This window comes from Lutra lutra, chromosome 14 (assembly GCF_902655055.1).
Source record: "Lutra lutra chromosome 14, mLutLut1.2, whole genome shotgun sequence".
In the NCBI taxonomy this organism is placed as follows: domain Eukaryota; kingdom Metazoa; phylum Chordata; class Mammalia; order Carnivora; family Mustelidae; genus Lutra; species Lutra lutra.
Window position 1 is genome coordinate 49,050,033 of NC_062291.1, and position 576,716 is coordinate 49,626,748.

General features: G+C 40.5%; 12 protein-coding genes, 1 long non-coding RNA gene, 2 other non-coding genes and 2 pseudogenes across 31 annotated transcripts; 10 read left to right on the forward strand and 7 right to left on the reverse strand.

Annotated features, from left to right (window-relative positions):
- Positions 1-12,899: 12,899 nt before the first annotated feature.
- Positions 12,900-41,713, reverse strand: LOC125084468 (uncharacterized). Its single transcript, XR_007122626.1, has 3 exons — positions 41,402-41,713; positions 35,753-35,850; positions 12,900-16,146 (listed from the first exon to the last, which is right to left on the reverse strand). It is a non-coding gene; the product is annotated as an uncharacterized LOC125084468 (long non-coding RNA).
- A 13-nt stretch (positions 41,714-41,726) lies between these two features.
- On the forward strand, positions 41,727-99,919 carry LOC125084467 (WASH complex subunit 2-like). Of its 6 annotated transcripts, none has more exons than XM_047701762.1 (31): positions 41,727-41,877; positions 41,982-42,104; positions 42,917-43,081; positions 48,586-48,648; positions 51,105-51,278; positions 54,203-54,296; positions 55,082-55,140; positions 56,540-56,587; positions 58,741-58,851; positions 59,378-59,465; positions 59,998-60,072; positions 61,034-61,152; positions 61,820-61,880; positions 63,031-63,090; positions 63,481-63,672; positions 66,974-67,101; positions 68,541-68,627; positions 71,568-71,669; positions 73,790-73,918; positions 76,400-76,563; positions 80,091-80,193; positions 84,541-84,696; positions 86,639-86,821; positions 89,432-89,560; positions 89,689-89,769; positions 91,645-91,767; positions 92,969-93,031; positions 93,391-93,603; positions 95,371-95,988; positions 96,808-96,985; positions 99,212-99,919. In XM_047701762.1, the coding sequence occupies exons 1-31, from the start codon at positions 41,875-41,877 to the stop codon at positions 99,349-99,351; spliced, it is 4,032 nt and encodes a 1,343-aa protein (XP_047557718.1). In that variant the 5' UTR covers positions 41,727-41,874; the 3' UTR covers positions 99,352-99,919. The 6 variants fall into 6 exon arrangements, with proteins under 6 accessions (XP_047557718.1, XP_047557719.1, XP_047557720.1 ...); XM_047701763.1 differs by having other exon boundaries at positions 61,823-61,880; XM_047701764.1 differs by having other exon boundaries at positions 60,013-60,072.
- On the reverse strand, positions 65,622-65,783 carry LOC125085303 (uncharacterized; annotated as a pseudogene).
- Positions 99,920-101,563: 1,644 nt separating the features above from the next.
- On the forward strand, positions 101,564-180,205 carry ZFAND4 (zinc finger AN1-type containing 4). Of its 6 annotated transcripts, none has more exons than XM_047703005.1 (10): positions 101,564-101,648; positions 108,832-109,132; positions 138,718-138,793; positions 141,370-141,437; positions 145,793-145,979; positions 155,860-156,007; positions 167,626-168,801; positions 169,517-169,571; positions 178,189-178,306; positions 179,273-180,205. In XM_047703005.1, the coding sequence occupies exons 2-10, from the start codon at positions 108,871-108,873 to the stop codon at positions 179,406-179,408; spliced, it is 2,226 nt and encodes a 741-aa protein (XP_047558961.1). In that variant the 5' UTR covers positions 101,564-101,648; positions 108,832-108,870; the 3' UTR covers positions 179,409-180,205. The 6 variants fall into 6 exon arrangements, with proteins under 6 accessions (XP_047558961.1, XP_047558960.1, XP_047558965.1 ...); XM_047703004.1 differs by lacking the exon at positions 101,564-101,648 and adding an exon at positions 102,812-103,189; XM_047703006.1 differs by lacking the exon at positions 101,564-101,648 and adding an exon at positions 119,470-119,631 and having other exon boundaries at positions 109,042-109,132.
- On the reverse strand, positions 109,579-109,686 carry LOC125085329 (U6 spliceosomal RNA). The gene has a single exon (XR_007122862.1). It is a non-coding gene; the product is annotated as a U6 spliceosomal RNA (small nuclear RNA).
- LOC125084983 (60S ribosomal protein L30-like) lies at positions 128,531-128,881 on the reverse strand. The gene has a single exon (XM_047703011.1). The coding sequence runs from the start codon at positions 128,879-128,881 to the stop codon at positions 128,534-128,536; it is 348 nt and encodes a 115-aa protein (XP_047558967.1). The 3' UTR covers positions 128,531-128,533.
- A 12,652-nt stretch (positions 180,206-192,857) lies between the features above and the next one.
- Positions 192,858-320,077, forward strand: MARCHF8 (membrane associated ring-CH-type finger 8). Of its 7 annotated transcripts, XM_047702381.1 has the most exons (9): positions 192,858-192,984; positions 205,642-205,706; positions 241,058-241,237; positions 297,152-297,202; positions 310,950-311,032; positions 311,276-312,115; positions 313,545-313,725; positions 315,659-315,806; positions 316,434-320,077. In XM_047702381.1, the coding sequence occupies exons 3-9, from the start codon at positions 241,136-241,138 to the stop codon at positions 316,736-316,738; spliced, it is 1,710 nt and encodes a 569-aa protein (XP_047558337.1). In that variant the 5' UTR covers positions 192,858-192,984; positions 205,642-205,706; positions 241,058-241,135; the 3' UTR covers positions 316,739-320,077. The 7 variants fall into 7 exon arrangements, with proteins under 7 accessions (XP_047558337.1, XP_047558334.1, XP_047558341.1 ...); XM_047702378.1 differs by lacking the exon at positions 205,642-205,706; XM_047702382.1 differs by lacking the exon at positions 205,642-205,706 and having other exon boundaries at positions 192,981-193,112.
- Positions 320,078-328,020: 7,943 nt separating this feature from the next.
- On the reverse strand, positions 328,021-370,533 carry ALOX5 (arachidonate 5-lipoxygenase). Its single transcript, XM_047703125.1, has 14 exons — positions 370,317-370,533; positions 364,737-364,935; positions 360,631-360,712; positions 352,984-353,106; positions 344,809-344,915; positions 342,647-342,819; positions 339,205-339,351; positions 333,575-333,778; positions 332,790-332,876; positions 331,147-331,325; positions 330,707-330,828; positions 330,220-330,320; positions 329,796-329,966; positions 328,021-328,751 (listed from the first exon to the last, which is right to left on the reverse strand). The coding sequence occupies exons 1-14, from the start codon at positions 370,464-370,466 to the stop codon at positions 328,572-328,574; spliced, it is 2,025 nt and encodes a 674-aa protein (XP_047559081.1). The 5' UTR covers positions 370,467-370,533; the 3' UTR covers positions 328,021-328,571.
- Positions 370,534-418,750: 48,217 nt separating this feature from the next.
- LOC125084914 (olfactory receptor 13A1) lies at positions 418,751-419,728 on the forward strand. Its single transcript, XM_047702886.1, has one exon. It carries the CDS (start codon positions 418,802-418,804, stop codon positions 419,726-419,728), a length of 927 nt encoding a protein of 308 aa, XP_047558842.1. The 5' UTR covers positions 418,751-418,801.
- Positions 419,729-429,648: 9,920 nt separating this feature from the next.
- On the forward strand, positions 429,649-430,590 carry LOC125084913 (olfactory receptor 6C4-like). The gene has a single exon (XM_047702885.1). The coding sequence runs from the start codon at positions 429,649-429,651 to the stop codon at positions 430,588-430,590; it is 942 nt and encodes a 313-aa protein (XP_047558841.1).
- Positions 430,591-447,043: 16,453 nt separating this feature from the next.
- On the forward strand, positions 447,044-447,998 carry LOC125085149 (olfactory receptor 6C74-like; annotated as a pseudogene).
- Positions 447,999-460,684: 12,686 nt separating this feature from the next.
- Positions 460,685-461,662, forward strand: LOC125085181 (olfactory receptor 13A1-like). The gene has a single exon (XM_047703439.1). The coding sequence runs from the start codon at positions 460,736-460,738 to the stop codon at positions 461,660-461,662; it is 927 nt and encodes a 308-aa protein (XP_047559395.1). The 5' UTR covers positions 460,685-460,735.
- Positions 461,663-473,886: 12,224 nt separating this feature from the next.
- Positions 473,887-478,194, forward strand: LOC125085146 (protein ECT2-like). The gene is given in 2 exon segments (XM_047703380.1): positions 473,887-475,415; positions 475,483-478,194. Coding segments are annotated over 2 exon segments (2,664 nt in total). The 5' UTR covers positions 473,887-474,205; the 3' UTR covers positions 476,937-478,194.
- An 18,489-nt stretch (positions 478,195-496,683) lies between these two features.
- Positions 496,684-527,280, forward strand: LOC125084387 (olfactory receptor 6M1-like). The gene is made up of 2 exons (XM_047701619.1): positions 496,684-497,633; positions 527,220-527,280. Exons 1-2 carry the CDS (start codon positions 496,684-496,686, stop codon positions 527,278-527,280), a joined length of 1,011 nt encoding a protein of 336 aa, XP_047557575.1.
- Positions 520,379-521,332, reverse strand: LOC125084787 (olfactory receptor 6C74-like). Its single transcript, XM_047702588.1, has one exon. It carries the CDS (start codon positions 521,315-521,317, stop codon positions 520,379-520,381), a length of 939 nt encoding a protein of 312 aa, XP_047558544.1. The 5' UTR covers positions 521,318-521,332.
- Positions 527,281-536,667: 9,387 nt separating the features above from the next.
- LOC125085378 (small nucleolar RNA SNORA26) lies at positions 536,668-536,782 on the forward strand. The gene has a single exon (XR_007122902.1). It is a non-coding gene; the product is annotated as a small nucleolar RNA SNORA26 (small nucleolar RNA).
- A 9,717-nt stretch (positions 536,783-546,499) lies between these two features.
- On the reverse strand, positions 546,500-547,447 carry LOC125085144 (olfactory receptor 49-like). Its single transcript, XM_047703374.1, is given in 3 exon segments — positions 546,500-547,264; positions 547,266-547,420; positions 547,423-547,447. Coding segments are annotated over 3 exon segments (942 nt in total). The 5' UTR covers positions 547,445-547,447.
- Between the last annotated feature and the right edge of the window lie 29,269 nt (positions 547,448-576,716).

A 576,716-nucleotide genomic window follows, 5' to 3' on the forward strand; every position in this document is an offset into this window, starting at 1 on the left:
GAGGCCAGTTAGGACAGGAGCTGGCTCAGCCAAGAGGAACAAAGAATCACCAGGTGGGGGGCACCTAAGTGGCTCTGCCTTTGGCTCATGATCCCAGGATCTTGGGACCAAGCCCCACGTTGTCTCATGGGGCTCTCTGCTCAGCAGGAAATCTGCTTCTCCCTCTCCCACCCCCTTCCTTCCCCCACTCAGCCCCTGCCCCCCCCCGCTCCTCCTCTATCTTGTATGTGTGTGCTCACTCTCTCAAATTATTTTTTTTTTAATTAAAAAAAAAAAAGAATCACTCCAGGTGCATGAAGCTCAGAAGAAACTGATGAAAACTAGATGTTATCAGACAGAGAACCAATTCCAAACTCAGGTTTAACTGCTCCGAAATACTCAAGAAACAAGTGATGGTGGGAAAGGAAAGGTTGCTTTATTCAAGAAGCTGGCCACCTGGGAAGATGGTGGACTAACGTCCTAAAGACCATCTTCCCCATCCAGGTGAAGCCAGAGAGTTGTAAACAGGAAAGCATGGAAACAATGAGAGGGCTCTATGCTCAGGAGAAGCCAGGGCTCAGTTGGTTTGACATACATTGATCTGATGAATAGACTTACTGCCATCAGTGGCAGCTGTTTTCAAATGTGGTCAGGACTTATCTCCTGGGAAAGTCTGGTCCTTCATTCCTCAAGGCCAGTCAGTGGTCTGCAAAATCTCAAGGAAGGTAGGTTAGTTCTGCTACAAACCAAGGGGCTTAGGTCAGCAAGCAAGGAGTGCCTAAGCTTGAAGCAAGTCAATCCTCAAGACAGGTTGGAGTGCTGTTACATGAGGATCATCTCCCTGGGCAAGTCCACCCACACATTCAAGGGTGCAAACCATTTTAGGGCTCATCGCCCTCCAGAAACACCCCATAAACCCCAGATTTAAATTGCCCTTCCCCGAAGTATACATAGAAACAGCTATCCCCAGGGTCCTTTGTGATAATGTTTCCTTCCAAAATGTGGCCCTTGATTTATTTTAACAAAAGAGGACATTTCAATACTCTCCCCAAAGAGTAGAAACCATAATGAGAAATGGAAAAAGATTTCCCAGGGCTCCTGGGGTGGGTGTCCTGGGCAGTGTGGAAACCAGGGCAGTCTGGGCCTGGGCCTCCAACCTCAGGGTGGACTACCACTGGGCAGCTTGAGATCTGGACAGAAAATGCAATAAGTCAAAAAATTCTCCCAGAAAAAAATGTAATCAAACCCTCTATTTTGCTATGGCAAAAAAATAAAATAAATTTTTTTTTTAAGTATGAGAGAAACTCAGTGGGCTGTGAAACAATTACAGGGCAAAGGAATTGGCTCTGAACAGTAGGGAGAAGTGCACATATTTCCTCTGTGTGGAGCAGTGTGCTAAATAGGACGGACAGGCAATGTGGCAGGAAAGGGAGGGGGGCCACCGTGAGCCCACACTAGATGTCAGTTACTGACTCAGGTTCCGAACTAGTAAAGAGAAGGCATTACATATTTGAGTTAATTAATTTATATTTAAAATCTCATTTAATTTTCATATTCACCTGATTTTCCTTATTTTATAGTGAGTAAACCAAGGCTCAGAGAGATTAAGAAACTTATCAGGGTCACACAACTGGTATAAAAGAGAAGGGAGAATCAGACCCAGTTACTCTGACTCGAGCATCGGGGCTCTTCTCACTTCACTCTTTTCTATACTAGATCCACAGGAACCCTGGAAGAGGGTTGTGTTGACATAGCTGTGATGATGCGGCACTGACCAACGTGGGGGAGTGATAAATCCAGGGGACATGGATGCATTGGCCTCTTTGGAGATGCACTCTTAGATCAGAGAGGAACATTTCACAAGCCCTTAATTTGGTCCAATAAATCGCACCCCAGAGCCACACTGACACTTTATACAAGACAATGTCAGATTTCTGGAACCATAAAACCAAGTTCAACTGTAATAGGTGGTGGCCCCACCAAGGCAATACCTGGAAACCTGCTTCCACCAGCCAGCCAGCCAGCCAGCCTCCTAATCCATTATCCTTCTTGTCCTGTTAAGCACTTAGCATGGGGGCACACTCAACACTCAACATATTTTTGGAATATTCCCGACACTTAAAATCTGTAGCACTCAGGTGTTTAAGTCAAGCGCTCCATCCCTCTACTCACTGGTAGTGCCATAAGTCTCTCTGAGACATTTGTTAAAATTCCATTTCTTTGCCCCAAAGATTCTGATTCAGTAGGCTTTGGGATGTGCCCCAGAAATTTGTATTTCATCAAATCTCCCAGCTCTGTCTGTGATTGGGCAAGTTTGGGAAATGCTATTTGTGCCAATGCTTCTGTCATCAGAGCAGCTCCTGTTCCTGCAAAACGCTATAGGCCAAGACTGGCATGAAGACGACACATGGACTTGGGTGGGGGAAGGGTGTGGAAAGTCACTCTTATGGACATAGCCACTGAGGAAACAGAACAATTAGAGCCACAATTTGAGTACACTCTGTGTTATCACCCCAAGCACTAGACCTTTGGTGTCCACAGTAATCCAGCAGAAAACATCTACACAACTTTTGTGCTGATTTGAATTAAACTGAGCAGTGAAGCAACCAGGGTTTAGAGTGTAAAGCACACTACAGACATCCTCTGTACCTTCACATCCAGTCCTTCCACTGTGCTCACCACCGCTTCTGTTCTTGCAAATGGCCACAAGCCAAAGCCGAAGTGACACTGGCTAACTTCTAGAATACCTTCAGATGATTGGGTATGATTTCCTATCCTGAGCACAACCCATGTGGATATAGGTATTCAATAATAAAATATTTATCAAGTTTCAAAATCTACATAAAGGAAGTCAGCCTGGGGTAGAAGCAACCCAAATGTATGGAACAGTACTCAGCCTCAAAAAGGAAGGAAATTCTGAGGTATGCTCCAACACAGATGATCCTCAAGGACATGACCTTGAAATGAGCCAGTCACAAAAGGACAAATAAGATAGCACCTATATGAGGTACCTAAGGTTGTCAAATTCATAGAGACAGAGTAGAGTGGGGGTTGCTAGAGACTGGGTGAGGAGGGATCAGACAGTTGTTTAATGAGTACAGAGTTTCAGTTTGGGAAGATGAAAAAGTTCTGGAGATGGTTAAACAGCAATGTGAATGTACTTAATGCCACCGAATTTTACATCTAAAAATGGTTAAAATGGTAAATTTTATGTTTTATGTATTTTACCACAAATTTAAAAAAAAGAAATACCACTAAAAAACTAAACCCCCTAGGGGCGCCTGGGTGGCTCAGTGGGTTAAGCCGCTGCCTTCGGCTCAGGTCATGATCTCAGGGTCCTGGGATCGAGTCCCACATCGGGCTCTCTGCTCAGCAAGAAGCCTGCTTCCCTCTCTCTCTCTCTCTGCCTGCCTCTCCGTCTACTTGTGATCTCTCTCTGTCAAATAAATAAATAAAATCTTAAAAACAAAACAAAACAAAAAAAAAACAAAAAAAACCCTAAACCCCCTTCAGGATGGGAATTTTAAAGAAGAGAGTAGCTATCCTCAGAGAGCAGCCCAACAGAGCTGAAACCCCCTACTGACCCTACTAGCTTGAGACTTCCTTGTAGCAACAGTTAATTCCATCTTGGCCACAAAAACACTCCTCACAAACCTTAGTATTCCACTTGGAGTGGAATACTCCACCGAAATCCTTGCATTCTAAAATAATACATGCGGCATTGTGGCAAGGTCAGTGGAGTCCCCACTGTAACATAGGACAGCCCTTGCCATCTGCCCCTCTCTCAAAGGACCATCTCATCAATATAAAAGGTGTCTAGAAAATGCTTCTGAGTTCACCCACAGCTAAATTCAGGTAATGTCCAGTTCATACCACTGATCATACTTTCTTTTTTTTTTTTTTTTAAAGATTTTTATTTATTTATTTGACAGAGAGAGATCACAAGCAGGCAGAGAGGCAGGCAGAGAGACAGGAGGAAGCAGGCTCCCTGCTGAGCAGAGAGCCCAATGCGGGACTCGATCCCAGGACTCCGAGATCATGACCTGAGCCCAAGGCAGCGGCTTAACCCACTGAGCCACCCAGGCGCCCCCTGATCATACTTTCTTAAAGCAAGCTTAAATCCTTCCAAGTTTTATTTCAGAACAGACATTTCAAGAAAAAATAAGGCCTTCCTCTTTAATCAGACAGCTGTTATGAGCTGATGGGTGCCTGGGGCCAAGTTTTTTGTTCTGTTTTGTTTTGTTTTGTTTTCTGTTGGATTATCACTGGAGAAATGCTTCATTTCTTGATTTTGCTTTGGTTCTGAACCCCAAATGCACATGTAAAACATTTTGAGTGTTTTCAAATGTACACCTAGGTCCCACCCCAGAACAGTGAAATTGGAATCTCTGAGCACAGGGTCCAGCCTGTCATATTTTCAGAAAACTCCCGAAGTGGTTCAAATATTCAACCAAGGGTGAGATTAGATCCTTAGTGATCCAAGTGTGCTGGAAGAAGTAGGAGCATCAGCACCCCCTGAGGCCATCTGGGACATCACTCCCACTCCAGGCCCACAGAATAAGAACCTGTATTTTATTTTATTTTTTTTTTTAAGATTTTATTTATTTATCAGAGAGAGAGAGAGAGAGAGAGAGAGAGAGAACGAGCACAGGCAGACAGAATAGCAGGCAGAGGGAGAAGCAGGCTCCCCGCAGAGCAAGGAGCCCGATATGGGACTCGATCCCAGGACACCGGGATCATGACCTGAGCTGAAGGCAGCTGCTTAACCAACTGAGCCACCCAGGCGTCCAAGAACCTGTATTTTAACAAGATTCCCAGAAGGTCTGCATGCACACTAAAGTTTGAGAAGTACTGCTTTGGAATCATGGATGATTTTCAACCCTGGCTGCATGTAGGAGTTGATCACGAAGCTATTAAATGTGCATGCAGCTCCTACCCCAGAGATTCTGATTTACCTGGTCTGGGATGGGGCCTGAGCATTGCTAAGTTCCAAAAACCCTCCACAAAATTCTTTTTTTTTTTTCCTCCATGAAATTCTTAAACAGCAAGGGTTGAGAAATACTGTCTTATATAAATGGAATATCCAAGTTCCTCATTTTACTCCATTCCTATATCTGCCCTAACCCTCCTTCTCATGTAGATGCAAAGGCCTTCATCTGCCAACAGGTTACATCTATCAGGATGCAATAATATAACAAATTGAGAAGCAGACCCTATCATTAGATAAGTCACATGGAGCATCCTTATTAGGTAGAGCACTGAGCACTGCATAAAATCACAAACGAGGCCAAAACCCAGAGGCCGCCCTAAACATTATGTAATAGCAAGCAGGGCTGAGAAGGAGAACCAATGAATTCAGGTGGTAATCACTGAGTGAAAATTCTGTACCAGGATCCCTGCTGGACTGAGGCAGGTGGTTTAAAGATAGACCTTCTTCCCTTAGGTAATCTAGCAAATGAACAAGACCTACACATAATACTTGAAATGAACTGGGAAAAGAGCTAAATGTGAGTCCCAAGTGACAGAGCAATGAGAATGTGCTATTTTATTACAGAGGATATTCTAGAAACCCTGTGGATAGGTGATTTTTAGCTGCTTTTTCACAGTACGTATAATTTAAAGGATAGAAATGAGGCAGTGGGGCGCCTGGGTTGGTCAGTCAGTTGAGCATCTGCCTTCCGCTTGAGTCATGATCCCAGGGTCATGGGATCAAGTTCTGCTTTGGACTCCCTGCTCAGCAGGGACTCTGCTTCTCCCTCTCCCCCGCCCCCCTGCTCATATTCTCTCTTTCTCACTCGCCCTCTCACAAATAAATAAATAAAATCTTTAAAAAAAGAAAGAAGGCAGTAAAGGAACTTTCAGGAAGATGATAAAACACTGATAAAGATACAGAGACAAAGAAAACACAATAGGAGCCTTGATAGGGTAACTGGGTTAGTCCAAGTTCCCGGACCATGAGGCAAAGAACCTCACTTCCAGATGATTAAGGTATCTTGAGGGCTGCATGTATATATCAGTTCATCTAGGCTGATACTGGATCTGTAGGACAAATAAAAGCATCAAGTTGCTTTTGTCAACATTTTGAGATGAGCAAGCTAGATAAACAGACTTTAATGTAAGAATTTGCAGGAACCTTTTGAAAAGGAAGATGGGCTGAGGATGCTTGTTCTGTAAGATATCTAAAATTAATTATGAATACTTTTTGAAGTAGTGTGCTACTGATATAAGGATAGAAAGACACAGGTAACAGAAATAGAAAACCCAGAAAATACAAGTATATATAAAAGATTACATAAAATAAATCTAGTCTTAGAAATCTGTACAGATTGATCATTCAATAAATGGTATTACAAGTGATAGACTATTTGGGAAGAAACAAAACTAACCTTCTACTTTAGTTCCCACAATGAAACAAATTCTAAAAAGATCCAAAGGCTAAATTTTTACAGTAAGATCATGAATTCATCACAGGAAATACAGGTAAATATTTGTCTTATTCTGAGTAGAAAAAAAAATAAAAGAAATAAGTTTGAATATGTGAAAGTCGTGAGTCTGTTAACAAAATTAAAAAGCAATGACCAAATTTGGAGAACAATTTCATTATATGAAGACTTTATTTCTAAATATCAGTGGGAAAAAGAAAAACATCCTAGTAGAAAAATGACAAAGGAAATAAAGGGGCATTTCACACACATGCATGGACCCAAATAGAAATGATGAGTGAACACATGAAAAAGTTCAACTTACTGATAACACAAAAAAGGTAAGTACATTGATAAAACGGAACCATAATGAAATAACAAAAATAATTATTTAAGTTCTAATACCCAGAGGGAAATAGAGGTATGTACGGGAAGTGAAATGCACAAAGATGGTGTATGTTAGAGCTATTAGAGAGGGACGTGATAGTGCATCTCCAACTTCTTAAAACTGTTTACAACATTTGACTTCACCTTTTCACCTCGAGGACTTGATTCTAAGAAGGACAAGTATAGTGAAGGGGTATGGTATCCTCAATGATACCCACTGCAGTGGGAAAATGTAAAACGAACCAAACAACCAACACAAATGCCCAAGAACAGGGCTAGTTGAGAACATGCTGATTCAAGAAAACAAAACAAAATAAAACAAAACAAACAAAAACCTGATAAACCAAGGAGTTAAAAGAATGTGAAATGCTATGAGCAAATGATCACTATGTATCATGAAATGGAACACGGCAGAATACATCAGTTTACCTGCCATCGTGATGAGCAGGAATCTTTACAGGCCATGCACCCGGGAATTACAGGCCATGCACCCAAACTTATACAAGAGAGGGCAACCACCTATGTGGCACTACTCAGAAAGACAACTCACCAAGAACAAATTCAGTATTTACAGAAGGTTGACTACCAACAAGAAACTATGTTTTTAGATGCTTTCATTGTTCATAAATCAGGTCTCCACCCCAATTATACGTTTACTTTTGTCATGACACTCCTCGTTTGCTCTTGATTTGAAAGAGCAGAGAAGAGAACTGCTTTCCTGAGCTTTTATCCTGTGCTGTGTAGATGGCTGGGCACATGACTCACAGATGCCAATCGCGCAGCCTGTCCAAGCTGGACTTCAGGAAGGTGTAAGAATAGCTCAGTGGGTTAGCTCAGCACAGCCACCAGCGCACTGCTCTTGAAGTCTATTCTGAGAGAGTGGGAATGTCCCAAACCCAGCCTCCACAGCTCGAACTTGCTAGAACTCTTCTTGAATCTCCCTGCTTGCTCCCACGATGCCCAGGAGCCTCCCGGTATTTTTGAGGGGCTTACCATCTGCATGAGTTTGCTCAGGCTGCCATAACCAAATATCCCGGACTGGAGGGCTGAAACAACAGAAATTTATTTTTTCAGTTCTGGAGGCCAGAAGTCTGAGATCCAGGTGTCGGCGTGATTGGCTCCTTCTGAGGTTCTCTTCTTGGTTTGCAGATGGCCTTCCGCTCCCTGAGTCTTCACATGCTCTTTCCTCTATGGCCATCTGCTCCCTACTCTCCTCAAAAGGACACCAGTCAGCCTAGATTAGGGATCATCCTTGTTTTACCCTCAAACACCTCTTTAAAGACCCTATACTCAGCGGTGCCTGGGTGGCTCTGTTAAGCCTCCGACTCTTCATTTCGGCTCAGGTCATGATCTGAGGGTCCTGAGACAGGGCTTGGGGCTTGGGGCTTTGGGCTCCATGCTTAGTGGTAAGTCCGCTTGAGGTTCTCTCTCTCCCTCTGCACCTCCCCCCGCTATGTACATGCTTTCTCTCGCTCTCTCAAATAAATAAATAAATCTTTTAAAAAATAAATAAAGACCCTATCTTCAATAGAGTCCCATTCTGAGGTATTATGGCTTTGGACCTCAACATACGAATTTAGGGTTGAACACAGTTCAACCCACCACACCATTTTGTCCCTCATTGCTCCCCCTCCACAGCTTGCTACAGTGCCTCAAACTCCACCCTCAGTTTTCCTCTACCCACAGAGGAGAGCACAGGCCTCTTAACCAGTTGGCTCTCTGGGATCTTCAGAGCAGACCACAGTGATCCTCTCCAGTGCTATCCTCTACCAGCTCTAAAGTCAGTCTTACCACCCACCGACACCGCTTGGGGTACTCTCTTGCTTCCTCGAAGGCCTGCCTCCCCACTCACTAGGAGACCACAGGGCCCTGCACACTTCTGCTTTTGCCTGTGTACGTTTAAACCACATCAACTCTAAGTTCCTGGAAGTCAAGGGCATATTTTTCATGGTTTGTACCCCCTCGGTTTCTTTTGAAACACCAAGTTTGACGAATCTCCTAGGGTCTGAGTCCCATTACAGATTGATAGAGGCTAGGACTTGCTGTGCTAGTATCCTTGTCACAAACATGTTACCTTGGTTCCACAATCAGACCCACCGAGCAGGACTCCCTCAAAGAGCATGCAGGAGAACCACTTACCTAGGAACAAAGGTGGCTAGGCAGCTCCTAGGACAAGGGTTTCTAGAGGCCAATGTGCAGTGACTGGGACTAGTGACAGTGAGGTCTTTCTGGAGCCACTGGACAGGGTTTTGGGGTATTTATTGGATGAGCCAAGACTGCATCTCCGGCCTTCCACAAAGCCTGTGAGTTTCCCGTTATCTTTAATAAATTCCTTTCCTGCTCACAGACTGGAGGGGGTTCTGTTGTTTATAGCTGAGAACTCTGTGAATCAGTGAGCATAACTTATTTCTGTTGATGTCCTTCCCCCTGACTGGCACAATGCCTGGCAGAGAGCAGCCACACAGCATAGAATCGCAGCTGGGTTAATGCAGGTGTTCAGAGCAGGAGAAAGATCTGTGCTGTGGTTAGAAAGAGCTTATCTGCTACCCAGTAGGTGCTGGCAGGAAGGTGATTCTGCTTTCCCACCCCCTCTCTCGCTGCCCTTCCACCCCCAGGAGCCTGAGTACTAGGGAAAGAATGTTGTGAGCAGAGGTGAGGGCTGCTCACAGAGAGTGGGAAGAAAGGAAAACAAAAGGAGCAGCCCTCCCCAGATGTCTTGCAGCCAGCTCTACCCAAACCTGCCAGATTGATTTTCAATGTTTGCTCCAATTTCAACTTTCCTTTTTATAGACTGAATGGGCCTTATTTTCCCCTTTGTTTTAAATTTTATTTTAGATGCACACACACGTGCCTCTCTTCCACTTGTCTCCCAGTCTGTCCGCTCCTCTAGATTGAACTCGTGGCTGTCACTGATTCAGCCTTGCTGGTCTGCACATACATGGGTATGTGCATACTTTGTGGAACCCAGTTCACAGGACATTTGCATACTGTTCTTTCTGCATCTTACTTTCTTCTCTTAGTGCTCTGTTCCTTTTGTGTTTACCTGCCTTTGAGCCCTATTCTTACTTTCTTAAAGCTTTATTTAAGTAATCTCTACACCCAATGTGGGGCTCCAACTTATGACCCCCCAGATCAAGAGTCACATGATCTTCTGACGGAGCCAGCCAGGGGCCCCATGTTCCCACTTCTTAAACAACTTTTTCTCTTGAAATAATTTAAGACTCACAAGCAGTTGCAAAAACTGTACAGCGAGTTCCTGTGTACCATTCCCCAGCTTCTCCTAGTGATACTCTCTTAAATAATCATAGCACATTTTCAAAACCCAAAAACTTGACATTGGCACAGTTGTGTAATAGTATGACTTAAACTATAGACTTAATTCCGATTCTGGAAGTTTTTATATGTGCTTTCTGGTGTGCCCGGGTCCCATTTAACACCATCCCACTTGGCTATCTGGGCCTTCTCCACCATGTTATAGGGTAGGGTAAGTCAAGAGCCATGTGACATATCACACTGGCTCTGTCACTTGCCCAAAGTAGCATCAGACATCGCCTAATCTTTTCACAATTGATGACCTTCATTAGGTGGCTTTTATCAAGGTCCCTGATACACTTACATTTTATTTCTGTGTGTGTGTGTGTGTGTGTGTGTGTGTGTGTGGTCAGTCTGGGGTCAGGAAAAATCTAAGTGGTAGGAATCTAAGGGGGGTAGGAAAAAGCGAAGATTTTTAATATTTTTATAAAAAAATATTTTACCTATTTTCCCCATACCTTTTCCCATAGAGGTGGAAATAATGAAATATAAACATATACACGACATCAGTGCAAGGGAAAATGATTTCAAATTGGCCAACTAGCCCATGGCTTCCTGGATATGTGTGGCACTAGTTTGCTTGTGCCTGGAAGTTACTATCACTTAGAGAGGACTAAGGATTGCGGGCTACGCAGCAGACAGACCTGGGCTCAAATTCTGGTTCTAAAATGTTTACCATAAGATCTTGGGCAAATGACTTAACTTCCCTGTGCCTAATTATTCACCTAAAATGGGGATTATAATAGCACCTACTCTGTGGAGTTGTTCTGCAAATTAAATGAAATAAAACATGCTAAAAGTCAAGTGAGATCAGGTCTCTCCTCCAACAGTCTCTCAACTCGCTCGGAGTCCAAGCTGGAGTCCTTCCCTGGCCTGTCAGCCCTTCCAAGACCCCCTCACCCTCACGCATTCCATCCCAACTGCCCCCACCCTCCTTGCTGGCTGCAGACACCTCCAGACCGTTGCTCAAATGTCACCCTCTCGGTAGGCCCTTTCCTGAGCAATTACACAACATCCCACCCACAGGTCAGCCCCCACACACTACCTTCTTCCTCACTTCCCCTGCTTTGTTCTCCAAGGCACAGATCTTCCCCCACCTAAGATACAGTGACCTACCTGTTCATTTGTCATTGTCTGCCTCCCCCCAGCTAGACTCTCAGCTCCCTTACAGCAGGTATTTTGACACTTTTGCTCATAGTTTTATTCCCAACATTCAGAAAAGAACCGGGCACATAGTAGGGGCTTAACAAATACTTGTTGAATGATTGAATGAATGACCAAAAAGTGCTTAGCACAGTTCCTGACACCCAACATGTGCACTGGAAATGGGAGCCACAGCTTCACTGCTGCTGTTGTAGAAACTGAGACCAGCTTGATAACAAGCACCAGGCTTGCAGTGAGATTTATTTATTTATTTTTTTTAAAAGATTTTATTTATTTATTTGACAGAGAGAGATCACAAGTAGACAGAGAGGCAGGCAGAGAGAGAGAGAGAGAGAGAGGGAAGCAGGCTCCCTGCTGAGCAGAGAGCCCGATGCGGAACTCAATCCCAGGACCCTGAGATCATGACCTGAGCCGAAGGCAGCGGCTTAACCCACTGAGCCACCCAGGCGCCCTTGCAGTGAGATTTAAATCAAGCCATGTATGTGGAAGGGGTGATAGAAACTATAAAGTGTCATGCAAATAGGGGTGAGAATTATTATCACAAGGATGTTTGGTGATAACCTGGAGACTTGGTTCATTTTGGGGACCAGACTCTGGTACTCAACAGAGCTCATAGGCTATCACAGAGTAACTCCAAGCAGATTAGTTTGGCCCTGACAGGATGTAAAGTTTGTGCTCTGTGTTCTGCCCCGCCAGATGAAAATGCTTGTGAAGGAGAACACACCGTCTGCACTTGACCCAAGACCCTCTCTCTAAGCCAGAATCTTCTAATCACTGCTGCCCCCAGGACACTTGCCATGCCCCCCACCCAAGCTCCAACTGCTAGAAGAGAAAATATTCTATTACTCTTCTTTGAAATGGACCTTCAAGGCCACAGGCAGTGTTGTGCCAATATATTTAATATCAGTGCAGTTAAAAAGAACTCTCCTGGGAAGTGGGCTTGCTCGGCAGCCAGGTCTTTATGGGGAGTGCTGGCCTGCGATGCTTGGCATCTGAGTTTACAGACAAACCCACTACTTGCTTTGGTCTGTGAATCCACGGGATAGTACCAAACTCTCAAGAAACCCATAAATGAATGTTGACCTACCAAGTTCCCTTTCTTCACACTGATAAGGGGAATGAGGAAAGGGAGAACACATATGGAGGGGCTTCCCTGTAGCAGCAAAGAGATTTTCCCTTTGAGGTCACCAAATCTTCTCACTTACGGAAAGAGAATGATGAGGGAAGAGAAAACCCTCTCTCTATCCCACAGCTCACAAACGAGAGTATCTGAATCAGAACTCTGATCTGCTAGCTCCCAGCACTCACTTTCAACTGGGTCTCATGGTCTCTGTTGACCACAGTCTTCTCCTTTAGAAAACACCGCCTGAGGAGCCGGGTGAATGCAGAATCAGAGCAAGATTTGTGCACAGGCCGACAAAAGTATGTTCTAATCCAAGTTCTCAAAGGATTGGCATGAAAAATAAATGACATACTGTTCTAAAGATTCAGCCCAGGGCCTGATAAAGGGCGATGTCATCATTTTGATAGGGCAGGTAACGGCAAGCAACAGTGCCTTGCTGCATCCCCCGCCCCACCGCCCCCACACTACCACCCACCCTCCCCCCACCGAGTCTTGTAGCCCAAGTCTCCTCTACTCTGGGCAGTGTTGGCAATTCTCTGCTGGATTTTGTCTCTGTGATGTGCCATTTGCTTTCACACTGGGACAGTGCCAAAAGCCACAAGCACGAGGCCATACTTCACTGGGAACACACCCTCTCCATCATGAGATCTGTCTGCAGCTGGTGCTTCTGGGGAAGAGGGGAGGTGGGGCAGCTGCCTTCTATAAGTGGATGATCTTGGTACATGTATGTTTTTACTTTCTAATTTCCTCTTAGAAGTAGCTTCAATTTCACATTTTATGAGATACCATGTGACATCTTGTCATATCTACTGGGTAAATATCTTTCCTGTTGATCCCCAAACATTGCTTCCCTGTAGTTCACAGATAGGCCTTTGAGAAAAGGTGCAACGTATTGGCAAATGCAGGAGTTCTGATGCATTGATTTGATAAATATTCATCGAGTGCCCATGTGGTGCCTTCTGATTGCACAGCAACTCTCTCCTTTCAAGTACCAATCCAGGATTATTTTATTTTCAGAAACACAACTTCCCTTATAGTAACCCAGAGGGATTCATGTTTGCCAAATTGACAGGTAGCTGGTCTTGCAATTTAATTAATTTAATTAACATAGATTCATCCCTCCCACGGGAGACAAATGATACAGAAAAAATACTGCTTGGCCCTTTGCCTTTTTGCCAAGTCCATTTTACAAGTGAGCCTTTGAAACGTTTATTGTAACAAACTGTATTATGGCTTTTAAGCAGCAGTGAGCAAGGCTTGAGACTGGGCGGGGTGGGGGTGAGGGTGGAGGGAAATCCGGTGACTAGCTAGTAAATTGTAGACTTCCATACACTGTCAGAGGGAAATGCCTTTAGTCTCAGAGAGCAGGGCAAAGGAGGAAGAATGAGCATGGGGCACCTCACATCATCATCCCAAATATAGAAAGAGTGGGATAAGCCTGTTTACCTCCCAGGGCTATTGTGAAGACTCAGGAAAGTAACAGATGGCAAAGAATGAACATAAAACACCCTATAAATGAGGCTTTCTATTCCTTGCTATAATTATAATAAGGAGTTTTCTAGTGGACAACTATTGGTCTAATTTTTAATCTCTTGGGATGAGCTGTCTTTGGAATAGGAAATACTGTTTTGCCAGCTGAGGCTCAGTCTTGTTGAATTTGATTGATCAGGTGGCAATGGGAGAAAATATGCTGTCCTCTCTCACCACCTAAAACCTAAAAGCTATTTTAGGTTGGCCTTTACAAGCCAGGCTTTGAAATGGAATCTTTGTAATGGACATTTTTCCTACGGACAATTTCTCATGGAGACTATAATGCCAGACAAGAATGGTCAAGGCACATCCCCCACCCCATGCCTCAGGTGTACGCCTATCTTCTCAGTTGCTGTTTCTTGGAATTTGGGCTACTGTGGGAAGAGGTGCAGTTTGTCATTCAAAGGAGGGTGGACTCCAATAGGATGTCAGCCTGAGTATGAGCTCCTCAGCACCCATCTTCCACTGCACCCACACTATCTCTGCCTGTCCATCAGCCCATCGGCTGCTGCCCCAGCTCTGCCCCACAGAGCTGCTCAGCATCCAGAGAGCCACAGTTGGCCAGCTGGCCCTCCCTTGGACTGAAGCTGTGTCAGACTGGGTTCCTAGGATTAGTGGAACCCCTCTCCATCAGTCTCCAAATTGAGTACTTGTTTCCTGTCAGTCACTCTCCATCCTTTTCTAGAGCCTTCCCAGATTGTTATCACTTCTCCCAAACCTCCCATCCATCTGTGCCTCCTTGACACCCAGAAGATAACCTTGATTCTTACTTCGCAGAGAAGGGAGATGAGAACTGCCCCACCCGTCTATTCCTTCAGCTCTCCCTCCAGCTTCCTGGCTCTATCAGAGATGCCATCTTGGATCCCATTCACCTCTACACATCTTCCCAGGGGCTTCCTCAAGCCTCCCTCATGACAGGCGGGCTTGATAGGGCAGATGGAAAAATACCCAGTAAGTGAGAATTGTCAAGTTTCCAGCCAGGAAAGAACAATCCTCTCTGAAGGGCCACCCAACCCCATCAGTTTATCATTCTAGAGTTTTCGACAATAACCTAAGGCAAGACCAATTTCTGCACTAGTCAGGATTTTGTCAGCTGTGTTAGAAAAATGGACTCAAATGAGCATTGGCAAATGGAAATGTTTTGGTTTCAAGTGTTCAATCCAGAGGTGAATAGGCTTCTGGAAATAGGATCTGAGACTGTGTCAGACCTTATAGTTTTCACTCTCCAGAAACCAGAAAAATGGAGGCCGGCCTATTCTATGTGTTAATTTATGCAAAAATGAATATTTCCATTGACTTCTACAGGGCAATAAGGGCAAATTCACTTCTCTGTGCCCAAAATTGCAATAAGAGGGTGTTTCACAGTATTGGGAATGTTGTAGGGTGAATCCTCTCTACAATGGGGAAGGATGGCCAGAGATTCTGGGACAGAGATTCTGTAGTTCCAAGGGAACCTCACAGTGTGACTGTGAAGCCACTGGAAGAATAGCAAGAACTGTCACAGCTGTGGGTATCTGGGGACACTAAACACCATGAGCAATGTCTACTGTGCGCAGGTACTGGAAGAATATTTAAAGCTAAGGAGCTGGAGACCAAAAAAACTGCTGGTAAATCTTTTTCTTTTCCCTGTAAAGCAATTAGAAAGTTTATCAGAGGAGGGTGAAAACAACAGATAAAATGCTGAAGCAAACAGGTCTGGGATTACCAAGAAACAAAACCAGGCTTTGTTCCAGACAGAGGGGGTGGCCCAGGCATTCCCTGAAAGCCTCAGAACTTGTTTGACAAGTGGATTAAAGGCTATTTAGTCAAGGATCATGTGTTTCCAATTTAGAGCAACTACACAAAGACGTTAGGAGCCACTGCCTCCCTGACAGCACTCTTTGTGAAGTTGGTCCTTGCCTTCTACTGAAGACCAGGTAGTGACAATAAGGCTTTGGTGACAGAGAGCTTGCTCTTTCTTCATGGGTGCTAGTCAAAATGTTGAACAACCAGTGTGACTCAACCACTGAGCCACTAGTACAGTTGCCAGCAGTCTGTGTGGGGGACCCTGCAGGGCCAGGTGTTACCTCTTCTGTTTCCAGGTCTGCGGAGGTGTGGAGGGGCCGAGATATTCTCCATGGGGAGTGGAGGTGCTTAAGGGACTTAGGGCAGTGGCCTTTTATCCCCCAGCAGGTCTGAACTGCTGCACGCCGGCATCACCAGCTCTGATGGTCTCTTGTCAAGGAGCACCTGCAAAGTAAATATGGCCACCAGCATGAGAGAGAAGAAAGTCACCAGCAGCCTTTGCAGTCTCCCTATGAGTCATGCTGTTTGGAATCCCCTCAGGACAGAGGCCTAAGAGGCAGGAGTAGAGCAGAACCAACATACCAGGCCTCTTAGAACTGCCTGCATGCATCGCCTCCTTTTCATTGCAACACTGCAAAATAGGCATTTTCACACCCATTCTATAGATGGGATAATTGAGGTTTAGAAGGGCAAGGAAATCTCTCTAGGTTTTCCTGCTAGTGAGAAAGAGGCAACGTTTGAACCTAGGCCTGTTGACTCAGAGCCTGTGCTCCTTCTACAGCCTGATTCTGTATCCCACACGCACCTGCCTGAAGGGCCTGCGACAGCTAGATTCGAGTGAAAAGAACGAAAGCACTATGGAGCTGGAGCACCAGCATGGCATTACCAGGGGCACTTGGGTGGCTCAGTGGGTTAAAGCTTCTGCCTTCGGCTCAGGTTGTGATCCCAGAGTCTTGGGATCGAGTCCCGCATCGGGCTCTCTGCTTGGCAGGGAGCCTGCTTCCTCCTCTCTCTCTGCCTGCCTTTCTGCCTACTTGTGGTCTCTGTCTGTCAAATAAATAAATAAGATCTTTAAAAAAAACAAACAAACCAGAATGCCATTACCAACTGGATGGGGCCTTCAGGCCAGGCTGTCTACTGCCCTACTTCTCTTCCATCCTTCTCTCTTGACAATGTGTGTGAACCTCCCATGACCTTTGGCATTAGGAAATTCCAGCAGAAGCCAACCAGCCTAATAACTTAGGACACAGCCCACCTGTTTTCATTTTTTTTTCATTTTTTTAAAGATTTTATTCATTTATGTGACAGAGATCACAGGTAGGCAGAGAGAGAGGAGGAAGCAGGCTCCCCGCCGAGCAGAGAGTCCGATGCGGGGCTCGATCCCAGGACCCCGGGATCAAGACCTGAGCCGAAGGCAGAGGCTTTAACGCACTGAGCCACCCAGGCGCCCCACCTATTTTCATTTTTATTTTTCAAACCACCCTCCTTTAATAGGTGTTCAGTAGGAAAAGAAATGCCTGTCACATAATCTTTGCCATGGCGGCGGTGGGGGGGCAAGGTAAAAAGGAGCGTACTGCTAAATTGGTGAAAGACCTGGGCAAGTCGCCCACCCTCCCCAGGTCTCACCAGGTGGAGAATGGTTCTGAACTCAGGCTCTGCTGTTTGCCACTTGGAAATTAATACTCAAGAGATAAATGATATTGGGAAAGGAAATATTGCTTTATTCGGGAAGCTGGCAACCTGGGAAGATGGTAGACTAACATCTCCAAGACCATCTTCCCCATCCAGGGGAAGCTGAAGGTTGTTTTTGTTTGTTTGTTTGTTTTAAGATTTTATTTATTTATTTGACAGAGAGAAAGATCACAAGTAGGCAGAGAGGCAGGCAGAGGGGGAGGGAGAAGAGGCTCCCTGCTGAGCAGAGAGCCTGATGGGGGGCTTGATTCCAGGACCTGACCTGAGCTGAAGACAGAGGCTTAACCCAGTGAGCCACCCAGGCGCCCCTGAAGCTGAAGGGTTTTAAAGGGGACGGGTGCAGGAAATGGGGAAGGGTGGGTGTGGGGGCCTCTATGCAGGAGAAGCAGTGGCCAGGCAGTTAGTCATATGTGGACATGACGCTGAACAGCCTGGCCAGCATCAGAGGTAGGTGTTTTCAATGGTGGTCAGGCCTTACCCTCTGGAAAAGTCTGGGCCTTCACTCCTCAAGGCCAGTGGCCTGCAAATCTCAAGGAAAGTAGGTTAGTTGTGCTATAGACCAAGAAACTGAGATCAGCAAGCAGGGAGCTTAGGTCAGCAAGCAGGGAGCGCAGAAGCTTGAAACTGTTTAACCTTTAACTCCTGGTTGGAATGCTGTTATAGTTCCAGATTCCTCTTTGGCAAACGAGGGAGTCTGCTCTCTATTGGGGTGGCAAGCTCAAACACTTATAGGAACCAGACAGGTAACATAACAAGTGAAGAAGAGACCACATCCCCAAGCAAATTTGCTTTCTCTCATTTTTCTTTAAGTGGATATCGCCTCTAGTCTATTTCATTTTATCTCAATTTTGACAGAGACATATGTATAATACATGCATTTTCAATGACCTTAAAAATAAAAGTTATTTTAGCACTCTTTATTCAAGAATATTTATTCAAGAATAGAAGAGAATTGCACCGTGGGACAAATAAGCTATGGCAAAAACCATAGGCTAGTCCGACAAAGGAAAGGAATGTTATTTTCTGGAGAAGGAAGAGGAAGTTGGGGGGGTTGTTTTGAAGGAAAGTCCAATGGAGTAAATCAAGGGTGCAGGATGATGACGGTTTTTCATTGGCTTTGTTGCTGAAGTAGGAGATGTAATAGACGTTTCTCCCGTTGAGGCTTATAACTGATGATTCTTTGCTGTTGACAAATTCTTCTGCTGGGGTCTGAATTGACAGTTTTTCCAATAACTCAGGCAGAGTGGACTGGAGAGCTCCCCCTTCTGGTCTCCTGGCTCCATTTTGGGAGGTTTCCCTTAATTTTCAGTTTGTTTTTTTTTTTTAAAGATTTTTTATTTATTTATTTGACAGAGAGAGATAACAAGCAGGCAGAGAGGCAGGCAAAGAGAGGGGAGGAAGCAGGCTCCCTGCTGAGCAGAGAGCCCGATGCGGGGCTCGATCCCAGGACCCTGAGATCATGACCTGAGCCGAAGGCAGCGGCTTAACCCACTGAGCCACCCAGGCGCCCCAATTTTCAGTTTTTACTGTAAGAGGGAACTGGACGAATGTGATGGTAAGTGCCTGCTAACACTCAGCACAGATTCCAAAAACAACAGGGATGGTGGACCTTGTGCCGGCCCAGGAAGAAAACTCTCACCCCTGGATTGTGCACTTATGCTCTCTCTTTCTAGAATGTTCTTCTCCCAGATCTTCAGAGGCTTAATCCCTCACTGCAGGTCATAGCTCTGAATAGTCCTCCTCTTGCAATACTCTCTTCCATATTGTTTTTTGCATTTCTTATTTATTTAAATTCAATTAGGGGCGCCAGGGTGGCTCAGTGGGTTAAGCCTCCGCCTTCAGCTCAGGTCTTGATCTCAGGGTCCTGGGATTGAGCCCCGCATCAGGCTCTCTGCACAGTGGGGAGCCTGCTTCCTACTCTCTCTCTGCCTGCCTCTCTGTCTACTTGTGATCTCTCTCTCTCTCTGTTGAATAAATAAAATCTTTAAAAAATTTTAAATTCAATTATTCAACATAGTACATCATTAGTTTTTGATGTAGTGTTCAAAGATTCATCTGTTGTATAACATCCTGTGGTCATCATATCACATGTCCTCCTTAATGCCCATCACCCAGTTACCCCATCCCCCACCCACCCGCCCTGCTTTTTATTCACAGCATTTACCACCGGCTGACACTATTTTACGTGTTTGTCTATCACCTGCCTTGTCCATGTTGAAGTGAACAAGTGCAAGTGCCAGGAAGTAAAAACTGGACATATCTTGCTCACCACTGTAATCCCAGCACCCAGAACAGTGCTCAGCGTATAGCAGGTACTCAACAAGTTTTTTTTTGTTTTTTTTTTTTAAGATTTATGTATTGGGGGGGAGGGGTAGAGAGGGAGAGAGAGAATCTGAAACAGACTCCCCGCTGAGTGCAGAGCCAGCCTGACTTGGGGTTTGATCTCATGACCCTGAGATCATGACCTGAGCCCAAATCAAGAGTTGGATGCTTAATGGACTGAGCCACCCAGGTTCCCCTCAACAACTATTTTAAATCAATGAATGAATGAATATTAACAGGCTACTTTTGGCGTGAAGTGTTGGAACAGTGAAGGATGGAGGGTTGACTTTTCATTTTACACTTTCTGTACTATCTGAATTTTTCTCATCTCTTGCATAAAATACCAATATTGGGGGCACCTGGCTGGTTCAGTTGGTAGAGCATGGGACTCTCGATCTTGGGGTCATGAGCTTGAGCACCATGTTGGGTATAGAGATTACTTAAAAAAAAAAAAAAACCAATAGGGGCGCCTGGGTGGCTCAGTGGGTTGAAGCCTCTGCCTTTGGCTCAGGTCATGATCCTGGGATTGAGCCCCACATCAAGCCCCGAATCGAGCCCCGCATTGGGCTCTCTGCTCAGCAGGGATCCTGCTCTCTCTCTGCCTGCCTCTCTGCCTACTTGTGATCTCTGTCAAATAAATAAATAAAATCTTAAAAAAACAAAAACAATAGCGATTATTGGGAAGTGGGATTTGGGACTAAATTATTTTCTTTGCATATTTCTATACTTTTAAGAATGTTAATAAACAGTATTTTTAAAAACGGGATAGTAGGGCCTGCAGTCCTACTCTCTGCCTTCTGGGGGCACCTGGCTGACTCAGTCAGTAGAGCATATGACTCTTGAGCTCAGGGTCATGAATTTGAGCCCACACTGGGCATAGAGCCTACTTAAAAAGTAAATAAGTAAATGCGGTTTTCTGTCTTTCCAACAAAGTTCTTTATGCAGAACTTCTTTTTTTTTAAGATTTTATTTATTTGACAGAAAGAGAGATCACAAGTAGGCAGAGAGAGAGGGGGAAGCAGGCTCTCTGCTAAGCAGAGAGCCTGATTCAGGGCTCGATCTCAGGACCCTGAGATCATCACCTGAGCCTAAGGCAGAGGCTTAACCCACGGAGCCACCCAGGCACCCTTTATGCAGAACTTCTTAAGAGAAGAATACTGGTATCTATATAAGTTTTGGAGGCACTAGATATGAGAGTGTGAAAATAGTGTTAAGGCATAATTAAAGCTTCCCACTGTCTTTTGCTACCGAGATGGCCAAAAAAGCATTTTAATTTTTTTTAAAGATTTTATTTATTTATTTGACAGAGAGAAATCACAAGTAGGCAGAGAGGCAGGCAGAGAGAGAGGAGGAAGCAGGCTCCCTGCTGAGCAGAAAGCCCGATGTGGGGCTCGAACCCAGGACCTGGGATCATGACCTGAGCGGAAGGCAGCGGCTTAACCCACTGAGCCACCCAGGCGCCCCGAAAGCATTTTAATTTTTTAAAGCTCATTGTAAACTCCTGTAGAAGGAGACCTACACATGGCCACAACTTTTTGGAAATAGTGGGAAATCAGAGCTAGGGGAGGGTACGCTATTGGAAAACCAAAGGACCAGTTTTAGACAGGTGTTATAAACTGAGTATTTGTGTCTCCCCTCCTCCTCCAATACATATTGAACTCCTATCCTCATATATATCTGTATTTGGACACAGGGCCTTTGTGGAAGTAATTAAGATTGAATGAAGTCATGAGGATAGGAATTCCAAGGTGGGTTTAATGCCTTTATAGAAGGGACACCAGAGAGTTCCCCCTCTCTTCGAACAAGCACACAAAAAAGAGATCATGTGAGCACACAGCAAAAAGGCTGCTGTCTGCAAGCCAAGGGCAGAGGGCTTGGAATTATGGAGGCCAAGGGCAGGCTTCCCCAAGATGGGATATTTTGGCAGGTGGATTATTTTGAGCTGAAGGCATTAGAAACCTTGTGGGCTGAGGACAAAATTCTGCCCTTCCCTTAACTACACAGAAGAGTCTAAATTGGTTCTTTCCTAGAATAAGGGTTATTAGCAAAGATAAATTTTGTCTGAGTGACCCATTTCTATAGCAGACCAAACAACTAATTACCAAACATCTGCTCTTTTTCTTACTATCCTGTAAATTGTATTTCTTTCCTCTGAAGTCCCAGACCCCTACCCCTTTCTCCTTAGTTCAGAATTACATATATACCTCATTTTGCCTGCCTATCTTTGGAATTTCCATGTCTATGTAGATTTCCTATAGATATGCTCTTAACTTTCTCCTGTTAATCTGTTTTGTGTCAATTTGATTCTTAGTCCAGCTAGAAGGACCCTTGAAGGGGACAGGAATTCTTGCGCCCTCACAGGTGTAAAACCCATCCTTCCAGCACCTTGATCTTGAACTTCCCAGCCTCTAGAACTGTGAAAAATAAATTTCTATTGCTTAAGCCACCCAGTGTGTGGTATTTTGTTATGGCAGCCCAAGCGGACTAATACAACAGGAAGGAAAACAGTAAGTTCATTATGAAGTTCCATTCATGCTTGAAGTAATTAACAATAAATACACTATCCATAAAATTCTGGAAGAAGTGAAAATGGTATTAGATCTACTAAGTATTTACAAATATATCCTATTTATTGCACAATAAACATACCTAGGTTGAGATGATACTGGAGGACATGGCCCCCTTTCCCTCTCAGTTCCCTTCACACTGGTTGGTCAGCACATGCGCCATCTTCTCAACTGCTTGGAAAAGGTGCCTCTCTTTTCCTTCAGGCCCAGGTGCTCTGTTCCACAAAGCCCAAACTCACATCCCATTACAGGATCTAATCCTTTATTGCTTTCTCCAGTCATCTTTACTTTACCTTTATCTTCCTCCCTACCTGATACACTACCAGAAAAGAAAAATGAACAGTAAACAGAGAGATTTCCTTATCTGGTCCATCCTGAAGTTAAAAGGAGAAGTTAAGATAGATACATAATGATAATATTTAAGGTAGATAAACGTGAAGCCCTGTGTTTATTTCCCTCAAATCAATTGCACAATAATGGCATGGTATGGACATGTATTAGCCAGAGGCTTGCCCCTTCCTCCCACCCTATTCTACTTCCTGTTACCTAAGGCTGATGGTAGAGTAGTACTTCCTACAGCAATTCAGAGAGAAGTGACTCAATGCTCAACTATTAATTTCAAAGTAGACTTTCACAGCCCATGGCAGAGATAACAGCTTAGGAGAAAAAGGCTTTGGGGGCATTAACAATCCAATTCTTAGCCTGAGCACTAGGCATAGAAAAATACCTAATACCAGGCAGATCAGATGAAGATGACATCGCTTTGGGAAAAGAGAGAGTTGGAGAAGGAGCAACAGACGAGCCACTGATGGGGTCCCTGAAAGGGAGTTTTTGTCCTATCCGTTACCCCACCCAGGACAGGCAGCACAGAAAAGAGTATGGGCCACAGAATCCTCAGGTAAGCGGGATAGTCTTTGAGCAGGAAAGGAAAGTTGTCCTCAATTCTTGTGGGGACCAGGGAGAGCAAGCCAGGTCTTCAAGTGTCCCCACACCACTGCACGTGGTGACAACAGCACTATGGGGCAACAGCTGCCCTGTCTCCTAGTCCCCAAGAGTGGTGAGGGAACACATCTGTGCTCTTGTGGCCTCTGAGAGGACATCAGGCTTGCAAGAGCCTTGCAATGAAGACAAACAGAACCCCTAGTCATGGAGGGGTATTTCTGGAAACACTTCCAATATGTTTTCATGCTCTGTATGACCTGTTGCCTTGTGGCTTCCCTCCCACCCAAAGAGTCAGGGATAAAGTGTTTTGAGTTCCTACCAAGACAATGAGCTTGGTTTTTCAGGCCTGGTTCAGAAAGAGTTTCAAGGTTCTTTAAGATTAGGGATAGCACATGTCTGGGTTTCTATCTATTGTCTCACATTATTCCTTTGGAGAGACAGACCCTGAGATCATGACCTTAGCCTAAATCAAGAGTTAGATGCTTAACCAACTAAGCCATTGAGGCATACCTTAGAACTGATTTTTTATAAAGGCACAGTATACTGAAACTAGTAAGTGAAAATTTAATGAGGAACAGAATATTATATCAAATCAAAGTAACTCATCCATACTGCTTATTAATTACAAAAGAAAAAAGAGCAATTTCAATGGAGGCCAAGCGATACTACCTAACCAAAGAATCAACTCTAACCGCCAAGGTTGGGTTAAAAGGAGCCTCCTTTTATGAGGCCCTGAGGACATTCCTTTGTGGAATTCCTGCCCAAAATGCATATTTTTATCTAATCACAAGGAAACATCATGTGAACATATTTTACACAATAGCTGGCCCATACTTTTCAAAATATCAAGGCCATGAAAGATGAAGAAATGCTGAGGAGCTGTCTTTGATTAAAGGCAACTAAATAAATGGGATCTTGGATTGGATCCTGGACTCAAAACTAGAATATCTGGACAAGTGGAGAAGTCCAAATATATAGTGGATTAGATAGTTATTTTATCAATGTTAAATTTTCAGAATTTTGGAGTACCTGGCTGGCTCAGTCAGTGGAGCATGTGACTCTTGATCTCAGGGTAGTAAGTTTGAGCTCCATGATGGGTGTAGAGATTACTTAAAATAAATTTTTTTTAAAAGTTTCAGGATTTTGATAAATGTACTGAGGTCATGTTTAAGAAACAAGCCATTGTTCTCAGGAAATTCACACAGTTATGCAGGGGAAAAGGGGCATGATGAATGTGCATTACTCTTGGAGTGCTCAGAGACAGAGAGAGGAAATAACTTGAATGGGAACATAATGTTAACAGTTGGTGATTCTGGGTAAAGGGCATACAGGATATATTTGCTTCCTTTTTACTATTCTGGAACTTTTCTGTAAATGTGAAACTAAATCAAAATTAAAAGTTTTTAAAAGTTCCACTGTAATGGTCAGTAAGCACATGAAAAGATGCTCAACATCTTTAGTCATTAGAGAAACGTAAATCAAAGCCACGGTGAGATACCACTTCATACGCACTAGGATGGCTATAATAAACAAAGACAGACAGAAGCAAGTGTTGCCAGGAATAAGGAGATATAGAAACTGCATGTGATTCCTTAAAAAGTCAAACACAGAGTTACCATTTAACCTAGCAATTCCACTTCTAGGTATATACGCAAAACCACTGAAAACGGGTATTCAGATATATACTTGTACATTAATGTTTATAGCAGTATTCACAAGAGCCAATAGTTTAAAAAGAACAGATTAAAAACAAGTCAAATGTATGTACTGGATGAATGGATAAACAAAAGGTGGTCTATCCATACAATGGCATATTATTTTAAAAGATTTTATTTATTTATTTATTTGACAGAGATCACAAGTAGGCAGAGAGGCAGGCGGGGTGGGGGGTGGGAGTTGAGTAGAGAGCCTGATGCGAGGCTCAATCCCAGGACCCTGGATCATGACCTGAGCCGAAGGCAGAGGCTTTAACTCACTGAGCCACCCAGGCACCCCTACAATGGCATATTATTAAGCAATAAAAATAATGATGTATTAAAAGAGGACTCCAACTAACTCCATTTTGACCTCAGTCAGTACTTTCTAATTCATTAAGTTCTCTCCAGCTTATCTCTTAACTTAGACAAAAGACCCTGTGGGCAAAGCATCCCCAGATGGAAACTAAAACTACCCACTCAGGCAATAAGGATGGTCCTGAGCTGGCAAGACCCTGCTTGATTGACCCCAAGACAACCTGACCAACTTGACCTTGACTGCCCAGATGCATGTACCCACCGACCTTTGCCCCACCTTTTCCTTATATAAACCTGAAAGTATATTCAGCACTTTGGAGACAGACTTGGAGATGCTAGTCTGCTGTCTTCCTGATGTTGGCCTCACTGAAATAAACTCCATTCTTGTTTCACCGCCGCTTGTCTTTCTGCCTGTGGATTTTGTCAGCACTAATGGCTGAACCTGGTCTGTTTGGGGCCCTCTGGCACAGGTGCTCTTGCACCCCACGCACCAGCTATAGATCCAAAGAGATCACATGGCCAGAGACAACAAGTGTTTGCCCAAAAACATTAGGACACAGGAGTTTGAAAACCACTTGGGCACCCCCTCCAAGATCTTGACTCTGTGTAATCCCTATAACCTAGGCATGCCCTGAAGTATAGGCAAAAATTTCCCAAAAGGGCTGAGATGAAATTATCTACCATCCCAACAGGGATGGGGGCTTGAAATAAAAGTTAAATTGATGCCTGCAAAGTAACAAGATGTCATTTCTTTTTTTTTTAAAATTTTATTTATTTCTTTATTCGACAGACAGAGATTACAAGTAGGCAGAAAAGCAGGCAGAGAGAGAAGAAGGCTCCCCGCTGAGCAGAGAGCCCAATGCGGGGCTCAATCCCAGGACCCTGGGATCATGACTTGAGCCAAAGGCAGAGGCTTTAACCCACTGAGCCACCCAGGCGCCCCACAAGATGCCATTTCTTTTGCTCCTCATTGGGGGCACTGTAATATTGTGCTTTGTAATAAGAAATATATATTAGGTCTTTATTCCCACTGCTAGCACAGAGTTCCTAAAACCCCTGGGATTTCCTAAACGATAAGACCAATGAAGGTGTCTTTTGTGATTTGTATCAAGCCCCCTTCCACTACATCTATATTTGTGTTAATGAAGTAACTTTTGAAAGCCCCAAAGTGTGGGGAATGATTGCTAGGGCAACCAACCTTGTTATCAGAGGTTATTAGAGGCTTGACCTCAGGGGAAGGGAAGGGCTGGAAGCTGAATCAATCACCAATGGCCATGATTTAATCAACAATGCCTATGTAATAACGAAGCTTCCATAAAAGCCCCGGAGGGAGGGGTTCTGAAAGCTTCTGGGTTGGTGAACACTGGGAGGTGCAGGGAGAGTGGCACCCAGAGAAGGCATGACAACTCCACGCCCTTCCCCACATACTTCTCCATATGCATATCTTCTATCTGGCTGTTTCTGAATTATATCCTGCAAAGGTCAGTGGAATGACCCCAGGTCAGTGGAGTCATGCTTAAACTGGTCTGGGTAGTCTGTGCCAGCAGGAGGTCTTGTCTGGGTAGTCACTATTGCTTGAGGGTGCTTTGGTTTCCATTAGCCTGAGTTAAAAGATAAGCTGGAAAGAACTTATGGAAAAATGTGGGCAAAGGTCAGTAAGAATAAGCAAGTGGGCAGTAAAGATCAGGTCTTGGGGTCTAGCTGGTGACACAATGACTATATTAGTCTTCACACTTCCTTCAGATAAATACTGAGATATGGAATTGCTGGATATGGTAGTTCTATTTTTTGATTTTTGAGGCAACTCCAACTGTCTTCCATAGTGACTGCACCAATTTACATTCCAACCAGTAGTGCACAACAGTTCCCAATTCTCTATGTTCTCATCTGCCCTTGCTGCTTCGTGTGTGTGTGTGTGTGTGTGTGTGTGTGTGTGTGTGTGTGTGTTTTAAAACAGGTGAGCTGATCTCATTGCATTTTCCTGGTGATTACAGATATTGAGCACCTTGTCATACACCCCACTGGCTATCTATATATTTTTGGAAAAATGTCTGTTTATATCTGCCTGCTTTTTACTTGGATTGTTTTGGGGTTTTTTGCTATTGAGTTGTGTGAGTTCTTTATATATTTCGGATATTAATCTCTTACCAGATATATGTCAGTTCTGCAAATTTTCCCCATCCCATAGGTTGCCTTTTCATTCCACTAATGTTTTCCTTCCTGTGCAGATGCTTTTTAGTTTGATATAGTCTCACTTGTTTATTTTTGCTTCTGTTGCCTTTGTTTTTGTGTCTTTAATCCATTTTGAGTTAATTTTTGTGTCTAGTATAAGATAGTAGATCATCTTCTTTGACCTTTAAAATGGCAACTTATATTATCAAATTCCCTTTTATTGGAAGACTGTTGCATACTTGGGAAAAGAGACACATTACTGGCCTATTGTTACTTCATGTGCTTCTGGATTCTCTTTGCTAATACAAATTAAAAATATTTGCTTTAATATTCTCAAAGGTTCCCCTCTGATATGTTGTTACTGCTATCATCATCTCTGTGCCATATTTCTCTGTTTGGGGTATTCCACCAAAGGATGAAATCCTGGTTGCTCTGTTCCTGGGGGAGATACAGAAAAGTGTTATGACTAGAAGGAGTCCAGGCTAGACAAGGAAGGGCTGGAATAGATTGCATTGAAATGAAGTCATGGGGCGCCTGGGTGGCTCAGTGGGTTAAGCTGCTGCCTTTGGCTCAGGTCATGATCCCAGGTCCTGGGTTCGAGCCCCGCATCGGGCTTTCTGCTCAGCAGGGAGTCTGCTTCCTTCTCTCTCTCTGCCTGCCTCTCTGCCTACTTGTGATTTCTCTCTGTCGAATAAATAAATAAAATCTTTAAAAAAAAAAAGAAATGAAGTCATGATGAAGAATAGTCAGGCAGAGAGAATAGGTCATCGGCATGTATTTAAAAACTATGAAGATGATTGAAAAAAAGCACCAAGTTTAATGGTAAAATAGTGAAAGAATATCCACTTGAGTCAGGAACAATGCAAGAATGCTCATTCTTACTACTGTTACCTTGGCTTTGGAGGTATTAACAAATGTATTTAAATAAAAAAAAGAGATTAAAGGGCGCCTGGGTGGCTCAGTGGGTTAAGCCGCTGCCTTCGGCTCAGGTCATGATCTCAGAGTCCTGGGATCGAGCCCCGCATCGGGCTCTCTGCTCAGCAGGGAGCCTGCTTCCTCCTCTCTCTCTGCCTGCCTCTCTGCCTGCTTGTGATCTCTCTGTCAAATAAATAAATAAATAATCTTAAAAAAAAAAAAAAAAAAGAAAAAGAGATTTAACATTGGAGGGAAAAAAGATGGCAAAAGTACCATTATTCGTTTACCTGAAAATTTAGAACCAACAACAACAAAACTATTATAAGCAATACAACAATTCAATGAAATCCATTGTATACAAAATTAATATATAACGGTCAAGAGGTTTCCTAAATAAGACAACCTACTGGATGGGAGAAAGTATTTGACAGTGGTATATCTGATAAGGGGTTAGATCCAAAGTATCTAAAGATACAACTCAACACACAGAAGACCAAATAACCCAATTTAAAAATGGGCAGAGGACACGCACAAACATTTCTCCAAAGAAGACATTCTGAACACCAACTGACATGTGATAAGATGCTCAACATCACCCATGATCAGGGAAATGCAAATCAAATCCACAATGAGATATCACCTCACACCTGTCAGAATGGCTAAAATAAAAAACACAAGAAACAACAAGTGTTGGTGAGGATGTAAGAAAAAAGAAGCCTCCTACACTGTTGGTGGGAATGCAAGCTGGTGCAGCTAGCATAAAAAACAGTGTGGAGGTTCCTCAAAAAATTACAAATAGAATCACCATATGACCCAATAATTCCACTGCTAGATAGTTACCCAAAGAATTTGAAAACACTAATTCAAAGGGTTGTATGCACCCTATATTTATTGCATTATTTATAATAGCTAAGATATGGAAGCAACCCAAGTATCCCTTGATAGATGAATGAATAAAGAAGATGTGGTGTATATATGCAATGGAATGTTACTCAGCTGTAAAAAAGAATGTAATTTTCCCATTTGCAATAATATGGATGGATCTAGAAAGTATAATGCTAAGTGAAATAAGTCAGTCAGAGAAAGACAAATACCGTATGATTTCACTTATATGTGGAATTTAAGAAACAAAGGAAAACTAAGAGATGAACAAAAAAAACCCAGACTCAACAATAGAGAACAAACGGATGGTTACCAGAGGAGAGGTTGGGTGGAAGAATGGGTAAAATAGGTGAAAGGGATAAAGAGGACACTTATCATGATGAGCACTGAGTAATGTATGGAATTGTTGAATCATTATATTGTATACCTGGAACTAATATAATGTTGTACATTAATTATACTAGAATTTTTTAAAAAAAGAGGTTTCCTAAATAAAGACAAAACCAATTAGAAAATATAGTGGAAGAAAATGTATTTAAAATAGCAACAAAAATATCCTAGGAATAAACTTCAGAAATGTATAATATCTATAGAAAGGAAACTTCAGAGCACCTGGGTGGCTCAGTTGTTTAAGCATCTGCCTTTGGCCCAAGTCATGATCCCAGAGTCCTGGGATCGAGTTCCGCATCAGTCTCCCTGCACAGCTGAGAGGTGGCTTCTCCCTCTCCTTCTGCCCCTAACCTTGCTCATGTGCTCTCTCTCTCTCTCTCTCTTGCTCTCACTCTCATACTCTCTCTCTCAAATAAACAAATAAGATTTAAAAGAAAAGAAAGGAAACTTCAAAATTCCACCAGAGAATGGAATGGCAGACTAAGAACCTCCATCCACTCCCCATAAAAACAATGAGAACTCTGGCAAAAAAATTTAAAATCAACTTTTTCAGAACTCTGAAGATAAACCAAAGGCTTGCAACAATCCAAAGAACATTTATTCAAGAAAAATGGCTGAGTCCCAGTAAGGACAGGGAGCTTTTCAGAATTATAACTTGCCCTATTCTGATCCCCTTCTTCCCAGCTCTATGGTAGCTTTGAAAACCTACAGCCTCACAACATGGTAGCTGTGCAACCCAGCCACCTAGCAACCACTGGAGAGAATAGACAAGTTTGGGACTCCTGAAAAAGCCCCACTCCTAGATAATTACACAGTTTGACCTTTTCAGAGGCTCCTGGAAATTCCCACTCACAGGGATTATCTTTACTTGACCTCATTCAGAGCTTACTCACTGTGAAAGCCTCTTCCTGGAACATCTGTTTAAAAAAAGAAAATCAGTAGTGACTGTTTAACATTGTAGGTACGTGAAGAAGGTTAACAGTTGTGGAATAAAGAAGAGACTGCCCAAAAACTGAAAAGGAAGTTTAGGGAATGAGTTGTCCATAGAAGACTTTGAAAAGTGCCAACGCATTCCTGGGGCCTAGAGGCCATTTGATGTACAAGCCAGTCCACATGCCCAGAAGGCCCTAATCTTTCACCTCTGGTTAGTGTTGAGACTCCATGTAAGCAGGAACTGAAGGCTAAGCCTGAGTTGTAAACTGCTTAGATTTAAGGTTTGCCCTAACACACAGACACAGACCCCTTGGCAAAGGCTGGGAGACTTACTGGTACCAGGCATACAGGGAATCTCCAGTCACTGGTTAACCCCTAAGTTAAGTAAGCAGAGACTTTAGTGGCCACACATGACAAAGAAAACAGGCTACAAAAGTAGTACAGGAAAGTCACTAAATAAACACATGACAACAACTGTAAGAAACATTAACTAAAATAAATCCTGGAAGGTAGGTATCTGACTTACAGAGTTGCCAAGTTATATTATTTAAAAAGCCAGGTTTTCAGCAAGAAATGATGAGATATGCAAAGAAATGATGAGATAAGCAACAGCACACTGAATAATTCTAAAAAAGAATGGAAAGGGATTTAGCAGGCATCAAAAGAGACTATAATAAAATAATTAAACATTTGGGAAAGCAAAACTGAAATAGAACATACTCTAAGTTGGGAACACAGTGTTGCTGCTGTGCTGGTCAATAGGTTCAGGCCAGGTTTTGGGTAACCTTTTACGTTGAACTATACAAAATATTTGTGTTTTTGTCATATAAAAACAGCAGTTTCATATGGCTCAAATTACCATTTGGAGTGACCACATGAGAGAAAAATCAGAGCGGAGAATCTGAGTCAAAATCTTTTGCCAATGGTCAAAGACAAAGAACCAAATATCATACCAAGTTCAGGGGCCTTCAAACTGGTTGCAAACTCAGAGATGCAATTCATGATTGGTAGCTGATACAATTGGAGTAGAACTGGAGTAGGCTGGGCAAGAAGTGAGGAAAGCCCCAAGTAACAGTCTTAAAAGGACCCTGGGCTATTTAGGGCTTTCCTTTATTGGGAGTGGTGGTGGTGATGTACGAAGAAGGATGGCGGGTGTGGTTTAAAGATGTAGGGTCAACGTTGGTCCCAGTAACCTACATGATCTAATTGTCACAAATGTGAAGCGCCATTGTCATCAGACTATTTATTTATTTAAATTCCAGGGCAGTTAACATACAGAGCTATATTAGTTTCAAGTATACAATATAGTGATTCAACAGTTCCATACTTACCCAGTGTGCATCACAAGTGCACTCCCAATCTCCTCTACCTATTTCACCCACCCACCCTTCCACCTCCCCTCTGGTAACCACAGGGTAGCCTCCCCTCTGTTCTCTATAGTTAAGAATCTATTCTTTGGTTTGTCTCTCTCTTTTTTCCCTATGTTTGTTTGTTTGTTTGTTTTGTTTCTTACTTTCCATATATGAGTGAAATCATATATTTGTCTTTTCCCGATCAGCCTATTTTGCTTAGCATTATACTCTTATTGTTGTCTCAGATGGCAAGACTACATTCTTTTTTATGGCTGAATACTATTCCACTCTGTGTGTGTGTGTGTGTGTGTGTGTGTGTGTGTGTGTGTGTGTGTGTGTGTGATAGGTCTTTGACTATTGTCTATTGAAGGACACTTGGGTGCTTCCGTAGTTTCAGGTCTCACATTTTGAGGGTGTGTATGTGTGTGTGTGTGTGTGCGGAGTTAAGAAAGTGGTCCAGTTTCATTCTTTTGCATGTAGCTGGCCAGTTTTCCCAACACCATTTGTTGAAGAGACTGTTTCCCATTGCATATTCTTGCCTCCTTTGTAAAAGATTAGTTGACCATACAATTGTGGGTTTATTTCTGGGTTTTCTATTCTCTTCCCTTGATCCACGTGTCTATTTTTATGCCAGCAACATACTGTTTTGAATAATACAGCTTTGTAATATAACTTGAAGTCTGGAATGTGCTACATTCAGTTTTTTTCTTTCTCATTGCTTTGGTTCTTCGGAGTCTTCTATGGTTCCATACAAATTCTAGTATTGTTCTAGTTCTGTGCAAAATGCTGTTGATAGTTTGATAGGGATTGCATTGAATCTGAGGATTGCATTGGGTAGTATAGACAGTTTAACAATATTTGTTCTTCCAACCCATGAACATGGACTGTCTTTCCATTGTCTTTAATTTCTTTCATAGGTAATTTATAGTTTTCAGAATACAGGGCTTTTACCACTTTGTTTAAGTCTATTCCTAGGTATTTTATTATTTTTTTGCACTTGTAAATGAGATTGTTTTCTTAATTTCTGCTGCTTCATTACTAGTAAGTAGAAATGCAAGAGATTTCTGTACATTGATTTTGTATCCTGCAACTTTATGATTTCATTTATCAGTTTTAGTAGTTTTTTGATCGAGTCTTTCAAGTTGTCTATATATAGTATCATGTCATCAGCAAATAGTGAAAGTTTTACTTATCAATTTGGATGCCTTTTCTTTCTTTTTGTTGTCCAGTTGCTGTCGCTAGGACTTCCAGTACTGTGTTGAAGTAAAGTGATGAGAGTGTCCTTGTCTTGTTCCTGACCTTAGAGGAAAAGCTCCCAGTTTTTCCCCATTGAGTATGATGTTAGCTGGGGATTTTTCATATATGGCCTTTATTATGTTGAGGTATATTCCCTCTAGATCTACCTTGTTGAGGGATTTTATCATGAATGGATGTTGTACTTTGTCAAAACTTTTTCTGCACTTACTGAGATGATCATATTATGGGTTTTATTCTTTCTCTTATTGATATGATATATCACACTGATTGACTTTTGAATACTGAAACAGTCTTACACCCTGGGAATACATCCCTCTTGATCATGGTGAATGATTTTTTTTAATTGTACTGTTGGATTTGAATTGTTAATATTTTGTTGAGGATTTTTGCATCTACATTCATCAGAGATACTGGCAGGTAGCGCTCTCTCTCTCTCTCGTGGTGTCTTGCTACTTAATTTTTAAGAACTCTTTAATATACTCCTAATATATTAGTGATACTAACCATTTGTTATATATGCTGCAAATATTGTCTCGTGGTTTGTCAATTGTTCATTGACTTTTTATGATGGCTTTTAACCATGAAAAATGTTTTATGTTTATGTATTCAAATTTATCAATTTTTCTTTATTACTCTGGATTTCAAGTCATAGTAAGACTTTCTCTACACTGAAGCTAAAGAGGAAATCATTCATGTTGTCTGCTAGTACTGCATGGTTTTGGTTTTTGCATTTAGATCCCTAATCCAGTAGGAATTTATTTTTATGTGAAGCATTAGGTATGGTTCTACTTTTATCTTTTCTCAAATGGTTACCCAGTTGTTTCAGCACTATTTTTTAGAAAGTCAATTTTTGCCCCAGTGGCTTGAGATGACCCTCCACCAATATTCCAAGTTTCCAAATGTGTCTGTCTATTTTAGGGCTTTTTGTTTTATTCTATTCTGCTGGTCTATTTGTCTACTCGTGCACTGATACTGCACAGTTTTGTTATAGAGGCTCTTTAGTGTGCTTTCTTGTCTGATAAGGCTAGACCTCCTCAGGTTTTCCTTTTCATTGTTTGCCAAAATATTTTTGCATATTTTTTTCTATATTGTATTCTTTTTTTTTTTAAAGATTTTATTTATTTATTTATTTGACAGATGGAGATCACAGAGAAGCAGGCAGAGAGAGAGGAGGAAGCAGGCTCCCTGCTGAGCAGAGAGCCTGATGTGGGGCTCAATCCCAGGACCCTGGGATCATGACCTGAGTCGAAGGCAGAGGCTTTAACCCACTGAGCCACCCAGGCGCCCCTCTATATTGTATTTTTGCTGAAAATGCATAATCTGCATTTAATCATGAGGAAACTGAGGGAAATTTTATACAAGAATTGGCTAATATTCTCCACAAAAAAAGGTGGAGGTCAGATCAGAAAAAATTTAATTATCTATAAGTAACTATTATATTTATAAAATATTGTAATATTATATATAATCAATCTCTTTGCCAAATGTAGGAGTTGCAGACTAGCTACTTTTGAAGCAAATGGGTGGGCAAAACTATCATGATACAGGAGCATTTCCTAGTAGTTTAGCTTTGATTAAACTGTCATTGCAGGAACTGGACTCCTAGGAAGATGACAATGTCTCCTGATAAGACTTGCCAACCACTTCTAGGAATGATGTTGGCATTACTTGGTGGTGCAGGCTGGATAGCCTGCCTTCTGATGTATTTGGGCAAGTAGCAGAGCCAAGGGGAGGCTGGATAAACATGTGGAAGGGTTATTTTTTTTTAATTTTTTATTTCTTTTCAGCGTAACAGTATTCATTGTTTTTCCACCACACCCAGTGCTCCATTCAATCCGTGCCCTCTCTAATACCCACCATCTGGTTCCCCCAACCTCCCACCCACCCCCCCCTTCAAAACCCTCAGATTGTTTTTCCGAGTCCATAGTCTCTCATGGTTCACCTCCCCTTCCAATTTCCCTCAACTCCCTTCTCCTCTCCATCTCCCCATGTCCTCTGCGTTATTTCCTATACTCCACAAATAAGTGAAACCATATGATAATTGACTCTCTCTGCTTGACTTATTTCACTCAGCATAATCTCTTCCAGTCCCGTCCATGTTGCTACAAAAGTTGGGGATTCATCCTTTCTGATGGAGGCATAATACTCCATAGTGTATATGGACCACATCTTCCTTATCCATTCGTCTGTTGAAGGGCATCTTGGTTCTTGTGGAAGGGTTATTTAATGTCATATAGTACTAAAACTCAAAGGTTTGCAGCTGATTTAAAGTTCCAACTCTTGAATCTTTATCAGGCTGTCCTAGAGTTAAAGCCTTGACTCACTCTCAAATTCAGAAAAAAAGAGCTCAATGATTAACAGAGGCAGGGAGAAAGAAAGGCTATGGTAGAAATGCATTCCTGACCACCGAGAAAGTGCGACTTGTTGACATATAAAGTCAGAGTTTGGTATCAGCAAGCAAAGCCGCTTGATTCCCATCAACTCATCAGCCTCTGTCACTCTGTATGTGGATCAGCTTTTCTGCCCAGGTCAGAGAGCAGGGATCTCTTAGAGGAGTATGTTGTACTTACTGTGGGGTGCCTGGTGTCTGGGTTTTCTGACATTTCTGACTCACCTCACGCAGAGCCTCTGAACTGCCTGTTCTTGGAGAAAATCTCTCAGGCACTTTAAATGACTGTTAGAAGAACCATGGCTTGCTCACTGGAGGGGCCTCTGTAAAATAAAGCAGGTTGGCTAGACTTTATTTTCAAGAAAGCAGAGTTAGAAAATCAATTCTTATGTATAACACATTTGATGGTCAACCTCAACCATGGATATTTAAAAAAAATTTTTTTAAAAATTTATTTATTTGGGGCACCTGGGTGGCTCAGTGGATTAAAGCCTCTGCCTTCGGCTCAGGTCATGATCCCGGGGTCCTGGGATCGAGCCCTGCATCAGGCTTTCTACTCGGCGGGGAGCCTGCTTCCTCCTCTCTCTCTCTCTCTGCCTGCCTCTCTGCCTACTTGTGATCCCTCTCTGTCAAATAAAAAAAAAAAATCTTAAATTTATTTATTTGACTGAGAGAGATCACAAGTAGGCAGAGGGGCAGGCAGAGAGAGAAGGGGAAGCAGGTTGCCTGCTGAGCAGAGAGCATGATGCGGAGCTCGATCCCAGGATCATGACCTGAGCTGAAGGTAGAGGCCCAACCCACTGAGCCACCCAGGTGCCCCAATCATGGGTATTTTAAAACTGGGGGTAGTTCAGTGTGAAATCTGAGAGCTATGCATTATAAAAGCATAAAAGCATGCACTCTCTTTTATTGCCAACTTTCTCAGCCTGTAATGCCCAAAGGTATAAAATTAATAATACTATAGAAAACATTAAACATTGTTTAATACCTTTGAATTCCTTTATTGAAAAGGCAAGCAGCTTGTTGTTTACACTATTGCGTATACATTGAATTAAGTTAGAAACTGTTATAAAATGAGATTTTTGTGATCATCCAGTATTTAAAAAATATTTCACATAAAGGCTACCCAGAATAATTACATGTACATTTTAAGAGCTGTAAACTCACCTTGCAGGCAGTAGTTTGCTGAACTAAACCAGGGGTTTCACAGAGATAACGAACAATGTCATAAATAATTTTGTGAGTCTTGTTAAAAAGAAATTGGTGGGAAAAAAAAAAGAATTTGGTGGGGTGCCTGGGTGGCGAAGTTGGTTAAGCGTCCCACTCTTGGTTTCAGCTCAGGTTGTGATCTTAGGGTCATGAGATCAAGCCTTGCATCAGGCTCTGCGTTCATTGCAGAGGCTGCTTGAGATTCTCTCTCTCTCCCTCTGCCCCTCCCACCCGTTCTCTCTCTCTAAAATAACTAAATCTTAAAAAAAAAAAAAAAAGAAAGAAAAAAAGAATTTGGTCAAGGGGTGATTGGTAAAATATATCTTGTAGCTAAGAAATCTAACTTGAAGAGTTATAGAATTTGACACTGTTGGAATATAGTTGCACACATTTGCTGCTCACGCTTCATATACTAGTGCAAAATGATAATAGTGGTAGTAATTTGGCTTCAATTTGGCCATACTACCAGATATAGAATTAATAAGGCACTAAATTAATTAATTAATTAAGTACTAAATTAATTAAGTACTAAAATAATACTTTAAAAATAATCATAACTGGGGCACCTGAGTGGCTCAGTTGGTTAAGTGTCTGCTTTCGGCTCAGGTCATGATCTTGGGGTCCTGAGACTGACTCTTGCATCAGGCTCCCTGCTCCGTGGGAAGTCTGCTTCTCTCTCTCTCCCTTTGCCCCTCCCCTGTTTGTGTTCTCTCTCTCAAATGAATAAATAAAATCTTAAAAAAATCATAACTACCATTTCTTTAAAAAAGCATGTAATTTACAGTTAGTAGACTTATTAAATTGGGTCAGAACTATATTACTGGATTCTTAGGTTTGTGAGTTCTCATAAAACAAAACTCAAAAGTCCTCTAGAATAATCAAACCATAGAGGGGTAGCAATACACGCACAGGAACTGAGGGCTTGGTTAGAGATAGTTGGTAACAATCCCAAATTCTCATGCTGTAGTTACACCATTTGTATCACTCATTACTTAGAAAACCAGCTGGATTTAAGCACTTTTAGTTATGGGTCCAAATTCATTTACATATATTAAATACTGAAGCTATGGTACAGATCTTGTTAAAAATGTCTTGCCTCACACTGTAATGTAAAACATGTGGTATTTAACACTGCTTGTATGAATTATATCAATGATAAAGAATTTGGATAAATTGAGGCTTTTAAAATTAGTATTATTGTTGTTACTTTTTCCATTGATATTTGCAGCTTCAGCAATGACTTTGTGAAACTGTGTCTTAACAGTGAACAGTTCTGTAGCTTTGAAAATGCTGGGTTTTCAGTTGTTTGGATTTTTGTTTGTTTGTTTAGAGAGAGAGAAAGAAAGAGTGCACACAGGGGGCGGGGAGGGGAAAGAGCAGTGGGAGAGAGAGAGAATCTTAAGAAGGCTCTAAGCCTAGCACAGAGCTGACCCAGGACTTGATCTCATGACCCTGAGGTCATGACCTGAGCTGAAATCAAAAGTTGGTCACTTAACTGACTGAGTCACCCAGGCACCCCTGGATTTTCGATTTTAAGGCAGATTTTGTCAGTGACTTTTCTCTTATTAAATCCTCTAATATTAATGAACAATTCATTAAATTATTAGGAAATAATATATATTATATTGGATTGTAGAATGCTAAGAAGTTTATGTCTTCAACAAAATTGTTAGACCTGTCCCTGACTTTGTGCAATATCCACATTATAGTCATTCACTGAAAAATAAAGACAAAAATATGCCATTGTTTCCACTATGTGAAAAATAAAATCTTGTAAATCATAAAACATCCCTACTCTTATTACAACTACTCAAAAGATTGTGAGCTTATCAAAATGCACATGAAAAAAGTTTTTTGTTTTTTTTCTAAAGTAGGCTCCACATACAACACGGGGCTTTAACTCATGACCCTGAGATCATGAGTTGCAAGCTCTACCTGGTGAGCCAGCCAGGCACCCCAAAACAAGTTTTACTATACTGTAAAATGGGTAGATTTATCTGAATTCTCAGGCATGGTTACGGCAGGGCAAGAATTCTCTAACAAATTCAGTAAAAAGCATGACTCAGAAACATTTGAAAAGGTCTATGGGAGAAGTGCCAGTAATGACTGTAGGATTCAACAAAGACAAGAAGAGGATTTCAAGATAGCACCATCCCAGGGAGGCTAGAAAGCCTCCATCAAGAGCATAGTGGCCACCAGTCTTGGCAAGAGTGGGGACAGCTTTTCCAGGACTGGAAGAAGGGAGCATGTAGCCTATTGTTTTTGTTTTCCTAGCATCTCTTATCTCTGCTTTTGGTAAAAGTCCCAAATTTTTGTTTGGGGACCCACTTAGAGGTGGGAGGAGTGGGAATATGATCTAAGGGAAGCCAATCAGATTCCATTTATCTCAGGAATTTGAAAGTTCAGAAAAGAAACACAAGAGGGGAATTGATTGGACCTTTGTCATTCTGGTGGCAGTGGCTCAAAGGGGACTCCTGAGTTCCTGTGGTCTATGCCCTTCCCAAGCCCTGCCTGCTTAGTTTTTCCTTAACTGTGAGTTCTGTAGTTTCTTTCCCCCAAATTCAATTTTGTCAGTTTTCCAATTTCTGTTCTGTACAAATAAAGAGCTGTATGAGATACAGAGCATCAAGAGTGTGTACACATCAAGGTGTGTATACATAGAAACATTTTAAGCATGAGGTGGGAAGGGAAAGTCTGTTCTCTCCCGCAGAGGCAAGTGGGGTAGATAATATGAAAAACGCTATGAAGTTATGGAAAGGAGCTAATCAAGGATAAGTATAAAGATCAAGGATAAGTAAAAGGACTGCTAATCAGGGCTGAAGTTTTAGCCATATTTGCAGAATATAATTTCTAGTGATTTCATTCGGAAACCTTGGTTTGGGAAAGGAGAAAGGACATAATTGGACTGATTCAAAGTTAGGAGCTAGCAGGGCTATGTGTCAGAAGGTTGACATGAGGATATTAAAGAACTTTCAAGGGAAGTTGATGGCTACTATCATATATGTTATGCAGAACAGGGAAAGAAATAAAGCTAAGAAGGTGGCACTGGGGGAAAAGGGGGAAAACTGAGGGATGAGGTTTGGGCTCGTTGAGAACAGACTAGGGAATAAAAGAAAGACCTTAAAATTTAAGAGGCTGCTCTGTTGCAGTCCAGATTTAGAAGTAAGAAAATCAGGTGATAAGAACTGGGGTGCAGGTAAGTGAGGGAGTCTGAGAACTGGGATATTGATCAAGGTTATTAATACACATTGAGCCCAGGGTCATTAACTGACTACCTAAGTTGATGATGTCAGATGAGATGCAAGGGCAGTAACTGGCTCACCTAAATTTTACCAACCAAACTGTAAAGGCTTTTGTTTCGTTTTTATGGAATGAGGCATTCTACTACAAGGCTGGTAGACAGCCAGTTAAAAATAGAGTTCCCTTAAGAGAGTAAGATGAGATACAGTATAACATAGTGGTTAACAGTGTAGGTTCCTGGCTCTGATTCTCTGCCAATTGTCTAACCCTCAGGAACTTATCTTTCTGTGCCTCAGTTTCTTCAACTATAACATTAAGATAATAGCACCTACTTCACAGGGTCTTGTGAGAATTAAAATGAATTAATATGTATAAAGTGTTTGGTCAATACTCAGCACTTCATAAATGTTAGCTACTACTATTAAAGGGAGACAGATATAGAAATAAATTATAATACAATGTAATACTTTACGATATTTATACAAACATATAGAAAACAACAGGGGCAATTAAACTGTACTTGAAATAACTGGGCACATTTTCACTGAGGTGATGGAAGCAAAAACAAAAGAAAATCCAAGAGTTGGACAAAGAGCATAGGGACAGTGTAAGATCCATGTTTAATACTCACCAGAAGGCAGGAATTGTGCTAGCTGTTTTTAGAATATCACCACATTTAAGGGCGCCTGGGTGGTTTAGTCATTAAGCATCTGCTTTTGGCTCAGGTCATGATCCCAGGGTCCTGAGCCCCCCATGGGGCTCCTTGCTCAGCGAGAGCCCTGTTTCTTCCTCTCCCCTGGCTTATGTTCCCTCTCTTGCTGTCTCTCTGTCAAATAAATAAGTAAAATCTTAAAAAAAAAAAAAAAATCGCAGGGGTGGGGGTAGGGAGAGGGTGGTTGGGATATGGACATTGGGGAAGGCATGTGCTATGGTGAGTGCTGTGAAGTGTGTAAACCTGGCGATTCACAGACCTGTACCCCTGGGACTAATAATACATTATATATTAATTAAAAAATAAAAACAAAAACAAAAACAAACAAGTGAAGAACCTTAAAAAAAAATCACATTTAATACCTGAGAACAGACTAGGGAATAAAAGACATGTATCTTCCTTTTCCTGAGGAGGAACGCTAACAGAAGTTAAATGACTTGCTCGTGGGTTGGTCTGGCACAAGAAGAACTCAACAAAGGGAAAAATCTGGATCACTCAGCGTTAGCGGGGAGCTGGGAGAACTGAAGATATACTCGTAGCAGGGATCAGATTATAAAAGATTTTGCTTGTCTTATGAGAAGTCTGGACTTCAATCTGTGGACAATGCCGAGTGAGTAAAGGCTTTTAATTAAGCAGGACCTACACAACGAGTTGAAACCGAGCAGGTCAGCAGGGATGGTGATGGTCAGACTGGTCCATCCTCCTCCACTTACTGAGCGCCAAGGCGCGGACCCAGCGAAGGGCAGCGGAGTTGCAACCAGGAAGACACGCAGTTGGGAAAGCTTTGCTTCCTCCCACGAAGGCCGGAGCCCCTAAACGGGTTGTTTCACAGGTTCCTTTCGGGGTTCCTTTCTGGAGAGGAGCCGGGCACGCAGCGCGCCCCACAGCCACCGCCTGCGCCCTCCGGCTCCACAGCAACCCGACCACCAGCGCCCCCAGGCGTCCGCATCCTCTCTTTCTCCCCGCTTCCATCTTAGCCCAGCCGCAGGCCTTCCGACTCAACTCCGAATCCGTGGCCACTTCTTTTTTCCGCCGGCGCGGCACATCCGGTCACGTGCGAGCCCGGTCACGTGACAGCCGGTCACGTGCCCGGGCCTCAGGGTTCGGGTCTCCGCTTTCGCAACCCTGCGGGCCTCGGCGAATACCGTGGTGGCTACCCCGGAGCTCGCCGAACTGCACCGCCGGGATGGTGAGGGCGGAGGGCGGCGTGCAGCGAGCAGGGTTGGGTCGGGGCCGGGCTGGGGCCTCCGTCTCCTCGAAGCTCAGCCCTTCTTTTCATCCTTCCCGCTGCAGATGAACCGGACGACCCCCGACCAGGAGCGGGCGCCGGCGTCCGAGCCCGTGTGGGAGCGACCCTGGTCGGTGGAGGAGATCCGCAGGAGCAGCCAGAGCTGGTCGCTGGCGGCTGATGCGGGCGTGAGAGGCGGGGCCCAGGGACGGGAGTGGAGGTGGGGGGCGCCTGGGGTGACGCGCAGCTTGCTAGCAGAAGAATAGGAGCCCCGAATCCTTCTCCACCCGATCTATCCCGCTGTCTCTGTTATTTTTAATAACACGCCCCTTCTCTATATCAAAAACGCCACGGTGGCGGACCCTAGGCACCTGGGCGGGGGCGGGCTTGTCGTCCTTAGCTGGCTGAGTGCCCCCACTTGGACTGCAGCTCAGACGCGGGGTTCTGTTCCTTGTTTGGGTTTTCCAGCGGTGCACCCACCTCCATCTTAAGGGAGGCAGATGGATTTTCTCTGCGCCCGGGATTGCTAGGGCACCAGTGAGGCCATTCCACGTTGGGACCCGGACTGTATGGGGAGGTAGACAAACCGCTGTGTGGATCTCCTGCAGTGGGACTTTAAAGGCCTGGGGCCCTAGAAGCTCGGAACTGTGATTCTAAAGTCCCATATGAATACATTTTTTTTTTTTTTAAATAAGAGTGGTGGTTTGTTATTTCGCTCTTCGTCTGAGATTTCTGAAGAACGATAACCAAACAAGACTTTAAAATTTCTCCAGATATGAGATAGCAAGTGTCCGTCCATTCACTCCTTGCCACTGTTGTGATGAGCTGTTTTAATGTTTTTCCCTGCTGCTTGGTCTTGGGTACTGTCAAAAGCAGCATCCATTACATTCCAGCACACACACTCAAAGTTGAAAAGAAAATGGGTTCTTTTTTCTTTTGACCCACAGAGCAGACACATGTGATACTGATATTGCTGTATTTTTTTTTTTTTTTTAAATAGCTGCTACAGTTTCTACAGGAATTCTCACAGCAGACTATCTCTAGGACCCATGAAATCAAGAAACAAGTGGATGGACTAATCCGGGAAACTAAAGCCACAGATTGTCGTCTTCATAATGTCTTCAATGACTTCCTTATGCTGTCTAATACCCAGTTCATTGAGAACGTGAGTAACGTAGTTGTATCAGACTTACAAATAATGCTTTTTGGAGAAGCGAGAGTCCTGTTGTGATACTTAGTGGCTTCTTATTAGGTATCCTCTTCAATTTTGATGAATGTAGGGGTTCTTGGGAATTGAAGCTTCTTCCTCTAGGATTAATGCCTTTTTTTAAATTAGTAAAATTTAGGGGCGCCTGGGTGGCTCAGTGGGTTAAGCCTCTGCCTTGGGCTCAGGTCACGATCTCAGGGTCATGGGATAGAGCTCCGCTTTGGGCTCTCTGCTCAGCAGTGAGCCGGCTTCCTCCTCTCTCTGCCTGCCTCTCTGCCTACTTGTGATCTCTCTCTCTCTGTCAAATAAATAAATAAAATCTTTAAAAATAAATAAATAAATTAGTAAAATTTATTTTTTCAAGCTTTAAAAAAAACCTAGTGATACAGTTTTTCTTATTTCTAGTTTTTTCATCCGTTTTTAGTTTTAGTTGTGCTGACTTGGATGGCATTCCAAACAAGCCTTTTCGTGGACATGTTCTGTAAGGAGAGCTGTACACCAAGTCTGATCCTCTGGGCACCAAAATGTGGCTGCAATATTGACTGTGTCCATCACGTTCTGATAAGTTATATTAAAGGCATGCGTGTGCCTACTTGGAATAGTCTTTTTTTTTCTTTTTGTAATATTGATTAACATTTTGTTTCAATGGCTGAACCTGTGATAGGGAGTCAGCTCTAAACAGAGTATTGAGCTTTGAGCCATGATTTTTCACTATATATGTATTGACTTTCTAAGTGCTAGGTCCTAGGAATACATAGGTAAGTTAGCTAGGCCTCTCTTTGGAGAATACCACAATATTCCATAATAGTGTAATTCCCGAATAGAAAGAAAACAAATGTGGCTAGAGCCCAGTGAGTGAAGGGGAGACTGTTAAGAGATGAGAATGGAGAGGAAGCTTAGTTAAGCGCTTCTCTGTGTCCATTGGGAGGTTAACTTCCTGAGTGTCAGCCTTAAATAATCTGCCAAAAGAGGATTATTAAAGTAGCCTATTTCCCGAGATTGTTAGATGTAAAGTATTAGAAAGGATTTTGAAAATTGCAAAATTATAAAAGCCCGAGATTCAGAACTGTGACGAGAGCCAAATATTGTCATGCAGGTATCTTATGCCACATAGTAATGCGTTTTTTTTAGTAGTTCATGTTGAATAACCACTACCGTTTTTGGGAAACTGTATAAAATAAGGATTTAGTGAAGGAGTTAGAGATCTCTTTGCCAGTAAGTTTAAGATACTGCAAGTGTTCTAGTAAACTCTGTAGTCAGCTTTTGGCCATCTGTGTAGAATGTGCGTGCTTGGTTCTGAGCATCTTTCTCACTGGCAGATGCAGTTTACAGGTGTACGCAGCCCCATTTCCTTTTCATCAAGCCACATATAGTCTCCTTTTGAGTATACTTGTTTGCCCTCATTCTGTACCTTTCTTGCTGGGTCAGGTGTTCAGCTCTTCTCTGCAGTCAGTGCTGGAGCCCTAGAATGGGCAAGGAGTTGAATCGGAAGGGTCCCTTTGTACCCAATGTGCCTGTATCCAGGCACCCACATTCAATTGGTACCCAGTTGAATTTTGTGGAGTAGGGGTGGGCATCATAAACTATTTTTTTTCTGAATCACAGTCTTCATGTCATACTTATCTCTCACTTAGCTTGTTAATTTCTGGCCAGGTTTTTTTAGGTTTTGAGTTTTCCTTGATCTAGCGGGTTTTTTGGTTCTTGTTGATTTTTTTTTTTGTAGTAGTTCTTTATTTCTGTTCACTTCTTGGATGCCCTTTTTTCCATACGGTTTTCCTTTGCCTTAGTCCTTAAGCTTCTTCCCCTTCCATTCTGCAGCCAGAATTCCCCTCTCAGTGTGCTTGTTTTACTGCTTCTCATACCTCCCTGTAATGCCACGTGTTACGTGGCCTTCTCATTCGTGGCAGAACATAATGATGTGAAGGGTGCAGCTGATGCTTAATAAAACTGTGGAAAAAAATCTACGTATGTTAAGACACTTTGCAGTGATTTAGCTTTTTATGTTTACTTCAAACCCTGACACTGGTGCTCATGTATTACAATTCTGGCTTGAATGATGGTGCCATTTAGTTTCACGGTAGTTTATTAGAAAGTTATTCAAAATCACAGGTAGGTTTCTGGGTTTTAGTAGTTAACCTCAGAAGCAGGTACCCAGGTTGAAAAATGCATTACAGAATTAGTGAAATTTAAGAGCAATCAAAACTTTCTAGGACAATAGAAATTAGTACCTTTAGTAAAGGCCCAAGAGGGGACTCTGAAGGAGGAGATCTACTAATTAACAGTGGCATGTTATCAGAAGGGAACAGAATTCTTAAGGTTTCATTAACCTATTAATTTAAGAATTTTGTCCTGAAACATTTAAGTGACCTAGAGATGACTTTTTTTTTAACTTAATTTTTTTAGTAATCTCTACACCCAAAATGGAGCTTGAACCTATGATGCCAGGGTCACGAATCGCATGCTCTTCTTCTTCTTTTTCTTTTTTTAAAGATTTTATTCATTTATTTGACAGACAGAGATCACAAGTAGGCAGAGAGGCAGGCGGTGGCAGGGGGTTGGGCAACAGGCTCCTCGCTGAGCAGAGAGCCCAACACAGGGCTTGATCCCAGGACTCTGAGAGCATGACCCGAGCTGAAGGCAGAGGCTCAACCCACTGAACCACCCAGGCACCCCAAGAGTCGCATGCTTTTCTGACTGAACTAGCCAGGCACCCCAGAAGTGATTTCTTCAGTGCCCTTCTTATTAGTGTAATTTCATATTTATTGATATAATTTGTTGTGTCAAACTACGCTACTAAGTCAGGCCCCACATTTGTTCTAAATACTGTATTCTTTGGGCCCAGCACGTCCCTGGTTTGTAGGACCCTAGAGAATTTCTGAATGAATGAATGAGAGAACACATAAATGAAAAGGACCAGGGCTGTTTATAATCTGTTAAGAAGTCCTCAGCCCCTGGTTCCTTTTCACCAGTTTACCACCATATCTCTGACCCCATCTACCCAAATGAAGAAAAGATCCTTTGAGGGGGAAATACTAAAGATATTTACAATCTGGGAATAGCTACCTGATTTAAAAATTATCAAGAAACACACGAAGCTGTGAGGCTAGCCTGTTAAGAGTGAAGGAAGTTAGCATTGATTATCTGCTGCATGCTGAGGACTTGAGATACATCGTTCTCGTCACTGTCGGAAGATCCACGGGTTTTATGTATTTGCTGGATGGTTTCTTAGAGGTCAAGTTTGGCCTACCAGCTGCAGTCTACTAAAATCTTAGAAAGTCATTTTTAATGATAAGCAGGGGAAAAAGTAAGATGTCGGTGCTAATCAGACTTGAGCGTGAAGCTCAACCTTTTAGGTTAAATGGTCTTGCTATTTAAAATCTGAAGTGACCCTGGTAGCTGCGATGTCTGAAAGCCTCAGTTTTGAGATTTATTTACTTTTCTGTTCCTGTCTCTGAAGATTACCCGCCCCCCCCCCCAAATTTCTTGTCCTTATAGAACAGTTATTTTTTAAAAGTATGGAAAACGAAGCAGCATCTGAAATTTCAGATGGTGGAGGGGGGCCTCTCAACCTTCTGACATATATGCATTCTAAGTCCATTTCCCATGCTGACACTGGCCTTTTAAGTTTTTTCTTTCCTGTTACAAAAGTAATGAACACGGGACGCCTGGGTGGCTCAGTTGGTTAAGCAGCTGCCTTCGGCTCAGGTCATGATCCCAGCGTCCTGGGATTGAGTCCCACATTGGGCTCCTTGCTCATCAGGGAGCCTGCTTCTCCCTCTGCCTCTCTGCCTGTGCTCGTTCTCTCTCCCTCTCTCTCTCTCTCCGTCTCTCTCTCTGACAAATAAATAAATAAAATCTTAAAAAAAAAAAAGTAATGAACACTTGTAGAAGAGATTGGCATAGATAAAAAGTACTAAAGTGAGGGGCGCCTGGGTGGCTCAGTGGGTTGAGCCACTGCCTTCGGCTCAGGTCATGATCCCAGGTCCTGGGTTTGAGCCCCACATCGGGCTTTCTGCTCAGCGGGGAGCCTGCTTCCTCCTCTCTCTCTGCCTGCCTCTCTGCCTACTTGTGATTTCTCTCTGTCAAATAAATAAATAAAATATTTAAAAAAAAAAAGTACTAAAGTGAAAAAATTAAAACCACAAAAAATCAACTATATTTCCACCTCCCCAAATTAACCAGCCATTGAACACTTTGCCATATTTCTTTCTAGTTCTTGTTTTTAAACTTTAATCTTTTCTGTATGTATATATTTGCAGGCCACATTTTTCTTAATATTAGTTTATTATTTTATAACCATTTTAATGGAATCTTTCAAATGTCTAGAACAGAACAAATAATAACCACAAATGCTAGTAATATGCACCACTTTGCATTAGCAGACTTTAATATTTTTCCATATTTGCTTCAAAGGCACCAACTTCCCATTTTTTACCTTAACTCTAGATATTTTGGGTGAGGGCCTCTCTTTGTATATCAGTATTTTTATTCTTACCTGGAAAGTATATATCTGCATGGATGTGTAGGAGTGATACTAGATGTAGTACAAAATAGCAATGTTACTTTGTTTTTTTCCCCCATATGGGTAAGCTTTATTTTAAGTTCTTTTCCTCACTGACTCATGTGTATGGAAGTATGTATATATACACTTGTGTTTTGTGAATGTAAAATTAGGCTTATGTGTAATTATGGATCAGTTTCTTGCCTCTGTATTTTATTATGATTTCTCTATGCCAGCATCCCAATATTAAATACTGTAGATTTCGAATAAGTCTGACTAGGACACATTCCCATGTCTTCATTTTAATAGTTAAATAGTTAAAAAGTAAAAGACATCACAGTGAGTTACTGGAGCCATAGCTCTCTTGGAAAAGAGATGCCTGCCTGCCCATGCTGTACAGGTCAGTCAAATGCCTGGCCTTCTGGCAAATATTTGGTGGGCTTGACTTACCTGCTTTTATATAATCGGGATAACAAATTTTACCAACAATTTTAAGCAACAGGATGAAAAACAACTTTTACCATTTCCATTGCTCAAAGTGTTAAAACTCTTGTTACCTAGTAGGTAAGTTCTACGAGTTAGCATTTCCAGTAGCCTCATGTTTAAGTACCTGTATCATTGCACTGTCAGCATTAGGTATTAGGTTACACCAGAAGGTATGAAAATGGTATCTTAATTGTTTTTGTGACTCTTTCGTCAACCAGCCATGAGATTGAACTTTTTTTCACGTTTCCTAGTCTTTTTATCTTTCGTATCTTTTTGTATCTGTTTGTTTAGTATTTGGTGCATTAACTGCTGCTTTTTGACTTTTGTCTTTGACTGATGGCCTCAGTCATTTGTTGAACGATTGTTTCTTCTCTGTCTTTGACTTTTTATATTGAGTGTTGAATTTGTATATTGTATAATGCATGGTGTTGCAAATATTTTGACCGTTTAACAGTGAATTTGCTTCCACATGTAGCGTGTATATGACGAAGAGGTGGAGGAACCGGTGCTCAAGGCTGAGACAGAAAAAGCAGAACAGGTACTGGCACTAAATCTCTATTCTGTTGAGTCTTGACTTAGGGAAAGAAAGTGGTGGAACTTTGTAACGTGGCTGGTGGGGGATTGTGGGCAAGAGGATGGTTACTAGGGGAAATGGAAAGGCTGCTCCTGATAGCCCAGGGGTTAAATTTTTTGGTTTGTTTCTGAAATTTTGTATAGTAAGAAATATATAAAGTTTCTAAATTCTGGTTTCAGAGCAGAGCACAGGTCAGTGGAGATTTTCTGTAAAAGGCCAGATAGTAAATGTTTTAGGTTTGTCTGGCTACATCTGTCTCTTTCCCTTCTTTTCCCTTCTTCTCTTTCTCCTTCTTCCTCTCACACCCTTAGAAAATGTAAAAACCATGGGGCGCCTGGGTGACTCCATCGTTAAGCCTCTGCCTTCGGCTAAGGTCATGATCCTGGGGTCCTGGGATCGAGCCCCGCATTGGGCTCCCTGCTTGGCAGGATGCCTGCTTCTTCCTCACCCACTCCCTCTGCTTGTGTTCCCTCTCTTGCTGTCTCTCTCTCTGTCAAATAAATAAATAAAATCTTAAAAAAATATATATGAAAACCATTCTTACCTTGAGGGCTATACAAAAGCAGACCACAGACTGGTCTGTAGGTTGTGAGTTCTTTGAAGACCATGTTTCCCTGTTCTTTCATGACAGCCTGGATTCCTACCAGTTGGAAATGACAGTGAGACAAATGCTAATTTAATCCACACACGTTTGCGTGCCTCCAGCTTGCCACAGGATGTGTTAGTAGAGGGCATGGAATGCTCAGAGAGCATGTATTGACTCTCCTAAGATTGCAGGGAGCTGGTGACTTAAAGAGTTACTCCTCAGGAGCTTATAGTCTTGGTTGGGGCACTAGGGAATAACATGTCAGAACTGCTAACAGCTCTGAAAGTTCAGATGAGAAGGGCTGAGTGATATAAGTAGGGAAAACCTACATGGATATGATGTTAGCTAGGTGAAGGAAGAAGGGCCAGATTTTAAGGCCATTTCAGTGAGAGAGAATGCCAGCAGCTGAAGTTCAGTGTTGGGGTATGTGCCTGGTATTTTATGGACTATGTTAATGGAAGATACTGGCGGCTAGGCAGGAAGAAGGAAAAGGGAGTGGGGTGGGGAGGTGCTGGAGGGCTATCCCTGGGTGTTGCCACACCATGGGCCAGAGCATAGTTAAGACATTCTGGGCTTTCTAGTCCCCTGGCATAAGTTGTACCTTCCACTTAGGAAAGCGCTGGAATATAAGTTTATGATGGGAGTAGCCTCGGCTCAGCTCTAATTTACTGAGAAAATACACATCACTTGAAAACGTTGGTATTCTGTGAGTAACTGTTACTCAGATGAAACTGTTAAGATAGGATGTTAGACACCACCCATACTTCTGCCTATTATCAGCTTTAAAAAAAGTTACTTTTAATGATTCTCGAACAATTGGCTAACCATTTAAATTTGAATGCAATGGATATGGTTATACCAGGTCAGGTTCATTGTGAAGTGATGAGTGTGTAGTGCACTATTTTTAAAAAGTTACTTTATATTTACTTCACAAACATGCAGTGCACTGTTAGCTATTTAACTGGAACCAAGGATACCAGAGTGGAAAAAAGATGCAGCCAGAACAAAAAAGTACTTGAGGTAAAAGTGTAAGAGACTCATAGGTTTTCCCTTTGACCCTCATAACAGCACTGTATGGTTTGGTTCTTTCTATAATTTTATATCAGCTTCTAGCATATTTATGAAGAGGGGAAATGACATTTTTTTTTCAATATTTCTCACAACTGAAGACACAGTTGATGAGTGAGGGGACTGTCACTGAGAGCTGCTGTGGTAGAAAATGGAGGCCTGTGGAGTATTTTCAGCAGCTTGGTGATACGTACAGACATTCACTGGGGACATTGTTTTAGGATCCTGTACAGGATAAGTCCGAGATGGAACTGACCCTCTCTTGGTTTGAAACAGATTTATAAAATAGCCATAATTACTAGATTTTGGTTCTTGTATTTTAACTAGTTGAAAAATGACATCTCTGGCTGGAGTATTTCTGAAGTCTTAACCTCTGAATTGTCCAAAGACACATTAACCAAAGTTCATGGGATGCAGTCATGATGAACCTGAAAATCTAGACCCTTCATTCCTTCAGTGGCAGGGGAGTAATGTACCATTCATGGGCAGGGGATTTTTACATAGGTTACTTAGCTGAGCCATCGTACCAGAGTTGTGCTTTTGTTTCTGTAGGTGGTGAACTGGGAACTTTGGGACCTCAGGTAGTTCGATCCATGTCTGGAAAGTGACAAATTTGCAGTTTAAAACCTACTCCAAGGTCTCTTGAGACATTTAGCAGAATATGATTTCTGTTAACATTTTTAATTGATTTCTTTTTGTTTTATTGTGTTTTATTAGGGTGGTATCAATATTTTGGAGATTCATGCTGAACAGTATTTTTTTGTAGGAAAAGACCCGGGAACAGAAAGAAGTAGATCTGATTCCTAAAGTTCAGGAGGCTGTGAACTATGGTTTGCAAGTATTGGACAGTGCATTTGAGCAACTGGATATAAAAGCGGGAAACTCAGACTCTGAAGAAGAAGATGCCAATGAACGGGTGGAACTGATCCTTGAACCCAAGGTAAAGGCATTCAGTTCATATATTTATTGTTACACTTGTGTTTGGGTGCTTTACTTGGGCACATAATCAGTAAGACATGGACTTGACTTTGAGGAAGCAGGCGTGGCACTTAGCAACTTCACATTTCTTCTTCTGGAAAGACTTGGTTTACCTGAACATTGATACAAGGCAGCATGCCAGGGTAGGAGGGTACAAGGGTGTGGGGCATGGTTCCTACTCTCACAATGCTTCTTACAGCATTACCAGCTGGTGGGAGAGAGGAGACATTTATATGAGTCCTGATCATAAGTGTTCTGAGAGAGAATTGACTTCTAGCTGGGAAATGAGGGTATAGGGGAGACTTCGATTGTGTTTCCAAGTATGGGAAGGCTCATGAGAGGGGCAGATTGTTGGGAACCTGAAGTTCTCTGTAGCTTGTGCTAAGGGAGACTGCAGAAGTGTTGAAAGAGTTTAAAAAAACGTTGAAAGACATTTGGGTTGATTTCAGGTTTTGGCTAGGATGAGTAAAGCCATTATGAGCGCTCATGAATAGACTATTAGCCTTGAAATTGGGTACTGCTTTACTATTACTTTCAGATCTGCAGAGCAGACATCTGGGGCAGCACAGCCACACGGAAGAAAACACAAAAGGTTGCCGTATTGATTTTGAGAGAGAGTCCTTGTGACACACAAGTGTGTTATGAATTGAAACATGCCACAGGGGCGCCTGGGCAGCCCAGTGGGTTAAGTGTCTGCCTTCAGTTCAGGTGATGATCCCAGGGTCCTGGGATTGAGTTCCTCATCAGGCTTCTTGCTCAGTGGGGAGCCTGCTTCTCCCTCTGTCTGCCGCTCCTCCTGCTTGTGTGCTCCCTCTGTCTCCCTCTGTGACAAATAAATAAAATCTTAAAAAAAAAAGAAAAAAAGAAAAAAAGAAACATACCACAGAGCCAAGTTCTTCTGGTCATTTATTCTTCTGCACGCTTCTCCTTCTAGTTCAAGCTTCCAGTGTTGTACGGTGTCGGGGCCATTCCTTTTGCACTGGTACACTTGCTAGCTTGCCTTCCCACTGTAGAGATTATCAGTCAGCTGTGGACCCTGGGCAGGTGTATTGCCTGGGCCATACTTGTTAGTTCCAGCTCCTAGACTGCTTTCTTTTCTAGTGGGAAGGCCTTCTAAGTCACGGTTAGCCCAATTAGTACTTTTTTGTTTGCACTGTTGTATCTTTTTGTTTTTTAAGTTTTTATTTTTTTATTTTTATTTTTTTTTTAATTTTTTTTTTTTAAAGATTTTATTTATTTATTTGACAGAGAGAGATCACAAGCAGGCAGAGAGGCAGGTAGAGAGAGAGGAGGAAGCAGGCTCCCTGCCGAGCAGAGAGCCCGATGCGGGCCTCGATCCCAGGACCCTGAGATCATGACCTGAGCCGAAGGCAGCGGCTTAACCCACTGAGCCACCCAGGCGCCCATTAAGTTTTTATTTTTTCATGTAATCTCCACACCCTGCTCGGGGCTCAGGCTTACGACCTTGAGATTGAGAGTTGCACACTCTACCAGCTGAGCCAGCCAGGTGCCCCAGTTGCTGTGGTGTCTTTAACCTTTACATTAACCTTCCCAAATTCTCTCTTGAGTTAAGCATCGAATTTTTTTCTCCTGCACCCCTAGGGTCTTTCCAGTACAGAAGAGAGATGTTGGCCAAATACCCTACTTTGCAAAGGACAAATCAGTTTTTTTCTGTGGAGGTGGGAGGTTTTCCTGGGTTGAAGTGCTTTCTTGAACTTAAATTTTTAATACACGTGTGTTGGGTGGGACTTAGAAGATGGGAATGGAAGGGTGTCCAGCAGGTTTTCTCTTATATGTCGTGTCCTTCATTTTATTCTGTTGTTTTATAATCTGGTTTTATTTTACCAACTTCATTTTTCTAAATTATACAGTGGGTGCTGCTGGGGGATATTATTCTTTTTCCTTCTTTGGGTCATTTTTTTCTCCTACGCAGGTTCTCATCAGTTCTCATGTGCCTTTAGTTCATTTTGTTGACCGTAGATACTTGCATAGTGGCTGTCTGTTTTCCTCTTACCTAGCCCATGCTTTATGTGCCCTCTCTGGCCTTCTCTTCACTGCAGTGCAGTGTGCAGGAATCTGCTGTTGGTCCCTACCTTCTCCCACTCCCAAACCTGGACACACCCACCTGCCTCCCACAGTCCTAAAAAAGCATCTGGGTTATATCCTCAGTGTGCTTCTTTGCAAATTTAGGACGATGATTGATGATTCTCAAGATCGATTGGTTGAGTGGTTGATTTTTGCTCAGCAGCACTGCATTTTAGGGGAGGAAGGCAGGCTGGGACCCATCAGAGCTGGCCAGAGCTTTCAGTTTCTTTATTTGGTCCTCCTCTTGAACATGTTACTATGAAGTTACTATGAACAAGTTACTTGAACCTTATTTGGTTACTGCTGGTAAATTTTGTTCATACCTTTGCTATTTCGAGTATAATGAGGCCCTTGAGAAGGGACATTCTGTGTGATTTAGCTTCTCTTGGCTATTTTTTACCTAAAGATTTAACTTTTTAAAAAGTCATTGATTTTTTTTTTTTGTACTTTGCATCCTGCTGTTTCTTATTCTTCACTCTCATTATGTAACTTGTTTGGGGTAATCAGATACAACAAGATGTCAAATGGGAAACTTATTTTTCTTGTCATTTTTTTAAAGAAAGATTTTATTTATTTATTTGACAGAGAGAGATACAGCAAGAGAGAGAATACAAGGGGGAGTGGGAGAGGGGGAAGCAGGCTTCCCACCAAGCAGGGAGTCTGATGCGGGTCTTGATTCCAGGACCCTAGTATCATGACCTGAGCCCAAGGCAGATGCTTAATGACTGCTCCACCCAGAGGCCCTGGAAACTTACTTTTCAACCTGAATATTTCATGGCTATTATCTTTCATTCTTTACAGGATCTATACATTGATCGGCCTTTACCTTATTTAATTGGGTCAAAGCTCTTCATGGAACAGGAAGATGTAGGTCTTGGAGAGCTGTCTAGTGAAGGTATTCTTTTGAGCCAAATATTTTTGTTACTTTGAACATTTATATCTTTTTATTTTAAAATAATTTCAGTCTTTACCTTAATGTTATTAGAATATTGCAGAGAACTCCTCTATACCCTTCCTTCAGGTTTACCGGTTGTTAACATTCCATCACATTTGTTTGATTTTTTCGATTATATATACATCATGGTTTTTTTCTGAATCTATTTGAGAGAGGCAGACATCATGCCCTATTACTCCAAAATATTTCTGTGTGTGTTTTCTAAGATCAAGGACAGTCTCAAATGTATCTAGGGTCTATTATCAAAGTCAGGAAATCTTACTGACATAATTCTACTAGCTAATCCTCAGTCATATTTCAGATTTTGCCAGTTGTCCCACTTATGTCCTTTACAGGCTCTTTTCCCTCTGGTCTAAGCTCCAGTGTGGGATCACCCACTGCATTTAGTTGACAAATCTCTGGTCTTCTTTTAGTCTGATATAATTTCTCAGCTTTTCTTTGGTTTTTATAGATTTCACATTTTTGAAGCATGCAGGCCAGTTTTTTCCCTTGGTAATTAACTTTTTTTGTAGCTAATAAGTACCTTATGGGGAGATCCTTTAAGGCTATGTAAATGTTTTACTCCTCACTACAGTGAAGATACTTTTAGTTCCAGTTAATGTGTATAGATGCTTTTATCAAAATCTCTGTGATGCTCAGGTGTTGTGTTTTGTGATTTTTGAGAAGGAACTAAGGATGTTTTATTATGAATATTGGCGATAACGCTTTTTCTTTCTTCTAACCAGAGGGGTCAGTAGGCAGTGATCGTGGCAGTATTGCAGACAGTGAAGAGAATGAAGAAGAGGTAAGGGCTGTTTGGTGTCTCCAGGTCATGGTGGGCAGGAACCCAAGGGTATTTTAGCAGGCTAAATAAGTATTTGTCAATTAACAATCTCTTTTCACAAATTTTTTTAATAGTGATAGCAGCCATAATCTGAGGTGTTTTTTTTTCTTTGCTACTGAGTTTACCTTTTGTCTTGTGTACAAAAGCAAGGAAACTGCTTTTTTAATCCCCCCCCCTTTTAAAAAGATTTTATATATTTATTGGAGAGAGAAAGCCAGAGACAGAGCATGAGCAGAAGGAGAAGGGCAGGGGGAGAGGGAGAAGCAGACTGCTCTGCTGAGTGGGGAGCCCTGTGAGGGGGCTGGGATCTGGGGATCATGACCTGACCCCAAGGCAGACACTTAACTGACTGAGCCACCCACGCGTCCCCTTTAATCCCTTTTTGACCATTCCCCTCCCTCCCACATCCCCATCACGCCCTTCTCTTACCAGTATATTTTGAGGGGGGCAGCTTAGATATTTTGGAAGAATCTGCCTGTAGTGCAGTCTTTGAGTTTCTATTTTGGAATAATTTTAGGGAAAAAGTCCATATTTAAAACTTGTTTATACTATAAAACCTAATCCAGAAGAATGCTTGAAGCATTCACTTATATTTTCATTTTGCTGCTGGCTCTAGTATCTTCACATCTACAGAACATGATCTGACTCCCCGCTCTAGGCCTTGGCCTCTGCAGACCTTGATCATTGTTGTATCTGGGGTTGTTCCTTGAGACAGAATATTTGTTACTAATGTGTGAAGGATAGGTCATGAGTGTGGATTCCTAAAAGGAGACGGTATTATATGTATGCTCCTCTCTTCTCCTCCTTCCTTCTTTCTGCAGTTGGCCTCCCCTACCTTCCTGCTGGCCCTCCAAATATAGCCCCTAACAGTAAGAATAAACTTTTCCTAAATAAACTGGCTGTAACTGATGTTCATTAGCTGAATCCTTTGCTTTTAGCATTCGATTGCTGGTAGGAAACACTGATGCTCCCCCTCTTGGGGCTGATGTAGTAGTTATCTTAGTTAGAGGGAATATAGAGAGTAGAGTTTAAAATGTAACATCACACAAACGAAGTTGTGATAGTTTAATTAAATGTGCAAATATTACTTTAACTTCAGAGGTTAGCAATGATAGTGCAAATAGGTATGAGCAAATTATTAGAGATGTTTAAGTTAACCACAAAAATTACACGTTAGCCTGAATGGCTCTTGGTGCTACTGCCAACTCCCCACTTTATCTGCACCTTGATACTCCAAGTGACCAGTAAGCAGTACAAAGAGACTGAGTATAGATGTGCGGCAGAGACTTAGACCTGAAGTCATTTCTGTGCTTGTGAGTAAATCCTGTATTAACAACAAAGCCTTTTTTTCTCCCTAAAGGAGTCAGATGAAGATTTTGCTAATCATAGTGACAACGATCAAAACCGGGTGAGTCTCATGTACTAAAGTGACTTTGCTTTTAAATTTTAACTGAAGCATAGCATGTATACTAAATGTATGCTGAAATTACTTTTGAGGAGAGCTGGGTGGGGGGGATGGGTGAAATAGGTGAAGGGGATTGCGCTGAGTAACATACAGAATTGTTGAATCACATATTGTACACCTGAAACTAATATAGTATTGTATGTTAATTATATTGGAATTAAGGGCGCCTGGGTGGCTCAGTGGGTTAAGCCGCTGCCTTCGGCTCAGGTCATGATCTCGGGGTCCTGGGATCGAGTCCCGCATCGGGCTCTCTGCTCAGCAGGGAGCCTGCTTCCCTTCCTCTCTCTCTGCCTGCCTCTCTGCCTACTTGTGATCTCTCTCTGTCAAATAAATAAATAAAAAAAAAATCTTTAAAAAAAAAACCTTTAAAAAAATTATATTGGAATTAAAACAATAAAAAATCAAATAAAAAATTACTTAGAATGACTTAAGGGAAAGTAAGGATTTATTCCTTATTTTTACTGCTAATTTTCCTTCAAGCATTTCATGTTTTTAAGTTATCACCTTGGGGTTTTTTCATTTGTTTTTTTTCCCATTTTGCTTTGTATTTTATCTTCATTTTTCTTAGAAAACAAGGAAGTGAAAAACAAAATTGAGAAACAGTGTCTCTAAAAGAAGGCCCAGTTACTCAAGCGGAAATATTTCACATGAATCCCCTTCCCCTGTTTTAAAATTTGAGATAATACAGCAATAAGGTTAAGGGACACTCAGAAGGTGCAAATCTAACCCTACTGTGTTAGCATAGCAGTCTTAATTTTTGCATGACCTTCTAAGGATGTAATCTTTCCTTAATATGCATATCTTTTCTGCTCTTTTATGTTAAAATATTAAAATATTTTTATTTTTGAATTGTTCGCATTTGCTTTATGAACTCCATATTTTAAGCATAATAATATAATGATACTTTCATAGTTTCTAAATTTCTATGGGAAATAGTTTATTTCCAGGATTTTATTTTTGAGTTAATGCTGTATTATGTTATTTCCGTACACAAAAATCCGCTTATATGAACAATTTCCTTAGGAATGAGATGATACAGAATTAGAATAAAGGCTCTTGATATTATTGTCTCATTACAGATCATGCATAATGAGTTTTATATAATCTCATCAGCACTGGGATTATGATTTTTGCTACCGTAATATACATACAGTGATATATTGAGATAGTCCCAATTTGCATTTCAGTTTCCTAATTGGGAAATATTTTTTCACAAAAATTTTCAGCTACCAAGTAAAGGATTTCATACTTTTTGGTTAGTACTCGTATTTTCCCAGTTGTATTCACAGAGGCGATTTAATAATCGGTCTGTAGAGGATATTTATATCTATGGAACTTACTATTAAGATTGATAACTTCAGACTTTTATATAAGACAATATAGTGGTTAAAAGCCTTGACCTAACCATTTATTTTATTGGTAAAGACAGACTGGTTTTCTGTGCCCCAGTGAGCCTCAGGATTCTAAGGATTAAAGTAGCTTATTAAGTGCTTTTAGCTTAGTACCTCACACAGTTTATACAAATGATACCTACCAGTGGCTGCTTTTATAAAGATTAGAACTTCACAGATAAAGCTTAGTTTGAGCCCTCCAATCTTCATTATCCTACACTCTTTCAGAGGTAACTGGTGTTATGATTGGGGGTAAAAGTGCTTTCTTTGCTTTTTCAAATGTATCTGTGTCCCTTGAAGTGAGATAGGTGTTTGGGTGGGGGGCAGGGAATCATGCTCAGTTTCTCATTCAGCATTTCTTTCACTTGATGCCTTTGATGCCTCTGCGGTTGTTACATCTGATTCCTTTTAATTATTCGTATTCTTAGCAAGATGAGATTCTGCTTATTTAGGTTATCATTTCTCCAGTGTCGGATGTTTTACATATTTCAGTGTTTATTATTCTGTCCAGTATTTGCACTGAAAATACATCTTACGTGTTATTTGTTGTAGCACATTTATTGCTTTGGGACTTCCGCTGCATCCCCACCATCATGCCCCTTGTTTGACAAGCTGTGAATGTTTTGCTGACAGGCTAAGTGGCAGTATCTCTTTCAGTTGGATGACCTTATCTCCTAGTTCTAATCTCGAGGTTTATGCTCTTAGCACACTGTGCAAATGAGTGATGAAGAAGAGGATGATGACGGCTGTGACATTTTCGCTGACTCTGAGAAGGAGGAGGAAGATATTGAGGACATTGAAGAAAATACTAGACCTGTAAGAAAGACTACAGTTAACTCTCTTGACAAGGTTTTAGAAATGAGGACTCGTTACTTCTTTTGTCATTTATGTTCATAACTATCTCATTTTGCATTATATTTTGTACATTTACACTTTTGAAAATAATGGCTGAGCATCACTAGTTGGCCTTACAAGGATCACCTTCTCTTCCAGTTGTTAAGTTTTACAAGTCAGATCGTTCAAGTATATTCAGTTCTAGAGTTTTAAGACCCTACCCCTCTTCTCACCCTCAGTCCTCATGGAAGCTTTCTTAATCTGACTCTTCAGGATTAAAGTGAAATATTGAAATAAAATAAGCAAATAAGGAGCATCTCCCTGTGAAGGGAGTTCTTTTTCTCACGTGATCTGGAAAGGGTACATATGCTTACATTCATTTAGTTAAATTTTTAATCAGTTCAATTCCTTTGCCTTTGTTTACATAATTTTGTTAGGTATCAAAAGAAACTGTGGTAGTTTGTGTGTTACCAAAAAAGGTGATACTTTTGATCTTCTCTGCCTGTAGAAAAAAAGTAGACCTACATCGTTTGCTGATGAGCTGGCGGCTCGAATCAAAGGGGAGGCGACAGGCCAGTTGGAAGAGGAACGAACAGGTACGTCACTGAGAGGAGTTAATGGGTCAGGGAGGGAGTGCAGAACCCTCTGCTGGGCTTCACTGAGAGCATATTTCCCTGTTTAATTTTACTGAGGCATGAGAGGCTTATTCTTTTTTTTTTGGTTTATAGACTCTTTCATAATTGAACATTGTGGAACCCCCAGGAACAATGCACATATACACATGTGTGTAATATTTTATATGGAGTTTCAGAGGATTAATAGCTGCTCTAATCATTTATCACAGGCTCCAGATTAGGGATCTCTCACTCAGTATTTACTCCTATATTTAACTAAACACGAATGTACTATCTCATATATTCTAGTGACTGAGCAGGATGGAATGATGTCAGAATAATTCTTTCAGGTTGAGGGTACTGACTGTAGTTCTAAGGTAGAGCTGAGACACAAAGTTGAACGTCCTGCTCTTAGCTTCGGAACCCCAAGGCTGACAGAAATAACCATAAAAAGTCAGTCTATAAATACTAAGAGTAGACTGTGTATGCTTAAAACCGTGAAATACTCTTCAAGCCTTGTCTCCTCCAGGAGAAGCAAAACCTCGGAAGACATTGAAGGAGAAGAAGGAGAAGAAAACTCCCTCAGATGGTAAGCCTTTCCCCTCAATTCTTTTACGTTACGAGGCTCCTGATTCAGGAATATCACTTTTGTAATTCATAGAATTCCGCTTTAAATGCCGACAAATGGGGTCTGTCTCTCTTCTCATTTCTAAACCATTTAAAAGTGTGCTTTGGGGTCCTGGGAGAAGATTTGTGTATGGCGTCAGAATGCTGTAAAGATTTGAATTACTAAGTTTTATAGCGATCATCAGCGTCTTTCTAGAATTCTCTGGATGTAGAGAAACTGGGGGACCCTAGCATTTCTTTTCTTTTCTTTTCTTTTTTTTTTTAGCATTTATTTTCAATAAAGAATATATCAGAGCCTTTCATATTTAACAATAACATCCATTGGGGCGCCTGGGTGGCTCAGTGGGTTAAGCCGCTGCCTTCGGCTCAGGTCATGATCCCAGGTCCTGGGTTCGAGCCCCACATCGGGCTTTCTGCTCAGCAGGGAGCCTGCTTCCTCCTCTCTCTCTGCCTGCCTCTATGCTTACTTGTGATTTCTCTCTGTCAAATAAATAAATAAAATCTTAAAAAAAAACCAAAAAACAATAACATCCATTACATTCCTACTTGTGACTGTGTCAGTCTACAGATCTTTGTTCAGTCCGCCCTCCTCCCAAATTCTTGGTGGGGTGGGTCTTCAAGGCAATTGAACCAGCTACTTGCTTCCAGAGAAACAAATCTAGGTGAAGAGGGTTGCCTGGGGAATTCATCTTGCTTCAGACATGTATGGAGTTAAGGGTAGGAACCAGAGAGCCTTTTAAGGGATTCATTGGACTGTTGAATGAATTTTGTTTGAAATTCCTCGGACTGCTGTTACATATGGTATGGTTAGTTACACTCAATGTCAGTCTCGGAGATATTGTAAAGACTAACCCTGGAAATTTGAGTTCCAAACCCATCTTTTAACTCTCCCCCCGCGAAACATTTCCCTTTCTGCTTGTTAGATGAAGAGGACAACTTATTCGGACCCCCCAAGCTGACTGATGAAGACTTCTCCCCATTTGGCTCCCGAGGTGGCCTGTTCAGTGGAGGGAAAGGACTTTTCGATGATGAGGATGATGAGGTGAGTCCCTTGGTAATCAATGAAGCTCCCCCTTGTTGTGTCATGGGTTCGCAATCAGTAGGGAAGAAATGGCTTCTTAGTTGCAAGTTGTACTTTCTCATATTTTGAACTAAGGATCACAAAGTGAGAAAATACTGTATCTGATGCCCTTTGTTAGGTGGAGAGAGGTTGTGAGAGCATTTATAGTGAATACTTGATCACATGGTCATTTCTTTTTTTTTTTAAAGATTTTATTTATTTATTTGACAGAGAGAGATCACAAGTAGATGGAGAGGCAGGCAGAGAGAGAGAGAGAGAGAGAGAGAGAGAGAAGCAGGCTCCCTGCTGAGCAGAGAGCCCTATGCGGGACTCGATCCCAGGACCCTGAGATCATGACCTGAGCCGAAGGCAGCGGCTTAACCCACTGAGCCACCCAGGCGCCCCCACATGGTCATTTCTTATCTGTTATTTTCTTCCATTATATTTAATTCCTGGATAGACCTAAACTCTTTAAGACTCTGATTTGGCCATAGTTTTAACTTTGAAACTAAATTCTGGCAGAACAGTAAATATGTATCTTTAAACTTTACAAGGTACTTTTCTTTAGAAATCCTCAAACGCAGCCGCATTTTCCTTTGTTTTTTTTTTTTTTTTTTTTTTAATTTCATGTCCCGTACTTTCATGCAAGCAGAGTGACCTCTTCACAGAAGCCCCTCAGGATTGGGAAGCTCAAACCTCTGTTAATGCAGGTAAGCTTGCGTTGAGGCTGGCTCTTCTTATTCGTGAACAGAATTCCAGAACTTAATTTCTCAGTAGGAGGAGGAACCCCTACAGTTGTTCCCCAAGCCTCGCTCGTTAGGCAGGAAGCTGTTTTATAGCCTTGGTCTAGTTAAGAGCTTCTGATTTTCTCTAATTCATGTCTTGTAAACCCACATCATAGTTTTGTCTCTTTTTAAAATTTTGTGTTTTTTGACATTTTTAAAATTTAAATCCAATTAATTAACATATAGTGTATTCTTGATTTCAGAGGTACAGGCCTGTGATTTGTCAGTCTTCTATAATACCCAGTATTCATTATATCACATGCCCTCCTTTATCTCTTTCTTAATAGAGAAGTCATAAAAAGTCAAACTGGAAAAGTACTCTGTAGCAGTGTTGATGATATTTTAATTTAATCATGTTTAATTCAAAGAAGCATTTCTAGAATTCTGCATATAAATTGGAGGTCAGTAATTCCATTGTCCGGTGTTCATCAGAATCGTCTGTGGAGCACACATGAAAAAGAAAAAACTTGACAAATTTTATTCATTCCATATGTGGTAGTTCTTGGGATTTGGGAATTAATTAATTGAAACAAATGGTCTCCTTGGGTCATCAGCCATCAGATTTTGGACTTGCTGTGATGCTGTTGGTTTGATGTCCTGCCCTTCCTGCTCTCTACTTTTTGTCATCAGTGGATGCTGGTTTCCCCTCCTTATTGTTGTTATCTTCATTTTTTTGTTGTTGTTGATATTTCACAATTTTTGCCATTCTCTTCGACTTGTTTGTTCTCCAGTTGGAATGCATAGAGCCAAAACTGTTAAGGAGGCCTGTTTGCTCTGCCTCCCCTTTGGGCCTTTCCTCTTCCTTGGCCCCTCAGCCCACCCAGTGCTATTGTTTGACCAGACTCAGAGTGATCATTCCTGGGAATCAAAGCTTGGATTTTATTAGTGCCAAGTACTGGGGTGGAGAGAAGAGTGAACTAAAGCTAAGGAGTTTTAAAATGGCTCTTTTAGGAAAAACTAGTTTTCAAAGGTCTCTCATTAGCTCTGTATTTTGTTGTACATATTTCAGTAAGGTGCCTTTAACAAGAAAAGTCATCTTTCCTGAAGAGGTAATTTTTTTCTTTCTCATTTTTAGTGTCTTCATCCTCCAAACCTGGAAAGAAAATCCCAGCAGGAGCTGTTTCTGTATTTTTAGGTATCATGACCTAGGGTTTGTTTTTTAAAAACCAGCTAAGTACTGTTTTGTCATTTTTTAAATTGTCATCCAAGTGCCATCTGGAGAGTAGGGGGTGCTTCAGAGGGCAACGGATAGCCTGCAGGAAGAGCTCATTCATTGGTCTTAGCTCCTATTCTTTCAGAAGGCAATGGCCTTGGACTTCCTTATGGTTTAGTGACCAGGTGATTGGCGTCATGGGATGTTCTGTAGCAGTAAAGAATGGGGTTTGTTGGGTCCTGTTAATGTGTTTTGTGGATGAGCGGAAACTGATTGTTCTTGGTGGGTGGTCCTTTTTTTTCCCCCCTATAAAATCAAGAGACCTACCCACTCTGGCTCACTGCTGTGGCTGTCCTGTCCCTCCACCCACAGGGGACACTGATGTGTTTGGTGCCACCTCTGTTCCATCTCTGAAGGAGCCCCAGAAGGCCAAGGAGCCCCAGAAGCCCAAGCAGCCCACTCCAGGGAAAAGCCCGTACCCTCCTGCACCAGCTGGCCTCTTTGATGATGATGATGACGACGATGACTTTTTTACGGCATCCTGCAGCAAACCTTCCAAAACAGGTACCTCTTCCAGCATCTTTTTCTGGGAATTGAGTCAGGGAGAGAATGTTGACAAAGCTTGTCAAGTTCTCTGTGTCTTCCAGTAACGGGGTCCCTCCTCAAGCATTCCTGCCATAGAGTGTTATCTTGCCTTCCTTAGTCATGGCGCCTTAGAGGTCTCTGTTTCCCGAACTAATCTTCCCTGCTTTGGAAAATAATTACTAGGATTATCTGCCCTATGGAGAGCTAAAATCTGTTCCCCTGTAGTACCTTCTGAAGATTTCTGGTTGTGACCCTTGGAGTTACAGAGGAAGTTTTAATGATGCTTTCTTCTGGCAGCACGTAGTAAATTATATGAGCAGAATGTCACGTGTTAGCTATTCAGTTCCCAGCTTCTCGTCCCTATGCCAGGAAGCCCACCTAACCTTAGCCTTTCTTATATGGCAGGGTTTTCAGCCCCTTGGGCACTTTGTCACTCTCCTTTCTTCTCTCCTCAAATTCAAGCCCATATGCTCATGAAGTCGCTCTTCTTAAATTAGTTGTTTCTGTGCAGATGAGTCTTCTGGGACTCTCATCAGAATGCAGATTCACATTCAGATTCAGCAGGTTTGGGGTGAGGCCTGTGATTTCTGCATTTCTGATAGCCTCCCTGGTGGGAAACACCAAGTGTTTTTCCAGAAAAGAAGGATACTACTAGGTGTACAGTTTCCAGCAACATGAGAAGAAGACTGTTATTTTGAAGACAAGGTGAACCAGGATTCAGTGGGAAACACACTCTCTGGACTTAACTCCTTTTCCAGTGGTGAGCGTGAGAAGTAAGGATAGAAACAGAAACCTGAAAGAAATGATCACCTAGTTATTTTAGAAAGTGTGCAAACAGATGCATAAAACATTCAGATCTAGGCCGACTAAAATGGCAGTGAATAAAGGTTGTAGTGCCTCTCTTGGCCTGGAAGGACTCTTGCCTAATGGGGATTGTTGAGAACTGATTTAAAATTACAGAGAAGTTGACAGCTGCTACAAGTCAGTGTCCTCATTGCAGTGACACATACCTTGTTCCATACAAGAGTGCTCTTGGTAGTGAAAGGCTGGAGATTGCCCTGGTTCTCACCCGTAGGGTCAACAGTGGTCTCTTGTTCAGTGGGATTTGGTGAGGTGTTACAGAGGATGAAGTCTGTGTATGTTGACATGAGAAAGATTCTGTAGGTACATTAAGTGAAAAACATAAATCATAAGAAATATTATTAGAGTTATGTTATCATTTATAGCTTTATTTGTGAGTCACTGAAATGAGTATGTCAGTGTATCCTTTGGAGGAATTAGGTATGTGTATATAAACTATTCCTGATGGCGGTTTTGTTTGGGTGGGCAGGTGGAGTTATGCGGGAGATTTCAGTGCTTGACTTTTATTTATTTATTTATTTATTTATTACTGTTTAAAAAGAATTTTATTTTTAAATAATCTGCACCCCCAACATGGGGCTTGAACTCACAACCCTGAGATCAGGAGTCACATGCTCTGCTGACTGAACTAGCTATGCACCCCAGTAGTTTGACTTTTTATATATTTATTCAATTATTTATTTAAAGATTTTACTTATTTATTTGAGAGAGAGAGAGAGCATGCAGGGGGAGGGTCAGAGGGAGAAGCAGATCCCCCACCGAGCATGCACCCTCCCCACCCCCCGAAGTGGGACTCGATCCCGGGACTTCAGGATCATGACTTGAACCAAAGGCAGTTGCTTAACCAACTGAGCCACCCAGGTGCCCAGTAGTTTGACTTTTTAAAAGGAAGACCCAACCCTCACTTCTCAGATTCCTAAGGTGGTTGCTTCTTAAATGATCTTTCTTTCTTTAGGTCTCTATTTACCTTTAATGGCAGTCCAAGCTAGGCTAAGCTTAGGACTCCACTGCTTGGATGAGTGTGTGAGCCAGGTGGTTAAACCACGGATCCTGTGTTTCATTTGAGCTGCTCTTATGTACTTTGAAAAATTCCAACTTAATACTGTTTCATAACTAATCAAAGAATAATACTCTTCTAGTTACTCCTTTGGAGGGGAGAATTTTTCAATTAGCAATAATCGCGCCTCGGATAAATCTCATTGGCTACGATACTGCCACTGCGCAAAGCTGGGAGGGGAGATTTTTTTTTTTTTTTTTTTTTTTGAGAAGAAAAATTTGATTTTATTTATTTTTTTTTAATTTTTTCAGCATAACAGTATTCATTATTTTTGCACCACACCCAGTGCTCCATGCAATCCATGCCCTCTACAATACCCACCACCTGGTGCCCCCAACCTCCCACTCCCCACCCCCTCAAAATTCTCAGATCGTTTTTCAGAGTCCATAGTCCCTCATGGTTCACCTCCCCTTCCAATTTCCCTCAACTCCCTTCTCCTCTCCATCTCCCCTTGTTCTCCATGCTATTTGTTATGCTCCACAAATAAGTGAAACCATATGATAATTGACTCTCTCTGCTTGACTTATTTCATTCAGCATAATCTCTTCCAGTCCCGTCCATGTTGCTACAAAACTTGGGTATTCATCCTTTCTTTTTTTTTTTTTTTTTTTACAGCTTTATAAACATATATTTTTATCCCCAGGGGAACAGGTCTGCGAATCGCCAGGTTTACACACTTCACAGCACTCACCATAGCACATACCCTCCCCAATATCCATAACCCCACCCCCCTCTCCCCACCCCCTCCCCCCATCAACCCTCAGTTTGTTTTGTGAGATTAAGAGTCACTTATGGTTTGTCTCCCTCCCAATCCCATCTTGTTTCATTTACTCTTCTCCTACCCCCTCAATCCCCCATGTTGCATCTCCTCTCCCTCATATCAGGGAGATCATATGATAGTTGTCTTTCTCCGATTGACTTATTTCGCTAAGCATGATACCCTCTAGTTCCATCCACGTCGTCGCAAATGGCAAGATTTCATTTCTTTTGATGGCTGCATAGTATTCCATTGTGTATATATACCACATCTTCTTTATCCATTCGTCTGTAGATGGACATCTAGGTTCTTTCCATAGTTTGGCTATTGTGGACATTGCTGCTATAAACATTCGGGTGCACGTGCCCCTTCGGATCACTACATTTGTATCTTTAGGGTAAATACCCAGCAGTGCAATTGCAGGGTCATAGGGTAGTTCTATTTTCAACATTTTGAGGAACCTCCATGCTGTTTTCCAGAGTGGTTGCACCAGCTTGCATTCCCACCAACAGTGTAGGAGGGTTCGAGGGGAGAATTTTTAATCTGTGAATTTAGTGGTGGGAGTTTTGACTTTAGTGTAATTTTCTGCTGTATCTGTTTTAAAGACAAAGTCAAATCCACCGCCAATATCTTTGATGATGAGGAAGGAGATCTGTTCCAAGAAAAAGCAGCTGCTTTGCCAGAAGCCACTGTGACTCGGACAGAGGAAAATAAAGCAAGGGCAGAGAAAAAGGTGAGCAGGAAGGAAACTTAACGTAGTGAAGCCTTGTTAAGTGTTGATTTGGGGCATCTTGTGAGTCCGTCTGGAACCCAGAGGGAAGTGGTGTTTCCTTTCAGGTGTATGGTGAAGGACTTGAATCATACAGCAAGGTGAAAGAACACTGAGCACTGACATCCGAATACCTACCACCTAGATTGTGGAATTGTTTGGATTTTGCCTTGCTCAGTGGGTTTTACCTCCATGGATGATCTGTTCCTGAACCAGTTATCATGTTAAGGGTTACAAAAGAACGTTTTTCCAATTCTCTCATTTCTTCTGTATTAGCTAACATTTTTCCAAACAGAACCGAAGAACTTTCTTTCCACTTTCTTTCCTGATTTTTAAGTTGTCACTGTAGGATTATGGATTCTCTCTTCAACCTGTTATAAACCATTAGCAATCATTGTTTTTGTTTGTTTGTTTTAAATGAACCTGTGTTTGGCTAAGAGGATGCATCCCCATCAGCCTTTAAGCTCTTCTGGCTGTTGTCCCTTTCCTTGGTATCCTACATAGCTTGATCTGTCCTCTTTCTTTCTCTCTCTCTATTTTAACTTTGTTTGTTTGTTTATTTAATGATTGTTTATTTTACAGAGAGAGCGTGTGCACACATGTGCATGAGGGGGTGGGGCAGAGGGAGAGGGGGAGAGAGAATCTCAAGCAGACTCCTCCTAGGCATGGAGCCTGACACAGGAATCGATCCCAGGACCCTGAGGTCATGACCTGAGCCTCAAATCAAGAGTTGGATGCTTAACGGACTGAGCCACCCAAGTGCCCCTATTTATTTATTTAGTAATCTTTACACCCAGTATGGGGCTCGAACTCATGACCTTGAGATCAAGAGTTGCATGTTCTTCCAATCGAGCCAGCCAGGTGCCCTGATCATCCTCTTTCCAAAGCACCTCTTGTGTCCTTTCTATGAAACCCAGACCTTCCCACTGCCGACCACTTGTGCCTTAGCATTCAGTTCTGGCCGGCTCCTAGGGGTAGCCTGCCTTTCTCTGCTGGCTCCAACGATATATGTCCCATTTGGGTACTGAATACCCGGATCCACCAGATATACCCTCTGGCTTAACTTGTTTTTCTCTTCTCCTGCAGTTCCCTCTGCCTGACCTGTCCTCGCTTGTACATCTCCTGTGTTTAGGCTTTGTCCTGAGAAATTTATTTTATTGAGGAACTATTTTTTTCTTCTTTCCTAACTTATACCGATTTTTAAATTCTCATGATTCTTCTTTTGCATTAATTCTTCGTACGTGTTTAAGGTCTGCATCTTATTCCCCTGGCATATGGCCTGGGTGCCTTACCTGAGCAGAGACCCAGTCTGTATTCCAAATGAATGTTTGAATAAACCCTCATTTCTGTTTATCTTGTTTGTTAACCTTTAGGTTTTTGGTTCTCCCCCCCCCCCCATCAAGGTTACCCTTCCTTCCAGCAAAAATCCCAAGCTCTTGCCAGAAACAAAGACTCAAAAAGGTTTATTTTCAGATGAAGAGGACTCTGAGGTAAGAAATTCTCGTTCTTAGTTCTAGGGAACTAGTCTTGGATATGACAAAATATTTCTAAATCAGGGTTTTTTAGTAGAGGTATAAGACCTTTTATTAAATACTTCTTTTTTTGGAAATTCATGTTTTGAGAACACATGGTGTTTAGAAAGCAGTATGTGTAGTAATACTTTGCACTGTTGGGTTTGAATCCAGTGCATCTCCTGGGAGAAAAATACTCTCTTGAGGATGCTCAAATCTCAGGTTCTTTGTTGATCCATGGTGTGGTGAGGTGCCTTTACCAGAACAGAAATCAACAAGCTGTCTCCTTTTTCAGTAGTCTCATTGAGTAACGAGCATAGTGCCGCATGGTATGTATTCTGGCATAGCCTTTTATCTTGTGACCAGTAACGGTTTGTGGGCTGGCAGTGTTTGCAGACAGCCTCGGTTCTTGAAGGTTCCCATCTGGAAGCATCTTTCTAGTGGAACAGCAACCCTCTCACAAGTGTCTCTCACAGGCCTAGGTCCTTTTAGATCTGATTTCATGCCTCAATCAAGAGTTAGATGCTTAATGGACTGAGCCACCCAGGCGCCCCTATTTATTTAGTAATCTTTACACCCAGTATGGGGCTCAGGGGATCAGAGACCTGTCTGAAAATGTAATGGGCGTTGTAAATCCCCTTTACAGAAAAATATATGGACATGGCAGAAATTTAATGTCAATAAATTGTGAACTCTGGATTAAGCTTTTGTGGTTACTTTAGGGGATCAGAGACCTGTCTGAAAATGTAATGGGCATCGTAAATCCCCTTTACAGAAAAATGTATGGACATGGCAGAAATTTACATGTAATGTCAATAAATTGTGAACTCTGGATTAAGCTTTTGTGGTTACTTTGCACTAACAGCCAGGATGGACGTACAACTCTTTGGAAGTGGAGTGATTGCCATTGATGTAAATAAAACCCATGAGGCTTATATTTCATTGACGGCCAGTGTACAGAAGATAGGAACTAACCAGACTCCAGTTAAGCCAAACTCCTGACACATGAGCACAGCATGGTGGGGCCTCGCACTCCAGTCTCATCCCACGCTCCCGGCTTCCTCATCCTCAAGCACACCTGCACTGACTCCTGCCCTCTGGGAGTGCTTGTCCTAGAATCTGGATGCCTTGCTTCCTTCCTTCTTACAGTTTTTTTTTTTTTTTTGAGGCCTCCTCTGACGATCCTTTGCATGATTGCAAGCCCGCCAGCACTCGCCACACCGTACTCCTTGCGTTCTCTTCTGCTCTGTTGTTCCCCACGATATGTGTTGCTATGTGACATTTCATGTGTACCCGTTCATTACTTCAGTCCCAACTAGAATAAGCTCCATGAGGGCAGGCCTTTTTGTCTCCTCCTATACCTCTAACACTTAGGCTAGTGCTCGGCCTTTGGTAAGCCAATTTAAGAGTTGTTGACTACATGAAAAAACCAAATGTGAGCAATTTCAGTGACTTAAAATGTGTTCCGGTTCCTTATTAACTGTGAAATAAATCATTCCCAAACTTAGTGGTATCAAACACCAGTAAGTTTTATTATCTCCTATGGTTCTAGAACCGGACTGGGTTCAGCCAGGCACTTGTCAGTTAGGGTCTCTCATGTGGTTCTGGTCTGAAGGTGGCTGGGCTGAGAATCCTTTCACTCCTGTGTCCGGTAGCTGGGCAGAAAGACTCAGACAGCTGGGGCTCTGGGGGCACCCTTCTCCATCTTTCTGTGGTCTCCTGGCATGGCAGTTGCAGGGAAGGTGGGTTCTTAAGTGGTGGCGCAGGGCTTCAAAGTGAGATTGCCCAGAGAGCAGTGCAGAGGCCATATTGCTCTTTGTAACCTGGCCTTGGAGGTCAGCATGGTCGAGATTCCAGGTGGGGCGATGCAGACTCTACTTGTTGGTGGTAGGATTGTATAAGAATTTGCAGACAGGTTTTACTACCACCACCGAAGGCTTTGTCCCATGTGCATTGTCATAAATTGTTATTACTAGATGCTGTCGGGGTACTTATGCAAGGAAAAGTGAGACAAAGAAATCTTTCTGTAAGTGAAATCTTGCCATTGTGTAAAATGCAGGAGAAGCTGTCGCTCCCCCCATGTGGCCTCTTTATCTCAACAGACCCGTGGGACTCCGTGGGGTCCAGGTGAATCCACTGGGCTGAGAAGAGCTCTTCTCAGTTAATGAATTCATCAAGTCTGTGTTTGAGAGGAGGCATTGATGCCATAATAAAAAGAAATACCCAGAGAGCTCTCAGAAACTGTTCTCGTCCTATTTAATTGTCTGGCTCTTGGCTATTGATGTTTCTGTCCTAAGGGAATAGGTATCCTATTTTTATGTTTTTAGTTCATGCAGCTCAGTTTGCATCATAGGCTGACACCACATGAAGTTTCTTCAGAGTCTAGTAGATCTTTTGCAGCATCTGTTATCTATAGTTCAAGTAGAATACCAAACATTTTAAAATAAATCTGGATTTGTATATATTTGGAAGAAATAATATACTTTTATAAGGGGAGAGGAGAGTGTTAGTAAATAAAACAGAGTCATAGATGCAGTAATTTGGGAATCTAGCCTCTACTTCCGTTATTGAATCTGTTTAATTGCTCCAATACTCTGGGCAAAAAAAGGAAGTCATTGTTACTTTTTTTTAGCAGGATAAGAGATCAATTGGGAAATGTTGTCCATGTGGGAGTTTAGAAACCCCAGAGTTCCAGTGAGGCCACCTGGAGTTCCATGTGGGCCTCTTCCTTCTCACACGTGGGTGTCCATGCTGCACCCGCCAGGACAAACTGACGTGTCTTCTCAGCCAGCTTCCCTCTCACGGAGAGACCTAGACTCACGCAGCCATCATGCCATAGTCTTCAGTGTTCTATATTTAACTGATACTTTAAAAGCTAATCTGTCTTGTTAACCAGGAACTTTAATCTTGGTCCAACAGGATTTGTTTTCTTCTCAAAATGTGAGTAAGTCAAAAGATGCATCTCTCCAGCCTAGCAAACTCCCCACATCAGTCTCGCTTTTTGATGACGAAGATGAAGAGGTAAATGGTATTACTGCAATGCAAGATAAATAGGTTTTTGATGAGTAGAAAACCGTTGCTGATGTAGCTTTATAGTCGGAGGCTCATACAGTAGAACAAGGTGATGAGAGGCAGTGAAACAATCTGAGGCTTATATAACAAAAATATTTTAGTTTTTGTCTCTGCCTTCTTCCTTGACTCCTAGCTGTACAATGGGCAGGACATTAGATTATTATTTTTTTAAAGATTTTATTTATTTGAGAGAGAGCGCACAAGCAGGGGGAGTAGCAGACAGAAGGAGAGGGAGAGGCAGGCTCCCTACTGAACAGAGATCCTGCTACGGGGCTGGATCTCAGGACTGCGGGGGTCATGACCTGACCTGAAGGCAGACACTTAACCAACTGAGCCACCTGGGTGCCCTATGGACATTAGATTCTTCTTCTTCTTCTTCTTTTTTTTTTTTTTTTTAAAGATTTTATTTATTTCACACAGAGAGAGATCACAAGTAGAGAGAGAGAGAGGAGGAAGCAGGCTCCCTGCCTAGCAGAGAGCCTGATGTGGGACTCGATCCCAGGACCCTGAGATCATGACCTGAGCTGAAGGCAGAAACTTAACCCACTGAGCCACCCAGGCAGCCCCTGGACATTAGATTCTTGACTCAGCTTTTAATGGAAGGCTTTGTAGATTTCATTTTAAAAATCTGTCTTTAAGAAAATACTTTTCAGGGGCACCTGGGTGGCTCAGTGGGTTAAGCCTCTGCCTTCGGCTCGGGTCATGATCCCAGGGTCCTGGGATCGAGCCCCGAATCGGGCTCTCTGCCCGGGAGGGAGCCTGCTTCCTCCTCTCTCTGCCTGCCTCTCTGCCTACTTGTGATCTCTCTGTCAAATAAATAAATAAAATCTTAAAAAAAAAAAAGAAAGAAAATACTTTTCAGAGAATGTCTTTATTATATCCAATGACCTATGAGAATGTCTTGGATAAAGCGCAAATAGAAGACAGCCATGTCCTTACCTTGTTTTTCTTTTCTACCCTGGATGAGAGAGCAAAGTGGGGGAAGTAAATAAGAGGGAAGACGAATCAAACCTTCTTCTTTATGCACTACTGTGCAGTGGTCAAGCTCATGGGCTTTGGCACCAGACCCCTGCATTCACCTGCAAATCAGGGACCTTGACGAAGTGACTTAAACTTCCCAAATCCTATATGGCTTAATAGTATGTGGAGTCATTGTGGCAGCTGGAACAGCTCATGTACAGCTCTTGGCACTGTGCGTGGCATATAGTAAGTGCATGGGAAGTGTTCACTGTTGTCATTAGAATCTTTATCGGATAGCAGTTCATTTGCCCTTCCTGCCTTCCCATACTTTGCTTAAAGCTTCCCTTTATCAAATCTTAACGTTTTAGGGCTATTCATCTGCTGTGGTATATTGTTAAGAGTATTTTTTTGTCTAACTTGGGTTCAGGCGCTCTGATGATTTTGTTTCTATTACCTTAATGAAAATAATAGATACTTTTGGAATGCTTGACTGTACAAAAATCAGTAAATGCCATTGAACCTGAGAATCAGCTCTTTAGTAGGCCAGTGATTTTATTTGGTAAACTGTTTCTTATGTTTGTATCGTCTCTTTAAAATTAGCCAGAAAACACAAGTCATTCCTTCCCACTGTCCCAGGTATGTGTCTTTTGTAGGTGAGAGAGTGGAGAAAGCTCCCAGTTTCTCTCTCTAATTCATTGCTCTGGTTTCTAAGTCATAGAAAGCTGTGTAAGTTGTTGCCTGTCACACAGTCTGGACTGCTCTCACTGATGAGCATAGAGGGCCCACATATAGCTGGCCTGAGTGGGGCCAGGTTTCCTCCTATCTCTGTGACCTTGGCCTCTTCCCACTCCCTCCCAAGTGTTTTGCCTTTGAGTTCCATATGGTCTGTTCGCTTCTGTGGATGGAGAATACAGTTAGAGAAGATTATAGACTGTTGTTTTAGGGTTATCTGTAGGAGAAAAGTGGGATTTACTGGCATTTTGTGTTTTCCCCCTTAAGGTATTATATGTATTCTGTACTTGATTAAAGACTTATTCTTCAACGGTTTGACATGGAAGATTGTCTATTTTTTGCTTTATGTCATACTCTTCTGCCATTTGTTTTTGTAGGATAATCTTTTTGCGGCAGCAGCTGCTAAGCAGTCATCATCTCTTCTAACTCAGAGCCAAGAAAAAGCAAAACCATCTGAGCCCTCCAGAAAGAAAGCATCTGCTTTGTTGTTCAGCAGTGATGAGGAGGTGGGTGGAAAGTTTCTCCTGGAGAAGAGCAAGAGGTTGTTTGATGGGGTTTAAGAGTTACAACTATCCTAAACATTTTCTTTTTTCCTACCTATTTTATATCCAGTGAAGTTTAGTCACCAAAGATTTTGTTCATAAAACTGTCTCATTTTTTTCTGGAAGAAGGATATTTAGTATAGTATATTAATGTAAAAATTAATGTTTTCAGAGAAAAGTCGAGAATAAAAGAAGTATGTATCTTAAATTATAATATATGCCAATACAGATGAGTTAGGAATATTTTATATTGTTAAATGATTATTATGTTTCATGAATCAAGAACTGTAGCTAGACATGGTAGGAATATCCTCTGTAAGTTTAACTCCTTTTTTGTGAGTTTTAACAATATTTTTATTTGCTGTCTAGGTACAGATTAGCAGAGCTAGTAGTGAATATGGTTTAGTTGCTGATTTAATTGTATAGAAAAAGATCTTAAATATAATGACATTACAGACCCTGAGCATTAAAAATCTTTTTGCATTAAAATAATTGTTTTTTATTTTAACATTGTAGGCAAGTTTTGAAGGCATGATGTGGATGGAGAAATTATAGACATAGTAATGTGTTTTATTGGAAGCAACTTAAAATGATACAATATAATTTGCTTTTTCTACTCAAACATATGAATTTTATGATGGATTTTCCATTTTTTTTTTCTCTCTAGCATTGTTTTCAGTTGTTCTCCCCATAGTAATGGCCAACTCTCTGGAATTTTTCCTACACAGTATTTAAGTGGTTCAGGGAAAATAAAAATACAATTGACTTTTGAACAATGTGGGAAATAGGGGTATTGACCTCTTGTACAGTGGAAAATTGTCATGTAGCTTTGGACTCTCCAAAAACTTAACTACCAATAGCCTACTGTTGACCAGAAGCCTTGCCAATAACATGAGTAGTTGGTTAACACTTAGTTTTATATGTTACATGTATATATGGATTATGCGTTGTATTCTTACAATAAAGCAAGCTAGAGAAAAATTGTTAAGATAAGGAAGGGAAAATACATTTATAGTACTGTACATAGATTTATTGAAAAAATCCACATGCAGTTCAAACCCATGTTGAAGGGTCAATCGTTTTAGCTAAAGCTGGGAATAACAGTATTTGCTCAGTAAAGATAACCAAGGTTCTAGAATAGTTACTTTCCCCACCTTGGCTACCCATTGGAATCACCTGGAGAAAATGAAAAGTGTACTTTTACTTAATTGTACTCCTGTAGATTCTGAGTGGTTTGGTATATGGCCTGCCACTGGAATGTTCTAAAGCTCTCCTGGGAGAGCCTCACTACACTAGAGGAGTACTTCTCAAACCATGACATGTCAAGAAATCACCTGGGCATCTTATTATGAATGCAGACTCTAATTTAGAAAGTCTGGGCTGGAATCAGAAGTCTGTATAACATATGCCGCTGCTTGTGAACCCCACTTTGCTTTTCAAAACTCTAGATTCTAGAGACCAAAGGACCACTTAAGGAAGTGTTCAGGAGTTCCTGTGTTTGAGAGCATAGCCTTAATGCTTTCTAAAGGTCTTAAGATTTAGGCTTTTGTGGTGAAAGGGTCACTAGCAGCTTTCTTTCTTTTTTGCTTTTTAAGGATTAATTTATTTGACAGAGAGCAAGCAAGCACAAGCAGGGGGAGCAGCAGAGGCAGACAGAGAAGCAGGCTCCCCACTGAGCAGGGAGCCCCACGCGCACGCAGGGCTCCATTCCAGGACCCTGGGGTCATGACCCGAGCCTGGAGACTTAACTGACTGAGCCATCCAGGCCTCCCACTAGCACTTTCATTGTGTCTTGTTTAGATGTGCATTGTGTGAGCTTTTCATACATTTTTTTCCAGTCTGCTTTAAGATCTTTAAAGTATCATTTTCCTCAAAAGTTGCGTGTTCTTGATTTTTTTTTTTTTTAAACATTCCTCTTTCTTCTCATCCCCCTCTATTCATAAGTTTGAATCTGCTAAGGGAGACAACTTCCCCTGTCCTAACCCAGAACAAAACCGTAGAGGGAAGAAACATGTGGTGATAGAGGAAGGCATAAGGTCAGGACTGGAGGTTAAAGAGCCTAGATGTCTAGACTTGAGTTCAGAGAAAAGCCCCAGATGTGAACTTTCTTCAAGAATGATATACTTAGGGGCACCTGGGTGGCTCAGTGGGTTAAAGCCTCTGCCTTCGGCTCAGGTCATGATCCCTGGGTCCTGGGATTGAGCCCTGCATTGGGCTCTCTGCTTGGTGGGGAGCCTGCTTTCCCCTCTCTCTCTCTGCCTCCCTCTCTACCTACTTGTGATCTCTGTCTGTTGAATAAATAAATAAAATATAAAAAAAAGGGAATGATATACTTAAATAATTAGTTTAAATGCAATTTAGTTTAATGAATGTAAGTTTCATTTTACTTCCAGGTTCCTTAGTCTGAATTGCCACAGGATTTTAATATATATTTTATATTTTAAGGACCAGTGGAATATTGCTGATTCACAGACAAACTCAGCATCTGACAACAGGTCTAAACTTAGGGATTCTGGCACCACTCAGGAGCAGGAGGCCAAGGCTGTGAAAAAGACCAGTCTCTTTGAGGAGGATGATGAAGATGATCTGTTTGTTGTTGCTAAGGACAGGTGAGATAGTCATTGTAAGAAATTGTTTAACCAGTGTCTGTGGTAATAAGTAAAGGTATTTGATTCACAAGATGTCAGTTACTTGGGGTGCCATGATAATCATTCATTACTTAGTAGTCATACAAGGGAGAACATCTTTGATTTTCACTTGTAGGGTATTTTCCCCCCAATGCTGGGAAATGTTTTTCTTAGCGGATTTATCTAATTTCTTCTACTTAGTATTTTTTTCAACCCCTAAACATTATTTTTCTTTGCTGGGGATTCAAGTGCAGTTTGTTACCTTTTTTGTTTTCTTCTGGGATACCCTATAGAACGTAAAGTTTGAAAAAATTTTGTTTGAAGGTTGGTTCTCTGCATAGCTGGTGTCAGCCCAGTGGCTGGTGACTCTTCACTGCTCTGGCTGCTCCCCACATGGATACTTGGACTAAAGCCCGCGGAATGTTTTGTAGACTGCACATGGGCCCTGTTGGTGGTGTACCATGCTGCTTTCACAGATACTAGCAAGTGTAGGAGAGCATGTGGAAGAATTGTTGCCCTCCCACAATGCTGGTGGCAATGTCAGATGGTTTCACTTTAGAAAACAGTCGAGCAGTTCCTTAAAAAGTTAAATGTGGAGTTACCGTATGACTTAATTTCACTCTTAGGTAGATGCTCAAGGGAAATGAAAATACGTCCAGCCAAAAACTTGTATGTGAATGTTTGTTATAGCCTTATTCATAGTAGCCAAAAAGTGGAAACAAGCCAAACATCCTATCAACAGATGATAGGATAAAGAAAATGTGTTATGTCCATACAGTGGACTCTTAACTCAGCAATAACAAGGAATAAAATATTGATACATGCTACAGCATGGATGAACCTTAAATACTGTGTTAATTGAAAGCAGCCAGTCACAGGACCACATGTATGGTTCCATTTGTGTATAATAATCCCAAAGAGATAAATCTATAGAGACAGAAAGTAAATTAGTGTTTGCCTGGGGCTGAGGGGCAAGGAGAATTGGGAGTGATTATTAACAGGCATGGGGTTTCATCCTGGGTTGATGGAAATATTGTGAAGTTAGATGGTGGTGTTAGTTACACAACTCTACTAAAAACCAGTGAATTTCATACTATATTATAAAAGGGTAAATTTTATGGTATGTAAATTATATCTCAAAACCCTTCTGAAAAAAGAACGAAGAGCTGTGACTCTAACAAGTTGTGAAATACTGCCTTGTGAGCAGGGCACTCACACGTCCTGGCTTGTCTGGACAGCCCCGGTTTGTGCCCGTCATTCCAGCATGCTTGTTGTTAATTTCCCTGTCATTCTCAGAAATGTCCTGTTTTAGGCCATAGGCTCTGGTTATCTTCACATTTGCTGATATCTGCAATTTCAAATAAATCAAAATACGCAACCTGTTATTTACAGTGAGAAATACCCTAGTTCACTGAGCAGCGTGTTTTTCTTCTGAGGACAGAGCTCCATGGGAGGCCCCAATTTAACCAGTAGTTGCTGAGTCTTTTGTTTTCTGTTGTAGCTCTGTCCAGAGAGCTAACTCATTTTCTCTAGCTTACCTTCAGAATCTGTCATCATGTACTTTTTGTGGGTTGGTTTGGTGTTTTGTTTTGTTTTTAGAAATTGTTCAGAAAATCATGCCTAAGATGTTTTCCTGCTGTAGCAGCTTAATGAGGTTTCGGTATTCTTTAGGCATCCGACATAGTTGTAAATATTTTGTGATCACTCATCACCAAGTAGTGAAATATTTTGGTTATAATTTGTGTAAATTTTTAGTGGTATATATCCATAGAGGCTTGTTAAATTCCACCATACTGTGGCTTTTTGCTTTTATAACTTCTTTAAGGTATAGCCTTAATGTTTAACCTTCTTCGGTATATATGTCTAACTACGTACACTCAAGGGTTTGGTTACTTGTGCTCCCTAGTCTGTGATGCTTAGGTTTTTAAACATTTTTTTTAAGATAGGCAGAAGTCAATATTAAACTAATGAATAAGCTACATAGATTGTGCCTTGCTAGTAATTAAACATACGAAAAAGATTATGATATGTATACTTGTGTATATATATTAATTATGTCCTAACGTACGTAGATGTAGATGGTGAACAATTTACTGAAATGATGTGTTAGTATCATTTTTACTTAGCTAAAATTGGATTTATTTTATTTTTATTTAAAAAAAGATTTTATTTATTTCACAGAGAGAGACCGTGAGAACGCGAACACAAGCAGGGGGAATGGGAGAGGGGGAAGCAGGCTTCTCACTGAGCAGGGAGCCCAATGCAGGGCTCAATCCCAGCACCCTGGGATCATGACCTGAGCCGAAGGCAGATGCTTAACAGTTGAGCCACAGGTGCCCCTAAAATTGAATTTAAAGTTTTTGTTACATTGGTAATTGTGTAGTGTGCTAGTTGGATGACTCTTTATCACATAGTGAAAACTGGAACTTGACCTTTCAGTTCATTTTCTGTTCTGGATTCCCCACGTCTAGTGCTAAGCCTCTGTGTGATTCTCCACTGTTGTATTTCTGTCCATTAAAAGTCCTGACCAGTATTTGTTCTGGCAGGTGTTTACTGGTCACCTTCTCTGTAGGGGCCAGGGCAGAATCCTAGGTGAGGAGGTAGGTAAAGATAGGCTAGAGGAAGGTGGTGAGGAGAGCTGTGGCTGAAAGAGCCCAGTATGTTTTTACTCCTTCTTTCTTTTTTTTTAAGATGTTTTATTTATTTATTAGAGAGAGAGAGAGAGAGCATACAAGGAGAGTGAGAGGGAGATGCAGACTCCTGCTGAGCAGAGAGCCTGACACAGTACTTGATCCTAGGACCCTGGGGTCATGACGCGAGCTGAAGGCAGATCCTCGACTGACTGAGCCACCCCGGCGTGCGCTCCCCCAGCTCCCCCCCCTTTTTTCTAATATTTTAACTTCATTCTGCTTTTTTGTTTTTAAGTAGGCTCCACACCAACATGGGGCTTGAACACATGACCCTGGGATCAAAGGTTGCATGCTCCACCAACTTAGCCAGCCAGGCACCCCCTTCCCCTCTCCAGTATATTCTTTATTGAAAACAGATGCTAGAGATCCCTAGTTTCTGTACTTCTCAAGAATTCTAGAAAGCTAGCAGTTGCTTTAAAATCTAATAATTCAAATCTTTACACCATTTTTACTCCAACCCTACCTCTCTTCCCAGCATCCCCAACCATGCTTTTAAATACTTGGCCTAAAAATAAAATGAAAAAAAAAAAAAAAAATACTTGGCCAAGCTAACTACTAGTGCACCTATAGTGAGTCAAAGGGAAAGATGAAGAGGCCCTCAAACTTCTACATATGGATGAGAGCCGGAGGCTGATGATATGTTAGACACAAATTGCACCCATTTTTAAGGTTTTTCTGGTTTCTTTTTAACTATGTAAGGTCAGCGATGACTTGGGTGTTTTAGTTGTAGGTGGGTTCCTATAACTATGGCCTAGAGGGAATATTGTATGTATTTTTTAATCACATTTGCCTTATTTGACCTTTTGTTTGATTGTACAGCCAAAAGAAGCCCCAGAGAGTGTCACTCCTCTTTGAAGACGATGCTGACAGTGGAAGCTCTCTCTTTGGCTCTCCTCCTGCATCTGTTCCTCCTACAACAATGGTATTTGTAGCTTCCTAGGTCCAGGAAATACCCTAGAGGCGATGTCACATGAGGAGTGAAACTTCCCTGAATCAGCCCCTGAAACCGATCTTGGAGGCTGAGTCTAATGGAAAGTCCCATTTGCCTAGTTTTAGAAAGAGGTCTTCTATTAGTGGTATTTTATAGATGAAACACAAGCACAAAGCGTGGAGGAAAGGTTTCCTCCGTGTCATGCACCCCCTTCGGCATCAGGGGTAGGGATCTGGAGTCTCATGGGAGAGCGCTGCTGCAGTCCTGGTGGGGGTCACCAGGCTCAGCCGCAGCCGTTTGGAATCATGCTAACATTAGACCAGGCCGGAAAGGCACACGTTATTCCTTTTAGGAGCACATTTCAAGTACTAACACTTTTTACTACTGTCAGTAGCCAGTCAGGAAAAGGGAAGGAAATTCTGGCACGTGCTATAGCATGGATGGACCTTGAGGACTTCACACTGAGTGAAATAAGGCAGTCAGAAAAAGATAGTATATGATTCCACTTAGACGAGGTACCTGGAGGAGTCAACTTCCAAGAAACTGAAAGTAGAACTGTGGTTTCTAGGGGCTGGGGGGAGAGGGAAACGGGGAGTCTTTTAATGAGTACAGAGTTTCGGTTTTGCAAGATGGAAAAATTCTGGAGGTTGGTTGCCTAACAGTGTGAATATTCTTAGCACTACTGAACCATATACATGGTTAAGATGGTCAATTTTATGTTTTTTAACGAGAGTAAAAAAAATTTTTTTTTTTTGTAGTTAAAAGGATGTGATAAGAAAAAGTCAATTGGTGGCTATCCGGTGTAAATGATTCTGGTGACTACATGTACGTGACGTCACTACCACAGTCACCTAAGCTAAAAAATTTAGCCAGTCTTGGTGATAGTTACATCAAAAAGGAGTATTAAGGAACGAGAGGAAGGTGGGATTATGATAATAGTTGTTCAGGGAACCCAGGCGTACTGGAATCCTGCTCTGGCCTGCCATTCATCCCTCCCCAACTCCTTCCGTTAGTGGGTATATGTGAGCGTGTGCACATAGAACAAAGTGAGGCCAAGTGCTGGTTTACTACCAGCTGGCAATTGCTAACAGCCCCAAAGGGGAGTGTAAAACTTTTTAGGCTAGACTCCATGGAGACATCCTTTATCTGGCTCGGTTAGCCTAAAAGGCCAAGAATCAAGTCATGTCACAGCCTGCTGTCAGGCCTTCAGTCCCAACTTCAGGCCCTTCAAATTTGGCATGTGATAGAGGCAAAAAGACCCACATGACAGAGAAGAAGGGATGAGCCCCTGGGCTGTCTCCCATGTGCCTTCTTTAAAAAGGTTTAGGAAGTGCGTAGAGAATGCAAAGTCCTTACTCTCCTCCCAGAGGAGTCATCAGTAACTGTGTGTTGTCAGCTCTTTCAGGCCTGCTCCCTGGCACCCCGTGTCTGTTTTATTTAAGTGAGATCAAGTTATACATTTTTATGCATCTTTTTTCTCATCCTGCAGAATGTTTTTCATTTTCATAAGCTTGAGCTTATTCTTTTTCGCCACTCTTGGTATTCCCTGTAACTATTGGGACATGTGTAACTGACTTTGGCTTAGATGGAGTAACTGTTACTGTTTCCTTCTAGTTTATTAGGGATGTTTCTTCCCATCCCTACTGCCTTATCATATTTAGCCTTGACTTGAGATAATTTTATATCTTACTTCCCCATGATTGCTTCTTCCTTTCTTCCTCTGCTCTCCTTGCCGTTGCCCTGGTTCTGTTCGGAAATACAACCCGGTCCTGTCTTGTCCTTGTCACAAATACTTCAGCTGAGCCTCCCATGCTGCCTGTAATCTCATTCAAGTGGCACTCCTCTTTACCACCCTCACTCACCATGTGCTCTAGGTGACTCACCCTGTCTCACAATACTCCAGGGGTCCTTATTGTCTTCCTGATCTGGAAATAGTCTTCATATTTTTAGACATAGGACAAACATTAACTTGTCCTGTGAAAGCTTGCCAGACCAGGCACATGTCAGTTGATGATTTAGGAATTTTTTTTTTTTCCACCATATTCCCATTAAGTGGAATTGTACCAGAAGCTTTCAGCATGGGGAGGAGCATGCTGCCTTCCCTGCTGCTGCTTCTGAGGTTCTTGTCCTCTTCTCCTTGAATCATCCATCCTTGAATCTCCCTTAAAGAAGACATCAGGTGGTTAAAAGAGTCAGATCTGAGTGGTTTTCTTCTGTAGATTATAAATAAAAACTTCTACTCTGGATAAATGAGCATTAATTTAATAAATACTAAAGGTTCTAGAAATGGAAAACTTCTTTCTACCTGTAGTAATAGTGATTATTAAATGAGACAAAAATCAGAGATCAGCATCTTAAGTAGCTGAACAAACTGCACACAGAATTGTACCATTTGTGAAATATAAGCACCTCTGGACAACAATATAGAAAAGATTTTTTGTTGTTGTTCAGAGATCTTAGAATATTTTAAAGTTAGATGTGACTTAGTTATCAACCTATCAGTGAAATTAATTTCATGATCAAGAAGAATACAGCTTATCTTTAGGAACATTTACAACCAAAAGTTTGGGTGGCATTTTTCTTGATTTAAGAGACCGTGTTTATTTATTTATTTAAAAAAAATTTTTTTTTAAAGATTTTATTTATTTATTTGACAGAGAGAGATCACAAGTAGACAGAGAGGCAGGCAGAGAGAGAGAGAGGGAAGCAGGCTCCCCGCTGAGCAGAGAGCCCGATGCGGGCCTCGATCCCAGGACCCGAGATCATGACCTGAGCCGAAGGCAGCGGCCCAACCCACTGAGCCACCCAGGCGCCCTTATTTTTAAATTTTTTAAAAGATTTTATTTATTTATCTGTCAGAGAGCGAGAGGGAGAGAGAGCGAGCACAGGCAGACAGAATGGCAGGCAGAGGCAGAGGGAGAAGCAGGCTCCCTGACAAGCAAGGAGCCCGATGTGGGACTCGATCCCAGGATGCTGGGATCATGACCTGAGCTGAAGGCAGCTGCCCAACCAACTGAGCCACCCAGGCGTCCCAAGAGACCGTATTTAAATCTCGTTTCTTACCCAGACCGACTTTTGCATCGAAGTTGTATGTAGTTCTCCTCGAGACCAGCGCATTCCACAAAAGTTTCTTCCTTTAATCGTTTCAGTATTGCCTGATCTCTTCTGAAACTGTTTCTTTGGATTTCCAGTCTTTTATTTCAGGTTCAAATGATTATGCGTTTTAAGGACCTCTTCTTAACAATAATCAATCATCTTACCCTATTTTTACTTCCTTTGTAATTTTTTCTCTCATAGTTAGTAGGGTTCTTTGATTTCCCAAATCTGTCTTCCTGACTTGATTTAGATACTGCTTCGGAGCGTACTTCCTCATAACACCTAGTCTAGCTGATATGACAGAGTTACAGTTTTTTTCCTCAAGAATTTTTGATCAATCCTTTGCCCGAAGGATGCCAGTAATTCTAGACAAGGCACATAACCTCAGTTTTCTAATCTCTGAATTCCCTGCCTCCCATGTAAGCAACAGATGGGAGATGAGACAAAGTGCTTGCAAACTTGCGTTGACCACCTGCTTGGTATAAGACACCATGACTGGCTGTGGCGATATATAATCCTTTCAGTGAACAGACAGATGTATGATTGCTATTAATGTACACTAGGAAGCAAGTGAAGTGAAGGCTCGGAAGAGGGATAAATAATCTTACCAGCGTAGCAGCTATACTTACTAGGTAGAAAGAGAACGGGGAAACCTTCATGGGTGACCTTGAGCTGGGCTGCGCTTGAAAGATGAGGGTTTGCTTCTCCGGTGAGGAGCAAGCACGGAAGTGTGAAAGTTTACGGTAGGTGTAGGGAGTAGAGAGGGTTGATAGGGCACAGATGGATAAAGTGAGAAAATGAAGTGTCAGTTGATTATCCTGTTTAGCATTTGCTTAACACAAATAGTGCAGGCGTGGGGTGGGAGATGAAGTAATCTGGGGGGCATTTTATTTTAGCAGGGCCCTCTGGATGATGTCACTGAGCTGGAAAGGGAGGAGGGAAGCAGGAGACTAGTAGCTGTGTGGGTGGCAGAGGTCAGGGTCTAGGTGATGGCAGTGTCTGTGAAGGGGACGGACACGTGGAGACAGGTGCGGGTGTTGTAGCCGAAGGTGTGAAGCATTGTGTCTGGGGGTGGTGTTTTTTCCTTTGCCCTGTTTGTGCGTCCTTCGCTGTCGCGCCCTTTCTCTCCTGCCATCACGTTTCGCTCACTCGAGGACTGTGGTTTCACCTTGTTCTTTGGGTTGTCACGCTGGTTAAGCACACTTTTGTTTTTAAGGATGTCACCTACTCTTCTTTTGCTAGAAAAAAGAGCCTGTCCCTGAGGTACCACCTTTGCTGTTCAGTGATGAAGAAGAGAAGGAGGCACCATTCGGAGTGAAACCCGTGGATAAGAAGGTTGAGGGCGCCAAAGAGCCGTCTGAACTGGAGCGTGCTCTCGTGGCGGAGGAGGCAGAGAAGGTAGCCTTTTTTTGGCGTGTCCATTCTGTTGTTTGTTTCTTGTGTCTTGTAAAACACACACACACACACACACAAATGCACACACCCTTACCTTTTTCTATCACAGAAAACAGATGGCAAATTTGTTGAAGATTTTGAAAAAACTGAAAAGCCTGAAGAAGAAAATCTGGTGCCACCATTGAGGGAAATGTTCACCATTGTTCTTGCTGTTCAGCCTCTTTCGTAGGTGCAGGTGCACACAGTGCTGTGCCTTTCTCCCATTTTACACTCTCTACAAAGAGACACATGGACACATCTTGTGTCCATGTCGGTTTTGCCTTTCTCTCACCAAGGTGTTCTCCCACAGCTTGCTTTTCATTTCCATTTTCTCTGCATGTCTGCTCTGGGTCATGTGTCCCTTGTAGTGTTTCTGCCCCTGCTCCCCCCAGTTCTCTTCTGCTTCCACCTGTACTTCAATTAAAATGACCGTTTTAAGAAGATCTAAATTTCCTGTTCTTGCATTAGTTGATATTGGCTGTTAATTAGAGAGTAAAGTGAAATCTCTTGTCTTCCAAAATGTTTGCTGTCTTCTCCTGGGTGGTCTGTCATCAGGAGCCTGTGGACAAGGCTGCTGGCTGCACCTGGGGGTTACTAATGGCCTTCAGTGTCTGTATACCTTTTCTCTTTCCTTTTATTTCTTTTTTCTCTCTCTCTCTCTCTTTTTTTCTTTTTTAAGATTATTTATTTATTTGTTTGAGAGAGAAAGAGAATGAGCGGGAGAGCGAGAAGCAGACTCCCTGCTGAGCAGGGAACCCGATGTGGGGCTTGATCCCAGAACCCTGGGACCATGACCTGAGCTGAAGGCAGATGCTTAACCGACTGAGCCATGCAGATGCCCCTACTTTTTCTTATTTTCCTCTAACTTTTCTAGTTTTCTGCGTGTTCAGCTGTTCACGTCTAATCTCTTTTTCAGGGCCTATGTGAAGAATATCACATATACTTTTCCTGTTGAGGCCCTTAGAGCTGTAGTGATACAAATATTTTATTTGTACCTGAAACATTGTGGGACATTCCCTACCTATAGTTTCTGTGTGGACATTTTCTGTGCTCCTGTAGCCTCCTGAGTTACCCCAGTCAGCTGGAGGTCCAATTGCTTGTTGCACTGCTGGCTCTGGTTTAAGTACATGCTCCTTGAGGACCGGGGCCAGGTTTCTTTGGCTCACTGTGACATCTGTAGTCCTTAGCAGATTACCTCCCACCTAGCAGGCACTTTGAAATTACCTGTTTCTTCAAAGAAGCATATTTTCCGCAATTTAATCACTCAGATATTAGGATGTGCTTCACAATCAGTGGCATGTTCAATTGGGGGTTGTTTTTTTCTTAGTGGTTCATACAGTAATAGTGGTTCTTAGAATCAGTGATCTCTTACTTGAAATGTGGAACTTATTGAACGAATAAATGCTACATTTTAGGCTATTTTAGTGATTCTTCTAATTGTATAATATGGTGTGGGTCCTCTATAGTTTAAGTGTCTGATTTTGTCAGTAAGGTTTTTCCTTGGGTCCGAAGTATTAATGGAATACTAGGAAATCTATGATCCACTCCTGGTAATCGGCATTTGTGTATTCTCTATGACTAAGTTGATAGCTCATGAGCAACCTTTGTGGATCAGGGTTATAACTGATACATAAATCTCTTGGTAGGAGGAAGGGAGCCATGACTTTAAACTAGTTGGGGAAATTATCTTTGGCTGTGACGACCTGCACAGGAGTCTCTGTTGAAGCAGTCAGTGGGGACTTGGCCTCGGTATTTTGATACTTTGGAGTAGATGTGATTAGCCATAGCACCTGGAAACATGCAGATGTCGCCGTTACTGAATTTTTGAGGAGTTTGTGGGGGGGCATCCCACAGTGGGACTTGTATTTCTCCGTGTTACTTATTTTTTTGTTGTTTCCATTTTCAGGGAGGCCCTTTGACTGTATCTGCTCAGGAAGCAGTCAAGCATTCCGATTTATTTTCTTCATCATCCCCCGTGGAGAAAGGAACCAAAGGTAGAACCAAAACTGTTCTTAGTTTGTTTGATGAGGAAGAGGATAAAACAGAAGATCAAAACAATATCCAAGCTCCAAAGAGAGAAGTAGGAAAGGTGAGCAAAAAGCAGTGAAGTTGGGGTGCCTGGGTGGCTCAGTGGGTTAAAGCCTCTGCCTTCGGCTCAGGTCATGATCTCAGGGTCCTGGGATCGAGCCCCGCATTGGGCTCTCTGCTTGGCAGGGAGCCTGCTACCTCTTCTCTCTCTGCTTGCCTCTCTGCTTACTTGTGATCTCTCTCTCTGTGTCAAATAAATAAATAAAGTCTTAAAAAAAAAAAAAAGCAGCGAAGTTATTAATTTCAGGTTTTCGAAAGGATAAAAGAATATCATTTTATGGTGTCCATTCTGTCATGTGAGTTACTGAAGAATTGAGGGTTCTGTTTTCTCTACATCTCCACCAATGCTTGTTGACTTTTTCTGTAATAGCCCAGTGTTGGTGAGGGTTCAGGGATACTGGAGCCTCCTGTGTTGCTGTTGGGAATGTAAGTTAGTGCAGCCGCTTCTGAAGACAATTGTGTAGTTCCTGAAATTGGTAAACATGAGTCATCACCTAGAGACCTAGCAATTCCACCCCTAGGTGTATATCTAAGAGTTATGAAAACATACAGTCACACAAAACTAGAATGTAATGTTCTCAGCAGCATTATGTATTATAGTCTAAAGATGGAGAGAACTTAAAAATCCATCAGCTGATGAATGGGTAAACAGTGTAATGTATCTATTCAAAGTGGAATATTATTTAACAGTAAAAAGAATGAGTTACTGATACGTGCTACAACGTGGATGAACCTTGAAAACATTCTGAAAGAAGGAAGCCAGTGACAAAAGACTACGAATTTTATGATCCCATTTATTTGAAATGTCTTGAATTGGCCAATCCATAGAGCTAGAAAGTAGATGAGTGGTTGCTTGAGTCTGGGGGAGTGGGGTAGATGAGAAGGGAGAGGGACTGGGGTTTCTTTTGGGTTGATGGGAGTGTTCTAAACTTTTACACAGTGGTGGTGTTTGCATAACTCTGTGAATATACGAAGAATCACAGAATTATACTCTAGGTGAATTTTATAGTATGTGAATTTTATCTCAGTAGGGATGTTAAAAAAAAAAAACCTGTATGGTGGCATATTGCCAGTGCTTTTTTGTAAACCAAACTGAGGACATGGTCCATGTTGATTTCTATAAAAAATGTTTTATTTTTTATTATTTGAGTAGTATATCCCTGCTTATAAATGAGAGCTACGCATAGTGAATATGAATTATTTGCTATATTCTTTTTTCACATATATTTTATTTCTTATACCATGTGTGATTTTGTACAGATTTTCATGGTTGTGAAACTTAGTTACTGTGTTACACTCGGGTTTTATGTATAATCAATAATAATAATTAGTTAATTTTTAATGTGACACATCTCCTCAGTTGTGAATTTTTTTGTTTACTCTGTGGTTGTGATACTAAATGTTATGGGTGAGAAAGTCTATATTGTGTGAAAGAAGGTCTCAGTGCTTGGATTCCTTAGGAGCTTTCCATGAGGATTGTCAGCGGAATGAAGACAGCCAGAAGGAAGGTAGCAACCACAGCAGTTTATTAAAGCGAAAGTACACTCTCATGGTGGGAGAGTGGTTGTTTTGGAATTGGATATTTGTGGGTCTCTCTGGGCTGAGAGGTGGGGTGGTCTGTAATGGAGGCTGCTTCCAGGCATTTGGGAAGCTCCTCCCACAGGTTGGGAGGGGGAGTTCTTGACTTGGCGAGGTTGGTTACCCGAAAGGTCTTTGCACCCTTTTTCCTTGGGTTTTGGTGGTGGTGGTGGGGTACCTTCAATGCAAATGCATTATAATGGGCCTAGGGATTACCCTGGGGCAGAGATGAGAGAGGAAAGCTTGTGTTCCATAGTTGTGGCTCTTTGGTCTGCCAGCCCCAAGGTCTTGGAGGTCACAAGGTCAGGCTGTCCTGCTTATTTATATCATTCTTGCCTCCTGCTCTTGTTTTTGTCATTCCCCTCAAGGGCTTGGGACTCTGCCTTCCACTGCTCTGTTATGGTAGCTTCTATCTAACATTTAAAAAAAAAAAAAACGGGAGTATTTTAGAATGTCAAGTCGGGGGTGTTAGAGTGTCAAAACAAGTAATGTGAATAATAACTTTGAAATGTCAGATACTCTACCAAATAAAAAACTTGTTTGGAATCTGAAGATGGTGGGGTGGAAGGTGAATGGGCATAGGGGAAGGTTGGGGTCGGATGCTGACCCATTAGGGATATGTGCTTGACCACTCTGTAGTTCTGGTATTAAGTCAGCTGCATTCTCTTTGTCCCTTTGTGAATGAGATGGAGGGCACTTACTTGATTTTTGTATGTTTTCACCCTTAAAATGTTTCTCGTTTTGAGAACTAATGGATTGTTTTTTGAATAAAAAGTTCAGACATTTATTACACATAGGCTGTGGAAGGTGATCTTTCCAGATTGTATGTATATGATCCGTATTTACCAATAGATTTTCCACTGTTTTTGGTAGCTTCTGTTACGTGAATGTGTCCTTCCCTTTTTGATTGCCACTTGAGCTGTACCCAGCCCTTAGCCATGTGTAAATAGCTGCAGGGAATATCTTTGTTTTTCCACATTTGCATCTGCGATTTCCTTGGCATAAATCCTTAGAACATCCCTCTTTTTTCCAGAGTCCTGATCCTGATGCCCGCCCAAAGAGCACAGGTGTCTTTCAGGATGAAGAGCTCCTTTTTAGTCACAAGCTCCAGAAGGACAATGACCCCGATGTTGACCTTTTCTCTGGCACCAAGAAAACCAGGGTCAGTTTCAAAAGGTTCTTCACATCATGATGCTGTTATTGTATTAGATACCGTGTCAGTAGCTTACCTAATTTTCTTTGTAAATGGCTTTTGTTGTGAATATTGAATTTGAGTCTTGTCTGTTCCAGTTATTGGAGCCAAGTGTTGGGAGCCTGTTTGGGGATGATGATGATGATGATCTTTTCAGCCCTGTCAAGTCACGGTCTTTGGTATAAGCCTTTTGTTCTCAATACTGGGGTGTGGGGGGAGGGGGGAAGAAAATTAACATATATTTATAGGAGTAAGGAAAACATGGGGCGCTTATGTGGCTCACTTAGTTAAGTGTCTACCTTTGGCTCAGGTCATGACCCCAGGACCCTGGGATCAAGCCCCATGTCGGGCTCCTTGCTCAATGGGGATTCTGCTTCTCCCTCAACCCCTCCCACTCCCCCCTTGTGCTCTCTCACTTTCTCTTCCCCCACTGTCGCAAATAAATAAAAAAATCTTTAGAAAAAAGAGTAGGGAAAATCCACAGAGAATTGTGGTGCTTACTAGTCAAAGAATGGCAAATAGAATGCTGATGACGGTGCTTGTGGTATCCCTGTCTAATGTTTCCTAACTAACGTTAGAGCGTTAACCAACCCAGGTTCTTTTTTTTTTTTTTTTTAAGTTTTTCAATTTTTTTTTTTTTTTAAATTTCTTTTCAGCGTAACAGTATTCATTGTTTTTGCACCACACCCAGTGCTCCATGCAATACGTGCCCTCCCCAATACCCACCACCGGGTTCCCCCAACCTCCCACCCCCCACCCCTTCAAAACCCTCAGGTTGTTTTTCAGAGTCCATACCAACCCAGGTTCTTACTACATTACAGATTTGATTTATTTTTAAATGTTTTATTTATTTATTTGGCAGAGAGAGAGGGGAAAAGAGAGAGGGAGAGAGAAAGGGCACAAGCAGGGGGGAGAGGCAGAGGGAGAAACAGGCTTCTTGTTGAGCAGGGAGCCCAACTTGGGACTTGATCCCAGGACTCTGGGATCATGACCTGAGCTGAAGGCAGATGCTTAACTGACTGAGCCACCCAGGCATCCCTGTTTGATTTTTTAATTTTTTTTAAGATTTTTTTTATTTTTTGGGGCACCTGGGTGGCTCAGTGGGTTAAAGCCTCTGCCTTCGGCTCAGGTCATGAACTCAGAGTCCTGGGATCGAGCCCCACATCGGGCTGTCTGCTCAGCAGGGAGCCTGCTTCCTCCTCTCTCTCTGCCTGCCTCTCTGCCTACTTGTAATCTCTGTCTGTCAAATAAATAAATAAAATCTTAAAAAAAAAATTAAAAAAAATAAATAAGATTTTTTTATTTTTTGAGAGAGTGTGAGAGCACAGGGAGGGAGAGGCAGAGGCAAAGGGAGAGAGAAAATCTTAAGCAGGCTCAATGCTCAGCAAGGATCCCTGACATGGGGCTTGAACTCATAGCCCTGAGATCTTGACCTGAGCCAAACTCAAGAGTCGGACTCTTAACCGACTGAGCCACCCAGGCGTTCCCAGATTTGTTTGATTTTTAGGTTGTTCGTTGAAAGACCAGTGTATGCAACATGGTTGACTAAATATTCTTGCTTTTCAGGTGCAGAACTTTAAATCTGAGTGTTAGCCTGTTTGTGTCATTTTTCCCCACCCCAGTAGATTTTGTTAGATACTCTTTTTTTTTTTGTTAATTTTTAAAAAATTTATTTATTTATTTATTTGCGAGAGAGAAAGAGAGGGTGCATGAACGGCAGGGGAGGGGCAAAGGGAGCAGGTGAAGCAGTCTCGCCATTGAACACAGGGCTCTATCCCAGGACCCTGAGATTGTGACCTGAGCCAAAGGCAGACACTTAACTGACTGAGCCACCCAGGCATCCCTAGGTACTCTCTATTTTCTGTTGGTGTAGTGAAGACTCCTGAGAAGGTCACAGGCTTTAGAATGCCATTTCTGAAACGCTGCCTTTGTCTTCAACCCTCATTTGAGAAATGACTCAAAACTCAAAAGCCAGATTATTTTTATGAGTTATGACTTTACTTTAAAATTTCTAAGATACATGACAGGTGTTTGGTATTCTTTTTCTTTTGAAGATACCAGAAAAGAAGAGAGTAGTGAAAAAAGACCACTCGGTATCCTCTTTCAAGAACCAGAAACATCCTGAATCCACTCAGGGTATCAAAGAAAAAAGCACATTGAAGTCGGAAACACCTCAGGTGAGATCTGCTTATAAGGACTTTCAGCTCTCATTTGCATATCTGGACAGAGGTACTCCATTGCACAGACCCAAGGCTATTCAGAGTTCTCTTGAGTAGGGAGGAAACAGCAAGTAGGACTGCCTCTCTTTCTTAACTGGGCGTGTATGTGTGTGTGTGTGTGTGTTAAAAAATTTTTTTAAATTCACAATTTAAACATTTTTTTAAAGTAAAGCTCTACACCCAGTATGGCCCTTGAACTCATAACCCAAAGATCAAGAATTTCATGCTCTACGACTGAGCCAACCAGGCGCCCCTCCTGTGTTTGTTTCTTTGTTTTAAAAACACGCCTCCCTACTGCCTCGTCTCTTCTCCGTCTACAGTCCAGTCCCATGAAGCTATACTTATGATTACTGGTTTTGAAGAACTTTGAAATTCAGTTCCAAAATGGAGTTAATATAGGGTGAAGAATATTTTTCCTGTTAGAACCCCAGTTTCTCCCTTTGGGCTATGTTGGAGTAGAATTACATTAGAATTAAATATAAATTATAACCAATGAAATATAAATTGTAACCAATATTCCTTGGTTCCCCCATTTTCTTGGTTACCTCTCCTGAGGTTACTGCTGATAGGTCTCTGTCCTCAGCCCTCTTCTCTCAGGAGCTTGTTCTGGAAACAGACCAGAACCGGAGAGTGAGATCTGGTTCCGGCTTACAGCTGTCTCTGGATATTTCCCTGAAGCTTCAGTGTCCTGAGCTGTGAAAATCAGGCACTAGGGAGAGCACATTTGCATTGACGTGCCCCAAATTTCAGCTTCCCTTGCTTCTAGAACCTTAGTGCATTAGGTTGTGTTTGAATTTTGGTGTGCCCTGTGGTATTCGCTGTGTGGGGGAACCAGCATGGTAATTTTGCCAATTGGTCAGGTTTTGGTGCTCGGATACACTGTGATTCTTAGGAATCTTATCCATGATCTTTGTGGGCCTTTACTCCATATATGGTCTGACAGCATTCCACCTACACAACGGATGAGGAGGCATAAGTGAAATAATGTTAGTGAAAGGTTTCAAGGTCCCAGGGGAGATTTGAATGCCTTTCCCATTATAGAATTACAGAAAGTGACAGCTTTGCTCCATCAAATTTAATGGGCATGAGTGTAATCCAAGAGATACTTTTTTTTTTCTATCTCCCCAATGGATTTTTAACTGAATGTAATTTCACACAGGACTCACCAGGTCCCGCTCCATTTAAAACCAAAGAGCCATCCCCTCGGATCTGGAAAATACAAGTAATTATAACATGTCTGGAATCTGCACTGCCTGCCTTGTGGCATCTATAAACTTTTTTGGATATTTACTTTTGTCAGCTGCTGCCTGGCATTTTCTTACCTCTTCCCCATCCTCTAGTTGTTGCTTCTTGTGTGCTGCGTCTGTAACATCTTTTCTTTGGTTCAAGTGGTGGGCACAGGTATATAATCTTACTCTGTTTTAATTCTAAGTCTAGATCAGGAGACCTCCCTGCATTTTTCTTTCTCTTACCACATTATACATTACGTATACCATGTCTCTTGTCATGTGTCACAGTAGTGATAATAGACTGTTGTGTTTAAGAAAACATACAGAGTAAGTTTCATTTTTTCTTTTTTAGGCCAATTTAGCGATTAACCCAGCAGCCTTGCTGCCTGCAGCGGTTCCCCAGATCTCTGGAATAAAGCCCGTTTCGCCAGAACTGACTTTTCCTTCATCTGAGCCTGAGAGGACCCACAATCTGGAATGTATGCCCACTCTTCTCAGTAGCGGGGAGGCCGGCGTGAGTTTCGACCTTCCAGCTCAGGCAGACACGTTACACAGTGCAAACAAGGTGATGAAACCACCTCCGCTTTGCTTGCTTGCTCGCTTGCCTTTTTTTTTTTTTTTTTTTTAAGCCCGAATAACTGGTATATTTCTTTCTAGTCCATCAGTTACACATCATAGGCTGCCTCCCATTCCCCACATGAAGGAGACAACGTCTTCCTTCCTTCAGCCTTTCCATCTCCCTTACGCCTTCCTAATTCTGCCTTTCTCTGCCTCTGTTTGTTACATTTATATTCTGCTTAGTAGCCACATAAAGTCCCACTTCCTCCAGGCTCTCCTTCATTGCCTCCTGGAGGTCTTTTAAACACAGAGCAGATCACGTCCCTCCTTTTCTGGCCTCTGTGCTGCGGGGAGGAGGATATTCAAGCGCCTTGGTTTGGTGTTAAAGCCTTTTACAAACATGCTAACCAAAGCTTCCAGCTTGCCCACCAACCACACTGTCAGCCTAAACTCCAGTCCTACCAGGCACCGTCCCATGAACACACACACTCCCGCCCTCTGCTGCAAACAGCTTGGGCTGCTTCCTCTGTCAGGAATGCTCTCTTGCTCATTGATAGTCTGCTCAGACTTCCCTGCTTCTGTGATGTTTCCCCTCCTGCCCTCTTGTCCTGGGCTCCCTCCTCTGAGATCCCAGGGCAGTTATTTCCTGGTGGCATGGTTCTGTCACACTGGCCCACAGGACTGTGGATGTATGCTCAGTAGACTGAAGTCTTTGAGGTTTTGCTTTCATTTTAGTTGGTTCTCTTCTATCCAGCCTTCCTCCTCTAGGAAATCTTGGCTGATCTCTGAGTAAGCAACAGTACTTCAGATAACCCTGGCAAATATATTCATTTTAAGTATTTCCAAACCTGTTTTCCTTGTGAAAAATATCCTTCCTTTTGTTCTGTTTTTTTTTTTTTTTTTTTTTTTTTTTTTTGTCAGCCTTTGGAGAGGGGAAGGGTGAGTTTACATTGGCTACTTTTTATGATTATTTGTGATATTTTCTTGAAATAGGCACACACCACCAAATACTTTGGCCAAAGGAGCTTGTACCTTCTTAAAACTACTTGATTGTATATTTTGGAAAATATCACAAATACTGCATGATTGCTAATAAGTAACTCATATTTTGTGGTTATTTTAAAAGTTCTGATTTCTAAACCATGTTTTTTGTGTGAAATATTTAGCATTTGAATTTAGTGTTTGTTGACTTGAAGAAAAGAACCCTTTAGATTGCCTCTCTTTCTTTATTGTCTTTTATCTTCCTGGTTTTGGAGCCTGGTTTTAGGCTAGCCCCTGGTAAAGGTTATCCTTAGAATTCCCCCTGATTCTTGTTTTGAAAGATACCCACATATAAGCCAAGGGCAGAGTCAGGGCCAGTTAGGGCATAGAACACAAGCGTACCAACATGCCTGCTTTGCAGGGTTCCAGGAGCAAATGAAGCCTTTCGTATGAAACAACTGATATTGCCCTCCAAGACTCAAAAGTGGGGAACATTAAAAGATTCAGAGTAATGCAGTCTTGGAGCAGCCATTAAATGTCTTTGGAAATCTTTAGGAAATAATCTCTTCTGTGTCTTAGATAAGATCTTGATTGAGGTAGACCAGACAATCTTAGAATATTTTGAGTCACTGATTACTTGTTATGTTAGCTTTGAATGCTTTTTTTTTTTTTTAAGAATTTTTTTTTTTTTTAGATTTTATTTATTAGAGAGAGAGAGCATGAGGGGAGAGACTTTTTTTTTTTTTTTTTTTTTTTAATCGTTAGATCAACATGTGGTTTTTTGCCCTTGCAGAGCCGGGTCAAAGTGAGAGGAAAGCGTAGACCACAGACCCGTGCGGCTCGGAGGTTGGCTGCCCAGGAATCGACTGAGACTGAGGATGTGAGTGTCCCCAGAAGGTCCATTGCACACTTGACAGATGGAGACATTTCACCAGGTGATCCTCAGCCACAGTCCAGGGGAGCTGGCAGACGAGACAGCTCTGATGAGGTCGTGGCCGCTGCCGCTCCAGCTTGGGCAGGCGGTCCTGTGTCTGAAGTGGACAGAAGCCCCTCGGCGAAATCTCTGGGTCAGCCTCTTAAGGATGACCTTTTTGATTCTGGAGATATCTTCTCCAAGGGTACTGGATCTCAGTCCACGGGGAGAAGAAAAGCCAAGGCAAAGGCAGCAGAGGGCCTGGCCAACCCACCAGGGGGAAGTAAAGAAAAGAGCTCCATGTTTCCTGCTTTAGGGGAGGCAGGCAGTGATGATGATCTGTTCCAGTCTGTTAAACCAAAACCAGCAAAGAAAACGAATCCTTTCCCCCTCTTGGAAGATGAGGATGATCTCTTTACAGATCAGAAAGCCAAGAAGAATGAGTCAAAATCCAACAGTCAGCAGGATGTCATCTCAAAAGCACAAGATATTTTTGAGGTAACAGGACATAACAGTACCTTTTTTGGGCCTGATTTTATGTTAAGACGATGCTGGATTGGCTCATTTGAGCCATACATTACAATAATCTTGTTTCATTGCTGCTTGCTATCTACTTGCTTAGTACTTAAAGTTAGGTCCTTTTATTAGTAATTCTGAAATTTACTCAGAAGTTGTTTTTTTGTTTTGTTTCACATGGGGGTGGTTCTTGGCCAGCCATAGTTACTGATACAAATCTTCATTTGTATAGTTGTTATCAGCATGTTGCTGTAGTCAGTGTCCTTGGCCTGTCGCTCTGTGACACATATATAAAGCAGCTTCAGTACAGCTTAAGGGTTTAGCCTGTGGTTCTTGGGGAAACAGGCCCTGGCTGGAGCCGACAACTTAGTGCTGGCAAGAAAGCCTTCAGTGCCACTCTCTGGACACATGTTTGTTGAGCATCCAGGTACTGGAGGCACAAAGTGAGCTAGGCCCAGTATGTTAGAGGCTTTGGATACAGACAGGGCAACATATAAATAAACTGTTTTCAGATAATGTTGAGTACCATAAAGAAAACACCTCAAGGCAGTGGGACAGAGTGATGGATGGGGGCAAGAACCACTCCTTCAGGTAGGATTGGTAGAGAAAGCCTCTCTACAGAGCTCGCACTTGAGCTAGGACTAGAAGAAAGACCAAGACTAGGCCAGGCAAGAATCTGGATGGAGTAGGGCATTCCAAGCAGAGAGAACAGGTCATCTGGCTGTCCCAGAATATGGTGGCAGTTTGCATTTCTACAACTTGATTTAAAATTTTTTCATTTTTTTTTTTTGGCTCAACAAGGAAGATATATTTGCTACAGAAGCAATCAAACCCACACAAAAAACAAGAGACAAGGAAAGAACATTTGAATCCAACTTGTTTGATGATAACATTGATATCTTTGCTGACCTAACTGTAAAACCAAAAGAGAAGTCCAAAAAAAAGGTGGAAGCTAAGTCTATATTTGACGATGATATGGGTAAGTGATTTTCCTTTTTCTTTCTTTCTTCTGTTTTTTTTTTTTTTAGTTAGCGAAGTGGTTCTTTTTTTTTTTTTAAAGATTTTATTTATTTATTTTACAGAGAGAGAGAGATAGAGAGAGAGAGAGAGAGAAATATCACAAGTAGGCAGAGAGGCAGGCAGAGAGAGGGGGAAGCAGGCTTCCGGCTGAGCAGAGAGCCTGATGCGGGGCTCGATCCCAGGACCCTGGGATCATGACCTAAGCCAAAGGCAGAGGCTTAACCCACTGAGCCACCCAGGTGCCCCGGGTAAGTGGTTTTCTATATATGACACAGAGAGTGATTACCATTCAGTGACTGTTATTTCTCTACCTTTGTGTGGGCCCTTTCTTGGAAAATATTCCCCAGTGGGTTTCCTTTGGCTTGCTGTATAATCCGGAGGTGGGCTGAGGATGGAACAATAAATGGACTAGTTATTTCAGTGAGACAATTTTTGTCCTGATGGTCGTCAAGGAATTTGAAAAAGCCCAGAATTTGACCTTTAATTATAATTTAACTTTTAGTAAGCCCCCCACCAATCCTCTGTGATAACTCTGAACATTCTGATGTTATGAAGGGGTTGGGGGTCAGAAACTTGCCCATAGGCTGAAGGAGGCCCCGATGGCTTCCTTGGGCATGGTGCAGTTGATTGAGTCAGTTCTCACTGGGGAGTGAGCGTCAGGAGTTCAGAGGATGGACAGGGGGAGTGCAAGAGCAGAGCAGGATTATCTATGAAAGCAGCTTATAACAGACTTTATGTCTCAGCAGAGATCTTCTGTGTTTGTAAACATGCTCATTCCACGCCCCCACCCGCCCCAGGGCATAACATCTCCTTTATCATTGGGCAAGCCGAATGCCTGATCTTAAATATGGCACTTCTTTCATGTCCTGTGTTGGTGGATAGGACTTGAGCTGAAGCCAAATATTTTTGGCTTTCTCCTCCCTCCCAGATCTACACCTTGGGGTTAACTGGGAGAAAGCAGCTGCTGCAGTGCCACATGGGGCCTATTCCTGGAGTAAGCCATGTGCTTTGTCTCCACCTGCTTCCCACCACAGGGTATGCAGAAGAGACTTTTTTTTTTTTTTTTTAAATTACAACGAAAGTAACACATACCCGTTGTAATAGGTGACTACTATTTGAAAAGTGTAAAATGTGAAAAACAAGCCCTGGAGGTAACCATTATTCAGAGTTTCCTCTGCATCCTTTCAGATTGAGTGATGTTAATAGAGCTTTGTATACATAGAAATGTATACTTATTTTTTCCAAAATATGAATATATTTTATCTGTTCTGCTGTCTTCTGGGAAGATACTTGATGTCTTCCCATGTCAGTATAGAGATCTGTCTACTTCCTTGTTTTTAGTGGTTGTATAGTATTCCTTTGTATTCAGCCATTAGCATATTGAAGGTGATCCAGTTTTTTGCCACGTTTTTTTATTAAAAATAATGCCATGGGGGGTTATGGACAATGGGGGGGGTATGTGCTATGGTGAGTGCTGTGAAGTGTGTAAACCTGGCGATTCACAGACCTGTACCCCTGGGGCTACTAATACATTATATGTTAATTTAAAAAATAAAAAAATAAATAATAATTTTAAAAAATAATGCCATGATCTTTAACATTTATGTATACATATCTTTGTATACACATGCGAAAATGTAGGATAGAATCCTAGCAGTAATGCTTCAGGTGAGTAAGATGACTCATGAAACACTGGAGGCAGCGAAACAACTAAACATGAATGTGGTCATAAAGACTATTTTGGCATTGTGTGCCTCAGGTGCATTTATTCTGAGAGAGGGGTACTCCTATGTTGGATTTCCCATTGCTTGTTTGTATTGCTCTTTCCTTTTAAAATCCAGTGGGAAGAGATTGTAAAAGTAGATATGTCGCAGATAGTAAAGTCAGGGACAGGATTGGAATTTGGTTATCCTTCCCTTTTTCTTCTCCTCCACGTGTACACACGTATCTTGTAGCTGAGAAAATTGTGGTCAGAGAGAACCTGTGACTTTATGTGATCATAAAAATTAGTAGCAAAGCCAGGACCAGAATCTAAAAGGGCTTGACTCTTAATGTTTTTGGTATCCCGTACTGTTACCAGACTTGAATGTTTGGTGATTTATGTAGATGTGTCTTAAAAGTGTCTTATTTTCTTGCCTAATCAGCAATTTTTTTTCTATTTCTTTTTTCTTTTTTCTTTTCAAAGATGATATCTTCTCCTCTGGTGTCCACGCTAAGACAACCAAACCAAAAAGTCGATCTTCACAGGCAGCACCTGAATCAAGATCTGAACCGAAGGTGTCCAACATTTTTGATGATCCCTTGAACGCCTTTGGAGGCCAGTAGAGCATACAGGGTATCACATCTCACCCTTCAGCTACATCCTTGAGTTAATGATGCTGTCCTGTGTACTCATTGTCTTAATTGAATTAGAAAAAGCAAATACTGAAGCAGCTAGCTCACCTCTTTCTCACCCAACATACTTAGTATTTTTCTGCCCCAGTTTTAATCATGCTTAATACCACAAAACAAAAATAAATATTTCACAGGTTTTTTTTTGCTTTTTTTTAAACTATATTTTCATGTAATTTGCCTTGATGGGGCCACAGTATGATTTTGGGCATGTTGGAGAAAAAACTTCTATGTGCCTTTCATGGACGGGCAGGGAATTCCAGAGGAAGCAGTGCCAGGCAGATGACCAGGAATATTCCATTCATGGATAGAAGCCCTAGCTCAGAGCCTGTGCAGGTGATAGAGGAAGGGGATGAGAGATTGTATACTTCATGACTCTTTGCAGTAGGAGAGTAGGTTTCCTCTGATTCCACTGAATTCTGAAAATGCCTCTATAGGTTCATTTGGCAAACTGTGGCCCTCCGTTGTCTGTTTTTGTAAATAAAGTTTTATTGGAACACAACCATACCCATTCATTTACATATTGTCTGTGGCTGTTTTCACCCTTTCTACAATGCCAGAGTTAAGTAGTTGTGACAGAGACTGGACGGCCCACAAAGCCCAAGATATCTTCTTTCAGACCCTTTACATAAACAGTATTCTGATCCTTCCTCTAAGGCATCCATTTCCATTCCTTTGGAGCTTTTCATTATTTTGTGAATGAGGCAGAATGAACCCAGATAATGGAAGGAAAAGTACTGAGGATGGAGATGTCCTTCTGTGGAGCGGCACTGTGCCTGAGAACTCTGCACTAATGGGAATATTCTATAACCATGTTGTCCAGTGTGGTAGCTACTAGCCACATGGATATCTGACCCCTCCTGCAGTCTGTGTTTTCTTGTGCTGTGCAGACTTGGTGCTAAGTATTCAAACTGTAACCATAGCACAGTCTTACAGGCAGGCCCAGTTGGTTTTACCAGTCCCAAAACCACTAACTTCTTCCTTTGGCACTTTAAAAAAAAAAAAAAAATTATTTATTTATTTGACAGAGAGAAGGAGAGAAATCACAAGTAGGCAGAGAGGCAGGCAGAGAGGTAGAGCGGGGAAGCAGGCTCCCTGTTGAGCAGAGAACCTGATGCGGGGCTTGATCCCAGGACCCTGAGATCATGACCTGAGCCGAAGGCAGAGGCTTAACCCACTGAGCAACCCAGGCGCCCCACTTTGGCACTTTTTAAGATTGAACTTGGAATTGCTGAGCCTGAGTCAGAGATTTTGTACAGCTCTCACAGATAAGCTGTTTGTGGTGCTCTGCTCTGAGAGTGACTTGAGGGCAAAAGAGGGTGCTTATACCTTTTGTTTCTTAGGTTACTTGTGTATATAGTTATCTGCCCCTGTGTCTGACTCAGTAGGCATTTTTTTTTTCTAAAGATTTTATTTATCTGACAGACAGAGATCACAAGTAGGCAGAGAGGCAGGCAAAGAGAGAGGAGGAAGCAGGCTCCCTCCCGGGCAGAGAGCCTGATTCGGGGCTCGATCCCAGGACCCTGGGATCATGACCTGAGCCGAAGGCAGAGGCTTTAACCCACTGAGCCACCCAGGGGCCCCTCAGTAGGCATTGTTAAACATGTTGTTTTCTTTTGGGAATGATAGCTCTACTGATTCATCATTAGGACGGATTCCAGGGAATTCATGAGAAATTAGAGTTAGAACAAATGCAAATTGCTACTTTGAGAGGTTTGAAAGGGGGAGGGAATTTATACTTATTGGTCCTATGGTCAGCACTTTCAGTGGTCTTTTATCCAGTCTCCCTAAGTCCAGATAGGTAGTGTCCTCATTTTACAGATGAGGATAAAATCTGGAAGCAGAGTACAATTGTGGAAAAAGTTTGGCTTTTTGTAGTGAGAATCTGGTTCTAGAGGTGTTTGAGAGTAGGCAAAGTATTTTACCTTTCTTAGCTTCTGTCTCCTTTGTCAACTTTGTCAAGTGTTCAGTACCAACTTTGTAGGATTGTGATGGGAGAGAATATGCAATGATCTTTGTTGACCACACAGCATTTTAAAAACAGTAAATGATGATGATGATGAGAAAGAATGATTTGGCTAACATAACAGAGCTTCTGTGTTGGAACCCAAGGCTACAGACCCCCATCTGTCTGATTCCACAATGCCTGTGATCTTAGTTCTCCCTGACTGAAGTGAGGAGGCAGGTTGAAAGACCAAATTTTTTATTCAGTATGATTCCCTCCATCATAAGTACTATTTTAGAATCTGTATACAAAGATGATAATATCTCTGTCCTTAAGAAGCTCCAGTCAATTCAGTATTGGAGTTTAAGAAGGAATCAGGGTCGAGAACCTGAAGTTGTGTCTGCGCAGTGTTGGATTGTAGAGATTAATTGGTGGGTGGGGTCTCAGAGGAGTTGTGAGAAAGGATAGATTAGATGCTGGGGTTCATTTTAGATACATTCCTCTGACTCAAGAGAGGATGATGAAGCTAGATTAGGAGGGGGATTACTGTTCATTGTCATTTTGGTAATCCACCTAGTGAAGTAGGCCTTTTTGGCTGGAAAATCTGTAAAGGTTGCATTTAGAACATGTGTGGGGAATGGAGAGGAAAAGGAGTGGGACCCCATTTCAGGTTGGAGGGTTTATATTGTCATCGTAAACACTTGAGTTCAGCACCTTGGGAATTAGAGTGGGAAAAAAGTGTAGCTGGGTTTACCCAACTCTGAGATTCAACAACCCAAGGTGCCCACTCTACCACCTGACCTACATCTCTCAGATGGTAAATCGGATGAGGCATAAATAGAGACCAAGAGAGGTAATTTGCTTTTGCCCTTGTTTTCAACTTGGTATAGTGGCCCCCTTTCAGATGAGACCGTTGAGGCCTTAACGTTAGGAAACAGTGAAGCACTGGAAGGGGATATCTGTTAAAGGCAGGACGGCCCTGAAAGCACTAGGAATGCACGGGTTCTGGAAGGGACCCACTGGAGGCCGGCTGCTCGTTACCCTCGTCACCCCAGCCCTTGGGGCGCCTCTAAGAGCAACCTTGGGTGGCCTCTGGTAAGGTGCAGTCCACACCATCGTCCGGCCAGAGGCCACTCCCGCCGCTTCCAGCAGACCACGCGACGGGTCTCCAACCCAACCAATTCGGTCCCAGGCAGGTGCCTACTGCGGGTAATAAAAGGCCAACATCCGGGCCTCCTCTAACCGACACCCAATACCGAACGCAGAGGAAGCTCGGGCTCCCGAGCAACCGCCGGCGTCGGGCGGCCGGGCCCCGCCTCCGCCCCCGCTCGCACCCTCGCTGATTGGAGGGCGACGCGAGCGCAGGCGAGCGATTGGTACGCGGTGTCACAAAGGGGCGGGGCGCGGCGGCTGCCGAGTGTTGCTCGTCCGTGCCTGCGGTGGCGTTGCTCGCGGGGCCGCGCCTCTCTCTAGGCCTGCGGGCAGGCGAACGAGTGAACGAGACAGCCGGGAGGGCGCCCGGGGCTGCGGGCCGCTGCACCGGGCCGCGCTGCCGCCGCCGTCCTCCACGGGCGGGAGAGGAGCGCCGGCCGCTCGGCGCGGGGCAGGGAGACCCCGCCCCCTCGGCCGCGGCTGCCCTAAGACCCGCGCGGCGCGACGCCTTCCTCGAGGACGCCGCCTGCACTTTCCGCCGGACCGCCCCGCCCGGTCCGACGGGTGCTGATCTGCCAGTCGCCGATTCTGACGCGGAGCCTGAGAACTGCGCTCCAGATCGGGCCCGAGCGTGTGGGTAGCCGGAGTCTATCCCGGAGGAGCCGGGCAGCGCAGGTGACCCGGCGGGCTTCGAGCGTGTACATTGTAGGCTCGGGTAGAAGGACTTGGCTTCAAGGGTTTTCCCAGACCCGCTAGAAGATTGAGGCTAGGCAAAAGTTTAGGGTACATATGCACGAAGTGGTGGGCAGACTAATGTAGCTTGTGTTTAAAACTGGAATGTTTTCACTTAATTAGTAAAAACTTCACTAAAAGGCAGTGTTTTTTAATGGTTGCATAACATTCTGGGTCTGTTCATATTGGGGGAAAAGTTTAAAAGATAACTGCCCTGTGTGGCTGATATTCTTTACAACAGGATAAAGTCGATTGCTAGTGCAATTACTTAGCGCTCTTATTGCCTTACCTGTCTTTAATTTCTCTCTCCTCTTTGTGTATTTTTAGAACTCTTGCAGAAGAAAGTAATGTTTTGGGGGAATTGATTTAGGAATTTTTTAGATCACATTTAAAAAAAGATTTTATTTATTTATTCGACAGATCACAAGTAGGCAGAGAGGCAGGCGTGGGGTGGGGGGTGGGAGGGAGCAGGCTCCCCGCTGAGCAGGGAGCCAGATGCGGAGGCTCCATCAGAGGACCCTGAGATCATGACCTGAGCCTAAGGCAGAGGCTTAACACTGAGCCACCCAGACGCCCTAGGAATGTTTTTTGATGCCATTCCTCTTAATAGCCAAGTAGGTTTTTGTAAATTATTGGTAAAAATTCTGGAGGTATATCTTTTCTCTACCTGCCTCTTTCTTTGCTCTTGCTTTTGTATAATTTAGCTGTTAATGTTCATGCAACATTTCCCATCCTGACTTTGAGTCTTCATTGCCCTCGTTTTCTAGCATTATATAGGGTTCCATAATGTACTTTGTGGAGAATGACCACACACCACGTTAAGAAGCTGTCATTGGGCCCGGGTTTTAATACTGACTAGGTCTTTGGCTGACTGGAACTTTAATTTGCTTCTCTGCCATCATCTAGTCCTCCAGTCTGGTTTACCAGATTTCACAGCCTCATTTTGTCCTCTCTCACTGTGTTTTCTACCGAGGAGAAGTGTAATTATTTTTTAGAGGCATACATTTCAGTTTTGAATTTGGTTACCAGCCTTGCTCCTTTCTGGATTTGGAGATTACTTCATTGATTCTCGGTGCCAAACTTTTGGTGGGTGTTCCAGTGCAATTTAGCGATGCCCGCAGTTGCAGTTTTTCTTTTGGCTTGTAGTTACTTTATCCATTCTCCTTATGGGTGAAGAACTTCCAAATCTGTTACCCTCTCCCATCTCCACATGTTTATTGTATTCCGGGTATTGTTGTGGAAGAGTACTGTAGTGAAGGAAATGGTCCTTCTGTCTTCTGTCTCTACATTCCTTGGGCAGGCACTGGTAACCCCTGCCTTTATTTCAGCTTACGGATCCCATCCCTGACTTACATTGCTAGAGCTACCGCTGTGTAGGTGGGATTGCCATTGGCTGTGGGGAAACAGACACTGATAATTCTTTAGTACATTCTTATTTGATGGAGCATGATAAGTATGCTTTTAAGAATTCCACATGTTACCCAAAATCATATTATAAAAGCAGTTGTTTCAGTGAGGGGGAAAAAGAGGTTAGGGATTAGCTTCATAAAAATTCATTTTATTGTAGCCATTTCAATCTTTTAAAGGTATAAAAAACAAAACCTGAGCAAAACAGCCATTTATTTGGCTTATATTTAAGAGTAATGACCTTTTACCACTATCACCAGCAGTATTATTAGCGTAGTACTTTGTATTGTTATATTTACTTACTCATTGTTTTGATAACTAGTATTATAGCACTCAAAGCAGCTGTGGTGCCAGCAACAACTTTTCTTCCTGAAGTGCCTTCTCTGTAGGACCATTAGCAGTCTTTATTCTGCCGTTCAGTTTGCCTAATTAATCCTACTTCCAGATGATATTACAATAATTCACACTGTAGCAGAAATCCATGTATGTGCATGTATGTTATAAATTAGACAAACTTTGCAAAGAACTTTGGAGTGAATCATAACATAATTCTCATGGGAAAGCAATATTCCTATAAACAGACTTTTAGAGCATGACCAGATATTTCTTCATCTGGGACAAGGGTAATACCATATATATTTATCACAGGTTTGTTCCAAGGATCAATTGAAGGAGTGAATATTTATTTACTGTTTTATTGAACAAACCTTTAATGAGTACTAGTATACACAAAACACTGTGGTGGGTGATAGGGCAGAAAATCAGTTGTGGTTTCCCTCTTAAGTAGCTTACAGTTTATTTAGGAGAATAAGAAAGTCATATAAACAATGAAATGGATTGTAATGGGTGCAATATATGTTGGAGGAGGTCAGGGGATGAAGGAGAGCCACATAAAAGGCTTTGTGGAATAGTTGCTGTTTGAGCTGCGTCTGGAAAGATGATAGGTGCTTGTCAGGTAGCCAGGTGTGGGGATGGCAGTGGGTAGAGTCCAGCAGGAGAAACGAGATAGAGCTGATGTATTCTGAAGCTGCAGGCACAAACCGTTAGAAGACAGATGTACCAGAGGTGTTGCAGGGTGAGATGATGTATGTGTCTAAATAAAATGAGGCTGGAAGGTGAGATGCATGACCTCAGGGCATTTCTCAGGAGTCTGAATTTTATTCTCTAGGCAGTGAATTTAATTCCGTGATTTTATTCTACAGGTATTCTATTCTGTGGAAGCCATCATAGGGCCTGGAGCTAAGAAATACATGATTAGTTCTACCTTTTAATAAGATAGGTATGCTCCATACCATATGTTGTTAGGCAAATGCCAACTAAAACTCTGAGTTAGCACTACATCCCTACTAGAATGGCCAAAATCTAGAATACCGACAACATCAAATGCTGATAGGGATGTGGAACAGTAAGAACTCTTACTCATTGCTGGTGTAAATGCAAAATGGTACAGCCACTTAGGAGACACTTTGGCAGTTTGTTATAAAACTAAACACGTTGTAAGATCCAGGAGTCACACTCACTGGCGTTTACCCAGGGGTGCTAAAAACATGTCCACACAAAAACCTATATGCAGATGTTTATGGCAGTTATATTCATAATTGCCCAAACCTGGAAGCAAGCAAGATATGTCCTTCAGTAGGTGAATGGATAAATTGTGGGACATTTAAACAATAGAATATTATTCAGTGTCAAAAAGAAATGAGCTGTCAGTCCTTGAAAAGACATGGAAGAAACTTAAATGCATATTAGTAAATGAAGGAAGACAATCTGAAAAGGCTACATACTGTATGATTGCAACTACATGATATTCTGGAAAAGGCAAAACTATGAGGATGGTAAAATATCAGTGATTGCCAGGGATTTGGGAAGGCAGGTGGGATGAATAGGTGAACCACTAAGGATTTTTAGGGCAGGGGGACTATTCTGTGTGATAGTGTAATGGTGGGTACATGCCAGTATATGTTTGTGAAAACCAGTAAAATATAAAACACCAAGATTAAACTATAAATTATGGGTGTTGGGTGATAATGGGATATCACTGCAGTTTCTTTAGTTGTAACAAACACACTGCTCTGGTGTAGGATGTTGACAGAGGGGAAGATTGTACATCTGTGGGGGCAGGGATTAATATGGGAACTCTGTAAATTTTGTTCCCAGTGTATTTTGTGAGACCCATATTACCTCGATACCAAAACCAGACAAAGGCATATAAAGAAAACAAGATCAGTGGGCTTTTTAAAAAAATTTATTTAGAGAGAAAGCACACAGGAGTGGGGAGGGGCAGAGAGAGAGGAGAGGGAGAATATCAAGTAGACTCCCTGCTGAGTGGGGAGCCCAATACAAGGCTTGGTCTCATGGTGCTGAGATCAAGACCTAAGCTGAAATAGAGTCAGATGCTTAACTAACTGAGCCACCCAGGCGCCCCACCATCAGTGTTCTTTTAAACACCGTATTCATAGAATAAGAGACAAAACCCACATGATCATCCCAATAGACACTGGACAGAAAAGCATCTGACAAAATCTAATACCTTTCTGATTTACCAAAAAAAAAAAAAAAAAAAGACCCTTAAAGTAGGAGTAGAAAGGAACACCCTCATTGTGATACAGATTATGTGTGGAAAACCCCATAGTCCAAAACAGTACCTTGTGGTGAAAGACTGAATGCTTTTCCCCTATAGTCAGGAATAAGAGAAGAATGTCGGCTCCCACCACCAGTACTCAACCTTGTGTTGATTAAGGGGGTACCTAGGGCTGAGAGGGAAAAGGAGAATTTGAGAGATATTTAAAGTGTATGGGGTTCCTTTTTGGGGTGATAAAAATGTTCTTAAGATGATTGTGATGGTTGTACAATCTTGTGAAAGTAATGAAAACCAGTCAATTTTAGACTTTTTTAAGTAGATGAATTTTATGGTATGTAAATTATATTTCAGTAAAGTTATCATAAACTTCAGTAAGGTTTCAGTAAAACTCATAATTGACCAGTAAAGCTACCTACCCCTCCAAGAAAATGTCTATCACCTGTCCTAGTTTAAGTTCAAGACATTCCCTTTACAAAGTTTTCACTGATAAATAACAATTTATCAATTTGATTGTTCCTATTGTCTTAATTATACACTTCTTAGGACTTCTGTTTGGTGTGTTTGCCTCTCTTGTTCATTAGTCATTACATGTTTGTGTGCAGAGATTACGTCTAATATCTGTTACCAATATTGATATCATTTCAGTGCTGTACTGATAGATAACTTCTAGAATGCTTATTGATTATTTAATGAGTCCTATTTTTTAAGGAATCTATTAAATTGGTTGCTCTTCTTTTATTCACAGTGATTTAGATATACAGTGGTTATAAAATTATATTTTGTATGGGTTAGAAAACATAATTTATATGGTTTAGTATAGGATATGCATAAATTCCCCAAATCTTGCAAATATGTATCTCTGTGTTGAGTTCGTTGTTTTAAATGTCATTAACAACAAAAATATATTTGTTGAATATGTACTGCAAGTAAATGTGCTGAGCTTTAGTAAGATACAGGAAATTATTGTAAATATACCTGTTTTCAGTAATCTTACAGTCTGATTGGGAGAGTGGTTTTGGAGACAAACTTGAAAGATAGAGGATTAGATAAATTAAGTACTAAGAGTTCTGGTGGGGCTCCTGGGTGGCTCAGTGGGTTAAAACCTCTGCCTTCGGCTCAGGTCATGATCCCAGGGTCCTGGGATCCAGCCCCGCGTTGGGCTCTCTGCTCCGCAGGGAGCCTGCTTCCTCTCCTGTCTCTCTCTGCCTGCCTCTCTGCCTACTTGTGATTTCTCTCTCTGTCGAATAAAAAATAAATAAATAAATAAAAATAAAAAGAGTTCTGGGGCTGTCTGGCATATTGATATGTTCCAGAGTTATTCAGAAAGTCTTTTTTTTTTTTTCTTTTTAGATTTTATTTATTTATTTGGCAGAGCTAGAGAGATCACAAGTAGGCAGAGAGAGCGGGAAACAGGCTCCCCACTGAGGAGAAAACCCGACGGGGAGCTTGATCCCAGGACTGTGGGATCATGACCTGAGCTGAAGGCAGAGGCTTAAGCCACTGAGCCACCCAGGCGCCCTTATTCAGAAAATCATTATGGCAGAATGAGACTTCGAGATAGTCTCATTAAAAAAATATTCTTTTTTTTTTTTTTTAGGTACAAAATTCAAAACATGAACAACAATATATATTACCAATGTTTAAAGCTGATTTGGCTAGAACTGGAATACAGTTGCCTACAACATATTCCAGAGGAATTAGAAAACTCAAAGTAATGGATAACAGAAAAGATCCTCCATTCTTCAATGAAGATAACGTGGGACCATTTTACTACAAACTTCCTTTCTGTGATACCATGGAGCTCTTCATTGAAACATTGACTGGAACATGTTTTGAGCTGAGAGTTTCACCCTTTGAAGCTGTTATTTCTGTGAAAGCAAAAATTCAAAGATTGGAAGGTACTAGTTTCTCTTTGCTTTTAGGGTAAAATTTAGGATTAAATTTGTTCATCAAGAATGTATAATAATTCTAACTTTTCTTATGGATAAAATGTCAAACCTATATGGAATTAAGAAAAATAAGATAATGTACCCCATATAACCCTTACTCAGTTTCAACAGTTATCGATTCATGAACTATCATGTTTTACATTCTTCCCACTCCCTTCCACTTCTATCAGATTCTTTTGAAGGAAATCCCTGGTATCGTGGTAATAGTTTGTGAAATAATATTTTTAAATAATTTTTCAACAGGTTATCATGACATGCAAAATCTGCCATAAGTACCTTATAGTTACTTTCAGTGGAAAATCATAATTGAGGTCCCTTTATGTGACCTTCTTTACCTATTTATACTACCTTGCAAATACCTTTCTTTTTTTACTTTTATTATTTATGTATTTATTTAAAATACGGAATGCTTCACGAATTTGCATGTCATCCTAGCACATGGAGCTATGCTAATCTTCTCTGTATCGTTCCAATTTTAGTATATGTGCTGCCAAAGCGAGCACTTTTCTTCTTTTAGAGTGGAGGTTTTCTAAGACTTTTGGTTTACATTTACATATATTTGAAGTTTCCTCAGTATCTCAGGGATGCTGAATATTGTTCAGTGTCTCTGTGGTTTACATGTTTGTGACAGGTATCATAAATTACTTTGTGTTAAAATTAGAGTCTTTTTCTTTGTACTTTGTGGATTTCTGAAATAAGTGGTATTTGCCATTGTAGTTGTTAGAACCCGGCATGTACTTGAAAATTAAATTGTCTCTGTAATAGTAAATGGGTCTTGCTGTAATTTAGAAGTAATAACTAGCATTGCCCCCTGTCCAGTTTAAGTTCTGAATTGTAGGATGATTAGGGTTGGAATCTTTTATTTTTGTAAAGTCAAGGGTCCTGGTGGCTAAGCTTCTAAATATTTGCTGTTCTGTACTAACTAACTTCTATTAAGTTAGTGGCCAGCTGAGTCCGGTGACCACATTAGTACATAGAGTAATGGCGCATGAAACATCTTTTCCCTCAAGTGATTTGCTGAGACATGGAGTGAGCATAGGTTATTTTGGCATTGTTCTGCTTCATTATTAATATGATGGCATAGTGATATCTTTTTAGGAGCAGGAAGATAAAACCCTTTTGTGTTCTAAATCTCTGTATTTCCCCCCTTTCATGGATTTTGGATAATCGTCATGCAACAAAAGCATTTTAGAGAGTATCTTGCTTAGGTATCTTTTTTTTTTAATTTTAAAATTTATTTTAATTTATTTTTAAAAGATTTTACTTATTTATTTGACAGAGAGAGCAAAAGAGGGAACATAACAGGGGGAATGGGAGAGGCAGAAGCAGGGTTCCCGCTGAGCAGGGAGCCCAATGTGGGGCTTGATCCCAGGACCTTGGGATCATGACCTGAGCTGAAGGAAGACACCTAATGACCGAGCCACCTGGCAGTGCCCCCCGCTTTTTAATATTTATTTATTTATTTATTTGACAGAGAGAGCGTGTGTGCACACATAAGCAAGGCAAGCAGCAGGCAGAGAGAGAGGGAGAGGGAGAAGCAGACTCCCTGGTGAGCCAAGAGCCTGACATGGGGTTCAGTCTCAGGGCCCTGGGATCATGACCTGAGCCAAAGGCAGACGCTTAACTGACTGAGCCACCCAGGCACCCCTTGCTTAGGTATCTTAGTGTCTAGTAAATTTGAGTTAACAAAAGACTGGGGCCTCATCCAAGGGAAATGTTTAATTGCTGATAGAGTTGGTTTCAGAGCCAAGATGTGGACTTCCTGTCCTCTGTAGGAGTAGCCTTCGTCAGTGTAGAAGCAGTGGCTTTGTAGTTACTGGACAGTTGAATCTTTTTTTTTTAATTTTTTAATAAACACATAATTCACTATATGTGATTATGTGTGATCACATATTATGTAAAATAATTATGTGTAAACACATATTATTCATTATATGTGATTCATTATATGTGATTCACATTATAAACATGTGAATCGCCAGGTTTACACACTTCACAGCACTCACCATAGCACATACCCTCCCCAGTGTCCATAACCCCGCCACCCTCTCCCGACTCCCCTCCCCACAGCAACCCTCAGTTTGTTTTGTGAGATTGAGTCTCTTATGGTTTGTCTCCCTCCTGATCCCATCTCGTTTCATTTATTCTTTTCCTACCCCCCACATTGCATCTCCACTTCCTCATATCAGGGAGATCATATGATAGTTGTCTTTCTCTGATTGACTTATTTCACTAAGCATAATACCCTCTAGTTCCATCCACATTGTCGCAAATGGCAAGATTTCATTTCTTTTGATGGCTGCATAGTATTCCATTGCATATATATATATACCACATCTTCTTTATCCATTCATCTGTTGATGGACATCTAGCTTCTTTCCATAGTATGGCTATTATGGACATTGCTGCTATAAACATTTGGGTGCACGTGCCCCTTCGGATCACCACATTTGTATCTTTAGGGTAAATACCCAGTAGTGCAATTGCTGGGTCATAGGGTAGCTCTATTTTCAACTTTTTGAGGAACCTCCATGCTGTTTTCCAGAGTGGTTGCACCAGCTTGCATTCCCACCAACAGTGTAGGAGGGTTCCCCTTTCTCCGCATCCTCGCCAGCATCTGTCATTTCCTGACTTGTTAATTTTAGCCATTCTGACTGGCATGAGGTGGTATCTCACTGTGGTTTTGATTTGTATTTCCCTGATGCCGAGTGATGTGGAGCATTTTCTCATGTGTCTGTTGGCCATCTGGATGTCTTTTTTGCAGAAATGTCTGTTCATGTCCTCTGCCCATTTCTTGATTGGATTATTTGTTCTTTGAGTGTTGAGTTTGCTAAGCTCTTTATAGATTTTGGATACTAGCCCTTTATCTGATATGTCGTTTGCAAATATCTTCTCCCATTCTGTCAGTTGTCTTTTGGTTTTGTTCACTGTTTCCTTTGCTGTGCAAAAGCTTTTGATCTTGATGAAATCCCAATAGTTCATTTTTGCCCTTGCTCCCCTTGCCTTTGGCAATGTTTCTAGGAAGATGTTGCTGCGGCTGAGGTCGAAGAGGTTGCTGCCTGTGTTCTCCTTAAATATTTTGATGGATTCCTTTCTCACATTGAGGTCCTTCATCCATTTTGAGTCTATTTCCGTGTGTGGTGTAAGGAAATGGTCCAATTTCATTTTTATGCATGTGGCTGTCCCAATTTTCCCAACACCATTTGTTGAAGAGGCTGTCTTTTTTCCATTGGACATTCTTTCCTGCTTTGTCAAAGATTTGTTGACCATAGAGTTGAGGGTCTATTTCTGGGCTCTCTGTTCTGTTTCATTGATCTATGTGTCTGTTTTTGTGCCAGTACCATGCTATCTTGATGATGACAGCTTTGTAATAGAGCTTGAAGTCCGGAATTGTGATGCCACCAACTTTGGCTTTCTTTTTCAATATTTCTTTGGCTATTTGAGGTCTTTTCTGGTTCCATATAAATTTTAGGATTATTTGTTCCATTTCTTTGAAAAAAATGGATGGGATTTGATAGGGATTGCATTAAATGTGTAGATTGCTTTAGGTAGCATAGACATTTTCACAATATTTGTTCTTCCAATCTATGAGCATGGAACATTTTTCCATTTCTTTGTGTCTTCCTCAATTTCTTTCATGAGTACTTTATAGTTTTCTGAGTATAGATTCTTTGCCTCTTTGGTTAGGTTTATTCCTAGGTATCTTATGGTTTTGGGTGCAATTGTAAATGGGATTGACTCCTTAATTTCTCCTTCTTCTCTCTTACTGTTGTAATAAAGAAATGCAACTGATCTCTGTGCATTGATTTTATATCCTGACACTTTACTGAATTCCTGTACAAGTGTTAGCAGTTTTGGAGTGGAGTCTTTTGGGTTTTCCACCTAAAGGATCATATCATCTGCAAAGAGTGATAGTTTGACTTCTTCTTTGCCAATTTGGATGCCTTTAATTTCTTTTTGTTGTCTGATTGCTGAGGCTAGGACTTCTAGTACTATGTTGACTAGCAGTGGTGATAATGGACATTCCTGCCGTGTTCCTGACCTTAGCAGAAAAGCTCTCAGATTTCTCTATTGAGAATGATATTCGTGGTGGGTTTTTCATAGATGGCTTTGATAATATTGAGGTATGTCCCCTCTATCTCTACACTTTGAAGAGTTTTGATCAGGAAGGGATGCTGTACTTTTTCAGTTGCTTTTTCAGCATCTATTGAGAGTATCATATGGTTCTTGTTCTTTCTGTTATTAATGTGTTGTATCACATTGATTGATTGGCGGATGTTGAACCAACCTTGCAGCCCTGGAATAAATCCCACTTGGACATGGTGAATAATACTTTTAACGTACTGTTGGATCCTATTGGCTAGTATTTTGGTGAGAATTTTTGCATCTGTGTTCATCAAGAATATTGGTCTGTAATTCTCTTTTTTGATGGGATCCTTGTCTGGTTTTGGGATCAAGGTGAACTGGCCTCATAAAATGAGTTTGGAAGTTTTCCTTCCATTTCTATTTTTTGGAATAGTTTCAGGAGAATAGAAATTAATTATTCTTTAAATGTTTGGTAGAATTCCCCTGGGAAGCCGTCTGGCCCTGCGCTCTTGTTTCTTGGGAGATTTTTGATGACTACTTCAATCTTCTTACTGGTTATGGGTCTGTTCAAGTTTTCTATTTCATCCAGGTTCAGTTGTGGTAGTTTATATGTCTCTAGGAATGCATCCATTTCTTCCAGATTGTCAAATTTGCTGGCATATAGTTGCTCATGGGTTCTTAGGATTGTTTGTATTTTTTTTGGTGTTGGTTGTGATCTCTCCTCTTTCATTTATGATTTTACTTATTTGGGTCCTTTCTCTTCTTTTTGATAAGTCTGGCCAAAGGTTTATCAATCTTATTAATTCTTTCAAAGAACCATCTCCTACTTTTGTTGATTTGTTCTTGGGCAGTTGAATCTTAATATAGATGTTTATAAAGCAAATAGTTACTGGGAAATTAAATGAGGTAATATAAAATAGTAAATACAAATCTTGTTGTCATAACAAAATACCATAGAGTAGGTAGCTTAAACAACAGGCATTTATTGTCTTAGAGTTCTGGAGCTTGAAAGTCTGAGATCAGGGTACTAGCATGATCAGATTCTACTAAGGGCTTTCTTTCTGACTTACAAACTGCCTTTTTCTTGCTGTGTCCTCATATCGCAGCAGGAGAGAGAGCGCACATGCTCTCTGACATCTCTTTTAAGGGCACTGATCCCCCCATGAGGGCTTTATTCTAATAACCTCATTTAAGCCTAATTATCTCCCAGAGATCGTGACTCTAAATACCATCACACTGGAGTTTGGGCTTCAATATAAAAATTGAGGGTAAGGACATAGTTCAGTCCATCGCACCTACCATAATCTGTCAGTAGATCTTAATTCCTTTTCCCCTTCCTGATCCTTATATTCCTCATGTGTTTCTTTTCTCCTGTTCTCCATACTTTCTTGTAACTTCCTGCAGCCCATGGGCACTGATAATCATTCTGTTCTTCAGGAGGCTTCAAGAAGGCATCTTTCATGAAAAAATGAATTTTGATTTTTTTCTGGGTGGTCTATTTCTTTTCTTTCTTTTTCCTTTTCCTTTTTTTTTTAATTTTTTAAATTTTTTTTTAGAGAGCTTGAGTGTGCAGGATGGTAGAGAGGCAGAGGGAGAGAAAGAATCCTAAGCAGGCTCCACACCCAGCACAGAGGCAGGTGCAGGGCTTGATTTCACAACCCTGAGATCATGACCTGAGCCAAAATCACGAGTCGGGTGCTTAACTGACTGCGCCACCCAAGGACCCGTGGTCTTTCTCTTTCTACGCAAGAATGTGCTGGTTAGGAATGACAGGGCTGTAGCAGGAAGGAAGCAGAATCTGCAAGGGAACTTTCAATGGTCCTTGAAGGGACAGGAGCATAGGAGCCAGACTGCCTGATTTCATATTTCTAGCTGAGCCGATTACTTAACCTCTAATTACCTTAGCTGTGCTAATTCAAAATAGGAATAATAATAGTACCAGTCACAAAAAGTTGTTCTTAGAATTCCTAGTTAATAAATGTAAAACATTTAGCAGAGCATCCATGTTCTTTATCAGGGGAGAATGGTTACTCTATAGAGAGTGTGCAGTATGTACCCATGGATATGAGAACTATGTCCTTGGGAGGAGATGTAATTTAGCTCTCTTAGTTTTTCAGAGAAGGCGAAATTTTTGGAGCTTATTACCTAGAACTTTGGTCTGCAAAGGAGAGTGCATAGTAGGAGGATATGAGAAATAAGCCAGTGGAATTTGGAAAGAGAAAATGTGCCAAGAAATGTAAGGGATTATTGTCATTTGGTTCATGATTGCCACGGGCAGTGGATTTCTCACACTTCCAGTCCTTGGCACTACTACTGCCTGTAAAGATTTCTCTTCTGTGCAGGGGATAGGGTTTTTTTCCTGGCCTTCTTATGAGTGGGTGGGACCCTGTTATTCTGGTCAGTGAGCTATGAACAGAAGTCTCTCTCAGCCTGAGTCCTGAATAACTGTAGTGAACAGAAAACCCCTGCTGATATGCTGTGGACATGTAATGTGAGCAAGAAATGAATTTTTGTTTTAAGCTACTAACATCTTCTGGGGTCATTGGGGGGGGGTGTTCAGCATAACCTACTTTATGGTTCCCATCTGACCCTCCCCACTGTCCTGCTCTTTCTTTCTTTCTTTCTTTTTTTTTTTTTTTTTTAATATTTTATTTATTTATCCGACAGAGAGAGATCACAAGCAGGCAGAGAGGCAGGCAGAGAGAGGAGGAAGCAGGCTCCCTGCTGAGCAGAGAGCCTGATGGCGGAGCTCGATCCCAGGACCCTGAGATCATGACCTGAGCCGAAGGCAGCGGCTTAACCCACTGAGCCACCCAGGCGCCCCTGTCCTGCTCGTTCTCTCTCATTCTCTCTCTCTCTAATAAATAAAAAATAATTGTTATTTTTTTTAGAGAATTGACCCATTTATCATTCTAATGCCTCTCTTTATCCCTGATCTTTCCTTCCACTGAAGTCTACTTTGTCTGCAATTGATACAGCAACTCCAGCTTTATAATTTATTTTGATTAAATTAAATCTAATTATTTATTTATTTATTTTTAAAGATTTTATTTATTCGACAGAGAGAGAGTACACAAGCAGGGGGAGCTGTAGGGTGAGGGAGAGAAAGAAGCAGTCTCTGCACTGAGCAGGGAGCCTGATACAGGGCTTGATCCCAGGACCCTGGGATCATGACCTGAGCCAAAGGCAGGCCCTTAACTATCTGAGCCACCCAGGCGGCCCTATGCTTTTAATCTATATATATCTTTATGTTTATTTTTTATTTATTTATTTTATATCTTTATGTTTAAAGTGCATTTCTTATAGACGATATATAGTTGAGTCTTCAGTTTTGATCAAGTCTGATGATCTCTTTTTTAATTGGTTTATTTAGGCAACTGATGTTTAAAATTATTTTTTATATTGTTGGCTTAATGACTACTGTATTTGTTACTGTTTTCTATTCATCCTCCTGGTTCTTTGTTCCTTCATTTCCACTCTTTTCTGCCTTTTGTGGTTTTAATCAAAAGCTCTCTTCTTACTCTTTGTTCCCGGCAGAGCCTGCTTCTCCCTCTGCCTCTGCCTGCTGCTTCCCCTGTTTGTGTGTGTGTGCACTCTCTCTCTCTTTCTCTCAAATAAATACATCTTTAAAAAAAAAAAACACCAAAAAACTCTCTTCTTGCTTACAGGATTTGTAATGAAAAGTTCCCTATAATTATTGTCTAGTTTTTTTCCTCTCCTTTGCTTTTCTGCAGTTTGGTATGACATGCCTAGGTGTAGCTTTAAAATTTTTATCCTGTTTGGTGTTCTCTGAGCTTCCTGTTCTCTGCTTTGGTGTATCTTGTTAATTTTGGAAAATTCTGGGTCATTATTACTTAAAATATTTCATCTGTTCTATTTTCTCTTTCTTCTAGCATTCCAGTTACACCTTTTAAAATTTTTCCACAGTTCTTGGCTATTCTAGGATTTTTTTTCATTTTTTTCTCTTAGTATTTCAATTTGCAAAGTTTCCATCAACATTTCTTTAAGCTCACTGAGTCTGTCCTTGACCTATCCAGTCTACTGATAAGTAGGACCATCAAAGGCTTTTAAAATATGTTATTGTTTTTTACTTCCAGTATTTAGTTTTAATTCTTTTGTATACTTTCAGTCTGTTTTTTCATGTTGTCTACTTTTTCATTAGATTTCTTAACATATTTATCATAGTTATTTTAATCTCCCTATCTGATAATTACAAAATCTGTCATATCTGAGTCCGGTTCTGATGTTTACTTTATTTCTTCATACTGTGATTTCCTTTGAGCATGCCTTGTAATTTTTTTTTTTTGAGAGCCAGATGTGATGTTATTAGGTAATAGTAACTGAATTAAATAGCTTTTATATTAAATTAGCCAGGAGTTGGGCTTTGGTTAATGTTTATTGTAGCTGTAAGTGCCAGAGGCTTCAGATTCCTCTAGTTTCCTTGTTTTGTCTCCCTTGCTGTCTGTGGGTTTCTGTAAGAACTCCTGCTTCAAAAGAATTTGTCTTGTAACTTACCTGTAAACCGCTGTTATTATGTTAGATCTTTGTTAGTGTGGTGGTAAAGTATTGGGGAAGGGAAACCATCTCTAATCTTATTCAGTCTCATTCTTCTGCTGGACCTGTGTTCCTGGGCCGTGACCTTCAATGTGTTTGTTAGTATCTCCCCTCCCCCCACCCTATTATTACTTAGGTGCAATAAGAAGGCTAGATGGGTCTGGAATCAGTGAAATATCCTTACCCCAGATGAGATAAAGTTCTGATAAAGTGAGTATAGACCTTTTTATGGAGGCTGCTTTGAACTTTTTCTTTTCTTTTTTTAAATTTTATTTATTTATTTGACAGAGAGCACAAGCAGGCAGAGCAGCAGGGAGAGGGGAGGGGGGGAAGCAGTGCCCCAGCTGAGCAAGGAGCCTGTCTCGGGGCTATCCCAGGATCCTGGGACCACCTCTTGAGCTGAAAGTAGTCGCCCAACCAACTGAGCTACCCAGGCACCCCCTGAACTTTTTCTTAATGTTTGTTTCTACTCCCTCTGCCTGGGCTGCAAGATGATCTTTCTTGACTCTTCACAGGGAGAACCAGGTAGGACTCTTAGAGATAAAACTCTTAATCTCTGGAAGCCCTCCCCAAACCGTGGCCTCCAGGAATTCCTCAGTCTTATGCTAGTCCATCCTCAGCCTTCACCAGTTCATTGAACTTACCATTTCAGTGTTTCTTCAGGTAAACAGATCTTGGCTGTAACTCTCAGGATTTTCATATCTCTGTAGATTTTGGGGTGATGGTATGTCCTCCTCCCTATGTCTCTAATGAATTGAAGAAGAGTTATTGGTTTTCAGTTTGTTCAGCTTTTTTGTTTTGTTTTAAGTTTGGGAGTGGCATCTTTTAAGCTCTTTTAAGATATTACATGTAGTATCTGAAACTGGAAGTCTCAATATTGTTTTAAAGGTAACTACATCTATCAAGACCCTATTTCTGAATGAGGTCACATGTTGAGGTATTGTGGGTTAGGATTAAGACTTCAATATATGGGGGGCCTGGGTGGCTCAGAGGGTTAAAGCCTCTGCCTTCGGCTCAGGTCATTATCCCAGGGTCCTGGGATCAAGCCCCGAATCGGGCTCTCTGCTCAGCAGGGAGCCTGCTTCCCTCCTCTCTCTCTCTGCCTGCCTCTCTGTCTACTTGTGAGCTCTCTCTGTCAAATAAATAAATAAAATCTTTAAAAAAAAAAGACTTCAATATATGAACTTTTGGGAGACACAAGAAAACCCATATGTAGTGTATAGTTTAATTGTTATTGGCAAACATGTAACTATCGCCACAGTAGAGAACCCCACCAAAATCCTCCTGTGCCTGGAAGCAAAGGGGAAAAGAGAGGAAATCTGGTATCTCAGCACAGTGAGAAGTTGGCTCAGAGATAAGTCTGTTCCTCAAACTCTACAACCACCATGTTTTTGTTTTGTTTTGCCACCTACTTTCTGGTACTGTAAGATGCTTTTGGATCATCTTGTATATGTTCTGTACTGTCTCAGAATCAGCCACTTCTTCAAGGAGTCCTGGTTCCTTTTATTGGAGTAGTATTAGAAACCAAGATTTGGGCATGACAATTGACTTTTCAGCCACAATAATAGAAACCAGAACACAGTGGAATATTATCTTTACAAGGCTGAGAAAAATAACAATCTCTAGAATTGAGTTTGTCTTTCTAGGATGATGACAAAGTAAAGATATTTCCAGAAAAAACAAAACTTGAATTTCCAAACAACACTCTCTTGCAAAAGGAACTGCTAAAGGAAATATCTTAGAAGACAAATGATCTCTAAAGGAAGTTGGTGCAGGATGGAATGATTATGAAAATGGCACATTTGTGGGTAAATCTAAATAAACATTTCTTAATAAAATAATAATGTATGAAGGTTTGAGAAAATAGAATTAAAGTGCTGGTAACAATGATATGTAAGTGAAGAAAGAGTTGTTTGTAATAGTGCTAAAGCTGTTAGCATTGTTCATGAAGAGGGTAAAGATGTGATTAGCTCTAAATTTTATCAAATATGATCATTTAAATTTCTAGAGTAATCATTAGAGATTAGAAATGGAGTTATCTGATTTCCAAATGGTAAAAGTACCCTACCTTCTTCTATTTGTCTAAATTAATTCATAAAGGAGGCGGGCAGTTAAACCAGAGCAAGTAGAAAGCACAAAATAAGAGGGTAAAATTAAAAAAGAATATATCAGTAATACCAATAATGTAAAGTGGATTAAAAAAAGTCTCTCATTGAATGACCACAATTGATGGATTAGTTAAAAAAAACCTGTGAGAGGCGCCTGGGTGGCTCAGAGGGTTAAAGCCTCTGCCTTCGGCTCAGGTCATGATCCCAGGGTCCTGGGATCGAGCCCCACATCAGGCTCTTTCCTTGGTGGGAGCCTGCTTCCTCCTCTCTCTCTCTGCCTGCCTCTCTGCCTACTTGTGATCTCTCTCTGTTCAATAAATAAATAAAATCTTAAAAAAAAAAACACCTGTGAAATTCTGTTTACAAGAGACTTAAGTAAAATGTAAGAACCTCAAAATGTTGAAAGGACTGAAAAAGATTCAATAGGGAAATATTATCCTGAAGAAAGCTGGTGTTTCTGTATTAATAATTATGTAAAATGCATTTAAAGTGAAACATGAACAAATCGTGTAGGTATGTTCATAGTAGTATTGTTAATAATTTTAAAATTGTGGAAACACTCAAAAGAGTACACTACAATGAATAAATTGTGATATATGTAAATATTATATATTGGAATCGAATTCCGTGGAATAGAATTACAACAGGGAAAATGATTGGAATAATAGCTTCATGCCTGACATGGGTAAATTAAAAACAATGCTGAATTAAAAAAGCAAATCTTGGAGGAAAAAATACACTATGATTCTACTTTTATAAAGCTAAAAAAATGGGCAAAAGAAACCATACTACATGTTGAAGTAAAGGAATCACAAAAATCAGAGGAATAATTCACACCAAGTTTGCAATGGTGATTACCCCTGGATAGGGGGAAGAGAATGTAGTTGGAGAGGAGCATGGAAGAAGGTTTTTTTCCATATCCTCATCAACACTTGGTTTGGCTGATCTTTTTAATTTTAGTCATTCTAATAGTCATGTAGTGATATTACATTGTGGTTTCAATTTGTATTCACCTAATGACTAATGATATTGAGCATCTTTATGAGCATGTTTGCCACCTTATATATATTTTTTTGTTTGTTTTGTTTTTGTTGAAGTGTCTATTCAACTCTTGTACCTCTTTTTTTAAATCAAGTTTGTTTTTTTACTGTTGAATTTTGAAAATTCTTTATATATTCTGAATATAGGTATTTAATTAGATTTTACTTTAATTAGATAATTGCTGAGATTTTCCTCCCCAGCTGTGGTTTATCTTTTTATTCTCTTAACTGTGTCTTTTGAAGAGCAGACATTTTAATTTTGCTGAAGTTCCGGTTTGTCAAGACAGTTTTTTTCAGCGATATAGATGTTGTATCTAAAAAATCTTTGTCTCATCTGAGGTCACAGAATTTTTTTCTCTAAAAGTTCAATTACATTAATTTTTAAAAATATTTTATTTATTCATTTTGGAGAGAGAGCAGGGGGCGGAGCAGAGAGAGAGGGTGAAGGGAGGGGGAAAGAATCTCAAGCAGACTCCATGCTGAGCGTGGAGCCCAACATGGAGCTCAGTCTCACCACCCTGAGATCATGACCTGAGCTGGAACCAAGAGTCTGACTTTTAACAGACTGGCCACCCAGACACCCCTCATTGATTTTTTTTTTTTAGTATTAAATCAGCATCCCTGGAATTAACCTTTTTGATCATGTTGTATTATCTTTGATAATAATGTATAACAATAATGTATTGAATTCTGTTTGCTAAAACTTTGTGTAGAATATTTGTATCTGTGATCATGAAGGATATTTGTTTTATCTTGTAATGTTTTTGTCTGGTTTTCTGGTTTTGGGATCAGGGAAATATTGTCCTCATGTGATGAAATGGGACTATTCCTTCCCCTTGCAATGTTTTGAAAGAAAGTAGAATTGGTATCATATCCACACCTGTGAGGCCATCTCTCTTTTTTAAAAAAGATTTATTTATTTATTTTAGAGTGAGAGTGAGAGAGAGGAGGAGAGAGTGCACGTGAGCAGGGGTAGGGGCAGACTGAGAGGGAGAGAGAGAATCCTCAAGCAGACTCCCTGCTGAGTGTGGAGCCTGACTCAGGGCTCAATCCCAGTACCCTGAGAGCATGACCTGAGGGGAAATCAAGAGTTAGCTGCTTAACCTACTGAGCCACACAGGTGCCCTTTTTTTCTTTTCAAGATTTTTTTTTTTTTTTAAGTAATCTCTACATGAAATGTGGGGCTTGAACTCAAACCCTGAGAATCACATGCTCTACCAACTGAGCTAGTCAAGCACCATGCCCTTCCCCGCCCTTTTTTGAGGCCATCTCTTTAATAAATAAAGGGTTATTCAAGTTCTTTTCATTCTTGAGTGAGCTTGGGTAGCTTGAATCTTTGAAGGATTTCGCTCATCTTTTGAATTTTATTGGCATAGGGTTTATAATACTCCCTTATTTCCTTTCAGTAACTGTAGAATCTGTAGTGATGTCACCATTCTCATTCCTAATACTGGTTATTTGTATATTCTCTTTCTAAAAATCAAGTTTTAAAAAATTATTTACTTATTTATTTTAGAGAGAGAAAGTGTGGGGAGGAGCAGAAAGAATCCTTAAGCAGACTCCCCACTGAGTGTGGACCCTGACTTGGGGCTTGATCTGGGCCCCCAAGACCAGGACCTGAGCCAAAATCAAGTCGGCCACCTAATTGACTGAGCCACCCAGGTGCCTCTAAAAATCACTTTTTATCAATTTTAATCAATTTCTTCAAGACTCAGATATTAGGGGTACCTGGCTGGGTCAGTCGGTGATGCATGTGACTCTTGGTCTTGGGGTGGTGAGTTCAGGCTCCACACTGGGGGCCTACTTAAAAAAAATAGAGCCTACTTAAAAAAATCGGATTTTACTTGCATTGATTTTTTTGTTTCCTATTTCATCTATTTCTGTTTTGATTTTTATTATGTTTATGCTTTGGGTTTAATTTGCTTTTTCTAATTAAGAGAATGAGGTTGTTTATATGAGACATTTTTTATGAAATATTGATATTTGTGGGGCTTCTGAGTGGTTCAGTTGGTTGAGCATCCAACTCTTGGTGTCAGCTCAGGTCACAATCTCCCAGGTCTCGGGATCCAGCCCACCACTGAACTCTGCACTTAGTGAAGTCCACTTGGGATTCTCTCTTTCCCCCTCTTCCCACCCCTCCCTCTCCTCACGTGTGTGCACTTTCTCTCTCTCTTAAATAAATAAATAAAATCTTAAAAGAAAAAATACCGGAATTTAGTGTCTTAACTTTCCTTCCAAGTAGTGCCTTATTGTCCTCCCATACATTTTGTTATATTGTATTTCCATTCAGTTCAAATTATTTTTCAATTTTCCTTTGATTTTTTTTTGAAAATATTTTATTTATTTATTGGACAGAGAGAGATCACAAGTAGACAGAGAGGCAGGCAGAGAGAGAGGGAAGCAGGCTCTCTGCTGAGCAGAGAGCCTGATGCGGGACTTGATCCCAGGACCCCGAGATCATGACCTGAGCCGAAGGCAGCGGCTTAACCCACTGAGCCACCCAGGCACCCCCTTTTGATTTTTTTTAATCCGTGGGTTATTTAGAAATATGTTGTTTAGTTTCTAAAAATTTGGAGAATATTTAGAAATCTTTGTTACTGACTAATAAATTAATTCCACTACAAAACATGAATTCTTTTAAATTTGTAGAAACTTGTTTTATGTTCCTTAGTATGGTCTGTCTTGGTAAATGTTATTGTGCACTTGAGAAGAAAAATGGATATTCTGTTGATTGGTGGAGTCTTCTGTAAATTTCAATCAGTTCAGTATTGGTGATAGTGTTCTGTTTTACTATGTTCTTATTAATTATCTATCTACTTGTTCTGACAGCCATTTGGGAGAGAGGTATATAAAACTCCAACTATAATTGTGGCTTTGTCTTTTTCTCCTTCCAATTCTTTCAGCTTTCGCATTATATATTTTGAAACTGTTAACTAGGTACATACACTTTAGGATTTTATGTCCTTTTGATTTCATTGACTCCATCATTATGAAATTACTTACCTCCTTTATTCTTGGTAATTGTGTATGCCCTGAAATCTACCCCAGATTTCTTTTGATTTGTGGCCAACATAAAATATCTTTTTTTTTGTTCTTTTACTTTTTTTAAATCTTTCAATTTATTTATTTTCAGCATAACAGTATTCATTATTTTTGCACCACACCCAGTGCTCCATGCAATCCATGCCCTCTCTAATACCCACCACCTGGCTCCCCCAACCTCCCACCCCCCGACGCTTCAAACCCCTCAGTTGTTCTTTTACTTTTAATCTATTTGTGTCTTTATATTCAAGGTGGTTATTCCTTATAGGCAACATGTAATTGAATCTTGTTTTTCATTTATTATTATTGATTAATCCAATCTACCCCTGCCTTTAAAGTGCAGTTTTTAGATCATTTAAAATGTCTATAGATGTGCTTAGGTTTTACTTTGTCATTTTATTGGCTTCTGTTGTTATATCTATTCTTTGCTCCTTTTTTCGATCTTTGTTCTGGATTATTTGTTATAATTTCATTTTATTCCCCTTTGTTGGCATATCAGCTATAACACTTTGTCTTGATATTTTAGGTGTTGCTTGGTGTTCTGTAGTATACATCTTTAACTTATCATTCTCTATCTTTGAGTGTTATTATGCCATTTTACATGTCTTACACAAACCTTACAATATTATACTTCCACTTCTCTCATCCTGGCCTTGATGCTATTGTTGTCATGCATCTTTTATAAAAGTTTATAAATCCACAATACATTGGTAATTACACTTGAAAAATTATTTTTAGAAATGTTTAAAAAATAAGCAAAAGTACTTAGTTACTGTTTATGAAGCTCGCTATTCCTTTACATGGATCCAAATTTTAATGTAGTATTTTTCCTTTTCCTTAAGGACTTCTTTAACATTTGTTGTAGTGTAGGTTTGCTGGTAATGAATTTTTCTGCTTTTGTATGCCTGAGATTTTTTTTTATTTAAAGATTTTATTTATTTATTTGACAGAGAAAGAGAGATCACAAGTAGGCAGAGAGGCAGGCAGAGAGAGGGGGGGAAGCAGGCTCCCTGCTAAGCAGAGAGCCCAAAACGGGGCCCGATCCTAGGACCCTGAGATCGTGACCTGAGCCCAAGGCAGAGGCTTAACCCACTGAGCCACCCAGGCCCCCCTGTATGTCTGAGATGTTGTATTTCACTTTTTTACATTTAAAAGTTGAGATAAAACTCATGTAACATAAAATTCACCATTTTGATGTGTATAATGCACTGTGTTTTAACATTCACAATATTGTGCATTAATCACCACTCCCTGATTACAGAAAATTTCTATCACTCTCAAAAGTAACCTTGTACTTTCCGGTTTACCTCTATACTCTGCCCACCCTGGCATCTGCTAATCTTCCTGTCTGTATGGATCTGCCCATTCAGGACATTTCTATAAATAGAATTACACCATATGTGGCTTCTTTCACTTAGCATGTTTTCAGGGTGCATCCAAGTTGTACTTTATTCCTTTTTAATGTCTCACTTGTATGTCATCATATGCATATACTATACTTTTTAAACATTTTATCAGTTGGTAGATATTTAATTGATTTCTAAGTTTTGGCTATTATGAATTAATACTGTAATGTACAGTTATGTACAAATCTATATGTGAACATATGTTTTCTGTTCACTTGGGTATAAGCCTAAGAGTGGAGTTACTGGATCATATGATAGTTTTATATTTAACAACTGGAGGAACTGCTGAACTTTTTCATAGTGGCTGCACCATTTTACATTGTCACCAGCAGTGGGTGAGAATTTCTGTCTTTCCACATCCTCAACAATGCCTGTTATTTTCCAAATTTTTATTATAACTATCCTAGTGATATCTCATTGTGGTTTTGATTTGCATTTCTCTGATGACTAAAGATGTTAAGTAGGCATCTTTTTGTGTTTATTGCCCATCCTCTTGGGGAAGTGTTTAGCCAAATCCTTTGCCTGTCTTTAAGTTGAATTACGTGTCTTTTTATTGTATTGTTACAATAGTTGGTTATATATTTTAGATGCTAAACCTTCATCATCATAAACCTTCATGAAAAGACAAACCACAGAACAGGAGAAAATATTTGTGGATTTTCTTCTTACTTTTCTTGATGGCATCCTTTATTTTTTATTTATTTTTTTGCAAGCTTTTTAAAAAATTTTAAATTCAGTTATCCAACATACAGTACATCACTAGTTTTTGATGTGGCATTCAGTGATTCATTAGTTGCATATAACAGCTAGTGGTCTTCACATCACGGGCCCTCCTTTTAATGCCTTTGATGCTCAAAACTTTTTAATTTCATGAAGTCCAACTTAGGTTTTCTTCTTTTTTTGCTTGTGCTTTTGCTGTCATTTAAAAAAATAGTTAATTGAAATTTAATTGACGTATCACATTGCATTAGTTTTAGATGTATAACAGTAACTTACAATTTAATATATGTATATATTACAAGATGAGTACCACAGTAAATTTACTTAATATCCATCAGCATACATAGTTACAATATTTTTTCTTCTGATAAGAGCTTTTAAGATGTTCTTTATTTATTTATTTTTGAATATTTTACTTACTTATTTGACAGAGAGAGATACAGCGAGAGAGGGAACACAAGCAAAGGGAGTGGGATAGTGAGAAGCAGGCTTCCCACTGAGCGGGGAGCCTGATGTGGGGCTCCATTCTAGGACCCTAGGATCATGACCTGAGACAAAGACAGACGCTTAACGACTGAGCCACACATGTGCCCCAAGATATTCACTCTTTAAAAAAAAGATATTCTCTGAACAGCTTTCAAGTATACAATACAGTATTGTTAACTATAGCCATGATACTGTACATTATGTAAGTACACTGGACTTCTCTTAAGTGGAAATTTGTACTTTTGACCACTTTCACCCATTTTGTATACTCCTCAGCCAGTCTCTGGAAAATATCCATCTGTTTTCTGTATCTTTAAGTTTGGTTTTCTAAAAATTCCACAAATAAGTAATACCATACATGATTTGTTTTTCTCTGACTTATTTCACTTAGTATAATGCTCTTGAGGTTAATCAGTCTTGTCACAAATAGTAGGAATTCCTTTTTTTATGGCTAAATAATATGTATTTTATAATACACAGCACATTTTCTTTATGCATTTATCCATCCTTAGACATTTAGGTTGTTTCCATGCCTTGGCTACTAATGCTTCAGTGAACATGGGGGTGCAGGTGCCTTTTTTGAGATAGTGGTTTCATTTTCTTTCTTCTTTTTTTTTTTTTTTTTTAAGATTTTATTTGTTTATTTGACTGAGAGAGAGATCACAAATAGAGAGAGAGGGAGGAAGAAGCAGGCTCCCCACTGAGGAGAGAGCCGGATGCGGGGGCTTGATCCTGGACCCTGAGATCACGACCCGAGCTGAAAGCAGAGGCCCAACCCACTGAGCCACCCAGTCACCCCAGTGGTTTCATTTTCTTTTGATAAATACTGAGAAGTGAAATAGCTGGATCATATGGTAGTTCTTTCTAGTTTTATTTTTTGAGGAAACTTCATACTTTTTTCCATAGTGGCTGCACCAATTTACATTCCCACCAACAGTGCACAAGGGTCTCCTTTTCTCCCTAGCTTTGCCAACACTTAACTTCTTTTTGATAACTAGCCATTCTAATAGATGTGAGGTGATATCTCACTATGTTTTTGATGTCCATTCCTCTGATGATTAGTGATGTCAGGCACCTTTTCATGTACTTGTTGGCTATCTAAATTTATTCTTTGGAAAAATTTCTATTTAGACCCTCTGCCCATTTATTAAATTGGTTTTTTGCTATTGAGTTTTATGAGTTTTTAAGATATATTTGGATCTTAATCCCTTATATATGATTTGCAGTTGTTTTCTCCCATTCATTGTGTTTCCTTTTCATTTTGGTTTCTTTTGGTGTACAGAAGCTTTTTAGCTTGATGTGGTCTCATTTATTCATTTTTGCTTTTGGTGTCAAATCCAAGAAATCATCACCAAGACAGATGTTAAGGATCTTATCCACTATGTTTTCTAAGAGTTTTATGGTTTCAGGGGCGTCTGGGTGGCTCAGTTGGTTAAGTGTCTGCTTAGGTCATGATGCCAGGGTCCTGGGATCAAATCCTGCATTGGACTCCCTGCTCAGCTGGGAGCCTGCTTCTCTGTCTGTCTGCCCCACCTCGCTGGTGCTTTCTCTTTCTCTCTCTCTGTCTGAAATAAATAAAGTCTTTAAAGAAAAAGAGCTTTATGGTTTCAGTTCTTAAATTCAAGTCTTTAATCCATTTTGAGTTGATGTTTATTTATGAGAGATGCATACTTTATGTACATAAGATAGTGGTCCAATTTCATTTTTTGGCATATGGCCATTCAGTGTTCCCAGCACCATTTATTGAAAAGACTTTTTTCCCTGTTGTATATTCTTGGCTCCTTTCTCACAAATTAATTCACCTTTTGTGTGTGGGTTATTTTTGGGCTCTTTATTCTTTCTCTTTCTCCCTTTTTTTTTTTTTAAACAAGCTGTTGCCAGTTTTATTAAAAAAAAATCCTGTGTGGTTTACTTTTCACCAATCTGTTCTGGAATGCTTCTAATGCTATCAGAATCACCTGGATCAATGAGAGCCAGCCTGCATACTCTGTAGTATTTCCCACATGCTGTGTCCAATTTGATATTACTGCGACTGTAGTGATGGACACCAGCTTTGGCCAACATGGTGTAGTATTGTGTTTCAGATTTCCTCAAGGCTGGGCAGTTGTTGGCGAGGATGACCAGTTTCGCTTTGCCATGTCTGATCATTTTCAGAGTTTGCTTGTACCCCAGCACGTACTTTCCACTTTTTGTAATGACCTGGAGCCTAGAGTTGATTGACTCCAGAGACTTTTTTGTCTTCTTTGCTGCCACCATCTTCCTGTCTTCCTGCCTTAGGTGTGGGCCCCAACCAAGAGCAGCTGCCAAAATCTGGGCTCTTTATGCTCTTGTTTTATGTGTCTGTTTTTATGCCAGTACCATACTATTTTGAATACTATAGCTTTGTAATATAATTTGAATTCAGGAAGCTTGATGTGTCCAGCTTTGTTCTTCTTTCTCAAGATTTGCTTTGGCTATTCCTGGTCTATTGTGGTTTCATAAAAATTTTAAGATTGGAGTCCCTGGGTGGCTCAGGTGGTTAAGCTCCTGACTTTGGCTCAAGTCATGATCTTGGGGTCTTGGGATCAAAGCCCCATGTTGGGCTCTGTGCTCAGCAGGGAGTCTGCTTGTCCCTTTTCCTCTCCCTCTGTCCCTCCCCCTGCTCATGCACTCTCTGTCTCTCAAATAAATAAATAAAATCTGTAAAAAAAATTAGGATTGTTCATTTCCGTGTAAAAAAATGCGATTGGAATTTCATAGAGATTGCATTAAGTCTATAGATTGCCTTGGATAGTATGAACTTTTTTTTTTATGCTCAGTTAGCCAGAATATAGTACATAAGTTTTTGTTGTAGTGTTACAATGATTCATTAGTTGCATGTAACACCTAGTGAACTTTTTAACAATTCTTCAAATCCATGTGTGCAGAATATCTTTCCATTTATTTGTTTTCCAGTTTCTTTCATCAGTGTCTTATTGTTTTCAGTGTACAGGTCTTTTTTTTTTTTTTTAAAGATTTTATTCTTAATCTCTATACCCAATCTGGGGTTCAAACTCACAACCCTGAGATCAAGAGTCCCATTGAGCCAGCCAGGGGCCCCAATGTGTAGGTTGTGATTTCTCCTCTTTCATTCATAATTTTATTAATTTGGGTCCTTTCTTTTTTTCTTTTTGCTAAGTCTGGCCAGGGGTTTATCAATCTTATTAATTCTTTCAAAGAACCAGCTCCTAGTTTCGTTGATCTTTTCTGCTGTTCTTTTGGTTTCTATTTCATTGATTTCTGCTCTGATCTTTATTATTTCCCTTCTGCTGGGTTTAGGCTTTATATGCTGTTCTTTCTACAGGCCCTTTAGGTGTAGGGTTAGGTTGTGTATTTGAGACCTTCCTTGTTTCTTGAGAAAGGTTTTTAAATCTATATACTTTCCTCTCAGGACCGCCTTTGCTGCATCCCAAAGATTTTGAACAGTTGTGTTTTCATTTTCATTTGTTTCCATGAATTTTTTCAGTTCTTCTTTAATTTCCTAGTTGAGACATTTATTCTTTTTCTATTTTTTAGTTTTTTAATTTTAATTTTTATTTTTTCCATTCATTCTTTAGTAGGATGTTCTTTAGCCTCCATGTATTTGAGTTCTTTCCAATCTTCCTCTTGTGGTTGAGTTCTAGTTTCAAAGCATTGTGGTCTGAAAATATGCAGGGAATGATCGCAGTCTTTTGGTACTTGTTGAGACCTGATTTGTGACCCAGGATGTGATCTATTCTGGAGACTGTTCCATGTGCACTAGACAAGAATGTGCATTCTGTTGCTTTGGGATGGAATGTTCTGAATATATCTGTGATGTCCCTCTGGTCTAGTGTGTCATTTAAAGCCTTTATGTACTTGTTGATCTTTTGCTTAGATGATCTGTCCATTTCAGTGAGGGGAGTGTTGAAGTCATCTAGTATTATTGTATTATTGTCGATGTGTTTCTTTGATTTTGTTAGTAATGTTAAGGGCATAGATTTTTAAAATTGTTAGATCTTCTTGTTGGACAGACCCTTTCAGTATGATACAGTGTCCTTCCTCCTCTCTTATTATAGGCTTTGGTTTAAAATCAATTTGTCTGATATAAGGATTGCCACCCTGGCTTCCTTTTGATGTCCATTAGTATGGTAAATGGTTTTCCACTGACTCACTTTAAATCTGGAGGTGTCTTTGGGTTTAAAATTTTCTTGCAGACAGCATATCAATGGGTCTTGTTTTTTTTTATCCATTCTGATATCCTGTGGGTTTCGATTGGAGCATTTAGTCCATTTACATTCATGGTAACTATTGAAAGATAGGAATTTAGTTCCATTTTATTACCTGTAAGGTGACTATTACTATATGTTGTCTCTGTTCCTTTCTGTTCTGTTACTTTTAGGCTCTCTCTTTGCTTAGAGGACCCCTTTCAATATTTCCTCTAGGGCTGGTTTGGTGTTTGCCAATTCTTTTAGTTGTTGTTTGTCCTGGAAACTTTTTATCTCTCTATTTTCAGTGATAACCTAGCTGGATATAGTATTCTTGGCTGCATTTTTTTCTCGTTTAGTGCTCTGAATATATCTTGCCAGTCTTTTCTGCCCTGACAGTCTTTGTGGATAAGTCTGCTGCCAATCTAATATTTCTACCATTGTATGTTACAGCTTCTTGTCCCAAGCTGCTTTCAGGATTTTTTCTCTGTGTCACTAAGACTAATAACTTTTACTATTAGATGATGGAGTGTTGACCTATTTTTATTGTTTTTGAGGGGAGTTTTTCTGTGCCTCCTGGATTTTGAAGCTTGTTTCCTTCCCCAAATTAGGGAAGTTCTCTGCTATAATTTGCTTCAGTGTACCTTCTGCCCATCTCTCTTCTTCTGGGATCCCAATTATTCTAATACCATTCTGTCTTATGGTATCACTTATCTCTTGAATTCTCCCCTCGTGATCCAGATAGTTGTTTATCTTTTTCTCAGCTTCTTCATTCTCTGTCATGTGTCTTCTATATCACTTAATCTCTCTTCTGCCTCATTTATCCTAGCAGTAAGAGACTCCATTTTTTATTGTACCTCATTAATATATTTCTTTAAATTTCAACTTGGTTAGATTTTAGTTTTTATTTCTCCAGAAAGGGATTCTCTAGTATCTTCTATGCTTTTTTCAGGCCTGGCTAGCAACTTTATAATCATCATTCTGAACTCTGGTTCTGACATCTTACTAAGTCTGTATTGATTGGGTCTCCAGCAGTCAGTACTGCCTCTTGTTCTTTTTTTTGAGGTGAGTTTTTCTGCCTTTAATCCAGAGAAGAATATTTTATTCAGAGATGAGTAGAGGAATGAGAGAACAAAATGCTAAAGGGTAACATTGACCCTAGAAAAATATACACTAACCAAATCAGAAGAGACCCGAAACCAGGGGGAGAAGAAAGGAAAAAAAATTATTTAGCTGGTGAAGAGAAAAGAGCCCCACACTTGATGTGGGGTATATTTTGGTCTGTTAGATAAAACTGCCTCCCAAAATTTTAAAGAAAGAAAAACTTCTATATATATAAAAATAAGGGTAAACACAACGATGAATGGAATATGACTGTCTCTACACCTTAAAGAACTGGAGAATCAACAACAAATCAAACCAACTCCACACATAAGAAGGGAAATAATCAAGATTAGAGGTGAGATCAATGAGGTAGAAACCAGAGATACAGTAGAACGTATCAATGAAACTAGAAGCTGTTTTTTTGAAAGAATAAGATCGATAAACCATTGGCCACACTAATCCAAAAGAAAAGAGAGAAAGCCCAAATTAATAAAATTATGAATGAAAAGGGAGAGATCACAACTAACACCAAGGAAGTAGAAATAATCATCAGAAGTTATTATCAACAGTTATATGCCAATAAGCTAAGCAACCTAGATGAAATGGATGCGTTCCTGGAAAACTATAAACTCCCAAAATTGAACCAGGAAGAAATTGACAACCTGAATAGATCGATATCTAGTAACGAGATTGAAGCAGTGATCAAAGACCTCCCCAAAGCTCTCTCCTTGGTGGGGAGCCTGCTTCCTCCTCTCTCTCTCTGCCTGCCTCTCTGCCTACTTGTGATCTCTCTCTGTCGAATAAATAAATAAAATCTTAAAAAAAAAAAAAAAAAGCAACCTCCCAAAAAACAAGAGCCCAGGACCTGATGGATTCCCTGGGGAATTCTACCAAACTTTCAAGAAGAAATAACACCTATTCTCCTGAAGCTATTTCAAAAAATTGAAGCAGAAGGAAAACTTCCAGACTCTTTCTATGAGGCCAGAATTACCCTGATCCCCAAACCAGGCAAAGACCCTACCAAAAAGGAGAATTTCAGACCAATATCACTGATGAATATGGATGCTAAGATTCTCAACAAGATCCTAGCAAACAGGATCCAACAGCACATTAAAAAGATTATCCACCATGACTAGGTGGGATTCATTCCTGGGCTACAAGGATGGTTCAACATTCGCAAATCAATCAATGTGATAGAACAAATTAATATGAGAAGAGAGAAGAACCACATGGTCCTCTCAATTGATGCAGAAAAAGCATTTGACAAAATCCAGCATCCATTCCTGATTAAAACGCTTCAAAGTATAGGGATAGAGGGAACATTCCTGAAGTTCATAAAATCTATCTATGAAAGACCCACAGCAAATATCATCCTCAATGGGAAAAAGCTCGCAGCCTTCCCGTTGAGATCAGGAACACGACAAGGATGCCCACTCTCACCACTCTTGTTCAACATAGTATTAGAAGTCCTAGCAACAGCAATCAGACAACAAGGAGAAATAAAAGGTATCCAAATTGGCAATGAAGAAGTCAAGCTCTCTCTCTTCGCAGATGACATGATTCTTTATCTGGAAAACCCAAAAGACTCCATCCCCAAACTACTAGAACTCATACAGCAATTCAGTAACGTGGCAGGAAAATTTAAAAAGATTTTAAAAAAGGAATTGAGGAGATAAGTTGTCGAATAAAAGGAGGGAGGGAATGTGATCAGGCTGGGGAGTAGAACAAAGCCATATGGTAGATTTAGGGTATATTTTGGTCTGCTACAAGAGTCTGCATCCCAAAATTTCAAGGAAAGAAAAACTTATATGTATAAGAAAAATAAGGTTATACAGAATGAAGGGATAGACTATAAAAATGAAAATTAAAAATAATTTTTAAAAAGGTATTGATAAGATAAAATAGTTAAAATTGGTTAAAATAGGAAAGAGGAAACATTTTAAAAATAGAAGAAGAAAAAAGATAAGGAAAATTTAAAAGATTTAACTTTGAAAGACTAAAGAATCATGGGGAAAAAGCCATGAATTTTATGTGTTGTATTCCTGCAGCACTGGTGGTTTGCAGTTCTCATTGTTAAACTTGGTCTTGGCTGGATGTTCTTGCTGATCTTCTGGGGGAGGGGCCTGTTACTAAAATGTCTTTGCAGGAGGCGGAATTGCTTTGCCCTTGCCAGGGATCAGGCTAAGCAATCTGCTTGCATTTGCTTTTGGTAGCTTTTCTTCCCTGAATGCTTTCTGTACAGCTTTGGAGGACAAGAATGAAAATGGCGGCTCCCTAATCTCCAGCCCCGGAGGAGGGGAGAGCTCAGGGCCTCCCTCTTCAGTGAGCCTTCAGAGAAGAGCAGTCAATTAATCCTGTCTCCCTGGCCTCCGACTGCACTCCAAGCTCACCTGGCCTGTGATCGAGCATTTCTATCTCTGACACAGTGCCCCTTTTGGAGTCTGCAAACCCAGCAGATTCGGTATGCCTTTTATTTCCTTTGAGTCTTCAAGCCCAGCAGATTCCTGCAACGTGCTCCCGTGCTGCTGCTCCTGGTGGAGTAAGTGGGGGTGGTCTCCCCAGATCTGCCACTTATGGGGTCCCTGCTCAAAGAGTAGTTGCATGACTGTGCCTCAGATCATGATTTAAGGTAACCCTGAACTGAAAGCCCCTTCCTTGGCTTTGTCTTTGCAGCTGGCTTCCCTGCTCTGATACCTGGGAGCTCTGCCATACTAAGACACCCCTGGTGTTTTTGTGGCCCTGCAGGTCCTGAGACCACACTGTCCCAGTGAGGGCTCCACCCCCCACTTAGCCTCTGGAGCGAGGTCCCTCAATGGAGCAGACTACTACTACTACTACTACTACTACTACTACTACTACTTCTTCTTCTTCTTCTCCTCCTCCTCCTCCTCCTTCCTTCTCCTTCCTTCTTTTCTTCTTCTTAGATTTTATTTGACAGAGAGATACAGCAAGAGAGGGAACACAAGCAGGGAGAATGGAGAGGGAGAAGACTTCCTCCTCAACAGGGAGCCCAATGCGGGGCTCGATCCCAGGGCACTGGGATCATGACCTGCGCTAAAAGCAGATGCTTAATGACTGAGACACCCAGGCGCCCCATGGAGCAGACATCTAAAAGTTCCAATTTTGTGTTCCACTGCTCTGCTGCTTGCCAGGAGCCAGCCCCTCCCCGCTGGGTCTATCTTCCCATATATCACCTCAGATTCATTTCTCTGCACGTCCTATCTTCCAGAACGTGGTCACTTTTCTATTCATAGAGTTGCTGCTCTTCTTCTCTTCAATCTCCTGTTGAGTTTGTAGGTGTTTAAAATGGTTTGATAACTATTTAGCTGAATTTCTGGGACCAGACAAAATTTACGTCTCTTACTTCTCTGCCATCTTGCTCCTCCCCCTCTGCATATGGATCTTATACATATTTTGTTGGATTTATACCTGTTTTCATTAGGTGCTAATGTAGATGGTAATCTACATATATATTTTTAAGATATAGGTATTTTTATCAAATGGCAATATATTGTAAATTTCAAATTCTACTTGGTAATTACTGGTATATAAAAAAGTGATTGACTTTAGTATATTAAGCTTGTGTCCTGTAATTTTGCTATAATTGCTTATTAGTTCTAATAGTTTTTGTTGATTCTTTTAGATTTTCTGCACAATCATGTCATCTGCAAAGATGGTTTTATTTCTTCCTTATCGGTATACCTTTTATTTCCTTTTATTATTTTTAGCTAATCCTGGCTAGGACTTCCAGTACAGTATTCAAAAGCATTAGTAAGAAGGGGACATCCTTGCTTTGTCCACAGTCTTAGTGGGAAAACTTTAAATTTTAAGCCATTACATATATAGAGTTTTTGTCAAGTTGAACTTCCCCTCTATTTCTAGTTTGCTGAGGATTTTTATCATGGATGACTTTTGAGATTTTGTCAAATGCTTTTTCTCCATTTGTTCATATAATCATGGGATTTTTCTTCTTCAGCCCTTTGAGGTGATAGACTACATTGATTTTTGGATGATCAACAAGGCTTGCATAATTCTTTTTTATACACTGTTGAATTTCATTTGCTAATATTTTGTTGTTTTTTGTCATCTATGTTCATGAGAGATATTTATCTGTAGTTTTCTTGTAATGTCTTCATCTGGTTTTGGTATTGGGGTAATGTTGGCCTCATAGAATGAATTAGGATGTATCCAATCTGCTTCTGGAATCAGCTGTAGAGAATTAGATAATTTCTTTCTTAAATATCTGGTAGAATACACCAGTGAAACAATCTGGCCTCAGTGCTTTTTGTTCAAGGTCATTACTTATTGACTCTATTTATGTTTAATAGATAAAGGAATATTCACATTATCTCTTTTGCGTGTGTTTTGTGTGGGAAGAATTGGCCCATTTCATCTAGATCATCAGATTTGTGGGCATGGAGTTGTTCATGTTATTTATTATTCTCAAGCTCGGATATTCTTTCCTTAGCTGTGTCCAGTCCACTGACGAGCCCATAAAAAGCATTATTCCTTTCTGTTATGGTGTTATTGATCTCTCCAGCATTTCCTTTTCTTTCTTAGAATTTCCATCTTTCTGCTTACATTGCCCAACTAATCTTGCTTGCTATCTCCTTTACCTGTTAGAGCTTTTAGCAAAATAATCATAGTTACTTTAAAATTTCCCGTCTGATAACTGGAGTTGGCCTGTGGGGGCTTCACATCTCAAATCTGCCTACTCTGTGTGTCAGTCTGTCAGTACTCAGTTTTATTTATTCATTTGTTTAAAGAAGGGAAGTGAGAGGGACAGAGGGAGAGAGAGAGAATCTCAAGTAGTCTCCATGCTTAGCATGGAACCCCATACAGGGCCCGATCTCACAACCCTGAGAGCATGACCTGAACTGAAGTCAAGAATTGGATGCTTATTTGACAGAGCCATCCACATGCTCCTCAGTACTTCATTCAGTTTTATAACCTGTGAAGTGAACATGATATTGATGCACACTTCACAAGATTGTGGTTGCAGTTAAAGTATGGTAATAGAAGTCAAGCACTTTTAACAGTGCTTGGCTTATAATAATGCAGACTAGCATACATACCAGTGTTATTTTTGTTTTTTAAAGATTTCATTTATTTATTAGAGAGAAGGAAAGAGAGTGTAAGCATAAGGAGGAGCAGAGGGTGAGGGACAAGCAGACTCCATACTGAGCACAGAGCCAGATGAGGGGCTTGATCTCAGGACCCTGAGATCATGACCTAAGCTAAAATCAAGAGGCAGATGCTTAACTGGCTGAGCCATCCAGGGGCCCCACCACTGTTATTATTCTAGTCAAGTTTTAGTATCATAAGAAAAAATAATTTGAGAAGACAGTATATGAGATATTCAAAAAAGATTTTCATCAGTATCAGTATCCATTAAATGTCCTGTTGAGTAGATAATACTCTCTGACTAGTATAGTCCAAATATCCTTTGGGAAGTCTAATATGTACTTTGCAAAAAAACAAATGAAAAAGGATAATTATGCTAGTGTATGGAATCTTTTTAATATTTCTTTAACATCACAGAAATGCAAATAAGCTGTCTTATAGACTATAATTTTCAGTATTGAAAATTATCTATAATGTAGTTTTTTTTCAAATATTGAATTATTCTGTAATTAGTGTTTAGACTCTACAAAAGAACATGTTAAAGTACAATCATATACAAATGCTGAGGTGGAAGGAATTTTCTAGTACATTAATGTTTATTTTGGAAATTAAGTTTTCTGCCCTTTTCAAGATTAATGACTTCCATTCAGAAGCATTATGAAAGATGACATGTTAATCACTAAATAATGTTACTTGAGAACACATTTTAGGAATACACCCCCCTAAAAGGACAGTAAACTAAATTAAATGTTCTATATTTTTTAAGCTTAGATATAATTGAAATACTAGTTAAACTTAGATGTAATTGACATACTAGTTTCGGATGTACAACATAATGATTCAAAATTTGTATTTATTGAGAAGTAATCAGGATAATGAATCTTGTTAACATCCATCACCATACGTAGTTACAAAATTTTTTTCTTGTGATGGAAACTTTTAAGATCTAGTCTCATAGCACCTTTCAGGTATACAATATTATTAACTATAGTCCCCATGTTCTACTTTATTTTATGTATTTTATGACCTAATTATTTTATAGTGAGAGTTTTATATATTTTTTATAAAGATTTTATTTATTTATTTGACAGAGATCACAAGTAGGTAGAGAGGCAGGCAGAGAGAGGCGGGTAACAGGCTTCTCACTGAGCAGAGAGCCCAATGCGGTGCTCGATCCCAGGACCCTAGGATCATGACCTGAGCTGAAGGCAGAAGCTTTAACCCACTGAACCATCCAGGTGCCCCAAGAGAGTTTTGTATATTTTAACAACCTTCACCCATTTCATCTCCACTGCTGCTTACAATATACTTTTAACAAACTGCATATAACTGAATGAAGACTGTACTTTGTAGCATTGAGAACAGTCTTATAGACCTTAAATCTTAAATGCTTCAGGGCTGATTTCATGATAATTGTCTTTTAAAGTGCTCCCTAATGTTATACTTGGCTTCAAGAATAGAGAGTTACTAAAACATTGTTCTAAAGTTAGTGGACTGGATTCCATCTACTTTTAACCATAGCTTTTATCTGTGATTCTGTCAATTTTAGCTAAGCACTTAGTATTCAATTTAGAAGTATGTTTATTATTAGTAGTAGTCCTTTAATAGAAGAGCTTTGTATCATACTCTTTTGAAGATTCTATTGAATTTATAACCATATTTTTATAACCTTCCCCTAAGGTATTCCCATCTGTCAGCAGCACTTAATTTGGAATAACATGGAACTTGAAGATGATTATTGCTTGAATGATTACAAGTGAGTGTAATTGCATATTAGCTGTTTTATAGATGCTCAGTATTACAACTCCATGTATCAGTGTTTTTCTTGGGAAATCCTTGTATCATGTCTCTTCTGAATAGTTGTGACCCCTAGATTTAAGTGTAAATCCTGAACCTTAAGATATGTTGGCTCAGTATGCCAGACTACCTGATCCTTTCCTTTGATTATTTGTTTTATCTTTTCATTATTCACACCAAGTTATATATCCCCTGCCTTTTTAGATCCCTCTCTTTTGAACTTGCCTTGTGCTCTTTTGATATTGGCCCATTCCCACTTGACTACTTTCCTTTTTTTTTTTCATTTTTATAAAAGAATTGGGTAAGAATAAAAATCCTAGGAAAGAGCACAGGCAGTAATTTTTCTGACATTAGCTGTAGCAACATTTTTCTAAGGTTTGTCTCCCGAGGCAGGGGAAATAAAAGCTAAAATAAACTCTTGGGACTACACCAAAATTAAAAGCTTCTGCACAGAGAAGGAAATAATCAACGAAACTAAAAGCAACTTACTGAATGGGAGATGTTTGCAAATGACATATCCAATAAAGAGTTAGTATCCAAAATATATAAAAAACTTACACAACTCATCACCCCAAAACCTAATGATCCAATTGAAGAATAGGTATTTCTCCAAAGACGACATCCAGATGGCCAACTGACTTATGAAAAAATGCTCAGTATCACTCATTATCAGGGAAATGCAAATCAAAACTATAGTGAGATGTCACCTCACACCTGTTAGAATGGCTAAAATTAATAACACAAGAGACAGTGGGTGTTGGTGAGGATGTGGAAAGAAAAGGAATCCTCCTGCACTGTTGGTGGGAATGCAGATTGGTACAGCCACTGTGGAAGACAGTTTGGAGTGTCTTCAAAAAATTAAAAATAGAACTACCCTACAATCCAATAATTGCACTACTGGGTATTTATTCAAGAAGTACAAAAACACTAATTCAAAGGGATACATGTACCCCTATATTTATAGTGGCATTATCTACAATAGGCAAATTATGGAAGCACCCCAAATGTCTGCTGGTAGATGAATGGATAAAGAAGATGTGCTATATATACAATGTAATATTATCTAGCCATAAAAGAATGAAATCTTGCCATTTACAATGACATGGATGGAGCTAGAGAGTATAATCCTAAGTGAAATAAGTCAGAGCAAAACAAGTACCATATAGTTTCACTAATATGTGGAATTTGAGGACCAAAAAAATGAGCAAAAAAAAGAGACAAACCAAGAAATGGACTCTTAACTAGAGAGTACAAATTGATGGTTAATCAGAGAGGAGCTGGGCCAGGGGGATAGGCGAATTAGGTGAAGGGGATTAAGAGGACACTTATCATGATGAGCACTGAGTAATCTGTAAAATTGTTGAATCATTATATTGTCACCTGAAACTAATAAACACTGTTGACTATACTGGAATTAAAATTAAAAATAATAAAACAAAACATAAAATACACTTGATAAAGACAAAAAAAGAGTGTTGGGTAGGAGAGTTTTGTTCTTCAAGTCCTTCATTTTTCATCAAGCCCTCCTTCTATTACTAAGTGACACTGTATATGCACCAGTGATTGTAGATATATTATTTGACTTTTGTCTTTCTTTCTTCCTTCTCTCATACACTTCTTCACTCTTTTTTCCTTTACTAAAATTATTTTTTATTAACACGTAATGTATTATTTGCCCTGGGGTATAGGTCTGCGAATCATTAGGCTTACACATTTCACAGCACTCACCATAGCCCATACCTTCCCGCAATGTACATAACCCCACCACCCTATCCCTAGCCCCCGCCACCCCCCAGCAACCCTGTTTGTTTTGTGAGATTTAGAGTCTCTCTTGGTTTGTCTCCCTCCTGATCCCATCTTGTTTCATTTTTTCCTTCCCTACCCTCCACAGCCCCCTGCCCTGCCTCTCAAATTCCTCATATCACAGAGATCATATGACAATTGTCTTTCTCTGATTGATTTCACTCAGCCTAATACCCTCTAGTTCCATCAGCGTTGTTGCAAATGGCAAGATTTCATTTCTTTTGATGGCTGCGTAGAATTCCATTGTATATATATACCACATCTTCTTTATCCATTTATCTGTTGATGGACATCTAGGTTCTTTCCATAGTTTTCTTCACTCTTTTCTTAAGAACAGAAGAGTCCGAGGCGATGTGAAGTATCTGGAAGAGCACTGGGATTTGGGAGCGCTTGTAGATATTGTAGATTTGCTGTTTTTCTATTTTCTCTTTTACTAAATAGATCTGTTTTCTAACACTTTGGGTCTTGGAAAACTTCTTCTTAGGGCCTCTTTTTCTTTACATGTGAAATGAAGATGCTAAACTGAGGTGTCCTGTCATATTTAGCTTATGAGAACATACTTTTTCATTACTTATACAAGTAATTAAGTTAACATTTTATATTTATGCATATTGCTGTATCTTTTTTATATTATAGAGGGTGAGTATGATGCCTGATTAACTAGTACTTAATTATGTCTGTGTCTAACACCGAATGCTCTTTGATAATGATGGTTTGTTTTTCTGTTAACAGCATATCAGAAGGTTGTACCTTGAAGCTGGTATTGGCTATGCGTGGTGGACCTATAAATACTAGAAGAGGTAAGCATTAGTTAAAATCATGTACATTAAAGCAATTTGACAATAATAATTTTCAAGCCAGTTGGTATTTTTATAGTCTCAAGTTTTAATCAGGTTCTCTTTCTGCTATTAGGTCTTAGAATAGCATTTGTTTTTCTAAGCATTGTTCTGTAAAGCGTATATGTGCAGAAGAACCTCAGGTTTCAGAAAAATTTCCTGATTCCTGATTTAATACAGGGATATTTAAAAATAAACCTCACCAGTAGAGGGAAAGGAAATGAATAGTATTGTGTGAATATGTTGTTATCATTGTGTTTAAGTTCATACCAATTTGTTGCCTTTTTTTTTTTTTAACCCACTGAGTCTTCAACTCTGGATGTAATGATTGTTACAGAAAATTCTAAAGTTGCCTGTTAGCCAATTCTAAAGTTGCCTGTTAGCCTGGTTTGTGATGCATTTGGGTTTATAGATATTATCGCAGCCCTGTTGAATCCTTTTTCAGAATGTGGGTGGTGGACATTAAGGAGGGCATGTAATGTAATAAGCGCAGTGTATTATATAAGACTGATGAATCACTGACCTCTACCTCTGAAACTAATAATACATTATTTGTTAATTAATTGAATTTAAGTTTTAAAAGTGTACATCTATTTAAAAAAAAAAGAAAAGGAACATGGAAAAAAAAAAAAGACCTCACCATATGTTCCATATTAAAATTACAGCCCTATAAATAGGGGAAAAAAAGAGAAGGTGGGCAGTCCCTGGAGGTCTTTCATTCATTTAACAAATATATTTTATGTATCTACTAGATGTTCAATGCAGTGTTCCTGGAAGAAAAAGTTTCTGCTTACTGACAGTGCCCACAATAAAGATGTAAAGATTCGATGTCATATCAGGCAGTTGCAGGTGCTATGGAGGAAATAAAGGAGTGTGACAGTGAGTGTGAAAGTAGGATACTAGGAGGATGATTATGGAAGGGCCTTGGAAGAGATGATGTGAGCAGAGAGTTGATTAACAAGAGAGCTCTAAGCATTGGAAAAACTGGGAGTGTTTACATGGGTTCCTGATTCACATGAATCCCCACAAAGAAGAGGGACCCTTAGACTACTCAGAGAAGTCTTGCTCCTGTGGGCCTCATTTGGGGAAGGGTGTCATATTTTAATTATTGATTCTGCCCTGCTTTATTTCTTCCACAAGTCAAATTTTATCTCTGTGTTTTATAATTTTAGGTAGGAAATGGGACTTATCATTTTTTTCCTAACTACTTCAGGAGGATTTTGTGAGATATGTTACTTTAGTTGTTGAACTTTTTGGATAAGTTAGGAAAGACCAAAGGTAGTAGTGTTAGAGTTGGTTCCTAATATCAGCAATTATATAAATTGGACTTAAAAAATTGTCCTATGTGACATAAGATGATGTTTATAGTACCAAGTCTCAGGGTAGTTTAAGAACCCTCAAGTGTTTAAGATTTTATTTATTTGTCAGAGAGAGAGAGAGAAAGAGAGCACACAAGTAGGGGTAGCGGCAGGCTGAGGGAGAGGGAGAAGCAGGTCTCCACTGAGCAAGGAGCCCAATGTGGGACTTGATCTCTGGACCCTGGGATCATGACCTGAGCAGGCATTTAACCGACTGAGCCATGCAGGCATCCCAAGAAACCTAAATTATTTATGGAACCATTATGATAAGATAGAATTATACAGTGTTTAATGACATGTGAATTCCACTGTTATAAAACTTTGAGAGTTGGTTATTTGTGTATAGTATTGTCTTTAAAGCAGGGTGTTTTATCAGAACATCTACTTTTCTTACTAGGGCCAGAATTATTTTATGTTTATGAGAAGTGTAAGTGCTATAGATTTTGAGTTAAAAATATACGTGTGGGAGTTTTTTGTGTTTTGTGTTTTGTTTTGTTTTTCACTTTTTTGAGAAATGAAAATGAAAGGCATCGCTATCCTGGCGCAACTGAAGCTTTGTAATACTTTTTTTTTCCTCCAGGTTTCTATGCTTTGTAAATTGAAAAAATCAGCAAGGAGAATTTGTGTTTTTTAATATTTTAATAATTTTGCCTTTATTGAATCAACTTCTTTAAAAGCTTGCTGTTGTCTCCATGTATCATTGAAAACTTTGTGAAGATTAAAAATGATACCCAGATCTACAACTTTTCCACGTTGTATTTGAGAAACCATACTTTTTGGCTATTTAGTCTTTTTTCCCCCCAAGATTTTGTTTATTTATTTGACAGAGCGAGAGACAGCGAGGGAGGGAACACAAGCAGGGTGGAGTGGGAGAGGGAGAAGCAGGCTTCCTGCTGAGCAGGGAACCCAATGTGGGACTCGATCCTAGGACCCTGGGATCGTGACCTGAGCTGAAGGCAGATGCTTAATGACTGAGCCACCCAGGCGCCCCTTTTGGCTATTTAGTCTTACTTTAAAGTTATGGTTTAGAAAATACCATGAGTTCAGTAATACTTAGTTTTTAAAATATCAAACAGCATAGAAAATCCTTTCTAAAACTAAATTTTATCTTACAGTATATATACAGTGTGTTATATACCTGATGAAATCAGACTGGTTTTTCTGTTATGAAAAGGTGTGTGCATACACCACATAGGTGGTGCATGTACTCAATCCCAGAGCCTCCTTGTATAAGACACACCATGTTGATTTAGGTAAAGCCTTTGCACGGCTTTAGTAGTGGCAGCAACATAGATTTTACTTCTTCTTAAGGTTTGTGGAACGTGTAGCATTAACTAAAAAATGGCAAGAACTTATTTTAAGCATGTCTTTTAATATTTGCACATTTTGCCTATGAAAGAGTTGGTCAAAACATCCAAATATTTTTACAAAATAAGCTAAATCTTATTATATTTCTACTTTTTCTCTTTTAGTGATGGTGGTATTGGATTAGGATTTGGGGACATCTTTAATGTTTCTACTTTGTTACTTTCCCAGTTTAGTATTTCTTATTGCTGTAAGTTTTTAAAAGGTTAGCACAGTACTGTGATTCTGTTAATAAATAAGCTACTTGTATCAAAGTTAAGGAATTTGAGAAATTGTTGCGTCTTTTAGGAAAGAACAAGTGTTTCTGCAGCTTGACGTGAGAGTTTTTGGGAGTCAACTTTTTTCCTGTAATCATTACTTAAGTCTGGGGTCAGAGTCTTTTAGAACATTAAACCTATGAGCCAGCAATCCTCGAGGCCCTTCTGCCCACAGGAGCAGAATCTGTGGCTACTGTGGACACGAGCAGGTTGTAATGATGCCTGTAATATCAAACCAGAGGATGACTCGAGGCCAGAAGAGCCTATAGTAGTGCAGGGCTTTGCCCCAGTTCTTGTGCTCTGGCTAGACACATGGGTGCATTCCAGGACAGTTGGAGTCCTGGGAGGATGCTTTCAAGAAACAACGTGCTGCCCGTTACACATGTGCCCGTTTCAGTACACTCACGGGCCCCCTTGTGTTCTAAATTGTTGTACACTTTTAATTACTTAACTTCATGTCAAGAAACAGCTCTAAGAAGAATGTAAAACCAAAATCAAAGAAGAATCTAAAACCAGAAAGAAAAAAGGAGATTCATTTGCTTCTAATTTCCAACATAATGTTTCCTAGTTATGTGTATGTCTTTTTTTTTATCCTAAGTCAGTGGAATTTATATTGCTTTTAAATTATTGATGTAACAATATTGGAAAATATAGGAAGTAGACGTGAAGTGAAAATAGGCTTAGGTAATTATGTCATAGAATCAGCAACTACACAGACTCTAGTGGCACAGGAAAATACTAATGTATTTAGTTAAGCCCGGTCTTTGTATGTAATAACACAATAATGCGTTTCGTTTCTTTCATGTTAGTACAACATAGGAAATGCTGTATTAACTATAAGAAGAGATTATGCTTAGTGAAATAAGTCAAGCAGAGAGAGTCAATTATCATATGGTTTCGCTTATTTGTGGAGCATAAGAAATAACACGGAGGACATGGGGAGATGGAGAGGAGAAGGGAGTGGTGGGAATTGGAGGGGGAGATGAACCATGAGAGACTGAGGACTCTGAAAAACAATCTGAGGGTTTTGGAGGAGGGGCGGGGGCTGGGAGGTTGGGTGAGCCTGGTGGTGGGTATTAAGGAGGGCACGTATTGCATGGAGCACTGGGTGTGGTGCATAAACAATGAATTCTGGAACACTGAAAAGAAATTTAAAAAATAAATAAAAATTAAAAAAAAATAAAATAAACCATTGCAAAAAAAAAAAAGACGAGAAACTTCTTTAAAGACTATCATGTATATGTTGTTCTAATTCAGCACATTATATCCTGTCACTGTACCAACATGCATAAAACTTGATATAAATTCAAGGCTTGTTTATCAATTTTTCCATTTGTAGTTCCTATGGAAGATCCACTTAGGGAGATGGCTGAGTACATGGATTCCAGTCGAGATGAGGTCTGGGAGAAGACCTCCTGCAACAAACAAGTTACATTTTTGGTATACCGAGAAGGAGATCAATTGAATTTCTTTCGTGTAGTAGATAGGGGAGATGGCACTTTAACACCATTATCTGAATCTTTAAGGTAAATAGGTTTTCATTTGCATGTCTCAGTTTGAAAAGGAGAACACTGTATTCATAAATCTTAATGTTTATTTTGTGTTATCAGAATAATCTTATATTCACAAGACTAACTAAATTTCATGCATTCTCCCCAATCCCTGGCCCAACTGTTTAATTCTGAAGTTGTCCTTCATATGATTGATATTTGGAGAGTAATTTTTAAAACTGAAATTTCTTTATGGAGTAGGATTTTTATACTTATTTACTTATATTGAAGTATATTTATTATTAATGAAATAATTAATATATTTATTAGTATATTTATTAAACTATATATATATTAAGATTTTATTTATTTATTTGACACAGAGAGAGAGATCACAAGTAGAGAGGCAGGCAGAGAGAGAGGGGAAAGCAGGCTCCCAGCTGAACAGAGAGCCCAATGCAGGGCCTGATCCCAGGACACTGAGATCATGACCTGAGCCGAAGGCAGAGGCTTAACCCACTGAGCCACCCAGGCACCCCAAAACTATATATTTATTAAGACTTCTTTCTTTTTTTTTTTTTTTAAGATTTTATTTATTTATTTGTCATAGAGAGAGAAGCGAGAGTGAGCACAGGCAGACAGAGTGGCAGGCAGAGGCAGAGTGAGAAGCAGGCTCGCTGCCAAGCAAGGAGCCGGATGTGGGACTCGATCCCAGGACTCTGGGATCATGACCTGAGCCGAAGGCAGCTGCTTAACCAACTGAGCCACCCAGGCGTCCCAAGACTTATTTCTTAACAAGAGTTATGAAACTGTATAAGATGCTGACTTGATTACAGAGTCTTGGTATAATAGTGTGTTATTGTACAGCCTAGACATAATAGGGTTGAACCTAGAGTTGCTGGTTGTTTTTTTTTTTTTATTCAAAATTTAGTAACTCTGCTGCTGAGGCAGATAAATCTCTACTTCTCTGGTCTTGTTTTCCTGCTCTGTAAAAGGAAGAGGAGTTGTTAAATTGATTTAAAACTCCAGCAAGCTTAGCTTTAGATTCTAAACTTTAAAGGTACTTAACTAGACAATAGAACAATTAGGAAATAAGAAAAGGTCATATGTAAGTCTCTGTGTACTCTGTCTTACTTTGACTCTTTATTGCCTTTCACTTTAAGCCACCAAACACTTAATGAACTTTTTAGCCAGTCTGTACACTAGTACTGGCTTACAAAGATGACTGTCCCTCCCTTTATGGAGCATGCAGTCTGCTGTGACTAGTATCTATAATCTATTCTTAACCAATTGTTATAAAAAGATATCAACATGTCTGGAAAACCAGATAAGAAGGCCTTCATTTTGCCTGAAAGGTGGGGAGTTAGGGACAAACTCTGAGAAGAAGGGAACTTAAAAAGGGAATAGTTTTCCAAGCAGACCAAGGAAGGAAAAGTATTATAGATAACTAAGTTTAATCAGATTAATTGTGGGGTTTTTTTGTTGTTGAATGTTATAAGTTCTTTATATATTTTTGGATACTAACCCCTCATTGGTTATATCATTTGCAGATATCTTCTCCCATTCAGTAGATTGCCTTTTCGTTTTGTTGAAGGTTTCCTTTGCTGTACAAAGGCTTTTGATTTTAGTATAGTTCCAATAGTTTATATTTGCTTTTGTTTCCCTTGCCAGAGGAGACATATTTAGAAAAATTTTGCTAAGGGTGATGCCAAAAAAATTACTGCCTGTGTTTTCTTTCTAGGAATTTCATGGTTCCAGGTCTCACATTTAGGTCTTTAACTCATTTTGAGTTTATTTTGGTGTAGACTATAAGAAAGTATCTAGTTTCTCTCGCTTGCTTGCTTGCTTGCTTGCTTGCTTTTCTTTCTTTCTTGTAGTTGTCCTTATTGAAGAGACTGTCTTTTCCCCTACAGTATATTTTTGCCTTCTTTGTTGTAGATTACTTGACTCTATAAGCATGGGTTTACTTTTGGGCTCTCTGTTCTATTCCATTGATCTATGTGTCTATTTCTGTGTCACTTACCATACTGTTTTTTTTTTTTTTAAAGATTTTATTTATTTATTTGACAGAGAGATCACAAGCAGGCAGAGAGGCAGGCAGAGAGAGAGGAGGAAGCAGGCTCCCCGCTGAGCAGAGAGCCCGATGCGGGGCTCGATCCCAGGACCCCGAGATCATGACCTGAGCCGAAGGCAGCGGCTTAACCCACTGAGCCACCCAGGCACCCCGACATACTGTTTTGATTATTATAGCTTTGTAGTATATCTTGAAATCTGAGACTGTGATACTTCTTCTTTCTTAATATTGCTTTGGCTATTTGGGGATCCTTTGGTGATATAAGTGCCTAAATTCAATCCCACAGTATATAAAGCTAGTAGAAAAAATTATAGAAAAAAGAACTTGTAGTCTAGAGAACAGTTTCTGTGGCTCAGGAGTCTAGTCACAGGTTAGCTGGGTGCTCTGCTTTGGGTCTCCCAAAGTTACAGTCGAGGCGTTGGCAAAGATGCACTCTTATATGGAGGCTTGGTGAAATCTACTTCAAGCTTAATGTTGTTGTTGGCATAATTCATTTCCTGGCACTTGTATGACTGAGGGCCCTGGGTTTTTTCCTGGCTTTTTCCTAGAGGCTGCCCTCAGCTCCCTTTTGATTAACTCAAATCAATAGATTTGGGTCCTAAATTACATCTGAAAAATCACTTTTGCCATATTGTGTTGACTGCAAACAAGTCCTAGGTCATTTTTCACTCAAGTGTAGGGGAGTATACAGGATATGAGCACCAGGGATTGAGAATCATGGGGATTCCTTTACATTCTGCCCACCACAAGTTATGTGGAAGAAGGATTAGACTCATTCTTTGAGAGCTGAGTGTGACAAATGGGTGTTGACTGCTGACCAACTTATTAGGATCTGGTTACTGCAAAGTATAGTAGTAACCACATAGTTACCACAACCATGTAGTCCAGAAGTAGAGAAGAGGGATGATGAGGGCTACAGCCTTAATCCAGTGCCTCCTCCTTGGACCACAAATAGAATTTTTTCATGCCAGTCTCCCTATGTGCTAGCTCACTGTTGTTTTGATTTCCTTCTTTCAAACATCCTCTTCTGGCCCCCTTTTCCGAAGGAGAAAATCTAAGTTCCTTAGTTTTGCCTGTAAGGCCTTTTACAACCTGTCATCATCCATTTTCCAGCTCCCCTTCATTATGCCATTACCTTTTGCTTGAAATGTCATTTTCTCCTTTTACCTCAGTTTCTCTTCAGCCAGCTTCTGTTTGTGTTTAAGACATAGCCCAGATGTTGCCGGGGATTTCAATTGAAATTATAGTTTTCCTCCCCAGATATTTTTTTTTTAAACTTTTCTCTTCCGTTCTTTTCACCTACCAGAACTGGACAAGGGATAAGGGTGGGTGAGAAAGGAGAGTAGAAAACTTTTTTTTCTGGCCATACTTTGAATGACATTTATCTTGACTATTGTAGGAGAGGCTTTCTTACTCTGTATCAGGGAGGCAGCAAAATTTTTTTGTAAAGGGCCAAATAGTGATAAGCCCCCCCAATAGTGGGTCCATGATTAAAGGAGTGAGACTGATATAAAGCGAAGGTCAGGCAAAGCTTTATTCTGTGCCAAGCATCAAGAATCAAACCAAACATTCGGGGCCGCACCTCTTACAAGAAAGGGCGACCCTTCTCTGTTTCACAGACTAGCTTTTAAGGGCAAAGGCCTTGTGGTTGGGCCTGGCCATGCACAGGTGGCCAATGAGATTGTAACACAGAGGAAACTCCACAGTCATGTTAGGTCACACATAAGTGACCAATTGAATTACAATTTACCCTATAGTAGACATTTGACCTAGCCTATCACCTTGGTTAGAATTGGTGCCCAAAAGGTTCCCAAAGGGCAGGGCCCATACTCCTTGGTAGCTAGGGAGACAGTATGCATCCCCCCACTAATGGGATGTCTCCACCTGGCCTGACCCACCCTTGTATCTGGGCTTTCTTACCTGGGGCTGGTTTCTGGGACTTGTTTTTAAGTAAGTCCCCTGGGGGAAGGGGAGCAGGGACAGTTTAAGGGTTAAGCAATCAGGTTATTGTTTAACCTTGATGGAAGCCTCTGGCTAAATGAGTCCTCACAATAGTAACTATTTTAGGATTTTCAGGCCAAGGGATAGGGTACTGTGTCAGTACTTACATAACGACAGAGAAGAACTTCCACATAATTTTTACTGATAAAATTAAAAATATAATAATATTAATTGAGGGGCCCCTGGGTGGCTCAGTTGGTTAAGTGCCCAACTCTTGATTTGGGCTCAGGTCATTATCTCAGGATTTTGAGATTTAGCCTGGGCATGGAGCTTGCTTAAGATTCTTTCTCTTCCTCACCCTCTGCCCCTCCCTCACACGCACTCTCTCTTAAAAAAATTTAAAAAATTGATAATTGAGTACTTGTGTGTGTTTATGATTTGGATCCATGAAAGAGGAGAATTGAATGCTTTTGGGGGGGTAATATTTTACTTAATTGAGGTTGCAGGCTAGTGTTGCTCATTAGACTTGCAAAATCATTTGTAAAAATTCATCTGTTAATATGGATCTGTAGTGAGATTTTTGTGTATTTTACATTTGAAAATTTTTTTTCACACAGACGTTGCCAAGTACTGATACCAGTCCATAAGCTTATGATTTTAATTGAACATATTCATTGCTTGGAAGGCATTTATAGAATTCCAATACAGTGTCCTCTTGCTGTTTGCCTTTAGCATGGCATTACATTGCATATGAATCACTTCAAGATAGGTGGAGCTCTGGGGCGCCTGAGTGGCTCAGTGGGTTAAAGCCTCTGCCTTTGGCTTAGGTCATGATCTCAGGGTCCTGGGATAGAGCCCTGCATCAGGCTCTCTGCTTGCCGGGGAGCCTGCTTCCTCCTCTCTCTCTGCCTGCCTCTCTGCATACTTGTGATCTCTGTCTGTCACATAAATAAATAAAATCTTAAAAAAAAAAAAAAGGTGGAGCTCAATTCCGTATCTACATAGATTTTGAAATATGGAAATTTCCTTTAACTTGCAATGAGGTGTGAAATCATTGCTGGGAATTTACAAAGCATGCCCCCTGTAAATTTGTGTGAGAATGTTCTTTTGTTTTTTAACTTTTGAAAGCATGCTATTACATGTGATTCAAAGTAATATAGGTATCATCAGAATGACATTACTGCAGTGTAAGTTTCTTATAGGAGCACTGTTTTGGTTTTTATTTCAGTTGGAATTCAGTAAGAAACATTAAGTCCACAGCAAAAACTAATTTTCAGAAGCATTTAGGTGAAGGTGATTCTTCTTGTTCAGAAAAATTCGATGTTAGCCCTGAGCTTTAAAGAATCATAATAAAACTATTACAGTCACGACATTGAACAGATGGCTAAGTCCATGAACCAAAAAAGTTTACTGTTGGCACTACTTGTTCAAGAATACATAATAGATTCAGATATTTACCCCCAATACCTGCTAATACATAATACAGCGAGTAACCATAGCCTTTTAATATTTTAGGTTTTCATTAGCATTGTAAATTTGTCCACCTTGTTTTTTTACTGTTCACACATATTTTCACTCCATCACTTATAGGAGATTTCACTTCAAGTTTTACTGAATTAGTGTTTTAGCAACTCTTGAAAATCTTCTTACCTCTAGTTGTTTTATGCAGACTATTCATAGGGCCTTTGTTCTTCCGTAACTTCAAAGTTGGTATTGATGCCCTGATAAACAAAAACAACTGAACAGTACCAGTAACTTATGTTGACTCATCAAAAGCCAAGGAACAGAACTCCAAATCATTGCCTTGTTTAGTTGACTGCTGTTGTTGCTTCCATTGTTATCAGTTCTTTAAGAAATTGTTCTTGCCAAAGGGGTAGTCTTTATTTAAACAAGTTTATTTTCTCTGGATGTAGTTCTTCAATTGCTGTGTTCAGGCATAGTTTAATTAATTCACTGTTGGCAAACAGGTTTTCTTGCTAGCCAGTAAGTTAGCCATTTGGAAGCTTATTTTGGTTGCAGTCTTATTTTTATTTTTTTCTTTTTGCGAAGAAATTCTACTTTGATGAGATATTCCATTTTAAATTTTTGCAATTTTCCTGACACTTCCCTGCAACTTGGGAATAGTGTGATGAATTCTCATTCTGGTAACGTCCAAATAAGTTGTTTTTCTTTAGCGTAGCTATAGTGTCATTGCATAATGAACATAATGCTTTGCCATGTAATTGACAATAAAATAGTCCACTCTCTATTGTGCCTTAAAACTGTGGCATTCATCTTGTTTTTGTTTTTTGTCTTTTTAACTACAGCATTCAAAGTCCTCTCTTCTTGTTGACATGTTGGGTGTGTATGTCAGTGTCATGGTACAGTGATACACATGGCACTCAAAATGCTGTTGAATTATGATTGTGCCACTGTGCTTTGTAGTGTGCCAAGCCACAGTGCAAAGCAGTGAGACAGCCACATAAAATTCTAATGGGGCTACTCATCTCTATCACTGTAATGTAAAAGCAGCCATCTGCAATATGTGATCCAGTGAGTGTGGCAATGTTTCAATTAAACTTTTTATTTATGGACACAAATGTGAATTTGATATAATTTAACATTGTGAAATATTATTATTTTGATTTTTTTCAACTATTTGAAAGTGTCAAAACCATTCTTGTGGACCACACAAAAATAAGTGGTAGAATGAACTTGGCCTGAGGCCATAGTTTACCAACTCCTGCTCTAGGGAGGAAAAAGGAAGACTGGGTGCTAATTAAGCTCATTCTAATACAAAATCTAGTATCAGTCATTTTTTAATCTTGAACCTTTATAGTTAATCATGCCACCTTATTGCTTTGTTAAGTGGGAAGAAATTAAAGGAGGCAATGCAAGACAGTTTTAATTACATGGTAACTTGTCTGTGACAGTCATGTGAGTATGTGGCTTCTGGATGAACAATATTCATGTTGGAATAAATATTCATTTGCCCATCTTTTGTCTTTAATCACATTATTAGATTAAAAGATTCAGAAAAAGTTAAATATAGCATTCAAGAAAATATCTAGAAACTTAAGAAAATATTTAGAACATTTAAATACAAAAAAGATATTTATGGATTAAGTTTATAAATTACTATGTTATCCTAGTCTAGTTACATTTTTCCATTTTGAAAGAAATTGATTGGTTTTTAACTGATCTCCTAAATCTGTTTTGTGAGAAAACATGGCAATATGGTTCTTTGAAAACATTAAGTGAATCTAAAAGTGTTTTTACCCTCCAAAATGCATCCATTGAAATAGTTGTCATGATTGTACTTTTACAAATATACATATATACATACATACATGTGTGCATGCAAGCCCAGGCACACAGACACACTGTTTTCCATGGGAAAACTTTAAAGGACCAATCTTTATGATAGGAAAGTTGAATCAGAAACCTCTTTCATGGGCGCCTGGGTGGCTCAATGGGTTAAGCCTCTGCCTTTGGCTCAGGTCATGATCCCAGGGTCCTCTGCTCAGCAGGGAGCCTGCTTTCCCCTCTCTCTCTCTGCCTGCCTCTCTGCCTGCTTGTGATCTCTCTGTCAAATAAATAAATAAAATCTTAAAAAAAAAAAAAGAAACCTCTTTCAGTATTCAGTCTGGGTATTTTAAGTTAAAATAACCATAGGATGCAGCTGCCTTCGGCTCAGGTCATGATCCCAGCGTCCTGGGATCGAGTCCCACATCGGGCTCCTTGCTCGTCAGGGAACCTGCTTCTCCCTCTGCCTCTGCCTGCCATTCTGTCTGCCTGTATTCGCTCTCTCTCCCTTGCTCTCTCTGACAAATAAATAAATAAAATCTTTAAAAAAAAAATAACCATAGGATGTATGAGAGAAGTACTTAAAATACTGCAAGGTAACCAAGGATAGAATGTACTTGAGTCATTCCTTCCAACTCCAAGGGTGAACTGGCAGAAATCACTCCTCCCTCCTTTTCTGGTGTAGTTAACTTCAAGACAATTGCCCCCACATACTCTTAAGTTCTGGCACTTACTTGAGTTCACAGGCAAGAGGCAGTAAAATCTGTTGTTCAGTGCCTGAGGGAGCGGCAGGAATTAGTACAAAGAATAGGCTTTGGAAGCAGGGATGTGAATCTTAAGTCCACTGTTTACAGGCTTAGTAAAACCTCTCTCATTTGTAGTTTCTTCATTTATAAAATGAATATCACCCATATAGTTCTTGTGAGAATTAGAAATAGCATGTAAAAAGAATCTGGCAGAGTAGCATTCAGTAAGTGATAACAATATTAGTGTTGTTCCCATTGTGTCAATTTCCATTCTGTGGTAGGCATCTACAGTAGGTAGAAGTGGTGATGGTCACAAGTCGAACACTAGGGACTAAATTGATTATGGAGACATGTTCCTGCTATCACTCCTTCTGGTGCCCATACCTGCTATACAGGTAGTTAATCTGTGATTTCAAAATGTCATCATTTCACCATGTAAAGTTTTTTTTAAAGATTTTTTTAATTTATTTATTTGTCATAGAGAGAGAAGCGAGAGTGAGCACAGGCAGACAGAGTGGCAGGCAGAGGCAGAGGGAGAAGCAGGCTCGCTGCCAAGCAAGGAGCCCGATGTGGGACTCGATCCCAGGACGCTGGGATCATGACCTGAGCCGAAGGCAGCTGCTTAACCAACTGAGCCACCCAGGCGTCCCATCACCATGTAAAGTTTTAAGAATGGGGCTGTCCACACATTGCCTTTGTGTGGTGGTAGTACACACTTCAGAAGTGTTATGGAATATGCCCTTATTATTTAAGGTTACCCTACATTGTTTCCATTTCCTACAATCATATAAAACAGGAAATTTTGTTAACCCTCATACTTTAGCAGAGATACATGCTTTAGTTCTTCTGTAAGTTAATCAGACATGGTGTCCCATACTTAGTCTGCTCTATGTAAAATCTTTGTCATTCTACAAATGTGCTGAAACTTATGTTTTTCCCAAACCTTTTACCTTTTACTACTACTGAAAAAGCTGAGTGAAACTTCATTCATGTTTATATTCAGCTAAAGAAACATTTATTGGCTATGTACCAAGCACTGTGCCAGGCTCTGAGACCAAGAAGATGAGTAAGGCCCATTATCTGTTTTTACCTTGCTTACATATGGGGGAGTGAGAAGGAAGATAGACGTATAAATCTAAATATGAGGATAGTGTGATAAATGCCATTATATTATGCAGTCAAAGACAAGATGCTCCAAAGAATTCTGTTAAGGTATCAATAAATGTCATGGAGACTGATCAGTAATTCAGATGTTTTACATGTATAATAATTTGTGCCATGACTGGGGTTTCTTTTTTCATTTTAAAATACATGCTGTTCTAAGGGGTTATGCTTCCAAACACTGAAAAAAACCTCATTATTTTTGTTGTTGTTGTTGTTGTTTCTTAAGAACAGATAATGTTCTGATGATACCTGTGCGAGTTCTCTTTTAGTGAAAATCCTCTCAGAATGAATGAAAATCTGGCTTCTGTGTCAATTTCTTTTTCATTATGGTTAAATGGAATTCTGATCAGCCTAAGTCTAGGTTTCACAATTAACAGCCATGGCTGATAAAATGAAATCAGGGCATTTTTGTGAAGATGGATTTTGTTTCTGTGGGAGTGAGGTAGTAGGCGGCATAAGACCTTCACTGGTGGTGCGCTGACTTCAGAAAAGCTTAGCTGTGCTAGATTGTCAGTAATGCTACGTCATACTATTGATCCATATTGATTTTTTTCTTCTAAGAAATATATTTTTTGAAATACATTTGCCTTGAATTTACATTGGCAAGATTTATTCTTTTATCATTAGCAACATCTGCACATAAATATTTTTAGTCATTGAGCGGGTATCAGAAGCATCTCAGTAGTAATTACTGCTTTCTTTGCAGTGGTGGTTCTGTGTATAATTTGTATACGGATGAAGATGAAGAAATTGAGCCTTCTCCTTCTGGACAACAGATAATTGAAAATTCCATAACTATGAATAAGATGAAGCTGCTGAAGGCTAAGATGGAGAACATGAATCTCAGCAAAAAGGTGAAGCTGTTGGCATTTGGCCAGGCTTTTCTCTACTTTGTCCCTGCAGGGCTTACAGCACTGAGGTCTGTTGGTAACTGTGAAAACAGATTATTTATAAAATATTGTTCATTTCAAGTTTCTGGCCTCAGTTATTTATTGAGCTTTAAAAGTGATGAATTGGTTTTTTTAGGCCACCACTATTTACTGTGATATGCTGCACTTAAAATAATTCGTTGTTTTTTAAAAATTTCATAGCTCTAGTAAGAAGGATAATAAATAATAACCTAATCTTTATCTTTCAATAATGACTTTTTAAAATGCTCTGTTAATATTTGCTTATTATGGATATCTACTCTATTTGGGCTTTGAAAGGAATATACCTATGTTTAGCTGTACTAGATACTCTCAGTTTTCCAAAGTGATTCCAAAGTAATTGAACCAGTTTACATTCCGTCCAGTAATGAATGAGACAGGGTTTTCACATAGTCTTACCAGCATTTGGTATGATTCTTTTCTTGTTTTTCTCATTCTGGTTGATGTGTAGGGGCCTCACATTGTGGTTTTAATTCCTCTGACTGATGAGGTTGAGCACCTTTCTCGTATTTATTGGGTGAAATGCCTGTTCAGATCTCTTGGGCATTTTTCTATTCAGTGGTATGTTTTTTGCTTATTGATTTTTTTTGGTCTTCCTATATTCTGGTTTTAAATCCTTTATCATACACACACACACACACACACACACACACACACACAATCACTACTCTGTTACTTTGCTTTTCACTCTATTAATAACTAATCCCTTTTTCTTTCTTGAAATATATATACATATAATAAGGTTCATAGATCTTTAATGTACAGCTTGATGAATTTTTACCTTTATATACACTCATGTAGGTACAACCCAGATTAAAATAGGACCAGGTTTCCTTTTAACCTTTCCCTACTCCCAGAAATAACTACTATTCCTACACTTGTCACCAAAAATTAGTTTTGCCACTTGTTGAACTTTGTATAAATAAATATCCTATTTTTTTTTTTTTTTTGGTCTGGTTTCTTTTGCCAACATCATGCTTTTGTAAATCATCCATGTTGTGGGTATCACTTCATTCTTTTTTACTGCTAGGTACTATTGCATTGTATGATGATCCTTCTGTTTGTTTCTCTCCTTTTGAGTTGTTTGTAGTCTTTGGCTTTCATCAGTAAATATGCTTTCAACATTCTTATATATGTTTTTGTTGGACATATGCACTCTTTTCTTTGGGGCATAAGCCTAGGAATGGACGTGTCATAGGGTAGGTTTATGTGTAGCTTTAGTCACTATGCCAGACAGTTTTGCGAAAGCTCTGTAATTATTCCTTTCTCATTTAGATTTATAACCCCTCTAAAAAAAAAAAAAAAACTTAAAGTGTAATGTGAAGTAGGGTAAAGAGAATTTCTTTCAAGTGGAGAACAATTGACCTAGCTCTATTGAAAAAAATTTCTTTCCCCACAATCTAAATGTTTATGCATCTAATAAAACACAAAGCAAAGGCGGCAAAGAGAAATTGACAAATCCAGTTATTTTAGAATTATTCTACATTTACACTCTGAAAAAATTGATAGAAAAAGCTGGTGAATCAGAAAGGATGTAAGAAGACATAAATAACTCTTATCAACCTACTTGTTCTAATTGACATTTACAGAATGCTCCACCTGAAAACAGCAGAATGTACATTCTCGTTACAGGCACTCAGAACATTTACCAAGATAAATCATATTGTTTGCTATTAAATGAGTCCCAGTAAATTTGAAAAGATTAAAATCATATAAAAAATCTCTCTTATTATAATGAGATAAAGTTAAGAATCAATAACAGATATATGGAAAGTCTTATATTTTGGAATATAACTTTCAGTAATATTTCAGACACTTTCAGTAATCAGTGGGTCAAAGAAATCCAAAGAGAAATTAAAAATCATTTTGCATGGAACAGAAATATTTTGATAATGTGAATTACTTTTTTTTAGTATGAAATCATTATTACGTTCTTAGAATGAACCACTCCTAGTGATGAATTTTCCTTTTTATATCTTTATATTTTATTTGCTAATTTATATTTAGGACTTTTGTTTATCAGAGATATTGGTCTGTAATTTTTTTTTCTAACATACAGCAAAATTGAAAGAATTTTACAGTGAACACCCATTTATCTACAACCTAGATTTTATAATTAACATTTTTTAAACAATTGTTTTTAGTTATGGTAAAATGTACATAAAATTTACTGTCTTAATCATTTTTATTATTTATTTTTTTTTTTTTAAGATTTTATTTATTTATTTGTCAGAGAGAGAGAGGGAGAGAGAGCAAGCACAGGCAGACAGAATGGCAGGCAGAGGCAGAGGGAGAAGCAGGCTCCCTGATGAGCAAGGAGCCCGATGTGGGACTCGATCCCAGGACGCTGGGATCATGACGTGAGCCGAAGGCAGCTGCTTAACCAACTGAGCAGCCACCCAGGCGTCCCTGTCTTAATCATTTTTAAGTTTACATGTTGTTCAGGAGTGTTAAGTACATTCATACTGTTTCACAATCTTTAGAACTTTTTCATCATGCATACCTGAAACTCTGTACTCATTAAACAATTCCCTGTTTCCCTGCTCCCCCTGCAGTCCCTGGCAACCACAGTTTTACTTTCTGTTTCTATAAGTTTGACTCTCTAGATATCTTCTATAAAATGGAATCATGGTTTTTTGTTGTTGTTGTTTTGTGAATGATTTCATTTAGCAATGTCCTCAGAGTTCATCCATGTTGTAACAGGTCACAATTTCCATATTTTTAAGGTTGAGTGTGTGTGTGTGTGTGTGTATGTATAAAAATATATAACATTTTATTTACCCATGCATCTCTTGATGGAGATTGGTGTTGCTTCCACCTTCTGTCTGTTGGGAAGAATGCTGCTAGCAACATGGGTATATAAATATCTCTTTGAGAGCAATCCTTTAAATATATACCGAGAATTACAAGATCCTATGGTAATTCTATTGTTAATTTTATGAGGAATTGCCATATTGTTTTCTATGGTAGTTGTATGTGCCATCTTACAATCTACTGATGGTACACCAAGTTTTCAGTTTTTCCATATTCACACCAACACTTGCTGCTATTTTGTTATTTTTTATTTTTTTTAATTTTTTTTAATTTTTTTATTTTTTTTTAAAGATTTTATTTATTTATTTGACAGAGAGAGATCACAAGCAGACGGAGAGGCAGGCAGAGAGAGAGGGAAGCAGGCTCCCCGCTGAGCAGAGAGCCCGATGCGGGACTCGATCCCAGTACCCTGAGATCATGACCTGAGCCGAAGGCAGCGGCTTAACCCACTGAGCCACCCAGGCGCCCCTTTGTTATTTTTTAAAGAGTAGTCATCCTGATTAGTGTGAGCTGATATCTCATTGCAGGTTGATTTGCATTTTTCTAAAATTAGTGATGTTGAGCATCCTTTCATGTTCTAGTTGACCATTTGTATATCTTCTTTGGAGAGATGTCTATTGAAGTCTCTGGTCCATTTTTTATTTAGGATATTTGTTTTTGTCATTGAGGTTTAAGAATTCTTTAGGAACATATTCTGGATATTAAAGTCTTAGGAGATACATGATTTGCAAATATTTTCTCCTTTAGTTTGCCTTTTTACTCTGATGGTGGTGTCCTTTGATACACCAAAATTTTAAATTTCTATGTGGTCCAGTTTATCTATTTTTACTTTTGTTGCCCATACTTTTTTGGTTTCATATCCAAAAAATCATTGCTAAATCCAATCTCATGAAGCTTTTCCTTCTGTTTTTTCCTAAAAGTTTTATAACTTTAGGTCTTATATTTAGATCTTTGGTACATCTTAGGTTATTTTTTATATGTGGTATAAGGTAAGACTCCAGCTTCATTCATTTGTATGTGGATATCCAGTTTTCCCTGTTCCATTTGTTGAAGAAGCAGTCTTTTCCCCATTGGGTGGTCTTGATACTTTGTTGGAAGTCATTTGACCATATATGTGAGGGTTTATTTCTGGGTTATCTACTCCATTCCATTGGTCGATGTGTCTGTCTTTGTGCCAATACCACACTTTATTTTCTATTGAAATACAGTATCCTGTTAATTTTAGGTATACATCATAGTGATTCAGTGTTTTTATATATTATGAAATAATCCCCAGAATAAAACTAGTTACCATCTGTCACTGCACAAAGTTATTACAATATTATTAACTATATTTCCTATGCTGTACATTACATCACCATGACATTTCTTTTATAACTGGAAGTTTGTATCTCTTAATCCTCTTTACCTGTTTTGTCCTGCCCAACCCCGCCCCATTCTGGTAACCAGCAGTTTGTTTCCTGTATCTTTGAGTTTGTTTCCATTTGCTTTTGTTGGATTGTTTTGTTTTTTAGATTCCATGTATAAGTGAAATCATACGGAATTTGTCTTTCTCTGTCTGATTTATTCCACTTAGCCTAATACCTTCAAGGTCTATACATGTTGTTACAAATGGCAAGATTTTATTCTTTTTTTTTGGCTAATATTTCATTGCATATATATACCACATCTTGGTTTCTTCCATATCTTAGCTATTGTAAATAATGTGACACTGAACATAGGAGCATACATCTCGTTCAGTTGATGTTTCTGTTTTCTTCAGGTCAATACCTAGAAGTAGAATTTTGATATACTGTATGGTAGTTCTGTTTTTAATTTTTTTTAAAGATTTATTTATTTGCTTGAGAGAGTGAATGAGTGGAGGGAGGGGCAGAAGGCAAGAGAGAGAGAATCCTCAAGCAGCCCCCCTGCTGAGTGTAGAACCCAGTTGGGGGCTCACTTCCAGGATCCCAAGATCATGACCTGAGCCAAAATCAAGAGTCAGACACTTAACCAAATGAGTCACCCAGGGTCTCCTATTTTTAATTTTTTGAGGAACCTCCATACTGTTTTCCAGAGTGGCTGTACCAACTGGCATTCCCACCAAACGTGTGAGGGTTCCTTTTTCTGTATATACTTGCTAATCCTTGTTATTTTAATTTTCCTGGTAACAACCAATTGAACAGATACGAAATGACATCTCGTTGTAGTCTGGATTCACCTTTCCCCGATGATTAGGGATACAGAGCATCTTCTCATGTGCCTGTTGGCCATCTGTCTGTCTTCTTCGGAAGAATGTCTATTCAAGTCCTCTGCCCATGTTTTAATGTGATGGTTGGTTGTTCGATACTAAGTTATGTAAGTTCTTTACATATTTTAGATATTAACCTCTATCAGATATATGATTTGCAAATATCTTTCCACATTCAGTAGGTTGCCTTTTTGTTTTGTTGCTTTCCTTCACTGTGCAAAAAGAGCTTTTTAGTTTGATGTAATCCCATTTGTTTGTTTTAGCTTTTGTTGCCCTTTCCTAAGGAGACTGGCCCCCCAAAATATTGCTAAGACCATTGTCAAATAGCTTATTTCCTATGTTTTCTTCTAGGAGTTTTATAATTTCTGGTCTTACATTCAAGTTTGAATCCATTATTTATTTATTTATTTATTTTTAAAGATTGTATTTATTTGTCAGAGAGAGAGAGAAAGGGAGAGCACAAGCAGAGGGAGCAGCAGGCAGAGGGAGAAGCAGGCTTCTTGCCTAGCAAGGAACCTGATGTGGGACTTGATCCTGAGACCCTGGAATCATGACCTGAGCCGAAGGCAGGTACTTAACCAACAGAGCCATCCAGGAGTCCCCATTTTGAATTTATTTTTGTATATGGTGTAAGGTACTGGTCTAGTTTCATTCTTTGGAGTAGCACACTCTTGCTTACTGTGTTGCTTTGTAATAAGTTTGAAATCAGGAAGTGAGAAACCTACAATTTTGTTCTTCTTGGTTAAGTTTGTTATGGCTATTTGGAGTTCCCTGAGGTTCCATATGAGTTTTAGGATAGATTATTCTATTTTTGAAAAAAATGTAGTTGGGATTTTGATAGAGATTACATTAAATCTTTGTATTACTTTTGATTTATGGCTTATTTAGAAGTGGCTGCCTTAGTTTCCAAACATGTGGAATATTTATACGTTTTTGTTATTGTGGTTTACTTTCACTATCATCAGAGAACATACTCTTAATGATTTCAAGACTTTGATATTAGTTAAGGTTTGATTTATGACAAAGCGTATTGGTAAGTTGCCACTTGTGCCCTTGAAAAGACTATGTAATGAGTCACTATGTAATATTCTGTATGTATTAATTAGATCAAGTTTATTGTGTTGTTCAGATCTTCTGTATCCTTTCTGATGTTTTTGTAGGGGGTCTGTTTTCTCTCCATTTTTGAGAGAGGTTTATTTAAAAAGTCTCCCTATTTTATTATAGCTTTGTCTCCTTTTATTTTTATTTTGCATATTTTGAAACTGTCATTTGATCTAATACAGATTTGTGTGATATCCAAGGAATTGTAGTATCTAACATTTGTATTATTATAAAATGTTTTATCTCTAGTAATGCACTTGTCCTAAAATCTACTTTGTCACTAGTAACATAGCTATCCTAGCTTTCTTTTCATTTGTGTTTCTGTTGTATATTCTTTCTGTTCTTTTACTTTCAATCTCTTCATGTCCCTATATTTAGAATTTGTTTCTTCTAACTGGTATATGGTTGGTTTTATTATTTTTTAATTTTATCTTTTATTGAAGTATAGTAGACATACAATGTATTATCTTTTTAACCTAAACTGACAAACTTAAGTCTTTTATTTTACTTAAAGTTTAGTGTAATTACTGATATATTTGGATTTTTATCACCTTTGTTTTTTGCTTAATCAGCTGGTTTGTTTCTTTTTTCTCCTTCTTGTCCTTTTTTGGATTAGTCTATTTTTTCCTTATTTGGTTTTTGTTCTGCATTACTTTCTTGGCTATGGATCCTTACACTGGTTTTTCAGGTGATTACGCTGGAGATTAAAATGTGCAACCTTGACAATTAAATTCCAATAAAAATGTTTATTGCTTTCCTGTTAATGACAGAATTCTAGGACTCTAACTCTACTTATATATTCAAATACCTTTTGTGTCATTGTTATCATATATTAATTTTACAAAAATTTTGAATTTCTCCAGTTGTTTTATATTGCTAATGTTTTACTCATATTTATCCACATATTAAGCTTTTCTGTTGCTCTTTACTCTTTTCTGCAATTATGTGCTTCCTTCAAGGATTATTTTACTTCTGTCTGAATCATTTCTTTTAGTATTTCTTTTTCATTTAGGGTTCCTAACAATGGATTCTTTCAACTTTTGTCAGAAAAGTTACTAATTTTGGGGCACCTGGGTGGCTCAGTGGGTTAAGCCACTGCCTTCGGCTCAGGTTATGATCCCAGAGTCCTGGGATCGAGTCCCACATCGGGCTCTCTGCTCTGCAGGGAGCCTGCTTCCTCCCCCCTCTCTCTGCCTGCCTCTCTGCCTACTTGTGATCTCTGTCTGTCAAATAAATAAATAAAATCTTTAAAAAAAAAAAAAAAGAAAAGTTACTAATTTTATCTTTTGTATTTTGAAAAATGTTCAGTCTTTCCGAAATGTTATAGGACGAGTACAATGGACACCCATGTACCTGTACCTCGATTCACCAATTACCATTTTTATGCGTTGCTTTCTGTCCTTGTTTCTTCACCTGATCCATCTGGGAGTTAGTTGCCGATATAATTTCCCTGTAAGTACTTCATTTTGCATCTCTCGCTTAAGAACAAGGGTCTTCTGCATAACCACAATTCAGTTATCATACTCATGATTCATCCTTGGTACACATTCTATCAGCTATATTCCTGTTCCTCAGTGTCCCAGTAATGCACTTGATTTTATTTGTTTTGATTTTTTGCGGTTTTCAATCTGGGATCCAGTCAAGAACCATACATTGCATCTAGCTGTAATGTTTTCTTGGTCTCCTTTTATACAGAACTGTGTCTAGTTATGAAAGTCCTAGATGGCATCTTCTTCCATTACGAGGCTGCTTTGTCTCCATTGTCAATCTGTTTCGGGTAGCCACCTTCAGCAAGTATTCTAGTTAGATCGCTGGATAACTTGCTGCCGCTTCTACATTGGCACTGCAGCTTCACCTTGCACTTTTATATTATGGAGACAGCTGCTTCTTTAAACCTCTACTAGCTTCAGACTTTCCTTCTGCAGTTTCCTTACCTCTGAACCATCATAGATTTGAAGAGAGTTAGGGCCTTGCTTTGGATTAGACTCTGGCTTAAGGGAATGTTGTGGCTGGTTTGATTTTCCATCCAGGCTACTAAAACTTTCTCCATTTTTGCAGTAAGGCTGTTTCACTTTCTTATCATATTTGAGTCCACTAGAATAGCACTTTTCGTTTCCTTCAAGAACTTTTTCTTTACATTTACAGTCTGGCTGTTTGGTGTTAAGAGGCCTAGTTTTCAGCCTCTTTCAGCTTTCGACATGCTTTCCTCACTAAGCTTAATCATTTCTAGCTTTTGATTCAAAATGAGAGATGCACAATTGTTTCCTTCACTTGAGCACTTCAAGGCTATTATAGTTCTAATTTCAATATTGTTGTTTCTCAGGGAATAGGGAGGTCCAAGGAGTGGAGGAGAGTTGGGGGAATGGTCTGTTGGTGGAGCAGTCAGAACACACACAACATTCATCAATGAAGTTTGCCATCTTGTATGGGCGGGATTCATGGCACCCTAAAACAATTACAGTAACATCAGAGATCACTGATCACAGATAGCCACGATAAATATAATGACGGAAAAGTTTAAAATATTGTGAGAATCATCAAAATGTGACACAGAGACCTAAAGTGAGCAAGTGCTGTTGGAAAAATGGCTTCGATAGACTTCCTTGATGTGGGGTTGCCACAAACCTTCAATTTATTAAAGAATGCAATATCTGTGAAGTTCATTAAAGCAAAGTATAATAAAACGAGATATGCCTATAATTTTTATTTACCCAAAGGAGTGTTAATCGTTGTGTGTAGACAAAACTGAGGCTTTTGTGTGGCAAAGTAAGTTTCTTATTTCAAGAGCACCGTCTTTTCTTGGTATAGTGAAATGCAGTTTTTTTTAAATCAATAGTACTCTTTCTTTTTTTTTTTTTTAAAGATTTTATTTATTTATTTGACAGACAGAGATCACAGGTAGACAGAGAGGCAGGCAGAGAGAGAGAGGGAAGCAGGCTCCCTGCTGAGCAGAGAGCCCGATGTGGGACTCGATCCCAGGACCCTGAGATCATAACCTGAGCCGAAGGCAGTGGCTTAACCCACTGAGCCACCCAGGCGCCCAATAGTACTCTTTCATTGGAGGGTTGAGTTGTTGTGTTTTCTGATTTGGTAACTCCTTTTTGTGTCTATGGATCCTTTTATTTTTTTACTGCCTTCTTTTTTTTAATATTTTATTTATTTATTTGACAGAGAGAGAGATCACAAGTAGAGAGGCAGGCAGAGAGAGAGAGAGAGGGAAGCAGGGGCTCCCTGCTGAGCAGAGAGCCCGATACGGGACTCGATCCCAGGACCCTGAGATCATGATCCGAGCCGAAGGCAGCGCCCTAACCCACTGAGCCACCCAGGCGCCCTTTACTGCCTTCTTTATCTTCACTAACAAGTTCTCAATGGAGAACTTTGAGTTTACCCCTACTTCCCCCAGAAGTCATGTCTTCTTGAAGCTATCTCCTTATGTTCTGAACAGTTTCAGGTCACTTGCCTTTAGTTTCCCAGCAGCTCATGTTTTAACATCCTAGATCTTGGGATGCCTGGGTGGCTCAATCAGTTAAGCATCGGCCTTTGGCTCAGGTCATGATCCCTGGGTCCTGGGGTTGAGTGCCATATTGGGCTCCTTGCTTAGTGGAGATCCTGCTTCTCCCTCTGCCTGCTGCTCCCCCTGTTCATGCTCGCCCATCCTCCCTCCCTCTCTCGCTCTCTCTGACAAGTAAATAAATAAATAAATATTAATATCCTGGATCTTAAACCTCTTTTCAGTATTTTCATAATCAAGTGGGATTTTCTCTTTTAAGGGTTTATTTTATCGCTGTTCCATCAGCCCTAGGTTATCTACACCTCTCTTTTTCTTCCTTTCTTCTTTTCCTTCCTCTCACCCTCTCTTTCCCTCCCTCTTTTCTCCCTTCCTCTGTCCCTCTCTGTCTTACTCCCTTTCTTCCTTCCTTTCTGGCTCAACATATTTTCTTGTCTCTCACAATAGGCATAAGCTTTACAGATGAGTCTCCTAGATTTGGGTATTTTTCTCCTTATAGGTAATTTGAAGTTAATTTTATCTGTCATCTGGTTTTGATGAAGGCATGAGTTATGAGTTATTTTATTTGCTTATTTGCTTGTTGATTTGTATTGGTTTTTGGAGGATGCATGGAGAAATTCAGATTTAGGCAATCACCCATTAATCTCTACAGCCCAGAAGTCCTCGCCTTTATTTCTGAAGCATATTTTTGTTGAGTAGATAATTGTAGTTTGATAAGACAGTGCCCCTAGTGTATAAGCAGCTGCAGGAGCCAGCATCTCTTTCCAAGGTTGTTCTTTCTTTGTAGTTTTAGCTCCTCTGTTTCTTGCCATAACTGGTGTCCACTGAAGTATCTGGCTTTTCTTGTATTTCTAGGTTGGGAGTGTTGTTTAGGTCATCAGGCGTTCCATCCTTTCCTGATGCACATTTCAGCCAATATCTTGAGGCTTGATATCCTTGATTTTTAAGTTTATCCATAACATCATGAATTGTCATGATACTTTCATTAGAACTTAGTGTGGAGGACCTCTAGACCACTCCCCAGTTCTATGATTTGCTACAGAGATTCACAGTACTAGCATATAGTTGCATTCATGATTAAGATTTATTGCAGAAAAACGGTATGAAGTAAAATCTTCAAAGGCAAAAGGCTCATGACCCAAGTCCAGAGGAAACCAAGGACAGTAGCTTTCCAGAATCCTTTCCTAGAAGAGTCTCATGGGGTATGCTTTATTCCTCTATCAATGAGTTGTCTCAGCACATCTGTAGAATATTGTCTAGTAGAGACTCTGTGCCCAGGGGTTTTATCGGGGGCCATGGATGTAGACAGCCTCTGCCTAACATGTACCAAAATTCCAGACTCCCAGAAGGAAAGCTGGTATTTAGCAAAAACGATATTGCTTATACCAACAGGTTAGGCACTTTTCAGTTAGGGTGGTGGGAACGCTCTGGAAATATAAGTTCCTAGAAGCTAGCCAGGGGCCAACCTTGCAAGCAGGCCTTTGCGAGGATAGCAGTTTAGAATTATTACTTCTTTTCTGTAGTGCCTATATAGTCAACACCTGTTCATCTTACTAGGAAAAATTGTTGGGGATCTAAAATAGGTTGGTGATATCCTATCTCCTATAAATCAGTAAGTTTTCTTCTCAGCAAAACTCTGACAAATAATCGGTAGTGAGGAAAATAAAACAAAATTCGTTTTCTTTACCATTCTCAAGAAATCATTCCTCAGTGAAGAAAGAGAGCAAAATTATTCTGTCCTAAGCTTAAGATTTTAATCTTTTAAGACATTTTTAATTGTGGTTATCAAAATGCCAGTGTTGCATAAATAACATTTTCTTCCTTCATTAGTTTTTGTTAATAGGTAGACAAAATGACTGTGAGAAATTATATATTCACTCTTTTTTTTAGCCTAAAAAAGCTGTCAAGGTAAAACCTCGTCCACCTATAGCTCCTCGACCTTCTAGTAGTTCCACGGCAGCTGCTCGCCACAGATTGTTAAGGGTTCTCCCCCACATTGGGCAGTCTTGTTTACCTTCTCCTGGGAATGCATGTCTACCTGAAACTTCCAACAATGCACTTTCAAGTTTGGCAACTTTGCCCCCTGCTGAAGGACCCCTATCATCTATCACTAGTGATTTTCTTAAGGAAGATGACAACTGGGAGAGTAAGACACTGTCTCATTCCAATAGTAGCATCAAACTACCACCTCAGATACCCCACACGGAATTTGAAGATGACAAAGAGCTTGGTGATTCTGTTCTCCACCTTGGATCGTCTCTGCCTAGGCGGACAAAACACTTTTCAGGAAATTTGTCATCTAATAATGAAGATGACACTGTTTTATTTTCAACTTCAGAAGAAGGTGTAACTGAAGAATCACTTCTGCCTGAAGTGGGCTCATTTGCTACATTTACAGAAGGAAACACTGATGAACAGAGCAGTGGCTTAGAAGTCACACAGAAGGTAAATCCAGAGTTCTTACTCACTAATGATGATAAAGGGTTGAAAGCTGCAGAGCAGCATCTTAAACATGTTGCAAGAATGTTGAGTGGTGAATCAGTAGAAACTACAGTTCTCAACCACCGTGAATTAAGTCCTCACAAGAATAGACTCTTGTCACCTCTTCGCTGTTCTACACCAATGTCACTCCATAATTCTCTGGTGAAATCACAGAGACAGTCCAAATGTTTTGAGTCTGGGAACCTCCAGTCTTCTGCATCACAAAACGTGCTTCGGTCATTGGATGTTCGAAATGTAACTGATTCTTCTTTCTCTAGGACTACTCGCTTTCGAGCTGTTAAAGTTGATTCACCCGGGAAAAGATCTGATGTTATTTCTAAAGTTGAGGCTCGGGATATCACAGAAGTGGCTAACAAGGCTTCCAAAGAGCCTGTTGGTTGTGTAAATAATATAGGTTTTCTTGCTTCACTGGCCCGGAGCGCAAGCAGAGATAGCTTACTGAGCACACGTGGAGCAGGCAGGCTTCGGACCTCTGGAATTGGGCTGTCTACAAGCCTCCAGCATTTTCAGGAGGAAAATCTTAGGAAAAATTCTCCCCAGGTAGAACCTACAGATTTTTTTCTAGTAAGTATTTGCCTTTCAGTATGTTCTACTCGTTATCTTTATAGTCATTCAACATATTTAAAATTTGGTTTTTTGTTTACGTAAGTAAGGAGATGTAAGGATGAATTCTTTTCATAAGTTTCTCTTACAATGTTTATCTAGTTTGTAGAAAATATAGTTGACAGTTGATTTTTAAATGTTTTAGTCCTAAATTGAGAACTATAATTTGACAATAATTCTGTGTAAACAATTTATGACATATTTTTATGCTGCACATTTTTGTTAATTTTTCCCAAATAAGAACTTTTATTTATACCATCAGATTTCATTCTCTTAAGGAAAAATAGTAAGAACAATATTGCTCGATTGGAGAAACAGAGTCCAAATTAATTTAATTAAAATTTTAATTAAATGAAAGCCTAACAGCATTTCCATGATAAAATAAGACCACAAGAGTCTTTTGACTAAACTGAGGGTTGCTGGAGAGGGAGATGGGAGGGGCATGGGGTAATTGAGTGCCCTACATTAAGGAGGGCACGGGATGTAATGAGCACTGGGTGTTACATGCAACTGATGAATCACTAAATTCTACCCCTGAAACTAATAATACACTAAGTGTTAACTAACATGAATTTAAATAAAGTCTTAAAAAAATACAAGTATTTCATGTTTAGTGATCTTTTCTTCTGTTCTTCATTAACTTACCACTGTAGATGTTTTTGTGTTTTAATTATAGTCTGCCCGTGGTATTGGAATGAATGGAAATAACACAGCAGCAGGGAAAAGAGTAGGTAAGCTGCTGATAATTTTGAAAATATAAGCCTAACAATCATTTCATTATGCATGGTGTTGTACTTTCAGAGAGAAATAAGAAAAGAACATTCTTTGTGGTATGTATGGAGTAAACTCTCCTTAAACTTTGTTCCACTTAAGAAATGCTTATGAAAACTGAGTGTAGGACATATTTGAAGAATAAAGCAAAAATTGAAATTGAGGTCTCTGTTGCCTGGGAAAAGATATAGTCCATGTGAAAAGACAAGAAGAATGAAGAACTAACGTGTAGTTCCCAACCCTCTCAGTTACTGGCCACTCTACAGCCATTCTGGGCTGCTGGGTGGGTTTTGTGAAAGTATCCTAGAGAGGTGTGTCCTGATATCATGATCCAATATCAAGGATGGCTTTATTAAGATCTCCTTTTGATGAATCAGATTATTTCTGGGTAAAAGGAAAGGACAGTCCTTGAACCAGCCCTTTCCAAAGCACAGTAGCAGAAGTGACTATAACATTAGCACTTCCTTCTTCCAGGAACACCTTAAAAGTGCACTGGCCCATCCTTATTTCCAGGGCAGCCGTTGTTTTCTCATCTTTTGTGGTTTAATACCCAGACTAGGCGTGGGAACTCATTACCAAAGATGTACCACCTTTGTAGCCCCTTGAGGAATTCTCAAGGATACTTTATAAAAGTCTGTAAAACCGATCTGACAACCAATATAATATATATTATGGTTATCACATGAGTTTTATGCCTTTAAAGAGATACTTAGGGTTTATTTTTCACTGCTGTGTAAGACCCAAAGTTTTAAAGTCTTAAGATATCTACTTTTTAAAATTTTGCATTGTGGTAAGATATACATAACATAAAATTTACCATCTTAACCATTTTTAAGCATATAACCCAGTGACGTTAAGTACATTCACACATTCACATTGTTGGAGAATCCATTTCCAGAACTCTTTATCTTGAAAAAACTGAAACTCTGTATCCATTGAACACTATCTTCTCATTCTCCCCTCACCCCAGCCTCTAGTAGCCACCATTCTACTTTCTCTCTCAGTAATTTAATTACTTTAAGTGTCTAATATAAGTGGAACCATATAGCATTTGTCTTTTTGTGTCTGGCTTACTTCATTTAGCAGGGTTCATCTGTGTTGTAGCATGTGTTAGAATTTCCATACATTTTAAGGCAAATAATACTCCACTGTGTGTATATATACAGCATTTTGCTTATCCATATATCTCTGGATGGAGACCTGTGTTGCTGGAGACCGGTGTTGCTTCCACATTTTAGCTCTTGTGAAGAAGGCTGTTATGAACATGGATGCCCATATATGTCTTTGAGACCCTCCTTTTTTTTTTTTCCTGATCTTAGACAAAGGAGCAAAGGCAATACAATGAAGCAAACATAATTTCTTTTTTTTTTTTATTTCTTTTCAGCATAACAGAATTCATTGTTTTTGCACCACACCCAGTGCTCCATGCAATGTGTGCCCTCCATAATACCCACCACCCGTCTCCCCCAACCTCCCACCTCCAGCCCCTTCAAAACCCTCAGGTTGTTTTTCAGAGTACATAGTCTCTCATGGTTCATCTCCCCTTCCAATTTCCCTCAACTCCCTTCTCCTCTCCATCTCCCCATGTCCTCCATGTTATATGTTATGCTGCACAAATAAGTGAAACCATATGATAATTGACTCTCTCTGCTTGACTTATTTCACTCAGCATAATCTCTTCCAGTCCCGTCCATGTTGCTACAAAAGTTGCGTATTCATCCTTTCTGATGGAGGCATAATACTCCATAGTGTATATGGACCACATCTTCCTTATCCATTCGTCCATTGAAGGGCATCTTTGAGACCCTCCTTTTAATTCTTTTGAGTATGTACTCGGAAGTAGAATTGCTGGCTCATATGGTGATTGCATTTTTATTTTTATTTTTATTTTTTTTAAAGATTTTATTTATTTATTTGACAGAGATCACAAGTAAGCAGAGAAGCAGGCAGAGAGAGAGAGGAGGAAGCAGGCTCCCTGCTGAGCAGAGAGCCCGATATGGGGCTCGATCCCAGGACCCTGGGATCACGACCCGAGCCGAAGGCAGAGGCCTTAACCCACTGAGCCACCCAGGCGCCCCTGGTGATTGCATTTTTAATTTTTTGAGGAATTGCCATACAGTTTTCCATCGTGGCTGCACTATTTTACATTACCACTAACAGTGTGCAAATTCCAGTTTCTCCACATTCATAAGAACACTTCTTCTGGATTTTTGTGTGTGTGTTTTTCGATAATGGACCTCCTAGTGGGTATAAGGTAGTATCTCCTTGTGGTTTTGGTTTTCACATCCCTGATGATTAGTGACATTAGGTATATTTTTTTGAGCTTAGCTACTTGTACATCTTTGGAGAAATGTCTGTCAGATATTTTGCCCAATTTTAAATTGGGTTGTTTTGGGTTTTTTGTTGTTACTGACTTTTAGATATTCTTCTTATATTCTGGATACCGATCCCTTATTAGATATATGATTGGCAAAGATTTTCTTCCATTCTGTAGGTTGCCATTTTACTCTAATGACAGTGTCTTTTTTTTTCTTAGTTTAAGGTTTTATTTATTTATTTGTGAGAAAGAGTGTGAGCAGGGTGAAGGGCAGAGGGAGAGGGAGAAGCAGACTCCCTACTGAGCAGGGAGCCTGAAGCCCGGCTCAATCCTGGTATTCTGGGATCATGACCTGAGCCAAAGGCAGATGCTTAACTGACTGAGCCACCCAGGTGCCCCTGACAGTGTCTTTTTTTTTTTTTAAGATTTTACTGATTTATTTTGACAGACAGAGATCACAAGTAGGCAGAGAAGCAGAGAGAGAGAGAGAGAGAGAGGAGGAAGCAGGCTCCTTGCCGAGCAGAGAGCCCCATGCGGGGCTCGATCCCAGGATCCTGGAATCATGACCTGAGCCGAAGACAGAGGCTTTAACCCACTGAGCCACCCAGGCGCCCCTGACAGTGTCTTTTGATGGACAATAGTTTTTAATCTTCATGAAGTCCGGTTTTACTGTTTTGTTTTTTTTTTTCCCCCTTTGGTGCCTGTGACTTTGATGTTGTGTTCAATAACTCATTGACAAATTACGGGTGCTTGGGTGGCTCAGTCAGTTAAGCATCTGCCTTTTGCTCAGGTCATGATCCCAGAGTCCTGGGACCAATCCCCACCTCAGACTCTGCTCAGCGGAGAGCCTGCTTCTCCCTCTCTCTCTGCCTGTGACTCCCCCTGCTTCTGTGCGTTCTCTCGCTCCTTCTCTCTCTGTCAAATAAAATCTAAAAAATAAAATAAAAAATAAATTGTTGCCAAATTCACTGTTATGAAGCTTTCCCCCTATATTTTCTAGGAGTTTTATAGTTTTAGGTCTTATGGGTCGGTCTTTGATACACTTTGAATTAACTCTTTAATGTATATATTTTTGTATATGGTGTGATATAAGGGTCCAGCTTTCTTCTTTCTCATGTGTATATCCAGTTTTTCCAGTGACATTTATTAAAAAGACCATACTCTCCCCATTGAATGGCCATGGGCACTCTTGTCAAAAATCATTTGACTTTATATGTGAAGGTTTCTTTCTAGGTTCTTTATTGCCTTTCTTTATGCCAGTACCACAATGTTACTGTAATATATCTATGTTAAATTCTAATTTGGCCTTTGGTGCTTCTTCACTTTTCTTCTCACTCTTCTTCTGAAGTTGCTGTTGCTGAGGTCACCAAAGATGTCCACAGTTTCAAATCCAATGGATACTTCTGTATCCTTATCTTGTTTGATTGTTGTGGCCCTCCTTCTTAAAATAGTTTTTTTCTTTTCCTTTGTTTCTCTCTTTTTTTTCATTTCTTCTTCTTTTTTTAATTCTGGACTATCATATTGTTGTAGATTTTTCTTTTGTTTCATTTTTTTAAACCTGAGTTTCTTTTTTGACTTGTTTTACCAGCCTTTTGCTTATCCCCAGGTATACACTCTTTTGGTTGATTTCATTTAAGTCAAGCCATCAACTGCTACCTGCAGTCATCATCACCTGAACAGAGCTGTGTAACTTACTGCCATTTCCTTTCAGTAATAACTGTATCATCCTGAATTTCCTTGAGTCTGTGAGAGTTTTTTTTTGTGAGAGTTTGATATAAGTTTTATTTAATTGATTTGCTAAGTTCTTCCATTGGTTTTCTTTGCTTTTAACTTATAGGGTCTCCCTTGGAAATCTTATCCACCGTGTAGTCATCATTTTTAGGCAGAGATTACTGCCTACTAGCATCCAGAGCTGGCATCCAGAACACTACTCTTATTACTTTGTTGGCTGTCTTTTCCATTGGGTAAATTTTTATAGGTCATTGTCTTAGATCAATTATTAGACTAGGAAATGCCAAACAAGTGAGTTATTCTAAATAACTTTAACCTTGTTTTGAAAAGCAACTTTTCACATTGGAATTACTTTATTACTTTATTTTCTTTATTCATATGTCCAGTGCACATGAGAGAAGGCTTCAGAGATGAATTGATAATTGATGATATGTTCTTACAAGATGAGTGGAGTTTTACCGGGTTGACAAGGTGGAATCAAGCATTTTAGAAGAGATTACACCTATGAGTGGGTCTGGTGCTTCATTGAAGAGTGGGTATGATGTGGTAAATGACAGAAAATGGCTCTGGAAGTCAGAAAGGTATCATACTGGACATATAAGACCCTGAATGGCACTGTAAAGAATAGTAGGAAACATGTATACTAGTGATCGATCCTATCATGGAATAGATGACTTATAAATTGTTTTATTTAGAAGATTTATTTAAGGTTGCCTGATGGCTCAGTCAACTAAGCATCTGCCTTTGGCTCAGGTCGTGATCCCTGGGTCCTGGGATCGAATCCCGTATCAGGGACTTCTCTCTGCTTCTCCCTCTGCCTGCCTCTGGCCCCCGCTTGTGCTCTCTCTCTTTGAAAAATACATAAATTATATCTTTAAAAAAATAAAAGATTTATTTAAAAAGTTTTATTTATATAAAAAGGTAGAAGCATATATAGAAACCACTCTCATAGAAGACGACTGCATTTGTGTTCCTATCAACTCATTTTTGTCACTACTGTGTTGTATGTTTCTGCACATTCACAAAAGTTCTTGAATGAAAACAGTTTGGGAAACATTAAGTGAGGCAATTCCAAGGAAAGAAAAAAAATGAAAATATGACTACACTGAACTAAATTCTTATCAATAGGTTATTCCATTGGAGAAGGATATTCGAAACCTGAATTTCAAAGATAATTGCAATTAGATGAGTTTCAGAGGATATCTGGTACTATATGCCTCCTCTGTGTGTCCTTTGCAAATGCTTATCTTACTTTCATTTTTTAAGAAGTGGAAAGTACCCTATCACCTTCTTCTTGATAACTCTTTAAGTGTACTTGAAGAAGAAAGTGCTTATTAACTGAGTTAGCACCACGGCACCATTGGGAGCCATTCACTTAGTTTTCAATTATGTTTCCTCCATAAGGAGTCATTCAGTTAGTATCCAATTTTATTTATAATTTTAGGCAAGATCTAGGAAAGTATTTCAGGCTGGTAATAAAGCTGACTTAATTTTCCTGGGTTTATATATCCAGTCCCCAGTCTGGGTGGCAAAAGGTATAGCACCAATTCATTGTAATTCCAATTTTTTGAACCCTTGAAGGATTTTCAATGCCATATAAACATTTAGCCCAGGCCTTCCAAACCTTCTTCAGTAGTGAATAGGTACCAGTACCATTGAGACTATCATTTTTCTTCTCATTCTTTCCCCCTTGTTTTTGTTTTCTTTGTTCGCCTCTTGCTTCTTGGCCTTTTAGTGCCACCAGGCACGGTGTGCTTGTACTGTTATTGTTAACAACCGTGGGCAGTGACTTTGAGCCTGTCTGCTTGAGTCAGGTTTGTTGGAATTTTGCTCAGTTCTAAGAGTATTTCACTTAGTAATTAAAGAAATTGAATGCAAGTTGGTGTAGCCACTTTGGAAAACAGTGTGGAGGTTCCTTAAGAAATTAAAAATAAAATTAAAAAAAAAAAGAAATTAGAAATAGAGCTACCCTAGGACCCTGCATTTGCACTACTGGGTATTTACTCCAAAGATACAGATGTAGTGAAAAGAAGGGCCATCTGTACCCCAGTGTTCATAGCAGCAATGGCCACGGTCGCCAAACTGTGGAAAGAACCAAGATGCCCTTCAACGGATGAATGGATAAGGAAGATGTGGTCCATACACACTACGGAGTATTATGCCTCCATCAGGAAGGATGAATACCCAACTTTTGCATCAACATGGACGGGACTGGAGGAGATTATGCTGAGTGAAATAAGTCAAGCAGAGAGAGTCAGTTATCTCATGGTTTCACTTGTGGAGTATAAGGAATAACATGGAGGACATTGGGAGATGGAGAGAAGGGCGTTAGGGGAAATCGGAGGGGGAGACAAACGATGAGAGACTGTGGACACTGAGAAACAAACTGAGGTTTTGGAAGGAAGGGGATGGGGGGTTGGGTGAGCCTGGTGGTGGGTATTAAGGAGGGCACGTATTGCATGGAGACTGGGTGTGATGCATAAACAATGAATCTTGGAACACTGAAAAAATGAAAGTTAAAAAAAATTGATTTAATTATTTCTTTTTCTTTTCTTTTTATTTTTTTCTTTTTAAAGATTTTATTTATTTATTTTGGAGACAGTGAGAGCAGGGACAGGGTGGGGCATTTGGGGAGGGAGAAAGAATTTGAAGCAGACTCCACACTGAGCAGGGATCCTGATGTGGGGCTCGATCCCAGGACCCTGAGATCATGACCTGAGTCAAAGGCTTAACCAACTGAGCCACCGAGACACCCCTGATTTAATTATTTCTTATGTGACGACATGTGCTTTTTTTTGTTGTTGTTATGTTCAATTAGCCGACATACAGTACATCATTAGTTTTTGGTATAGTGTTCCGTGGTTCATTAGTTGCATATAACATCCAGTGCCCATCACCACACATACCCTTCTCAATACCCTTTTCCCCCCACCCCCGTCCCTTCTGTAACCCTCAGTTCGTTTCCCGTTCAGAGTCTCTTATGGTTTATCTCCCTCTCTGATTTCTTCCCATTCAGTTTTCCTTCCCTCCCCCTGTGGTCATCCACACTATTCCTTATGGTCTACATATGAGTGAAACCATATGATAATTTTCTTTCCCTGCTTGACTTATTTCACTTATCAGAATCCCCTCCCGTTCCATCCACATCAACGCAAGTGTTTTTGTTTTGTTTTGTTTTGTTTTTTAAGATAAAAAATCAAGTTATGGGGCACCTGGGTGGCTCAGTCATTAAGCATCTGCCTTCGGCTCAGATCCTGATCCCAGAGTCCTGGGATCGAGCTCCACATTAAGCTCCCTACTTGGCGAGAAGACTGCTTCTCCATCTCCCACTCCCCCTACTTGTGTTTCCTCTCTCGCTATGTTTCTCTCTGTCAAATAAAATCTTTAAAAAAAATCAAGTTGTTACAATAGTACAAAATTTAGTAAATATTTTTTGGAAAGCTAGTAGTACTGTGAAATTGAGCAGTGTACCATATTAATCACTATTGATTATGGGATATTTAATATAATTATAACATTTAAAATTTTCAGAATGCTATTTACGTGTGAGAACTGAGTTGACCTTAAAACACCTAGAAACCTAAGGGAGAAAAATACATGTTACGTTGTCTTAAAAATGAATAAATTGAAGTTTTTTTTTTTTTAAAGATTTTATTTATTTATTTGACAGAGAGAGAGAAATCACAAGTAGGCAGAGAGGCAGGCAGAGAGAGGGGGAAGCAGGCTCACTGCTGAGCAGAGAGCCCGATGCGGGGCTCGATCCCAGGACCCTGAGATCATGACCCGAGCCGAAGGCAGAGGCTTAACCCACTGAGCCACCCAGGCGCCCCTAAATTGAAGTTTTGAAAGAATTAAAATAGGGGCACCTGGGTGGCTTAGATGGTTAAGCAACTGCCTTTGGCTCAGGTCATGATCTCCAGGTCCTGGGATCAAGCCCGTTAACCTGCCAGCTCAACCAGGAGACTGGAGAGTCGGAGGAGTCTGCTTCTCTGTGCCTCTCCTTCTGCTTGTGCTCTCCCTGTCTTTCTCTCTCTCAGATTAATAAAACCTTAAAAAAAAGAATAAATAACTAACTTGTGGTTTGATGAATATAATTTCAGTGGTAATCAGGACTAAAAGACCAGTTTCATGATACTCTGGTGTTCCTTCTTGGTGTAAAAGAATAGGGTTACATTGTTTCCTCTCACAGGCCTCATAAAGATGATTTTGACCCAGACAGTTTCTTTTGATTCTCTGTCAAAGTTTGATATACTTTACAATTACCGATTGTCGTTGGAAGTAATCAGAAATGTGCCAGTGTGTACAGAAGTCCTGAAAATATAAGTCTCAGTCAGTAGAAACCTATAACAGTTCTATTGGATCTTCACTTGTAGATTCTATAGATAATTTTGGATATAAAAATAACATAAATTAATTTCTTATGGCAAGGAAGTTTCCTGTGATAGGGATGTGTTTCATGTTTTGCCTAATACTATTTCACATTTAAAATCCTGTGCCTGTATTAATCAGAGTATCCTTTCTTTAAACAGGAGAATGTACTCATCACCTCCCACCTGTGAATGCCCCCATTCAAACAAAGAAGAAAGCAACGAAGCATTGTTTCCTTTGTGGGAAGAAAACTGGACTGGCTACTAGCTACGATTGCAGGCAGGTTGGCTGGCTGGAAAAGCTGAGATGCTTTCTTTGTGGTGACCCAGTGTAGGGATACAGTATAAAACACTCTTTAAATTGGCTATTCATTCACATCATTAAGATGATGTTCAAATAGCAGTCCTCAGTTCAGCTCCTAATTGGCTAAAGAGTAAGTAGACAGCTCCTGAGTTTATAAATCATGAGATCCTCTCCTGTTACTTCAAGTTAGGATATTTAAATCAATGGGAAAATAGACTTTCTTTGTCTCGTGATAGATATGCTTGTTTTTTTTTTTTTTTAATATAACTTGGAAGAACCCATCCTCCCAAGATTCTATTTGAAATTGAACACAAAAGGGACTAAATTTATTGTACTGTTAACTTTTATATGGTACAGTTTAATTTGAAAACAGATGAATAATACATTCACGAAAATTAATGAGTTTTCTCATAATTATCTCTTTCATTAGCATTGATTAATATGCTCCGAGGACGATATCTGCCCTTAGTTTGAGTGCAGGCATTAAAATGGACTGCTGCTTCACAGAGTACTTTTTATTCAAATAGAAATAGCTCATCTTATTTGTTAGAAATATTTAAAAGTCCTTTCATAATTAGGTTTTATGTGATTTTATTTTGAGACTGAATTTCTCACAAATTCAGTTCTCCCAGGTTTACTAGATATAAGAGAAATGATAGACATATTTACCAGCTTTTGCAGTTTTACTGCTTCGTAAACATCTGTATCCTGTTTCATTTCGTAATAGGTTCTTTATTACAAACTCTCATATTGATGGACAGTTAAGTTTTTCTTTTTGGGGTACTTGTGCTGGTTTATGAGCACAAGGGAAATGTCAGTGCTGGAAATTGCTAAGAGAACCAGAGGGCTCCTGTTGGATACTTGAAATCAAGCTCTGATCTTCCAAAGAGATGAGCCTCTATAGGAATGTGACCATTCACATGGACTTTTTTTGTGCTTTAGATGTGGAAACAACTTCTGTGCATCTCATCGATATGCAGAAACTCACGGCTGCACCTATGATTACAAGAGTGCAGGGAGGAGATACTTACAGGAGGCAAATCCTGTGGTTAACGCACCCAAACTTCCAAAAATCTAGCTCTTGCTCTGCACCTAGGAATTGTATTACAATGACAGAAGAAAAATTGTTCAGACTGCATTATTTTTGTTCGACTCTAAAAGACTTGCCAAATGACAAAACCATACAATGCATACTGTTGGAGAAAGAATACTACTGTATTTGACATCTTTATCCTTTGGTGAATTGAAAGTTTTAAAAAGTAGTTTTAAAAACTTTATAATGATTTAGCTTTGTTATTGCATGTCTTGTGTTAACTATTTTATATTTGATATTGCAATTTCATAGACAAGTCTTCAAAAGATGCACTTTAGGAAGTTATCACTGACCATGTAACCGGCTTCCACATTGTACAGAAATGTGCCGCCATGCAGTGGCTCTACTCACATCCACCACTTTTTTGAGGGGTGTGGGAGGGGGGGTGGGGATTTGTTTTTTTTTTTAAATCCCATGTGTGAAAATTTATTGAGTTTGCCAGCAAGTTCCTTTTTATTTCAAGCCACTTTTTATAAAAAAAGAACATTTTGTTTCCCAGTGTGATTTTAACACATATATATTTCTTCCATATTCAGATTGGCATTCAGATATGTATCCATTCTATAAAACACATCATGTTAATCATACTATATATTTCTTAAAATACTACGTTTTGAATGGTAGTTTTACAATACAAGGGGTCTCAGTTGTTGCCATTAAATACGGAATCCAACTTTTCACTTTTTGAAAAATGGCTACATTTAAAACAAAATCTTACAACTTGATTTGTTTTTCTTATAAGTTGAGTGCTATTACCAGGAGAAATTCAAATAAATATGCATTTTCATTATGAGTTTGATTATTTAATTATTTACAATAATTTTTCTTTTATAATTTAAAAAATTATTTAAATTCAATTTAATTAATGTATACTGTATTATTAGTTTCAGAGGTAGAATTTAGTGATCATCAGTTGCATGTAACACCTAGGGCTCATCACATCACGTGCCCTCCTTAATGCCCATCACCCAGTTACCTCAACCCCCCAGTGACCTTCCCTCCAGCAACCCTCAGTTTATAGTTTATAAATAGTTTATATATAGTTTATAGTTAAGCATCTCTTATGGTTTGCCTCCCTCTCTGTTTTTATCTTATTTTTCCTTCCCTTCCCCTATGTTCATCTGTTTTGTTTCTTAAATTCTGCATATGAGTGAAATCATATATTTGTCTTTCTCTGACTGACTTATTTTGCTTGGGATAATACCCTCAATGATTTCATTAAATAAATCAGTAATTTATTCTAATTGGAAAAAATGACTATCACTATAAAGGTATTCTAGGATATAAGGGCCCTATTCCCCAGATGTAAGCAATATAACCAATATAAGCTTTTTTAAATTTTTTTAAATTTTTTTTATATTTTTTTATTTTTTTTTTAAAGATTTTATTTATTTATTTGACAGAGAGAGATCACAAGCAGGCAGAGAGGCAGGCAGAGAGAGAGGAGGAAGCAGGCTCCCTGCTGAGCAGAGAGCCTGATGCGGGGCTCGATCCCAGGACCCTGAGATCATGACCTGAGCCGAAGGCAGCGGCTTAACCCACTGAGCCACCCAGGCGCCCCCCAATATAAGCTTTTGAGAGTTCACTCGCTTCATGAAAGCTTAGTTGAATCAGATCCTGAACCCTGGTAAACAGGTGGCAGGCAACCCAAATAGATTTTGCAACTCTAGCCCCACCCAAGTTGGATCTGCAGTGGTACCTGAGGCTAATTTAAGTGCTCTGCAGGGTCTCTTTCTCCACAAAGGGGTGAATGAACTGGAGAGTTCTACTCTTCCTTCTTCTTCTTAAAAAGAGATGGAATGTTAAATGGATCAAGATCTTTCATCTTTCTGAAGACATCTCAAGATGCTCCTGGTCGGGAAGGAAATACATTTACAAGTGGGAAAGATACTAGTGGAGGAGTGATACAATTAGGGGTTGATGGCTATGGTTTTTAAGGCGAGCTATACAAACTAATGAAAATATTTACATTTGTGTTGAGTAGTTCAGTTTTTCTCCCCCCCCTTATCAAGACAACATGTACTTTAGACATTTAAAATCTATTGCATGGATAGGCTTCTGTAAAAGGACAAAACATATTTATTCTACAATAAATATGAATGGTTAGGGTATTAATATATGCTCAGTGCACTATGCTTTTTAAACTAAGACCATGTAGAAATAAGTCTTAAGTCCATCAAAGATTATGGTTAAAAGTGAGTTTTTGGTCCTTGTCGTACTAGTTTTTAAGTCACTGAGAGAGAAACCAGTCAAATTCCAGAAATAATATCATTGGAAAGCATTTCTTTATGCTTTAAATTCTTACAAAGAGGTGACCATAATTTTGCAGATCTCAGATCTGTCTTTCCAACCCCAGTAATTATCAGAGTGCTTTGCATGTAGACCCAGGTTAAACATTAAATAAATTAATTATATGGGACAGCTTAACTGTGACCAAAATCAAAGTATTCATATGGTTTTATATAACTAAACTAATTTTATGTGATAAAATTCAGTTTCTGGATTTTATTTTTTTTGAGGGGGTGGGCTGAGGGAGAGAGAGAATCTTAAGCAGGCTCTATACCCAGCCCAGAGCCCTACACAGGGCTCAGTCTTGACCCTGAGATCATGACCTGAGCTGAAGTTAAGGTTTGAATGCTTAACCAATGAGCCACCCAGGAACCCTCTCTGAATTTTATTTTTAAACAGTAAGTATTTGGTTTTAGCAACATTAAAGTTAAAATGTTTAACTTTTAGCTTTGTGAAATATTTTTCAAGTTAAGTTTAGTGCTTTTTAATCATTCTAACATAAGAATTTCAAATATATACTCAGATGTTTTAAAATTTCTCTGTGTTCTCACTTGTGGAAGGATTTAATTACAACAGAGAATACAGGAATTGATTTCCTGGTATATGTTTAATGTGGTTTTAAGCCATCAGGATGGAGAATCCAATCTCCTTTCTAGTGGGGTTTTCCAAAGTATGAACCCTGTACCTATCTTGAAACACAAGATTTTAAGTGACACATGAATGAACTTTAAAAAAATATTTATATACTTTTAATGTTTATCATGAAATGATCAAGTAGCTTAAGTTGAAAATAAATTGATACAGATAAAAAAAAGTTGAGGGGCACCTGGGTGGCTCAGTTGGTTAAGCAACTGCCTTCGGCTCAGGTCATGATCCCGGAGTCCTGGGATCGAGTCCCACATCGGGCTCCCAGCTCCATGGGGAGTCTGCTTCTCCCTCTGACCTCCCCTCTCATGCTCTCTCTCTGTCTCTCAAATAAATAAATTTAAAAAAAAGTTGATTGAAAATTGACAAGCAAGAGTATGTATAACATCATAACAGTATATGTGAATGACTGAAATTTAGGAATAAAGTTATCTCATGTTTCTTTGAAAATTATGTTAGACTTTAAAAATGGTTGATGAAAGGGACACCTGGGTGGCTCAGTTGGTTAAGCAGCTGCCTTCGGCTCAGGTCATGATCCCAGCGTCCTGGGATCGAGTCCCACATCGGGCTCCTTGCTTGGCAGGGAGCCTGCTTCTCCCTCTGCCTCTGCCTGCTATTCTGTCTGCCTGTGCTTGCTCTCTCTCCCTCTCTCTCTGACAAATAATTTTAAAAAATGGTTGATGAAAGTGAATGTATGATTTTTGAAAAAATACATAAGGATAAAAAATGAAAGTTGAAATTTCACCATGGACAACCTCCTACCCCCACCTCTTTTAAGAGTTTCTGTTTTAGTTAACTCATTACCTCTGTACTCCCCAATTTTTATTAGTATATTAGTCTGCTGAGGTTGCTGTAACAAAATACCATAGACTGGGTGGCTTAAACAACAGAAATTAATTTTCCCATGGTTCTGGAGGCTAACAGTTGCAGATCAAGGTCTGTCCAGCAGGGTGGTTTTCTGGTAAGATCTCTTCCCTGGCTTTCAGAGAGCTGTCTTCTCATTGTATCCTCATGGCCTTTCCTCAGTGTGTGCATACATGGAGCTCTCCAGTGTCTTGTTTTCCTATGGGACCAGGGCCCTACTCTTATGACCTCACTACATCTCAGTTACTTCCTTAATCCAGAAACAGCCACACCGGGTAGGGTTTAACAATTTGAAGGACACACATATATTTAGTCCATACTGGTCAATTCTTTATAGTTAGAGTATTTATGTCAAATTCACCCACTCCTCTGCAGTTACCCTTGTCCCTATCACCATAGCTTTCACCTGAGCTATTGTAACTGCTTAAGCTTCCTAGCTGGGATTCTTGAGTTACTTCTGTGTCCTTTATATAACTCCATTTTCTACACTTGTGAACTTGAGAACCAAAAATTGAGCACATCAGTGCCTGAAATATATTAGTGACTTTTATGTTCTTAGAATAAAGACGCAAATCCTTAATACTTCTTCCTAGTAAGGCCCCTGTGATCTAGCCCCCACCAATTTCTCCAATCTCAAATTGCATGGTTTCCCCCTGCTTTCTGGAATTTGCTCACATTGACTTTCTTTTAGTATTCCCAGCCTGTTTCTTTCTCCTTAATACCCAGTGGTTTTTCAGATACGTACTCCATCATTACTTCCTGAAAGAAGCCTTCCCTGATGTATTCTTGTCTAAGTCAGTACCATTCCTCTTCCTACCATATACATTTCTTTCATGGAATGTACCACAATATTATTTTGATATTTCTGTGATCCTTTGAATTGCATAAGATGGCAAGTCCATCAGAGTAGGAATTGCCTTCCTGTCTGTCTATCCATCCTTGTTCCCAAGCATTGCAGAGAAGCCCTTAGTATTTGTTGAATGATTAAAAAAAACTTTTTAAAGGATGTGCTAAGTCTTTTTAGTGATCTAGTAATATTAAGTGATATTATTACCTTTTCTGCCTTGTATTTGGGTTGATTTAAAAATTGAAAGCAGGAGCTCCTGGGTGGCACAGTCAGTTAAACATCTGACTCTTGGTTTCAGCTCAGGTCGTAATCTCAAGATTGTGAGATCCAGCCTTGCATTGGGATGCAGAATCTGCTTGTGACTCTCATTCCCTCTTCCCCTGCCCCTCCCCCCACCAAGCTCGCTCTCTCTTTCTATTATGTGTTACCCATACAGTATATCATTAGTTTTTGATGTAGTGTTCTGATTCATTGCTTGTGTATAACACCCAGTGCTCTATGGAATACATGTCCTCCTTAATACCCATCACCAGGCTAACCCAACCCCTACCCGCTTCTCCTCTAAAACCCTCAATTTGTTTCCCAGAGTCTCATGGTTTGTCTTCCTCTCTGAGCCTACCCCCTTCATTTTCCCCTTCCTTCTCCTAATGTCCTCCATGCTGTCTCTTATGTTCCACAAATAAGTGAAACCATATGATAATCAACTTTCTCCGCTTGTTTTACTTAGCCTAATCTCCTCCAGTTCCATCCATGTTGATGCAAAAGTTGGGTATTCATCTTTTCTGATGGCTGAGTAACACTCCATTGTATATATGGACCACATCTTCTTTATCCATTTGTCTGTTGAAGGGCATCTTGGGTCTTTCCACAGTTTGGCTTTGTGGACATTTCTGCTATGTCATTGGGGTACACATATGACCCTTCTTTTCACTATATCTGTATCTTTAGGGTAAATACCCAGTAGTGCAATTTCTAGGTCATAGAGTATCTCTCTTTTTAATTTTTTGAGGAACCTCCACACTGTTTCCCAAAGTGGCTGCTCCAACTTGCATTCCCACCAACAGTGTAAGAGAGTTCCCCTTTCTCCACATCCTCTCCAACAATTGTTTTTTCTTGTCTTGTTAATTTTTGCCATTCTAACTGGTGTAAGGTGGTATCTCAATGTGGTTTTGATTTTAATTTCCATGATGGCTAATGATGAACATTTTTTTTCATGTGTCTTCTAGCCATTTGTATGTCTTCATTGGAGAAGTGTGTGTTCATGTCTTCTGCCCACGTTTTGACTTGATTATCTATTTTTTGGGTGTTGAGTTTGAGAAGTTCTTTATAGATCTTGGATGTCAGCCCTTTGTCTGTAGTGTCATTTACAAATATCTTCTCCCATTCCATAGGTTGCCTCTTTGTCTTGTTGACTGTTTCCTTTGCTGTGCAGAAGCTTTTTATCTTGATGAAGTCCCGAATGTTCATTTTCACTTTTGTTTCCCATGCCTTTGGAGACATGTCTGGAAAGAAGTTCCTGTGACCGATGTCAAAGAGGTTACTGCCTATGTTCTCTAGGATTTTGATGGATTCCTGTCTCACACTGAGGTTTTTCATCCATTTTGAGTTTATCTTTGTGTATGGTTTAAGAGAATGGTCCAGTTTCATTCTTCTGCGTGTGGCTGTCGAATTTTCCCAGCACATTTATTGAGGAGACTGTCTATTTTCCCACTGTATATTTTTTTCCTGCTTTGTCAAAGATTATTTGACCATAGAGTTGCAGGTCCATATTTGGACTCTCTACTCTGTTCCACTGGTCTATGTGTCTGTTTTTGTGCCAGTACCATGCTGTCTTGGTGATCACAGCTTTGTAATATAGCTTGAAATCAGGCAACATGATGCCCCCAGTTTTGTTTTTCAACATTTCCTTAGTGATTCGGGGTCTTTTCTGGTTCCATACAAATTTTAGGATTGTTTGTTTCAGCACTTTGAAAAATGCCAGTGGTATTTTGATCAGGATGGCATTAAAAGCATAGATTGCTCTGGGCAGCATAGACATTTTAACAATGTTTATTCTTCCAATCTATGAGCATGGAATGTTTTTTCCATCTTTTTGTGTCTTGGGTTTCTATCTTTTATAGATAGTTGTTAACTAGGGAGCAGAATAGTTATTACTTGGGGCAAGAAGCTGAGTTTCGTGCTTTTTCTTCCTAATTTGGTCAGAGGTTTCCTGTCATGGTATACTCCATCTTGGATCTGTCTGGTTTGATCTGGCTTCTTGTGGAGTGCTGCCAGGTCAAGTCTCTGACTCCCTGATAGCTGGCCAGGACAACCTCACTGTTGGCCTCCAGAGGTTAGGGGTTCAACGTATAAATTTTGGGGAGACACAATTCAGACCATAACAGATTCTATATATTGCTGTGGTAACAGATTAACTTTTATTCCTCATCCATGCAAAATCCAGTGAGCCAAGCAACTTCCCAGGGTAGCTATCTGATGAGGCAATTCAGGCTGATTCAGGCTAAGTCCATTGTATGATTTTGCCAATGCAACGTGTATTCTTTAGGGTTGCTGCAGCAGGGGAGAGAGGGCTAGAGCATTGCCCATTGACTCTTCATTGACTTTGTGTAGAAGTGTATATACATTCTGCTCACAACCCATTGGTTAGAGCTAGTCATATGGCCTTACCCAATTGCCAGAGTTAGTGGGGTGGTGGGGAATGGATATTCAATGAGTTGTAAATGTCTGCCACAGATGGTATTAAGGGCTAAGAACAAAAGCCAAGCACAATAGAGTGACACAGATAGTTGTTGTTTTAGAAAGGGTGGTCAGAGACCTCCACTATGAGAAAGTTACATTTATGTAAAGTCAAAAGGGAAGGGGGAAATGTGGGAAGTGTTTTAAGCCTGAGGAAACCAAGAAATAGCAAGGAAGTCTGGCAGCTAGAACAAAGCAAGTAAGGGGGAAAATAGGAAATAAGGAGCTACATCATGGAAGACTTGATAGGCATGAACTTTGAATTTTATCTGAATTGGGATGATATTGGAGGTTTACATAATTGGACTTAAGTTTTAAAAAATCAGTTTGGTGACTGTGTAGAAAAACATTGGAGGAGGCAACGATGGAATCCAGGAGACAGATAATCATCATCATCATCATCATCATCATTCATAGGAATTCATAGGGCTGGGCTGGGATGTAGCACTCCTGGATGGTTTTTATCCTCTTTTCAAACCACCAACACCCCTCTCCCTGTCTTCACTCTCAACTTCTTATTTTATTAAACTGGGAACAATTGGAAAAGAAATTCTCTTTTTTTTTTTTTGACTCCATACTGAGTCAACTCCATACTGACTCCATACTGAGTGCAAAACCCCACATGGGGCCCTAATCCCAGGACTCTGAGATCATGACCGGAGCTGAAATTGAGTCAGATGCTTAACTGACCGAGTCACCCAGGCACCCTAGAAAAGAAATTCTATATGCATCTAACATCAAACATACCAAACTATCTGTATCTGTGCCTTCCCACTCCCCTTGCTCATCTATCTATGGATGACCCTTCCAGCTAACTCAAGGATTTCCTTCCCACGTTTGTCACTCCCCTGCATTGATATTTTCTCATCACTGGACCACTTCTATATTAGTGTATAAATATTTAAACAAAATACCCAACCCCCACATCTCTCGCCTGCTGTTGTTCCATTCCCGTTTGTCTTTGCAGCAAAAGGAAATCTGCTTCCTGTCACCGTTTACTATCTCTGCAATAAGGCTTGTATCCCTACCACTTTATCTTAATTGCTCTGTTCTCAAGTTCTCAAAGATCTCTCAATTGCTAAATCCAAAGGTCACTTCTCATTTTACTCAACTTCTCAGCAGCAAATGAAATGACACACTGAGGCACTTCCTTCTCCCTTCAAAGTTTTCTTCACTTAGCCTTTAGAACTCCTCTATTTCATTTCTCTCCTCTTAACTTTAGCTGTTACTGCTGTTTTCTTTGCTAGTCTTCCCATCTCCAAAGTGCTACGCGAGCAGCCTTTGGATTTTTTTTTTAAAGATTATTTATTTATTTATTTGACAGAGAGAGATCACAAGTAGACAGAGAGGCAGGCAGAGAGAGAGAGAGGGAAGCAGGCTCCCCGCTGAGCAGAGAGCCCGACGTGGGACTCGATCCCAGGACCCTGAGATCATGACCCGAGCCGAAGGCAGCGGCCCAACCCACTGAGCCACCCAGGCGCCTTTGGATCTTTTATTTCCCCTGCAATTATGCAATTAATGTCCTTGGTCAGCAACTTTCAGTGATTTTCAAACTGTAACACCATACTGTTATGTTACTTTGTCAAAAAAAATCAGTTGAGTTGGGAGAAGTTTTAAAAAATGGAACAGAATAAAGTGGGAAAGAAAGGAAATAGTGAATTATAGAGGGTAGATTTGCTTTTTGAAACTTTTAAGTTATCTACATGTGTTTGGTCAGTATGAAAAATGTATTTTATATCCTGGGTTGAGATCAGAAGGTATGAAAGTTGCTTTTCTGTGTGATCTCATCCAATCTTGTAGCCTTAGATACTACCTACCAATCAGTTTATGTCTCTGTAGCTCTCCTCAGAATTCTAGTGTCTTCTGTACAGTTGCTAACTGTACACCTCTATTTGGACGGCTAATAGACAGGCATGTCAAATTTAGCATGTCCAAAATCAAATTCTTGATTTTTTTTCCTCCCAGCCTGCGCATACCTTTTTTTGACTTTAAAAATGTAAGTCAGTTATTTTACCGCAAAAGTGGATTTATTTGGGAATAGCAGAGAATTGCAATTCAGGAGAAGCAAGGTTTAGCAAAAACTTTAGGCTCGTCTTAGAAAAGAGGAACATTATTTTATGGAGATGAAGGAGGAAGTTAGGGGTTTTTTTTTGTTTGTTTGTTTTTTAACAGAAGTCCATTGGAGAAAAGCAAGAATTCGGGGCGGTGAGGTTTGGTTCCCCCCCCCCCAAGATTTTATTTATTTATTTATTTGACAGAGATCACAAGTAAGCAGAGAGGCAGGCAGAGAGAAGCAGAGAGAGGCGGAGAGAGGCGGGGAAGCACACTCCCTGCTGAGCAGAGAGCCGGTGCAGGGCTTGATCAAAGGACCCTGAGATCTTGACCTGAGCAGAAGGCAGAGGCTTTGACCACCCAAGCACCCCAGTGATGAGGGTTTCTTATTGGCTGAATTGCTGGCATAGTTTCATATAGGAGATATGCTGTACATCTTTTCCTATTGGGACCTGTAATTGATAATTCTTTCCTGTTATCTGTTTTTCTGTTGGGGTAGTAGGTAATTCTTCCAGTTATTGATGAGTGGTATGGCACAAGAGCTCCCTCTTCTGGCCTCCCAACTCCATTTTAAAGTTTTTTTTTTTTTTTTTTTTTTTTATTTGACAGAGATCACAGGTAGGCAGAGGCTGGGGTCGGGGGGAAGTAGGCTCCCCGATGAGCAGAGAGCCCCATGTGGGGCTCCATTCCAGGACCTTGAGATCATGACCTGAGCCGAAGGCAGAGGCTTAACCCACTGAGCCACCCAGGCGCCCCATCCCAACTCCATTTTAGTGAGGTTTCCCTTTATTAATTTTCACACCCTTCTCCATCTAAGTAAATGACAGTTCCATTCCTTTGGTTGTATAGGCCAAAAACATTGGAGTCATCCTTCACTCCGTTCTTTAACAAATACCTCTAATCAATCTGAATATCCTATTGGCTCTACTTTTTTTTTTTTAAAGATTTTATTTATTTATTTGACAGAGATCGCAAGTAGGCAGAGAGGCAGGCAGAGAGAGAGGAGGAAGCAGACTCCCCGCTGAGCAGAGAACCCGATGCGGGGCTTGATCCCAGGACCCTGGGATCATGACCTGAGCTGAAGGCAGAGGCTTTAACCCACTGAGCCACCCAGGCGCCCTGGCTCTACTTTTGAAATATGAAAAATACTATGTGAAGCAAGACTGTCATTTAGCATAGCATAGGAAGGCCAAAATCAAGAGAATAAACAGATAGAGTGAAACCACATTTTGATGGTTATCAATAAAAAGGAAAAGACATTTAGACTTGGAGTCAAGAGACGTAAATACGAGGCTGGCTTTACCACATCATAGCTTTATGATGATGGTTAAGAGGTGATTATTCATCTCCTTCTCTGTTTGCAAGTCTCCTGTTATTCCTTGTGTTCATCACTCTAGGGAGAACTCCAGTATATGCACTGTGTTGGATGATATGCTGTTATAGAGTCATATGTAATTATAGCAATAATTATAGTATATCTTGTCCTACCTACCAATGCATTTTGTTTGCAGTGAAACCCTAACTGAAAAACTAGATATGTTCAGCCATTTGGTGGTGACTACTTTCTTTCCCACAAACACTAGGAGAGGGCAGGCAATTTTCCTATGTGGGCTGAGGCAGCGGACAGGTAGTATACTAGGAGTCGCCATCACCACAAACGTAATGTGGAATTAACCTGCTGCCATATGGCCAATACTCCCTTTGGAGTGAAGATCTGGTCATCCATGAGAAATTCCCTTATTGGTAGCCTTCCATTCTAAATGCAAAGATTTTTTTGTGGTTGTGCTTAGTTTCCTTGCTGGCAATGCTCAACTCCAGTCCAGGTGGCAAGAGTCCAGACCCAGGTCCTGAACCCATTTAAGCTGTCAGTTGCCTTTCCCTCAGGACTCTGACCTATATCACTACCTCTTGCTAAAGGTCATATATGGTTAATATTTATTGAGCACTGTATATATTGGGCACTTTAAAGTGCTAGGCCAGGGACGCCTGGGTGGCTCAGTTGGTTGGACGACTGCCTTTGGCTCAGGTCATGATCCCGGGGTCCCGGGATCGAGTCCCACATCGGGCTCCCAGCTCCATGGGGAGTCTGCTTCTCCCTCTGACCTTCTCCTCGCTCATGCTCTCTCTCACTGTCTCTCTCTCAAATAAATAAATAAAATCTTTAAAAAAATAAAATAAAGTGCTAGGCCAGCATTATTTCATTTCATCTTCGAAACTATTCAGTAGCTACTATCTTTCTTTTAGGTGGATGAAGAGATTCAGAAATGTGACGTAAATTGCCTAGATAGAAATGGCTGAGCCAGGACTCATCCTAGCATTGTCTCCATGAGTACTGCCTAACTTACAGATCCCTCTGGATATCTCAAGGGTCTTTTCCACTTCTTACATATCCACAAGCCATAGATTAGCCAACATTTTTGCTTCTCAGGCATGGTCGAGGCATAAGGTATACCAGTGAAAGATACTCTCCCTGCCTTCATGGAACATCTGCTGCCAGAAGCAGCAGAAAAAGTCAAGCAGGTTGTGGCAACTGGCCTTGTAACCTATTTTCTATAGTAAAAGATGAGTATGGAGACAAATCACTGTATTTTCTTTTCTTTGTGGTGTTGCATTTTAGGTGTGTTAATGAAGAGGATGATTGACCTTGCACTGACTGGAAGGATATTTTGAGCCCACTGTTTTGACCCTGTCAGTTTGCTCTTAGCCATGTATGCAACATGATCAGGAGTGTATGGAGGAATTAATTATGCAATAGATCATTCCAGGACAATTCTGGACTATGTGAAGGTATTGGGTCACAATTTTCATTAATTTACAAGAAATAGTACAGATTATCAGGTTTTTATGCAATTTATAATGACTGTTATGGGAGAAATTGGCAGTGGCTGAAACTTTACTTCTGTAAAGTCTGATGGAGGAAAATGACTTGCTAGAAATAGTTACTAAAAACAAGTATCAGCTATAATAAGTAAAGTTTGATGTGAACAAAACCTGAATGCTGGGGCGCCTGGGTGGCTCAGTGGGTTAGGCCTCTGCCTTCGGCTCAGGTCATGATCTCGGGGTCCTGGGATAGAGTCCCTCATCGGGCTCTCTGCTCGGCGGGGAGCCTCCTTCCTCCTCCTGCTCTCTCTCTGCCTGCCTCTCTGCCTGCCTCTCTGCCTACTTGTGATCTCTCTCTGCCAAATAAATAAATAAAATCTTTAAAAAAATCCTGAATGTTGAATCAAATATTTTTTAAAAGATTTTATTTTATTCATTTGACTGACAGATCACAAGCAGGCAGAGAGGGAGGCAGAGAGAGAGAGGAGGAGAAAGCAGGCTCCCCGCTGAGCAGAGAGCCAGACGCGGGCCTGGATCCCAGGATCCCAGGGACCATGACCGGAGCTGAAGACAGACGCTTTAACCCACTGAGGCACCCAGGTGCCCCCTGAATCAAATATTTATTTAGGTATGTTTGTATTTACAGATGCAAAAACTAATTCTCATGAAAATGATAATAAAATATAATTTAAAATAGAAGTTGGAAGTCCCATAAGCCTTCCTCACACCCATTCTAGGATGGGAGTCAGGGTGGGGTAGGCTGTGGAATAGCCGTTCATTCCAGATTAGGGAGCGAAAGGAAACAAATATTCCTTAAGGTAAATAAACACTCCGCCTTCGTTTGTTAGTCTTAGGTTAAGAAGTATTTCCATTTTTTTCTCCAAGTTCAACATCAGAATACCTGACCGAATTCCCTTCTCCTTTCAAAGCACTAATAATATAAGCGGTCGAGCCCAGGGCTCACAAAGGGACGGTGGGAAACAGGAACGGTCTCTCCCCTTCCGCGTCCTGACCGCGTACGACCCGCGGGCCTCGCCGAGACCAGGGAAGCAGAAGCCTCCGCAGCCGCCACAGCCTCCGCGGCTCCTCGCCCTTAGCGCGCCCGTCGTTGCCAGGCAACACCTCCACAACCTCCGCCCCCGGGCGAACACGTGACGCGCATGTCACGTGACGGGGCCGTGGCGTCCTCCCGCGGAGGGGTGTAAACAGGCCCGGTGACGGCCGAGCTGCGGCCCTGCTGCATCCTGGTGTCCGGCATGCTTCGGGCGGGCCCGGACGGCCCAGCCGCGAGCTCAGCGCCCACCTGAGGTAACCCCTGCGGCCTCGGAACGGGCGTACCTCCCGCTGCTTGCAGGAGCTGCTGCCCGCCGCCGACAGGGCCGAGAGCCCCCGGCCCCGGCAGGGGGTGTGGCTGCCGGCTGTGCAGTCTGCGACAGGTGGGGTGGGCGGGGGCGGCCGCCGAGGCCAGGGCTCTGCAGCGCCTTGGGTCGCGGCTCCGGCCTGGTATCGGCGGAAAGGCGGCATCGACCCGGGTTGTGGGCCGCTGCTCGAGGCTGCCCCTGGGATCGGGCTGAGCCCGGGGCTGCAGGATCCGTCGGGCGCTTAGGGTGTGGGGCTGCCAGCGTGGAGTCCCTGTTGAAGTCGCCGGCCCACGCGGGCTGTGAGACCTTGGGCAAGTCAGCCTCAGCCGTGGCCCTGGCCCTGGCCTGAGTTTCCACATCTGTAACGAACGTCGGACTAGGTGATCTGTGAGGACCTTCCACTTCTGACGTGTGCGATCTCGAGAGAAAACTTACTATACAAAGTCGTAATGGTTTATGCTGCTGCTTCCCCCACACCCCCCTCAGGCTTTTCTGATGCAAAGAAACCTTTCTTAGAACCTCTTCTGAAGCCCAGTTAGTTAGAAAAAAAAAAAAAAAAAAAAAAAGAAACTTGAAACCTTTGTCTGCCTCTCTGTCTTCCTGTTCCACTGCAATACCCCAGAGGGCCCCCAGGGATCACAGGTTGAAAAGCACTGTTACACTGTTGAGGAAGTGTTCTGTGTTTGTTAATTTAATAGGCTCTGGAAGATGAATCTTTTGCTGTGGAGTTTTCTATTATTTTTCCTTCAATTTTGTTCGACTGTGTGTCATATAGTTAGAGTGACAATTGGTATATTTCGCATATAGACGTGGGAAAGGCCCCCAAATTTCCGATGGAGCTTTCTGTTTCCATCTTTTCTTGCGTTTTGGGCCCAAGGGGTGTTAAGTGTATGCTTATAATAGACCTAGTGCTTATTATTAACCTACTTGCTCAGGTATGGAATGGGAGTGGAAGACTTTTTGCAAGATTTTTATTTAGGCCCAACTGAATGGATTAGGACATTAACTCTGAAAAATATATAAGTTGGGAGAATACATGACTTACATCGATATAGTCATGTAATAACATGAACATACTACAAATTTTGAAACCCTGGATTTTGAGAGAACTGGGTTTAGGTGAAAAGGTGGTCCTGTTTCATATTGTGGTCTGTAGACCAAAAATTATTAGGATGATTTTTTTTTAAGCTAAGAGAAATTGCTTAGTTTCCTGGTTGTTTTAGAAGATTAGGGTTGATAAGAGATTTACTGAAACTTGAAGTTTGATACTGAAAGAGGAAAACCATAGTTTTTTACAGCTTGTCCACTTGGTGCTTCTGTGAGGTGAGCCAGGATTGGAGGTTGAAAGTACTATGAATGGAACCCAAGGAGATCTATGGAATATGTTTTCTCTTTTCTTTTCCTTTTTTTTTTTTTTTAAAGATTTTATTTATTTGACAGAGAGACCAGAGAGGGAACACAAGCAGGGAGGGAGGAGTAGGAGAGGGAGAAGCAGGCTTCCCTCTGAGCAGGGTCCCAATGCGGGCCTTGATCCCAGGACCCTGGGATCATGACCCGAGCCGGAGGTAGCTGCTTAATAACTGAGCCACCCAGGTACCCTGTTTTCTCTGTTCAAAGTAGACTCACTTCCTTAATCTTTGGTGTAGGTTTAGGTAAGTCACATATTTTCTTTATGTCTCAGTTTCTGCTACAAAGTGAGGAAATTGGATTGATTACTACTCAGTTTTTGGCTTTAGTTAGGGTTACTAGATAAAATACAGATAACCTAGTTTAAATTTGAATTTTAGATGAATGGTGAAAAAGTTTTTAGTATAAATATTGCATAAGGCATGCATTACTAAAAAAATCCATTGTTTATCTGAAATTCAAGTTTAACTGGGCTTACTGTATTTTTATTTGCTGAATCTGGCGACCCTACTTCAACATTTTTGTCTTTAAATTAGCTTTAGGAAGGAATTATAGATGCATAGACAGGAATGAATTTATTCACTCAAGACTCCCTGTTATCAGCAGTAGTGTCTAGTTCTTGAAGAACAGCTCTGTTTCATTTGTGGTTGCACCATGAAGCAATTCCTTTTCTACCATAGGCACATAATGTTTAAATTTGTACTTTTGGTGGTAACTTATTTTTTTTAATTTTTAAATTAAAAAAAAGATTTATTTATTTATTTTAGAGAGAACTTGAGCAAGCACAGGAAGAGGATGGGGCAGAGGTAGAGGGAGAGAGTGTCTGCTGAGTGTACATGCTGAGCCTGGAGTCTGACTAGGGGCTCCATCTCGTGACCCTGAGACCATGACCTGAGCAGAAACCGGGAGTCAGTTGCTCAACCATCTGTGCCGCCAAGGTTCCCTGGTAAACAATTTAAATATCTGAAAGAAAAAAAAAGTTGCTTAAATTTCTAAAAGTAACAAATTTGGGTCAGGAAATGATATTTACTATTTTTTTTTCTATAGAAGATAAAACTCTACCTGTCCTCCAGTTATATGATTGACTTTAAGATATGTTCTAAGGCAGTTGACTGTTCTGATGGTAAATAATCTTTCACGAAGTTATTATACCTATGATTTGGTCCCCTGTGATTATGGAAAATAATCAATGTATGCAGTATAAACATTTTATATTTTATTTTATTTTATTATTTTTTAAACTCCTAGTGCATGCTGATTTTTTTTAAGATTATTTATTTATTTATTTGACAGAGATCACAAGTAGGCAGAGAGGCAGGCAGAGAGAGAGAGGAGGAAGCAGACTCCATGCTGAGCAGAGAGCCCAATGTGGGGCTTGATCCCAGGACCCTGAGATCATGACCTGAGCCGAAGGCAGAGGCTTTAACCCACTGAGCCACCCAGGCGCCCCTAAACATTTTATATTTTAACCGACCACTGTTAATCTTGTATTTGCTATATCTTGAAGAATTTCAGTGTTGAATTTCTTTTCCAAGGAGTATAGTTTTTAATTTTTTATAATTTTTGAGAGTTTTAAAGAAAACTAGGCCAAATCTTTTACTCACCTCTCTCTGAAATTCCTGAATTTTCAAATTCATTCATTCATTCAATAGTCAACAAAAAATTGAGTGTCTTTTATGAGCCAGTCTCTTGTAATCAGTGTTCTAGATCTTCAGGTGCTTATCTTTGACAGAGGAGTTAAATCACATGCATTCTAGGGATAATGTGATGAGGGCCTTGAAGTAATACAAATACCGTGGAAATTGAGAGGAGAATGAGAACCCATCAGTTGATAGATTGAATGGCAGAACCTCCTAGAGGAGGTGGTATGTAATCTAGATCATTGTGATAAATGTTGGGTCAGGAAGACAGGCTTACAGAAAGGTATGAAGAAGCAGGAAAAGGCAGGGAATCCATATTCTCAGTTCCACAAAGAAAGCATACACTTTTTTGGGTTAAAAGTAATTGATAATATTGTTTATATGTAGTTTTTGGTTCACTAATACTCTTCATCTGCATTAAGTATATTGGAATGAAATTTCTTCAGTGTGTATATTAGAGAGATCTTCAGATGTCAGTGTAGCTCTCTGAAAAAATATTTATGAAATATGTTACACGTACAAAAATGTGTAATTTGCATATATAAAGCTTAAAAAATGGAATAGTATCACACCATTGAAACCTGTGTGCCCCTTCCTGATTAGACACCCCTTTTCCTTTCCTTCGGGAGTAAGCATGTACTGAATTCTATCATTCCTCTGCTTTTCTTCATAAACTTATTTTATGTGTATACTACTCCCCCAAACATTGTTTACTTTTACATGTTTTTGAACCTTATATAAATAGGATCATACTATGTGGATTTTTTCTGAGATTTTTCCACTTAGGTTACTATGTTTCATTCATGTTCCCCCCCCCCTAAGGTTCCACCCATGTTTTTACAAAGTGTAAGGATTTCCCTGAGGTAAACAGCTAGGATTGGGGTTGCTGCTTGTAGGGTATGGGTATCTGTAATTTCCTAAATATTGCCATTACTTTCTGTTGTGGTTGTGCTGTTTTAGTTTCCTCCCTGCAGTGTATGAGAGTTCCTGCTGCTCTCCTGTCTATATGCTGTCTTTTATTTGGTATGAGCAAATCATATACCTAATAAGAAAAGTCAAGTATCTAGAGCATGTAAAGAAGACTTAGAGCTCAACAATAAAAGGAACAGAAACTCATTTTAAAAACAAAGGATTTGAATGGACATTTCTTCAGACAAGATGTACAAATGCCCCATAAGCACCTGAAAAGAAGCTTGATTTCATTAGCCACCAGGGAAATGCAAATGAATACCACAATGAAATACCATGTCATACCCACAGGGATGGATGTAGTCAAAAACATAATAGCAAGTGTTGAGGAGATAGTGGAGAAATTAGAATCTTCATAAACTGTTACGAGGAATGCAAGGTGATGGAACTACTTAGGGAAACAGTCTGGTACTTCCTCAAACAGCTGAACATAGGGATTGCAAATGGCACAGCAACTACACTCCTAGGTTTATACCCAAAGAAAAATTAAAATATATATTCACACCAAAACTTGTACGTAGATGTTCAGTGTCGATATTCATAATAGCTAAAAAATAGAAACCAATGTATGCCAGTTGATAAATGGATAAATAAAATGTGGTTTGTATATACAGGGAAATATTACTCAGCCATAGAAGGAATGAAGTACAGATTCATGCTACAACATAAATAGATGAACTTTGAAAACATTATGCTAAATGATAAAAGTCACAAAAGGTCACATATTGTATGGTTACATTTATACAAAATTTCCAGAATACACAAATGTATACAGTGAGAAAATATGTCAGTGATTGCCTAGAGCTAGGAGTTAGGTTGGGGGTAGATGGGAGATTTGATAATCAGTATTGTTTCTTTTTAGGATGATGAAATGTCCTAAAATTGATTGTGCTGCTGGTTGCACAATTCTGTGAATATGTGAAAAACCATTGAATTGTACACCTAAGAGAAGGGAGGATATTAAAACAAAACAAAACACAGAAAAGGTTGCTATGTTGTGAGCAGCCCTATGCAGAGACCCGTGTGGTGAGGGAGCAAGACTTGCCCATAGCCATCTGACTGAGCTTAGAAGCAAATTCCTCCTTCTTCCCTTTTACACAGAGCCAAGCCTTTAGATGATCCTATAACCCGGCCAGTAGTTTTGACTGCAGCCTTGTGACAGACCATGAGCCAGAGGTACCCAGTTTAGCTACCTAGATTGCTGACCCATAATAATTGTTAATAGTAAATGTTCATTGTTTTAAATGAGTCTTGAGGTAATTTGTTATGCACAACAAATAATACATGGGCAGTAGCATTGCATTATGGGTTGCCTTTCATTTGGTGTTATGGGAAGCCATGATGGTTAAATTAATGCACTATAATTGACTCTTTATTTATCATTTTGTTAACCACAACTCATAACCAAGAGTTAGTAATATATTTCTTGAGATATTCTCTAAATTATTGGGGGAGAGAATTTATGCTTAGAATATTTTCAATTTGGGGGCGCCTGGGTGGCTCAGTGGGTTAAAGCCTCTGCCTTCAGCTCAGGTCATGATCCCAGGGTACTGGGATCGAGCCCCACATCGGGCTCTCTGCTCAGCAGGGAGCCTGCTTCCCTTCCTCTCTCTCTGCCTGCCTCTGCCTGCTTGTGATCTCTGTCTGTCAAATAAATAAATAAAAGCTTTAAAAAAAAGAATATTTTCAATTTGTTTTATTATAATTAAAAAATTTTATAATCCTGTGTGCTACATCATGAATCTTTTATCAGCCATGGCAGACCACTTCCAGTACAAATAGCAGTACAGACTGTTTCTCATATTTTCATGATCTTCTGATAACTCTTTTATCTTTAGAAGTTATGGATGGTATTAATATATTTTAGGCAGATTTATTTTATTATTTATGGCTTTAGCATAGCACTTAGAAAATAGTTACTGAGGGAAAAACTGCAGTTCCCTACAGCCTCATTCTATTGAAACCATATGAAAGGAGGGTAAATTTTTTTTCTTTTCCTTTGAATATTTCTGTATTTCACTTGAAGAAAGATTGACTCTGTAGATAAGGAACTCGTGGGTTTTGAAATTTGATTTTAAAAATGAAGACATGTTTAAAAAGGTTTTAAGGATTCTCTTTGTCCTTTATTTTTCCTACCTTTTATTATTTTTTTATTTATTTATTTTTAAAGATTTTATTTATTTATTTGACAGAGAGATCACAAGCAGGCAGAGAGAGAGGAGGAAGCAGGCTCCCTGCTGAGCAGAGAGCCCAATGCGGGGCTCGATCCCAGGACTCCGAGATCATGACCTGAGCCGAAGGCAGCGGCTTAACCCACTGAGCCACCCAGGCGCCCCCTACTACCTTTTAAAAAGTATAAAAGATGGGCGCCTGGGTGGCTCAGTGGGTTAAGCCGCTGCCTTCGGCTCAGGTCATGATCTCAGGGTCCTGGGATCGAGCCCCGCATCGGGCTCTCTGCTCGGCAGGGAGCCTGCTTCCTCCTCTCTCTCTACCTGCCTCTCTGCCTGCTTGTGATCTCTCTCTGTCAAATAAATAAATAAAATCTTTAAAAAAAAAAAAAAAAGTATAAAAGATGTGTATATATATATTTTTAAATTTATTTATTTGACAGAGATCACAGGTAGGCAGAGAGGCAGGCAGAGAGAGAAGGGGAAGCAGGCTCCCCGCCGAGCAGAGAGCCCGACGTGGGGCTTGATCCCAGGACCCTGGGATCACGACCCGAGCCTAAGGCAGAGGCTTTAACCCACGAGCCACCCAGGTGGCCCTACATGTATGTTTATTAATATACAAAGATATCAGTAAAGTGTTTTTATATGAAGAAAATCAGGCCATAGAAGTTTTCTCCTAGAAATATATATATAATTTATATATTTAGGTCTGTGATCTATTTTTAGGGGTTAATAGCATATGTATGAGATAGGGATCTAGGTTCCTTGATGAATACACAGTTGATTTGGTATCATTAGTTGAAAAGATTATCCTTTCCATATTACATTTGTTGTCCTTTATTCCTTGCCCATTGCATTACCTTGCCATTTTATGTTGGGAGTCAACTGGTAAGATATATGTGGATCTATTTCTGGACTCACTCTTCTGTTGGTTTATAAGTCTGTCCCTATGTCAGTACCATACTGCCTTTCTTACTGTAGCTTTATGTGTGGTTTGAAATTGGTTAGTATAAATTCTTTACCTTTGTTCTTTATTTTCAAAGATCTGTTTCAAAGAACTGTTTTTAATTTTGTAGTGTACATATCATGTACATATTTTGTCAAGTTTATATCTTAATATTTTATGGTTTTTGATGTTACAAATGGGATTAAAAATCATTTCCTACTTATTCATTGCTCATATGTAGAAATACAGTTTTTTTGTATTCTCTTAGTATCTGGTAGCCTTTCTAAATTCCTGTACTACTGCTAGTAGTCTTTTGGTTACGTTTTAAGAATTTTCTACATAATGTGATCATTGAATAAAGACAGTTTTATTTCTTCCTTTCCAGTCAGTATGCCATTTCTTTCTTCCTTCCTGCCTGCCTTCTTTCTTTCCTTCTTAATTTCTTTCTTTGACCTACTGCATTGGCTAACACCTCAAATCCAACATTATGATAGAAGTGGAAAGCAGACAATCATGTGTTATTCTCAGTCTGAGGGAGAAAGGATTGAGTCTTATGAATGATACAAAAAGTACTAAGTATAAACATTTTCAAATGTTAAATTAGACTTAATAAAAATTAAAAACTTCTGCACTTTAAAAGACTGCCTTTTTAAAAAAAGATTTTATTTATTTATTTGACAGAGATCACAAGTAAGCAGAGAGGCAGGCAAAAGGAGAGGAAGGGAAGCAGGCTCCCTGCTGAGCAGAGAGCCCGATGCAGGACTCGATCCCAGGACTCTGGGATCATGACCTGAGCCGAAGGCAGAGGCTTTAACCCACTAAGTCACCCAGGTGCCCAAAAGACTGCTTTGAATGAGAACAAATATTTGCAATTCATATATCTGACAAAGGACTTTTATTCAGTGTTTATAAAGAACCTCTATAAATCATTAATAAGGCAGACAACCCAAATTATAAAATTGATAAAAGATTTCGATAGACACTTCACAAAAGAAGATATTTGAATTCACAGGAGGCACATTTAAAATTCTCAATATATTCAGTAATTTAGGGAAATGAAAAGCAAATCAAAATTATAAACAACTCTTTGCCTATAAGAATGATTACAATTGAAGACATTCACTTTATCAAGGGCTGGTGAAAATGTAGAACAACCAGAACTTACGTGAATTGCTAATAGGAGTGTATGATGATACAGGCAATGTGGAAAACAGCGTGGCAGTTTCCTGTTAGCTTGAACATGCGTTTATGGGATGATCCAGCGATTCCACTCCTAGTTATAAAATAAAAGATTACATCACAAATGATTTACACCCAAATGTTCAGAGATCAAAACTGGAAATAGCCCAAATGTCCATCAATAATTGCACAGTGGAACACTATTCCACAGTAAAAAAAGAACTGCTGATACTATCACGGCATGTAATCGAAAAACATTTTGCTGAGCAAAAGAAGCCAGACACAAAAGAGTACATACCATATAATTCCATTCAATTCATCTTAGAGCCAACAAAACTAATCTATAATAAAGCAGATTAGTGATTGCCTAGGGCCAGAGTGGGAGGAATTGACTACAGAGGAGCAAGAGAGAATTTTTTGCAGTAATAGAAATGTTCTGCTTGAATTTTAATTGGTTAGTCATTACACTGTGTGTGTTTTTGTCAAAACTTCCAACATTACATGGTTATTTTATGTAAATTGTGACTCAATACAGTTGATTTAAAAAATCAAGGGTGTGGGGTGCCTGGGTGGCTCAGTGGGTTAACCTCTGCCTTCGGCTCAGGTCATGATCCCAGGGTCCTGGGATCGAGTCCCGCATTGGGCTCTCTGCTCAGCAGGGAGCCTGCTTCCCTTCCTCTCCTTTTGCCTTCCTCTCTGCCTACTTGTGATCTCTGTCTGTCAAATAAATAAATAAAAATCTTTAAAAAAAAAGCAAGGGTGTAAATAGCATTTATAGAATAAGCATAGATGTTTTATATAGAGTAATTCTATGTAAAATTTTTAAATGTATGTATATACACATGCATAAGAAATGTTTGAAAGGATGTTCAGCAAATTGTTGCTGATTATGTCTGGATGGTGAAATTTTAGGTGATTTAAAAGAATTTTAAGACTTTGCTATATTATTTCCTATATTTTTTCCCATAATATTTTCTATATTATTTGGACATTTCCTATATGATTTCCTATATTATTTATAATATTTCCTATATTTTTTCAATGAACATATCTTGACAAAAGCAAAAATTTCTTTTTTTTGTTATCTGGAAGTTTTATTCCTTGATGTTTTAAGCACTATAATAATTATGAAATATGTTTAGATCTTAAATACTTTGTGTACAGTGTAAGAGAATGGTCGAGTTTCATTCTTCTGCTTTTATTCTTTAATCACCACCGATTAGGAACAAAGCCTTACGTTACCTTTGATGCCCTTTGGTCCTCCCCCCCCTTTTTTTTTTTACCTCTCCACAGACATAACTGATGCCCTAAATTTGTGTTTATTATTTCCTTGTTATTTTTAATGGTTGTATCATACTTGCCTCCCTAAGCTGTGTTCTTTCAATCTTCACACTGTTGAACTTAATAACTAGAATCATACTGCATGTATACTTTCATCACTTGCTTTTTTATCCCACATAATACGAGACTTGAGAGACTCACCCCTATTTCTGTATGTGGTTGTAGTCCACTGATATGTAATTGTTGTATTGCATTACATTATACGAGTATTCCCTAATTTGATCTTTGTACTCTTGGTGAATAATTGGGTTGTTAATTTTTTTCCTATTATGAGCAGTGGTTATGTGAAATTTTTTAAAGTTTATTTATTAGATTTTAGTAATCTCTACACCCATAGTGGGGCTTGAAATCATGACCCTGAGATCAAGATCTGAGCTGAGATCAAGAGTTGGACACATAATTGACTGAGCTACCCAGGCATCCCTGATTTTTCTCATTTGTTGGTGTTGAAGTGCCTGTTATCATATATATATCTTTGAACATTCATGGGTGTATTAGTACAGTATAGAGTCCTAAAAGTGGTATTGTCTGGCCAAATGAGATTTAAATTGTGTAGTGGCAATTGTTGCCCCAATTTTTTTTTCACTCTGTATTTCCCCCTAATAATGTGTAGGTACATTTTTTCCACTCCCTTGCCCATATTATCTGTTACCCATCTCTATATTTTTCTGTATTTTAAAATTAATGTTTAAGTTTTCATCAAAATCCTTGGATATTGTTTAAAAATAATGGACACAAAGGGCTCATAATGAACACAGAGGCAATTTCTGTTTTCTCATTTCTAGGTAGTTACCTCCATGGTTCGTAAACTTAATGCTTATGCATACTATACAAACACATTATAATGCATACACATACTTACCAGCTTTAGATTATACATTGCCTTCCTGTTACATGGATTTGGGAATCTTAAATTCCTTACTTTCCTCTTCTACATTCCAGCTATGGTTATAACCCTATTTTTGTTGAAAAACCACTTAGTTAAGTGACCACTTAACTATTGAATTATTGTTCTGTAGAGCCAAGTAGTAGTCTGTGACTACTTTTTCTTTCCTACATATCTTTTTAAAGTTACCTCATTTTTTCAGTGTCACAACTTTTCATATACACATTCTTAATTTTTACCAGATGCTCTTCTATATCATCTATTATATCTCTTCTGTCAATCTCTAATATTCTGGAGGTCTTTGCTCCTAGAGCCTTCCATAATCCTGCTTTAATATGAACCTGAATTCTCTGGGCTTCCTGCTCAGTCACTATATGGGAGACCTCTATCCTGGCCAGTTTCTCCAGAGAATCATCTGTTCTCTCATTGTGTATTAGTCTTGATAGTTTAAACCCTTGCTCCTCAAAATGTATTCCATAAACCAGCCACATTAAATATCATCTTTGAGCTTGTTAGGAAATTATAGAATCTCAGGCTGCATCCCAGATCCGCAACAAGATGATCTGTATGCGTTGAAAAATTTGAAAGCCCGGGGCGGTGCTATAGTGCGGTAACAGTAACAATAGGAACAACAAAATATTGTTGTTATGCAAAATTTAATACAAGGTGGCTGTAACTCTTCCATCTGTAACTATGCCATTTGCCTCCAGGATGGCAGTTAAAGAGACACCTGGCTGGAGGATCTCAGTGAATATTTTTAAGGGACTAGAAGTGACAAATATTATTCTCCCCATATTATATTGGCTGGGAATCTGTCACATGGCCTCTCACATAACTGCAAGAGAGAGTGGAAAATGTAGTCTCTGGTTTGCCTGGGAACATAAAGTTTGTAGTAGGTAAATAGCATTGACACTGTTTCAGTAGGTCATTCTGGTTCCCAAACCATTTCATTCTTTTTCCCACACATAGAGCGCATTAATTCCCTATCCAACCAGTCATTGCCTTCAGTTCAAAGTACAGGATCTCTATGACTGGCTGTCAAGTCCACATCAGCCTTTCTTGTTAAAGTGAACTAAAATGACCTATTTACCCCTGCCCCCCCAAATGTATTATAGTAAGAATACAACATGATTAGTAATCAATCCCATTTGGAAGGTGAAGCATAGAGAGACAGAAGTCACTTTTCTGTAACAGTTCCTTAATCCTTACGGATGGACAGTATAAAGGAAGATTCCCATTATTGAAGGAAAGGATATTTAAGTAGATTCTGATTTTGTTCCCAGGGACAAACTCTCACATTCTTTTTTCTTTATGGCCCCAGGCACCATCCTCTAGAACGTCCTCACCCCACCCGCTTGTCTTACTTGGCCACATCGCACGTCCAAGTTTGATGTTTGGAGCTTGCACTTCTTGGGTATTGTGAGGTTAGTCTTTTTGTAGAAGGTTGGACTCCCAGAGATTGCTGTTAGGTCTTGAACACTCACACTTTCCAAATCTGGTTTAGTTTTCTGCCAGTGTGTTTCCCTTAGAAATTTAGCAGACTCATTATCCATTTGCTTCTAGTCAATCACAGTGCCAATAACCAAATTTGTTCTTGAGATATAGTTCTGAAATCTATTCTATTTTTCTGCTTTCTTGCTTCGACTCCTCTGTCTTGTTTCAGTGGAAGCCATCTGTAATGTCACACTATAATCTGATTTTCTCTGGGGCAATTTTTTTCTTGTAATACCCTGATAGAAATAGCTGTTAGTAACCAACACACCATCATTTTCAACTTCTAGCTTTTTCAAGACCCATAGAGGTTAAAGTTCAACAGGTACGTGGTTTGTTTTCTGAATTAGAGCCATCAGCAGAGTTTCTAAATATTTTCCCTTTCATGACATGGATCATCATCATCCCATTCTCTATATGAAGTTCCTCATTTCCTACAAAGTGATGACTAAATAAATACAACTTATTTAGGTTTTTGTTACGATAGCACCCTACTTCTGGTAGAAGTTTCTGGGTGGGAGGGGGTCAGGGACAAATTGTTTTATTATAGACTTTTTATTGTATCTCTGTTTCTTAGCCTTTAGATTGTTTCCATTCGTAACCTGAAGCCTGAGCCCTGTGGTGGTTTCTTTTTTTTAATAGGTAAGTTAGTTCATTTTTTTAAAAAATTTGTTTTGAGAGAGAGTGCATACACAAGAGATCACGAGTGGGTTGGGCGGGGAGCCTGATGTGCGGCTTCATCCCAGGACCCTGGGTTCATGACCTCAGCTGAAGGCAGATGGTTAACTGACTGAGCCACCCAGGTGCCCTGAATTAGTTCATTTTGTATCTTTATCCATCATTTCATGTATTTTACATTGTGGCCTTCTTCACCTTGCTAAATCATCAATTTAGCATTATTTAATTATTATTTGTATATTAATTTAATTATTAATATTTCCATATTTTCTTCCTTCAGAAAACATGTTGAGGTTTTTTTTGTCTGCTTGGGTGCCCTCTCTCATTTGTAGCCTTATTTATACTTTTTTTCTTTATTTTTTACTAGTTTTTTGCCAGATATGTGCTTTGTAAATATTTTCTCTCAGTCTGTAGTATTTCTTTTCACCCTTCACAGAGCAAAATTTTTTATATTTATGAAATCTATAAATTGTCCTCTTGGGGATCATGACTTTGGTGTCAAGTTTCAGATTTCTTTGTCTAGCCCTAAATCCTAGAGATTTTCTTCTATAATTTTTTTCTCCCTAAAAGTTTTATAGCTTTATGTTATACACATATTGAATTAATGTTTGTATTATGTATGAAACTTAGGTCAAGGCTCATTTTTTTTCCTGTTGCTTTGGCACCATTTATTGATAATCTATCTTTCTTCCATTGAATGGCTTTATCAAAAATTTCCTGGACATATTTGTGTGGATGTATCTATGGATTCTCAGTTCTGTTCCATTAACCTCTATGTCTGTCCCTCTGGCAATACCACACAGTCTTGATTATGGTAACTCTGTAATTAAAGTCTTATAATCAGTAGACTGATTTCTCACATTCTGTTTTTTTTCTTTCAAAGGTATTTTGGCTATTGTGGGGTTCTTTGTTTTTCCATATACATTTAAAAATAATCTTGTCTTGGGACGCCTGGGTGGCTCAGTGGGTTAAGTGGCTGCCTTCAGCTCAGGTCATGATCCCAGCATCCTGGGATCAAGTCCCACATCGGGCTCCTTGCTCGGCAGGGAGCCTGCTTCTCCCTCTGCCTGCCTCTCTGTCTGCCTGTGCTAGCTCTCTCGCTCTCCCTCTGACAAATAAATAAAATCTTAAAAAAAAAAAAACAAACCAAAAACTCCTATGTTAAAATCCTAAGCTGCAGTGTGATGGTATTCGGAGGTGGGATCTTTGGGAGGTGATTAGGCCTTTGGGATGAGATTAATGCTTCTCTCTGACACCCCAGAGAGCTCCCTCACCCCTTTAAAAAAGAAAAGAAAAAAAAATAATCTTGTCTTTTTTATCTTTTCCTTCTCTCTTTTGCACAACACTGAGATCAGACTGACTGAGCCACCTAGGTGACCCAAAATAATCTTGTCTATGTATATGAAAAAATATTGATGAGAATTTGATAGGAATGTTAAGCTTGTATATCAGTTAGGAAAGAATAGACATCTTTACTTTGTTGAACTCCAGTCCACGAATACAGTAGGTGTCTTTATGTTATTAGTTCTCTGATTTCTTTCACCAGCATTCTGTGCTTTTCAGCATAAACGATCTTTGTTTTGTACCTAAGTATATAATTTTTTAATGATTGTGTTGTATTTTTAATTTGTGTCCTTGTTTTAATTGATAGTTTATACAAGTACAACTAATTTTAGTAAGCTTCTGTTATATCCTGCACATTGCTGAACTCACTTATTCTGGGAGTGTGTTGGTAGACTCCTTGGGAATTTTTATGTAGACAGTCATGCCAGCTGCAAGTAGGTGCAGTTTTATTTCTTACTTTCCAATCTGCATGCCTCTTATTTCCCTTTCTTGCCTTATTGCACTGGTTAGCACCCCCAGCACCATATTAAATAAGAGTTGCCTTTTCCCCAGTCTTAGTGGGGAAAGCAAAAAGGTGTAGGAGTTTGTTTTTTGGTAGATGCTTTTTATCAAATTAAGGAAATTCCTTTTTCTTATTTTTCTGAGTTTATCATAAATGGTTGTTGAATTTCGTCAAATGTTTTATCTGCATTCATTGATATGAGCATGTGATTTTATTTATTAGCTTTTTAACATTGTAGATTAACATTATAGATTTAAAAAATGGACAGATCTTACATCCTTAGGATAAGGTTCATTTGGTCATGGTTTCTTTTTATATTTGCTAAATTCTGTTTGTGAATACTTTGTTAACGTTTTCTTTTTCTTTTCTGTTGAGAGAACATTAGGTAGCCATTTCATTCTTTTAGAGTACATGCTCTAGTGACACTTTCTCTTAATTTACTTTTATCTCAGAATATCTTGATTTCCCTTTCCTCTCTGAAAGGATATATTTGTTGGATGTACATTTCTGAGGTGATAGTTATTTTCTTTCAGTCCTTGAAAAGTATTGTGTCTCTTCTTAATGGTCTCTCTGGTTTCTGATTAAATACTTGCTGTCATTTAAATGATTTTTCCCTTGTAGGTAAGGTGTTGCTCTCTCACTGCTTTCATGATGTTTTCTTTGAGATGTTCAGAAGTATGACTATGACATGTCTTGGTAAGGAGTTCTTTAAGTTTATCCTGTTTGGAGTTTGCTCAGAATCTTAAGTCTGTAAGTGTATGTATTACCTTCTGTGAAATTTGGGAATTTTCAGCCATTATTTCAAATGCTTTTTCAACTCAGTCCTCTGTGACGACATGAATATTGGCTCTTTAGTTACAGTCCCACAGGTCCCTGAGACAGACTCTCTCTCTCTCTTTTTCTTTCTTCTTCTTTTTATTTAGTTTTCTTTCTCTCTGTCATTCAGATTGGGTTGTTTCTCTTCTGTCTTCTGGTTCACTGACTCTTCTCTCTGGTCCCACCATTCTGATATTGAACCCATTTCTTGATTTTTATATTTTGATAATTATATCTTTCAGTTCTGAAGTCGCCTTTTGGTTCTTCTTTGTATCCTTTATTTCCTTGCTGAGACTTTGTGGTTTTTTTTTTTTTTTTTTTTAACCAAGACACAGCAGTAATGGGGATGAAAATCCCTGCTGTTATTCAGCTTTCTCTAATACCATCCTGATGAGAATATTGGGATGCTTTGTTACACCTTGGTGGGAGTAAAAGTCTAGTTTATCTTCTGTAGTTGCTGGACTGGGTGGGGTTGTAGCTGCAGTTTTTTTCTATGGTGTCTGGCTGGAGTAAGGTGTCTAAAAGTTTTACTGTCTTAAACTATTTTGTCTTTCTGGGCTGACACTTTTCTGCTTGTTGAGTAGAAAGAGTTGGCTTCCCTTGAAGTTTTTTTTTTTTTTTTTCAGTCTGTACTTCTTGATGTTTTTGAATTGCCAGTTCTTCATTTGTAAGTTTGGATTATATAAACAAAACCCAAGGAACCTCGATACCGTTTTGTTCTTTAAAGCCTGAGGTCCCTAGCTGGTCTGCCTTCTTTTTTTTTTTTTTTTTTTTTTTTTAGTGTTAACTAATTTTTTTTCTTCTTTTTTTTAATCATTTTTTAAATTTATTTTCAGCATAACAATATTCATTGTTTTTGTGCCACACCCAGTGCTCCATGCAGTCTGTGCCCTCTCTAATACCCCCTACCTGGTTCTCCCAACCTCCCACCCCCCCTCTTCAAACCTTCAGATTGTTTTTCAGAGTCCATAGTCTCTCATTGTTCACCTCCCCTTCCAATTTCCTCCAACTGCCTTCTCCTAACTCCCCATGTCCTCCATGCTATTTGTTATGCTCCACAAATAAGTGAAACCATATGATAATTGACTCTCTCTTCTTGACTTATTTCACTCAGCATAATCTCTTCCAGTCCTGTCCATGTTGCTACAAAAGTTGGGTATTCATCCTTTCTGATGGAGGCATAATACTCCATAGTGTATATGGACACATCTTCCTTATCCATTCGTCCGTTGAAGGGCATCTTGGTTCTTTCCACAGTTTGGTGACCGTGGCCATTGCTGCTATAAACATTGGGGTACAGATGGCCCTTCTTTTCACTACATCTGTATCTTTGGGGTAAATACCCAGTAGTGCAATTGCAGGGTCATAGGGAAGCTCTATTTTTAATTTCTTGAGGAATCTCCACACTGTTCTCCAAAGTGGCTGCACCAGCTTGCATTCCCACCAACAGTGTAAGAGGGTTCCCCTTTCTCCACATCCCCTCCAACACATGTTGTTTCCTGTCTTGCTAATTTTGGCCATTCTAACTGGTGTAAGGTGGTATCTCAATGTGGTTTTAATTTGAATCTCCCTGATGGCTAGTGATGATGAACATTTTTTCATGTGTCGGATAGCCATTTGTATGTCTTCATTGGAGAAGTGTCTGTTCATATCTTCTGCCCATTTTTTGATATGATTATCTGTTTTGGTGGAAGAGGAACTAAACTTAAGTGTTTAATCCATACCTTTATTATTTATTAATGTTTTAGTACATTTCTAGGAATTAGGGAGATTACATATTTTATTTGCTCAGTGCTTGTTTTGTACATGGCACACAGTATGTGGGAAGGCCTTTGAGAAATGATTGAGAGCATGAAACTCTGCCTAAGATTTTTCAAAAACCTCCATTCTGTAAATGAATCCCTCTGTGTTACTCCTGGAAAGATTAGATTGCTTTTAGGTGAATTTCTTGAGGGTAGCTGATGTAAAAGATGATACTTTAATACCATAACCTGATTTTTAGGTTAAAATGACATTTTTTTGCCAGGAATACTGGTATCATATATCCTTTAAGTTTATAGTTTATAAATTATAATTCTTATGCTATAATCTTTTGCATCTATCTTGATTTGTTAAAAAGTAATTTAACTATATTCTCAGGAAGGATAACTTTTATATTAGATTCTGTCAAAGCATTAACATTTTCAAGAATTATTGGAAGTCTTAAGGTTGTTAACTCAGTTGAGATACTGTTAGGAATGTTCTAGTACTTACTCAGGTAACATAGTAGTTAAGGATATGGGCCCTGGAGCCATCTTCAGTGCTTACTGTATGGACTTGAGCAGGGGTTTACCATCCATATAGTGGAGATGATAATAGTTCTATTACTTCATAGGGTGGTTGTGACAACATGAAATCTTTTTTTTTTTAACTTGTTAAGACTGAAATTTATTTTTTTTTAAATTATAGAACTTTAAAGAAAGTATGTCAATTCTGTTACATACACAGGATATTCTACACTTTGGTATAGTTCTGAGAGCATTAGGCTTGTGAGTTAGGAAACCCAAGTTCCACTTCCTACTTTGATGAGCAGCCGCTTGACTCTGGCAAGCGAGCAACCTTGCTTTCTCTCTCTCTGCCTTACTTTACTCATTTATAAAAGTGGGCTTGGGGGGTGGCTGGGTGGCTCAATGGGTTGGGCCTCTGCATTCAGCTCAGGTCATGATCTTGGGGTCCTGGGATTGGGTCCTGCATCGGGCTCTCTGCTCAGCACAGAGCCTGCTTCCCCCTCTCTCTTTCTCTGCCAGCCTCTGCCTACTTGTGATCTCTCTCTGTCAAATAAATAAAATATTAAAAAAAAATTGGGCTTGGGTTTGAACTGGTTGATCTCCAAGAGTCCTTCCAGTTCTTCCATTCTGGTTTTTTGTCTCCCACTGAATCATAATTGATCTAGCTATAACACAGTTCATGAGGAGAGCGTATTTTACAGCCTGGAGAAGAAAGAGAAAAAAAAAAAAAAGCTTCGAGTGGGGAGAAACAGTATGAGCTTACAGAAAATAGTAAGGGCTGATACATTGATAGTTAGGTTTATTTCACTGATTCTAACCTAGGGAAAAACTAACACTTGTAATTGGAAGGGAAGAGCTCTTGATTCGGCATGATGGATGCATTTCTAACAGATACTCCTGTCCCAGCATTGAAATGAGCCACTGGAAGGATAAAGGCCAAGGCCAGACTGGCAAATGATGCTTCAGAGTCAGACCAGTTATTTCTGCCTCAGCCAGGGATGGTGCTGGATGACTTCTAGAAACCTTCTGGCCTCCCATGGGTGGAAATCATGACATGATAAAGTTGTTAAAATAATCAAGAAAAGAAAGCCATATTGTAGTGTGGCAAAGTAGTCGGACTTTAAACTGAATTGTAACAATGACATTCATATTCTAAATTCATTTATGTTTTTTGTTTGTTTCTTTGTTTCTTTTTGCCTTTCTTTCCATGGTAGTGTTAGACTGTTATTTGTTCTCGGTTTTGGAAATGTTGCTCCTCCTGAGTCTTGTGTAGTTTTTGGTGATTCATCTGGGAAGAGCAGCACTGTTATTTTCTTTGTTTTGACTGATGTGTGAATGTTTGGCACTTTTCTTTTAAGCTAAGCTGGGAACTGTGAATTTGGGTTCTTGGGTTTTGTTGACATACCAGCTAAATTTGTCATTGACTTTGTGAGTATGTTGCCAGCTTCTTTGGAGATGTTTATGGGCCCAGGCGGAAAATTTTGATAGTACAATCTTATAGTTTCTACTCTGAAGCAGTCTTTGAAGGAATATATGTGGGGGAGCACACCCTTGGAGAAAAAGTTATTCTTAATCCTTTTATTGAATTATAATGCTCCTTTTCCTACTTACTGTGGTAGAATTTGGTCATCAGAGGAACAGTTGTCTCACCCTGATTTAGCGTCTGGTTGAGGAGCTTGTGTGTGTGTATGAACATTTCCTAAACTACCTCAGATCTCCTTTACCCACTGGGTGTTGTCTTCCTTCTGAGTTGGGACTAGATTGCACTGTGCTAGTGGATAAATCATTTTATAGCAGGTTTTCAGTGTTTGCACTATTGGGATTTGGGGCCAGATAATTCTTCATTGTGGGAGGCTGTCATGTACATTATAGGATATTTAGTAGTATCCCTGGTGTTTTCTTATTGGATGCCAGTAGCACCCCACAGTTAGGGCAATCAAAAATATCTCCAAAAGTCCTGTGGGTGGCAAAATCGCTTCAGTTGAGAACCACTGACTAACGGATGCTTCTCTGCCAGCCCTCTGTTATCCTGCTCCCATCTGGTTTCTCCATGTTACTGGTCTTGCTCATGGCTTCCTCCCTGTGACTGTGCTGTGCTCAGCTAATTAGGTGGGAAAGTTCCCAAGGGGAAGGTGGGGAATAGGGCAGAGATAGTGAAATCAATGGGGAATAGGGCAGAGCTGGTGTAAGGTGTGGCCCTGGGTAGGGGCTGATCCCTGCAGCACACAGATGGGTGTTTTTTGGTGGCAGCTAATGGTTAGACTTAAAAACAAATGTTTCCTGACGTGAAAGTGAGCTGACAGTGACAGTGGTTTCATGCTCATCAGGTAAGTGATGTCTTCATGCTGTCTGAAGTCTGCCTTGGGAGTCTGCGGTTTTGAAAGAAAGCTCCAGGGATGTTCTCTCTTTAATGTTTTTATTTGAAACAAAGAGGAGATAGACTGCTTCTTGATGAACTTCCATGTTCAATTTCGATTTTGTTGTTGAGGTGACTTAAATAGCTAGATACTGTTAACAGGCTTTTTTTTTTTTTAACATATATGAAACAAGGTAGGAGAATTTGTAAATATAAAGCAGCAAATGTTTGATGAGTCCAACTGGGCATAGTGCCATACCTTCAAGAAAGGCTGAGTCCTGAAGAGCGAGGCAGGTAACTTGGAATGATGCCACATGTAAGGGGCCATAGCTCTCTCTTAGGTGGGGGCAGACGCTAAGGGGTGGACAAGGAGAGCTCTTACAGATAACTTGAGAATTGGAACAGGTGTTCACAGTCCTTGTTTACAGTCAAACAATCAGTGTTTGTTATTAGTACTTTTCTTCTGTGTTTCATGGATTTTTTTTCTTAACCTAGTCAGGGTCATCCTTGAATACCTGTTTTTATAAACTTTATTTTCTTAACATTTATTGCTTAATAGTCCCCATTTTTAATAACTTTTAATGACTGCCTGTTGTATTTGTGATTATATCCTGATCTCCTTACCCATTTCCCTATTGTTGAACATATAGCTTGCTTTAAAGAATTTTGCTACTGTTAATATCCTTTGATGAATATCTTTGTGCATTCATTTTGTAAAGTCTTTTCTTTCTTTCTTTTTTTTTTTAAAGATTTTATTTATTTGAGAGAGAGAGAGAACATGAGTGGGATCAAGGGTAGAGGGAGAAGGAAACTGTCTGCTGAGCAGGGAGCCTGGTGCGGGGCTTGATCCTGGGACTCCAGGATCATGACCTGAACCAAAGGCAGATGCTTAACTGACTGAGTCACCCTGGTGCCCTGGGGCATACATTTTAAATCATAGTTCAGATGATTTCTTTAAGATAGTATTATGAACTAGAATCATTGTTCCACAAGATGGTGTGGATATTTTTAAGGCTTTTGATTTATATTTATATTTATGATTATATTTATAATAATATATATATGTATATATATATGATTATATTTATATTTATGAACTGCTTTACTGAAAGGTTCTTTTTCTTTTTTTTTTTTTTGAGGTTATAATTAACACTCTCACCTATAGGGTTTTGAGCGGCCATTTTAGGGCATGTTTGCCAACTGATTTAAGAGATGGAAAACATCTTGTCTTTTTTTGCCTATTTAAATTATTAGTGAAGTTGATTTTTTTTTTTTGTTTTTCCAAGTTTATTAATTTCTTTTAGAAATAAGCTATACATACCCTTTTCCCATTAATCTTTTGAGGTGTTACATTTTTCCTGAATATTTTGAACAGTTTCTTTATTAAAGGAAGTAACTTTTTGCCTGTCATATTTGTCAAAAAGTTTTCCAGTTTTTCAATTATGTCTTTTGTGTTATGTGTCACTTTTTATTTTGATACTCTTTCAAACTTAGGGAAGTATAAGAAGAATACAAAGAATTTTCATGTATCTTTTGCCAAGACTCACCAGTTATTTATATTTTACCCATTAGCTTTATCATGCCTCTCTCTATGCATATATTTAAATGCACGTTTTTCTGATTAATTTGAGTCTAATTTGTGTGTTTCCCAAGAACCAGGGCATTCTCTTATAGAACCACAGTAAAATATTTGTCAGGAAATTAAATAATTAGGTATAGTACTATTACCTAATTCACAATTCATACTGCTTTTTTAACAATGTCCCTATAATGTTCTTTATTGTTCTTTTGTTTTCCCTGTCCAGTATGCAGTCCAGAATCACACTGAATTTTTTTTAATCTGCATGCATCAATTTATTGCCTTTGCCAAAAATTATTTGACCATGTGCCAAAACTAACACAGCCATTTGGAAATGGGTAGAGGTTGCAAATTTTTGTCCTTACAGAATGGACACATGCTGTCCCCACATAGATGATATAAAAATACCAAGTTGGTATAGTCCGTAAAGTGAGCTGTGATGTAAATGATAGTTAATAAGTCAAGCTGCTTGAATGAAACACTGTGAGACAGCTGAGTTACTGACATTGCTGGAAAGTGGGTTGGTGAATAACAGGCATGGGGAGCTCAGGTTTTTGTAGTCTCCTTTAATCTGGAGTATTTCCTCAACCTGTCTTTGTCATTCTTGATATTGACATTTTTGAAGAGTACAGACCAGTTATTTTCTAGAATATCCCTCATTTTGTGCTTATCTGAAGTTTCCTCATGGTTAGATTCAGATTATACATTTTAGATGGGGAGAATATAAAAGTGGTTTTTAATTTTTTCAGTGCAGCATATTAGGAGCCTCCTGATGATAGGAAGTTCCAATATTGGTGATAAAATCACCAATAATTTAACACTTGATTAAGTTGCTGTCTGTTAGATTTCTCCACTGTCAAGGTATGGTTTTTCCCTTTGAGGTTATTATTGACACTATATAAATATTGTATTCTTCGTTAAGCTTTCATCCACTCACTTTAGCATCCTCTGATCTTTCAACTCCATTTTCCTTCTGTATTTATTTATTGACATTCTGTTGTAAAGAAGAGCTTTCCTTCCTCCTTCCACCCCTCATTTATTTGTTACTTACTTATATGAATGATTCATAGATATATTCTTATTTAGTGACTTATAATTTATTATAACTTTGTGACCTATGATTATTTGGGTACTCTAATTGTTCCAGATTTGGTCCATGTGTACCTTCTCAAGTTGGCTCCTCTGTCCTTTTTGTATGTCTGCAGTTCTTTGAGAATTTATTTGCTTTCTGGTACAACAAGACAATCTGGGCTCGTTTTATGTGCCTCAGCCCTCAAGTAGACTTTTCTCCTTGGAAAAGTGGGGAACAAGATCTGGGTGCATGATATACTTACTGCAACTGTGTTGTTACTATCTAGGCCTCTTAGGGGACAGAGCCAGCATATGTTTGTGTGTGTGTATGCAGATGCATACTCACATAGTATCTGTATTTTTTACTTATACATGTGTGTATAACACATGTATAGATATTAAAAATGATTTCAGGGGCGCCAGGGTTCAACATCTGACTCTTGATTTCAGCTCAGGTCATGATCTCAGGGTGGTGAGACTGAGCCCTGTGTCCAGCTTCACACTGAGGGTGCGGTCTGCTTGAGATTCTCTGCTTCTGCTCCTTTCCCTGCTTGCAAGCACTCTCTCTCTCAAAACAAAACAAAACAAAACACCTGATTTCATAGAGATACTACCAATGTTATCCAACACCATGGAGATACATTCCAGTGTCCCTGCATATATTGAATTTTGTCAAATGCTGTTACATCTTGCTTACACTAATGGTGAAAAGATACTCTACTATGTTTATTTTTAGGAATCTAATAGTTTTAGCTTTTAGTTTATGATTTATGATCTGTCTCAGATTATTTTTTGCTTATGGTGTGAGACAGAGATGGAAGTTTATCTTTTTTCCTATGTGGATATCCAGTTTCTCTAGTGCCATTTGAATTGATTGAATTGATTCCCTACCTCTTTTGAAATCAGTTGGCCTTGTGAGTGTGCATTTATTCCTGGTGTGATCTTTTTGTCTTTAGGCCTGGACCATAATTTGGGGATTACTGAACTTTATAGTAAGTCCTTCAACTTCGTTCTTTTTAAGATCGTTTTGGCTGTTCCAGAGTCTTTTCATTTCCATATAAATTTTAGAATCAAATGGTCAATTTCTATAAAAATGCCTGGTAGGAATATGAATATAGTTCTGATTTGGGCAGAATCAGTATCTTTATAGCACTGAATCTTCCAAATTACAAACAAGATGTACGTCTCTACTTAGATACTTAGATATTTAACTTCTCTCAGGAGGTTTTTTTTTTAATTATTTCTCAGTATATAGGGAATGCATGGCTTTTGTTAAAATGTTTCATAATTACTCAGCTTTTGACGTTATTTTAAGATGAATTTTAACATTTTTTTTGTTGCTAGTATATAGAAATGCACTTGAATTTTGTTTATTGACCTTGCATCATGCAAACTTTCTGAATTGACCTTGATTAATCTTGTTAAACTGACTTAGATTTCTTAGGAATTTGTTAACATTATGTCATCTGGGAAAAGAGACAGGTTTATATCATTCTTCCCAATTTGTTTATCATATAATTCTTTTCCTTGCCAGATTTATACTGAGTAGGACTTTCTCTTTATTGTTGAATAGAAGAGGTAAGAGTGGGCATACTTGACTTGTTGACTCCATAGAGGGAAAATTCTGAGGATTTCATTATTATATTATTTGCCATAGGTTTTATATTATAAAGGAAATTTCTCCTTGTAGTGTGCTGAGGCTTTTTTTTAAACTTAGAAAGGGTGTTGATTTTTGTCAAATGCTTGTGTTTTATCTGTTATTATATTGAAAGATAATGGCTTTCAAATGTTAATCCAACTTTATATTCCTGTGATAAACCCCACTTGATCATGATTTATTATCCTTCTTTAAGTTACTGATTTTGATTTTCCCTTAGTTTGCCAAGAGTGTTTTCATCTGTATTTATAACCTGTGTTCACGGTTTGTAGTTGTTTTGTAATTTTTTTAGGTTTTGCTAATAGATTTAGGCAAACCATCTAAATGGACTTGGGAAGTCTTTCCTCCTTAATTGTCTACCTTATACGTTTGATAGAATTCAGTAGTGAAACATTTGAGCTTTGAGTTTCTTTTTGCAAAAGGGTTGGCTAACCAATTCAGTTAATTTTAAGGTAGTTTATTTATTTATTTACTAGGTTATGGCTATTCAGATTTTGTGTGTGTGTGTGTGTGTGTGTGTGTGTGAATTTAAATTTTTAAAAATTTTTTATAAACATATATTTTTATCCCCAGGGATACAGGTCTGTGAATCGCCAGGTTTACACACTTCACAGCACTCACCTTAGCACATACCCTCCCCAATGTCCATAACCCCACCCCCCTCTTCCAACCCCCCTACTCCCAGCAACCCTCAGGATATTCAGATTTTAAAAATTTCATCCTGTGTCAGTTGTGGTAAGTTGTGTTTTTCTTATCATTATAGTAGATTTTTTTCCATCCTTTTACTTAAAACCTTTGTCTTTATAGTCAAAGTGTATTTCTTGTAGACATAGTATATTGGGCCTTGTTTACTTGATTTTTCTCTTTTTCCCAGTTTGACATTTTCTACCTCTTTTTTTTTTTTTTAAAGATTTTATTTATTTATTTGACAGAGAGAGATCACAGGCAGGCAGAGAGGCAGGCAGAGAGACAGGAGGAAGCAGGCTCCCTGCTGAGCAGAGAGCCCGATGCGGGACTCGATCCCAGGACTCTGAGATCATGACCTGAGCCAAAGGCAGCGGCTTAACCCACTGAGCCACCCAGGCGCCCACATTTTCTACCTCTTAATTGGAGTATTTCGTCCCTTTTTATTTAATGTATTTATTGATACACAGTTGATCCTCATTATTGATGGATTCTCTATCTGCAAATTTGTCTGCTTGCTAAAATTTATTTTAACCCCAAAATCAATACTTGGCAGTCCTCTCAAGATGGACATGCACAAGGCAGTGAAAAATTTGAGTCATCTGACATTCATGTTCTCAGCTGATGTTGAAAAAGTCATATTCTGCTTTCTTGTTTCAGCTTTCTTAATATAAACATGTGTCGTTTTTGCCATCTATCCAGTGCCTTTCCATATGCCATGTTCCTTTTTGTTCTGAGACATACTTTGATTTCCCATTTGATTTCTTACTTGGTCCATTGCTTGTGCAGTAGTGTGTTGTTTAATATTGACATATTAAATATTTACATTGTAGATTTTCCAGCTTTGTTTATTGCTGATCTTTAGTTTTCTACTATTGTGGTTGGAAAATATACTTGGTATGATTTCAGTCTTCCTAAATTTGTAATATTGGTTATGTCTCTCTCTTTAAAAAAATATTTTATTTATTTATTTGACAGAGAGCACAAGAGCAGGGGAGGGGCAGAGGGTGAAGGAGAACCAGACACCCTGCCTAGCATGGCAGAGCCTGCCATGGGCCAGATCCCAGGACCCCAAGATCATGACCTGAGTTTAAGTTGGATAGTTAACAGACTAAGCCACCCAGGCACTTCTGTTACATCTTTTTTATGTAACTTAACCAGGGGATTCTTCTTGTATGCTTGAAGAAAATGTGGGGATACCTGGGTGGCACAGTTGGTTAAGCGTCTGACTCTTGGTTTTGACTCAGGTCGTGATCGTAGGGTCGTGAGATTGAGACTCCCCTGCCCTCCCGCCCCTGTCGGGCTCCTAGCTCAGCTCCAAGTCTGTTTGAGATTCTCTCTCTCTCTCCATCTCTCCCTCCTTCACCCTGATCCCCTGCATACACTCTCACTCTCTCTAAAATAAATAAATATATCTTAACAGAAAATGTGTGTTCTGTTTTTCTTGGATGGAATGTATTATATATATCTTTTAGCACCATGTTTTTTGAAGTATGCTACAAGTAAAAAATATTTTTGTGAAAAAAATAAGTTCTGAATCCCTAAATATAATGTGTGGTGCTGTCTAGTGTTCCTTAGTGCAAGAAGGCAGTGATGTGCCTTACGAAGAATACAGACATGTTAGATAAAACTTCTCTTTAGGCATGAGTTATAGTGCTATTGGTCTTAAGTTTTGTTTTATTGAATCAGCAATATATATTCGCTAAATAAGGTAGTTTCAAACAGAAACAAACATAAAACAAGGTTATATATTGATTGGTTGACCAAAGTGTTAACAGAGGCTCGCAGGAACCCAGCCTTAGATTTCCCCTAGGAGCAATGGTTCTGTATTTGTTAATTCAATATTCACGGCTAGTTTAAGTATATAACTGCTTCAGATAATGAAAATTGACTGTATTTGGGCTTAAATCTCTTTTTTTCTTTTCTTTTTCCTTCTTTTTAGGGCAAATCGACTGTTTTTTAAAAAAAGTATTCTATTTAAGAACTGTTTTTAGTGGTTGCATTTGTAATTACAAAATGCATCCTTAACTTATCCTAGGCTATCTTAGTCTTAGAGTTAATATTATACAGTTCCTGTAAAATATAAGAACCTTGTAAAAATATAATTCTGTTCCCACCCCATTCACTGTACTATTATTGTCATATACCTAAATAATAAGCCCTGGTATTATACTTGTTGATTAAATAGCCAATGTCTTCTAAAGAAATTAAGAGGAGAAAATGAAAGATATTTTTTAATGTTTACCACATATTTACCATTTCTCATAAATTCTTTTTTGTAGATCCTAGTTTTTATCAGGTGTCATTTGCTAGGGCTGAATTTCCTTAGTTTTTGCTTATGTGGATATCTTTGTCTTTCATTGTTTTTCAGATTTTATTTTTTTAAGTAATCTACATAGCCACCTTGGGGCTTGAACTCACAACTCTGAGATGAAGAGACACACACTCTACTGACTGAGCTAGCTAGGTGCCCTGTCTTTCATTGTTGAAGGATATTTTTGTTGCATGTGGAAGTATGGGCTGACAGTTTTTCTTTTTCAGCATTATAGATGTTGTTTCATTGTGTTTTGGCTTCTTTTTAAATGATAAAGTCAGCTGTCATTCATATTGCTGTTACTGTTATTGTCATTTCTTTCTAGGCACTTTCAAGATAACTAAAATTAAATAAATAAGTAAAATAAAGCTTTTGGTTTGCAGTAGTTTATGATATGCTCTGGTATAATTCTCTTTTATTGATCTTACTTAGTATCCACTGAGTTTCTTGGATTTACGGGTCAGTGTTTTTCATCAAATTTAGGAAATTTTTGGCTATCATGTCTTCATATATTTTTTCTACTCCACTTTCACAGTCTTCCTCATCTGTGTCTCCAATTAATTGTATGTTATACTGCTTGGTATTATATCACAGATTTGTGAGAGTTCTTTTTTTTTTTTTTCTTTTTTTCCTTCCAATTTTTCAGCTTGGATAATTTCTGTTGGTCTGTTTTCCAGTTCACTGACTCTCCCATCATCTCCAGTCCACTGTTAAGATCATCTATTGAGGGGCACCTGGGTGGCTCAGTGGGTTAAGCTTCTGCCTTTGGCTCAGGTCACGGGTCCTGGGATCGAGCCCCACATCGAGCCCTGCATTGGGCTCTCTGCTCAGCAGGGGGCCTGCTTCCCCCTCTCTCTCTGCCTGCCTCTCTGCCTACTTGTGATCTCTGTCAAATAAAAAAAAAAAAAAGATCATCTATTGAGTTTTTAATTTTAATTTTCTTCACTTCTAGGACATCTGTTTTGTTCCATTTCTTAATTTTCGTTCTCAGTTGAGATTTCTACACATTAAGACCACATTTTCTTATTTTTTTTCGCTTACAGTGGGTAACAGCTGATATAAGTGTATTTTTTTCTGATATTATTATACCTATTCCTGTCTTCTCTTAATATTTAACTTAAAATTTTTAATCCTTTTACTTTCAACTTTTAGTTTTTATTTATTGGGTATGTCTTGTGTAAACAATATGTAACAACATATAAATAATATATAAGCTATTTCTATTTTATAAAATAACAATCTGTTTTTAATTGGCAATTTTAATTCACTTATGTATATTATGATTGTTGATATATTTGTTATCCCTGCTGTTTTACTTTGCCCTTTTTATTTGCACTTTTCTATGCTTCTTTTTTCTTTTTTGCTCTTGTTTAAAAAAAAAATAAGATTTTTGCTCTTTTTTTTCTTTTTTTTTTAAAAATATTTTGTTTATTTATTTGACAGAGAGATCACGAGTAGGCAGAGAGGCAGGGAGGAAGCAGGCTCCCTGCTGAGCAGAGAGCCCGATGTGGGGCTCTATCCCAGGACATTGAGATCATGACCTAAGCTGAAGGCAGAGGCCTTAAGGCACTCAGCCACCCAGGCGCCCCTCTCTTGTTTTTTTCTTACGATGTTTTTCCCTCTATATTGTTTTGGGAATTTTTCCCTGGTTTATTCTTGAGATAGTACTCTCTTCCCATCTATATGCCTTAATTTAAACACTTTAGTTTTTCAGATTTTTATTTGCTCTCTTCTGTTTAAACCCACAATTGCAAACTATTACTACTTTTAGCATGGAAAATGTTTGTTTACATTTTCTTGCATGTTTACCCATAATTACTATATCATTGCTGCTTTTATCTCAGATCTGTTTTCTGAGATAATTTTCCATTTTTCTTCTGTATATTCTTTCAGAATTTCTTTGGTGAAGATCTGCTGGTTATAAACTCTATTATTTAGTTGGAAATATTTTTATTTCATCTTTATTCTTGAAGGATAGTTTTCTTGAGCATACAGTGTTTGATGACATTACATTTTCTCTGTACTTTGAAGATAATCTGCTATCTTCTGGTTTTTGTTGTTGCTGGTCAGCATGCTTTAGTCAGATCTAACTGTAGTAATCGGTTTTTTTGTCTGGCTATTTTAAAGTCTTTCATTTTGCAGTTTTCTGCAGTGTATCTAGGTGTTGAGTTCTTACTTATACTACTTAGTATATATTGTTTTTCTTGAATCTTGGTCCAAGTCTTTCATACATTTGTGAAAATTCTCAGCTTTTATCACTTCAAGTATTATTTCTGGTATTTGTTCTTTCTGCTCTTTCACTCATAGAGACATATTCATGTGTGTGGCAAAATTTGATTTTGAGCTTATATTTATTTTTTCAGACTTAGTCTGTTAGAGTCCAAAGAGTCTCAGTTGAAGATATATTCTTTCTCTTTTTTTTTTTTTGAGTAATTAAAAAAAAGATTATTTATTTTAGAGAGAGAGAGAGTGCATGAGCAGGGAGAGGGGCAGAGAGAGAGGGAGAGGGAGAGAATCTCAAGCAGACTCTCTGCTGAATGCAGGGCCTGATGTGGCGTTCTGTCTTATGACCCTGAGATCATGACCTGAGCCAAACCCAAGAGCTGGATGCTCAACTGACCGAGCCATCCAGGTACCCCCCTTAAGATATTTTCACTAAGAGGCCATTGAATATGAATTATGCCAGGAAGTAGGGAAGCTGTGCTAATGAGGATTTATAATAGTTATAAATATTTATAATAGTTATACAAATAATAATATAATAATACAATATTTATAATAGTTTTTTAATCGTTGGATGTTACATACACGCTCTGAGACTAGGCTTGCTGCTGGCCATCTGGGCTAGCCCTTACCAGATGAAGGACCCTCAGCATGCCAGTCCATTTCTCTGTGTCTTAGTTTCCTTATGGGTAAAATGGATATAATAGTAGGATCTGTCTGATAGGGGTGTGAGGATTGCTGTATTTAGTATATGTAAAGTATGTGGAGCTGGCCTGTGGTGCAGTAAACGCTCTGTTAATATTTGTTCTGGTGCAGGCTCACTAGCCCTGGTGGCAGACCCAGAACTCAGACCAGGTTCCCTGACTCTGAATCTTATACTTTTATATTGTGTTTCTTCTGATGGCCTATTAAGTTTATGATCTGTTTATCAACTTTTAGTGTACATATGATTAGAGGCTAAATTTATTCATTCCTTTCCTAAAATTTATGTTCTTCCTGAATAATTGATATTGCTAGAAATTATTACTTTTTAAACCACACTTTTTCTTTTTAAAGATACATTCACTTGGATAAGAAGGCAAGAATTGGGGCACCTAGGTGGCTTAGTTGCTTACATGTCTGCCTTCAGCTCAGGTCATGATTCCAGGGTCCTGGGATCAAGCCCCTGCGTTCAGGCTCCCTGATCTGCAGGAAGTCTACTTCTCCCTCTTCCTCTCTTTCTGTGCCTGCTCCCTGTACTCTCTTTCATTCTTTTTCTCAAAAAATTAATAAAAGGGCAAGAATTGTCAAAGTATGACTGGGGCTTTTTCGTAAATTCTGTATTAAATTTTGCTGATTTTACTATATATTTTTTTTCCCTTTAGGCCTCGAAACGTTCTACTTTATGTAGACATTATTTCTCCAAAATATAAGTTTATTTGTACTACAACATAATTGTTAAAAAAAAAAAAACCCAGGGGCACCTGGGTGGCTCAGTGGTTAAGTGTCTGCCTTTGGCTCAGGTCATGATCCCAGGGTTCTGGGATCGAGCCCCGCATCAGGCTCTCTGCTCCAATGGAAGCCTGCTTCTCCCTCGCCCACTTCCCCTGCTGTGTTCCCTCTCTCACTGTGTCTCTCTCTGTCAAATAAATAAATAAAAAAAAAATCTTTAAAAAAAAAAAAAAAACCCAGTCAGTATAACAAAAGGGAAAGTTCTCTTGTGATGCCACTCACATTCTCTGTCTGGATGCTTTCCAGTTACACTGTTAATAGTTGGATGTTACACACACACCTGTACATATGTGTGTTTGTGCATACACACATGCCCACACACAACCTGCTGGTGCTAGAGGCAGAACTGAGAGCTCTCACCTTACGCCCCACATTGTCAGTACAGCCACTGTTACTGATGCAAATGTTGTGTTGCCAGGACACCATCGTGGCTAGGGCACCAGGTTGGTCATTATCCCTGCTGCTATTAGTTTTCTGGCTGACAGATGTTACTTCTTGTGCTGCCAACTCCTTGGGATTTTATTGTTCTACAGAGCCTTGTTGAGAAGTGTCTCTATCTACAGCTCCCCTATTTTGTGCAGCGTAGTGTGAGTGACGCACGCCATGTTGGTCTTCCAGGCCACAACTCTGTTCTCATGCTCCGTCACCTTATTTGGATTAAACCTGGCCTTTGCTTTACAGTGAATTGTTGTTCCTCTCTCCCCTCCCTGCAGCCCACCCATAGAGATTTCTTAGTCCTCTTGGTGCCTTTTGTAAACAGGCCTTTGGCTGGTCTGGCCCTGCCAATGTCCTCATTCCTGTGCAAAATCTGTCTTTCCTAGAGTGGTCCTAGTATAGGCTCAGCTGGGAGTTGTGCTTCAGAGGAATAAAATTCTATGGAGTGGTTTTTAAAAAGATTTAATTAATTTATTTCAGAGAGAGAGAGAGAGAGAGAGAACAGAAGCAGGGGAGTGACAGGGAGAGCGAGAAGCAGCCTCCCTGCTGAGCAATGAGCCCGACCTGGGGCTTGATCCCAGGATTCCAGAGTCATATCCTGAGCTGAAGGCAGATGCTTAACCCACTGAGCCACCCAGGTACCCCAGGGTTCATCTTTCTAAGATAGAAATAACCAAAGTTAACTGAAACTGTAATAACAGGCAAAAAAGTATCAGTGATCCTTCTTCTTACATATTTGTTAGACACACTGTGGTAGATAATTATTCCCAGATTTATAGCTACCATTATTATTACTGTATGCCTGAATAGGCATACTTAACTGAAAGTGTTGAGTGAATCTCGGCACAGAGCATTTCTAGGTACCGATCCAAGGCGTCTGTTAGATTTGTGGTGTGTACTTGTCAGCTGTCTTGCCATCACTGTTGTGGGGCTGTTGGGGGCGTGCTAAGCCCTGTTGAGCGCACCTGTGAGAAGCCTGCTGCTTCTGTTGGGGTGCTGCCTCACGGGACTTCTCTTAGTGTTGGGCCCACTGCTTCTGGCCCCTCATGCCCCTTCCCGGTAACTCTGAAGCCTCTCTTCAGCCCTGTCCTCTCTGCACAGGCGCTCATATGGATCTTCTGTTCGTAGTCCTACTTCTGACCTCTCCCATTTCCTTTAAGGACTAAGGTGTTTCTTTTTTCTTTTTTAAAAATCTGCTATTGTGCTAGTGATCCATAAGTTTTATTGTTAGAAGAATTAGGTTTCAAAGGCTGTTGTAGTTAGAGGCATGTATAGGATAAAATAGACAGTGGGTTGGAAGTATTCAGAAGAAGCATCTTTTGTTTAATGGGTATGGAAGTTTTTAAGTTTTGCAAGTTGAAGAAGTTCTGGAGATCTTTTCAAAACAGTGTGAATAAATTTAACACTATTGAACTGTACACCTAAATGGTTAATTTAATAAATTTCATACTTTTTTTTTTACCACAATAAAAGAAGAATGAGTATCTTTTGTGGGATGTAGATTGAAAAAGTTAAGTACAGTGTTTGGGATTTTGAAACTTTTTCTTTTTTACTTGGTTCTGTTTATTCATCCTTTATCACAAACTTGCATTGACAAATTAGAATTATTGGAAGGTTTACCAGAGCAGAGCAGATGTACAACAAACCGAATATACTCATTTAACATTTATCGAGCACCTCCAGTATAGTAGGCTCCGTGCTTTTTGTTTATAATTTAGAGATCTAAGAGGCATATGCCCTAGAGGACAGATAGGTGACACAGTACAAGCATTGCCACTTAAATTGAACTACAGAAGTGAAGAATTGTAGATACCGTGAACATTTTATTAGTAATTTAAAGTATATATTTGCGCATTCATCAAATTTTCAAAACTTAATTATGGAAAATTTCAGATATACACGAAAGTAGAGGAATAGTATAGTATGCTTCTGGCATCCCCTCCTAGCCCCTTTTGTTTCCTTACACCCACCCCCCTGCATCTTTGAAGAAAATTCTAGTTATAATATCATTTCATCTAAATATTTCGGTACTCTTACCAAGAGAGAAGGGCCATTTTCTTAGAATTAACTGCAATACCACAGTTGTCCCACAATTATTTCAATACCTTTTAAAAAAATATTTATTTGAGAGAGTGAGAGAGAGCAAGCTCTTGAGCAGGCATGCGTGGTGGGGCGGAGGGGGAGGGACAAGCAGACTCCACGCTGAGCAGGGATCCCCACTCAGGGGCTCCATCCTCGGACCCTGGATCATGATCTGAGCTAAAGGCAGATGCTTAACCCACTGAGCCACCCAGGACACATCTATTTCATACTCTTTTTTGCAGTTTATTTGTTTGAATCTAAGCCTGGTTCATCCACATGTTACATTTAGTTGGTACATTTTCTTTAACTATCTTTTAACATACAGGTTCCCCTTCTTATTTATTTACTTTGTTCTTGAAACATATTTGCTAAAGAAATCCTGTCATTTTATCTTAGAGTTACCCATCCTTTGAATTTTGCAGAATGCATCCCAGTGGTGTCGTTTAATATGTTTCTTCCCCTACCCCTTTTTTCCTGTAAACTGAATGTGAATTTTAGAGATTTGATTTGATTTAGGCTTATTTTTGTTGCAGGAATATTTCATAGAGGGTGGTTTCCAACAGCATTTCATGCCTGATTGTTTTTCCTTTGTGATGTTAATGGCCACTTATAATTTGCATAGATCCATTATTTAATCAGAGGCTTGCAAGATGTTGCTACTTTTTTTTTTTTTTTTTTTACAGAGAGATATCACAGGCAGGCAGAGAGAGAGGAAGGGAAGCAGACACCCTGCTGAGCAGAGAGCCCGAAGCGGGGCTCCATCCCAGGACCCTGAGATCATGACCTGAGCCGAAGGCAGAGCTTAACCCACTGAGTCACCCATGTGCCCCAAGATGTTTCTATTCTAATTTCAGCATTCCTTCATTTATTAGCTGTAATACATCCGTAGAGAGGTTTCTCTTTATTAAGTATTGGTTACTCAGAGGTAACAGTTCATACAGGGGAAACAAGTTAAATGAATTTTTTTTCTTGTTATTTTTAACTTTTGGAGGGTTCTTAATATCTCCAAAGATGGCAAATGATTTTTTCTTCATTTTAAAACATATCATTATGAACACATGAATTTTACATATTTGATTATTTTTTAAGTCCATCACAGTTATTCTTATTGATCATGTGGTCCCATCTTTGGCCAGCGAGAGCACCTTCGTTCAGATTGGCTCCTGGGTCTTTTTGACATGAACTCCTTTGATATTTATATTTATAAATTTTACTACTAACAAGATGATTACTAAAAATGGTTTAAGAATTAAAAAACATTTTTCTTTGATTCTTTTTTCTATTAAGATAATATCCTCAAGGGATGTATGGTGAAATTGTGTTTACAGTCATTTGAAATAATTTCTTTTTGTATAGTTATACCACTGATTGTATAAATATTTAGGTTTGTTTCATTTTGCTTTTGAATTTTAGGAATTAAAAAATTTTTTATTTTTTGTGTTTTTGCTTAATAATTACAGAAAACATATACATGGTCCCAGAGCCAAGTTGACCGAACAGGGCAGCATCAGAAAAGCCTAGCTCTGATCCTCGTCCCCTCTGTTCTGGTCTTCTCTCCCTGTCATTTTACTTAAAACATGTAGGCATGTGTGTGTGCATGCAGGTGTGCATTCACATGTATGTATTTATCTCGGCCTCTCAACCTCATCTTAGATGAATGATAACATACTATATATAATTTTCTATCCTTGCTTTTTATTCTTCATGTTATTTCTTAGAGATCATACAATGCAAGTATATAGAGAATATTCCTTGTCTTGTTTGCAGCTATATCATATTACCTTGTGTGAATGTGATGTGGCTTATTCACCCAGTCCATTATTAATGGACATTTTGTCTTCAGTCTCTTGCTGTTATAAATAGTGCCATAGTGAATAACTGGTATATCTATACAGTTTCTGAATTTTTACCACCCTTGAGGGAAATTTAAGTAGAATAACTGACTGTGGGAAGCATTCAGATGCAAGGTTACTGCACTGATAGATTGTTCTGATTTCAGTGGGGAATGAAGGAAGCCAGTCTCTTGACCTAGAGTATGCTTCCACTGATTGGAGTTCCAGATCATTTTTTTTTTTTAAGATTTAATTTATTTATTTGTCAGAGAGGCAGAGAACAAGCAGGGCGAGTGGCAGGCAGAGGGAGAAGCAGGCTCCCCACTGAGCAGGGAGCCCCAGTGTCGGGCTCGATTCCAGGATCCTCGGATCATGACCTGAGCCAAAGGCAGACTAAAGGCAGATGCTTTACTGGTTGAGCCATCCAGGCGTCCCAGATCATTATTGTTATATAAACTACATCCAGCTGGTAACTTGTATTTTCTAGTTTTAGTTTCTTTAAAGTAGATTGAGACTTTAGAAATTTTTGAAGCAACCTGAGCACAGAATTCTAGTGTTTCAGAGTATTTTTTCCTAGTCTCTTGTAGTTGTTTGTCTTAAACCCATTTGTCAGAAAATTTTAAGGGAAATAATATGCCTTTATCAGTAATTTCCAAAGTAGTCAACTTAGTTTTTATGAGAAGAGTAATTTCTTATTTTTTTTTTTTTAAATTTTTTTTTTTTTTTTTTAAGATTTTATCTATCTATTTGACAGAGAGAGATCACAAGCAGGCAGAGAGGCAGGCAGAGAGAGAGGAGGAAGCAGGCTCCCTGCTGAGCAGAGAGCCCGATGCGGGGCTCGATCCCAGGACTCCGAGATCATGACCCGAGCCGAAGGCAGCAGCTTAACCCACTGAGCCACCCAGGCGCCCCTAATTTCTTATTTTTATAGCCACATTTTTGCTCCTTTGGGATTAGTTTATATAGTATTCAATTATACAGTTGTGATCAGGAGAACAGTTGACATAAACAGGTTTGGGTATTTTAGAAGAAAATTTCCAGTCAGTTTACTGATCTAGTTAGCTTTCATTCAGCGATTTATCAATTGGCAGCATCCAACCTAGCAGATCAAAAGCACTCTATAAGGTGTTTATAGATCAAAGTGAATTAAGGAAGTTACACTGGCCATTTGCTCATTGGTCAGAGCAGGATTATGGTTACTTTCCTTATATGGAGGAAAGGGAAGTCTTGGAGCCAGGTCAGGTAACTTGTGCTGAGCAGACAGTTGCTGACTGTTTAACCTAGACCTTCCTTTTCTGGAAGACATGAACATAGAGATTTAGTTAAGTTTTAGTTTGTTGACTTAGGGCTTTTTTTGAGGGATTCCTTTTTGGGCGTAATCTGGTTATTTTAGCAGGTATAAACGGTAGATTTTGGATATGCACATGATTGATGGGAGCAGAAATGTGCACATTCACTGAGATTTTCTTACTAAATGTGAGTAGTCTGTATGTTCTGGGTATTAGCCAGTATATTTGAGGGAGGGGATGGCTAGAATCAGTCCCATTCTAACATTTCTCAGTTCCCCATAGGATCCTGCCACTTAGAAGGTGCTCAGAAAATGTTGATGAGCCATTTTAGTGTTTGGGCCAGACTAGCTTTCTTATTCCTGTGAAAATACATGTCTCTCCTTTTGTTTGATTAGTTTAATTGATTCAGATATTTCATGTCTTCCTAAAAAGAAGGCATTTATAATGAAGTGAAAACCTCTGAGAATTGATAGTTGACTTTAAAAACAAATAACTAGCAACTCACGCCAGTCAGAATGGGTAAAATGAACAAGTCAGGAAACGACAGATGCTGGCAAGGATGCAGCGAAAGGGGAACACTCCTTGGTGGGAATGCAAGCTGGTGCAGCCACACTGGAAAGCAGCATAGAGGTTCCTCAAAAAGTTGAAAATAGAGCTACCCTATGACCCAGCAATCGTACGACTGAGTATTTACCCTAAACATACAAATGTAGTGAGCTGAAGGGGCATGTGTTCCCGAGTGTTTATAGCAGCAATGTTCACAACAGCCAAACTATGGAAAGAACCTAGAGGTACATCAACAGATAAATGGATAAAGAAGATGTGGCATATATATACAATGGAATACTATGCAGCCATCAAAATAAATGAAATCTTGCCATTTGCGACGATGTGGATGGAACTAGAGGGTATTATGCCAAGCGAAGTAAGTCAATGAGAGAAAGACAATTATCATATGATCTCCCTGATATGAGGAAGTTGAGAGGCAACTTGGGGGATTTGGGGGGTAGGGAAGGAAAAAATGAAACAAGATGGGATCGGGAGGGAGACAAAATATAAGAGACTCTTAATCTCACAAAACAAACTGAGGGTTGCTGGGGGGAGAGGGGAGGGAGAGGATGGTTGGGTTATGGACCTTGGGGAAGGTATGTGCTGTGGTGAGTGCTGTGAAGTGTGTAAACCTGGCGATTACAGCCCTGTACCCTTGGGGCATATATTACATTATATGTTAATAAAAAATTAAAAATTAAAAAAACAGCAAATAACTATTGCCTGGTTTATATTACTTTTAAATTAGGATTGGGGTTATTATTTTGATAATTGACTGAAATATTTCTTCTGTAACTATAGTTTTTTCACTAGAAAATGCTATCTGGAGGGAGAAAACTAAAAAGAATGGGCTCCAGGATCATGAAAAAAATAGTATACCTAAGCGGTTAATATTTAACCACCCATACACAAATTAATATTAAATTTACCAATTCTTAATTGACCTTAGCCACCTTATGGTATTTTCCATAAGAAAACGGGACCAGGGTTACTTTTCTTTCTTTCAGCTTTTGTTTTGTCATGCATTTACAGGCATGTCACAGTCAGTGGGGGCAAAAGGTTAGGAAATGAACGGATTCAAAGTTTAGTCATAAGGAAACACCAATTAAAATTGAAGAATTGTTTCACCACTGTTCTCTATAGAACACTGTAGAGAATACTAAAGAAATATATGATGATCCAGGACAGTGTAGGGAGTGCTAAAGGAATATAATGATCCAGAGAGAATTCAGCTGTTTAAGTAAGCTAAGCTTTATATGCATGGAAATAATCATCTAGAAGTATGTAGTATGTTAGGGTTCTCCAAACATACATATCTATCTATCTATCTATCTCCAAATATATATATATTATAGGTATATAATATATATTTAGGTATTTTCAGCATAACAGTATTCATTGTTTTTGTACCACACCCAGTGCTCCATGCAATCTGTGCCCTCTCTAATACCCACCACCTGGTTCCTCCAACCTCCCACCCCCCCAACCTCTTCAAACCCTTCAGATTGTTTTTCAGAGTCCATAGTCTCTCATTGTTCACCTCCCATTCCAATTTCCCCCAACTCCCTTCCCCTAACTCCCCATGTCCTCCATGCTATTTGTTATGCTCCACAAATAAGTGAAACCATATGATAATTGACTCTCTCTGCTTGACTTATTTCATCCGCATAATCTCTTCCAGTCCCGTCCATGTTGCTACAAAAGTTGGGGAGTCATCCTTTCTGATGGAGGCATAATACTCCATAGTGCATATGGACCACATCTTCCTTATCCATTCGTCTGTTGAAGGGCATCTTGGTTCTTTCCACAGTTTGGCAACCGTGGCCATTGCTGCCATAAACATTAGGGTACAGATGGCCCTTCTTTTCACTACATCTGTATCTTTGGGGTAAATACCCAGTTGTGCAATTGCAGGGTCTTAGGGAAGTTCTATTTTTAATTTCTTGAGGAATCTCCACACTGTTCTCCAAAGAGACCATCTGTTTTTTATAGCTCCTGAGGGAAGTAGAAAAGGATTGGCCCTGAGCTGAGAAGAAGGGCATGCGTAAAAGGCATGTGGTCACATTATATATTTATGTATTTTTTCTTTTACACTAGAATACATTACTGATTTTACACAAATATTTTAATTTTTTTATTTTTTAAAGAGCTTTTTTTTAAGACTTTTTTTTTAAAGTTTATTTGAGAGAGCGAGTGAGTTTGCCTGCATGAGAAGGGGAAGGTCAGAGGGAGAAGCAGACTCTCTGCTAAGTAGAGAGCCCAGTGCAAGACTTGACCCTGGGACTTCATGATCATGACCTGAGCCAAAAGCGTTTGGTTAACCAACTGAGCCACCCAGGCGCCCAAGTGTTTATGTTTTTAACTGATTCTAGTAGTTTTTAGAAAATTCCTTTGGATTTTAGCTTTTTTATTGTACTATAGAGTCCCCCCCCCCCTCTTTTTTTAAGTAGGCTCCGTGTGCAGTGTAGAGCACAACACAGGGCCTCAACTCATGACCCCGAGACCAAGACTTGAGTTGAGATCAAGATAACCATTTGGTCATTGGGAAATGGTGAAGAGAAGTGAGTTGGGGGAAATCAGAGGGGGAGACAAACCATGAGAGACTGTGGACTCTGAGAAACAATCTGAGGGTTTTGGAAGGGAGCGGGGTGAAGGGAAGGGTGAACCTGGTGGTGGGTATTAAGGAGGGCACAGATTGCATGGACCACTGGGTATGGTGCATAAACAGTGAATTCTGGAACACTGAAAATAAAATAAAATAAAATGGAAAAAAAAAAGATAACTGATTGAGCCACCCAGGCACCCCTATAAAGTTCTCTTTTTAAGTCTTATCACATTAGCAGAAAAAAAATCTATATATTAAATACAGTAGTGGTAATGTGCTTATTTTGCCTCTTGGCTTAATTAGAACATCTCTAGGAATTTTGATGTTTGTAAAGTTAAATTTTGGTTGAGATGGGTGTTTTTCAAAGTTGGGAATACTTCATTGCTATCTAAAAATTCTGTATTGATAATTGTGTTTTATCATTTGTTTATAGCATCTAATGTAAACTGCTGATTCTGCAGGTTTTCCTTTAATTCTGTTCCTCTGTGTTCAGGTGTCGTGGTGTGTTGGTGATTCCCAGTGTATACCGTGTACATATCTTGGGTTTCCCACAGGCATGTCAAGCTCAATGTGCTCTCGGTGAACTTCTCTTTATCTCCCACTCCTCTGTGCATCCTGGTCTTCTGAATGTGCAGTGAGAAACCAGGGTATGCTTTAGTCCCCTCACTAGATTATGTTAGTCCTCCTTTTCAAATCGTCTCTTTCTTCCCTCCATCCACATTCACTGTGTTAGGTCCTGCTTTGATCATTCATTAGTATTACAGCTGGTCTCCTTTCTCTTACTGCTTTTTTTTTTCTTTGTATCTGTTAGCTGCTGTACCCAGGCTTCTCATTTTCTGTACGAAATGTGCTTCTGATAAAAACAGGCTTAACTTAAAGTTGTTTATTCTGAGTGCCATTCAGGATGTTACAATTCAACACCACACAAAGCGTAGGAGCAGACTGCTCCTGGAGCCTGGCACCCTGTAGGGAGGGGTGCAGGGAGGCGCGCAGACCTGTGGTGACTGTCCCTCAGGGAAGCTGCGACTGGCATCTTTGTCTTCTCCTGGCTGCATCTTTGTTGTCTGTGTTTGTCCTGAGCATCATCGTTGGGATGGGTAGACTCTTCGTTTATCTTGACCATTTGGAAAGCACATAGAATAGTGTGATTGTTACACCACGCTGATCATCTTCATGGTCAGGCCTTCCTACCTCTGCCTTTGTAGGGATAGCATTGTCAGCCTTGCTTCCCCTCAGAGTCATGCTGCTAGGGGTCCTAAATAAATGTCAGAAAGGATTTGAAGTTCCCAGTTGTGTAAATCTTGCATCAGAATGAGATGTAGGAAGACAGAAAATAGTACTGGAAAGACAAAGGAAACAAACTGGCCATTGTGAGGCAGTGAGGGGGATCATTGCAGATGCCTGAAAAAGCAGGCTGGAAAATGTGCTGACGTTAAGAACCCTTACATTCAACCCTTACATTCACAATCTTCTTTGGTCTTTACAATAACCCTTGAATGGAGTAGAGATTATTACCTTTCGGTTTTATAGATGAAGGAAATGGAGCCTTTGAAATTCCTTAGTGTCCAACATCACATAGTATTCAAGAGTCAAGGCTTGAACTTAGATTTATGATTGCTGATTTTACACTCTTCCTGTTACCTTTCTCAAAACAGAAGAGCGGGTAACAGTGGTATCCTGTATCATCGGATAATGGTATCCATGTCATCAAATAAATGACATAGGGATACCACAAAGAAAAACAGTTTTATCTATCTTTTTAAAAAAATTTCAATTAATAAACATATAATATATTATTAGTTTCAGGGGTAGAGGTCCACTGATCATCTAACCATTCATCAGTCTTATATAAATACCCAGTGCTCATTACCACACCAGTTATCCCATACCCCCAACCCCCTCCCCTCCAGCAACCCTCAGTTTGTTTCCTATGATGTATCTTATGGTTCTCTGATTTCGTCTTATTTTTTTTCTCTTCCTATTTTTTTCTCTTCCCCTATGATCCTCTGTCTTGTTTCTCAAATTCCTCGTATCAGTGAGATCATATGATAATTGTCTTTCTCTGATAGACTTATTTTCCTTAGCATGATAGCTTCTAGTTCCATCCACGTCATCGTAAATGACAAGATTTCAGTTTTTGATGGCTGCATAATATTCCATTGTATATATGTACCACATCTTCTTTATCCACTCAATTGTTGTGAATATCTAGGCTGTTTCCATAGTTTGGCTATTGTGGACATTGCTGCTATAAACGTTTGGGTGCACGTGCCCCTTCGGATTACTGCGTTTGTGTCTTTATAGTAAATACCCAGTAGTGCCATTGCTGGGTCGTAGGGTAGTTCTATTTTCAACTTTTGGAGGAAACTCCATACTGTTTTCCAGAGTGGCCGCACCAGCTTGCATTCCCACCAACAGTGTCGGAGGGTTCCCCTTTCTCTGCTTCCTTGCCAACATATGTCGTTTCCTGACTTGTTAAATTCAGACTGGTGTGAGGTGGTATCTCACTTTGGTTTTGATTTGTATTTCCCTGATGCCAAGTGATGTTGAGCACTTTTTCATGTGTCTGTTGGCCATTTGGATGTCTTCTTTGGAGAATGTCTGTTCATGTCTTCTGCCCATGTCTTGATTGGATTATTTGTTCTTTGGGTGTTGAGTTTGATAAGTTCTTTAGATTTTGGATACTAGCCCTTTATCTGATAATATCATTTGAAAATATCTTCTCCCATTCTGTTGGTCATCTTTTGGTTTTATTGACTGTTTCCTTTGCAGAAGGCTTTTATCTTGACCAAGTACCAGTAGTTCATTTTTGCCTTGTTTCTTGCCTTTAGAGACTTATCTAGCAAGAAGTTGCCTTTAGAGACTTATCTAGCAAGAAGTTGCTGCGGCCAAGATCACAGAGGTTGCTGCCTGTCTTCTCCTCTAGGATTTTGATGGATTCCCATCTCACATTTAGATCTTTCATCAACTTTGAGTCTATTTTCGTGTGTGGTATAAAGAAATGGTCCAGTTTCATTCTTCTGCATGTGGCTGTCCAGTTTTCCCACCACTGTTTGTTGAAGAGACTGTCTTTTTTCCATTGGGAAAAACTCACATTGCTTTGTCAAAGATTAGTTGACCATACAGTTGAGGGTCAGTTTATCTATCTTAATTCATAGTAATTACTTATATATTCTTTTTAAAAGCAGCTTTATTGAGATATAAATCACATCCGTTATAATCCACCCATTTAAATTCTATAATTCTATGGCTTTTAGGTATCTTTAAAAATTATGCAACATGACCATAATAAATTTTAGAACATATTTATTACTCTGAAAAGAAACCCTTTTAGCCATCAGCCCCCATTCCTGAGTCCTCCCCTAGTCCTTGGCAATCAGTAATGTACTTTCTGTTTCTATGATTTGCCTACTCTGGATATTTCATACAAATGTAATCATAAAATATTTTATTCTTTCACTTTGTATAATGCTTTCAAGTTTCATCCATGTTGTAGCATGTATTCATATATCATTCCTTTTTATTGCTAAATAGTATTCCAATATATAGATAACATGTTTTATTTATCCATTTATTAATTTATGGACATTTGGGTTATTTCCACTTAAATTTTAAGGAAGATCCAAACTGTTTTCCAAAGCAGCTGCATATAGTTCCACTGGCACTGTATGAGGACCTCAGTTTCTCTACATCCTTGCCAACACTTATCTGTCTTTAAATAGAGTCATAATTGAAGTATATCTCATGGTTTTGATTTGCATTTTCCTGTTGGCTAATGATGTTAAACGACCCATTTTTGCTTTTTAAAGGTTTTTATTTTAATTTTAGTTGGTTAACAGTGTTATCTTAGTTTCAATTATATAGTACAGTAATTCAACACTTCCATGCATCACCCTGTGCTCATCTCCACAAGTGCACTCCTTAATCCCTCTCACCTATTTGACCCATCCTCCCCCCTCCCTCTCCTCTAGTAATCTGTATAATTTAGAGTCTCTTGAACAACGCATTTTTCATTGGGTTATTTGTCTATTTATTGTTGAGTTGTGACAGCCCTTTTCATATATTCAATACACAAGACCCTTATTGTATGTTTTGCAAAATGATTTTTTGTGTTCTTTGGTTGTCTTTTCACTTTCTTGATGGTATCTGTTGAAGCACAAACGTTTTTATTTTGGCGATATTTAGTTTTTTTTTTAATTTGTGTGAGATAGGAATCTAAATTCATTCTTTTGCATATGGAACAGACTGTTCTTTCCCCCATTGAATAATCTTGGAACCCTCGTTGAAAAACCAATTGACCATAGATATAGATACATGGGCTTATTTTTTGACTCTAAGTTCTGTTCTGTTAATCTATATATCTACCCATATTCCAGTTTGATGCTGTCTTGGTTACTATTCCTTTGTAGTAAGTTTTGAAACTGGGAAGTGTGAGTTATCCAACTTTGTTCTTCAAGATTGTTTGAATATCCTGGGTTCCTCTACTTTCTATGCGAATTCTAGGATCAGCTTGTCTAATTTCTGCCTAGAAGTCTGCTGGATTTTTGATAAGGGTTGCTTTATGTGTATAATATCAGTTTTGGGAGAATTGCCACCTTCACAATAGTAAGTCTTCTGGTCTAGTGACATGGAATATCCATTTCTTTCCATATAACCCCCCGCCCCATTTTTTAAGATGTTTTTAAACTAATCTCTACATGCAACGTGGGGCTCAAACTCATGGTCATGAGTTTGATTAAGTTTGGTCAAGAGTTGCATATTCCACCAGCTGAGCCAGCTAGGCCCACGTTTCCATATTCTTAAACACCCAGTTTGTCCATTTCTTCTAGATATGGATGTTCGTATCAGTTGTGCTATATTTTTAGCAGTAGAAATTGAAGTCCTCATGCCTGGATTGTCAGGCATAGTGCAGAGGGTTAATTATTGCTTAATAATTAAGCAATTAATTATTGCTCTTCATTACAGATGAATCGATATACAATGGGTATTTGGTAATCATGCAAAGAAAATAGTACAAGTAATACCTGCTTTATGCTTTTCACATGAGCCTTCACACAGAAAGTGGCATGGTCTGTTTTGCATTTGGTTTTTAACATTATCATTTTAAAATAAAGATTTATTTATTTATTTATTTGACAGTGAGAGAGATCACAAGTAGGCAGAGAGGCAGGCGGGGGCGGAGGTGGGTGGGTTGGGGAAGCAGGCTCCCTGCTGAGCAGAGATCCCGATGCAGGACCGGATCTCAGGACTCTGGGATTATGACCTGAACTGAAGGCAGAGGCTTAACCCACTGAGCCACCCAGGCGCCACTTAACATTATCATTTTTGTCCTAAATATGGCATAGGAGAGGAATTGCTTCAGGCAGACTTTTAGGACTGTTACTTGGAGATAGGGGTTCGTATCAGAAGAGTAGCTTAAATGACTGTAAGGAGGGGAGGACCTTCAAAATTCTACAAAATATTTTTTTTTTTAAGATTTTTATTTATTTATTTGACAGAGAGAAATCACAAGTAGGCAGAGAGGCAGGCAGAGAGAGAGGAGGAAGCAGGCTCCCCGCTGAGCAGAAAGCCCGATGTGGGGCTCGATCCCAGGACCTGGGATCATGACCTGAGCCGAAGGCAGCGGCTTAACCCACTGAGCCACCCAGGCGCCCCAAAATTCTACAAAATATTTAAAACCTATTCTCACATTTGTGTCTCTCTGGCATAAATAGTCCTCTTCAGGCTTGTCATGGTCAGGTACGATGATGTAATAATGATTATTATACTAGAAGCACCAAAGACAGCTATTGATATGATATGTAGTAGGGGCTGTGGACATGGTTATTTTGAGTAAGTATTCCAAGAGGCCACATGGGGTTTGCCATCTGTGACAGAGAACTCTGATGCATGAGTGATGAAAAAACTGCTCTCCAGTGACTGTTGTGACCACCCAGACAGTATAAGACAACTCAGCAGTAAGTGCCTCTTACTTTCTGTGATGCGAACATAAATATTGAGACCATTTGCTGGGTACAGTGTTCCATCTTGTGTTCGCCTCATCAAAGGCTTAAGATAGAGTAGGTAATGTATAGTATGTGGACACTAACATTTTATTAATTATTGATTGTAATATGTAGACATTAATATCACCTGTATTTCCCTGTTTTAGTGGTTATCAGTGATCACCCAGCTATTATAACACTAGACTTTTAAAGTGGTTTTTTTTTTTTTGAAGATTTTATTTATTGGACAGACAGAGGTCACAAGGAGACAGAGAGAGGCAGGCAGAGAGAGAGAGGAGGAAGCAGGCTTCCCGCTAAGCAGAGAGCCCGATATGGGGCTGGATCTTCGGACCCTGGGATCATGACCCGAGCCGAAGGCAGAGGCTTTAACCCACTGAGCCACCCAGGCACCCCAACACTAGACTTTTAAGAACAATATTCTTTTTGTTCATTTTCTCATAGTGTTGATCCCTTCCAGTTTTTATTCCTTCTTGTTGCTTTTTGATCAGAGAATCCGGTGAAAGAAATTAATTCTGTGAGTTCTGTTGCTCATTGGTTTGGTTAGTAACACTGTCAGGGATGGGACCAGCCACGCAACACAGAGCAGAGTTTGGGGAGAGGTGGGATAACTGGCTGCCCTTCAGATGTGACCTTAGGGTTGGGTAGAATAAATGGCTGCTCATCAAATATGACCTCAGAGTTGTCAGGCCCCGTTGTTGGCGCTCCCTGCCTGTTGTCCCACCCTCCAGCGCATGGTTAGTGAAAATCCCCAAATCAGAGATTCATTGTTTGGTTTAATGCTTCCCTCCTTTGTTAAAATTCAAATAGCATGAAACATTACTCCATTAAAGTTAATGGATAATTTGGATATATAATTGGTTTTATATACAGAGTTAGATAAATTTCAGTGGGGACAGTGTCGAGGGGAATGGAAAACATACAATTCAGTTACCAGGTACTTTGGAGGAATGTAGAAGAGAACCAGAAAAAAGACAGGTGTGCCTGGAATCATTGGACTTAGAAACTATTATTTTACCTAAGGGAAGCCTTTTCAAGATCCCAGGAATATTCCTGATGACATTCTTCTTCCCTGGAAAATTCCTTAGAACAGGATTTTTTTTTTTTTTAAGATTTTATTTATTTATTTGTCAGAGAGAGAGAGGGAGAGAGAGCGAGCACAGGCAGACAGAATGGCAGGCAGAGGCAGAGGGAGAAGCAGGCTCCCTGATGAGCAAGGAGCCTGATGCGGGACTCGATCCCAGGACGCTGGGATCATGACCTGAGCCGAAGGCAGCCACTTAACCAACTGAGCCACCCAGGCGTCCCCTTAGAACAGGATTTAGCACTATAGGCTATGGGCCAAATCTAGTCTGCCATCTGTTTTTGTAAGTAAAGTTTTACTGGAACATAACCGTTCTCATTCATTTACACACTTACTGTGGCTGCTTTCATACTACAACAGCAGAACTGAGTAATTAAGAAAAAAATATATGGCCCACAATGCCTAAAGTATTTACTCTCTGGCCCTTTGTAGGAAAAGTTTGCCGACAACTGGTCTAGACAGTCTAGACTTTCAGAAGGTTAAGCAGAGATCATAGATCTTTTAAATTTATTCTAGAGTTTTTAACCTTTAATCCTACCATTATGTGGATTCTAGGGCAGTGGTTTTAAGGAAAGATGACTACTTCAGTCAGAATGAATGCCTTTTCAAGAAAAAAAGATTGATTTCAGAAATATTCTTAAAATAAAGGATGACACTGCTGGTTAAAACCTAATGGACAATGGAAAATTAATATCTTATTATACCTGTACCTGACGCACAGCCTCTTTCAGGTGTTTCCATCTTATTATATGAGAAAAATGTTAAAATTTCCCCCATAAAACGTTTATCTTCTGTTGTTTTTGGATACCGAGTATTTATGTCAGACATTGTAACTGATTCAAATATGAATGTAAGAGAATAAATATAAAATGCTGGGGCGCCTGGGTGGCTCAGAGGGTTAAGCCTCTGCCTTTGGCTCAGGTCATGATCCCAGGGTCCTGGGATCAAGCCCCGCATCGGGCTCTCTGCTCAGCAGGGAACCTGCTTCCCTTCCTCTCTCTGCCTGCCTCTCTGCCTACTTGTGATCTGTCTGTCAAATAAATAAATAAATAAATCTTTAAAAAAAATGCTAATCTCACTGTTGGAAATTTGAAGTGTTTTATCTCATTTTTGTCTTGTATCCCCCCTCTCAGCTTGACGTCGATGGCCCAAAATGACTCTACCACTGGAGACTCTCTTCAGTAAAAAAGACAACCAGACAGGAGGCTGGGATGAGCATGCCACTGCATCAGATCTCTGCCATTCCAACCCAGGATGTCGCCTCTGCTAGAGTCTACAGAAGTAAGACCAAAGAAAAGGAGAGGGAAGAGCAGGTATTAGGAGAATGCTTTTTTAGTTTCATTATTTTTATTATGTGTGGTCTAGAATGATAAGCTTTGATGATCAAGGTTTTCTCCAGTAATATACTAAAATGCAAAAGGTGTAAATAGTTGGGCTCAGAAGTTTTCTCTTTAGGTTTCTAGGTTTCAGATTTTGGTATCGACGTATTCTGCTATGGTTATACACGACTTATTTATCTTCATTGCCTACAATGGTATGATTATTTCTGATAAATCTCTGAGAACAAGTTCTTTAATTCTCAGAATATGATGCAAAGGGTAAATTAATTTGAACCAAGATTTTATAAATACCTCATATATACTAGTCCCTGTTTGCTGCAAGAGTATCGTAGTTAACAGCACAGAGCCTGTCTCTGCCCTCATATGGCTCTTGATCTGGCCTGACAGTTAAAATGCATGAGAGTCTAAAAACAAGGTCAGTGATGGAGGAATGCAGGACCACCAAATTCCAGCCCAAGGGGTCAGGAATGGCTTCTTGGTGAAAATGACATTTACATAGAGAACCTGAAGGGTGATCTGGAGTTAGCTAAAGAAAGGTAGAGTATCCCAATTGGAAGAAATATCATATGCTGAAAGCTCAGAGGCTAAAGCAAGGTGGGTTTGGAGAGATTAAAATAGAATTACTGGGTAGTGGCAGGATGGGAGTTTGGAAGAGGAATAAGGAATATATATTCCTTATAAGGAATTTGGGTTTTTCTTTGCAGAATGAATGATCAAATTTGTGTTCTTAAAACTTTTCACTCAGACTGGAGTTTAGAGAGGGAATTAATTGAGTGGTAGAGAGACTAGTTAGAGGATTATTTAATAGCCTACTTAGGCCAAGTTTGGCAAACTTTCTCTATAAAGAGGCCGATGGTAAATGTTTTAGACTTGGTGGGCCAGTCACATCTCCTTAATTCTGTCATTGTAGCATGAAAATAGCCAAATATAATATATAAATGAGTGGTCATGACTGTGTGCCAATAAAACTTTACTTGCAAAAACAGGTGACAGGCCAGATGTGGCCTGTAGGCTGTAGTTTGCCAGTTCCTGGCCTAAGGAAAAGGTGATGGTGACTTTGTCTAGGGTAAGGTAGTGGGGATAGAGAGATAGTTTATTCATCCACTGAGCTTGGTAATTGCATGTGGGGTGAGATAGGGAGTCATCCCTGATTCCTCCTACTTTCTCCTCGCCTTTACCATGTGCTGTGTAGACACATGCTCATTAGTTCTGATAGCCTTCCTGTTTTGTAGTAAATCTTTGCTGAAGACTCTAAAGAATCCTTGTTAAGTCAAAAAGTAACGTCTTGGGGCGCCTGGGTGGCTCAGTGGTTAAAGCCTCTGCCTTCGGCTCAGGTCATGATCTCAGGGTCTTGGGATCGAGTCCCGCATCGGGCTCTCTGCTCTGCAGGGAGCCTGCCTCCTCCTGTCTCTCTCTGCCTGCCTCTCTGCCTACTTGTGATCTGTCTGTCAAATAAATAAAAAAAAAATTAAAAAAAAAAAAAGTAACGTCTTGTTTGAAGTTGAGTCATTATAGTTGATGGGACACCATTCTTTGCCTTATTACATAAATAATGAAAAAAAAAAAAACCAACCCTGAATCTATCATATCATAGTTCTTGAAGTACATGGACTATGGAAAATGAGAAGGTACCATATAACTTAAAAGAGGTCTCTATATTCTTAGTTTGTGTTTTCCTTTTTTCAGTTGTTTGTGTTGTCAGTCTGCACCCTTTCTATTTTGCTGAGCTCTTAGGAGTGTGGTCAGCGTTGATTGAAAGGCTGACCAGGGGTGGTGCTGGTGTAGATGGGTTTTGGATATTTCATTTTCAGTATTTCAGTTTTTCCTCGATTTGCTGGAGATGGGAGAAGGCCTGTTTTCCCATATTCTTTCAGTCTTCATTTAAGTTAATAGTCTTCATTTAAGATTCATTTAAATTAATGGTCTTTTCTTGTAACTCTTTAGTCCAAATGGATTTTTAAATACCACCACATGGAACATTTTTTAGTTCTAGAGTGCTTGCCTATACCAAATAGAGGTTGCTCGGTCCCTATTCAGTGCAGTGTCAAATTTGGACACCAGATGGCAGGAATTTATATATATATTTATATATTATACTTGTTTGGAAAAAAGGAAGAAGTCCAACATTTTAGGCCAGGAAGGGAGATTCATTTGGATGTAAAACCCTATTGCAGATTTGTTGTAGTGGATATTCAGTAAATACTTAGTGAATTGATCTATTGGATGGGGATTTTAAGGTTTAAATAAGTAGCACTAATGACTATGTTCATGGAGTTGGGATTTTAATCGGTATTGAGAAGAGGCACCATTCTGTGCCACTTTAGGGAATAGTTTGGACGCCTGATGGCATTGTGAGAGTTCTGGGAATCAGGGTGCCAAGGTGAGGCTGCAGGCAGTGGGGTTGCAGCCCAGACAGGAGCTTGAAGTTTTGGCAGCAGCTGGCACGTTGCTGAAAATGATTTTTGTGGGTGTCAGGGTTTTGCAATGTGGTATCAGAATTGATTTGGAAGGCACATAAAAATGTCCATTGGAGTCTGTTTTCCTTTATCCAGTTTCCCTGGCCCAGTGAGTTCACAACAGAATTCTTTGGTATGATTTCTGATCCTCTGTGTTTGGAGAGGAGGGGAGGAGACACTCCTTCCTTCCTGCTCATTACCCACTGTTCTCAGAGCTGCAAAGGTTGAACTTAATCTCACAGTCTCTGGGATAACATAAGACAGTTCATTACATCAATAATAGTTTTATTCCTTCTGAATCTTGTAAGGAGGAGGGGCCTTGCAGTTTACCTGGAATCAAATAATATAACCCTTAATGTTGACAGTTTTACTTAGATTTATCAGGTACACGATTTTATAGCATCCATTGCATGAGCCCATATCTATACAGTTCCAAAAAGAGTTAATGACTTACAGAGTAGTCAATACAGTTGATGAATGAATGAATGAATTTAGGTTTTTTTTTTAAATTTTTAAATTTATTTTCAGCGTAACAGTATTCATTATTTTTGCACCACACCCAGTGCTCCATGCAATCCGTGCCCTCCCTAATACCCACCACCTGGTTCCCCCAACCTCCCATCCCCCGCCCCTTCAAAACCCTCAGATTGTTTTTCAGAGTCCATAGTCTCTCATGGTCACCTCCCCTTCCAATTTCCTTCAACTTCCTTCTCCTCTCTAACTCCCCTTGTCCTCCATGCTATTTGTTATGCTCCACAAATAAGTGAAACCATATGATAATTTATTCTCTCTGCTTGACTTATTTCACTCAGCATAATCTCTTCCAGTCCTGTCCATGTTGCTACAAAAGTTGGGGAGTCATCCTTTCTGATGGAGGCATAATACTCCATAGTGTGTATGGACCACATCTTCCTTATCCATTCGTCCGCTGAAGGGCATCTTGGTTCTTTCCACAGTTTGGTGACCGTGGCCATTGCTGCTATAAACATTGGGGTACAGATGGCCCTTCTTTTCACTACATCTGTATCTTTGGGGTAAATACCCAGTAGTACAATTGCAGGGTTATAGGGAAGCTCTATTTTTAATTTCTTGAGGAATCTCCACACTGTTCTCCAAAGTGGCTGCACCAGCTTGCATTCCCACCAACAGTGTAAGAGGGTTCCCCTTTCTCCACATCCTCTCCAACACATGTTGCTTCCTGTCTTGCTAATTTTGGCCATTCTAAGTGGTGTAAGGTGGTATCTCAATGTGGTTTTAATTTGAATCTCCCTGATGGCTAGTGATGATGAACATTTTTTCATGTGTCTGATAGCCATTTGTATGTCTTCATTGAATGAATTTAGTTTTAATGGTATGGGGACCGCTGGAATTAAGAGGAATGTTTTATAATAAAAAGATTTCTGCTACTCTTGCCAATGAACTGGGTAGATGTTTCTTGAGAATTTTTTTTTTTCTTAGTGTTTTATAAGTATCGATCTGTCACCTTCCAGACTCTGGTCTGCATTTAGAAACCTGATATGGAGGTTATTTGCACTCCGTCTATAAGGAATATATTCTTCATAGTTTTTTGGGAGAATATTTTTTCTTATAGTTTAGATAGTTATTAATTTCTTATCAAAACTAAATCTGTCTTGTGGTTTGATAGGTCCTGTTACATTTTTAAAGATTTTTTTTACTTTATTTCATTTTTAAACAGCCTTATTACATTATAATTGACTGCGATAACATATTTAAAATGTACAGTATCTTCTCAAGCAAGATTGTGAACATATCCATCACTCGCAACTTTCCTCATGCCTCTACTCAAGCAGTCATTGATCTGCTTTCTTTCACTGTAGATTAGTTTGCATTTTCCAGGGTTTTATATGGATGGAGTTACATATTATGTACTTTTTTAAGATTTTATTTATTTATTTGACAGACAGAGATCACAAGTAGGTAGAGAGGCAGGCAGAGAGAGAGAGAGAGGAAAGCAGGCTCCCCGCTGAGCAGAGAGCCCGATGTGGGACTTGATCCCAGGACCCTGAGATCATGACCTGAGCCGAAGGCAGCGGCTTAACCTACTGAGCCACCCAGGTGCCCCATATTATGTACTTTTTTAAATTTAGTTTTTTTTCAGAGATTCTTTTGAGATTCATCCAAGTTGTGTGTATCAATATTTATGTCCTTTTCTTACTTATTTACATTTTTAAAAATTAAATTTAATTAATATGTAGTATATTATTAGTTTCAGAGGTAATTTAGTGATTCATCAGTTGCATGTAGCACCCATTACTCATTATATCAGGTGCCCTCCTTAATGCCCATCACCCAGTTACCACATCCCCTTACCCGCCTCCCCTCTAGCAACTTTCAGCTTCTTTCCTATAGTTAAAGAATCTCTTATGGTTTGTCCTACTCTGTTTCCTGTTATTTTTCCTTCCCTTCCCCTATGTGTATCTGTTTTGTTTCTTAAATTCCACATTTGAGTGCAATCATATATTTGTCTTTCTCTGACTGACTTAATTTCACTTAGTATAATATCCTCTAGTTCCATCCATGTCATTGCAAATGGCAAGATTTCATTCTTTTTGCTGGTTGTGTTATATTCCTGTGTGTGTGTGTGTGTGTGTGTGTGTGTGTGTGTGTGTGTGTGTGTGTACCAAGTTGTTTCCTTTTCTTGCTGAGTAGTATTCATTGTATGAATTTATCATAATTTGTTTATTCATTCTCCTGTTGATGGACATCTGGGTTGTTTCCTATTTTGGGTTGTTATGATTAAGGCTACTCTTAACATTCATATAAGCCCTTGTATGGACATATATTTCCTTTCCCTTGGGTAAGCACCTAGTAGTGGAAACATATGGTAGATGTATGTTTAACTTTTTAAGGTACTGATAAACTGTTTTCCAAAGTGATTGTACCCTTTTACATTCCTGCCAGAAGGAGGGGAGTTCCAATTCTTTTACATCTCTGCCAACACTTGATATAGTCTGTCTTTTTAATTTTAACATCTAATAGGTGTATCCTGGCATCTCGTTGTGGTTTTAATTTGCATTTCCCTCATTAATGATGTGGAGCATCTTTTCATGCGCTTTTCATCCTTATGTCTTTTTTGTTGAAGAGCCTCTTTAAATCTTTGGTCCAAGTAAAAAATTGGTGGCCATTTTTCTTTTGTCTAATTTTGAGCATTCTGTATGTATTCTAGATATAAGTCCTTTATCAGATAAATGCTTTACAGATGTTTTCTCCCAGGCACTGGATTGTCTTTTAATGTTCCTGCCAGTGTCTTTTGAAGAGTAAAGTTTGGTTTTAACTTTTTAAATTTTGGTGAAGTCAAATTTATCCTTTTTCCCTTGTATTTATTGTACTTTTGGTGTTCTATTAAGAAAGCTTTACTTGGGGCACTTGGATGGCTCAGTGGGTTAAGCCTCTGCCTTCGGCTCACGTCATGGTCTCAGGGTTCTGGGATTGAGCCCTTCATGGGGCTCTCTGCTCAATGGGGAGCTTGCTTCCCCTCTCTCTCTCTGCCTGCGTCTCTGCCTACTTGTGATCTCTCTCTCTCTCTCTCTTTGTCAAATAAACAAAATCTGAAAATAAAAAAGAAAGCTTTACTTAACCCAAAGGTGCAAATAGTATCTTAGAACGCTTATAGTTTTGGTTTTACACATATGTCTGGAATCTATTTTGAATTAATTTTTGTATATTATATGGAGTATATATCCAATATAGTTTTTTTGTATATATCCAGTTGCTCCAGTAACATTCTTTGAGTAGAATGGACTGTCTTTTCTCTATCACATTACCTTAATCAGTTTCCCAAATATGTATGTGCTTATTTCTTGACTCTTTTCTTTTTTCCCTAAGTGCCTGATGGGTGTCAGCTTCCCCCAACACTGCATGATATATAATTACCATGCTTCTTGGGTTGCGATTAATTGGACTCATCGTGGTTTATTGAATGCGTTAATTATTAGCAGGTTGGGAAGTGAGCATGTACTCTGGGTATGCTGTACAACTGAAGAAGGCTAAGAGCATTCATAATGCATGTACAGTTTCTAAAATATATGTTAGTTAGGTTTTGCAGGTTAAAACATTACTGGCTCAGTTTAAGCTTTGGGTCACAGGAATCCTTATCACATGTGTCAAACCTGAAATTACACATTATGTAATTTAATTTGTGAATCCAAATAGAGGACTCTTCCTTTATGCTTGTAAACATTTCCATATTGGGGGTGGGTGCCTGGGTGGCTCAGTCAGTTGAGCGGCTGCCTTCTGCTCAGGTCATGATCCCAGGGTTCTGAATCGAGCCCCACATTGGGTTCCCTGCTCAGCGGAGAGCCTGCTTCTCCCTCTCCCTCTCCTGGCCTCTCTGCCTACTTGTGTTCTGTCTGTCTGTCAAATAAATAAAATCTTCAAAAAAATTTCCATATTGGTTTAAGCCTTGGGTCTCAACTTTTAGCTATTTTTGTGATTTTATTTATTCATTTATTTTTGTTAACATATAATGTATTATTTGTTTCAGGAGTACAGGTCTGTGATTCATCAGTCTTACACAATTCACAATGCTCATCATAGCACATACCCTCCCCACTGTCCATCATCCATGTACCCCATCTCTCCCACCCCTTTCCCCTCTAGAAACCCTCAGTTTGTTTCCTGAGATTGAGTCTCTTATGGTTTGTCTCCCTCTCTGGTTTCATTTCTCCCTCCCTTCCCCTATGATCCTGTCTTGTTTCTCAGATTCCTCATATCAGTGAGATCATATGGTAATGGTCTCTGATAGGCTTATTTTGCTTAGCATAATAGCCTCTAGTTCCATCCGCATCGTTGTAAATGGCAGGGTTTTGTTTTTGATGGCTGCATAGTATTCCACTCTGTGTGTGTGTGTCTGTGTGTGTGTGTGTGTGTGTTTATCACATCATCTTTATCCATTCACCTGTTGATGGACATCTAGGCTGTTTCCATAGATTGGCTATTGTGGACATTGCTGCTATAAACATTGGGGTACACGTGCCCCTTTGGATCAGTACATTTGTATCTTTAAGGTAAATACCCAGTAGTGGAATTGCTGGGTCATAGGGTGGTTCTATTTTCAACTTTCTGAGGAACCTCCATACCGTTTACTCCAATATACTCCAGTGTACTCCTAACTTGTTAATTTTAGCCATTTGGACTGATGTGAGTTGATACCTCACTGCGGTTTTGATTTATATTTCCCTGATGCCAAGTGATGTTGAGCACTTTTTTGTGTGTCTCTTGGCCATTTGTATGTCTTCTTTGGAGAATGTCTGTTCATGTCTTCTGCCCATGTCTTGATTGGATTATTTGTTCTTTGGGTGTTGAGTTTGATAAGTTCTTTTTTTTTTAAATTTTTTAAATTTATTTTCAGTGTAATTTTTTTTTAAATTTTTTAATTTATTTTCAGTGATAAGTTCTTTATAGATTTTGGATACTAGCCCTTTATCTGATAATATCATTTGCAAATATCTTCTCCCATTGTGTCAGTTGTCTTGACTCTTTTCTGTTTCATTGATCTATTTACTGTCTTTACGCCAATATCACACTGTCATAAACACTCCAGCTTTATAATAAATCTTGAAAATCAGTAGTGTTCTTTCTCAAATGTGTTTTGCCTATTTTAGTTTTTTTGCACTTCCATATGAATTTAAGAATCAGGTTGTCAGTTCCTACACAAAAGTCTACTGGGATTTTTATTGGGATTATTGAATTTTTAGTTCAGTTTGTGGGAGAAGTGACATTTAACAGTATTGAGTCTTGACCCATGAATAAGATATGTCTTCTCTTTAAGTCTTACCTAATTTCTCTTAGCAATGTTTTATAGATTTCAGTGTGTAGATCAGTCTTTTTTTTTTTGTCAGTTTTATCCCTATTTACTTTGTACTTTTGCTGCCTTTGTAAATGGTACTATTTTTTTAAAAAAATTTTAACGTCCTATTGCTCATTACTAATATATAGAAATAAAATAGATGTTTGTGTATTGATCTTATATCTTCTATCTTGTTTGCCATTTTAGCAAACTCACTTACGAGTTCTGGTAACTTTGATTCCATTAAATTTTCTACATAGGTGATTGTGTCATCTATGAATAGTGTTTTACATTGCCTTTTTTTTTATGTGGATGCCTGCCTCCTTCCTTTTTGTCCTAGTGAACATGTGTAGTCCTTGTGTTATTCCTGATCTTAGGGGGAAAACATTTATTCTTTCAATATTAAATATGATGTTAGCTGTATGTTTTTTGTAGATACCATCAGGTTGAAGTTCTCTTCCATTTCTAGTTTGCTAAGAGTTTTGGTCAGGAATGGATCATGGGTTTTGTCAAATGCTTTTTCTGTGTCTTACCAAATAAAAAGCTGTATTCTAGATAAAGCAGTAAGGGCAGATTTTATTCAGTAATAAATATTACAGTGGGGAGGAGAGTCCAGTGTGAGCAGAACTCAGCTTCTTTTTGTGTGGAGGTGACTAGAATATTTTAAAAAGAGAATGAGGATGTAGAGAGGAGGAAAAAATGGGAAATGAGTGGGGGCTTCAGCAGAGTCAAGGATGTTGAAATTTACAGAAGTTGGGAAGTTGCTGGTTAGGTGATTAAATCATCTGGGTTTGCTACCTGGTGCTTACTCAGTTTAGGCTTGTACTCTCCTACAGAGATTGGGATACAGGGGTTCTATCTTCAGGTTATTGGCTGAAACAAACACTAAATGCTTTTGGCAACCTTTGAGTTTTTCTAGGCAGGAACTTAAGAGGGTTGTTTAATCATCATTCTAGGGACATGGCCATGAGAAGTTAGAAATTATGCTAGTTTTAGTGTTTGTTCAAGTCTCTTAGTGCAGGGTTTTGGATGGAGTCAGATGTACCAAAGAGTACTTGCAGTTCTGTCTACTGAGGTGATGAGATGGTTTCTATTTTTTTTTTTAAGATTTTATTTATTTATTTGAGAGAGAATGAGAGAGAGAGCATGAGAGAGGAGAAGGTCAGAGGGAGAAACAGACTCCCCAAGGAGCTGGGAGCCCGATGCGGGACTTGATCCTGGAAGTCCGGGATCATGACCTGAGCCTAAGGCAGGTGCCCAACCAACTGAGCCACCCAGGCGCCCTCCATTTTTTTATTTTGCATATTCGTCAAGGTTGTTCAGAGAGACAGAACCAATAAGATATCTTTATCTAGGGGTGCCTGGGTGGCTCAGTGGATTAAGCCTCTGCTTTCGGCTCAGGTCATGATCTCAGGGTCCTGGGATCGAGCCCCGCATCGGGCTCTCTGCTCAGCGGGGAGCTTGCTTCTCCTTCTATCTCTGCCTCTCTGCCTACTTGTGATCTCTCTCTCTGTCAAATAAATAAATAAAACCTTAAAAAAACCTTTAAAAAAAGATATCTTTATCTATAGATATATAGATATAGGTATGAGATTTATTAGAGGACTTGGTTCACATGATTATGGAGGCTGAGAAATCCTACCACCTGCCATCTGTAAACTGGAGAGCCAGGAAGTTTGATGGTGTCATTTAGTCCAAATCCAAAGGCCTCAGAACCAGGGAAGCAAATGTTAGAGTCTCAGTTTGATTCCAGAGCTGGAGTCCGAAGGCCTGAGAAGCAGGTGTGCTGATATCCAAGGGTGGAATAAGATGGACTTGGTAGCTCAAGCAGACAGCACATACACCCTTCCTCTGCCTTTTGTTTTATTCAGTCCCTCAGTGGATTTGGATAATGCCCACCTGCTTTGAGGGCATTCAAATGCTAATATCTTCTGGAACTGCTCCTATAGATGCATCCAGAAATAATGTTTTACCAGCTATCTGGGCATTCCTTAGCATGGTCAAGTTGACACATAAAAATAACCATCACAGTTTGTTAATATTGCAAAGTATACTGGTTAGTGGGTTTTTTTTTAATGTTAAACCAACCCTAGATTTCTGGTATAAACCACACTTGATTATACTGTATTAACTTTTTTAAAAAAAGATTTTATTTGTTTATTTGACAGAGAGAGAAGGAACACAAGCAGGGGAGGGGTAGAGGAAGAGGGAAAAGCAGGCTCCCCCAGTGAGCAGGGACCTGGAGATCAACTTCAGGCAGAGGCAGATGCTTAATGACTGAGCCACCCAGGCGCCCCGTATTGGTTTTTTTTTTTTTTTTTAGGTTTTTTAATTTTTTTATTTTTTCAGCATAACAGTATTCATTATTTTTGCACCACACCCAGTGCTCCATGCAATCTGTGCCCTCTACAATACCCACCACCTGGTGCCCCCAACCTCCCACCCCCCACCCCTTCAAAATTCTCAGATCGTTTTTTCAGAGTCCATAGTCTCTCATGGTTCACCTCCCCTTCCAATTTCCCTCAACTCCCTTCTCCTCTCCATCTCCCCTTGTTCTCCATGCTATTTGTTATGCTCCACAAATAAGTGAAACCATATGATAATTGACTCTCTCTGCTTGACTTATTTCACTCAGCATAATCTCTTCCAGTCCCGTCCATGTTGCTACAAAACTTGGGTATTCATCCTTTCTTTTTTTTTTTTTTTTTTACAGCTTTATAAACATATATTTTTATCCCCAGGGGAACAGGTCTGCGAATCGCCAGGTTTACACACTTCACAGCACTCACCATAGCACATACCCTCCCCAATATCCATAACCCCACCCCCCTCTCCCCACCCCCTCCCCCCATCAACCCTCAGTTTGTTTTGTGAGATTAAGAGTCACTTATGGTTTGTCTCCCTCCCAATCCCATCTTGTTTAGGCGCCCCGTATTGTATTAACTTTTTTATATATGGTTGGATTTGAATTGCTAGAATTCTTGTCTAGAATTTTTGCATCTATGTTCGAAAGGGATATTAGTCTGTAGTTTTCTTGGATTGTAATGTCTTTGTCTGATTTTGTCATAAGGACAATACTGGCCTCATTCAATGATTAAGGAATTGTTTCCTCCTCTTGAGTATTTTAGAAGAGTTTAAATAGAATTGGTATTATTACTTCTAATTTGAGATTTGGTAGAAATAACCAGTGAAGTCATCTGGGTCTGGAAAAATTTTTTTAAAAAGATTTATTTATTTATTTTGGAGAGAGCACATGTGCGTAAAGGATGGGGAGGGGCAGAGGAAGAGAATCTCAAGCAGACTCCTCGGTGAGTGCAGAGCCCAATGTGGAGTTCGGTCTCATGACCCTGAGATAATGACCTGAGCCGAAATCAAGAGTCAGACAATCAACTGACTGAGCCACCCAGGTGCCCCTTGAAATTTTTTGTGAGCAAATTTTAAACTAAAGTCTCAATATTTTTAATAGAAGGTCATTTAGGTTATCTGTTTCTTTTCTAATGTACTTTGATAATTTGTGTCTTTTATGGAATTGGTCAGTTTCATTGTTGAATTTATTGACATAAAATTGTTTATAATGTTCCCTTGTTGTCTTAGTCCATTCTGCACTGTTACAATAAAAAAAATACCACAGACTCGATGGTTTATAAACAGTAGAAATTCATTTCTCATAGTTCTGTAGTCCCAGATCAAAGTGCCAGCATGATCTAGGGTGAGAGCCGCCTTCTGGGTTGCAGATCTCTCATGATAGCCTCATGTGGCAGAAGAGGTGAGGGATATCTCTGAGGCCTCTTTCCATTCATGAGAGCTCTGCTCTCTTCACCTAATCACATGCAAAGTCCCCACTTCTTAGTATAATCACATGGGCATTAGAATTTCAACATATGAATATGAATTTTGGGGGAGACACAAACATTCATCTATGGCACTGATTATCCTTTTTTCTTGATCATCTGGTCACAGGTTTATCAATTTAAGTGATTTCAAAGAATTCTTTCAGTTTCATAGATTTTCTCTGTTGTTGTTTTCTGTTTTTTCATCATTTCCTTTCCTCTGTTTTCTTTGAGTTTAATTGGCTCTTCTTTTTCTAACTTCTTAAGGTATAAGCCAAGGTTATTTATTTGATACCTTTCTTATTTTCCTTTTTTTTTTTTTTGAGAACTTTCTTATTTTCTAATGTAGGTAGTTAGAGATTATAAATTTCCCAATTTCTGCTTTTGTGGCATCTGGCAAATTTTGTTTTTTGAGTTTCATTTTTATTTGGTTCAAATACTTTCTAATTTCCCTTTGATTTCTTCTTTGATCCATGGGTGTCTTTAAGTGTTATTTAATTTTCAAAATTTCTGGACTTTCCAGAGATCTTGCTCTTATTTATTTCTAATTTGATTCCATTTTGGTCTGTGAGCATATTTTGAATAAGTTAAATCCTTTAAAATTTTTTGAGGCTTGTTCCATGGCACAGAACATGGTCTCTTTTTGTAAATGTGCAGTGTACTAACTTTAGACGAATGTGTATTTCTCTCTTGTTGGATGGTGTGTTCTGTGAATGTCACTCAGGTCAAGTTGTTTGGTAGTGTTTTCCAAGTCTACTGTATCCTAGAGTCTAGTTGCTCTGTTAGTTGAAAGAGTGGCAGTGAAATTGCTGACTATAATTCTAGCTTTGTCTTATTTTTCCCAATTTTGCTACATGTTTTTGATGCTCTGCTATTAGGTGTATAAACATTTAGGATTGTTTGGTCTTCTTGATAAATTAACCCTTTATTATTATGAAATGACTGTCTTTATCATGGCGATAATATTTGTTGCTCTGAAAGCTACTTTGTTAATATTATAGGCACTGCATCTTTCTTTTGGTAAGTGTTAGCAAAGCATCATCTTTTCTGTCTTTCCACTTTTAACTCATTTATGTCTTTATATTTAAAGTGGTCTTTATATAAGCAGCATATTGTTGGGTCTTTTTAAAAAATCTGTCTGACAATCTCTATTCTTTATTCAGGTATTTGGACCATTTATATCTAAAGACATTATTGCTGCAGTTGGGTTAAGTCTTCCTGTTTGTTTTCTGTTTGTCTCATCTGCCTCTGTTCCCCTTCTCATCCCTTTTGGCCTTTATAAATTCTTGGTTGGCTTATAAGCTATAACTCTTTACTTTAATGGTTTTTTAATTTAAAAATTTTTTAAGGTTTATAATAGTGTACATTTTTAACTTGTCACAGTCTACCTTCAAGTGATATTATATTACCTCAAGTATACTATGTATTTCTCTCTTCCTGGCTTTTATGATATTGTTGTCATACATCTATCTTATGTGTATGCTATAAATCCCAGTGTCATTGTAAAACATTTTTTTATTCCACGTATAAATCCCAGTGTCATTGTAAAACATTTTTTTTAAAGATTTTAATTATTTATTTGACAGACAGAGATCACAAGTAGGCAGAGAGACAGGCAGAGAGAGAGGAGGAAGCAGGCTCACCGCTGAGCAGAGAACCCGACGCGGGGCTTGATCCCAGGACCCTGGGATCATGACCTGAGCCGAAGGCAGAAGCTTAACGCACTAAGCCACCCAGGTGCCCCTGTAAAACATTTTTAAAGAGATTAATATAGTAAGAAAATATCTGTTTACTCTCATAAATACCATTTCTGTTGTTCACTATCTCTTGGGGAAGGACTTTAACATTTCTTATAGTGTGAGTTGGCTGGTAAAGCATTTTTCAGCTTTTTTTCCTCTTTTTTTGTTTTCCTCATTTCTTTTTAAGATTTATTTATTTATTTTAGAGAGAGATGGTAGGGACAGGGGCAGGGGGAGAGAATCTTCAGGCAGACTCTCTAGTGAGCATGGAGCCTGATCTGGGGCTTGATAGCACAACCCATGAGATCATGACCTGAGCTGAAACCAAGAGGTGGACGCTCAACTGACTGAACAACCCAGGCGTCCCCTATTCCCTTCATATCTTTTTTTTTTTTAGATTTTATTTATTTATTTGACAGACAGAGATCACAAGTAGGCAGAGAGGCAGGCAGAGAGAGAGAGAGGAGGAAGCAGGCTCCCTGCAGAGCAGAGAGACCAATGTGGGGCTCCATCCCAGAACCCTGGGATCATGACCTGAGCCAAAGGCAGAGGCTTTAACCCACTGAGCCACCCAGGTGCCCCTTTTTTTCTTTTCTTTTTTTTTTTTTCCTTCATATCTTGTATCTGGGGTTTGTTGAACTTTGTGGATCTGTGAGTTCATGGTTTCCATTAATTTGAAATATTTTTCAAATATTCTTCTGCTCTCTCCCTTCTTTTGGGACTCTATTTCACACATTAACTCTTGGAAGATGTCCAGTGTTAATGCTTACATTTTAAAAATTTTATGTTTTCTTTCTGTGTTTTACTTTGGATCATTCTAATTGCTGTGTTTGAGTTTATTAATCTTTTTCCACGTCTAATCTGCTGTTAATCTTTTTAGTGTATTTTTCATCTCATGGTATAGTTATTGTCTCTAGAAGTTTAGTTTGGATTCTTTCTTCATATCTTCCATATCTCTGTTAAATTTTTTGATCATGTGATCCAAATTGAACTTTAAAAAATTTATTTAAGAATAAAACTGACTTGGGACGCCTGGGTGGCTCAGTTGGTTAAGCAGCTGCCTTCGGCTCAGGTCATGATCCCGGCATCCTGGGATCGAGTCCCACATCGGGCTCTTTGCTTGGCAGGGAGCCTGCTTCTCCCTTTGCCTCTGCCTGCCACTCTGTCTGCCTGTGCTCACTCTCGCTTCTCTCTCTATGACAAATAAATAAATAAAATCTCTAAAAAAAAAAAAGAATAAAACTGACTTAAGATACCAAGTGATGCATATCTTTGTAGACTTTTTTCTTTCTGTAATTTTAGCATACTTGGGGTATCCACTTGATTAACTGAGATTTTTCTATATTTCATTATCAGGTCTCTTCCCTTTTTCACACAAATAATTTCACCATTTTTAAAAAAAATCCATGTTTTTCTCATTCTTTTGTCTCCTTTCCCCATTATTTGATCTTTTTCCTATCCTTGGGCATACTTTATTTTATTTTTGAAAGATATGAGAGACTGTGGACTCTGAGAAACAAACTGGGAGTTTTGAAGGGGAGGGGGATGGGGGGCTGGGTGAGCCTGGTGGTGGATATTAAGGAGGGCACATATTGCATGGAACACTGTGTGTGATGCATAAACAATGAATCTTGGGACACCGAAAAAAATAATAAAATTTTAAAAAATATATTATTTATTATTTGACAGAGCTCACATATGTCACACACAAGCAGGGGAAATGGCAGGCAGAGGGTGGAGCAGGCTTCTGGCTGAGCAGGGACCCTGATATGGGACTTGATCCCAGGATCCTGTGATATGACCTGAGCTGAAGGCAGACCCTTAACTGACTGAGCCACTCAAGTGCCCCACTTAGACCTATTTTAAAATACCCTTCTGTTCATTTAAGTAGGATTTTTAACATGTACTCTTAAGTCTAAAAGACAAATTTTGTACTTGGCCACCAAATCTATGTTTAGAAATGCACATTTCATTTGACAGTATGTGTAAATTATTTTCCAGAATGATGTCCATTTTACCCTGTTACTGACAGGTCCACTGTAAGCAACAGCATTATTTCTAATCAGTTTAAGGAGAGGGATTTAATATAGCGAAGTAGTATATGCTTACAAAATAATTGAATGGCTGGAGGAGCAGGCTGGGTTTCCAGGAACAGCTAATCCCAGCACTCTTGGGACTGTTCTGCAGAGATCAGCTGGCAAATTAAAGTTGTTATTGCCATTTCTGGTGAAGAAATCGCTACCTTAACCGTAGCTGGAATAACTGCCACATTGCTACAGACTTTGCTGAAGTGGGAAGAAGCTGCTGGCTCTAGAACCACTCACTTTTGCCATGATCTGGATGGGCAAAGTGGATGCTTTGCCCTCTGTTTTTCACCCCCACATATCATCTCCAAATCAAAACACTGAGTGTGAGTGCATTGAATAAACACAATCCAATTATGCCTGGACCCATATTGCAAGATTGTTCAGAAAATACAGTTTTAAATTTTCTGCTTTATATCCCTTTAAGATGAGATGTATATGAATACTGAATGAACTGGCCCACATTATGGTAGTTTTGGAAAAGGGCAAACAAAGGTAATTCAGTGAATAGCTTACATTGAAACAGTAGGAAAAGAAAGTACTATTTTCTTTTGTATTTTTATGAACAGTTCCTCTGCTGACTCCTTTGGCCTCACTGTCTTGCTTCTGATTTTACTGTGAAGCATCAGGATGATGATTTTTTTTTTTTATGCTTTGCCACATACATTTACAAATACTTGTATCTTAGTGAAATAAGATGTTACTGGAAAGATGGTTTATATGTTCTGTAGTTTCAGTGTGTTAAGCACATGGCTATTTCATTTGCTTTTACACATAAGTGTATATGCACTTACAGGGTGATGATCATCTAACCAGATTTCTATTTGCTATAAGAATATATGAATGCTGGCAGCTAATACTGTACTCATCTTCACCTGACATTTTCTGAAAAGATGGCCTCTCAATTGATAACAGTATTTTGAGGCATAATCACTACACATTTACTTTTTAATTATTCTCTTTTTTCTATTTGATGAATCATTCCCTTTTTAAATCATAAAATCTGTGTTTTAACATACCAGAATCTAGCCCAACTCCCAAGTTAATGCTTGACCCTGCTCTGTATCATTGTGGCTGGCTTGTTCTTGGGGCACCATTAGGGCATCTCTCATGGCCCTGCTTGTTTTGTTCTTTTTTAGGTGACCAGAAATTTGAGATCCACTATAAGAACAAATTCTCTGTAACTTTATTTTATTGGCATTCTTTTTTATTTTTCTTTTTTATTATTTTTTTAAGATTTTATTTATTTGAGAGAGAGAGAGAGAGAGAGAGAGGGAGAATAAGAGGGAGAAGTAGATTCCCCGCTGAGGGAGAGTCTGACTCAGGGCTCAATCCCAGGACTCTGAGATCATGACCTGAGCCAAAGGCAGATGCTTAACTGACTGAGCCGCCCAGGCACCCCAGTCTTAACTTTTTTCTTCCAAGGACCTTCAGTCTTATTCTGCAACATAAAAATCCATTGTTTTATTTATCACAAAATTGATTCTCTCAGCGTTCTGATTGTTCTCTTTCAGACCATTTCTGGTTTCTTCATATAAGTGTGTTTAAATGAAGAGATGAATATACATCTTTAAAATATACTTGTCCCAAATTACTGTCTCTGGTTAAGTGTCACCCTCTGTGAGATTGTATGACTTCTGGAGTCATCTACCTACGTTACCTATAAGAGCCCAAGAGATTAATATTCTCATACCTAGAAACAAGGATTTCTTTTGTCATCTGTTTATCTTTCCTTCATCCCTGGAGTGGTTTTTGAAAGTCTGCTTCCTAATGTGTTTTTCCTGTCTGGTAATCAAATCTATCACTGTTACTCCTAGTTTGCTCAAGCATTCATAGAAAGTGGTAGCACATTCACTGTTTAAGGAACAAATTCTGACTAACTCTTTTCTGAATGGTTGTTTTCTGCCTTGTAAGACTTGCTTTCTTTAAGAATGGAGAAATAAGCTTAGATGTTTTTCTAGAGATAAAAAAGCATGCTGTTATCAAACACTAAATACAGGTTGATCAGTTTGAACTGTTGCATTTTCTTTTGTATATATAGATTTTGAAACTTGAATGCAGATAAAATTACATACAACTTCAAGGTCCTGCCATTTTAAATATTCCTAGTCAAAAGCCAACAGTATTGATTCTAGCTATTTTATATATTAACAGCTTACTTTTCCTTGCCAATTCTCAGGTAAGTCTTGGATTGGTAATGGTTTGCTGTTTACTTATTTAGGTATGGGGATGGAAGGATGCACAGAATGACTGTAGCTGAGCTCTGTAATGTTGATCTAGTAAGAGTTTGTTAGATGAGAATCCATGTCGGGTGGGTAAAACCAAGAGTCTAATGTGGTTGTGAAGTGAAACATTTGCAGTTGGCTTTGGTGTGTTGCATGTAACATGACCAAAGGTGGTGCATAGATATATTCGTCTAGGGTCCTACCTCAGGACTCAATGACTGGTTTGTTGGTTGTCACTGTTCTTTTAGAGCTCTCCTACCTGCATGAAACAACTAGGAGGCAGGTAGTTTTTCAGATTTCCTGTCAGTAAGCCTGTTGAAAATAAGAAAGTGATTCAAATAATATTATAGCATCCTGTAATAATTGTTAGTGGCTTTTATATCTGACCTCATTGAGATATGACTCCTTTATTTTACACAAATGAAGAAGCAGGTCCCAAGAGAAATGCCTTATCCATGGATGTTTGAATTTGTATGATGTTTCTTCCATATTATTTTGTTTCTTCTTAAAAATGCTTTTCCTGGGTGCCTGGGTGGCTCAGTGGGTTAAAGCCTCTGCCTTTGGCTCAGGTCGTAATCCCAGGGTCCTGGGATCAAGCCCTGCATGGGGCTCTCTGCTCAGCAGGGAGCCTGCTTCCTCCTCTCTCTCTGCCTGCCTCTCTGCCTACTTGTGATCTCTGTCTGTCAAATAAATAAATAAAATCTTTTTAAAAAATGCTTTTCCATGAATATGAATTCACTGCACACATTTATACTTTCATTCATGCATCAAGCAGATACTAACAGTGTATTATGTGCTGGAAGGTACCCTGTGCTCGAGGAGCCTATAATGTAGCAGGGAGATGGGAAGAGCCATGTCAGAGAATGTGGTGAACGCTCTGATGGCAGCTTCCCCAGTGTATTGTAACCGGAGGTCTTTTGATCTGTGTTGTAGCTTGGTATGCTTTTGTTTTTGTTTATCCCATTTTTGCTTGGAATGTAGGTGTGCTTTTTCAGTTTTTGAAGTTGAGGACCTAGGCCTTTCTTCACTTTTAGAAAGCACTCACTCATTATTCCCTCAAATATTGCCTCTCCCCCATTCTCTTAATTTTGCCTCTCTGGGAGTAAAGCTCACTGTCTTCTGCCATGCTTTCTGTCTGTGTGCTGAGCTCTGATTTCTTCAGCATTCTCTTTGTGTTCACTAACCCTCTCCTTGGCCAGGTCTAGTTCTGCTATTGCGATCATAATTTCAATGTCTCCATGTTTTTATTTCATAATTTTTAAAAATAATTTCCTTTGTTTTCACATAATTTTTTAAAAATTTTTTCTTTATCTCTGTGAACCTGTAATTTGTTTCTTTCCTTTAGCTTCAGCCTCTTGTTTAATGCTCTGACTTTAAATTTTTTCCTTGCTCTTGGCCTCTGGGGAATTTTTTTCTTCTTGCCTTTGAGCTCAGCTGTGTACATCCTGTGTGGGGTGCCTGGGTGGCTCAGTTGGTTAAGCAGCTGCCTTCGTCTCAGGTCATGATGTCAGGGTCCTGGGATTGAGCCCCACATCGGGCTCCCGGCTCAGTGGAGAGCCTGCTTCTCTCTCTCCCTCTGCCTGCTGCTCTGCCTATTTGTACTCTGTATCTCTATGTCAAATAAATAAAAAACCCTTAAAAATTATTTTGCTGTATTTTCCCAGGATTTGTATGTGACTGGAGATGGGAATAGGGTGTTGTGTTTTTTTAGTGTAGCTCAGAAGTTCCAGATTCCCCAGTGTACTATGAATTGTGTGTATATGTGTAAAAACAGTTCTGTTACCTAAATCTGGTTGAGAAAATTCTTCACATTTTACAGTAAATATGGTTGATACATCTCCTTCCAATAAGTGGAGGTATGCATATACCATTAATTAATTATTCACTTCACAGGTGGCCATTTTTACTGCATCTAAATAGGTTGAGATTCTACTAAGGATTTGTTTAATTTAACATACTTCATGATTATTCTGTACAAGGCGTGGTTCTTCTAAGGACTTTACAAACATTAATGCAGTGGATTCGTTTGATCCTTATCCAAGTACCATTAGGCATTATCATTGTCATCCATTGTCACCCTCATCTTCTAGGTGAGGCACAGAACAGCTGGATGAGTTGCCTAGGGTTCCCCCGTTGGCGGTTGGCGAGTATCAGAATTGGTATTCACACCCAACCTCCACACTTACGCTCTTCATTCACTTGCCCTTTGCATGCTGCTCTACCAGCCGCTGGCCTTTATCTCTCCAAACCACATGTCCCTCCTGATGAAACTCGCCCAGCTTCACTTGCTCTGTGTCTTCATTCTCCCAGCACTCAGTGAGTCTATACTGAGCTCGATTCAGTGTTTTTCTGTTTGCTTCCTTATGTCTTTATCTTCTGTCTTCATTGATCTGTTCATTTTTTGAACAGATCCATATTAAGCACCCCGTTACATGGCACTTGCCGTCAGACGTTGGGCATAAGTGCTGTGTAACACAGAGACGCCCTCACTGCTGCCGGAATCTCCCAGGGCTTATGCTTCTGTAAGCCACGCCTCAGCTGTAGTCCAGGTCCTGGTCGGCTCTCCTGCTGCAGCAACCCACATGTTGGTCTCTGTACTTCGGCCTCCCTCTTCCTGCTCTACATACTGCTGCCTGGGAAAATAGGCAGTTGCCCAGTTTGGTGTGGTAAGTGCCATGGTCTAGAGAAGCATCCCGACCTAGTCTTATGGTGACAGGGAGGCTTCTCTGGAAGAAGAGATGTCAGAGATGAGTCTTGAGAAGTAAGAGCTGGTTGAAGAGTGTTTGGTACAGTATGGAGCAAAAATTCCTGGAGAAGAGAAGAATGGTATGTTCGTGGTACTGAGAAAAACTCATTGTGCTGGAGCTTGACGTTTCAGGTGGAGGAGCAGTGAGATGAGGTGGGAGTAGCCACAGTGGGGCCAAGAGAACTGAAACCGTGAAGAGTAGAGCTCTATTTTAGTAACGTGACTGTGGTTTGGTGAAGGGGATGGGGGAGGAGAGCACTCAGAAAGCTAATGCTATGCTTAGATAATGATGGCCTAAACCAGGGAGGTGGTATCAGGGAGGAGAAGTGAGCAGATCACAGGAGATGGACAGGAGGCGGGACTGATAACAGTGCTGGAGGCTGATGGATTGTGGTGGTCTTGGGGAGGTGAGGTCTCATCAAGACATTCACTTTGATGGAGGAAGGGCAGCAGGTTAATCAGAAAGATGGGGAAATTGGATGGTTAATTTGATGGTGAACATGCAAGTGTGAGGTGCTTGTGGGTGGGTCACCTGAAGATGTCCTGAATTCAGTTGTGTCTCAATCTTTAGAGAGAAATCTATTGAAGCAAGAGCTAGAAAGAGAGAAATTTTGAAGTTGGGTAGCATATAGATGGTAAAGAAGGCCCTAGGAAGAGATAAAATTGTCAGAATGAATTGTGAGAAGAAAAAGGGGGGACAGGACACTGAGGAAGGGGAGGCACCATCTGGAGTCACTGTCTCAGAGACATTTCTTATCACAGCAGCAAGCACCTCAGGTGGCTTCTGGTGCTTGCTGTGTTTGAGAATATTTTATCTTTATTCCATGCCACTTTTGCCCAGGCCATGAAATAGTGCCCCTTTTGTTCAGTCTTCCTAATGCTGAGTTTGTGTGTTTTTTTTGTGTTTGCTTATAAAGAACTCAATTTACCACATTTCAAAATGTCTTTTCTTAAATAGCAGGAGACTGCTGTCAGATTCACGGTATTTGGATAATATGTGAATAGTAGTGGTTGCATTACCAGAAAGTCTTAATGTCTTTTACCCTCGGGCATTGTTTTTGAATTAGGCTTAGGCCAATTGAGGCATAATGCTTAAGTATTATCAGTCATGTGATTAGCTCTTCTAAGCTGAGTCACATTGTGAAAAACATGCTCAAGTGTTTCGTACTGTACCCGAAGATTCATTGACGGTTATTCCCTGAGAGCAGAGGTCTTCTCTTCAAATACACTGTGTGACCTAGGATTCTGCTGAACTTGGATGAGCCTCTGCTTATTGGCATAGTTCTTTTTGTCACTCATTGAGAATTACTGTCCTCCTTTCTTGGCCTCAGTGGCCCTCCCATAGCTAGTGTACCCGTAGCAGTTGTTATCGCGGATGTAACTAACAGACGCAGAGACTAAACAGAGTCTTCCAGTAAGTGCACTTTCATAACTTTGAAAAAATTCCATTAAGCTCAAGATAATACTGAGAATTTTTCTGAGAAAAATTTAAACTTTGAGCTCTTCACTTTAAAAAATTATTATGAAAAACAGAAAAATATGGGGGCACTGTTTTAGATTTAAAGGGGCTTAACAACCAAATGTAATGTGTAAACCTTAATGGAACCTGCTAGATAGAATTAGCTGCTATAAACTGTGTTGAGACAACTGGGACATTTGAATAGTGTGTATGTATTAGATGATAAGTAAGTATAGACTTATGGTTAATTTTCTTTTTTTTAAAGATTTTATTTATTTGACAGAGATCACAAGTAGGCAGAGAGGCAGGGAGAGAGAGAGAGAGGGAAGCAGGTTCCCCGCTGAGCAGAGAGCCCGATGCGGGACTCGATCCTAGGACCCTGAGATCATGACCTGAGCCGAAGGCAGCGGCTTAACCCACTGAGCCACCCAGGTGCCCCTGGTTAATTTTCTTAGACATAAAAATGGTACTGTGGGGGCGCCTGGGTGGCTCAGTGGGTTAAGCCTCTGCCTTCGGCTCAGGTCATGATCTCAGGGTCCTGGGATCGAGTCCCACATCGGGCTCTCTACTAGGCAGGGAGCCTGCTTCCTCCTCTCTCTCTCTCTCTGCCTGCCTCTCTGCCTACTTGTGATCTCTCTCTGTCAAATGAATAAATAAATTCTTTAAAAAAAAATGGTACTGTGGTTGTATAGGAGAATATCCTTTTTCTTAGAAAATGCATACAGAAATATTTAGTGGTAAGGTACATAATGTCTTCAACTTACTTTCTTTTTTTAAAGTTTTTTTTTAATGTTTTAATTTTTTAGAAAGATTTATTTATTTTGAGAGAGAGAGAGAGACTGCTGACTGTGGAGCCCAGCAAAGGGCTTAATCTCACCACTTATGAGATCATGGCCTGAGCTGAAACCAAGAGTCTGATCCTTAACTGACTGAATCACTCAGGGACCCCTGCAACTTACTTTCAAATGGTTCTGCCAGAAAAAGAAAAATAACAAAAGAAAAAAAAGTGTGTGTGTGTGTGTGTGTGTGTGTGTGTGTATCAGAAAGCAAATGTGGCAAATTTTATATTAGTTAATGCATCTAGTTGAAAGATATAGGGTATCATATTCTTTCAACCTCTGTGTAGATGAAAAAATTTTCAAAATAAAAAGTTTTGGGAAATAAAAGACTATGCTGTTGTCAGATGTAAGATAAAGCTCAGATTGCAGTAAACAATGAAAAAACAGTAAACAATAATGAACAATTTTAAGGCTAAGTAGGTAAGTTATCTAATGAGATGCTTCCTAGATACTCATATATTTAAAAATCTTATTCTATATCTTTTATATTTTAGGATTATGTAGACATTTGTTGATGTTTATGCTGAGAATAGAGAGTTCTGTTTTTAAAATGTGGTTATTGCTGATCATTAGTGATATTCCTCACCTATCACATTAGTAGAATATCCAAAATAAAGTTGTGACTAGCTGTAGATTTTCTCTGTGTTGTATTTTAGGAGAATTTTCTTTCTTTGTTTAGGTTTTTGCAAGTTGTGCTATCAAATATCTGTACTTACAGTGTTCTCACATGTGTGGCTCCCTCTTTCTGGTTAACCTTTTTTCTCTGATGTATTTAAGAATAGTCTTCAGCCTGGCATACCCATTTCTGGGAGGTGAATGCAGACTTTCCAGAGGATGCACAAGCGTGGGTGGGCTTAAGGGGATCCATCTTCAGATCTTCCCCTTACATGTACACTGGAGCCCAGGACTGCTCACCTGCACCTCCTCTCCCAGCAGCTCTTCCCTCCTCGGAAGAAGGAGGACACATCCGTTTATTTAACTCTGCTGCCATTCCTAGGAAATAAATGTCTCAGGCCATTGGAGGGACAAGTGGAATTACTGATTTGGGGAAATATTTTAATAAGTAATCATATTACTTCGTTGTAATATCTAGGACATTTATCTTTTTCTGTCTTATACAAACTATATTTCTGAGGCCTCAGAACTAGGCTATATTGCCCTGTGATTGCATATTTTGAACTCATAGTATAGATAGCTTCATGAGAGTGATTTCATCTCTTCTGCTCCCAATTACTGTTCTTTTTTTTTTTTTTATTTAATTTTTTTATTTTTTTCAGCATAACAGTATTCATTATTTTTGCACCACACCCAGTGCTCCATGCAATCCGTGCCCTCTACAATACCCACCACCTGGTGCCCCCAACCTCCCAGCCCCCACGCCTTCAAAATTCTCAGATCGTTTTTCAGAGTCCATAGTCTCTCATGGTTCACCTCCCCTTCCAATTTCCCTCAACTCCCTTCTCCTCTCCATCTCCCCTTGTCCTCCATGCTATTTGTTATGCTGCACAAATAAGTGAAACCATATGATAATTGACTCTCTCTGCTTGACTTATTTCACTCAGCATAATCTCTTCCAGTCCCGTCCATGTTGCTACAAAACTTGGGGATTCATCCTTTCTTTCTTTCTTTTTTTTTTTTTTTTTTTACAGCTTTATAAACATATATTTTTATCCCCAGGAAATTACTGTTCTTTAATCAAGAGCTTTTGAGGGAGAAACCTTTGAGAGCAGATCAAAGTAAGTTTCAAGTGATAGAAAATTTTTTTAAGATAACATATTTAAAGATAAGCTAATTTTTCAGCTATTCTCAGTTTTCAATTGCTATGATGGTCATAGCGATGGAGTAATGCATATTTGAACAGCTGAAGCAGTACTTGTTAGTGAAGCTGATTGTTTTAAATGTGACTAGAATATTTTCTGGGACTGCACAGTTTTTCAGGGTATTTCAGGTAGAATGTGAGGATAAAAATAGTTTGTAGTTTTTTTTCAGATAAAATGTGTATCATTCAACAAAGTTAATGCCTCTTTATTGAATTTTATCATGAAATATTCTAGTTATATTTAATTCTCAAAATATTTTGTATTTCCTATTTTCTACCTCCTATTAATAAAAAATGAAATTATATTCTTGCTGCCAGGCTGATTTGTTTTTAGCAGTTCGGTAATTGCAGTAGGTTTTAGTAATCTCACCTTGATATTTTCTCCACATCCTCTCTTTTGTGGTGGAAAGGAATTCATAGACTACATCAGTCTTTAGAATGTAACAAAAACATGCAGTTGGGTGACTGGCACAAGTCTGAATCCTACTTAATACCTATTTCAGATCCTACTCCCTTTCTGAATCTGAAGTCTGATTTTGCTTTATCCAAACCGCATAAATCTTCATTTGTACTTTTTTCCCCCGGGTATATATTTAGCATTAATTTTTTCTAGCATTGAAGGAATTTAATCTGATATAATTGAGTTTGTTAAATTATAAATTTGATAATATACTGTGTATTCTATCAAGTATTCAAGAATTGCTTCGATGTTTGTTATTGTGAATACTCTGGTTTTTTTCTATATTTAAGTAGGCCTGTATAAAGTATTTATAAATTCGCTCATTCATATGCCTATTAGGGACTCCATTCTTCCACCCCATTCTCCATTCTCTTCTTCCATGAATGGGTTGTAATGGGTAGATATGTAAAAGAGAGAAAGAGAAATTAGCATCTGTATCTCTGATGTGGCATTTAAAAAATTCTACTACATGATTGTTACCTGTAGTCCGGTGTTTATATCCCCATAATAGAGTATGAATTCCTTACTGGTAGGGATGATTTTTCCCCCCCCAGGCTAGAACTTTATTTGGGGAAAGGAGGGAAATACAGAGAGGACCCACAAAGGAGGGAAATACCTGGAACCCATGAGGCACCCAGATTTGATAGAGGAGTGCAAGTGCAATGGACCTCCAGCTTTGGAGGCAGTATTAGGACTGAGGGCATGTGGAGCAAGGGGTTCTGGGAACTCCTGGGGAGCCAAGCTGCATTCCAGCACCAGGTACAAGGGTCCTAAGAATGGATGATATTTTAGTCATCAACAGAAGTCCCTTGTAACGTACAGCTATCCAGCTTTGAATGAAGACATACTCAACCTTTTGTAAATGGTAATTATAATTCTACTCAAATATTTGGATTTTCATTTTAAGAGTAAGTAAAAAAAAAGTATGCAGTGGCATTTGGAAAAATCTGGGAAAGATTTTCTTTCTTTTTTTTTCTTTAATTCTTTTTTTTTGTTTTTTTTTTTAAAGATTTTATTTATCTGACAGAGATCACAAATAGGCAGAGAGGCAGGCAGAGAGAGAGGGGGAAGCAGGCTCCCTGCTGAGCAGAGAGCACGATGCGGGACTCGATCCCAGGACCCCGGGATCATGACCTGAGCCGAAGGCAGAGGCTTTAACCCACTGAGCCACCCAGGTGCCCCTGGGAAAGATTTTCTTGTGTAGACTTCTTCCCAGCACATCTGTTAGGGTTTCTGTAGCTGTGGGATTTTCAGTACGTCTGTTATAAAACTGGTAAGGCCCCCAGTCCTCCAGCAATTACAGTGGTTTGAAAGCTAAGTTGTTTTAATAAGTATATAATGCGTGCTTTGTTAGAAACATTGTGGTGTAGAGCAATGATTCGAGAGTGGTAGCTTCAAGAATGTTCTTGTATGTGGCAGATAAGTGAGAAGAAGGCTCCAGGTAGAAAACTGTACTAATGTCTGAGGGCACAGTTTGCTGCTGAGCTGTTATCAGTAGGCCAGGCTAGGACTGGCATTCTAGAGATAATGTAGAAAAGGTCTACTAAGTTCTCACACAGTGTGCTCTCTTGGGTAACTTTTTAATAACCAAGGAAGACCAGTCCTTCTGAAAGACTCAAATAAACATATAGTAGAGGTCAGAGCAAACCAGATAGCTTGTCCAGGGTATTAGGCAAAATTTGAAGGAGCATTTAAGAATGTTCAAGAGCTGATGAGCCAAGAGTTCATCATCAGGGTCCTCAGCACAGTGGCACTGACAGAGAAAAGCCATGAGTGATTGTTGATATAGGCAGGCAGGGTAATGGCTACTTTCCTTTCATATTTTCTCCTGCTTCAGGGACATGTCATTGTAATGGTCTTAAGAACTTGAAGGTCTTCCTTGGAACGTCATCAGTGGTGGGGGAGAGTACATGTGTACTATAATCAAGCCACACCTCTGTATTCTGTCTCACCTAAGGCTCTCTATCCTGCATTTCATGTGGCATTGTAATATAGAACTGAAAATACTCTGGGGAAGTCCTACTTTGATGTAGAGTTTTTGTTGTTGTTGTTGTTAAGATTTTATTTACTTGAAAGAGAGAGGGAGAGGGAGAGCACATGGAGCAAGGGTTAGAGGGAGAAGCAGACTCCCCACTGAGCAGAGAGCCTGATGTGGGGCTTGATCCCAAGACCTTGGGATCATGACCTGAGCCGAAGGCAGACAAGTGCTCTTGATGTAGAGTTTTTATGAAAGTTGAAAAAGCTTGCCTGACCAACACCATCTTGCCCTACTTCATTTTTTTTTTTATGAAGGCCAGACCCTCCATAATCAGGCTTTCACCTCAGACACCCCAAAGGAATCAGTTCTTTATGAGATACTTGGAATATGCTGTGAGTTCATCATCTGTTGTTTGAGCTGCCAGATGAAATGATCTTTGGAGAAAAAAATCTTTACCAGAAAATATGTATGTTTTAAAGTCTTGAAGAATGTTTCTTTCAGTGAGAGTTTTAAACCCAGAGCATAAGATACTTGAAAAGAGGAAGTTGAGATAAGGAATAGATGACAGTAGTTGAGAGACAAAAAGAAGAATTAGAATGATAACTCAAAAAATTTGTTATATTTTAGAATATACAAAAAATCCAGTAGATTGTGACTAAAACGATGAATATCTCAAAATTGCAGAATTAGTTTATCATGCAGAATTAATATATTATCCAGTAGTCTGTTATGTTTTTCTCATGGTTTGTCATAGAAAAATGTTGAAAACCTTACCTATGATATTTAGGATGTGTTTACCCAAACTTTAGTCTGCTGAAGAGGACATGGGAAATAGAAGAAAACTTGAATAATTCTGTGTTTCAAAATCTTCTCTTGTAGCTTTAGTTTCTTATAACACTTATAGGCCCTTTTCTAAAAGATTCATTTATTAGAGAGAGAGAGAGTGCATGCACATGAGTGAGGAAGGGGCAGAGGGAGAGAGGGAGAGAGCATCCTCAAGCAGACTCCCCACGGAGGCAGACCTCAGTGCAGGGGTCACTTTCAAGACCCCTGAGATCATGACCTGAGCCAAAATCAAGAGTTGGCCGGTTAACCAACTGAACCACCCAGGCATCCCTATAGGTTGTTCTTATAGCAGAGGTTCTCCTTTTTACATTATACTCAGATCATCATTCTTTTTAAAAAGGATTTTATTTATTTATTTATTTGGGGGAGAGAGGGACAGAGCACAAGCAGGAGGTAGAGGGAGAAGCAGACTCCCTGCTGAGCAGGGAGCCCAATACAGGACTCAATTTCAGGACTCTAGGATCCTGACCTCAGCCTAAGGCAGGTCTCACCTCTCACGTTTTTATTCTTATAGTGAGGAGTGCAAAGAGGCCCTAAAATGCAGAATTGTATATGCTAGAATTGTAAAATGCTAGAATTGTATATGTGTGTAGTCCATCCTGAGAAAGAGTTTTTATAATCTGGTTAAATGCTAATGGAGCCACAGTTATGCCAACTAACTGATACTCTTGGGAAAATTGGTGTCCATAGTGTGCCTTGTTCATGCCATTGCTGTGCTGCTGCTGCCAGTATTGTGCCAAATTGCTCGCCCTCTTTTTAATTTGCTCTTAAAATCCAGTGTTCCAGTAGACCCCTCATGCCAAAGGATGATGAGCCTGACAGTAACAAGGATTCATTTATCAGCAGATTGAAGCAAATCGGTTGCCTTGGGAGGTGGCTGGAGAACTCTTTGTTCCTGGGAGTGTTGAGGAGAAACAGCCAGAGCTTCAGTGTTATACAAGGATTCAGGTTCTGTGTTGGGTTAGAATAGATTCTCATTCTGAGAATCACTGATTTTGATTTTTTATGAGCATCCTCAGCCATACTTGAGTCTTAGTAATCAGTTTGAAGTTCTGTGTTAATTTTAAAAATATACAGGCTAACAAAAGAGGGTTTAATGATGTGAACAGATAGTCCAAGGAGGATGCTTTAAGCTCTAAGTAACAGAACAACCAACCCAACCTGGCTTAAACAATGAAAACTTCACTAACTCATATAAAAGAAGGTCATGCACTCTGCACAACATCCCAGTGAAGCTTGAGCCAACAAGAAGACATCACAAACCCTCTGAACACATGGCAGGAAGGAGGGAAAGGCACAGGCACAGGACATACAGAAGAAGGATGCAGACACATAGACCAGTGGAACAGAGTAGAGAGCCCAGATATGGACCCTCAACTCTATGGTCAGTTAATCTTTGACAAAACAGGAAAAAATATACAGTGGAAAAAAGACAGTCTCTTCAATAAATGGTGCTGGACAATGGAAAACTGGACAGCTCTATGTAGAAGAATGAAACTCGACCATTCTCTTACACCGTACACAAAGATAAACTCAAAATGGATAAAAGACCTCAACGCGAGACAGGAATCCATCAGAATCCTAGAGGAGAACATAAGCAGTAATCTCTTCGATATCAGCCACAGCAACTTCTTTCAAGATATGTCTCCAAAGGCAAAGGAAACAAAAGCGAAAATAAACTTTTGGGACTTCATAAAAATCAAAAGCTTCTGCACAGCAAAGGAACCAGTCAAGAAAACAAAGAGGCAACCCACGGAATGGGAGAAGATATTTGCAAATGATAGTACAGACAAAAGATTGATATCCAGGATCTATAAAGAACTCCTCAAACTCAACACACACAAAACAGATAATCATAACAAAAAATGGGCAGAAGATATGAACAGACACTTCTCCAATGAAGACATACAAATGGCTATCAGACACATGAAAAAATGTTCATCATCACTAGCCATCAGGGAGATTCAAATTAAAACCACATTGAGATATCACCTTACACCAGTTAGAATGGCCAAAATTAGCAAGACAGGAAACAACATGTGTTGGAGGGGATGTGGAGAAAGGGGAACCCTCTTACACTGTTGGTGGAAGTGCAAGTTGTGTAGCCTCTTTGGAGAACAGTGTGGAGATTCCTCAAGAAATTAAAAATAGAACTTCCCTATGGCCCTGCAATTGTACTACTGGGTATTTACCCCAAAGATACAGATGTAGTGAAAAGAAGGGCCATCTGTACCCCAATGTTTATAGCAGCAATGGCCACGGTCGCCAAACTGTGGAAAGAACCAAGATGCCCTTCAACGGACGAATGGATAAGGAAGATGTGGTCCATATACACTATGGAGTGTTATGCCTCCATCAGAAAGGATGACTCCCCAACTTTTGTAGCAACATGGACGGGACTGGAAGAGATTATGCTGAGTGAAATAAGTCAAGCAGAGAGAGTCAATTATCATATGGTTTCACTTATTTGTGGAGCATAACAAATAGCATGGAGGACATGGGGAGTTAGGAGAAGGGAGTTGGGGGAAATTGGAAGGGGAGGTGAACAATGAGAGACTATGGACTCTGAAAAACAATCTGAAGGGTTTGAAGAGGTGGGGGGGTGGGAGGTTGGGGGAACCAGGTAGCGGGTATTAGAGAGGGCACGGATTGCATGGAGCACTGGGTGTGGTACAAAAACAATGAATACTGTTATGCTGAAAATAAATTTAAAAAAAAAAAAAGAAACTCAGATCCACCTGGAGAAAGGAAGAGCATCAAAGAAGAAGTAAGTAAAGGTAAAATAATAACTGTTATTTTTCTTATTCTTAATTGATCTAACAGTTTGCAAAAAATAATAACAACAATGTATTCAATTATGTATGTTTATATATAAATATATCTTATGAATATAAAAAAAAAAGAAGGATGCAGAGTCTGTTCTGGAAGAAATACTCATTTCCCTTCAGAATGAAGAGAATTCCTGAGTAAGCTATTAAGGAGTAAGCTGTTAAGGACCTGGGTTGGATAAAATGATATAATAAAATAAAAGAATGAAAAAAATAATAAAATGGCAGAATGAGGTGAAAAGGGAAGAATACAAAGCCAAGGAGTCACATGAGAACCAGTTTGCAGAACAAATACATTAGAAGTAGCTAGGAACAGAGTAGTCATATCTGGAAAATGAACTTACTGACAGGGCACAAGCTTGAGACCACTCCCATGAGTGCAGAAGAAAAGGAAAGAAAGGCTGAAACAGGTAAAAATGATAGGTGTAGGACTGGATTTCCTGGATGTGGAGCTGAGCTAGAAGGAGTTTTTTTTTGTTCACGTTCCTCTTGGCATCATGTATGTGGTTGCAGAGATTTGACCTCTTTAGGTGTGACTCATTTGGAAATAGGTAAACACGGACAAATTGCTGAAAATGAATGTTCATGTCCTTCCTAGAAGAATACCAATGAGATGAAAGTTATATTTATAGCCTGAGAGACCAGGAAAATTCCCCTTTGAAGCAATTTGTTTCCTGGCATGGATACTGAAACTCCCCTCCCCTACCATGTGATGATTTCCTGTGCTCTGCTGGAACGGGTCTTTTGCTAAATGTTAAGTACTGACCTGCTGATCTTAGAGTGAGCCCTTTGCTGCTTTTCCTACCACCAGAAAGCACTGTGTAGGACAGGTTTTATGGAGAAAAAATTCTTTGTGTGCATATGTCCAGTATCTGTGGTTAATCATTTACCTTTCCTACATTTAAAAAAATCTCTTAAGTAAGTCTGGGTGATAGGTTAGCACGAAAGAAGAGCAAACAGATCTACTAACATTTACTGTCATTGACTAGGAAAGTGAACTTTCATTCTTTGCCAGCAAGTATAGGCCTTAGAATCTTTACATTGCAAATTGCTGTGGGGAGTAGACTGTAGAGCAGAAATGGTTTGCTGGAATGGACTTGTCATGAATTATTCATTCACTATCTAGTTCCTTGGAAATCAGCTGGAGGAAGTAGTTAGTCCAATTTGATTACAGCAGTGGTATGCCAAGGGCTCTAGCAAGCCGTTACAAGTCCAGCTGCGTAGATGTGGGTCTGCTGGCTGCTGTAGGGTGGCAGCTGCCGTGCAGAGGAACCCAGGAACATGCTGCTGGGGAGAGCTGCACCGAGGACTCCCTGATGCATCTTGCTGGAAAATGAAGCTTCAGGTAGGAGAAGTGCCCTATCAGCAGTGGCCAGATTTCTCATTGATTTTAGGGATGCATTAGGCCTTATGGAATAAATACAGAGAAAACCAGAATTGTTCAAGGACGCCTCACTGTTGAGGTTCTCAACCAGAGAAGCTTAGGGGTTTAATTCCATTTTCAAGGATGTACTTTGTAACAAAATTGTTCCTTGAAATTGTGAAAAGTATTCTTAAGCCAAATGAGCATTTAAGTGTATAAATTATAGCAGATTTCTTTTAATGGTATCCTCTTGCTAGTGTAAAAAGTACCTTTTTTTTTGACGTGATACTGCCCATATAAATTTAAATCAGGGAATTATGGCTTTGGAAAGATTCTGAAAGAGACACACAACTTAGTTTTTAATTGGACTGAGCACAGCTGCAGGCTCCATTGCATTTTCCTGAGGAAGTTTTGTTTTCAGAAGGCTCCTTGCTTGGTTCTTTTGCTGGAGCATTTATTCTGGGAAGATTTTTTTAGCTTCTTACAGGATAGAAAATGCATAAAGATGGAACAGTAACAATGGCTCTCAGTTCTGTTTGTTGGTAATATCGCGTGTGTATGTGTATCTAAGCCAGACATGTAATTTCATTTGGCAGGCACATTCTAATGTTGCCATTTGCATGTCTGTCTGATTTTGTATTGATGCTATCTATCTCCGTTAACTTTGCTAAGACTATGAGATGCTCTTGACCTATAAGAGACAAAGATAGTGGAGATGAAAGGAATCAGAGCCTCGTGGCATCTGGGCCAAACTGGATGTATGTATTTCACCATGAAATATCACTTACAGTTTTGAAACTCTTCAGTGAGCAGACATGTTGTGAACAGATAACACTCTGAGCTCTGAGACAACCAGGAAAGAATAACAGTCTCCTTCTGCACCATTTTCTCAAGCTCCACAATAGTACGAATCTTTATTTTTATTTATTTATTAAGATTTTACCTATTTATCTTAGAAAGCATGAGCAGGGGGAGGAGCAGGGAGAGGGAGATAATCTCTAGCAGACTCCTAGCTAAGCACAAAGCCTGATGCAGGAGCTTGAATCCCCAGACTCTGAGGTCGACCTTAGCCAAAACCAAGAGTCAGACACCCATCCAGCAGAGCCACCTAGGCCCTCCAAGAGTAGGAATTTTTGTTTTGTTCATTCATCATTCGCAAGGACTTAGAGTGGTACCTGACACATAATTGGTGATCAATGAATGTGTTCCCTGAATGAATACATTCTATATTAAAGAAAGTGAACACTCTTTCTATAAAGGTTACTTATACAGCACTGTGGGAAGTATTTTCAGTGGTACAGTTTCTATAATAACTTTTATAGCTAGTATATTCTGATTTGTATTGATAAAGATTTTTCAGCTAACCTCAAGGGTATATGAATTTATTGGATATATAGAGTTTTTAAATGACAGAAATTAAAATCTGCTTTACTGTTTGTATAATTAAGTTTTAAAAATATGAATAAGGAATACAAAGACCTTTAATTTTTTTCAGCATAACTTGATTTCATGTTCAAAAAATAAAAATGAAAATTAATGGAAAACTCATTTGAAAAAGATTGTATTCATCAATACCTTACTAGGAAGACTACCACTCTACTTATGAAGTTACATTTAACATTTTAAAAATATTAATTAGTCTATGTCAGAAGGGTTTTTGGAACTATAAACCCATTTATTCATATCTTCAGGGCTGATTTGAAAACTGTAGTATGTGTGGTGCTGAGTAGAACTAAATAGGGCAACATATTTTCCCCCTAGATATATCACATTTGGGAACTTAGAGGAACCAAAGGGGTCCTCTTTGTTAACTTCTCTGACCCACCCCCTTCCATACAAGCCCTCTTTATAAAGGGCAAAACTGAAGTCCAGAGAGTATAGATGAATGGCCAAGAAAAAATGGTTACTGTTATGGTCTCATGCTTTCTAGTTTCTTGTTACTTCATTATTGTGTTAAAGCTAAAAACAGTGAAGTGGATAGTCACATTACTATAAATTGGAACTGTTTTACTGAAGACACTATTGATGCATTTTGTATAACTTTAAATAAACTGCCTAGTCCATGTGTTGAAATACAGTTTTATAAGCCCCCCCACCAAATTTTTGTGATACAATTGTTTTTTTTTCCGGGGTTATAATTGTAATGACTCAAGTTGTGCTCTAAATTTTATTTCAGATTTGAACTTCTTATAAAATATGTGCCATTTTTGTTATTCCTTAAAACTATCTGAGTTTTGCTTTTATTTTTGAGATAGGTGTAGATTACTTTGTAATTTTTCTTTTTGCCAACTATATTAGACTGCTTGGGCAGCCGTAACAAAGTAGTATGAGTGTGGAGACAGAGATGTCTCTTTCTCTTCCTCTTCTCATAAGGCTACCAGTCCTGTTGGGTGAGGGCCACTTATGACCGATTTAACTCTATGTACCTCTTTAAGCCCCATCTCCAAATACAGTCACTTTGGGTGTTAGGGCTTCAACATAGGAACTTTGGTGGCGGCAAGTTCAATCCAGAGCCTTGACTAAGGCGCTTATTATTTTTTTTAATTTTTTAATTTACTTATTTGACAGAGATCACAAGTAGGCAGAGAGGCAGGCAGAGAGAGAGAAAGGGAAGCAGGCTCCCTGCTGAGTAGAGAGCCCGATGAGGGGCTTGATCCCAAGACCCTGGGATCATGACCGGAGCCAAAGGCAGAGGCCCCAACCCACTGAGCCACCCAGGTGCCCTGAAGGTGATTATTTTTTAAAGCAAGATTTCTAGTAAGTTTTTTGTTTGTTTATCCTATTTGTAGTTCACTCGCCTTCTTTAAGCTGTAGGTTTATGTCTTTCTATGAACTTGGGAGCACTTCAGCAAGTTTTTGTTCAAGTATTTTTCAGCACTGTATTCGTTCTCCTTTTTAGATTTCAGTGATATGACTGTTAAACCATTTGGTCCCTGAGATTTTGTCCATATTTTTTAAATCTTTTTTTTTCTCTCTGTTGTGTAAGCTTGAATACTTTTTCTGTCATTGATTTTTTTCCTTCTTTCATTTTTCTACTTTGGAGTCCATTTTCTGTTTTAAGAATTGTGAATGGTCATTTGAGCTGCAGTCTTTGCCAGATAACTTCAACACCTCTGTCATCTTATTATTAGTGTAATTTTATTATTGGTGTCCCAGGCTTTATTTATTTAAAAGATTTTATTTATTTATTTGACAGAGAGATAGCACAAGCAGGCAGAGCGGCAGGCAGAGGGAGAAGCAGACTCCCTGCTGAGCAGGGAACCAGATGCGGGGCTTGATCCCAGGACCCTGGGATCATATCCTGAGCCGAAGGCAGGCGCTTAACTGACTGAGCCACCCAGGTGCCCCCAGGCTTTATTTTTAACCTGTTTGTATTTATATATGTAAAGTGTTTTTCTTGTATGTAGCATGTAGTTGTATCTTGCTTTTATCTCCAAATCGAAAACCTCTGTGTTTTAGTTAGGGTGTTTAATTCACGTATACCGCAAACACACATATACATACATACATACATACACAAATACGTACAAATTGGTTCTGGTACTGATTCCAGTACGGGGAGAGGGGCTTCCTACATAGCACCAGGCAATTCTCAGAACACCAGCAGAGTGTCTGAGAATTCAGCTCAATTCTGATACTATCTACTTGGTGATAGCATCTGATCTAGAGATTATGGGTTCAGTTCTTCCAGACTGCCCCCCTTACCTCTACCATTCCCTTCTGACACCAGTCACAAGCCTGGGCTGTTACCTGTGCTTCTGACCAACTGGCTGCAGATTGGAGGTTCTCATGACCCCTTCTTTGGACTTCAGATACCAGTCACAAGTCTAGGTTGTTACCTGTACTTCTGACCTATCGGCTATAAATCAGGGGTTCTCACAATGCCTGCCCTACTTGGGTTTGATTAATCTGCTACAAATCTCAGAGAAATGTTTAACTTAGTAGATCGCCAGTTTATTGTAAAAAGATATAATTTACAAACAACCTGATAGTTGGAAATGTTGCATAGGGCAGGGTATAGAGCCCCCATGTCCTCTGTAGGAGCACCACTTTGCCTACATCCCCACATGTTCACCAACCCCAAAGCTTTTCAAACTCTGTCCTTTGGGTTTTTATGGAGGCTTCATTACATAAGGTATGATTGGTTATTAAATCATTAGCCATTGGCAATTGATAGCCTTCACCCTCTTTACCTTAAAAGTTCCAACTCTGTAATCACATGGCCCCCCCATCCTTAAGTCACTCATTAACATAACCAAAGACACCCTTACCACTCTCAATTTAGGAAATTCCAAGGGTTTTGGGAACTGTGAGCGGCAAACTATGGATGAAAACCAAATATATATGAGAAATAGATTTTGGTCATCTGAATGACCAGATATACATTTCTTATAAATCATAAAATCACACATACAAAGTTGTAAAAAAATGTTACAGAGACTCTCATGTACCCTTACCTACTGTCACCCAATGGTAACATCTTACAGAGCTCTAGTGAAATGTCATAATCAGGATGCTGACATTGATATAGTCAAGATATAGAATATTTCTATCACCACAAGGATCCTTCAGTTGCCCTTTATATCCATACTTACTTCCCTCCTTAACCACTGACAACCGTTAATCTATTCTTTTTTCTATAATTTTGTCAACTAAAGAATGTTATATAAATGGAATCATATTTGTGAACTTTTGAGATTGGCTTTTTAAATTATGTATAATTCTCTTGAGATTTCCTGTCTACTGCTGAATGGTGTTCCATGGTATCAATATAGCAGAGCGTTCAAGTATTCGCCTCTTGAAAGACATTTGTTTGAACTAAACTGCTGTAAACACCCATGTACAAGGCTTTTTATTTTTTTAAGATTTTATTTATTTGAGAGAGAGAGAGCCTACATGGGCAGGGAGAGGGGGAGAGGGGGAGGGAGAGGGGCAAGCAGAGTTCAGTGGATAGCCTGACTCCCGGGCTCAATCCAATGACCCCGAGATCACGATTAGAGCCGAAATCAAGCGTTAGATGCCAACCGACTGAGCCACCCAGGCATCCTCCAGGTACAAGTTTTTATATGAACACATGTTTTCACTTCTCTGGGATAAATGCCCAGAAGAACAATGGCTATTTCATGTGGTATTTGCATGTTTAATTTTTAGAGAAACTTCCGGTATTTTTCTACAGTAAATATGTTTATATTCCTGCAAGCAATATACACATGATCCAGATTCTCTGTATCCTCTGCCAGAATTTGGTGATGTTACTATTTTCTATTTTAGTCGTTCTGATAGATGTGTAGTGATATCTCATTATGGTTTAATTTCTATTTCCCTAATGGCTAATGATGTTGAACGTGTTTTCCTATGATTATTTGCCATCCGCATATCTTCTTCATTCGAATGTCTTTACATGTCTTTTGCCCATTTTCTAATCAAATTTTTTGTGCTATTGAATTTTCAGAATTTATATATATTCTAGATACTAGTCTTTTGTTGGATATGTGGTTTTCAGATATTTTCTCTCAGTCTGTAGCTTTTATTTTCATCCTCTTAATGGAGCAAAAGTTTTAAATTTTAGTTTATCATTTTTTTCTTTTCTGCATCATTCATATTTTATTTATTTATTTATTTAAGATTTTATTTATTTGACAGACAGATCACAGGTAGGCAGAGAGAGAGAAGGGAGGAAGCAGGCTCCCCGCTGAGCAGAGAGCCTGGTGTGGGGCTCGATCCCAGGACCCTGAGATCATGACCTGAGCTGAAGGCAGAGGCTTTAACCCCCTGAGCCACCCAGGCGCCCTGCATCAGTCATATTTTAGATATCAAGTGTAAGAACTCTTTACCTAATTCTAAAGATTTGTTTTTGTTTTTTTTCTAGAAGTTTTACAGGTTTTTGTGTTGTTTTGTTGTTTATTGTCCGATGACGCCAGCACAATTTGCTGAAGATTCTTTCTCCAAAGTCAGTTTGGCCCATTGTGTGGATCTGTTTCTGAATTCTCAGTCTTGTTCCATTGATCTGTGTGTCTGTTTCTCTGTCAACACCACACAGTTTTACTTACTGTAGCTATTTCATAGGTCTTGAAATCATATAGACTTCTTATTCCCACCTTAATCTTCTTTTATGCAGTTGTTTTAGGTATTCTAATTCTTTTTACCTCTCCATATAAATTTTAGAATAGTTTCTCTGTATCTACAAAGTAGTTGCTGGGGTTTTGATAGAAATTGAATTAAAACTGTATATCATGTCTTTTCTAACACACATTTCCTTCTGTTAGGAGTTTAAAAAAAATCTGTATATTAGTTTGGGGAAGAGTTGACAACTTTCCTATATTGAGTCTTCTAATCCATGAACACAGTATATCTCTATTCATTTAGATCTTCTGTATTTCTTTCATCAGTATTTTAGTTTTAGCATTCGAGTCTTGTTTTGTTAGATTTGCACTGTAAATAATAATTTTCCTGTCCTTTTGTTCATTGATATATAGACAAATGCAGTTAAATTTTTTGTGTTTATTTTGTGCCTTTTACTTTGCTGAACTTACTTATTTTAAGAGTTTTTTTTGATTAACCAAGGAGATGAAAGATATCTACCCTGAAAATTGTAAAACACTGCTGAAAGAAATCAAAGCAGATATAGGTAAATGTAGACATCCTATGTTCATGTATTAGAAGACTATCTTTTTCATTTTTATTTTTTAATTTTTTATTTTTTTAAAGATTTTATTTATTTATTTGACAGAGAGAGATCACAAGTAGGCAGAGAGGCAGGCAGAGAGAGGAGGAAGCAGGCTCACTGCTGAGCAGAGAGCCCGATGCAGGGGCTCGATCCCAGGACCCTGAGATCATGACCCGAGCCGAAGGCAGAGGCTTAACCCACTGAGCCACCCAGGCGCCCCTAATTTTTATTTTTTAAAGATTTTTATTTATTTATTTGACAGAGAGAGAGAGAGAGAGATCACAAGTAGGCAGAGAAGCAGGCAGAGAGAGAGGGGAAATAGGCTCCCTGCCAAGCAAAGAGCCTGATGCAGGGCTGGATCCCAGGACCTGACCTGAGCTTAACCCACTGCGTCACCCAGGTGCCCCTGGAAAATTTACTATTGTTAAAAGGTCAGTAGTACCCAAAGTAAAACATTCATCCTAAAATTCATATGGAATCTCAGGGGACCCAAATAGCAAAATGATATTGTGAAAAAAGGACAGGGTTAGAAGCCTCATACTTCCTGATTTCAGAAGCTACAGTAATCAAAACAGCATGGTATTGGCATAAAGATAGACATTTAGACCAGTGATATAGAGTAGAAAGCCTAGAAATAAACCCTCACATAGATCTCAAATAATTTTTGAGTGCTAAATGATTTAGGAGTGCTAAGATGACCAGTGGAGAAAGGGTAGTCTTTTCAACAAATGGTGCTGGGAAAAACTAAATATCCACATGCTAAAGAACGAAGTGGGATTCTTACACTGCATAAAAAAGTTAACTCAAAATGCGTCAAAATCCTAACTAAACATGAACTATGTAAAACTCTTGGAAGAAGAAAATACAGGAGGAAAACCTTCATGACATTGGATTGGCAAGGATTTATTGACACTAAAAGCACAGGCAGCAACAGTAAAAATAAATACACTGGACTATATCAGCATTAAAAACTACATCAACAGAATGAAAAGACAGTCTGTGGATTGGGGAAACCATTTGCAAATCATATATCTGATGAGGGGTTAATATTCAGAATATATATAGAACTCCCTACAACTCAACAACAGCAAATAACTTAATGTTCCATTTATTTAGGTCTTTGATTTCTTTCAAAAATACTTTGTAGTTTCAGAGTATGAACTTTGCATTTATCCTGTTAGTGTTATTCCTAAATATTTTACCTTTTTTGACAGTATTATAAAAGAGTTTTCCAAATTTTGTTTTTGGGTTGTTCATTTACAGTATATAGAAATGCAAGTTATTTTTGTATATTATTTTCATCCTCAGGATTTTCTGTATACAAGATCATGTCATTTGGGGACAAAGTTACTTTTACTTCTTCCTTTCCAGGCTGGATGTCTTTTTTCTTTCTCTTCCCTAATTATCCTGCCTAGAACCCTCACTACAATGTTGAATAGAAGATGAAAGAGTGAACAGTTTGTCATGTTCCCAATCTTAGCGTAAAGCCATTCTTTGATCATTAAGTGTGACGTTAACTACTGTGGATTTATTATAGATACACTTTATCAGATACATTCTCCTTTTATTGAGTGTTTTTTATCAGGAAAGGTGTTAGATTTTGTCAAATGTTTATTGTGTATTTTATGCAGTTTTTGATCTTGTGTCTTATGTTGAGTTTTAGCTATTTCAATGCTGCATTCCTAGTATAAATGCTACTTAGTCATAGTGTATATCCTTTTTACCTTTTGCTGGATTTGGTTTGCTAGTATTTTGTTGAGAATCCTTGAGTCTGTATTCATAAGGAATATTGGTGTGCAATTTTCTTTTCTTTTTTTTTTAAAGATTTTATTTATTTATTTGACAGAGAGAGATCACAAGTAGGCAGAGAGGCAGGCAGAGAGAGAGAGAGGGAAGCAGGCTTCTTGCTGAGCAGAGAGCCTGATGCGGGACTCGATCCCAGGACCCTGAGATCATGACCTGAGCCGAAGGCAGCGGCTTAACCCACTGAGCCACCCAGGTGCCCCAGTGTGCAATTTTCTGTTCTTGTGATATCTTTGGTCTTAAAAAAAAAAAAAAAAAAGGTTTACTTATTTATTTGAGAGAAAGAGAGAATGAGCAGGGGAGAGGGGGGAGAGGGAGAGAATGCAGAGCCCAATGCAGGGCCTGATTCCAGGGCCCCGGGATAATGACCTTCACTGAAATCAAAAGTTGGCCACTCGATTGCCTGAGCCACCCAGGTGCCCTTATTTGTGGGAAGTTTTTAGAGAACTTATTTAATCTGGTTTATTCAGATTTTTAAAATTTCTTTTATTTCTTTATTTTTTAAAATTTTTATTTTTAAGTAGGCCCCGTGCCCATTGTGAGGCTTGAACTCCTGACCCTAAGAGCAAGAGTCACACACTGTACCAGGTGAGCCAGCCAGGCGCCCCCAGATTTTTTATTTCTTCTTGAGTCACTTATGGTAGTTTGGGTCTATCTCTGTAGGAATTTCCTCTTTTTTTTTTTTTTTTTTTAAGATTTTACTAATTTATTTGAGAGAGAGAGAGAGCACAGAGAAGCAGACTCCCTGCTGAGCTGGGAGCCCGATGTGGGACTCGATCCCTGGACCTGGAGATCTTGCCCTGAGCCAAAGGCAGACGCTTAATGGTCTGAGCCACCCAGGTGGCCCTAGGAATTTCCTCTTTTACTTTTCTATTTTTTTGGTATAAAATTATTCACAGTATTCTTTTATATTCCTTTATATTTCTGTAAGGTTGGTAAGACATGCTCTTTTATTCCTAATTTTAATAATTTGAGTTACATTTCATTTTTCACTTGGTGAAGCTACATAAATTTTTTTAAAATTTCTTTTCAGCGTAAAAGTATTCATTGTTTTTGCACCACACCCAGTGCTCCATGCAATCCGTGCCCTCTCCAATACCCACCACCCGGTTCCCCGAACCTCCCACCCCCCGCCCCTTCAAACCCCTCAGATTGTTTTTCAGAGTCCATAAATTTTTTGACTTAAAAAGAATCTTGTCTCAAAGAGCCAACTTTTGGTTTTGTTGCTTTTTCTCCATCAATTTTCTAGTCCTTATTAACATCTCCTTGTAATCTTTCCCTTTGTTTTCTAATTTAGGTGTGCTTTGCTCTTTTCTTTCTAGTGTCTTATTGTGGAAATAATTTATTTGAGCTTATTCTTTATATTTATCAGCACTTAACAGCTGTAAATATTTCTCTAAGCACTGTTTTAGCTGCATTGGATAAGTTTGGTATTTTGTGTTTTCATTTTTATTAATTTCATATTTTGTGTTTTCATTTTTATTAATTTCACATTTTCTAATTTTCCCTCTGAATTCTTTGACCCAGTTGGTTACTTCTGATTTTACTGTTTGGTTTCCATGTATCTGTGAATCTTACTTTTCTGTTCTTGATACCTAATTTAACTTTGTTGTGAGAAATCATACTTTGTATTATTTCAATTCTTTTGAATTTCTTCAGGCTTGTTTTATGGTCTACCCTGTAGTCTGTCTTGGAGAATGTTCCATGTACACTTGAGAAGAATGTGTGTTCCGTTGTTGGGTTTAGTGCCCTGTAGAGGTGTGTTAGGTCTATCTGGTTTATAGCACTGTTTAGTTTTTTTTTTTTGTTAGTCGTCTTCTACCTAGTTGTTCTGTCCACTGTTGAATATATGGTAATTGAGGTCTGCCAATATTGTTGAATTGTCTGGTGTTCACTCAATTCTGTCAGTTTTTGCTCTCTTATGAGCAATTTTTGGGTCTCTTATGAGGTATATATATGTTTATAATTGTTACATTTTCATGATGGATTGACTGTCTTATAATAAAATCCCTCTTTATCTTTAGTATAATTTTCTTAATTTTGTTTTGTCTGATACTGGTATAGTCTTTTCAACTTTCTTATGGTTATTGTTTTTGCAATTTTATCTTTTTCCTTCTTTTAACTTGAATCCTATTCGTAATTTTCAGTGTAAAGTGTGTTTTCTCTAGACAGTGTGCCTTTGCATTTTGTGTTTTTGTCCACTTTGATAAACTCATTTTGATTGGATTGTTAATATTTATTGCTATTAATATGGTTGATTTGTTAGTCATTTCACTTTTTGTTTTTTATATATCTTACCTCTTTTTTTCTCTATTTCTCCTTTACTGCTTTGTGTTGCATTAAGTGATTAAAGTTATCAACATCGTGTCTGCTCCAGGGTTTAATGTATACATTCTTTTAACACACTCTAACTTCAGATTCATCATATTTTTTAAAAAAGATTTTATTTATCTATTTTACAGACAGAGATCACAAGTAGGCAGAGAGGCAGGCGGAGAGAGAGGAAGAAGCAGGCTCCCCGCTGAGCAGAGAGCCCGATGCGGGGCTTGATCCCAGGACCCTGGGATCACGACCTGAGCCGAAAGCAGAGGCCCTAACCCACTGAGCCACCCAGGCGCCCCCCAGATTCATCATATTAATTTAATTTCATAAGATATAAAATCATGCTTCCTATATACCTCTATTTCTTCTTTCCCTTTCTTGCTTGTTGTTATACATTACACTATATATGTTCCAAACCTAATAATACATTGTTGCAGTTATTAGTTTGTCATTTAAATAAGTAAAAGAAAGAGCATTTACAGAGTTTGTTCAAAATTATTTACCATTTCTCGTTCTCATTTATTCCTGTGGATTTGTGTTGCCATCTGGTGATGCTTCCTTTGCCAATACAGTTTTGTACCCACTCATCTCTTTTGTTTGTTATTATCCAGTATGTTAACATTTCTTTTTGTTATAGGTCGAAAAATACAATATATACATGTTTTTGTATAATTCCTTTTACAATCACTTAAGAGATAAAAGGTCAAGAAATATATATGTGTATACTGTCTTTTATTTTTATATAATTAGTTTTTCTGGCATTCTTTTTTTTTTCACATAGTTTCTAATTATTGCTTGGTGTTATTGTTCTCAGCCTGAAGAACTTCTAAGAGTCCTTTTAAGGTGTGCCTACTACTGTTGCATTCTCTCAGTTTTTGTCATTCTTGATAATTTCTTGATATCTTTATTTCACCTTCATTATTGAAGATACATTTGCTGGAATAATATTCTTTTTTTTTTTATTTTATAAACATATATTTTTATCCCCAGGGGTACAGGTCTGCGAATTGCCAGGTCTAACACACTTCACAGCACTCACCATAGCACATACCCTCCCCTGGAATAATATTCTTGATTAAAATTCTTTTTCTTTCAGTTCTCTATAAATGTGTCTCCCTCTCTCCTCCCCCCAGTCTTGTGTCCTCCGTGGTTTCTGATGAGAAATCAGCTATTAATTGGGGGCGGTTGCTGTATATAATTAGTTATTTTTCCCTTGCTGATTTCAAAGTTTTCTCTTTGTCTTTCAGCATGTTAATTTGTTGTGTTTGGATGTGGGTCCCTTTGCTTTTATCCTGCTACAATTTAATTTAGCTTCTTGGTTGTGGAGAATAATGTTTTTACTAAATTTTAGGAGTTTGCAGCCATTATTTCTTTGAATATTTTTTCTCCTCCTCTCTCTTCTTTCTCCCTTATACTCAGATTATGGATATATTTGTGTACTTAATTATGTTCTCTGTTTCTCTAAGGCTGCATTTAGTTTTCTTTATTCTTTTTTTTTTTTAAGATTTTATTTATTTATTTGACAGAGATCACAAGTAGGCAGAGAGGCAGGCAGAGAGAGAGAGAGAGGAGGAAGCAGGCTCCCTGCGGAGCAGAGAGCCTGATGCGGGGCTCAATCCCAGGACCCTGGGATCATGACCTGAGCCGAAGGCGGAGGCTTTAACCCACTGAGCCACCCAGGCGCCCCTCTTTATTCTTTTTGATCTCTATTCTTCGGATTGCATAATCTGAGGATCCATCTTCATGTTTACAGATTCTTTCCTCTGCCAGGTCAGATCTGCTGTTGAATGACTGTGATGAACTTTTCATTTCAGTTATTGTACTTTTCAATTCCGCATTTTGCATGTTCACTTTTTATCGTTTCTATTTCTTTATTGCTTTCATCAGTTGGATAAGATACTGGCACCATATCTTCCTTTGCCTCTTTAAGTATGGTTTCATTTAGTTCTGTGGACATATTTATCATAGTTACTTTGAAGCCTTTGTATACTAAAGACAATTTGTGGGCTCTCTGAAGGGCCTTTTCTGTTACCTCCCTTTTTTCCCATTTGGGTCATGCTTTCCTCTTTCTCTGCATATCTTGTAATTTTTGTACTCAATGCTGTATATTTTAGATAATACTTTTTAGCATCTTTGAATTAAAATTCTTTTACCTCCCTCCACCTCCTCTGGGTTGTTCTTTGTTTAGTAACTTGGCTGGATTTTACAGCAAAATCTGTTTTCCTCACAATATGTAGTCTCTGATTTTGCTTCTCAGAGGGGTAAGCCTTGGGCATGTGCTCTCTCAAGTTGGGATGACTGTTGAGAGCGGTGGTTTTTGATTGATTGTCTCCCTGACCTCTTATGCTTTCTTGTCTCTGTTGATTTCACACTCAGTTTTTAGTTCCATTAACTGCTGCTGGCTGATCGCACTGCTATTTTGGACAATTCCCTGGGGCATTGTTCACGTCTGATCCATGTAAATGCAGATTCCTTTGCTATAGCTGTTTTTGACGGCAGTATTTGAGGTTTCTTCCTGGAGGACCTTCTTAGTTGTCTCTATCCCTGGTTTTCTGTGGTACACTTTTATGGTTTTTCTTGTTGCTTTCTTAGAGCTACCAGCCACCTAAAATGCCATCATGTTTGTCAGTAGCATTAGGCTGGAATTTCTACTTTTTCTATTCCAGTTAATGTTTGTTTCCTTGGAGATAGTTTATGAACTCTCTGTTCTTTTGGCCTGCCTTTCCACATTTTCAAAGTCTAAGCTTGTGCTTTAGAGCTGGGGGTAGGTGTAGTAGCCCACATCTTTTGGAGTGACATACCTGCTTTATGCAGGGCAGTAGTGTGTCTTTCTTGGCTTGCCTCTCTTGGTGTGCAACTTCCACCTATCAGTCCTTGGCGTTGAACAAAGGGGCTGCATTATACCCAGTTCGCCGTGTGAAGTAGAAGCTTCATCTCTGGTAGTGAGCACTGTACGGAAAGGAGCCCAGACCTACTTCTAAATCACTTTTGCTTGGAACATGGCTTCCAGAGCATAGAGTTGGTAGAGTAGAATGTATCATGCTTGGAGCCTGCCCCTCTCGAGATGCTTTTCTATTCTTTGGGAGCTGGGTGGAAAGGTCGGTATTTTTTCTTGGCTGCACCCTTCCAGAGTGGAGCTTCTAGCCTGAGGATGGACTGGGTTATGCTTCAAATACCACAGATTCCTACTGTTCATACCAAAGTGTAGTCCGTTTTCTTGAATAAATGTTTCTCTATTTGCCACATGCCCTTAGGATAGTTTCTGATATCTTAGGAATTAAGGGTGCCATTTTACTTTTTATTTTCTGTTTGTTCTCTCCCTCTCTCCCCATCTCTCTTTCTTCCTTCTCTTTTTCTTACCATCATGTGGGCTACTTGAACCCTTTTAAGAATTTCTTTTTGTTTTATGTGTGGTGTTAATGAGTGTATCTCTTTATCTCTTTTAGTGTTTATCTTTGGAAGTTTGATATATTTCTTGTATCTTATGTCTCTTTAACTTTGGGAACATTTTGAAGACAATTATAATAATACTTTGATTCATTTTCTGCTCATTTTAATATGTATGCCACTCTTAATTGACTATTCTCCATTTAGATTATGTGTTTTATTCCATTTTTGCATATCTGGTATAAATCATTTCCATTGAATACCAAAGTGCATTGTTTGACTCAGAATAAAGCACACCTGTGATTGAGCTGCTAAGTTAACTAGTCAGTTTTAGTGGAATACAATTCTTTCTTTAAAAGATTTTATTTATTTATTTGACAGACAAGTAGGCAAAGAGGCAGGCAGAGACAGAGAGAGGAGGAAGCAGGCTCCCCGCTGAGCAGAGAGCCTGATGCGGGGCTCGATCCCAGGACCCTGGGATCATGACCTGAGCCGAAGGCAGAGGCTTTACCCCCCTGAACCACCCAGGTGTCCCAGAATATAATTTTTACTTGAAAGAATTACTGGCAGTCAAACTCTAGCTTATTCTGACTTGGATATTTGGTAGACATTTTCTCTAAATTGAATGAATGAGCCAATCTTTAAAGTAGCAGTTTTTGTTGCCAAAAAAAAAATTTGAAGTCTCTATGCAAAAATTAGGATTTTGTAAAACTTTTATCCTCCACTGTGAGCTTGATAACTTTTCTTTCTTTCTTTCTTTCTTTCTTTCTTTCTTTCTTTTTTTTTTTTTTAGATAGCTTTTCTATAATTATGGTCATATTAACAAGTGTGATTTTTTTCATTTTGCATTATGAAATGTGTCAGTCTTGGACGATTTGCATAACCCAGTGAACCAGTAATTTCTAAATGACCAATTTAGTGTGATATTATAAAGTCATGCATGATTAAGAAGGATCAAAGTAGAAGATGGACCAGTTGATTTTAATGGAGTATTAAAAATTTGCTAATACTGGGGCGCCTGGGTGGCTCGGTGGGTTGGGCCGCTGCCTTCAACTCAGGTCATGATCTCAGGGTCCTGGGATCGAGTCCCACATTGGGCTCTCTGCTTAGCAAGAAGCCTGCTTCCCTCTCTCTCTCTCTCTGCCTGCCTCTCCGTCTACTTGTGATCTCTCTCTGTCAAATAAATAAATAAAAAATCTTAAAAAAAAAATTTTGCTAATACCATTTCAGAGTGTACATCACCCCTAATTACTTGTTGAGTTTTTATATAGTACAAAGAATATCCAGTTATCTCAAATGGCTGTTAAATACACACTCCTTTTATAAATATGTAACTGTAGAAGGCCAAATTTTCTTCATTTATTTCAGACAGAACAGCAGAGGATATTGAATGTACAAACAGATATGAGAATTCAGCGATCTTCCATTAACTGAACAATAACAAGATTTACAAAAATATAAAACTATGTTACTCTGCTCATTTAATTTTTTTCAGAAAAATAGTTGTTTTTCATAGAAATGTTATCTATATTAACTGGGTTTATTCTAATTGAATTAAGAGATTCATATTTTAAAAATTGTTTTAATTTCTAATATGGCAAATATCAATATATATATATAATCCACATAAACAGGAGGTTTGGGGAGTCCTCAGTAATATACTTGTAAAGGTGTCCTGAGACAAAAAGTTGGAGACCTCTGTGTATACTTTTTCTCCTCGTGGTTTCAGGGTGACTGCTACACCTCCTGGCATGACATCTTTATTCCAGGGTGACTCAGGAAAGAAGGAATGCTGAAGAAAGGAGCAGTGGCTGTAGCAGAATGTTCTTCCAGAAAACCTCAAGTTTAATATGTTTGGGGAGAACTTTCTCACATATTTACTTACAGTTGCAAAATAGAGTGAGAAAGTGAGAACTTTTACTTGGGCCCATTGCTGCTCAGAACAAATTTGTTCTATGTAGGGATGGAGATTGGGTAGATACATAGCAATATCTGTTACACAGATTTTTGTTTGTTTGTTTGTTTTGCTTGTTTGCTTGTTTGCTTGTTTTTTGGTTTTTGGTGTGTGTGTGTGTGTGTGTGTGTGTGTGTTTAAATGACTGTTCCTGGGGCGCCTGGGTGGCTCAGTAGGTTAAAGCCTCTGCCTTCAGCTCAGGTCATGATCCCAGGGTCCTGGGATCGAGCCCCACATCGGGCTCTCTGCTCAGCAGGGAGCCTGCTTCCCCCCGCCCCAACCTCTGTCAAATAAATAAAATCTTAAAAAAAAAAAATGACTGTTCCTGGTCAGAGTTTCAGGGAGACTCCCACATGAAGTTTTATTGTTTGACTCCTTTATACAAAATCCTCAAAACTTGCTTAGGCATCTCACCTCATTGTCTTCTCGTTAATTCTTGGCTTCTACTTCCCAGGGTGTGTTTGGTCTCTTTGGGCTCTGCATCTCAGTTCTACCCTCGAGGTACATTCTGTTGGAGCCACACATGGACTTGCAAAACACCACTGACTGGACTGAGTAAATTGTGAAATGTCCCTTATTCTTCAACAGAGCTTCTCTTTATCTTTGTGATTTGGTAACTTCTTAACATTAATAAGACTTTTCTTTCTCACACCCTCAGACTCAGTCTTTCCCAGTATATGTATCAGTCTGTTTCCTGATTGATTTATTTGTATTAACTCAGTTGTGAGCTCACTACCATCTTTTATGCAGAAATTTACTTTTACAGTAGTCATGACTTGCTCTTTAAAATATGAGTCATATTCAATTATACCTCAATTAAAAAAAATGAATCATAGCCTTTATAGATTATTCTCGCCCAGGATTTGGAATGAAACTTGATTTTTTAAAAAAGATTTTATTTATTTATTTGAGAGAGAATGAGTGAGAGAGAGCATGAGAGAGGAGAAGGTCAGAGGGAGAAGCAGACCCCCCAAGGAGCTGGGAGCCCGATGCAGGACTCAATCCTGGAAGTCCGGGATCATGACCTGAGCCGAAGGCAGTCGCTCAACCAACTGAGCCACCCAGGCGCCCCGAAACTTGAATCTTTTTTTTTTTTTTTTTTCGAAACTTGAATCTTAAAGTATAGTCTGGGGACCAGCAGCATGGGAGTCACCTGGGAGCTTACTAGAAATGCAGAATTTCAACCCACCTCAGACCTAACAAATCACAGTCTGCATTTTATGAAGGTCCTTAAATGATTGAAGTGCACAAAGTTTCAGAAGCACTGGTCTGAGGGAGACAACAAATGACAAGAGGGCGTGGAACTGTGTTCTGAGGAGCTCCTCTTTTTAAAAATGTAGACAGAAGCCCACCAAAGACACATGGAGGTGAGAGCAAGCCAGGGGAGCTTGTGCTATCATAGTGTGGCATCTCCTGGTACCGTCTCCAAGAAAAGAAAGTAACAGCTTTTGCTACCAGCAGTGAGGCTTTTATCTCACCCAGGATTATAAGATGGTGGACTCAGTAAGCAGTGACTAAGTATATTAAAGATTTATGAAAATGATTTGCTAAGGTTTGTATCACTTGGGCCTTGGAACTTAATTTTGGCTTGAACTGGAATGGGACTCTTTTTCTCTTCAGAATGCCTAATTCCAGTTCTTGACCTTGATCTTTGGTAACCTGTCCTTTTCATTCAGAAACATGCGGGTGTGACTGTAGGAAAGAATGGTGTCACCCACTATATCCTGATATAATTCATGTTTGTGCTTTTTTAATGTTTAAAAAAATTTTTTTTATTCATTTGATTCCCTGGTTATATATTTCTCATTGAAACACTATTTCAAAGAAGTTCTGTGGTTAACATCATCATTAGAATAAGCTTAGAAGTGAGATTTATTTTTGTCCATGTTTTGTGCCTAATACATTTGTTTGCATGTGTTAGTCAAATAGTAAATACGTATGGAATGAGTGAGTCACTGGTTTGAATGAATCCTGGGATTTGCTTCCTGAAAAATAGGTCTGGTTATGGTCCTGAACTTCTTAGATTTTTTTCAGTAAGTCCGAATAAATGTAGTAGTATTTAAGGGAAAAAAATGGTCTTTTGGAACTGAATTACTAATTTCCTGCCAACTGGAAGAAACAATTCTAAATGTTGACAGGTTTCAGGCTTTAAAGCATCTGTATGTTCTGGGGCTAGATAATTTGTTTGATTTACCAAAGTAAAATACTGACTTGTTCTAAGAAGGAAAACAGGATACAGGCTTACATCGTTAAATTTATTTCTCAAGTTCATAAGGTAAAGCGCATCTCAGTCTGGATTTATAATGTTACCTAGCTTAACACCTAGGCCTCTCCCCACCCCAGTAACCCTTCTCTGTGGAATAATAAATGTCAAAAAAAAAGGTCAAGGATAGAAATTACTGCTTCTTTTAGTACCTCAGAACTTATTTGTAGATTTCCAGGTGGTGTTAAACTGGCTGTTTCCTTTAAGGTAGTGGGTAATGTCATAGTGGTTATAATGATTTTCTGTACAGATATTCCAGGGCATATGGAATCTTTGTTTTAATTTAGTAAGCTAACTTAAAATTTAGTGGTAAATTGCTGGTAGATGAACCTTAAAGCTTGGATTCACAGCAGTGCCCTGTGTTTGTCCATAGTACATTCTTGACTCATGAATGACACTTGAATGGTTACAGATTTACCTGTGCTTTGGACAGAGAGACTCTCTACTCCCAATGAGTGAATGCATGAATAAGATGAATGAATGAAATTTGATTCTTCTGGTCTTTTAGAAGTAGTCTTTGCTGACATTGTCAATACTTTGAGCATACTTTATAATTTTGTTCTTTTCCTAAAGCTAATTGACTAGCTTAAAACCAAGAAACAGTCCAATGATGCAAAAACATTTACTAGCAGTGTGTATATTGTATTATACTTAAAAGAGATTTGAACTTCTCTTTTCACTCAGATTTATAAAATAAGAGAATATAATGAAAATACTCAAAAAAATTGCACAGACACATTGCTGTAAAGAAAATATTGTTGAAACAAGTGCCAGCTAGCAGGCCACTTGGGAGCTCTTGAAATGTTTCTTCACTAACATTATAGGGGTGTTGAGTATTCAAAAGCCAACTGTACCAAAGTCAAGGCAGTATGTCATTTAGTGGGTTTTGGGGAAGGGGAAAGTTAAAATTTTCTTGATTGCTAGTTCTCTTTAAGGAGAAGCTTGGTGGAATGGAATCAACTCTTCTCAAAGCAGTTTTAAAATGATCCAGTAGCTCCTTTGTACTTTTGACCAAAGGAATTTTACCTGCTAATTACATCTCACCCTTCTCGGGTCTTCCCCATGATTATTGCAAAGCATGTGAGATGAAAAGAGAATATGACAATCTTAAAAATACAAGATGATCTTTTTCCATAGGTAATAGTTTCTGTTTTTGTTTTTTTACTCATTTGGGTTTAGAGTAAGAATATTAGATTCAGGGAGAGTTACTTTCTTATTTTTAGAAAATCAGATTTACAAATTTGAACATTCATTAATTTTTTTTTTAAGGAAAGTTATAGTGTGGAAGATTCTTGTATTATTTGCTGGTGCTGCCATAACAAAATAATGAGGCAGTGGGTACTTAAGCAACAGGAAATAATTTTCTCACAGTTCTAGAGGCTAGACTTCTAAGATTATGATGTCAGCAGGTTTGGTTTCATTTGAGGACTCTTTCTTTGGCTTGCAGATAGTTTCCCCTGCCTTCTCCCTGTGTCTTCACATGATATCATTCGCTCTGTGTGTACCTATGTCTTAAGTTCATCTTCTTATAAGAACACTATTCATATTGGGTCAAGTCCCACCCCAACGACCTCATTTAAACATAATTACTTCTTTAAAGACCCTATCTCCAAATATAGTCACATTCTGAGTACTAGGGGCTAGAACTTAACATACAAATTTGGGAGGACACATAGCAATTATGTATCAGGGAGGTCACTTTCAAAGTAGAAAGATGATAAGATAGGAAGTTATTCAAGAATTTCAAGTGAAAAATGAGGAGAACCTAAACCTAAGGCATTGACAGTAGAAATGTAAATGAGATTGGAGATTAGCATGATAAATGGTTCTTCACCCCCTTACTTTCAATCTGTAGGTGTCTTTGGGTCTAGAAAGAGTCACTTATAAGCAGCATATCCATGGGTCTTATTTTTTTATCCATTCGGTTACCATGTGTCTTTTGATTAGAGTATTTAGTTCATTGACATTCAATGTATTTATTGATAGATATGAATTTAGTGCCAATATATAACCTGTAAAGTCACTGTTTCTGTAGATTGTCTTCATTCCTTTCTTTGTTGCTTTTGGTCTGGCTTTCCTGCTCAGAGGGTCTCCTTTAATATTTCTTGCAAAGCTGGTTTAGTGTTCATGAACTTCAGTTTTTGCTTGTTTTGGAAACTCTTCATCTCTCCTTCTAGTCTGAATGACAGGGTTGCTGGATAAAGTATTCTTGGTTGTGTATTTTTCCCATTTAACATGTTGAATATATCATGCCACTTTCTTCTGGCCTGTCAAATTTCTGTGGACAGATACGCTTCTAACCTTATATATCTGCCCTTGTTGATTAAGGACTTTTTGTTCCAAGCTGCTTTCAGATTTCTCTTTACTTTTGTATTTTGCAAGTTTCACTCTGATCTGTCTTGGTATTGAACTGTTTTCATTGAATTTGAGAGGAGTTCTCTCTGCCTTTTAGATTTGAATCCTTGTTTCCTTCCCCATATTAGGGAAGTTCTCCACTATAATTTGTACAAATAAGCCTGCTGCTCAGTTTTCTCATTCTTCTTCTAGGACTCTTATGATATGGATATGATTGTGCTTTATGGAATCACTGAGTTCCCTGAGTCTTATTTGTGACCTAATTTTTTTCTCTCCTCTTCTTTTCAGTTTCATTGTTTTCCATAATTTTATCTTCTATATCACCTATTTATTCCTCTGCTTCTTCCTCATTGTGATTACATCCAGTTGGTTTTGCATCTCAGTTACAGCATTTTTTATTTTGGCCTAACTAGTTTTTAGGTCTTTTATCTCTGTAGAATCAGGGTTTCTCTGGTATCTTCAATGCTTTTTTCAAGCCCAGCTAGTATTCATATGACTGTTGTTCTAAATTCTTGTTCAGACATACTGCTTATATCTGTTTTGAACAAATCTCTGGCTGTGATTTCTTCTCGATCTTTCTTTTGGGGAAAATTTCTGTTTTGTCATTTTGTCCAGGTTTCTTTTGCGTGTTATAAAATCTTGTGCTGTTTTCTGCTCCTGAGAGTAATGCTATATTAAGAAGCGGGTCATACACTGTCCATGGCCTGGTGCTTCAGGAAGTATTTCTGGTGTATGCTGTGTGCACTCCACTGTGGTGTTTTGGCTACTCTTTCCCACAGGTCAGTCCTCTGCAGAGTCCCTCCTTGCTTTCAGTGGGGAGGATTTGGACCTTTAACTAAGCGTGCTTTGATTTGATTGTTAAAATAAGCCTGGAAAAGAAAAAAGAGAAAGCCCGATCCAAGGCAAAAGGAAAACAAACAAAAATGCCAGCAGACAGACAAAAAAACTGTAAGTCTGATTCCAAAGAAAAACAAAGAAAAAATAAAGTCTGGTCCAAAAAATGAGGAAAGGAAACAAAAAACAAACAAAAAACTGTAAGCTTGATTCTAATGAAAAAAGAAAATGCTTGGTCCTATTTCCACCAGAACTGAAGCCAACGCTTTGGAGCATGGTATGATCAGTAGCCTTGGTACCTGCAGGGGGCCAGAATGGTCCTCGGTTGGAGAGGCCCACTACACTGGTGGCTCACAAGTCAGACCTTCCCTACTAAAGATGTCCTTGCCAGCCCTGGGGGGTGGTCTTTGGTTTAAGTGGCTCCAGCCTCTTCTGAGGGTGTTGTGTTACTTGCTTGCTCACTAAAGTCTGACCGAGCTTGTGGGTGGGGGTAGGGAGTAGAGATTCAAGATTGAGAGACATTAAACAGGAAGATTTTTTTTTTTTTTGATTGTGCAGTTTTTCTTTCTTTTTTTTAACTTATTAACATATAATGTATTATTTGCTTCAGGGGTACAGGTCTGTGAATCATCAGTCTTACACAATTCACAGCACTCACCATAGTGCATACCCTCCCCAGTGTCCATAACCCAGCCACCCTATCACTCCTCCCAACCCCCCAGCAATCCTCAGTTTGTTTCCTGAGATTATGAGTCTCTTATGGTTTGTCTCCCTCTCTGAGTTCATCTTGTATCATTTTTCCTCCCTTCACCTATGATCCTCTGTCTTGTTTCTCAAATTCCTCACATCAGTGAGATCATATGGTAATTGTCTTTCTCTGATAAACTTATTTTGCTTAGCATAATAGCATCTAGTTCCATTCACATTGTTGCAAATGGCAAGATTTTTTTTTGATGGCTGCATAATATTTGTGTGTGTTGTGTGTGTGTGTGTGTGTGTGTGTGTGTGTGTATACCACATCTTCTTTTTTCATTCATCTGTCTATGGACATCTAGGCTCTTTCCACAGTTTGGCTATTGTGGACATTGCTGCTGTAAACATTTGGGTGCACGTGCCCCTTTGGATCACTACATTTGTATCTTTAGGGTAAATACCCAGTGGTGCAATTGCTGGATAATAGGGTAGCTCTATTTTCAACTTCTGGAGGAACCTCCATGCTGTTTTCCAAGTGGCTGCACCAGCTTGATTTCCACCAACAGTGTAGGAGGATTCCCCTTTCTCTGCATCCTTGCCAACACCTTAAACAGGAAGATTTTGATACAAGACTTTGTTACTAAAGGTGGAGGAGTCTAGCATGACTCTCAGATTTCTCTAATCCAGGAGGAGAAACAGGCTTAAGGGAACAGATGTGAGGTGTGGGATGTCCCTGTTGAGTACCCACCACTTGGACAGCCAAACGACCTGGGTGGGGTCAGTTATCCCACTTTCTTCCTGATCCTACGGTGGCTGCTCACAGCATTGGCAACATCAGATAAAACTCAACCTGCATTTTCTTGCCTCTGAAACTCCATTTGAATGTGTCTTAAGACACGTATAACTCTTTTATTTTTAGTTAATTCTAAATTCCTGTTCTTAAGTTCCTTTAAGGCAAGGACTACTGTTTCATTCATTTTTGCTAGTACATAATAGTTTGTGCTTAGCTCATTTAGTTGAGGAAATGATTGTCAGGAGGAATGTTAGGAGTAAATTACTTATTCTCTGCACATTTTAATTACCTGTTTCATTTTCTTGATGCTTAGCACCTGTCTCATTTTCTTGCAGAATGAGAAGACTTTGGGACATTCCATGAGTCATTCAAGTAACATTTCTAAGGTAGAGTGCCAATGAAATATGTTATTTTTGTAGTTTGGGGTTTGGTCTCTTCTATCTTGCAGGTGTTTGCACTCTTTACTTTTCAGTGTGCAAAGTTATTGACACATTTCTTTAATCTTCTTTAGGACCATACAGTGAGGTATATGGCTGTTACTTTTTTCTAGCGAGGCAGTTCCAAATGTGTGTTGAAATTAGTGACTAATAGGAGAAAACCCTGTATTTCTTCCAGTGGAAGTCATTTACTCTCAGGTTAAAAAAGATCTCAGAGAGTCACCAGAGAATCTGTCCCCTCAGGAGTGCATTTGACTGACAGTAACAAAAAGCCAACTCTGGTGCCCTCAGTAATTATGGGTTTATGTGGTCCTGATGATGAAGTGTGTTTGGAGGTAGGTGGGTCAAAGCTGATGCAGTTGCTCCCAGGTATTGTCAGGGACCCGGGCACTTTCTGTCCTCTCTGTGCCAGTTTCCTTAGCACATTGTCATCCTCCTGCTTTAATACCTCATTTTCTCAAGATGGGAGTTGGACCTCCAGGTATCATGGCCGTAGCCTTGGCAGGACTAAGAAGAATGATGAATGATGGAGGGGTTTGTCAGCTGAGAGCAACCGTTTTCAGCAGGAAGGCCAGAAGCTTTCCAAAACCCCCACCCAGCTGCCTGACTTCTGCTTACATTTCACTGGCCAGAACTGGATCACAGAGCTGCCTGTCGCTGAAGTGGCTAGGAAAATTGGCCATCCGAAAGCACCTGACACACCCGTGGTGTAGTCACTCGACTAGCCTGTCAGGAGCATATTAGCTGCTATGGGTGACCCAGGAGCCAGCAGGAAAACTTACTTGTAGGCACTGCTCAGTTCCCAGCCCAGACACAGGCTCTGGCCGATGTCATCTATGCAGTGTGTCTGTGTAGGTTCCTTGCAGAGATGGGCCTTCTCCTCATGTTTGTGTCGTTGGCCAGACACCGACACAGATCCTGACAGGAAGGTCTGAACAGTGTGATGAAACCTGACCTGCTGTCTCGGACCTCCTGAGTACTCAGAAATAAATAGCCATGTTATATGCCATTTTAATTTAAAAACTATACAGATACTTTCATTTGTAGCACCCTATTTTTTTTTTTAACTGAGAAGTAGAATCTAGCAAATCCTTTGAGATGATCATTCTCTTCTTAGGCATATTTCAGATCTCACCATATCATCCATCCACTTAGTTTTGTGTAAAAAGAAAAGTCCATAGTGCTCAGTATGACACCAAAGGCCTTTTAGAGTGCTCCTTGGTGCATTCCTGACTTGACCTCTCCTCCTCCCACCACCCCCAGAACAGTCTTTTAAGGCATAGGCCTTGGCCATCTCAAATACCTTTCAACAAATAATCCCTCTTCTTCCAACCTCCATTTCTTTTCTTTGCTGTTCACCTGGGACCATGGGAGTTAATGGAACTGTGCAGTGGTAGGTCTTTGCTGTCTGCGTTAAATGCCCAGTTTTGTCCTAGCCCCTTTGAAGGAGCTGTCCAACATTTAGGAATTGAGAAGAGTGAGAAGATGTAGATCAGATGGCCTGTCTGGTTACGTTGAATTAAACATTTTAAAAGTATATATTAGCACTCATTGCCTTGCCCCAATGGCTAGGGCACTTCTGAAGGACGGCAACATTCTGTGCCTCAAATATATGTCTATTTATGGTTTTAGTAAGATTTTATTTGGAGGAAAGTTTACTCTTGCAGTTAAAAACAAAACAAAACAAAACATTGTAAACCACTGGCTTACATGGTCTATAGGGACATCTTATGAGCTTGGTGCAGACTGGGTTGTGATACTCTGAGTTGCTCTGTGATAGTTTTCAAACTCTGTGAGTTTGATGGACAGGAATTTACTAGCCATGAGACTGTGAGGAAAGATATTTCCTCGAATTTTAATTTCCTGATGAGTAAAATCAGGGAATAATACAACCTTCAGTGTTGCTGTGAGTCTTGGGGATAATGTTTGCAAGGAACCCTAGGGCAGCTCCCTCATTGCAGTGAACCAGTGAACTTACTGTAGTCAACCTTTGTTGAACCCTGGTGATCTTAGGTGGATTGGGGCATGCTGGTCCTTGATGATAGCTGTTACTATTTTATTACTGATCAAAGGCAGGACTACATACTTTAAAATAAATATCAACTGGGGTGGAAATTAAGACTAATAAAAACTCCGGCCTTTTCTTTCTTCCTTCTTGCATACATTTTTATTATGTGTTCTTTGTGCCAGGCACTAAGCTGGGTACAGGCATAAAATGATGAGGGAGACAAATGTGGGCACTGACGTAGCGCTTTCCTATGGGCAGGATTGGGGTTTTCTTAAAAAGCAATTTTAGCTCCACACTTTGTTTTAGAAACGGGGTAACTGTGAAAGCCTCACAGCTTTCTGCCACAGAGTAGGGCCAAGAAAATGTGGGCCTCTTCCATTTTCAAAGCAGGAGTTCCTGCACACTGAACTGGGGTCAGGGGGAAGTCTCAGGAGTGGTGTGTTGTGCACACATTACTTCCCAGTAAACTATCAGCATGAAAATTTGTTGCAAAATGTACCCCTCTGAAATAAGAAAGTTGTATAATGTGGAGTCCTTAGACACGAACCAGTTACATGGGGCTGGGAGGTGGGCAGGACTGCTATGAAAGAGAACTTTGATTCTGAGAATGTAGTTCTTTCTCGCAATATCTATAAAATGAGCCTGTTGTCTGAGGCCACTTTAGGCCATGGCACATAAAACTCTATTTTCAATATAGCAGACTTACTTAGGGCGATGCCCCATACCCTTGAGATAGAAGATAGAAAAAAAGTTTAGAACACAGACATGGTTTATGCAACCTGAAATCTCCATTGTTTCTCGCTGACTCAGCCTCCGGCCGAGTTCAGTGCTGGCTGGTGTCCGGGTAAGTCAGTCACCTGCAGTGTGCGTGATGCTCCCGTGGTGTACTGCTTACTGGTAACTGAAGGTACATGAAGTTAGAGGTTGAGCACAGGTGAAAATAAACCTTCCGTCTGTCTCCTAGTGTTCCAGCTAGATCTTGTTACAGAGTGATGGGATGTCTCATTCAGTGTTTGTTGGAGGCTCCCCATGTTTTGCTAAAGCCTCAGAAACCATGTGCCCCTTTCAAAGAAGGAAACAGGCAGATTAGATGGGCTGTGTGATAGGCTGCTAGATGGCTCCTCTGGCTTTAAAATGGGCATCCAGGTGTGATCCTCTTAGAGAACTAATTAATTTAAGGAAGAATATTGGGACTTTCAAGCAGTTTTGATTGCAAAGTCTACACCGAGTACTTTGTTTTATATTAATGGTAATGATGTTAAGTGGGTATCATTTATTGAGGCTCTGTTACAAGTGCAAGTTTTCATGAAATTGGTCACCTCCTCCTAGTGGCCCATCCTAATCACTTAAGTGGTCCCCTAGGTACCTTTTCCTATTTTATTTTCAAGAGAACACCTATCACTCCCTGAGTTTTTATTGATTTTTTTTTCTGTTGCCCCTTCGCCCCACAAGTAAGTTCCATGAGGCTAAGGTTGTGTTTTGTTTACCCATAAATCTTCAGAGCCAAGGATAGACAGTAGCCTGGGAGCAGCTCAGTACATGTTTGTTGGATGAATGTGTGCATAGCGCTGTGCTAGACCCTTGACGTCTAGCCCCCTGCTCTGTCCATCGTCACAGCCACATCCCAGGCCCAAGTCCCCTGGACTACTGCAGTAGCTTTCTAAGAATCTGCCTACATTCTTGCAACCTTCCAAATCAGCTCCACCCCAGCAACCAGGTAAACGGAATCCCACTGGTTCTCATATAAGCCTTCAGTGGGTTCTTACTGCATTTAGAATAAGATTCAAACTCTCTACCTTCATGTGCCAGATCTGAGGTGATCTGGTCCCAGCCACATACAAACTCATTCATTTAAATCACTTACTGTAGTTTATAATGATGGTGTATGATAGCAACATGCAGCCAATCCTTTATTTATTTATTTATTTATTTATTTATTTTAAAAGATTTTTTATTTATTTGACAGAGATCAGAAGTAAGCAGAGAGGCAGGTGGCGGGGGTGGGGGGAAGCAGGCTCACAGCTGAGCTGAGAGCCTGATGTGGGGCTCGATTCCAGGACCCTGGGATCATGACCTGAGCTGAAGGTAGAGGCTTTAACCCACTGAGCCACTCAGGCGCCCCTATTTATTTATTTTTTTTTGAAGAAGCAGCAGAATTGCCCCCTGGGAAAAGATCTGTTCTGTTGACTCAGTGCCTAGAGAAGTTGAGGTGTGATGAGTCCCACTGGAGGCATGCTTGTGGAAGGGGGGCACTTGAATGCAGCTCTCCATGCAGCCTGTCCTTGACCTTTGCCTTGCCGACAGGTCCTTGATCATGTGGGCCAGCAGTCTTCCCCAGGCAGGAGCCGTCTACACCCCACCCTTACCCCACGCACTACCTGTGCTGCTGTGTTTGCTTCATCGTTTTCTTTCAACTGACTTACTCTCATTAAACTTGTTTGCTGTGAGAATTTTGTATCCCTCTGTGGTATCTGAAACCACATTTTTGATTTGCTAGTTTTCTGATGTGAAATTAAAACAAAGATATTAAAAAATGTGTTCTTCAGTATGTCACCTAAACTCCTGCCCTATCACCCACCACTGCTCCTGATTCTGCCCTTTGTGAACTAGCACTGACAGACAAGGGGATTTGGGAGGCTATGTGGTGGAGAGAGGAGAGGGCTCAGTGGGGTCTCTCTTCTGCAGGAGTGTGGTGTGCGGCTTCAGGTGGCCATCACTCCCAGGGTCATTTGGAGCTTGAGCTGGTGGAGGAAATGCAGTGAGGTACTGAGCAGAGCCTCAGGGTGGCCTCAGATGACCGCTTGTGGCAGGCCTGCCACATCAGATTGAGGTGATATGCTTCCCTATCCAGGGGAACATACCACAGTTGCCTCTCACCTAAAGCCTCTCTCATCGCCCCAGCGTGAGGTATCATCATCTGTAACATAGACGAGACGAGGGGGCCCAGTGCAGCATGTCTGAGGATTATGCGAGGTCAGATTTGGTCTCACACTTAACTCTATGCCAACCATCGTGCTCCAAACGCTGAACCAGACAGAGGAGATGAGTAAGCAGACCTCCAGAAAATGCAGAAAGCTAGAGAGAATTATTATGAAGGTAAAAGACAGGGGTTGAGGTAGGGAAAGACAAGGAACGGAGTTTAGAAGGGCTGCTTGGGAAAGGTGTGGCTGAGGAGGGGCTCCTTAAAGCAGGACGTAAAACCGTAAGTAAAACCGTAAAATGTGAAAAGGAGCCAGCCAGGATGGGATTAAACTGTAGAAAACTGGTTGTCACCTCCTTGAGAAATCCAAAACGATAGGTAGAAATGAAAGGCAGCTGTACGGGGAGTGAAGACTATCCTAACTGCCCAGTTGCACGGTGCCTGCTGACCCTGTTGGCTGGGGGCATTCCAATGAGGACAACCGTACTTCGGCTTAAAATTCTTCAGAGGAAGGTTGGAATTCCCTGAAGATGCTTGAACTCACTCAGTCCCACTGGAATTCTTTCAGGTACCAGGAATTTGCTTAGGCCTGGATCATTGTAGGGCCTGGACTTTCTAGAGACTCTCCTCAGACCTCTCGTAGCACATAGACATGGCATTAGTTTATCATGAGAGAAGCATTCTCATTTGACCCTGAAAATTGGACTTGGTCCAGGTGACACCATTTTTTCGAGCAAATTCATGGTTGGTAGCACATAAAAGGAAATGGTAGTGGTGAGGTGAACTAGACATACATCATGAAAACTGGAGCATGGGTCCTGTCCTTTCTGCACTCAGGCAGTTAGTCCTCCTAGGCTCTGACATTTGCTATAGGCTGGTACCTAGTAGAATATTTTAGAGCTCCTGCATAATTTTATTCAGATACCATGAGCCTTAAGTGTCTCTGGTTAATCAGATATTCCTGGGGACGAGTCCAACCAGACCTGTTGAAAGAGCACCTAAAATTACTGCTGTTCTATTGTTTGGCAAGCACATCTGAGTGAATTTAAGCATTGGCTTTCCCAGATCTCTTGAATATTTTCTTGTTATCACTGCTGTTAGATAGGAATGAGTTATAGTAGAATGTCATGTGTAGACGTAAGTGCAGCCTTAGGAATGAGGTCATGGGCTGTGGTATTTTTGTCAAGACCAGTGTCTGCTTCTCTGTGTTTCTAAAGACAAAGCTGATGAGTGACAGACTTAGGTTGCTCAGACTTACAGATTAAGTATAAGCCAAACTATACCTTTCTTAATTCGTATTGAAGAAAACATCAGTCCTAAGGATGAGATACGTACTTTCCTGCGGCAGGAACAGGAAAGTGACGTGGAGGAGCTGAGTGGCCTCACCAGCATGGTGTGGTCTCACTTGGGATGCTTACCGAGTGCCACGGGCACTGTTTTGCTGTGTGGCTCACCTTTTGTAGAGATTGACCGTATTTTCATGTATTTTTTTTTCTTCTGACTGCTTGTGATTTCATTTTTGGCTAAAGCTTTAGATGAGCGGTTTTCAAAACTTGGTTCTGAGTCTTCTCAGGGAGAAGGGGCAAGGTTAAAACCAGTGTCATAACTGCATATTATTTAATTCCCTTTCTCACTCTTAGTCTCTCATGAGTGTACAGAGGAGCTGCCCGGGACTGTGTAGCCTGTGAGATGGCATCTTCTCTCTGGCACTAGTGGGACGTGTGCTGGTGGCCTTGCATTTTAAAGTTCTCTTTTCTTTTTAGAAAGAGAGAGGAGGGGGAGGGGCAGAAGGAGAGGAAAGAGTGACTCTTAAGCAGGCTCCATGCCCAGGGAGGAGCCACACTTGGGGCTCAGTCTCATGACCCTAAGGTCATGACCTGAGCTGAAATCAAGAGTTGGACACTTACTGACTTAGCACCAGGAGCCCCTTTTGTTTTAATGTTTTCTAATACAGTAAAGATTGATTAATGTAACCCTCATAAACACAAGCTATTTGGGGGACTCAGTGTTTTTTGATAGCATAAAGGGGTCCCTCATGAGACCCACATGTTTGAGAACCTGTTTTACACCTGTGAACAGGCAGTCACTTCAGAGTGTACTTGTTTTATTCATTCAGAATTGTTCTTGAACACCTACTGTGTGCCAGGCACTATGCTAGGCTAAGCCATGACTTCTGAGTTAGCATATTATTCCAGAAAGATCTTTTGATAAACCTTCATAAGTGCTGTGAAAGAAAAGAACGGGGTTACAAAGACAGTGAAAAGCCCCTTTTGAAGAGAAATCTGAGGAGAGGCTGGTCCTACTGGATGGGGTATGGAGCATCCATCCCTAGGAAGAGCGAGGGGGCGTGCAGTACTGAGTGACCCAACACCATGATTTTGGATCTTTTTATGGTTACACTTGTATTTTCTGGGAATGTGAAGCTATCTTTGCTCAGAAATCATTGCCTTCAATGTAATTTATTGAAAACCAGTTATATTTGTAATGCTCCCAGCAATAACTAAAAGCCTACTTTGGAAGATGAGCCATGAGAAAGTCCCTTCAGTTGTTGCTTTGCCTTTAACAGTGCTGTGATATGTGGCCTTCGTTATGCTGGGGATGTATTATTATTCCTGTGATTCTGTCTCTAAAAGGCCACCATTGAACAGAGTTCAGTGTTAGCACTACTTGCTGGGCAATAAGGAGAGTCATTTATAATGGAAATCATTTGAGGATTCAGTAGTTTTATTGTACACTCTCCTCCATGAATCCTATATTGTATATATTCTATATTTACTTTCTTAATGGTCAGTTTTAATTAACTGCCATTGTGAAAGCTTGTTCTTGGCACAGCCCTTCATCAAGAGTCAACATGTGTTTATCAGAGCAGCCATAGAACTGGCCTTCCCTTCAATTGTAGCTCATTATCAAAGTTGAATACAACTGGGTATTTATAGAAACCAGGGTCTCTGTTTATAAGGAAGCATTTGTTTTCACAGAACAACTTCTGTACTAAGCGGAAAGTTTGCTGAAATGCAGTCACAGTCTGTGTTGCAGTGTCTAAACACCAAGTTAGACTTTATTTGGCTCTATTTATATGAAGGCAGGCCTGCTGAGCTGGCAGTAAGGGAGCAGATGATTATCTCCCAGTTTGGGAGGGAGCGAGGATGGCAGTAGCATTTAGTAAGTACTGAGCTGTGAGTAAGTGTCAGGTAGCCTGGTAAGCACTGCTTCTAAAATGCCCCACCCCGACACCCAGACCCTGTGCCTATGTGACGCCTGTATGTGACGAGGCGTCATTCCCAGGATATTGTGTTGTAACGAAGGGAATCCCTGAGCTCTTAAAAGCAGAACACTTTCTCTGGCTGGTGTTAGAAGAGGACATGAGAGGCAGGAAGTAAGAGTGGACCTGAGAATGGGGAGGGATCAGTGGGGAAGGCAGGTGGCTCCTGACTGACATCCTGCAGGGAACCACATCCTGCCTCTGAGCTGAATGAACGTGGAAGTGTGTTCTTCCCCAGAGCCTCCAGAAAGGAGGGAGACCCTGAGCAGAGGGCCCCATCACACTATGTGTCTGATTCAATGTTGGTGTGGTTTTAAGCCACTAAGTGGGTGGCACTTAGTCATCTGGGTGGAAATGCTGTCCGTGTGGAGGAAAGGCCTGCCTTCTCGGGCACAGCCAGAGCTCCCACCTCTGAAACCTCTGTGCAGGCAGTGCCGCCTGCTCTCTGGACTGTGCCATCTTCTTCTTCTTCTTTTGGTGTTTTGTATTTGTAGAAATAGAGTGGTGTAGTGACTTCCAAATTATTTTACCATGATTGTTGGTACAAAACAGTTTTTACATTGAAACTCCGTTTACTCACAAACACAACTGAAAGAAAAAAAATTCCTCCAGAAGACTTAATCCTTAGGATGTCAGATGCATTCTGACATCTTCTATTTTATTTCATTTTTAAAAAAATGTAGCTCATGACTCACTAACTCAGTTTGTTCACTGGCTTTTCCAGAGTTGGAAAATCAGTACAGTTGGCTGTGCTTCTTTAGTTTTATTTTACTTCTTAAACATTTTGATCACATGTTATTTAAAAAATGAATTTGTGGTTAGGAAATATGTGTTCATGGTAAAAAGGGTGTAATGGTTGGGAAGGATCTCCACTGAAGTCCTTGTTCCTCATGCCCAGGGGCCCTGGTATCCTTCCACGTTTCAGAGGAAACCACTATTAGGAGCCTTGCAGTGTGCACCCTTCTGTTGATGAGTAGTCTGCATGGGCCAGCACCCAGGGCATGGCTGTCCCCTCTGCCTGTCCCTCTGTGTTCCCAGCACTGGGTAGAACAGTCCTTTCTACTTCGCTGTATGACCACCTCGTGTTCCTTTCTCTCAGTGTATTGACTCAGTCAGCTCTGGGCCCACAGGCACTGGGGTTATGCCAGGCGATTGCTCCCCCAAACAGTGCTTGCTGAGCAAACCTGTTTGTGCATATGTGTGAGGATGAATTCTGAAAGAAGAATTGCCAGGACAAAGTGAATGTGCATTTGTAATTTAGTAATTGCCAGATTGCCATCTTATGGAATTTAGCAATTTGCTTTCACACCAGTAGTGTAGAAGCATGGATGTTTTCCCACATATTTGCCAACACAGGTATCAGGTGATATAAAAAGAAAAAAACAGGCTTTTTTGTTGTTGTTGCTGATGGCATATCTCATTATAGTTTTTTTTTTTTTTTAAAGATTTTATTTATTTATTTGACAGAGAGAGAGATCACAAGTAGACAGAGAGGCAGGCAGAGAGAGGGGAAGGGAAGCAGGCTCCCCGCTGAGCAGAGAGCCCGATGCGGGACTCGATCCCAACACCCCGGGATCATGACCTGAGCCGAAGGCAGCGGCTTAACCCACTGAGCCACCCAGGCGCCCTCTCATTATAGTTTTAATTTTTGTAGTTCTCATTGTAAGAGAGGCTAAGCAGCTTATGTTTGGAGAGCCATCTAAATTGGGAAATCCTTTTCCCATTTTTTCTGTTGAGTTTGAGGTCACTTGTAAACAGGAGCCCCACTTATCTCTTACCCTCCTTATCCAGTCGTTCTTCAAACTGCTCCTGGCTTAAAAGCAAATGAACCCAACCAGACCATTTCTTGTGGCCCCTATACCTGTTAATATAAATCAGATGGGTGAATTCACTTTTGTTGGGGGCCTGAGCCCCAGATGTTTAAAAGTAGCTTTGTCAGTAAAGGAAAAGAAGACCCACTGAGGGTTTACAGCAGAGAAGGAGGGAACGGTTGGTAGAGAGAGGGAACTTGGGAAGTAACCTACTGGAAAGAGCAGGGAAAGGACATGAAGCAAGAAGAGAGCTGGGGAAGGTCCGGCTGGTGTCCTACAGTGAGAAAGTCCCTCTGATGTGAAATTGTTAAGTTCCCGGCATGAACGGAGAAATTACTTCATGAGTCTGTCATGATAGCCCTTTCTGTGGCAGCAAGCTCTTGCAAAAGGAAATGCCAGCTTCTACTAAAGCTATATAGGAAGTTTTCCTTTGGTTGTTTTGGCAGCATTGATAAAATAATTTAAAACAACAAGTCTGATAGGAAGGAGGACCCTCAAGTGACTTGATTACTGATGATTGTCTAAAATTGTCATTCCTAAGAAATACAATCAACTGGGTTTAGGCCTAGATGCAATCCAGACATTTGTTTGCATAATTGATTACGACATCTTAAGAAGAGGGGATTTTTTACGAAAATTTTTTTGTACTGAGATTGCTTTACATTCCTTTACAGGACCAGAAAATCTCTTGTTTGAGAACCAACAAAAAGCTTTGGGAACACAGGGCTTTAGTTTTTTCGACACATGGGAATGTTCTCATTATGAACATTTACACTTTTATCAGCAACATTCCTGTGTGGTCTGATCTTGTAGAAGAGAGAGGGTTCTCTCCTTTTCCCTTAAGGCAGACTGCTTAAAGCAACTACTGCTGACTCATAGCCCCCCACATGCCACCCGGCTGCTCTCCTCAGGATGAGTGGGAGAGCTGTTTAGTGCTCCAGGCCTCTGAGAGGGGACTGGTGGCCCCTGACCTATCTTGACCGCCCCAGTTGGACCCTGGCACTGTATTTGAACTGTATTTCTAGGCTACATTTTTTTCTTGCTGTTAACGATCAATCCAGTCTTTTTAAATCCTCATCGGTAGGTTGATAGATTTTATTCAACTTGATACCAGCAGCAAGTTTAGCTCTTTAAAATTGTTCATGCTGTGCTTGGTAATGATTTGACATGTAGACTGGTCCCGAACTTCAACATGGGCTCCTCTTTAACTGGAAACAGCAGGAGCCTCTTATGAGATCTGCGATGGCCCCACAAATCTTGCTTGTTTTCTCATTCTTATTGGAGAAGGGGTCCGCCAGGATAAGAAATTTGTTGGTTTGTGTGTCTGCATTTATTTTTTTATAAAGATTTCATTTATTGAGATAATTGGGGGGAGAGAGAGAGAGAGAGATGAGCAGGGGGGAGGGGTAGAAGGAGATGCAGACTCCCTGCTAAGCATGGAGCCCCATGTGGAATTTGATCCGAGGACCCTGGGATCATGACCTGAGCTGAAGGCAGATGCTTTACTGAGACACCCAGGTGCCCTTGTTGGTTTGTGTTTATATCAAACAACAGAAAGTAGATTTTAAAAATTTCCTTGAAACCTCATGATCTAATGAGAAGAGAAAATTTTTCTCTATAACCGGGAGGCTAGTTGAGGCTTGGACATTACCTGTTGAAGGTGTCTCGTGATATTTTTGTGGGATTAGATAGGATGAAATGAGGACAGGGACACAGAGAGAGGATGCTGAGACTATTCCTTTTTCCTGAATAAGCAGATCATGGGCTTAGGACTGCTGCCACCAATTCACAGGCATGATGCTTTGCTGCAAGTACACAGGTGACTGTGCGGGTTCCCAGGGGTCCGGCTGAGACCTGGAATCCATGGGGAAGTGATCCCAGCTCCCGCTGTGGGTATGGACCACCTCCCTGCTTCCTCAGTGCAGGATTTTTTCCTGCCCTGAGGCTCTTCCCTCCTACCTCCAAGCACTCCCTTGTTTTGGAGCATGTGATGATGCTATCACAACCCCAGACTTCCCTTTTTGACCTGGGTCACTTGAACTCAGGACCTGAGTGAGAAGCCATTTTCTTTTGATTTCGGCTTCCCATCTGAGACCTGCCTCCTCCCAGGACACTGAATATTTTCCACATCCAGTTAGAACTTGTAGGTTCTTTGGTGACTCAGCAGCTGTGCTAGTTGAGTACTACTGCATGGTTTTAGCACACACATGCAGTGTGATATCATGTAACTTCTTGGACCAAGTTTCAGGTTGAGCTGGATTTAAAGTGATGTTTAATTCTTCTTCTGGGGAGCAGGAAGAGTGGTCCACTGAAGCCCTCAATCCGACTGCCAGGCCTGGCTCTCTCCCCATGTGGGCGCATTTACTGGAGAGGGCAGATGGAGAGAGCTTCTGGACAGTGGTGCTGCTGGCTTGGTGGCTGCTCCATGGCAGGGGTCCTGTAGCTTCAGTGCCAGGATGAGGACGTGGCCCTGGGAGATGGCGCTTAGCGAGACTGGGGGGGTTTTCCTCAGCGGGGGAATTGTGGGGCTCCCTTGAATGAAGGAGCAGGGCCGAAGGCCACTTGGGGAGGGGTGGGGAAGGTAGGGTGGGCAAGGTAGGGAGGTAATGTGGGCTTTCATGTGGCTGTTCAGGTTGTGTGGGGCAGATAGGCTGCCTGTGTTAGGAGGGAGGAATGCATTTATGTGAATGCACATGGTGCTCCCAGGGCCGTGGGAACTCAGGAATGTGCGTCTAGAGAAGGCTTAGCAAGGAGCCGGCAGAGGGAGGCTCAGGTACACTCTTCCTGTTTCTCTCTTTCCGCTTTGGTGCTCCTTCACCCTCCTAGAGCTCCTTTCTCATTTTGGCTTGTTTATAAACTCTCAGGGCCCTTGCTCTAGGTTGGGACACATTCTTTCAAATTTCAATTTTCTTTGTTCTTTTTCTTAATTCCAAATCCCATGATTAGAACTCTGGGGAACCTTCAGTGCTCACCCCCATCCTGGGCCCCAGGTTGAGCTACGGATTGATGGCCCTGTGATCAACTAGTTTCCCTTTTGTGTAAAGAGATCTGGTGGGGTAGCAAGGTTTCCTGGACCCAGTGTGAGGTGAGTAGGAGAGAGCCCTCACATCCAGCCACCCTGATTAGGATTCCCCCCCGGAACCAGGTTAAAGAGAGCCAGGTGGGGAAGGTAAGCACTGGCAGGGATGGCCCCTCACATTTCTTTTGCATTTGCATATACCATCTGGTACTTGGTTTCCTTCTTTCTTCCTTCCTCCCTTCTCCTTCCTTCCTTCTTGTAGGCTTCCGGTGTGGGGCTTGAACTTATACAACCCTGAGATCAAGAGTTGCATGCGCTACCGACTGAGCCAGCCAGGCATACGCCCCCCCGTCTAGTACTTGGTATCTTGACTATGTATGAACTAATTAAATTCAGATGCTCAGTAAATAAGGATCACTGAATCTGCAGGAGGTTGGTATTGCTGCTTTAGAGTCTCAGATAGTTCTTGGCTACGCTCTAACCCACACAGAACAAAAGAGTGCTGTTTGATTTGTCTCGCCTCCGCACATCAGGACCTTAAATATGTATTACTCAGCGAGCAGTTGGAAATAGCAGGTGTTCTTAGATTCTCTGTCCATTGCCCTCCAGAAGGAGGTGGTGTTCACCGTCCCCTTTGCTCTTTCCTCTGAAATTGACGGGGGGTGTGTCGTTGCAGGCTGGGGGTTCTTCACTGGCGTCGGCTCCGGTGTCCGCCTTCCCTCGCTCTTCTGTCACGCCGTCCAATCAGGACATCTGCAGGTAACGCTCTGCTTCACATGCTGGAGTGGTTCATGTGACATCCCGGAAATAAGCATTAGTGTCTGCAGGTTCTCGATTTTCCATTTGCTCGGTCAGTATGCCTTTGCTGTAAACAGCTGGCTCAGTGTTCTGTGCTGTTTGCTCCCCAGGTTACCCGAGTCTCATTTCTTCCCTTCGATGTCTGTTCTCCTTTAAGATTGTTTTCACTTTCTGTGCTTTTATTCCACTGTTCTCTGCATGCAGTTCCAGGGCAGTGTGTTCTGAGTGTTGTCACCACAGTCCCGTGCAGTCTGCTGTTGTCTTGAAAGCTCCTCCAGGCCCGAGTTCTCTGACACAAGGGCTCACTGTGACAGTTATCTGTAAAGACACATTGTCCAAGAGAAATTCCTGTGGTTCCGATTGGGCCCAGGCCTTGAAGCCTGCTGACAATACCAAAGCCAGAAGAACACTAAAGTTCTCAAAATCCCTAAACGATGTGGGTGAGAAGGCCCAGGATACTGTGGAAAGTTTTGACTACGTGGAAAGAACTTGCTCCGAAGGGAAATTGATCCTCCCTCCAGATCCGGGTCTGAGAGTTAACAGGTTCCATCAGAAGGGAAAAAGAGCGCTGCATCACAAACCTCTTGGCAATTCCAAACATTCTTGTGTTTCCTCCCTTTCTGCCCATCGGTCAACTGCCTCAGAGGCGGAAGCTGGCAAGGGGGGCATGCACGTCCCCCTTTTGGAAGAGAAAGCGGATGGCGATGCCGTGTCCCGGGGCCGGCGACTGCTCCAGTACCTGTTCTCACTCTCACACGGCTCGAGCACCAGCAGCCTGCACAGGTTCCAGGAGCTGGAGAGCCGTGCCGCCCACCTGCACACCACCAAGTCCTCTAGTGGGCTGGCAGGGAGCACAGGCTTCTACTCCGATGAAATGGGAGACGACGATGTCTTTGAGGACAGCACATCTGCAAAATGGAAGAGCAAGGTCCTGCGGGCGCCCCTCTGCTCAGTGGAGAAGGACAGTGACCTGGATTGTCCTTCTCCCCCCTCTGAAAAATGCCCCCCCATCTCTCCTGTGTCCACGTCAGGGGATGCCTGCAGGTTGGTTTGCCAAGAACCAGCGTTCTGGCCAGCTCTGCTCCCCATACCTCGGTGGCCTCATCTTGCTTTAATATGTGAAGTTTCAGGAAAATGAAGTAATGGGCGGTAGGTAGACGATTGTGGGTTGATAGCTTCCTCCAGAAGAGTAGAGTATTGGTGTCATTTGACAAATTTTTATGAGCTGGGTTCCAAATAGTTTCACAGATGACAAAAGAGGAAGAAGCTACACATATTAAAGGCCAAGCTGACTCTTCTCAACCAAAAATAAGTAGACTTTGCTTAAGGAAGAGAGAAAATAGTTATCTCCAGTTTGCCAGCTCAAGGATCTAGTTGTTAAGCATTGGCTGCCCCTTCCAGCCTCATTTTTACCCTTTGTTCCAATTGCAACACAGCGTGAATGGGAAGAGGCCGGCCTTCTGCAGTACCTTCCTTCCTTCTTTTTAACTCGGATGTGGCCACCTCTGCCCGGGTCCTGCCTCCACTTCCCACCTTTGTCTTCCTGTGTGCAGCATCCTTGTCTGGCCTCTAGAATCTTTAAGAATCCACTTTTGGTCACCACGCTCACGCTTTTTCCCTCTTCCAACCTTTCCCTGGGCGCCCCTTCCGGGCCAGCTGTTACCATTTCTAACAGTTGGATCAGAAACTCCTCTCACAGAAACAGAGAGCTGCGAGCATGGCCAGGGCTGGGGCCCACTTCCTCTCAGGTCAGGTATCCCTACCTGTTCTTCAGCAGCTGGAACAGACCCTTCTGTGTCTCAAAAGTCTGTTAAGTTCCTTGAGGTTAGTGGCTATGTCCTCTTGCATGCACCCTTAGAAATCATGAATGATTTAAAATTCTCGCGTCCTCAAAAATGGTTTTAAATTCTTGTGTCCTCAAAAAAGAAATGCCACCTTCTAATGGGGTTTATAGGTCCAGGAGAGGTCCTTTGTTTTCTCTGTGTACTGTCTGCGGGAGGCCGGAGACGTGTAGTGTGGTATGTGAAGGTGAAGTCTGTGATTACTGCCAAAAACCAAATTCATCATCTTTTTAAGTCATTGGTATTTTTGGAAAGTAGAGTGCTGGTTCCATTTTATACGGAAATTTTTCTTCTAATTTTAACATGTTGTGAAGGATGGTTCCGTGTTGCCTTAAATTTGGCTTTCGGTGAAGTTCTTAAATCTTACCAAAAATGACTGCTTTGTCATTTTTTATATTGTTTTTTCCTCTCTGATGCCAAATGCCATCCAGACTTTCCATATTGGTACGGTAAGCTAGAAGTTTCTAGTTTGTAGTCACTGTCCACATCCGTGTTTGTGTGTTTTGTGCCTGTGGTCCTTTCTGTGATGTTTGTTGTTGAAAGTTTTCACTGGGGGACCAGCCCTCCCCTGGAGTGTCCTCTTCTCTGGCACGCTGGTCTCCTGGTAACGCCTGGCTCTCCTCTCCCCGCAGGATCTGCCACTGTGAGGGGGACGACGAGAGCCCCCTGATCACCCCCTGCCGCTGCACGGGGAGCCTGCACTTCGTGCATCAGACGTGCCTGCAGCAGTGGATCAAGAGCTCGGACACGCGCTGCTGTGAGCTCTGCAAGTACGAGTTCATCATGGAGGTCAAGCTGAAGCCTCTGAGGAAGGTACGTGGTAGGACACCTTTGGAGGCGCCCTTGCCTCACTGAAATGAGGGCCCGGGCCGAGTCAGCACCTCGGAACAGGCGAAGCCTTGCACTCCTCTGTCGGAAGTGGGTGCTGGCGCGTGCATTCCTGCTACGGGTGTCATCCTTTCCAGGTCTTCTTTCCCTCTCCTTCCTCTTGGGAAGAAGCTCTTTCTAACCCTTTGGTCCTTAGGTGTTTTTCCATCAAACTAAGACTGCTTTCTTGTCTGTGTCAGTTGTTTGGCCATTGATCACAGACTGTTTTGTGACATCTTAGCATTTAATTTTATATGTATTAACTGTTCGTGTCTTGTCTCTGATTAGGACTGTTTATTATTAGACATTAGTATTTCTCTCCTGCGCAAAGCACATAGTTACTTGTTCGGTACCTCTGATAAGTATTTGACAGTCGGTAAGGGGAGGGTGGGTGGGAAAAGAGGAACCGTAGGCCTTATGGGAAACGCGGCTCTCTTCACGCCCCATGTCACGGCTCCCTCTGCAGGGAGCCTCTTTTGGTTTGTGCCTCCTGTGTAAATGGTTTAATGTGTTTGTTTATATGCCCAGCACATGAGGTTTTATTTGGAAGAGTAAGACTTGTTCTTATCTCACAATTTTGGTATGTGTATTCAAGGACAATCACACAATCAAATCACAACACATGACATTGCCAAGTGAAGGCTAGATTAAGTGGTGGCAGAGCACGACAGATATTCAAAGGAGGAAGTATGGGCTATGGGCTGGAGCCTTGAGGAGGTAGAATGGTGGTTGTATCACAGAATGTTTGGGTGTTAAAGCCGTTTCTGAAGGATCAGTAGTAGGATTTGGAGTTAAGTGAAAGGAGTTTAGAGAGGTCCAGTTGTATAGAGAAGCATACACCAAAACAGTGTGTGTGAGCATTGCAGGGCAGTGTGGAAGGCTTGGACTGAGGGTGTCTTAGGAAATAGTAAGAGATCAGGGAGCAGGGGGGATTTTAGGAGGAAAGCCAAAAGAAGATACTATATAAAACCATAGCAGAAAGCATTCACGCTGTTGGAGAAGGCAGATGTAAACTACTTGAAGAATGTTTTGCCCCATGGATTTATTGGGTACCTGCTCTGCGCTGGCCTCTCAAGTCAGGCTTATAGCAATTTGACCAATGTAGATAATCTACGAGGCTCTGTTCTCAGCTTGTCCTGCAGAGATCTCTCTGGAAAGACACAATGACTAGGGCTGGCCAAGGATATGCAGAGTGTTCACACTTTGTTCTTTTTCTCTACCCTTATGTGTTTTCTTCTGATTTGGAAAGCAGTAAATGAAAAAGAAAATCTGGCTCTTTGGAGTAAGTTAATGAGCTCCTAGAGGAGATGGGACTTGCAGAGCCTGCTTATACCAGGAACTCTTAGCATCGGTTTCAAGCTGTTGTTGCCAAAGTAGCAAAGGACCAAAGAGTGAGCGTCTCCCGCCATCACCTTCACGATGTAGCGTGACCCATCTGCTAGTGTGTTGTGGTGTCATCAGCCCTCCTCCCCTTGCCCATGCCAGTCAGCGAGGCAGGGAGGTCTCGTGTGTGCCACCTGGGTCGGGGGCCAACATGCTGTTTTCATCAGGACTGAAACCATAGAGGCCTTCAGCTAGCCATGGGCTGTCTGCCTGCAAGAATAAGGAGACAGGAGGACTGATACCTGGTTGTGGTTCATAGCTCATCTTGATCCCAGCTTCTTTTCATTGCATGAAAAGTTGGCTGTCGACAGAATACCAGTGCCTGGTACCTGGTTGGTTTAAGGAGAATGACTTTTGGTATTTGGGAAAATTCATGAAGTCTGGGGAAAGGGGAGGGGCAAGAAAGCCAATCTTACCCATCTACAATGCTCTCACCCCCATTGTTGCCCTTTCCATTGGGGTCCTGCACCTCATGCTCTGTGTGTGGTCTTTCCAGTGGGAGAGGTTGCAGATGACGGCCAGTGAGCGCAGGAAGATCATGTGCTCGGTGACGTTCCATGTCATCGCCATCACCTGCGTGGTCTGGTCCTTGTATGTGCTCATTGACCGTACCACAGAGGAGATCAAACACGGACAGGCAACAGGTATGTATGTGCTCAGGGTGGAAGATGAGCGCAGCGTAGACATCCTGGATAACACACAGGGGTCCTAGGATCGGGGCATCGTTCCAGATCGGTTTTTAAGTCAGGCTTCAAATATCTGGATTTCTGGAGTGGGGGCATCAGTTAAGAGGCACCAAGCATCCTTTTTGGATGTTTCTCTTGCTGAGGTGAGTACTTATTAAAAAACCCAGTCAGGGGCGCCTGGGTGGCTCAGTGGGTTAAGCCGCTGCCTTCGGCTCAGGTCATGATCCCAGGTCCTGGGTTCAAGCCCCACATCGGGCTTTCCGCTCGGCGTGGAGCCTGCTTCCTCCTCTCTCTCTGCTTGCCTCTCTGCCTACTTGTGATTTCTCTCTGTCAAATAAATAAATAAAATCTTTAAAAAAAAAAAAAACCCAGTCAGAAGAGATCAATCAGGGAGAAGAGAGGGAGAATCTCCTGGAAGAGCAGCAGGATAAGAGAATGGACACCCTCTGCCTCCCCACTTATGATGAAGCAGGATTTGATGAGTAAAGATTCCATTGGTTATGGGAAGGTCAGAAGTTGTGTTTTATTTACTTCAGATCTTAAATTAGATCTGCAGATAGGCTAACCGGGTTTTTCCCCTTCCAGGAATCCTAGAGTGGCCCTTTTGGACTAAACTGGTGGTTGTGGCCATCGGCTTTACCGGCGGACTTCTTTTTATGTACGTTCAGTGCAAAGTGTACGTGCAACTATGGAAGAGACTCAAGGCTTATAACAGAGTAATCTATGTTCAGAACTGTCCAGAAACAAGCAAAAAGAATATTTTTGAAAAGTCTGCACTAACAGAAGCCAACTTTGAAAATAAAGATGGACATGGAATCTGTCATTCTGACACAAACTCTTCTTGTTGGACAGAACCTGAAGACACTGGAACAGAAATCGCTCATGTCTGATTTTGTGGAGGAGTAGTTTTCCTAGACATTGAAGAACCGCTGAAGGAAATTGTTTACTGCCAATTGTGTACCTTTCCTTATGTCCTTTAATAGCATAGACTGGGCAGGTGACTGTTTTAATGGCTTCTCTTTTTCTAAACCCTCCTTAGTGAATCTTCTGGAAAGCCCTCACGTTGGCTGTGCATGGCCGGGTTCCACTTCTGCCAGCATTTGCATGGGAAGGGAGGTCCCCGTGATGCTCTATGATGGGATGCTGGCTGTTCTGGCTCATGAGCAGAATGAGAGAATAAAATGCCAAACCCAAGGGAAGAGCAGGAGCAGGGTGGCACCCTGGCCTCGAAGCCTGGCCTCTCCCGGTTGGCAGCAGTCCCTACCCTAGCACAGAGTGTTCGGGAATGTCTAGCCATGATGAGAGGATTTCCCTCCTCCCCGAGAAGAGTGTGGGGAGCTGAGCCCCTCTGCCAATGCTGCCACTGACCGTTTTCCTGAGCAGACGGGGCTGTGGTGCTCTGTGCATGGTGGCGAGTGATTCACTAAGCAAACAGCACTTTACAAAAAGAGAATCTTTATTTTGTAATATGTGTCCAGTGGGATTGACATTTAAAAGAACGTCTCATTTAGAAGCCTTCCTTTCATTATCTTTTACATTATAATAGATCTAAAACCCTCTTTGCCTTATATATTCTAAGAAACCCGACATCTACTCTGTGTCCATAAAAGGGACTTGTGGCTCTAAAGCAAGGACAAACAGATCGGAGGCTTTTTCCTAACATTTCATGGGAATTAATGGATGCCGCATGGCAATTTGAGCCTAATTCTTGTGGTTTCAAGCCTATTTTATGACAAGTGTTTATGTCACGGGCCTTCCCCAAACATTTCTTTTTGGTCAACTTTGAAAAAGAAGGTTTTGTGAGATCTAAACGAAAGGAAGCAAGTGAGTAATTAGAACAAAACTGAATATTTAAAAACGACTCCTTTCCGGACAAACCTCTCCAGTTTGTGAGGCTTCACTGAAAGAGTAAGCGTCACTGCCCTGGCCTGGGGCGCGGCCCCAGAGGGTGCTCCTTGGGTGCCTGCCACCCTGGACGGCTTCTGCTTCGGGGGAGGTTCTGTGGATCGCTGGCCCAGGCAGAGAGACAGATGGGCTGGCTCTGGGACGAAGGCCAGGAGTGAGCAGCAAACTGCCATGGCCCATGGTCACTGCCCCCAGCCATACCTCTACCCATTTATCGCCTTAACGGGACTGCACAGAAAGGATTCTTGTGATCAGTTCGTTCTGTCATCAGGGATTATTTCCTGTACCATTTTCATAAGACAAAACCAAAATCACTACCATCAAATGGCCTTTGTCCCTTTAAAAAGTCTGCTTAAAATTCTGTTTTTTAAAAATGAGTTTCACTTCACCAGGAAAATAGGAGTCAACTCCAGGAAAAGAGGCCAGGAGGGTCTGCAGTGTAACAGGAGCGTGCCCGGGTACTTACTTTCCAGGCGACTCTGTATTGTAAGCCTCCTCTGAGGGGAAGGGTGCCCGGGAATCCTGCCCTCAGTCCCCTGAACCTTAGCTGACTCCCCTGTCCTGCTAAGAGGATGAAGCAAACACAAGACGATTCCTTTGCCTTTCAGAGTGGAAGTGCTCTGGTTTGTTTTGAAAGCCTGGAGGAGGCTGAAGTGCATCTAAGCTCTGGGGGAGGGTAGCTTTGTCCTGCCATCTCTTTCCATCCTGTGTCTCATTTGTTGGCGTCACGGACCCTGGTCTAAGGAGCCGCCGCACTGTGGCCTTCCTCTGGCCGTCCCCTGAAAAATAGGTCAGCCTGCTCGCTCGCTCCACCTCCCAGGCTGCGTCCATTCTGGGCCTGTGCTCACTGTGCCCCAAAGTGCAATTACCCACACCCCTTCTCAGCCTGGGGACGGCCGGTAGCTCACAGTATCTCCACTCAGAGTCCTGGGCCAGCCCTGCCTGTGCCCCTTAGGAGCTGCCCAGGGAAGGCCCTTGTCGCTGCCCTCTTACAGCAGATGAGCAGTCATATGAAGACTGGGATCAATTTTTAAGTGGGATTCCTTCCCCTGTCCCTGATGGAACCCCTTGCACTGAACTTGAAAGTCACTAGATTTCTGGCAGAGAGGAAAGTGTGCTTAGGTAGGGACAGCCTCTGGGCAGCCCACCTGTCACGGCTGGCACCCCCTATTGCAGAGGTGCCTTTATAACCCATGACTGCTGTGTTGCTCCCGTGCCTGACCAAATTCTCATGTGAAACCCTCACTTCTTTTCAGGAAGGCCTAACACCATCTCATCACCTCCACCAAGCTCCTAAAAAAAAGCCTTCTGCCTGGGGACGGTCCATCCCACATCTTTCTTTCCTCGCCTGGGATGGCACACACATGCTCCCTTGCCTTTTTCTTTTCTCATAGGTTGTAGTTGAGCACCTCTGATTCCATTCTTAGTCTCTGCTCTAATCACTAACCCCCAGAGATGGACCCTGGAGGCCCAAGCTCTGGAAAGGTGGTGCTCTGCTGCCATCTAGTGGGCGCAGCGGATCTGCCAGGGGGTTCCTTTAGTCGTAGCAGCTTGCCTTCGAGTTTTGGTGGGGGGGGCTTATTTATTCCCCAGTTTCCCCTCATTCTGCACGTGGCTTTGGTGGGCAGACAACATTTGGCTGAACCAGAGATGTGGGATGAGCTGGTGGTCTCAGGGCCTGGAGCCTGGTACTTGGGGGGCCAGGCCAGGAGGAGAGGGAAGTGGCTTCCTGGGTGTTGCCAGTCAGCCCTCTCTGATTTGGCCTCTGTTCCCTCAAAAGTTGGCTCGAGCACTTCCAACTTTGGCTGCCAGCAGGAATTTAGTTTTTGTGCCTGAGTTGATTTTAAGAAATTCTGGAAACTATCAAAGGCCTCTTCCGTCTCCTCCTTTTCTGCCTCATTCCACTCTTTTCAGTCTTATGGGTCTGCTTTTCAGCCTTGCTGGTGTGCCCCACCTGATTGCAGACATGCAGGCCACAGGCAGTGGGCCAGTTCCAGAGTCGCAGGTAGGGCCTGCACAGCTGGGGCTGCTGCTGCCGCCTGTTGGGTTGGCTGCAGGGCTGGAGGGGGTCTGGGAACCACAGGGCCGGGAGCCGTGATGCTGTGCATTTGGCCTGAGGCAAAGATACTTTTTGAATACTTTCCCTTTTGAATCTGATTTGAAATATGCAGCTCCCCTCTCCAGCCCAAGGAAGGACTGGAACACAGGGAAGTAAAAGCATTTATTTTTGTTTTGGACATAATTAAGTTGTGCAGCTCTTCACCTATTTACAGGCAATGTTTATAGAAAGCTGATTGTTAATAAAAACCAAATTTACACTGGCATGTGTGGTGTAGTTTCTAAAAGGCACTTCACATTCGAAGATTTTCTTACCTTGTGAAGTTTCTAGTTATCTGAATGTCTGGTTTTGTATCCTTTTGTGTATGTTCACTGTTTCTCAGTATTACTTGAATCATTCTCTAGGGGGGTTATTTGTGTTATACACGGGGGTCTAATTGCAGCAATAAAGCATCTCTTTAAAAAGGGATTTTTGCCATGAAAGTGTTTTCCTGCAAGAAGGCTGGGAACATCGGCAGGCATTCCAGTGGTTCTCATCCCCCTTTCCATGATCCTCTGACTTGCACGTTGGGGAAGAAAATCATGCAATCTCTGGAGGTATCTGTTTTCCTAGGCAGGGAGGATGGCTCCCCCAGACACTGGTGGTTGGTTGGTGGGGAGGGGTTGGGTTCAGGAGAGTGTGCGGGCATGGGAGTGAAGACAGAAGTTGCTCACACAGCTGTGCTTGCTTCAAACATCCAGGCTCTACTTGGACTCCGTGCCCTGCGAGAAGCCAGATTCAAGTTCAGGGTGTGTCTGGCGATATGACCATGGAGCAGGTGATTATTGTCTAATTCCCCTTGTCTGTTGAAACACTTAACTGAGCCGCAGCCTTGCTGAATAGGAGAACTAGGGAGGTTCTGGCCATAGCTCAGCCTGGCTGTATCTCCCAGTCTCTGATGGGGCCTCCCTGAATCATGGTGCTATCATAGGTCCTTCTGCCTTGAGACTGAAAACCATTCACAGGGCTGTGTGTGCCGAGGGCAGGCACCTGCCTTTACCTGTATGCCCAAGGTGAAAACGGAGGCCAGGATTGCCCTGTACGTACTGTTCTCTAGGTGACCCCAGAGAATCGTCCACCAGTTAAGGGTACTGGATAACTGCCAGGAGACTTGGGAACTAAGCGGGAGGATACTCTGCCAAGTGTCCTTGCCTGACTTCGGGAGCTGCTGAGGCCTCTGGAGGAGGTGACCACGGAGGAGCTGAACAGGTGTGTGCCCATGGGAGGGAGGGAGTGCTTGATTAGTGGTTGGAGGGGTGAGGAGGGTGGAGCTGAAAGAGGAATCATGGGTGAAAAGGTGAGGTGGGGGGTGCTCCCCGAGGGGAGCCTCTCTGCTTTGGGGATCCACCAAATTTGGTGAGGGTGGCCGAAGAGATGCCCAGTGGGTCTTGTTGCACACAGGCTTGACCCTGCTGTCCCCAGGCCTTTCTGCCCTTTAACAGCAGCCACAAAGTGATGGGGTGATGGCTGCGGCCTGGCACACTTCCAGGGGGGCAGACTACACGCAGGCCAGCCTCCTGTTTTGTAAGAAACAACAGACTTAGAGCCCCATTCAGTGGCATAGTGACATACTTGCTGCTCATCATTTGGGGTGTCAGGCTGGTGGGAGGAGGGTGAGCCTGGTGCTATAGTAGAACTACCTAGATGACCAGGAGCGGCAGCCCCTTTTCAGGGAAAGGCCTTGAGCAGGAGCCCAGCGCTGGGTCCCGGGAAGGCGGGGATTCTGGGCCGTAGTCAGGCGGTAGAGGCGTCACATACTCTCCACGTGTCTGAAAGATCTGGGAAATGCGTGTTGCTTACAGCAGTCACGTGACTGCAATGATAAGGATGTTTAATTGAATTTTGATATTAGAAACAAGGCTGAAGTCCACATCCATGACATTTATCTTTGTATGTGCACGCACATGTGTGTGTGGCGTGGGGAGCGGTTTGGAAGGTAAATTCCTAGAAGGAGAGAAAAAGGTAAAGGTACTTAAGTTCCAAAAGCACCCTCCAGAATGGCTCACTTAAAAGAATTGGTCTCTCCTTACATTGTGTCATGGAGGTATTTTTTAAATTGTTACTAAGATGATTGTCTTCTCTCTTATCATTGATGTTTATTGAGCGTCTTTTGTTTACTGTATGTGTCTGCTTGTGTGAATTTCCATGCCTTGGTCATTTCTCTTGTTTTTTTTTGGGTATGTTTTACATTAAATCATAGGTGCTTTTTCTGGTGAAAGAAGATTAACTCTGGTTTGATGTAACTGGCTCTTCATTTTTTTCTCCGTTTTATTACGAAAAATTTTAATACAAAATTTTAAGTAATTGCCTAGTGAGATTTCATGTACCCTAGATTCTACAGTTAGCATTTTGCTGTATAAGCTTTACCATGTATTTCCATCTGTTCATTACACTGTCCTTCCATCACCTTGCTTTTTGAGTGCCTTTCAGAGTAGACTGCAACCGGAAGTGTGTACTTTACCCCACCTCAATTTGTATATCGTTAGCTACAACTCAACATGTATTTATGGTTCTTTTTGTTCTTAGGAAAAATTTACATACAGTGAAATGTATAAACCTTAAGTGTACCATCTGATGAGTCTGGCAGATGTATATACTTGTGAAACCCGAAACCATAGGTTCTGTGTTAAAATACAGAACGTTATCTCAGTCCTGAAAATTGCGATGCCCTTTCCCAGGCCACCTCTGTCCCCATACCTTCTACAAAATTGTAGTTTTGATTTTTGGTTTTAGCTTGTCCTGGAGCTTAATTTTAGTGAAGTCATGGAGCTCACACTCTTGTGTAAGCGTTCTTTAAGCCAGCACAGTGTTTTTGAGTTTTGTCTATGCCCTGTATCAGCACATTCCTGTTTTGTGTTGAATATTCCACTGTATAAATATAACAGTTTCTTCATTTTCTTATGGTTGGAGACTTGAGCTCTTTCCAGTTTTTGGCCATTATGAATAGAACTGTTAAGATTTTTTTTGTGGACACATTTTCATTTCTCTTGGGTAAATACCTAGGCATAAAATGCTGGTTCAGAGAGGGTAGAGATGTTTAGTTTTATAAGAAACTAAAGAAACATTTTCACAAAGCAGGTATACCATTTTACATCCCCACCAACAAGGTGGGAGGCTTCCAGTTACTTCAGACCCTTGCAACATTTGGTGTTGTCAATCACTAACCTAAAATATAAGAATTTTAGCTGTTCACATGGATAATAGTTGTAATTTGCTTTTAATTTGCATTTGTAGTTTTAATTTGCATTTTCCCAGTGATTAATGATGTTGAATGTCTTTTTGTGTGCTTCTTGTCATGTGCTTATTTGCCATTCACAAATCTTCTTTATATTTTTTTTGGAAAATTTTTTAAAATTTCTTTTCAGCGTAACAGAATTCATTGTTTTTGCGCCACACCCAGTGCTCCATGCAATCCGTGCCCTCTCTAATACCCACCACCTGGCTCCCCCATCCTCCCACCCCCCGCCCCTTCAAAATGCTCAGGTTGTTTTTCAGAGTCCATAGTCTCTCGTGGTTCACCTCCTTTCCAATTTCCCTCAACTCCCTTCTCCTCTCCATCTCCCCTTGTCCTCCATGCTATTTGTTATGCTCCACAAATAAGTGAAACCATATGATAATTGACTCTCTCTGCTTGACTTATTTCACTCAGCATAATCTCTTCCAGTCCCGTCCATGTTGCTACAAAAGTTGGGGATTCATCCTTTCTGATGGAGGCATAATACTCCATAGTGTATATGGACCACATCTTCCTTATCCATTCTTCCGTTGAAGGGCATCTTGGTTCTTTCCACAGTTTGGTGACTGTGGCCATTGCTGCTATAAACATTGGGGTACAGATGGCCCTTCTTTTCACTACATCTGTATCTTTGGGGTAAATACCCAGTAGTGCAATTGCAGGGTCATAGGGAAGCTCTATTTTTAATTTCTTGAGGAATCTCCACACTGTTCTCCAAAGAGGCTGCACCCACTTGCATTCCCACCAACAGTGTAAGAGGGTTCCCCTTTCTCCACATCCCCTCCAACACATGTTGTTTCCTGTCTTGCTAATTTTGGCCATTCTAACTGGTGTAAGGTGGTATCTCAATGTGGTTTTAATTTGAATCTCCCTGATGGCTAGTGATGATGAACATTTTTTCATGTGTCTGGTAGCCATTTGTATGTCTTCATTGGAGAATTGTCTGTTCATTTCTTTTGCCCATTTTTTGATATGATTATCTGTTTTGTGTGTGAGTTTGAGAAGTTCTTTATAGATCCTGGATATCAACCTTTTGTCTGTACTGTCATTTGCAAATATCTTCTCCCATTCCGTGGGTTGCCTCTTTGTTTTGTTGACTGTTTGCTTTGCTGTGCAGAAGCTTTTGATCTTGATGAAGTCCCAAAAGTTCATTTTTGCTTTTGTTTCCTTTGCCTTTGGGGACATATCTTGAACAGATTTTATTTTTTTATTTGAGAGAGAGAGCACAAGCAGGGGAAGAGGCAAAAGGATTGAGCTCCCAGTTGAGCAGGACCCTGGGATCATGACCTTAACTGAAGGCAGACGCTTAACTGACTGAGCCTTCCAGGCGCCCGCTTATCTATCTTTTCATACCAGGACTGACAGACTATAATCCACTGGCCAAATCCAGCCCATGGCAAATTTTCGTAAAGTTCTTGAGCTAGTGTTTTATAATTTTATTTAATTTAATTTTTAGAAGATTTTATTTAAGAGATAGAGTGAGAGTGTGAGCACAAGTGGGGGAAGGAGCAGAGGCAGAGGCTGAGGGAGAAGCAGACTCCCTGATGAGCAGGGAGCCTGATGTGGGGCCAGGACCCTGGGATCATGACTTGAGCCGAAGGCAGACGTTTAACCACTGAGCCACCCAGGTGCCCCCTGCTGCATTTTTAAAACAACCTTTTAAAGTTGTAAAACAAAGGCACCTGGGTGACTTAATCATCTGCCTTCACTCTCTTGCTGTGTCTCTGCCAAAAAAATAATAAAATCTCAAAAAAATTAAAAACAGTTAAAAGTGCAGCAGATTGTATGTGGCATACCAAACCTAAAATATTTGCTTGACGCTGCTATGGATTTAAAGTCTGTGTCTTGTATATTGCATGTAGTTGGGTATTGATTTTTAAATTATTCTGATCATCTTTGCCTTTTAGCTGGAGTTTTTAGTTTTTAAAGCATTTGATGTAATTACTGATATGGTTGGTTCTGTGCCTGGCGTTTTATTATTTGATTTGTCCTCTGTGTTTTTGTTTCTCTGTTCCTCTTTTTTTTTTCCTTTCTTTTAAATTATTTATATACTTTTAGAATTCCATTTTAAGTCCTCTCGGTTTTTAGCTGTACTTATTTATATTATTTTAGTGGTTGCTCTAGAGGTTATAATCTACCTCCTTACAGTTTCACAAACTACTTAGAATTAATATTGTACCCCTTGATAGAAGATGTAGAAACCATGTGCCTGAAATAGACTTTCAACACCCATTGTCTTTGATGCTATCTTCCTGTTGTGTTTACGTGTATTATAAATACCACATGACAGTGTTGTAATATTTGCTTCAAATAATGATATTTATTTTAAAGGAAGGAGGAGGGGAGAAAGTCTCTTACATTTACCGAATATTTACCAATCTGATACTGCCCTGTCCTTCCTGAGGATCTGAGTTTCCATGGGAGCATTTCTTGTAGATCTACTGGCAATAGATTCTCTTTATTTTATTGGACCTGGAAATTTCTTTATTTCATTATCATACTTGAGAAATATTTTTGCTGGTTATAGAATTCTGTGTAGTCTCTTTCATTCTTTGTCTCTGAAGTATGGTTTTCTTTGTATTTATTCTGCTTGGGCTTAGGTTTGGCTGAGCTTCTTGAAGCTATAAATTTGTTTCTCACCAAATTTGGGAAATTTTTGGCCTTTACTTCTTCAGATATTTGCTCTGCCCCATCGTCTTTTATCTCCCCTCTCCTTCTAGGACTCCCAGTGACATGTATGTAAAACCTTTTGGTATTGTCCCATAGATCTCTGAAGCTCTGTTCATGTAAAAAAAAAAAATATCTTTTTGCTTCAGATTAGATCATTTCTATTGATCTGTTTTCAAGTTCACTGATTCCTTGCTCTCTTGCCTCTGTTCTGCTAGATTATTTTTTCCAGATATTTTTAGTTATAGAATTTCCATCTGATGATGATTCTTTTTCTTCCTCTTCGCTCTCTTCTCCTTCTTCTTCTCTTTTACCACGTATAGTTCTCTGCTGAGATTTCCTATCTTTTCATGAATTGGTAATATATTTCCTTTAACCCACAAAGCACAGGTATAAAAGCTTCATTGAAATCATTATCTATTGATTCCAATATCTGTGCTATCATATATGATCAGTTTCTCTTGGTTGCCTTTTCCCTTGAGAGTAGGTCACATTTTCCTTTTATGTTGAATAATTTTGGATTGTGCCCTGGGTATTTTGAATATCATTTTGTAGAGATTCTGAGTTCTCTTACATTCCTCTGAAGAGGGCTTTTTTTAAAGCAAGCAGTTAACTTGGTTGAGCTGAAACTGAGAGCTGTTTAACAAATGTCGCGTTAGTGGTTTGATCCTCAGTTGAGCTATTTGCAGCTGGCCACATGCGTGCCTGGCTTAGGGGGTCACGCCAGAGGTTTAGACAGAGTTTGTGCACAGAAGTGGGGTTTTCCCTGTCTTTAGCCATGCTGGGGTGTGCTCCTAAATACCCAGCTTCGGGAGAATGGGCAAGGCCGAGGGCCAGCTGCAGAGAACATAATTAACCAACAGCTGCAGCTGCCACACCTTTGGATCTGTTGTGACCTTCATGCCAAGACCATTTTTGTCTTTCCTGCCTGATGCAAGATTTCTGTAATGGGCCACTTTTGTTTGAGGACTCCACTAGCTGAGTGAGGCTTTTGTCGAGGTGCCCTGCAGTCTGGAGTCTATTCTACCCAGACCTTCCTTCCCTCCCTGGTTGCACCCACAGGATCAGGCCTGCATCATCACTCCTGCCTGCTCCTCTTCCTTCCTTTGCTCACACGGCCTCGCAGCTTCTAAAGGTTGGTACGTTGGCCCTTGCAGGAACATGGAGCTGAGTGAGTGCCTTTACCACGACCATAAGATTATGGAGTCCACCACCAAGGTCACTCATCAGTGTGGGCAGTTCTCAGAGGGATGGTAGGGAGTCTGGGGCAGTAAATGTCCAGGCCTCACTCTCTCTAGTCCGCATCCCAGTGCTCAAGTTTCCTCAGAGGGACTTGTGGCTTCAGGAGCCTTCTCCTGCATGACCTCTCCCATGCTTTATTGGCCCTAGTGGAAGCCTTTGACCTAGACTTTGAGTTTCTGACCTAGCACATTGGGTACATCTTCCAGAAATTCTGGAGACCCTGGTGATCTGATTCTGAAGCCAGGAGCTGGGGGTATAGGTTGGGTAAGTGTGTATAGGAGGACACAACGGATCGTCATGCCCAGGCTCAGGGCTGGCTCTGCTTCTTGGGTGTGGGGAAAGAAATACATTTTACAAGTCAGTTTAAGTCCTCTCTTGCAGCTCCCATATAGTGCCTAGAACCTGCCAGGTGCCTTGCAGGAGGGAAATGAGGGAGCAGCAGGCTGGTGCCTCATGCCACAAGTAAGGTGAGTTCCTTGTCTTGCATGGGCTTTGGGTTCAAGGGAGAGACCATGCGGGAAGAAAACAACAGAGGTTTGGACAAAGCCCTGGGCCTGGAGGGGTGGTGGTGGGTAGAGATGAGAATCAAAGATGCCTCCCCAGGCTGGACGATATTAAGGATGTGTTCTGAAGAAAATGTAGGAGCTTTCTGAGGAACGAAGAGGAAAAACCACCTTCTGTCTAGACTGGGCTTTGTGGGGTGGGTGGAGCTTTTGCTGAGATGGAATCACAGTGATTGTGGCTTTTTTTTTTTTGGTTGTAAGAAGGGATGTCAGCTGTTTGGGGTGCCTGGAACATAACATGTAGGCGGATGCTTGTTTTTTTTTTTTAAACATTTTATTTATTTATTTGAGAGAGAGAGAGACAGTGAGAGAGAGCATGAGCGAGGAGAAGGTCAGAGGGAGAAGCAGACTCCCCGTGGAGCTGGGAGCCTGATGCGGGACTCGATCCCGGGACTCCGGATCATGACCTGAGCTAAAGGCAGTCGCTTAACCAACTGAGCCACCCAGGTGCCCGGATGCTTGTTTTAAATGCGCTCCTTTACTTTTAGGATAACCAGTTCATTCATTCAATAAGGATTTATTTGGCCACCTACTATATGCAGGAAATTGGATGAAGCATAAATCGAAGAGAATCATTCCACGCCCGCCAGCAAGAGCAGATTGGTCCTGACCTTCTCATCGCTCCCAGTGGAGAAGCACTGAGCGAGGCCTAGGGCAGGAAGCAACATTGTCCTGCTCTGTATAGGACGGGTCCCTGCCGTGTGCCCACGGTGGTCAAAGTATGGGATTTACTAAAGATTGAGGAAAAAACTTGGGATTTACTAGAGATTGAGGAACAAACTGGAAAATGCACTGAAGCTGAGGCATAACGTGGCCCAACCTGGAAGCCTTTGGTTTGAAGCCAGTCAGCCTGTGCCCTGAGGAGCCGGGGCAGTCTCTGGAGAGCAAGTGGCCAGGAGGTCTGCCCTGGGGGCCACGTGTGGGCCTGCCTGCCTGGGCAGCCTGGAGTCTGGATGCTGAGCTCGGCTGCGAGCAGCTGGCCATTTGCACGTGAGCCTGGCTCAGGTGGCCATTTAGATGGCTACACTATTGGGAATCCGGTCTGGGGACAAGTAGTAATATGGCAGCTTCTTCTTCTTGTTGCGCTCGGCGATCACGCTGACAATGGTGTCAAGGTTCTTGCGGAATCGGGCCATGGCCTCTTTTACAGGCTTCTCGATGAAATGCTCTTCTGGGTACATGCCCAGGAACAGCTAAGGGCCGAAACATAGGTTAATCTTTGCCAAGGTGATGCAAACTGACAGGCCTTGTCTCACCCCCAGAGACCATCCCTGGGGAAGGGAGGAAGCATGTGTTCATTTCCCCTTTTCCTTCCCCTGCTGAGAGTACCCCAAGAATGCCCCCAGTCTGGGGTCTCAGATAAATGGGAGAAACAGGAAAATCCCCCTGTGTGGAATGGTGCAGGCGCACGGGGCTGTGGCATGCGGGCGGGCAGCGGTCTGCTCCTGCTGGGCCCTGTCCTCTGCGGCACTCCTGCCTTCCTGTCTGGGCTCTGGGCAGCGGGAGCACGGGGGCCAGCGCTAGCCTCTCCAGCCTGGGACAGCCACCGCCGGGCTGTGTTGTGGTGCTGTGCTCATTTCCACACTCACACAGATGTCTCCAAATCAAAACTAGATCTGTCTTTTTCAAAACTATGGGATTGTTAAAACTGGCAAGTTTCATAGCCAGGGCTAGAAAGGATGGGATTTGGGATTAGTTTATGGAGGGCACATCGGTCTCAATGGTCCCTGACCCAGAAATTCCTCTACGAGGAGCACGTCATCTGGCCCTCCTGAACACATGTGCAAAGACACATATATAAAGATGTTAGTGAGTCGGTGGGGACATTAGCAAACAAAGCAACCTCAGCACCTGCTAAAATGCCCATGGGTCTGGGGCTGGTTGAACTGGCAGTCATTCTGTGTGACACTGAGCTAATGCCATGGGGTTGCGTCAGAGATACCCAGCTTTGACACTAGGTTCAGTAAGGTGTATGTGCATGGGCGTGTCTGGCAGGATACCCAGTTGTCCCCTCTGGGTGGTCACCAGTGGAGCAGAATCCCTGTGCTCTCCTGCCCCTCCCCCACCCCGAGCTCCATCCGAGCACAGGCCTGGGACCCCCTAGGCACCCCCAGCCTTGGAAGTCAGGAGAACAGGTGTCTAGCCTAAGCCCTTAATCGCAAAAGCCCGAGAGGGAGGAATGGGTTAAATATGGGCAACCTGCCCCTTAGAGGGGGCAGAATGTCTCCCCTGCTCACCTCATTTTCTTGGAACTGGCTTAGTGCCCATACTGCTCCCAGATGCCAGCAGGAGCGGCCACGGTCTGGCAGAGTATCCACAATCTGCTCGATGGTGACCACACCTTTGGCCGTTGGTGGTGGGGCCCGCATGGTTGGGGGGGCATTGGGGATCCAGGAGCACCAGTCATACTGCAGGGGCAGCCACAGACATGGTTGGGCCCCTTGTCAGCCAGCTGCCACCCCCCCCCCAACAGCAGGCCATCCCCTATCTGCCCCACAGAGGGAGCAACCACCCAGACACTTTCCACCCTCCTTCCCATCACCAAGACCAGCCCCAGAAGACTAGAAAGAGGGGTGGCTCTGTCTGGGCCCATCAGTAGCAGTCAAGGTAAGGTGACTCTGGCAATGTCCCGCCCAGAGGACCCGCCCTGCCTTAATCCACCTGGCCGAAATTGACTGCTGCATGCTGGGCTGAGGCTGTGAAGATCACTACTGTTAGGTACTCCGACAGCTTCTCTCTGGTCTTGATGGACTTGGGGAAACCTAGGGCAGAGCCAGGGGGTGGCTGAGGCCCCAACCCCAGGGGGACAGAGGGCGCAGTGGACCGATGACCCACAGATGTCCTCCCCCCGCCCTTCTCCCAGTCCCTGAGTTCTCCCATATGAGGACTTTGGGGGCTCATGCACGGGCAAGACACTGGAAGGGGACAATGGCCCAGTGTTCCCGAAGTTTCTGACCCTGGTTCTCAGTGTCTACAGAAAGTCCCTGAGGTGTACCCATGAGACATACTGGTGGGCAGGGGTCTCTTGGGAGCTCTGGCCCCAGCACCAGGTGCTAAGGTGGATGCCTTGGGCCAGTGCTACCCAAGGAAAGTCAGAGGTGCAGGGAAGAGCAGAACCTGCCAGGAGGAGAGTGGAGGCGGTCTGTACCTGAGGTCTTCTTGCCCCGCATGCCGTACATGTACACATCCTTCACGAAGTCCTGCAGCTCCTGGTCCTCTGCCACCACCTGGTCACTCTCATAGTAGATGCCTACCACCTCGGCCGTGAACCTGGCTCAGGAGGAGGGGCCCAGCCAGGAGTGGGTGACCTGGCCAGGATCTGCAGAGCCGGGCCCCTGGGCCCCAGGGCAGGGTTCCACTGGTGACCCTGTGACTTACTCCTTAATGTCCAGACCCGGGTCACTCATTCCTGCCCCCACTCACATACCTTCCTCTGTCTCAGGGCCCTGACAACGGAGCCAGGCCCTGGCCCGCTGAGTCAGTGGTCAAGGCCCCTGGTCTGGCCTGTCAATGCCCCGGTCCTCTCCTCCTGCAGGACCTCTACTCATTTTGCACAGAGTGGGTCCCTTGGCCCCAGCAGGCACTCACGTCTTGATGGCCTCCCACACCAGAAGCCCGTCATCCCGGTAGAAGTAGTTGGGAATGTCCTCTGCGCTGTCCATTCCCCGAGCTTTGATGGCTTCAGGGAAGCACAGGGAGGTGTAGGTCAGGTCCTGCATGGCTCTCTGCACCATCTGCACGTGCCCACCGCCCCCTGTGGCGTTGGCCTTGAGTGGGAGGGGAGAGAGCACGAGCTGAGGCTGGCTGTCCCTGGCCAGCCTTCTCACCCAGAGCTCACCATGAGAAACTGTGAGAGGAAGCCCGGGTGGCCGGGCATGCGGACAGGCAAGCCCATGTCCTGGGGGTTGAGGAGGTGGGGTAGGAGGGCTGTTTAATTCCAAGAATACCCAGGCAGCCCACAGAAGATGTTAGGGAGGCCCCATCTAATGTGAGGGGTTACAGCCGAGGGGTGTGCGCAGGGACTGGGGGAGGCTGCGGGAGGGCAGGGCTCTTGTTCTGAGCACAGGCTGCCCGGAGGGCAAGCACTGCAGTGACCTGAGCTTTGGAGCAGATACCAGCCCCCAGGGCCACACAACTCTTTTGAGGGCCTGTGTTTGCTTAGGTGAGAGTGGGAGAGATGCACAGGAGGCATCCTGGTCCCCATCCCAGCACACACGGTGGCTGAGCATTCAGGCCACAGGACCTTGTAAAGGATGACTTGGGTACTGGAGCGCCACATGTTGGTCCACAGGGTCGTATGATCCAAGCTGGAGTGATTGGAGTTGCTCCCTGGACTTTGTTTGGATGGGAGAGGACGGTCCCTGCATGGGGACATGAGCCTGGCACTCCCTGGGATGAGGTCCCATTCCCCTCCCGTGGGGGAAAGCCTGTCCGCAAAGCCTCTGGGGGAATGGGGTCCGCACAGTTTAAAGAGTAGAAGAGAGTACCAGCCAGTGCATTTGTCCCCTGGGGCCATTATTTGAGTCCCTGAGTCCATTTTGGGAGAGGTTGGAAGCCCCTCCCCTCTGTCATGTTCTGGGTTCTGAGAGAATACACTTCTTTTCCAGCTTCAGCTTGTTTGACTTGGGTTTGGTTATTTGCAGCCCACGAGGGGGCTCAGCCTTACTGATGAGCGGGCTGCCTCACTAACGGGGCTGGGAGAGGAGGAAGGGCAGGGCAATGGCTGCTGGGAGGCTCCGGGCTTAGCAAGGTCTCATGGATCAGAACGGGCAAAGAGCTGCCTGGGAGAACTTGAGGGACAGGGAGGGGTTATACCCAGCTGAGGGGAGGGTAGGAGCATGGGCCCAGAAGTGCAGAGGGTGGGTGGTAGTGCTCCAGGGGAAGCAGAGCAGGAGGGGAGGAGTGGGGGCTGGGAGGCAGAATCCACAGCCACAAGCCAGAGGATGCGGGGGGAGGAGGAGGAGGGTACAGGGGTGACACAGGCCACGTGAGGAAGTGCAGAGAAGCAGATAGTGTATTGGGAGGGGAGGGGGCAGGTCACCCGTAGAGAAGGGTCAGACTGGCCAGAGGACCTGGGGAGCTTCACTCTGAGCACCTCCACCCCCCCACCCTTCTCAGGCACCCACTGCCACCCTGGTGCCCAGATGCCTGACTCCTGAGAGGAAACCTGGGCTGGCGGCGGAGGTTTGGAGAGGCAGGGCCCTGCACAGAGGTGGACGGGAGGTGCCCACCTTGTCAAAGAGGCCGTACTCGCAGATGAGCTGCTCGCGGGCCTTGGTGTTGATGGCGATGGTGAACCGCACGTGTGCCACCAGAAGCTGCAGGGAGGAGCAGGAGAAGGCCTCAGAGAAGGTCTGGTCAGGCCTCCTGACCAGGGCTGCACCCCCCACGTGCCCCAGAGACCCCCAGCACCCTGCACCCCAGTCCGCTGAGGAGGGGTGATGCCAGGGCTGAGGTGAGCTGCTGGGGCCTGGGGACCGCCGCTTCGACGCTTAGTGACCCGATAATGATGAAAATGATAACAGCCAGCCCTTGTATAGACTGAACTATGTGCCAGGTACTTTCAGCTCTGGAATTTTTAACTCTTTTTGGTTCTGACGGGAATCCTATGAGGCAGGATCCTATGAGGCATCTCTTCGATGCCTGCTGCACAGATGGGGAAACAGGCCCAGAGCCTGCCGTGTCCCAGGAGTCCGTGCCAGCGAGGTTCAGGAAGAGAATGGCAGTGATGGTGGCACCTGGGATCAGACCAGGGTCACATGGACGTCATCTGCCTCTTCAACTTCTGCTCCCAGGCCAGTGAGGCCCTGTCAGGCCCAGGCCTCGTGTCCTCAGGAACCAGCAGCCTCAGAGCTGTAGTACCACCACCTGAGCATCCCTAAGGGCCCCTCTCTGCCGGCTACTCCTGGCCCCAGCCCTGTGGGGGTGTCAGGGCCCCGCCTCCCTCCCTCTGCCACCCCCCACCATGTGCCAATGCCCTCCTTCACCAGCTGAGGGCACTGGTAGCTTGCCATACCTTGAAAACGGGGTGAACGGCGGGCAGCTGGCGGTACAGGGCAATGCCAAAAACTTCAGATACCAGGTGTGTGCGCAGAAGGTGGGTGATGGTCTGGTGGACATGGAAGTCACTGGAGCGCACCCAGATTTTGGCCAGAAGCCAGTCATATTTTGCATCCGAAGGGAGAAAAATCGGGTTTTCATCTCCTGGGATTTGGTTGAGCTGATACATTGGAGAAAGAAAATACATGGTAATATTTTGTTCTATATACGAAAGCCTGGCATCTCAGGAAATTCCAGAAGAGTCCAGATTTCTTAAACAGTGGTCTTGGAGTCATGAGAGGATCATGGAGGAGGGCAGAGGGTCTAGGGTTTGCATTTCCCATCCCAGTGACCACACCTACTAGCTGTAGGACTACTGGGCACCTAAGCCTCTTTGAGCTCTGGTTCCACCGTCTGCCACACTTTTTACTTACCTCCCAGAGTGACGGCAAGTGACTAAGATGGCCCAGTGACTACAATGACTAAGTGACTAAGATGACCAGCTTAGGTGCTTAGAGTGTGTTGCTCTGCTCTTCTACTCCTTCCCCCATCTTTCTCGCCTCCCTTGCCAGCTCTCCCCCTCCTGGATTCTTCCCACTGCTCTGACTACTGATTTTTCATGTCCCATACGTTCCCTTCCTCCCTTGTTCCCTTAATGTTGCTGTTCCCCAGGCTTGGGCTGGTGCACCTGACTTCCCTTCTTGCCCTCCAGTAGCTCCTCCAGTTCCAGGGCTCTAAGGTCCTCAGGATGCAGTGACCTAGGTCCCTGTCACTTGAGCCCAGACTTGTAGCCAGCTGCCTCCTGTCAGAGAAACAAAGCTTGCCTTTGCCTTTCCAGTTTCAACTCCACACTGGGGCCAAGGTGACTTTTTTTTTTCTGAATGCAAATCATGTTATGTCAATTCTCTAAAACCAGTCACCTCTTAATGCCAGAAAAGAAAGCCCCCAAAGTCCATGATCTGGCCGCTGTCGTCTCTGCAGAAGTAGCCCTACGTTTGGCCCTCCCTGCCCACCAATTCCTTGGTCCCTAGCTTTGCCCATGACAACAGCCACTGGACTGCATAGCTTCTGGACTTGACAGTGTGAGGTCATGCGAGCGCTGTCATTACCTCCTCTTTTGGAGGAGGACAGGGAGCCTTGGAGGGGTGGACATTTAGGATGAGAAGGAATTATCTGGAGTGGAGGAGCAGCATTTGGGCTAGAGAAACTGCAGGCTGGGGTGGGCTGGGGTGGGCAGGAGCTGGGCTGCCCCTTAGGCTCTTCGGAGACCAGTGTGGCTGCACAGTGACCAACCGAGGAGGACAGCTGTCCGGGACACTGGGGAGGGGCCAAATCCAGTGGACTCCTTAAGGTCATGGTAAGTATTTTGGAAGGTAATTTCCCTGTCTCTCCTTTGAACATAGTGTTGTCCAGTAGAAATCTAGTGCAAGCCACATATGGAATTTAAAATGTTCAGGTGGCTGCAGTAATAAAAGTAAAAAGAAACAGGTGAACCTTCTGGTAATTTTGTTTTACCCAATATTTTGAAAATATTTCAACATGAAAATAATATAAATTATTGAGATATTTTGACATTTTTTCCCCTCATTCTAGCCCTTTGAAATCAGGCATGTATTTTGCACTTACAGAAGTTGGACTAACCACATCTCAGGTGCTCTATGACCCTGGGTGGCCAATGGCTCGAGACTCGGTTCCGTCCAGCTCACCCAGGATAGAGCAGTCTGACTTTCACACTATTCGTGTTTGCTTATTTATTAATGAGATTTAGTTGCCAACTTTTAATTATCAGAGAATTTCACATAAAAATCGGGATTACCAGGTTTTCTTCAAAAACTAAGTCTGTGAACTCTGAACGAACATTCTCCCAGAAAACACTCATGCCGTTTTTAAACAGTGCCCTCTCTGCCCCTCTGCCCCCGCCCCTCCCTGTGGTCACACCCCTCCCACACTCCCTGCCCTGCAGCTCTCTTCTCTTCCACTGGCTCCGCTCTCTGGCCACCCCCCACCCTGCCATGGCTGCCCCCCCTCCACTCTGTCCCTCCCCTCCCAGAGTCGGCTCCCCTCCATGGAGCTTCATTCATTCTGTACTAATTGCCTGGCCCCGTAGACATCTGCCTGCGCACCTGGTCTCCAGAACACATGGGTGGCCTGTCACGCTCTGGAACATGGTCCTGTGGCTGAGGACACCCTCTGCTGTGAGGGACCCTGCCTGTACTGTCTCTTTTAATCCTCACCAGCACCCTGCAAGGCAGGTATTCCTGTCTATTTTACATAGGGGGAAACTGAGGCTCCGAGTGCTTGCACAGGTCTCCCAAGCCACAACAGTGGGTAAACAGCTGAGCTGGGATGGGGCCTGGGCACTGCCTTCAGCCCTTCTCTTCACTCTCACTGCCTAGTCCAGACTCTCCCTTGCTTTGCTCCTGGAACTCTTCCACTGGCCTCGAAGGCCATGCCGGCTTGGGCCTTCCCCTCTCCTACCCATCGTCCTGCCCTCCCCACTTCTGTCCAGGCTCAGTGACACTGTGGGAGTCCAGAATGTACCCTGGACAACTTGTTTTTGTTTTTTAAATTTGTGTTTTGGGCAACAAAGTAGTTTTTTGTTTCTGATTAGAAAAAACAATTTTGGTCACTTCAGAAGAGCGTATTAATCTCATAACCCAGCTCTTTGCGTATGTGCATATTAACCTGTTCAATGTTCCATAAGTCGAACACTGCTGTAAGAAATGCCTTTCTCTTCTTTCTCTTGCTCACCTGTGCCCCAGCCAGTCCATCCCAGTGCTCTCCACTGGTGCGGCTGTGTCCTTCTGCACCTCCCACACCCGCAAGTACTGTCTTGTCAATGGTGTGCTGCTTCCTACGTTCCGTTTGCACAGAGGAGATATCCTTCCTTCTGCTTTGTTAGCTCACTGTGGAAACCCCTCAGGTCCGCTGCGACACATCAAGTTCATTCCTTTTAAAGGTGGTATAACAGTTCATTGTCTGGACATAAGAGATCTCATTCAGTCAACCCTCTGCTGCCTTCAGATGGTCTTCGTTTGTTTTCCCGCCAAGAGCGATGCTTGTGATGCCCTAACTGTGAGGGCTTGCATCTCTATGGTCTCCGTGGACCGGGCGCTAGAGGACAGGCTGCTGGGCCCCGGAAGGGCTGTTCTAGGAGAGTGTGTCCCACTGAGTGCTCCTCCAGCTGGGACACACCTGTTCTGTGGTGCGGGTGCTCAGTCCTGGCCCTGAGCCCCTATCACCCTCCCTTCCCTGCCTGCCGGGAAGCCTGCTTCTCCCTCTCCCACTCCCTCTACTTGTGTTCTCTCACTTGCTCTCTGTCAAATAAATAAATAAAATCTTCAAAAAAAATCTGTATTTGTAACTTGGATTGGTCTTCAGCTTTCTTTGGGAGTCTGCCTGATGGGGTGCTCAGCAGATCCGGAGCTGAGATACGGAGCTGAAGCCCGTGAAACAGCTCAGCAAGTGTCCGCTGGGTAAAGGCTGGCTGGAGCTCAGCTGCTCAGTTCCCGGGCCCCTCACCCCACTAGACGTTCAGTCAGCTTCCCAGGTGCTTATATGGATATTGGTCTGTTTTCTACAATTTCTTCTCATAATTTATATTTTGCCAGGTTTTTACCCATTGCTTCCAACTTTACAAATTTGATGCCATGCTATTACTTTTAAAGAAAACAAACACCCTTGTGATTATGTCTTATTCCTACTCTTACATATTTTTGTTTTTTTCTTTCGATTTTCTTGAACCTTTCAAAGAACCAAAGTTTGGATTTATTCTTTTGGTTTTATTTTCATGGTTCTTCATAGTTTGCAAAGGTTGCATTTTTAACAGAGGGAAGAGATTCAGGAACATTGTGACTTGCCCAAGGTCCCACGTCTCCTAGCAAGTGACAGAGCTGGTACTGAAGCCAGGCCCCTGACTCCAGGCCACTCCAAGAATTCTCTGGAAGACAGGCTGCTTCAGGGTGCCTGCCACTGGTAAACGGCTCCTTTTCTCAGGTCTCTCAGTCCTGTTTGCTCTTCTCCCATCTCCTGTCCCTTTACCTTTAGCTTCAGTTTCTTTTTTTTTTTTTTTTAAAGATTTTATTTATTTGACAGACAGAGACCACAAGTAGAGAGGCAGGCAGAGAGAGAGGGAAGCAGGCTCCCCGCTGAGCAGAGAGCCCGATGCGGGACTCGATCCCAGGACCCCGAGATCTTGACCTGAGCCGAAGGCAGCGGCCTAATCCGCTGAGCCACCCAGGAGCCCTAGCTTCAGTTTCTTAAGCTCAGAGCTTCTCTCTGCTAGTCTGGGAATTCCTCTGGGGGAAGATGTGCCAGAGACCAGGACTGGGAGAGCATGAACTCTGGAGCCAGACAGCCTGGCACTAAGCCCCACTATGCTGACTGTGCATGTGTGTCTGTCCTCTCATGTGCTGGACATGACTCACGGCAGCAGTCCCCGACCTCGGAGCCTTGTCATGACGATGATATAACTTGAGCCAGGTCCTAGTCCGAAACCCTGATGACCACGTGTCTCAGAATCCAGAAGTTTTAGGATTTTAGCAGTGCATATACTTCATTTGGTGACACCTTTCCCCCCCTACACCAGGTCTGGGGCAACACACTATTTTACAATCAAATGCGTCAGTACTTCTCTATGATACACATGCGTACCACACTGGGTGGGGCGAAGCTTCTAAACAGTCTCTCCTTTTGGTTCAGAGCAAGTTTTGCTGCCAATGAATTTGGTGCACACTTTTGAAAAACCTAGCAGTTTTAGGACTTCTTAGATTTCAGAATTGAGGGTAAGGGGTTGTGGACTGTGCAGGCTAACCTTTGGGACAGTCTTGTCATGGGGTTAGCACAGGGCAAACCAGTGGCTCTTATGCCTATAGCACTCAACGCCTGGTTCACAGCTGGCTCAAAGTCAAGTCTGCAGATGGCTTGTCCATCTGTCCCCCACAGGGACCCCTGGGCAGCAGCCCTCTTCACAGACCTACACCTGGTCCTGTGCTGGGTGTTGCTTTCCCGCTGTCTGCACACCAGCGGTCACAGAGTGCTTGGTGCTCTGAGGAAGCAGCAGCCAGGAGTGGGAGAAAGGATGCTCCGCCCCTGCCCCCATTCACCCGAACTGCTCCTCTTTCTCTTCCATCATCTTTGGTAGAAAAAAGAACCCCTGGGCTCTAGAAGGCAGCACTGCAGGACTGGCTCCTTCCTGACCCCAGCCTCCATGGTGTCCCCTGGTGGCCTCAGTCTATAGCTCATCTCACAGCCTCACCTGCCAGACCCCTTTTGATGCTCCGACTTGGGGCCCCTGGTCAGGATGCTGGGAGGGAGTGAGGTGGGTGGTATGTTATCCCAGGGCAGGTGCTCAGCAGGAATCTGTCAAGTGTATTTTGGGGAGGGGAGCCCTTCCTGCTGCTTGGGGCCAGCTCTCCCCACCGCTACAGGAAGCCCTAAGTTCTTGTTTTTTTTTTTTTTAATCTACCTGGCATCCACCCTAGGAGATGCGAGGCAGAGTGGTCACGTCCTCCTGGAGGTTCAGGTGGAGACGCCCAGGAAACTCCCTGCCAAACCCTGGCTGCTGAGGGCAGAGCTGTCCAGCAAAGGAGCAGGGTGATGGCCTACCTGGATGGCAATGGGGACAATCTTGTTGGCCAGATTCTTGTACAGTAAGCAGATGGGCGCCGCCAGGCACTGCAGGGTGCAGGGGTCTGTTTTGTTGGCATCAATGCCATCCAGCAGCTCAAAGTCCACGATGAAGATGTTCCCTTGCTGCAGGAGGCAAGAGGAAATATGGCCGCGTCAGCCTCACATGGACCCAAGAACCAGGCCCAGGGGGAGGGAGAGGTGGCTTTAGAGGCCCCTAACATCTGATCAGAGCTCTGAATGGACCGTTTTGTTCTCTGACTCTGGGCTGGTTCGCATCCAGAGTGTTCAGAGGTTGTGGCAGTTTTCTGGTGATGTGAAGGAATGGCAGGGGCCTGGTCTGCATGTGTTGTCCCTGGAAGCTGCATGGCCCTCATGCAAGATGCTGGACGACCCCCCAGAGCGGCAGCATCATAAGGAAGCAGATAGGGTGCAGACGAGATAGACAAGAATGCAAATTCGGAAGAGCACCGCTGACGGCCTGCACTTACACGGTGTCACGACATTTCACCCTTGGGAGGAGAAATGGGGCCGGGACTTCTGGGGTGGAAGGTTCTGCAGAGGCATCTGCAGGGGCAGGGGTCTGCAGGGTCCTGGGGGGGGTGGTCCCTAGACCTTGGGGGAGGGTACACTCTTCAGGGTCAAGAGGGGTTGTGTCCCTGGATGGTGTGTTCTGCAGCCTGGTCTGAGGTTGGTGGCAAGGTGGGGTCACTCGGTGAAAATTCATTGATCTTGCTGACACTCCTGATTCGGGCTCTTTTTCTGGGGTTGTTATACTTTAAAAAAAAAAAAAAAAGCCATGTGCCTGGGATGTAGGGAAGGGAGAAAGCCACTCTTCACAGACTATAGATCAGTCTTCTACAGGGAGCCCAACCTGAGAGCTGTGAGGGTTCCTTTCTTTTTCTTTTTCTTTCTTTTTTTAAGATTTTATTTATTTATTTGACAGATAGAGATCACAAGCAGGCAGAGAGAGAGGAGAAAGCAGGCTCCCCGTGGAGCAGAGAGCCCAATGCGGGGCTCGATCCCAGGACTGAGCTGAAGGCAGAGGCTTTAACCCACTGAGCCACCCAGGTGCCCCGTGAGGGTTCCTTTCTTAAAGCTGGGGCCTGCTCAGGCCAGAACTTGAAGAATTTGGGAGGAGGATGGGGCGCTTCTTCTAAAGATTTTCTCATTTTAAGCAAGTAATGGATGCTGCTGGAGGGGGTGATCCCTGATGCTGCAGAGCCGGGTCCACCAGTGCTCAGGTGAGATGTGTGTCCACAACCCTGCAGAGGGCATGCTGGACCACCCAGCACAAGCTTTAGGAATCCCCCTTAGGGGGTACCGAACATGGGACAGGAGCTAAGGGCCTGGTCACCATCTTCCTCCTTTTTCAGCTCGAGGGATCCTGGCAGTCACCTGGCACCAGTGATGAGCTCTGGGCTGTCTGTCTGCAATGTGTGTGGAGCAGGGGTGGAGAGGATGGAGTTTGTGCCCACCGCTCATCAGGGCAGGAGTGTGGGGAGAAGCTGGTTTCAGGAGAGCGTGTGACTGGGACCCTCGGGATCACCTTGTCAAGAAGGTAGAGGCCTATGGGTTGGTGGGTCACTGGGCTGGGTGGGCTCCTGTGATGGGCTGGACAACTGGACTGTCAGAGTGGACATGACCATCGTGAGTACTACCTAGGAATGGCTGCCAATCCAATCTCGAGGAGACCCAATTAGTTAAGGTGATGAATGCCAGACTAGCAAGAGGCCCCTCGGAACCCAGGCCAGGGAACCAGGTGGCCTGGAATTTGGGCCCGTGCCAGGGGCACTGCTCTGTTATCCCAAGTCACCTCCTCTCTCTGGGTCTCAGTGTCATCCTTCTGAAAAGTAAGGGGGGAGACCCTATCTCTTAGTTCTGATGTTCTGGGATTCTGCGCTGGATACTGGTGTTCTTGCCTGTCTGCTGTCCCTGTCCTCTCCTTTTGGTCCACAGGCTCCATTTTCCTGGCCCTAATGACTGATTCAGGGAGTTAAGAATTGTGCTATAGGACATGGGAGGTGTGTGTAAGAGATGGCAGGTGTGTGTAAGAGATGGGAAATGTGTGTAAGGGATGGCATGCAAGAAATAGGTGGTCTGTGTGTAAGAGATGGGAGGCATGTGTAAGAGATGGGTGCTGTGTGTGTAAGAGATGGGTAGTGTGTGTGTAAGAGATCGGTAGAGTGTGTGTAAGAGATGGATGGCATGTAAGACTCTAGTCAGTGGTGGCTATTAGATTATTGCTTGTGACAAAAACCATGGCTGAGCCTCTCGACCATCACTCAGAGGAAAATTGGCCATTCTGACAAAGATGGCCACAACCCCCAGCTCTGGAGGTGGCAAGGACTGGCAAGCAGAAGCTGTCCGCTGGCCAGAGGGCTATGCAGTCCCTTCCCATTGTACAACTCTGTGGCTCTCGAGGTTGTAGGATTCTCTGGCTTGAAGTGTGGAACCCATAGCCACCGATCACTGTTCATCTGGCCAGAAATGGAACCTACAAAGGATACCGCTGTGTGTGTGTGTGTGTGAGTATGTGCCTGTGTGGGGGCATGTGCGGCCCTGGTCAGCGGTCCATGTGACCTGTTAGCCTCCTGGGGGTCTGGCAGTCCAGGGTGCAGGGGTTGGGACCATGTGCCCTGGGGTGGGGGATGGTCAGCTGGGCAGGTGGCCCTCTAGAGCCAGGTGGGCAGGTGGTGGGGGCTGAGCAGGCTGTCCACAGATGGCACAGACCACCCTTCCCTCGCTGGGGCCCCAAAGCAAGGTGAGCAAACAAAACATGTGACTAGAAACAGAAGGCCACCTAGACACCTGGGGGCAGGGGACCGTTGTGCTGGCTCTGGTGGGAGCGGCCAACCAACTGGAGAGCCAGGACCATCTCTGAGCCTCAGCTCCCTGCAGGTGAGCCAGAAGGAGGGCTGGGAGGAAGGTGAGGGCAGAAGCAGAAGACACCAACATTTTTAATTAGAAAGTTAAAAATTCCACATATTTTCTCTTTTTTCCTTGTGCTGTTACAAGGCTTGCGCCTTTCTCCAGTTTTCTTACCTTTGCAAGGTTGGTGACAACCCAACAGCCATGTGTGTAAAGCTTCTGTCACAAAGCCTGGCCCACAACTAGCCCCTACCGAGGGGGAGCTCTTTTAATTAGTGACACTGAGGTTGAAAATACAGGCATGCTCCCAGCCCTGAGCACCGAGAATTACCACTGTCAATGCCTCCTCCCACACTGGGCAAGACATTTTCCATAAATGCCTAGGGAAAGGAGGAGACCCCTCACCGAGGGCAGCTGATCTCCTCAGAGCAGAGGCGCCTGGAGACAGGTTCGTGAGCACCAGCCGGCAGAAAGTGCTTTCTGCCCCACAAAGCGTGACCTAGACATCTGAGCTGGCCATGGCTGAAGTCATCCAACAACCAGGTCCTACCTCGACCTCCTGCTGCAAGGTGAGCTGCCGCTCCAGGCTGCACTCCACCATCTCTGTGGTCACAGGGAGCTTCTTGGGCAGTTTCGTGCAGCGCCGGATCAACACTGGGTTACAGCCATTCAGGAACTGGTAGCCAAACATGAGGTCTTCCTGCCAGTGGTTCATGACCCGCTCTAAAGGGGAGAAAACTGTGGCCTTGCCCAAGCTCTGAGTAGCGGCAACCCGGGCTGCAGCCCTTCTGAACCTGGCTGAGGACCAGAGTCCCTGCTGGGTCCCATCCCCCAGGTGTTTGCTGGCCAGCTGGTCAACCATGAATCCCGCTGGCTGTGCCCAACTGCCCGACCCCTGGCTCAGGACATGGCACTACCCTGTTCTCCGTGAACTGCCCCTGGTGGCTCAGAAGGTTCCTGGGGAATTCCGTTCTCAAGAACACCACCAAAAATGGACAAATGGGATTGCACCAAACTAAAAAGTTTCTGCACAGCAAAGGAACAGTCAACAGAGTGAAAAGAACCTACAGAGTAGCAGACATGTGTGAACTGAATATCTGATAAATGGTTCATCTCCCAAATATATAAAGAACCCCTACAACTCAATAGCAAAAAAACTAATAACCTGATTAACAAATGGACAAAAGACTGGAACAGACATTTTTTTGAAGAAGACGTACAAATGGCCAGCAGGTATATGAAAAATTGCTCAATGTCACTAATCAAAGGGAAGTGCAAGTGAGAACCACAATGGGGTACTGCTTCGCACTTGTCCGGATGGCTATCATAAGAACAAGACAGGGTGTGGAGAAACTGGAACCTTGTGCACTGCTGGTGGGAATGCAAAATGTGTGGCCACTATGGAAAACAGTAGGGTGGGGTCCCCCAAAATTAAAAGTAGAACTACTGTATGATCCAGCGATCCCACTTCTGGGTATTTATCCCAAAGAACTTAAATCAGGATCTGGAAGAGATATCCACACTCCCATGGTCACTGCAGCACACTTCCTAACAGCCGAGGTGTGGAAACAGCCTTAAGAAAGGAAGGAAACCCTGAAGTTTGCCAGCGTGGGTGAACACAGAGGACATGATGCTAAGGAAACCCGCCAGTCATGGGGAAACAAATACTACACGATGACACTGACACGTGGTCGTTAACAGTCACACTCCTAAAATCAGAATGGTGGTTGCCCGGAGCTGCAGGAAGGGAAATGCGGAGTTACTACCCAACGACCAAGAAGTTTCAGTTAAGCAAGATGAATATGTTCTAGAGATCTGCTGTACAACATTGTGCCTCTAGGGGAAAGGGGGACTCCAGACCTTACACCTAAGTTGAAGGGAGAAGAGGGGAGAAGGATGGGAGAAGAGGAGAGAAAAGGGAAGAAGGAGGGAGAAGGAGGGGAGAAGAAGGGAGAAGGAGGGAGAAGGAGGGGAGAAGAAGGGAGAAGGAGGGGAGATGGAGAGAGAAGGAGGAGAGAAGGAGGGAGAAGGAAGGGAGATGGAGGGAGATGTAGGGAGAAGGAGGAAGATGGGAGATGTAGGGAGATGGAGGGAGATGGAGGGAGAAGGAGAAGGAGGAAGAAAGAGGAAGAAGGAGGGAGAAGGAGAGGAGAAGGAGGGGAGAAGGGGGAGAAGGAGGGAGCAGAGGGGCCTCCTGGAGAGAAGTCTACGCAGGGTCTTCCCAGGTGCTTATTTCAATGCCCATTCTTCACCCATCATTCCTGTTTCCTTATCTTTACTGTTTTTCCTTCCTGGACCATCCCTGATAATTATGTTGCTATTGCAAGTCAACACCTACCAAACATATCCTAGTCCAAGCAAACCCAAGGTCACTTTTCTGTAAATGCTTAAAAAACACGCTAAGTTCTGCTTTTAATCTGCAGGTGTACCATAAATGACCAATTCACGTAAATACAAAGTTCTGACACTTCTGAGACCTTCGATGACGAAGTGAGGTTGAGGGTGCTTAGCCCTCAGTGTCCAAGGAGGCGAAAGCTCTGGGCAGGAGGGGGACCACTGGGAAACTGCAGGGGCTGTGGCAGGGGTGCAGGCCTGGCTGATGGGGAGGAGCCGGCTGCCAAGTGGGAGCAGGGGTGGGGGGGCCCTTTCCTAGTCCCAGGCAAATCTCCCCAGCCCCACGAGAGACCCGGGGGAAGGGGTGCGTACACTCACCAGAAATAGTGTTGCTGATCTTGACAAAGATTTTCTCGAAATCGGCGAAGTCGCTCCAGGAAGACTGGAACATGTGCATGAAGCGGTTGATGAACAGGTTCTCCATCCTGCAGACCAGGAGACAGCGTCCCCACTTGCACTCGCTCTGGCCTTGCCCCCCTCCGCACAGCCCCCTCACACTGTGGCCTTCTGGGCAGCAAGGAACTGAACCCAGGGCCGCTCTAGGAGGACAGCTGTTTGGCCTGGTGGAACCAGGAAAGGAACCAGCATAGATGCCGATGCTCTCCCTACTGCATCTCCCCTGGAAAGGAAAGTCGCCACCGCCCTCGAGAACAGCCCACAGTGCCTCCAATCCCCTCCACACCGGCTTTCACCCATGCGTTCAGTCATTCAGTAAAGTTCTGCTGCCCCCACCAGGGACCAGCTCCCAGGCACAGAGCACCCTAGTTCCTACACAGCTACTCCAGCCAGTCACCTGGAGTTTTAGGGCATGAGCAGTTTGATTGAGTTCATCTCTTACTTTCTGCCTAACTCTGGCTCTGTGCCTGGTACTGAGAGAGAGTTTTCCAAATGCTCCTTACACAGGACAGCCAAATAAGCCAGGACAGGAGCTTCATAAATCCAAAAAGCAGGCTGCACACACTCAGGAGTGAGATCTGAGTGGTCCGAGCGATCCCAGGGGCTTACCGGAGGAGGGAACTCTGGAATGGGCCTGGGAATGGTGGGGGAGAGAGAGAGGGGTCTCCCAGACTTCCTTACTAACTCAAGCAAGGTGCAGGACTGAGGTTAGGGCCTTCTGGTCAGTGCTCATGTGACACATTCTGCCTCAGTTTCTCTCTCTGGAACACCCACAGCTAAGGGTACCAGGCAGTCACACTGTTCCCTCCCCACTGTCAATGCTCACTGCCCACTCCAGAGTTCAAGCCTCCCGCCTGCACTGCCTTTTGTATATCCTCACTTGGGGCCTTTGCATGTGCTGTTCCTCTGCCTGAAATGCCCTCTTTCTTCTCCTCCTGGGTCTATGGGGTCAGTGTATCTGGAGGGCTGGCCTCGAGGAGCCCCACACCTCCTCTGATCTCAGGGTAGCTCCCTTTCCCCAGCCCAGGCTGCCCCATGATGCCCTCTCAGCGGTGCTGAGCCCTGCTCCTGCCTGCAGCGTCGGAGGACAAAGGTGCATCTGCACTGCTCCGCGCAGAGCCGGGGGCTCCAGGCTCTCCAGTGACTCTGGCAGCCCTCATCGCTGACTGAGAGAGACAGTGGATATACCCAGGCAGGGGACCATGCTGGCCAGTGCTCCTCCTGGGGAACCCCCTTCCCATCCACCCACCTCTCAGGCATGAGCAGCAGAGTCAATGCCCCCCAGAAGCAGCAGCCCAACCTGTGCAGGCCTGGGGCCCTCCTTAGACTCGCTCCTTGGTGGGGAGTGGGTGGGAGGGGATAGGGTTGGTGCTGGCTGGGGCCTGAGCACTGTTGCAGGACAGCGTGGAGTTCCAAAGCCACCTCACACCTTTCCCAGCAGCATCAAAGGACTGAGATTTGGGTGTTTTGCCCAGAGTGACCCTGGCTGATGGGGACAGATGGCTGTCTCATCCCAGGGGAGCTACCAGGGAGCATGCATGAGGGCAGCAAGTCTGAGTGACTGAATGCAGGAAAGCAGGGTTCCCTCCTAGCCCTGCCAGATGTGGGAAAGGCACGTGAGGCAGAACACAGCACACCTTTATGACTCCCCTTCCAATCCCCCTGCTCAATCTAGCAAATGCTTCTCCTCTGCACCAGCTGCCTTGGGACCCCCAGGAGGCCACGCTGCCAGGGAGTGGGTCCAGGAGCCATGAGGCTGCTCATCTCTATGGGCCTTGCCTTCTCTGAGTTGGATGACCCAGCTGCCTGAGGGTTCTGGAGAGGCTGCAGTGCTGGGAAGGTGCTGGGGTGCAGCCTGGGCCATGCCATGTGCACAGCCTCCGCTCTACACCCCGGGGCTGGAGAATGAGATGGACTTGTCCTATAGGCTGGACTGGTCTCTTCAACACTTTATCCTAGCCCCTCCCCAGGAGGGAGGGGCTCTTACATGCACACTTATTTTGCACGCATGCTTATTTTGCACACACGCTTTGGAGCCTCACCACGGCTAGGCAGGCCCCGCTAAGCTGCTGTCAGCATCGCTACCCCTTCCTCAGCCAGCATCTGCTGTCCTCCTCCACCTCCCTCGTCCGCTCAGCCTCCTGGGGCAGACAGCAGCGTTAACTGAGAGTAAACCGCACTGTGACATCCACAGTCAGACCGGGTGTGGAAAAGGACACGTTTCTGGGAGAAGACAGGCCTTCCCAGGTCTCTGCAGGCCCAGGATCCCCAGCACATGCCACATGGTGCCCAGGAAAGAGGTCCTGAGGTCTGAGGATCTTGTGGGGAACCGGGAGTGAGTCACAGCCCTTGGCTCAAGGTCTCCCCAGCTGGGTGTCTTTGACTTCAAAACAAAAGGCTGGCACTGAATACAGGGTGGGGTGGGCTGGTACCGAGAGGAAGCCACAGATTCAGGAAGAAGTGGAATTAGGAGGAAAACATTTGCATGTCATCTCAAGGCAAAATATTTTTACATGCTTACAGACAACCGGACTGTTGGGACTCTGATGACCTGTTCCTGCACAAAGAGGAACCTGCAGCCCAAAGAGGGTGATTGGTTCACTCAGGGTCACACAGCCAGCGCCAACATGCACTGGGCTGCTTGCCCTATGCCAGGAGAGAGGACAGCTCTAGTCTCCTCTGCTTCCCCTGCCCCTTTCCTTCTAACAGCGTCTCCATTTTCCACTTCACAGTTTTGCTGCTTGGAGAGGGGGGGCAGTGCCTGCAGAGGAGGGCTGCCTCATTCCAGGCAGAGCAGGTGGCTCAGAAGAGACAAGTCCCCAGAATTACTCACAAATGGCGTGGAGGCTGAACTGCCCAAAGTCAGAGATTCAATGGGGAAGGTCTCTCTGGTGACCTCAGCCACAAGTTTGTTTTCCACAGCAGGACTTGATTTAACCATGGGCAGAGTGGCACGCTCCAGCGTGGGCTGCAGGGACATAGGCTAGCTAGGTGCTGGCTTTGTGGGTTCTCTTTATCAGGAACTGTCCATACAGAGCAGACTGCTAGGCACTTGGATGTCCCTTCCCTAAGGACACTCCATCAGACCTCTAGGGGGCTGCACCAATGGGTCTTGGAGCCCCTGACCCAAGTGCTGGGGTCTGGACGCAGTCTGGATGGGGCTGGGAGTCCCTGAGAGATGGCAGCTGAAATGGGGCTGCTCAGCACCAGGTGTTAAAGGCCTGGCCTAAGATCTCAGCCCCATCACTCCCCAGCCATGTGGCCTTGGGCAAGTCCCTAATCTTGCTGCATCTCAGTTTTCTCACCTGTGAAATGGGCACAATGACTGTCCGTGTCTCACAAGGCTGACATAATGTACAGAAAGCCCTAGTTCATAAAAAGAGTTCAACAAACATTAGCAAGTAGTGCCCCAATTGTTCCTCATTATTAAGCACTGGCATTCTGGGGGACAAGCAGACAAGTTCAAAATCCTATCTGTAGCAAGCTCTGGCCTTTGGCCCTGAGCCCGCTCACACCACCAGAGGCTGCCTGGGGCTCTCAACCTCATCAATGCTCCCAAGCGGCACTCATCTCCCCCTTTCCTTCCCTGGCTCCCCTTTGTAAGGATCACTCTATTTTCTTGACAGACGGTTCCACAGGCCAAGGAAGCCTGGGGGTCCCCCCTCAGTCTCTCCATTATGCCTGAATTCCAACCAGATCCCAGGTCCATCCACACCACATCCCACCATCTTCCCTACTCTCCCACTTCCCCTCTTCACCAGCTCTAGGCTCTCTCCTGTGACCCCTGAAGGCAGCCAGGCCGAGTTTCTGCAATGCAGCAACGATCCCTCTCAGAGCTCCCCGTCTGTCACCGAACCCTGCAAATGTAGGCCTGGAGCAGTCCGTGTAGGCTGTGGCAGCTCTTCTGAGGCCGCCCTCCCAGGAAGCCATCTGTGGTCACAGTGAGGTGCCCCTGGGACCTCAGGCAGAAGGGTGCCCCTTCAGGGAGCTGTCTCCATCCGATCCCATCTGATGGGAAATGCCCAGAGCATGAGGGTCCGAGCCCCTTGGTCTTGGCATGAGGCTGGTCACCTCCTCTGGAACTCAGTCCCATTTCTGCAGTGTTCTACCTTACTAGGAAGGAAGCTCTCTTTCTTAATTTCCTTTGAAGGGTCATTCCCTTATCAGCCCACCAACGCCTGCAATCCAGCTCTAGTCTGCAAACCGTGAGTGGTGAGTAAACGCACAAGTTGTTCCTCCTTTGATGCCACCAGGAAATGTTACAATGCACTTGGCTCTGTGAACAGGCCCCGCCACAGCTGACCTTGGCCTAAGGGGCCCTCTCTGCCAGAGCACCCTCGTCCCATCCCTCCAGGCCCCTGCCTGTGTTTGCAAGGCCAGGCCAGATGCCTTCCTGCTGTGAAGGCTTCATGGTCCCCGTAAGAAGACAACACCAGACAGAGTGAGGGGTCCTCTGTGAGTCCTTGAGGGCGGAAGCCAATCTGAGGGGGCAGGTGTTCAGCAGGTGTGTGATGATGGAGACCTGGGTCCTGTTGGCCTGACCCCATTACCAAGAATGGATGGAAACCAATGCTGTTTTTAGGGAGCATCTTCTCTGTGCAGGGTTGACATATGTGGCCTCATTATATTCTCACAACAGCCCTGAGCAGGAGCTGTGGTCTCATTCTTCAGGTGAGACTCTGAGGCTCAGAGAAGTTAGCTTCCTTAACATCACCCTCCACTGGCCCAGAGGCCTCTCCCACGTGCCCCTCATCTTCTTAGGGTGGGGGGTACTCTGAGCTATCTCCTTGAGGCCCAGTCCCCTTCATTCAGGCTGCACCCTCCTCAAAGGCAGTGGGCACATCTCTCGTTTCTTTCTTAGAACCTCACGGTGCTCAGCCAGCAGAGGCAGGGCTTAGCTGAGCACCGCCCCCCCCCAAAGCTGTGCTGTACCAGGAGGGAATGAGCGCCCATTTCAAGATTTCTTTGCTTGTTCCTGCCAAATAGTCCACAGTTCAAGAGACCAAGTTATATGGCAGATGTGGAGAAAGACGGGCAGTGATGTCATTGGAGAAATGGTGGCCTGTGCGGCCAGTACTGGGGAGCACAAGGGAGGAGACCTCACTCAGGCCCAGGGGCTTCTAGGAGCTTCTGGGAGAAGGTCCTGAAAAATGATGAGTTTAGGCCAAGAAGGGAAGAATGGTATCTGAGTTGCAGGGAATGGCACAGGCAAAGACAAAGGGCATGAAGATGCCTTGCTAACTAGTTCTGGATGCATATGGCTGGGATGTTCTCTGTATCTGGGGGCAGGAGGGAAGGCAGAGGAGCCTGGCAGAGATGTGCCAGCTCTCTCCTGGAGCTAGGGTTATCAGTGAGGGTTTTATGGGGAAGTAAAAGAATTATATTTGCCTTTGTAGAAGGAGCTTCCAACAAACTATATGGGCACTTGAGAATGAACTTCCAATTGCTATGTTGGATGGATCCTAGGGAAACAGGTAGAAGGGTATCCCTGAATGTTCCAGGGAGGGATGACAGAGCTGGGAGGGAAGGACATACATCCTGAGACCCCAGGGGATAGACATGACCCCACAGGCAACTGGGTGGAGGATGAGGCCAAGGGAGGCATGGAGGCCAGTGGGTCCAGCCCTGACTATACACTGGAATCCCCAAGACTCTGAGAACATAAGTAGAAATGGCATCACAGAGGCTGGGTTAGCAGTCTGGGCATGGCCAGGCGGGGCGAGCTCGCAGAGAGAGTACAGCTAAGAGGCTGTCAGCCATGTTGGGGTACATGAGAGGAGAAAGGTGATTGTGCATGTGCGTTTGTGCGTGTGGCAGAGAGAGAGATGGAAAGAGAATAAGACAGAGAGTGAGTGTGGGTGTGTGAAGTACCCATGAGGTGATAACAAAGGCCTCTGAGAGGCCACCTAGGTCATACTCCATTCCTTACGATAGAGTTTACTGAGCACCTACTCTGCGGAAGCTGCTGAGTTAGGCTCCTGAGATACAAAGATGGCAATTAATTTCAGGAACACTGAGCAGACATAAGAAAGGCAAAATCTGGCCTTCACTCCACTGTCCATCCACTCACCCTCCATCCATCTATCCACATATTCTTCTACCAGCCATCCACCCTCCTTCGCTCCCTCCATTCCTCCACCCAACATCCATCCATCCATCCCTCTACCATCCATCATCCACTATCCCTCCACCATCCATCCATCCATCCCTCTACCATCTATCTATCCACCATCTACCCATCCATCCATCGTCTACTATCCCTCTATCATCCATCAATCCATCCTTCTACCATCCGTCTATCCACCATCTACCCATCCATCCATCGTCCACTACCCATCCACCATCCATCCATCCCTCTACCATCCATCTATCCACCATCTATCCATCCATCCATCGTCCACTATCCCTCTGCCATCTATCCCTTCTCCATTACTAAGAAGAGTTGGTCCTATTCCACAAAGCAGTATCATCTCCTCTGACCTTGCTGCCTCTCCATCCTTATCATTTTCTCTCCAGTCTGCCCCCTCACAAGGGCCTTCTTTCCTGCTCAGACCATCCTGGTCAGGGCTTTGCCCTAAAACCCACATGACTTTGGGAATCACTGGGTGGGACATGAGACATTTAATTGCCCTGGTGTTTCCAGGAAGCCAGATGTTGGGTACTACACTGCATTACTAATGTAGATGTTGGTTTTAGTTTTTCTTCCTAGTTGATCTCAGTTGTAGCAGGAAAAAAAATATCCCCTGCTTTAGACCCCAATAGATCTGAATTCAAATTCTGATTGTGCCGATCTCTGCCTAAATGTCCTTAGACAAATTCCCTGACCTGGATCCAGCAGAACACCAGCTTATTTACTTGGAAACATTCAAGAACAGTGTCTACCTCCCAGGATGGCTGTGAAGGTTAAAATAGATGATTCTACTAGAAAACACCCACACTTATGAGCCTGGCACTCAGCAGAGGCGTGATGAGTGTTAGACCCCTACCACCTCCTCCCCCCAAGGTAGGTGCAGCCTGAGGGAGACAAATGCCCATGGTCTTTCCGTTTCCATAGAGGGGGTCCCCTATGGAGGTTGATTGTGAGGCTGTGTTTGCATGTAGAGTTCTTCCTAAATGTGCAAAGGAGAAAGAAGACTTTGGCACAGGCCTGAGTGTGTCCAACCAGGTGAGGGGCCCTTCTTGAGGGGAGCAGCTCTGCTCTCGGCAGATGCTGCCACTGAAGCTGGCTGGGTTAGTGGCTTTCCACCTGTCTGCCTCCTGGATATGCCTACAGGAGGCCAGGGCCCCACCCCAGAGACTCTCCTTCTGGCTCTGGAGTTGGCCTGGAACCAGCGGGTGCTGAAGCTCAGTCGGGTGGCAGAATGATGGATGTAGAGTTTTCTAGATGTGTATGATTGTGAGAACTCCTTAAAGTGTCAAGGCGCACCTCAGGGCTCCCCAACTGGCCCTGGGATGGTGCTGGGGCTCCATATGTTTCAGGAGCCCCCAGGGAGTCTCAGTAGAAGCCCTGTGGGAATTCAGTCATAAAGAAGGAGCACAGAAAAAAAAAAAAAAAAAAAAAAAGAAGGAGCACAGAACTCACATCTCTGCTGCTTATCAGCAGAGGCCACTGAATAAGGTATGTGACTTCCTTAGTCTTCAGATTCTCCAATGATAAGGTGAGGATAACAACTGTGCCTGTCTCATGGGGTTGCTGGGATGGACAGCCAGGGATGGGTGTCAGCGACCAGCACAGCCACGGTGGCCATTCTCACTGCAGAGCCCTGCTACCTAGGTGACAGCCTGGACCCTGACCATCCTTGAACTGGCCCAGGGGGGATGAGATGTGGATGGGGATGGGGCACTTCAAGGAAAGACCTAGACTTTGGGCTGATGACAGAGCTATGTCTGGTGTCTGGAGTCATCACGGTGGTAACTTGCTTTAGGTACAGGCCACCCTGTGGCTGTGCACTGAGGATCCAGTCAAATGATGTGGGAAGAGGCGCCCAGATGAGCCACCCCCCAGCCCAAGCCCCTACAGAGAAAGGAGTGAGGGTCCCACCCAGGCCCCGACCCATGGAGGGCTTGCCCAGCATCCTTAAGCTCTTGGAAACTCACGCTCTGGTGTAGTTCAGAACAAAGTCCACACCCTTCTCACTATCAAACTGGATGTCTCGGGGTAAATCCTTGTGACATTTGGCATCAATACTCAAAGGGAAGCCAGGGTTCCACTCCATCCACCTGAGAATGAATAAGAGGAAGAAAATTTTATCAAATGCCTTGCCTTTGGGTTGGCCCCTCAGGCTAAAGGCTGCCCATGTGGTCTGAGGGCATATCCTCCGTCAGCTGAGTGTGCAGCCTGAGAGGTAACGGGACCTGTCCCAGGGGCTGGTGGTAGTCTGCTTCCCTGTGCCCTGAGCATCACAGTAGGAGGCCCAAGGTCCTCTGAACCCGAGACTGGGCTCTTGGCAGAGGGGTAGAGAATGGCAGGTGTGCACCAGTGCATAAAAAGAAGTTGAAAGGAAGCAGCAGAAGACCTCACTGATTTGATGGGACACTCAACCTCCATCTCTCCCCTGGAATAGAGCAGCCCTGCTGGTCACCGGAGGTAGAAGTGGGTGAGGCTCCCCCAATTCCAGGCTGACCTGGGAAGCCAGTATCCCTCCAGTTCGGTCGACATGCCCCTGCACCGTGTGTGGCAGCTGGGGAATGGGGACGGCAGTCACTCCTTCCCAGTAGGGTGCCCAGGACAGCAGGGTGATTGGATGCGGGGCTTTAGGCACAGATACTGTCCGTGGCCAGCTTAGTGTTATAATCAAAATAATTCCCCCCAAACATGGGCTATGCATTCTGTGCAGCCCAAATTTTCCAATCCTGGTGTCTTGAAACTTATCCTGCAGCACTGGGCACATACATTTTGTTTTTGTTTTTAATTTATTTTTTAAAGACTTATTTATTTTAGAGAAAGAGCACCTGCAAGCATGGTGGGGAGGGGCAGAGGCAGAAGGAGAAAGAGAATCTCAAGCAGACTCCCCACTGAGCAGAGAGCCTGACGTGGGGATCCCACGACCCTGAGATCATGGCCTGAGCTGAAATCAAGGGTTGGACACTTAACAGTCTGAGCCACCAGGTGCCCCTTAAATTTTACTTAAAAACAAAAAAACTTTATTTATTTTTTTTTCTTTGCTTACCACAAAACTCAAACTAACCAAGATTGTTTCTTTAGCTCAGGGAGAATGATCTTGTATTTGTTTAAAAACCAAAATTTACATTCTGAGTAAACAGCTTTTCCTTTTGTATTCCTAATTCTCCTTTAATAAAATCTCTCTTATGACAGGAAAATAAAGCACTAAAAGTTGAAGTCGTGAAAAACTCTGGCATCCCTTTAATATCATCTTGTCCTTTTACTGTCATGAAAGTCCCTATGGTTTTTCATGCTGTCCTGTCGGCCCAGTAAGACTCCCACTAGGACCACCAGAGGTAAACAGGAACTGGATATGCTCAGTCAGAGCAGATGCATTTTGAAAAGCATTTTCTGTCATGCAGTACTGTCACTTCTCACTGTTGGCTTACTTACAATATTCTATTTTCCTGAACTTTAATCTTCTATATTTGTTGTATATGTATTAGCATCACTGCTGGTACATTAACAGGATAAAATGTAGACACGTGTACGTCAACTAATCTACTGATTTTTTCCCCTTTGTTTTAGAAAATGATTCATTTCCTCGAACTCCCGGCCTCCTGCTGCTGTTCCCCAGGCCTCCTGAGGGTGACAGCACTGAGAGATGGATGTGCCCCATCAGGGTAGTCAGGAGACTAGGGCCACTTAGTGCATGGAGACAGTACAGTTCGTAAGCTCACCACCAAAAACGTTGGTGTCCCTCCTACTGCAGGCCACTGCTGTCTCAGACACCTAACAGGCTGACCTGCACAGGGGTCAAAGGACTTTGTGCCCACCGATAATAGGCAAAGAAAATAAGAAGAAAAATAAAATCACACTCCACTGAGGAAGGCCAAGTTGAACAACCAGGCCGAAGGAAGGAAAGAAGCAAAAAAGAGATTTATTTTAAAAAAGGAGATGTGTTAAAGAGATATAAGTAGAATGTTAAAAGACTTTCTTCAACAGCAAAACATGATTTCTGAATTGAAAATTCAACAGAGAAATGGGAAAAGAGAACAGTCACTGAGAGATCTAATTTGTCTCCTGGACAAAATTTGTTCATTCAATAAATAATTACTGAGAACTTGTCATGGGCCGGGCGCTGCTCTGTGCAAAATGGAAGAGAATGTAACACGAATACAGAGCAAAACCACAGAGAAAAGGAAACAACGATGGGGATTAAGGAGTGTACTCGTGATGAGCACCGAGTGTTGTATGGAAGTGTTGAATAGTGCACTGTTATGTATGAAACTAGTATGATGCTGTATGTTAACTACCTGGGATTAAAATTAAAACGTCAAGAAAAAAACCACAGGAGACATGAAAGGCAGATATAGAAGATTTAACATACAGAGACTAAGAGGTCCAAAAGGAGAGAGAGAAATATATGAAGTAAAAATCAAGAAATAAGAGAAAAACTTTCTCAAGTTGAAAAGACCTCAATTTACTGAGTAAGTCCTAGGCAGGAAAGAAAAGGAAAAAGGGCATGTTTAGATATATACTGCCAAAGAGAGAGAAGACTGTGTGTGTGTGTGTGTGTGTGTGTGTGTGTGTGTGTGTGTGTGTGTGTGTTTGTTGCGGGGAAGAAAGAGAAAGGGAGGGAGGGAAAGGAGGGGGTGAGGGGAGGATGTGAGAGGGAGGGGAACTGGGGAGAGAAGAGAGATGCTCTCATAAGCTCATGAGTTTCCAGGAAAAGAAAAATAATAGAGCTATCATTAGGTTTTTCATTTTATACTGAAAATGGGGAGCCAGTGTGAAGTGTTTACAGACTTCTTTTTAGGTCATCCTCTAAGCCTCTTATATCATCAAGTAATTGGTGAGGGCGGGAGAACTTTTGGGGGGTGGGGACAAGCACCAACTCAGATATTATATTACCCCCAAACCTCTTCTGAGGAAATTAACTGAAGAAGTTCAGCCAAAAAATTAGAATGAACCAAGAAGTTCTGAAATCTAGTAAAGAGTATTCATCAAAAAACAATAGCAAGTATAATTGTAAATAAACAAAAATATCAAAGGTATTTTTTTCAAAAATCAAGACCATCATTGCTGCTATTACTTGTTTTGGGAATTCTAGCTGTGAAATAAGAAAAAAATACAGCGATGTAAATAATGGAAAATAACAGACAAAATTATCATCATTTAGATAGTATGACTGACTAGGTAACTAAAAAGACTCATTAACAGAAAAGATTAGTGCCAATAAAAGAGCTTAGTAAGATGTCAATACAAGGAAAATATTTTAAAAAATAACTAATTTATCTTTATCCCAGCAATATTTATTTACAAACAGAAGAATATGCCACTCAGAATGGTACAAGTGATACTTTCTTTTGTCTAAAGTACCCACAGAGGAGAAAGACCTGCAAGAAGAAAATTAGAAACTCTACAGAAGGTCATTACACCAGATCTAGGTGGGGGAAGGCACACTTCTAGGTCTCCACGGGGGGTGGGGAGGACTGACTGTCATCAGCATGTCAGTATATACATATTTATATGTAATTCAAAGCAATTCTCATCATGCAAATCTTAAAAGAGAACAAACAGTGAGAGAATGACAGAGCTATTAACATATATTAGAAAGTTAAATAATAAAAAAAAAAGAAAGTTAAATATTCAAAACATGGCACTGAGCTGCAGAGTGGAAAAGTGGACTAACATGCGAAGTCCAGAAACAGCCCCAAGAAGATATGTAAATGTGACAGAAAACTAGCTAACACTTATCCAGGGCTTTCTAGGTGCCAAATACTAGTCTATGTGTTTTCATGGTTTAATCTATTTAATTCTCTCAAAACCTGGTGAGGTAGTACTATTCTCTTACCCATCTTCTAGATTGAGGGGGTGAGGGACACAGAGACTAAGCAACTTTTGCAGGACATGGAATGAGCTGAGCTTGGAAGCGGGCTTCAGAGCCCGCGCCCATCCATAACCACTGTCCTAGGCTGGCTCTGCACGGTGGGTGTCTGCTCCAGGCAGGAGGGAGGAAAATAATCCGTAATAAGTGATACTGGGGGTGCTGGACTCCTGCGTCACATCGTGTATAAAAATACACGGCAGGTGAATTAAAAGCCAAATGTTAAAGACTAAATCGCAAAAGTATTAGACAAAAATAAAGGTGTATTTATGTAACACTGGGGTGGGGAGGGCCTTCTTACGCAAAGCAGGAAACCCAGAGGCAATACAGGAAAACCAATACATGTAGTTAAGAAAACAAAGAACTAAAATCTTCTGTGACAAAAGCAACAGAAGACAAATGACATGTTCTATACTTATAATGGAAGGATACTAGCCTGATATACAGAGGGCTCCTTTGGATTAATCGTAAGGAAGGGAGAAAAATAAAGCCTACACACAGGCAATTCAAAGAAGAGGCCCTCCACAGAGGCGAAACTCACCAGTGGTGAGGGGAATGCAGATTAAAACAACAATGGGGTCCAACTTACGGATTTTTAGATTGTTAAAAATATAAAAGATCGGCATGACCAGGTATGTCGTAGGTATACACATGCAACTGGAAAATTGCACCAAAAATTGGCATAAAATTGTGGGAAAGGACTTTTGTTAGTATTTCTTAAAATGAAACTGCTACTTTGACCCAGGAGTGTGAGTTCTGGAACTTAATGGACAGTGATGAAAGCACCAGGACATCCAGCTGCTTGTGGAAGGCTGCGTCCTGCAGCACTGTGGGTGATGCCAGAGACAGACGGACAGACAGATGAAAACCAAGCTGAATGTCCATCGGTAGGGGAATGGTTGAATCCACACACAGCTAGAAATATGTGGCAATTTAAGAATGAGGAAATCAAGGAGATATGATTTCAGGACATTAGACTGACCTGAACAAGAATGTTTCAAGCTGAAAAGTATGTCAACAATGCAGGGAAATCGCAACCCTCAGAAATAGCTGCTAGGGGTGAAAGCTGGCAGAACCTCTTTGGGACACAACTGGCAATATCTAGAAAACTTAAAATGTGGCCTGCAATCCTGCACGTCTATCCGTAGGAATATCCCCTAAAGAAACTCTTCCACGACAGCACCAGGAGTCGTACGAGGAAGCTGCCTGGGGTGCAGCTGGTGACAGCCAGGAATGAACGACAGCCCACCTGTCCATCCGCCGGAGAGTGGGCGAGCCTGGTGGTTTGCTCCTACCATGGTGTGCTGTCCAGATGCCTAACGAGTGGAGGACACCTATCTGGGTCAACTGGCTGCCCGCAAAACAGAATAATGGGTGAAAAAAAGCAAGTCACGAAAAGATTACGTATTATAAATCGCAAACCATTACACTACACGCTGCTCTGAGTGCACCATCTACATCTATGCAGTCACAGTAAGAAAAGGGCAGTGCGTGATGAGCCGTGTGGGCTTCTCCAACTGCCTGCCTCGATGACTGAGGGCCAAGGGCCAGCTGCACCTGCAGCTTGCTGACAGACTGGAGACAGTTCTTACTTCACTTCCAAACTCTCTTCTGGAACCCCGAGAGTTCAAGTGAAAGAGGAACCCCTAGATTATGCAGACGATGCAAAGTTCAGTGTTTCCTGAACGGAAGGAGAGGGAGGCATCTGAAAAGGACAGATGAGTGGAAGGAGGAAGAAAAAAATGACGATTAGATCTAAGAAAGGGGAAAACTGTTTCACCAGAAAGCTCTTGGCCCCATTTTCCTAGTCCCAGCCCCATCCCTGTGAAACAAACACACCCCTGGATCGACCGCTCCTTAGGAAAGGGGCATTTTCCAAAGGGTGTTCCACAAAGGACTTGTTCTGCTGGATGTTAAGAATTATATGTCAGATTCTCTTGGGAAACACTGGACTAAAAAAAATTAAGCACAATCCACTAGCACAGAACTTCTCAGAATTCTCCATGCTTATGTGCCCTGGAAACCTCCATGAAGGGCATGGGATTTCCTGAACTTGTCTTATCTTGCGGACAAAGTTCTGGGACAGTGCTCCAGGGCACACTTTGGAAAATACTGAGTGAAGGCAATGTGCCTGTAAGACTAATTTATCAGCTGGTAACATCTTAGTCTGAGTTACAGTGGAACTGATAAAACTTGTCCACTCATCAAAAGGATACAAACCGCCGATTCTCTGAAAGTTGTTTAGCATCACCACAATCTAAGATTCCCTCTTCCCACAGGGCCAAAAGTACATGAAGTGCTCACTGTAAGGGTTTTGACAGGGGTTGCTGAAGTGGGGAGGAAAGCTGAGGAAGGAACGAAGAAATAACAACTCTCAAAAAGTTGAAAATAGAGCTACCCTACAACCCAGCAATTGCACTACGGGGTATTTACCCCAAAGATACAAATGTAGTGATCTGAAGGGCACGTGCACCCGAATGTTTATAGCAGCAATGTCCACAATAGCCAAACTATGGAAAGAGCCCAGATGTCCATCGATAGGTGAATGGATAGAGAAAATGTGGTATATATACACAATGGAATACTACTCAGCCATCAAAAAATGAAATATTGCCATTTGCTATGATGTGGATGGAACTAGAAGGTATTGTGCTCAGCAAAGTAAGTCAATCAGAGAGAGATAATTATCATATGATCTCACTCATATGTGGAATTTCAGAAACAAAATAGAGGAGCATAGGGGAAGAGAGGAAAAAATAAAACAAGATGAAACCAGAAAAGGAGACAAACCATAAGAGACCCTTAATCATAGGAAACAACTGGAGGGGATGGAGGTGGAAGGATGGGGTAACTGGGTGATGGACATTAAGGAGGGCAGGTGATATAATGAGCACTGGATATTACATAAGACTGATGAATCTCTGATTTCTACCTCTGAAACCAATAATACCCTATATGTTAATTAATCTAAATTTAAAAAATAAAAAAATGGGAAAAAATTACTTCAGAAAAAAAAAGAAATAACAATCCTTTAAGATGGGAATGGTGGTGGAGAGCTCCCAGACAATGCCCTGTGCACTGTGCCAAATACCCAAGTCTCAGTACACAACCATATGGTGTCTGAGCTGAGAAGCTCACACACAAATGTCTTACATAACAAATTCATAAATCTTTAATAGTACTCATATAATCTGATTACCTTCCCTTACCTGATATAAAGACATAGAAGTTTTATATAAACATTTTACTATGAAATTGAATATATGAATACATAAACATATGTATATGTATATATATGTACAGACGCATGCAGAAAAATGCATGCATCTATATAACCAACATCCGGATGGAGAATCAGAATGTTACTGGCACCCCCACACTGCACCTGCTTCCCACTCACCATCCTCCCTTTTATGAGAATCATTTCCTTGTTGTTATTTATTGTTCCACTGCTATATAACTTTCCCTAAACAATGTAATTCCAAACTCTATGGAAGCTATGTTTGGGAGGGGAAAGAACACTAATGTAAATCCAAGCTTTTGCTGCCCAATTCCTCCTAAATGCTGATATGGTTGACCTCAACTTTTCTCCATAATGCTCTTTACCATCTCTGCCTGGAGTGGTGGTCAGGGGTAGCTTGAGGATTGGGGAGCCCTCCAGGGAACCGGTGGCTTGGCCATTATTTGTCAACAGTGGTCAGCCATAACCTGTGGGCACAGTTTTTTTTAATAGCCATTTGTCATAACTCACCGATACTGTTTCTGCCGTGTTTCTAGCTCTTTACGTCTGTGCTGCTTGAGAATGTGAATTTGGTCATCACAGGCCAACTTTGCTGTGAGGAAAGGGCAGGACTGTGAGAAGAGCCATAAGAAGAAGGGTAACAACATTCAGTACTTGGGTTTCCCTCACACCCCCTGCCTGTGCACCATCTTTACCTGCCTCAGAATACCCTCCCCCATTCATACTGAGGACACTGGGACTTTGGGAGTTTGAACAGCTTTGCCTTTGAACTTTGCCCAAGGTCATATACCTAATTAGTAGATTTTCAACACAAGATTCGAAACCTGTGCTCTTAGCCACTCCTATTGTAAAAGACAAATCCAGTTGCCCCTCTTTCTGCCTGCTCACTCATTAAGCTGCGGGCACTCAGGGCCCTGAGAATCACATCCAGCCCCGGGCTTGGTTAGCAGGCGTTACGGGGGGCAGGCCGATGATCTGCTGCCTCTCTCCTGCAGGCACTGGGTATATAGCAAGTTGTCTTAGCTTCCTCACATGTAAAATGAAGATAATAATGCCTATTTTTAGGGTCATGATGGGGATTTGGGGAGTACTTCACACAGTGCTTGGCACCCAGTAAGTGGGAACAATAATTATTATTATTGTCCTTATAATCATGATGGGCCTGAGCTGCTTCTTCCTCCCTCTTAGCCCAGATTCAAAGGTATCTTGGTTCTCATTTCAGGAGTGGGGCAAGTAGCTTAAGGGCAAGGTCAAGCTGCTCAGGGCCTTTAGAGCAGGAGAGGCTCATTCCTGATTACTATATATATATATATATATATATATATATATATATATATATAAATATTATATATTTAAGGTAAAGCCAGTGAACAGTTAGTGGGAGCCCAGACTAGCAGGATTCCAGAACATCTCCTGAAAAGGGGGCCTATAATAGTGCTTCTCCAGCTCTCTGTGGTTTTGAAAATTTCCATTCCATCACAGAATGATATTTTTGTAAAATACAATAAAAATTAACTATGGGAAAAATGAAATAAAGAACAAACCAAGGACATTCAAAACAAAGCCCTGTCTTTATTATAAGATGCAACAGAATAATTCTTTCAAGTTACTATAAAAGCTTGTAAATGCCTACTTTCAGTCTCTGTACTTATCTCATTAAAGACCAATACCCACCAGTTCTTAGCCCACACTCAGAACCCCTTCTGGTTGAGGCAGCTCCAGTCCAGGGCTGGAACCCAGAGGAAGATCAATAGGGCACCTCTTTGTTCTCCAGTGGCGATGGAAAGCCAGCCAGTAGGCACAGCCCGAGTGAAAGGCCAGTGAAGGCCAGATAAATATTAACTGTAACAACAGCTGTCCCTGGCTGTAGGAGACACTGTCGTGGGGACTCGACATTCATCATTTCTAATATACCTCTTTCTCTGGCACCTGGCTCTGAGAAATTGGGTCTCTTCAGTTCCAGTGGTATGAGTAAGTCAGAACATGTGAAACTGCATGTACCAAGTTTCAAAAGGTGTAAGCTCCATTTCTCCTGGCCCTGAGGGTGTTGGACATTTACTGCAGTGACTGATAGAACTTTTGGGAGCATAGCAGGTGACCAAGTGACAAGACCTAGACTAAATGCCCCAAAGCTCGGGAGTGGGGGTTGATGCCAAAACACTGATATGAGTGCCTTACTGAAGCTGTCTTTCCACATAGGTGTTCTGGATCCCCAGGACCACAGTGATGGGCCTCTGACCATTATGTTCACCCTAGGTGCCATGGTGAAGTATTAGATGGCAGAGGTTACCATGTCACTCGTGGGCTAGGCCCCTTCATTTCCAAGTTGTCCCAAGGTTGGTTGTTGTGCTATGTGGTGGATTAAAGATGGCCATAAATTCCTTGACATTCTTTCCATTAGGAGGTGGAGACTGTCCCCTTTGAGTCTGGGTGGGTTCTGTGGTCTATTCTATTGCTTGGACCAATAGAATATGGTGGAAGTTACCCTCTGCCAGTTCCCAGGCTTGGGCAGGAAGAGACTGGCAGCTTCCACCTCCTTCTCTTGAAGTACTTGCTCTTGGAAGCCGGCCACTGCATAAGAAGTGCAACTATCCTGTGACCGCCAAACTGTGAGAAGCCCAATGCCATAGAGAAGGCTTCAAGAATGAGATTCCAGGTGGAAAGAGAGGCCAAGGAGCCCTGAGGCACTAGGCATGTGTGGGAGGAACCATCTTAAAAGTGAGCCTTCTAGTCCTTCCCCCTTTGCTAATGCTTCACAGCTCACAGATGAACTGCCTAGCTGAGCCTTTCCTAGATTTCTGACCCATAAGATCATGCACAGAAGAAAATGGCCGTTTAAAGCCACCAGACTATTACATAGCAATTGATAAGTGGAACAAACTGGATGGATAGCTCCTAGGTGTCCCTCCAGATCTACCCTGTCTTGTCCCTGAAGACCCTCATCTTGTCCTTGATGGGAATGAACTACACTGATGGGCTTCATACTGGGTTAGCCACTGGGAACCCTGACCAGGGAGAGGAGGGCGTGGGAGAATGAGGAGAGGACATAATTCTCCTGGTCCTCTCTCAGTACTTCCCCAGTGTCTGCACTGGTGATGCAGTGTCTGCATATCTACTGGGAGCCATAGCTACTCCCAAGGGAGCACTGTCTCGAGGACACTTCCCTTCTTGGATTAATCTGGCTTTCCTTCTCTCCCCTCACACTACCAGGACTAGCAGTGCCAATGGCCTCCACACTGGTGTGCTCCCCTGCACACTGGCCTTTCTAAACATCCTCATTTGAATGGGCCATACTTTTTTTGCTGGAAAGGGATTCATGGTATGTGGGAAGAGGGACCGTCCTACCAAGACCCTGGGTGGGAGTGGCAGGAAGGAGACCAGGAGCTAGTGTTTTTCCAATACCAGAGAAAGAGAAGAACCTTGTCTACAACTGTTCACATTCTGGCCACCACAAGACAGAGGAGTTCTGCGTTTTTTTGGTTTTTTTTTTTTTTTTTTTTGGTCATGAGGTCAGGAAACAAAAAATCCTTCTAGCTCCACTCACTCAGTTTGGAAATATTTTTAGAATTTGGTTTCTTAAATTCCATGTGAGAAACAAGGGGATGTGGCCTGACAGTTTAAGAACATGAAGTAGAAAAGAACTTCTTCCTCCTCTGTCTCGGTTTTCTTAGATAAAAATGGGGGTAGTAATCATTTCCATTTTACCTTCACCCTCTGTGAAGAATGAATGATCTAGTAATAGGAATGCGCTTTCAACTAGGAAGTATTAAACATCTTATGGGTAAAACATCTGTCCTCTTCCTCATTATTCTAGTGGTACACAGCTTTGAAGATTTCTCATTCGGGTTTTAGAGTGTGAGAAAACTGAAGAGCCATGACTTGAAGTCAGATGGAATTTTGCCAAGGCATGGGTTTGACTCCCATATGCTAAGAGGCTAGTGTGGAAGGGGGAGTCATTCAGAGGGAGAGTGGCCTTAGCTGACCTTTGCCATCCATCCCTCTCTCTGTTCCTCCACACCAGGCCAACTCCCTATCTCTTATGAGGAATGCTCTTCCAAGGAAGTGCTGGGTTGGGGTCTGTACACTGGAGGGTCTTGCTTAAGAGGGTAGATTTTAGGTTCTTTTTTAGCGAAATGTAGGACTTCTGGTTTAACAACTGGTGACCATGACTGCCAGGTCTGGCCATGGCCCCTCCAGGCTGGCACTTGGGACACTCTTATCAACCTCCTCCCCTCCCAGGTCTGTATGGGGTACCCTGGAGCCCAAGCCCCACTATGACCCCCAGAGAGGAAAACTGGAGAATTCCCCTGGAAACTGCCCATCTAGGGAGATGTCCTGCAGGTGTGTGCTATGAGGGACCCTCCGGCAAAAAGGGAGTCATAAGCTTGCCCCTGAAGGATGGCAGCACAGAGGGAAGACAGCTGAGCACGCGGCCAGGGGCCTCTCCCTCCACCCTCTGCCTTTGGGGCTTGTTAGTACCCTGAGGAAGTCACAGCACCTGCCGGTGCATCGAGGCTCAGAGCAGCAGCGTTGCTATTCCCCTGAATACAGTTCTTGGAGGAAGGAGGGCCTGCGAGGCCCCTTAGTCCCTGGGAAGCTCTGGAGTGGACACTCACCGCGCCCGTCTCTCAGGACGATCTCGCCTTCGCCGGTGATCCAGCGGTAGCACGGGAACTCGATGTAATCTCCGCAGGGTGTCTTCAGCGTGATGTACTTCAGGTACCAGTCATCGTGGAGCCAGTATTTGCGCTTCTCGATCTTGACCAGCTGGATTTCGCCCAGTTCTTCGTCCACTGTCACATCATAGGAATCAACCTGAGAGGAGAAAAAGGCAAATCAGGTTGTCTAGGGGTTTTCTGAGCCTTTGTATCACCCCTTAGTTCATTTAGCTAAGACGTGGCCGAATGCCTGCCCTTGGCAAGGCTCCATGCTGCACCTGGGAGACACATGGGGACAAATCCTGGCTCTCCCTTTATGGAGATGGAGGTCTAGTGAGTGAGGGATGGATGGGGACATTCGTCACATTCAGAGCGGGACATTCTGCTGTCTGTACATGGTTCGGGCTGGAAGAGGGGAGACTCCAGGGAGGGATGCCCTCTGCTAGGCTGTGCTTGGTAAGAGTCCTCTGCAGCTGCCCCTGCTCACAATGAGGGCAGGGGGGTGGCTGGCCTTCCCGCCCTGCAGGCTGGAGAGGGCAAACTAGTCCTGGCATGCTTGGAGGCCCTTTACATCTTACAAAAGGCTTATTGACAATTGCTATGGACCCCTACAATGATGTGAGGATGAGGGGCAGTCATGACCGTGTCACCGACGAAGATACTGAGGCTTACTAAGTCCCACTTCAGCTATTCATTGGTAGAGATGGACTTCTAATCCAGACCTTTCCAGTACAGCTACTCCATGTCTCCCTTGTTCTCTGGGGAGCAAATAACTGAGCAAAAATGAAGAGCCTCAGGTATAAGAGAAGTTGCACAGATACACATCATCCTAGGGCATCCTCTGTCACTGAGCCACAGAAAGAAAGATAAGAAAGAAAATCAGATAGGTGGTACCCATGAGATCTGTGGGAGTGGTGGGCTGAGGTTGGTCTTGCTGCTAGAAGGTGCCACCGCAGGCCCTGTGCAGACTGCCCACCAGGTCCCTGAGCTGCTCAGTGCTTTGTGAAGCCAGGCTCCTGACTCTGGGAGATGGGCAGGCAACACTTCCAAGGCTCTGGGGTGATCTGTGTGTCTGCAACTCTTGGTGGCAGAGGGAAAACTCTTGGTGGCAGAGAGCTCAAGCGTTACATCGGGTGTTCTATATACTAGCAGGTCTGGGAAGTCCTGCACTCGGTGCCGCCCCTCCCCCCGCAACCCCCGCCCAGGTACTTTCTAAGCTGGATTTCACCAGTCCTTGAGCTTTTTCGCTGGTGGCAGAAACTAGAGTTCTGTGTGATAGTGAAGCAAATGGAGGGGGCGAGGGATTCATCCTGCATGTGATCCCATGCGTCTCTGTCTCCAACCTTCTCCCGCCAAGCTACCAGAGGAACCCCAGGGAGGACTTCCTAAGAGGAATGGGAAGTTGGGTATTTTTAGCAAACCTCTTGGTTCTGAGTGCAGTGAGCAGCTCGCATGTTGCCGTTACTGAAGATGCCAGACACTTGTGGTCAGAAAGTGGAAGTCTCCTCCCTGTGCCCTGTGGTCTGGGCCTGGGTCCTCAGAATGTTTCTGAGGACCAAGGAGCCAGGCCTCTGTGCTGGGATGACATTTCTTGGTCCCTAACAGGTGCGCAAGCCTATCTGTGCTGCCAGAATGCACCCTCCTGCAGGGTGAAAGAAACCTTCTTTCCCACAGTGTGTCTGCGGGAGAGCAGAATGCATAGGTGAGGTCACAGAGAGCACTGACCCCCAGGCTTCGGGACCTCAGCTGAGTAGTTTATCTGTACTGCAGGGTTCTAATCCCTTGGGAAGAAGCCAGGAAGCCCCAGGGTGCAGGAGTCCCAGTAAAGGGCTGGATGACCCAAGGAGCTGGGAGGAGAAGAGGAAAAGAAGGACGCAGCTCTTCCGGGGTGACTTCTGGGGTGGGAGAGAATGGAGACCCCTGAGCTGAGGCATCAGGAGGCCATGTGGTAAGGTTTCAGAGGTGAGGTCAGTGGGGAGGGGTAGGAATGGGCAAGGCATTTATCTGTAGAGAACAGAGAGCAAGACTCCTTAGGTGGGGAATGCATATTTAGAAGGAGGAGGTTAGAGCCTGGAGCTCCTTGGGCCAGGGGTGCTCAGATGCTAAAGATGGACATGAAGTCAGGGAAACATGCAATTCCCCAGCCTCATCTTACAGAAGGGCCAGTTTTCTGATTTCACTTGTTACTTTCAACGCTTTATTGGTTATATGGTTTTAAGGCTTTTGAATATTTCATCAGTGTGTTAGCTGGTCACTTTTTATTTGATCTTTATATGAACATTTTTAGAAAGGTTTTGTTTCTGTCCCAGATCCCTGTTGTTGCTGGGACAAGGAGAGGGATCTCTCTGCTCAAGCATGGACAGAAGAGAGACCTGAGGCCCAGCCTGGGATGCTCTTCTTGGTGGAATCTAATGAGGGGCTGGGCAGGGAGAGGGGGATGTTGTGAAGCAGAGAAGAGGGAACTCGGGGTGGGGGGGACTGGAAGACAGAGCGAGAGGGAGAAACTGCAGCAGAAAAGAAGAGAGAAGTGGGGGACATTGGGGCATGGTGGGGACTAGGGGGTAGAGGAAGGAAGAAAAGGAGGAACAGGAGGCAGAATCTAGGAAGGGAGGACAGAGAGGGAAGACTGGGGAATATAGATGGAAGTTCATAAGGAAATGTTTATTCTTCATTAATCAGTAATTCTTATTGTTGAGGAAGAGTTATTCTAGAGTGTTCTCTTCATAGAAATTAATAAGGTTAACAGTCCCTGAATATATGAGAGGTACATATAGTTGTTAGACTTGTCTACACTCACTGAATATATTCAAGGACAATATATTAAACACTTCTGTATTGTCCCTAGCTTTCCTAAGAGTGCTGTCTTGGAATGAAAATGGCTCAAGTGACTTCCCAGAGATCTTTGGATCAAGAAAAGTAATCCCATCTGCCTTAAACAGCTTTCAGTTGAAAGAAGTAAGGAAACAAATCAATTTGCCAAATTTGCCCAGCCTCAGTCCAGTCTCTGAGCCGTCTGGGTCCATGGTCTGGGCTTTCCCAAGCAGGCAGTGGGGAGCTCCTGAGGGGGAGACCATTTACAGGAGAGTCTCACCTTTGGAGAACTTCTATTCCTAGTCCTGACCCAAATCAGTATGTGGAACTCTGATGAGAATAAGTGGGGCTCTATAACTCACTTTGTGGAGAAGAAATCAGTCCTACTGTTTGACAGAATTCTGCACAGAGGTATGTGGGTGTTGATGTGCCAAAGACCTAGAAATGACTGAACTGGCTGGTAACAGCCCTTATTGTTGTGACTGTAACTGTTGTTAACCATAATGATTCGGACACTTTTCCAAATAAAATGGGATAGACAATTCCTCTAGAGCAAGTATTTTCTCTAAGGTTTCTTTTTCACCTTTACCCAACAGAGACAGACTGTCCTTAAAGAGCCACCGGCTGGAGAATGGGGAAGTAACACTGGGCTGTGCAAGACAAAGTGTGGAGTAACCTTGTACCAACAGGAACTTTCTCAAAAGTGGATTTTTATCAGAGCCTTTAGGACCCAGCTGATTCCCCTGCAGCCTAGCAGCCTTCCTAACTTGCCCTCTCTCACCCTAATGTGACATGCAAACCTCTCCTGAAATTTGCTTCTGGGGTGCTCACTGAGGTGTTTAGTCATAGTGTCATTTGAATGAAATCTCAAGGGGAAATAATGAACAGCAACAGTGCTTTCAGCCCTCTTCTAATGACCCTGTTACGGCCACACCACAGTGTCTTCTTTGGGTAGAGTCTGCATGTGGGGCACTCTGCACTGCACAGTGTGAGCACACTGGTGTGTTTAGAGGATAATGGGGCCCACCATGGCCCCCTTATGAAGGGAAAGTAGTCTGCACTCAATCTTCCTCCCTGAGATGTTGGGAAAACCATGAAAGAATGGAAGTAAATGAAGGTGCTTCAGAAATGGCAGAAGGTGTCATATTCCCAAGTGGACGTCTCATTGCCCTCCCTCCTGCCCCACTGTCCTCAGGCCCAGTTCCCTAAATGGGGGAAACCAGACAACAAATGCTTGTATTTATACTCAACACCTCGCTCTTCCTGAAGGGAGCTTGAGCTGGGCTAACATGCTGAACTTGGCTAATAGCCAAGTTGGCTAATAACAAGGTTCTGAAGCTCTTGGGGGAGGAATCAAGCCCACTCCAAGTTTGGAAATGGGGAAAGGAGTGGACTATTATTTACTTACTGCAGCCTCTACAGACCTAAAACCTAATTCACAAATTTTATCCAAGAAGAATTCAGTTGAACCATATGAAATTCCTGGTTTTGTTTATCAAAAATTGTCAACTCTGAGCAATTTCATATGGGTCAACCCAATAATCAACTAAGTGGCGAAAAGAACGTTTAGCAAAGTCTAAATCTTTCTGGCCCAGTTCCGGAGCTGGGGGGTGACAGATGGGAACATTCCCTGCGCACCTACCTAAAGCATGTTGGGACTGTCAGAATAATCATACAATGAGCACTTCCTATGCACTTGGCAGTGGACTGGGCAAGTCACTAAATGCTCGGTAAGGACCATGAGCTGCCATGCTCACTGAGAAAGCCACGGAGCTGGAATTCCTGCCCAGGTCAGCATCAGGAGCTCACTTATAAATGCGGCCACCTGTGCATGGCCTTATATAGTACTTGGCAGCACAGACTAGAAGTCCAGTAAACACTGGCTCCCTTTGCTCCCTGGACTCCCCCAGCTCCAGAGTATCTAGTGACAAGGGGAGAGGAGAAGCCCTCCTTCCTCTTCTTGCTCCGCTGAGCCCTCACACCTGGGGTTCAAGTATTCCCTGGCGAATACTCTGTGGGGAGTCAGATATCTCCAGGTTGCAAAAGGCTTCTTGCTTGAGTTTTCTTGTTCCTTCCCTCTAAATTCCTCTGGGGACCTGCCTGAGAATGAGAGGGACCCGGGTGTGAAGACACCTGCAAGTATCACTCTGGAGCAGCAGCTGTGCTTGGGCTCACACAGATTCCTGGACCAGCTTGAAGTCATCACTTTCATTTTACATTTGGGGAAACTGAGGTCCCGTGAGGAGACAGAGTGAACTAGCAGTCGGGCCCTGATTCAACCCAGGTCTCTGAACTCCCAGGCCTGTGCCTTCTCCCCAAAGCTCCAGGCTGCTCCGAGGTGCCATCTGTGCTTCACAGCAGGGCAAGGACCGCACAACCCCCCAGACCCCCCACAACCTGTGGAAGGAGCCCTACGAAATGGGGCACAAGCATGCCCACAGCACTCGCCCAGTTAAGGGACCTTTCAGAGCCTCGGAATCTTGTCTGTGAAATGGAGAGCAGACCTTGCACCTTTCTCCTGGGGGAGAAACTCCGCGTGCTGCAGGCCTCACCCTGCAAGCCTCCCGCCCCCGAACTTGGGTCCCAGCCGCCCCGACGTGGTCCCGGACATTCCCTTAGCCCGGTTCCTAACCACTCGAACGGGTCCCGGGGGCCCCCCGGCTCGGTCTGTGCCGCCCTGACGGGGCCCTGGGTGTCCCCAGCCCGGTCCCAGCCTCGCGCTCCTACCGCGCCGCGCTCAAAGTCGTTGTAGAAGGGCTTGTCCAGGAGGTGCTTCTCGCTGCAGCCCGCAGAACCCACGAGGCTGAGGTAGATGTAGTCGTCGGTGCCAGCGAACCACTGGCTGCCGGTGGCCACGGTGACGGTGTAGGACGGCATGGCGGAGATCGCGAACTCCACGAGCCTCGGTGCTGCGGGTCCACGCGCGTCGGCACTAGCAGCTGCCTCTTCCCCCGCCCTCCGCCCGGCCAGACCCAACCCGCCCCGGACCCCACAACCCCGGCCCCGCCCCCGCCCCACCCCCGCCCCGCCCCGCTCCGCCCCTGACGCTCAGACGGCTAGGACCCGCGGCAGACGTGGTAGGGGTCGCGCGTTCCTGCTTATCACCCTATGGGCTTGGTGTCTGTTTTAGCCGTCTGGGGACTAGGGACACCTCGGCTGCCGTCCCCTCACCCCTGCATCCGTTCATTCACTCACTCAGCCTCCCATTCGTTGTTCTCACCCTTCATCCTTCCTTCCTGCCTCAGCGCCAGGCTCCTGGAAGCTCCTAGGCGACCCCTTAAAATGAGACGTTGTGTCTACTCTCACCAAGTTCCGGTTGTGCCTGGGGCGATTACCCATGCCATGGTTTCTTAGACTAGGGGTGCTCTGGGAGTCTACAGGGGAAAGGGGGACTCACCTGGGGATACCAGAAAGGCTTCTTGGAGGAGGCCACACCGGAGCTGATACTCAGAGTGGTATCTGGAACACAGACTTAGGGCAGCTCTGGGTTCCTCACAGGCTTGGCTGAGTGTCACCCTGGGCAAGCGGCACGTGGGCACCCAGGTGAGTCAGATACCAGCCGCTCTCGGGACTAGAGATTGCCGGTGTACTGCGGGAAGCGGGCAGCCAGAGGGGGCCAGGACAAGAAAACACAAGTCTGAACACCGGGCTGTTGTCTGGAGAAGGTCAGCGGGCTTTGGGGAGGCAGGAGGCTGGGGAAGGAGTTAGGCTTCCTTAGTGATGGCTTTTCGGGGGGCAGGGGGACCACTGGCTGGAAGTCCTGGGAAAGATGTGTACTCCACAGCAAACAAGTTCCAGGCGTTATGGCTGGGAGTTGGGGAGCAGGCTGGCTGGGCCAGTAAATTGGTCGGATTTCAACAGGTGGTGGCCTAAGGCCTGAGAGAGATGTTTGTAGAAGGCTTTGTGCCCTAGATGGAAGTTTCCCATCGGTGGTCAACCTTCCTACTGCTGTGACCTAATCTGATACGTCTTCTGTGTTCGCCTGCACCTACCCCAACCTTCATTTCCACTTTCTTGGCTTGCAGCCCCCCCCCCCCCCCAAACTTAAGAACTGGGTCTGACTGTGGTGCACATTCGATAATGAGCTGAATTGAATTAAAATATAAGTTCATTCCAAGTCAGGTGGGTGTGTCAAGTGCCCGGCATTGTACATTCACTGTTTGGGAGGTGCAAAGAGGCAGGCCTGAGACAGGCTCCCCATTTCTGGGATGCGGGGCTCCACATTGTGGCAAATCCTGCTTCCTCCAATGTCTGGCAGGACCACCACTCAAAGCAGAGAGGGAACCTGCTGATCTACTTTCTACAGTGGGAGATGAGGACAGATTTCAGCGGGACTGGCTTTATTCATGGAAAGACAGGCACTGAAGGGGTTGAGGATCAAATAAGACACAGAGGAATGGTCACAGCTGAGATATGCAGGTGAAGATATCTCAGAATTGGAACTCAGCCCCTGCCAGGCAGGAGATAGGCTCCAGGAACCCCTCCGTGAGGGGGGGAGTGAAGGATGGCTGTGGAGTTGCACTTCACATCTAAGAATGAAATGACTGTTGTTTTTCTTTAAAAAGTAAATGCAATATTTTTTTTTGGACAAGGTAACAAATTATCATTGTAGGAACTAGAGAAAAGTGGATATATAAACACAATTCATAACTTGTAGAAAAAGTGGTTAGTAAATATTCCTTATTAGGCATTTTTACACCATTAGGACCACACTATTGTGTGTAATTTTTTGTATGTGTATGTTCCTTAGTATTGTAACATGCATTTTCCTACGTAATTTTACTTTTTAAATATTTTGACAATGTATAATATTCAATTATATGGATATACCACTTTCTTTTCATTAGTCCACTGTTACTGGTCATTTAAGTTGCTTTCCCTCATTAATTGCTATAGTACATATTTGGTGCTTAAAACATTTTTAAAAGTTTTAAGATAGGGATTTAGAAATGGACCAGAGAGTGTGAATATTCTGAGACCATTGTAACATGTTATTAAGCTACTTTTCCAAGGACTATAGTAATTTATACTTATGCCATTTACGGTAATGTATAACATGGAATGTTGCTTTCATAGAAATTTTGGCATCGTGGGGTAGTTTCTAAAATATCCCTAGATCTTGTCCCCATTGTCTCTGTCCTGGTTTATGCTTTCAGGATCTCCTACACAGACTATAACAATGGCTTCCTACCTCATCTCTCTGTCTTTAGCCTAGCTGCCCCGATCCCTCCAATTCTCTAACCAGAGTAGTTTCCCTGTAGCATAGATGGGATAATCTCACTACCTTACTTACAGTCCATCATTGTTTGCTTGCATTCCTTCCTTCCTTCCTCCCACCCTCCCTCTCTCTCTTCCTTCCATCCAGCTTTATTGAGATGTAATTTGTATACTATACAATTCACTCATTTAAAGTATACAATTTAATGGTGCTTAGTAGTATTCAGAGAATTGTGAGACCATCACTACAATCAATTTTAGAACATTTCTGCCACCTCATTAGCAGTCACTTTCCTTTGCCCCCCTCATCTTTCCAGCAAAGGCAAGCACTAATTTACTTTCTGTCTATAGATTTGCCAATTCTGTACATTTCCTAGGAGGAGAATCATACAATATATGACCTTTTGTGGTTGGCTTCTTTCACTTACCATAATGTTTTCAAGATTGATGCATGTTATAGCTTGCATTAGTATGTTATTCTTTTTTGTGGTTAAATGATATTCCATTTTATGGATATGGATGTGTCACATTGTGTTTACCCATTCATCAGATGATGGCAATTTAAGTTGTTTGCACTTTGGGGCTATTGTGAATAATAATGCCATGAATATTCATGTATAAATTTTTGTATAGGCATATGTTTTCATTTCTCTTGGGGAGATAATTAGAAGTGAAATTGGGGGATCATATGGTAACTTCATTTTGTGGACATATAGATTGTTTTCTAAAGTGGCTGCACTATTATACATTTTCATAAGCAATCTGTAAGATTCCATTTTCTCCACATCCTTTTCAACACATTATATTCTCTGTGAAGTGGTATCTTTTTTTTTTAAGCAGCCAAAAGTATTTTATTTTATTTAAATGCAGAGAAATTAATTATCTTGATTTGAACAATTTAAAATCCTGTAAGATTTATGTAATAAAGTGTTTGACCCATTTTTTGTGTGTGATATTTGATTGCTAACAGAGTTTAAGGCATAATGCTCTCTCTTTTTTTAACTTTTTATTTCTTTTCAGCATAACAGTATTGTTTTTGCACCACACCCAGTGCTCCATGCAATCCGTGCCCTCCCTAATACCCACCACCTGGCTCCCCCAACCTCCCACCCCCCGCCCCTTCAAAACCCTCAGATTGTTTCTGAGTCCATAGTCTCTCATGGTTCACCTCCCTTTCCAATTTCCCTCAACTCCCTTCTCCTCTCCATCTCCCCTTGTCCTCCATGCTATTTGTTATGCTCCACAAATCAGTGAAACCATATGATAATTGACTCTCTCTGCTTGACTTATTTCACTCAGCATAATCTCTTCCAGTCCTGTCCATGTTGCTACAAAAGTTGGGTATTCATCCTTTCTGATGGAGGCATAATACTCCATAGTGTATATGGACCACATCTTTTCCTTATCCATTCGTCCGTTGAAGGGCATCTTGGTTCTTTCCGCAGTTTGGCGACCGTGGCCATTGCTGCTATAAACATTGGGGTACAGATGGCCCTTCTTTTCACTACATCTGTATCATTGGGGTAAATACCCAGTAGTGCAATTGCAGAGTCATAGGGAAGCTCTATTTTTAATTTCTTGAGGAATCTCTACACTGTTCTCCAAAGTGGCTGCACCAACTTGCATTCCCATCAACAGTGTAAGAGGGTTCCCCTTTCTCCACATCCCGTCCAACACATGTCTTGCTAATTTTGGCCATTCTAACTGGTGTAAGGTGATATCTCAATGTGGTTTCAATTTGAATCTCCCTGATGGCTAGTGATGATGAACATTTTTTCATGTGTCTGATAGCCATTTGTATGTCTTCATTGGAGAAGTGCCTGTTCATATCTTCTGCCCATTTTTTGATATGATTGTTTGTTTTGTGTGTGCTGAGTTTGAGGAATTCTTTATAGATCCTGGATATCAACCTTTTGTCTGTCCTGTCATTTGCAAATATCTTGTTGTGGTTTTGATTTGGATTTCCCTCATGGCTAATGACGTTGAGCAACACTTCTTGCCCATTTGTATAACTCCTTTAAAGAAATGTATTTTCAGATCTTGACCCATTTATGAAATTAGCTTATTTACTTTTTATTATTTTATTATTGAGCTGTAAGTGTTCATACATCCTGGATAGTATGTAACAATATTATCTATATGTGTTTTGTTGCTTTTGTGGTTTGCCTTTTCACTTTTTTGATGGTTCTATTTGAAGCAATATAGTTTTAATTTTGAGTAAGCCCAATTTACATATACTCTTCTTTTGTTGTTGAGATTTTAATACCACATCTAGGAGACTGTTGCCTATACTAAGTTCACAGAAATTGACTCCTGTGTTTTCTTCATAGAATTTTATGCTTACAGTTCTTCATTTAGACCTATGATCCGTTTTGCCAATTTTCATGAGCGGTGTGATATAGCGATCCAAATTCATTCTTTTGCATGTGAATATCCAGTTGTTGTGGCATCATTTGTTGATGAGTCTCCCTTGAATTGTCTTTGTACCTTAGTAAAAAATTTAATTCACGGTAAGTGTAGGGATTTATTTCTGGACTTTCAATTTTGTACCTTTGACCAGTATGTGTATATGTCAGTGCCACACTGTCTTGATTACTGTAACTTTATGGCTAGTTTTGAAATTGGGAAGTGTGAATTCACCCTCATTCTTTATTTTTTGAGAGCATTTTGGCTATTTTGTATCCTTGGCTTTTTCTTACAAATTATAGGATCAACTTCTCAATTCTACAAAAAAGAAAAAAAAGGAAGGTGGGATTTTGATTGGGATCCCATCGAAGCTATAGGTCAATTGGGGAACTATTGCTATCTTAATATTAAGTCTTCTGAATGAGGAACGTGGGATATGTTTCAAATTATTTAAATCTTTTCTAATTTATTTCAATAATGTTTTATAGTTTTCAGTGTACTTTTTTGTTATTGAATTGATTCCTGAATATTTTACCTTTTTTTTTTAAGGAATGCTATTTTTGTCCCTCCCTCTCTCCTGCTTTATTAAGGTATAATTGACAAATAAAAATTGTATATATTTAAGGTATACAGTGTGAGGTTTTGATATGGATACACCGTGACATGATTACCACAATAAAACCATTAAGACATCCATCACGTCACATAGTTGTTTGCTTTTTGTTTGTTTGTTTGTTTGTTTTTTTGGTGTGGGGAGAACACTTAAGATCTATTAGCAAGTTTCAAGTATACAATATAATGTTATGGACTGTAGTCATCATGCTGTACAATAGATATCCAAAACTTATTTATCTTATAGCTGGAAGTTTGTACCCTTTGACCAATATCTCTGCACCCCTTACCCTGGGGACCACTGCTCTCTTCTCTGTTTCTGAGTTTGACTTTTTTATATTCTACGTATGAGTGAGATCATACAGTATTTGCTTTCTGTGTCTGGCTTATTTCACTTAGGATGATGTGTTCCAGGGTCACCCATGTTGTTGCAATTGACAAAATTTCCTTTTTTATGGGTGAATAGTATTCCATTGTGTGCATATATGTATATACACATACATATAGTATACATACATATACATACATACACATATGCATATATATATCTATTGACAAACACTAAGTTGTTTCCATATCTTAGCCATTGTGAATAATGCTACAATACACATGTGAGTACAGATACCTCTTTGAGACCCCCATTTCATTTCCTTTGGATCTATACCCAGAAGTAGGATTGCTGGATAATATGGTACTTCTATTTTAAGTTTTTGAGGAATCTCCATACTGTTTTCCATAGTTCCTGCATCAATTTACATTCCCACCAATAGGGCACAAGGGTTCCCTTTTCTCCACACTGTGAACACTTGTTATCTATTGTCTTTTTGTTAATAGCCATCCTAATAAGTGTGAGGTGGAACCTCACTGTCGTTTTGATTTGCATTTACCTGATGAATAATGTTGAATACCTTTTCATCCACCGGTTGGTCATTTGTATGTCTTTGAAAAAAAATGTTTATTCAGATCATTTGTCAGTTTTTAACTGGGTTGTTTCTTTGCAATTGAGTTGTAGGAGTTCCTTATATATTTTAGAGATTAAATTCTTTTTTTCTTTTCATAATTTTTAATAATTTTTTTTATAAATGCATGATGTATTATTAGCCCCAGGAGTACAGGTCTGTGAATCACCAGGTTTACACACTTCACAGCACTCACCATAGCACATACCCTCCCCAATATCCATAACCCCCCCCAGCAACCCTTAGTTTGTTTTGTGACAGTAAGAGTCTCTTATGATTTGTTTCTCTCCCGATCCCATCGTGTTTCATTTATTCTTTTCCTACTCCCCAAACCCCTCATGTTGCATCTCCACTTCCCCATATCAGTGAGATCATATGATAGTTGTCTTTCTCCGATTGACTTATTTCACTAAGCATAATACCCTCTAGTTCCATCCATGTCATCACAAATGGCAAGATTTCATTTCTCTTGATGGCTGCATAGTATTCCATTGTATATATATACCACCTTTTCTTTATCCATTCATCTGTTGATGGACATCTAGGTTCTTTCCATAGTTTGGCTATTGTGGACATTCCTGCTATAAACTTCAGATGTGCATGTCCCTTCGGATCACTACATTTGTATCTTTAGGGTAAATACCCAGTAGTGCAATTGCTGGGTCATAGGGTAGCTCTATTTTCAACTTTTTGAGGAACCTCCATGCTGTTTTCCAGAGTGGTTGCACCAGCTTACATTCCCACCAAAAGTGTAGGAGGGTTCCCCTTTCTCCGCATCCTCGCCAGCATCTGTCATTTCCTGACTCGTTAATTTTAGCCATTTTGACTGGTGTGAGGTGGTACCTCATTGTGGTTTTGATTTGTATTTCCCTGATGCCGAGTGATGGGGAGCACTTTCTCATGTGTCTGTTGGCCACCGGGATATCTTCTTTGCAGAAATGTCTATTTATGTCCTCTGCCCATTTCTTGATTGGATTATTTGTTCTTTGGGTGTTGAGTTTGATAAGTTCTTAATAGATTTTGGATACTAGCCCTTTATCTGGTGTGTCATTTGCAAATATCTTCTCCTATTCTGTCAGTTGTCTTTTGGTTTTGTTGACTGTTTCCTTTGCTTTGCAAAAGGTTTTGATCTTGATGAAGTCCCAATAGTTCATTTTTGCCCTTGCTTCCCTTAGAGATTAAATTCTTATCAGGTATATGGTTTGCAAATATTTTCTTCCATTAAATGGTTGTTTTTTTCACTTTGTTCATTGTTTCCTTTGCTATGCAGAAGAGTTTTAGTTTGATGTAGTCTAACTTATTTATTTTTGCTTTTGTTGCTCTGTGCTTTGGGTATCATATCCAAATAAGATTGCAAAGAACAATGTCAAAGTACTTTTTCCTTATGTTTTCTTCTAGGAGTCTTACTGTTTCAGGCCTTACATTTAAGTCTTTAATCTATTTTGAGTCAATTTTGTATATGGTGTAAGGTAAGAGCTTGTTTTCATCATTTTGCTTGTGAATATCCAGCTTTCCCAACATCATTTATGGAAGAGACTATTCTTTTCCTATTATGTATTCTTTTTTGTTTTTGAGATTTTATTTATTTATTAGATAGAAAGAGTGCTGGCAGGGGGAGGGGCAGAGGGAGAGGGAGAAGCAGGCTCCCTTCAGGGATCATGACCTGAGCCACCCAGGCACCCCTCCCCATTGCATATTTTTGGCACACTTGTTATAGTTTAGTTGGCCACGTATATGGGTTTGTTTCTGGACTGTCTTTTTTTTTTTTTTTTTAAAGATTTTATTTATTTATTTGACAGAGAGAAATCACAAGTAGGCAGAGAGGCAGGCAGAGAGAGAGGAGGAAGCAGGCTCCCTGCTGAGCAAAGATGTGGGGCTCGAACCCAGGACCTGGGATCATGACCTGAGCCGAAGGCAGCGGCTTAACCCACTGAGCCACCCAGGTGCCCCATGGACTGTCTTTATTTAGTTGGTCGATGTGTGTGTTGCTCTCATTTGATTGTTTATTTTTTATTATTATTATTTTTTAAGATTTTATTTATTTGACAGAGAGAGATCACAAGCAGGCAGAGAGGCAAGCAGAGAGAGAGAGAGAGAGAGAGAGGAGGAAGCAGGCTCCCTGCCTAGCAGAGAGCCCGATGTGGGACCCGATCCCAGGACGCTGAGATCATGACCCGAGCTGAAGGCAGAGGCTTAACCCACTGAGCCACCCAGGCAGCCCTGTTTATTTTTTATTGACTTGACTGGTCAGTACAGTGAAGTTTGTTTCCTCTGCCATGTGGGGGGCTCTGCTGTCACTCCACAGGATGCAGACTTGGGCACATGTATTCTCAAGCCGGATGACAATGTGTTTTTTTTTTTGTTTGTTTGTTTGTTTTGTTTTGTTTTTAGCACTTCTCTCTTTGTGTCTCTCCCTGTCTGCTACGTTTTTTGCCTCTTTTGGTACCACATCCTACTATTAATCCTATATTAATTGCTGACTGATTGCTGTTGTTTTTGACAGTTCCCTGGGGAATAAATTGCTTAATGGTAAGATCCAAATAAATTTGGACCCTTTATAGCAGTAGACTCAGTAATCTCTGAGACTTGTATTTGAAGTTTGTTTCAACCTGTTTCAGCATTTCAACCATGAAAGCTTTTCATGGTGGTCTCCTTTCTTGGTTTCTATTGTATCCTTCTAGTTGGTTTATACTTTGGATTATTGTTCCCGATAAGCCAGTGTCTCCTCTTAATCACTTACTGCCAAAATCTCTACTGTTTTTGATAGCATCCTTAGATTGAACCTCCCATGCTCTCTTCCAAATAAAGTCAGTCCTCTTAGGGAGACTTTCTTATGACCTGCCTCTCTCTCTCTGGGCGGTACCATGCCACTGCTCTGGAGGTAGGTTGGAGACAATGGCATACTTTCTTCAGATGATTTCCCTTCTTTATGAGTGGGGCAGTAGTCCCTGTTTTTCTGCCTTTCGTGGCATGGAATCTCCTCTCGTGGCATGGCATTCCCCAATTATGAGTAACCTGGGGTAAGGACATTCAGACCACAGTATTCTTGGCCTGCTGGGCCTCAGAGAGAGCTCGTGCCCTAAGAGTAGGGACTGGGAGCCAGAGAGGAGCTTTCAACCCCTTGGCCAAGCTTGGCTAGAATACAGCTTTTGTAACATAGAGCCAGGTGAGATGAGAAATTGTGGTGGTCTTTGCCTCCTGGAAGGCACTATAACCATTGACTGGGCTGAAGGATGAGGGAGCCCTATCTTCTTTGCTGGACGTCCCCAAAGTAAAGTATCTGTTTTATAGGGCTATGTGGAGGGAAGGAAAGGAGTGGGTCAAGGCTAAGATGCCACAGATTCTCAATACTCTTACTGAGGTCAGTAGCTTTTCTTGAATAAATTTTTCTTTATTTGCTGTATGACTTTAGGACAATATTTCCTCACTTTCATATTTTTTGTTCTGTTTTGTTTTTGATTCTCACCAGTTATGGTGGCTTCACTCTGGAGGATGTCTGCAGAGCTCCTCATGCCGTCATTCTGGAAATGCTTCTTGCATCCTTGCTTTCCAACCTGAAGAGTGAATCCTTTTTTCAAAAGGAATCCTACACAAAAGCAGGTAAAAGCAGAGATGCTCTGGTTGAACATAAAGTGAAATAATGCAGGGACTGGAAATGCTGATTGATTGGCTTTTACCTCTCATTGCTATCCTCCAAGTCCTTGATACAAGTGGGAACATTTTTAAGAATCATTTGCCTTTAGGGTGAAGCACTCACTCTATGCACTGGGCCTTCACAGTCTTGCCTCCCTGCAAGGGCAAGGGTCCACTCACTCTTCCATCCTTCCCATGTGTTTGGTCAGGTTCCATCAGAGACACAGGATCAGAAGCATATGTGTATACAGGAAGAGATTTATTGTAAGAATTGGCTTATGTGACTGGGGGAGTTGGGTAAACAAGTCTGAAATCTGTAGGTCAGGGAATCCAGAAGGGCAGGTTGGGAGCTCTAAGACCAAGCAGCTATCCACAGGAGGAATTTCTTCTTCAGAGAAAACTTAGCTGTGTTCTTAAAGCCTTTCAACTGATTGGATCAGGCCCACCCAGATAATCCAGGATAGTCTCTTTTTACATAAAGTCAAAAGGTTAGAGATATTAAGCACATCTACAGAATATCTTACAGTAACACCTAGGTAGTGTTTGTTTGGATGACTGGGGTCCTATAACCTAGCCACATTGAGAGAAAAAACTGACCTCATGCTGCATTTCAACTATTCTGCTCTTTCCTGAACACTACTTCTTCTCAACCCCCTCGAAGTCCTTGGCATATTCCTTCCCTTGTCTGAAGTACTCCTGGCTTCTTTCTCTATCTCCTGATTTCCTCCTCCAAGAAATGACACTAGTGTTGCTTCTTCCGTGGAACTCTCCTTGGCAGAGCTAGTTGCATGTCTTCTGAGCTCCCACAACTTTTGCTCATGCCCATATTTTGGCACATTGCCCCTTTGTCCCATGGGCACTTGCTTCTGTCTCTATCTCCCTCAACATATCCTGGAGTATGTGAGGGCAGAGATAGGAGCTTCTTCATCTCTTGGTCTCCTGCATGATGTCAGGCACAGAGAAGCTATAAATAGGTCCTTGGTAGGTTGAGTAACCGGAGAACCTGAAACTTGCTAGGAAAGTCAGGTTTTTGTGGCAGGCACAGCAGACAGGCAGCCTGAGCCCAAGTTCCAGAGAGCAGCTCTAACTTCCCCTCTAGCGGGTCGCATGATCCCCTGAGTCACGGAGTGGAACTTGTGGCATGCATACAGGAAGCCCTGTAGCCATGGCACTAATGACTGCAGCTGGACAGCGTGGTCCTCGTGCCCTGGCTGGCCAGGGGATGTGACTGCCAACAGGTCCTTCTGAGTAGTCATTTCCCTCTGGAGACTGTTTCATAGATACACACTTTCTTTTCTTTCTCATTAAACATTTTAAATGGAAGTACGGTTGACATATGTATGACATTAGTTTCAGGTATACTACACAGTGATTTGATATTTTATACATGACGATATGCTCATGACCATAAGTGTGGTTACCATCTGTCACCTGGACCACACCTTCTTTGGGTGATCCCCAAACATTTGTAGCTCATTTCAGTTTCTTCCAGTTCATTTGCATAATTAATCAGAATTAAGCACTGACTAATGCTCATTTACCGGGAATTAAGAAAAAGAAGGAAAAAGAAAAAAAATTGCCCAGAACCCCACTTCCCCACCCCTGCCATTGGATAGATGACCTCCTAGTCCTGGATGAGTTCCCCTCAGGGGGATGTCACCTGCTCCTCCAGCCCCATTGTTTGGTTGCCCTTTATCCTTTCCCAGGTAGAATAAGAAGAATAAGACTGAGTTGTGACAGTGCCTCTTCGTAAGATCCTGAAAGGATAATGATGAAAAAGCCTGTTGCTCCTTCTTCAGTCTGTGGTCAGAGTTCAGGCCCTTTTGAATGAGTACTCCCCCAAACCCCCACGTTCTCCCGTTTTGTGCATTTCAGAACAAGACCAGGCCTTTGTTGGTTGGTCCCTCTCCTAGCCTGCAAGGCTGTTATATATAAGAAGTGGGATGGGGCACCCCATACTACCTTACCTTGTTTTATACTCTCCTAAGACCCAGGTAGGTTTACCCTCTGTGGTCCAGTTCAACTGTTTTGCTTAGGAAGACAAATCTACTGGACATTGTTCCCTTTGGAACTTAACCACCGAGTATAGAGATACTTTCTGATCCATGAAGGACGAGTTCAAATACACTTGTTATATTTGTGATTAGTATGTTTTTCAAAATGAAGAATAATTCTCATACTCAGGCTGAAACCTATGTGATATTTTTCATCCCAACATCAGATAATCACAAGAGATTATCTCTATGAACCCTAACAGAACCAGCACAAGAGGACTAATTCACTCCAGGGGGACTGAGCATGATCGCCTCTCCCCAGAGAGGCCTGCCCTAACCTCTTGTCTGAAAAGACCATTCCCTTCATGCCACGTGAACTGTTTTCACTGAGCCAGTGTGGGTCTGCTCCTGGGTGAGTTACAGACAGAGCCTCCACCAGGTGGAGTTGCCTCACAAAGTCATCTGTATTTGCAGCAAACAAGGGGATCAGCAAACAAGAGATCATGGGGAATAATTTCCAAAGCCTTGACTCCTCAAACAGGGTTAAGTAGATTCCTTTTATTAGGGTTTGGGATGAATATTCAGAAGGGGAGGTCCTATCATCACACATCATGGGGAGGCATAAAGAAGCATATGCCCATTCAGAAAATATGCCAATGCATACATTGTGTGTTATGTTAATGAAGCTTATGCCCCTCCCAGGATGGGGATTTTAACAATATAATGAACCTGGTTTAACTTTGGTCACTTTATGATTTCATCTGCCCAGGCATCATCCTGGGGGTCATACTCAAAATGTTTCTTTCCCTTGTACAGCCATTTGTTAGATTTGAAAACATAAAATTGGTAGCTAGGCAGAAGCTTCTAGAAGCTTCCTGAGTTCAGCGTGGCTCTTACTGATGATGACTGCACTTATGGCTGGCTGACTCTGTGGTGTATGTCTTTCCTAGTTGATTGTCTGTGTCTCCTGCTGGAGGCTGAGCACCATGAGATCTTCCAGTTCTGTTCACTTTCAGTGTGTGATTCCCACCACAAAGATTTATGGTCACACGTAGGTGGGGAGAAAGGAAGCTAGTAATTTTTCAGGCACTATGGGCTAAGAAATTTTGCATACTCTATCTCCTTTGTTCTCATAACACCCCCCAGGAAGTAAATATCATTACTCAGTTTTACAGAGAAGGGAACCTGAGTTCAAATATCTCCTGAATGGCATCGTGTGTGTGTGTGTGTGTGTGTGTGTGTGTGTGTGTGTGTGTGTTTAAATGTCTCAAGTAGGTGAGGACAGCAATCAGCATCCAAGAAAGTGCTTCTTAGAGTGAAAAACTCTTTAGAAAGGAAAATAGTCTGGTGTGATTAAAACCCAGTACCCCAAAATGTCAATTATGTGTGTGATGTTGACTAACCTTTACTGGCGGCTCCATGCTGCCAGGAACTGACCTGACTCTTATTTGGACACATACTATTCTCACCCTCATCTTACAAATAGGGAAACTGAGGGGAAGAGGAACTAAGTAACATTCCCAAGGCTGTGTACCCAGTTAAGTGGCAGACCAGTAAGTGGTGAATCTCAGTGGTCTAACTTTAGGGTTGCAGCTTTTCATCAAAGTTGTAGGAGAGAAGGGAGGTACGATCAGTAAAATGAATTTAAAAACCTCACCTTTTAGAGTTTAAGTCTTTTTGATCTGTGAGACCAATGATGATAGTGTCAATTACCCCTTACCTATCTCCTTGCCCAGCACAAAGCATTTTCTTGCATGGACTTCACTGTGCTCCCATGATAGCTTTGAGAGGCAGAAGAGGTGAGTGTTAGTGGTTATTCTAGCCGACAGTTGGGAAAGAGAAGCCCCAGAAGGTGAAGTGACTTGTCCAGTAAGTTTGTTTTATGGAGTGGCCACAGTGGTTCTCATTCATCTTCTCACCTATCCAGGACTGAGGCTGGTGGCATTCACACCAGATGCCAGCTCCCCAGGGGCAAGTCTAAGGGTTCTTGGGGAGGGAAAGAAGGAATCCTGGCATGGAAGGGAAAGCAGGGGGCATACCCTTTTCCTCACCCAGCCCTGGGGACAAACACTTTACATCTTTGGTCCTTGAAGGGCCCTGTAGAGCTGGGCTGGCGGCCAAATTAAGAGCTGCTCCAGAGTGAGCTTGAAGGGGGTGGTTAGGCATGATTCAGGAGACAAAACCTCCCGATTTTCATCTCAATAGTATGCCCCCAAGTGGTGGTAGCAAAAGGGGCCGAGTATGGTGGCTGCATTTAGTATGTCATGGGCCACCTGCTTTCCTCACTAAGCCAGATCCCTCTTGGAGGTGTCAGAAATGTCTTCGAAGCATCCTGCCTTTTGAGAAAAACTGCCAACCACAGTGCTCAACACTGGGATCTGCACTTTGTAGGTACATTTCCCTCTCCTCACAGAACTTGACAGCCACAATTTTCCCTTCTCTCTTTGTGACTTTCACAAAGTGTATTTAAGTGTATTTCACTTAGCACAGTGTATTTAAGGTTCCTCCGTGTTGTAGCATGTGCCAGAATCTTCCTTCATTTTTAAACCCAAATAAAATTGCATTGTATGTATACACCAAATGTCTATCCATTCATCTATCAATGGACACTTGGAATGCTTTCATCTTTTGGCTCCTGCGAATAATACTGCTGTGAACATTTGTGTGCAAATATCTGTTCAAATGCCTGCTTTGATTCTTTTGAGTGTATGCCCAGAAGTGTAATTGCTGAGTTATATAATAATTCTATGTTAAATTTTTGAGGAATTGCTGATTCATAGTTTTAGGTATAAAATATTAGGCCTTAAAATTACCAAGGAAAAATACTAGATATTTTTAACATGCTAAAGTAAAGAAAGCTTTTCTTAGTAAGGCAGGAAAGCCAAAATTCACAATAGGAAACATTTACTGATTTGACTACATAAAATATTCAAAATTTATGCACCCACAGGCATGCATATAGATACACACACTAAACAAAAGCTATTTGTAATGTCTGGTAGATGAAGGGGTGATTTCTTAACATATCGAGAGCCCATGCAAATAACAGAAAAAGAACAACCATGTAAATTTAATACATATGAAAAGCTGTTCAACCTTCAGTTAAAGTAATAAAATATATTTCTCACTTAGCAAAGATGATATACCAAAAGTGTATGGGTACAGTTGTGAAAATATTCCCTTGGTTGGCAATTTAGGCAACATCTATCAAAATCCCTTGTCACAGTAATTTCAGTGCTAGACAGTTATATTACTGTGTTTATTATTTATTGTGTCCTGTAGCCATGAATTCCATAGTTGCTTAGTGCTGGGTCCATATTTAAATGGGTTTGATGCTTACCATTGTTTTTTTTTTCTTTTTTTTTTTGAACCACAGCCTCTCCATTCTGAGTCCTTTTTTTGATTCTTAAGTGACTGCAATTTACTGTCAGTGACATACAACAAACTTTACCTACTTCACCTGTACAATATGAAGTTTGAGCACATCTGAAATCACCATGATAATAAAAATTGGTATTCATCACTCTGAAGAGTTTCTGCATGCCTTTTTTTTTTTTTTAAAGATTTTACTTATTTATTTGACAGATCACAAGTAGGCAGAGAGGCAGGCAGAGAGAGAGAGAGGAGGAAGCAGGCTCCCTGCTGAGCAGAGAGCCTGATGCAGGGCTCAATCCCAGGACCCTGAGATCATACCTCAGCCATAGGCAGAGGCTTTAACCCACTGCACCACCCAGGCACCCCAAGTTTCCTCATGCTTTTTTGGAATCACTCCCTGTGCCTTACCTAGGCAACCACTGATCTGTTTTGTGTCACAACAGATTAGTATACATTTTATAGCATTTTTACATAAATGGAATACTACAGTGTGTACCCTTTTTCTTCTGGATTTTTTTTCTTCACTCAGTATGGCTACTTTGAGATTCATCCACGTGACTGTATTGTATTAGTTTTTCATTGTTTTAAATCATTGAGAAATATTCAGTTGTATGAGTATATTGCTGTTTATCCATTCACCTGTTGATGAACAATTCATTTTTTGTCCAGCAGGTTATTTTTCTTTCCAGTTGGCTATTGAAATAAAGCCGTATCAACATTTACATACAGGTCTTTATAAGGACATACATTTTCATTTTTGTAAGATAAATAAATATCCAGGAGTAGAAGGGCTGGGTAAGATGGGTAAGTGTCCATTTAAGAAACTGACAAGCTGTCTTCCAAAGTGTTTATATCATTTACATTCTTACCAGCAGTGTGAGAGTTCCAGATGCGCCGTTTGTTGTCAGTGTGAAGTGTGTTGTTTCAATGCTAACCATTTAGGCATACACTAATATCTCATTGTGGTTTTAGTCTGCATTTCCCTAATAACTAGTGGCATTTGCACATTTTCATGTGCTTCTTTGTGTTTTCCATATTTTTCTGGGCGAACTATCTGATCAAATCCCTTGACCAGTTTTTTGAACTGGATTGTTTCCTTTTTTATTGTTGAGATTTAAGTGTTCTTTTTTATTCTACATGTAAGTCCTGTATCAGGTATTTGATTTGCACATATTTTATATGAATCATGGATTTGTCTTTAACAGCTTATTTTGAAGAGCAGGACTTCAAAATTTTGATGAAATACAATTTATTAGATTTTCTATTTCATGGATTGTGCAAAAATTGCATGAAGGGAATTTTTGCCTAACTGATCAAAAAAAAACCCATTTTCCTATCTCTTCTTCTAAAAATCATGTAGTTTCAGGTTTCTGTTCATTTAAACCTATGAGTCAGTTTGAGTCAGTTTTTGTATCTAATGTATGGTATGAATCAAAGTTCATTTCTTTGCAGATGTCCCATTTTTCTAGCTTCATTTGCTTGAAAAAGACTTTTTTCCATGAAATTGTCTTTGCACATTTTTCCAAAATTAATTGGCTGTGTGTATATAGATCTACTTATAGGCTAACTATTCCTTTCCATTTACTTAGGTATTATCTTTTCACCAAAGTAAGTCTTAAAGTAAGGTGGTGGTAGGTAGTTCTCCAACTTTGTCCTTTTTCGAAGTTATTTTGCCAATTCTAGATCCTTTGTATATTTGTATACGTTTGAGACCTAGTTTAGCAAGATCTATAAAAAAAAATCTGCTGGACTTTTGATTGGGATTGTTTTAAATCCACAGGTCAATTGGAGAGAATTGAGTTTTTGAATCCACAAACATAGTGTATCTCCTCATTTCATTATATCTTATTTATTTCTTTTAGCAATATTTTGCAATTTTCAGTGTACATATATTACATGTCTTTTGTTAGATTTATCTCTCCATATAAATCCTGATATTTTATATATTTAGTAATAAGTTGGTAATTTTAATTTCCAGTCATTCATTGCTAGCACATAGAAATACAAGTGATTTTTATATATTGATCTTGTACCTGCAACACTCCTAAACTCACTTATTTGTTCAAGCAGATTGTTTTCTCTTTGTTTTTGTTTTAGAATCCAAAGGTTTGTTGGCTTCTATAAACACACTGTGAAAACCTATATATCCTTGTCTTTTTCCTGATCTTCAGAAAAAAGCATTCGGTCTTTCACCATTAAGTATGATGTTATCTGTAGGGTTCACAGACGCCATTTTTTGGGGATGAGGATGTTTCCTTCAATTCCTGGTTTTCTGATGATTTTTATCATGAATGGACATTGTATGTTGGATTTTGTAAATTTTTTTCTCTCTGTCTATTGAGATGATTATATGGTGTTTCTTTATTTAATTTGTTTAGTGAATGAGATTGGTTAATTTTCATATGTTAGAGCCACCCTGCATTGCTAGGATAAAACCCACCTGACTGTGGTATATTATCCTTTTTATATATTGGTAGGGTTTGATTGACTGAACTTTTATTTAGAATTTTTGTATCTATGATCATAAAGGATAATGGTCTATAATTTTTTATTTTTTGTAATTGCTTCATCTGATTTTGGTGCTAGGGTAACTTTGGTCTCACAATAAGTTAGAAAATGTTTCCTCATCCTCAATGTCCCAGAAGAGTTGCATTGAATTGGCATTATTTAAAAAAAAAGTTTGGTAAAATTATCAATAAAGACTCCTGGGTCTAGAGTGTTTTTGAGGGCAATGTTGTAAATCTCCAAATTCAATTTTTTAATTATATATAGGACTGTTTTAGCTTATCTATTTCTTCTTGAGTGCACTTTGGAAGTGTCTCTTTCAAGGAGTTTGTCCTTTTCATCTAAGTTATGGAATTTATTTGCATACCATTTCCACACTATTCCTTCATTATCTTTTTAATGTCTTTAGAGCTTGTATTGAAACCCCTCTTTCATTCCTGATATGGGCAATTTGTCTCATTTCCCCTAATTAATTTGGGTAGGGAATTATCAATTTTATTGACTTATTGACCATATCAGACTTTTTATTTAATAGGGTTTTCTGGGTTTTCTGGTTTGTTTTTGATTTTATGGATTTTTTTTTCTCTCTGCTCTTTAATATTTCTTCTTCTGTTTACTTTGGGTTTAATTTCCTCCTTTTGCTAGTTCTAAAAAATGAGACAGATAAATGATTTGAGACATTTCTTCTTTTATTAAATGTGCAGGTAGTATTAGAAATGTTCCTTTAAATAAAGAAGATGTGGTATATATACACAATGGAATACTATGCAGCCATCAAAAGAAATGAAATCCTGCCATTTGCAATGATGTAGATGGAACTAGAGGGTATTATGTGAACGACATAAGTCAATCAGAGAAAGACAATTATCATATGATCTCCCTGATATGAGGAAGTTGAGAGGCAAAGTGAGGGGTTAAGGAGCTAGGGAAGGAAAAAATGAAACAAGATGGGATGAGGGAGACAAACCATAAGAGACTCTTAATCTCACGAAACAAACTGAGGGTTTCTGGGGGGAGGGGTGTGGGGAGAGGGTGGTTGGGTTATGGACATTGGGGAGGTTATGTGCTATGGTGAGTGTTGTGAAGTGTGTAAGCCTGACGATTCATAGACCTGTACCCCTGGGGCTAATAATACATTATATGTTAATAAAAATAGTAATAAAATATATATAATAAAAAGGTTCCTTTAAATATTGCTTGAATTTGCATTTCACCATTTTGATATAGTTTATTTCATATTCATTTAGTTAGAAATTCCCTTTTAAAAAAGTTTTTATTTAAATTCCAGTTAGTTCACTTGCCCACAGGCTGGATGAGCTCAGAGCGTGGCTGGAGGCCAGGGAGACAGGAGTGATTGAGCACTTTTCTCTGAGGGTGCACTGAGGAGTGGGGTCCAAGCTCTCTGCTCCTCAGGGCTGGAGATTGGGAAGCTGCCATTTTCATTCCCATCCTCCGTCCTCCGGAACTCTACAGAAAGTGTTCAGAGAACAAAAGCTCCCAAAAGCGAACCCAAGCGAATTACTTAGCCTGGCCCCTGGTAAGGGCGGTGCAATTCTGCCTTGGGCAAAGACACTTGAGAATCATTACAACAGGTCCCTCCCCAAGAAGATCAGCAAGAAATCCAGTCACGACCCAGTTCATTTACCAAGGAGAACTGAGCCACCCAGGCGCCCCTTCTACACTTTTACTTTTAACCTACACCTGCTTTGTATTTACAGTGCATTTATTGTAGACGGCAAATAATTGGGTCCTCCTTTTTTTTCCATTATGTCAATCTTTGCCTTTTAACAGTGTGTTTAGACCTATCTTAGTTAGGATGACTATTGAAATGGTTGAATTTAAATATTTTTATTAGCTTGGGGTGCCTGGGTGGCTCAGTAGGTTGAAGCCTCTGCCTTTGGCTCAGGTCATGATCCCAGGGTCCTGGGATCAAGCCCCGCATCAGGCTGTCTGCTCAGCAGGGAGCCTGCTTCCTCCTCTCTCTCTCTGCCTACTTCTCTGCTTACTTGTAATCTCTGTCTGTGAAATAAATAAAATCATTAAATATTTTTATGACCTTGATTTTTCTATAATCCATAAGCAGTACTGTTCACCCACATAAAATGTGTAATTCAGAAGTTTTTAGCATAGTCGCAGATAATGTGCATCCATCAGCGCAATTTTAACACATGTCATCACCTCAAAAAGAAACTCTGTGTCTTTTGGCCATTATGTTCATATATCCCCATTACCTTCTCTGCCCTCAACTCCCAGCGGCTTTACTGCTATTTAATTTCTGTCTCTATGGCTTTCCCTATTCTGGGCTTTAATATGAATGGGATCCTATAATATGCGGTCTTTTGTGACTGGCTTCTTTTACTTAGCATAATAATTCAAGGTTCATGCATGTGGTAGTATGTATAGTACTCATCATAGAGTAAATATAAATCAAAACAATGAGATATCACCTCACACCAGTCAGAACAGCTAAAAAAAAAGTCTCTTCAATCTTTTGTCTGTTTTTTAGAAATTGTGTTGTCTTTTTTGTTATTGAATTGTAAGAGTTCTTATATGTTTTGAATATTAATCTTATCAGACATATAAATTGCAACTGTTTTCTCCCATTCTGTGAGTTGTCTTCACATTCTTTAAAAAATTTTTTTTATTTTAATTCAATTAATTAACATATAGTATATTATTAGTTTCAGGGGTAGAGTTGTGTGATTCATCAGCTGTATATAACACCCAGTGCTCATTACATCACATGCCCTCCTTAATGCCCATCATCCAGTTACCCCATCCCCCCTACCCCCTCTCCTCCTTTTGAATATTATGATGTGGTACTTCATTCTTTGCATGCAGCTATCCAGCTGTTCTAGCACTGTTTGTTGAAGAAACCCTTTTTACCCCCTCCTTGAATGATCTTATTGCCTTTGTCAAAAATATGTTAGCCATAAATGTGTGGGTTTATTTTTGGACTGTCAGTCATATTCCAGTGGTTTATAGTTCCATAGTGTCTTGATTACCATTGCATACTTGTAAGTTTGAAATTGGGAAACATGAGCCCTCTAATATTGTTTTTCTTTCTCCATATTGTTCTTCATATTTGGAGCCCCTTACAGTTACATGTAAATTTGAGCATTGACTTTTCCATTTATGCAAAAAAGGCCATTGGAATTTCAATAAGGATTTTACTGCATCTGTAGCTATCTTTGTGGGAGTTTGCGATCTTAACAATATTAACTCTTTCAATCCATGAATATGGTATACCTTTGTATTTAATTAGGTCTTCTTTTGGAATGTTTTATAGTTTTCAGTCTACACATCTTTCATTTCTTGGCTAATTTATTTCTAGGAATTTTTTAGGGTTATTATTGTAAGTGGAATTTTTTCTTAATTTCATTTTTAGACTTCGTTGTTGATGTATAGAAACACAGCTGATTTTTGTGTGCTGATATTGTATTTACAACTCTGCTGAATTTGTTTTTGAATTATAGTAAATTTTGGTGGATTCTTTGAGATTTTATATATTTAGAGTCATGTCATCAACAAATAGAGATAATTTTACTTCTTTCATTAAAATTTGTATGCTTTTAATGTCCTTTTCTTGACTATGTGTTCTGGTGAGGACTTCTACTACAGTGTTCAGTAGTAGTGATGAACATGGGCATCCTTGTCTTGTTCCTAACTTTAGGGGTAAAGCATATAGTCTTTCACCACTGAGTATGATGTGTGGGTTTTTCATAAATATCCTTTATCATGTTAAGAAAGTTCCCTTATATTCCTAGTTTGCTGAGTGTTTTTATTATCATGAAGGAGTGTTGAATTTTGCCAAATATTTTTCCCGGGTCTGTTGAGATGATCATGTGGTTTTGGCCTTGATTTTATAGATATGATATAATACATTAATTGATTATTGAATATTAAACCAATCTTGTATTCCTTGGATAAACTCCACTTCATCATGGTGTATAATTTTGTTTATACATTTCTAGGTTTGGCTTGCTAATATTTTGTTGAGGATTTTTGTGCCTCTATTTATAAGAGATATTTGTTTTCTTGTGATATATAATTTTCTTGAGACATCTTTGTCTGGTTTTGAGGTTAGGGTAATACTGACCTCATAAAATGAATTGTGAAGTGTTTTCACCTCATTTTTTTTTTTTTTGTTGGAAGTGTTTGTGAAGAATTGGTATTAATTATTTAATGTTTCATAAAATTCACCAGTAAAGCCATCTAGCATAGACTTTTCTTTTTGAGTGGTTTCTTGATTATTGACTCAACATCTTAATTTGTTTTAGGTCTATTTAGATGGTCCATTTCTTCTTTTTAATTAAAAAATACTTATTGCTAAGAGATGATAATCATCATCCTTATTTTCAGTGAGTTGTAATCTTTCTGCTGGTGGAAGGTATAGCCTTGATCTGATAGATCCTGACTCACCGGCCAGTGGTTGAGTAAAGTTGGGCTAGCTGTGGCAGTTTATTCAAATTAGACAAGAATGAAGTTTGTTGTCTTGATCTACTCATGCTTTCACAAATGATTTCTCTAGCATGTGATGCTGTTTGATAGGACTTTACTCCTAGTAGAATTTCTTTCAAAATTGGAGTTAATCTTGTCACTAAGTCTATGTGATATTCTTTATCCCTTGTTGTCTTTTCAGAAAACTTCACAGCATTTTCACCAGGAGTATATTCCATTCTATTCTCAAGAAACCACTTTTTTTGTTCATCCATAAGAAGCAATTCCTCACCTGTTCAAATTTTCGTAGTTTTTTTTAAAATTCCAGTTAGTTAATATACAGTGTTATATTAGTTTTAGGTGTATGATATAGTGATTCTGTAATTACATACATCACCCAGTGTTCATCATGACAAGTGCACTCCTTAATCTCCATCACCTATTTCACTCATTCCCCTTACCCCCTACCCCTCTGGTAACCATCAGTTTGCTCTCTATAGTTGAGAGTGTTTTTATTACCTGTTTTATGGTTGTTTTGAAGATTTTCTCTGATACTATTTTGTTTTTCTCTTTCATGGTTTGCTGGTTTTGCTTGATGATACATTTGGATTTTTTTCTTTTTATTCATTGCATGTTTATTAGTGGTTTTTGATTTGTGGTTACCATTAGGTTTGTATATAACTTCTATATATAGCTGTCTATATTAAGTGGATGGTCATTTAAGTTTGAATACATTCTTTGCTTTTGTCCTCCCCATGTTTTATATATATGGTGTCATACTTCACATCCTTTTCTTTTGTGAGTTCCTTAATGGGTATTTTACAAAAATACTCATTTTTATTTGCTTTTATGTTGCCTACCTTCATGTTGTCACTTTTGATCTTTCCTTTCAACTAAAAAAAAAAACAACTCCCTTTAATATTTTTTGCAGGGCTAGTTTAGTGGTCATGAACTCCTTTAGTTTTCCTTTGGGAAGGTCTTTATCTCTCCTTCTATACTGAATGATAGCCTTGCTGGATAGAGTATTCTTGGCTGCAGATTTTTCCCATTCAGCATTTTGAATATATGATGCTACTCTCTTCTGTCTTGGAAAATTTCTGCTGAAAAATCCCCTGATAGCCTTATAATGTTTCCCTTGTATGTAACTGTCTTCTTTTGTATTGCTGCTTTAAAATCTTTTTCTTTATCACTATATTTTGCCATTTTAATTATAATATATCTTGGTATGGGCCTGTTTTTGTTGATTTTGGCGGGAGGGTTCTCTGTGCCTCCTGGACATGGATATTTGTTTCATTACCCAGATTACAGAAGTTTTTAGCTATTACCTCTTCAAATAAATTCACTGCCCCCTATTCACCCTCTTCTTTTTCTGGGACTCCTATAATTTGAGGGTTATTACGTTTGATCCAGTCACTGAGCTCCTTAAGTCTCCTCTTGCTTTGCATAATTCTTTTTTCTCTCTTTTGTTCAGTTTGATTACTTTCTATTACTCCGTCTTCTGTGTCATTAATTTGTTCCTCTGCTTCTTCCAGCCTGCTGTTCATTCCATCCAGCATGTTTCTCATTTCATTTACTGAGCCTTTTATCTCTGCTATGCTATTCCTTATCTCTGTTAAAGGTCTCACTGATGTCTTCCACTCTTTCTTGTATTCCAGTGAGTATCTTTGTGATCATTACTTTAAATTCTCTATCAGCCCTGTTACTTAGCTTTGTCCCTTTTTTTTTTTCACTTGGGACACAGTCCTCTCTCTTCTCATTTTGTCTAAGTCTCTGTGCCTGTTTCTCTGTGCCTGTGTTAGGAAGGTCAACTACTTTTCTATTCTTGAGGGTAATGGACTTATGAAGAGGTCCAGTAGTGCTCTGCAGTGTAGTGTCCCCAGGGCCTGGCACTTCCAAGAGTGTCTGCAGTGTGTGCAGTATGTGCTCTGCTATTGTCTTCTGGCTTCATTGTCCTTTAGACTAGTCATCTGCAGAGGCTCTCTTTGCTTGTTGTGGACAGTCTTGGTCCCTGACCTGAAAGTTTCAACAGGTGTGCTCTCATCTGCTTGTGAAATGAGACCTGTTGCCACTGCCATCAGAACCAAGGCCCTGTAAAACTCATGGGTTTGGAGATGTAGTGTGGGCAGGTCTTCAGGGGGAGGGGACCCAATATGCTGGGACTGAGGTAAGTGTGACAGGGAAGGGGAGTTCCATTGAAGCATAGGGGGGCACAGCTTGGTGTAAGCAAGTTAGATAGCAAGTGTTGGTGCTGTGCTGGTTCCCACAGGTGGCTCTGTGTATCTTGAGAGGTAGGGGAAGGAAATGGCACCAGCCAGTTCTTGTGTTCCTGTATTGGTCTCTCCATGAATGTTGCCTCTCTGAGACACATTCTGAGATGAGCAAATAGTCTCCCCATTGTGTGCCCCAAGTGTTCTTCAGATCACTGTCTCCATTCTGTATGTCCATGGGCTTGCCTTGCCTTCTGTCCAAGAGCAGCCCCACTGCTTCTGGGCTCTCCTCAGATGAGCCAAGCCTGCTGACTTAAAACTCCGGACTTTAGGGATGCCTGGGTGGCTCAGTTGGTTGGACAACTGCCTTCGGCTCAGGTCATGATCCTGGAGTCCGAGGATCGAGTCCTGCATCGGGCTCCCAGCTCCATGGGGAGTCTGCTTCTCTCTCTGACCTTCTCCTCGCTCATGCTCTCTCTCACTGTCTCTCTCTCAAATAAATAAATAAAATCTTTAAAAAAAAACCAAAAAACTCCGGGCTTTAAGTCCTGCTGGTTACAAGAACTCATGAAATTCAGCTCCTTTCAATTTCCAACCCAATTGTATGGGGATTTCAATTCCAAGCCATTGTTTCCCCCATGCACACTCCTGTGTGCTAGGCTCTCTCTCACCCTTCTCTGCAATTGTGGCTTCCTCTCTACCACAGCAGCCATAATCCATTTCTCTCTCAATCTGTCTCTCCAGATTTCCTGATTTCTTCACTGTGGCCTCTTCTTTAACTTTAGTTGTTGAATTTATCCTGCCAGTGTTCAGGTTGATTTCTGGAGTATTTAGGATGATTTGATAGTTATTGATTGTATTTGTGGGATGAGATGAGCCTAGGAGCTTTTCCTACTCCACTGCCATCTTCCCCTCCAAGTCCAGTCTATTTCTTCTTGAGTAAGTTTTGATAGTTGTATCTTTCTAGAAACTTGTCTATTTCATATGGATTATCCAGTTTTTGGTATATGGTTGTTTATAGTATTCTTTCATAATCCTTTTTTTTTTTTTTTTTTTTTTTTTTTTGAGTAAGGTCAGTAGTAATGTCCCTTCTTTCATTTTAGGTTCTATAATTTGACTCCTTTCATTTTTTCTTGATGAAACTAGATAAAGATTTATCAACTTTGCTGACTTTTTCAAATAATTGGCTTTTGGATTCATTGATTTACCTGTTGTTTTTAGTCTTGATTTCATTAATTTCTGCTGTAATATTTACTATTTCCTTTCTTCTGCTTACTTTACTGTGATCTTTTTTTAGTATCTTAAGGTAAAATGTTAGGTTATTGATTTGTGATCTTTCTTCTTTCTTAATATAGATATTTATAGATATTAATTTCACTCCAGGTCTTTCTTCAGCTACATCTCATGTTTTGATACATTGTGTATTCATTAGTATTCATCTCAAAGTATTTATAATTTCCTTTGATTTCTTCTTTAACTTGTGGGTTGTTTTAGCATGTGTTTTTACATTTCCACATTTTTTTCCTGTTACTGATTTCTACGTTCATTCCATTTTGGTCAGAGAACATACTTTCTATTATTTAAAATTTGTTTAGTTGTTTCATGACCTAGTATATTGTCTATCCTCTAGAATGTTCCAGGTGTCCTTGAGATGAATGTTTATTCTGTTATTGTTGAGAGGAGTGTTCTATGGTATATTTTAGGTATATTTGGTTTATAATGTTCAAGTTCCCTATTTCTTTGTTAATCTTCTGTCATTCTATCCATTATTGAAAGTGGAGTACTGAAGTCTCTATAATTGTTGGCTTGTTGGCTTGTTTATTTCTCCTTTCATTTGGGTCAGTTTTTGCTTCATTACTTTGGTGCTGTTACTGGTTCATATTAATTTATAATCATTGTATCTTTCTAATGGATTGATTCTTTTTGTCGTTATAAAAGGTTCTTCTTGTCTCTAGTATCACTTTTTGTTTTAAAGTCTATTTTGCCTGATATTAGTATAACCACTCAAACTTCCCTGTGGTTGCTATTTGTGTAATCCATCTTTTTCCATCCTTTCACTTTCAACCTATTTGTGTCTTTGAAATTAAAGGGTGTCTTCTGTAGGCAACATATAATTGGATCATGTTCTCCTATCCAATCTAGCATCTCTTTTTTGATAGTTTACTTCACTCACATTAAAAAAAATTTTTTTTTTTTAAGATTTTACTCATTTACTTGAGAGATAGAGCAGGCAAGAGAGAGGGTATGAACAGCAGGGAGAGGCAGAGGGAGAGAGAGAGAGAAGCAGACTCCCTGCTGAGCAAGGAGCTGGATGCGGGGCTTGATCCCAGGATCCCAGAATCATGACCTGAGCCAAAGGCGCCCTGAGTGAATATTTTTAATATAGCATTTTAATTTCATTGATGATGTTTTTCATTATGTTTTTGAAAAACTTTTAATGGTTGCTCTAGATTTACTATATACATTTAACTTGTTAGTATTAATTTCATATTTATAGGAGCTTAATTCTAGTAAAATATAGAAACGTTACTCTATAATAGAGTATAGCTCTCTAACTTCTCTCCCCTTTTGTGGTCATTGTTATTCATCTTACATATATTTGTGCTACAAACCCAAAAATATGTTGTTTTAATTATTACTTTGCCATCTGTAGTCATTTCCTTAGCCTATAACAGCTTTGCTCCTTGCTGCTATTAGCAAATATAATACTCATATATTATATTTGTACATATTATAGGTCCAACAGAACACATTAAATGCATGTTATGTCTATAATATCATATGTGACATATAATGTGTGTTATTTTATATAATTGTTTTAAAAATCAGGAGCCTGGGTGGCTCAGTTGTTTAAGCATTGGACTTTTGGTTTTAGCTCAGGTCGTGACTTCATGGGTCATGGGATCTAGACCATGTTGGGCTCTGCACTATGTAAGGAATCTTTTTGAAAGATTCTCTCCCTTCAGCCCCTCTCCACTTGTCTCTCTCTCTCTCTTTTTCTAAAAATAAATGAATAAATCTTTAAAATATATTGTTTTAAAAATCAGTTAAGAGGGGCGCCTGGGTGGCTCAGTGGGTTAAGCCGCTGCCTTCGGCTCGGGTCATGATCCCAGGTCCTGGGTTCAAGCCCCGCATCGGGCTTTCTGCTCAGCGGGGAGCCTGCTTCCTCCTCTCTCTGCCTGCCTCTCTGCCTGCTTGTGATTTCTCTCTGTCAAATAAATAAATTAAAAAAAATCAGTTAAGAGAAGACAAGAAAAAATTCATTTCTATTGTCTAATAATTATGTAATTATCTTCATTTTTTCAAGTGGCTTTTTAAAAACATGGATTTGAATTACTATATGGGGGTTCCTTGATTTCATCCTGTTAACTAAAAATCAGTTATCTCAGTTTTTGTTTATCTGGTAAAGTATATCACCTTCATTTTTGAAATACTGCTTTGCTGGATATAGGACTCTTGTTTGACATTTGTTGTTGTTGAGCTCTTTTTGGAAAAAGATAACCTTATTGGGTGTAGTGCTGCCAGGGCATAATCTTTCTGTGTAATTGTGTCCTTATTAATAATAAATAATAAATCAATAAATAAAATTAATAATCTATAATAACAACTAAAATGGTTTCTAAAATGGAGTCCTGAAAAATCCTGAAGAATAGATATTATTCACATTCTATAGATTAAAACTTGAATTCAGAGAGATTATAAGACTTACGTTAATTTGGGGCTCCTGGCTTAGCTGGTTAGGCATCTACCTTTAGCTCAGGTCATGATATCAGGGTCCTGGAATAAAGCCCCTTGTCAGGCTCCCTGCTCAGCAGAGTCTGCTTATCTCTCTCTATCTATCAAATGAATAAAATCTTAAAAAAAAAGTGAGTCTTTTGTAGACAGCATAAAGTTGGAACCCATTTTTAAATCAATTTCCTGATCTATATCTTTTGATTGGAGAGTTAATTAATTTTTTTTAATTTTTTTATTTTTTTCAGCATAACAGTATTCATTATTTTTGCACCACACCCAGTGCTCCATGCAATCCGTGCCCTCTACAATACCCACCACCTGGTGCCCCCAACCTCCCACCCCCCACCCCTTCAAAATTCTCAGATCGTTTTTCAGAGTCCATAGTCTCTCATGGTTCACCTCCCCTTCCAATTTCCCTCAACTCCCTTCTCCTCTCCATCTCCCCTTGTCCTCCATGCTATTTGTTATGCTCCACAAATAAGTGAAACCATATGATAATTGACTCTCTCTGCTTGACTTATTTCACTCAGCATAATCTCTTCCAGTCCCGTCCATGTTGCTACAAAACTTGGGGATTCATCCTTTCTTTCTTTCTTTTTTTTTTTTTTTTTTTACAGCTTTATAAACATATATTTTTATCCCCAGGGGTACAGGTCTGCGAATCGCCAGGTTTACACACTTCACAACACTCACCATAGCACATACCCTCCCCAATATCCATAACCCCACCCCCTCTCACAACCCCCTCCCCCCATCAACCCTCAGTTTGTTTTGTGAGATTAAGAGTCACTTATGGTTTGTCTCCCTCCCAATCCAATCTTGTTTCATTTACTCTTCTCCTACCCCCTCGACCCCCCATGTTGCATCTCCTCTCCCTCATATCAGGGAGATCATATGATAGTTGTCTTTCTCCGATTGACTTATTTCGCTAAGCATGATACCCTCTAGTTCCATCCACGTCGTCGCAAATGGCAAGATTTCATTTCTTTTGATGGCTGCATAGTATTCCATTGTGTATATATACCACATCTTCTTTATCCATTCGTCTGTAGATGGACATCTAGGTTCTTTCCATAGTTTGGCTATTGTAGACATTGCTGCTATAAACATTCGGGTGCACGTGCCCCTTCGGATCACTACGTTTGTATCTTTAGGGTAAATACCCAGCAGTGCAATTTCTGGGTCATAGGGTAGTTCTATTTTCAACATTTTGAGGAACCTCCATGCTGTTTTCCAGAGTGGTTGCACCAGCTTGCATTCCCACCAACAGTGTAGGAGGGTTCCCCTTTCTCCGCATCCTCGCCAGCATCTGTCATTTCCTGACTTGTTAATTTTAGCCATTCTGACTGGTGTGAGGTGATATCTCATGGTGGTTTTGATTTGTATTTCCCTGATGCCGAGTGATGTGGAGCACTTTTTCATGTGTCTGTTGGCCATCTGGATGTCTTCTTTGCAGAAATGTCTGTTCATGTCCTCTGCCCATTTCTTGATTGGATTCTTTGTTCTTTGGGTGTTGAGTTTGCTAAGTTCTTTATAGATTTTGGACACTAGCCCTTTATCTGATATGTCATTTGCAAATATCTTCTCCCATTCTGTCAGTTGTCTTTTGGTTTTGTTCACTGTTTCCTTTGCTGTGCAAAAGCTTTTGATCTTGATAAAATCCCAAAAGTTCATTTTTGCCCTTGCTTCCCTTGCCTTTGGGGATGTTCCTAGGAAGATGTTGCTGCGGCTGAGGTCGAAGAGGTTGCTGCCTGTGTTCTCCTCGAGGATTTTGATGGATTCCTTTCTCACATTGAGATCCTTCATCCATTTTGAGTCTATTTTCGTGTGTGGTGTAAGGAAATGATCCAATTTCATTTTTCTGCATGTGGCTGTCCAATTTTCCCAACACCATTTATTGAAGAGGCTGTCTTTTTTCCATTGGACATTCTTTCCTGCTTTGTCGAAGATGAGTTGACCATAGAGTTGAGGGTCCATTTCTGGGCTCTCTATTCTGTTCCATTGATCTATGTGTCTGTTTTTGTGCCAGTACCATGCTGTCTTGATGATGACAGCTTTGTAATAGAGCTTGAAGTCCGGAATTGTGATGCCACCAACTTTGGCTTTCTTTTTCAATATTCCTTTGGCTATTCGAGGTCTTTTCTGGTTCCATATAAATTTTAGGATTATTTGTTCCATGTCTTTGAAAAAAAATGGATGGTACTTTGATAGGAATTGCATTAAATGTGTAGATTGCTTTAGGTAGCATAGACATTTTCACAATATTTATTCTTCCAATCCAGGAGCATGGAACATTTTTCCATTTCTTTGTGTCTTCCTCAATTTCTTTCATGAGTACTTTATAGTTTTCTGAGTATAGATTCTTAGTCTCTTTGGTTAGGTTTATTCCTAGGTATCTTATAGTTTTGGGTGCAATTGTAAATGGGATGGACTCCTTAATTTCTCTTTCTTCTGTCTTGTTGTTGGTGTAGAGAAATGCAACTGATTTCTGTGCATTGATTTTATATCCTGACACTTTACTGAATTCCTGTACAAGTGCTAGCAGTTTTGGAGTGGAGTCTTTTGGGTTTTCCACATAGAGTATCATATCATCTGCGAAGAGTGAGAGTTTGACTTCTTCTTTGCCGCTTTGGATGCCTTTAATTTCCTTTTGTTGTCTGATTGCTGAGGCTAGGACTTCTAGTACTATGTTGAATAGCAGTGGTGATAACGGACATCCCTGCCGTGTTCCTGACCTTAGCGGAAAAGCTTTCAGTTTTTCTCCATTGAGAATGATATTTGCGGTTGGTTTTTCATAGATGGCTTTGATAATATTGAGGTATGTGCCGTCTATCCCTACACTTTGAAGAGTTTTGATCAGGAAGGGATGCTGTACTTTGTCAAATGCTTTTTCAGCATCTATGGAGAGTATCATATGGTTCTTGTTCTTTCTTTTATTAATGTGTTGTATCACATTGATTGATTTGCGGATGTCGAACCAGCCTTGCAGCCCTGGAATAAATCCCACTTGGTCGTGGTGAATAATCCTTTTAATGTACTGTTGAATCCTATTGGCTAGTATTTTGGCGAGAATTTTTGCATCTGTGTTCATCAAGGATATTGGTCTGTAGTTCTCTTTTTTGTTGGGATCCTTGTCTGGTTTTGGGATCAAGGTGATGCTGGCCTCATAAAATGAGTTTGGAAGTTTTCCTTCTATTGCTATTTTTTGGAACAGTTTCAGGAGAATAGGAATTAGTTCTTCTTTAAATGTTTGGTAGAATTCCCCCGGGAAGCCGTCTGGCCCTGGGCTTTTGTTTGTTTGGAGATTTTTTTTTTTTTTTTTTTTTTTTTTTTTTTTTTTGTTTGGAGATTTTTGATGACTGTTTCAATCTCCTTACTGGTTATGGGTCTGTTCAGGCTTTCTATTTCTTCCTGGTTCAGTTGTGGTAATTTATATGTCTCTAGGAATGCATCCATTTCTTCCAGATTGTCAAATTTGTTGGCGTAGAGTTGCTCATAGTATGTTCTTATAATTGTCTGTATTTCTTTGGTGTTCGTTGTGATCTCTCCTCTTTCATTCATGATTTTATTTATTTGGGTCCTCTCTCTTTTCTTTTTGATAAGTCTGGCCAGGGGTTTATCAATCTTATTAATTCTTTCAAAGAACCAGCTCCTAGTTTCGTTGATTTGTTCTATTATTTTTTTGGTTTCTATTTCATTGATTTCTGCTCTGATCTTTATGATTTCTCTTCTCCTGCTGGGTTTAGGGTTTCTTTCTTGTTCTTTCTCCAGCTGCTTTAGGTGTAGGGTTAGGTTGTGTACCTGAGACCTTTCTTGTTTCTTGAGAAAGGCTTGTACCGCTATATATTTTCCTCTCAAGACTGCCTTTGTTGTGTCCCACAGATTCTGAACCGTTGTGTTTTCATTATCATTTGTTTCCATAAATTTTTTCAATTCTTCTTTAATTTCCTGGTTGACCCATTCATTCTTTAGAAGGATGCTGTTTAGTCTCCATGTATTTGGGTTCTTTCCAAATTTCCTCTTGTGATTGAGTTCTAGCTTTAGAGCATTGTGGTCTGAAAATATGCAGGGAATGATCCCAATCTTTTGATACCGGTTGAGACTTGATTTAGGATCAAGAATGTGATCTATTCTGGAGAATGTTCCATGTGCACTAGAGAAGAATGTGTATTCTGTTGCTTTGGGATGAAATGTTCTGAATATATCTGTGATGTCCATCTGGTCCAGTGTGTCATTTTAGGCCTTGATTTCCTTGTTGATCTTTTGCTTGGATGATCTGTCCATTTCAGTGAGGGGAGTGTTAAAATCCCCTACTATTATTGTATTCTTGTCGATGTGTTTCTTTGATTTTGTTATTAATTGGTTTATATAGTTGGCTGCTCCCACGTTAGGGGCATAGATATTTAAAATTGTTAGATCTTCTTGTTGGACAGTTCCTTTGAGTATGATATAGTGTCCTTCCTCATCTCTTATTATAATCTTTGGCTTAAAATCTAATTGATCTGATATAAGGATTGCCACTCCTGCTTTCTTCTGATGTCCATTAGCATGGTAAATTCTTTTCCACCCCCTCACTTTAAACCTGGAGGTGTCTTCGGGTGTAAGATGAGTTTCTTGTAGGCAACATATAGATGGTTTTTGTTTTTTTATCCATTCTGATACCCTGTGTCTTTTGATTGGGGCATTTAGCCCATTCACATTCAGGGTAAGTATTGAGAGATATGAATTTAGTGCCATTGTATTGCCTGTAAGGTGACTGTTATTGTATATTGTCTCTGTTTCTTTCTGATCTACTACTTTTAGGGTCTCTCTTTGCTTAGAGGACCCCTTTCAATATTTCCTGTAGAGCTGGTTTGGTATTTGCAAATTCTTTCAGTTTTTGTTTGTCCTGGAAGCTTTTAATCTCTCCGTCTATTTTCAATGATAGCCTAGCTGGATATAGTATTCTTGGCTGCATGTTTTTCTCATTTAGTACTCTGAATATATCATGCCAGCTCTTTCTGGCCTGCCAGGTCTCTGTGGATAAGTCTGCTGCCAATCTAATATTTTTACCATTGTACGTTACAGACTTCTTTTCCCGGGCTGCTTTCAGGATCTTTTCTTTGTCACTAAGACTTGTCAATTTTACTATTAGGTGACGGGGTGTAGACCTATTCTTATTGATTTTGAGGGGGGTTCTCTGAACCTCCTGAATTTTGATGCTTGTTCCCTTTGCCATATTGGGGAAATTCTCTCCAATAATTCTCTCCAATATACCTTCTGCTCCCCTCTCTGTTTCCTCCTCTTCTGGAATCCCAATTATTCTAATGTTGTTTCGTCTTATGGTGTCACTTATCTCTCGAATTCTCCCCTCATGGTCCAGTAGCTGTTTGTCCCTCTTTTGCTCAGCTTCTTTATTCTCTGTCATTTGGTCTTCTATATCACTAATTCTTTCTTCTGCCTCATTTATCCTAGCAGTGAGAGGCTCCATTTTTGATTGCACCTCATTAATAGCTTTTTTTATTTCAACTTGGTTAGATTTTAGTTCTTTTATTTCTCCAGAAAGGGCTTTTATATCTCCTGAGAGGGTTGCTTTAATATCTTCCATGCATTTTTCAAGCCTGGCTAGAACCTTGAGAATCATCATTCTGAACTCTATATCTGACATATTACCAATGTCTGTATTGATTAGGTCCCTAGCCTTTGGTATTGCCTCTTGTTCTTTTTTTTGTTGTGAATTTTTCCGCCTTGTCATTTTGTCCAGATAAGAGTTTATGAAGGAGCAAGTAAAATACTAAAAGGGTGGCAACAACCCCAGGAAAATATGCTTTAGCCAGATCAGAAGAGATCCCGAATTGTGAGGGGGGAGAAAGGGGATAAAAAGGGGTTCAGAAAGAAAGAAAGAAAAAAAAAAGAAACTATTAAAAAAAAGCCGATAAAGAAAAAATATAAAAAGAGGAAAAAAATATATATATTAGATAAACTATTTAAAAAACGTTAAAAAAAGAAAACGGTAAAAGTTAAAAAAAATTCAGCAGAAGAAGAGAAAAAGAAAAAAAAATTAAATTAACTGCAAGGCTAAAAAATCATGGGGAGAAAGCCATGAGTTCCGTGCTTTGCTTTCTTCTCCTCTGGAATTCCGCCGCTCTCCTTGGTAGGTGAACTTGGTCCTGGCTGGGTTTCCCGTTGATCTTCTAGGGGAGGGGCCTGTTGTAGTGATTCTCAAGCGTCTTTGCCCCAGGCGGAGTTGCACCGCCCTTACCCGGGGCCGCGCTGAGTAATCCGCTCGGGTTCGCTTTCGGGAGCTTTTGTTCCCTGAGCGCTTTCCGTAGAGTTCCGGAGGACGGGAATGAAGATGGCGGCCTCCCGGTCTCCGGCCCGGAGGAGCCGAGAGCCCGGGGCCCCACTCCTCAGTGCGCCCTCAGAGAACAGCGCCCAATGTCTCCCGCCACCCTGGCCTCCGGCCACGCTCCGAGCTGACCGAGCCTGCGACCGGTTCAAGGCAACCCCGAGCTGAGAGTCACTCCTCGGCTCTGTCTCTGCAGCCGGCTTCCCCGTTCTAATACCGGTAAGCTCTGCGACACTCAGACACCCCCGATCCTTCTGCGACCCTGCGGGAGCTGAGGCCGCGCTGACCCCGCCTGGGCTTCCAGTTAAGCCTCTGGAGCGATGTCCCTCAGCGGAACAGACTTTTAAAAGTCCTGATTTTGCTCCGTTGCTCCGCTGCTCGCCGGGAGCCGGCCCCTCCCCCCGCGGTCTATCTTCCCGTCGCTTTGGATTCACTTCTCCGCCAGTCCTACCTTGCAGAAAGTGGTTGATTTTCTGTTTCTGGAATTGCTGTTCTTCTCTTCAATCTCCCGTTGGATTTGTAGGTGTTTGCAATCTTTAGATAAGCTATTTAGCTGATCTCCCGCTACCCGAAGTAGTCTCAGCCTGCTACTTCTCCGCCATCTTGACTCCTCCCCTCGGAGAGTTAATTAATTTATGTATAAATTAACTACTGACGGAAGGACTTACTCTTGCTTTTTAATAATTTTCTGTATGTCTTATAGGTTTTTGATTCTGATTTTCTCTGTTATTCTCTTATTTTGTGTTTTGCTGGTTCTTTTTTGTAGTGACATGCTTTGCTTCCCTTTTCATCTCCTGTGTACTTTCTATAGATATTTTCTATGTGGAGATGAGAGAGATCATGGAGCTTATGTAAGACAGTTTAAAATTTTAACTATCTGTTTTAAACTGATAACAATTTAACTTCAATTGCATGTAGACTCTATTCCTTTACAGCTCTGCCCCCACCTTATGTTACTGATGTCACAAATTATATCTTGATATATTGAGCAACCATTAACGTAGCTTTGTGGTTATCTTTATACCCTTCCCTTTTAAACACTGTGTAAGAATTGAAAGTGAATTTAAAAATACCAAAATTACATGATATAAGTCTCTACACATCCATATATTTATCTTTATGGGAGAATGTTATATTTTCACATGGCTTCATGTCACTGTGTAGCATCCATTTGTTACACCTTGAGGGTGTAACATTTTGGCATTTCCTTATAGAGCAGATTTCTTTAGCATTTCTTATAGAGCAGATCTAGTGGCAACGAGCGCCTTCAGTTTTTCTTCATCTAGGAAATTCTTATCTATTCTTAATTTTGAAGGATAGTTTTGCTGAATATAATTTTTTTGATTGCTCTTTCTTTCAGTACTGAGAAGATATCATACAAGTGCCTCTTAGCCCTATATAAGGTTTCTGCTGAGAAAACCACTGATAATCTTACAGATGTTTCCTAGAACATCACAAGTCACTTTTCTCCTGCTGCTTCTAAGACTCTTTTTTGGTCTTTGACTTTAAGCAGTTTGATTATAATGTGTCTCAGTATGAGTTTTTCTGCATTTATCCTTAAGTTATTTGAGCTTCTGGAATTTGTATGTCCATCTCTTTCCTTAACCTTGGGAAATTTTCATTCACTATTTAAAAAATGTGCTCTCTGCCCCTTTTTCTCTCTCTTGTTTTTCTGGGACTCCATAATGTGTTTGTCGGTCTGCTTTATGGTGATCTTTTAGTCCCTTAGGCTCTCTTTACTTTGTTTTCTTTCTTTTGTTGTTTTTGTTCCTCTAACTTGCTAATTTCAAATGACTTGTCTTCAAGTTTACTGGTTCTCTCTTCTGCCCTTTAAATTTCCAACCTGCATAGTGAATTTTTCAATTCACTTATTATATCCTTTAGCCTCAGAATTTATTTAGTTTTTATAGTTTTTGTCTCCTTGTTGAGAGTATCATTTTTTCTTTGTTTTCTTGATTTCATTTAATTGCCTTTGTGTTTCTTTTTTAGCTAATCATGTGTCTTTAAGGCAATTGTTTTAAATTACTTTCCAGGTAATCCACGGATATCTGTTATTTTTAGGGTCAGGTCCTGAAGATTTATTTTTGTCCTTTGATTGGGTCATATTTCCCTATTTCTTTATATCCCTTGTGATCTTTTGTTGAGATTTGGGCATTTGAAAAGCTGCTTTCTCCCATTGTTTATGTAGAAAACCTCTACCAAGTAGCCCAGTTAGAGGTTTTTGGACCTCTCAGTCTTTTTCTGGGGATGCATCTTCTCTAGGCTTTTGTGTGTGGTTTTCTTCCAAACCTACATAGTTTTTATCAGTCTTAATTTTCCTAAGACATTCCCTGCTTCTTGGAAGCTCTTGGTCTTGGCAGTCTGTGGAACATCAGATTCCTTGTGGCTCTAAATGTGCTGTGGCACCTGCCTCTGTTTTCAGTGACCTCTAAAATGGTGACAGATCGATGCTGCCATTCTCATTCATGTTCCTGATCAGCTGAGACAGAAACCAGTCCCTCAGGCAGCCCACCGACAAACCAAAACTCTGGACACAAGCCCCACTCTTTTCTGTCCATCCTAACTGATGGGGTGAAAATTGGGAGGTTTCCTCCTGTTTGAATTGCTCCATGCCAGATAAGGGAGGATGCAAAGGTGAGCAAAATGCTATGAACTTACCCTTTTATGAGCTTTCATTTCTTGACTGTGCATTCACTTGGGGACTGTAGGTTTTGAACTAGTTCCTGAAGTTCTCATAGAGGTATTTTGGTTTATATGTTGTTAATTCAGTGTCTTCCTGGGGGAAATGAAGGCCTGGAGCTTCCAGTTTACTCTCTTTCAGTTATCATCACTTCTGTTAAATTTTTTTAAATTCCATTTCTTTATTGGTATTCTCCATTTGGTATAACATTGTCATCATCCCTTTCTTTTTTTTTTTAAGATTTTATTCATCCATCTGACACAGAGAGAGAGATCACAAGTAGACAGAGAGGCAGGCAGAGAGAGAGGGGGAAGCAGGCTCCCCACCGAGCAGAGAGCCCGATGTGAGGCTAGATCCCAGGACCCTGAGACCATGATCTGAGCCAAAGGCAGAGGCCCAACCCTCTGAGCCACCCAGGTGCCCCTCATCATCCCTTTCTTATATGAAGATGTTTCTTTCTATGACCATAGTCGTAATGTCTGTTTGGAAATCTTTTTCTGTTAAATCTGACATCTGGTCGCGCTTGCAGGTAGTTTCTGTTGCCTACTTTTTCTGGTATGTGTGTCATATTTTTCTGTTTCTTGGTATGACTTGTAATTTTTTGTTGGGAACTCAACATTTTAGGTAATATATTGTATCAACTTGGGGACAGACTCCCCACCCCAGGACCTCCTATTCTTTGCTTGTTTATTTGTTCAGTGACTGACTGGATCATTTAGTGAGGTCTCTCTCCTTCCCCCAGTATGAAATATCTAATATAAGCCTTAGGAAGCCTAGCTTTGAGTATGTCCATAGTCATCCTGAGGCGACAGTGGCAATGGTAGGTCTTTTTTCCACTCTTTCCCCATCATACCCAGCTGTTCAATTTCACTAATTGCAAGATGATTGCTGTACTGTTTTCAACAATGCATGCCCTGGGGCATAAAAGGCTCTATGAATGAATTCAATGAAATTGCGGCTTCTTAGTAGAAATAATTTCTTTTTTAAAAAAATTAACATTTTGTTAGCTACCATACAGTGCGATATTGGTTTCTGGAGTAGAATTCAGTGGTTCATCACTTACATACAACACCAGGGCTCAGCACCAGTGCCCACTTTACTACCCATCATCCATCTAGCCCATCCCCCACCCAGCTCCCTCCATCAACCCTCAGTTTGTTCTCTATCATTAATAGTCTCTTATGGCTTGTTTCACTCTCTCCCTTTTTTCTGTTTCTCTTCCCATATGTTTGTCTGTTTTCTTTCTTAAATTCTGCATATGCGGGGGTGCCTGGGTGGCTCAGTGGGTTAAGCCGCTGCCTTCGGCTCAGGTCATGATCCCAGGTCCTGGGTTCGAGCCCCACGTCGGGCTTTCTGCTCAGCAGGGAGCCTGCTTCCTCCTCTCTCTCTGCCTGCCTCTCTGCCTACTTGTGATTTCTCTCTGTCAAATAAATAAATAAAATCTTTAAAAAAAAAATTCTGCATATGCGTAAGATCGTATGATATTTGTCATTCTCTGACAGACTTATTTCACTTAGCATAATACATTCTAGCTCTATGCACATCATCGCAAATGGCAAGATTTCATTCTTTTTGATGGCTGAATAATAATCCATTGTATGAGGTCAGTGTCTGATATTTGTTCTTAGCCTGGACGGTTTCTTCCAGCTATTTTACTTCTGGGTTCTCCCCTGTGAACTAGCTGCTAAGTCTAGGCTGTATCTTTATTTGATGCATGATTCTAAAGGTGGAATGTCTTTCCCCACAACTTCCACTGTTCTTAAGGGTGTCCTACACTTGAACTTCAGATTTAAATTTACTGTATTCTATTTGCTTTCGCTTTACCTCATCTACTTTTTGTACCTGTTTTCTTATTTTCTGCTTTCTTATGCATGACTATAGGTATATTTTATGATTCAATTTGATTTCTGTTTTGTTAACTATAACTCTGTGTTTAAGTTTAGTGGTCACTTTAGGGCTTATAGTATTCATCTTTAATTTATCACAGTGTATTTTAAGTGGTATTATATAATTTAATATATAGTATTAAGAATCTATGATAACATTATTTCATTTCTTTCCAGATGGCCTTTGTGTCACTGCCATCCTTTACTTCTGAATATATTATAAACCCCACAATATTGTTATGATTTTTCCTTAGGTAGTTTGTTATCTTTTAAATAGTTTTAAATGATAAATAAATATTGCATCTTTTCTAGAATTACCATTTCTGGTGTTCTTCATTCCTTTGAGTAAACCTAGATTTCCATCTGGTGTAATTTTCCTTTTCACTGAAGATTTCATTTAACTTTTCTTATATAGGTTTGCCGGGGATGAATTCCTTTTATATTTCTGAAATATTTTTCACCTTTTCTTTTGAAAGATTTTTTTTTTCCTGGATGTAAGATTCTACACTGACATTCCCTCCCCTCTTTTCTGTTCTTTAAATATGTTTCTTAACAGTCTTCTTTCTTGCATTGATTCTATAGAAGGTCTTCTGTATTTCTTGTCTTTTCTCTCTGCACTTAATGTGTCTTTTTTACTCTGTTTTTAGAGATTTTCTGCCTTGTGTGTCTTGGCGTGATTTTCTCAGTTTTTATTGTGCTTGGAGTGTATTGAATTTATTTCATCTGTGAGTTTATATTTTTTTTATTAAGTTTGGAAAAAAATTAGCCTTTTTTCATTTAGATATTTCTTACATTCTACCCCACTCCTTATCTCCTTATGGGGTTTAATCACACATGTATTAGGCTATTTGAAGTGGATTTATGGCTCACTGATGCACTATTCTTATGGTTTTTGTTTTCTTCTGTGTTTGACTTGGGTAGGTTGTATTGCTAGTTTCTCAAATTCACCAATTTTCTTTTTGCAATGTCTAATTTACTGTTAGTCCCATTAAGTGTATTATTAATTGAAGACATTGTAGTTTACATATCAGAAATTGTATTTGAATCTTTTAAATCTTCTATGTCCCCATTTATTATGTTTTTCTGTAGTTTTCTGAAGATTTAGAATATAGTTATAATATCTGTTTTAATGATCTTGTCTAATTTTATCATTTTTTGTCATTTCTGAGTTTTAACCCATTTTTCTCACTGCAAAATATGAGTATATTTCCTACTTTTTTGCATGTCTAGTATACAAATTATGCCTAGCATGAGAATCATTTTAAGATTCTATAGGTATCTTAAAGAAAATAATAATGTTTAACAGTTTAGGGAAAATGAGCTGTTCTTGGTTATTCTACGGGTTTCTCATAGAACTTTAACAGAGGACAGGAGTCAACAAAGACTGAGGATAAAGATGTAGAAAGATTGAGATGAGAAGGAACGAGATGAAGGAAGTCTGATAGGATGGTGTTTCCCTTTTCAGGAAGGTATGAGGCAAGGCTGGTACGTATGAGAAAGTTAGGCAGAAAAGGAAGGACTTGAAGAGTATGAAATACACTCAGGGCTACAGTTGGGAAATAAGGACTCAACCAAAAATTAATAATTAGATTGTTTTAACAGTTGGTCCTAGCTGAGGTTAGGGCATAGGGCCTGGGAAGAGTGGGCTATGGTATTGCCTAGGCAGGACTCCCCATGGCATTCGGTAGATCCCTAAGTTTACTACAATTTTCCAAACATCTCCTTGCTGAAAGGCCTCCCGTTTCTGCTCTGTCTCACAGCACAGTCCCTACTATCTTTCAGTCAGTCATTCTTCAACTCTGCCTGATACCCTTGTCTGTCAGATGGCAGCTTTTGTTGATTACACATAATTTTTCAGAGTCCTACCACTCTGGGACTCTTGATACTATATAAGAATGTTAGAACTCTTAAATTCACTTTCTTACTTTCTTCTTTGAACTTTCAGTGTAGATCATTTGCCTTTCTGTTTCTTTTACCTTCCGTTTACCTTTCCTTTCCTTCCTGTATTCTCCTTTCCTTTTTTTGAGTCTCTGTTTAAAGGAGTAGAATAAATTTCACTCTGACTTGCCAGTCTTTTTTTGTAAATTGTCCTATTTAGTTTCTTCTTGTCTATCTATGGAAATAGTTATTTTCTTCCCCAAAGATTTACTCTCCCTTTTTCCTATATGACTTCCCAGATTGACTACATTTCCCTTGTAGCTAAATAGGCAATATAATTAAATTTTTGCCCATAGACTGTGAGCAGAAGTTATGTGTGCAAATATGCCTCACTTGCTTGAAATAAATTGCTTTTCTAAGGCTTCCTGTCACTTTTCTTCCAAAAGCTGAAATATAGAGATTGTGGAATCTTTCATGAAGTTGAAGACAATAATGGCCTAGGAAATCAAGAATAATTGACTTGGAAGGAATTGGATCCCTTAATGAGATGGGGCAAGTTTACTCCATCAGTCTGGAAACTACCCCACCATTCATACACATTTCAGATTATTGAGAAAAGAGAAAATATTAAGCCACCATATATTTGGGTTTCTTCATTATAGCAGTTCATTATAACAGTTGAGTCTTTAATTTAACTAAATTTAACACATTTAATTTAACTTTAACACATTTATTCATGAATGGTGACATATCATTAACATACATAATATCCCAGGAAGGAAATTTTTATGTATCTTTTATTTTGTTGGAAAAAGTATAACCTTATTGGGTGTAGTGCTGTCAGGGTACAATATTTCTGTGTAATTGTTTCCATATTAATAATAGATAATAAATTAAATAAAATATCCAAATTAATAATCCATAAAAACAACAAAAATGGAGTCCTGAAAAATCCTGAAGGTAGATATTATTATTCACATTCTATAGATTAAAAAATTGAATTCGGAGAGATTAGAAGACTTACATAAATTCAGGGTACCTGGGTGGCTCAGTTGGTTAAGCATGTTTGCCTTTGGCTGAGGTCATGATCTCAGGGTCCTGGAATTAACCCCCCTCATTGGTCTCCCTGCTCAGCAGGGAGTTTGCTTCTTCCTCTCCCTCTGCACATCCTCCCCACTTGTGCATGCACACATGCTAGCATGGTCTCTCTTTCTCTTAAATAAATAAATAAATCTTTAAAAAAAAGACTTACATTAATTTACACAACTACTCAAGTAACAGGTCTCAAAGCCATTTGTGAACTATTTACTTTAGTGTTTATTCTAAGTACTTCACACAGCTTAGTAAAATTAGAAGTGATTGAAGTACCTTAAATGCAAGCTGGTGCAGCCACTCTGGAAAACAGCATGGAGGCTCCTCAAAAAGTTGAAAATAGAACTACCCTATGACCCAGCAATCACACTACTGGGTCTTTACCCTAAAGATACAAATGTAGTGATCTGAAGGGCACGTGCACCCGAATGTTTAATAGCAGCAATGTCCACAATAGCCAAACTATGGAAAGAACCTAGATTTCCATCAACAGATGAATGGGTAAAGAAGAGTGGTATATGTATACAAAGGAATACTATGCAGCCATCAAAAGAAATGAAATCTTGCCATTGGCAGCGATGTGGATGGAACTAGAGGGTATTATGCTGAGCAAAATAAGTCAATGAGAGAAAGACAATTATCATATGATCTCCCTGATATGAGGAAGTTGAGAGGCAACGTTGGGGGCTTGGGGCTAGGAAAGGAATAAATGAAACAAGATAGGATCAGGAGGGAGACAAACCATAAGAGACTCTTAATCTTAGAAAAAAACTGAGGGTTGCTGGGGGTAGGGAGCTAGGGAGAGCGTGGTGGGGTTATGGACATTGGGGAAGGTATGTGCTATAGTGAATGCTGTGAAGTGGAAACCTGGCAATTCACATACCTGTACCTCTGGGACTAATAATACATTACATGTTAATTTAAAAATTAAAAATAAATAAATAAATAATAAAATAAAAAGGGATTACTTAAAAGAAAAATAACAAACCCACTTAAGTCTCCACCCAAACTAATCAGTCACTTAATCAACAACTCTGCATTGTCAGCGATATTCAGGACCTCTTCATAGGGAAGAAGGTAATAGTCCTTTCTAGCCTGTTCTCCACTCATATAGAAGAACATGTATATGTAAACAGGTGCCACACTGGGGAAAGAGGAAGTACAATATGACCAAGCCCTTTTTATGTTTTAGATACTGCAATAATGAGGTAAGTCTTATTACTATAATTGAAAGTCCTGGAGAGGTTAAGAGACTTGCGCTAAGTCACACAACCAGTAGCTTTCAGGCTTGGGATTTGACCCTAGGTCTGTGAAGACTCCAAAACTCATGTTATTATCACTAAAGTTTGTGGGGGAGTCCCTAGATGTGACTGAAGTTTACCAGAGGGTAATTATTTCCCTTCAAGAAGTCAAAGAAACCTTGGTAGAGTTGTTAGAGTTAGATCTGGTTGGGATTTAGATAGGGAGAGAAAATATGAACACAGAGAAAGGGAAGATAGCTTGCTAAGGGAGCCAAGGTGTGAGTGAAAGATGGAGAGGGGTCCAGCGCTGTTGGTAGGGAAGGTTTATGCTGGCGAACATGGGGACATTTACTTCATGGCTCTAGATTTCCATGAAGGGAGTCTGGAAATGCCAACTGCCTTCTTGATACCCCTCCCTTCCCCAGCCCAGTCCATATCTGTGAGGTCATTATTCTGGGCACCTGAACCTGGGTTTGGACTGCCCCAGGTTCCGTGAACTAGGACAAAGTTTTGGTCCTGCTCTCTGTCTAAACTCACACCCTTTTATATACATTTGGATCAGAAATCTGAACTGGCCTTTGTCTGAACACCAGTGACAGCCAGGCACCCAGCAAAAAAAGGTACTTAATTGCTCCTTCAGGGTCCACTTAGAATAATAGCTGAGAATGGGTGTCCCCAGGTGTCTCCCATTGGTAGTGACAAACTTTGCTGAAGATGAGTCATAAGTTCTTGGCAGGATTAGCTTAAATAGGGGAAGAAAGCTTTTATCTAGACTGATCTTGTCCTAGATTGCATACTGCTTCAGTGTCACCATGCTTCCAACCTCAGTCATGACTGATGGCGAAAGGATGGCTATACATAAAATCCATTAGCTCCACAAAGGTGAAGAATTTTTTTCAAGGTAATAAAGAGTATTGTGAAGATGGCTCCTTCTTTTGGGTAATATAAATGGATGAGAAACATTCTGCTCATAATTCTAAGTATGCTTAATTTTTATCATTAACTATTTATAAAACCTGATATTTTTCATTTAGCTGACCTATAACCATTAACATTTACAGATTTATCACTCTGTATTATTACTGTTTTTTTTTTTGCCTAAAACCATTTTTTAAAATTTCTTTTCAGTGTAACAGTATTCATTGTTTTTGCACCATACCCAGTGCTCCATGCAATCCGTGCCCTCTCTAATACCCACCACCTGGATCCCCCAACCTCCCACCCCCCTGCCCCTTCAAAACCCTGATTGTTTTTCAGAGTCCATAGTCTCTCATGGTTCACCTCCCCTTCCAATTTCCCTCAACTCCCTTCTCCTCTCCATCTCCCCTTGTCCTCCATGCTATTTGTTATGCTCCACAAATAAGTGAAACCATATGGTAATTGACTGATCACTAAATGAATAGACTAACTAAGATGCAAAGACTGGCTGAGAGTTAGGGTTTGCATTCATACCTCAATAATAATAGTAATCATATAAATTCTTTGTTGATTTTTCTTTTTCTTGACTTTCTTTGGACATTCAATAAAGTGAGATTTAGTGGGACAACTAGCAAATTACATAGCAAAGAATTCTAGGCTGGAATCCCAAAGTCCTGGGACTAGATACTAGCTTTGTCACTAATAGTCTGTGTGATTAGGGTAAATCACTTGGATGCCTCTGTGACTTTACAAAAAATGGGTTGGACTAGGTAGTCTTCAAAGCATCTTTCAGATTTAAGCCCAAACATTTGAGAATTTGGCATTTTCTTATTTTTATTTTTCTGTTCTTAAACTATTTTTGCAATAGGAATATTTATCTTCATATGTAACAGATGAACATTGGATTTATTATATGGTGTCTGAAAATTCTCAAACTTCTTTAGAGATAAAATTAATAGAAGTAGTCAACTTCCTCATTATTAATTGAATACCTTACAATAGCAACAATTCTTCACTTTTGAAATTATGAACAATAAATTGGAACTAAGATAAAATTTCATTAAAAATCATCTTTCACATAAAATCTAACCTATCTTTATGAAAAATGAAGTGAAATGAACATTTTAATTTCAGGGATTTGAGGACACTTTGTGTTGTTTCTTTAAAGTAATCAAGTCGGGCACCTGGGTGGCTCAGTGGGTTAAGCCGCTGCCTTCGGCTCAGGTCATGGTCTCAGCGTCCTGGGATCGAGTCCCGCATCGGGTTCTCTGCTCGGCAGAGATCCTGCTTCCCTCTCTCTCTCTCTGCCTGCCTCTCCATCTACTTGTGATCTCTCTCTGTCAAATAAATAAATAAAATCTTTAAAAAAAAATAAAGTAATCAAGTCATCCAAGATGCATTATTATTTTTTTTGAAACTTTAGGGCTGGAGGGTCTGATAAGCGTGGAAAATTATCACTGTTTAAATGTCCTGTCACCCCACGTGTGGAAAATCATGTAGTTTGCATGTAGTACATGTTTAAACTTGACAATTGGTACCTGAAATCTTTTCCTTTTCCTTCATACCTTTGGTAATAATTCTGTAATGCTTGATGAGGATAAAAGACAATGTCCTATGGATCTCAGGAGAGAAAGTTTTTTTGTTATTTTCAGAAGAGGAAGTGACTGGCTGAAGTCCAACAGAGATTTATGGTCATTCTCACAGAAAGAATCTTGGCTTCCAAATTCTTTGATCTTCCTGTTGACCAGTTGGATGAGGAGACTGTCCACCTGCTGTGGAAATTATAGTGAGAGGGTAATTATCAGGGGGAAATTTGTTCCCTGAATGTGAATCAGTTTGTTGACACTTCCTTGTGCTGAGCACCTGTTCAAAACTTCCATTTAGGTTTCAGTTATTTATTTTTCTGTCCTCACTCTGGAGTTAAGAGAAAGACTGGGTATAAGGTTTCCTTCCTAATAGTTTCTTTTGGTACTCCAGTCATGCTGTGTGATCGACCCACACACTGCTGCTCAGTGTTTGGTGATGGAGGTATCTGTCTCCTCTTAGGTGTGGCTACAGCCTTAAGAGTCTCTGGCTTATAATCTGTGTGGTGGAGTGGACTGAGGGATGACTGGGGGGTGTCAGGTGGTTAGAATCCTAGGGAGGAAATCAGCGGTAAGTGGAGAAACCTTACAGGGGGGCATACATGGGGCAAATCCAACTCTGTCCCCTTTTCAGCCTGCTTCAGCTTTTCTGTCTCTAGTGGTCTCTGGAGTTAAACAGGAGTCACCCATCAGACTATGTTGAGGAGCCAGTAAAGTTCCAGGAGAGCAAATAAAATCTCCAGATCTACAACCCGAGCTGTACAAAAATAACATTCACTAATTTTGTCCCGAACATATATGAAATAAGTTTAAGACATATTGCATTTGTTATCTCCGGCAATGTGATGGGGCTGACCCGATACCTTGCTGCTGGGAAGATGCAGATGGAGTTCTGTCATTTGCATCAGCTTTGAACAGAATTTATACTAAAACAGCCTATTGCTCTGAGTCAGAGAGATTTTATGCTCTTCTATTCAAAGAATCATCTTCACCTTACAAAGTGGTGACATGACTTGATTGTAGGTATTTAGTCTTCTTGTATAAACCTTTTAACACTTCAGTGGCAAATATATTTATTGAAGTTTGACAAAAAACAGAATTCTTAATTGAAAATGAGCATCTTCCTTAAATGGACCCTTTTAATGAATAGAGAGTTGAAAAGAAGGGAAAAGCAAATGTGGTACCATGCTGATTTCATCTTAATACAGAATGTGCACTGTGTTGAGAATAGAAATCACTCTGCTTTTATTGCTACTGGACTGTTTCTTACTATTATTTCAACAAACATATCTGGAGACAAAGTGGTGTTCAGAGATGAATGAGGCAAATGCCTCAGTCTTAGAGGACCATACCGTGAAGTGATGTGCAATGGGTTCTAGGATAGGAGTCAGTACAGAATCCTGAGGGGTCACAAAGGAGAGAGCTTTATCTTTATCTCTAGGGAAGGGATGTTAGAAGAGGTTGGAGATGATGATAGACCTGGTTCATGAGAAAGAGAGCATTTCTGGCTGAGGGAGCTGCAAGAACAAAGCCCCAAATCTGGCCAGACTGGGGGGTCTTGGGTGTGGCTGGAGCTTGGGCTTTGAGGAATGAGATGAGAGGGAAGACATTGTCTGGAGAGGAGGTGGATCCAAGGTACCAGCTGGGGGCATTTATATTGTCAGACCTGACTTTTAGAAAGGTTATTAAATGGAAAAATCAGAAAATACAGAGAAGCAAAGACAAAGAAATGAAATCAAGTACAATTTATCCCCACTATTCAAATTCTGTACTGTCATTCACCTGTTGTTTTTTCTCCAGGTGTATATACAAACATAAGTTTTTTTTCTTAAACTCAAAATGAGATCCCTTTGTATACACTAGTTTTGGAATTTTCTTTCTTTTACTTTTGTATTTCTTCATTCTATTTTTATAAGCATCAGTAAACCCTTCTAAAGCATCATTTTGATAGGTATAGAGCATTACACTATATTAATACATCATAATACACTGACCTTTAAAAGTATAGTTGTTTTTGCATTTTCAGTATTATAAATAATGCTGTGATGACACCTTGAAGATGCTCTTAATTATTTCCTTAGGCTAAATTCTAGAATGGAGGTTCTGGCTCATATTGAGTATGAATTTGAAAAGGCCTGCCTCTTGGCACCCATCCTATTGTTCATCAAAACCAGGCTTTTCAAACTTTGCCAAATTATGGTTCATAAAGATTGGATTGTTGATTTAACTTGCATTTCTTTGAGGTTTAATGATGCTTTATGAATTTAATTGGCCATTTATACTTAGTTTTTATGAGCTAAATGTTCATGCCCTTTGCCTGATGTCCTACTGGAATGTTTCTCTTCCTTAATAAATCCCAGTATATCTGTATAATATTGCTCATGGCATGATGTCAAGTATGAATGAAACGATAGGAGCCTGCTTTAGAATACCTCTCATTTCTCTCTCTAGCCCAGAAATCACACGAAGCTGTGGGTAGAGATTCACCTGCTAGTCCTGGAAACCCCTCTCACCCCAAGAACCATGAGTAACCAGACACTAGTAACAGAATTTATCCTGCAGGGCTTTTCCGAACAGCCAGAATACCATGTGCTCTTATTCAGCTGTTTCCTCTCCCTCTACTCTGTGGCTCTCATAGGTAATATCCTCATCATTTTGGCCATCACCTTTAACCCTGGGCTTCATATCCCCATGTACTTTTTTCTGTTCAACTTGGCTACTATGGATATTATCTGCACCTCTTCCATCATGCCCAAAGCCCTGGAGGATTTGATGTCAAAGGACAGCTCCATCTCTTATGGGGGCTGCATGGCCCAGCTCTATTTCCTCACATGGTCTGCATCCTCTGAGCTGCTGCTCCTCACGGTCATGGCCTATGACCGGTACGCAGCCATCTGCCATCCTCTGCATTACAGCACCACAATGAGCAAGGCATTCTGCTGCAAGCTGGCTACAGGTGTATGGGTGCTCTGTGCCTTCAACACGGCCATCCACACAGGGCTGATGCTACGGTTAAATTTCTGTGGCCCCAATGTCATTACCCATTTTTTCTGTGAGGTCCCTCCTCTGCTGCTTCTCTCCTGTAGCTCCACGTATGTGAACAGCATCATGATTGTCCTGGCTGATGCATTTTATGGCATATTGAACTTCCTGATGACCATCATGTCATACAGCTTTATCATCTCTAGCATCCTCAAGATGCGGACTGCAGAGGGGAAGAAGAAAGCCTTTTCCACCTGCTCCTCCCATCTCATTGTGGTGTGCATGTATTATACTGCTGTCTTCTATGCCTACATAAGCCCAGTCTCCAGCTATAGTGCAGAGAAAAGCAAGTTGGCTGGCGTACTCTATACTATGGTGAGCCCTACACTGAACCCCCTCATCTATACTTTGAGAAACACGGAAGTCAAGGCAGCCCTCAGGAAGCTTTTCTCATTCTCCAGAAATTAATTTCTGTCTTCTGAAGCTGTTGTTGGAGACTACATGTTGAAGTCCACAGTGGTTTCAGAGACTCTCCAATGAGTAAGGTTTTGGAAACTACTACTAATGAATCAGTGTGTTTACTAATAGATTCTCTAATGACTTGAAGAGCCATTATTGTTATTCATCTTGCTTTCTTTTAATCTTGTAATTTTTATATTTTCTACCTTTTTTAATGATTTAAAAAAATAAAAAACATTTAATGAGCATTAAGTGTTTAAAAGCACATTACTCATTTGATAAAACAGAGCTCATTTGATCTATATCCTTAAGAGGACATGGGGAGTTGGGAGAAGGGAGCTGGGGGAAATTGGAAGGGGAGGTGAACAATGAGAGACTATGGACTCTGAAAAACAATCTGAAGGGTTTGAAGAGGTGGGGGGGGGGTGGGGGGAACCAGGTGGGTGGGTATTTGAGAGGGCACGGATTGCATGGAGCACTGGGTGTGGTACAAAAACAATGAATACTGTTATGCTGAAAAAAAAAAAGTTTAAAAAAAAAGAAAGAAAACTCGGTTTAAGTGGTGCCTGGGTGGCTCAGTCATTAAGCGTCTACCTTTGGCTCAGGTCATGATCCCAAGGTCCTGGGATCGATCCCCACATCGGGCTCCCTGATTGACAGGAAGCCTGCTTCTCCCTCTCTACTCCCCCTGTTTGAATTCTCTCTCTGATATTTCTCTCTGTCAAATAAATAAAATATTTTTTCTAATTATAATAATTTTTAAATTAATATATAATGTATTATTAGCCCCAGGGGTAAAGTCTGTGAATGGCCAGGTTTACACACTTCACCATAGTACATACTTTCCTCAATGTCCCTAACCCCACCACCCTGTCCTTACCCACCTCCCCCAAGCAACCCTCAGTTTGTTTTGTGAGATTAAGAGTCTCTTGTGGTTTGTCTCCCTCACGATCCCATCTTGTTTCTTTTATTCTTTTCTTACCCACCAAACCCCCAATATTGCCTCTCAACTTCCTCATATCAGGGAGATCATATAATAAAATCTTTTAAAAATTCAATTTAAGAATATAGCAGTATCCATGATGGTGAATATAAAAAGAAAAGACATAAAGACTGTTGCGTTCCAGGGTGTGGTGTGGATGTACAAAGATGAATGCAATGTGGAAGGAGCCCTGCACTGGTTGGGGAGAAGATCTGGATTCATATTCAGACTTTCAGAGCACTCAACTCACTTCAGCTGTAGTTTCCTTCTAAGTGTGATGAGGAAAATAAATAACCCAGAGGTGCTGTCAAGACCGAACAAGAGAACTGAAGACAATGCTGTCAAGTGCTGTCTAAGCGTAAGATTTTATTGTGTTGGGTTATTACTGAGGGCAGGAACAGCCCAGGAAGTCTGGATGTCACAGCCCCTCACCTCTGCCTGCATCAGGGTGACGTTTGTGGTGGCTAGCTGGAAAGGGTAGGTGGGGGTTAAGATGATCCAACCACACAGGAAGAGGCTGCAGGGATGGCAGTGGATTCAGCTAAGACGCAGTGAGAAGCAGCATTGAGATAGGTAAATGAAAAGCCATTCTGGTGGTTTCTGATGTAGAGTGGATCCTGTTTATCTCAGGGATCCTCAGGCTCATGAGTGAGACCAGCTCTGCTCAGGAAAGGCCAGATGGGGTTCCTGATAGATCATCCATATTTACTTAGTGGATTCTCTCCCAGCTTCCTAAAGCCTTTCATATTTCAGGCCCCAAACTTTTTCCCCAAAATTTCAAATGCAAACAGTCCATTTTAGTTTTCAGGTCACTTTCTTCCCTGTTCAGTGGAGCCCTGTGTCAGGTTCTGTCCCTCTGAGCCCTATGTGAGTAACTGGTCCTTCTCTCTGTGACCTCTATGTTCAGGTCAGCACCCTTCCCTGCCAGAGTACTGTCTTGCTTGGAGTTTATCTTCTCTAGATCATTCCTTTCTCTAGAACATCTCTAGATGCCTTCCTTTCCTTCAACAGACTTGATACCTGATTATTTTTTTTGATGGCTCCTTTTTACAGCAGCAAATTTGCTTTTCTTAGCTGAGACAGAGATGTAGCTCTTGCTTCTCGGATGTTATCTCTTAAAATTAGTCCTTGTGATTTCGTGTAGACAAACTCATGATGCCACAGGCATCCAGCAGGCAGCATTTTCTATGATCGGCTGATATGACTTCACATTATCAGTTCTTTGGCAAGCCACAGAAGGGAACTGTTAGAACTTCTGATTTACCCATTTCTCTGCTTTTTGTCTTTGATAGTGTCTATCAGTCAAGGGAGGCTCACCCTTTCTTCAGATGTTTCTCCAACCACAAGCCCTTACCCCTTTAGCCTCCCTGACTCAAGCAGATCCTCTGTAAGTGTTCCACCAGATTATTTCAACAGCCATATTTTGATAAAGGGTCTGGATGATGGAGATAAGATACGGGCTGTGGTACAGCCATCTCCTCCTCCATGGAGGCTGCTTTATTTATTTATTTATTTTTAAAGATTTTATTTATTCATTTTTCAGAGAGATCACAAGCAGGCAGAGCAGCAGGCAGAGAGAGTAGGGGGGAAGCAGGCTCCCTGCTTAGCAGAGAGCCTGATGCAGGGCTCAATCCCAGGACCCTGAGATCATGACCTGAGCTGAAGGCAGAGGTTTAACCCTCTGAGCCACTCAGGCACCCCTGGAGGCTGCTTTATGAACTGAAGTCTTAGCCACATTCCTGTCCTTTGGTTCCAGACAAGGAGGTACTTCTAGTCTTGTATTTTATATTGGCTTTCCTTTTTCTTCAGTTTAGGATTGACCTTTGGTTACCACTATACCAGAGTTTGTCACCTTTGACCTTGTTGATTATGGCAGGTGCCGTCCTGTACATCTAGTAAATAAGCGGCATCCTTGGCCTCTACCAACTAGATGTCAGTAGAACCACTCCAGACAAGAATGTCTCTAGACATTGCCAGATCTCCTTGGAGGTGAGGAGAGAGCAAAATCATCTCTGGGTGAGAACCACTGAGGTCCAACCAACCAGTCTCTCTCACTTTTGGGATTTGTAGTCACTGGTGTGCCACTTCCACCACTGACTACCTCTAGTCAAGGTAGCTTCTGTGTGTCAGGTCTGAGACTAAGTACTGCCACAATTTATCTTTGGTTTTCCAGGAACACTGTAAGAGGCTAGGTGATACACCCAAGTTCTACAATGAGTGTGAGGTGGGGATAGGATTTCAGCTCTAGCTCCATGAATCCAGAGCATATGCTCTTATCCACCAAAGCATATTAGAGCCTGTCATGGACTCCACCTTCTGCCGCTGTCCACGGTTGGGACAAGGGACTTTGTTAACAAGCAGCAAACCTGCTGCAGCTCCTGTCCGACCAGTGGGTTTGGAAGAGCAATCTTTTGAAAGTGTTTTGAAATGGAGCAACTGGCCTCAGCAGAGGACACAGATTTACATCCTAATAACATTTTTGGAGGAATACTGAATTTGTGTGATGATGTCTATTACATACTTAACAGAGATGAGAGATCTGAGCCAGTTCCCCAGATGTGATTTCTCAGAGGCCCGTTTGGCAGGGGCAGGCATTTATTCCAAGAGAAAGGGATGTGTAAGATTACAGAAGCCTTGTCCCATTTAATTTCCCATTGCATGGAACAGATTCTTATTCTATCTTTTTAAATTTAATCTAAGATTCTCCTTTCTCTTAGGAGATTGGAGGGGTTGCTTTCATCAAATACAAGCAAAAGGTTATTTGGCCCACGTCATCTGGGAGCTACAGAGCCCAGAGGCAGGGCTAGTCCTTTGTTTTCCATCACCCACTGGAGTGAGCCCAGTAGCCTCCTTAGATTGATCAGCTAGGCACCATATTTTGGTCATACTATGTTGACAGCTCAGCTAGAGAGTACACCTGGCATTCTCTTAGAGAAACATGAGATGAAGAGAGGGTCTGGGCTTTTGAAGACAGTGCTTCCTTACATTGGCTTCGTGTCAGATTTGAGGACCAAGTCATGATTAGTTCTTGCTTTGTCTTCTTTTGGGGGCGGATAAAGCAAACCTCAGGACTTCAGTGGGCTGGGATTTCCCATACATCGGCGTCTGAATCTATTGGTAGTGTGATGCTGAGTTGATCTACTGTCCTGTCCTCCCACATGTTGCCTTTTCCACCTTCAACACTTGTACTCTTGTACAGGCCATGGTAGACTTGTACAGGTTATGATATGCTTATGAGAAGAATGAGACCCATCAGAATACTTCATTTTTCTGGATTAGAATGAATTATGATAATTAAGTAGCCCCATAAATGTGTGTTTTCTAAAACAAAACTGTCATCCATGTTTCCTGTATTGGACAGTGGAAAAACTCAGAGACCGAATTATAATCCATTCTCCACTCAGATTCCTTGGGATGCTAATTAATCTACACAGCGTCACTTTTGTGTGGGTATACATGCCAGGAAACACAACCACATTCTTCTGCTTCCCTCTGTGCTGGGATAGCTGCTTGAGCTAGTCTAGATGGGGAGGTCTTGAGTTGCTTGGGCAACAGCTGGCTCATTATTAACCTATTATCTCTCAGCGCCAACCCCAGCTCTGGAACTCTGAGCCAGGGGTTCTGCAAACCATGTTTCAGCTTTGCAGAAGGATTTCTGTTAGTCTCTGCCCAGAGGTAGCTCCAGAGAAAGACTGAGCTGCTAGAGGCAGAAAGGACTTGTTCTGTTCCACTTGCTTCCTGTTTTTGTCAGCATTGCTGTAATACTCTTTCTTAACTCTGCAGCAGTCATTGGGCCCAGGAGCAGCAGCTGGCTGCAGTTTTCACACTTGCAGGAGTACCGTTATTAGCCCCACAGAAACAGTGTCCTGTGGTCACAAGTTTTGCCTTCTTAGAGGTTTGAATCCCAGCTCAGCAGGAGCTCTCTCCTTCAAGATCCTGAGGAAGCAGCACTCTCTGAGGAGTGCCTATGCCTCAGGGGCCTGAGACCTAGCTCCATAGAATCTCTTCACACCACAGGAAGACCAGGGCTACCCAGGAAACACACACCCAACAGAGATCTCTTACCTAGCTCAGTGGCATTCCTTCTCTGGGCTTCTCAGTTACAACAGCCTTAATCTTTGTCTTGGTTTCTCCAGTCCTAGGAGATGAAGCTTTCTTCTGCACTTGCTGTCTCTGTATCACCTCAGTGTTTGCTTCATGCCCTTTTGGTCCACCAAAACTTGTCTAACCAGTTCCTACATTAAATCTTCTCTGTAAAGTTGTGTGATACTGTTTCTGTTTCCCAACTTGGACATTGATGGAGGCTTCCATTCAGTGGATGTTTGCTTTAATGTTGTTGCTGCTGCTGCTCCTATGGTCTCCAGCAGGAATGCTTCAGACTCTGACAGATCTAAGCCATACTCCATCAATTTCTGTCTCAGACATTTGATAGATGATCAAGGGCCAGAGCCTATCCTGCTCCAGGAGCTAGGAGACCATAATTCTGATTTTGTTGACATTTCTGATGACCTTAGGTGGTATTTATTATAAGAGTTAAGAATTTTTTCAGGCTTTCTCTTACAGATTTAAGGATCTTTAAAAAAAAAAAAAAGTCTACATGTTCCTCATTGCACAACTGGGCTGGAGAGAAATCTCTTTGAATGCTCTAGAGGACTTTCTCCTGACCTCATTCATAGTTTCAGAGCTTTTATTTTATTCTTTGTTCTTGGTGGAGTGTTCTATAATTGTTGGCTAGAACCTGATAGCTGATGGTCTTGAGTTCTACATCTTAGTGATTTTTTTGGCTACTTGTTTTTATGAATTGTTGAGAGAGGGACAGTGAAGTATCCAAATGTAATTGTTGAATATCTTTTTTTGCCTTTTAGTTCTATCAGTTTTTACTTTACATATTTTGCAGGTCTCTTGTTTGGTGCACATATCTAGGATCACTCTATCTTCTTGGTGGATTGATGCTCTCATCATTGTTTAATGTCTCTTTCTGATTTTGGTTATTTTTATTGCTCTGAAGTCCTCTTAGTCTGATATTAATATAGCCACTCCTGCCTTCATTTGATAAATATTTGCGTGAAAATCTTTTCCCATCCACTTACTTTCAAACAGCCTCTATTGCTATATCCAAAGTGAGGGTTTGTAGACATCATATAGTTGGGTTGTGATTTTCAGTCTATTTTATCTATGTTTCTTTCAATTGGTATAGCTAGACCATTCACATTTTGATGTCTTAGGGGTTAAGTCCATCATTTTACATTTTGTTTTCTGTTTGTTTTTCATTTCCATATTTTCTTTTTCCTGCCTTCATATGGGTTACTTGAACATTGTACAATAATTCAATTTTGATTTATCTATAATGCTTTTAAGTGTATGTATTTGCACAGCAGTTTTAGTGGTTGCTCTGCATATCATTTCCTTTATGTTCAGAGAACTTCTGTCCATTCTTTTAGGATAGGTATGCTGGTGAGAAATTCTTACAGTTTTCCTTCATCTGAGAGTGTCTTTATTTCCCCTTCATTCCTGAAGGATATTTTTACTAGATGTAGGATTCTATATATTGGCAATACTCTTATTTCAGTGCTTGAAAAAATATTGTGCTACTTCTTTCTGGCCCCCATGGTTTCTGATGAGAAATTTACTGTCATTTGAATTGTTCTTTCCCGTGGGTAATATGTTGTTTCTTTCTTGCTGCTTTAAATTTTTCTTTCTCTTCAATTACCAGAGGTTTGAATATGTGTCTTGATGTGGATATCTTTGGATTTATACTATTTAGAATTTATTCAGCTCCTTGGATTTGTAAGTTATATTGTTTGCCAAATTTGAGAAGTTTTCAGCCTTTGTTTTTTCCAAGTCCCTTTTCAGCCCCAGTCTTTTTCTTTTCTTTTTCAGACTCTAGTGATACAAATGTTAGATCTTTTGTTATAGTTCCACAGATCCATGAGGCTGTATCTGTTTTTTTTTTTTTTTCAGTTTGTTTTCTTTTTGTTGTTCATTTGGGTAATTTCTGTTATTCTTTCTTCAGTTCATTGATTTTTCCCTTTATCTCCTGCATTCTGCTGTTGACCCCATCCATTGAATTTAAGGAAAAAGTTAATTATGATATTTTTGAGTTCCAAAATTTCCACGTGGTTCTTCTTTATGCCTTTTATTTCTTAGTTGGAAATTTCTATTTTTAAATTTGTTCCAAGCATGCTTGTAATTGGTCATTGAAGCATTTTGTGATGGCTACTTCAAACTCTGCCAAATAATTGTAATATATCTTGCATCTTGATGTTGGTGTCCATTGATTGTCTTTTTTTCATTCAAGTTGAACTCTTCCTTGTTCTTGGTGTGAAAGGTTATTATCATCTGAAAGCTGGGCATTTAGCTCTTTTTTGAACCTGGTGTTTTGTCTGGTATTCTTTGACACTGCTCTTGGAGATTAAGGGAGAGCTTTCCTTTATTACCACAGGCGGGGCTATAATTCCCCCACTTGAGCTTTCAACTCCACCTTAGTAGCACTATGAAGTTGGGACTTTATAAAATCTGGGAGGATTATATGCAGTCTATTTTTGAAGACTTTTATGGAGGACAATAGACATTTGGGAGTCCATATTATTGTATTTGCGTATATAATGAAAAGGTAGGTATGATTTTTGTATTACAATTTTCTGTTTCCAACAATGCCCAATTAGTAGCCACCAGGGATCCTAGAGGGACATTGATCTCTAACTAGCTATGTTCTATATTTTAATGAGGTCTTGTGTGTCTGGGGTTTGCCCACTGGTCCTGATGGATCCTGAGTGGTGTCAAGAGACTCCTATGCTAAGAATATGATGGGCAGAATTAATTTCACTTTTATCTAAGCTTCCAATGACATGCATATTCTCCTCAACCTAGAGAAGTCAGGAGATGGAAATGCATTTTACCTACCCTGGAATGCATTTAAGAAGCGTACTATTAGAAGGGACCAATTTGAGTGAGGAAGTTAATGTCTTCCACTATGCCCTGGAGCATTTGCCAACAAGCAGGGTCTCTTTCTGGTGGTGGCTAATGCAGGAGCAGAATGGGAGTTTGGGGAACCTAGAGCCTGCAAGGAAGGTATAAAAGTTTTTGGAATTCCAGATTAACTTACCCCCAGATTCCAGTAGAGCACTAGGGACTATATGTATGTATGTAATCCTTTCTTTTCCAGGATTTCCAGGATTTCATCAGGCCAGATTCCCATGGAACTTTCACTTTACCCCAATTTTGGAAAGTTTTGATTTCATATGAAGAAGCATGTTTGGGACACATGATGCACATTTTGAACATTTCTCTAGGACAAATTAGGGTCATTTCAAATGCAAGTGCTCTCCTCGACCCCCCCAACACACACATTTCTAAGTGCCTAGATCAGCATTTTGGTTTATTGAAAGAGTGAAAGAGAGGGAGACTGAGTTCTGCTTATTGTGAGCTACGTTTGGGTGAGTACATGACTGTAGTGTGATTGGCTTATTTTGCTGTTTGTTTATTGTGATTTGAAGCAGAGTCTGTTCCTCTTCAAGCTGATTTAACATACTTAAAAGAGTGGGGCTTGACTAAGTCACCCAGCCAGTTTAGAGATCTGAGATGAACACTAGTTGACCAGAGTGACAAAAGCTCACATAGAGAAGTTTATGGATTTAAACGGTAACAGAGAATATTTTATTTAAGTGGACAATATAAGAGAGAATGAATCAGAAAACAATTGCTGGGGCACCTGGGTGGCTCAGTTGTTAAGTGTCTGCCTTCAGCTCAGGTCATGATTCCAGGGTCCTGGGATGGAGCCCCTTGTCAGGCTCCCGGCTCTGCAGGTAGCCTTCTCCCTCCCTCACTCCCTCTGCTTGTGTTTCCTCTCTGGCTGTCTCTCTCTCTGTCAAAGAAATAAATAAAATCTTAAAAAAAAAAAAGAATCGCCAGAGTCAAGGCATACAATTTCTCTATCATCATGCTAGTACCTCCTAAATGTACGGACTGAAAGGGTCAGAAGATATTCTACCTTAGATAGATGACTTAACACAGGAGGAAGGGAAAACTCTCCTCTTTTACTGACTAGTCTCAAGCTCTGTGGGAAAATGGCTGATGTGTGTCTCCAACAATATAATTAGTGTCCATCTGCTACTGTAGCACTCTCTCACTTTAGAGGGCAGCACCTGGAACCAAAGGAAGTTTTCCTATAGGTGATGTTATGACTTCAAATATGGATGACAAATCCTAAGGATATCATTGGGGAATATTTTTTTGTGGGATGACCTACTCATGACAAGTTTTTTTTTAAAGGTTACAATTTTCCTTTTATAATATTTACCCTGTGAATGCATGATATGAATGGTACCTTATAACTAATAATCAGATATATTACTAAAAGAAGGATTTTTTTCTGCTTGCCAATAGACTGTAGAAGAATGACTAACACTTTTAAAATTACATTATTTTTTATGAAAACTTACAGCCACATGCACAGTTCTTTTTTTGTAATTTAACATAAATATATTCATAGATAAAAATTTACTTTTACTTAAGTGCAACAATTAGACATAAGATATAATGCTTAAAATAGTAGAAAAATCCAGTCACCGTGACTACACTATTTTATTTTATTTTTAATTTTTCCATTCTGAAAAAAAGTTTTTTGATTAAAGTATAGTTGACACAAAATGTTACTTTAGTTTCAGGTATACAATCTAGTGATTTAACAACTCTATATGTTATTCTATGCTCCCCACAAGTATAGCAACGTCTGTCACCATACAACACTATTAAAATACCATTGATTGTATTTTCTATATTATACCTTTGATCCCTGTGACTTATTCATTCCATAACTGGAAGCCTGTACCTGCCCTCCACCATTTGCCTACACTGTTTGATGTGTTTAATAAAACAAAGTTCTTCATTCTTTAGTTATGAAACTCTACAACATAGCTCATAGAATTGAAGAAATGGAAAGTCAGTGATGGAGCATGCAAGAAACCAGACAGAAGTTCAGGAATTCATCCTGGAGGGCTTTCCTAATGTCCAGCACCTTGGGAAGGTTCTCTTCATGGTGCATCTGTTGGCATACCTGACCTCCGTCATGGGAAACATACTCATAATCACCATCACCTGGGTTGACCATTGTCTCCAGACACCCATGTACTTCTTCCTTAGCAGTTTCTCCTTTTTTGAATGCTGTTTTATAACCACTGTTATTCCAAAATTGCTGGCCATCTTTCTGTCAGGGAAGCAATCAATTTCCTTTGCTGCCTGCTTCACACAAGCCTTTGTCTTTCTTTTCCTGGGAACAACTGTTTTCTTCCTTATGGCTGTATTATCCCTAGATCGGTACTTGGCCATTTGCAAACCTCTGTATTACCCAACCATCATGAACCAAAGGATATGTTTCCTTCTAGTCATGGCCTGTTTAGCTTTGGGCTTTGTCCTCATGGTGGTTCCAGTTATAATGCTTTCCCAATCATCCTTCTGTGGCCCCCATGTCATCCCTCACTTCTTCTGTGATTTTGGGCCCCTGATTCATCTCTCTTGTTCTGATACCAGATCTACTGAATTGTTGGCCTTTGTCCTTGCTTTGGTTATCCTTTTGACATCCCTTATCATAACCATCATTGCATACAGCAACATAGTAGTGACAATCATGCGACTACCATCAGCCAAGGAGCAGCAGAGAGCTTTCTCTACCTGTTCCTCTCACCTCATAGTTCTCTCACTGATGTATGGCAGCTGTGTGTTTATATATGTGAAACCAAAGCAAACAAACAGGCTGGACTCCAACAGGGAGGCTGCCCTTGTGAACACGGTGGTGACCCCATTGCTCAACCCTGTCATCTACACTCTGCGGAACAAGCAGGTCCACCAGGCTCTGAGGAATGCTCTGTCCAGGGTTAGATTGCAAAAATAGAACAAGAGACTGTCAGAGGAGAATGCCCTTTCTCCATCTAATTCAATCTCCCTCCTATTTCTGGTATCTCCTATATAGACTTGCAAATGTGTTTTTAGAGGTTCTGCTTGTTTATTCTTAGAATAGGGGCCAATTTATCTTGTAATCCAATATACTCCCCTATTTGAAAACTCTAACTTTCTTTTTTATGTTGAAATGAAATTATCTTCCCAGATCTGTTCACTAGTTTTAGCTCAATAGGATTAAACAAATTTTAATGAGTAGCTTCATATACATGATACTGTTTGATGCATGTGGAATCTCAAAGTTGGAAAGGTGTGTTTTCAAGTGTCTACTTGTGGTAAGTGCATGGAGATGAAAAATGAATTCACAAGAATTAAGATTATCAAACTGGTTCAAGGATAGATGCAACATGGTCTCACTATAATGATTTTTGAAGGACATATATGTATATGTATCTGTCATGATATTAAAACATTACTCGAAATGACTCAATGCAATTGTTTTCAATGGTGCATAGTTTTTTTTTTAAACAATTTTATTTATTTACTTGACAGACAGAGATCACAAGTAGCAGAGAGGCAGGTAGAAAGAGATGGAGAAGCAGGCTCCCTGCTGAGCAGAGAGCCAGATGTAGGGCTCGATCCCAGGACCCTGGGATCATGACCTGAGCCAAAGGCAGAGGCTTTAACCCACTGAGCCACTCAGGTGCCCTGGTGCATAGTTTTTATATAAATAGAATATAAATCTTTATGATTCTAGTTCCCACTATAATGAAGACACATAAGTGTGTTGAAATCAAAAGTTCCCATTGGTTTTACTGGTTTGCCAGGTTGATGTGTCAGTACTAAAGACCTGATGACGAGTACCACAGGAAAGGAAGCATTATTAGTTCTAGGACAAGAAATTGAGTAGTTAAGATTGTCTCTCTACTATAGGAAATTTAAAGGAACTGGGATGAATCTATTCATAGGTAGAAAGGAGTCTAATGGTGACTGTAGGGTCTTTCCAAATAAATCTATAAACAAGTATCTTTATTTGTGGAATGAGAAGTTTGATGTGATAATCTCTGAGTGTCCATTGTTAGTACTAGTGTGAAATAACTCCATTGCTGCCAAACATGACATGGAGACACACTGTAATAGAAATACAATTTGAGCCCAGAAGAGAGAACATGATATGTTTTTGTTTGTTTGTTTTAGTCCTTTTTAAAATTTTGAGTGCGTTCACACATGACATTTTTTAAAACTTAAATTCAAGTTAGTTAACACATAGTGTATTATTAGTTTCAGGAGTAGACTTTAGTGATTCATCAGTTCACTGTAACACCCAGTGCTCATTACATCAAGTGCCCTCCCTAATGCCCATCATCCATTTACCCCATCCCCCACTCACCTCCCCTCCTGCAACCCTCAGTTTTTTTCCCTCTAGTGAGAGTCTCATGGTTTGCCTCTCTCTCTTTCATGTGTTTGTTGGTCATGTATATGTCTTCCTCGGAAAATTGTTTATACAGGTCATGAATATTAAAATCAGATTATTTGAATTTTTTGGATGTTTAAGGTTTTTTTAAAAAAAGATTTTATTTATTTATTTGACAGACAGAGATCACAAGTAGGCAGAGAGGCAGGCAGAGAGAGAGAGAGAGGAGGAAGCAGGCTCCCTGCTGAGCAGAGAGCCCGATGCGGGATTTGATCTCAGGACCCTGAAATCATGACCTGAGCCGAAGGCAGAGGCTTAACCCACTAAACCACCGGGCGGCCCTAAGGTTTTTTTTTTTTTTTTTTAATTTGGATATTAACCCTTTATTAGATATATTAGATAGGTATTTGTGAATATCTTCTACTCAGTAGGTTGCCTTTTTGTTTGTTGATGGTTTCCTTCACTGTGCAAATGATATTTTAGTGGAATATTTAGTGGGATATTTTAGTGGGAGAATTACAACTGTAATTTAGTTATTCAAGATTTTCATAGGAATGGATAGATTTGGACACAAAATACTGTAAGAAAAATCCTGGAGCTGGTGTTTGTTGGCATGGGTTGCTTAATGGCCACTCTGATGGTTTGGTCTGAGTCTTCTGTGATTACAAGGATAATAATTGACTGTGTTATGAAGATTTCTGGCACGCAATTATGTAAGAATTTGAAGAATATATTTTACTCCACTAACAGAACATTGTGCATATATAAAGATTTCCATGTATTTTTTTGTGTAGGCTTATCTCTTTTTCTGACATTTGGGATATTCCCTTTGCTCAAGTTATCACATTGTCAATGATTTTTCCCAGAATGGACAATGAATAGTGCGGTTCTTGGCAGCAGGGTCTCCCTTTAGGAGTGTACATGGAGATGGAGACTTGTGACAGCAGTTGGGTTCGGGCCTGCGGGTGCACAGCTATGGGGGCGGCCTGAAGGTGAGCCCGGTGGTACAAGCTAGTGACAGGAGTCAGGGCCAAATCTGGGGCTACACACAGCTAATCCAAACTACATAAAGAACTGATACAAACCAATAATAAGAAACACAATCGAAATAAAATAATGGGCAAATGACCTGAATAGACATTTTTTCCAAAGACATACAAATAGCCAATAGGTATATGAAAAGATTTTCAGCATCATTAATCATCAGATAAATACAAATCAAAACCACAATGAGATGTTATCTCACACTTAGGTTAGGATGGCTATTATCCAAAAAATTAAAGGGTAAGAAGTATTGGTGAAGATGTGGAGAAAAGGGAAATTTTGTACGTTGTTGATGAGAATCTAAACTGATGCAGTCATTGTGGAAAACAATATGGAGTTTCCTCAAAGAATTAAAATATTAAAATTTTAATTTTAATTTAATTTAATTTTAATTAAAATTAAAATAGGAAGCAACCCAAGTGTCCATCTGTAGATGAATGGAAAAAGAAGATGTGATATAAAAAAAGAAGAAGAAGATGTGAGATCGATATACATATATCGATCTCACATACCACAAATGTATATACATACACACAATGGAATACTCAGCCACAAAAAAAGATTGAAATCTTGTCATTTGAGGCAGCAGGGATGAGGTAGGGGGTAGAATTTAGTGATTCATCAGTTGCATATAACACCCAGTGCTCATTACATCAACTGCCCTCCTTAGTGCCCATCACCCAGTTATGGGGGAGGTATAATGCTAAGTGAAATGAGTCATTCAAAGAAAGATAGGTACCATATGATTTCATTTATATGTGGAATTTAAGAAACAAAACAAATGAACAAAGAGACAAAAAACCCGACTTCTAAATATGGAGAACAAACTGGTGATTGCTGGTGGGGAGGTAGGTGGGGGGATTGGTGTAATAGGTGATGGGGATTAAGAGTACATTTTCATGACAAGCACTGAGTGATGTATAGAATTATTGAATCACTATATTGTATACCTGAAACTAATATAACACTGTATAAAATTATATTTGACTAAAAAATGGTTTAAAAGTTAGATATAAAAAAATAAAACTACCATATGATCCAACAATCCTATTTCTGGATATATATCCAAAGGAGTTGAAGTGAAGATATTGAAGAGATATCTGTACTCCTACATTCACTGCAGTGTTATTCACTATAGCCGAGATACAGAAACAACACAAGTGTCCACTGATGGATGAATGGATGAAGAAAATGTGGTATATACATAATGGACTATTATTATTTATCTTTCTCTGACTTATTTCACTTTGCATAATGTCCTCTAGGACCATCCATGTTGTCAGAAATGTCAGGATTTCCTTCTTTCTCATGGCTTAATAATAATACATTATATACATATATACACATAAACATATTATGTTATATATAATGTGCATGTATTATATATTTATTACATATACACTATATATATATATATATATACATAATGTATAATATATACATATTATATATAATATAAGCATATATACCTGTTACACACACACACACACACACACACACACACACACATAATGTACTTTTTACCCATTCATCCACTGATGGCTGTTTTTATATATTGGCTATTGTGACTAATGCTGTGATAAACATGGTAGTGCAGATATCCTTCAATGTCCTGTTTTCATTTCCTTTGGATATATGCTCAGAAGTAGAATTTCTGGATCATGTGGTAGTTCTATTTTTAATTTTTTGAGGAACCTCCATATTGTTTTCCATAGTGGCTGAACCAATTTACAGAGAATGTGTTCAATTAAAAATGACTTACAAGACCAATGTGATAATATGGAGCATTTTGAATTCTCATGCATTGCTATTGAGAGTCTAAATCCAATTTGGGAACTTGTTTTGCGATTTCTTATAGAGCTAAGACCTATTCTATAATGAATTCAGTACTTTTACTCCAAGCCGTATACTCAAGAGAAATGAATGCTGTCTTCAAAAAGACTTGTAGAAGAATATTCATAATGTCTTTATTCATAGTAGCCCTAAACTGGAGAGGACATAAATGTCCTTCAGTGGGAGAATGGAAAACGGTGATATACATAGATAATGACCTACTACAAAGCAATACAAAAGAATTAATCATTGGTTCATGTGACAGCATGGGTAACTCAGAGGAATCTGAGGAAAAATCAAACGAGACATATGCTGTGTTCCATTTAAATGAATTTCAAGAGGTGGCAAAAGTAAATTTCGATGACAGAAATAAAAGTAGTTATTTAGTTGTTTTCTCTTGATGGGGGCTATTGACTGGGATGGGGCACAAGGACACTTGTGATGAGGTGGGAATGTTCTATGGTTTGGGCAGTGGTTACTTGGATGTTTACATATGTAGAAAATCATCAACTTATAATTAAAATTTGTGCATTTTATAGTGTATAAATTATACCTCATTAAAGAAAATAACAGGTTAAAAAGGAAAAGAAGTGAGGGCAATTGTAAAACATTCTTTCTGATGCCTAAGCTTGTCTTTTTTGACATATGTAATTCAGGACTTTGTAAATTTTGTAACACTAGGGCACTCATGGCAAATAGACCTTTAAGGACTAGTGCAAAGGACTGCATAGGGTCTTGAGAATGGTGATAGTATGCCACCATATGCAGTGAAATGGTAATTAGGGTATGTTTCTGCTGAAATTTCTAATTTCCAAATATGAACAATTAAATGTCCTCTGGGACTCTGTTGTGATTTAAGTTTGTGTTCCCTTTTTTTGGTACTCCTCTAATGAATCTTGAATATTCCAGAGGTTTGTGCTTTTGGACCCTGTGTGTCCTCATGAGGGATGGTAAATAACTCTGTGGTAAATATATCATCAGAGCACTTGAATATATTCTCATTTACGGCTTCAATGATCTTCACCTACTCTGAAAGGTGGGAAGCAACTAGTTGATAAGAAAGTGACTAGCAACAGGGTCCAAAGGAAAGTAACATTTGTTGTTTCTACTTCCTGACTCTCTTCTGTTTTGGATGCACAACCCACCAGATTTGATGTTTGTGATGGATTATGTCATTGTATCCATAGAATGGATAGAAATTTGTTCAGGAATTTTAAATGGTTACATCAGCATATTATTGTGCATATTTACAGCAGTTTCTATTGTCTTGGTCTAGGATTTATCATTCCAATTGCCATAGGGGAAAACTATGACTGTTAATCTTCCAGAGTTTAGAAATCTCTGTCTTCCATGAAAAAAATTAGCCTTAATAATTTCCTATTAATTTAAAACATAGGCATTCATCAGTTTCTTTATAAGTTCCCAAAAGTTCACCTCCCCTTTCCATTAGCTTTGAAGAAAGAACCTGGTTTGTTGGAAGAAAAAAGCAGCACGTTGTCAAAGAAGCTGTTTCCTGTGAGCTGCGTCTTGGTGAGTACATGACCATGGGAATAACTTGCAATCTAACAAGTCAAATATTTAAAGCAGAGACTGGTTATGTTTAAGTTTGTATTGCGGATCATCGATAGTTAATGTAATAGTTTTAACTAAGTCAAAGAATTAAGTAAAACACAATTTATTTATGGAGACTTACTAGAGCACTGATTTCCAACACATGCCTGAATCCTTTCCCAAATATTACGTGACAATTCATTCAGCTTCCAGCTAGGCACTGGCATTTTTTTTTATTATAATTTTTTTTATTTTTTCAGCATAACAGTATTCATTATTTTTGCACCACACCCAGTGCTCCATGCAATCCGTGCCCTCTACAATACCCACCACCTGGTGCCCCCAACCACCCACCCCCGACCCCTTCAAAATTCTCAGATCGTTTTTCAGAGTCCATAGTCTCTCATGGTTCACCTCCCCTTCCAATTTCCCTCAACTCCCTTCTCCTCTCCATCTCCCCTTGTCCTCCATGCTATTTGTTATGCTCCACAAATAAGTGAAACCCTATGATAATTGACTCTCTCTGCTTGACTTATTTCACTCAGCATAATCTCTTCCAGTCCCGTCCATGTTGCTACAAAACTTGGGTATTCATCCTTTCTTTCTTTCTTTCTTTTTTTTTTTTTTACAGCTTTATAAACATATATTTTTATCCCCAGGGGTACAGGTCTGAGAATCGCCAGGTTTACACACTTCACAACACTCACCATAGCACATACCCTCCCCAATATCCATAACCCCACCCCCTCTCCCAACCCCCTCCCCCCATCAACCCTCAGTTTGTTTTGTGAGATTAAGAGTCACTTATGGTTTGTCTCCCTCCCAATCCCATCTTGTTTCATTTACTCTTCTCCTACCCCCTCAACCCCCCATGTTGCATCTCCTCTCCCTCATATCAGGGAGATCATATGATAGTTGTCTTTCTCCGATTGACTTATTTCGCTAAGCATGATACCCTCTAGTTCCATCCACGTTGTCGCAAATGGCAAGATTTCATTTCTTTTGATGGCTGCATAGTATTCCATTGTGTATATATACCACATCTTCTTTATCCATTCGTCTGTAGATGGACATCTAGGTTCTTTCCATAGTTTGGCTATTGTAGACATTGCTGCTATAAACATTCGGGTGCACGTGCCCCTTCGGATCACTATGTTTGTATCTTTAGGGTAAATACCCAGCAGTGCAATTGCTGGGTCATAGGGTAGTTCTATTTTCAACATTTTGAGGAACCTCCATGCTGTTTTCCAGAGTGGTTGCACCAGCTTGCATTCCCACCAACAGTGTAGGAGGGTTCCCCTTTCTCCGCATCCTCGCCAGCATCTGTCATTTCCTGACTTGTTAATTTTAGCCATTCTGACTGGTGTGAGGTGCTATCTCATGGTGGTTTTGATTTGTATTTCCCTGATGCCGAGTGATATGGAGCACTTTTTCATGTGTCTGTTGGCCATCTGGATGTCTTCTTTGCAGAAATGTCTGTTCATGTCCTCTGCCCATTTCTTGATTGGATTATTTGTTCTTTGGGTGTTGAGTTTGCTAAGTTCTTTATAGATTTTGGACACTAGCCCTTTATCTGATATGTCATTTGCAAATATCTTCTCCCATTCTGTCAGTTGTCTTTTGGTTTTGTTCACTGTTTCCTTTGCTGTGCAAAAGCTTTTGATCTTGATAAAATCCCAAAAGTTCATTTTTGCCCTTGCTTCCCTTGCCTTTGGCGATGTCCCTAGGAAGAAGTTGCTGCGGCTGAGGTCGAAGAGGTTGCTGCCTGTGTTCTCCTCGAGGATTTTGATGGATTCCTTTCTCACATTGAGATCCTTCATCCATTTTGAGTCTATTTTCGTGTGTGGTGTAAGGAAATGATCCAATTTCATTTTTCTGCATGTGGCTGTCCAATTCTCCCAACACCATTTATTGAAGAGGCTGTCTTTTTTCCATTGGACATTCTTTCCTGCTTTGTCGAAGATGAGTTGACCATAGAGTTGAGGGTCCATTTCTGGGCTCTCTATTCTGTTCCATTGATCTATGTGTCTGTTTTTGTGCCAGTACCATGCTGTCTTGATGATGACAGCTTTGTAATAGAGCTTGAAGTCCGGAATTGTGATGCCACCAACTTTGGCTTTCTTTTTCAATATTCCTTTGGCTATTCGAGGTCTTTTCTGGTTCCATATAAATTTTAGGATTATTTGTTCCATGTCTTTGAAAAAAATGGATGGCACTTTGATAGGAATTGCATTAAATGTGTAGATTGCTTTAGGTAGCATAGACATTTTCACAATATTTATTCTTCCAATCCAGGAGCATGGAACATTTTTCCATTTCTTTGTGTCTTCCTCAATTTCTTTCATGAGTACTTTATAGTTTTCTGAGTATAGATTCTTAGTCTCTTTGGTTAGGTTTATTCCTAGGTATCTTATAGTTTTGGGTGCAATTGTAAATGGGATGGACTCCTTAATTTCTCTTTCTTCTGTCTTGTTGTTGGTGTAGAGAAATGCAACTGATTTCTGTGCATTGATTTTATATCCTGACACTTTACTGAATTCCTGTACAAGTGCTAGCAGTTTTGGAGTGGAGTCTTTTGGGTTTTCCACATAGAGTATCATATCATCTGCAAAGAGTGATAGTTTGACTTCTTCTTTGCCGATTTGGATGCCTTTAATTTCCTTTTGTTGTCTGATTGCTGAGGCTAGGACTTCTAGTACTATGTTGAATAGCAGTGGTGATAATGGACATCCCTGCCGTGTTCCTGACCTTAGCGGAAAAGCTTTCAGTTTTTCTCTATTGAGAATGATATTTGCGGTGGGTTTTTCATAGATGGCTTGATAATATTGAGGTATGTGCCGTCTATCCCTACACTTTGAAGAGTTTTGATCAGGAAGGGATGCTGTACTTTGTCAAATGCTTTTTCAGCATCTATGGAGAGTATCATATGGTTCTTGTTCTTTCTTTTATTAATGTGTTGTATCACATTGATTGATTTGCGGATGTTGAACCAGCCTTGCAGCCCTGGAATAAATCCCACTTGGTCGTGGTGAATAATCCTTTTAATGTACTGTTGAATCCTATTGGCTAGTATTTTGGCGAGAATTTTTGCATCTGTGTTCATCAAGGATATTGGTCTGTAGTTCTCTTTTTTGTTGGGATCCTTGTCTGGTTTTGGGATCAAGGTGATGCTGGCCTCATAAAATGAGTTTGGAAGTTTTCCTTCTATTGCTATTTTTTGGAACAGTTTCAGGAGAATAGGAATTAGTTCTTCTTTAAATGTTTGGTAGAATTCCCCCGGGAAGCCGTCTGGCCCTGGGCTTTTGTTTGTTTGGAGATTTTTGATGACTGTTTCAATCTCCTTACTGGTTATGGGTCTGTTCAGGCTTTCTATTTCTTCCTGGTTCAGTTGTGGTAATTTATATGTCTCTAGGAATGCATCCATTTCTTCCAGATTGTCAAATTTGTTGGCGTAGAGTTGCTCATAGTATGTTCTTATAATTGTCTGTATTTCTTTGGTGTTCGTTGTGATCTCTCCTCTTTCATTCATGATTTTATTTATTTGGGTCCTCTCTCTTTTCTTTTTGATAAGTCTGGCCAGGGGTTTATCAATCTTATTAATTCTTTCAAAGAACCAGCTCCTAGTTTCGTTGATTTGTTCTATTGTTTTTTTAGTTTCTATTTCATTGATTTCTGCTCTGATCTTTATGATTTCTCTTCTCCTGCTGGGTTTAGGGTTTCTTTCTTGTTCTTTCTCCAGCTCCTTTAGGTGTAGGGTTAGGTTGTGTACCTGAGACCTTTCTTGTTTCTTGAGAAAGGCTTGTACCGCTATATATTTTCCTCTCAAGACTGCCTTTGTTGTGTCCCACAGATTCTGAACCGTTGTGTTTTCATTATCATTTGTTTCCATAAATTTTTTCAATTCTTCTTTAATTTCCTGGTTGACCCATTCATTCTTTAGAAGGATGCTGTTTAGTCTCCATGTATTTGGGTTCTTTCCAAATTTCCTCTTGTGATTGAGTTCTAGCTTTAGAGCATTGTGGTCTGAAAATATGCAGGGAATGATCCCAATCTTTTGATACCGGTTGAGACTTGATTTAGGACCAAGAATGTGATCTATTCTGGAGAATGTTCCATGTGCACTAGAGAAGAATGTGTATTCTGTTGCTTTGGGATGAAATGTTCTGAATATATCTGTGATGTCCATCTGGTCCAGTGTGTCATTTAAGGCCTTGATTTCCTTGTTGATCTTTTGCTTGGATGATCTGTCCATTTCAGTGAGGGGAGTGTTAAAATCCCCTACTATTATTGTATTCTTGTCGATGTGTTTCTTTGATTTTGTTATTAATTGGTTTATATAGTTGGCTGCTCCCACGTTAGGGGCATAGATATTTAAAATTGTTAGATCTTCTTGTTGGACAGTTCCTTTGAGTATGATATAGTGTCCTTCCTCATCTCTTATTATAGTCTTTGGCTTAAAATCTAATTGATCTGCATAAGGATTGCCACTCCTGCTTTCTTCTGATGTCCATTAGCATGGTAAATTCTTTTCCACCCCCTCACTTTAAACCTGGAGGTGTCTTCGGGTTTAAGATGAGTTTCTTGTAGGCAACATATAGATGGGTTTTGTTTTTTTATCCAGTCTGATACCCTGTGTCTTTTGATTGGGGCATTTAGCCCATTAACATTCAGGGTAAATATTGAGAGATATGAATTTAGTGCCATTGTATTGCCTGTAAGGTGACTGTTATTGTATATTGTCTCTGTTTCTTTCTGATCTACTACTTTTAGGGTCTCTCTTTGCTTAGAGGACCCCTTTCAATATTTCCTGTAGAGCTGGTTTGGTATTTGCAAATTCTTTCAGTTTTTGTTTGTCCTGGAAGCTTTTAATCTCTCCGTCTATTTTCAATGATAGCCTAGCTGGATATAGTATTCTTGGCTGCATGTTTTTCTCATTTAGTACTCTGAATATATCATGCCAGCTCTTTCTGGCCTGCCAGGTCTCTGTGGATAAGTCTGCTGCCAATCTAATATTTTTACCATTGTACGTTACAGACTTCTTTTCCCGGGCTGCTTTCAGGATCTTTTCTTTGTCACTAAGACTTGTCAATTTTACTATTAGGTGACGGGGTGTAGACCTATTCTTATTGATTTTGAGGGGGGTTCTCTGAACCTCCTGAATTTTGATGCTTGTTCCCTTTGCCATATTGGGGAAATTCTCTCCAATAATTCTCTCCAATATACCTTCTGCTCCCCTCTCTGTTTCCTCCTCTTCTGGAATCCCAATTATTCTAATGTTGTTTCGTCTTATGGTGTCACTTATCTCTCGAATTCTCCCCTCATGGTCCAGTAGCTGTTTGTCCCTCTTTTGCTCAGCTTCTTTATTCTCTGTCATTTGGTCTTCTATATCACTAATTCTTTCTTCTGCCTCATTTATCCTAGCAGTGAGAGGCTCCATTTTTGATTGCACCTCATTAATAGCTTTTTTGATTTCAACTTGGTTAGATTTTAGTTCTTTTATTTCTCCAGAAAGGGCTTTTATATCTCCCGAGAGGGTTGCTTTAATATCTTCCATGCATTTTTCAAGCCCGGCTAGAACCTTGAGAATCGTCATTCTGAACTCTATATCTGACATATTACCAATGTCTATATTGATTAGGTCCCTAGCCTTTGGTACTGCCTCTTGTTCTTTTTTTTGTTGTGAATTTTTCCGCCTTGTCATTTTGTCTAGATAAGAGTTTATGAAGGAGCAAGTAAAATACTAAAAGGGTGGCAACAACCCCAGGAAAATATGCTTTAGCCAAATCAGGTGATCCCAAATTGTGAGGGGGGAGAAAGGGAAAAAAAGGGGTTCAGAAAGAAAGAAAAAAAAAAAGAAAGAAACTATTAAAAAAAAGAAAGCCGATAAAGAAAAAATATAGAAAGAGGAAAAAATATATATATATTAGATAAACTATTTAAAAAACGTTAAAAAAAGAAAACGATAAAAGTTAAAAAAAATTTAGCAGAAGAAGAGAAAAAGAAAAAAAAATTGAAAAAGAAAAAAAAATTAAATTAACTGCAAGGTTAAAAAATCATGGGGAGAAAGCCATGAGTTCCGTGCTTTGCTTTCTTCTCCTCTGGAATTCCGCCGCTCTCCTTGGTAGGTGAACTTGGTCCTGGCTGGGTTTCCCGTTGATCTTCTGGGGGAGGGGCCTGTTGTAGTGATTCTCAAGCGTCTTTGCCCCAGGCAGAGTTGCACGGCCCTTACCCTGGGCCGTGCTGAGTAATCCGCTCGGGTTTGTTTTCGGGAGCTTTTGTTCCCTGAGCGCTTTCCGTAGAGTTCCAGAGGACGGGAATAAAGATGGCGGCCCTCCGGTCTCCGGCCCGGAGGAGCCAAGAGCCTGGGGCCCACTCCTCAGTTTGCCCTCAGAGAACAGCGCCCAATGACTCCCGCCACCCTGGCCTCCGGCCGCGCTCTGAGCTGACCGAGCCTGAGACCGGTTCAAGGCAACCCCGAGCTGAGAGTCACTCCTCGGCTCTGTCTCTGTAGCCGGCTTCCCCGTTCTAATACCGGTAAGCTCTGCGACACTCAGACACCCCCGATCCTTCTGCGACCCTGCGGGAGCTGAGGCCGCGCTGACCCCGCCTGGGCTTCACCCCAGTTAAGCCTCTGGAGCGATGTCCCTCAGCGGAACAGACTTTTAAAAGTCCTGATTTTGCTTGCTCCGTTGCTCCGCCGCTCGCCGGGAGCCGGCCCCTCCCCCCGCGGTCTATCTTCCCGTCGCTTTGGATTCACTTCTCCGCCAGTCCTACCTTGCAGAAAGTGGTTGATTTTCTGTTTCTGGAATTGCTGTTCTTCTTCTCTTCAATCTCCCATTGGATTTGTAGGTGTTTGCAATCTTTAGGTAAGCTATTTAGCTGATCTCCCGCTACCCGAAGTAGTCTCAGTCTGCAACTTCTCCGCCATCTTGACTCCTCCCCCCAAAATAAATTCAAAATGGTTGAAAAACCTGAGTATGAGACAAGAAAGCAACACAATCCCAGGAGAGCATAGGCAGTACCCTCTTAGACATTGACCATAGCAATTTCTTTCTAGATATGTCTCTGTGACAAGGGGAAAAAAAGCAAAAATAAACAATTACAACCACAGGGAAAAAAAAAAGGAAGAAATCCTAGGTATTGGCAAACCATGAAGGTACTGTCCAAGAAAGAGAAACTATAGGCCAAGGATAATTTGAAGCATATCTTGGTGCCAGCTCACCGCTGCTTATGGTAGATGCAGTGTAGAGTTACTTCAGCCCATTTCTTTGAGTGTCCACTTTGTAAGCCTTTCCATCAAACCACATGGAGTCCCTCTCCTCCCGCCTTCCCACCATGAACTTGGCATTGGGACTCACTCAGGTGTGATAGGTATTTCTGCTCCATGAAGCTAGCACTGAATAAAATTAAAACCCCATGCAAATGAGCCTTTATCTGAGCATTAAAATGTGTAGTCTCACATTGCTGGAGCTTCTGTAACTCATCTACCATTATTCTTTATTTTCCCTTGCTTCAACTGAGAATATGACCATGAGGTCCAGGTTTGGCCTGGAATGAAAGCACAGTGGTAGAAGGACAAATGTTATAAAAATGATTTAGTCTGTTTGTGGGAAGGTAGGACCCATATAAATACTTGTGAAATTTTCTATAATATTTGTGTTAACCTTGATGTAACATCCATTTTGATGAGGGCAGATTCAGGCAAAAACAAATTTCCAGCTACCATGTGCCTCAGGGTTGCCTACAAATACACTTAGGAGTTTAGTCCCCTTCTCTGAATTTGAGTGGAAGCCAGACTACAGAATAGTGGCTCACTCCTGCCACAGAAGCCCAGCAGAGATGCTGAGGAGAAGGAGAACTTTTTAAGCCAGTGGTTGCTAAGGACACAGCTTCTCCACATCTCTTACTTTTCTGCATCTAGAAAAAATCTGGGTATCCACTTCCCAGGTTCATTTAAAAAAAGAGGGGCCTTCCTGGTTAGTGATATTACAGAAACCACCTAGCATTCCTATTTACTCCATTCAGAAGAAAAACATTTGTGCTTTTCTTTTTCAAAGAGATTTGGGATCACAAAGAAAACATGCTTCACATACAAGTATGCAATGAAAGAATTATAACCTTGGTGGAGGCATGAAGAATGATTGACCAAGAAAGGTGGACTTCCTCAATATTTTCCCCAGGGCCTCATGAAAGCCAAGATCTAATCCAGCTCTTTCAAATGTAAATATTTATTCTTTCAACATTTATGCTCTGGTATCAGTGCATACATCACATAGAGAAAATTGTAGTCTGGACTTTTACCTCGAATCATTAGCAAGATTCCAGTTGGGATTTTAGAAACCCTTTGGAAATTGTCATATAATTTCCATGAAAAATCTTAGCAGAGAGCAGTGTGGACTTCTGGGAGTCAGTGTCACCACAGACAATGGGAGATAAATATAAGGATTGTACCAATAACTTGTTCTCAACAGTGACCAATTAGCTGCCCCCAGGAGACCAGCTGTGCTTTTACTTTCTGACCCTGTCTCTTCATCATCACAAAAGTTTGGGGGCCTGCATTTTCTGCTCCCTGGTTGCGTCCATTATGTTTGGTGACCAAAGAGTCTTCTGGGAAACATATCACAGAGCCTCAGACTTATGTATCAGCAGTGTCTTATTGTTGATGTGGCAGAACAAGGATGCTTCTCCACGTGGAAAGGTGAGGATGTGACAGAGGAGCATGGTGCAGTGCAAGGTGTCTTGGAGCAGGTGGGCCCATGACATGGAGCACTGCAGCAGGACCCTTGTCTCATAGCACTTAGGGCTGCACATGAATGAAGCTCCTTGTTCTCCTTAACTGGTGTACAAAGGTGGACAGCAATGTTGCATGGTAGGTGGGCTTCTACCCACTGGGTGAAGCAGAGCGAGATGACTCATCAGAACCCTATGTCGTCTGAGAGTCTGGCTGTAGCTCAGGACTGGGGACAGTGAAATGTGTTTGCTTAAATCTTTCTTTTCCTTTCTGGGATTTCAGTGGTCCAGGCTGCCACGTAGCCTTGCTGTGCTATAAAACCTTCAGTGCTATGGAAACAGTACTTCGTCATTCAGAGCACTGGCAGCATGAGAGGCATATTGGCTCCTCTCTGGGAAACAGGCTGTGACAAGTTAGTTTCCTTCTCCTCTCCTTTCCCCTCAGCCTAGAGCAAGCTCTTGATTTCTTAGAAGACTACAGCTGCAAGAGGAGGAAGTACTGCCCCCCCTGAGGTGATGCCTGGTGTGTGCCTGGCCTTGGTGTCCTGGTGAGTTGGTGGACTTACTGGTGTCAAGAGAAATAGGAGAGGCTTCTTCAGGCTGTGCCACTTAGGGGTGAGGAGTTTCGTTTCATGAGCAGCCCTTCAGAGGACCGGGCACAGGGTGGGTTAGTGAGAGAGACACATCCCACATAGCTGACCTTTAACCTAGCTTTGAGATGCTACAATCAAACAGCATCATTAGAGAAGTTACTCGTTGAGAGCACTGATGTAAGAGTGAGTGCATGAGTGCCCTTAAGTGGGTTAGTCCTATGAACTGTTGTCATTCCCACCTCCCTCACAAGACAGCATGAATCCTGGAGGGAGCACAGGGATGGTAAATCCTAACTTTAAAATTATGTCATGTTGTTAGGCAGCCCCTAACATCCTCTGGTCTCCAGTCTCTTCTAAAATGCTTGTGCTAAACTAGATCCTCTCTAAGCCTCATGTCATTCCACAGACCAATAACTCGTTAGTGATACTAAGTATGGATAGAAACAATTAAGATAAGTAAGACTCATCTTCACTTAAGGTTGAGAAATCATCAATGATAAATTTTATTCTATTTAAAAATATTTTATCACTGTTTTGTAAACAGCAGGGGCTCTGGATTGGGCTAAAGTCCTCGCTATGTGACCTAAAATTTCTGGAGCTCTCTAAGGCTCAGTTTCTGCTTCTGTAGAAAAGGGGTTCATGATTATTGTGATGAGTAATAGAAGTAATGAATATCAGTGACCAGCACAGTACCAAGCTTAAGTCCTCAATACAAAATGATGATGACTTGTACTATAGAATGTGTTGCATTATTAAAGGGAATATTCAAAAGGAATATTACTAACATTACCATTATGATTACTTAGAAATTGATAGTATTATTAAAAACCATATAATGTTATATAACTATGAAAATATCAACAACCCTGCCTACTGATGATACCCTATATAAGCATTACATTAATGATCACAACATCAAATTAGACTTTGAGGTACACATAGGAAACACTGGCATCATTTGCCAAGTGAGTTGCATGCTTTATCTTACTCTAACAAGAACATGAACAGTTAGATCCCATCATCTTCATTCTCCAGAGTGTGAACGTGAAGTTCACAAAGGCAACTAACTTTCCAAAGATGCCCCATCTCTCAGGAGTTAAAACACAGTATTGACCTGGTATTGAACTCAGGTCCTACTGACTCAAGAACCACCTAACCTTACAACTAAACCACTTTACTCTCAGCCTAGCCATCCTTTTGAATAATCAAATAACATAGTTGCTCCTCTAAAACCTTTGTGCATGCTGATTTTAGGTTAAGACCAGTAGTGATCCTGTTGTAGAATGAGTTTGGAAATGGGAATTGGGACAACTGTCCAAAAATTACCCTTGGAGGGGTTTCCTGCCATCCAACACCTGGGAAAGTTCCTCTTCCTGGTGCACCTGTTGGTGTACCTGGTGTCCATTGTAGGCAATGCGGTTGTAGTCACCATCACCTGTGTTGACTCCTGGCACCACACACCTATGTACTTGTTCCCCAGCACTTTCTCCTTCTTGGAGTCATAAGTGTGTGGTGTCATAAGTGCTGTTATTCCTAAATTGCTGGTCATCTTTTTGTCAGGCAGGCACGCCATTTCCTTTCCTGCCTGTTTCATACAAGCCTTTGTCTTTTTATTTCTTGGAGCAACAGGTTTCCTCATCATAGCAGTGATGTCTCTAGATTGGTATGTGGCCATTTGCAAGCCTCTGCATTACCCGACCATCATGAACCTGAAGACTTGCTTCCTCCTGGTCACTGCCTGCTTTGTTTTAGCCTTCCCTCTCATCACTGGTCTGTTAGTAAATGTTTTCCAGTTATCCTTCTGTGGCCCCCACATCATTCCCCCACTTTTTCTGTGCCATTGGCTTCCTGATTCGTCTCTCCTGTTCAGACACCAGGTCTGTTGAAATGTGGACTTTTGTCCTTGCTTTGTTTATCCTTTTGACATCCCTTATCATAATCATCATTGCATACAGCAACACAGTAATCACAATTCTTTGACTCCTCTCAGCCAGGGCGAAACAGAGAGCTTTCTCCACCTGCTCCTCTTACCTCGTAGTCCTCTCTCTGATGTACGACAGCTGTGTGTTTATGTAAGTGAAACCAAAGCAAGCGAACAGGCTGGACTCCAACAGGGAGGCTGCCCTTGTAAACACAGTGGTGACCCTGTTGCTCAACCCTGTCATCTATACTCTGCGGAACAAGCAGGTCCGCCAGGCTCTGAGGGAGACAGTGTGCAGAATGAAAATATCAAGGTAAAAAAATCACATGACCCTGTAGTGGAAGGCTTCAGAGAACCCTTTGTCCTCATTCTGGCCAGTGTAGCAGTCCACAGAGTTGTTGTGTAGGGTCTCTGGCAGACCTCACTGAACTCTGCACATTCCTGCCAAAATTGAAATCTGTTTTTTCAAGGCTACATTTTACCTTGATGTGCATAGGTATCATCTCCCCAAGTATTCTACATATTGATGACAACTGATTAATTGAAAAATCCTTTAGCGAATATAAATTTTTCCCTCTGATATAAACCATATGCTAGAAATTTCCAAAATTTAGTAACTTATATAATTTTTTCACTTCTCTCTACCTATGAACATGGCTAACAGAATTAATAAATATTTCCCAAAAGGCATTTAGATATCTAAAGGATAGAAAGTTGTATATTAGGTTCTGGAATGTATGAAGTAATGGAAATAGTACCAGTGCTTGTGTTCACATTCCCTCCATGCCTACACCAAGAAATTAATGGTCATAGTACTCTTCACCTTCAAATATATATGATTTTCATGGGGTGTGCTCATAAACGCTGATCTTGGCCCTAGCTTGGCTACATATGTATGCATCTATCCCTTGCTGGAGAATAACAGAATTATTCTTAGCCTTAGAGAATTCTCTAAGGAGAAGGAATAACCACAGCAGCCCATGTCTGAGCAATGCTCCTATTTCTTAATTTTTTTTCTAGCTCCAGTCCCTCAGATACATAATGCATACTTACGATTGGTTCCTATCCTAAAGCTATTACCACAGATGCTTGTGTATATCAGTGGAAGGGAGCACTTATGTATATTTCTATAATTTCTTACAGAATTTAGAGTTGGAAGAATCTAAGTTATTTGCTTATCTTCTTCACTTTACTAATGAAAATAAAACATCTTTCCTGGTTGACTTGTGTTGTTAGGGTTATTTTCTGTTTGATAACATATTTGAAAACCAACATTTCCATAATCTCAATCCTTAAACTTTGTATACTTTTTGCACCTATTTTTTAGCTAGAATGTGTCTTTTTTTGTTTTTTGTTTTTTTTTCCCCTCCAAAAGAACTTCTCTAAAAGGATTGACAACATAAGAAACAATAGGCACTGGCAAGGATGTGGGAAAAGGGAAACACTCTTATGCTGTTGGTGGGAATGCAAACTGGTGCAACCACTCTGCTGAACAGTTTATGGGTTCCTAAAAAGTTAAAAATAGAACTACTCCTACATATAGCTGTCCAGTTTTCCCAGCACCATTTATTGAAGAGACTGTCTTTTTTCCACTGTATATTTTTTCTGTTTTGTCGAAGATTATTTGACCATAGAGTTGAGGGTCCATATCTGGGCTTTCTACTCTGTTACACTGGTCTATGTGTCTGTTTTTATGCCAGTACCATGCTGTCTTGGTGATCACAGCTTTGTAGTAAATGAAATCAGGTATTGTGATGCCCCCAGTTTTATTTTATTTATTTATTTATTTATTTTTCTAAAGATTTTATTTATCTATCCGACAGAGAGAGAGAGATCATAAGTAGGCAGAGAGACAGAGAGAGGGGGAAGCAGGCTCCCTCCTGAGCAGAGAGCCCGATGTGGGGCTCGATCCCAGGACCCTGGGATCATGACCTGAGCTGAAGGCAGAGGCTTAACCCACTGAGCCACCGAGGCACCCTATTTTTGTTTTTCAACATTTCCTTAGCGATTTGGGGTTTCTTCTGATTCCATACAAATTTTTGGATTATTTGCTCCAGCTCTTTGAAAAATACTGGTGGAATTTTGATCGGAATGGCATTAAAAGTATAGATTGCTCTAGGCAGTATAGACACTTAACAATGTTTATTCTTCCGATCCAAGAGCATGGAATGGTCTTCCATCTATTTGTGTCTTCTTCAATTACTTTCATGAATGTTCTGTAGTTCCTTGAGTACAGTTCCTTTATCTCTTTGGTTAGGTTTATTCCCAGGTATCTTATGGTTCTCGGTGCTATAGTAAATGGAATCGATTCTCTAATTTCCTTTTCTGTATTTTCATTGTTAATGTATAAGAAAGCCACTGATTTCTGTACATTGACTTTGTATCCTGCCACGTTGCTGAATTGCTGTATGAGTTCTAGTAGTTTGGGGGGTGGAGTCTTTTGGGTTTTCCAGATAAAGAATCATGTCATCTGCGAAGAGAGAGAGTTTGACTTCTTCATTGCCAATTTGAATACCTTTTATTTCTCTTTGTTGTCTGATTGCTGTTGCTAGGACTTCTAATACTATGTTGAACAAGAGTGGTGAGAGTGGGCATCCTTGTCGTGTTCCTGATCTCAACGGGAAGGCTGCAAGCTTTTTCCCATTGAGGATGATATTTGCTGTGGGTCTTTCATAGATAGATTTTATGAAGTTCAGGAATATTCCCTCTATCCCTATATTTTGAAGTGTTTTAATCAGGAACGGATGCTGGATTTTGTCAAATGCTTTTTCTGCATCAATTGAGAGGACCATGTGGTTCTTCTCTCTTCTCATATTAATTTTGTTCTATCACATTGATTGATTTGCAAATGTTGAACCATCCTTGTAGCCCAGGAATGAATCCCACCTGGTCATGGTAGATAATCTTTTTAATGTGCTGTTGGATCCTGTTTGCTAGGATCTTGTTGAGAATCTTAGCATGCATATTCATCAGTGATATTGGTCTGAAATTCTCCTTTTTGGTAGGGTCTTTGCCTGGTTTGGGGATCAGGGTAATGCTGGCTTCATAGAAAGAGTCTGGAAGTTTTCCTTCCGCTTCAATTTTTTGAAACAGCTTCAGGAGAATAGGTGTTATTTCTTCTTTGAAAGTTTGATAGAATTCCCCAGGGAATCCGTCAGGTCCTGGGCTCTTGCTTTTTGGGAGGTTTTTGATCACTGCTCATTACTAGATATCGGTCTATTCACTATACACAAAGATAAACTCAAAATGGATAAAAGACCTCAACGTGAGACAGGAATTCCTCAGAATCCTAGAGGACAACATAGGCAGTAACCTCTTCGATATCAGCCACAGCAACTTCTTTCAAGATATGTCTCCAAAGGCAAAGGAAACAAAAGCGAAAATGAACTTTTGGGACTTCATCAAAATCAAAAGTTTCTGCACAGCAAAGGAAACAGTCAAGGAAACAACGAGGCAACCCATGGAATGGGAGAAGATATTTGCAAATGACAGTACAGACAAAAGGTTGATATCCAGGATCTATAAAGAACTCCTCAAACTCAACACACACAAAACAGATAATCGTATCAAAAAATGGGCAGAAGATATGAACAGACACTTCTCCAATGAAGACATACAAATGGCTATCAGACACATGAAAAAATGTTCATCATCACTAGCCATCAGGGAGATTCAAATTGAAACCACATTGAGATACCACCTTACACCAGTTAGAATGGCCAAAATTAGCAAGACAGGAAACAACATGTGTTGGAGAGGATGTGGAGAAAGGGGAACCCTCTTACACTGTTGGTGGGAATGCAAGTTGGTGCAGCCACTTTGGAGAACACTGTGGAGATTCCTCAAGAAATTAAAAATAGAGCTTCCCTATGACCCTGCAATGGCACTACTGGGTATTTACCCCAAAGATACAGATGTAGTGAAAAGAAGGGCCATCTGTACCCCAGTGTTTATAGCAGCAATGGCCACGGTCTCCAAACTGTGGAAAGAACAAGATGCCCTTCAACGGAAGAATGGATAAGGAAGATGTGGTCCATATAACACGATGGAGTATTATGCCTCCATCAGAGGATGAATCCCCAACTTTTGTAGCAACATGGACGGGACTGGAAGAGATTATGCTGAGTGAAATAAGTCAAGCAGAGAGAGTCAATTACCATATGGTTTCACTTATTTGTGGAGCATAGCAAATAGCATGGAGGACAAGGCGAGTTAGAGAGGAGAAGGGAGTTGAGGGAAATAGGAAGGGGAGGTGAACCATGAGAGTCTATGGACTCTGAAAAACAATCTGAGGGTTTTGAAGTGGGGGGTGGGAGGTTGGGGTAACCAGGTGGTGGGTATTGGAGAGGGCACGTATTGCATGGAGCACTGGGTGTGGTGCAAAAACAATGAATACTGTTACACTGAAAATAAATTAAAAAAATTAAAAAAAAAGAATCTATGATAACATTATTTCATTTCTTTCCAAATGGCCTTTGTGTCACTGTCATCCTTTCCTTCTGATTATATTATAAACCCCACAATACTGTTATGATTTTTCTTTAGGCAATTTATTATCTTTTAAATAGTTTTAATGATAAATAAAATATTGCATCTTTTCTAGAATTATCATTTCTGATGTTCTTCATTCCTTTGAGTAAACCTAGATTTCCATCTGGTGTAATTTTCCTTTTCACTGAAGATTTCGTTTAACTTTTCTTATATAGGTTTGCTGGTGATGAATTCCTTTTATATTTCTGAAATATTTTTCACCTTTTCTTTTGAAAGATTTTTTTTTCCTGGATGTAAGATTCTACACTGACATTCCCTCCCCTCTTTTCTGTGCTTTAAATATGTTTCTTAACATTCTTCTTTCTTGCATTGATTCTGTAGAAGTTCTTCTGTATTTCTTGTCTTTTCTCTCTGCACTTAATGTGTCTTTTTTACTCTGTTTTTAGAGGTTTTCTGCCATTGGTTTTAAGCATGTGTCTTGGTGTGATTTTCTCAGTTTTTATTGTGCTTGGAGTGTATTGAATTTATTACATCTGTGAGTTTATATTTTTTAAATTAAATTTGAAAAAATTAGCCTTTTTTCATTTAGATATTTCTTACATTCTACCCCACTCCTTATCTCCTTATGGGGTTTAATCACACATGTATTAGGCTATTTGAAGTGGATTTATGGCTCACTGATGCACTATTCTTATGGTTTTTGTTTTCTTCTGTGTTTGACTTGGGTAGGTTGTATTGCTAGTTTCTCAAATTCACCAATTTTCTTTTTGCAATGTCTAATTTACTGTTAATTCCATTAAGTGTATTATTAATTGAAGGCATTGCAGTTTACATATCAGAAATTGTATTTGAATCTTTTAAATCTTCTATGTCCCCATTTATTATGTTTTTCTGTAGTTTTCTGAAGATTTAGAATATAGTTATAGTATCTGTCTTAATGATCTTGTCTACTAATTTTATCATTTTTGTCATTTCTGAGTTTTGATTCATTTTTCTCACTACAAAATATGAGTATATTTTCCTTCTTCTCTGCATGTCTTGTATACAAATTATGCCTAGCATGAGAATCATTTTAAGATTCTATAGGTATCTTAAAGAAAATAATAATGTTCAACAGTTTTTAGGGAAAATGAGCTGTTCTTGGTTATTCTATTGGTTTCTCATAGAACTTTAACAGAGAACAGGAGTAAACAAAGACCGAGGATAAAGATGTGGAAAGATTGGGATGAGAAGGAATGAGGTGAAGGAAGTCTGATAGGATGGTGTTTCCCTTTTCAGGAAGGTATGAGGCAAGGCTGGTAGGTAGGAGAAAAAGGCAGAAAAGGAAAGACTTGAAGAGTATGAAATACACTCAGGGCTATAGCTGGGAAATATGGAATCAACCAAAAATTAATAAGTAAATTAAAAAAAAAGATGTTATTTATTTGATAGAAAGAGACACATCAAGAGAGGGAGCACAAGTAGAAGGAGTGGGAGAGGGAAAAGCAGGCTACCGCTGAGGAGGAAGCCCAATGCAAGGCTCTATCCCAGCACCCTGGAATCATAACCTGAGCCAAAGGCAGATGCTTAATGACTGAGCCACCCAGGTGCCCCAATAATTAGATAGTTTTAACAGGTGGTCCTAGCTGAGGTTAGGGCATAGGCCCTGGGAAGAGTGGACTATGGTATTGCCTAGGTAGGACTCCCCATGGCATTCTGTAGATCCCTAAGTTTGCACAAGTTTCCAAACATCTCCTCATTGGAAGGCCTTCCCTTCTGCTCTGTCTCACAGCACAGGCCCTACTGTCTTTCAGTCAGTCATTTTTTAACTCTGCCTGGTACTCTTGTCTGTGAAATGGCAGCTTTGGGGGGTTACACATAATTTTTCTGAGTCCCACCACTATGGGACTCTTGATACTATATAAGAATGTTAGAACTCTTAAATTCATTTTCTCACTTTCTCCTTTGAACTTTCAGTGCACATCATTTGCCTCTCTCTTCCTTTTACCTTCTCTTTAACTTTCTTTTCCTTCCTGTGTAACTATATGATCATTTTCCTTTCCTTTTTTGAGTCTTTGTTTAAAAGAGTAGAATAAATTTCACTCTGACTTACCAGTATTTTTTTTATTTCTTTTCAGCGTAACAGTATTCATTGTTTTTGCACCACGCCCCAGTGCTCCATGCAATACATGCCCTCCTTAATACCCACCACCTGGCTCCCCCAACCTCCCCCCCCCCCCCCGCCCCTTCAAAACCCTCAGGTTGTTTTTCCAAGTCGATAGTCTCTCATGGTTCACCTCCCCATTGTAAATTCTCCTATCTTTAGTTTTTTCTTGTATATCTATAGAAATAGTTATTTCTTTCCCAAAGATTTACTCTCCCTTTTTCCTATATGACTTCCCAGCTTGACTACATTTCCCTTGTAGCTAAATAGGAAATATAATTAAATTTTCACCATAGACTGTGAGCAGAAGTTATGTATACAAATATGCCTCACTTGCTTGAAATAAATTGCTTTCCTAGGGCTTCCTGTCACTTTTCTTCCTAAAAGCTGAAATGTGAAGGTTGTGGAATCTTTCATGAAGTTGAAGACAATAATTGCTTAGGAGATCAAGAATCATTGATTTGGGAGGAAATGGATCCCTTAATGAGATGGGGCAAGTCTATCCCATCTGGAAACTACCCCACCACACATACACACTTCAGATTATTTAGTAAAAGAGAAAATATTAAGCCACAGTATATTTGAGTTTCTTCATTATAGCAGTTCATTATAACACTTGAGTTTTTAACTAATACACATTTTTTTCATGAATGGTGACATATCATTAACATCCCAGGAAGGAAATTTTTGTTTATGTATCTTTTATTTTGTTGGAAAAAATATAACCTTATTGGGTATAGTGCTGTCAGGGCACAATCTTTCCGTGTAATTGTTTCCATATTAATAATAGATAATAAATTAAATAAAACAACCAATTTAATAATCCATAATAAAAACTAAAATGGAGTCCTGAAAAATCCTGAAGGTAGATATTATTCACATTCTATAGATTAAAAAATTGAATTCAGAGAAACTAGAAGACTTCCATAAATTCAGGGTGGCTCAGTTTGTTGAGCATGTCTGCCTTTGGCTGAGATCATGATCTCAGGGTCCTGGAAATGAGCCCCTTCATAGGGATCCCTGCTCAGCAGGGAGCTTGCTTCTCCCTCTCCATCTGCCCCTCCTCCCCACTTGTACATGCACACATGCATGTGTGGTCTCTCTTTCTCTCAAATAAATAAATAAATAAATAAATAAATAAATAAATAAATCTTTAAAAAAAGGACTTACATTAGTTTACACAGCTACTTAATTAACAGATCTCAAAGACATTTGTGAACTATTTACTTTAGTGCTTGTCCTAAGTACTTCACACTGCTTAGTAAAATTAGAAGTGATTGAAGTGCCTTTTAATAACAAACCCACTTAAGTCTCCAAGCAAACTAATCAGTCCCTTAATCAACAGCTATGCATTGTCAGCGATATTCAGTTCCTTTTCATAGGGAAGAAGGTTATAGATATTTCTAGCCTGTTCTCTGCACATACAGAAGAACATGTATATGTATAAACAGGTGCCACACTGGGGAAAGAGGAAATAAAATATTACCAAGCCCTTTTCATGTTTTAAATACTGCAATAATGAGGTAAGTCTTATTATTATAATTAAGTTTAGAGAGGTGAAGAGACTTGTGCTAAGTCACACAGCAAGTAGCTTTCAGGCTTGGGATTTGACCCTGGGTCTGTAAAGACTGCAAAGGTCAAGTTATTATCACTAAAGCATGGTGCGGGAGTCCCTGGATGTGACCGAAATTTACCAGAGGGTAATTATTTCCCTCCAGGAAGTCAAAGAAGACTTGTTTGAGCTGTTAGAGTTAGATCTAGATAGGATTTAGATAGGGAGAGAACATATGAGGACAGGGGAAGGGAAGATAGCTTGGTAAGGGAGCCAAGGTATGAGTGAAAGATGGTGAGGGGCCAGCACTGTTGGTAGGGAAGGTTTATCCTGGTGAACACGGGGGCATTTGCTTCATGGCTCTAGACTTCATGAAAGGCAGTCTAGAAATGCCAGCTGCCTTCCTGATATCCCTGCCCCCCCCCAGCTCTGTCCATATCTGTAAGGTCATTATTCTTGGCACCTGAACCTGGGTTTGCCCTGCCCCAGGTTCTGTGAACTAGGACAAAGTTTTGGTCCTGCTTTCTGTCCAAGCTCACACCCTTTTATATACATTTGGATCAGAAATCTGAACTGTCCTTTGTCTGAACACCAGTGACAGCCAAGCACCCAGCAAAGTGGTACTTAATTGCTCCTTCAGGGTCCACTTAGAATAACAGCTGAGAATGGGTGTCCCCAGGTGTCTCCCATTGGCAGCGACAAACTTTGCTGAAGATGAGTCACAAGTTCTTGGCAGGATTAGCTTAAATAGGGGAAGAAAGCTTTTATCTAGACTGATCTTGTCCTAGATTGCATACTGCTTCAGTGTCACCATGCTTCCAACCTCAGTCATGACTGATGGCGAAAGGATGGCTATACATAAAATCCATTAGCTCCACAAAGGTGAAGAATTTTTTTCAAGGTAATGAAGATGGCTCCTTCTTTTGGGTAATATAAATGGATGAGAAACATTCTGCTCATAATTCTAAGTATGCTTAATTTTTATCATTAACTATTTATAAAACCTGATATTTTTCATTTAGCTGACCTAAAACCATTAACATTTATAGATTTGTCACTCTGTATTATTACTGTTTGATCACTAAATGAATAGACTAACTAAGAGGCAAAGACTGGCTGAGAGTTAGGGTTTGCATTCATACCTCAATCATAATAGTAATCATATAAATTCTTTGTTGATTTTTCTTTTTCTTGACTTTCTTTGGACATTCAATGAGGTGAGATTTAGTGGGGCAACTAGCAAATTATATAGCAAAGAATTCTAGCCTGGAATCCCAAAGTCCTGGGACTAGGTATTAGTTTTGTCATTAATACTCTGAGTGACTAGGATAAGTCACTTGGATGCCTCTGTGACTTTACAATAAATGGGTTGGACTAGGTTGTCTTCAAAGCGTCTTTCAGATTTAAACCCAAACATTTGAGATATTGGCATTTTCTTATTTTTATTTTTCTGTTCTTAAACTATTTTTGTAATAGGAATATTTATCTTCATATGTAATAGATGAACATTGGATTAATTATATGGTGTCTGAAAATTCTCAAACTTCTTTAGAGATAAAAATAATAGAAGTAGTCAACTTCTCCATTATTAATTGAGTACCTTACAATAACAATAATTCTACAGTTTTGATATTATGAACAATAAATTGGAGCTAAGATAAAATTTCATTAAAAATAAAACATATTTCACATAAAATCCAACCTATCTTTATAAAAAACTAAGTAAAATGAACATTTTAATTTCAGGGATTTGAGGACACTTTGTGTTGTTTCTTTAAAGTAATCAAGTCATCCAAGATGCATTTTTATTTTTTTTTGAAACTTGAGGGCTGGAGGGTCTGGTAAGCGTGGAAAATTATCACTGTTTGAATGTCCTATCACCCCACATGTGGAGAGTCATGTAGTCTGCATGTAGTACATGTTTAAACTTGGCAATTGGTACCTGAAATCTTTTCCTTTTCTTTCACACCTTTGGTAATAATTTTGTAATGCTTGATGAGGATAAAAGCCAATGCTCTATGGACCTCAGGAGAGAAAGGTTTTTTGTTATTTTCAGAAGAGGAAGTGACTGGCTGAAGTCCAATAGAGATTTATGGTCATTCTCACAGAAAGAATCTTGGCTTCCAAATTCTTTGATCTTCCTGTTGACCAGTTGGATGAGGAGACTGTCCACCTGCCGTGGAAATTATAGTGAGAGGGTAATTATCTGAGGGGTAATTTGTTCCCTGAATGTGAATCAGTTTGTTGACACTTCCTTGTGTTGAGCACCTGTTCAAAACTTCCACTTAGGTTTCAGTTGTTTATTTTTCTGTCCTCACTCTGGAGTTAAGAGAAAGATTGGATATAAGGTTTCCTTCCTAATAGGTTCTTTTGGTACTCCAGTCATGCTGTATGATTGACCAACACACTGCTGCTCAGTGTTTGGTGATGGAGGTGTCTGTCTCCTCTTAGGTGTGGCTACAGCCTTAAGGGTCTCTGGCTTATAATCTGTGTGGCGGAGTGGACTGTGAGGGATGACTGGGGGGTGTTAGGTGGTTAGAATCCTAGGGAGGAAATCAGCGGAAAGTGGAGGGCCTTACAGGGGGACATCCATGGGGCAAATCCAACTCTGTCCCTTTTCAGCCTGCTTCAGCTTTTCAATCTCACATTGATCCCTGGAGTTAAACAGGAGTCACCCACCAGACTATGTTGAGGAGCCAGTAAAGTTCCAGGAGAGCATATAAAACCTCCAGATCTCCAACCGAGTTGAACTACTTTTGTCCCAAACAAATATGAAATAAGTTAAAGCATATTACATTTGTCATCTCTGGCAAAGTGATAGGGCTGACCTGATACCTTGCTGCTGGGAAGATGCAGATGGAGCTCCATCAATTGTATCAGCTTTTTTATTTATTTATTTATTTATTTATTTATTTATTTATTTATTTTTTAATTGTATCAGCTTTAAACAGAATTTATACTCACACAGCCTATTGCTCTGAGTCAGAGAAATTTTATGCTCTTCTATTCAAAGAATCATCTTCACCTTACAAAGTGGTGACATGACTTGATCATAGGTGTTTAGTCATTTTGTATAAACCTTTTAACACTTCAGTGGTAAATATATTTACTGAAGTTTGACAAAAAGCAGAATTTTTTAAAAAGATTTTATTTATTTATTTGACAGACAGAGATCACAAGTAGGCAGAGAGATAGGTCGAGAGAGAGAGTGGGGAAGCAGGCTCCCCGCCGAGCAGAGAGCCTGATGTGGGGCTAAATCCCAGGGCCCTGGGATCATGACCTGAGCCGAAGGCAGAGGCTTTAACCCACTGAGCCACCCAGGGCCCCCAAAAGCAGAATTCTTAATTGAAAATGAGCATCTTCCTTAAATGAACCCTTTTAATGAATAGAGAGTTGAAAAGAAGGGAAAAGCAAATGTGGTACCATGCTGATTTCATCTTAATACAGAATGTGCACTGTGTTGAGAATAGAAATCACTCTGCTTTTATTGCTACTGGACTGTTCCTTATTATTATTTCAACATGCATATCTGGAGAACAAGAAGTGGTGCTCGGAGATGAATGAGGCAAATGCCTCAGTCTTAGAGGACCATACCGTGAAGTGATGTGTAATGGGTTCTAGGATAGAAGTCAGTACGGAATCCTGAGGGGTCACAAAGGAGAGAGCTTTATCTTTATCTCTAGGGAAGGGATGTTAGAAGAGGTTGGAGATGATGATAGACCTGGTTCATGAGAAAGAGAGCATTTCTGGCTGAGGGAGCTGCAAGAACAAAGCCCCAAATCTGGCCAGACTGGGGGGTCCTGGGTGTGGCTGGAGCTTGGGCTTTGAGGAGTGAGATGAGAGGGAAGACATTGTCTGGAGAGGAGGTAGATCCAAGGTACCAGCTGGGGGCATTTATTCTGTCAGACCTGACTTTTCGAAAGGTTATTAAATGGAAAAATCAGAAAATACAGAGAAGCAAAGACAAAGAAATGAAATCAAGTACAATTTATCCCCACTATTCAAATTCTGTACTGTCATTCACCTGTTGTTTTTTTCTCCAGGTATATATACAAACATAAGTTTTTCTTCTTAAACTCAAAATGAGATCCCTTTGTATACACTAGTTTTGAATTTTCTTTCTTTTTACTTTTGTATTTTCTTCATTCTATTTTTATAAGCATCAGTAAACCCTTCTAAAGCATCATTTTGATAGGTATAGAGCATTATGCTATATTAATACATGATAATACACTGACCTTTAAAAGTATACTTGCTTTTGTATTTTCAGTATTATAAATAATGCTGTGATGACACCTTGAAGATGCTCTTAATTATTTCCTTAGGCTAAATTCCTAGAAGTGGAGGTTCTGACTCATACTGAGTATGAATTTGAAAAGGCCTGCCTCTTGGCCCCCATCCTATTGTTCGTCAAAACCAGGCTTTTCAAACTTTGCAAAATTATGGTTCATAAAGATTGGATTGTTGATTTAACTTGCATTTCTTTGAGGTTGAATGATGCTTTATGAATTTTTTTTTAATTTTTTTTATTTTTTCAGCATAACAGTATTCATTATTTTTGCACCACACCCAGTGCTCCATGCAATCCGTGTCCTCTAGCTTTATGAATTTAATTGGCCATTTATACTTAGTTTTTATGAGCTAAATGTTCATGCCCTTTGCCTGATGTCCTACTGGCATGTTTCTCTTCCTTAATAAATCCCAGTATATCTGTATAATATTGCTCATGGCATGATGTCAAGTATGAATGAAACGATAGGAGCCTGCTTTAGAATACCTCTCATTTCTCTCTCTAGCCCAGAAATCACACGAAGCTGTGGGTAGAGATTCACCTGCTAGTCCTGGAAACCCCTCTCACCCCAAGAACCATGAGTAACCAGACACTAGTAACAGAATTTATCCTGCAGGGCTTTTCCGAACAGCCAGAATACCATGTGCTCTTATTCAGCTGTTTCCTCTCCCTCTACTCTGTGGCTCTCATAGGTAATATCCTCATCACTTTGGCCATCACCTTTAACCCTGGGCTTCATATCCCCATGTACTTTTTTCTGTTCAACTTGGCTACTATGGATATTATCTGCACCTCTTCCATCATGCCTAAAGCCCTGGAGGGTTTGATGTCAAAGGACAGCTCCATCTCTTATGGGGGCTGCATGGCCCAGCTCTATTTCCTCACATGGTCTGCATCCTCTGAGCTGCTGCTCCTCAGGGTCATGGCCTATGACCGGTACGCAGCCATCTGCCATCCTCTGCATTACAGCACCACAATGAGCAAGGCATTCTGCTGCAAGCTGGCTACAGGTGTATGGGTGCTCTGTGCCTTCAATGCAGCCATCCACACAGGGCTGATGCTACGGTTAAATTTCTGTGGCCCCAATGTCATTACCCACTTTTTCTGTGAGGCCCCTCCTCTGCTGCTTCTCTCCTGTAGCTCCACGTATGTGAACAGCATCATGATTGTCCTGGCTGATGCATTTTATGGCATATTGAACTTCCTGATGACCATCGTGTCATACGGCTTTATCATCTCTAGCATCCTCAAGATGCGGACTGCAGAGGGGAAGAAGAAAGCCTTTTCCACCTGCTTCTCCCACCTCATTGTGGTGTGCATGTATTATATTGCTGTCTTCTATGCCTACATAAGCCCAGTCTCCAGCTATAGTGCAGAGAAAAGCAAGTTGGCTGGCGTACTCTATACTATGGTGAGCCCTACACTGAACCCCCTCATCTATACTTTGAGAAACAAGGAGGTCAAGGCAGCCCTCGGGAAGCTTTTCGCCTTCTCCAGAAATTAATTTCTGTCTTCTGAAGCTTTTGTTGGAGACTACATGTTGAAGTCCACAGTGGTTTCAGAGACTCTCCAATGAGTAAGGTTTTGGAAACTACTACTAATGAATCAGTGTGTTTACTAATAGATTCTCTAATGACTTGAAGAGCCATTATTGTTATTCATCTTGCTTTCTTGTAATCTTGTAATTTTTATATTTTCTACATTTTTAATGATTTAAAAAATTAAGAAAAAACCATTTTAATGAGTTTGAGTGATTAAAAACACATTACTCATTTGATAAAACAATGCTCATTTGATTATATCCTTAGAAAATTCAGTTTAAGGGGCCCCTGGGTGGCTCAGTTGTTAAGTGTCTGCCTTTGGCTCAGGTCATGATCCCAGGGTCCTGGGATTGAGCCCGACATGGGGTTTCTTGCTCAGTGGGAAGCCTGCTTCTCTCTCTCCACTCCCCTGCTTGTGATCCCTCACTGGCTGTCTCTTTCTGTCAAATAAATAAATAAAATCTTTTAAAAAAATCATTTTAAGAATATAGCAGTATCCATGATGGTGAATATAAAAAGAAAAGACATAAAGACTGTTGCATTCCAGGGTGTGGTGTTTATGTACAAAGATGAATGCAATGTGGAAGGAGCCCTGCACTGGTTGGGGAGAAGATCTGGATTCGTATTCAGACTCCCAGAGCTATAGTTTCCTTCTAAGTGTAATGAGGAAAATAAACACCCAGAGGTGCTGTCAAGACTGAACAAGAGAACTGAAGACAATGCTATCAAGTGCTGTCTAAGTGTATGATATTGTTGTGGTGGGTGATTGCTGAGGACAGGAGCTACCCAATAGTCTGGATATCACAGCCCCTCACCACTGCCTGCTTCAGGGTGGTGTTTGTGGTGACTAGCTGGAAAGGGTAGGTGGGGGTTAAGATGATCCAACAACATAGGAAGAGACTGCAGGGATGGCAGTGGATTCAGCTATCTAAGAATGACATAGTGAGAAGCAGCATTGAGATGGGTAAATGAAAAGCCATTCTGGTGGTTTCTGATGTAGAGTGGATCCTGTTTATCTCAGGGATCCTCAGGCTCATGAGTGAGACCAGCTCTGCTCAGGAAAGGCCAAATGGAGTTCCTGATAGATCATCCATATTTCCTTAGTGGATTCTCTCCCAGCTTTCTAAAGCCTTTCATATTTCAGGCCGCAAACTTTTTTCCCAAATTTCAAATGCAAACAGTCCATTTTAGTTTTCAGATTACTTTTCTTCCCTGTTCAGTGGAGCCCTGTGTCAGGTTCTGTCCTTCTGAGCTCTATGTGAGTAACTGGTCCTTCTCTCTGTGACCTATATGTCCAGGTGGAGAACATCTCCCTGCCAGAGTACTGTCTTGCTTGGAGTTTGTCTTCTCTAGATCATTCCTTTCTCTAGAACATCTCTAGATGCCTTCCATTACTTCAATAGACTTGCTACCTGACACTGTTTTGGTGGCTCCTTTATACAGGAACAGATTTGCTTTTCTTCGCTGAGACAGAGATGCAGGTCTTGCTTCTCAGATGTTATCTCTTAAAATTAGTCCTTGTGATTTCATGTAGACAAACTCATGACTCCACAGGCATCCAGCAGGCAGCATTTTCTGTGACTGGTTAATATGACTTCACATTATCAGTTCTTTGACGAACCACAGAAGGGAACTGTGAAACTTCCAATTTACCCATTTCTCTGCTTTTTGTCTTTGATAATGTCTATCAGTCAAGGGAGGCTCACCTTTCTTCAGATGTTTCTCTAACCACAAGCACTTACCATTTTAGCCTCCCTGACTCAAGCCAATCTTCTGTAAGAGTTCCACCAGATTAGTCTGGCAGCACCAATAGCCATATGATAAGAGGTCTGGATGATGGAGATAAGATACAAGCCTATGGTATATCCAGCGCCTCCTCTATGGAGGCTGCTTTATGAACTGAAGTCTTAGCCACATTCCTGTCCTTTGGCTCCAGACAATGAGGTACTTCTAGTCTTGTATTTTATATTGGCTTTCCTTTTTCTTCAGTTTAGGATTGACTTTTGGGTACCACTATACCAGAGTTTGTCACCTTTGACCTTGTTGATCATGGCAGGTGCCGTCCTGTACATCTAGTAAATTTAGCGGCATCCTTGGCCTCTACCAACTAGATGTCAGTAGAACCACTCCAGACAAGAATGTCTCTAGACATTGCCAGATCTCCTTGGAGGTGAGGAGAGAGCAAAATCATCTCTGGGTGAGAACCACTGAGGTCCAACCAACCAGTCTCTCTCACTTTTGGGATTTGTAGTCACTGGTGTGCTACTTCCACCACTGACTACTGCCTTTAGCCAAGGTAGCTTCTGTGTGTCAGGTCTGAGACTAAGTACTGCCACAATTTATCTTTGGTTTTCCAGGAACACTGTAAGAGGCTAGGTGATACATCCAAGTTCTATAGTGAGTGGGAGGTGGAGATAGGATTTCAGCTCTAGCTCCATGAATCCAGAGCATATGCTCTTATCCACCAAAGCATATTAGAGCCTGTCATGGACTCCACCTTCTGCCATTGTCCACGGTTGGGACAGGGGAGTTTGTTAACAAGCAGCAAACCTGCTGCAGCTCCTGTCTGACCAGAGGGTTTGGAAGAGCAATCTTTTTGAAAGTGTTTTGAAATGGAGCAACTGGCCTCAGCAGAGGACACAGATTTACATCCTAATAACATTTTTGGAGGAATACTGAATTTGTGTGATGATGTCTATCACTTACTTAACAGAGATGAGAGACCTGAGCCAGTTCCCCAGATGTGATTTCTCAGAGGCCCGTTTGGCAGGGGCAGGCATTTATTCCAAGAGAAAGGGATGTGTAAGATTACAGAAGCCTTGTCCCATTTAATTTCCCATTGCATGGAACAGATTCTTATTCTATCTTTTTAAATTTAATCTAAGATTCTCCTTTCTCTTAGGAGATTGGAGGGGTTGCTTTCATCAAATACAAGCAAAAGGTTATTTGGCCCACGTCATCTGGGAGCTACAGAGCCCAGAGGCAGGGCTAGTCCTTTGTTTTCCATCACCCACTGGAGTGAGCCCAGTAGCCTCCTTAGATTGATCAGCTAGGCACCATATTTTGGTCATACTATGTTGACAGCTCAGCTAGAGAGTACACCTGGCATTCTCTTAGAGAAACATGAGATGAAGAGAGGGTCTGGGCTTTTGAAGACAGTGCTTCCTTACATTGGCTTCGTGTCAGATTTGAGGACCAAGTCATGATTAGTTCTTGCTTTGTCTTCTTTTGGGGGCGGATAAAGCAAACCTCAGGACTTCAGTGGGCTGGGATTTCCCATACATCGGCGTCTGAATCTATTGGTAGTGTGATGCTGAGTTGATCTACTGTCCTGTCCTCCCACATGTTGCCTTTTCCACCTTCAACACTTGTACTCTTGTACAGGCCATGGTAGACTTGTACAGGTTATGATATGCTTATGAGAAGAATGAGACCCATCAGAATACTTCATTTTTCTGGATTAGAATGAATTATGATAATTAAGTAGCCCCATAAATGTGTGTTTTCTAAAACAAAACTGTCATCCATGTTTCCTGTATTGGACAGTGGAAAAACTCAGAGACCGAATTATAATCCATTCTCCACTCAGATTCCTTGGGATGCTAATTAATCTACACAGCGTCACTTTTGTGTGGGTATACATGCCAGGAAACACAACCACATTCTTCTGCTTCCCTCTGTGCTGGGATAGCTGCTTGAGCTAGTCTAGATGGGGAGGTCTTGAGTTGCTTGGGCAACAGCTGGCTCATTATTAACCTATTATCTCTCAGCGCCAACCCCAGCTCTGGAACTCTGAGCCAGGGGTTCTGCAAACCATGTTTCAGCTTTGCAGAAGGATTTCTGTTAGTCTCTGCCCAGAGGTAGCTCCAGAGAAAGACTGAGCTGCTAGAGGCAGAAAGGACTTGTTCTGTTCCACTTGCTTCCTGTTTTTGTCAGCATTGCTGTAATACTCTTTCTTAACTCTGCAGCAGTCATTGGGCCCAGGAGCAGCAGCTGGCTGCAGTTTTCACACTTGCAGGAGTACCGTTATTAGCCCCACAGAAACAGTGTCCTGTGGTCACAAGTTTTGCCTTCTTAGAGGTTTGAATCCCAGCTCAGCAGGAGCTCTCTCCTTCAAGATCCTGAGGAAGCAGCACTCTCTGAGGAGTGCCTATGCCTCAGGGGCCTGAGACCTAGCTCCATAGAATCTCTTCACACCACAGGAAGACCAGGGCTACCCAGGAAACACACACCCAACAGAGATCTCTTACCTAGCTCAGTGGCATTCCTTCTCTGGGCTTCTCAGTTACAACAGCCTTAATCTTTGTCTTGGTTTCTCCAGTCCTAGGAGATGAAGCTTTCTTCTGCACTTGCTGTCTCTGTATCACCTCAGTGTTTGCTTCATGCCCTTTTGGTCCACCAAAACTTGTCTAACCAGTTCCTACATTAAATCTTCTCTGTAAAGTTGTGTGATACTGTTTCTGTTTCCCAACTTGGACATTGATGGAGGCTTCCATTCAGTGGATGTTTGCTTTAATGTTGTTGCTGCTGCTGCTCCTATGGTCTCCAGCAGGAATGCTTCAGACTCTGACAGATCTAAGCCATACTCCATCAATTTCTGTCTCAGACATTTGATAGATGATCAAGGGCCAGAGCCTATCCTGCTCCAGGAGCTAGGAGACCATAATTCTGATTTTGTTGACATTTCTGATGACCTTAGGTGGTATTTATTATAAGAGTTAAGAATTTTTTCAGGCTTTCTCTTACAGATTTAAGGATCTTTAAAAAAAAAAAAAAGTCTACATGTTCCTCATTGCACAACTGGGCTGGAGAGAAATCTCTTTGAATGCTCTAGAGGACTTTCTCCTGACCTCATTCATAGTTTCAGAGCTTTTATTTTATTCTTTGTTCTTGGTGGAGTGTTCTATAATTGTTGGCTAGAACCTGATAGCTGATGGTCTTGAGTTCTACATCTTAGTGATTTTTTTGGCTACTTGTTTTTATGAATTGTTGAGAGAGGGACAGTGAAGTATCCAAATGTAATTGTTGAATATCTTTTTTTGCCTTTTAGTTCTATCAGTTTTTACTTTACATATTTTGCAGGTCTCTTGTTTGGTGCACATATCTAGGATCACTCTATCTTCTTGGTGGATTGATGCTCTCATCATTGTTTAATGTCTCTTTCTGATTTTGGTTATTTTTATTGCTCTGAAGTCCTCTTAGTCTGATATTAATATAGCCACTCCTGCCTTCATTTGATAAATATTTGCGTGAAAATCTTTTCCCATCCACTTACTTTCAAACAGCCTCTATTGCTATATCCAAAGTGAGTGTTTGTAGACATCATATAGTTGGGTTGTGATTTTCAGTCTATTTTATCTATGTTTCTTTCAATTGGTATAGCTAGACCATTCACATTTTGATGTCTTAGGGGTTAAGTCCATCATTTTACATTTTGTTTTCTGTTTGTTTTTCATTTCCATATTTTCTTTTTCCTGCCTTCATATGGGTTACTTGAACATTGTACAATAATTCAATTTTGATTTATCTATAATGCTTTTAAGTGTATGTATTTGCACAGCAGTTTTAGTGGTTGCTCTGCATATCATTTCCTTTATGTTCAGAGAACTTCTGTCCATTCTTTTAGGATAGGTATGCTGGTGAGAAATTCTTACAGTTTTCCTTCATCTGAGAGTGTCTTTATTTCCCCTTCATTCCTGAAGGATATTTTTACTAGATGTAGGATTCTATATATTGGCAATACTCTTATTTCAGTGCTTGAAAAAATATTGTGCTACTTCTTTCTGGCCCCCATGGTTTCTGATGAGAAATTTACTGTCATTTGAATTGTTCTTTCCCGTGGGTAATATGTTGTTTCTTTCTTGCTGTTTTTAAACTTTTTCTTTCTCTTCAATTACCAGAAGTTTGAATATGACGTGTCTTGATGTGGATTTCTTTAGATTTATACTATTTAGAATTTATTTGGCTCTTTGGATTTGTAAGTTATATTGCTTGCTAAATTTGAGAAGTTTTCAGCCTTTGTTTTTTCCAAGTCCTTTTTCAGTCCCACTCTTTTTCTTTTCTTTTGCAGACTCTAGTGACATGAATGTTAGATCTTTTGCTATAGTTCCACAGATCCATGAGGCTGTATCTGTTTTTTTTTTTTTTTTTCAGTTTGTTTTCTTTTTGTTGTTCATTTGGGTAATTTCTTTTATTCTTTCTTCAATTCATTGATTTTTTTCCTTTATCTCCTGCATTCTGTTGTTGACCCCATCCACTGAATTTAAAAAAATTATGATATTTTTCAGTTCCAAAATTTCCATTCGGTTCCTCTTTATGTCTTTTATTTCTTAGCTGAAAATTTCTGTTTTTAAATTTGTTTCAAGCATGCTTGTAATTGGTCATTGAAGTGTTTTGTGATGGCTACTTCAAACTCTGTCAAATAATTCTAACATCTCTCACATCTTGGTGTTGGTGTTCATTGATTGTCTTTTTTCATTCAAGTTGAACTCTTCCTTGTTCTTGGTGTGACAAGTTCTTATCAACTGAAACCTGGGCATTTAGCTCTTGTGTAAACTTGGTGTTTTGTCTGGTGTTCTTTGACACTTCTCTGGGAGATTAAAGGGAGCTTTCCTTTATTACCACAGGCGGGGCTATAATTCCCCCACTTGAGCTTTCAACTCCACCTTAGTAGCACTATGAATTTGGGACTTTATAAATTCTGGAGGATTATATGCAGTCTATCTTTGAAGATTTTCATGGAGGACAATAGACATTTGGGAGTCCATATTATTGTATTTGCATATGTAATGAAAGGGTAGGTTTGATTTTTGTATGATAATTTTCTGTTTCCAACAATGCCCAGTTAGTAGCCACCGGGGATCCTAGAGGGACATTGATCTCTAAATAGTTTTGTTCTACATTCTAATGAAGTCTGGTGTGTCTGAGCTTTGCCCAGTGGTCCTGGTGGATCCTGAGTGGTGTCAAGAGAGTCCAATGCTAAGAATATGATGGGGAAAATTAATTTCACTTTTATCTCAGCTTCCAATGACATGTGTATTCTACTCAACCTAGAGAAGTCAAGAAGTAAAAATGCATTTTACCTGCCCTGGAATGCATTTAATAAGAATACTATTAGAAGGGAGGAGTTTGAATGAGGAGTTTAATGCCTTCCACTATGCCCTGGAGCATTTGCCAACAAGAGGGTCTCTTGCTGGTGGTGACTAATGCAGGAGCAGAATGGGAGTTTGGGGAACCTAGAGCCTGCAAGGAAGGTATAAAAGTTTTTTGGAATTCCAGGTTAACTTATTCTCAGATTCCAGTGGAGCACTAGGGACTGTATGTATGTGCTCTTCTTTCTTTTCCAGGATTTCATCAGGCCAGATTGCCATGGAACTTTCACTTTCATTTACCCCAACTTTGGAAAGTTCTGATTTCATATGAAGAAGCATGCTTAGGACACATGATGCACATTTTGAGCATTTCTCTAGGACAAATTAGGGTCATTTCAAATGCAAGTGCGCTCTCTCTCTCTCTCTCTCTCTCACACACACACACACACACACACACACATTTTTAAGTGCCTACATCAGCATTTTGGTTTGTTGAAAGAGTGAAAGAGAGGGAGACTGAGTTCTGCTTATCGTGAGCTATATTTGGGTGAGTACATGGCTGTAGTGTGATTGGCTTATTTTGCTGTTTGTTTATTGTGAATTGAAGCAGGGGTTGTTCCTCTTCAAGCTGATTTACCACATTAAAAGAGTGGGGCTTGACTAAGTCACACAGCCAGTTTAGAGATCTGAGATGAACACTAGCTGACCAGAGTGACAAGGCTCATATAGAGAAGTTTAAGGATTTAAATGGTAACATAGGATATTTTATTTAAGTGGACAATAGAAGAGAGAAAGAATCAGAAAATAATTGCTTAAGCACCTGGGTAGCTCAGTTGTCTGCCTTCAGTTCTGATCATGATTCCAGTGTCCTAGGATCGAGCCCTTCGTCAGGCTCCCTGCTGCATGGATAGCCTGCTTCTCCCTCTCCCACTCCCCCTGCTTGTGTTCCCTCTCTCATTGTCTCTCTCTCTGTCAAAGAAATAAATAAAATCTTAAAAAAAAGAATTGCTGGAGTCAAGGCATGCAATTTCTCTTTCTATCGTCATGTTAGTATCCCCTAAATATATGGACTGAAAGAGTCAGACGATAGAGATTCTCCCTTAGATGGATGACTTAACACAGGAGGAAGGGAAAACTCTCCTCTCTTACTGAGTAGTCTCAAGCTCCAGGAAAATGGCCTGATGTGTGTCTCCAACAATATAATTAGTGTCCATCTGCTACTCTAGTGCTCTCTCACTTTAGAGGGCAGCACCGGAACCAAAGGAAGTTTTCCTACAGGTGATGTTATGAGTTCAAATATGGATGACAAATCCTAAGGATATTATTGGGGAATATTTTTTTGTGGAATGACCTACTCATGACAAAAAGTTTTTTTTTTAAGGCTACAATTTTTCCTTTTACAATATTTACCATGTGAATGCATGATATGAATGGTACCTATCTCTAATGATCAGATATATAACTAAAAGAAGGATTTTTTTGTTTCTCAATAGACTATAGAAGAATGACTAACACTGTTAAAATTACATTATTCTTTATGAAAACTTACAGCCACATGCACAGTTCTTTTTTTGTAATTTAACATAAATATATTCAGAGATAAAAATTTACTTTTACTTAAGTGCAACAATTAGACATAAAATATAATGCTTAAAATAGTAGAAAAATCCAGTCACCATGATTACACTATTTTATTTTATTTTTATTTTTTCCATTCTGAAAAAAGTTTTTTGATTAAAGTATCATTGACACACAATGTTACTTAGTTTCAGATATACAATCTAGTGATTTAACAACTCTATATGTTATGTTATGCTCCCCCAAGTATAGTGACTCTCTGTCACCATACAACACTATTAAAATACCATTGATTGTATTTCCTATGCTAAACTTTTCATTCCTGTGACTTATTCGTTCCATAACTGGAAGTCTGGACCTGTTACTTCACCATTTGCCTACACTGTTTTATGTGTTTAGTAAAACAAACTTCTTCATTCTTTAGTCATAAAACTCTACAACATAGCTCATAGAATTGAAGAAATGGAAAGTCAGTGATGGAGGATGCAAGAATCTAGACAGAAGTTCAGGAATTCACTCTGGAGGGGTTTCCTAATGTCCAGGAACTTGGGATGGTTCTCTTCATGGTGCATCTGTTGGCATACCTGACCTCCATCATGGGAAACATACTCATTATCACCATCACCTGGGTTGACCATCATCTCCAGACACCCATGTACTTCTTCCTTAGCAGTTTCCCCTTTTTTGAATGCTGTTTTATAACCACTGTTATTCCAAAATTGCTGGCCATCTTTCTGTCAGGGAAGCAATCAATTTCCTTTGCTGCCTGCTTCACACAAGCCTTTGTCTTTATTTTCCTGGGAACAGCTGTTTTCTTGTTCACTGAAGGATTATTCACTATAGCCAAGATACAGAAACAACACAAGTGTTCATTGATGGGTGAATGGATAAAGGATGTGGTGTATACAAAGTGGACTATTACTGACCCTTTAAAAAAAGAAACCGTGAAATATGTGACAACATGGATGAACCTGGTAGACCTTGTACTATGTGAAATAAGTCAGACACAGAAAGACAAATACTACGTGATCTCACTTTTATGAGGAATCCAAAATATTCAAACTCATAGGACTAGAGAGTATAGTCGTTGCTACTAGGGGCTGAGGTGAGACAGAGAGGGGAAGGTGTCAACATATACTAAATTTCAGTACTGTAAGGTAAATAAGTTCTACATATCAATGGTACAACATAGGGTCTGTTGTTATAGGACTGTATAGTTAAAAATTTGTTATGAGGGTAGATCTTACTCATGTTAAATGCTCTTACCACAAAAGAAAACAAAAATAAAGGGGTTGAAGGAAAGGTGTTTTGGAGGTGTTGTATATGTTTACAGCTTCAATTATGAGGATGGTTTAATGAGTGTATACTTTTCTTTAATATCATCAAGTTGTGTACATCAAATATGCACAGCTTTCTTTTTTTTTTTAAGCACTCAAACTTTTAATCTCCCTTTACACATTATATTAACATTCATATTGCAAGGCATTCCATTCACAAATATTACAGTTTGATAAAAAACTTCACACACATACCCCCAAAAGTCTATACCAGATTCAGTCACTTCACTAAATCATTAAAATAATAAAAGTAATGAAAACATTATCATAATTCTTTTAAAGCAATAAAGGTCTGAGGCACTCTGGGAAAGATGTTTTCATATTAACATGTCAGTGGTATCAAATTATCTTAAAGAAAGTTACCAGATACCCAGTAATCAAGTACGCTCCAATGACAGTAACTTCGACCTGATATGTGTTCACTGGATACACTCCCATTTGGACTGAACTACTGAAAGGAACACAGATATTGGGCAGCTGAGGTCATTTCTAAGGAGGTTCCCAACTATGTAAAGGTAAAGTGTGTTTTCAACACACCAAGGACAGCTGCACTTCTACCGCAAGGGAACAGTCCAGTCTCGAAAGAAGTTCCTTTTTCATCAGTACCAGGTTTACTAAATGTCAGAAGCTAATAGTCCACCAGACTTAACTCTGCTCGCTGCTAAAGAGATTTCAGAACTGTCTCTTCCCATCAACCTCCACAGTATGCACAGCTTTCTGTATGTCAATCATAACGGAATAAAGTGGCTTTAAAAAAGAAAATTGCACTTATTTGTGTCAGAATTTTACTGAACAATTTTAATAGATGGATGAATAGAATATTAGACATTGCATATGAAAGATTAGCAAATTTGAAGATATAGAAACTTAAACACAAAGTAATCCACCTAAAATTGAAAAGAGCATCAGTGAAGTATGGGACAACTTTAGGTAATCCAACATGCATATAATTAAATTTCTGGAGGAGAAGTTTATGTGTGGAGGGGGATGACAAAAAAAAAAAAGATTCAAGGAAATGATGGCCAAAATTTTCTAAATTTTATGAAAACAGAGCCAAAAATCTCAGTAAAACCCAAACATTAAGAAAATGAAAAAATCCACAACAAGGCACATAATAAATTGCCCAAAATCAGTGATAAACAGAACATCTTAAAAGCAACCAGAAGGAAAAATTACATGTTTCATGTTGAGGAACAAAGATAAAGATAACATAGAATTTTCTTCGGAAAGATGTCCATTGACAGATGAATGGATAAAGAAGATGTGATATATATATCACATGTATGTATGGGTGTATATATATACACATGTTTGTATATATATTCCACTGCATGTATGTATATATATATATGTACATACATACATATATGCAGTGGAATATTAGTCATCAAAAAAGATGAAATCTAATAATTTACAAGGACATGGATGGAACTGGAGGGTATTACGGTAAGTGAAATAAGTCAACCAGAGAAAGACAATGATCACATGGTTTCACTCATGTGTGGAATTTTTATTTTATTTTATTTTATTTTTTTAAAGATTTTATTTATTTATTTGACAAAGAAATCACAAGTAGGCAGAGAGGCAGGCAGAGAGAGAGAGGAGGAAGCAGGCTCCCCGCCGAGCAGAGAGCCCGATGCAGGGCTCGATCCCAGGACTCTGAGATCATGACCTGAGCCGAAGGCAGCGGCTTAACCCACTGAGCCACCCAGGCGCCCCTCATGTGTGGAATTTAAGAAACAAAACAGAGGATCATAGGGGAAAGGAGGGAAAAATAAGATGAAATCAGAGAGGGAGACAAACTCTAAGAGACTCTTAACTGTAGGGAACAAACTGAGGGTTGCTGGAGGGGAGGCGTGTTGGGGGGTGGGATAAGTGGGTGATGGGCATTAAGGAGGGCACATGATGTAATGAGTACTGGGTGTTATATGCAACTGATGGATAACTGAAATCTACATCTGAAATTAATGATACACTATGTTAACTAACTGAATTTAAATAAAATAAGATGTAAGAAAAGAAGATGTTAGTTGAAAAAAAATTAAAAAACAATGAGAATACGATGATACAAGGACTTTGAAAGAACCATGAATAAAAATCTGCCAACCTAGAATTCTATACCTGTGAAAATGTCTTTCAAAAATGGAGACATACATTGGTTGTGGCTGACACCGCGAGGAATGGCGGTACCAGTAAGGGGAAATCAGTGCTTGAACAGGTGGACTTCCGAGGCGTTTATTTGAGAGTGGTGAGGACTTTGTGGATGTGGGTTGGGGAGGTGGGAGTGGGCCAACGTCCCCGGAGCATTGGGCTCCTTTTCTTGTCGGACTGCCCCACCCCGATGACCGCAAATCCCGAAGCACCCCTGCTCAGGCTTCCTGGCTCTGGAAACTCCCCCACTGCGCTCCCAACAGCTAAGCAGTGACGCGTAGTGGGATCCCGAAGTCCTGGTCCTTGGGCATCTTCATCCCTCACCTGCCAACAGAGAAGAGTACTAATAATGGCTGACAATAGTGTCTTAACATCTACTACTGGGAGGACAAGCTTGGCAGACTCCTCTATTTTTGATTCTAAAGTTACTGAAATTTCTAAGGAAAATGTATTTATTGGATCTGCTTCATATGTTGAAGAAGAAATGCCTCAAATTGAAACGAGAATGATATTGGTTCAGGAAGCTGGAAAACAAGAAGAACTTATAAAAGCTTTAAAGGAAATTAAAGTGCCCTTTGTAAAGATGGAATCACTGGAAGAATTTGAAAGTTTGGATTCTCCAGAATTTGAAAATGTATTCATAGTCATGGACTTCCAGGATTCCATTTTTGATGAGTTACACAAGACTGATTGTAGAATTATTGGACCACCAGTTATCCTAAACTGTGCCCAAAAAGGAGAGCCTTTGCCTTTTTCATGTCGCCCACTCTATTGTACAAGCATGATGAATCTAGTACTATGCTTTACTGGATTTAGGAAGAAAGAGGAACTAGTCAGATTGGTGACATTGGTTCATCACATGGGTGGAGTTATTCGAAAAGATTTTAATTCAAAAGTTACACACTTGGTGACAAATTGTACACAAGGAGAAAAGTTCAGGATTGCTGTGAGTCTGGGCACTCCAATTATGAAGTCAGAATGGATTTATAAAGCTTGGGAAAGGCGGAATGAACAGGATTTCTGTGCTTCAGTTGATGACTTTAGAAATGAATTTAAAGTTCCTCCTTTTCAAGATTGCATTTTAAGTTTCTTAGGATTTTCAGATGAAAAAACCAATATGGAAGAAATGACTAAAATGCAAGGAGGTAACTGTTTACCTGTTGGAGATGAAAGATGCACTCACCTTGTAGTTGAAGAGAATGTAGTAAAAGAACTTCCATTTGAACCTTCGAAAAAACTTTATGTGGTCAAGCAGGAGTGGTTCTGGGGGAGCATTCAAATGGATGCCCGAGCTGGAGAAACTATGTATTTATATGAAAAGGCTAATACTCCTGAGCTCAAGAAATCAGTGTCACTGCTTTCTCTAAATACCCCAAACAGCAATCGCAAAAGACGTCGTTTAAAAGAGACCCTTGCTCAGCTTTCAAGAGAGACAGACATGTCACCTTTTCCTCCCCATAAGCGCCCGTCAGCTGAACATTCCCTTTCTATAGGGTCACTCCTAGATATCTCCAACACACCAGAGTTTAGCATTAACTATGGAGAAACACCAAAGTCTTGTACTAAGTCTTCTAAAAATACTCCTAGATATCTCCAACACACCAGAGTTTAGCATTAACTATGGAGAAACACCAAAGTCTTGTACTAAGTCTTCTAAAAATTCCACTCCAGTTCCTTCGAAGCAGTCAGCCAGATGGCAAGTTGCAAAAGAACTTTATCAGACTGAAAGTAATTATGTAAATATATTGGCTACAATTATTCAGTTATTTCAAGTACCTTTGGAAGAGGAAGGACAACGTGGTGGGCCTATCCTTGCACCAGAAGAGATTAAGACTATTTTTGGTAGTATCCGTGATATCTTTGATGTGCACATGAAGATAAAGGATGATCTTGAAGACCTTATTGTTAATTGGGATGAGAGCAAAAGCATTGGTGACATCTTTCTTAAATATTCGAAAGATTTGGTAAAAACCTACCCTCCCTTTGTAAACTTCTTTGAAATGAGCAAGGAAACAATTATTATATGTGAAAAACAGAAACCAAGATTTCATGCTTTTCTGAAGATAAACCAAGCTAAACCAGAATGTGGACGGCAAAGCCTTGTTGAACTTCTCATTCGACCGGTACAGAGGTTACCCAGTGTTGCGTTACTTTTAAATGATCTTAAGAAGCATACAGCTGAAGAAAATCCTGACAAAAGCACTCTAGAAAAAGCTATTGGATCACTAAAGGAAGTAATGACCCATATTAACGAGGATAAGAGAAAAACAGAAGCCCAAAAGCAAATTTTTGATGTTGTTTATGAAGTAGATGGATGCCCAGCTAATCTTTTGTCTTCTCACCAAAGCTTAGTCCAGCGAGTTGAAACAATTTCTCTAGGTGAACACCCCTGTGACAGAGGAGAGCAAGTAACTCTCTTTCTCTTCAATGACTGCCTGGAGATAGCAAGAAAACGACACAAGGTTATTGGCACTTTTAGGAGTCCTCCTGGCCATACCCGACCCCCAGCTTCTCTTAAGCATATTCATCTAATGCCTCTTTCTCAAATTAAGAAGGTACTGGACATAAGAGAAACAGAAGATTGCCATAATGCTTTTGCCTTGCTTGTGAGGCCACCAACAGAGCGGGCAAATGTGCTGCTCAGTTTCCAGATGACATCAGAGGAACTTCCAAAAGAAAACTGGTTAAAGATGCTATGTCGACATGTAGCCAATACCATTTGTAAAGCGGACGCTGAGAATCTTATCTATAGTGCTGATCCAGAATCCTTTGAAGTAAATACTAAAGATATGGACAGTACATTGAGTAGAGCATCTAGAGCAATTAAAAAGACTTCAAAAAAGGTTACAAGAGCATTCTCTTTTTCAAAAACTCCAAAAAGAGCTCTGCGAAGGGCCCTTATGACATCCCAAAGCTCAGTGGAGGGAAGAAGTCCTTCCAGCAAAGACCAGCATGTAATGAGTCGTCTGACTAGCACATCATCATTAGCAGGTATCCCATCTCCCTCCCTTGTCAGCCTGCCTTCCTTCTTTGAAAGAAGAAGTCATACTTTAAGCAGATCTACAACTCATTTGATATGAAGCTTAAAAAATGTTAATTTATAGCAACTTATAAACACTTCATACTCAAGAAACTGACTTAAATGGTACTTGTCATAAGCACTTGGTGAAAGCTGGAAAGAATATATAGGTAACACTAAAACTATGTCATTTGATTTTCTTCTTGAAAGAGTAAGATTAACCTCTTACATTATTTTGAGTTAATTCATGTAAAAAATTATATTGATTTTGATGTAATTTTTCTCTTTGCTCAAATCTTTCATTTAAAGACCAATAATTTAAGTTATTCATGATATTAGTAGCTTTGCAACTTGACAATAGTAAATAAATTTTATTGGTGTTTGCCAAATACTGCTGTGAATCTCTCTGTATATTGTCCATGAATGAATTTTTGGAAATACCTATTTGTGTATCTCAGTTTGTAAAGAAATTAAGTAATATCACAGAACTTACTAGATAAAACACCTGCACAGATTCCTGGTTAATAGTGGGGACTTGTTTCACCTGTACTGTTTGAAGTAGTTATTTAACTGCTCCTGTTGCAGTTTCTTTTATTCTCAAATGTTTTCAAGATCTAGAGTGTGGATTTTAAAAGATTTGCCCTCATTAACAAGAATAATAGTTAAAGGAGATGGTTTCAAAATGTTTTTGCAAATTGAGATAAGAAAAGAAAGATTAAAAAATAACATATATTTTGACAAATATGGTATTATTGGTATATACTTGTTACTTTTTCAGGGACCATATGTTTTGTGTGATTTTAGCCACTAGCAAATCTTCATTTAGTTTGATAGTGTGAGGAATTTTATTTTGAAGTGTAAGACCATGGGGAAATTGTGGTATAGACTGTTACACATTTTATGAAATAATTCTAAAATTGACATCAGTTTTACCAATCTGCAGTAAAATACATAGGTATTTGTATGGTCTGCCTTTTATTTTGGTCCCATAATTAAATGTAAAATCAAAATACATTTATTTGCTGTTGTAAAATATCTTTCAAACCTGATGTTAATTTTCACAATAGGTTTTTTTTAATAGTCAGTGATACAAAATAATCAAGTTTCTATGAATTTTTAATTTTTATTTCCTATCTGTTTAGGGAGTACTGTAAACACTTAATTGTCATTTAACAATTTCCAGTCATCTGCTTTAATAGTTTAACTGACTATATAGATTTTTTTCTATACCACATATTTGCCATTTTTAAATAGTAAATCACTCTACTGATAGATTTTAAAAGCAGTTGTATTAGTAAGAACTTTTTAAATAAATAATTAAAACTAAAAAAAAAATGGAGACATACAAAAGATAAAAAAATTAATCACCAGAAAACCTACAGAATAGTAAGAGGTAGTTAGTCTTTCCAAGGAAAAGAAAATTATACCAGATGGAAATATGGATCTATGGAAAGGAAGGAAAAGTACCAGAAATAGTAACTATATGGGCATATAAGATGCTTTGTTTTAATTATTTAAATGTTGTTGAAAGGTAATTGACTCTTGCAACAAAAATAGTAACAATGCACTGTGGTGTTTATAACATATGTATAAGGAAAATGTATGACAATATAAAAGCTGAGGTGGTAGAAATAGAAGTATGTTATTTTAAGTTTCTTATATGTGAAGTGGAAACTATCACTGGGAGGTAGACAGTGACAAGTTAAAGATGTATACTATAATACTAAAGCACCTACTAAAATAAAAATCAAAAGTTGTATTTAAGTAGCCAACAAAAAGAGATAAAATGGAATCATCACAATTGGGCAGTAGGAAACTGGGTTGATGTATATTTTTATTATATTCATTACAGTGGTGATTTCACAAATATTTAAATGTTAAAACATATCAAATTATATACCTTAGATATAGCCATTGTATATCAGGGATAACTCAAGAAATCTGTAGAGCTGATTGTAATGGAATACTAAAAATGCTTGGTTAATTCAAAAGAAGACAGGAAAGGAGAATAAGAAATACATAAGAGAGGGGACAAATAAAAGGAAATATCAAGATGGTAGAGTTAAATCTAACCTTACAATAATGACATTCATATAAATGGACTAAGTATTCTAATTAAAAGAGAGAGAGAGACACACACACATACACATAGTGACAGAGACAGATAGAGATTACCATATTAGGTCAAAAAGAAGGTGTTACTACATGCTGGTCATAAGAATAACATTTAAATACACAGAGTAAGAAATTCTAAGCAAATATCAAGCTAAAGAAAGCTTGTGTGACCATAGTAATACACATTTAAAAAACAGACTTCAAAAAACAAAACAAAACAAAACAAAACAAAAAAACCCAGACTCCACAAGTGAAGTATATTTCAGAAATAAAGAGGTAAATTTATAATGATAAAGGAATGAAATAATTAGGGAGACACAATTCTGTATGGATATGCACACAATGATAGAGCTTAAAGTTCATAAAAGAAAACTTGGAAGAAGTAAAAGGAGAAGTAAAAAAAAAAAATCCACAATCATAGAGGTTTTAACACCATGATTTAAATAATTAATACAGCAAAAAGACAAAAAAAATCAGTAAGTGTGTAGGATTTGCATGAATATCAACTAAGTGGACTTAATTCATAATTGTGGATTATTGTACATTAATTGTACATATAATTGTACATTGTTACATATAGTACCTGAAGAATACACATTATTTTCATGTGCACATGAAAGTTGCACTACTAGGTATTTACCCAAAAGATACAAGAATAGTGATCTGAAGGGATACATTTGCCCCGATGATTATGGCAGCATTATCAGCAATAGTCATATTATGGAGAGAGCCAAATGTCCATCAGCTGAACAAATAGATACAGACGATGTGTTGTACACACACACACACACACACACACACACACACACACACACACACACGCAGAGAATGGAATATTAGCCATAAAGAAGAAATATTCTTTTTTTTTTTGAATTTGCAATGTCATGTCATTTTGGACTTGGAATGTCATTTGCAATGACATAGATGGAGCTAGAGTATGTGATGCTAAGCAAAATAAGTCAATCAGAAAAAGACAAATTCCATATGCTTTCACTTGTATGTGGAATTTAAGAAACAGAGCAAATGAATAAGAGGGAAAGGAAAAAAGAGAGGCAAAACATAAGAGAGACTTCACTATAGAGAACAAAATGACGATTGCTGGAGGGGAGGTGGATGGAGGATGGGATAAATGGGTGATGGATATTAAGGAGGGCACTTGTGATAAGCACTGGGTGTTATGTGTAAGTGATGAATCACAGTTCTCCTAAAACTAGTATTACACTATATGTCAACTAACTGGACTTTAAATAAAAAGTTGAAACTACAAAAAGAAATTTCAAGATATGTTTTATGCTAGGTTTTAAAATAAATTTCAAAACATGTTAAAGGGGTGGAGGAGTCAAGATGGCAGAGAAGTAGCAGGCTGAGATGACATCAGGTAGCAGGAGATCAGCTAAATAGTTTATCAAACCATTCTGAACACCTACAGTTCCTACAGGTGATCAAAGAGAAGAAGAGCAGCAATTCTAGAAACAGAAAATTGACCACTTTCTGAAAGGTAGGACCTGTGGAGAAGTGGATCCAAAGTGACAGGAAGATAGACCGTGAGGAGAAGGGGGAGGGGGTGGCTCCTGGCAAGTGGCAGAGCAATGCAGCACAAAATCAGAACTCTTAAAAGTCTGCTCCACTGAGGGACATCTCTCCAGAGGCTAAGCTGGGGACAAGGTGGTTTCAGGTCCCATGGGGTTACAGAAGGATTGGGGGTGTCTGAGTGTCACAGAGCTCACAGGTATTAATTAGAGCAGGGAAGCCAAGATGGAGCCGAGGAGTGAGCTCTCAACTCTGGGTTAACTTAAACTGTGATCTGTGGCACTGTCAGACCACTGCTTTGTGAGCAGAGACCCCACAAGATCCAGGGAAACCCCCCACCCCCGGAAGAGCGCAGGGATCTGCTGGGTTTGGAGACTCCAGGCAGGGCTGTGTGCCAGAGACAGAGATGCTTGGTCACAGGCTGGATGAGCTCGGAGTGTGGCTGGAGGCCAGGGAGATGGGAGTGATTGAGCATTTTTCTCCAAGGGCGCACTGAGGAGTGGGGCCCCAAGCTCTCAGCTCCTCCGGGCCAGAGATTGGGAGGCTGCCATTTTGATTCGCGTCCTCCAGGGCTCTATGGAAAGCATTCAGGAAACAAAAGCTCCCAAAAGTGAACCCGAATGGATTACTTAGTCTGGCCTATGGTAAGGGTGGTGCAATTCCGCCTTGGGCAAAGACACTTGAGAATCACTACAACAGGCCGCTCCCCCAAATGATCAGCAAGAAATCCAGCCAAGACCAAGATCACTTACCAAGGAGAACAGAGGAATTCCAGAGGAGGAGAAAGCAAAGGATGGAATTCATGGCTTTCTCTGAATGATTCTTTAGTCTTGCAAAGTTAATTATTTTATTTTATTTTTTCTTATGCTAAATTTTTTTAACGTTTACTCTTTCCTCTTTTATCATTTTTAACTAGTTTATCTTAACAATACTGTTATAAAAAATCTTTTTTGAATCTTTATTATTATCTAATTTTACTTTTTGTATACTTTTTTTCTTCTAAAAAAATTTGGGTTACAACTTCTTCTAGTAGATCAAAATATACCCTAGATCTAGCACAGGGCTTTGTTCTAGTCTCCAGCCTGAGCAAATTCCCTCCACTTTCTTTTTCTTTATTCTCCCAACCAACTTATCTTATCAACTCCTTTCTTAGAAATTAAAATTTTTTTTCATCTTTATAGTCATATTCCATTCCTTCATCGTGTTTACCCTTACTTTGTGTATAGGTATATATATATAATATATAATATTTTCTATTTTTTTCTTCCATTCTTTAAAATTTTGGGAGTAGTTTATTCTAAGAGACCAAAATACTCCCTAAATTAAGTGGGCAACTCTGTTCTTTTCACCATCTAATATATGTATTTTCTTTTTATATTTTCTCTATTTTTTCTTAAAATTTCTTTTTTTCTGAACTTCTTTTTACCTCCTATCTTCCCCCCCCACGATTTAGGGTCTCTTCTGATTTGGTTAAAGCACATTTTCCTGGGGTCTTTGCCACACTTTTAGCATTTTATTTGCTCCTTTATATATTCTTATCTGGATAAAATGACAAGGCAGAAAAACTCACCGCAAAAAAAAAAAAAAAAAAAAAAAAAAAGGAACAAGAGGCAGTACCAAAGGCTAGAGACCTAATTGATACAGACATTGGTATTATGTCAGATCTAGAGTCCAGAATGACAGTTCTCAAGGTGCTAGCTGGGCTCAAAAAGGCATGGAAGATATTAGAGAAACGCTGTCTGGAGAAATAAAAGCCTCTTCTGGAGAAATAAAAGAACTAAAATCTAACCAAGTTGAAATTAAAAAAAGCTATTAATGAGGTGCAATAAAAATGGAGGCTCTTACTGCTAGGATAAATGAGGCAGAAGACAGAATTGGTGATATAGAAGACCAAATGATGGAGAATAAAGAAGTTGAGCAAAAGAGAGACAAAGAACTACTGGACCACAAGGGGAGAATTTGAGAAATAAGTGATACTATAAAATGAAACACCATTAGAATCATTGGGATTCCAGAAGAAGAAGAGAGAGAGGGGAGCAGAAGGTATATTGGAGCGAATTATTGTAGAGAATTACCCTAATATGACAAAGGGAACAAGCATCAAAATCCAGGAGGTGCAGAGAACCCCCCCTCAAAATCAATAAGAATAGGTCCACACCCCATCATCTAATAGTAAAGTTTACAAGTCTTAGTGACAAAGAGAAAATCCTGAAAGAACAGGACAAGAAGTCTGTAACATACAATGGTAAAATATTAGATGGGCAGCAGACTTATTCACAGAGACCTGGCAGGCCAGAAAGAACTGGCATGATATATTCAGAGAACTAAATGAAAAAACATGCAGCCATGAATACTATATCCAGCTAGGCTATCACTGAAAATAGAAGGAGGAAAAAAAAAAAAAAAGAAAATAGAAGGAGAGATAAAAGCTTCCAGGACATTGGGGTGCCTGGGTGGCTCAGTGGGTTAAAGCCTCTGCCTTCAGCTCAGGTCATGATCCCAGAGTCCTGGGATTGAGCCCCGCATCAATATATATATAGATTTTTATCCCCAGGGGTTCAGGTCTGTGAATCACCAGGTTTACACACTTCATAGCACTCACCATAGCACATACCCTCCCCAATGTCCATAACCCCACCCCCCCAACCCCCCTCCCCCCATCAACCCTCAGTTTATTTTGTGAGATTAAGAGTCAGTTATGGTTTGTCTCCCTCCCAATCCCATCTTGTTACATTTACTCTTCTCCTATCCCCTTAACCCCCCATGTTGCATCTCCTCTCCCTCATATCAGGGAGATCATATGATAGTTGTCTTTCTCCGAGTGACTTATTTCGCTAAGCATGATACCCTCTAGTTCCATCCATGTCATCGCAAATGGCAAGATTTCATTTCTTTTGATGGCTGCATAGTATTCCATTGTGTATATATACCACATCTTCTTTATCCATTCATCTGTTGATGGACATCTAGGTTCTTTCCATAGTTTGGCTATTGTAGACATTGCTGCTGTAAACATTCAGGTGCACGTGCCCCTTTGGATCACTACATTTCTATCTTTTTTAAAAAAAATTATTTATTTATTTATTTATTTATTTATTTATTTATTTGACAGAGAGAGATCACAAGTAGGCAGAGAGGCAGGCAGAGAGAGAGGAGGAAGCAGGCTCCCTGCTGAGCAGAGAGCCCGATGTGGGGCTGGATCCCAGGATGCTGGGATCATGACCTGAGCCGAAGGCAGAGGATTCAACCCACTGAGCCACCCAGGCGCCCTACTACGTTTCTATCTTTAGGGTAAATACCCAGCAGTGCAATTGCTGGGTCATAGGGTAGTTCTATTTTCAACATTTTGAGGAACCTCCATGCTGTTTTCCAGAGTGGTTGCACCAGCTTGCATTCCCACCAACAGTGTAGGAGGGTTCCCCTTTCTCTGCATCCTCGCCAGCATCTGTCATTTCCTGACTTGTTCATTTTAGCCATTCTGACTGGTGTGAGGTGATATCTCATGGTGGTTTTGATTTGTATTTCCCTGATGCCGAGTGATATGGAGCACTTTTTCATGTGTCTGTTGGCCATCTGGATGTCTTCTTTGCAGAAATGTCTGTTCATGTCCTCTGCCCATTTCTTGATTGGATTATTTGTTCTTTGGGTGTTGAGTTTGCTAAGTTCTTTATAGATTTTGGACACTAGCCCTTTATCTGATATGTCATTTGCAAATATCTTCTCCCATTCTGTCAGTTGTCTTTTGGTTTTGTTCACTGTTTCCTTTGCTGTGCAAAAGCTTTTGATCTTGATAAAATCCCAATAGTTCATTTTTGCCCTTGCTTCCCTTGCCTTTGGTGATGTTCCTAGGAAGATGTTGTTGCAGCTGAGGTCGAAGAGGTTGCTGCCTGTGTTCTCCTCGAGGATTTTGATGGATTCCTTTCTCACATTGAGATCCTTCATCCATTTTGAGTCTATTTTCGTGTGTGGTGTAAGGAAATGATCCAATTTCATTTTTCTGCATGTGGCTGTCCAATTTTCCCAACACCATTTATTGAAGAGGCTGTCTTTTTTCCATTGGACATTCTTTCCTGCTTTGTCGAAGATGAGTTGACCATAGAGTTGAGGGTCTATTTCTGGGCTCTCTATTCTGTTCCATTGATCTATGTGTCTGTTTTTGTGCCAGTACCAGGCTGTCTTGATGATGACAGCTTTGTAATAGAGCTTGAAGTCCGGAATTGTGATGCCACCAACTTTGGCTTTCTTTTTCAATATTCCTTTGGCTATTCGAGGTCTTTTCTGGTTCCATATGAATTTTAGGATTATTTGTTCCATGTCTTTGAAAAAAATGGATGGCACTTTGATAGGAATTGCATTAAATGGGTAGATTGCTTTAGGTAGCATAGACATTTTCACAATATTTATTCTTCCAATCCAGGAGCATGGAACATTTTTCCATTTCTTTGTGTCTTCCTCAATTTCTTTCATGAGTACTTTATAGTTTTCTGTGTATAGATTCTTAGTCTCTTTGGTTAGGTTTATTCCTAGGTATCTTATAGTTTTGGGTGCAATTGTAAATGGGATGGACTCCTTAATTTCTCTTTCTTCTGTCTTGTTGTTGGTGTAGAGAAATGCAACTGATTTCTGTGCATTGATATTATATCCTGACACTTTACTGAATTCCTGTACAAGTTCTAGCAGTTTTGGAGTGGAGTCTTTTGGGTTTTCCACATATAGTATCATATCATCTGCGAAGAGTGATAGTTTGACTTCTTCTTTGCCGATTTGGATGCCTTTAATTTCCTTTTGTTGTCTGATTGCTGAGGCTAGGACTTCTAGTACTATGTTGAATAGCAGTGGTGATAATGGACATCCCTGCCGTGTTCCTGACCTTAGCGGAAAAGCTTTCAGTTTTTCTCCATTGAGAATGATATTTGCGGTTGGTTTTTCATAGATGGCTTTGATAATATTGAAGTATGTGCCGTCTATCCCTACACTTTGAAGAGTTTTGATCAGGAAGGGATGCTGTACTTTGTCAAATGCTTTTTCAGCATCTATGGAGAGTATCATATGATTCTTGTTCTTTCTTTTATTAATGTGTTGTATTACATTGATTGATTTGTGGATGTTGAACCAACCTTGCAGCCCTGGAATAAATCCCACTTGGTCGTGGTGAATAATCCTTATAATGTACTGTTGAATCCTATTGGCTAGTATTTTGGCGAGAATTTTTGCATCTGTGTTCATCAAGGATATTGGTCTGTAGTTCTCTTTTTTGTTGGGATCTTTGTTTGGTTTTGGGATCAAGGTGATGCTGGCCTCATAAAATGAGTTTGGAAGTTTTCCTTCCGTTTCTATTTTTTGGAACAGTTTCAGGAGAATAGGAATTAGTTCTTCTTTAAATGTTTGGTAGAATTCCCCCGGGAAGCCATCTGGCCCTGGGCTTTTGTTTGTTTGGAGATTTTTGATGACTGTTTCAATTTCCTTACTGGTTATGGGTCTGTTGAGGCTTTCCATTTCTTCCTGGTTCAGTTGTGGTAGTTTATATGTCTCTAGGAATGCATCCATTTCTTCCAGATTGTCAAATTTGTTGGCGTAGATTTCCTCATAGTATGTTCTTATAATTGTCTGTATTTCTTTGGTGTTCGTTGTGATCTCTCCTCTTTCATTCATGATTTTATTTATTTGGGTCCTTTCTCTTTTCTTTTTGATAAGTCTGGCCAGGGGTTTATCAATCTTATTAATTCTTTCAAAGAACCAGCTCCTAGTTTCGTTGATTTGTTCTATTGGTTTTTTTGGTTTCTATTTCATTGATTTCTGCTCTGATCTTTATGATTTCTCTTCTCCTGCTGGGTTTAGGGTTTCTTTCTTGTTCTTTCTCCAGCTCCTTTAGGTGTAGGGTTAGGTTGTGTACCTGAGACCTTTCTTGTTTCTTGAGAAAGGATTGTACTGCTATATATTTTCCTCTCAGGACTGCCTTTGTTGTGTCCCACAGATTCTGAACCATTGTGTTTTCATTATCATTTGTTTCCCTAAATTTTTTCAATTCTTCTTTAATTTCCTGATTGACCCATTCATTCTTTAGAAGGATGCTGTTTAGTCTCCATGTATTTGGGTTCTTTCCAAATTTCCTCTTGTTATTGAGTTCTAGCTTCAGAGCGCTGTGGTCTGAAAATATGCAGGGAATGATCCCAATCTTTTGATACTGGTTGAGACTTGACTTAGGAGCTAGAATGTGATCTATTCTGGAGAATGTTCCATGTACACTAGAGAAGAATGTGTATTCTGTTGCTTTGGGATGAAATGTTCTGAATATATCTGTGATGTCCATCTGGTCCAGTGTGTCATTTAAGGCCTTGATTTCCTTGTTGATCTTTTGCTTGGATGATCTGTCCATTTCAGTGAGGGGAGTGTTAAAATCCCCTACTATTATTGTATTCTTGTCGATGTGTTTCTTTGATTTTGTTATTAATTGGTTTATATAGTTGGCTGCTCCCACGTTAGGGGCATAGATATTTAAAATTGTTGAATCTTCTTGTTGGACATTTCCTTTGAGTATGAGATAGTGTCCTTCCTCATCTCTTATTATAGTCTTTGGCTTAAAATCTAATTGATCTGCTATAAGGATTGCCACTCCTGCTTTCTTCTGAGGACACTACATCATTCTTAAAGGGACTATCCACCAAGATGATCTAACAATTGTAAATATGTATGCCCCCAATATGGGAGCAGACAATTACATAAGAAAACTGTTAATCAAGATAAAGAGTCATATTGATATGAATACATTAATACTAGAAGATCTTAACATGCCTCTCTCAGAAATAAACAGATCATTGATGCAGAAAATCAATAAAGAAACAAGAGCATTGAATGACATATTGGACCAGATGGACCTCATAGATATATATAGAACATTCCACCCTAAAAAAACAGAATACTCATTCTTCTCAAGTCCACATAGAACCTTCTCCAGAATAGACCACATACTGGGTCACCAATCAGGACTCAACTGATACCAAAAGAATGAGATTATTCCCTGCATATTCTCAGATCACAATGCTATGAAACTGGAGCTCAATCACAAGGAGAAGTTCAGAAGGACCCAAACACCTGGAAGCTAAAGACCACCTTGCTTAAGAATGCTTGGACCATGAGAGACTATGGACCTTGAAAAACAACCTGAGGGTTTTGAAGGGGCGGGGGGTGGGAGGTTGGGGGAACCAGGTGGTGGGTATTGGGGAGGGCACATATTGCATGGAGCACTGGGTGTGGTGCAAAAACAATGAACACTGTTACACTGAAAAGAAAAAAAAAAAAGAATACTTGGACCAACCAGGAGATCAAAGAAGAACTTAAATAATTCACGGAAACCAATGAGAATGAAGACACTTCGGTCCAAAACCTATGGGATACGGAAAAGGCCATCCTAAGGGGGAAATACATAGCCATCCAAGCCTCCCTCAAAAAAATTGAAAAATCCAGAACACACCAGCTGTCTCTACACCTTAAAGAACTGGAGAATCAACAACAAATTAAGCAAACTCCATGCACAAGAAGGGAAATAATCAAGATTAGAGCAGAGATCAATGAGATAGAAACTAGAGATATAGTAGAACGTATCAATGAAACTAGAAGCTGGTTTTTTGAAAGAATAAGATCAATAAAACGTTGGCCACACTAATCCAAAAGAAAAGAGAGAAGGCTCAAATTAATAAAATTATGAATGAAAAGGGAGAGATCACAACTAACACCAAAGAAATAGAAACAATCATCAGAAGTTATTATCAACAGTTATATGCCAATAAGTTAAGCAACCTAGATGAAATGGATGCATTCCTGGAAAATTATAAACTCCCAAAATTGAACCAGGAAGAAATTGACAACCTGAATAGACCAATATCTAATAACGAGATTGAAGCAGTGATCAAAACACTCCTAAAACACAAGTGCCCGGGACCTGATGGATTCCCTGAGGAATTCTACCAAAGTTTTAAAGAAGAAATAACACCTATTCTCCTGAAGCTGTTTCAAAAAATTGAAGCAGAAGGAAAACTTCCAGACTCTTTTTATGAAGCCAGCATTACCCTGATCCCCAAACCAGGCAAAGACCCTACCAAAAAAGGGAATTTCAGACCAGTATCCCTCATAAATATGGGTGCTAAGATTCTCAACAAGATCCTAGCAAATAGGATCCAACAGCATATCAAAAAGATTATCCACCATGACCAGGTGGGATTCATCCCTGGGTTACAAGGATGGTTCAACATTCACAAACCGATCAATGTGATAGAACAAATCAAGAAAAGAAGAGAGAAGAATCGCTTGGTCCTCTCAATTGATGCAGAAAAAGCATTTGACAAAATCCAGCATCTGTTCCTGATTAAAACGCTCCAAAGTATGGGAATAGAGGGAACATTCCTGAACTTCATAAAATCTATCTATGAGAAACCCACCGCAAATATCATCCTCAATGGGAAAAAGCTCCCAGCCTTCCCATTGAGATCAGGAACACGACAAGGATGCCCACTCTCACCACTCTTGTTCAACATAGTATTAGAAGTCCTAGCAACAGCAATCAGACAACAAAGGGGAAAAAAAGGCATCCAAATTGGCAATGAAGAAGTCAAACTCTCTCTCTTCACAGATGACATGATTCTTTATATGGAAAACCCAAAAGACTCCACTCCCAAACTACTAGAACTCATACAGCAATTTAGTAACATGGCAGGATACAAAGTCAATGTACAGAAATCAGTGACTTTCTTATACACTAACAATGAAAAGATGGAAAGGGAAATTAGAGAATGGATTCCATTTACTATAGCACCAAGAACCATAAGATACCTGGGAATAAACCTAACCAAAGAGGTAAAGGAACTGTACTCGAGGAATAATGAACACTCATGAAAGAAATTGAAAAAGACACAAAAAGATGGAAGACCCTCTCATGCTTTTGGATCGGAAGAATAAACATTGTTAAGATGTCTATACTGCCTAGAGCAATCTATACTTTTAATGCCATTCCGATCAAAATTCCACTGGTGTTTTTCAAAGAGCTGGAGCAAACAATCCTAAAATTTGTATGGCATCAGAAGAGACCCCGAATTGCTAAGGAAATGTTGAAAAACAAAAATAAAACTGGCGGCATCACATTACCTGATTTCAAGCTTTACTACAAAGCCGTGATCACCAAGACAGCATGGTACTGGCATAAAAACAGACACATAGACCAGTGGAGCAGAGTAGAGAGCCCAGATATGGACCCTCAACTCTATGGTCAAATAATCTTTGACAAAACAGGAAAAAATATACAGTGGAAAAAAGACAGTCTCTTCAATAAATGGTGCTGGGAAAATTGGACAGCTATATGTAGAAGAATGAAACTCGACCATTCCCTTACACCATACACAAAGATAAACTCGAAATGGATAAAAGACCTCAACATGAGACAGGAATCCATCAGAATCCTAGAGAAGAACATAGGCAGTAACCTCTTTGATATCAGCCACAGCAACTTCTTTCAAGATATGTCTCCAAAGGCAAAGGAAACAAAAGTGAGGATGAACTTTTGGGACTTCATCAAGATCAAAAGCTTCTGCACAGCAAAGGAAACAGTCAAGGAAACAACGAGGCAACCCACGGAGTGGGAGAGGATATTTGCTAATGACAGTACAGACAAAAGGTTGGTATCCAGGATCTATAAAGAACTCCTCAAACTCAACACACACAAAACAGATAATCATGTCAAAAAATGGGCAGAAGATATGAACAGACACTTCTCCAATGAAGACATACAAATGGCTATCAGATACATGAAAAAATGTTCATCATCACTAGCCAGCTGAGAGATTCAAATTAAAACCACATTGAGATACCACTTTACACCAGTTAGAATGGCCAAAATTAGCAAGACAGGAAACAACGTGTGTTGGAGAGGATGTGGAGAAAGGGGAACCCTCTTACACTGTTGGTGGGAATGCAAGTTGGTGCAGCCACTTTGGAAAACACTGTGGAGATTCAGTAAAAAATTAAAAATAGAGCTTCCCTGTGACCCTGCAATTGCACTACTGGGTATTTACTCCAATGATACAGATGTAGTGAAAAGAAGGGCCATCTGTACCCCAGTGTTTATAGCAGCAATGGCCACTGTCACCAAACTGTGGAAATAACCAAATGCCCTTCAACAGATGAATGGATAAGGAAGATGTGGTCCATATACACTATGGAGTATTATGCCTCCATCAGAATGGTTGAATACCCAACTTTTGTATCAACATGGACAGGACTGGAAGAGATTATGCTGAGTGAAATAAGTCAAGCAGAGAGAGTCAATTATCATATGGTTTCACTTATTGGTGGAGCATAACAAATAACATGGAGGACATGGGGAGGTGGAGAGGAGAAGGGAGTTGAGGGAAATTGGAGGGAGAGATGAACCATGAGAGACTATGGATTCTGAAAAACAATCTGAGGGTTTTGAAGGGGCGTGGGTGGGAGGTTGGGGGAGCCAGGTGGTGGGTATTGTGGAGGGCACATATTGCATGGAGCACTGGGTGTGGTGCATAAACAATGAATTCTGTTACACTGAAAAGAAATAAATTTAAAAAAATTATGAAATACAAAGTAAAAAAAAAGAGAGAATAAGACAGGGAAAAAAAAGAATAACATTTAAATACATAGATTAAGAAATTCCAAGCGAACATCAAGCTAAAGAAAGCTTATGTGACCATAGTAATATATATATAAAAAACAGACTTCACAGTGAAGTATATTTCAGAGATAAAGATGTAAATTTATAATGATAAAGCAATGAAATAATCAGGCAGTCATAATTCTATATGTATATGCACACAATGATAGTGCTTAAAGTTCATAAAAGAAAACTTAGAAGAAGTAAAAGAAGTAAAGAAAATCCACAATCATAGTTAGGCATTTAAACACGATGATTTAAATAATTGTACAGCAAAAAGAAAAGAAATTCATTAAGTGTAGAGAATTTGCATGAATATCAACTAAGGGGACTTAATTCATAATTGTAGATTATTGTACATTAATTGTACATATAATTATACATTATTACATTTAGTACCCAGAGAATACACATTATTTCCATGTGCACATAAAAGTTGCACTACTAGGTATTTATCCAAATGATACAAAAATACTGATCTGAAGGGATAAATTCACCCCGATGATTATGGCAGCATTATCAGCAATAGTAAATTATAGAGAGAGCCAAATGTTCATCAACTGACAAATAGATAAAGAAGATACGGTGCGTGTGTGCACGCATGCATGCGCATGCACACACACACACACACACACACACACACAATGGAATATTACTCAGCCATAAAAAAGAATCATATTCTTTTTTTTGGAATTTGCAATGCCATGTCATTTTTGGACTTGGAATGTCATTTGCCATGATGTGGAGGGAGCTAGAGTATATTATGCTAAGCAAAATAAGTCAATCAGAGAAAGACAAATACCATATGCTTTCACGCATACGTGGAATTTAAGAAACAGAACAGATGAACATGGGGGAAAGGAAAGAAAGAGAGGCAACACTTAGGAGAGGCTTAACTATAGAGAACAAAATGAGGGTTGCTGGTGGGGAGGTGGATGGAGGATGGGGTAAATGGGTGATGGATATTAAGGAGGGCAGTTTTGATAAGCACTGGGTGTTATATATAAGTGATGAATCACCATTCTCCTAAAACTAATATTACACTGTATCTTAACTAACTGGACTTTAAATAAAAACTTGAGACTACAAAAAAAAAAAAGAAATTTCAAGATATATTTTATGCTGGGTTGTAAAATAAATCTCAAAACATGTTAAAGGACTGAAAATACAGAATATGATAGAATACGTTCTCTAGTCAAAATTGAATTAAACAAATCAATTACAATGATTCATCTAGAAAATTCCTCAATACTTGGATATAAACAATACATTTCTGTATCACTCTTGGATTACAGAAAATTTTACTAAGACAATCTGAAAATATTTTGGATGCAAAAATATTAACACAGCATGCTAAAATTTGTGAAATGCAGCCTAAAGCCATGCTTAGAGGAAACTTCATAGCATTAATGTTTATATTAGAAATAAGTGTATAAAATTAATCATTTAGATGTTCAGTTTTAAATGGTAGGAATGTAAAAGGAAATTACAACTGAAGTATGCAAATAAGTATGAATTCATATAAATATGAATGCAAATATATATAAACCAATGGAATAGAGAACAAACAATAAAAAAATAAAAAGTTGGTTTTTTGAAATGACTCACAAAATTGTTTAACTCATAACAAGATTGACAAGAAAAAAGAGATATCATATGTTATTTATCCTTCTCTGAGTTATTTCACTTTGCATAATATCCTCTAGGACCATCCATGTTGTCAGAAACGTTAGGATTTCTTTCTTTCTCAAGTCTTATTAATAATACATTATATACATATACATACACACATACGCATACACATATTATATTATATACAATGTGAATGTATTATATATATACATTATATACACACAGTTTATATGCATACATAATGTATAATGTAAACATATTATATACATGTTATATATAATGTATGCATATATACATGTTATACACACATACACACACACATATAATGTTCTCTTTACCCATTCATCCACTGATGGCTGTTTTCATATAGGCCATTGTGACTAATGCTGTGATAAATATGGTAGTGCAGGTATCTTTCAATATCTTTTTTTCATTTCCTTTGGATATATGCTCAGAAGTAGAATTTCTGGATCATGTGGTAGTTCTATTTTTAATTTTTTGAGGAACCTCCATATTGTTTTCCATAGTGGCTGAACCAATTTACAGAGAATGTGTTCAATTAAAAATGACTTACAAGACCAATGTGATAATATAGAGCATTTTAAATTCTCATGCATTGCTATTGAGAGTCTAAATCCAATTTGGGAACTTGTTTTGTGATTTCTTATAGTGCTAAGACCTATTCTATAATTAATTCAGTACTTTTACTCCAAGCCATATACTCAAGAGAAATGAATGCTGTCTTCAAAAAGACTTGTAGAAGAATATTCATAATGTCTTTATTCATAGTAGCCCTAAATTGGAAAGGACATAAATGTCCTTCAGTGAGAGAATGGAAAACGGTGATATACATAGATAATGACCTACTACAAAACAATACAAAAGAATTAATCATTGGTTCATGTGACAGCATGGATAACTCTGAGGAATCTGAGGAAAAATAAAGCTAGACATATGCTGTGTTCCATACAAATGAATTTCAGGGGCACCTGGATGGCTTAGCGGGTTAAACATAAATGGATTTCAAGAGGTGTCAAAAGTAAATTTCGATGACAGAAATAAAAGTAGTTCTTTAGTTGTTTTCTCTTGGTGTGGGCTATTGACTGGGACGGGGCACAAGGACACTTGTGATGAGATGGGAATTTCTATGGTTTGGGTAGTGGTTCCATAGATGTTTACATATGTAGAAAATTATCAACTTGTAATTAAAATTTATGCATTCTACAGTGTATAAATTATACCTCATTAAAGAAAATACCAGGTTAAAAAGGAAAATAAGTGAGGGCAATTGTAAAACATTCTTTCTGATGCCTAAGCTTGTCTTTTTTGAATATGTAATTCAGGACTTTGTAAATTTTGCAACGCTAGGGCACTCATGGCAAATATACCTTTAAGGACTTGTACAAAGGACTGCATAGGGTCTTGAGAATGGTGATAGTATACCACCATATGCAGTGAAATGGTAATTAGGGTATGTTTCTGCTGAAATTTCTAATTTCCAAATATGAAAAAATTAAACGTCCTCTGGGACTCTGTTGTGATTTAAGTTTGTGCTCCCTTTTTTTAGTACTCCTCTAATGAATCTTGAATATTCCAAAGGTTTGTGCTTTTGGACCCTGTGTGTCCTCATGAGGGATGGTAAATAACTCTGTGGTAAATATATCATCAGAGCACTTGAATATATTCTCATTTACGGCTTCAATGATCTTCACCTACTCTGAAAGGTGGGAAGCAACTAGTTGATGAGAAAGTGACTAGCAACAGGGTTCAAAGGAAAGTAATGTTTGCTGTTTCTACTTCCTGACTCTCTTCTGTTTTGGATGCACAACCCACCAGTTTTGATGTTTGTGATGGACTGTGTTACTGTATCCCATAGAATGGATATAAATTTGTTCCGGGATTTTAAATGGTTACATCAGCATATTGTGCATATTTACAGCAGTTTCTATTTTCTTGGTCTAGGATTTATCATTCCAATTGCCATAGGGGAAAACTATGACTGTTAATCTTCCAGAGTTTAGAAATCTCTGTCTTCCATGAAAAAAATTAGCTTTAATAATTTCCTATTAATTTAAGATGGAGGCATTCATTGATTTCTTTATAAGTTCCCCCAAAAGTACATCTCACCTCCCCCTTCCATTAGCTTTGAAGAAAGACCCTGGTTTGTTAGAAGAAAAAAGCAGCACATTGTCAAAGAAGCTGTTTCCTGTGAGCTACTTCTTGGTAAGTATTTGGCCATGGGAATAACTTGCAAGCTAATAAGTCAAATATTTAAAGCAGAGACTAGTAATGTTTAAGTTTGTATTGTGGATCATGCATAGTTAATGTAATAGTTTTAACTAAGTCAAAGAATTAAGTAAAATACAATTTAATTATGGTGACTTACTAGAGCACTGATTTCCAGCATATGCCTGAATCCTTTCCCAAAGATTACATGACAATTTATTTGGCTTCTAGCTAGGCACTGGCATTTTTTAAAAAAACAAATGTTCCTCGGGTGCCTGGGTTAAGCGTCTGCCTTCAGTTCAGTCATGATCCCAGGGTCTTGGGATTGATCCCCACATTGGGCTCCCTGCTCAGCAGGGATTCTTCTTCTTTTCTGTGCCCCATGCTCTCTCTCACTCTCTCTCTCAAATAAATAAATCTTTAAAAAAAGAAAAAAAAGTATGTTCCTATTGTGATCGCAATGGGAATATATTTATAATTCCACCACACCGAAATTTTCCAGTGTAACAAAAATATTCCCAGAAAACAATGTTGAAAGGTAATATGACTGGGGTGCCTGGGTGGCTCAGTGGGTTAAAGCCTTTGCTTTCGGCTCAGGTCATGATCCCAGTGTCCTGGGATCGAACCCTGCATCGGGCTCTCTGCTCAGCGGGAAGCCTGCTTCCTCCTCTCTCTCTGCCTGCCTCTCTGCTTACTTGTGATCTCTGTCTGTCAAATAAATAAAATCTTTAAAAAAAAAAAAAAGAAAGAAAGGTAATATGACTAATGGCAGAAGGAAAATCTTCTGTTCTGCCAGGTGTGTAGAGTGAGAGGGAAACTGGTGCACATTTAAATGTTTTCTCATTGATTCTGAACAACCAAGTCAGGCAACCATCCCTCACTCCCATTTTTAGACATGGTTTCTTTAAACCCAAGGACTGGGTAGTTATGAGATACTGTGATAAACTAGATATCCTGCTCTGTCTTAAAGTTTTGGGCAAAGAACTCAGGATGCGCCAACTGAGGAAAATAACTGGTTTGAAACACGCTAATAGGAAAACAGCTCCCTCCCCCACACTTTCTTTTTCCAGAGGGGTAAAGCCAGTGCATTGGAGGGCACTGCATTGCATATGCTACCTGAAGTATAGAAATTAACATTGTGACCCCATAAAAATATTCTCTGTGGGATGACATCCTTCACTGTTATCTGTTGGGTTTATATGTTATTTGAAAATAATTTCTATTTTACAGTGTTTACCTTGTGGACTATTAATCAAATACATTATTTTCCAAAAAAGTTAAGTTGCACATTAAAAATTATTTTCAGGGCGCCTGGGTGGCTCAGTGGGTTAAGCCGCTGCCTTCGGCTCAGGTCATGATCTCAGGGTCCTGGGATCGAGTCCCACATCGGGCTCTCTGCTTATTTTCAAAAATGAAAAATAAACGTTCAATTTTTACAATTTAATAATTGATAAATTTCAAAATAATTTATAACATTTAAATTATATAAAGTGATTCCTCATTCAGAATTGTCACTGCAAGTAGTATTTATTGCTTTTTAATAGTGGCCATCAGTTAAAATTTTATTCTTTGGTGGTAGCATTTTCTGTTTGACATACCCAGCAGAGTTGATGTTAGAGAAATGGAGATCACTATGGAGGTGAGGAATGAGACAACAATCCAAGAATTCATTCTGGAAGGGTTTCCTGCAATCCAGGACCTAGGGAATATCTTCTTCCTGATCCATCTGCTGGCATACCTGGCTTCTATCACAGGAAATGTGGTGATCATCACCATCACTTGGGTTGACCATCGCCTCCAGACACCAATGTATATTTTACTCAGCACGTTCTCCTTCTTTGAATGCTGTTTTATCACCTCAGTTATTCCTAAACTGCTGTCCATCTTTCTTTTGGGAAGGCAACCAATTTCCTTTACTGCTTGTCTCATACAAGCCTTTTCTTTTTTCTTTTTTGGGTCAATAATTTTCTTCCTCATGGCAGTGATGTCTCTGGATCGGTATGTGGCCATTTGCAAACCTCTGCATTACCCGACCATCATGAACCTGAAGACTTGCTTCCTCCTGGTCACTGCATGCTTCGCTTTGGCCTTCCCTCTCATCACTGGGCTGGTATTGAAGGTTTCCTACTTATCCTTCTGTGGCCCCCATGTCATCCACCACTTTCTCTGTGACCTTGGCCCCCTGATTCATCTCTCCTGCTCTGACACCAAACCTACTGAAATGTTGACCTTTGTCCTCGCTTTGTTTATCCTTATAACATCTCTTATCATAACCACCATTGCATACAGCAACATAGTAGTCACAATCCTGAGACTCCCATCAGCCAAGGAGAAACAGAGAGCTTTCTCCACCTGCTCCTCTCACCTCATGGTTCTCTTTCTGATGTATGGGAGCTGTGTGTTTATGTATGTGAAACCAAAGCAAACGAACAGGCTGGACTCCAACAGGGAGGCTGCCCTTGTGAACACGGTGGTGACCCCACTGCTCAATCCTGTCATCTACACTCTGCGGAACAAGCAGGTCCATCGGGCTCTGAGGGATGCTCTATCGAGGTTGAGGACACAGAAACAGAGCTTTGGAGGGTAAGTGGATCTTCTTGGGCTTCTAGTTCAATTTCCCACAATTGCAGAAATATTTTCTGTAGAATTCTATATATGGTGATCCAGCTTAAGCTAATTTTCATCTGGCTGGGTACAATCTTACTTTGCAATACAATACTTTTCACTCTTTGAAAATTCTTCTGAGTTCTTTATATCATGCTGAAGAATATCTTCCTTGATTTTCTACTCAGTGGTCTTTCATGAATTCAGTGCACACAACATTTATGGAGAGCCCAGTATACATAAGTCACATAATACAAAGTCTTTAAGAATAAGAAAAATTGTCAATCGCATAATAATAATTACTATTCATGGTACATGCTTATGCTTGAGTTTTCTGATACTAAGAAAGGATAGAAACCATCACCATTTTATGTATTCAGGGTTTGAAATTTTAGAAGCGAATTGTTCTGGAATTATATAAAGTCAAAATATTATAGCCTAATGAAAATTAATGGTATTTCATTAATTGGATCTTGTATGTAAATGAACCAATGGTAAGCTGGTTCTCTCTTTGGGTCTATTGGTTTTAGAGGTGTAAAGAGCTCAGTTTAACTCCAGGTGGTTAGGATGTATCTAATATTATCAACAAAATTGTCTTTAACTCTTTATTAAAATAGAAATAAAATATAAAACTTTAAAAAGTTTTTAAAAGATTTTGTTTATTTATTTCAGAGAGAGACAGACATAGTGAGAGAGAACATGAGTTGGGAGGAGAGGGAGAAGCAGGCTCTTTGCCAAGCAGGGATCCCAATGTGGGACTCAATCCCAGCAGGCTGGGATCATGACCTGAGCTGACTGAGGCACCCAGGCATCCCAGAACATTTAAATTTGTTCCGTTTTTTTTCCCCGTAATTGATGTTGCTAAGCCTTGACCCCAGTAGGTTGCTGAAAGGTAAGTGACCCCACTACCAAATTTTCTCCCTATATGGAAGAGATGTTTTCTCCCAATATGACTTTGGGTGTGGGAGCTGCCACTGTCTCCCAGGTTAAGCTAAATTATGGTTGACCCTTTATGCAGCAAAAGCTAACAAATCTCATAATTAGGAAAGCTTAAAAGGAAAATAAGTGGAATTGATAATTTTTTTAAAAAATGGATTAAAACTGGGTCAGTTATTGTGTTTGTAGGTTCATGGAGGAAGTGGCTTCCACCTGAAGACAACTGGCCCTAATGGGAAGTGGTTCCTGTCACATCCCACATGGCATGAACATGCTATGCATTTGATTTTCAATATGTCTGATTTGAGCACATATACTCCTTTCCTGCTTGATTTGAGAATTACTTATATTCAAGGCATAATCTGATTAGGAAGAATTTTAGACTGTCAAAAAATATTGGCTGATTTCGATTTTTTTTTTTTTTTTTTTTTTTTTTTGGCCTGGGAATAGTTTGATTATAAAGTGTCCTGGGGGTTATGATCTTCCAAGGACAGCTATGTCTTTGCCCCTTCTTTCTCCAAAGAAGGTAATTTCTGAGCCTAATCTAAAAGCAGAAGTTCCCGGGGTTTCTGGTTTCTGTGCATTAGATGAAATAGCCACCTCTGCCAATTCTCACAGCCTGGCCTCATGAACCAGACTAGTGTAGGAGATGAACCTCACCTATCAGCCCAGCGAGATTCTGAGTACTTCTTGAACCTTTGTGCTCATCCAAACCACTATCTTTGTTTCTAGTATGCCCCGGGAAACTAAAGTATACCAAACCCTGTTAGTCCCTGTGACAGGTAGGAAAGAAACTAGTCTTTCTAGCAGAAGCTAGAAAAGTGGGGAATGCTAGATGTGTGGTCCAATTCCTTCTCTCTTCAGTTAGCAGCTGAGAGAGTGAATCCCCTACTCACTGTTCGCTGAGTTGGGTAGAACTCAGAATTTGCCCTGTGGCAAATGTCTACACTCTCATTCAGACCACAATCTTTAAAACTGTTGCTTTACTGTCTGTCATCCTCAAAGGCCTAATGAAACCTGAGGGCTGTTGGATCTCAGAGACAGGCAGGTTAGCTGGAGACTTGGTTCTGTCTCTGGAGCAAGCCAGGGGAGAAGGAGCTACAGAAAGTAGCCACTGGCTTATTCAGAGTCCTAAGAAAGTAGAGACTTCCTGTCTGTCAGCTCCCCGATGCAGGCTAGTTATAAGCCAGACCATCAAGGTAGCAGCTGGTCAAGTTGAGACTTTAGATGTGTACTAATCCCTTCTACGGAGAAACTGAGAGCTGGCCATTTTTGCCTGCTTGCTCTATGTTGACCCACGTGGAAGAGCTGAGGAAAGTTTTTAGATGCTGCATTAATACCGGTTTCTGATTTTAGTCTATGATGGGCCTCTCAGCTCCTAGAAACAGGCAAGTTAGGATCCAATCCTTTGGTTGTCAGCCCTATAAATTGAGGCCCTAGATGTGTGGTGTAAGCCCTTTCCTCTTCTGGGAAAAGCTGGGGGTAAGGGGTTCTCACCTGATTGTATGGTGCTATGTGGGTTGGAGTTTATGGTAAGAGTGTCTCAGTTTTTCCCACCTATTTTGATGTGGCTATTTTCTCAGTTGCCTGGTATTGTAGGAATGTCTCAGCTAGTTTCTGAATATCTTTCAGAGGGAATTGATCTGCGTGTAGTTGTTTATTCAGGGTGTCTGTGGGATGAGGGGGGAAAATCAGAGGTCTCTATCCTGCCATCTTCCTGGTGTCCCATTTCTAATTTTTAGCTGTTACAAATAAAGCTTCTCTGAACATTCATGTACAGGTGTTTGTATGAATATAAGATTTCATTTTCCTGGGTTAAGTGCCTACGAACACAATGGCTGGGTTGTATGGTAATCGCACATTTAGTTTTACAAGAATCTGACAAACTGTTTTCCAGAGTGATTATACCATTTTACATTCCGATTAGCAATGCATGAGTGACCCAGTGTCTTTGCATTTTCATGAGCCTTTAGCATTACTATTTTCGTTTCACTGCAATTAGAAATTAAATGTCCATTTTTTGAAAAATCAGGGAATGTACTACTTTTTGTGAAACATCATCTCTCAAACCTCCCAAACTATCCTTTTCTTCTTTAATTGGAATTTTTATTGACATAACTGTAGATTCACATGCAGTTATAAGAAATAGGAAGATTCGTGTACACTGCTCATTTTCCTGCAATGATAACATTTTGCAAAATTATAGTTTAATATCACATTGGGATATTGACTAATACAATCTGCCAATCTTTTTCAGATTTCTCCAATATTACTTGTACTGTGTGTGTGTGTGTGTGTGTGTGTGTGTGTGTGTTTACCTCTTGTACAATTTTATCATATTGTCTTGGTTCACATGTCTACCAGCACAGTCAAGATACTGGACATTTCCAACACCACAAACATCCCTCCTGTTGCCTTTTAAAAGCTACACTTTACCCTCCTACCCCTAAGCAATGTCTTTGGTTTCTTTTCTTTTCTTTCATTTTTCTAAGCTCTGTGCTTGATGTGGGGCTTGAAGTCACTACCTGGAGATCAAGACCCACATGCTCTACCAACTGAGCTAGCCAGGCATCCCACATCCTCAGTTTCTAAAATGTAAAACTATTATACAAATGGAATCATATGCTATGTTACCTTTTGAATCATTTTTTAAAATTTTTTATTTTTCAGCATAACAGTATTCATTATTTTTGCACCACACCCAGTGCTCCATGCAATCCATGCCCTCTCCAATACCCACCACCTCGATCCCCTAACCTCCCACCCACGCCCCTTCAAAACCCTCAGATTGTTTTCAGAGTTCATAGTCTCTCATGGTTCACCTCCCCTTCCAATTTCCCTCAACTCCCTTCTTCCTCCATCTCCCCTTGTCCTCCATGCTATTTGTTATACTCCACCAATAAGTGAAACCATATGATAATTGACTTTCTCTGCTTGACTTATTTCACTCAGCAGAATCTCTTCCAGTACTGTCCATGTTGCTACAAAAGTTGGGTATTCATCCTTTCTGATGGAGGCATAATACTCCATAGTGTATATGGACCACATCTTCCTTATCCATTCGTCTGTTGAAGGGCATCTTGTTCTTTCCACAGTTTGGCGACCGTGGCCATTGCTGCTATAAACATTGGGGTACAGATGGCCCTTCATTTCACTACATCTGTATCTTTGGGGTAAATACCCAGTAGTGCAATGGCAGGGTCATAGGGAAGCTCTATTTTTAATTTCTTGAGGAATCTCCACACTGTTTTCCAAAGTGGCTGCACCAACTTGCATTCCCACCAACAGTGTAAGAGGGTTCCCCTTTCTCCATATCCTCTCCAACACACTTTGTTTCCTGTCTTGCTAATTTTGGCCATTCTAACTGGTGTAAGGTGATATCTCAAAGTGGTTTTAAATTGAATCTCCCTGATGGCTAGTGGTGATGAACATTTTTTCATGTGTCTGATAGCCATTTTTATGTCTTCATTGAAGAAATGTCTGTTCATATCTTCTGCCCATTTTTTTTTGTGATTTAAAAAATTTAGTTATTTTTTAATTCTATAATACATATTATGCACAAACACACTTATATGATTAACAGTGTCACACATAAAAAAAAAACCCTTAAGTCTATATAGTCTTATAGTCTTATAGTCTATTTAGTCTATGCTAAATATTGGTAAGCAGATTATAACATTACTAATGATTTGTATTGGCTATCTTTTGCTCATTTCTTTTTATTTTATTTTATTTTATTTTTTTTAATTTTTTTTTATTTTTTCAGCATAACAGTATTATTCTGCCCATTTTTTGATATGATTGTCTGTTTTGTGTGTGTTGAGTTTCAGGAGTTCTCTATGAAAGACCCACAGCAAATATCATCCTCAATTGGAAAAAGCTCGCAGCCTTCCCGTTGAGATCAGGAACACGACAAGGATGCCCACTCTCACCACTCTTGTTCAACATAGTATTAGAAGTCCTAGCAACAGCAATCAGACAACAAAGAGAAATAAAAGGTATCCAAATTGGCAATGAAGAAGTCAAACTCTCTCTCTTCGCAGATGACATGCTTCTTTATATGGAAAACCCAAAAGACTCCACCCCCAAACTACTAGAGCTCATACAGCAACTCAGTAATGTGGCAGGATACAAAGTCAATGTACAGAAATCAGTGGCTTTCTTATACACTAACAATGAAAATACGGAAAGGGAAATTAGAGAATGGATTCCATTTACTATAGCACCAAGAACCATAAGATACCTGGGAATAAACCTAACCAAAGAGGTAAAGGAACTGTACTCGAGGAATAATGAACACTCATGAAAGAAATTGAAGAAGACACAAAAAGATGGAAGACCCTCTCATGCTTTTGGATCGGAAGAATAAACATTGTTAAGATGTCTATACTGCCTAGAGCAATCTATACTTTTACTGCCATTCCGATCAAAATTCCACCGGTATTTTTCAAAGAGCTGGAGCAAACAATCCTAAAATTTGTATGGAATCAGAAGAGACCCCGAATCGCTAAGGAAATGTTGAAAAACAAAAATAAAACTGGGGGTATCATGTTACCTGATTTCAAGCTTTACTACAAAGCCGTGATCACCAAGACAGCATGGTACTGGCATAAAAACAGACACATAGACCAGTGGAACAGAGTAGAGAGCCCAGATATGGACCCTCAACTCTATGGTCAAATAATCTTTGACAAAACAGGAAAAAATATACAGTGGAAAAAAGACAGTCGCTTCAATAAGTGGTGCTGGGAAAACTGGACAGCTATATGCAGAAGAATGAAACTCGACCATTCTCTTACACCATACACAAAGATAAACTCAAAATGGATAAAAGGTCTCAACGTGAGACAGGAATCCATCAGAATCCTAGAGGAGAACATAGGCAGTAATCTCTTCGATATCAGCCACAGCAACTTCTTTCAAGATATGTCTCCAAAGGCAAAGGAAACAAAAGTGAGGATGAACTTTTGGGACTTCATCAAGATCAAAAGCTTCTGCACAGCAAAGGAAACAGTCAAAAAAACAAAGAGGCAACCCACGGAATGAATCTTTTTTTTTAACTCTACATGATTCCCTTGAGATTCATCTGAACTTTTGCACATACCAATATTGCATTCTTTTTTATTGCTGAATAGTAGGCAATGGTGTGAATGGTATGATGTGTTTATTCACCTATTAAAGGACATATGCACAGATTTCAGTTTTTGGCCTTTACCAGTAAAGCTGCCATGATCATTCATGTTTGTGTACAGGTTTTTGTGTGAACACAGGTTTTCATTTCTTTGGGATAAGCACCCTAATGTGCAATTGCTGGGCTGTATGATAGTTGCATGTTTAGTTTTATAAGAAACTGTCAAATAATTTTTGAGAGTGCTTGTACCAATTTATATTCCCAATAGAAGTGTATAGGTGGACCAATTTTCTGCATCCTCAAAAATATTTGGTCTTTGTTTTCAGCCACTCTGTAAAGTGTGTACTAACATTTTGTTGTTGTTTTAATTTGTATTTCCCTGATGACTAATGATGTTGAATGTCTTTCACTTGCTTAAATGGCATTTGTATACCTTTTAGGTAAAATGTCTGTTTATGTCCTTTGCCCATATTCTTATTGGTTTACTATTATTATTAATATTTTTTACTCTTGCGTTTCAAGAGGTCTTTATATCTTCCAGATATAAGTCTTTTGTCAGAAATGTGGATTGCAAATATTTTTCTGCAGTCTATAGCTTGTCTTTTTTTAAATTGTCTTTTTAAATTTGTCTTTTTTAAATTGTCTTTTTTAAAATTTTGATGTGGTCTAATTTACAATTTTTCCTTTTATGGATCATACTTTTGGTGTCAAGTCTAAGAAGTCTTTTCCTAGCCCTAGATCTTGCAGATTTCCTTTTTTTTTTCCCCTAAAAATTGTTAATAGTTTTGTGTTTTATGTTTGTCTGGGACCCTTCTTGAGTTAGTTTTTGTTGTTTGTTTTGTGTTAAGTTGTCAGACTTAGATTGAGGTTTTCTTTCATTCTCCTTCTCTTACTCCCTCTCTTTATTTTTGTATGTGGGTGTCCAATTGCTCTAGCACCATTCCTTTGGAGTTACTGTGGGTGGTAATGTATTTTTAATTTAGGTTTCCAGAAGTTTATAGTTAGTATATAAAAATGTGATTTTGGGGGGTGTTGATTTTGTAACCTTTGACCTTACTGAAATCACTTATTCATTTAGGACTACTTTTGTAGTTTGTTTGGGGTTTTCTAAATTTTTATATCATCTGCCAATAGGGATGGTTTTATATCTTCCTTTCCAATCTGCATGCATTTTATTTCTTTTTCTTGCCTTGTTGCAGAGGCTAAACTTCCAGAGTTTTCTTATTCTTTATCTTAGAGGGGAAACGCTCAGTCATTTGGCATTAAGTATGATGTTATTTCTAAGAAAACTTACCTCTGAGTCTTCTGTAGATACACTTGATATCAAGTTGAGGTAGTTCCCCTATACTCCTAGCTTATTGAGAGTTTATTTTTATTTTTTATCATGAATGGGTAGGGGAGATAAAATCCTTGCTCAACCACTAGAAGGAGGTATGGCTTTTCTTTTGGTGTTTGTCTGGAGTAATGTTGGTATTGACAAAAATTCTGTTATTAGGTCATTCTTCTCCCAGTTTTTTGGTCAGGGTAAACAGGCTCCCCCCTCTCCCCCCTTTGGAGCTATTTTTAAAAATCTGGTGGTTCTGAGTTGGACCCTCCCACAGCACCCTTTCTGGGTATTTGAAGGGCAATAAGGGTCAGATGGCTACACATGCAAATTCTACCAAACATTTAAGGAAGAGTTAATACCTATTCTTCTCAAAATATTCCACAAAAAAAGAAGGAAAACATCCAAATTCATTCCATGAGGCCAACATTACCCTGACACCAAAGCTAGACAAAGACTCCATTAAAAAAGAGAACTATAGGCCAATATCCTCTAGTAACAAAATACTGTGTCAGCTAAGTGATCATAATAAAAAAAATTCTTAATAAAATACTGCAAACTAAATCCAATAGTACTTTAAAAGAAGCATTCACCATGATCAAGTGGCAATTATTCTGCGGCTGCAAGGGTGGTACAATATTCAAAAATCAATCAATGTGATATACCAAATTAATAAAAGAAAGGATAAGAATTTTATGATCCTCTCAATAGATGCAGAAAAAGCATTTGACAAAGTACAACATCCATTTTTTAAAACATTTTTAAAATTTATTTTCAGCATAACAGTATTCATTGTTTTTGTACCACACCCAGTGCTCCACGCAATCCATGCCCTCTCTAATACCCACCACCTGGTTCCGCCAACTTCTCACCCCCCCACCTCTTCAAACCCTTCAGATTGTTTTTCAGAGTCCGTAGTCTCTCATTGGCAAACTGTGGAAACAACATCCATTTTTGATAAAAACTCTCAAGATGTTGGTTTAGAGGGGAATATACACCAGCATTAGAAAGATCATATATAAAAAACCAATAGCTAATATCATTCTCAATGAAGAAAAAATAACAGATTTTCCTCTGTGGTCAGGAACAAGACAAGCATGTCCATTCTCACTACTGTTACTTAACATAGTACTGGAAGTCCTCAGCAATCAGACAACAAAAAGAAATAAAAGGCATCTATATTGACAAGAAAGCCAAACTGTCACTATTGGCAAGTGAGATGATATTCTATACAGAAAACCTAAAGATCCCCACCTCCAAAATTGCTAGAACTGATACACAAATTCAGTCAAGTCACAGAATACAAAATCAATGTACAGAAATCTATGGCATTTCTAGACACCAATAATAAGCAACAGAAAGAGATATCAAGGAATCAATCCCATTTACAGCTTTGGCAAAAACAATAAGATACCTAGGAATAATCCTAACCAAAGAAGTAAAAGACTTGTACTCTGAAAACTACAAAACACAGATGAAAGAAATTGAAGAAGATACAAAGAAATGAAAAGACATTCCATGCTCATGAATCAGAAGAACAAATATTCTTAAAATGTCTATATTACCCAAAGCAATCTACACATTAAATGCAATCCCTATCAAAATACCAACAGCATTTTTCACAGAGCTAGAACAAATAATCCTAAAATTTGTATGGAAACACAAAAGACCCCAAATGGCCAAAGCAATCATGAAAAAGAAAAGCAAAGCTAGAGCCATTAGAATTCTGGACTTTGAGTCCTATTACAAAGCTGTAGTGATTAAAACAGTGTGGTACTGGCACAAAAGTAGAGACCTAGATGAAGGGAACAGAATAGAAAAACCCAGAAATCGGGGCGCCTGGGTGGCTCAGTGGGTTAAAGCCTCTGCCTTCGGCTCAGGTCATGGTCCCAGTTCCTGGGATCGAGCCCCACATCGGGCTCTGTGCTCTGCAGGGAGCCTGCTTCCCCCTCTCTCTCTATCTGTCTGCCTCTCTGCCTACTTGTGATCTCTGTCTGTCAAAAAAAAAAAAAAAAAAAAAAAAAAGCTTAAAAAAAAAAAAAAAAAAAAAAAGAAAAACCCAGAAATCAACCCATAGATATATGGTCGATCAATCTTCAACAAAGCAGGAAAGAATATCCAAAACAGTCCCTTCAACAAAAGGTGTTGGAAAGATTGGGCAGCAACATGAAAAGAATGAAACTGGACCACTTTATTTCACTATACACAAAAATAAATTCAAAATGGTTGAAAAACCTAAATATGAGACAAAAAACCAACACAATCCCAGGAGAGCATAGGCAGTACCCTCTTAGACATTGACCATAGCAATTTCTTTCTAGATATGTCTCTGTGGCAAGGGGAAAAAAAGCAAAAACAAAAAAATAAACTATTACAACCACAGCAAAAAAAAAAAAAAAAAAAAAGGAAGAAATCCTAGGTATTGGCAAACCATGAAGGCACTATCCAAGAAAGAGAAACTATAGGCCAAGGATAATTTGAAGCATATCTTAGTTGCCAGCTCACCACTGCTTATGCTAGATGCAGTGTAGAGTTACTTTAGCCCATTTCTTTGACTGTTCAGTTTGTAAGCCTTTCCATCAAACCATGTAGAGTCCCTCTCCTCCTACCTTCTCACCATGAACTTGGCATTGGGACTCACTCAGGTGTGACAGGTATTTCTGCTCCATGAAGCTAGCACTGAATAAAATTAAAACCCCATGCAAATGAGACTTTAGCTGAGCATTAAAATGTAGTCTCACGTTGCTGTAGCTTCTGTAACTCATCTACCATTATTCTTTATTTTCCCTTGCTTCAACTGAGAATATGACCATGAGTTCCAGGTTTGGCCTGGACTGAAAGCACAGTGGTAGAAGGACAAAAGTTATAAAAATGATTTAGTCTATTTGTGGGAAGGTAGGACCCATATAAATGCTTCTGAAAGTTTCTATAATATTTGTGTTGACCTTGATGTAACATCAACTCTGATGAGGGCAGATTCAGGCAGAACAAATTTCCAGCTACCACATGCCTCAGGGTTGCCTACAATACACTTTGGAGTTTACTTCCCCTTTCTGGCTTTCAATGGAAGCCAGACCACAGAATAGTGGCTCACTCCTGCTACAGAAGCCCAGCAGAGATACCAAGGAGAAGAACTTCTTCAAGCCAATGGTTGCTATGGACACAGATTCTCCACATCTGTTCCTTTTCTGCATCTAGAAAAAATCTCTTATTTTATTTTATTTTATTTTATTTTTTCAGTGTTCCAAGATTCATTGTTTATGCACCACACCTAGTGCAATATGTGCCCTCCTTAATACCCACGACAAGGCTCACCCAACGGCCCACTCCCCTCCCCTCGAAAACCCTCAGTTTGTTTCTCAGAGTCCACAGTCTCTCCCTCTGATTTCCCCCAATTTTACTTTTCCTTTCCTTTTCCTAATGTCCTCCCTTATGCTCCACAAGTGAAACCATATGATAATTGACTTTCTCTGCTTGACTTATTTCATTCAGCATAATCTCCTCCAGTCCCATCCATGTTGATACAAAAGTTGAATATTCATCCTTTCTGATGGAGGCATAATACTCCATTGTATATATGGGCCATATCTTCTTTACCCATTCTTCTATTGAAGGGAATCTTGGCTCTTTCCAGTTTGGCAATTATGGCCATTGCTGCTGTGAACATTGGGGTACAGATTGCCCTTCTTCTCACCACATCTGTACCTTTGGGGTAAATTACCAGTAGTGCAATTGCAGGGTCATAGGGTAGCTCTATTTTCAATTTCTTAAGGAATCTCCACACTGTTTTCCGAAGTGGCTGCACCAACTTGCATTTCTATCAACAGTGTAAGAGCGTTTTTCTTTCTCCACATCCTCTCCAACAGTTGTTGTTTACCGTCTTGTTAATTTTGGCCATTCTAACTGGTGTAAGGTGGTATCTCAATGTGGATTTGATTTGAATCTCCCTGCTAGCTAATGATGATGAACATTTTTTCATGTGTCTTTTACCCATTTGCATATCTTCTTTGGAGAAGTGTCTGTTCATGTTTTCTGCCCATTTTTTGACATGATTATCTGTTTTTCGAGTGTTGAGTTTGAGTTCTTTATAGATTTTGGATATCAGCCCTTTGTCTGTAGTGCCATTTGCAAATATCTTCTCCCATTCCATGGGTTGCCTCTTTGTTTTGTTCACTGTTTCCTTTGCTGTAAAGATTTATTTACCTTATTTAGAGAGAAGGAGTGTGCATGCATGCAAGCAGAGAGAAGAACAGAGGGAGAGAGAAGCAGATTCCCTGCTGAACACAGAACCAATTCGGCTCTATCTCAGAACCCTGACATCCTGACCTGAGCTGAAATCAAGAGTCAATCAATGGGCCCACCCAACAGGCACCCTCAGGGTATTTTATTTTAAGGAGGAAAGACCTGGGGCACCTGGGTGGTTCAGTGGGTTAAGCCTCTGCCTTTCACTTGGGTCATGGTCTCATGGTCTCATGGGATTGAGCCCTACATCAGGCTCTCTACTCAGTGGGGAGCCTGCTTTGCTCCCTCTCTCTCTCTGCCTGCCTCTCTGCCTACTTGTGAGCTCTCTCTCTATGTCAAATAAATAAATAAAATCTTTAAAAAAATACAGAGGAAAGACCTGAATAAAGGGATTATTCCACCTTGATGAAGAAAGTCCTTAATGAACTCCTTGAAATCAAAGTTATTTTGGACTGAAAGGCATTTCTTTGTGAAAGACATTCCTCATATGGCAGCCCATGAAAACTGATCTGAGGCTGGATTCACAGAAGAAACTTCATAGTCTTACTATGTATACAAAATGCAAAGAAGATGTGAATTTCTGGAGCAGTTAACTAGGTAGTAGAAGAAAACTCAATGTCTTAGTTGAATCACCCCAGAGGCAGACCCAGAGGCAAGAATTTGAAGACATGTAATTTATTGGAGAGTTGGTGCCACAGAAGACCAGTAGGGAAGATAGAAAGTTGTAGTTAAAAGAATTGTGCATTACCAAGCCAGTTACCCTTCTGGGAACTTGGAGCCCAGTCTCACTGTGGAATTCTGACTGTAGTGTAGAATACTCTTCACAGTTATTCAAACCCAGAAGAAAAGAGGATGGGATGTGTATATAGCAATTCTGCCCCAGTTGGGTTTTACAGTATAGCTGACGTTCAGTGGGGTGAGGACTGAAGGCAATGACCAAGAAATAATTTTTGAGACATCTTTGGTGCAAAATGGTGCTTTATTAAAGCATAGGGACAAGGCCCTTGGGCAGAAAGAGCTGCTGCACCAGGATTTTGAGGGGTGGCTGATTATATACCGTGGGGTTGGGGGAAGCAAGGAATAAGGGAGGTTTCCAAAGAACTCTCATATGCTAAAGAGGACCTGCAAGATACCAGAGGCCTTCACATTGCCAAGTTTAAGTTGTTTTTCCTCTAGTAAGGCATTAACAATAAGAAAGTTGGGAGCTTCCTAGAGAAACATTATACTCTGCCCACTTTAAGTATCTGTCAATGGCTGCAGGTTATAAGGACATTTAATTATATCTACATTTCCTTCTGGAAGCTAGGTTATTGATAGGAATGCTTTTTTCTTGTAGATTGCTAAGACATCTGTAAACTGAGGGAGACTCAGGTCTTGCAGGATTGTGATCCCTACAAGCTAACTATTTGTTTTTCCTTTAGGGCAGCTGGGAGTTCCTGAGGAATGTCACATATATCTCATGGAGGGGGGGTGTTGCAGAGTGTCAGCTTCTGCTTTGTCCTCAGCTTGCCTTCTGTTCCCTCATCACAGCCATCATTCACTGAGGATTCCTTCTGGGAGTGTACCTTTTCAAGCATTTATTGCTTGCCTCATGCATCAAAAAATGTGCTCCCAGGCCCAGAAAATAATGCTCTGGCAGAGTTTGCAGGAATTTGCAGTAAACACTCTACAGGTTGCCGGTCAAGTTGAATACCAAAGTAATATTGGTGGGGTCTAGCAGTGTCTTTCTTTCTTTCTTTTTTTTTTTTTTAAAGATTTTATTTATTTATTTGACAGAGAGATCACAAGCAGGCAGAGAGGCAGGCAGAGAGAGAGGAGGAAGCAGGCTCCCCACTGAGCAGAGAGCCCGATGCGGGCTCGATCCCAGGACTCCGAGATCATGACCTGAGCCGAAGGCAGCGGCTTAACCCACTGAGCCACCCAGGCGCCCAAGCAGTGTCTCTTAATCCAAGTACACTAATTAGATTTACTTGTATATCACCTTAAGTTCACCCTGTCCTATTACTTATTCTTCACTGTAGTGGTTCATCACATTTTTAAAGTAAAAAACCTGACTCACACCAGAGGTGTAAGTGGGTGAGCTGTAGGCCGTGCTGTGGCCATTGGTCCCAGTGGTGTAAGAAAACATGGTAGGTTTCATCAACTACAGACAAGAAAGAATTCTTGAGACATCTTTGGTGCAAAAAGGTGGTTTTCTTAAAGCATGGGGATGGACCTATGGGCACAAAGAGCTCCACTGGGGTCAGTAGTGGCCCATTATATACTTTCAAGTTGGGAGAGGGTTAGAGATAGTGTAAGTCCCTAAGGAATTTGAAAAGCAAGGTTTCCAGGACCTTGAGGGGGCTATTATTGGGAAAAATAATTTACCAATGTCTAATAAAACCTTAGTAATGATGTTGTGGAAAATCAGACCAGCAAGAGACAAAGTGACATTTGGAGAAGTAGGAAAACTTGGATTTATTTTACACCTACAGACCTATATGAGCTCGTGCTTGAAGTTCTGGGCCCTGGACACTGGGGTTATAGGGCTTTTATAAGGAAATGGAGGCAGTCAGGTTCCAAGGGCTATGCTGACTGCTAGTAGGTGGTTTTAAACTGGAGGAGTGGGGGCTGCTTTAGGCAGAAACAGTAGTGCAGGGATCCTGAGGAGGGAGGCCTTTTTACAGAAGCAGAAATGGCTGGTTATCTCTTGCTCTCTCAGTAGGGCTTCTGGTTATCTCTAGCTTATTGTTAGCAACTTTCCGTCTTCCGGGGCCTCCTGGTCTGGGCTTGCTCTGGGTAATTTTCCTCTTCAATAAGACCCTTCAGATATATATTTGTGGGTCATATGCTTGGGGGATGATTGTCAACATGGATCTTTGGAGGTAGAGAAAAAGGAAGTTTCCAAAGTAATTTTTATGTGTTAAAGTAGACTTACAGGATACTGGGCGTTGGGCTAGATTCTCTTTTGCCCTTAGCAAAGTACTAACATTGAGGCAGTTGATTTCCTAGAGGAACATCACTCTGCCCTTTTCAAGGATTTATCAGTGGGCTATAGGTAGTAAGGAAATTTAATTTTTCTTTTGCTATTTTCCCCCCACATTATGAAGTCCAAATAAATATTCCATCATCTTCCTTATGTTCATTCATTTAGTATGGTTTTCTTCACCCTTTGCCAAATGATTGCTAGTTTCATTTGCTTGCCCTCTAAGGTAACATAGACCTTCATACCAGAGTGGTCTTAGCCTCTGGTTACTGTGCCCTTAAGAGATCATGGCCACGGCTGCTGTTAATTTCCAAAGTTGTTACCATGGAAGCAGTAAGAAGTACCATGGTGAATCCTGTTAATTTCTGATGAGGGAGCAGAAGGCAAGCTGAGGACAGAGCACAGGCTGACACCCTGGACTTCCCCCACCTCCACCCCAGGTACGATATTATTCTAAGTAAAATAAGCCAAACATGGTAAGGCAAATGCTGTATGATCTTATTTATATGTGGAATCTAATTAAACACAGAGAAGCAGAGAGTAGAATGGTGGTTGTCAAGGGCTGGAAGGAAGGGGAAATAGGAAGGTATTGATCAAATTTCAGTTATGCATAATGAATGAGTTCTGGAGATCTATATAACATATGGCCTAGTGTTAACAATATTTTATTGCCTATTTAAAATTTTGCTAATAGAGTGGGTAAATTAAGTGCTTTTACCTATCATATTAGGGCAAAAAATCCACAATAAATATTACAGGAAGAAATAGTTGAAGGTGATAGATAAGTTAATGGCACTGATAGTGATGATGGCTTCAAGGGTGTATACTTAACTCCAAATATTCAAGTTGTATGCACTAAATATGTATATGTCAATCATACTTCATTGAATTTTTTTGAAGCTTTTATTTATTTATTTGACAGACAGAGATCACAAGTAGGCAGAGAGGAAGGCAGAGATGGGGGAATTGGGCTTCCTGCTGAGCAGAGAGCCTGATGCAGGGCTTGATCCCAGGACCCTGAGATCATGACCTAAGCTGAAGGCAGAGGCTTAACCCACTGAGCCACCCAGGCACCCCCATACTTCATTGAAGTATTTTAAAATCATGTACCTTTAACATTCAATTAACTTATGGGATTTGTCTCAATAAATGTTTTAAAGTACCAGAATCTAGTGCATTAATCTCCACATTGGGGTTTGTTCTTCACTAGGTACCACCTAAGGCTGGCAACTATCAGCCTGGATTTATAGACTCAGTTTTAGATTTCTGGTTTTCATTTTTCTATTGGTCAGTTCACACAACCAGCATAATCTTTCTCAAGGTAATATAAATGCATTTAATTAGTTTAAGTATGATAAATTATCCAATGATAACTAAAATGTTGGGAGGTTCACATTCTTTTCAGTAGTTTGACCATAATTCCCTGATTTATTCCCACATTACTGAACCTCAACCACTTCCATACACTCTTCAGTTGTTCAACTCTCAGAGCAGAACATTATTTCCATGTTCCTGCAGCATCTTGATGCTATGTCCATGAGTATTTTCAAGAGGACCCTAGAGATCATCTGGCTTAATCTCCATATTTTATGGAGAAGGCGACTTTTGTGTTTTCAGAAGTTGATCAGTTAGTTGAAGGCAACACCAGGTTTGTCCAGTGCAAATGATTCAGTCTACTGTGGTCCCTTTGCATTCCATTCCCACTGGCACTTCCCTAAGCCATCATTTGTCCTTCTAATTCCTATAACAGGGTCTGTAGCCACTTTCCTACTCTGATCTTGGCTTTTCCAAATTTGTTAATGCAATGTGTACAGCTAATTATCTGTGATTTTTTAGGTCATGTTGATACTTCAATGTCAGTTGGGTGAAATCTGGACCTTATAATAGGACCATGAAGAGAAGTAGGATCCATTATGTTTCATAAAATGTATTTGAGACTACCTAACCTCAGGTTTTGGCTAAAAGCCAACAAAATAAAAAATTGTGTTAAACATTTTTAAAAATTTTCTTCAGTGTTTATTTGTATTCCAGTTAGTTAACATACAATGTAATATTATTTTCAGGTGTACAATTTAGTGACTCGGCACTTACAGACAACACCCTGTGCTCATCACAATAAGTGACTGTTAAGCTCCATCACCTATTTCACGCACCCCCAACCTCCTCCCTGGTAACCATTAGTTTGGTCCTTATAGTCAAGACTCTGTGTCTTGGTTTGCCTTTATCTTTTCTGCTATGATCATTTGTTTTGTTTCTAAATTCTACATATTAGGAAATCACATGGTATATTCTCTGACTTATTTAGTGTGGTATAGTACTTTCTAGCTTTATCAATGTCATTGCAAATGGCACGATTTCATTCTTTTTTATAGCTGAGTAAATTTCCTTTGTTTATAAATAGCATATCTTCTTTATCCATTCATCAGTCAATGTACATTTGGCTCTTTCCATAACTGGCTATTATAGGTAATGCTTCTATAAACATCAGGGCGCATGTGTCTTCAAATTGCTATTTTGTATTCTTTGGGTAATTACCTAGTTGTGTAATTGCTGGATGATAGGGTAGATGCACTGGTTTGCATCCCACCAACAATGTAAGAAAGTTCCATTCTCTCCACATCCTCCCCAATGCCATGTGTTTCTTCTGTTGTTAACTTTTTTTTTTTAACTAACATCTTTTGTTTGTTTTTTATTCAATTTTTTATTTTGATTCAATTTAGGTAACATATATTATATTATTAGTTTCAGGGGTAGAATTTAGTGATTCATCAGTTGCATATAACACCCATTTTATACTAGTTATATCAAGTGCCTCTTCAATGCTTATCACTCAATTACCTTATCCCCCGACCCACCACCCCTCCATCAATCTTCAGTTGTTTCCTATAGTTAAGAGTCTTTTATGGTTGCCCTCCCTCTCTGTTTTTATCTTATTTTATTTTTCCTTCCCTTCTCCTATGTTCATCTCTTTTGCTTCTTAAATTCCACATATGAGTGAAATCATATGGTATTTATCTTTCTCTGACTTATTTCACTTAGCAAAATAACCTTCTATTTCTATCCACATCATCGCAAACTGTAAGGTTTCATTTTTTTAAAAGAAAGTCTTTTTTTTTTTTTAAAGTTTTAATTTTTTTATTTTTTTCAGCATAACAGTATTCATTATTTTTGCACCACACCCAGTGCTCCATGCAATCCGTGCCCTCTACAATGCCCACCACCTGGTGCCCCCAACCTCCCACCCCCCACCCCTTCAAAATTCTCAGATCGTTTTTCAGAGTCCATAGTCTCTCATGGTTCACCTCCCCTTCCAATTTCCCTCAACTCCCTTCTCCTCAACATCTCCCCTTTAAAAGAAAGTCTTTTTTTTAAGGATTTTATTTCTTTATTTGAGAGAGAGAGAACATGAGCTGAGGGGAGGGGCAGAAGCTGGCTCCCTGCTGATCAGGGAGCCCAATGTGGAGCTCAATCCCAGGACTCTGGGATCATGACCTGAGCCAAAAGCAGCTATTTAACTGACTGAGCCACCCAAGCACCTTCAAGATTTCTTTTTTTGATGGCTGCATAAAATTTCATTATACACACACACACACACACACACACACACGCACACACACACACACACACACACACACACACACACACACCACGTCTTCTTTATCCACTTATCTATTGATGGACATCTGTGCTTTTTACATATTTTGGCTATTGTGGACATTGCTGCTGTAAGCATTTGGGTGCATGTGACACTTTGAATCACTGCTTTTGTATACTTTGGATAAATACCTCGTAGTGCAATTGCTGGGTCATAGGATAGCTCCATTTATAACTTTTTGAGGAACATCCATACTGTTTTCTACAGTGACTGCACCAGTTTGCATTCCCACTAACAATGTCAGAGGGTTCCCCTTATTCCACATCCTCGTTAATATCTGTTGTTTCCTGACTTGTTAATTTTAGCCATTCTGACTGGCATGAGGTGGTATCTCATTGTGGTTTTGATTTGTATTTCCCTGATGCCGAGTGATGTGGAACATTTTTTCATGTGTCTGTTGGCCATTTAAATGTCTTCTTTGGAGATACGTGTTCATGTCTTCTACCCATTTCCTGACTGGATTATTTGTTTCTTTGCGTGTGTGTGTGTGTGTTGAGTTCGATAAGTTCTTTACATATTTTGGATACTAGCCCTTTATCTGGTAAGAAATTTGCAAATAACTTTTCCCATTTCATAGGTTGCCTTTTAGTTTTTTAGACTGTTTCCTTTGCTATGAAAAGGATTTTTCTCTTGATGAGGTCCAAATAGTTCATTTTTGCTTTTGTTTTCCTTGTCTTTGAAGGTGTATCAAGAACGAAGTTGCTATAGCCAAGGTCAAAGAGGTTGCTGCCTGCGTTATCATCTAGGATTTTGATAAGTTCTTGTCTCATATTTAGGTCTTTCATCCATTTAAGTTTATTTTTGTGTATGGTATAAGAAAACGGTACAGTTTCATTCTTCTGCATGTGGCTGTCCAATTTTCCTAGTGCCATTTGTTGAAGAGCCTTTTTTTTCCCCCTTTGGATATTCTTTCCTGCTTTGTCAAAGATAAGTTGACCCTAGAGTTGAGGGTCCATTTCTGGGTTCTATATCCTGTTCCCTTGATCTGTGTGTTTGTTTTTGTGCCAGTTCCATTCTGTCTCGATAATAATATCGTTTGAAGTCCAGAATTGTGATGCCTCCAGCTTTGGTTTTCTTTTTCAATATTCCCTTGGCTATTTTGGATCTTTTCTGGTTCCATACAAATTTTTGGGTTATTTGTTCCAGCTCTGTGGAAAATGGTGGTGGTATTTTGAGGATTGCATTGGATGTGTAGATTACTCTGGGTAGCATAGACATTTTGACACTGGTTGTTCTTCCAATCCATGAGCATGGAATATTTTTCCATTTTTTGGTGTCTTCCTCAGTTTCTTTCATGAGTGTTCTATAGTTTGCAGAGTACAGATCCTTTGCCTCTTTGATTAGATTTATTCCTTGGTATCTTATGTATTGCGGTACCATTGTAAATGGAATAATTTCTTTGACTTCTATTTCTTCTGCCTCGTTGTTAGTGAATAGAAGTGCAATTGAGTTCTGTGCACTTTGTTTATATCCTGAGTCTTTGCTGAATTCCTATATCAGTTCTAGAAATTTTTGGGTGGAGTCTTTTGGGTTTTCTACATAAAGTATAATATAGTCTGCAAGAGTGATAGTTTGACTTCCTTGCCATTTTGGATGCCTTTTATTTCTTTTTGTTGTCTGATTGCTGAGGCATTCATTCTGATATCCTGTGTCTTTTGTTTGGAGCATTTCAGTTCATTTACATTCTGAGTAATTATTGAAAGATACGAATAGTGTCCTCGTATTCCCTGTAAAGTCACTGTCCCTATAGAGTGTTTCTGTTCCCTTCTGGTTTTTGTTACCGTTGTCCTCTCTCTCTGCTCAAAGGGTCCCCTTTAATATTTCTTGAAGGGATGGTTTAGTGTTCATGAATTCCTTTAGGTTTTGTCTTGAAAACTTTTGATCTCTTCTTTTATTCTTAATGACAGCCTTGCTGGATACAGTGTTCTTGGCTACATATTTTTCCCAGTTAGCATGTTGAATATGTCATGCCAGTTTTTCTGGCCTGCCAGGTCTCTGTGGACAACCTTGTTGCCAGCCTTATGTGTCTCCCCTTGTAGGTTAAGGATATCTTGTCCTGAGCTGCTTTCAGGAATTTTCTCTTTCTCTTTGTCATTTGCATGGTTCATTATAATATGTCAAGGTGTTTATCTTTTCCTTGTTGATTTTGAGGGGAGTTCTCTGTGTCTCTTGGACATGAATTCCTGTTCCCATCCCCAGATTAGGGAAGTTCTCGGTTCTAATTTATTCAAATAATCCTTCTGCCCCCTTTCCCACTCTTCTTCTTCTGGGACTCCTATAATACAGATATCATATTGCTTTATGGAATTGCTGAGTTCCCAAAGTCTACCTTCATGAACTAATAGTATTCTTTCCCTCTTCTTTTAAGTTTCATTGTTTTCCATACTTTTCTCTTCTGTATCACTGATTTGCTCTTCTGCTTCATTTGTCCTCATTTTTATAGCCTCCATCTTAGTTTTAGCATTTTTAATTTTGGCCTGACTACATTTTAGTTCTTTTATCACTACAGTAAGGTATTATCTCATGTCTTCTTTGCTTTTTCCAAGCCCAGCTAGTATCTTTATAATCATTGTTTTAAATTCTAGCTCAGATATCTTACTTATCTCTGTATTGATTAAATCCCCTGCTATGAGTATCACCTCCTATTCTTTCTTTTGGAGTGAATTTCTCTATCTCATTTTATCCAGAAAATACAAGATGAAAGAAAAAGGAAGCAAGCCTCATCTTATTTCCACCAGAGCCTGATGTTTTGGAGCACTCTTAATCAGTAGACCTGGTACATGTGGGGAGCCTCTGTTGGTCTTCTGAGAGTGAGGCCTGCTGGACTAGCTCAGAAGCTGACTTTACCTTGTAAAGATGCCCCTGCCTGGCTCAGGGGATGGGGTTCAGCGTTGAGGACTCTAGCCTCCACTGGAAGCATTGTGTTTTTCTCTGAATTCCAACTGAGGTTACTGGCCCTCTGTGCACACTTCTGTCCCTCCTGTTGAGCACTGCTCAGTTGCTCCCAGATGGCTTTTTGTCCTTCAAGATGCAAAGCGTGCTCTTCCAAATGTGCTCTGGGAAGGGAAATAATTTCTTCCCGTACAACAGGGGATCTCCTCACCAAGCTTTCTTGTCTGATCTATACCCACTGTGCAGTCTCTTGCTCTTTCCCTCTTCTAGAGTTTGCTCCATGAAAAGTGTTCCCTCACCTTTGCATCCTGCAGCTTTCCTCTCCCCTAATTCAGGGATCTCAACCTCCCATCTGCCATGTTCTATCCCTTCAACTGTGCAGACTGTTTTCTTAATCCTCAGTTTGAATTCACAGTTGTTCAGAATAGTTGGATGTTGATGTAGCTGTGTTAGAGGGACACGGCAACCTTGGTGTCCCCCTGCTACATGGCCACCTTAATTCCTCTACTCTCTTGTTAATCTTTTTTGAAGATGTTTATTCTGAAGGAAAAATATACATACCCTGTGGATTATAAAGGTACACAACGTTTAAGGATTGAGATCATTGAAATGGTGGTTTTAAAGTAGGTTATCTATCAGAAGATAACCTTATACATGACAACACCAGTCAACCAGGAAAAATCTTACTTGTTTATTTTCATTAGTAATGTGAAGAAGATAAGCAAATAACTTAGATTCCCCAACTTGAATCTTTGGAAGAAATTAAAGAAATATGAAATAAGTGCTCCCATCTACTGATGTACGCAAGCATCTGTGGTAAGAGATTTAGGATGGGAAACACTCAGAATTGTGCATTATGTATCTGAGGGGCTGGAGCTAGAATAAACAATTTAGGAACTAGGAACATTGGTCAGCCATGGGATGCTGTGAATATTCCCTCTCCTTGGTGTTTTGTTCTCTAAGACTGAGAACAATTCTGTTTCTCTCCAGAATGGATTGATGCATATATATGTAGCAAAGCTAAGGGCCAGGAACAGCATTTAAGAGCACACCTAATGCAAACCAAATAATTCCAAGGTGAAGGATATTATGACCACTATTTCCTTGGTCTAAACCTGGAGGGAAGGCAGACCCAAGTATTCATACTATTTCTATTATTTCCTACATTCCTATTATATAAATTTCTATCATTTGAATATCTAAATGCCTTCTGGTAAATATTTATTAATTCTGTTCAGCCACGTTCATAGGTAGAGAGAAGTGAAATAATAACTATAAATTTACTAAATTTTGGAAATTTCAAGCACATGATTTATAAAGAGGGAAGAATAAAAATTCAGTGAAGGATTTTACAATTAATCAGTTGTCATCAATATGTGGGATATTTATGGAGGGGATAATGATGCACATCAAGGTAAAATGTAGCCTGGAAGAAGCAGGTTTCCATTTTGTTAGGAATGTGCTGAGTTTAGTGAGGTCTGTCAGAGACCCTGCACAACAACTCTGTGGACTGCTACACTGGCCAGAATGAGGACACAGGGTTCTCTGAAGCCTTCCACCCCAAAGCCATGTGAGTTTTTTATCTTGATATTTTCATTCTGCACATTGTCTCCCTCAGAGCCCGGTGGACCTGCTTGTTCTGCAGAGTGTAGATGACAGGGTTCAGCAGTGGGGTCACCACTGTGTTCACAAGGGCAGACTCCCTGTTGGACTCCAGCCTGTTCAGTTGTTTTGGTTTCACATATATAAACACACAGCTGCCATACATCAGAGAGAGGACTATGAGATGAGAGGAGCAGGTGGAGAAAGCTTTCTGTTTCTCCTTGGCTGATGGGAGTTGTACGATTGTGACTACTATGTTGCTGTATGCAATGATGGTTATGATAAGAGATGTTATAAGGATAAACAAAGCGAGGACAAAGGTCAACCTTTCAGTAGTTCTGGTGTCAGAGCAGGAGAGATGAATCAGGGGGGCAAGGTCACAGAAAAAGTGAGGAATGATACGGGGACCACAGAAGGACAACTGGAAAACCTTCACTACCAGCCCAGTGATAAAGGGAAAGGCCAATGTGAAGCAGGCAGTGACCAGAAGGAAGCAAGTCTTCAGGTTCATGATGGTCGGGTAATGCAGAGGCTTGCAAATGGCCACATACCGATCCAGAGACATCACTGCTATGAGGAGGAAACCTACTGCTCCAAGAAATAAAAAGACAAAGGCTTGCATGAAACAGGCAGGAAAGGAAATGGTTTGCTTGCCTGAGAGAAAGATGACCAGCAACTTGGGAATAACAGCACTTATGACACCACACTCCAAGAAGGAGAAAGTGCTGAGGAACAAATACATAGGTGTATGGAGCCAGGAGTCAGCACAGGTGATGGTGATTATGATTACATTGCCAGCAATGGATGCCAGGTACACCAGCAAGTGCACCAGAAAGAGGACCTTTCCCAGGTGTTGGATGGCAGGAAACCCCTCCAAGGTGAATTCTTGGACAGTTGTCCCATTCCCCATTTCCATGGGTATCTCTTTCCACAGCAGTGTCCCGGCTGTACTTATCCTGCAATGACGACATCAGGGAACACAAAGATTTTAGAGGAGCACGATTAAGTTACTTGACTATCCAGGAAGATGGCTAGGCTGGTAGTAAAGTGGATTAGCCAGTTGGTTCTTCAATTAGATGGACCTGAGTTCAATATTAGTTAAATGCTCAGTCCTAACTCATGAGAGATGGGGCATCTTTGGAAAGTTAGTTAACCATTGTGAACTTTTTTTTCGTCCTCTGCAGAATGAAGTTGATAGGATCTACCTGTTCATGTTCCTGTGAGAATTAAGTAAGGAAAAGCATGTAACTCACTTGGCATACGATGGCAGTGTTTCCTATGTGTTCCTCAAAGTCTAATTGTAATGTTATGATCACTAATATAATGCTTAGGAGAGCAACATCTGTAGGCAGGGGTATTGCTATTTTTCTAGTTATAAAATATTTATTTATTTATTTGTTTATTTATTTATTTATTTTAGATTTTGTTTATTTGACAGATCACAAGCAGGCAGAGAGGCAGGCAGAGAGAGGGGAGGAAGGAGGCTCCCTGCCGAGCAGAGAGCCCCATGCGGGGCTAGATCCCAGGACCCTGAGATCATGACCTGAGCCCAAGGCAGAGGCTTTAACCCACTGAGCCACCCAGGCGCCCCGTAAAATATTTTATTTTTAATAGTATTATCAATTTGTTTGTAAACATAATGATGATGTCAGTAATATTCCCTTTAGATGTTTCTTTTAATAATGTAAAACATTCTATGGTCCAAACTATGATCACCATGATGTGTTGAGGACTTATGTTTGGTACTATGCTGGTCACCGAAATTCAGTATTTCTGTTCCTCTTCACAATAACCATGAGCCCCTTCTTCTAGAGAAGCAGAACTGAGGCTTAGAGAGTTCCAGAGAATTAGCTCCCCATAGTTGATACTTTACCTAGATCTTCCAGATCCAGGACCCCTGCTGTTTCCAAATGCAATGTCAACATATTTTGAAAGGGAAAAAATGTATTGTTGATGATCTTTAAACTTGAAGTGAAGGATTAGCTTTATTTATCTTGTTTCTACCCTTAGTTAGTATCACTGATGAGTTAGAGACCTGTGGAGTGACATGAGGCTTAGGGAGCATCTACCTTAACACAAGCATTTTATAGAAGCAACATGAGACTGGGGACTTTGGGGGCTTCTTTACAGCATGACATAATTTGTAAATCCAGGATTTATCCCACCCCCACCCAGGGTTCATGCTGTCCTGTGATGAGGTAGGAGTGACATTAGGTCACAGGAATTAGCCCAGTGAGGTATATAGGCTGGGCACCTGTCACTCATGCACTCACTTTTACATTGGAGCTTAGTGAACAATTTGCTGGCTTCAGAGCTCTCCGTCACTGACTTCTTTCACCATGCTGTTTGGCTGTAGCATCTCAGTGCTAGGCTGAAGGTCAGCTGTGTGGCATGTAGTCTCTCTCACTAACTCCCCCTGGGCCAGGTCCTGTGAAGGGCTGCTCATGAACCATCTGCTCCCTTCTGAGTGCCACAGCCTGCAGGAGCCTCTGCTTCTGTGCCAGTGGACCCCAGTAAGCCCACGAAGCCACCACAGTCCGTGAGGCCAGGTTCACACACAGGAGTCACCTGCAACTACTGTTCTAAGAAATCTAAGAAATCAAGAACTTGTTCTGGGCTGAAGGGAAAGGAGAGGAGAAGGAAATTTGTTTGTCACAGCCTGTTGTCCCAGAGAGGGTTGAATATACACCCCATGCTGCCAATGTCTGGCTGACAAAGTCTTTTTTTCCATAGCCCAGATGTTTCATAGCACAGCATAGCTATGGGCAGCCTTGACCACGGAAGCCCCAGAAAGGAGCAGACAGACTAAAACGACTATATTTCACTGCCTACTGTTCTGGGCTAGAGCTGGACTTCCAGACTACTTAGCATTCTTTTTTTTTTCTTTTGATACTAATTGCATTTTTTAAAATTTATTTCTTTTCAGAGTAACAGAATTCATTGTTTATGCACCACACCCAGTGCTCCATGCAATACGTGACCTCCACAATACCCACCATCTGGCTCCCCCAACCTCCCACCCCCCACCCCTTAAAACCCTCAGATTGTTTTTCACAGTCCATAGTCTCTCATGGGTCACCTCCCCTTCCAATTTCCCTCAACTCCCTTCTCCTCTCCATCTTCCTATGTCCTCCATGTTATTTGTTATGCTCCACCAATAAGTGAAACCATATGATAATTGACACTCTCTGCTTGACTTATTTCACTCAGCATAATCTCTTCCAGTCCCGTCCATGTTGATACAAAAGTTGGGTATTCATCCTTTCTGATGGAGGCATAATACTCCATAGTGTATAAGGACTACATCTATACTTAGCATTCTGATAAAGGTCTGGCTCTGCTCCCTCAGTGAGTAAAAGCCCACCTACCATGCAACATTGCTGTCACCTCCTATACTCTGAACAGGAACAGGTAGCTTCTTATATTTTTAGCCCTGGTGTTGCTGAGGCAAGGGTCTTATGTGTAGGGCTTCATGTCATGGGTACACCTGCACCAAGTCTCCTTCTACAATTCCTCCATCACATCCTCACCTTTTCATAGGGAGAAGCATCCTTGTTTCACTGCATCAACATTGAGAAGCTGCTGTCATGCAAGTTTGGGACTCTGTGATAGTTTTCCTACCAGAATGTATGGTTGTGAAGCAGGATGGACCCAGCCAGTGAGCAGAGAGTGCAGGCCCCCAAACCTTCTTAGATGCTGAAGAGACAGGGGCAGAAAGTAAGGGCATGGCTGGTATCCTGGGGAGAGCTAATTGGTCAATGTTGAGGACAAGATTTACTGGTGCAACCTTTACATTTATCTTCCCTTGTGTGGTGATGCTGGCTCCCAGATGTCCACACTGTTCTCTGCCAAGATTTTGAAGAAAATTATATGAAAATTTCCCAAGGGTTTTTAAAATCCCAAGTTGAATGCTGCTACTGATTTGACGTAACAGACCAGACTAGTTTTCTACGTGTGCTGTGTGCACTGAGGCCAGAGCATACTTGTTAAAAGAACAGATTTTATGGTGAGAAAAAGCTGGATTATATTCTAGATTTCATGAGGCTTTTAGGAAGGTACTGGGGAAACCTGCCTTTCTTGGTCAATTTTTCTTTATGCTTTCACCAATGTTATGGTTCTTTTCATTCCATATTTTCATATGAAAAAAATTTCATTGTGCTCTCCAATCTTCTTGAAAAAGGAAAGTACACCTTTTTTTTTTGCTCCTCAGGGAAGAAGGGGGAATGTTAGGTGGTTTCTCTAACATCTCTAGCCTGGCAAGTCTCTCTTTTAAAAAAGAATGTGGGAAATGGAACCCAGATTCTTTCTAGATGCAGAAAAGGAGGAGATGTGAGCCTGAGGGTGGAGAAGCTGTATCCATAACAACCACTGGCCTGGAAAGCTGCTTCTTTTACAGGGTATCTCAGCTGGGCTACTATGGCAGGGGAGACCCATGTTTCTGTGACTTCTGGCTTCCCATCACAAGCCAGAGAAGAGTACTAACCTCCCAAAGTGTTTGTAGGCAACCCTGGTACATATGGGCGCTGTTTGGAAATTTGTTCTGCCTGTATCTGCCCATATTAATATTGATCTTAGAAGGACAAGGGAAATATAGAAACTTTCATGAGTCTCCATGTGGGTCCCACCTTCCCCAAAATAGACAAAATCTCCCTTTTTTTGAGAGAGAGAGAGAAAGAACATGTGTGATTGAAGGTGGTGGGGGTATGGTAGTGAGTATGACAGGAGGCTTGTTCTGTAACTCTCAGATGATGACCTGACTTAAGCTAAATCAGGAGTTAGCTGCTTAAACAACTGAGCCACCCAGGTGCCCCAGACAAAAACACTTTTATAACATCTGTCCATATACCCACTCTGCTTTCAATCCAGGCCAAACCTGGATATGAGCCAAAATAAACAATAATGAGAGATGAGTTATAGAAGCTAGAGCAAAGTGAGACTATCTATAGATTTTAATGCCCATATAAAGGCTCATTTCATGGGTTTTTAATTTTATTCAGTGCTAGCTTCATGGTGCAAAAATACCTGTCACACCTGAGCAAGTCCCAGTGCCACAAGATGGTGGGAATGTGGGAGGAGAGGGGCTCTATGAGGTTTGATGGAAACGCTTACAGAGAAGACACTCAAAGAAATTGGCTGAGCTAACTCTACATTGCATCCAGCACTGAGAAATGTTTCAAATTGTCCTTGGCCCATGGTTTCTCTCTTCTGAGAGAGTTTCCTTATTCCTCTCCAAGACCTGCCATTTCTTTAATTTTTTTTAATGACCTTGAGATCTCATTTATCTTGGACATTTCCAGCATTAGCTGTGATTTGGGCTTTTAGTTAGCCAGTTAGAGTAAGGAAGGGGATAGTTCTTAAAGTTGTATTTGTGATTATCAAACATGAAAAGATAAAGCAAATATCAGTTTGTGGTTTCTTCTCTGTAGAATATGATCATGTTTGCCACACTAACCCTCAGCCACTCTTGACAAATTAGGCTACACATATATATTGATGATTTAGATAATAAGAGTATTTTGGTTTATAGTGTATCATGTTAATATGGTCTGTTCCTAGAAAAGTTCCAGTTTCTAATATTATATCCCTAAGGACGAAGGCTTAATTAATGCCCAAGGAAAGGTGAATCCTATCACCTATGATGTTGTGGGAGAGGGAGTAGAGGATACTAATTTGAACAGGTTGTGGGCATCAGGAAGGCGAGAAACATGCATTAGGCCAAATCCCAGGCTGAGGCTGGAGCTATTGGCATACTAATAATACATGGAGAACCATTTTCCCTCAGAATTTCAATAAATGTAAGGTAATGATACCAATTGGGACCTGGAACAGATCAATTCTGATTTAGAGGTCTTGTTAATACCACACCCAATACCTATCCCTCCGTGTGAGGATCCAACATGGAACCATGAAGCAAAACTGAAGGTATAGAGTAATTTATCCTATCTGGGCTTCTATGTTTTCTTTTTTACTCATTCATGGAAAAAGAAATCTTTTCTTTTTTTAATGACTATATATCTATCTATCTATATATATATGATTTATATATATGGGTATATGTATGTATATAAATGATTAATTAAGTTCAATTATGTGGGTGGGAAAAAAGAGGTAGAAGAAGAAGAGCTATCTATAAATCTCAGAAGTGAAACTACTTTGTAAGGATCTGGATCCTATACTACTGCTTGTTTCCTGGTAATATTTCTTGAGCTTGTCTCCCCTCAGATGTGTGGATACTTCAGGTATTGGGAACAATACGTATGGTTCTTAGTTGTGTTTTTAGCACAGGATTCTTAAGTATCTTTATCTCAGTACTTTTCCAAAATGAAATGGTGAATGTTACATTTTGCAAGGTCAATATTTTATACAAAGTATGGAAGAACTCTCATTAACTTCTTCCCCTCACCCCCTAAAAACTAATTTGAAATGGGGGCAAAGTTCATATTTTTAAGTTCACACCTCTTCTGGGAACACCTTTACAGCTTATTACATGAATTAGTTTTACTCTTAATGGAGGGGAACTACTTAGAGGAGAAGGTGAAGGATATGCAATGGAAAGAAAACTAATTTGTATGATCCCCTTTTAGTAAATGGGATTCTTTTGGCTGGGCTTCAGACATCACCTCACCAATAATTGGTATTACATTGGTGGCTGTCATAAAGTCAGTGTCCAAGATTCCTAAGATTCAGTAAACCAGACTGATCTCTTTCCACACGTGTGACTTTGGGGATCTCAGGCTGGTCAGGGCTTTTGTAAGATATGGGTAGAGGGAGATGTTCTCTGGACTGACAACACAATCAAATTCAGTTTTCCTTTCCAGCACTTATCACTGCTTGGAGACAAAGCTTCTGAGAAGAAGCCTCAGGAACCAGAGGAGATGAATTGGAATTCTTCAGCCTCCAATATGACTGGGTTGCTCAATGTGGGATTGAGGTATCTATCAGCCTCTTCTTCCTTAGTTGGGAGGTCAGGCCACCCACAAGACAGGGAAGGAAAGTGGCCAGTGAAGGCATAGTGGGGGATCCCATGCTCAGACTGATCAAGAGGCATACTGCCAGGGTGAGCACGTGCTGTATCCTCAGAAGGCTGGCTTCTTCTGGAGTCATGCTTCACCTTTGTCCATCAGGTCTGCTCTTGGGGAAAGATACAGCCACCAAAACTAGAGGAGCTCTGCTTTCTCCTCATACCCATCTTAGTTTGACTCTTTGTTTTGAAAAGAATGCAAATCCTACCAGTCATGGTCAATGAGGGTTTTTTATTTCACAAGTAGCATCTCATTCATAGAAACCCTGAACAGGAGTCACAATAGGCCTGGCTGTCAAGGGCACTAAAAGTGGAGAGTGATTCTAGATTCAGGCAACTCTAGGAACTTCAGCATCTGGGTGTTTGGATTCTCTTTCCACTGCTCTCCCATGGGCCCTCAAGCCACATTCTTCATGTCTACAAATTTACGGCCTTCTACTAAATGGTGTTCTTTATACTCTTAATTTCTATCCCTCTGTTTTTCAGTGACACAGGATCCATAGTGACTGTGACACTTTCTTGTTCTACATCTCAGTGCTTCACTTAATGGAGCAATGATACAAATCTTATGCAGTCTTTCAGAAGGTATGAAAAGAGTTAATGTAATTTATAAAAATCTTCATAAAACAGAATATTCTTTTTTCCCCTGCCTTTGTTGAGTTACAATTGACATATAACATTCTGTAAGTTTAAGGTGTAAAAAGTGATGATTTGATATACCCATATATTATGAACTGTTTACCAGAGTAAGATTAACTAACTCATCTTTCACATCACATAATTACCATTTTGTTGTTATAGTATGAGCATTAAAAACTCTATTGTCAAGAAAAGCTCTATTCTTTTAGCAATTTTCAAGGGTGAAATACAATATTGATAACTATAGACACCATGTTGTACCTTAGACCCTCAGAATTTACTCATTTTATAATTGAAATTTTATACCCTTTGACCGGCATCTTCCCTTTCCCCCTCCATTTAACCCCTGACAACCACAATTTCACTGTGTTTCTATGAGTTACATGTTTTTATATGTCCCATAAAAATGACGTCATACTGTATTTGTGTTTCTCTATCTGACTTATTTGACTTAGTGTTAAAATTTACATCACTAGATTTATGACAACGATGACAGTCTAATGCAGTAAGGAAGTGATAGTTCTTCAACACATGTAGATGGTGCTGTATCAGGTAGGTATTCAAATGGAGAAAATGTACTTGACTGTTACTGTATGTAAGAACATATTATGGGTTCTCTAGTCTCTTCCATTGATCTATGTGTCTTTTTGTGCCAGTACCATACTGTCTTGATGATTACAGCTTTGTAACACAACTTGAAATCCAGAATTGTGATGGCTCCAGCTTTGGTTTTCTTTTTCAATGTTCCTTTGGCTACTTGGGAATTTCCCTGGTTCCATACAAATTTTAGAATTGTTCATACCAGTTCTGTGGAAAATGTTGATGGTATTTTGATAGGGACTGCACTGAATGTGTAGATTGCTCTGGGTAGCAGAGACATTTTCACAATATTTGTTCTAATCCATGAGCATGGAATGTTTTTCCATTTCTTTTTTTTTTTAAGATTTCATTTATTTATTTGACATGCAGAGATCACAAGTAGGCAGAGGGGCAGGCAGGGAGAGAGAGAGGTGGAAGCAGGCTCCTTGCTGAGCAGAGAGCCTGATGCGGGGCTCGATCCCAGGACCCTGAGATCATGACCTGAGCCGAAGGCAGAGGCTTTAACCCATTGAGCCACCCAGGTGCCCCTGTTTTTCCATTCCTTTGTGTCTTCCTCAATTTCTTTCATGAGTGTTCTATAGTTTTATGAGTACAGATCCTTTGCCTCTTTGGTTACATTAATTCCTGGGTATCTTATGGTTTTGAGTGCAATTGTAAATGGGACCAATTCCTTAACTTCTCTTTCTCTGCCTTGTTCTTAGCATATAGGAATGCAATTGAGTTCTGTGCATTGTGTTCATATTCTACAACTTTGCTGAATTCCTGTATCAGTTCTAGCAATTTAAGGGTGAAGTCTTTGGGTTTTCTGTAAAGTGTCATGTTATCTGTGAAGAGTGAGAGTTTGGCTTCTTCTTTGCTGATTCAGATGCCTTTTATTTCTTTTTGTTGTTTGATTGTTGATATTAGGATTTCTAGCACTATGTTAAACCACAGTGGAGAAAAGTTCTCAGTTTTTCCAAACTGAGGATGATATTTGCTGTGGGTTTTCGTATATGTCTTTTATGATATTGAGGTATGTTTCCTCTATCCCTACATATTGGAGGGTTTGTTTGTTTGTTTGTTTATCAAGAAAAGATGCTATATTTTGTCAATTGCTTTATCTGCATCAACGAGAGGATCATATGGTTCTTGTCCTTTCCTTTATTAATGTGATTTATCACATTGTTTGATTTGCAGATGTTGAACCACTCTGGCAGCCCAGGAATAAAACCCAGTTAGTTGTGGTGAATTATCCTTTTAATGTACTGTTGGATCCTATTAGCCATTATCTTGGTGAGAATTTTTGCAGCTATGTTCATCAGGGATATTGGTCTGTAATTGTCCTTTTAAAACCCTGGCAGTGAGTACTTCCTCCTGTTCTTTCTTTTGGGATGAGTTTCTCTATTTCCTCATTATGTCCAAAAAAGAATAGGAGAAAGTGAGAAAAGAGAAAAATAACAACAGCAGAAAAGACAACCAAACAAAACAAACCTGAAAAAAAAATAAAAACAAAACAAAATTTAAAAAATCTAACAAGAAGTAAAATATATCAAAACAATAAACTAGATCCTGAATGTATTTTGGTTTGTTTGTTAAAGGAAATTAGATGCCAAAATAGGAAGGAAAGAAAAACTTACATATATAGAAAAATGAAATAAAATAAAATGAGAGGAGACCAAAAATTAAAAAATATGTATATAATGTGTATATAAAATTTAAAAAGAATAAAAGAAGAATTGAGGTGATAAGAAAATAGCTGAAAATGAAAGACTAAGAATAACAACAACAACAAAAAAAGAATGCTATATACTGTTTTCCCTAAGAGCTGAAGTTCTACAATTCTCTATGATTTTTAAACTTGAAACTAGTCAGTTGTTCCTGCTGGTCTTCTGGGAGAGGGGTCTGTTGCCCTGATTCTGTGTCCTTGCCCTGGTGGCATTACACCTCTCTCTCCAAGGGACCGGGCTCAGTGTACTTGGCTCCAGATTGCACTATGTGGTGCTGTTTTGCTCCGTGAAAGCTTTCAGCACCACTGGGAAGGGACTAAAATGGCAGCACCCCAAACTGTAGCCCTGGAGCTGAAAGTTTGCACCTACAACTCTCACAGAAAAGCACCCATCACTTGTGTCTCCCTGGCTTCTGTCTGTACTCTGTGTTCACCTAGCTTATGACCAAGAATTTTTATGACAGACATGTGACCCAGTTTCAAATCTCCAAACTTTCTGCACTCCAGCAGCCCAGAACTGTGTTGTTCCTCCCAGGCGAGCGAGGGGGCGTCTGTCCATGCTTCTGGATTTTGATGGGCCCTTGCCCAGAAAGCAGTCGTGATCATGCAGTGGTTCATAGTTTATAGCACATTGAGAAGAAAGTCAGTGCAAAGAGTCTGTTTCCAGCCAACTTCCCTGCTATGATGCCTGGGAACTCTGCTGCAATCTGGCACCCTCATTTTCTTTGTGACCCTGGGAATCCTGAGTCCATGTTGTCCCTTCTGGGATTCTGCCTGATTCACCACCTGAGTACCTTTAAGCCAGGGGTGTCCCCCACCTCAGCAGACTTACAATTTCCAATTTTGTGCTCATTGCTTATAATACTTTATGGCAGTCTTATTAAGCTGGCTCCCTACCCTCCTGTATCCACTGATAAATTGCATCTGATTCATGTCTCTGTACCGCCTACCTTCCAAAAAGTGATTGCTTTTCTGTTGTAGAATTGCAGCATTTCTTTTCTCAGATCTCTGATTGATTTCACAGGTGTTCAGAATGATTTGATATCTATCAAACTAGCTGAATTCCAGGGACCAGGTGAACTTAGAGTCTCCTACTCCTCCACCATCTTAACTCACAGGAGACACAAAATGTTTTCAAAAAGGAAGGTAAAGGAGAAAAAGAGAAAAGTAGAAAACAAGTAGTAAGATGGTAAGGATTAACCCAAATTTATAGTAACAAATTAATGAAAGTAGGCTAAACACCCCATTTAAAACATTGTCAGATTAAATTTAAGAAATAAGTAGATTGAACTATATGCTGCCCACAGGAGACAGACAGGATGTATCAGAACATAGAAAGTCTGTAAATAAAAGGATAGAGAAATAAGAACTGAACATATACCATACAAACTCAAAGGATGGTGAGGTAGCTCTATGAGTATTAGATAAGGTAGACTTTAAGGCAAAAACTATGACAAGAGGTAAAGATATACAGATTTGTATATATACAAACTTTTTGGATAAAACACTTTTATAATAATAAAAGTATTAATTTAAGAGGAAGACATAATAGCCTAAATTCAGTAACTGGGAAAAGAGAGAAGGGAAATTTCTGGGGTCACAGAAATGTTGCATATCTTAATTATGATGGTGGGTACATCGGTGTATATATTGATCAAACTAGTTCTCAGCTTTAACTTGAGAACTATGCTATTTATTTAAATATAAATCATATACCCACAAAAAGTAAGAAATAGAAAAAATGCTACATATAAAGTGAAATTCTGACATAAATTCTGAATAGACATATAATATTTTTAAAAAATAATGTGCTTACACAAAGTTGAAATAAAAAAAATTTAAATAGAATCCTACAAAATAATACATATAACTGTGAGTTTTGAATATAATGTTTGTGAAAAAATTTCACATTCTCACAAAACTTTTCCTAACTCTAATAGGAAGAAGAATACAGATGTAGTTATGAGTTAATGACAAAAATGTCCTGTGACTCTTTGATGTTCAAATAATTTCCTCTTTTATTTTATAACCTTGAGGACACTTTTAGAAGAATATTGAGATCCTTTTCAAGGGCTAGGTGTTTTATTGATAGTGAACTATAGTCTATTTTAAAAAACAAGAACTAAATATGTCTTTGTATTCTTTTTTTTCATGATGTTTTGTTGGGATTTCCCATGCAAGGTCACTGGGATCAGATTCAGTATTTTCTTGGACATATTCCACTTGCTCAACATTTCTCTGAAGTAAAGAAAACAATTTTCATGAAATAGAAGCTTTGTTTAGTCAATCACTGTTTCCTTATGGCCCTTGAAGATTACAGTGATATGCAGGAATGCTTTGTACACAAGCACAAACTTTATTCTTTTCTAGATTCTAGCACAGCATAAAATTCTGTTTCCATCACAAGACATAATGATTCAGTTTCAGAATATTTATAATACTGAAATAATATTACATCAACAAATCCTATATTTTTGGTTGAATCCAAATTTATATGACGTTGAGAACTGCAAAAAGTCAGCCAGGAAGTGTCAGTAGGTTATTCAAGTAACACATGGAGAGCATGATAATGCTATATTTGTGAATCTTACTCATTAAAAATGTGTTTGTCGATTGCTCCTAGGACCACTGAAGGGGAAAATATTGGAATAATAATGAAAATTTTTTATTAGAAAATTGACACTGGGGATAATTGCCAAAGTGTTATCAGTAGCTGGAAGATTAATATCCAGGCCAACAAATGGAGCAGACCTATAACCAGCAAAGAAATTGAATCTATATTCAAAATCTCCCAAGAAGCAATAGTCATGGGCAGGATGGCTTCCCAGCAGAATTCTAGCTGACATTTAAAGAAGAGTTACTACCTATTCTTCTGCAACTGTTCCAAGAAATAGAAGTGGGAGGAAAAGTTCTGAACTCATTCTACAAGGCCAGCATTACTTTGATTCCAAAAATAGACAAAAGACCTCACGGAAAAGAATTATAGGCCCATATCCTTGGGATCATGGAGGCAAAAATTCTCAATAAAATACTAGCAAGTTGAACTCAACAGTAATTGAAAGAATTCTTCACCACAATCAAGTGGGATTTATCCCTGGGCTGCAGGTGTGGTTCAATATTTGCAAATCAATCAATGTGATACACCATCTAAATAAAAGAAAAGAACCACAGGATTCTGTCAATGGATGCAGAAAAAGCATTTGAGAGAGTATAGCATCCTTTCCTGATAAAAACCCTCAACAAAGTAGGGATAGATGGAACATACCTCAACATCATAAAGACCATATATGAAAGACCCATAGGTAATATCATCCTCAATGGGGAAAAACAGAGCCTTTTCCCACAGTCAGATACAAGACAAGGATGTTCACTCTAACCGTTGCTATTTGACATAGTACTGGAAGTCTAAGCCTCAGTGATCTGAAAACAAAAAGAAAAAAAAAAGAGTATCCAGATGGGCAAAGGAGAAGTCAGACATTCACTATTCACAGGGGACATGATATTCTACATTAAAAAATCCAAATGATTCCACCAAAAAATTGCTAGAAGTCATACATGAATTCAGCAAAGTCATAGGATAAAAAATCAATGTGCAGAAATCTTTTGCATTTCTATATACCAATAATGAAACAGCAATAAAAGAAATCAAGGAATTGATCCAATTTGCAATTGCACCAAAACCAAAAGACACCTAGGAATAAATCTAACTAAAGAAGTAAAAGGTCTGTTCTCTGAAAACTGTAACACGCTTGTGAAAGAAACTGAAGAGGGCACAAAGAAATGGAAAAGCACTCCATGCTCATGGATTGGAGGAACAAACATTGTCAAAGGGTCTATATTACCCAAAGCAATCCACACATGAAATGCAATCCCTATCAAAATACCACTAGCATTTTTCAAAGAGCTAGAGCAAAGAGCCCCAAAAGTTGTAAGGAGCCACAAAAGACCCCAAATAGCCAAAGCAATTCTGAAAAGAAAAACACCTGGAGGCATCAAGATTTCAGATTTCAAGCTGTATTACAAAGGTGTAGTCACCAAAACAGTATTGTACTGGCACAAAAACAGACACACAAATCAATGAAACAAAATAGAGAACCCAGAAATGGACCCACAACTATTTGGTCAACTAGTCTTTGACAATGCAGGAAAGAATATCCCATGGGGAAAAAAGACTCTCTCTTCAAAAAATGGTGTTGGGAAAACAGTGAAATGCAAAAATGAAATGGGACCATTTTCTTACACAGTACACAAAAATACATTGAAAATGGATGAAAGGCTTTAATGTGAGACAGGAAGCCAATAAAGTCATAGAGGAGGACACAAGAGGAAATCTCTTCAACCTTTGCCATAACAATTTCTTGCTAAACACATCACCACAGGCAAGGGAAACAAAAGCAAAAATGAACTACTGGGACTTCATCAAGATAAAAGCTTCTGCACAGCAAAGGAAACAATCAACAGAACTAAAAAGCAGCCCGTTTAACGGAGCAGATATTTGCAAATGACATATCTGATAAAGGGTTAGTATCCAAAACCTACAAAGAACTTATCAAATAAACACCCCAAAACCAAATATCCCAATTAAGAAATGGGCAGAAGATGCAAATAGATACTTTTCAAAAAAAGACATCCAGATGGCTGACATATTTTCTTATGAAAAGATTCTCAACATTTGTCATCATCAGGATAATACAAATCAAAACCATGATGCGATATCATCTCACAACTCTTAGGATGGCTAATAACTACACAAGAAATAAGTGGTGTTGGCAAGGATGTAGAGATAGGGAAACCCTCTTACACTCTTTGTGGGAATGCAAACTAGTGCAGCCACTCTGGAGAAGAGTATGGAGGTTCCAAAAATGTTAAAAATAGAACTACCAGATTATCCAGCAATTGCACTACTATTTACCCAATAGATTAAAAAATAGTGATTTAAAGGGATTCTTGCACCCCAATACTTATAGCTGCATTATCCCCAATACCCAAATTATGGAAAGAGCCCCAATATCTATTAACTGATGAATGGATAAAGAGGATATGATATATACACAATAGAATATTACCCAGCCATCAAAAAGAATGGATGGATGAGGCTAAAGAGTATTATGGTAAGTGAAATAAATCAGAGAAAAACAAATACCATGTCCTCTCACTCATATGTGGAATTTAAGAAGCAAAAACAAAAGGGGGGGGAGCATCAGGGGGGAAAAGAGAGAGAGGCAAACCAAGAAACAGACTTTTAACAACAGAGAACAAACTAATGGTTACCAGAGGGGAGGTTGCTGGAGGGATGGGTGAAATAGGTGGGAATAAGGAGGGCACTTGTGAAGAGCTCTGGGGGTTGTAAGTGTTAAGTCACTAAATTATACACCTGAGACTAATATTACACTGTATATTAACTAACTGAATTTTGAACAAAAACTTCTAAAAAGTGGAAAAACATGGGCAGTGAGACGGAATGGACATTTTTCCAAAGAAGACATACAAAGGGCCAACAGGTACATGAAAAGATGCTCACCATCAGTAATAGAAACACAAACATCACTAAGAAAAAATACAAGTATTATGACAATGAGATATCACCTCATGCTTCTTTAGATGGATATTACAAAAAAAATAAACAAACCAAACCAAACAAAACAAAACAAAAAAAACCAACCCAAAACAAAACCAAAAACAAAGGATAAGTATTTTCAAGGATGTGGGAAAAAAGGAACCCTTGTACAGTATTAATGAAACTGTAATGGGTACAGACACTCTGGTAAACAATATAGCGTTTCCCGAAACATTTCACAATGAAATTACCATTTGATCCAGCAATCCCACCTCTGGGTATACATCCAAAGGAATTGAAATATGGGTCTCAACGAGATATCTGTATTTCCAAGTTCACTGTAGCATTATTCACCATAGCTAACAAGGGAAAATATACTAAAAGTCCATGTAAAAAGGAATGGGTAAAGAAAACGTGACATATATACATTATGGATTCTCATTTAGCCTTTACAAAGAGGGTCCTTTCACTTGCAAGAACATGGGTATGCCTGGAGGACATTATTCTGTGGAAAAAAGACCAAAGACATAAAAACAAACATTGTATGATCTCACCTGTATCTGGAATCTAAACAAATATATGGAAGCAGAGCATACAAGTATTTTCAGGGGCTGGAAAGGGTATGGAAATAAGGAGGTATTGGTCAAGTTTCAGTTATACATAATAAATAAGTTCTGGAGATCTGTATAACGTAGGGCTTATGGTCAACAATACTTTATTGTGTACTTAAAAATTTGCTAGGAGGCTAAGGCTGACGCAGTGCCTTAAGAGGCTAACACGGAAGGGTAAAGTAAGTCTCCATAAAAGCCAGGGAAGAGATTGTAGAACTCCTCTTTGGATCCTGTCTGGAGTCACAGCTGAACCAGAGGGAAATTTTCTTTCAGTTCAAGCACCCTGGTGATATTTTAACAGGGCTCTGAGCACAAGTGATGAAATCAAACTTAACCTTAGCTTTGATGGTACATTCAGTGGAAGTGTTGGCATTTATCACTGAAGGCAGGAACAACCTACTAGAATGACATAAAAAAAATTTGCTAGGAGGCTAGATCTTAAGTGCTTTTACCTGAAATATAAGGAAAAAATGTTAACAACCAAGCGGTCAGGAAGAAATTTTTGGAGGTGATAGATAGGTTCCTGGCATTGATAGTGATGATGGTTTCAAGGTGTATACTTATCTCAAAACATATCAACTGTATACAGTAAATATCTACAGCTTTTATATATGAATCACATGCCAATGAAGTGGTTTAAAACTTTTGATTGGAAGTATCTTCAACATAGAATTAGCTTAGGGGATTTGTCTCAATAAAACATTTTATGGGGGCACCTGGATGGCCCAGTAGTTTAAGTGTGTGTCTATGGCTCAGGTCATGATCCCAGGGTCCTGGGATCAAGCCCCACATTAGGCTGCTTCCTGCTCAGCAGAAAGCCTGCTTCTCCCTCTCCCTCCGTTTCTGCTCTCTTTCTCTCTCTCTTTCTCATTCTCTCTCTCTCTGTGTCAAATAAATGAATAAAATCTAAAAAAAAAAAAAACACTTCAAGTTTCTTTTCCCATAGAAAAAAAATTAAAATTGGCTAATTTGGGGGGTGCCTGTGTGGCTCAGTGGGTTAAACCGTTGCTTTGGCTCAGGTCATGGTCTCAGGGTCCTGGGATTGACCCCACATTGGGCTCTCTGCTCGGCGGGGAGCCTGCTTCCCCTTCTCTCTCTGCCTGCCTCTGCCTACTTGTGATCTCTCTCTCTCTCTCTCTCTGTCAAATAAATAAATAAAAATTTTGAGAAAATAAAATAAAATGTTTTATGGCACCAGAATCTAGCACATTAATCTCTACATTAGGGTTTGTCTTTATCTTGGTACCATCTATGGCTGGTAACCATCAGCCTTGGATTATAGACTCAGTTTCGGATTTCTAGTCTTCATTTTTGTGTTTGTCAGGCTCACTCTTCAACCATATTCTATCTCAAGGTATTATAAAGTGCCTTTAATTAGTTTAAGTAAAATAAATTATTATCCAATCATGACTAAAATGTTGGGGAGGCTCACACTCTTTTCAGTAGTTTGACCACAATTCCTTGATTTATTCCTACATTACTGAAACTCAACCACTTCCATACACTCTTCAGTTGTTCAACTCTCAGAGCAGAACATTATTTCCATGTTCCTGCAGCATCTTGCTACTATGTCCATGAGTATTTTCAAGGGGACCCTAGAGGTCATCTGGCTCAATCTCCATATTTTATGGAGAAGGTGACTTTTGTGTTTTCGGAAGTTGATCAGTTAGTTGAAGACAACACCAGGTTTGTCCAGTGCAAATGATTCAGAGTCTACTCTGGTCTCTTTGCATTCCCACTTCCTCTTCCCTAAGACATCATTCTCTTTCTTCTAATTCCTGTAACAGAGCCCGTACCCACTTTCCTACTCTGATCATAGCTTTTGCAAATTCCTTTTAATACAATGTGTATAGTGAATAATCTGTGATTTTGGGGGGCAAATTGGATCTAGTCATGGCATAGAACATGTTTCTCAAAATGTATTTGAAATAATATAACCTCTGGGTTTGGGTTAAAGACAAATAAAATAAGTTGTCTCAGCCTTTTTAGATATGTTCCTTCTGATGAATAAATAGACAAATCCTAGTTGGAAAAAAATAGTGTAAAAAGTACAAAGGTGAAGGAGGAGTCAAGATGGCGGAGAAGTAGCAGGCTGAGACTACTTCGGGTAGCGGGAGATCAGCTAAATAGCTTATCTAAAGATTGCAAACACCTACAAATCCAACGGGAGATTGAAGAGAAGAAGAACAGCAATTCCAGAAACAGAAAATCAACCACTTTCTGCAAGGTAGGACTGGCGGAGAAGTGAATCCAAAGCGACGGGAAGATAGACCGCGGGGGGAGGGGCCGGCTCCCGGCGAGCGGCGGAGCAACGGAGCAAAATCAGGACTTTTAAAAGTCTGTTCCGCTGAGGGACATCGCTCCAGAGGCTTAACTGGAAGCCCAGGCGGGGTCAGCGCGGCCTCAGGTCCCGCAGGGTCGCAGAAGGATCGGGGGTGTCTGAGTGTCGCAGAGCTTACCGGTATTAGAACGGGGAAGCCGTCTGCAGAGACAGAGCCGAGGAGTGACTCTCAGCTCGGGGTTGCCTTGAACCAGTCGCAGGCTCGGTCAGCTCGGAGCGTGGCCGGAGGCCAGGGTGGCGGGAGACATTGGGCGCTGTTCTCTGAGGGCGCACTGAGGAGTGGGGCCCCGGGCTCTCGGCTCCTCCGGGCCGGAGACCGGGAGGCCGCCATCTTCATTCCCGTCCTCCGGAACTCTACGGAAAGCGCTCAGGGAACAAAAGCTCCCGAAAGCGAACCCGAGCGGATTACTCAGCGCGGCCCCGGGTAAGGGCGGTGCAACTCCGCCTGGGGCAAAGACGCTTGAGAATCACTACAACAGGCCCCTCCCCCAGAAGATCAACGGGAAACCCAGCCAGGACCAAGTTCACCTACCAAGGAGAGCGGTGGAATTCCAGAGGAGAAGAAAGCAAAGCACGGAACTCATGGCTTTCTCCCCATGATTTTTTAGCCTTGCAGTTAATTTAATTTTTTTTTCTTTTTCAATTTTTTTTTCTTTTTCTCTTCTTCTGCTGAATTTTTTTTAACTCTTACCGTTTTCTTTTTTTAACGTTTTTTAAATAGTTTATCTAATATATATATTTTTTTCCTCTTTTTATATTTTTTCTTTATCGGCTTTCTTTTTTTTAATAGTTTCTTTTTTTTTTTTTTCTTTCTTTCTTTCTGAACTCCTTTTTATCCCCTTTCTCCCCCCTCACAATTCGGGATCTCTTCTGATTTGGCTAAAGCATATTTTCCTGGGGTTGTTGCCACCCTTTTAGTATTTTACTTGCTCCTTCATAAACTCTTATCTGGACAAAATGACAAGGCGGAAAAATTCACAACAAAAAAAAGAACAAGAGGCAGTACCAAAGGCTAGAGACCTAATCAATACAGACATTGGTAATATGTCAGATATAGAGTTCAGAATGATGATTCTCAAGGTTCTAGCCGGGCTTGAAAAAGGCATGGAAGATATTAAAGCAACCCTCTCAGGAGATATAAAAGCCCTTTCTGGAGAAATAAAAGAACTAAAATCTAACCAAGTTGAAATCAAAAAAGCTATTAATGAGGTGCAATCAAAAATGGAGGCTCTCACTGCTAGGATAAATGAGGCAGAAGAAAGAATTAGCGATATAGAAGACCAAATGACAGAGAATAAAGAAGCTGAGCAAAAGAGGGACAAACAGCTACTGGACCACGAGGGGAGAATTCGAGAGATAAGTGACACCATAAGATGAAACAACATTAGAATAATTGGGATTCCAGAAGAAGAGGAAACAGAGAGGGGAGCAGAAGGTATATTGGAGAGAATTATTGGAGAGAATTTCCCCAATATGGCAAAGGGAACAAGCATCAAAATCCAGGAGGTTCAGAGAACCCCCCTCAAAATCAATAAGAATAGGTCCACACCCCTTCACCTAATAGTAAAATTGACAAGTCTTAGTGACAAAGAAAAGATTCTGAAAGCAGCCCGGGAAAAGAAGTCTGTAACGTACAATGGTAAAAATATTAGATTGGCAGCAGACTTATCTACAGAGACCTGGCAGGCCAGAAAGAGCTGGCATGATATATTCAGAGTACTAAATGAGAAAAACATGCAGCCAAGAATACTATATCCAGCTAGGCTATCATTGAAAATAGAAGGAGAGATTAAAAGCTTCCAGGACAAACAAAAACTGAAAGAATTTGCAAATACCAAACCAGCTCTACAGGAAATATTGAAAGGGGTCCTCTAAGCAAAGAGAGACCCTAAAAGTAGTAGATCAGAAAGAAACAGAGACAATATACAATAACAGTCACCTTACAGGCAATACAATGGCACTAAATTCATATCTCTCAATACTTACCCTGAATGTTAATGGGCTAAATGCCCCAATCAAAGGACACAGGGTATCAGAATGGATAAAAAAACAAAACCCATCTATATGTTGCCTACAAGAAACTCATCTTAAACCCGAAGACACCTCCAGGTTTAAAGTGAGGGGGTGGAAAAGAATTTACCATGCTAATGGACATCAGAAGAAAGCAGGAGTGGCAATCCTTATATCAGATCAATTGGATTTTAAGCCAAAGATTATAATAAGAGATGAGGAAGGACACTATATCATACTCAAAGGAACTGTCCAACAAGAAGATCTAACAATTTTAAATATCTATGCCCCTAACGTGGGAGCAGCCAACTATATAAACCAATTAATAACAAAATCAAAGAAACACATCGACAAGAATACAATAATAGTAGGGGATTTTAACACTCCCCTCACTGAAATGGACAGATCATCCAAGCAAAAGATCAACAAGGAAATCAAGGCCTTAAATGACACACTGGACCAGATGGACATCACAGATCTATTCAGAACATTTCATCCCAAAGCAAAAGAATACACATTCTTCTCTAGTGCACATGGAACATTCTCCAGAATAGATCACATTCTTGGTCCTAAATCAAGTCTCAACCGGTATCAAAAGATTGGGATCATTCCCTGCATATTTTCAGACCACAATGCTCTAAAGCTAGAACTCAATCGCAAGAGGAAATTTGGAAAGAACCCAAATACATGGAGACTAAACAGCATCCTTCTAAAGAATGAATGGGTCAACCAGGAAATTAAAGAAGAATTGAAAAAATTTATGGAAACAAATGATAATGAAAACACAACGGTTCAGAATTTGTGGGACACAACAAAGGCAGTCCTGAGAGGAAAATATATAGCGGTACAAGCCTTTCTCAAGAAACAAGAAAGATCTCAGGTACACAACCTAACCCTACACCTAAAGGAGCTGGAGAAAGAACAAGAAAGAAACCCTAAACCCAGCAGGAGAAGAGAAATCATAAAGATCAGAGCAGAAATCAATGAAATAGAAACCAAAAAAACAATAGAACAAATCAACGAAACTAGGAGCTGGTTCTTTGAAAGAATTAATAAGATTGATAAACCCCTGGCCAGACTTATCAAAAAGAAAAGAGAAAGGACCCAAATAAATAAAATCATGAATGAAAGAGGAGAGATCACAACGAACACCAAAGAAATACAGACAATTATAAGAACATACTATGAACAACTCTACGCCAACAAATTTGACAATCTGGAAGAAATGGATGCATTCCTAGAGACATATAAACTACCACAACTGAACCAGGAAGAAATAGAAAGCCTGAACAGACCCATAACCGGTAAGGAGATTGAAACAGTCATCAAAAATCTCCAAACAAACAAAAGCCCAGGGCCAGACGGCTTCCCGGGGGAATTCTACCAAACATTTAAAGAAGAACTAATTCCTATCCTCCTGAAACTGTTCCAAAAAATAGAAATAGAAGGAAAACTTCCAAACTCATTTTATGAGGCCAGCATCAACTTGATCCCAAAACCAGACAAGGATCCCAACAAAAAAGAGAACTACAGACCAATATCCTTGATGAACACAGATGCAAAAATTCTCGCCAAAATACTAGCCAATAGGATTCAAAAGTACATTAAAAGGATTATTCACCACGACCAAGTGGGATTTATTCCAGGGCTGCAAGGCTGGTTCAACATCCGCAAATCAATCAATGTGATACAACACATTAATAAAAGAAAGAACAAGAACCATATGATACTCTCCATAGATGCTGAAAAAGCATTTGACAAAGTACAGCATCCCTTCCTGATCAAAACTCTTCAAAGTGTAGGGATAGACGGCACATACCTCAATATTATCAAAGCCATCTATGAAAAACCCACCGCAAATATCATTCTCAATGGAGAAAAACTGAAAGCTTTTCCGCTAAGGTCAGGAACACGGCAGGGATGTCCGTTATCACCACTGCTATTCAACATAGTACTAGAAGTCCTAGCCTCAGCAATCAGACAACAAAAGGAAATTAAAGGCATCCAAATCGGCAAAGAAGAAGTCAAACTATCACTCTTCGCAGATGATATGATACTCTATGTGGAAAACCCAAAAGACTCCACTCCAAAACTGCTAGCACTTGTACAGGAATTCAGTAAAGTGTCAGGATATAAAATCAATGCACAGAAATCAGTTGCATTTCTCTACACCAACAACAAGACAGAAGAAAGAGAAATTAAGGAGTCCATCCCATTTACAATTGCACCCAAAACTATAAGATACCTAGGAATAAACCTACCCAAAGAGACTGATAATCTATACTCAGAAAACTATAAAGTACTCATGAAAGAAATTGAGGAAGACACAAAGAAATGGAAAAATGTTCCATGCTCCTGGATTGGAAGAATAAATATTGTGAAAATGTCTATGCTACCTAAAGCAATCTACACATTTAATGCAATTCCTATCAAAGTACCATCCATTTTTTTCAAAGAAATGGAACAAATAATCCTAAAATTTATATGGAACCAGAAAAGTCCTCGAATAGCCAAAGGAATATTGAAAAAGAAAGCCAAAGTTGGTGGCATCACAATTCCGGACTTCAAGCTCTATTACAAAGCTGTCATCATCAAGACAGCATGGTACTGGCACAAAAACAGACACATAGATCAATGGAACAGAATAGAGAGCCCAGAAATGGACCCTCAACTCTATGGTCAACTCATCTTCGACAAAGCAGGAAAGAATGTCCAATGGAAAAAAGACAGCCTCTTCAATAAATGGTGTTGGGAAAATTGGACAGCCACATGCAGAAAAATGAAATTGGATCATTTCCTTACACCACACACGAAAATAGACTCAAAATGGATGAAGGATCTCAATGTGAGAAAGGAATCCATCAAAATCCTCGAGGAGAACACAGGCAGCAACCTCTTCGACGTCAGCCGCAGCAACATCTTCCTAGGAACATCACCAAAGGCAAGGGAAGCAAGGGCAAAAATGAACTTTTGGGATTTTATCAAGATCAAAAGCTTTTGCACAGCAAAGGAAACAGTGAACAAAACCAAAAGACAACTGACAGAATGGGAGAAGATATTTGCAAATGACATATCAGATAAAGGGCTAGTGTCCAAAATCTATAAAGAACTTAGCAAACTCAACACCCAAAGAACAAAGAATCCAATCAAGAAATGGGCAGAGGACATGAACAGACATTTCTGCAAAGAAGACATCCAGATGGCCAACAGACACATGAAAAAGTGCTCCATATCACTCGGCATCAGGGAAATACAAATCAAAACCACCATGAGATATCACCTCACACCAGTCAGAATGGCTAAAATTAACAAGTCAGGAAATGACAGATGCTGGCAAGGATGCGGAGAAAGGGGAACCCTCCTACACTGTTGGTGGGAATGCAAGCTGGTGCAACCACTCTGGAAAACAGCATGGAGGTTCCTCAAAATGTTGAAAATAGAACTACCCTATGACCCTGCAATTGCACTGCTGGGTATTTACCCTAAAGATACAAACGTAGTGATCCGAAGGGGCACATGCACCCGAATGTTTATAGCAGCAATATCTACAATAGCCAAACTATGGAAAGAACCTAGATGTCCATCTACAGACAAATGGATAAAGAAGATGTGGTATATATACACAATGGAATACTATGCAGCCATCAAAAGAAATGAAATCTTGCCATTTGCGACGACGTGGATGGAACTAGAGGGTATCATGCTTAGCGAAATAAGTCAATCGGAGAAAGACAACTATCATATGATCTCCCTGATATGAGGGAGAGGAGATGCAACATGGGGGGTTGAGGGGGTAGGAGAAGAGTAAATGAAACAAGATGGGATTGGGAGGGAGACAAACCATAAGTGACTCTTAATCTCACAAAACAAACTGAGGGTTGATGGGGGGAGGGGGTTGGGAGAGGGGGTGGGGTTATGGATATTGGGGAGGGTATGTGCTATGGTGAGTGCTGTGAAGTGTGTAAACCTGGCGATTCGCAGACCTGTACCCCTGGGGATAAAAATATATGTTTATAAAGCTGTAAAAAAAAAAAAGAGAGAAAGAAAGGATGAATCCCCAAGTTTTGTAGCAACATGGACGGGACTGGAAGAGATTATGCTGAGTGAAATAAGTCAAGCAGAGAGAGTCAATTATCATATGGTTTCACTTATTTGTTGAGCATAACAAATAGCATGGAGGACAAGGGGAGATGGAGAGGAGAAGGGAGTTGAGGGAAATTGGAAGGGGAGGTGAACCATGAGAGACTATGGACTCTGAAAAACGATCTGAGAATTTTGAAGGGGTGGGGGGTGGGAGGTTGGGGGCACCAGGTGGTGGGTATTGTAGAGGGCACAGATTGCATGGAGCACTGGGTGTGGTGCAAAAATAATGAATACTGTTATGCTGAAAAAATAAAAAATTAAAATTAAAAAAAAATGTGAAAAGTACAAAGGTTTAAGGATTCAGATCATGGAAATGTTGGTTTTAGAATACATTGTCAATCAGAAGATAACCTTACAGGGGACAATACAAGGCAACCAGGAAAAATTTTTTTCCCTAACAATATGAAATAGAGAAGCAAATAACTTAAATTCCACCTACTTGAAACCTTGGCAGAATTTATAGCAAAATTACATAAGTACACCCTTCAAGTGGTATACAGAACCCTTCTGTGGTAAGAGCTTGGGATAAGAACTAATCATAAGTGTGCATTATGCTGAAGCTAGAATAAATAATATAGGAAATAGGAGATTTGCTCTACCGTGGACTATGGTGGTTTTTCCCTCTCCTTAGAGAATGGTCTGGACCTGTGAACAATTCTATTTCTCTCTAGAATGGGATCAATGCATATATATGTAGCTAAGATAAGGCCCAAAAACAACATTTAAAATTTTTTTTTAAATTTTATTTATTTATTTGACAGACAGAAATCACAAGTAGGCAGAGAGGCAGGCAGAGAGAGGAAGGGAGGCAGGCTCCCTGCTGAGCAGAGAGCCCAACACAGGGCTAGATCCCAGGATCCTGGGATCGGACCTGAGCTGAAGGCAGAGGCTTTAACCCACTGAGCCACCAAGGTGCCCCCCAAAAACAACATTTAAGAGCACACCTGATGCAAACAATATATATTCCAATGTGAAGGGTACTATAACCATTATTTCCCTGGTCCAGGCATGGAGGGAATGTGGACCAATGCACTGGTACTATTTCCATCATTTCCTTCTGAATCACAGCACAATATACAACCTTCTATTATTTTAATTATCTACATGCTTTTTGTCAAATCATTATTAATTCTGTTCAGCCATGTCATTGGTTTGAAAGAAGTGAAATAAAAAGTGTATAAATAACTAAATTTTGGAAATTAAGTGTACATGGTTTAATCAGAGGGAAGAATAACAATTCAGTAAAGGATTTTGCAATGAATCATTGTCATCCAAAGATGGAAAATTTATGGAGAAGATAATTATGCAGACCAAACTAAATGAGACCTTGAGAAACAGATGTCCATTTTGCTAAAATATGTTGATCAAGTGTGACTCTCAGAGACACTGATTAACTCTTTGGCCTGCTACATTGTACAGAATGAAAACAAATGTTTTTCTGAAGACTTCCACACCAAGGTCATGTGATTTTTTATCTTAATTCTTTCTTTCTGCACATCGTCTCCCTCAGAGCCCGGTGGACCTGCTTGTTCCGCAGAGTGTAGATGACAGGGTTCAGCAGTGGGGTCACCACCGTGTTCACAAGGGCAGCCTCCCTGTTGGAGTCAGGCCTGTTTGTTTGCTTTGGTTTCACATATATGAACACACAGCTGCCATACATCAGAGAGAGGACTATGAGGTGAGAGGAGCAGGTGGAGAAAGCTTTCTGTTTCTCCTTGGCTGAGGGAAGTTGCAGGACTGTGACTACTATGTTGCTGTATGCAATGATGGTTATGATAAGGGATGTCAACAGGATAAACGAAGTGAGAACAAAGGCCAACATTTCAACAGACCTGGTGTCAGAACAGGAGAGATGAATCAGGGAGCCAATGTCCCAGAAAAAGTGGGGGATGACATGGGGGCCACAGAAGGATAACTGGGAGACTTTTACTAGCAGACCAGTGATGAGAGGAAAGGCCAAAGCGAAGCAGGCAGTGACCAGGAGGAAGCAAGTCTTCAGGTTCATGATGTTCGGGTAATGCAGAGGCTTCCAAATGGCCACATACTGATCCAGAGACATCACTGCTATGAAGAGGAATCCTGCTGCTCCCAGAAATAAAAAGACAAAGGCTTGTATGAAACAGGCAGGAAAGGAAATGGTTTGCTTGCCTGAGAGAAAGATGACCAGCAATTTAGGAATAACAGCACTTATGAAACAACACTCAAAGAAGGAGAAAATGCTGAGGAACAAGTACATAAGGTGTATGAAGCCTGGAGTCAGCACAGGTGATGGTGACTATGACCGCATTGCCTGCAATGGAGGCCAGGTATGCCAGCAGGTGCACCAGGAAGAGGACCTTTCCCGGGTGCTGGGTGGCAGGAAACCCCTCCAAGGTGAATTCTTGGACAGTTGCCCATTCCCCATTTTCATGGACATCTCTTTCCAGAATCATCAATGCTGGTCTAACCTACAATAAAGACATCAACAAGCACAAAGTTCTCAGAGGAGCAGGATTAATTTATTTGTCCACGAAGGTGACTAGGCCAATAGCTAATTGGTTTAGCCAGTGGATTCTTGAATCAGTAGAACCTGAGCTCAGTATTGGTTCAATACTGAGTTCTAACCCCTGAGAGATGGGTTATTTTTTTTTAAAGATTTTATTTTATTTATTTGACAGTGATCACAAGTAGGCAGAGAGACAGGCAGAGAGAGGGGGAAGCAGGCTCCCCACTGAGCAGAGAGCCCCATGCGGGGCTCGATTCCAGGACCTTGAGACCATGACCTGAGCCAAAGGCAGAGGCTTTAACCCACTGACCCACCCAGGTGCCCCAAGATGGGTCATTTTTAGAAAGGTAGTTAGCCTTTGTGAACTTCGCTTTCACTCTCTATAGAATGTAGGTGATAGGATCTTTCCATTCATGTTCTTGTGAGAAGATAAACCACACAACTCACTTGTTATATGATGCCACTGTTTCTTTGTTCCTCAAATTCTAAGTGTAATATTATGATCATTAACATAGTGTAATAGAGCATCACTAGGCAGAGTTATTGACATTGTCATAGTTATAATGCATGGTAGTTATTTATTCGTTTTATTATTTTTTATTAAAATATTTATTTATTTATTTATTTATTTATTTAAGAGAGAGAGTGAGAGAGAGAAAACACAAGAGCAGGGAGGGTCAAAGGGATAAGCAGACGCCCCGCTAGGCATGGAACCCAATGGAGGACACCATTCCAGGACCCTGGGATCATGACCTGAGCTGAATGTAGACACTTAACCATCTGAGCCACCCAGGTGCCCAACATTTTTTAAATAATTTTAATTTGTAAGTAAACATAATAATAATATTAGTGATATTGCCCTTGAATGTTTAAAAATATGCAACACATTTTGTGGTCCATGTTTTCATCAACATCATCATCATATGTTCAAGATTTATGTTTTCTATGCTGGTAACTGAAACTATTATTTCTATTACTCTTCACAATAACCAATGAACCCCTTCTTCTACAGAAGCAGAAACTGAGGCTTAGAGAGTTCCAGACAGCTTAGGTCACATAGTTGGGACTTTCACCAGAATGCCAGAATCTGGAGTATCTGCTATTTCCAAATGCAGTGACAGAATGTTTTAAAACAGGGACAAATCTATTGTTGATGCTCTCTCAACCTTAAGTGAAAGATTAGCTTTATTAATCTTAATTGTATCTATCCTTAGATAGTATCTCTGATGTGTTATTGACCTATGAAATAGCATGGTGCTTAGAGAAGATCTCTTTTAGCAGAAGCATTTTACAGAAGAGACTGGAGACCAGAGAAATTAGGGGTTTGCTCAACAATGTGAAGTAAATTGTAAAATTAGGTTCCACCCACCCCGGCCCTGAGGGTTCCTGCTGTCCTGTGATGGAGGTGGGAGTGACAGTAGTTCAGGGAGGTATGCTGGGCACCTGACACTCATGCACTCACCCTTACATCCAAGCTCAGTGAACATTCTGCCTTCCTCAGTCCTCTCAATCAGTAATTTGTCTCAGGATGGTGTTTGACTCTAGCATATCAAAACAGGCTAAAGGTTGGCAGTGTGAAAGTGTCCCTCTCACTAATGCACTGTGGGCAAAGTCCTCTGAAGGTCAGATCATGAAATCGAACTGCTCACCGCAGTGACACAGCCTGAAGGAGCCTCTCCTTCTGTTCCTGTTGACCCCAGTAAATTCAGTAAGTCACCAGTGTCCCTGAGACCAGGCATAAACAGAGGTCACCTCATGAGAGGGCAGGGCTGCCTCCTCTTGCAGCTATTGTCTTCCAAGAAATCAAGAGTTTGCTGTGGGCTGAGGGGAAAGGAGAGGAGAAGGAAACTCAGTTGTCACAGTCTGTTGTCCCAGAGTGGGGTGAATATGCATCCCATGCTGCTGGTGTTCTGAATGACAAAGCCGTGTGTTCATAGCCCAGAACATTTCACAGCACAAGTCTACATGGTAGCCTGGACCACTGAAACTTCGCAAAGGAGCAGATAGACCAAACCAACATTTCACTGCCCTCAATTCTGGGCTAGAGCTGGACTCCCAGACTACTTATGGTTCTGACGAAAGTTCTGGCTCTGCCTCCCCCAGTGGGTAGAAGCCCAGTTACCATGCAACTTTGCTGTCATTTCCTATGTTGTCATCTCTTATAGCAGCTACTGGGAGCAGCACCTTCTAAGTTTCGCCCTGGGTGATGCTGAGACAAGCATCCTTCTGTGGCAATACTCCATGCTATGGGTGCACCTGCTCCAAGACCTTCTCTTACACTATGCTCCTCCATCATATCCTCACCTTTCCGTGTGGAGAAAAATCCTTGCTTTACTGTGTCAACACTGAGGTGCTGACAGGAAAGCTCGAAGCCTGTGATATTTTTGCCACAGCATTGCTTGGTCACCAAGAAGGATGGACCCAGCCAGTGAGCAGAGAGTGCAGGCCCTCAAACCTTATTAGATGCTGAAGAGACAGGGGCAGAAAGTAAAGGCATGGCTGGTGCCTGGGGACACCTAATTAATTAGTCAATGTTGAGAACAAGAATTACTGGGGCAACGCTTATATTTATCTTCCCATCGTTGTTGGTGATGCTGACTCCCAGAATCTGCACTCTTCTCTGCCAAGACTTTTGAAGGAAATTATATGACAATTTCCCAAGGTTTTTTAAAATCCCAAGGTGAATATTGCTACTACTTCGTGGTAGAAGTCCAGACTACAGTTTTCTACTGTGATGTATGCCTTGAAGCCAGAGCATAGGTGTTCAAAGAACAGACTTTATGGTGAGAAACAGTGGGATCACACTCTGCCCTTCATGAGGCTTTTGGAAAGATACTGGGGAACTCCACCTTTCTTAGTCAGTCATTCTTCATGCTTCTACCAGTGTTATGATTCTTTTCATTGCATATTCTCATTTGAAGAATACTTTCATTGTGCTCCCTATTTCCTTGAAAAATGAAAGCAGACATTTTTTCCTCTTCAGAGAAGAAAAAGGTATTTTGGGTGGTTCCTGTAACATCTCTAATCTGGCAGGCCCTCTCTTTTTAAACATATCTGGGATGTGGTGGAGGTATCAGTTAAGTGTCTAACTCTTGGTTTTGGCTCAGGTCATAATCTCATGGGTAGAGGATTCAAGCCCTGCATCTAGCTCCACACTCAGTAGGGAGTCTGAAGATTCTCTTCCTCTGCCCCGCCTAGTGGTGTGCTTTTTCTCTCTCTCTCAAAATAAATAAATAAGTCTTTAAAAAAAAGTACCTGGGATGTGGATCTCCAGATTCTTTCTAGATGCAGAACTGAAAGAGATGTAAGCCTGAGAGTGGAGAAGGTATAACCATATCAGCTTCTGGATTGGATATATGCTTCTTCTCCTGGGTATCTCAGCTAGACAGTTGCAATAGTGACCCATTTTTCTGTGGCCTCTGGTTTCCCATCCCAAGCCAGATAAGGGGACTAAACTCACAAAGTGTATTTGCTGGCAACCCTGGGGCATATGGTAGCTGTTTGGGAACTTGTTCTGCCTGAATCTGCCCTTGTCATAATTGGTCTTACAAGGTCAAGGCAACTATTGTAGCAACTTTCATGAGTATTCATGTGAGTCTCACCTTCCCACAAACAGACAAAATCATTTTTATAGCATCTGTCCATCTACACACTTCTACTTTCCTTCCAGGCTAAAGTTGGACCCCATGGTTTTTTTCTCAGTTGGAAGTGAAGGAAAATAAAGAATAATGGGAAAACAGTTACAGAAGCTAGGGCAAAGTGAGACTATATATTTTAATGCTAAGGTAAAGTTTTATTTATATGGGATTTTAATTTCATTCAGTGCCAGCTTCGTGGTGCAGAAATACCTATCACACCTGAGCAAGTCCCAATGCCAACATGATGGTGAGAAGGCAGAAGGAGAGAGCCTGGTATGTAGTTTGATGGAAAGCTTTACAAAGTGGACAGTCAAAGAAATGGGCTGAACTAACTCTACATTGCATCTAGCAAAAGAGGTGGTGAACTGGTACCAAGAAATGTTTCAAATTGTCCTTAGTCTAGTTTCTCTTTTCTGAGGAGTGTCTTCATGGCTGTCCAACACCCAACATTTTTTTATGTTTTAAATGATAACCTTTCTCTTGGCTATTTTTCAGCATTTCTTGTGCTTTGAGTATTTATCCAGTTAGAGTAAGTGAAGGAATAGTTCTTAAGGTTGTATTTCTGGTTATCAACCAGTGAAGGGATAAAGCAAATATCAGCTTGTGGATTCTCCTTTGCAAAATATTGTTATGTTTGCCATTCTGTCCCTTGGCCACTCTTGAAAAATCAGGCTACCCAGGATGTAGATAGTAGGAATATTTTGGCTTATAGTGTATCTGGTTAATATGGTCTACTCCTAGAATGGCTCCAATTTCTAATATTGTATCCCTAAGGAAGAAGGCTAAGTTAAGGCCTGAGGAAAGGTAAATCCTTTCAGAGATCACACGTATCCTAAATATCATCTATGATATTGTGGGAGCGGGTGTGGGGGATGCTAATTTGAAGAGGAATTGGTGGATGGAAAGAAGCACCCAGGCATTGGTTGGAGCTGTTGGGTAACTAATAATACTTTGAGAACTACTGTCCCTCATGGAATTTCCATTAAAGTAAGGCAACAATGGCAACCGAGATCCAGAACACATCAGTTCTGATCTAGAAGTTCATTAATATCACACCAATACTCATCTGTCCATGTGAGGAAAAGCATGGTAGTGTTAGTAACTTCCAACTTGGGACGAGGAGGAGAAGCTGAAGACATAGGGTAATTTATTTTTTTGGGTGTCTTTGTATCTTTTTTTATTCTTGCATTGAAAAAAAATGTTTTTTTTATGTTTTATATATATTACATATAATATAAATATATAAGATATGATATATATCACATCTTATATATTGACCCATTGATGGACAGTTGAATTCTTTCCATAATTTGGATATTGTAGATAATACTGCATGTACCATTTGAATGAGTAGTTTTGTATTCTTTTTTAGATACTTAGTGCAATTGCTGGATAATAGGGTAGTCTATTTTTCACTTTTTGAGGAAATTCCATACTGTTTTCCCGAGTGGCTGAACCAGTTTGCATTCCCTGAAACAGTGTAAGAAGGTTTCCTTTTCTCTGAACTTCCTCCCCAACACCTGTTGTTTCCTGTGTTGTTGATTTTAGCTATTTTGACTGGCATGAGGAGATATGCCATTGTAGTTTTGATTTTTATTTGATGATGAGGAATGTTGAACATCTTTTCTTGTGTCTCTTGGCCATCTGTGTGTCTTCTTTGGAGAAATGGCTATTCATGTCTTCTGCCCATTCTTTAATTGGATTTTTCATTTTTTCAGTGTTGAGTTTTATGTTTTCTATATTTTGGATACTAACCCATTATCATATATATGACCCTATAGTTGTGGGTTCACTTCTGGGTTTTCTATTCTATTCCATTCATCTATGTATTTGTTTTTGTATCATTACCATACTGCTTTGATCACTATAGCTTTGTAATATAACTTGAAGTCTGGAACTGTGATGCCTCCAGCTTTGCTTTTTTCATGGCTATTTTGGCTATTTGGGACCTTTTGTGGTTCCATACATATTTTAGGATAGTTTGTTCTTCTAACTCTTTGAAAAATACTGTTGGTGTTTTGGTAGGGATTGTATTAAATGTGTAGATTGCTTTGGGTAATATAGACATTTTAACAATATTTGCTCTTCCAATCCTCGAGCATGGAATGTCTTTTCATTTGTGTTTATGTCATCTTCAGTTTCTTTCATCAGTATTTTATAGTTTTAAGAGTATAGGATTTTAACCTCTGTGGTTAGGTTTACTCCTAGGCATGCTGTTGTTTTTTGGTGCAGTTGTAAATAGATTGATTCCTTAATTTCTCTTTCTGCTGCTTCATTATTGGTATATAGAGATGCAACGGATTTCTGTACATTAATTTTGTATCCTGTGACTATGAATTTGTGTATAAGTTCTAGCAATTTTTTGGTGGAGCCTTTCCTGTTTTCCGTATAGAGTATCAAGTCATATGTGAATAGTCAAAGTTTGACTTCTTCCTTGCCAATTTGGAAAACTTCTGTTTTTTTGTTTTTGTTTTTGTTTTTGTTTTTTTTGTCATATGATTGCTGTGACTAGGACTTCCAGTACTATGTTAAATAATAGTGGTGAGTGTGCACATCCCTCTCTTGTACCTAACCATAGAGGTAAGTTCTCTTTCCCCACAATGACGATGATAATAACTGTGTTTTTCATATATGGCCTTTATTATATAGGGGTATATTCCCTCTAAACTTACTTTGTTGAGGGTTTTTGTCAGGAATGGATGCTCTAATTTGGTCAAATGATTTTTTTCTGCATCTATTAAAAGGATCGTATGGTTCTTATCCATTTTTAATTAATATGTTGTATCACATTGACTGATTTGTGGATCAATCCCCTCTGCTCACTTTCCCCTCACTCTATTCCCTCACTCTCAATCTGCAGGTGTGTTTAGGTCTAAACGGAGTCTCTTGTAGGCAGCAGGTAGGTGGGTTTTGCTTTTTTGTCCATCCTGACACCCTATGCCTTTTGATTGGAGCATTTAGTTGGTTTACATTCTGAGTAATTAAAGATAGATATGTATTTATGACATTTCATTACTTGTTATCATTGTTTCTGGAGATTCTTTCTTGTCTTTTTCAATTTTAGTGTTCATTATGCTTTAAGAGTCCCCTTTAATATTTCTTGCAGGGCTGATTTAGTGGTCACAAACTCCTTTAGTTTTGGTTTGTCTGGGAAATTCTCTATCTCTCCTTGTATTCTGAATGACAGTCTTGCTGGATAAAGTATTCTTGGCTTCTTTTTCTCATTTAGCAATTGAGCCACTTTCTTTTGACTTGCCAAGTTTCTGTTGAAAAATCTGCAGCTAGACTTACGGGTCTTCCCTTGAGAATTAAGGACTTCTTCTGTGTTGTTGCTTTTAAGATTTTTTTTCTTTATCACTGTAGTTTGCAAATTTAATTATAATATGTCTTGATGTTGGCCTGCTCTTGTGATTTTGTTATGAGTTCTTTGTGCCTCCTGGGACTGGGTGTCTCTTTCTTCCCCCAGATTAGGGAACTTTTCAGCTGTTATTTCCTCAAATAATTATCCCCACCACCACCACCACACTGATTCTGGGACCCTACATTATGACTATTGTTACCTTTTCCCCAAATTCCCCATGTCTATTCTGGTGTTTTATAATTCTTTTTTCTCTCTTTTATTCAGCTTTTTAATTTTCTATTATTTTTTCTTAATTTTTTAAGATTTTTAAAAATTTATTTGACAGAGAGAGAGAGAGATCATAAGTAGGCAGAGAGGCAGGCAGAGAGGGGGCAGGAAGCAGTCTCCCCACCAAGCAGAGAGCCCAATGCAGGGCTTGATCCCAGGATCCTAAGATCAGGTCCTGAGCTGAAGGCAGAGGCTTAACCCACTGAGCCACCCAGATGCCCCCATTATTTTGTCTTCTAATTGACTAATTCATTCTCTGCTTCTTCCAGGCTACTATTCGTTTCATTAATCCTGTTTCCAATCTCATTTATGGCACTCTTCATTTCTGACTGATAATTTTTCAGCTCTTTTTTTCTCTGTGGTCAAAGTCTCCCTGAAGTCTTCCATTCCTTTGTCAAGCCCAGCAAGTATTCTTACCATCATTGCTTTACATTCTCCATCAGGCATATTGCTTCGCTTAGATCTCTGGCTCTGGCCTTATCTTGTTCTTTCAATTCAGATGAATTCCTTTGTGTTGGCATTTTGTCCAAGTTTCTGCTTTCTTCTCTGGTTTGGAAAAGCCAGCTATGTTTCCTCCTCCTGAGAATAATGGCAATGAAAAATAGGTCATGTAGTGTCCAGGGCCTAGCACTTCAAGGAGTGTCTGTGGTGTGTGCTGTGTGTGTGGTTAGTTGCAGAGGCTCTCCTTGCCTGTGGTGGGCAGCATTTTTTCCTTAGCCAGAATGTGTTGAGTTTCAACTTGGTGTGCTCTGGTCTGCTGTGAAATGAGACATGATTTGCTTTTACTAGAACTGGAGCCCTGCAAAACTGTCTGGCTGGGAAACATGGTGTGGGTTAAGGCTTGGGCTGGTCTTCTGGGGAGAGGTCTGCCAAGCTGAATCTGGGACAAGCTTCACTGAGAAGGGCAGTCCCACCAGAGTGCAGGGACATGGGACTTGATATAAGCTAGTTAGGCATCCATTGCCAGTGCTTTGGTGTTTCCTGCAGGTGGCTCTGTGTTTATGTGGGGGTATGGGATAGGAAATGGCACTGACCAACTCCATGGTTTCCAGAGAAGTGTCTCTGGGAATGTTGCCTAAAAGAGTGAATAATTCCCTTCTGTGTGTCCCAGGTATTCTTCACACTGCAATTTCCACACCCTTACCCCCTAGGATGTTTAGGGGGTCTGCCTTCTGTCCAGGAGTAGGGCAGTGCCATCTGGGATCTATCTTAACCAAGCCTGCTCTCCCTTAAAACTTCAGGCTTTAAGCCCTGCTGGATGCAAGAACTCATGAAAATCAGACCTGCTTATTCCCCCATCAATAACTTTGGAATATGTTCTCCTTGTGCATTCCCCTTGTGTGTTCTACACTCCTTTGTCCTTATCCATGACTATGGCTCCCTCCGCTCTGCAGCACATGTGATCATTTCTCCACTAAATCACACTTCCTACTTTCTTTGATGTGGTCTCTTCTGTGCCTTTTGTTGTGGAGTTTGTTCTGTCAGGCTTCAGGTTGATTTCTGGGTATTTAGGATGATTTCATAGTTAAGTAGTTGTGTTTGTGAGATAAGACGAGCCTAGGGTATACCTACTCCCCCACTATCTTTTCACCTCACTGCCCACCCCCATCCAGGATATTTAAATTTAAAGAGGGAAGACCTGGGAAAAAGGGGGCTATTCCAACATGGTAGAACAGGAAGTCATTTATGTGCACCTTGAAATCAAATTTATTTTGGATGAAATGCATTTCTTTGTGAAAATATTCCTCATATGGCAGTCCATGAAAATTGAGATAAGGATGAATTCACAGAGAAGTCTTCATATGATTACTCTGTATATAATTTTCACAGAAGGTGTGAATTTCTGGAGAAATATAAGTAACAGAAGAAAACTCAAAGTCTTAGTTTGAGTTGCCCCAGAAGCAAACCCAGAGGCAAGGGATTTAAGATAAGTAGTTTATTGAAAAGTTTGTTCCAGGAGGACCAGTAAGGAGGAGGGAACGTGATATAGTAAAAAGAATTGTGTATTATCAAGCCAGTTACCATTCTGGGAAATTGGAGCCCAATGTCACTGTGGAATTCTGTGTAGCCATGTAGAACACTCTTCAAAGTTATTCAAACCCAGAAGGAAAGAGGATGGGGTATGTGTATAACAATTCCCCACCCATCATTCTTTGTGGATTGCTTGTGGGAAGGTTCATTCCTAGAACTTCTGGCATATCTTGTGCATGGAAAAATGTGCTCCCAGGCCCACAAAGTAGTTCTTTGCCAGAGTTTTTAGGAGTTTTCAGTAAACACTCTCCAGGTTGCCTGACAAGTTGAATACCAAGGTAATATGGGTGGGGTCTTGCAGTGTCTTATTCACCCTTTACACTAATTAGAGTTACTTGCCTATCATGTTAAGTTCACCCTGTGCTATTACTCAACCTTCAGTTTAGTGGTTGGTCAGATTTTTTAAAGTAAAAAACTTGACTTATAGCTGAAGGGTAAGTGGGTGAGCTATAGTCCCTGCTGCTGCTATTTGCCCCACATTCTAAGGAACTAATATGATTCTTGGCAAACCATTGCTTTCTATGTATAAATGTGCCTGTTCTTAGTACCACAAGATGCCAAAACCCTTACCACTTTGTTGACATTTGGTGGCTTTTCCACCATTCATCTTTGTAATTGAATTTGAGTCTTTTTTGCATATAATTTGTTTTCATGTCATATTGAGTTTATGACATATAGTAATATTTCTCACATAAACATTGGTGGCAAATTTTACTGAGAGATATGTTCTCTGGAGTGTAAGTACTAATACCAGGGGATTTTGTACCTGAATAATGTTCTGCAGTGTAGATATGGAAGTTTGGCTTAATAGATGTATATTCACACCTGTCATTACAACTGCTTCATGTATTGGATTGGGTTCTCTGTTAATTAGCACATATTTCTTTTATGGTATGTTTTTATCCATCAGAAACTGCCTCAATAACATTCAGCAAATAACATGGAAGGCAATATCCAGAAAAATGTAGAGGAAAATTTACATTTCTACAGACACTGATGAGATGAAACCACAAAGACTTTTACAGAAGGAAATCTTTACTCTCTGAGGAGAAGACTGTTTGCTTGCATGTGCCCATGGTCCACATTACAGAATAAAGAAGATATCAATAATGTAAAAATAACTTTTAAATCAGATATTGTAGAGTTCATATTCTCTATTCAAAATGTAGAAGAACTATAAATCAATAGTAGTTTTATAAATAATACTTTTTGTGGCAATTAAGAACCCTCCTATATAACGTCAAAGAGCTACTGAAGTCACCACTATAGAATATGAAACACTTCAATTTAACCTGGGATTTAACCTCCTGGAATTTTTAATGACCCTCCCCTTTCATCATGGCTTTGGCTTCATTCTTTATTTCCTTTTCATTTTTAAATCTGATCTTGGTGTTCTCTCTAATAATCTTGGAATTCTTTTTCTGCTTTATTCTGGAGATTTCTGGCCCCATCATTCTCATCATCATCATCATAATCACCACCACCACTAGCACCACCACCACAGTTAAGTAGATTGCATTGCTAAATCCTAAACAATTTTAAAATTGCATTATTTGTATTAATGTACTCAGTCCACTTCTTATTTCATAGATGAGGAAACAAAGGAGCAGTTTTTACTTTTTTTGAGGGGGTAGATTGTTTGCTTATTTCATGGGAACAAACTGTCGGGAATTTACCTAGGAAATGGTGCATGAAAAGCAAATTTTATGATTCCTAATCACCTTAATAGTTTATAATTTATTTAACCTTTTGTCAGTAGCTGAATGACTATAAGATTCTACACTGAAACTCATTCCCCAAAAGCTTAACAGCCTCATCCTACTCTATTCCAATATCAGAAGTTGTGAAAGAAATTGATATATGGAATTCTGTGGTCCCTTGTAGAAAAGGTATTTTTGTTTGTTTTTTGTGTTTTTTTTTTAATTTATTTATTTATTTGACAGACAGAGATCACAAGTAGGCAGAGAGGCAGGCAGAGAGAGAGGAAGGGAAGCAGGCTCCCTGCAGAGCAGACAGCCCGACGAGGGGCTCGATCCCAGGACCCTGGGATCACGACCTGAGCCAAAGGCTTTAACCCACTGAGCCACCCAGGTGCCCCTTTTTGTTTGTTTTTTAATCTGGAAAGATTTAAAGATTTCTTTATATTTGGTGTTTGTAAATTGTATCATGTCATGTCTAGATACCAGCCTTTTTAATATATTGAACTGTTCATACAGGCAATTTGGAGATTGTCTTCATTGTCTATTTATTTTTTCATTTTTTTTAATTTAAATTCAATTAGCCAATATATAATACATCTTTAATTTCAGATTTGTGTTCAATAATTTATCAGTTGCACATAACACCCAGTGCTCATCACATCATGTGCTCTCCTTAATGCCCATCACATAATTACTCCATCCCCCCACCTACCCTTTAGCAACCCTCAGTATGTTTCCTATAGTTAAAAGTCTCTCATGGTTTTTCTCCCTCTCTGGTGACATCCTATTCAGTTTTCCCTCACTTCCCCTGCACTGTTTTTTATATTCCACATATTAATGAAACCATACGATAATTGTCTTTCTGTGATTGACTTATTTAGCTCAGCATGATACCCTCAAATTTCATCCGCACTGATGTCAATGTTAAGTATTCATCCTTTGTTTATCCATTCTTCTGTTGTTGAACATCTCAGCTCTTTCCACAGTTTGGCTATTGTGGACATTGCTACTATGAACATTGGACTGCAGGTGCTCCTTTGGGTCACTACATTTGTATCTTGAGGGTAAATACCTTGGAGTGTGATTGCTGGGTCATCAGGTAGCTCTATCTTTAACTTCTTGATGAACCTCCCTACTGTTTTCCAGAGTGGCTGTGCCAGTTTGCATTCCCACCAACAGTGTGAGAGGGTTCCCCTTTCTCCACATGCTCACCAGTATTTTTTGTTTCCTGTCTTGTTAATTTTAGCTGCTATGATTGGTGTGAAGGGGTATCTATCTCATTGTGGATTTGATTTGTATTTCCCTGATGCCAAGTGATGTGGGCCATTTTTTCATGAGTCTGTTGGCCATTTGTATGTTTTCTTTGGAGAGATATCTATTCATGTCTTCTCCCCATTTCTTGACTGGATTATTTGGTTTTGGGGTGTTGAGTTTGATAACTTCTTTACAGATCTTGGATACTACATTTATCTATATGGCATTTGCAAATATCTTCTCCCAATCTCCAGGTTGCCATTTAGTTGTGTTGACTAGACGCTTTTTTTTTTAAAAGATTTTATTTATTCATTTGACAGACAAAGTTCACAAATAGGCAGAGAGGCAGGCAGGCAGAGAGGGAGAGAGGAGGAAGCAGGCTCCCTGCTGAGCAGAGAGCCCAATGCAGGCCCTGATCCCAGGACCCTGAGATCATGACCTGAGCTGAAGGCAGAGGCTTTAACCCATGAGCCACCCAGGTGCCCCATAGACGCTTTTGTCTTGATGAAGTCCTAACAGTTCATTTTTGCTTTTGTTTCCCTTGTCTTTAGAGACGTGTCTAGGAAGAATTTCTTGTGGCTGAGGTCAGAGGGGTTGCTGCCTGTGCTCTCCTTTCGGATTTTGATGGATTCCTGTCTCACATTTAGGTTTTATTTATCTAATTTGAGTGTATCTTTGTGTATTGTGTAAGAAAATGGTCCGGTTTCATTCTTCTGGATGTGTCTGTCCAACTTTCCCAACACCATTTATTGAAGAAATTGCCTTTTTTTTTTCTTCTCTATTTGGATATTCTTTCCTGCTTTGTTGAAGACTGGTTAACCACAGAGTTCAGGGGCCATTTTTGGGTTCTCTATTGTGTTTCATTGGTCTGTGTTTCTGTTTTTGTGCCATATCAATCTGTCTTGATGATTACAGCTCTGTAATATAGCTTGAAGTATGGCATTTGATGCCACCAGCTTTTGGTTTTCTTTTCCAACATTCCTCTGGTTATTTAGCTTCTTTTCTGGTTCCATAACAATTTGGGGATTATTTGTTCCAGCTCTGTGAAAAATGTTTGTGGTATTTTGATAGGGATTGCATTGAATGTGTCAATTGCTCTGGGTAGTATAGACATTTTAACACTATTTATTCTTGCAAGCCATGAGCATGGAATGTTTTTCCATTTCTTTGTGTCTTCTCCCTTTCTTTCATAAGTGTTTCATTGTTCATAGAATAGAGATCCTTTACCTCTTTGGTTGGGTTTATTCCTAGGTATCTTATGGGTTTTGGTATGATTGTAAATGGGATCAGTTCCTTAATTTCACTTTATTCTGTCTCATTATTCATATATTAATGGAACTGATTTCCGTGCATTGTTTTTATAACCTTTTACATTGTTAAATTAACAGTATGAGTTCTAGTAATTTGCAGGTAGGGTCTTGGGTTGTCCACATTTAGCATCATGTTATCTGCAAAGAGTGAAAGTTTGACTTTGGTGCCAATTTGAAACCCTTTTATTTCTTTTTGTTGTCAGACTGTGGAGGCTAGGACTTCTAGTACTATGTTGAACAGCAGTGGTGAAAGTGGTCACATGTCATGTTCTTGATCTTAGGAGAGGGAAAAGCTTTCAGTTTTTCCCCATTAAGAAAAATATTCACTATGGGCTTTTTTTAGATGACTTTTATGATATTGAGTTATGTTCCCTCTATCCCTATACTGTGGAGAGTTTTAATCAAGAAGGTATGTTGTATTTTGTCAAATGCCTATTCTGCATCAATTGAGAGGATCATATGGTTCTTATCCGTTCTTTTACTAATGTGATTGATCTATCATGTTAATTGATTTGTGAATGTTGACCCACCCTTACATCCTGGGATGTTAATTATTTTTTAAATTTCTTTTCAGTGTACCAGAATTCATTGTTTCTGTACCATACCCAGTGTTCCATGCAATATGTGACCTCCATAATACCCACCAACAATCCTACTTGGTCATCATGAATCATCCTTTTAGTGTACTGTTGTATCCTATTGTCTAGTATTTTGGTGAGAATTTTTACATCTGTGTTCATCAGGGATGTTGGTCTGTAATTCTCTCTTTTGGTGGGGTCTTGTTTGGCCCTGGGATCAAGGTAATGTTGGCCTCATAGAATGAGTTTGGAAGTTTTCCTTCCATTTCTATTTTTTGAAACAGCTTCTGAAGAATTGGTATTATTTCTTCTTTAAATGTTTAGTAGAATTCCCCTGGGAAGCCATCTGGCCCAACTCTTGTGTGTTGGGAGATTTTTAATTACTGCATCAATTTCCTTGCTGATTAGGGTCTGTTCAGGTTTTCTACTTCTTCCTGTTTCCATTTTGGTAGTTTGTTTGTTTGTTTGTTTGGAATGCATCCATTTCTTTCAGATTCCCTAATTTTTTGGCATGTAGTTGCTGATGATATGTTCTTAAAGTTGTATTTCCTTGGTCTTGGTCGTGATCTCTCTTCTTTCTTTCTATGAGTTCATTAATTTGAATCCTTTCTCTTTTCTTTTTGGTAAATGTAGCTAGGGGTTTATTGATCGTAATTAGTTCTTTCTAAGAACGAGTTTCTAGTTTCATTGATTAGTTCTACTGTTCTGCTTTCTATTTCATTGATTTCTACTCTAATTTTTATTATTTCTCGTCTTCTGCTGGATTGAGGCTTTATTTGCTGTTCTTTCTCTAGCTCTTTTAGGTTGTAGTTCAGTTTCTATATTTGAGACTTTTCTAATTTTTTTTTAAAGATTTTATTTATTTATTTGACAGAGAGAGATCTCAAGTAGACGGAGAGGCAGGCAGAGAGAGAGAGAGAGGGAAGCAGGCTCCCTGCTGAGCAGAGAGCCCGATGCGGGACTCGATCCCAGGACCCTGAGATCATGACCTGAGCCGAAGGCAGCGGCTTAACCCACTGAGCCACTCAGGCGTCTCAAGACTTTTCTAATTTTTTGAGAAAGGCATATATTGCTATGTACTTTCCTCTCAGGGCTGCCTTTGCTGTATCCCAAAGGTTTTGAACAACTGCGTTTTCTCTTTCACTTGTTTCCATGATTTTAAAAAAAAAAATCTTCTTTAATTTCCTGGTCGACCCATTCATTTTTAGTAGGATGCTCTTTAACCTCCAAGTGTTTGAGTTCCTTCCAACTTTCCTCTTGTGGTTGAATTCAAGTTTCAAACATTGTGGTCTGAAAATATGCAGGGAATAATCCCAATGTTTTGTCTTGGTTGAGACCTGATTTGTAGCCCGGTATAAGAACTATTCTAGAGAATGTTCCATGTGCAGTCAAGAAAAATATGTATTCTGTTGCTTTAGAGTGGAATGCTTTGTATATATCTGTGAAGTCAATCTGGTCCCGTATGTCATTCAAAGTGCTTGTTCCCTTGTTGATCATGTTACTTAGATGATCTGTCCATTGATGTGAGTGGGGCACTGAAGTCCCATACTATTATTTTTAATTATAAATATGTTTCTTTAATTTGTTTATTAATTGGTTGGTATGATTTCCTGCTCCCAAGTTAGGAGCATAAATATTTATAACTGTTAGATCTTCTTGTTGGATAGAACTTTTAAGTATCATATACTATCTCTCTTCATCTCTTACTACAGTCTTTGGCTTAAAATCTAATTTGTCTGATATGAGGATCACTACCCCAGCTTTCTTTTGAGGCCCTATAGCATGATAAATGGCTTTCTATCTCCTCCATTTCAATCTGGATGTGTCCTTAGGTCTAAAATATGTCTCTTGTAGATAGCATATGGATGGGTCTTGCTTTTTTTTAAAATTTATTTAATTATTTTCTAAATTTCTTTTCAGTGTACCAGAATTCATTGTTTCTGTAGCATACCCAGTGTTCCATGCAATATGTGACCTCCATAATACCCACCAACAGGCTCACCCAACCTTCCACTCCCTACCCCTCCAAAACCTTCAGATTGCATTTCAGAGTCCATAGTCTATCATGGTTCATCTCCCCCTCCAATTTCCCCCAAAACTTCTCCTCTTCATCTCCCCATGTCCTTCGTGTTATTTCTTATGCTCCACAAATAAGTGAAACCATATGATAATTGACTCTCTCTGCTTGACTTATTTCACTCAGCATAATCTCTTCCAGTCTCATCCATGTTGATACAAAAGTTGGGTATTCATCCTTTCTGATGGAGGCATAAGACTCCATAGTGTATATGGACCACATCTTCCTTATCCATTCGTCTGTTGAAGGGCATCTTGGTTCTTTCCACAGTTTGGCGACTGTGGCCATTGCTGCTATGAACATTTGGGTACAGATGGCCATTCTTTTCACTACATCTGTATCTTTGGGGTAAATACCCAGTAGTGCAATTGCAGGGTCATAGGGAAGCTCTATTTTTAACTCGTGAAGGAATCTCCACACTGTTTTCCAAAGTGGCTGTACCAACTTGCATTCCCGCCAACAGTGTAAGAGGATCCCCCTTTATCCACATCCTCTCCAACACATGTTATTTACCGTCTTGTTAATTTTGGCCATTCTAACTGGTGTAAGGTGTTATCTCAATGTGATTTTGATTTGAATCTCCCTGATGGATAGTGATGATGAACATTTTCATGTGTCTGATAGCCATTTGTATGTCTTCATTAGAGAAGTGTCTGTTCATGTTTTCTGCCCATTTTTTGACATGATTATCTGTTTCATTTGCGTTGAGTTTGAGGAGTTCTTTATTTATCCTGGATGTCAACCTTTTGTACGTTCTGTCATTTACACATATCTTGTCCCATTCTGTGGGTTGCCTCTTTGTTTTGTTTACTGTTTCCTTTGTTCTGCAGAAGCTTTTGATCTTGATGAAGTCCCAAAAAATCACTTTTGCTTTTGTTTCCTTTGCCTTTGGGCACATATCTTGAAAGAAGTTGCTGTGGCCGATATCGACGAGGTTACTTCCTTTGTTCTCCTCTATAATTCTAATAGATTCCTGCCTCACGTTGAGGTCTTTTATCCATTTAGAGTTTTTCTTTGTGTATGGCATAAGAGAATGGTTGAATTTCATTCCTCTACATGTAGCTGTCCAATTTTCCCAGCACCATTTATTGAAGAGACTGTCTTTTTTCCACTGTATATTTTTTCCTTCTTTGTTAAAGTTTATTTGTTGAGTCCATATCTGGGCTCTCTACTCTGTTCCACTGGTCTATGTGTCTGCTTTTATGCCACTACTATGCTGTCTTGGCGATCACAGCTATTTAGTAAAGCTTGAAATCAGGCAATGTGATGCCCCCGGTTTTGTTTTTCTTTTCAACATTTCCTTAGCCTTTCGGGGGCTCTTCTGATTCCATACAAATTTTAGGATTGTTTCCTCCAGTTCTTTGAAAAATGCCAGTGGAATTTTGATCGGAATGGCACTGAAAGTATAGATTGCTCAGGTTGTATAGACATTTTAACAATGTTTATTTTTCTGATCCATGAGCATGGATTAGTCTTCCATCTTTTTGTGTCTTCTTCAGTTTCTTTCATGAGTGTTCTGTAGTTCCTCGAGTACAGATCCTTTACCTCTTTGGTTACGTTTATTCCCAGGTATCTTATGGTTCCTGGTGCTATAGTAAATGGAATTGATTCTCTAATTTCCCTTTCCATATTTTCATTGTTAATGTATAAGAAAGCAACTGATTTCTGTACCTTGACTTTGTACCCTGCCACATTACTGAATTGCTGCACAAGGTCTAGTAGTTTAAAGGTGGAGTCTTTTGGATTTTCCATATAAAGTATCATGTCATCTGTGAAGAGAGAGAGTTCGACTTCTTCATTGCCAATTTGAATACCTTTTCTTTCTGTTATTGTCTGCTTGCTGTTGCTTGGACTTCTAATACTATGTTGAACAGGAGTGGTGAGAGTGGGCATCCTTGTTGTGTTCCTGATCTCAATGGGAAGGCTGTGAGCTTTTTCCCATTGAGGATGATATTTGCTGTTTTTCATAGATAGATTTTATGAAGTTGAGAACTGTTTCCTCTAGCCCTATACTTTGAGGCGTTTTAATCAGGAATGGATGCTGGATTTTGTCAAATGCTTTTCCTGCATCAATTGAGAGGACTTTGTGGTTCTTCTCTCTTCTCTTATTTATTTGTTCTAGCACATTGATTGATTTGTGAATGTTGAACCACCCTTGCAACCCAGGGATGAATCCCACCTGATCATGGTGAATAATCTTTTTAATGTGCTGTTGGATCCTGTTTGCTAGTATCTTATTGAGAATCTTAGCATCCATATTCATCAGTGATATTGGTCTGAAATTCTCCTTTTTGGTGGGGTCTTTGCCTGGTTTGGGGATCAGGGTAATGCTGGCTTCATAGAAAGAGTCTGGAAGTTTTCCATCTGCTTCAATTTTTTGAAACCACTTCAGGAGAATAGGTATTATTTCTTCTTTGAAAGTTTGGTAGAATTCCCCAGGGAATCCATCAGATCCTAGGCTCTTATTTTTTGGGAGGTTTTTGATCATTGCTTCAATCTCATTACTAGATATCAGTGTATTCAGGATGTCAATTTCTTCCTGGTTCAATTTTGAAGTTTATAGTTCTCCAGGAATGCATCCATCTCATCTAAGTTGCTTAACTTATTGGCATATAACTGTTGATAATAAATTCTGATGATTGTTTCTATTTCCTTGGTGTTAGTTGTGATTTCTCCCTTTTCATTCATAATTTTATTAATTTGGGCCTTCTCTCTTTTCTTTGGATTAGTTTGGCCAATGATTTATCGATCTTATTGATTCTTTAAAAAAAAAACAGCTTCTAGTTTCATTGATGTGTTCTACTGTATCTCTAGTTTCTATCTCATTGATCTCTGCTTTAATCTTGATTATTTACTTTCTTTTTTTTTTTATAAACATATAATATATTTTTATCCCCAGGGGTACAGGTCTGTGAATCGCCAGGTTTACACATTTCACAGCGCTCACTATAGCACATACCCAGCTCCAATGTCCATAACCCCAACCGCCCTCTCCCAACCCCCCTCCCCCCATCAACCCTCAGTTTGTTTTGTGAGATTAAGAGTCACTTATGGTTTGTCTCCCTCCCAATCCCATCTTGTTTCATTTATTCTTCTCCTACCCCCTTAATCCCCCATGTTGCCTCTCCTCTCCCTCATATCAGGGAGATCATGTGATAGTTGTCTTTCTCCGATTGACTTATTTCACTAAGCATGATACCCTCTAGTTCCATCCACGTCGTCGCAAATGGCAAGATTTCATTTCTTTTGATGGCTGCATAGTATTCCATTGTGTATATATACCACATCTTCTTTATCCATTCGTCTGTAGATGGACATCTAGGTTCTTTCCATAGTTTGGCTATTGTAGACATTGCTACTATAAACATTCGGGTGCACGTGCCCCTTCGGATCACTACGTTTCTATCTTTAGGGTAAATACCCAGTAGTGCAATTGCTGGGTAATAGGATAGTTCTATTTTCAACATTTTGAGGAACCTCCATGCTGTTTTCCAGAGTGGTTGCACCAGCTTGCATTCCCACCAACAGTGTAGGAGGGTTCCCCTTTCTCCGCATCCTCGCCAGCATCTGTCATTTCCTGACTTGTTAATTTTAGCCATTCTGACTGGTGTGAGGTGATATCTCATGGTGGTTTTGATTTGTATTTCCCTGATGCCGAGTGATATGGAGCACTTTTTCATGTGTCTGTTGGCCATCTGGATGTCTTCTTTGCAGAAATGTCTGTTCATGTCCTCTGCCCATTTCTTGATTGGATTCTTTGTTCTTTGGGTGTTGAGTTTGCTAAGTTCTTTATAGATTTTGGACACTAGCCCTTTATCTGATGTGTCGTTTGCAAATATCTTCTCCCATTCTGTCAGTTGTCTTTTGGTTTTGTTCACTGTTTCCTTTGCTGTGCAAAAGCGTTTGATCTTGATAAAATCCCAAAAGTTCATTTTTGCCCTTGCTTCCCTTGCCTTTGGTGATGTTCCTAGGAAGATGTTGCTGCGGCTGACGTCGAAGAGGTTGCTGCCTGTGTTCTCCTCGAGGATTTTGATGGATTCCTTTCTCACATTGAGGTCCTTCATACATTTTGAGTCTATTTTCGTGTGTGGTGTAAGGAAATGATCCAATTTCATTTTTCTGCATGTGGCTGTCCAATTTTCCCAACACCATTTATTGAAGAGGCTGTCTTTTTCCATTGGACATTCTTTCCTGCTTTGTCGAAGATTAGTTCACCATAGAGTTGAGGGTCTATTTCTGGGCTCTCTATTCTGTTCCATTGATCTATGTGTCTGTTTTTGTGCCACTACCATGCTGTCTTGATGATGACAGCTTAGTAATAGAGCTTGAAGTGCAGAATTGCGATGCCACTGACTTTGGCTTTCTTTTTCAATATTGCTTTGGCTATTCGAGGGCTTTTCTGGTTCCATATAAATTTTAGGATTATTTGTTCCATTTCTTTGAAAAAAATGGATGGCACTTTGATAGGAATTGCATTAAATGTGTAGGTTGCTTTAGGTAGCATAGACATTTTCACAATATTTATTCTCCCAGTACAGGAGCTTGGGACATTTTTCCATTTCTTTGTGTCTTCCTCAGTTTCTTTCATGAGTACTTAATAGTTTTCTGAGTATAGATTTTTTTGCCTCTTTGGTTAGGTTTATTCCTAGGTATCTTATAGTTATGGGTGCAATTGTAAATGGGATTGACTCCTTAATTTCTCTTTCTTCTGTCTTGTTGTTGGTGTATAGAAATGCAACTGATTTCTGTGCATTGATTTTATATCCTGACACTTTACTGAATTCCTGTACAAGTTCTAGAAGTTTTGGAGTGGAGTCTTTTGGGTTTTCCACATATAGTATCATATCATTTGCAAAGAGTGATAATTTGACTTCTTCTTTGCCAATTTGGATGCATTTAATTTCCTTTTTTTGTCTGATTGCAGAGGCTAGGACTTCTAGTACTATGTTGAATAGCAGTGGTGATAATGGACACCCCTGCCCTGTTCCTGACTTTAGCAGAAAAGCTTTCAGTTTTTCTCCATTGAGAATGATATTTGTGGTGGGTCTTTCATAGATGGCTTTGATATATTGCGGTATGTGCCCTCTATCCCTGCACTTTGAAGAGTTTTGATCAGGAAGGGATGCTGTACTTTGTCAAATGCTTTTTCAGCATCTATTGAGAGTATCATATGGTTCTTGTTCTTTCTTTTATTAATGTGTTGTATCACATTGATTTATTTGTGGATGTTGAGCCAACCTTGCAGCCCTGGAATAAATCCCACTTGGTCCTGGTGAATAATCCTTTTAATGTACTGTTGAATCCTATTGGCTAGTATTTTGGCGAGAATTTTTGCATCTGTGTTCATCAAGGATATTGGTCTAGTTCTCTTTTTTGATGGGATCCTTGTCTGGTTTTGGGATCAAGGTGATGCTGGCCTCATAAAATGAGTTTGGAAGTTTTCCTTCCATTTCTATTTTTTGGAACAGTTTCAGGAGAATAGGAATTAGTTCTTCTTTAAATGTTTGGTAGAATTCCCCCAGGAAGCTGTCTGGCCCTGGGCTTTTCTTTGTTTGGAGATTTTTGATGACTGTTTCAATCTCCTTACTGGTTATGGGTCTGTTTAGGTTTTCTATTATTTCCTGGTTCAGTTTTGGTAGTTTATATGTCTCTAGGAATGCATCCATTTCTTCCAGATTGTCAAAATTGTTGGCGTAGAGTTGCTCATAGTATGTTCTTATAATTGTCTGTATTTCTTTGGTGCTAGTGGTGATCTCTCCTCTTTCATTCATGATTTTATTTATTTGGGTCCTTTCTCTTTTCTTTTTGATAAGTCTGGCCAGGGGTTTATCAATCTTATTAATTCTTTCAAAGAACCAGCTCCTAGTTTCGTTGATTTGTTCTATTGTTTTTTTTTTTTTTTTTGGTTTCTATTTCATTGATTTCTCCTCTGATCTTTATGATTTCTCTTCTCCTGCTGGGTTTAGGGTTTCTTTTTGTTCTTTCTCCAGTTCCTTTAGGTGTAGGGTTAGGTTGTGTACCTGAGACCTTTCTTGTTTCTTGAGAAAGGCTTGTACCGCTATATATTTTCCTCTCAGGACTGCCTTTGTTGTGTCCCAGATTCTGAACCGTTGTGTTTTCATTATCATTTGTTTCCATAAATTTTTTCAATTCTTCTTTAGTTTCCTGATTGACCCATTAATTCTTTAGAAGGATGCTGTTTAGTCTCCATGTATTTGGGTTCTTTCCAAATTTCCTCTTGTGATTGAGTTCTAGCTTCAGAGCATTGTGGTCTGAAAATATGCAGGGAATGATCCCAATCTTTTGATACTGGTCAAGACCTGATTTAGGACCGAGTATGTGATCTATTCTGGAGAATGTTCCATGTGCACTAGAGAAGAATGTGTATTCTGTTGCTTTGGGATGTAATGTTCTGAATAGATCTGTGATGTCCATCTGGTCCAGTGTGTCATTTAAGGCCTTTATTTCCTCGTTGATCATTTGCTTGGATGATCTGTCCATTTCAGTGAGGGGAGTGTTAAAGTCCCCTACTATTATTGTATTATTGTTGATGTTTTTCTTTGATTTTGTTATTAATTGATTTATATAGTTGGCTGCTCCCACGTTAGGGGCATAGATATTTAAAATTGTTAAATCTTCTTGTTGGACAGATCCTTTGAGTATGATATAGTGTCCTTCCTCATCTCTTATTATAGTCTTTGGCTTAAAATCTAATTGATCTGATATAAGGATTGCCACTCCTTCTTTCTTCTGATGTCCATTAGCATAGTAAATTCTTTTCCACCCCCTCACTTTAAATCTGGAGGTGTCTTCGGGTTTAAAATGAGTTTCTTGTAGGCAACATATAGATGGGTTTTGTTTTTTTTCTATCCATTCTGATACCCTGTGTCCTTTGATTGGGGCATTTAGCCCATTAACATTCAGGGTAACTATTGAGAGATATGAATTTAGTGTCATTGTATTGCCTGTAAGGTGACTGTTATTGTATATTGTCTTTGCTCCTTTCTGATCTACTACTTTTAGGGTCTCTCTCTGCTTAGAGGACCCCTTTCAATATTTCCTGTAGAGCTGGTTTGGTGTTTGCAAATTCTTTCAGTTTTTGTTTGTCCTGGAAACTTTTAATCTCTCCTTCTATTTTCAATGATAGCCTAGCTGGATATAGTATTCTTGGCTGCATGTTTTTCTCGTTTAGTGCTCTGAATATATCATGCCAGCTCTTTCTGGCCTGCCAGTTCTCTGTGGATAAGTCTGCTGCCAATCTAATATTTTTACCATTGTATGTTACGGACTTCTTTTCCTGGGCTGCTTTCAGGATTTTCTCTTTGTCACTAAGACTTGTAAATTTTACTATTAGGTGACGGGTTGTGGACCTATTCTTACTGATTTTGAGGGGGGTTCTCTGAACCTCCTGGATTTTGATGCTTATTCCCTTTGCCATATTGGGGAAATTCTCTCCAATAATTCTCTCCAATATACCTTCTGCTCCCCTCTCTCTTTCTTCTTCTTCTGGAATCCTAATGATTCTAATGTTGTCTCGTCTTATGGTGTCACTTATCTCTCGAATTCTCCCCTCATGGTCCAGTAGCTGTTTGTCCCTCTTTTGCACAGCTTCTTTATACTCTGTCATTTGGTCTTCTATATCACTAATTCTTTCTTCTGCCTCATTTGTCCTAGCGGTGAGAGCCTCCATTTTTTATTGCACCTCATTAATAGCTTTTTTTATTTCAACTTGGTTAGATTTTAGTTCTTTTATTTCTCCAGAAAGGGCTTTTTTTTTTTTTTATCTCCTGAGAGGGTTTCTCTAATATCTTCCATGCCTTTTTCGAGACTGGCTGGAACCTTGAGAATCATCATTCTGAACTCTAGATCTGACATATTACCAATGTCTGTATTGATTAAGTCCCTAGCCTTTGGTACTGCCTCTTGTTCTTTTTTTTGTGGTGAATTTTTCTGCCTTGTCATTTGTCCAGATAAGAGTATATGAAGAAGCAAGTATAATACTAAAAGGGTGGCAAAGACCCCAGCAAAATATGCTTTAACCAAATCAGAAGAGATGCCAGGTCGTGTGGGGGGGAGGGGATAAAAAGAGGTTCAGAGAGAAGAAAAAAACCATTTATAAAAAGAAAACGAATAGAGAAAAAATATAAAAAAGAAATACATATATATATTAGATAAACTCGTTAAAAAACGTTAAAAAAAGAAAAGGGTAAAAGTTAAAAAAATTTAGCAGAGGAGGAGAAAAAAATTGAAAAAGAAAAAAAAAATTAAATTAACTGCAAGACTAAAGAATCATAGGGAGAAAGCCATGAGTTCCGTGCTTTGCTTTCTCCTCCTCTGGAATTCCGCTGCTCTCCTTGGTATTAAAACTGCATTCCTTGGTAGGTGAACTTGGTCCTGGCTGGATTTCTTGTTAATCTTCTGGGTAAGGGGCCTGTTGTAGTGATTCTCAAGTGTCTTTTCCCCAGGTGGAATTGACCCACCCTTACCAGGGGCCGGGCTGAGTAATCCGATTGGGTTTGCTTTTGGGAGCTTTTGTTCCCTGAGCGCTTTCCATAGAGTTCTGGAGGATGGGAATGAAAATGGCGAACTCCCAGTGTCCGTCCTGGAGGAGCTGAGAGCTCGGGGCCCCACTCCTCAGTGCGCCCTCAGAGAATAGCGCCCAATTACTCCCGTCTCCCTGGCCTCTGGCCGCGCTCCGAGCTCACCGAGCCTGTGACTGGTTCAAGGTAACCCCAAGCTGAGAGCTCACTCCTTGGCTCTGTCTCTGTAGCCGGCTTCCCCGTTCTAATACCTGCAAGCTCTGCGACACTCAGAACCCCCGATCCTTCTGTGACCCTGTGGGACCTGAGGCCATGCTGACTCCCCATGGGCTTCACCCCGGTTTAGCCTCTGGAGCTATGTCCCTCAGCGGAACAGACTTTTAAAATTCCTGATTTTGTCCTCTGTTGCTCCGCTGCTTGCCGGGAGCTGGTCCCTCCCCCCACAGTCTATCTTCCCGTCGCTTTGGATTCACTTCTCTGCCAGTCCTACCTTTCAGAAAGTGGTTGATTTTCTGTTTCTAGAACTGCTGTTCTCTTCAATCTCCCGTTGGATTTGTAGGTGTTTGCAATCTTTAGATAAGCTATCTAGCTGATCTCCCGCTACCTGAAGTTGTCTCAGCCTGCTACTTCTCCGCCATCTTGACTCCTCCCCCTCTAGCAGATTTTTAAACAAGAGTTAATACCTAGTCTTCTGAAGTTGTTAAAAAAAAAGAAAGAAAGAAAGAAAGAAAGAAAGAAAGAAAGAAAAAGAAAAGAAATGGAATGAAAACTTCCAAACTCATTCTAAGAAGCCAGGATTACATTGATACTAAAACCAGACAAAGGCCTCAGTAAAAGGAGAATTAAAGACCAAAATACCTGGTGAATATGGATACAAAAATTCTCAATACAATTCTAGCAATTTGGATTTAATAGTATATTAAAAGAATTATTCACCAAGATCAAGTATGATATATTTCTGGGCTGCAAGGATGGTTGAATATTCCCAAATCAATAAATGTGATATACCATATTAATGAAAGAAAAGATAAGAACCAAGTGTTTCTGTCAATAGAGGCAGAAAAAGCATTTGAGGAATTAGCATCCTTTCCTGATAAAAACCCTCAGCAAAGTAGGGATGGATGGAACATACTTCAACATCATAAAAGCTATATACAAAGACACATAGCCAATATCATTCTCAATGGTGAAACACAGGGCCTTTTCCAGACAGTCAGATATAAAAGAAGGATGTCCACTCTCACCATTACTATTTAACATAGTACTGGAAGTCTTAGCATAAACAATCAGACAAGAAAAAGAAATAAAATGCATGCAAACTGGCAAGAAGTCAACCTGTCACTATTTACAGATGACAGGATACTCTATGTAGAAAATCTGAAAGACACCACCAAAAGTTTGCTAGAACTCATATATGAGTTCAGCAAAGTCACAGAATATAAAATCAATGTGCAGAAATCTCTGTTGAATTTCTATACACCAATAAGGAACCAGCAGAAAAAGAAACCAAGAAATCAATCCCTTTGCAAATGCACCAAACCCAATAAGATACCTAGGAATAAATCTAACTAAAGTAGTAAAATATCTGTACTCTGAAAAATGTAACACACTTATGAAAGGAACTGAAGAGGATACAAACAAATGGAAAAGCACTTCATGCTCATGGATTGGAAGAACAAACATTGTCAAAATGTTTATACTACCCAGATAATCTACACATGAAATGCAATCCCCATCAAAATACCACCAGCATTTTTCAAAGAGCTAGAAAAATCAATCCTAAAAGTTGTATGGAGCCACAAAAGACCCTGAATAGCCAAATCAATTCTGGAAAGAAAAACAACTGGAGGCATCATGATTCTGGATTTCAAGCTATATTGTACACCTGTAGTCATCAAGACAGTATGTTATTGGCACAAAAAGAGGCATATAGGCCAATGGAACAGATAGAGAACCCAGAAATGGACCCACAACTACGTGGTCAACTAATCTATGACGAAGCGGGAAAGAATATCCAATGGTAAAAAGGCAATATCTTCAACAAATGGGTTGTGAAAACTAGGTGACAACATGCAGAAGAATGAAGCTGGACCACTTTCTTACACCATACACAAAAATAAATTCAATATAGATGAAAGACCTTGATGTGAGAAGGGAAACCATAAAAATCCTAGAGGAGAATACAGTCCATAAGCTCTTCGACATTGACTGGAGGAACTCCTTATTAGGTATGTCTCCTGAGGGGAGTGAAACAAAAGCAAAAATAAACTATTGGGACTACATCAAATTAAAAATCTTCAGGTACAGAAAGAGAAATAGAGACAACATTTTCTTAACTAGAGAGCAAATTGATGGTCACCAAGGAGGAGATAGGTGGGGGAATGGTTTAAATAGGTGATGGAGATGAAGGAATGCACTTATGAGGAGCACTGGGCATTGTATTTAATGTTAAATCAGTAAATTGTACACCTGAAACTAATTACACTGTACGTTAAGTAACTAGAATTTAAATAAAATCTTACCAGAAAAGTCCTGTGTGTCATTGATGAAGAACTAAAGGCTACAGATATTCTAAGGTGTGGAACACCTTGGGCAACCACTGAAAGGAGTAGATAGGTAGGTAGGTAGGTAGGTAGAATAAAATCTTTTTTTTTAAAGAAACGATATTTTCAAATGACATACCTGATAAAGAGTTAATATCTAAAATTTATAAAGAACATATAAAACTCAACATCCAGAAAATGAATAATCCAATTAAAAAATGGGCCAAAGATATGATAAACCATTTTCCAGAGATTACATACAAATGGCCAACAGATAGAGGAAAAGATGCTTGATATCACTCATCAGTAGGAAAGTACAAATCAAAACTACAGTGAGATACCAACTCACCCCTCTCAGAATGACTAACAGCAACAATACAAGAAACATCAGTTGTCAATGAGGATGTGGAGAAAGGGGAACCCTCTTCCACTCTTGGTGGGAATGTAAACTGCTGAAACAACTCTAGGAAACAGTATGGAGATTCCTCAGAAAGTTAGAAATAGAGCTACCCTATGATTTGGCAATTGCACTAAGTATTCAAGGAAAGGATACAAAAATACAATGCAAAGGGATACATACAGCCCAATATGTATAGCTGCATTATCCACAATAGTCAAATCATGGAAAGAGCCCAAATATTTATTGACTGCTAAATGGATAAAGAGGATATGGCATAAATGTGCAATGGAATATTACTCATCCATCAAAAAGAATGAAATCTTGCCATTTGCAAGATGTGGATGGAGCTAAGGGTATTATGCTAAGTAAAATGTCCATCAGAGAAAGACAAATACCATGGGATTTCACTCATATGTGAAATTTAAGAAACAAAATGGAGCATAGGGAAATAAAAGAGAGAGAGAGAGGAAAACCAAGAGACAGACTTTTAACTATAGAAAACAAACTGATGGTTACCAGGGGGCAGGGGGTTGTGGCTGGAGGGATGAGTAAAATAAGGGATGGGGATTAAGGGATGCAGTTGTCGTGATGAACTCTGGGTGTTGTTTGTAAATGTTGAATCACTAAATTGTATACCTGAAACTAATATTACACTGTGCATTAACTAACTGATATTTAAATAAAAACTTAAAGTGGAAAAAATGGGCAGAGAAACTGAATAGACATCTTTCTAAAGAAGACATACAAATGGTCAACAGGTACATGAAAAGATGCTCATCACTAATGAAAATGCATGCATCCTTAAAGGAAAAATACAAGTAAGACCACAGTGAGAGATCACTTCACAATTCTTTGGATGGCTATTACCAAAATAACCCTCAGAACATTAAAAAGTGTTAGCAAGGATATGGACAAAAACAAACCCTTGCACATTACTGATGAAAATGTAAATGGGTCTGGCCAATCTGGTAAACAATGTAGTGTTTCCTGATACATTTCATAATAGAATCATTTTTTGATCCAGGAATCCCACCTATGGGTATATATCCAAAGGAATTGAAATATGTTTCTCAAAGAGATACCTGTACTCCCATGTTCACTGCAGCAGGTTTCACAATCGCTATGATGTAGAAATAACCTGAAAGTCCACGTAAAGAAGAATGGATAAATAAAATGTGGCATATACACATAATGGAATATCACTCAGTCTTTACAAAAAAGAAGACCCTGCCACTTGCAACCACATGGATATACATGGAGGATATTATTCTAAGGAAAAAGGCTGGCAAGAGAAAGACAAACATTGCATGATCTCACTTATATGTGTAATCTAAACAAATACGTGAAGCAGAGTATAGAATTGTGGGTGTCAGGGGCTAAGGGAGAATGAAATAAGGAGGTATTGATCAACTTTCGGTGATACATAATAAGTTCTGGAGTTCTGTGTAGCATAGGGCCTGTGATTAGCGATAGTGTATTGCCTACTTAAAATTTTGCCAGGAGG

Coding starts and splice junctions, on each gene's coding strand:
- LOC125084387 (XM_047701619.1), top strand. CDS start 496,684: ATGGAGGTGAGGAATGAGACAACAATCCAAGAATTCATTCTGGAAGGG. Junction 497,634..527,219: donor CAGAAACAGAGCTTTGGAGG/GTAAGTGGATCT, acceptor TTTCCTTTCCAG/CACTTATCACTGCTTGGAGA.
- ZFAND4 (XM_047703005.1), top strand. CDS start 108,871: ATGTTTAAAGCTGATTTGGCTAGAACTGGAATACAGTTGCCTACAACA. Junction 141,438..145,792: donor ACCTATAAATACTAGAAGAG/GTAAGCATTAGT, acceptor TTCCATTTGTAG/TTCCTATGGAAGATCCACTT. Junction 145,980..155,859: donor CCATTATCTGAATCTTTAAG/GTAAATAGGTTT, acceptor CTTTCTTTGCAG/TGGTGGTTCTGTGTATAATT.
- ALOX5 (XM_047703125.1), bottom strand. CDS start 370,466: ATGCCGTCCTACACCGTCACCGTGGCCACCGGCAGCCAGTGGTTCGCT. Junction 353,107..360,630: donor ACACGGCAGAAACAGTATCG/GTGAGTTATGAC, acceptor ATTCATTCTCAG/GTGGATGGAGTGGAACCCTG. Junction 330,321..330,706: donor GCGGGGCAAGAAGACCTCAG/GTACAGACCGCC, acceptor GCTCTGCCCTAG/GTTTCCCCAAGTCCATCAAG.
- MARCHF8 (XM_047702381.1), top strand. CDS start 241,136: ATGAGCATGCCACTGCATCAGATCTCTGCCATTCCAACCCAGGATGTC. Junction 241,238..297,151: donor AAAAGGAGAGGGAAGAGCAG/GTATTAGGAGAA, acceptor ATTTTCTTGCAG/AATGAGAAGACTTTGGGACA. Junction 312,116..313,544: donor ACGTCAGGGGATGCCTGCAG/GTTGGTTTGCCA, acceptor CTCTCCCCGCAG/GATCTGCCACTGTGAGGGGG.
- LOC125084913 (XM_047702885.1), top strand. CDS start 429,649: ATGGAGCATGCAAGAAACCAGACAGAAGTTCAGGAATTCATCCTGGAG.
- LOC125084787 (XM_047702588.1), bottom strand. CDS start 521,317: ATGGAAATGGGGAATGGGACAACTGTCCAAGAATTCACCTTGGAGGGG.
- LOC125084914 (XM_047702886.1), top strand. CDS start 418,802: ATGAGTAACCAGACACTAGTAACAGAATTTATCCTGCAGGGCTTTTCC.
- LOC125084467 (XM_047701762.1), top strand. Junction 48,649..51,104: donor AGACAGAAAAAGCAGAACAG/GTACTGGCACTA, acceptor ATTTTTTTGTAG/GAAAAGACCCGGGAACAGAA. Junction 63,673..66,973: donor CAGCAAACCTTCCAAAACAG/GTACCTCTTCCA, acceptor TCTGTTTTAAAG/ACAAAGTCAAATCCACCGCC.
- LOC125084983 (XM_047703011.1), bottom strand. CDS start 128,881: ATGGTGGCAGCAAAGAAGACAAAAAAGTCTCTGGAGTCAATCAACTCT.
- LOC125085181 (XM_047703439.1), top strand. CDS start 460,736: ATGAGTAACCAGACACTAGTAACAGAATTTATCCTGCAGGGCTTTTCC.